Genomic DNA, 576716 nt, shown 5'->3' with positions numbered 1-576716 from the left:
ATGACCTCCGGAAACGGTTTGTGGAGAGGGATTACCCAAAAACTGTCTTGAAGGAGGCCTATCAGTGTGCGGCCGCATGCGATAGGGAGAATCTCCTGCATCCCAAAAATAGGGTATCTGAGGATGCTCAACTACGTATCATAGGGACCTATGACACAGCCCACAAAGAGATACGTGCATTGTTGACTGAACACTGGGAGATTTTGAGAATGGACCCAGATGTTGGGCATCTAGTAGGAGGATATCCTATGATTACATATCGTCGTGGGGGGAATATAAAGGATAAGGTGGTCCATAGTACATTCAATTCCCCTACCAATGAAACCTGGCTAGCGGCGAATATACCAAATGGCACATATAAATGTGGTAATTGCATAGCCTGCAAAGTGATCTTGAAGGGTGCATATTTTACTAGCTCGACCACAGGACATAGATTTAACATCAAATCCTTTATTAATTGCAAGACAGTAGGGGTGGTGTAACTCGCGACCTGCATTTGTGGATTACAATATGTATGGAAAACGAAACGCGAATTTAGGTGACGCATAGGGTAGCATTTACTGAAGATCAGAAGTCATGGTGATACCCCTATTGCGCAACATGTGGCAGCCAATCACCCCATGACAACAGACTGTTTTAAATTTCAGGGGATAGAACATGTGCGACCACCACCTAGGGGGGAGATGTAGACACACTCCTCCTCAGAAAGGAAGCGCAGTGGATTTTCACGCTGAATACAGTGAAACCAAAGGGTCTTAATGATGCTATTTCATTTGCATGTTTTATTGAATGAATAGCGTTGTCCTTCACTATTCAGTGTATATTATACATCCTCTGCCTTCCCGTCTATCCTGTCTGTTTGTCCCCCCTATTTGTCCCCCCTACCTGTGATCTTCTTCTACCTGCCAGACATAGAGACAGGAGCCAACTGGTTCCATTACGTTTCTAGTGGGAGAGGTAGTGACTGACATTTTTGTCTAATGTGGGTGACTGTCTATGGCAGGTATGGTTTGACCTGTTCCAATTTATAGACATCAGTTTTATCCAAATCTGGAGATATCTCATGGGCCCCATGTCCCCGTTTAGTTAGAACCCTAGCATTCGTCACCATAATACTTCCTCCCCACTGCCAAAGCGAATGATGACAACAGGAGGAGGCGTGGCCGGCGATAGCGGTCGTGCACAGATTGGCTGCCTGTCAGAAGCAAGTGATGACGGCAGGAGGAGGCGTAGCCGGCGGGAGCGGTCGGACGCCTATTGGATGCCTGTCAGAGGCTTGGCAGTGAGAGGGGAGGAGCCATCTCCATTTAACCAGCGCATACCTCGCGCGCTCTACGGCCACTATTGCAGTACGCAGCCCTGCATGGTATTGCCATGGTGAGGTCACGGTTAATAGGCAAACGAGGGTTGCTCTGGGTTACTCACAGTTTATAGAAAGACCCTGGGCAGGCGTACAGCAGTGATGGAGAGGCTGGCACAGAAGTCCTCTGGGGCACTCTCAATGTATAGGGACCAGGCCGGTGGTAGGTGAGTTGCCCTGGGTGTTGCAGGTTTAATGTGCCGGTGGCAAGATCCCTTTAAGTTCGTGACGCCAGTGCTGGTAACGGTGGCACACCGATTTATGATGGGAATAATTGAGGAACACGATGTTGTGGTGAACCAAAACTTCCCTTTACTGGAAACAATTAACTATTTACAGTCTTTTGTTCAGCTCCACATGTCAGCATCAGTACACAAGCAGGCTTATACAAATGGCAGGCAACAATGTTCTTGCAAGAAACTCAGAGGGTTAACATACTTACAGATCAGGCCGTACTTTTCCTCAGAAATCCTGTCTGTCTTTATCCCAAGGCCCGTATGCCCTATTGTTGGCCATATCCTTGGTTAGGGAAGCTTCCTCTGGTATATGTCCTTGCTTTCAAATAAATCCTTCTGCCCTTCAGCTCTCTTGTCTGGCTGGAATACTGGCTCTGCTCTGTTATGGGAACTTGTTTCTCAGGAGGCAGGCTCTTCTCCTGGGGGCAACTAGAAGCCTGGGCTGTCTAGCTGCATATCAGAGGCTGGATCCCAGCTACCCTCTGCCTAGGGTGCTCACTGACTTCAGGAATCCACAACTCTGACTGACTCCACTGCTTTCCCTGAACAGGACCTGACTATATATATTAGGGGTTCCCTAGCTCCCTCTACTGTCTAGGCGGAGGAACTGCACCCTAACAGGCCTGATACACAGATAGAACAGGGAAAATACACATAAAACATAGCAATACACATTAAAATGTAATGCCACTGTTCCACAGGAGGTGGAGAACAACGTGACCCCATTGACCCTTGTGTAGTGTCCACATTTACCTAGTGGGACACTACACTATAGTGCCGGGAGGCTCGTTGTTTGCTGCACGCACGCCATCAGAGGTGTGCAGCGTCTATAATCAAGTCATATAGTCATTAAATAGATCAAGTGTACTGGTGTGATTGCTGCGTACCCACCATCAGGATCGCAGTGTGTAGTCTCGGCCGGACACTTAGATCAATGTTCCTGATGAATTACCGACAGAAGTCGAAAGGGAAACGCGTCGAGCATTAGCACTGCAGGATATATTTGATACATGCAGGCTGACTCTCTTCCCGTTACTTGAGCCCCAATAGGGAACATTCCTCCTACATATTGGTCCTATATAGAAATAGGGTACGCACTGTCTATAGGGACTGCAGCCCTGAGGGACTAGTGCAGATATACTCTTAGGACTGCAACAGGAGTGTTCCTTTGTTTTCCATACTCCTATACACAATAAGGAGTTCTTGTGGTAGGGTCAATTTAGGAACCAGCATAATTATAGGTCTGAATCAGTTCCAGTTTACCCTATCAGCCTATATTTGTGGAGATTACTTTTTAATAAAAATGAAATAAAGTGTTTTTAACGTACTTTATTTAGGCAGTAAACAGGAGAGTGGTGCAGCACAATGTCAAGTAACAAGAGTCAGGCAGGAGAGTGATGCAGCACAGCATCATGTAACAAGCATCAGGCAGGACAGTGGTGCAGCACAACGTCAGGTAATGAGAGTCCGGCAGGACAGTGGTGAAGCACAGCATCAGGTAAGAAGAGTCAGGCGGAATAGTGGTGCAGCACAATGTCAAGTAACAAGAGTCAGGCAGGAGAGTGGTACAGCACAGCATCATGTAACAAGCATCAGGCAGGACAGTGGTGCAGCACAGCATCAGGTAATGAGAGTCAGGCAGGAGAGTGGTACAGCACAGCTTTAGGTAACGAGAGTCAGGCAGGACAGTGGTGTAGCACAACATCAGGTAACGTGAGTCAGGCAGGACAGTGGTGAAGCACAGCATCAGGTAAGAAGAGTCAGGCAGGACAGGGGCGCAGCACAGCATTAGGTAACAAGAGTCAGGCGGAATAGTGCTGCAGCACAGCGTCGGGTAACAAGAGTCAGGCAGGACAGTGGTGAAGCACAGCATCATGTAACAAGCATCAGGCAGGACAGTGGTGCAGCACAACATCAGGTAATGAGAGTCAGGCAGGAGAGTGGTACAGCACAGCTTTAGGTAACGAGAGTCAGGCAGGACAGTGGTGAAGCACAGCATCAGGTAAGAAGAGTCAGGCAGAATAGTGGTGCAGCACAATGTCAAGTAACAAGAGTCAGGCAGGAGAGTGGTACAGCACAGCATCATGTAACAAGCATCAGGCAGGACAGTGGTGCAGCACAGCATCAGGTAATGAGAGTCAGGCAGGAGAGTGGTACAGCACAGCTTTAGGTAACGAGAGTCAGGCAGGACAGTGGTGTAGCACAACATCAGGTAACGTGAGTCAGGCAGGACAGTGGTGAAGCACAGCATCAGGTAAGAAGAGTCAGGCAGGACAGGGGCGCAGCACAGCATTAGGTAACAAGAGTCAGGCGGAATAGTGCTGTAGCACAGCGTCGGGTAACAAGAGTCAGGCAGGACAGTGGTGAAGCAGAGCATCATGTAACAAGCATCAGGCAGGACAGTGGTGCAGCACAACATCAGGTAATGAGAGTCAGGCAGGAGAGTGGTACAGCACAGCTTTAGGTAACGAGAGTCAGGCAGGACAGTGGTGTAGCACAACATCAGGTAACGTGAGTCAGGCAGGACAGTGGTGAAGCACAGCATCAGGTAAGAAGAGTCAGGCAGGACAGGGGTGCAGCACAGCATTATGTAACAAGCGTCAGGAAGGACAGTGGTGCAGCACAACATCAGGTAAAAAGAGTCAGGCAGGAAAGTGGTACACCACAGCTTTAGGTAACAAGAGTCAGGCAGGACAGTGGTGGAGCACAACATCAGGTAAGAAGAGTCAAGCAGGACAGTGGTGCAGTACAACATCAGGTAACATGAGTCAGGCAGGACAGTGGTGCAGCACAGCTTTAGGTAACAAGAGTCAGGCAGGACAGTGGTGGAGCACAACATCAGGTAAGAAGAGTCAAGCAGGACATTCGTGCAGTACAACATCAGGTAACATGAGTCAGGCAGGACAGTGGTGCAGCACAGCATCAGGAAACAAGAGTAGGACATGACAGTGGTGCAGCACAGCATTAGGTAAGAAGAGTCAGGCAGGACAGTGGTGAAGCACAGCAATAGGTAACGAGAGTCAGGCAGGACAGTGGTGCAGCAAAACATCAGGTAACATGAGTCAGGCAGGACAGTGGTGCAGCACAGCAATAGGTAACCAGAGTCAGGCAGGACAGTGGTGCAGCACAGCAATAGGTAACGAGAGTCAGGCAGGACAGTGGTGCAGCAAAACATCAGGTAACATGAGTCAGGCAGGACAGTGGTGCAGCACAGCATCAGGTAACAAGAGTCAGGCAGGACAGGGGTGCACCATATCATCAGATAACCAGAGTCAGGTAGGACAGTGGTGCAGCATATCATCAGATAACCAGAGTCAGGCAGGACAGTGGTGCAGCACAGCATCAGGTAACAAGAGTAAGTCATGACAGTGGTGTAGCACAGCATCAGGTAAGAAGAGTCAGGCAGGACAGGGGTGCACCATATCATCAGATAACCAGAGTCAGGCAGGACAGTGGTGTAGCACAGCATCAGGTAAGAAGAGTCAGGCAGGACAGGGGTGCACCATATCATCAGATAACCAGAGTCAGGTAGGACAGTGGTGCAGCATATCATCAGATAACCAGAGTCAGTGGTGCAGCACAACGTCAAGTAACAAGAGTTAGGCAGGACAGTGGTGCAGCACTGCATCAGGTAACAAGTGTCAGGCAGGATAGTGATGCAGCACAACGTCGGGTAACATGAGTCAGGCAGGACAGTGGTACAGCACAGCATCATATAGCAAGAGTCAGGCAGGACAGTGGTGCAGCACAGCATTAGGTAGCAAGAGTCAGACAGGCTGGCATTGGTGACAGTATCGTCGCAAGACTCGTTATGGTGGGGCCTGGGAAGGAGAAAGCCCTGGAGCGCAAATTGAAAATTTACAATAGCACTTTTTCTCTACTAGTACTAATCTATGTTATCCAAGTTCAGTTTAAATGAAGCTATCCTTTAAATAACACACAAATCCTCTGTATATTTTCAGATAAACCCTCTACTAGGGTGGCCTTTTAAATTGTGGATAGACAAGCATTGCAACATAACTGTTCTATAAATAATGAGAAAGAGCCACTACAATTGATCACAGTAACGCGGAAAGTACACATTTACATCAAGTCAGTAGGGATGAAAAAAGATTTAAGTATTTTTTTCCATAAATTATTTTTTACAATAACTATAAAAGTTATATAGCACATAAAGGGCTGTGAGAAGTAGACATTTTACTGTATGTGTATTGCTTGGAATACTCTCTGAAATATAAATGTGACAATCAGACATCTGAGCGCACATCCCAGCCATCGCCAAACCAAAGATTAAATTCAGAACTTAATACGTTTTTAGGATAATGGTGCATTCCTAATAAGCAATGCATTACATTAATATGTGATAGAAACAACTGCAATTTAACTGAAATTCCCTGGAAATCCAACAGCAGGATGCAGGATTTGTAAATATTATATCAGTTTTACATAATAATCGGATATGTAGCTTCATCAATTCACATTTTATACAGAGCAGCACAAACGCTTTTTTTTTATTATTTTACATGCAGTATTTGCAGTATAAGTGCTTATCACAAAGAATTACCTCGTTTTACATTATCCTAGGGGCCAGCAAAATATAAAATAACAGAAAAATCTAGAAGCATTTCAAACTTTTGGAAATATAATTTTAAATACGCATAGGGAAATTTGTTGTTATATACAGAATAAAGTTATAGCTTCTTTCAAGATGCAAGGTATCCATACTGAATGAAATTACATATAATGCAAAAACAATGTTAGCAGAATGAAATGTGTTAACTATTTACCAAAAAGTTCAAAAGCACTTATGTGATTTAGTATAGACCTATAGAGAAAATCACAGATGATAAAAGATTAATAACATTGTAATGAACTCCAGGGAGCAATAGTACTCAACCAAATGACTTTGTCAGGCGCTCATCTTCAACCTGCTCTACCTTCAGGCCAACATACAGAAACAGGAATCCAAATAATTTAGCAAAAATAGGACCTGTCATCTATCCTTGCATTCCCCATTTAATAGCAATTCTGGAGCATCTATTTTTATGACTTTATTTTGTGCCACTCCTTTATTATGAAGTTATGAATAAATTAATAGCAGTCTGCGATGAAGGTCCAGATGGGTATTACCAGTTGGGGTGGATCTCTGCACAGTCTGACACTATCTAATCAGTACTGCCAGTGTCAGACACACCCAACTTGTAACACTCATCTGGACTTACATTGCAAACTGCAGGCAATTCATTCATAACTTCTAGCAGACAAAGAGTCATAGCAATAGTCATAGCAATAGGGGATGCAAGTAGTGGCCAAAAAGACATCAGGTGGGTTCCTCTTTAAGGCCTCTTTCACACGACAGTATGTCTTTTTCAGTGTTTTACGGTCCGTTTTAAACGGATCCGTTGTTCCGTTTTTTGTTTCCGTTGTGTTTCCGTTTCCGTTCCGTTTGTCCGTTCCGTTTTTCCGTATGGCAAATACAGTATACAGTAATTTCATAGAAAAAATTGGGCTGGGCATAACATTTTAAATAGATGGTTCCGCAAAAAACGGAACGGATACGGAAGACATACGGATGCATTTCCGTATGCATTCCATTTTTTTGCGGACCCATAGACTTTAATAGAGCAACGGAACGTGATTTGCGGCCAAATATAGGACATGTTCTATCTTTAAACGGAACGGAAAAACGGAAACGGAATGCATACGGAACACATTCCGTTTTTTTTGCGGAACCATTGAAATGAATGGTTCCGTATACGGACCGTATACGGACCGCAAAAAACGGCCCGCAAAACGGAAAAAAAAAACGGCCGTGTGAAAGAGGCCTAAGAGATTTATTGATCCACTGCTAAGTGCATCAAATATATGTTCCTCTGGCAGCCCATGCCTGCCGCCGCCCCACTCCTCAGAGCAGGCACAGGTGGTGCGTAACTCACCCAGTGTCTTCTGTGCTTGAGGTCTGGACCCACTTGCCCTTCGCTGCCAACCAGCAGTGGGCCCCATCTGTTTGTCTGCCCATGTACTGACCTCTGCCTATTTACCGACTATGACTCTCCATAGCCCGACCTGACCATAGCGTGCTGGATTCAAGAAAGAAACATGGCTATGAAATAGGCCAGATTGGGAACATGGATGAAGTCCCGTTAACCCTCGATGTGCCATCAAATAGGACCGTCGATGTGAGAGGTGCAAAAACCGTAACGGTGAAGACCTCAGGACACGAGAAAACTCATTACACGGTTGTCTTGTCCTGCTGCGCAGATGGCACCAAGCTGCCACCAATGCTGATTTTTTAAAGAAAGACCATGCCAAAAGAGGTGATCCTACGAGGAGTGATTGTCCATGTTCACGACAAAGGGTGGATGGATGAAAATAGCATGAAAGTATGGATCGAAAAGGTGTGGAGGCACTGGAGGACTTCTGAAGAAACCTGCCCTACTAGTGCTTGACCAGTTTAGGGCACATATCACCGAAACCACAAAAACAAGATTTAAGGAAGTGAACACCCATCTAGCGGTAATTCCTGGGGGGCTTACCAGCCAGCTACAACCTCTAGACGTTTCCATTAATAAGCCGTTTAACTTCTTAAGGACACAGCCTTATTTCACCTTAGGGACCAGGCCATTTTTTGCAAATCTGACCACTGTCACTTTAAGTGGTGATAACTTTAAAATGCTTTGACTTATCCAGGCCATTCTGAGAGTGTTTTTTCATCATATATTTTACTTCATGACATTAGTAAAATGGAATAAAAATAAATAAATTATTCATGAAAAAATACCAAATTTGCCTGAAATTTTGAAAAATTAGCAAATTTCCAAGTTTCAATTTCTCTACTTCTATAATACATAGTAATACCTACAAAAATAGTTATTACTTTACATTCCCCATATGTCTACTTTATGTTAGGATGATTTTGGAAATGACATTTTATTTTTGGGGGACATTACAAGTCTTAGAAGCATGTGACTTGTGACTTTTTCAGTCCTGTGGATACTCACTCAGTACCATTGGTTAACTGTAATTCCTTTACTACAAACTGTTTATCAGCTCCAATTTTACATTGTTGCACCTACTAAAAAAAGAATGTTATTTCCATAAACCATTACAAATTTGTGCTGGCGCGCATTAGCCTTGTTGGTAAGAGAGGGAATTTCCTGCAGACGGGATCTCATTGTGTGTCTTCAGGACTGATCATTTTTAGTGTTGGTTTCACCCCCTGTGATGCATCCATAGCTTTTGTGTGAAAATATTTGCTTCTGCCCTAGTATCTGCTTTTTTTTTTAATATGGCTTCCTTTGGCATCAATGTTCATTTTCCAGCTTTTTACACTTATATTTCCGTTACTTTTTAATGCCATGTATGCTTTCTTTGGCTTTTTGGGACCAAGGACATATGGCAAATCTGTTTATTCGGGCATCCTTTTTGTCTCCTCTTATTCCTGCTAAAGCTTTGAGCTGAGTTCATTTGCTTGGCATATTCTCTAAGCTTTCTCTAACGCTAGGTCCTGCTCCCTTAGCAGTCTTTCCTGGACCTTCTGAAAATTGCATCCCATAACAAGTTGGAGAGTAATGAATCACATTTTTCAGCTTGAGGTTTGTCATGTGCTCCTCTACAATATCATATGGAGATTATATTCCAAAAAGCATTCATATCTCTCATTCATGAACATAGAAGCTACTGGTTTTGGTTTCATTTTTAGTCTTCCAAGCATCCATGCTCATGCCATGTGAATGTACAGCACGTGTCCTTCCAATAGCTCCATATCACAGATTCATAGGCCATATTGAGCTATTTGGTACCTCTATTAGGAACTGTAGTCTCAGATTGCAGCAATGCTTCTAGTGGAGAATATCTTAAAAAACAGCATATGTTGAAACCTATTTTCATAGTGATTTATTGTATTGGCATCTTGTTGTTTTTTTACTTAACCCCTTAATGACCTGTTTTGGGCCTTACTGACCAAGCGTTTTTCTTCCTTTTTTCATCGCCGTGTTCCAAGAGCTATAACTTTTTTATTTCTCAGTATATATAGCTTTATGAGGGCTTGTTTTTTGCGGGACAAGTTGTAGTTTTTAATGGCGCCATTTTGGGGTACACATAACTTTCTGATTAACTTTTATTAACTCTTTCTGGGAGGGAGATGGGAAAAACAGCAATACTGCCACTGCGTTTTTACGGCGTTCATTTTTCGGTATAAATAACATAATATCTTTATTTTCTGGGTCAGTATGATTACAATGATACCAAATACATATATTAATTTTTTTACGTTTTACAACTTTTTTGCAATAAAACCTCTTTTTTTTTTTTTTTTATTTCTTTTTTGCATTGCCACTTCCCAAGACCCATAATTACACAAGGCTTTTATTTTTCTTTATATGGAGTTGTGTGAGGGCTTTATTTTTGGGGGACGACTTGTATTTTTCATTGGTATCATTTTGGAGTAAATGGCGCTTTTTGATTGCTTGTTATTATGTTTTTTCGGTGGCAACTAAGAATAAATTAAAAGCGTATTTTCAAAAAAGCAGAATTTTTTAATGGGATTTTTTTATTGAATAAATTTTTTTTTTTTTTTACCACTTAATAGTCCGACAAGTGGACTATAACAGACGGCTTTTTGATTGCTTTTAAACTACAATGCACTATCCCTATAGTGCATTGCATTTTATTGGCAATGCTATTCTGACATTGGCCAGCAGGCTGCGCCAGAGAGGCGCAGCCTGCTGGAAATTACACAAGGCTGGTGTGGGGCCTACATCAGACCCCAGGCAGCCTTCACACACATCGGCACCCTGTGATCGCATTTGCGGGGTGCCGATGGGAGACAGAGGGAATCAGCTCCCTCTGTCAGCACTTTACATGCGGCGGGCGTCATTGCCTGCGGCATGTAAAGTGTTAAACAGCCCGGATCGGCACACCTGCCGGTCCGGGCTGTTAGAGTAGGGACCCGTGCAGCTTAGACTGAGCCACCGTAAAAAAGCGTCTGCCCAGCCTGAGGCCCCTTAGTGACCACCCTAAAAAGGTATATGGCTGGTCACTAAGGGGTTAAAGGGGTTGTGTCATCTCAGACATTGATGGCATATCACTAAGAGTCAAAGTCAGATAGGTGCAGGTCCCATGTCTGAGATCCACACTTATCTCCAAAACGGATCCCAGAAAGTGAAGGAAACCACACATGCACGGCGTGCTCTCCATTCATTTCTGTGGTAGTGAGCAAGCACTCTTGGCTTTTTTCAGAAGTCCCATATAAATTAATGGAGAGCGCACCAGGCAAGTAAGTGCAGCCACCAAACATAATAAATGCTTTATGTGTCTACAAATTTCTCCCAGAAAATCCACCAAACCCAAATGACAGCTGTCCAGGAATGTAGCACTTCTAAGAAAACTAATCATAAATTAATGTTGTGAGATTAATTTATTGGGTTTTCCACATGCCTAGAATTTATTCTTTTTTGGTTAATATATGTTACTACCAGTAGATGGAGCTGTGGACTTGTATTTCTGCAACATTCTAGTTATGAGTATATTGTAAATATTAGAGTGCACAACATATAAAATCCAAACTACAGTGTATTGACTTAATTTAAAGCGTAAAAAAATGATTCTTGAGTGACCTGCAGTACGGTATATTGCACTATATTTTTCTTTTGTAATTGTGTCATTTTTTCCCAAAAATTTCATGCCAAGTTTTAAAATTAGCTTGCATTTCTCTACATGGTTCCTTTGTGATTTTTATCTTAGTTATGAAAATCTCTCTAGAAAAAAAAATACCAAAAAAATTGACAGTACCCTTTGCACATACAGTAAGTCATCTACTGATATTCCAATTTTTTATAAATAAATTATTCATTTATTTATTTAAAAATAAATGAATAAATCATAATCATCATCATCATTCTAATTCTGAAAATTAAAATATTTTCTGATTAAAGGGGTTATCCGGAAGTTTGATATTAATGGCCTATGCTCACGTTAGATCATCAATATCAGATTTGCGGGGATCCATCTCCCAGCACCCTGCCAATCAGCTGTTTGAAGAGGCCTCTTTGACAGTGCCATACATTATGCAGTGGTTGTGTTTGGTATTGCAGCTCAGCCTCATTCAATTTGATACATATGCAGATTAACATAAAAAAGAGTCATATCTTACTTGTGTGACCAGAGAAGAGTCATATTTTCAAGACTCATCTCAGGTCAATTTGCATATGTATCAAATCGGTTTTTATGCACAATAAAAGCACACAGAGCTATGGGGACTGGGTATTGCGGATGTGCTAGCGGCCATCTAGCAACCCATGTCCTCAGCTCTATACACAAAATCCCGGTGACAGGTTCCCTTTAAGGAAAGGATGCAGACAGAAAAAAACAGTAGTGTAAATGGGCCCAAAAGCATAGATCCTATCCCAAACCTCACCTTTAATCTCTGCTAAATCATTTTGTCATTTTATCTGAGGTCCATGTTTTACTTGAGGTATGCCCCACCTTGTACAGTAGGTTTTTGGGATAAAGCTAACGCTAACCGGTGATACCGCCAATACTTTCAAACTATGCATAAATTCATCTAGGTTGAGTATAATAAAAAAAAATTACTCATTCAAAGTTTTTCAAAGAAATAAGTGTACCATCCTTAAATAAGTGTATGACTAAAGTCAGGCCCCTTCAGTTCAGTTTTTAAAAGTTATCCAAACATACAGCACATTCTCCCATAAAGGTGTAACATACAGAAAGTCTTTTATATCAGCCCTTTCCCTCAAACACAAGTTATATGTTAATATACATGTTTAAAGTTTTAACCATATTATATGGTGGTGCCTTATGAAATTGACCAGATTCCAAGATTTGGAAAGCTGAACGTGGGGGCATACATTCTCATTAAGTAAAGATATTTATTTACCTCGAGCTCTTCTCAAGATTGAAATATTTTAACTGAGCCATTATAAAATGCAGTTTAAACTTAGGACTCCCCTTCAAACTCAGTCTTGAGGGCTTACCCTTCCAGATCACAGTTTATAAAACACTGTCTATTGACTTGTAGATTCTGTGGTGAACTTATCATACACTAGCGTTTTACATTGGTCTATGATATCATATCCCCATGTGCTTCTGGAGGCTCACACGAGTCATGATAAATTTGGTGCATGCTCCAGCAGTGTGTGCACCTAAAGTGAAATCTATGCCAGCTCAGAGCTCATATAGATTTCAGTCTTTTTTTTTTTCTACAGCAGAAAACTGGCGTAAAAGAAGATAAATATGTGGGATCCCTGCCCTCACCACACCACTTTTTGGGAAAGTGGTGAGGGTGGCAGAGAAATTCGCAAGTGGCATTAATAATTCACATTTTGATATCAGAAAAGTGTGGGGGGGGGGGGAATAATAAACTCAAACCTGCCAATTGATACATCAACGTGCCTGTTTCTTCTAGGTATCTATTTGGCAAGAGCACATGAGGCTCCCAGAGCCACCAACTGTATTAAAAAGCATAGCCTACTGCACTTTTTATATGACTGTACACAAGAAAACCTTGTCGTTTTTTTTTTTTTTGTATGACATAGTATGAATTTAGCCCAATAAAAATTAGCTTGTCATTAATAATAATAATAATAATAATAATAATAATAATAATAATTATACATTATTTTCTGTTGTCTTTCTACCCCATGTCCGTGACCCAACTATTCTGTGGTCTTCCACTTTCCTGTTTGAAACCTCAGTGTTATGGCCTATTGATATTTACAACATATTTATATATGTTTACATACGGTATATACTATATATTTATATTCAATTATCTATCTATATGTATATACAGTTGACTCTATAGACAGATGGGAAATCGCATTTGTGAATTAAGTTAAATACATTGAAGAATTAGCAGGTTTGTTTTGAGATAGTCTGCACATTCAATTGCCCAATTACTGACAAGAATGTTCATTACATCTAAGTAATGTGTCTGCATTTCATATCACGCAGCGATGTTTAAGGAAAGCAAATTATATATAGGGCATCTAGCTGACCTTACATACATGACACATTATTATCATCTCCGGGATACATTTGGTAAATTAACAAATATTCTCGTGTGTGTAGTAAGATAGATAGATAGATTAGATAGACAGATGGTCAGACAGACATATTGATAGTTGGATAGATATTTAATACCTACCTATTTATATTGCTATGTTTAAATCTATAAAAAAAACAACAACAACAGCCCTGTTAAAGTGAAGATGGGTGCAATCCCTTTAAGACCGTCGGTTCTTGGTCTTACAGTTTGCAAAGAAGAGGCTGCACTCCAAATGTGGTAAAGGGTGGTGGAACTGCTTTTACAACTAAGATGTATATTATCTTTATATCTATCTATCTATCTATCTATCTATCTATCTATCTATCTATCTATCTATCTAGAGCAGCACCCCCGTTTCTTTGTACCTCTGGGTCTTGGGTTTTATGTTCTCCTTGTGTTTGCCTGGTTTTCTTCCAGGTACTTCAATTTCGTCCCACACTCCAAAACATACTGATAAGTTAATTTGGAATTTAGATTGCGAGTCCTAACAGGGACAGGAACTGATTTGTAGGATGGCAGTCCACGTATAGCGCTGCAGAACTAATACAAATAGTAATGTAATAATACTAATAATAACATAAATCTTTCTATAACTGTAGCCGCAATCTCTCCATCCAGTGCTTTTTATTAGTAACATTCACTGCTGATAGCACGACGACATCAAAGGTATAAATATGGTGTAAATATGATTTAGAAAGCAGTGACAAAACTGTGAAATGAAATGTAAAAATGAAAAATGATATAAGTACATATATAATATGACATAGTCTAATATGCTTATTTAATTGCAGAACTTTAGTATAACTGAGTTCATTCGATACCAGCAGTCCTATGTAAACCACTGAAAATGTTATCATCTCACAATGATCCATGAGAAATGCGCGCGCGCAAACACATATACTCTATATACCATCTACACAGACATACTTGGCTACCGTTGCGCAGTTTAGCATATACACTGTAAGCTCGTGCTATTTTGCTCAGTCTTGATCCAGCCACCAACAGATTGTTCCGCAATGTTCTGCAGCTCCTTACAGCTATAAAGGGGGCTTAACATAAAAGTAACAATTAAAAAAAACACACTCACAATATTTGCTAATATTTCAATTACTAAGAGGCAGATGTTTTATGGAACAATGAGCTCTACTGCAGAGACAGAAATGAGAGGAAGCCATTTATGCAAGAGTCGCTTATGTTCACAGCAATTAGATTTAAAATTTAAAGATTCTTACTAGTTAAATGTGAAATGAAAATAACAAAGTGGGTTAAAACAACAGCCTGCCGGGGTGGGGGTGACAATTAAAGCAGGTAACGAGACAATAGACAGATGTGTTTTCATTGCACTGTAAGATAAATGCAGTGTTAAATGCCTCACAACTTCCCAGAAGTAATCAGAAAACGTTTACGAGTGCATAAAACCTCAAAGACCAATCCTCGGGTAGTTTTTATAAGCTCAGCATTTAAACGCCTCAATAAATTCTTCTGTCTGCATGCTACCCAAAAAAAAAAAGTTACCAGCAAAACTGCTCAGTCTCTTTTCTGAATCACCAACCAGGCACTGAGGATGACCTTTTCTGCTATAAAGAATAAAGCAATGTATACATTGACTTCATTCTAATAAGTGGAAGACCATACTAAACAGACATGGGTCGTTTAGAGAAGGATTCAATGAAAACTCACAGCCAGGTCTGATATAGCAGAGATACCTGTACAGAGAGAGAGAAACCTTGTGATATCGTATATCGTAATGTAGATAAATGAAATATTTTATGTTTGCAGTCAAGTGTGTACCTAGCTCACAACTGAACCATACAAATGTATGCAATTAATGGGGTTGTCCAACAAAAAAAATTCTATATTTTTTTCAAAAAAAAAGTAGACAGGAATCTGGACTTCGCTGCTATGGAGCAACCAGAGTGCTTCTTCTTGGATTAGTCTTTATGTGGTTAGCTGCTGACCCACAGGGTCAGGAGACACTGGTGCATATTACCAAAGGGACAGGCAAAACTTGAAGTCAGTAACACGCCAAGGTCAGGGAGGGCAGAGTACGTGCAAATCCATAAAACAGTCCAAAGGTCAGGGCAGTCTGCGAAGGTATAGGTTGGGTCAAGCAATGGAGAATCAGGCAGAAGTTGGTACACAGGTATATTAACGGAACACTTTCGTAGGGACTGGCAAGCTAGATTAACCTATTGCTCAGGGGAAGGTGCCTTAAGTACTAAATGCTGGCCCTTTAAGAGACAGAAGGAGAACACCCTGGCTTCCCCTATAGGCAGGAAAGAGAGGCCTTTGTCAGCAAGTAGCAGGCTGAACCCTTCCAGAGAAAGACACGCGGAACTCTGGCGGTCTGGCCCGCTGCTGGTGGGAAGGTCCAGAACAGCAACATGGTAAATAAAGTGGCACACATGTCTGCCCGGAGGAGTAGGACTGAGGCAGGTAAGTCCCACCAACATAACAAATATGCTACTTACTATATAACTTACTACAGAGTTTAGCTTCCAATTACATCCCAAAAGATTATACAAGGTGTAGCTAAGCTATCGAAACAATAGTACCGCAACTATATGACTGCAGCTGTCAGTACAGCAATTGAGGATCATAAAAAACATTTTCAATCAAGCCAACTGCTTTGGATGGATGGTAGTGACCGATACCTAAGAGGCGACTGCAAAATTTCATTGTTGATATAAATGGTAGGTAAATCTCATCAACCAAAGCTATAAAGATGTGAATGATGGAAAATGATAATAGACATGTAAGTTGTACTCTACTATGATATAATAGCCCGCATGCATTGTCTATGTGTATATTGTGTATCGCCATTCAGGCTTCATGTCAGACAACTGTCTATTACAGAGCTGGGCACGTTTCAATAGGAGCAGTACATTATTCATCTAGACAAGTAAAGCCTCATTTTTTATTCTCCGTTAAAATGATGAAATGTTTCTAATTTTGCATTGCCTAATGACACATTCATCTCCTCACAGAAGTGAACAGGGAGCAGGTAATTGCCGAATGAATAAAGCCCTCCATACTAAGCCCTCCAAACCTAGCAGTGGATACAACATAGCTGTACTGCAGAATAGCGACATCAAAGGCTCAGTGAAGCAGGACATGCAGCCAATGCTTAGATTATATTTTTTCACAATAAAAGTGATTGCCATCTAAAAGTGATATAATTACTTTCTGGGCGCTGTGCTGATAGGATGTACACATAATACGCCTCTGTAAAAGAGCCTTGATTACCATCTCATCAAAATGGACTAGGGCTTGCTAATTGGAGACCAGTAACCCTAAAATGTTGTCAAATATCATCCCTCTGGTTGCCTGTTGATAAAAATGAAAAGGCTGCCTGGAAGTAGAAAACTGAACCCGTGACTTGTGGCTTGTTTGAATACATTAAAGCCCATGATCGAACGTTGTAGGTTTGCCTACACTGTAGATATAGTTTGGAGCTGGACAAATGATGGAAGTATTTCCTAGAAATGAGTGATATTTATTAGGATATGGCTTTTAGAATAGTTTGTGTAGCATTTATGTGTCTTAATTACTGTAAAATCAACATATTTATGCTGTGGCATGATAAAAAAAAATAATAATAAGTAACATAGAATAGAATGTAACTGGGACCACTACCGTGGCCAGATATATGCAGAACTGGTAACGTCCTGGTGTGGAGAGTAGCAGTAAAGGGCGCAGAGGCAGTAAGGGTGGCAACAACAGTCGTTACTGTACACTGGCAGGTCAAATCAGGAGCAGCGCGCCAGCTTCTTATAGAAAGACTACAATTTGTTCCACTAGTATAGCTCTTTAACCAGAGTTTTTTTTTCGCTTTTGCGTTTTCATTTTTTTTCCCTATCTTCCTTATGCCATAACTTTTTTATTTTTCTGTTCACATGGCTGTATGAGGGCTTTTCTTTTTGTGGGACAATTTGTACTTTCTAATGCCACCATTTAATATGGCATGCAATGTAATAGGAAGCGGGGGAAAAAAATCCCCCGCAATTCCTCCACTGTCTTATGGGTTTTGTTCCCATGGCGTATTGGAAAAATATTTTTATATTTTAATAGTATGGCCGTTTTCGGTAATGCCCATGATATTTATATTTTTTGCTATTAATGTATTTATTTTTTTATTCTACGGAAAGGGGGGTGATTTAAACTTTTATTTTATAATTTTTTATATATTTTTTTACTTTTTTATGGTTTTGAAGCTCGTATTTGAGCCTACGAAATCCTTATTTTTTATTCTGACCCCTCAAGGGTCTTTTAGACCCATGATTTGAGGAGAATGGCTCATTTCTTATGTTGGCCAAAATAAGAATTGCAGCTTCAATACTCTAGGTCTCTTCAGAGAGACCCAGGGTATTGAAACCAATTACCAGCATCTTCACTGGCCGCAGAGGATGCCGGTAAGAAGCCCAGGGTGAAATGTATGAGGGGTGAAATATCTGCGATTAGCCTTATCTGTATGCGATCAGCCGTGTCTGTAATTCTCAATTATTGTAATAGCGACTACAGATGTGTCCTTTTTTACAGTCCTTTCAACATATCCCAAGATGTGTGTCGCGAGATGACCACTTTAAAAAAAAGAAAAAAAACATGACACTGCAATACTCTGTCACGAGATATCTATCCTATAGGTACATATCTATGTGTGAACACCCAGTGGTTGAGTTGGGAGTTGCAGTCTGTCAAAGGTTTGGCAAGCCATGTTTCGATATGTATATATTCTAAAGTTCAGGAGACATTTGAGCTGAGGTACTGGTGGACATATCTGAAAAACCCTGCATGAATGGATCATCCTTGGGATAAATGGCCCCAATCTAAGTTTTAGCACATGTCTAGTAGTCATAGTAGATTTTAACACAAATCCTTTAACATAAATGAATGGTCTGCTGTAACCTGAACCTAATTCTTACTTCTAATTCACCAGCATCTTTAGTTCTCTGCACGGGTAGCATCCATATTGTCTTAAACATACCGGCCAAGTGATTTTTTTCTGTCTCCATTGAAAAACAGGTTCTGTGGCAATCCTCATTTGTGAATCTATTACAGAGATTAATAGATTATTTCTTCTTTTTCAACTAATTCTCATTTGGGAAATTTAACCATATGGTAAGGAGAGAATTAGAATTTCATCACATTAGAGCAAAATGTAATGAAAGGAGTCCAACACCTGGGGCCAACTCTGAAAGACACAATTAAAAGCTTTTTAATGTAACCAGAGAAAGCAAAAAAAAAAATCATTGCCTTCAGTGATTCTGCCACATAATAATGATTTACTGACGTGTTGGGAAATATTGTTTTTACAGATGTCACAAGAACGAGAACCTGTCACTAAGTACTATGTGGGTGCACATAGTTAATGAAATCAACCCAGATAAGCTTCCTATTTCACACAAGCAGATGTCTGCTCTCAGATAACAGCAGGCAAATAGAATTTTTCTAAATACATTGATACTTTGTAATCGCAGGTGTTCTGTCTTCATACACGTTCACACAGTGTGCAGTCTTACATTCAGCATAAACCATTTCTGTCTTCCAAATAAGAGGACTGTTCTTTGTAGTCTAACTTGTTTATTGGTCAACAGGTTGTACTCTCTGCACGATGCGCATGAGTAAGAGATTGTACAAGTGTGGTATAACTACAAGGATACAAATAGCATGTATAAGTATAAAGCATTGCATAGCAATTACTATAACATTTACAGTCATCAGTAAGGGCACATGATAAAATGGCTGCCTGTACATAAGATTGCATGGCTAGCTAACCGTAATAACTACTCCCTGAGTAACAATTACAACTAGCTGAACAGCTCTGCATAACATCATGTCCCTGAAACAAAGGTAGATCTCTCACCAGATATGCTTATACAAGGATGGTGGAGATTGAGAAGGAGACATGCATAGGACAGCTTTGTACTGTGTCCTAGAGACCTTAGACTTCTCTTTCCCAGAATGCTTTGCACTCCCACAATGCAGTGCACCACCCACAATGTAGTAGTCTTCGTAACAGGAAAAACAAAATGTAATACAACTTAACACCGCTAGATGGTGCTATAACCACACTAAACACTTCAGAAATACAAAGACTGAGGCAGACGTGATCTGTAATAATTCTCTAACCCTGCTGAGCAGAACAGCAGGTAAAAAAAAAACAAAAAAAAAACACTACTGGTTACTTATAGCATAAAAGGTGTAATGTATTAATACATCTTTATTAAAATCTTTTGTTTTTGCAGATTTTTAGATATGTAATCAAAAAGCTACCCTACACCAAAATGGAAAATGTACTGGTCACCTATACTTACTGGTTTGTCTGGTGAAAACAGAATTTTAACATCTGTGCTCCGAAGCTTACTGCAAAGTCTTAGACCGGGTTTACACTGAGATAGAGGATCCATTTAGAAATATAATTAAAGGAGTAATGTCATCTGAGACATTGGTGGCTAGGATATGCCACCGATGCCAGATAGGTGCAGGTTCCACCTCTGTAACTTCCACTTATCTGTATGGGATGGGACTTCTGAAGTGAGCCTAGAGCAGCCACGAACGCACAACCACCCTCAAATCACTTTAAGGGGACTAATGAAAATAACTGAGTGCAGTCCCATAGAAGTGAATGTAACAGTGGCCGCCCTTGCACGGTGCATTCGCTATTCATTTCTATGGGACTGCCTAAAATAGCCGAGGGTGCCTACTCACCTATTTTCGAAACTCCTATAGAAATAAATATCAATTTTTGCAGATAACACTAAACTGTGTAAAGTAATTGACACGGAAGAGGGCAGTATACTGCTACAGATGGATCTGGATAGATTGGAGGCTTGGGCAGACAAGTGGCAGATGTAAGGTTATGCACATATGGGAAGGAATAATGCAAGTCACCCGTACATACTAAATGGTAAAACACTGGGTAACACTGACATGGAAAAGGACGTAGGAATTTTAGTGAACAGTAGAGTTGAGCGGACACCTGGGTGTTTGGGTTCGACGGGTTCGGCCGAACTTCGGAAAAAAGTTTGAGTTCGGGACCCGAACTTGACCCTGAACTCGAACCCTATTGAAGTCAATGGGGACCTGAACTTTTGAGCACTAAAATGGCTCTAAAAATGTAATGGAAAGGGCTAGAGGGCTGCAAATGGCGTCAAAATGTGGTTAAGAGCAAGTGCTCTGCAAACAAATGTGGATAGGGAAATGACTTAAAATAACATAAAATACGTAAAAAATAAAAATAAAAATCTTGATCTAGGAGGACCAGGTCTATATGGAGAAGGAGGTTGAGGAGGCGGTGGATGTGGCGTTGTAGGTGGAAGTGGTGGTGGAGGAGGATGAGGTAGCCTACACTGCTTTTTGGTTTTAAATTTATTTTTATTTTTTTAAATTAGGGTACACCCCAAAACATTGGGAAATATAACCCTCCAGTCGTGCTAAACACACATTCAGACAATACACCGGCTGCAGGGCAGGCCAGCACCTCCAAGGCGTAAAGGGCAAGCTCAGGCCATGTGCCCAATTTGGGGAATCAGGGTTCCATCCCGGAGAGGGAGCGTGAGAAAAAGAGACCAAATTTAAGGGAGATAAATTTATTTAAAAAATTTGGGATCAAGAAGAAATGTGGGAAAAGTTATTGAGGCGCAAATGTGGGACAAATTACAGAAGCCCAAATGTTATCACCGCCAGTTCTGTGAGAAGGTCTGGCAGACGTCCTTCTCTACCTCTTGCATGACGTTCTTTGTTTTGGTTTCACTTTGTCATCTCCTTTCCTTCTCCCAGGTGTCACCTATTTAGACTAATCATCTCCCTTTATATTCCCTCCCATACTGCCTCACTTTGTGGTTTATACTACTTCCTGGATGAAGTGTTCACTGCTGGAGGCTGCTGCTGCTGTTTGCTCAGAAAAGTCTTTTCATGTATTGTGTTTCCTTGCTGGCTTGATTCTAGGTGACCCTGACTCCGTCCGTATCAAGTGCAGGGAGCCGGTGGTCGTGCCCCCTCACTATTATAGGGTTTTCAGGTGTCACACAGTCTTAGGTACGTGGGCATGCAATTGTCTACCATTGAGACCCTTGCATGGGCATAGCAGTCAGGGAGAGCTCTTAGGGTTTTACAGGGCTCACCTATATGCTCCTTAGTTTGGGATCAAGCCAGTCGGACGTTTATTCATAAGTTCCAGCTATCTGCAACATCATCCATGACAAATGTGGGCCAAAAGAGTCAAGCGGAATTGTGGGAAAAGCTATTGAGGCGCAAATGTTGGCCAAAAGAGTATAGCGGGGGACAAAGTATTGAAGCTTAAATGTGGTATAACTTGCTTAAGTTTAAGCATTGAATCAAAGGAGGTGGCGCGCATCAATTAAAGAAGCATTTCAGAAATTTTATTCCCTGTCACCTATGCAGAGCAGGGGTTTATTCACATCTAAAATTGTATAATGTCAACCCAAGAATGTAACAGAAAAATGACAGAAATTAATTAACCTTTCTACTTGGTAGAGCAGGGGTCTATGAGAGAAAACAATTGTTTATTGTCACCCGAAAATGTAAAATAAAAATTATTGAAATTTATTAAGCTGTCAACTAGGTAGAGGAGGGGTATATTACACCCAACAATTGGTGAATTTGACCCTAAAATGTAACTGACAAATGTTTTTTTTACCGGTCTAATCGGTATAGCAGTGGTACATCACACCCAAAAATTGCTGAAATTCACAATAAAAGGTAACTGCCAATGAAATTTTTTTTTTTACCAGTCTACTAGGTATAGCAGTGGTACATCACACCCAAAAATTAGTGAATTTCACCATAAAATGTAAGAGACACATTTTTTTATTGTTTAACCCATCTACTAGGTATAGCAGTGGTACTTCACACCCATAAATTGTTGAATTTCACCAGAAAATGTAACTGACAAATATATATTTTTTGTTAACCGGCCTACTAGGTATAGCAGTGGTACTATACACCCAAAAATTAATGAATTTCACACGAAAATGTTAATGACAATTTTTTTTTAACCGGCCTACTAGGTAAAGCAGTGGTACTATACACCCAAAAAATGGTGAATTTCACCAGAAAATGTAAGAGACCAATTTTTTTATTGTTTAACCTGTTACTAGGAATAGCAGTGGTACTTCACACCCAAAAATTGTTGAATTTCAACTGTAAATGTAACTGACAAATATATTTTGTCTGTTAACCGGCCTACTAGGTATAGCAGTGGTACTATACACCTAAAAATTGGTAATTTTCACCCGAAAATGTTGATGATATTTTTTTATTTTTTTTTTAACTGTCATACTAGGTATAGCAGTGGCACTATACACCCAAAAATTGGTGAATTTCATCCGAAAATGTTAATGATAATTTGTAATTTTTTTTTAACCGGCCTACTATGTAGAGCAGTGGTACTATACACCCAAAAAATGGTGAATTTCACCATAAAATGTAAGAGACCAATTTTTTTATTGCTTAACCTGTCTACTAGGTATAGCAGTGGTACTTCACACCCAAAAATTGTTGAATTTCAACTGCAAATGTAACTGACAAATATATTTTTCTGTTAACCGGCCTACTAGGTATAGCAGTGGTACTATATACCCAAAAATTTGTGAATTTCACCAGAAAATGTTAATGACAATTTATTTTATTTTTTTAACCGGCCTACTAGGTATAGCAGTGGTACTGGAGCTTCTTATAGTAATGGACATGTTGTGTTAGACAACTGTTCACATGGTGCAGTGATGTGTGGTGGCCTTTGTTTTTGTGGCGCTGTGCTGGTGGGTTGGTGGGACCCAGTGCCATGGGTGGCATAATCAGACAGCAGAGGTGCTGTTTGACCCCTGGGTCCTGCCACCTACAAGGGCAGTGCCGCCTCGTCACCGCATGGTCGCTGCGCCTTTTTCAGAGTAGGTCCCACTCAAAGAGGCGACCTTGGCGTGGTGAGTGGGCTTAAGCCTTTTGATTAAAACGTACACTAATGCCTCTTGTATAGCATGCAGTATGGGGGGCTGTACACTTTAATATAGCGCTGAGTAGCGAGTTAGATCAAAGCATAGCATTGTGGATGTGCGATCCAGTTCTGTTCTTTACCCCCAGACATAGCAGTGGTACTATACACCCAAAAATTGGTGAATTTCACCCGAAAATGTTAATGACAATTTTAATTATTTTTTTTAACCGGCCTACTAGGTAGAGCAGTGGTACTATACACCCAAAAATTGGTGAATTTCACCTGAAAATGTAAATTACAAAGTAGTGAAATGATATAAAATAAAACACGTACAAAAAAAAAATGGATTTTTGAGGTGGAGTTCCATATGGAGTAGGAGTTTGAGGAGTCGGTGGACGTAGCAGAGTAGGTGAAAGCGGCGGTGGAGGAGGACGACATAGCCAACACAGGTTTTTGGTTTTAATTTAATTTTTTAAAATTAAGGTACACTCCAAAAGAGTGTGAAATATACAAAATACAAACATGAGCAATTGCGCTGCAGTATAAAAATGGCTGGTTAGTGCCGGTATACATGTCTATTCTGAACAAGGTACGGACAAGTCCTGAGGGATCCATGCCTGGTTTATTTTAATGAACTTGTCCACATTGGCTGTGGACAGGCGGCTGCGCTTGTCTGTGATGACGCCCCCTGCCGTGCTAAACACACGTTCAGATAATACACTGGCTGCAGGGCAGGCCAGCACCTCCAAGGCGTAAAGGGCAAGCTTAGGCCATGTGCCCAATTTGGAGACCCAGAAGTTGAAGGGGGCATACCCCTCATTCAGTACGTGTAGGAGTGTGCACACATACTGCTCCACCATGTTGGTGAAATGCTGCCTCCTGCTAAGACGTTCCATATCAGCTGGTGGTGCTGGTTGTTGTGGCGTGCTGACAAAGCTTTTCCACATTTCGGCCATGCTAACCCTGCCTTCTGAGGTGCTGGCGGTGCACCAGCTGCGTTGGCGACCTCTTCCTCGTCCTCTGCCTTCGCCTTGTGCTTCCACTGTGCCCCCGCTGTCAGGTGGGAATGCCACCAGCAGCACGTCTACCAGCGTGCGCTTGTACTCGCGCATCTTACGATCACGCTCCAGTGAGGGAATAAAGGACGGTACGTTGTCCTTGTAACGGGGATCCAGCAGCGTGGCCATCCTGTAATCAGCACAAGTTAAAATGTGGGCAACTCGGCGGTCGTTGCAGAGACACTGCAGCATGTAATCGCTCATGTGTGCCAGGCTGCCCAGAGGCAACGAAAAAGCTGTCCTCTGTGGGAGGTGTATCGTCTGTGTCCTCTGTATCCCCCCATCCACGCACCAGTGATGGCCATGAGCTGGTCTGGGTGCCACCCTGCTGTGAACATGGTTCCTCCTCCTCCATCTCCTCCTCCTCATCCTCCACCTCTTCATCCTCCAGAACTGTGCCCTAGCTGGACAATTGTGTACCTTGGGTTTGTGGGTGCAGGAACCCACCCTCGGAGCCACTTGGGAATGACTGGCCGGAAACCCTACGAAATGATCCCTCTTCCTCCTCCTCCTCCTCCTGTGCCACATCCTCTTCCATTATCGCCAGCAGGCCGGGCTTGAGGCTGACTGGCACAAACCACTCATCGGTCTGTTGTTCAAGGCCCGTCCACAGCTCCTGCGTGGTGTGGGGTTTGTCCCCCAAACAGATAAGTTTTAAAACTGCCTCCTGTCGTTTACCCCTGGCTGTGCTGAAGTTGGTGGTGAAGGTGTTACGCTGACCGGATGAGGAGCTGGTAGAGGATGAGGAAGCAGAGTAGGAGGAGGAAGCAACAGGAGGCAAACTGAAGCGCCCTGCAATCCTCGGTGGTGGAAGGACATGCGCCAAAATGCTATCCGCCTCAGGCCCAGCTGCCACTGCATTTACCCAGTGTGTTGTTATGGAGATATAACGGCCCTGACCGTGCTTACTGGTCTACGTATCCGTAGTCAGGTGCACCTTTCCACAGATGGCGTTGCGCAGTGCACACCTGATTTTGTCCCCTACTTGGTTGTGCAGGGAAGAGATGGCTCACCTTGAAAAGTAGTGGCGGCTGGGCACGACGTACTGTGGGATGGCCACCGCCATAAGTCCTTTAAAACTATCCATCTCCACCAGACTGAATGACAGCATTTCAAATGCCAGTAATTTAGAAATGCTGGCATTGAGGACTAGGGATCGCGGGTGGGTAGGGGGGTACTTCCTCTTCCTCTCCAACGTTTGGGATATGGAGAGCTGAACGCTTGCGTGGGACATTGTGGAGATGCTTGGTGACCCAGGTGTTGGTGTTGCTGGCAGATCCTCTGTTTGTGGGGTGCCAGGTGGCACTGTCACTCCAGAGGTGGATGAAGAGGCCGCGACTGCAGCAGAAGAGGAAGCAGGAGGAGCCAGAGACCTTTCTTGGTTTTTGAGGTGTCTACTCCACTGCAGCTCGTGCTTTGCACTTAAATGCCTGGTCATGCAGGTTTTGCTCAGGTTGAGAACGCTTAGGCCTCGCTTCAGGCTCTGAAAACCACTCGTGTCTTGTCGTCAGCACATTGTCTGAAGAACTACCATGCCAGGGAACTCCTTGGAGCTGGCTTTGGTGTGCATGGTCCATTACTGCGATGGGCAGTAGCAGGCCTACTGTCTAGGGGACGGCCGCTCCGCTTTTGCACCCTGCTCCCTCTTCTGCTGTGCTGGTGGCTCTGTGCGACCACCGCCTCTTCCTCTGAACTACATCGGTCACTCGCATGACCTTGATTCCATGTGGGGTCGAGGACCTCATCGTCCTCCACATCATCTTCCACCCAGTCTTCACCCCTGACTTCCTTGTCGGTCTGCACACTTTCGAAAGCCCCAGCAGTTGGCACTTGTGTTTCGTCATCATCTGAGACGTGCTGCGATGGTCCTCCCATGTTCTCATCTTGAAAAATAAGTGGTTGGGCATCGGTGCACTCAAGCTCTTCCACTTCTGGGGCAGGGCTAGGTGGATGGCCCTGGGAAACCCTGCTAACAGAGTCATCAAAAAACAGAAGAGACTGCTGCATGACTTGGGGCTCAGACTGCTTGGCTGATTTGCAAGGTGGTGAGTTGAAAGACTGATGGACATTGGCTGCAGGTGCCAACTGTGGTCTTTCAGCAGGAGACTGGGTGGGAGACAATGTGAAGGAACTGGATCCACTGTCAGCAACCCAATCTACTATCGCCTGTACTTGTTCAGGCCTCACAATTCGTAGAGCAGCATTAGGCCCGACCAAATACCGCTGCAGGTTTTGTCGCCTACTCGCACCTGAGGAAGGGGTTTCACTTGTGCGTTTAGCTGGCACAGATCGTCCGCGTCCTCTCCCTGCAACAGGAGCTCCACCAGCAGCACCACGACCTGGGCCACGTCCCTTATTTGACGCTCTCCTCATATTTTTTGAATTTAGGATCTTGCCCTAAATGGGTGTTTAATTAATAGTAGAAAAGAACGACAGTATGTAAAGGGTGTATCTCACACGGCCGGAACCAGACTTGGCCTCAATTAAAGATTTCTTTGCACAAAATGTCTTTATTTGAAATGGCTGTATTTCAAATGCCTAATTCAAACCCCTGTATGTAGAGGTGGTATCTCAGAGGGTCTGAACCTCTGTAGGCCTGAAATAAATGTATCTTTGCACAAAATGGCTGTATTTAAAATGGCTGTATTTCAAATGCCTAATTCCTACTCCTGTATGTAGAGGTAGTATCTCAGAGGGCCTGAACCTGTGTAGGCCTGAAGTAAATATATCTTTGCACAAAATGGCTGTATTTCAAATGCCTAATTCAAACCCCTGTATGTAGAGGTGGTCTCTCAGAAGGCCTGAACCTCCGTAAGCCTGAAGTAAATATATCTTTGCACAAAATGGCTGTATTTAAAATGGCTGTATTTAAAATGCCTAATTCAAACCCCTGTATGTATAGAGGGGATCTCACACGTCCTGAACCAGTGTAGGCCTGCAGTAAATATATCTTTGCACAAAAAGGCTGTATTTCAAATGGCTGTATTTCAAATGCCTAATTCAAACTCCTGTATGTAGAGGGGGTATCTCACAGGGCCTGAACCAGTGTAGGCCTGAATTCAATATTGGTGCACCAAATGGCGGTATTTAAAATCTCTGAATGTAACCCAAATGTATTAAGGGTGTATCTCACAATGACATCTGCATCAAAGGCTGCCAACTAAATTTTTTGTGCCCAAATGAGTGTTTGTTTAAAAACTGAATTTGAAAGCAGTATATAAGCCTGTAATTTCACAAAAATAGTGTTTTTTTCAAACCCCAGAAAATGATGGGTGTATTTCTACCTTAAATTGCACACTGACTAATCCAGATGTTGTAGATTGCCAAAAAAGTCTTTTTTTGCTTACAAAATATGAAAGCTGTATATATTAAACTTGAATTTACCACTTGCAGATCTGGAAAATACAGTTTTTTGAAGAAAAAAAAAGTGTGTTTTTCAAACCCCAGAAAATGATGTGTGTATTTCTACCTTAAAGAGGACCTTTCACCGATTCTTACACTATGAACTAACTATACAGATATGTAGAGCGGCGCTCGGGGATCTCACTGCACTTACTATTATCCCCGGGCGCCGCTCCGTTCTCCTGCTATGCCCTCCGGTATCTCCGCTCACTAAGTTATAGTAGGCGGAGATACCAGTCCCTAAGTTATGGTAGGCGGAGTCTGCCCTAGCGCTGGCCAATCGCAGCGCAGAGCTCACAGCCTGGGAGGTTATTTTCTCCCAGGCTGTGAGCTCTGCAATGCGATTGGCCAGCGCTAGGGCAGACTCCGCCTACCATAACTTAGGGAACGGAGATACCGGAGGGCATAACGGGAGAACGGAGCGGCGCCCGGGGATAATAGTAAGTGCAGAGAGATCCCCGGGCGCCGCTCCACATGTATGTATACTTAGTTCATAGGGTAAGAATCGGTGAAAGGTCCTCTTTAAATTGCACACTGACTAATACAGAAGTTGTAGATTGCCAAAAAAGTATTTTGTTGCTAACAGAATATGAAAGCTGTATATATTAAACTTGAATTGAACACTTGCAGATCTGGAAAATACTGTTTTTTGAAGAAAAAAAAAGTGTGTTTTTCAAACTCCAGAAAATGATGGGTGTATTTCTACCTTAAATTGCACACTGACTAATATAGATGTTGTAGTTTGCCCCCAAAAAATGGTGATTTGCAATGTCCCAAAAGCTCAGATGCAGTGCTGGTGCACAGAGCATGCATAAAATGGCCGCCACCCACCTAACTAACAGAATTCTAAAAGTTAGTATTTTTTGGTCAATGAGCTTAGGGCAGGGTAAAACGATAGTGCCCTGCACCCACACAACAATTTTCTGTAGATCGCTAAGGCTACTTTCACACTTGCGGCAGAGAGATCCGGCAAGCAGTTCCGTCGCCGGAACTGCCTGCCGGATCAGGCAAAATGTATGCTAACTGATGGCATTAGTAAGACTGATCAGGATCCTGATCAGTCTTAAAAATGCCTGATCAGTCGAAAAAATGCATTGAAATGCCGGATCCGTCTTTCCGGTGTCATCCGGCAAAAACGGATCCGGCATTTATTTTTTCACCTTTTTTTCAGTCTGCGCATGCGCATACCGGAAGGACGGATCCGGCATTCCGGTATTCTGAATGCCGGATCCGGCACTAAAACATTCCTATGGGAAAAAATGCCTGATCCGGCATTCAGGCAAGTCTTCCGTTTTTTTAGCTGGAGATAAAATCGTAGCATGCTACGGTTTTCTCTTTTGCCTGATCAGTCAAAACGACTGAACTGAAGACATCCTGATGCAAACTGAATGGATTACTCTCCATTCAGAATGCATGGGGACATACCTGTTCAGTTCTTTTCCGGTATAGAGCCCCTGTGACGGAACTCTATGCCGGAAAAGAACAACGCAAGTGTGAAAGTAGCCTGAGTTAGATTCTCTCCTATTCTCTCCCTGAAATCACCAGTCCAGCAGCATCCTCTCCCTACACTTGTAACAGCAGAGTGACGTGCAGCGCTATGTGACTCAAACTTATATAGAGCCTGGGTCATATGCTGCACTGGCCAATCACAGCCATGCTATTAGTAGGCATGGCTGTGATGGCCTCTTGGGGCAAGTAGTATGACGCTTGTTGATTGGCTGCTGTGCAGCCTTTCAAAAAGCGCCGAACTTTTACTGAAATGTTCGGGTTCGGGTCCGGGGTCCCAAAATCCTAAAGTTCGGTACGAACCCGAACTTTACAGTTCGGGTTCGCTCAACCCTAGTGAACAGCAAACTAAGCTGTAAAAACCAGTGTCAGGCAGCTGCTGCCAAGGCCAATAAGATAATGGGTTGCATCAAAAGGGGCATAGATGCCCATGATGAGAACATAGTCCTACCACTTTACAAATCACTGGACCACACATAGAGGACTGTGTACAGTTCTGGGCTCCTGTAAACAAGGCAGACATAGCAGAGCTGGAGAAAGTCCAGAGGAGGGCAACTAAAGTAATGACTGGAATGAGGGAACTACAGTACCCTGAAAGATTATCAAAATTAGGGTTATTCACTTTAGAAAAAAGATGACTGAGGGGAGATCTAATTACTATGTATAAATATATCAGGGGTCAGTACAGAGATCTCTCCCATCATCTATTTATCCCCAGGACTGTGACTGTGACGAGGGGACATCCTCTGCGTCTGGAGAAAAGAAGGTTTGTACACAAACATAGAAGAGGATTCTTTACGGTAAGAGCAGTGAGACTATGGAACTCTCTGCCTGAGGAGGTGGTGATGGTGAGTACAATAAAGGAATTCAAGAGGGGCCTGGATGTATTTCTGGAGTGTAATAATATTACAGGATATAGCTACTAGAGAGGGGTCGTTGATCCAGGGAGTTATTCTGATTGCCTGATTGGAGTCGGGAAGGAATTTTTTTCCCCTTAAGTGGGAAAAATTGGCTTCTACCTAAAAATAAAGACACATCAAAAGAGTTCAGTGACCCTTTAAAACTCATAACATAAACTGATATGCTGTAGATTGAAAAACTTCTACACAAGTCAGTTTATGCTGTGGGTATTCTCCACAGCATGTGGCTGAGATTTTGAAATCCACAGCATTTATACCACATGTGAACATAACCAAACTATATAGATGTATGTGTGTGTGTCTGGGTGTGGGGCCAGGTACTCAGCCAAGCATAGGCGTCGCTACATGGGGGTAAGGGGGGCAATTGCCCCCCCCCCAGGTTATTCCTTGCCCCCCTGTGTGCCCCCAGCCACCCCCCACCCCCGCTGATGCTGGCTGACGCCCGGGTGACGGTCTGTACTAGTAACAGTAGTTAGGGTGGTCACACTGACTCTCGGCGACAGCGAGACTACTGTAAGGTAAAGGGCACTTTAAGTATACTCACATGATCCGAAGTCACTGCGCAGAGCGCACTGAGGTCACACGCTGCCTGCAGATTCGCACCAGTCAATTCTGGTTTGAAGGCACGGCGGTCCGGCGGGAAGTGGAAGGAGGAACAAACAACAGACTCTTAGGAGCGCAGCTGCGCTGAGGTAGTCAAAGCTGCTGCTCCAGTCCTCCTACTGGTCTGAGTCTCTGAGACTGAAAAACGTTGCTGTGGCCGCTTTATCTGAATGTCATCATTTTGCCGTATTGTCCCACCGGGAGGGTAACTTTGGTTTCCATCTGGTCTGGATTAATCCCATGTTCCATCCTCCCAGATCAACAGTAAAGACGATAATGGTGTGTTGGTGGTAAATTGCCAAGGGATTGCTGAAACTGAAAGGGGGGAAGTTTGTTAATTGGGGGACTGTCACTGTAATAACTAGGGGGGAAATTAGATACTAAATGGTCTGTGCTGTGGGCCGCCGGGAATTGATGAAAGGGGTTAATAAATTATGGGGGACTGCTGAGGGGTTAATAACTATTGTGAAAGGCTCTTCACAGTAGTTATTAACCCCTTTCAGCAGTCCCCCATTCACAGTATTTATTAATCCCTCAGGGGACTGCTGAAAGGGGTTAATAAATACTGTGAAGGGGGGACTGGCTGGCTCCAGTACACCCCCTGGCCCCTCCACAAGTTCTTCTATTTCCCCCTTTCCACAGATGCCCATCCCAGTGTCATCCAAAGATGCCCATACCAGTGTCATTCACAGATGCCCATACCAGTGTCATCCACAGATGCCCATACCAGTGTCATCCAGAGATGCCCATGCCAGTGTCATTCACAGATGCCCATGCCAGTGTCATCCACAGATGCCCATACCAGTGTCATCCACAGATGCCCATACCAGTGTCATCCAGAGATGCCCATGCCAGTGTCATCCACAGATGCCCATGCCAGTGTCATCCACAGATGCCCATAACAATGTCATCCACAGATGCCCATAACATTGTGACATCCACAGGTTCCCAATAACAGTGTCATCCACAGATGCCCATAACTGTCATCCACAGATGTCCATAACAGTGTCATCCACAGATGCCCATTACATTGTGACATCCACAGGTTCCCCATAACAGTGTCATCCACAGATCCCCCATAACAGTGTCATCCACAGATGCCCATAACTGTCATCCACAGATGCCCCCATAAGGGTCCATTCACACGTTCGTATGTGTTTTGCAGATCCGCAAATTGCGGATCCAAATAAAACATGGACAGCGGCAATGTGCATTCCGCATTTTGCGGACAGCACATCGCCGGCATATCTCATAGAAAATGCCTTTTCTTGTCCGCAATTGCGAACAAGAATAGGGCATGTTCTATTTTTTGAGGATCGGAAGTGCGGATCCGGAAGTGCGGGTCCGCAAATGTGGATGCGGACAGCACATTCCGGACCTATTGAAAATGAATGGGTCCGCATCTGTTCCGCAAAATTGCAGAACAGATGCGGACCCATTTTGCAGACATGTGAATGGACCCTAACAGTGTGTCATCCAAAGATCCCCCATAACATAACATCCGCGGAAGCAAGCAGAGGACGGCACTGAAAAATTGCTTTATTATAAATGTAGTTTAATGTCTGTTTTTGTATTTTAACCTGTTACGGACACAGGGAGTACAGGTACGCCCTGATGTCCTGGTACTTAAGGACACAGGACGTACCTGTGCGCCCTGTGTAGTTTCGATCACCGCGCGGCGGGAGGCGATCGGAACTGGGTGCCTGCCGAAATCAATCAGCAGGCACTCTGGGTCCTGTGACCCCCCGTATCAGCAAAATCTGCCTTCCAAAAACCAAATGGCGTTCCTTTTCCTTCTGCGCCCTGCTGTGTGTGTAGTGTCCCACTAGGTAAAGGTGGGCACTGCACAGAAGGGGTTAATGTGTTTTTATTATCTGTAATGTTATGTGTATGCATTTCCCTGTGTAAGGGCTCTTTCACACTTGCGTTATTGTCTTCCGGCATAGAGTTCCGTCGTCGGGACTCTATGCCGGAAGAATACTGATCAGGATTATCCTAATGCATTCTGAATGGAGAGTAATCCGTTCAGGATGCATCAGGATGTCTTCAGTTCCGGTACGGAACGTTTTTTGGCCGGAGAAAATACCGCAGCATGCTGCGCTTTTTGCTCCGGCCAAAAATCCTGAAGACTTGCCGCAAGGCCGGATCCGGGATCAATGCCCATTGAAAGGCATTGATCCGGATCCGGCCTTAAGCTAAACGTCGTTTCGGCGCATTGCCGGACCCGACGTTTAGCTTTTTCTGAATAGTTACCATGGCTGCCGGGACGCTAAAGTCCTGACAGCCATGGTAAGTGTAGCGGGGAGCAGGGGAGCAGCATACTTACCGTCCGTGCGGCTCCCCGGGCGCTCCAGAGTGACGTCAGGGCGCCCCAAGCGCATGGATCACGTGATCACATGGATCACGTCATCCATGCGCATGGGGCGCTCTGACGTCATTCTGGAGCGCCCCGGGAGCCGCACGGACTGTAAGTATACCGCTCCCCCGCTCCCCGCTCCTACTATGGCAACCAGGACTTTAATAGCGTCCTGGCTGCCATAGTAACACTGAAAGCATTTGGAAGACGGTTCCGTCTTCAAATGCTTTCAGTACACTTGCGTTGTTACGGATCCGGCAGGCACCTCCGGCAACGGAAGTGCATGCCGGATCCCAACAACGCAAGTGTGAAAGAGGCCTTAGCTGGGTGTCAGGTCTGTCAGGGTGTAGTTTAGCCTCCCAGACGTTAGAGGGAGCTAGGGAGCCCTAGTTATATATAGGAAGGCCCAGACAGGGGAGTGGTAGTTCATTCCAGGGGACTAGAGGAGTTACTTTGTCCACCTGAAGCTCCTGAGGCTAGGATTAGCTCAGTAGAGACACCCCGGTTGCAGGACAGCACCTCCTGGGAGAAACCTGCAGCTTCCCAACCAAGCAAGGATAATACAAGTCAGATAAGTACCCTGATGGGCAGAGGTTCTATAAAGTACAGCAAGCGCCAATACTGGAGAGAGGATTTATATACCAAGGATTAAAGCCAGCATTTAGGCATCCGGGCCTTGGGATCCAGCCAGCTAGAATAGCTGAAGGGAATAGAGCAGCATTGTACTGTAAAGCATTAACCGTTGTGCCCTCCAAGTATCTTGCATGATTAATACCTGCCATTATTCAAAGTCTACCTGCTTGTGAAGTATTGTTCAAGGGACTGCATTATCATCACAATCACCTGTAACTGTATGTACAAAGTTGGACTGTGTTCACCAAGTAAAGCAACGTTTGGTTTATCCACTGAGTACTCAGTTATTCCTCCTATAAATCGGTGTGCCACCGTTACAGGCACTGGCGTCACAAATCCAACAGGGACCTTGCCCCAGGCACTAAAAATACCTGTAACATCCAGGGCACCTCATCCACCATCAGGCCTGGTCCCTATATACAGAGTGTGCCCCAGAGGAACTGTGTCTACCTCTCATTCACTGCCGCATGCCTGCCCAGGGTTCTCCAATACAGTGAGCAACCCTCGCTTGCCTATAACCGTGACCTCGCTTCGCTATACCCTGCAGGTCTGGCGTGCTGCATAAATTGGCGTCACGAACAGGATTTACGGAACATTCCTGCGCCATTGCGGATATAAAACTGTGTGCTAAAGACTGCCTTAAAGTGACAAGCCCTAATTGTTTTATTGAAAATTGCTGTGCCCAAAGAACTGTCATAATTAGCGGTGTGAAGATAACGTTTTCTGGACTGTTTGCTGCTTGTTTAAGCCACCGCTTGCTGTCAGTGAATAGACAGCCATTTTGCCACTTAAACCTGAGGTGGATTACAAGTGCGCCCGGTGAACTGTTTGGTGCGAAAAAGAGGACTTTGGCTCGAAAAGAACCAGGCGGAGTCATCACCCAGCCGGCGAGGAGGAAGAACGCCGCCCTGTCTGGAGAAAAAGGTGCCGCCTACCTGAGTCCCGGAGCTACGAGAGGCCGCGCCCACCTGCTGACGCTGTATGCAGGACGTCCGACGCCCGTAGCCACGCATCTCACGAGACTTGGAGCGAGCACCACCGGAGTGAGTACCAACTTAAAACTGTTGCCAGCTCTGCTATTTACCTTACCGAAACGTTCCCGACCCCTGCCAGGGCACCGGAGGGAGCCCCGTTATCGACAAAAGACTTTTCTGTGAAAAAAAAAAAAAAGTTATTATCATTGCCGCTCCGGTCCGCTCTGCTACATTTAAAGGGCCATACCCACCTAGCAACGCCATGTCCACACCTGAGGAAATCTGACAGGTGGCCCCAGTCGCGCCTTCTGGAATACCCCCAGCCGACCCTAGGGCCCCTGCCGCCGCGGCACCGCCAAGCATGATGCCGCTAACTATGCCGTACTATTTTGGGGCCCCCTGGTTCCCACGTTATTCAGGGGAAGCCCATAAGTTAAAGGACTTTAGGGAACAGATACTGGCCTTGTTCCGGCTTTACCCCATAAATGCCGAACAGCAAATGGAGATCCTCCTAGCTCAGTTGGAAGGGGCCGCCCGCAGGGAAGTCATGTCGTGGCCCCGCTCTGAGAAAAGTAGCCTGGAACAGATCTTTGATCGATTGGGCACCACGTTTGAGGCCAGAACGGTGTCAGAAGTTAAAATGCGTTTCTTCAGCAGAAAGCAGCAACCTGGGGAGTCGCTCCGTGATTTTGCCCTGTCCTTACAAGAGACACTGAGAGCTGTAGTCCAAGTGGATCCTAAAGAAGCGGAGGACCAGGACCGGACTCTTAGAGAGCAATTCATTGCAGGCGTAAGTAATGAGCATTTAAAGGGCCAGCTACGCATGTTGTCAGCTCAACACCCCCACTGTGCATTTCTGGACTTTATAGAATTTGCCATCAGTATATTGGGCCAGAACCCTGCTCCAGGGTCGGCAGCCTCCTATGAACCCCAGGCTTGCCAACCAAAGACTGTTAATGTGGGACCGGCAGGAGTCAGTCAGGCGACCCAAGCTCCAGTTACAGGCGTAGTGGCAGCCCTCATGGAGCAAGTGAACCACCTTACTCTAAGTCTAGAGAAGGTGTGCAAAAAGATAGAGGAATGGGAGAGACCATTATTACTAGAAGATGAAAGTCCTCTTCCTCCAAGGCTTCCACCTGCATATGGAGACGTATACCCAAAAGAGCCTGATGGGCGACCGAGGTACCGGCCCAGAAGTAGAAAACAGCCTGTCTGCCACCACTGCAAGAAATATGGACATACTGAATCAATGTGATGGCAGTTAAACGGGCAACCCCTGAGGCAGAGGACCGCCCCTCGGGAGGTAGAACAGTAGGTCCAAAGGATCCAAGCTGGATGCCTAAGTATGTAGGATCCCGTCCAAAAATTAATATATGCATCAACGGGATACCCTTTGAAGCCCTCTTGGACACTGGGTCACAGGTCACCACCATTCAACGGCCTGCCTTTGACAAGTTCTGGGATCCAAGTCTTCTCACCCAGCCACCAGAGTCCTGGCTAGATATCATTGCCAGCAACGGTAAGCCAGTGAAAGTGCATGGGTATTGGGAACCTACCCTTCAAGTGGGAGAAGCCACCCTGCCACAGCAAGGCGTGATTGTGGTACAAGCAGGAGATAAAGGAGGACACCCTGTGATCTTAGGGACTAACGTTCTGAAAAATTGTTACTCTGAAGTGCTTGACGCCTTAAATCAAACTATATCTTCAGCCTCACCTGCTTCCAGAAGAGTTATCCAAAAGACTATTAGTGTGCTGAGTGCTCAACAAAAGTTTGCCAACAAGAAAGGAGAAATTTGCACTGTCCGGATCCGGGATAACCGGCCGGTAATTCTGCCTCCAAATTCCCAGATCATCCTGTGGTGCCGTGCGGTGTTAGGGATCCAGGGCCAGGACTATCAAGCCCTAGTGGAACCTATTCCCTTTGAAGATCATCCCTTCGTACGGACAGCCAAGAGCATGGTGACTGTGTCTCAAGGTAAAGTGCCTGTCCGTTTAATTAACTTTGGTGATCATCCCGTTACTCTCCTTAAACACTGCCCCGTTGCTCAGCTTTTTCAAGTGTCTTTCCAGGATGTGATCCGTCTGCCTGCCACGGAGGCGTTCCAGACCACACAGAGCAGCAGCACCACTACAACATCCTGGTGGGAAGAATTACATGTGGGGAACGAATCCACCCCAAAAGAGCAAATAGAGGGAGTCCTGAAGCTGGTGAAGGAGCACCACCAGGCTTTCAGCAAGCACTCCACGGACTACGGAGAGGTCAGTGTAATCAAACACACCATACCCACTGGCTCTCATCCTCCTATTAAGGAGAGGCACAGACCCATAGCACCTAATACCTATCAGTCTGTGAAAGAAATGATAAAAGAGATGAAAGACTCTAATATAATCCGGGACAGCCATAGTCCCTGGGCTGCGCCCCTAGTTCTTGCCCGGAAAAAAGATGGCAGCATAAGGTTCTGCGTGGATTACAGGAAAATTAATCAAATCACCCACAAATTAATCAAATCACCCACAAAACCCATATTCATATCCATTGCCACGCATTGAAGAGTCCTTGACTGCTCTGGGGTCATCAGCCTATTTCTCTACCTTGGACTTAACCAGTGGGTACTGGCAAGTACCCATGGCCCCAGAAGATCGAGAAAAGACTGCTTTCACTACACCTATGGGCCTGTTTGAATTCAATTATATGCCGTTTGGACTGTGTAACGCTCCAGGAACGTTCCAGAGGCTGATGGAACGTTGTTTAGGCCATAGGAATTTTGAGACTGTACTCTTATATCTGGATGACGTCATTGTATATTCCAAGACGTATGAGGATCATTTAAAGCACCTGGGTGAGGTGTTTCAAGTTCTTGCTAAATATGGCCTCAAGATCAAACCATCCAAGTGCCACCTGCTGAAACCAGCGGTCAAATACCTTGGGCACGTTGTCAGTGCCGATGGAATACAGCCTGATCCTGATAAACTGGCTGCTGTCCGAAACTGGCCTACTCCAATGACCGTGAAAGAGGTGAGAAGCTTTCTCAGTTTTGCAGGGTACTACAGGCGTTTCATCCCGCACTTCGCACAAATTGCGGATCCCATCCAGGAACTGTTGAGGGGGCATCCAAAGAAGAGCCCGAAAACCCCTATTCCTGTGAAATGGAACCAAGAACGGGAAATTGCCTTTCAAATCCTAAAGAAGAAGTTGACTGAACCCCCTGTTCTGGGTTACCCAGATTATCAGAAGCCGTTCCTCCTCTACACGGATGCCAGTAAAAGAGGCCTGGGGGCCGTGTTGGCTCAAGTGCAAGACAACAAAGAAAGGGTAATTGCCTACGCCAGCAGATCCCTGAAGGGAGCTGAAAAGAATGATCAGAATTACAGTTCTTTCAAGCTGGAGTTTCTTGCCTTAGTGTGGGCTGTGACTGAAAAGTTCAAAGACTATCTCGCTGCCACACCGTTTGTTGCCTTCACGGACAATAATCCCCTGGCGCATCTGAACACGGCCAAGTTAGGGGCACTGGAGCAAAGATGGGCCTCCCGCCTTGCCAATTATGACTTTACTGTGAAGTACCGGGCAGGCCGCTCCAATGATAATGCTGATGCCCTGTCGCGGCTTCCCACTACAGAGGCCCCAGATGATCTAAAAGATGCCTGGGAAGAAGTGGAGATGCCTGCGTTCTACAATAAGTTCGCCCAGCAGGATAATATCCGTACTGAAAATCTCCCTGCTGCTGATCTTCCCTCCTCAGATGATCCTGAGTCCGGAGGCGATCAAGAAAGATGGATTAAGCTCCAGTCCGAAAGTAGAGTCCTGGGTGAACTGCTGGACTTCCTTACCAGTGGGAAAATCCCTGAGAGAATCCGGAGGAAGAGTGCAGACCCAGAACTAGTAAGACTGTGGAGACATCGCCACCAACTATTCCTTCAAAGAGGCCTGTTGCTCAGAAGGAGTCTGGATCCAGTGTCCTGTGATAGAGTCTACCAGATTCTCCTGCCACGTCGGGATGCCAGCCTGGTACTGGACATGTACCACAACCAGTCCGGACACTTCGGTGTGCAAAAAACTGAGGCCACTATACGGAGGAGATTCTATTGGATTGGGATGAGAGAAGATATCGAGAAATGGTGCCGAGAATGCACTGCCTGTGCTGTGGGGCGGACGGAACGCCATGACCAGAGGGCGCCTCTCCATCCTATTGTAAGTACAGCTCCTCTAGAATTGGTCGCGATTGATCATGTGAAGTTGGAGCCAAGTCGCTCTGGATATACATATGCCATGACTATAATTGACCACTTCACCAAGTTTGTCGTAGCAGTGCCTGTGAAAGACCTGACAGCCAAGACTACAGCGGAGGCATTCTGGAAACATTTCCTTCTGCCCTACGGCTGTCCAGAAAGGATCCTCACCGATCAAGGGTCTGCGTTTGAGTCACAGCTGTTCCATGAGATGTGCCTGCTACACAACTGCCAGAAAGTCCGGACCACCGCCTATCATCCGCAAGGTAACGGACTCTGTGAAAAGATGAATAAAACTCTCATTGAAATGCTGAGAGCAGTACCCCCTGATACAAGGGGTGATTGGCCTACTCTGTTGCCACAACTGATGTACACTTATAACAACACCATCCATTGTTCCACCGGTTACACCCCGTTCTACCTGATGTTTGGGCGACAAGGGAGATTACCTGCGGATCACTCCCTGGGGGTACAAGTGCCGGATGTGATCAACCCACTGCCCAGGACTGATTGGGTAGTGGAGCACCAGAGGCGTCTTCTTAATGCCAAGGAGATTGTGCAAGAACGCATGGAGAATGTCCGGGAACGCCAGCAAAAAGACTACGACCAGACAGCCCATGCGGGACCCCTGGCTCTTGGAGACAAGGTTTGGTTGAAAAACAACCACCGGACCAGCAAGTTGGACAGCAAGTGGGAAAGGATTCCCTACCTTGTTACTGCCATACCTAATGCTGCAGCCCACATTTACCAGGTCTCCAGAGAAGGAAAAGGGCCCCAAGTTGTTCACAGGAACCGCCTTAAACCCTGTATCGAAGGAGAACCAGCGGCGGAGGAGATGGAGCCTGAGCCTTCTGAGGAAGAATTGCCGGCTCCACCTATGGACCCTATGCAGGCTGTGGAGAACTTGATCCATGATAAAGAGCCACTCCACTGGGCCCTCACGCCTTGGCTGAATTTGTTGGTTCCTGCTCCTGTTCCTGTTGGTCTCCCGTCTCAGGAGACTTCACCTCCAAGAGCTCCTGAAGAAGTTCCAGAGGCAGTGAGCTCCCTTGACCTTCCTGAGTTCAGGCAGGAAGAATCTCCGCCCCTAAGGAGGTCTACCCGTTCTACCAGGGGACACCCACCTGTGAGGTTTGAGGACTACATCATGAGCCCAGGTAGCCCCTCACGGGAAACCCCTGTTTAACTCTGTTGCAAGCCTGGATACGGACTCATATTTGTTCCTTGAGCCTCCAAGAACTTTACATCGTTTTATATTGTTCTACTGTTATATTATGGACAATTTGCATTTATGGACTATCCTGGTTATAATGATACGCTGCGCCAGGTCAGCGCCCCTGTTCCCTCACACTATCCTGAGAGAAGAGAACGACGCCCCTTTTCACCATTCCTTCAGTTTAATGTTTGTATTGTTGCTGTGATATTTGCCATGTATGCCGGTTCTCATTTTGTCTTTCAGGCTGCAGTATCCAGCCAGGCAGGGCCCCTCCATGTTGCGCCGAGGACGGGCAACGTTATAGCGTGGTGGTATGTAGTGTCCCACTAGGTAAAGGTGGGCACTGCACAGAAGGGGTTAATGTGTTTTTATTATCTGTAATGTTATGTGTATGCATTTCCCTGTGTTAGCTGGGTGTCAGGTCTGTCAGGGTGTAGTTTAGCCTCCCAGACGTTAGAGGGAGCTAGAGAGCCCTAGTTATATATAGGAAGGCCCAGACAGGGGAGTGGTAGTTCATTCCAGGGGACTAGAGGAGTTACTTCGTCCACCTGAAGCTCCTGAGGCTAGGATTAGCTCAGTAGAGACACCCCGGTTGCAGGACAGCACCTCCTGGGAGAAACCTGCAGCTTCCCAACCAAGCAAGGATAATACAAGTCAGATAAGTACCCTGATGGGCAGAGGTTCTATAAAGTACAGCAAGCGCCAATACTGGAGAGAGGATTTATATACCAAGGATTAAAGCCAGCATTTAGGCATCCGGGCCTTGGGATCCAGCCAGCTAGAATAGCTGAAGGGGATAGAGCAGCATTGCACTGCAAAGCATTAACCGTTGTGCCCTCCAAGTATCTTGCATGATTAATACCTGCCATTATTCAAAGTCTACCTGCTTGTGAAGTATTGTTCAAGGGACTGCATTATCATCACAATCACCTGTAACTGTATGTACAAAGTTGGACTGTGTTCACCAAGTAAAGCAACGTTTGGTTTATCTACTGAGTACTCAGTTATTCCTCCTATAAATCGGTGTGCCACCGTTACAGGCACTGGCGTCACGAATCCAACAGGGACCTTGCCCCAGGCACTAAAAATACCTGTAACATCCAGGGCACCTCATCCACCATCAGGCCTGGTCCCTATATACAGAGTGTGCCCCAGAGGAACTGTGTCTACCTCTCCTTCACTGCCGCATGCCTGCCCAGGGTTCTCCAATACAGTGAGCAACCCTCACTTGCCTATAACCGTGACCTCGCTTCGCTATACCCTGCAGGTCTGGCGTGCTGCATGTGCCCGTACAGCAGTTTACGACCACATATGGGGTGTTTCTGTAAACAGCAGAATCAGAGTAATAAATGTTGAGTTTTGTTTGGCTGTTAACCCTTGCTTTGTTACTGGAAAAAAAATATTAAAATGGAAAATCTTCCAAAAAAGTGAAATTCTGACATTTTGTCTCCATTTTCCATAAAATCTTATGGTACTCCTAAAGGGTTAATAAAGCTTGTAAAAACAGTTTTGAATACTTTTAGGGGTGTAGTTTCTTAGATGTGGTCACTTTTATGGAATTTCTACTCTAGGGGTGCATCAGGGGTTCTTCAAATGGGACATGGTGTCAAAAAAAAAGGTCATCAAAATCTACCTTCCAGAAATCATATGGCATTCCTTTCCTTGTGTACCCTGCCGTTTGGTCATACAGCAGTTTACGACCACATATGGGGTATTTGTATAAACTACAGAATGAGGGGCGTGGCTTCGGCATGGCGGCGTGAAGACGCATGTTGGGAGAGCTCCGTGACCTAGCTCAGAAAAACTGGTAGAGATCACCTTCCTCCTCGCTCTTTTCGGGCCATGACTAAGGGGAGAAAATCGAAGAGTCAACCTGCCGTCCCTCCTGAACATTCCATCGGCCGTTTCCTCCGTTCCAACCAGCAAGGAGGCTCAGAGTCGCCTGCAATGGCTGCCGCTTCTTCCTCATTGCGGCCCGCGGCCCAGCCGTTCACACCATCGCCAGCCTCAGGGTTCCCCCTCATATGAGACCATAACCTGGGTGAGCTCCGTCCGCACCACTCTACCCCACCCTCTCTAAGTGAGGTGACCGGATCCCCCACTATGCCACTCAGCTCCGATCCATCCTGGTCACTCAGGTACCGCCATTCAGGCGAGAGCGGGGCCTGCTTTGGGTGACGGCCATCACGCCCGCGCCTCCTCGTCTCACCCGACGGATCGCTCTGCGGGCGAGACTCAGCATGTTCCTGGGAGAGATGATGCCCATAGCCCCCTTCCTAATGTTAGCTGCTCAAGGGGTGCTGTTGGGGGGTTGCCCCAGGCCCTGCTCAACTCTGCACCTGCTCTGGGTCGATCGTTATCCGCCCCTGACACCCAGTCTCTCAGTCAGGACATACCTGCCATCTTCTCCTCTCATACACAGCAACCTGAGGAGTCGCAGGGGCTCCCCCCACCCCCATCTACCATCGACCGCACACTGTGGGAAATGGTGCGGGCACTGCCTACACGGTCGGATCTAGAGGCGCAAGTAGCCCGTATTGAGACCAAACAGGCCCAAGCCCTTCAAGCAGTACGTGAAGATGTACAGCAGCTAGACGGCCGACTGTCGTCGCTCAAACGCCACTATTCAACTACAGCCTCTAAGGTTCAATCTCTCTCTACGTCCCTGTCTTCGCATGCCTCTCAATTGCAGGACTTTTCCTTACATCTTGACGACGTGGAGAATAGAGGCCGCCGAAATAACCTTAAACTCCGTAATATACCGGAGTCTATCCCCAGCGACCAATTACACACTACTGTGGTCGACATCTTCAACTCGATTCTAGACAATCTGCCTCTGACCAAGATTGAGCTAGACAGAGTTCATAGGACCGCAGGACCCAGAAACCGTGACTTGGAAAGGCCACAAGACATCATCTGCCGGGTTCATTTTTACACAGTGAAAGAGCATATCCTACGCAAGGCCTGGGAAAAGAAGGAACTTTTCTTTGAGGATACTCCGATTACCAGAGCTGTTCAAGTTCCTCGACATCCATCCATTTACGGTTCCTGATTGGACATTACCTCCGTTCCTGCAGGATCCACCACCAAGACCTGATTTTCCATGGAGATCAGCATCTCCTTCTTCAAGACGCACATCACCTGGTCGCTCCGGCTCCTCCCGTGGCCGTCCATCCAGGCTCCAATATCTACCTCCAAGACGACTTCCACCATCTCTCCGCTGACCCACAATCCTGATCTTCATTGTTGGGATCCACCTTCTGCACTCCTGATGGGGACTTTGTTGATTTGCTTACCTCATCTCCTCTGCCTCCAATGACATTTATTGTTCTGTGGCTCTGTCCTTCTCTTAATCTCTCTGATTTCTATTCCTTACCTGCGCTGTCTTTATTCCCTCTACCTCGTAGGTCTAAACCCCTGTGCCTATCTTCTTCTCTCCTCGCTGTCAAAGTAACATCACATTTCTGAAGGGGGCTCCCTGATACAAATTTTTTCTCTTTCCATTTTTGGTCACTGAGCGTCCTCCCAGATGTTACGTTCTACTTCCTTCTTTAGGCGTCATCTGTTCTACTTCCCCCACTAGGGCACTGTGAGTCCTTCCCTTAGAAACCCTCCCGGACAGGCAACTCACAGTTCTTTATAGCTCTGAAGCTTTTTTCTTACTTTTAGCTACAAACCAATTTTTTTCCCCCAAATTTAATTTAACTCCCCCCCTTTTTTTTTTCCCTCCCTCTCCTGCTCCATATTTCCCTTCCCCTTTTCACAGTATACTTCTCTCTCACAAAAATATTCTCAAAGTACTTATTTTTGAATCTAACTATTATATTATGTCTGATGTTTTATTGGTCTCCCTTAATGCACAGGGTTTGAACCTCCCTGAAAAGAGATCATCCCTCTTGCGTCTCCTCTGGAAAAACGGGCTCAAGTGGCGTTTATCCAAGAAACACATTTCCGCTCTACTTCTATTCCGAAGCTCTCGGAGAAGCGTTTTCCTCATGTCTATCACAGCACTGCTCCTGATACCAAGACGAAAGGTGTCTCTATTCTTGTCTCCAACGCTGTCTCTTGGGATCTGATTGAGTCTCGCACTGATGGGACAGGCAGGTACCTGTTCGTTAAAGGTAGGTTGGCAGGCACACTGGTTACTTTGGCGTCCATTTATGGCCCTAATACGAGTCAGGTTTGTTTCCTGACCAAGGCTCTTAAGGCCTTGGAGGACTTCACTCAGGGCCTCCTGATTCTTGGAGGTGACTTTAATATTGTCTTAGACCCTCGCTTGGACTCCTCCAATGGCCAAGTTTCATTACCCCGCTCAACTCTAGCCAAGCTCAAGGAGCTCCTTTTTTCCCAGCAACTTGTAGACACCTGGCGCATCTTGTATCCAACATCTCGAGACTATACATTCTTTTCCCACTCACACAACTCCTACTCCAGATTATATTACTTCCTCCTGAACCATGCTAGACTAGACCTCCTTACGAGGGCGGAAATTGACCCCATAGCCTTTTCTGACCATGCTCTGATCTCTATATCACTCTCTTTTCCGACCTACCAGACCAGGGCCTGGCACTGGCAGTTAAATGACTCGCTCCTACAAGACCTACAGATTACTTCTGAAATCCGGAAAGATCTGACTGAATATTTTGCAAACAATATTACACCTGAAAGCGATCCCCTTACTATTTGGGAGGCCCATAAATGCTTTATCAGAGGTACCTTTATAAAGTTAGGATCCCAGCTGAAAAAAGAAAGAGCAGCAAAGATTACTGCCCTCCTGACGTGTATTCACGCTTTAGAACAGCAACACAAACAGACCCTGGACTCGCAGCTGGGAGCAGAACTCACCCAACTTCGAGACCAGGTTCGTTCACTATGCCTCTCCAAAGCGAAGGCGACTTTAATCAAATGCCGTAGGCACTACTATGAACATGGAAATAAGCCAGGCAGAACCCTTGCTCGTGCTTTGCGTAAGACTAGGCTATGCTCATATGTACCCCATGTGTCAGACCGCTCCGGTACGAAAATCACCTTCCCACGGGAAATAACAGAAACTTTCATATCATACTACCACACACTGTATAATCTGGATGACTCTCACCAGTCTGCTTCCTCCGAATCTATGCCCTCAATGAGTGCTTATCTTGAATCCTCGGGTCTACCTTCTCTCCCCCCAGAGGCTGTTTCGGCCTTGGAGACGCCCATATTGCTATCTGAGTTACAGGCAGCTATCAAAGACTCCCAAACTGGGAAGGCTCCTGGTCCAGATGGACTCACGCTATCCTATTATAAGCAGTTCGGGGACATTCTGTCTTCTCAATTCCTAGCTGCCTTTAACTCATTTAATATGGCCCGTATCCTCCCCAATGATACACTTAGAGCACACATCACGGTCGTCCCTAAGGAAGGGAAAGACCTATCGCAATGCCAAAACTATCTCATTGATTAATGTGGACTTAAAGTTGTTCTCTAAAATACTAGCCACTCGTTTCCTACCACATCTCCAAAAATGTATCCATTTAGACCAAACAGGCTTTCTACCCCTGAGAGAGGCCCGTGAGGCTAGCCGACTGCCTTAATGAATACTTCTGTTCAGTTTTTACAAAAGAAAAAGGAGAAGGACCTCCACTAGAAAGAATGACTATTAAATCGTTTGATGCATGTATCTTTACAGAGGAAGATGTTCTAAGTTTGCTGTCTAAGGTGAAGACAGATAAGTCACAGGGGCCTGATGAGATACACCCAAAATTATTAAAAGAGCTTAGTGGTGAGCTGGCAAAACCGTTAACAGATTTATTTAACCAATCATTAGTAACAGGAGTCGTCCCGGAAGATTGGAAATTGGCAAATGTCGTGCCCATTCACAAGAAAGGTAGTAGGGAGGAATCGAGCAACTATAGACCAGTGAGTCTGACATCAATAGTAGGCAAATTAATGGAAACCCTATTAAAGGATAGGATTGTGGAACATCTAAAATCCCATGGATTGCAAGATGAAAAACAACATGGGTTTACTTCAGGGAGATCATGTCAAACAAATCTTATAGATTTTTTTGACTGGGTGAATAAAATAATAGACGGTGGAGGTGCAGTAGACATCGCATATCTAGATTTTAGTAAGGCTTTTGACACTGTCCCACATAGAAGACTTATCAATAAACTGCAGTCATTGAGCATGGACTCCCATATTGTTGAGTGGAATAGGCAGTGGCTGAGTGACAGACAACAGAGGGTTGTAGTCAATGGAGAACATTCAAAACAAGGTAATGTTACCAGTGGGGTTCCACAGGGATCTGTACTGGGACCGATTTTGTTTAATATCTTCATAAGTGATATTGCAAAAGGCCTCGCTGGTAAGGTTTGTCTTTTTGCTGATGACACAAAGATATGTAACAGGGTTGATGTTCCTGGAGGGAAACGCCAAATGGAAAAGGATTTAGGAAAACTAGAAGAATGGTCAGAACTCTGGAAACTGAAATTTAATGTGGATAAGTGCAAGATAATGCACCTGGGGCGTAAAAACCCAAGGGCAGAATATAGAATATTTGACACAGTCCTGACCTCAGTATCTGAGGAAAGGGATTTAGGAGTAATTATTTCAGAAGACTTAAAGGTGGGAAGACAATGTAATAGAGCAGCACGAAATGCCAGCAGAATGCTTGGATGTATAGGGAGAGGTATAAGCAGTAGAAAGAGTGAAGTGCTTATGCCGCTGTACAGAACACTGGTGAGACCTCACTTGGAGTATTGTGCGCAGTACTGGAGGCCATATCTCCAGAAGGATATAGATACTCTAGAGAGAGTTCAGAGAAGAGCTACTAAACTAGTACATGGATTGCAGGATAAAACTTACCAGGAAAGGTTAAAGGACCTTAATATGTATAGCTTGGAAGAAAGAAGAGACAGAGGGGATATGATAGAAACTTTTAAATACATAAAGGGAATCAACTCGGTAAAGGAAGAGAGCATATTTAAAAGAAGAAAAACTACCACAAGAGGACACAGTTTTAAATTAGAGGGGCAAAGGTTTAAAAGTAATATAAGGAAGTATTACTTTACTGAGAGAGTAGTGGATGCATGGAATAGCCTTCCTGCAGAAGTGGTAGCTGCAAATACAGTGAAGGGGTTTAAGCATGCATGGGATAGGCATAAGGCCATCCTTCATATAAGATAGGGCCGGGGGCTATCCATAGTATTCAGTATATTGGGCAGACTAGATGGGCCAAATGGTTCTTATCTGCCGACACATTCTATGTTTCTATGTTTCTATGTTTCTATAATACCACGAGAGCGATACACATGATTTACCAGGCCATAACCTCTAAGATTCCAACACTACTCCTATCAACTGACGCCGAAAAGGCTTTTGATAGGGTCAATTGGAAGTTCATGTTTGAGACCCTGAGACACATAGGATTGGGCGAGAAGATGATGGCTCGAATCAGTAATCTTTACTCAAATCCTATGGCCGTAGTTAAGGTGAATGGCCAGTTTTCCACGCCTCTTACCATTCGCAATGGAACGAGACAGGGCTGTCCTCTATCCCCTTTAATATTTGTTATTTGTCTGGAACCGCTTTTATGTCACATACGGGGGAACCCTGACATATCAGGATTACAGATCCAAGGGACCTCACACAAAATCGCAGCTTATGCGGACGACATGCTATTTTTCCTCACCAACCCGAGAATTACCCTCCCAAACTTACAACAAGAACTTAAGACGTATGCCCACTTCTCGAACTTTAAGATCAACTATCAGAAATCTGAAGCCTTAAACATCACTCTCCCACCTGCCATGGTCGCGACAATATCAGATAACTTCTCCTTTAAATGGGCGAGATCATCACTGAAATACCTCGGGATATATCTGACCCCTACTCTCTCTGACCTATACCAGGTTAACTACCCGCCTCTTCTCCGAACCATAAAATCAGACCGATGGCATAAAAGCACGTTTTCATGGTTTGGTAGAGTCTCTATTTTTGAAATGAACATATTGCCAAAAATCCTCTTCTTTTTCCAAGCCCTGCCTGTCCACATTCCCAGACTCTTTTTTCACAATCTTCTGAAAATGTTGACGCAATTCATTTGGGCCGGCAAACCGTCCAGAATAGCCAGGTCAGTACTTTTCCGCCCCAAACTGGAAGGAGGTCTAGGGATACCAGACTTCCTTACATACCACAGAGCATCACATCTCCTGAAAATTGTTGATTGGTGTCGCCATAAGGCGTACAAACAATGGATCTCAGTTGAACAGTCTTTCCTGCCTACTCCATTAGCCGCTACACCATGGTTAGCTGCCCATATCCCTCTGGAAGCACGCTTACACCTGACCATAGGCCCCTCTCTGAAAGTCTTTTCTTCCATACAGGATCGCCCCGGTATCTCCCCGTCCCCTTCTCCCATGTTCCCTATCCTGGGTAACCCCCAGTTTCCCCCTGGGATGGAACGCGGCCCCTCTCGTGACCTAGTAAACTGTAACAAATTCAGGGCCCATCACCTGATTGCCTCGAATACGTGGCTCACCCCCCAACAGGTCACAGAGATAACAGAGACCCCTAACTTCAACCCATGGCAGTCTCGACAACTTAAACATTTCATGGCCACACTCCCTCCGGCGACGACGTATAGCCGTGACAAGACAGACTTTGAGTCTCTTTGTGACCAACCTGGGGTGACAAGACGTACCCTCTCACGGATGTACAGCCTATTGCTCACACCACCTGACCATCCTCCTCCCGGTTATATCACTCAGTGGGAAACTGATTTGGGTATCACGTTTTCCCCGGAACAGCGGCTAAGACTGTATACTTGCATTCACAAATCCTCTATAGCCAGCAATGTCCAAGAGGCGGGATTCAAACTCATGTCCCGAAGGTATAGGGTCCCTACTAGACTTAACGCCATTTTCCCTACAGTCTCACCTCTATGTTGGCAATGTGGCTCTGCGAGAGGCTCTATCTTACACACCTTTTGGGATTGTCCTAATCTCACAAGTTTCTGGGACTCGGTGTGGTTGATCACATCTAAATTCACCTCCTATGTCCTTCCTAAGACGCCTGCATTCTTCCTGCTCCATCAGTGCGAGATTCCTCTCTCTACCTATAGCAAATCTGTGATAGGACACCTGGTCAATGCAGCGAGAGTTTGCATCCTGTGCATGTGGAGGCAACCTTCTGCCCCCACTGTCACTATGTGGATCAACAAAGTTCAGGAGACCATGAGAATGGAAGATCTCACCTCATCTGTGAGACACACAGAGAAGATGTTCACTAAAACCTGGAGTCACTGGATTGAATTCCATGACTCCACGGAGTGTCGATTACTATTGTCCTCTGCATGAGAGTGACGTTTACTGTTTCCTTCCTCCCCCCCTCCCCCCCCCCTTTTTTTTTTTCTCTTTTTTCTCTCCTCTCTTTCATCTCACTACGAAATCTATTAGATGTCCAGTTTCTAGAACTGCTTTACAGATAACTGATAGATGCTCCCTTAGGGCGCTTTGTTTAACTACCTAGCCAATTGTCATTTATTATATACTTACTTCATTTATTGGGCTATGTCCGATATTTGCCTCATGGCTTGTTGTGATTTAGATAACTGAAAATTGAAAAACCTAAATAAAGAATTTACAAAAAGAAAATACAGAATGAGGGCCATAATTATTGAGCTTTGTTTGGCTGTTAACCCTTGCTTTGTTACTGGAAAAAATGGATAAAAATTGAAAATTTGCCCAAAAATCAAGAATGGGCTCATTTTTGGGTGGTTTCTATTATGTAAGCCTCACAAAGTGACTTCAGATCTGAACTGGTCCTTAACCACCTCCGGACCGCCTAACGCAGGATTGCGTTCCGGAGGTGGCAGCGCTGCGCAGAGTCACGCATATACGCGTCATCTCGCGAGACGCGAGATTTCGCTCCAAGCCGGCCCGCGCATGCGCATCGCGGGCCGGCAAAATTCAAAGAACAAGTTCGTCACCAGCCTGCCAGCAACGATCATTGGCTGGCAGGCTGGCGATTTTCAAAAAATCCAATCCAAAGTCATATAACAGATCATATTAGTAAATATGATCTGTTATATGGCTTGTCTGCTCCTGTGCTGGTCCTTTTCGTCGGTTGGATCCAGCACAGGAGCAGACTGAACTGTGAGTACACCAACACTACACCTTAGCCCCAGATCACCCACCTGCACCCCAATTAACCCTTTGATCACCCCTTTGATCGCCCCTGTCAATCACTAGTGAAAGGAAAAAAAGTGATCAGTGTAAACTGTCACTTTTTTTTTTTCACTGGTATTGGCTGTTAGGTTTTAGGGATAGTTTAGGCCCCTTGGTTAGGTAGTTAGCGTCAGTTAGCGCCCACCCCACCGCACCGCAGTCACTTTTATTCGCTGTTTAGCGTATCGCTAATCAGCATTTGTACTTTTATAGTATCTGTAAGTGATCAAAACTGATCACGGTCAGATCTATAATAGTATTAGTGTCACCTTAGCTCGCCCTCCACCCAAAACGCAGTGTTTGCCCGATCAGGCCTGATCGGTCGCCCACACGTGCGTTCACCCACGCCCGCCCCACCGCAGTGACAAAAAATTATTATTTTTTGATCACTGCACATTCATTTTACACGCACTGCGGCGATAAAAAAATCAGTTTTGATATTTTTTATCAACCGCAGCAGCCTCCGGTACTTCGCTAGCCTCCCCTTTGTAAGACAGGTTTGCTTTTTTTCTTGGGTAGTCTCAGGGAATACCCCTAAATTTAGTAGTCCAAAATGTCAAACAGGGGGTATTCTTCTGAAGAGGCCTACAGGATTCTGACCCAGTCGGATGAGGAGTGGGAACCCTCATCTGACGAATCTAGCGGGTCAGAATATGAACCTGTGGAAAGCAGTGGCTCTCTGACCCAAAGTTCGGACGAGGAGGTGGAGGTCCCTGGCAGCACCAGGCGTACCCGGCCCCATGTCGCTAGACCACAGGTTACGCAGGATCCGCTTCAAGAGCAGCAGAGTGGGGCTGTCGCTGCCGGATCACGTGGTGAGGCATACACCAGCAGCGCAGCCCTTCCTGGACCTAGTACCAGCACTGCCGTACAACCTGGTGAAGTAGCGAGCACCAGAAGGGCAGTTGAAGCTGGTACGGTGGCACGTGCAATAGTTACCCCGTCGCAGCCACCGCAAAGACGGGCCCGTAGAGCCCCTAGAGTCCCTGAGGTGCTGGCAAATCCTGATTGGCAGTCACCAACTTCAGCCGCACCAGTAGTTCCCCCTTTCACCGCCCAGTCTGGAGTTCGGGTTGAGACGGCTCAAATCGGTTCGGCCCTGGGATTTTTTGAGCTGTTCTTGACTGCGGAGCTCTTGGACTTAGTCGTGGCAGAGACCAACCAGTATGCCACACAATTTATAACCGCTAACCCGGGAAGCTATTATGCCCAGCCTTTCCGGTGGAAACCAGTCCAAGTTTCCGAGCTTAAAATTTTTTTGGGCCTTCTCCTCAACATGGGCCTGACAAAAAAGCATGAATTGCGGTCATATTGGTCAACGCACCCAATTCATCACATGCCCATGTTCTCTGCTGCTATGTCCAGGACACGATTTGAGACCATCCTACGTTTTCTGCATTTTAGCGACAATACCACCTCCCGTCCCAGAGGCCACCCTGCTTTTGACCGGCTCCACAAAATTCGGCCCCTCATAGACCATTTCAACCTGAAATTTGCAGATTTGTATACCCCTGAGCAAAACATCTGCGTAGACGAGTCCCTAATACATTTTACCGGGCGCCTTGGCTTCAAACAATACATCCCAAGCAAGCGTGCCCGGTATGGGGTCAAATTGTATAAGCTCTGTGAAAGGGCCACAGGCTATACCCACAAATTTCGGATCTATGAGGGAAAAGATCAGACCCTGGAGCCGGTCGGTTGCCCTGACTACCTGGGGAGCAGTGGGAAGACAGTCTGGGACTTGGTGTCACCCTTATTCGGCAAGGGGTACCATCTTTATGTGGACAATTTCTACACAAGTGTGGCCCTCTTTAGGCATTTGTTTCTAGAACGGATTTGCGCCTGTGGCACCATGCGAACTAGTCGCGTGGGCTTCCCCCAACGGCTTGTAACCACCCGTCTTGCAAGGGGGCAGAGGGCTGCCTTGTGTAACGAAGAACTGCTCGCGGTGAAATGGAGAGACAAGCGTGACGTTTACATGCTCTCCTCCATTCACGCAGACACGACAATCCAAATTGAGCGAGCAACCCGTGTCATTGAAAAGCCCCTCTGTGTCCACGACTATAATGCGCTCATGGGAGGGGTGGACTTCAATGACCAGATGTTGTCTCCGTATTTAGTTTCCCGCAGAACCAGACGCTGGTATAAGAAGGTGTCTGTATATTTAATTCAATTGGCGCTCTACAATAGTTTTGTTCTCTACAGTAAGGCTGGGAGAACAGGATCCTTCCTCAAATTCCAGGAAGAGATCATCGAGAACCTCCTTTACCCAGGAGGTTCCGTGGCCCCATCCACCAGTGTAGTTAGCCGTCTACACGAGCGACATTTCCCCAGTGTCGTTCCTGGTACCTCAACCCAACCGTCACCCCGAAAAAGATGTCGTGTCTGTAGCAGGAGTGGAATAAGGCGTGACACCCGCTATTTCTGTCCTGACTGTGCTGACCACCCTGCCCTATGCTATGGAGAGTGTTTCCGGAAGTACCACACACAGGTACACTTAGCATAGGGATCACATCTCACCAGGACAGGCACACAGGGCTATTAGGGCCCATTCACTCACAGCTGCTGCAAACCTCTCCTTTCACCTGGGATAAAGTGCATAATGTACTTCGCCACATCTTTGGGCGATTTGCGCTTTGCACATTGTCCCATGGGGAAGGAGAGGTTTGTTCTATAAAAGGTAAAAAAAACTAAACAAAAAAAAAAATACCGGTAAGTAAAAAAGTTAAATGTTCAGTTAAAAAAGTTTAAAAAAAGTTTCTATGTTCTGTTCAACAGTTAATAAAGTTATTGCTTTGCGGCCTGGTTTTTTCTTTTTTGTTTTGTTTTTTTTACCTTTCAGGTGGACCAACCGATCGACTAGCTGCAGCACTGATGTGCATTCGGACAGAAGCATTGCGCTGCTGTCAGATTACACGCAAGTCGGTGTATGCGGCGCTGCAAGACGAGATTTCTCCTCTGCAGTAAAAGATACGTTTGCCGAGGCATATGAGCTGAGGAGGTGGCGGTGTTCATATACTTTGGCAAACACTTTGTATATATAAAAAAAAAAATCCCGGCAATGATTTATTCATCCACATCGATTGATGTGAATGGAGAAATCTGGTTTGCCAGGGCATACGAGCTGAAGTGGGTATGGATGTTGGGCGGAGCTCCTATGTCCTGGCAGACGCCTTTCCCCTCCTTTTTCTTTTTTTGGCAGAGATTTTTTCATCCACATTGATCGATGCGAATGAAGAAATCTGTGCCGTTCATTTTTTTCTTTCAGCCCAGAGGCTGAACGGAAAAAAAAAATCTCATTACCCGTATGCTCAATATAAGGAGAATAGCAGAAACTCCTAATGCTGGGCATACATGTAATGATTGCGGAGACCCTCAAATGCCAGGGCAGTACAAACACCCCACAAATAACACCATTTTGGAAAGAAGACACCCCAAGGTATTCGCTGAGGGGCATATTGAGTCCATGAAAGATTGAAATTTTTGTCCCAAGTTAGCGGAAAGGGAGACTTTGTGAGAACAAAATCAAAAAAATCAATTTCCGCTAACTTGTGCCAAATTTTTTTTTTTCAATGAACTCGCCATGCCCCTCATTGAATACCTTGGGGTGTCTTCTTTCCAAAATGGGGTCACATGTGGGGTATTTATACTGCCCTGGCATTTTAGGGGCCCCAAAGCGTGAGAAGAAGTCTGGTATCCAAATGTCTAAAAATGCCCTCCTAAAAGGAATTTGGGCACCTTTGCCCACCTAGGCTGCAAAAAAGTGTCACACATGTGGTATCTCCGTATTCAGCAGAAGTTGGGGAATATGTTTTGGGGTGTCATTTTACATATACCCATGCTGGGTGAGATAAATATCTTGGTCAAATGCCAACTTTGTATAAAAAAAATGGGAAAAGTTGTCTTTTGCCAAGATATTTCTCTCACCCAGCATGGGTATATGTAAAAAGACACCCCAAAACACATTCCCCACCTTCTCCTGAGTACGGAGATACCAGATGTGTGACACTTTTTTGCAGCCTAGGTGGGCAAAGGGGCCCACATTCCAAAGAGCACCTTTCGGATTTCACAGGTCATTTACCTACTTACCAGACATTAGGGCCCCTGGAAAATGCCAGGGCAGTATAACTACCCCACAAGTGACCCCATTTTGGAAAGAAGACACCCCAAGGTATTCCGTGAGGGGCATGGCAAGTTCCTAGAATTTTTTATTTTTTGTCACAAGTTAGTGGAAAATGATGATTTTTTTTTTTTTTTTTTTTTCATACAAAGTCTCATATTCCACTAACTTGTGACAAAAAATAAAAATTTCCATGAACTCACTATGCCTATCAGCGAATACCTTGGGGTCTCTTCTTTCCAAAATGGGGTCACTTGTGGGGTAGTTATACTGCCCTGGCATTCTAGGGGCCCAAATGTGTGGTAAGGAGTTTGAAATCAAATTCAGTAAAAAATGACCTATGAAATCCAAAAGGTGCTCTTTGGAATGTGGGCCCCTTTGCCCACCTAGGCTGCAAAAAAGTGTCACACATCTGGTATCCCCGTACTCAGGAGAAGTTGAGGAATGTGTTTTGGGGTGTCTTTTTACATATACCCATGCTGGGTGAGATAAATATCTTGGTCAAATGCCAACTTTGTATAAAAAAATGGGAAAAGTTGTCTTTTGCCAAGATATTTCTCTCACCCAGCATGGGTATATGTAAAATGACACCCCAAAACACATTCCCCACCTTCTCCTGAGTACGGAGATACCAGATGTGTGACACTTTTTTGCAGCCTAGGTGGGCAAAGGGGCCCATATTCCAAAGAGCACCTTTCGGATTTGACAGGTCATTTTTTTCAGAATTTGATTTCAAACTCCTTACCACACATTTGGGCCCCTAGAATGCCAGGGCAGTATAACTACCCCACAAGTGACCCCATTTTGGAAAGAAGACACCCCAAGGTATTCCGTGAGGGGCATGGCAAGTTCCTAGAATTTTTTATTTTTTGTCACAAGTTAGTGGAAAATGATGATTTTTTTTTTTTTTTTTTTTTTCATACAAAGTCTCATATTCCACTAACTTGTGACAAAAAATAAAAATTTCCATGAACTCACTATGCCCATCAGCGAATACCTTGGGGTGTCTTCTTTCCAAAATGGGGTCACTTGTGGGTAGTTATACTGCCCTGGCATTCTAGGGGCCCAAATGTGTGGTAAGGAGTTTGAAATCAAATTCTGAAAAAAATGACCTGTCAAATCCGAAAGGTGCTCTTTGGAATATGGGCCCCTTTGCCCACCTAGGCTGCAAAAAAGTGTCACACATCTGGTATCTCCGTACTCAGGAGAAGGTGGGGAATGTGTTTTGGGGTGTCATTTTACATATACCCATGCTGGGTGAGAGAAATATCTTGGCAAAAGACAACTTTTCCCATTTTTTTATACAAAGTTGGCATTTGACCAAGATATTTATCTCACCCAGCATGGGTATATGTAAAAAGACACTCCAAAACACATTCCTCAACTTCTCCTGAGTACGGGGATACCAGATGTGTGACACTTTTTTGCAGCCTAGGTGGGCAAAGGGGCCCACATTCCAAAGAGCACCTTTTGGATTTCATAGGTCATTTTTTACTGAATTTGATTTCAAACTCCTTACCACACATTTGGGCCCCTAGAATGCCAGGGCAGTTTAACTACCCCACAAGTGACCCCATTTTGGAAAGAAGAGACCCCAAGGTATTCGCTGATGGGCATAGTGAGTTCATGGAAGTTTTTATTTTTTGTCACAAGTTAGTGGAATATGAGACTTTGTATGAAAAAAAAAAAAAAAAAAAATCATAATTTTCCACTAACTTGTGACAAAAAATAAAAAATTCTAGGAACTCGCCATGCCCCTCACGGAATACCTTGGGGTGTCTTCTTTCCAAAATGGGGTCACTTGTGGGGTAGTTATACTGCCCTGTCATTCTAGGGGCCCAAATGTGTGGTAAGGAGTTTGAAATCAAATTCTGAAAAAAATGACCTGTCAAATCCGAAAGGTGCTCTTTGGAATATGGGCCCCTTTGCCCACCTAGGCTGCAAAAAAGTGTCACACATCTGGTATCTCCGTACTCAGGAGAAGGTGGGGAATGTGTTTTGGGGTGTCATTTTATATATACCCATGCTGGGTGAGATAAATATCTTGGTGAAATGCCAACTTTGTATAAAAAAATGGGAAAAGTTGTCTTTTGCCAAGATATTTCTCTCACCCAGCATGGGTATATATAAAATGACACCCCAAAACACATTCCCCACCTTCTCCTGAGTACGGAGATACCAGATGTGTGACACTTTTTTGCAGCCTAGGTGGGCAAAGGGGCCCATATTCCAAAGAGCACCTTTCGGATTTGACAGGTCATTTTTTTCAGAATTTGATTTCAAACTCCTTACCACACATTTGGGCCCCTAGAATGCCAGGGCAGTATAACTACCCCACAAGTGACCCCATTTTGGAAAGAAGAGACCCCAAGGTATTTCGTTATGGGCATAGTGAGTTCATAGAAGTTTTTATTTTTTGTCACAAGTTAGTGGAATATGAGACTTTGTAAGAAAAAAAAAAAAAAAAAAAAAATCATCATTTTCCGCTAACTTGTGACAAAAAATAAAAAGTTCTATGAACTCACTATGCCCATCAGCGAATACCTTAGGGTGTGTACTTTCCGAAATGGGGTCATTTGTGGGGTGTTTGTACTGTCTGGCCATTGTAGAACCTCAGGAAACATGACAGGTGCTCAGAAAGTCAGAGCTGCTTCAAAAAGCGGAAATTCACATTTTTGTACCATAGTTTGTAAACGCTATAACTTTTACCCAAACCATTTTTTTTTTACCCAAACATTTTTTTTTTATCAAAGACATGTAGAACTATAAATTTAGAGCAAAATTTCTATATGGATCTCGTTTTTTTTTGCAAAATTTTACAACTGAAAGTGAAAAATGTCATTTTTTTGCAAAAAAATCGTTAAATTTCGATTAATAACAAAAAAAGTAAAAATGTCAGCAGCAATGAAATACCACCAAATGAAAGCTCTATTAGTGAGAAGAAAAGGAGGTAAAATTCATTTGGGTGGTAAGTTGCATTACCGAGCAATAAACGGTGAAAGTAGTGTAGGTCAGAAGTGTAAAAAGTGGCCTGGTCTTTCAGGGTGTTTAAGCACTGGGGGCTGAGGTGGTTAAAAAGTGGGTTTTTAAAAATTTCTGAAAAATTTGAAGATTTGCTTCTAAACTTCTAAGCCTTCTAACGTCCCCAAAAAATAAAATGTCTTTCCCAAAATGATCCAAACATGAAGTAGACATATAAGGAATGTATAGTAATAACTATTTTTGCAGGTATTACTATGTATTATAGAAGTAGAGAAATTGAAACTTGGAAATTTGCTAATGTTTCCACATTTTTGGTAAATTTGGTATTTTTTTATAAATAAAAATGATTTTTTTTTTACTCCATTTTACCAGTGTCATGAAGTACAATATGTGACGAAAAAACAATCTCAGAATGGCCTGGATAAGTCAAAGCGTTTTAAAGTTATCAGCACATAAAGTGACACTGGTCAGATTTGCAAAAAATGGCCTGGTCCTTATGGTGAAAATGAGCCCGATCCTTAAGGGGTTAATATATTCTGGCTTTTGCTTAAAGGGATAGTCAAAATTTTTGTTGTTTTTTAGTTATGTATGATGCTTTTTAATAATAAATAAATGTAAACGTAGTGGTGCTATAATGTGGACCGCAGGCCTCTGTGATGTCCTGTAGGCTGGGCTGGCGCTGTGGCAGCATACGGTTATTAGTGCCCCCCCATTTTGGACTGTGGTATCTTATGTGCCCCCCACCCCCCCTATATATTGTTCCTAGAGTCGCCACTGCAGCCAAGTATAAAAACATACAGTATAAAAATATATACACATACATAAAAGAAAGTTATAAATATATACACACATGCAAAAGAAAGTTAGACTAGCACCTCCAAACTATGTATAACAAGGGGAATTCAGGTGCACGCTACCACGGCTGCAATGTAAAAGCATGCACAAAGACACATGTAAACACACATATAGATAGACAGTATATACAGTGCACAATGTCCCTATTCAGATGACCATATGGCCGCCATGCCCATGTTGCAGACCGCAAACAGCTGGTCCGCAATACATGGGCACTGACCATGGGAACCCCATGCTGCGGTACGGACCCACTGACACACAGACCCAATGGGTCAGTGAACGGCAATATACTGTACAGCAAAAGATAGGACATTTCCTATCTTTTGCAGTGCGGAGGCACGGATCGGAAGCCCATGGAGACACACGGAAGCCCATGGAAGGCCTCCTATCTTTTGCTGTGTGTTGCAGACCGCAAACCCACTTGAGGCCCCCTGCACACGAACGTGTGCTTCCCGTTGCCGTATTGCGGACCGCATTTGCGGATCCGCAATACACAGGTGCCGTTCCGTGGGCATTCCGCATCACGGATGCGGACCCATTCACTTGAATGGGTCCGCAAATCCGGAGATGCGGAATGGTACGGAACGGAAGCACGGAACAGAACCCTACGGAAGCACTACGGAGTGCTTCCGTGGGGTTTCGTCCCGTACTTCCGTTCCGCAAAATAATAGAACATGTCCTATATTTTTGCGGAACGGCCGGATCGCGGACCCATTCAAGTGGCTGCCCCACGGAAAATACGGGCCGCACCACGACCACGGGGCGCACACGTTCGTGTGCAGGGGGCCTAAGTCAATGGATCCACACCGCAGCATGGAGTTCACACGGCCGGTGCCCGCAACACAGGCACGATGGCCATATGGTCATCTGAATGGAGCCTTTTTCTCACATTTTATGTTGCAGCCTTGTGCTAACATAAAAAAAAAATCCCAATCAATCTGTACCAAATAACGAGAAATTGAAAAACTAAAATCTTGCGTTGACAGAAGTATTCAGACCCTTTACTCAGGACTTAGGGTACTTTCACACTTGCTTCAAAGTTTTCTGGTATTGAGTTCCGTCCTAGGGGCTCAGTACCAGAAAAAAACGTATCAGTTTTAGGCCTCATGCACACGGCCGTTGTTTGGGTCCACATCCGAGCCACCGTTTTGGCGGCTCGGATGCAGACCCATTCACTTCAATGGGGCCGCAAAAGATGTGGACAGCACACTGAGTGCTGTCCGCATCCATTGCTCCGTTCCGCGGCCCCACAAAAAAAATAGAACATGTCCTATTCTTGTCCGTTTTGCGGACAAGAATAGGCATTTCTACAATGGGCCGCCCGTTCCGTAAATTGCGGAAGGCACACAGGCGGCTTCCATTTTTGGGGATCCACGGTTTGCGGACCGCAAAAAAACGGAATGGTCGTGTGCATGAGGCCTTATCCTAATGCATTCTGAATGGAAAGCAATCCGTATAGGATGCATCAGGATGTCTTCAGTTCAGTCTTTTACGGTATTTGGACAGAAAAAAAAAACGCAGCATGCTGCATTTTTCTCTGCGGCCAAAAATCCTGAACACTTGCCGGGATTGCTGCATTGACGGATCAGGGCTTCCGGTCTGCGCATTCGCAGACCTTTAAAAAATGTAAAAAATATTATTACCGGATCCGTTTTTACGGATGACACCGGAGAGACGGATCCGGTATTGCAATGCATTTGTGAGACTGATTCGCATCAGAATCCGTCTACAAATGGTTCCCATTTGCATACAGATTGCGACGGAACTGCCTGCCGGAATTCAGCAACGCAAGTGTGAAAGTACTCATAGCTGAAGCCCCTTTGGCAGAAATTACGACCTCCAGTCTTCCTGGGTATGATGCCATAAGGTTTGCACATCTGGATTTTTGGATTTTCTGCCATTCTTCTCTGCAGATCCTCTCAAGCTCTGTCAGGTTGGATTGGGACCATAGGTGGACTGCCATTTTCAGGTCTCTCCAAACAGGGCTCTGGCTGGGCCACTCAAGGACATTGACAGGGTTGTCCCTAAGCCACTCGTGCATTTTCTGGGTGCTTAGGGTCATAGAGCCTGATTTACCATAGGCCAGCGGCAGGGCCGTCTTTAATATTGATTGGACCCTGGGCAAAAATTTACTTGGGCCCCCTGGATCCCGCCTTCCCACACCTTAGCAGGCAATCACGCCCTCCACCACAACACACACACACAAAAAATCCACACATCTGGTAGAGTACAGTGAATGACTGTAAATACTTCCAGTTCTGAAGACTCCAGAGGCTCAGGATCAGTGCTCTGGGCAGCTGGGCTCAGGCTGGGAGTGGGCACCGCTCTGCAGGAAGGAGACCAGGGCTCGGCTCACCCTAGTGTTACAGGGCACCCCAGCACCCCACAGTATGCAGTATAGCACCCTATAATATACAGCAACCCACAGTATGCAGTATAGCACCCTACAGTATACAGCACCACACAGTATGCAGTATAGCACCCCACACTATACAGTACCCCACAGTATATAGTAGAGCAGTATAGCAGCCCACAGTATACAGCACCTCACAGTATACAGTAGAGCAGTATAGCACCTCACCGTATACAGCACCCCAAACTATACACGATACAGCACCCCACACTATACAGCCCCCCACACTATACAGTACAGCAGTATAGCACTCCACAATATACAGCACCTACAGTATACAGTATACAGCCCCCCACAGTATACAGCCCCCCACAGTATACAGTACAGCAGTATAGCACTCCACAATATACAGCACCCACAGTATACAGTATACAGCCCCCCACAGTATACAGTACAGCAGTATAGCACTCCACAATATACAGCACCCACAGTATACAGGCCCCCACAGTATACAGCCCCCCACAGTATACAGGCCCCCCACAGTTTACAGCCCCCACAGTATACAGCCCCCCACAGTATACAGGCCCCCACACTATACAGCACCTCACTATACAATAGTTTACAGTATATTAGCATAACAGCCCCTGTCACCTTTTTCTGATGTAATCTTCACAAAAAAAGCTCCACAGTTAAGGCAAACTTCTACAGCAACACTCCTGGTAGAAAGGACCTTGATGACCTTATAGCCACGTGACCAGTAATATTGCTAGGTTACTGGTCACATGGTGATGATGTCATCTAAGGTCCTAGAGAATCACAGCTCTCACAGTACGCTGCCTGGAGTGCCGGCAGGCATGGCATAGCAGCACCCCCTGTGTAGCTGACAGCCTGACACCCGGGGCAGTGGTCAGCAGGGCTCAAGAGGCAGCTGCCTTGGGCCCCCCAGGAGCAACTGGGCCCGGGGCAGCTGCTCCTTTTGCCCCTTGTTAAAGACGGCCCTGGCCAGCGGTGTACACCGGTCTGTGATAAGCCTGTGAGCTCCCAGAGCTAAATTTCAAGTGTCATAGCAAAGGGTCTGAATACTTATGTCCATGAGAAATGTTCATTTTTCATTTTAAATGAATTATCAAAAATTTTTCAAATTGTGTTTGCACTTTCTCATTATGGGACATTGAATGACTTTTTTTATAACATAACTAAATGTGAAAAAAATGACGACTTTACAACTGCATTCTACACACGCACGCATACACTGTTAGGCTACCTACACATGGTGCGGATTACACACGTTTCTTCCACATGGATTCTCGGACAGAAAAACTGCATTGTAATACAGTACTGGCAAAGTGTACGAGATTAGACAAATTTCATGTACACTTTGCTTTTTTTATCCATGCGGAAACTGAAGCATGTCAATTGTTTGTGTGATTTTTGGTGAGCACATACACATATACCTCATGCAGTATATACGCAGACATATACATTACATACATACACACATATACTGTATACAGTATATACACTCATACACATATACTGCATGCAGTATATACACAGACATATGCAGTACATACATACACATATACTGTATGCAGCATATACACATAAAGTACATACACACATATACTGCATACAGTATATACACACATACAGTACATATAGACACACATATACTGTATGCAGCATATACACATAATGTACATACACACATATATACTGCATGCAGTATATACACAGACATATGCAGTACATACATACACACATATACTGTATGCAGCATATAAACACATAAAGTGCATACACACATATATACTGCATACAGTATATACACACGTACACATATACTGCATGCAGTATATACACAGACATATGAAGTGCATACATATACACATATAAAGTACATACACACACATATACTGCATACAGTATATACACACATACATACAGTACATACATAAACACATATACTGTATGCAGCATATACACACATACACATACATACAGTGCATACATACACACATATAAAGTATATACACATATATATACTGCATACAGTATATACACACACACATACAGTACATATAGACACACACATAGTTATTTACAGGCATACTGGGGGTTAACTTGGGCAGGGTGGGGAGGAGAAGATGATCTTCTGCTGGTCCGCACTACCGCTACAGCTGATCTGTATTACTTCCCATGGGGTCACAGGTCTTTATGATAATCCTGATCCACTCCACTGCCACACAGTAAGCAGATAGTTAATTGCAGGTTCTGTAAGGGGCCTAATATATGTTCTATTAAGATGGTGGGGGATGGGGGCCATAGGCCCAACAGGGGATTCAGACCCTGGGCAGCCGCCCAAATCGCCCATATTATAATCTGCCATTGCTGGTAAACCCAATGTAGATGTCAATAGTGACTAAAAGGAGATAAGCATGAGCAGCTAGAGTTATCACATAGATTTTCCAACAGGACTGGTTGAAAACAATTTTTGGACAGTCCTAAAATATGCTAATAATATGTTGCATGTATAGTGGCATTGGTCAAAATCACGCCAATGGTACATATCTATGGATTTGAAGAACATTTATACACTGCTCAGAAAAATAAAGGGAACACAAAAATAACACATCCTAGATCTGAGTTAATTAAATATTCTTCTGAAATACTTTGTTCTTTACATAGTTGAATGTGCTGACAACAAAATCACACAAAAATAAAAAAATGGAAATCAAATTTTTCAACCCATGGAGGTCTGGATTTGGAGTCACCCTCAAAATTAAAGTGGAAAAACACACTACAGGCCGATCCAACTTTGATGTAATGTCCTTAAAACAAGTCAAAATGAGGCTCAGTAGTGTGTGTGGCCTCCATGTGCCTGTATGACCTCCCTACAACGCCTGTGCATGCTCCTGATGAGGTGGCGGACGGTCTCCTGAGGGATCTCCTTCCAGACCTGGACTAAAGCATCTGCCAACTCCTGGACAGTCTGTGGTGCAACGTGACGTTGGTGGACAGAGCGAGACATGATGTCCCAGATGTGCTCAATTGGATTCAGGTCTGGGGAACGGGCGGGCCAGTCCATAGCATCAATGCCTTCATCTTGCAGGAACTGCTGACACACTCCAGCCACATGAGGTCTAGCATTGTCTTGCATTAGGAGGAACCCAGGGCCAACCGCACCAGCATATGGTCTCATAAGGGGTCTGAGGATCTCATCTCGGTACCTAATGGCAGTCAGGCTACCTCTGGCGAGCACATGGAGGGCTGTGCGGCCCTCCAAAGAAATGCCACCCCACACCATTACTGACCCAATGCCAAACCGGTCATGCTGGAGGATATTGCAGGTAGCAGAACGTTCTCCACGGCGTCTCCAGACTCTGTCACGTCTGTCACATGTGCTTAGTGTGAACCTGCTTTCATCTGTGAAGAGCACAGGGCGCCAGTGGCGAATTTTCCAATCTTGGTGTTCTCTGGCAAATGCCAAACGTCCTGCACGGTGTTGGGCTGTAAGCACAACCCCCACCTGTGGACGTCGGGCCCTCATATCACCCTCATGGAGTCTGTTTTTGACCGTTTGAGCAGACACATGCACATTTGTTGCCTGCTGGAGGTCATTTTGCAGGGCTCTGGCAGTGCTCCTCCTGTTCCTCCTTGCACAAAGGCGGAGATAGCGGTCCTGCTGCTGGGTTGTTGCCCTCCTACGGCCTCCTCCACGTCTCCTGATGTACTGGCCTTCCTCCTGGTAGCGCCTTCATGCTCTGGACACTACGCTGACAGACACAGCAAACCTTCTTGCCACAGCTCGCATTGATGTGCCATCCTGGATAAGCTGCACTACCTGAGCCACTTGTGTGGGTTGTAGACTCCGTCTCATGCTACCACTAGAGTGAAAGCACCGCCAGCATTCAAAAGTGACCAAAACATCAGCCAGGAAGCATAGGAACTGAGAAGTGGTCTGTGGTTACCACCTGCAGAACCACTCCTTTATTGGGGGTGTCTTGCTAATTGCCTATAATTTCCACCTGTTGTCTATCCCATTTGCACAACAGCATGTGAAATTGATTGTCACTCAGTGTTGCTTCCTAAGTGGACAGTTTGATTTCACAGAAGTGTGATTGACTTGAAGTTACATTGTGTTATTTAAGTGTTCCCTTTATTTTTTTGAGCAGTGTACAATCCATATGTGGTTTAGCAGTCAGAATAATGTGGTAACAATTTGGATGTTTTATACTGATTATAAATTGGTACCAGACCGGCTTAAAACTTTTCACTACAATGTGTGATGGTAAAAGATGAAATCATTATGGCTAGAGATGGTGGAACCATGAAGCACGTGTTCTGCACCAAATAAGAGTGATTCATAGTTTGGAGAATAAAACAGCAGAGATTTTGCTCCTGACTTTTACTATGGGCTGAATATGACTTACGATGTAACAAATCTTTCTCATCTGAGTAAAATATCTCAAATTTTCAGACCAGGAAATGTTTACCTATATGTTCTATATGCTTGACTTTAACATTATCCAGCAAAAGAAGAACATTCTGGGATATAGCATCTGGTTCAGGACAATCAAATATGTATCTGCCAATGTTTATCTGTATGTGGGCATCTGCAGGCCTGTGTTTCCATGTGTATCTGCTTGTGTGTGTGACCATGTGTATCTATGTGTGTCTGTATGCAAAGGCATACCTTCAATGCAGGCAAACCAGACAAGTGCAATGGGGCTGAGGGGAGAGAGGGCCCTGCAATGAACTCTTTCTACTTTTTTCCATAAGAAAACACTGCATTTTCATGTAGTCTCCATTAGGGAGCGCTCAATGCAAAGAGATTATTTCATCTTCATTTCCAGTTATTGATAACTGTAAAAATTCCTATACACAGAGCTCCCCCTAGTGGTGGTCGGTAGAGAGTCAGCTTTGAAATGGAAGGGTAACATATGTAGCAATAATTTTTGCCGGTTGTCTGGTGTGAATATATTGAGAAATATGATGCTCAGGATAAGGGCCATATTTATGAAGCATCTGTTTTACTTTTTCTGTCATAGAATTCAGTTAAATTGGGTGAGGTGGAGACTGGCTTTTGTATTACAATTTTTCTTAACAATTCTTCAGCTTAGTTGAAAAAAACATAAACTCATCAGAAATCTGGGGTGTTTCGCTTTGTGTTGCCTGGTAGACTGGGTGAGGCAGGGGGGCCCATACTAAGTTTCACTATGGGGTCTTATTAGATTTGTGTTCACCACTATCTGCATGTGCATCTGATTGTGACTATGTATGAGTATCTGCATATATGTTTGTATGTGCTTCTGTGTGTTTCTGCATGTGAATATATGTATATTTGGATGTGTACATAATGAGCATCTGCATACTGTATGGGCCAGATTTATCATTAGCTCAGGTCAGAATAATGGAGTGAAAAAGTCCCAAAAAAGTCCCAAACGCTAAAACTGCGCACAAATTTGCGACTTTTTTCTGCTCTGCACTATGCTCGCCAGTTTTCTGAAAGTGGGCGTGTCTTCTTATGTAAATGAATCTCTAGACAGATTTACTATTGGGACTATTTAAAAAAGTCGCAAAAAAGTCGCAAAAAAAGTCCCAATTTCACTCCAGTGAGGACCATGCTTATCTTATGAGACTTTTTAATAGAACATGCGACTTTTTCATAAAAACGTGCGACTTTTTCGTAAAGATGTGCGACTTTTGTAAAGCTGCTTACTGACGGATAAACTGCTACCGTCAAACCACATTTATTACAGTCTTAAAGGGCCGATCATAAATCTGACTTGGCTAAAACTGACTTTAGCCATATGTTAAAGTGGAGTGAGCTGTCAGAGGAATGATAAATCTGGCCCCATGTGTGTGTATGTGAATCTGAATATGTATGTGTGTATCTGCATGTGTGTAATATGAGTTTCTGCATATATGTATGTATATTAGTGATGAGCAAGCATGCTCGGCCGAACTGCTGTTCGGCTCAAGCATCTATGCTCTGCAGATTCGAGTGCTCGGCCTAATAATTTGGGTGCTTAACCGCCTCACGTCCGCCCATAGGATATAAACGTCCTATGGGTGGACGTCTATTTCTGACAGCACGTTTTAAAACGTCCTGTCAGAAATAGCAGCTGCACGCTAATCGTGCAGCTGCTGATCGGGTTGCCCGCTGTCAGTGACAGCAGGGCAACCCTAAGACAAGGCAGGGACAGTGCCCAGGTGTCCCTGCCTTCACGATCGCTGCAGACACAGCGCTCACCGAGCGCTGTGTCTGCAGAGAAGGAAGCGCTGTGCGCTTCCTGTTCCGGCCCGGCCGTCATGTGACCGCCGTGACCCGAGAGTGCAGGGGCTGTGTGAGGTCTCTCAGAGACCTCGATCAGCCCTGCACTGAGGCTGTACAGCGCTGGATTGCTGCTGTACAGCCTCTCTAGGGGTGTATTTGTCCTGTAACTGGGGCTACTATGTCAGCCCCAGTTACAGGAGAAATCAACTGTGAAAAAAAAAAGAAAAAGTGAAGCAAATGTCCCCCAGAGGTCTTGTATGACCTTATGGGGGACGAAAAGTGTAAAAAAAAATAAAAAAAATAAAGGGTTGAAAAAATAAAATAAAATAAAGTTTCACATGTAAAAAAAAAAAAAGTTCCCAAGTTAGGAATAAAAAAAAAAAAATTAAAATAGAAAAAATAAAGTAAAATAGACATATTTAGTATTGCCGCGTCCGTAAAAACCAGCTCTATAAAAATATCACATGACCTAACCCCTCAGATGAACACCGTAAAAAATAAATAAAAAAAACTGTGTCAAAACAAGCAATTTTTGTCACCTTGCATCACAAAAGGTGCAACACCAAGTGATCAAAAACGCGTATGTCCCACAAAATGGTACCAATAAAACCGTCACCTCATCCCGCAAAAAATGAGCCCCTACATAAGAAAATCTCTTAAAAAATAAAAAAAACTATAGCTCTTAGAACATGGAGACACTAAAACATAATTTTTTTGGTTTCAAAAATGCTATTATTGTGTTAAAGTGAAACAAATAAAAAAAGTATACATATTAGGTATTGCCGCGTCCGTAAAAACCAGCTCTATAAAAATATCACATGACCTAACCCCTCGGGTGAACACCGTAAAAAAAAAAAAAAAAAAAAACTGTGTCAAAACAAGCAATTTTTGTCACCTTGCATCACAAAAGGTGCAACACCAAGTGATCAAAAACGCGTATGTCCCACAAAATGGTACCAATAAAACCGTCACCTCATCCCGCAAAAAATGAGCCCCTACATAAGAAAATCTCTCAAAAAATAAAAAAAACTATAGCTCTCAGAACATGGACACATTAAAACATAATTTTTTGGTTTCAAAAATGCTATTATTGTGTAAAACTTTAATAAATGAGAAAAAGTATACATATTAGGTATCGCCACGTCCGTAACAATCTGCTCTATAAAAATGTCACTTGACTGAACCCCTAAGGTGAACGCTGTAAAAATAAATAAATAGAAACTGTGCTAAAACAACCAATTTTATGGTCACCTTGCCCCATAAAGTGTTATATTGAATGATCAAAAAATCATATGTACCCAAAAATAGTACTAATAAAACTGGCACCTTATCCCCTAGTTTCCAAAATGGGGTCACTTCTTGGGAGTTTCTACTGTAAGGGTGCATCAGGGGGCTTCAAATGGGACATGGCATCTAAAAACCATGTGGAGTTCCTTTCCTTCTGCGCCCTGCCGTGTGCCCATACAGCAGTTTACGACCACATGTGGGGTGTTTCTGTAAACCGCAGAATCTGGGTAATAAATATTGAGTTTTGTTTGGCTGTTAACCATCGATGTGTTAGAGAAAAAAATTGATTAAAATGGAAAATCTGCCAAAAAAGTGAAATTTAAAAATTTGATCTCCATTTTCCTTTAATTCTTGTGGAACGCCTAAAGGGTTAACAAAGTTTGTAAAATCGTTTTTGAATACCTTGAGGGGTGTAGTTTCTACAATGGGGTCATTTATGGGGGTATCCACTATGTAGGCCCCACAAAGTGACTTCAGACCTGAACTGGTCCTTATAAAGTGGGTTTTGGCAATTTTCTTAAAAATTTGAAGAATTGCTTCTAAACTTCTAAGCCTTCTAACGTCCTAAAAAAATAAAATGACATTTCCAAAATGATGCCAACATAAAGTAGACATATGGGGAATGTTAAATAATAAATATTTTATGAGGTATCACTTTCTGTTTTAAAAGCAGAGAAATTGAAATTTAGAAAATTGCGATTTTTTTTTAATTTTTGGGTAAATTTGGGATTTTTTCATAAATAAAGGTGAAATATTTTGACTCAAATTTATGACTATCATGAAGTACAATGTGTCACGAGAAAACAATCTCTGAATGACTTGGATAAATAAAGGCGTTCCAAAGTTATTACCACATAAAGTGAGATATGTCCGTTTTGCTAAATTTGGCCTGGTCAGGAAGGGGGCAAAGGGCCCAGATGGGAAGTGGTTAAATACAATTTAATACAATGGAAGTCAATGGGAAAACCCCAGGCTACCCCTGCTCAGAAGAGAAGGTGTCTGGTTCATAAAAAAAAGTTAGAAATTGATGAAACCCCTATCAAAAAGGTTTGGCAACAGCATTAGGTGGATAGCTGGATGCGTCTTAGACTCCAATTATGTACAACATACAACCACACAAAGGCTATATACTAAAATCAATCAATCAGTCCGTCCGTCCGGAATATTTGTCTTGTCATAAGACAGTGAAACCAATAGAGGGCGCTGTTCATAACTTAATAGCGCCCTCTATTGGTTTTTATAGTCTTATGACAGCTGAAAAACAAGGCAGATTCTGCTCATTTGCATGTCTTTCCCATATGCCCATGTTTATGCAAATGAGTTTTTACATGACAAAACTGTATAGAAAGGTTATTGATTATTATGTTAGGGCAATTGGAAAACTTTTTGTCGCCCTAATGATATTGATCTAGGTGTGCAGGTCCACCCAAGCCATTCAACAGATTCAAAATAACTTTAAGGTTTACAGGTTTTCAGTTAGATGAGAGCTGGTTTAGAATGTCTCAAAGGTGCACAAGGCTGCCATTGTAAGGTATGCTGACTCTTATCTGTCTCATGGATAAATTGATGACTTGTACATACCTGGCTTTTGGAATATAACCTTTGTGTGGTTGTATGTTGTACATTATAGGAGTCTAAGATACATCCAGCTATCCTCCTAATGCTGTTATCAAACCATTTTGATGGGGTTTCCATCAATTTCTAACCTTTTTTTATTAACCAGGCAAAGGTTGTTTCCCATTGACTTCCATTATACTCAGTTGCTTGGCTGAGCACACGAATATAGCAATGTGTCAAGGCTGAACACTCAAATACTTTGATGCTCGCTCATCACTAGTGTATATGCATCTAAATGTGAGCATGTATGTGTGCTTCAGCATGAGTGCAGTATAAGTATCTGCATATATATGTTCATATGCATCTGAATTTGAAATGTGTGTATCTGCATGTGTGCAGTATAAGCATCTGCATATATATGTGTACGTGTATATTTGAATATGTGCACTATGAGCATCTGCATATATATGTGTGCATCTGAATATGTGTGTGTCTCTGCATATGTGCAGTACGACGAGTATCCGCATATATGTGTGTACGTGCATCTGAATGTGAAGATGTGTGTGTATCTCACGGTGTGCAGTATGAGTACCTGTATATATGTAACCAGAAAGCTCAGCGGCTCAACCTCTTACCGTATGAGATAAGGTGCTCACCTACAAGTCCCACCCTAAGGACCAAAGTGAAACGTGGATGTCAAAATGCAATGAAGGGGCATACTCAAAAGGGCTCACTTGAAAAAGCAACGATAGACACTTTATTTAACCTAAAAATATCCCCTAAAAATATGCATAAAATATAGGCTGAATACAAATATATGACCTCTATATATATATATAGGATTGAGTCCCGTGTATCAGTACACCCGTCCCAGGGTGATTCCTGTAGCAAGTATTTCGGCTGAGACCCTTACTAATCGATAGAAAGGTGGTGCATATGTGCCGGCTATATATCACTCAAATGTGGCACGTGTGTCAGTATACCGCAACCAAATGTAGATGAATGGACGTGCAGCACCTGTATAGGTGTAATGATGAGGGCTGTATAGCACTAAATGCCAATAACTTCTGATCGTTCTCAGTTAAAGTCCAATTGATATAGGCGGCAACACTCACAGTGGATAACACCGCCAAAAGTCACTTAGTGCATTCACAATGCCACAATAGATGATCCCCAGGAGCTCGGTCTTATCTGTCTTCACTGCCTCTGTTGCAGCGCTGATTCCAGGCGGCCGCACACCAGCGGAGTCCCACGTGGTGTGCTAGACCTCGGCGTGGCGTCCCACGTGACCTGGTTGCTTGGGAGTGGCCACTGAGGTACAGCACCTCGAAACGCGTCTGATGTGAGGAGTGAGCGTTGCACTGAATACCTTATAATACCTAATAAATAAAGAAGATAGAGGAAGCTTTGTCCGGATTCATAGCAAGCGGTCGCCGATTGGTGACGTCATCCCAGCTTCACCCGGTCTCCCAAGCAACCAGGTCACGTGGGACGCCACGCCGAGGTCTAGCACACCACGTGGGACTCCGCTGGTGTGCGGCCGCCTGGAATCAGCGCTGCAACAGAGGCAGTGAAGACAGATAAGACCGAGCTCCTGGGGATCATCTATTGTGGCATTGTGAATGCCCTAAGTGACTTTTGGCGGTGTTATCCACTGTGAGTGTTGCCGCCTATATCAATTGGACTTTGACTGAGAACGATCAGAAGTTATTGGCATTTAGTGCTATACAGCCCTCATCATTACACCTATACAGGTGCTGCACGTCCATTCATCTACATTTGGTTGCGGTATACTGACACACGTGCCACATTTGAGTGATATATAGCCGGCACATATGCACCACCTTTCTATCGATTAGTAAGGGTCTCAGCCGACATACTTGCTACAGGAATCACCCTGGGACTGGTGTACTGATACACGGGACTCAATCCTATATATATAGAGGTCATATATTTGTATTCAACCTATATTTTATGTATATTTTTAGGGGATATTTTTAGGTTAAATAAAGTGTCTATCATTGCTTTTTCAAGTGAGCCCTTTTGAGTATGCCCCTTCATTGCTTTTTGACCTGTATATATGTGTGTAGGTGAATCTGAATGTGAAAATGTGTGTGTCTGCATGTGTACAGTATGAGCCTCTGCCTATATGTGTATGTGCAGCGCAGGGACCCCTGATAGCCCCTTCTCAGAAGATTTAAGGCTGAAGTCATAATGCTTCTCTTATAACTTAGTTCTGGGGACAAGTTTCAGTTCAGTTGCAATATTGCAGACTGTGTCATAAAGTCTCCCCCCCCCCATAAAGTACTGGCAGAAAGTGCTAAGGTGGAATTGCAAACTTCACTGCTTTCAAGTCACCTCATTCTAAGCTTTTATCTGACTCTGGACAAGAGCCCCCATATCTCATCCTAAAAAGAGGAAGAAGTCGTTTGTGTGATAGACTCCAGAGGAGCCAAGATGAAGATCTACACCACCTAAAAAAGTAGACCTGGAGGGAACTGCCTCTATATAACCTGCGCTGAGGAGCCTCCTTGACACTTCCATTGCCTGCTGTGAAAGTCTTGGAGGAAACGTGTAGAGCAGTCCTGTCACTTGCAGAAGGAGCATCCTCCTCCTCACCACATCTAAGTGGGGCTTTTACTGTGCTCATTGATGAGTGAAAGTCGCCACACATGTCAAGCTAAAGGCAGTTGTTGGGTTCCTAACAGGACACAGCGTCTTGCAAACATATGCGTGGAGCTGTGTCTACAGATGGCAGGGAGAAGAATGGAGCAGGCTCCTTTTATAAAGCTCTAGATGCTGCTGCTGCCTTCAGTGCAGACACAAGACTGAGGGCCAGCTAGCGCCTGCGATTGTTTGTTACCGTTTTAATCCTATTAATTAAAACGTTAACCTGATTGGGTAGAAAGCTGTGTCCCAACAGGCGAGTCTTCTCCATAATAACCTACTCAGAGATAATGATGTAAAGACTCCCCCGTCTGAGGCTGCTGATGCTGATGCTTGATGGCTCCAGAAATCTCTTGAAGGTGAATCCAAGCAAGATAAACGGCGCAGGAGCTTGTTCCATGTGAGAATGCCTCAGCAGATGACACCAAGGCTGGAGCTGAGGACCAGGAACCCCTGAGACTTTCTTCTGACTCCAGCCCAGCACCAGTGAGGAGAAGCTGCTTTTTTTTTCTTTTCTTTTTTTCCTGTGATTGTCCACACTCCAAGCCAGAAGTTCTCCACACCGGAGATATGGAGAGGGCTCTGGCAGAAGCAGACTTGTTCCACAAGACTCTGGACGCTAAGAGGATGGAGTCAGCCTTCCGTTCACCTCCGGGTCTGGACTTGTCCCAGCAAGGAGACCGCTCACCTCTGCACTGCTATGACGGGCCGGACCCCTCCGACCTCCTGCGCCACCACCAGACCTCTGCCCTCCAGTCCGGGTCGGTGGGAGACACTTTAGCGCTGGCGGCTGCCAGTATGTGCGCCAAGTTCGGTGCAGAAGGCTCAGGCAGGGGGATGGCGGAGAGCAGCGGAGGAGAGGACCAGAGTCCCGATGATGACAGTGACGGGCGCTGCGAGCTGATCAGGCCGGGGGATCACAGGTCCTCCCAGCCTGGGATGAAGTCTGACGCGCCCTGTGGACCAGGCGGTGGGAAGAAGTCTAAGGAGCAGCGAGCCCTGAGGCTGAACATCAACGCCCGGGAGAGGAGACGCATGCACGATCTGAACGATGCCCTGGACGAGCTGAGAGCCGTCATCCCCTATGCCCACAGCCCCTCAGTCAGGAAGCTTTCCAAGATAGCCACCTTGCTTTTGGCTAAGAACTACATCCTCATGCAAGCCCAGGCGCTGGAAGAGATGAGAAGACTGGTGGCTTATCTCAACCAAGGCCAGGCCATCTCTGCTGCCTCCATCCCCAGCGCTGCCGCCGCCGCCGCCGCCGCCGCCGCTGCCCTCCACCCTGCACTTGGAGCCTACGAGCAGGCGGCGGCCAGCGCAGGTTACCCGTTCAGCAGCGTGGCCACCACCTGTCCGGACAAATGTGCCCTATTCAACAGCGTGTCCTCCAGCCTGTGCAAACAGTGTACTGACAAGCCTTAAAAAACTAAATCAAATAAAACCTGACCACCTAGTAGCTGAGCTGGTGCCACCTAGTCCAGGGACAACTCCACCAGGGAAGAACTTCTGAGGCTCCTCCATTGTGATCTCCTCTGTTTCCATGTTGGGTTCTTCTTACCTTTGATCCCATTTTGATTTCACCACCGATGGACAAGAACGGTCACCAGAAGTTTCAATGGCATCTAAATCCACTACTTGTTCTAAGTACTTGAGGTCAATGGCACCCTTCTGTGTGGAATGATTGCATCCTGTTCCCCCTCCAAAAAAAAAAAAACGCTGCTCATGTCGATGAACTCTTAATAAGATCGATTATTACAGATCAGATTCCTTTGAAGACTAATCTCAAAACAAAGGCACTTGAATTTAATGATTCTGAGCCAGGAAAACACTTGAAATCTAGACTTATTTAATGACAAAGACTTCTTCACATAGCGAGAATAGAAACCATTTGTATTTTTATTGTGTCTGAGGTTTGTAGGACTCCAGATTTGGTTGAGGATGTCAGTGGCTGGCATGAAGTACTAGTTATATCTGATGGGAGTGAAAGTTTTAGACATTTTTTTTACACAATTTCTGTGCACCTTGTAACTTCATATGGAAAGTTGTGTGAGGAAAGTGGTTGTTTCACGTGTTACATTCCAGTATTTATTTTTCGTGTGTTCCAGGTGACATGAAATTTCCTTTTTCTTTATTTACTTTATTTTTTAAATTCTTTATTTCAGATTTTGATAAATTCATTTATATACTTTGTGCCAAGTGTTTCAAAAAAGCTTGATAGACAAGGACGTCCACGAGAATCTCAATGTCTCTGAGCTCAATGAAATGAAATGGTCATTTTGATTTAAAGTTGCTACATCAATTGTATTGAAACTGAGCTTTAATAAATGACCTCAGTCCAAAAATGCCAGAGGATGTGTATTCTTCATTCACTTCATCAAAGGCAATGTGTGCATGGCATAGGTGACCCTTTGTGACTTGCTTCTGGAGAGTTGCACTGTCTGTGGGTTCAGACTTGGGCTGTGATGTACTTCTATTATGAGGTGGGAGATTCATACAGTTTCTATTGAAAATCCATTCGGTTATTGGTATCTAGTGAAATAGATGAAGAGACATTGTCCTGCTGTCTGTTACTCCTGACATGATAGAATGAATAATCATAGGGCAAGGATGTGTAAAATAATGCTGCCCATGAAATAGGTCAATCAGATTATCCAGCACATATATTATCATTATGTCTGCGCATCTGTGTCCCAGCAATCTTCTCCATGTCCACAACTTCCATGGTGCTAACAGCCATAGTTACAGAGCCGTATAAAATTAAGCAATATAGATTTTATTTATTATTTAATCCAGAAATGATGTCTTTTTTTTTCTTCTTGAACTAAATCATTTATTTCTTATACTGCCTTTAGTGTCATTTTTTAGAATCAAGGGTTTATTTCCATGTGAGGAAATTATTAGATTTACATAATATATGATGTAAAAATTAATTCATTGTAGGGTCCGATTATTTTCAAAGTATTTAAATTGGATATAGGTTACTTTTTAATTCTCTGCTGATATGAACACAGATAGCTAGAAAGATGTAGATAGATAGATAATAAATGGATAGATGGATAAATAGACATGAGATAGATAATGATAGATAGATAGATAGATAGATAGATAGATAGATAGATAGATAGATAGATAGATAGATAGATAAAAACAGAGAGAGAGAGATATATACAGATAAATAGATATTGAGGGATAAATATATAGATAAATAGATATAGATATATAGACAGATAATAAATGGACAGATGGATAAACAGACATTAGATAGATAGAAACAGAGAGAGATATACAGACAGATAGGTAGATAGATATTGAGGGATAAATATATAGATATAGATATATAGACAGATAAATAATAGATAGACATGTAGATTTAGTGATAGCCATAGAGAGATAATAGATGATAAATAAATGCATAGGTAGAAATAAAAAAAAATGCATTACAATTTTAAAGTGATAAGTAGATGTATAGATTTTAGAAAGCTTGATAGATGAGACAGAGATGAATGGATATAGATACATCTAGATAAAGAGATAGATGATGGATAGAGATAGAGAAATATGTCATACTTGCACCTTTATGTAAAGGGTTTTGGAAGCAGGACTGAGCTGTTTTTCTTGGGACAGCCAAATGTTTGTTCTTAACTTTGTGTGTGATATATATATATATATATATATGTGTATATATATATATATATATATATATATATATATATATATATATATATATATAAATATATGTAGCAGAGGTTAGTGTGTCACACTGCAAATTCTATTTCTTTTCTACAGACCTCCATAAAACAGATGTATATGTGACCCCCTCAGCTCCCTGTGCCAGTGTTGTGTGGTGCCCAGCCTGCACTGGAGGGGGCTATACCTCTGGAAGTTGGCAGTGCAGGGCAGGCGCTGAGTGCACTCAGGGTGGCATGAGTTGCCCCCAGGCCAGGAGAGAGCCGTCTCTCAGCATTAACCACACAAAGCCTGGGTGCCTCTAATTATGATTATTAAAACAATTTCCATGACGATGTCTAATATTATGTTAATTTGAAAACAACTGTGTATGAAAACTGTCGCCTATAATACCTACATTCATTTAATGAAACACATCGTTAAGGCAATTAGAGCTCGTGGATGTGATTAAGGCGCATAATTAGGACTCTGTTCTGGGCGGTAATTGGCTGTCTTTAATCAAGGAGTAAAGTGATCAGCAGCACGGCCATTAGTTTGTATTGTTCTGTCTTTGCTGTCCATCACTCTCATTAGGAATTAACCACCAGCACCACCAGGTTTTTTTTTAATTTCCATATTAACATCATAGGACAAATTTGCTGCAAGATTTACTGCTTAATATTTCTCATTAAAGGGACTTGTCTGGTGCAGACCCATCAATAAGCAGAGGTCCGGAAACTGACAGCAGGTCACCGATCCGGCAAGTAATAGACTGCTGCAGCCAGTCACAGCTTGTACTAACCTGGGGCTGTGCTTTTCTTATTTCTTTACATTAACCTCCTTCTTCCTAACGGATCCCATCGGGACGTGTCACACGACAACCTCATTCGCACTGTTTCTGCCTTCCTAGCTCTGCTACACCTGCAGAGGAATAGACCGCACTGCTGGAGAGTTGTTGTAGAAGTTGGCCTTTTAGTTTGTAGATTGTCTGTAGCCATGTTCTGCCTGGGCCTTTGCCTGCCCTGCTTTCTGTGAGGGACACTCAATTACAAAGGCTTTCCAGAGATATAATCAGGTGGTAAATTGAATCCTGCGCTGAGCTGTTAATGGGGTGCTCTGGGCACATCGGCGGATTACATGCTGTGGGAACTAATGATCACTGGGGATGGGGATGACAGACTGACGACTAATTCTGTCAGCAGCGGCCGCACTGAAGGGTACAGGAGTAGGTAAGTAGCTGCTGGGGGGAATCAGCCGGACCATGCAGGACTGATCATATATATATATACTGCATGGGGGGATCAGCCGGACCATGCAGGACTGATCATATATATATATACTGCATGGGGGGAATCAGCCGGGCCATGCAGGACTGATCATATATATATATATATATATATATATATATATATATATATATATATATATATATATATATATATATATATACTGCATGGGGGGAATCAGCCGGACCATGCAGGACTGATCATATATATATATATATATATATATATATATATATATATATATATATATATACTGCATGGGGGGAATCAGCCGGACCATGCAGGACTGATCATATGTATATACTGCATGGGGGGATCAGCCGGACCATGCAGGACTGATCATATATATATATATACATACTGCATACAGTGGCTGTCACGCTGGACAAGTAGGATATTATAGGAATCACTAACGTCTCAAATGCTTTAAATTAAAAGAAAATGTATATATACACATATAAACCTGGACCCCGGCTGTGATCTCAGCCTTGTTATGAGGTTTCTATATAGAATAGCTGGTAAATCCTGCAGTTCAGGTCATGGGCTTCATGTGGACATCTGGATGTGTGGAACAAGTTTATCTACAGAGTTAATAGTAATATAATTTATGTATGTTGTATATTTGTATTAAAATGTATTGTATATTGTATCTATCTATCTATCTATCTATCTATCTATCTATCTATCTATCTATCTATATTCTATCTATCTAATATCTATCTATCTATCTATCTATCTATCTATCTATCTATCTATCTATCTATCTCCTATCTATCTATATATTATCTATCTATTATCTATCTATCTATCTATCTATCTATCTATCTATCTATCTATCTATCTATATTCTATCTATATATTATCTATCTATCTAACTATCTATCTATCTATCTATCTATCTATCTATCTATCTATCTATCTATCTAATATCTATCTATCTATTATCTATCTATATTCTATCTATCTATCTATCTATCTATCTATCTATCTATCTATCTATCTATCTATCTATCTACACTCTATGTGTTCACATTCATGTCCATACAGAAGGATGCTTGGCACTTGTCCCCTTGCCAGCCTGGGTACTGTGTGACAGTATTATTGTTGCAGGTGATAAGTCATTTTAAATAGTCCCTGCTGTGAGTGGATGATTGAGAAGACTGTGGCATTTATATGGTTTATCATATACCCATTTAATTGCTTACTTTAATATAATAGCCAGAGACCAACCTAGAGATTTCAGTAAAATACTAGAGAACCAGACATGTTGGCACACACCTTGGCAAGAAAAGTTACACATAAAGAATTCAAGTTTAAAATGAATATTCCTGTAGACTTTGTTGTCATTACAATTCTCTTCACCTGTGACTAAAGAGTCAGTAATAAAAAAGAAATAACCATTTCTAGGATTCTTCTTAGAAATATAATGTAATACAAGTGAACAGCCTTGAATTACTATATGAATATCAAAAATGTCTCCAGCAGCAGCAGCAGTTAGACATCAGGATGGAAGGGGTTAACCCCCCTGCTTGGTTATAGCTACTTACCCTTGTCCTTCCCAGGCTCATTCCCCAGACCTGTAATAAACTATCAGACAAATTTATGATGTGTTTCAGCATTTTATGGTGTTATTTATGCATTCATGTATGCATATAGGCAGTGTGAGGAGAGGATAACACACTGACACTCCACACACTCCACACAATACTAATGCATGTCAAGGGCCAGTAAATTTGCTTGAAATGTGCTCAAATCTGCAAATATACAGGTGAAAATAAAGACAGCACCGAGTAGACAGACGAGACTGCAGCTAAGGTGATTCACCTACAGCTACTGAGGAGACCAAGTGCTGGAAATCAGCCAAGCTGGGGTGAAGACCCCTGTCTCCATTATATACATAGATAATCATCTGCTCATCTCCTCCAACTAGGTCCTAATTAATAAAGAGCAGAGAGCTGTGTGACCTGCAGTCTGACTGCTGCACCAAGTACTTACCAGCACACACACCTAACACCAGGTCATAGATTTCTCTCCACATTACAGATGATAGGTTACATTAATGTCAGTAATCAGTATGTCATCAATATATTCACACAAATCCATTTCATTCATGTATATGCTTTATATGGTCAAAAATCACAGGACAGCATCATAAGCACTGAATGGACCTGAATGTGGTTGGCATATGTATGTGTGTGGTATCTATCTATTATCTGTCTATCTATTATCTATCTATCTATCTATCTATAATCTATCTATCTATCTATCTATCTATCTATTATCTGTCTATCTATCTATTATCTGTCTATCTATTATCTATCTATCTATCTATCCATCTATCATCTATCTATTATCTATCTATTATCTGTCTATCTATCTATTATCTATCTTCTATCTATCTATCTATCTATCTATCTATCTATCTATCTATCTATCTATCTATCTATCTATCTATTATCTATCTATCTATCTTCTATCTATCATCTATCTATCTATCTATCTATCTATCTATCTATCTATCTATCTATCTATCTATCTATCTATCTATATTCTATCTATCTATATTCTATCTATATTCTATCTATCTATCTATATTCTATCTATCTATCTATCTATCTGTCTATCTATATTCTATCTATCTATCTATCTATCTATCTATCTATCTATCTATCTATTATCTATGTATCTATTATCTATCTATCTATCTAGATATGAGATAGATAATAGATAGATAGATAATAGATAGATAGATAGATAGATAGATAGATAGATATTAGATAATATCTATCTATCTATCTATCTATCTATCTATCTATCTATTATCTGTCTGTCTATCTATATTCTATCTATCTATTATCTATCTTCTATCTATCTATCTATCTATCTATCTATCTATCTATCTATCTATCTATCTATCTATCTATCTATCTATCTATCTATCTATCATCACTATCTATCTATCTATCTATCTATCTATCTATTATCTATCTATCTATCTATCTATCTATCTATCTATCTATCTATCTATCTATCTTTCTATTATCTATCTATTATCTATATCTATTCAATTCAATTCAATTCAATAAAGCTTTATTGGGACGTCCAAGTAAAACATTTAGCATTGCCAAAGCAAAATAAATAATAGGTATTGTGGAGGGGGGGGGGGGGGGGGGTTGATGTGGGAATTAAAGGGGGTGGAATTTGGGTTAAAGGGGCAGTATGGAGTTAGAATAGTCCATGGTGTCTCATCTTCCTCCCAGTTGGTGACAGGTGGAGACATATTGGGCAGCGATCTCCACAGTGGACTCCTCTTCCCCCAGTAGGATGTGGAGTTTCCTCTGCTCATCTATGGAGGTGAAACCCAAGATGTGAGCGGAGAGTCTGTATCTATCTATCTATCTATCTATCTATCTATCTATCTATCTATCTATCTATCTATCTATCTATCTATCTATCATCTATCTATCTATCTATCTCTATTTCATATCTATTTGTCTGTCTGTATGCCTCTCTATCTATAAATTTATTGTGTATAACATCATAACCTCTGCTTATAAATGAACAGCATGTGACAGGGTTGTGTATTTGACAATGACATGCAGTCATATCTATAATCATTCTGGAAGAATCTGGTGATCTGGGACTAGTCCCTAAGCCTGGTGTGTTTGAATGGCAGATTTCTTCATCCAGATTCTGGATATTGTGCAGTCCAAAAAACTCCATCTGGTGCAAATGTCTAATGAATCTAAATTGTGTGAATAGAATTTTAGTAAATTGCGGTCAGTAAATTCAGTAAATGTGCTGCGAGATATAAATTCTAGCATGTGTAGATGTCCAATGTCATTCAGTGCATTACAGAGAAAACCAGAATGCCATATGTATATATATATATATTATACTTACAGTATCAATATAATAATACAATAGCACAAATATTACAATTATTTCCGCACATATGTACTTTTATACTGATGCTCTCTAAATATATCATAGAGCAGTTCACAACCTGAATATCAGGAAAGTCTATGTGTCAGACTGTCCTCTTTACCTTCTATATGATATTTGGTTATTCATACGTTGGCATATATTGACTGTCCAGCGCTGTCCCTGTTTCAGAACTGACAGGGCAGCTGGAAATATGGAGTACATACTGTCCAGCATGCTTTCTAATGTATGTATTTCAATTGTAGATGTTTCAATAGTTGATACATGCATTTTTAGGTAAATATAATTTCTAAACATTGTATCACTCACTAAATTAAAATGGTAGAGGCCTACAGTAAGATGGCTTTCTGTATAGTACAGAATATATGTAGAATGTGGCATACGGTATCTATCATGGTAGGCATACATTTCTTAAGGATGCCCTTGCCTAAAGTATAAAAGGGTCACTCAGAAATATGATATTTGAAAATTCATTAAAGGGGTATTCCAGCGCAATCCAAACATTGTTCCATGGCCTGTAAATGGTTAACACATAAACACTCTTATACTCACCTCGCTGATCTCCTGCCACTGTCGTTCTGATGGTCTACGGATCTGCAAGGTAAATATAAGATTGCTTATTTTTTATGATATTACAGGCCATGGGGCAGCAGTTTGATTGTGCTGGAATACTCCTTTAATTTATTGTGGTTTGTAAATAAACGGAGTAAATTACATACACATTTCCAGCAAAGCTGGCGAGTTTCCATTGGATCCCATTATGGTGAATGCGGATCCAGCGGTGTGTGGCGGTGTCTGGCTAGGCTGGATGCAGTAACTCCAGTAGTGTGTTCCTCTGAAGGAATGACTGCTGGATTTACCTGCCGTAGATGTCAACCTACCCTTATATAACTACCGTAAATTGTTGTTGTTCTTTATAATGCAAGCATGTAGAAGAGATATATTTGTACTTAAAGGGGTTTCCCGGGATTTTATTATTGATGACCTATCCTGAGGATAGGTCCTAAATATCAGATCAGTGGCGGTCCGACACCCGGCACCTCCTGCCGATCTATTGGACGGCTCATTCCTATACACTTGATCGGTACGGTTTATAGTTACACCTGCTCACCGCTGCGCTGTCGACCACAATCAGGGAAAGCTGCACTCGCACAGAGCGCGGCCTTCCCTTCACCCATCTGATCAGCGGGGTTGCCGGGTGTTGGACCCCCACCGATTTGATATTGAGAACCTATCCTGAGGATAGGTCATCAATATTAGTGTTGAGCGCGAATATTCGAATAGAGAATATTAATCGCGAATATCGCAACTTCGCTAATTCGTGAATATTTAGAATATAGTGCAATATATTCGCTATATCGAATATTCGTCATTTTTTAACATCTGAAAACATGATTCCTCCCTGCTTCTTTCTTGTGGGTCAATGAGTCATTGGCCCACAAGCAACTTAAGCAGGAAGGAATCATGACTTCAGATGGAAAAAAAATTCTGAATATTCTAAAAAACGAATATATAGCAATATAGTGAATATTTTCGTTATTTAGAATATTCACCTTTTTTTTCCCAATCTGTACAGTTGTTCGCATACTCCTCCCCGACAAGCGTCCCCGTCACCATGGGAACGCCTAAAAACAATGTTATAGCAATTTAGCGAATATTCGTATAATACACATATAGACTGCAATTTAGCTAATATAGTGCTATAGTATTTTTTTTTAATAGTGTCAATTTTTTCCAAATTTAACTATAAAAAAAAAACTATAGCACTATATTAGCTAAATTACAGTCTATTTGTGTATTTTACAAATATTCGCTATATTGCTATAACTTTGTTTTTTAGAATATTTCGTCATATTCTAAAACAAGAATATATAGCAATATAGCGAATATTCGAAAAAAAAACACATATTAGACATAGCCATAGCCAACCAATAGAAAAAGTTGCCTTATACAGTAAAAAAAATAATAATATCGCAATACGCTAATAATTAAATCGCATATTATTTGCGATAAATAGAATAATGACGAATATTCGATTTAGACGAATATAAGACGAATATTCAATCGAATATTCGCGAAATATTGTGAAATCGAACATGGCACCTCCCGCTCATCACTAATCAATATTAATATCCCAGAAAGCTCCTTTAAGATGTCAGTTCATTTTAAAAATTACTAAATTTCTGATAGACCACAAAATAAATACATCTGTAATATACATTTAGGGTACAGGCAGTGGGCAATGCTGCACTCACAGACCGTATTGTGTGTCGCCATATGGGGCCTTTATGAGGTACTGTGATCTCTTCTGGAAGCATTTCTTCTAGGGGATAATATTTCGTTAATGTGTTGGAACATGCCTGAGTTTTTCTTCTGGAGCTCTCCTTGTATTTTCACATAGCTAGGGGTGCTCTATTACTCATCTGTGAAACACAGGTTCATTATATGGCAATCTGCTTGGGCCTAGTATTTGCTATTAACCAATGTTGGTGTCACAGTATCTTTTTCAAGGTTGAAATAAAGTTCAGTTGATTTTTGCATAGTAATCTGGCTATGTAGTCTGGACCGCCCCCTTCACGCACTATTTCAAATCTAGTTTTTGCTGTACATCAAGCAGATATGTTGGAAAACATTAAAACGTATAGAAATGTATTAGTTGACTTACCCATAGACTATAATTGGGCAAATGTAGTTCAAAAGTGCAAACTTTGTTTGCCACTGTTTACATTTCTATATGTCTTTTTTGCAGAGTAGCAAACCAAGCTGTTCTGTCCTGCAAAAAAAAAAAAGCGTATAGAAACATAAACTTGCTTTTTTTACATTGCAGTGAATGGGAGATGAATGGAAATGTAAGACAATGTGTTTCCATCTATTAAACGTATCCGTTTTTATCCCGATACGTTCTACTTCCTTTGATACACTTCAAATCTTTATTTTAAAAAAAGAAAGGTTTTACAAAAATGTATATGTTTTTATTTTTTTTTTAAAAAAGACACAAACGTATTGAGACATATGCATACTTGTGAAATGTATACGTAAAAAAAAAAACAATAGATAACCACAAAATTGCATATGTTTGTGTAAGGGCGGATTCACGTCATATTTTTGCCATCCGTTTAACGTATGCAAAAAATGTATACATTAACGGATGCCTCAGATAGGTGCCATACAGTGGCGTCCATCACCATAGAGTTCCTTTGTAAAAAAAAAAAAAAACGGATACATTAAAGTATATATATTCTTTTACTGGACTCTGCAGGATTCAAAAGTGCGATGCGCTACACTTTTGTATCCTTTTTTTCTCCAAAGTATACGTTATAGGGGAGGCAAAAACGTAATGTGAACCTACCTTAAGTTTTTTTTTTTTGTATGTCTAAGCTTATCCGCTTGACATAGCAAAAACGAGATGTGAACAGGCCCTAACGCAAACAGGTTTTTAACTTCACCCCCGTTTTTCTCATCAGTTAAATTTTAAAACTTTGTGAAAGTAGATCAGCAATTTTCGCTCTATGTTATTTTTATGTTTAGGTTTAGAATCTAAATATTGAAAGTAAGGCTACATGCTCACGACCGTATGTGTTTTGCGGTCCGCAAATTGCGGATCTGCAAAAATAACAGATGACGTTCCGTATGGCATCCGTTTTTTTTGCGGATCCATTGTAATAATGCCTATCCTTGTCCGCAAACTAGAAAAAACTAGGACTTGCACTATTTTTTTTTGCGGAGCAACGGAACAGACATACTGATGCGGACAGCACACGGTGTCCTCGTTTTTTGCGGACCCATTGAAATAATAGGGTCCGCATCCTATCCGCAAAAAAAACTGAACGGACACAGAGACAAAATACGGTCGTGTGCATGAGGCCTAATTCTGAATGGAAAAAAAGGAAATTTCATTCATACTTCACATTTCTTGTGTCTTTTGTCAGTCATGTGTCACCTCAACAAATGCAGCAGGCTCTCTATGTAACATTCTCCTTGACTTTCTCAAAATCACAATTGCAGAGTATGTACTTTTGATGCATTTTAGAATATTTCAGTAAATTTCAATGCATCGGGAGTTGCTAATTATGCACCATAATAACTGCACATTATCATAATATGTAGTCATAATATGTAGTAAAACTAGTAGTAATGCCTCATCGGGATACAATGATTAGCATATATTAGTTCAATAGTTAGTTAGTAGGCCTGCTAGTGTACATCTGTAGACTGTGGAAGAAAAGTGCTAAAAAGTACCACTGCTTGTAGGACTTTACTGTAAATTCTGACATACATAGGGTTAACATTGTAAGATATTTCCAGGGTCGGATATTTTGGGTCTCTGTACTTTGGAATATTTAAAAATGATATATTAAAATGTTATTTGTGGATATGATGGTCAATTCAATGCAACACAATTTCATGGTCTATTTGCATTGCAATTGTTTTATAATTGATACATAAAAGATACAATAAATTTATTTTTTTAACATAACACTTGATTGGTTTATTAAGAACACAAAAGGATAATGAATATATACAAACAATGCTATCAGTTCTTGTACTAGTAGACATATGCACTATATTGTGGCACGATTATATTCAGTGGTATAGTTGCAGGGAATGTAGCTGGTGTGGTCATACTACACGTTGGTCAATCTGCTGCCAAGGGTAATCCAAAAGTTATTTTAAAGGGGTTCTCTGGGTGCTTAATATTGATTTCCTATCCTCAGGTTAGGTCATCAACATCTGATTGGTGGGGCCGACTTCTGGTACCCCCACCGATTAGCTGTTTGAAGAGGCCGTGACACTCTGGTGAGCACCGTGGCCTCCTCACAGTATACCAAACACAGCTCCATCCATTGCATAGTGGCTGTGCTTGGTATTGCAGCCCCCATTCACTTGAATGGCACTAAACTAAGCCTAGGTCTTGTGACCGATAATTGTGACATCACTGGCCTTAGAACATGACATCACCATCCATTTGATAGTGACTGTGTTTGGTATTGCAGGCCAGGCCCATTCACTTGAATGGGACTAAGCTAAGCCTGGGCCATGTGACTGATGAAAGTGACATCACTGGCCTAGGAAGAGGCCACAGTATTCACAGAGCACTGCACTGTCTCTTTAAACAGCTGGTCGGTGGGGGTGCCGACCAGCTGTTTGAAGAAATACCTACCAATCCGATATTGATGACCTATCCTGAGATTAAGTCATCGATATTAAACACCCTTAAAAACCCTTTAAAGCTAACATGCATCTATGCTATGAACGACTGCTGCTTTCCATTAAAAACAATAGATTGATGCCCATCATATTCGCTGTGACTGTGCTACAGACTTCAGACTCTTAGGCCTCATGCACACAGAACTTTTTGGGACCTAAATTTTAAGGAATCATCATACACAATTCTATGGGGCCATAATACCATATCACTGATATTACACATAGAGGTTTGTGGCATGCAGTATCATAGGCCATTTTAGGCTCTGTTCACACTTCCTTTTACTTCAGCCTGTAGGCCAGGGAATATGACATACATCATCCTCAGACCTCAATGTTAACATTGTGCAATATACATTTTTGGTGTGGCCCACTGTATAGGACAGCACAGCAGGCTGTGTTTTTCTATACAGTAAAAAATGTTTATGCCAATACATGCCATTATGATGGAGACCAAAATGACTCATTTGGCCTCTATCAGGTTAATGGGGCCTAGGGATGCATTTGCTTATGTGCCAGGAGCTTTCCCAGTTGCATACAGCTGTGGCAGACATTAACATGACAGCTGCAATGTGCTGAGTTCAGAGGTGTAGCTAGTGGTGCAAAGGGGTGTGGTTGGAAAGCCAGGGACCACTGGTATGATGGTCTGGTGAGCACCACCATCAACTGCCTCAGGCTTCCTATTTCACCATTTTGGTCTTGTAAGCCACAAATCACTTGGCCTACAGGACATCAGAACACACTGAATGTTGCCATCCCCTTACAGACAACACAAATTATGTCACTTCACTGAGCCAACTGCGTTGGGATGTTGATGATGTCCTGTGTGTATTTCAGCATCCTGTATGCCAGATGGCCAAAGTGGCTTGTGACCAGAACACAGCGCTAGGATGCCAGATGTGCTTGTCAGGGGAATCAAGGTAAGGTGAGAGCAAGGCTTTTTTAATTTTTTTACTAGTGGTGACAATTGAGATGCACAAGGGACATGTTGCCATATGAGCAATACTCGTATAAAAATATAATAATTACTCAATAAATCTTATACTAATAAATAAACACAAACCAAAATTGTGGTAGAAATTGGCCGTGGTCTTTTATTAAGGTTTACATCAATATAATATTATAAACACCATAATAATTAAATAAATAAATAACCAATAAATAAATACTCATTTTAAAAATTCATTGAGTCCACAAATTATCCCCCCAGCAAAGCTGGGTGACTAACCCCCCTTCAATATCAGACCACGACTTCTTCTTCTTAAAACCAGGGAGGGCGGGCGGGACGACGTCCTCTTCATCCAAGCTCCGCGGCGGACAAGCTCCGGGCCTGCTGCGATCCTCTTTAAATATTCAATTTTCCCGCCCAAGAATATCAACCACCAATCAGGAACAGGCAGAAAACAGGTACCTCAGCAACAGGTAAGCAACCAGGTACCAATCAGAATCTTCACTTAAAATCACCTCAGAAAATGTAAAGGAATCGTATATTAAAATACAAAAGGCGGGAAAATAGTAAAGACATAAACTAAATTAACCCTTACCCTAATGCTCAATGGCACCATGGTGGGCATTCAGTATAACTTCTGTGCCCACTATCATTATTAAGGATACAAGCGGGCCTAAAGATTTATTTTGGGGGCACAGAAACCATAAACTAGTTGAAGTGTCTAAACTATGAAAGAGTGCTTAAAGGCTATGTACATGATGGCAACTTTTTTTCATTATTGCATTGTATTCATTTTGAGCTAAAATCATTTTTTTTATTATATTAAACATTTTTAACCACTGTCTTTGTGCAGCCTTGAATTTCTCTAATAGCAGGATCAGAATTTTCATGGGTGGCAGAGGACACATTTCCTAAAAAACCGTATAAACTTACCTAATAAATAATTCAAACACGAGTCAATTCAGTGTGGAATAAATAGGCCGTGTTGCTTTATTTGGGGTTTACCAAGATATCATACCAATTTATCCAAATACTTAATTAATAAATATCAATAAAATAATCCAACCATAAAATATAAATAATTGAATAAATACTTAAATCTCATTAACTTATGGACCATTAAGTCCACCCAGCGAGAGCTGGGTGACCGATCACCCCCAAAATATGCAACACGACATTAAATAGGGAGGGAGGGCGGGGCGCTGCTCCTTGAAGGGTGCTCCACTGGAACTGACAGCTGGGCACCTGTGAGCTGTCACTTTTATTTACATGGGTTCCCGCTCAAAATGACAGCTGCCAATCAGCTGTCCAGCATTTCCCGCTTCTGAAAACAGCTGGCCAATCCTGACAGCTGTTCAAAGCGTCCCGTTACCAGGCAGATCACTAGGGGAACCAGACAGCTGGATTCCTGTCAGGAAAACCTATATTTGGATTAAAAGGGAAAAAGGGGGGGGGGGGGGGGGAGAAAACATACAAAACCAGAACCATAACCAAAACCTATAAAATTGACTTAAATAAAACCAGTGCCCCTGCCACCATGTGTCCCCCAAGCTATACGCTCTGGGGGGGCCCCTTCATGGGTGGCAGAGGACACATTTCCTAAAAAACCGTATAACCTTACCTAATAAATAATTCAAACACGAGTCAATTCAGTGTGGAATAAATAGGTCGTGTTGCTTTATTTGGGGTTTACCAAGATATACCAATTTATCCAAATACTTAATTAATAAATATCAATAAAATAATCCAACCATAAAATATAAATAATTGAATAAATACTTAAATCTCATTAACTTATGGACCATTAAGTCCACCCAGCAAGAGCTGGGTGACCGATCACCCCACAAGCCAATGCCTAACAGGCATGCCCCCCCCCCCCAAACAAGCAACACAGACCAACTTCTATACTGCTTTGCAGCCCTAAATTGAAAATGTCCAGACCAATATCTGATAAGTGTACATTATCAGATCTGAATAACCCCGGGACGAAACCTTCCAAATCAATGTGGCGGTAGCTCTGACCCCCAATTGACGGCATGAATTTACTTATAGCTCTGTTAATTCTTATCCTTATTTTTTCCAATTTCCGTTGTTCAGTACCAGCCCAAACCATCCTTTGAACAATTTCGGAGAAAATCAAGAATGCCTCAGGAAATATGCCTTTAATTAAGGCTAAGTCCTGCTTCATTCTTGATAACAAATCTACTGTCTTGGCTCTCCCAACATCATTGCCACCTAGATGAAAGACAATAATGTTAGGCAAAGGCCACTTTGAACATAACTTCTGCATAACCGTGAGTAAGTCGTTCCACTGTAAACCCCGTACACCAAACCATAAAACTAAACATTTATTAACATCAAAAGAGAGGTTTTCCGTGTACTGTCTCTTCAAAGCTCTCTTCCGAGCCCAATAAATAAAACAATGTCCCACTAACCAAATAACCGTACGGGAACCTGCAAAACAAGATATTTTTAGCATGATAATAACTGTGGTCTAACATATAGTCTAAACCTGTTAGAAGCCCATCTACCAATTCTTTTTATGACTGCATCCTCAAGGCCAAAATTTGCAGCCTCAGTGGCAGCCCCTATACGGAAAGAATGCGAGGATAAATGTAAATGATCCATCTTAATTGCCTTCAAGCATTTTTTAAATATGGAATTAAATTGAAATTTTGTCAATGGGCTGTGATCTTCATGGATTAGGAAAGCTCCCTTCACTTTTGGCCTGACTTCCAACCATGAAGACACTGCACCGACAGGACAAAGCGGAGAATTGAACCATTTGTTTAATGTTATCATCTGACCACGACCCATTTGATCGGTTTTTGATTTACTAATTCGAATTCTAACATTCCCTTGTCCCAAGGATACATCAGAAAAAAGCAGACTTGGATCCGCTCTTTTTGATTCGGCCACTAACTCACCTATCCTAAAAGCTCCAAAAAAGGCAAGAATGAACGCAGTTTTAAATAATGATGATTCAAACATATTCTTTGTAACCGTATTTAGCACATTGACTATTTCTAATAGAAGGTTCAGAGATACTGGACCACGCTTATCCCTCTTTTGATTGCTCCTCTTCACACCCTTCAAAACCTGCTTAATAATAAAAGAATTTGCTAAACATTGCTGACCGTACAACTTTTGAAAGAAGGAGACTCCCGCAACTGTCTTTGAAATGTGAGAAAAAGAGCAATCATCCTCTAACATAGATGAAATGAAGGCTAAACCTTCATTTTCATTGTCGATATTCCGAGTCCCACCTTCCCTTTGATTAAATGAAAGCCACCTATTCCATGCGGATGAATACGCATCCCATGTTCTAGGTGCCAAAGACCTTTGGAGACTTTCAACTATTAGATCAGAACTAGATCCCACAGATGCTCTGGGCACGGAACTCCTTCCAAGTCTGCTTCTGGCGCGAGCTCCCGGAATCTTTTCCACTGAAATCGAGATAATGCATCTGCAATATCATTCTTTTTACCTGGGATGTATCTAGCTTTCAACCAAATATTAAACTTCATACAACATAATACTAAATGTCTCAATAAACGCACCGTTTCCTCACACTTTGATGATTATGTATTTACTGCAAAAACAACACCTTGATTATCCGTGAACAAAAGAATCCGCCTATTACTAAAATATGAACCCCATATAACAATAGCTACCACTACCGGGAATAACTCTAACAAAACTAGATTTGATACAAACTTATTTACAATCCAAGACTCGGGCCATGTCCCAGCGCTCCACTTATTATTCCAAAAAGCCCCAAAACCAACACTACCCGCTGCATCTGTAAACAATTTTAACGCATCTGAATCAACTAACTCTTCCTGAAAACAAATTTTCCCATTAAATTTCTTCAAAAATTCTAACCACAACAATAAGTCGTCCTTTAAATGTCTAGATAGTCTGATGTGAGCCTTAGGGGACTTTAAACCTCTTGTGGCAAAGTATAACCGTTTTGAAAATACTCTTCCCATAGGAATGATCCTACAAGCGAAATTTAAAGAACCCAAAAGAGACTGAAGCTCCCTCAACGTACATTTTTCCTTTGACAATAGCCTTGAAATACACAATCTGAGATCAAGCAACTTATTTTCTGGTAAACGAAATTCCATACTGATGCTGTCCAATTCAATACCCAAAAATTCTAAACAACAGCATGGGTATATAGTCTTTTCTTGGGCTATTGGAATGCCAAACTTCAGACACATGCCTAAAAAACCCTGCAATAACCGTTCACAACACACTGAATCCGAAAAACCTAAAAACAAGAAGTCGTCTAAATAGTGCAAAATCCCACCATCAGGAAAAGATTCTTGAATCACCCAATGTAAAAAGGAAGAAAAGGCTTCAAAATATACACATGACTTAGAAAAACCCATCGGTAGGCATTTATCAAAGAAAAATTCTCCTTCAAAGCTAAAACCAAGAGAATTAAAACCAGCCTTTGGACTCCCATATTGTTGAATGGATTAGGCAGTGGCTGAGGGACAGGCAACAGAGGGTTGTAGTCAATGGAGTATATTCAGACCAAGGTCTTGTTACCAGTGGGGTACCTCAGGGATCTGTTCTGGGACCCATATTGTTTAATATCTTTATCAGCGAAATTGCAGAAGGCCTCGATGGTAAGGTGTCTCTTTTTGCTGATGACACAAAGATTTGTAACAGGGTTGATGTTCCTGGAGGGATACACCAAATGGAAAAGGACTTAGGAAAACTAGAGGAATGGTCAAAAATATGGCAACTAAAATTTAATGTTGATAAGTGCAAGATAATGCACCTGGGCCGTAAAAACCCAAGAGCAGAATATAAAATCAGTGATACAGTCCTAACCTCAGTATCTGAGGAAAGGGATTTAGGGGTCATTATTTCAGAAGACTTAAAGGCAGGCAGACAATGTCATAGAGCAGCAGGAAATGCTAGCAGAATGCTTGGGTGTATAGGGAGAGGCATTACTAGTAGAAAGAGGGAGGTGCTCATGCCGCTCTACAGAGCACTAGTGAGACCTCATTTGGAGTATTGTGCTCAGTACTGGAGACCATATCTCCAGAAGGATATTGATACTTTGGAGAGAGTTCAGAGAAGAGCTACTAAACTGGTACATGGATTGCAGGATAAAACTTACCAGGAAAGATTAAAGGACCTTAACATGTATAGCTTGGAAGAAAGACAAGACAGAGGGGATATGATAGAAACTTTTAAATACATAAAGGGAATCAACAAAGTAAAAGAGGAGAGAATATTTAAAAGAAGAAAAACTGCTACAAGAGGACATAGTTTTAAATTAGAGGGGCAAAGGTTTAAAAGTAATATCAGGAAGTATTACTTTACTGAGAGAGTAGTGGATGCATGGAATAGCCTTCCTGCAGAAGTGGTAGCTGCAAATACAGTGGAGGAGTTTAAGCATGCATGGGATAGGCATAAGGCCATCCTTCATATAAGATAGGGCCAGGGGCTATCCATAGTATTTAGTATATTGGGCAGACTGGATGGGCCAAATGGTTCTTATCTGCCGACACATTCTATGTTTCTATGTTTCTATGTTTCTATCTTCCCTCTCACTTGGGCAGGGCCTTCCTCGTTCCCTCCCTCTGTGTCACGTATGTGATTGCCACGCCGACCGTGATATTATAACTGGCCATTACTTTTTGAGAAAAAAAAAATAAAAAATGTAATTTTTTGTTTGTTGTTTTTTTTTCTCTCTCTCTACTTAGAATCCAATATGGATCCTATTGATGCCTTGGCAGAACAGCTTCAAAGCCTGTCTTTGGAGGTGGCAGGATTGAAGGCGTCTGTTCTCCAACAACAGCAGCAAATGCAGCAGACCACACCACCAGCGGTTGCTATGGGTAACCAGGTTGTCACTGAACCCAAGGTTGCTCTTCCCGACAGATTTTTTGGGGGAAGGGACAAATTTGCGACGTTCCGTGAGGCCTGCAAATTATATTTTAAGTTGCGCCCTTACTCCTCAGGTCATGAAGAACAGCGGGTAGGGATTGTCATTTCCCTGCTTCAGGGGGATCCGCAATCCTGGGCATTTTCGTTACCCCCTGGTTCTCAGGCTCTTCGGTCAGTGGAGGGATTTTTTGGGGCTTTGGGTCTCATATATGATGACCCTGACCGAGTCGCCCTGGCTGAGTCGAAGTTACGGAGACTCCTACAGGGAGATCGGTCAGCAGAGGAATATTGCTCAGAGTTCCGTAGGTGGGCTACGGATACTCAGTGGAACGACCCGGCTCTCAGGAGTCAGTTCTGCTCTGGGTTATCTGAAAGGGTTAAGGATGCACTGGCGCTGTATGAGACCCCCCTTTCCCTTGATGCTGTTATGTCCCTCTCTATCAGAATAGATAGACGTCTTAGGGAGAGATCGAAAATTCCGGAGCAATTGGTTACCTCTCCCAAGCAACAGTCAGCCTGTACTGACTTAGATGAGCCTATGCAGCTAGGCGGAACTTCTCGTCAGGTCCGTCCTCCCGAGGTTCGCCGTAGGGGGGGGGCTTGTTTTTTCTGTGGGGGGAGGGGTTATTTCATTAATGTCTGTCCCTCCTTTCTCAAAAACAAAAGACCGTCGGAAAACTACTAACCCCGGGCTGTGCGGAGGATGTCAGCCGGGGGGTATACGTTTCCTCCATACGAACATCTCAATTTGTGTTACCAGCGGTCATTGTTTTTGGTGTTAAGACGGAGTCTATTTCTGTTTTTCTAGACAGTGGAGCAGGGGTAAACTTGATTGATGCCCATTTTGCCCGCACTATGGGTTTGTCTCTCTGTACGCTGCAGAGACCTATTCCCGTATTCGCTATAGATTCTGCTCCTCTGTCTCAGAGAAACCTCACCCACATTGTTCGTAATTTACACCTTCGGGTAGGGGACCACCATAATGAGTGTCTTTCATGTTACGTTCTCGAGGGCCTTCCCTCTCCGGTGGTATTGGGTCTTCCCTGGTTGGTAGCGCACAATCCAGTGGTGGATTGGCAGGCCAGGGAGATATTGGAGTGGAGTGAGCATTGCAGAGAGAATTGCTTAAATAACAATTGCTTAATCGCCTCCATAGCTTCCCTACCTACATTTATTTCGGACTTTGAGTACGTTTTTTCTGAAAAGGGTTGTCAGAAACTACCACCTCATCGTCCTTATGATTGCCCGGTTAACCTGATTCCCGGGGCAAAATTACTCAAGTCCAGGTTGTATAATCTTTCGGGTCCCGAGAGACAAGCCATGAAAGATTATATCTCCGAGAGTCTGGCTAAGGGACACATCAGACCCTCTTCTTCACCCGTGGCTGCAGGGTTTTTCTTTGTTAAAAAGAAAGATGGGGGCCTGCGTCCTTGCTTAGATTTCCGTGAGTTAAACCAGATAACCATCCGTGACCCATACCCTCTTCCTCTCATTCCTGACCTTTTTAATCAGATTGCGGGTGCTAAGTGGTTCTCCAAACTTGATCTTAGGGGGGCCTACAATCTGATTCGTATCAGGGAAGGGGATGAGTGGAAGACAGCTTTTAACACCCCTGAGGGGCATTATGAAAATCTAGTTATGCCTTTCGGTCTGACCAATGCCCCTGCTGTCTTCCAACATTTCGTTAATGATATTTTTAGTCATCTCATCGGCAGGTTTGTAGTCATATACCTAGATGATATCTTAATTTATTCGGCTGATCTGAAAACACATGAGGTGCATGTCAGGCAAGTACTGCAGGTCCTACGGACGAATAAATTATATGCGAAAATTGAAAAATGTGTCTTCGCTGTTCAGGAATTACAGTTCCTGGGATATCTATTATCTGCTTCAGGTTTCCGCATGGATCCTGGGAAGGTCCAGGCAATTTTAGATTGGGATCTTCCTGAGAACCTTAAAGCCCTACAACGGTTTTTGGGTTTCGCTAATTTCTATAGAAAGTTCATTAAAAATTATTCAGTGATCGTTAAACCCCTTACCGACATGACTAGGAAGGGGACGGATTTTTCCAAATGGTCTGACGCCGCTAAAGATGCATTTTCCTCTCTAAAGGAGAGGTTTACCTCGGCACCTGTTCTAATTCAACCTGATGTCTCCCAGCCTTTTATTGTCGAGGTAGATGCGTCAGAGGTGGGAGTGGGAGCTGTATTGTCTCAGGGTCCGTCTCCTGGCAAATGGCGTCCTTGCGCTTTCTTTTCCAAAAAATTATCTTCTGCGGAGAAGAATTATGATATTGGAAATAGGGAACTGTTGGCGATTAAACTGGCGCTTGAAGAGTGGCGTCACTTCTTAGAGGGAGCAATCCACCCCGTCACGGTGATTACGGATCACAAGAACCTTCTGTACCTAGAATCGGCTAAGCGTCTCACCCCTAGACAAGCTAGGTGGTCGCTATTCTTTACCAGATTTAACTTTGTAATCACCTATTGTCCTGGGGCAAAAATACCAAGGCAGACGCATTATCTCGTAGTTTCCCTGGAGGGGGTAATGTTTGTGATCCGGTACCTATTTTACAAAGAGGAGTGGTTGTCTCTGCTGTACACTCTGTTCTAGAGGGAAAGGTGTTAGAGGCTCAGGGGGACGCCCCGGCCTCTTGCCCCTCAGAGAAATTGTTTGTACCGTTAAACCTGCGTCTTGAATTATTAAAAGAACATCATAATTCGGCACTTGCTGGACACCCGGGTAGTAAAGCAACCTTGGAGCTTTTATCTCGTCGTTTTTGGTGGCCAAGGTTGCGTCAGGATGTAATGGATTTCGTGTCTACTTGTTCTACTTGTGCACGCGCGAAAGTCTCTCATACACGTCCAGCAGGGTCTTTATTGCCACTTTTCATCCCCAATAGGCCATGGACACATCTGTCAATGGATTTCATCACTGACTTACCGTTGTCGGCGGGTAAAACAGTTATCTTGGTAGTAGTAGACAGGTTTAGCAAAATGGTACACTTTATTGCGCTACCCGCACTTCCTAATGCTAAAACTCTCGCTCAGGTGTTTATCAGTGAAATCGTGAAGCTTCACGGGGTCCCTTCCGATGTGGTTTCGGATCGGGGAACCCAGTTTATTTCTAAGTTTTGGAAAGCTTTTTGTTCCCGTTTGGGGGTTCACTTGTCTTTTTCCTCAGCTTTCCATCCTCAGTCGAATGGACAGACTGAGCGTACCAACCAAAACCTAGAAACATATTTAAGGTGTTTTGTGTCTGAAAACCAAGAGTTGTGGTCATCATATTTACCGTTAGCTGAGTTTGCCATAAATAATCATTATCAGGAGTCCACTGGCAAGTCACCATTCCTTGGTGCATACGGTTTTCATCCCCAATTTTGTACTTTCAAAGAGGGGGGGTCTTCTGGGGTTCCCGAAGAGGAAAGGTTTTCTTCATCTCTTTCATCGGTATGGCAGAAGGTGCAAGTTAACTTGAAAAAGATGAGTGGTAAATATAAATGCATGGCCGATAAGAAACGGTCGCCAGGTCCGGACCTAGGAGTGAATGACTATGTGTGGTTGTCTACTAGGAATATTAAGTTGAAGGTTCCTTCTTGGAAACTGGGTCCTAGGTTCATTGGTCCCTATAAAATAGTAGCCGTCATTAACCCTGTGGCTTTTCGCCTGGAGCTACCTCAGACTTTTAAGATCCATAACGTCTTCCATAAATCGTTACTCAAGAAGTATGTTCCACCTCTAGAACCATCGCCGCTGCCACCTCCTCCTGTTATTGTGGATGGTAATCTGGAGTTTCAAATAGCCAGAATTGTTGATTCTCGTCGGGTCCGCCGCTCTCTTCAGTATCTGGTGCATTGGAGGGGTTACGGTCCCGAGGAAAGAATGTGGGTTCCAGCGTCAGAGGTAAACGCCAACAGGTTAATTCAGACTTTCCATGCCTCTCATCCGGAGAGACCTGGTCCTGAGTGTCCGGAGGCCCCTCGTGAAAGGGGGGGGTACTGTCACGAGGGTATCAAGAGCCACGTCTGACTCCGTTATACCCGGGGTCAGGAAGTCGCAGCGGGTGGCTGCGCGCTCTATATCTAAAGATCACGGTGTTTCTTAATGATTGTTTTCTGTGTTTGCCTTGCTATCCTTTTTGTCTCTCTCAGGGATCCGTAGCTTCTCCTCCTCAGCTGTTTCTTGTCTGCCACTCCCTACCTCCTTATATTCTCCCCTCACACTTCTCTAGTTGCCAGTTATAGAGCTTCCTGCCTGGACATCTATACTGACCCACTGGAGTGGTTAATCCTGGTTGTCGTTCCTGTGTGCTACCCTCCGGATCCCTGTTTGGCTTATTGTTGTCTCCTGTTGTCGCCCACCTGGGAATATATGTTGAGTCTGTGTTGTCTGTCCTCCCCTTGGTGTTTTCCCTTAGAGTTAGTGGTGCGGACTAGTGTTCCCATCGCCCTGTTCACTACCTAGGGCTCAGCTCAGGGAAAGCCAGGGCTTTAGGCACGTGATCGGCGTACGGGTGAGGAACCCGTCTAGGGACGTCAGGGCAGCCAGGTGCCAGCCGCCAGGTGAGTCAGGGGTCACCATCTTCCCTCTCACTTGGGCAGGGCCTTCCTCGTTCCCTCCCTCTGTGTCACGTATGTGATTGCCACGCCGACCGTGATACATTGATCCGGATCCGGCCTTAAGCTAAACGTCGTTTCGGCGCATTGCCGGAGCCGACATTTAGCTTTTTCTGAATGGTTACCATGGCTGCCGGGACGCTAAAGTCCTGGCAGCCATGGTAAAGTGCAGTGGGGAGCGGGGAGCATTATACTTACCGTCCGTGCGGCTCCCCAGGCGCTTCAGAGTGACGTCAGGGCGCCCCAAGCGCATGGATCACGTGATCGCATGGATCACGTCATCCATGCGCATGGGGCACTCTGACGTCATTCTGGAGCGCCCCGGGAGCCGCACGGACTGTAAGTATACCGCTTCCCCGCTCCTACTATGGCAGCCAGGACTTTAATAGCGTCCTGGGTGCCATAGTAACACTGAAAGCATTTGGAAGACGGTTCCGTCTTCAAATGCTTTCAGTACACTTGCGTTTTTCCGGATCTGGCGGGCACCTCCGGCAACGGAAGTGCATGCCGGATCCCAACAACGCAAGTGTGAAAGAGGCCTTATCTCTAACTACCTCAGGAAAAACATGAACAGACTTCAAATTATCAACAAATTTACAACCAAAACCCTTAAACTGCGGAATATCAAAACCAGATAAAAAAACGTTAAAAAGCAAACTAGCTTTCTCCCTGTCTGGGTACTTGTTTAGCCATGGCACCAATTCTATTAGTCTCACTGGCGTCCATGCTTTTTGATAATTGCTCTTTGGTAGCAAGAAAGGAAGGCTGATTTTTCTTAAAACAACGTAATAAAGGATGATTACCCCCACAAAGGGAGCATTCATGTTTATAGCGACAACTGGCAAGCCACTTGCAAGAGGACTCGTTAAAAGCGAAACAAACTCCCTTCCTAAGAGATTGATTTGCAGGAGTCTGCCTTTGCTGCACAGTCCTCTGCGGCAGCATCAAATTTATCCATAAGCCTATGTCCTTAAAACCAAAATTCAAGGACGGATGGATTGCCAGTTTTTGCCTAAACGTCTCATCATACTGGAACCATGCAATACCACCAAAGTTCTTGTATGCTTCCAGTATGATATCAAGGTGCTGGAAAAGGCCCGAGCACTTCTCAGGATGCCTTTCTCCCAGCACCGCAGCGTATATACAAAACGCCTGCAACCAATTGTTAAAAGATCTTGGCTGCAGGCGCTTTCTTACATCCTCACTTTTATCATCCTTTCTTTCCACATTTTGTTCCCTATTAGAAGGAAGCAAAGATAATAAATCGACAAATTCAAAGTTCCATATCTTCTCTTTGATCCCATTAGACAAATGGAAACCCAGAGGAGAAACTTCACAGGGGAGAACCTCTTTTATACAGAGTTCTGGAACCCCTGAACCTTTTTCTAAAACAGGCAATTTCTTTGACTGCGGCGCTGGCAGGGATGACCACACACCCGCAGCCGCAGTTGTAACTTTACTATTTAAAAATTCAGCAAACAATGAGTTAAGACCTGTAAGAAACGTCTCATTGTTAAACATGACATCAATGTTTGCATGCTCACCACTGGCATGGACCTCCTGCCCGGTACCAGACTGAGGAATCTTCATCCGGATCTTCCCAGGATACTGGCCGGATACCGCAAACGGATGCTGCACGGATGTGCCAGCCTGTCCTCTGTCTTCTTCTTCATGCCCAGTTGCCATGGGGCACGCGGTGCTGTCATATTTATCATGCGCTGCATTGGAGCACCGCCGGCTATTCCTAGGGGCCTTGCCGGCCGGCGCTCTTTGATGACGCCGCCGGGCCGTGACGTCATCAGCGGCAGCCACCGCTTGCGGCCCGGCGCTTGGGTATGATGCGGCATCGGTGACGTCTTCAGGGGGCGGGGTGCCGGCGCGCGCATGTCTCTTAGCTCTTTTGCTGCGCGGCGCCGCCACCTCCGCTTCCCCACTGGCCACTTGCAAGACGACTTCTTCTTCTTCTCCTGGCTCCAGCACTTCTTCCTCCTCCGGATCCGCCGCCGCTTCACCGCCGTCGGGTATGGGCTGAGCGAGACAGCTCCTCAGCCACTCTTCTCCTCCCGACGACTCCGCTCTCAGGATCAGGCACCGCAGTAAGTCTTCCATCTCTTCTTGACAGGCGCTGCTCCTTGAAGGGTGCTCCACTGGAACTGACAGCTGGGCACCTGTGAGCTGTCACTTTTATTTACATGGGTTCCCGCTCAAAATGACAGCTGCCAATCAGCTGTCCAGCATTTCCCGCTTCTGGATTCAGCTGGATTCCTGTCAGGAAAACCTATATTTGGATTAAAAGGGAAAAAAGGGGGGGGGAGGAGGAGGAGAGAAAACATACAAAACCAGAACCATAACCAAAACCTATAAAATTGACTTAAATAAAACCAGTGCCCCCCAAGCTATACGCTCTGGGGGGGCCCCTTCACTCTGTTCCATCAGGCAGCTCAGCTGACGGGCTCCTTATCTCTGACCTTATAAACACTCAGTATAGCTCAGTTCTTATCTTACTGATAAGAATGTAGCTTAAATAACTGTTTATGACCATTTTAATAAAAAAACTATTGAAAAATACAATTTTTAGGCCATAATGAGTAAAATGCAATCGCAAAAAAATTTAAAAATCCCCCCACAGGGGTTTGGCTACTAGATAAACTCAAGGCTCCACAAACACAGTGGTTCAAAAATTTTAATAAAAACCAGTTCAAAAGATGATTTTTAGCTCAAAATGAGTACAATGCAATAATAAAAAATTGTTCCCAAAGGTGTACATAGCCATTAAGTGCTCTTTCATGGTTTGGACACTTCAACTTGTTTCTGGTTTCTGTGAAGTAAAATTGAATATTTCTGGAAGTCCTTTTGGTCAGATGACATCACAGTGGAGATAACTTTAAGGGTCTAGAAAACGGAGAGGAAACATACTGCAGAGCTCCATCTCCTTACCGAGATTCTCCAGGGAGATCAACTAAATCTTGCCTCAGGAAGAAAACCTTCAACATAGAGAGAAGACATCAGAGTATTCAGCAAAATCCTGCATTGCAGACTCTGCTGTAAGATGAGGGACTATGGCTCAGACAGTGGCGTATCCAAGCTATGGCAGCCATGGCTAGTGCCATAGGCGCCAAGCGGGGGGGGGCGACCAGGGCCGATCCTACACGGGGTGCAGTGGGTGCCCGGGCCCCGCACCCCAGCGCTGCGGCCCTGGTGACAAGTGGGGGCGGCCGCGGCCGGCGGCAGGGCAGAGCAGGAGATGAGCGCCTCCATTGCGGAAGCGCTCATCTCCATAGTCATCTGTATTGCCGTCCTCAGGACGGCAATACAGATGCCTGTCTGTGCTGCGGCAGAGGAGGGAGAGGTGTGTCCCCTCCTGTTCCTCTGATAGGCTGCCGGCTTAGTGCTGGCAGCCTATCAGAGGCCGGTGATGGCGCGATGACGTCATCGCGTCGCCTGAGCCGTATAGCGAGGGACACACAGACGGAAGAGGTGGCCTGCATCGCATCGCATTGCTGGAGGTAAGTATAAGTGTATTATTTTTTTAAATTTTTTTATATAGGTACAATACTGGGCTGGCACATGATAAGGGGGGCTACTGGGCTGGCACATAAGGGGGGCTACTGGGCTGGCACATAAGGGGGGACTACTGGGCTGGGCTGGCAAATGATAAGGGGGGCTACTGGGCTGGCACATGATAAGGGGGGACTACTGGGCTGGCACATGATAAGGGGGGACTACTGGGCTGGCACATGATAAGGGGGGACTACTGGGCTGGCACATGATAAGGGGGGCTACTGGCACATGATATGGGGGGCTACTGGCACATGATATGGGGGCACTCTGGCTACTGGCACATGATATGGGGGGGCTCTGGCTACTGACACATGATATGGGGGGGCTCTGGCTACTGACACATGATATGGGGGGCTCTGGCTACTGGCACATGATGGTGGGGGGGGGGGGGGCTCTGGCTACTGGCACATGATATGGGGGGGGCTCTGGCTACTGGCACATGATATGGGGGGCTACTGGCACATGATAAGGGGGGCTACTGGCACATGATATGGGGGGCTACTGGCACATGATAAGGGGGCTACTGGGCTGGCACATGATAAGGGGGGACTACTGGGCTGGCACATGATAAGGGGGGACTACTGGGCTGGCACATGATAAGGGGGGACTACTGGGCTGGCACATGATAAGGGGGGACTACTGGGCTGGCACATGATAAGGGGGGACTACTGGGCTGGCACATGATAAGGGGGGCTACTGGCACATGATATGGGGGGCTACTGGCACATGATATGGGGGCACTCTGGCTACTGGCACATGATATGGGGGCACTCTGGCTACTGACACATGATATGGGGGGGCTCTGGCTACTGACACATGATATGGGGGGGCTCTGGCTACTGGCACATGATGGTGGGGGGGGGGGGGCTCTGGCTACTGACACATGATATGGGGGGGCTCTGGCTACTGACATGATATGGGGGGGCTCTGGCTACTGGCACATGATGGTGGGGGGGCTCTTATTACTGGCACATGATTGGGGGCATCTATGGGGGCACATCTTACTGCAGATTATTGGGGGGCACTATAGGGGCATCTACTGAGGCTAAAAAAGAAGATATTTTATATGGGGGCTCTGTATAGGGGCATTTTATACTGGGACACATTATGGTGGGTACTATGGGGAAGGGGGGGGGCACTATGGGGGTCATCTACGGGGGCACTGAGAAGGGGTATTTTATATTGGCACATTATGGGAACATTAGCTCAACTGGGGGCATTACAAATGTTTTGCATATTATAAGGAGAATTATTACTACTGGGGGGGCATTATGGTGGGCTTTATTACTCCCCCATGGTATGACCCCCTAGTAGCAGCACCAGCCTCTCCCTGCTCTGCTATCCCTCTGTCCCTTCTCCAAATCCTTATTATGAAATCTTTCTCATTAGGTTAAAGCACAACATCAGCTCCGCCGAGCCCCCGGCCAAAGTGTTGAAGTGGCGTCCGAGATCCCCAAGGGCCAAGTCAAGTAACTGTAAGTTTTTATGGGGGTTCTACAAAAGAGCTATCGTGTTTTTTTTTTTGTTAAGGTTATCTGAAAGATGGGTTTAAAATATTTTGACAGGGGCGCAGTTTCAGTGCTTGCCATAGGCGCCATTTTCACTAGATACGCCTCTGGGCTCAGACACCCATCACCCAAAATACCTCTGGGCTAATTAAAGTTCAAGTCTGAACCTGACAGTGGACAACTATACCTAAATACCTAAAAGTGCTAAGTTGCAGCCATCCAACCAGCCTCCATACCTCCTTTACTGGTGCCAGAAACTGCACTTTGAATCTGCTATTGAATGTACCAGAAGTTATATTTTGCACTTAGCAAAGAGTGACTTTTACATGTTCATTTCTGGCCTCATTCTTCGAACTACATTTTCAATGGCCTGAGGGAGTACACAGTGACACAACACTTCCTCAGAGCCACTTCCACTCCCATTATCTGCGCACTAGCTCCTCAGATGCTCGCCGCACAGCTAAAATGTGTATAGAACGAGCAATTTTAGACAGTGATTTTTGATTAACTTATTGTATAAGCGCATATTTCTTTAAAACATGGCCACCGTTTTGGTCACATTCAGAAAAGATATGTGGAGATAAAAAGTGAGCCTGAGAGTTACACAAAAGAGAATTGTCCAGGATTAGAACAAAAGTGTCCTCTCTTTTTTTTCCCCAGAAACAGCTTTTCCATTGGCTGTGTGAAGTATTGCAGCACAGTACCAGTTACATGAACAAGGGTGAGGTATAATACAGGATACAGCCCATGGTGGTGACATTTCTGGAAAACATATATCACAGTTCTGATAGATATAGACATCAGATGTCATGTAGTCACTAGTGTAATTTAATTATAATATAATCACAGAGTACCTTCACCAGTGTAAAACGTAACCTTACTGATAATCATTCAAACTCACCCAGATTGTGCCCATAAAAAGCAATTGACAATAAGGCTGGGCTGGACAAGGAAAGTAAAAATATCTCACTCTGCCCTATCAAACTACAAGCCCTGCCTAGTAAAACAAAATGGCTGCCCTGATATGTGCGATCCCGTGTCAGGAACCTCCTGGTAGGCCCTATATGTCCCTGACAAGGAATAGATACCGCCACCCGAGAAGAGACGTAGTCAATACATGTATCAGAAATAATAAAGTTACAACAAAAATAATCGCACATAATACATATATGCTCCCAAGTAAACCAGTGACATCCAAGTTTGATCACCAGTGGAAAAAAGGAGCACATACCATATGTCCCAGGAATGCAAACTTTGGCCCGACACGTTTCTCTGAACCTTTCTCTGGGGTCAGTTCATCAGGGGACCACATACAACAAAAAAACTCCAAAAAGCAAACAATACAAAAATAGAGGCAATAATATTTGTGCAAATCAGATTAAACTATTGTAAAAATGCCCATATGATAATGCTAAATCTCATGGCCAAAAAGATTAACAATTCCCACAAGTTTAGGACCAAATATAGTGCATCTGCATCACACACCCAATGTCCACAATGCTGGTACTAATAAGACCCTTTTAAAGCATACCACAGACCAGTTAAATACTGAAAGTAATAATATGGCTTTATATATAAAATTGGAATAACAGCAGGAGAGGCAAATCAAAGTAACGATTGATGTAGCTGAGAGGAGAGAATGTGGTTATACTTCCCTTAATCCCAATTGAAGTGCCAGGCCTGGGGAGGGTATGAATTAGGTAATTCTGGGTCAGAACAGGAACATTTGTGGTGCAGATAAGGCCATCTTCATGGGAAGTCCAGTCTCTAACTTTGGAATGCTTTTACTTATCCAAGCCATTCTGAGATTGTTTTCTCGTGAGACATTGTACTTCATGTTAGTGGTGAATTTGAGTTGATATGTTTCCCTTTTATTAAAAAAAAAAATAATCCAAAACTTACCAAAAATTTGGAAACATTCGAAATTTTAATTTCTATGCTTTTAAGACAGATAGTAATACCTTAAAAAATAGTTATTACTTTACATTTTCTATATGTCTACTTTATGTTGACATCATTTTGTAAATGTTATATATTTTTTTATGTTAGATGGAGTAGAATTTTAGAAGCAATTTTAATATTTCTTTAAGGAAACCACCCATAAATTACTCGATTTTAGAAACTACACCCCTCAAGTTATTCAAAACTGATTTTACAAACTTTGTTAACCTTTTAGGTGTTCCAGAAGAATTAAAGCAAAATGGAGGCGAAATTTTTACATTTCATTTTTTTTATGCAGATTTTCCATTTTAATAAATTTTTCCTGTAACCCAGCAAGGGTTAACAGCCAAACAAACCACAATATTTATTACCCTGAGGGCTCATGCACACGGCCGTTGTTTTGCTGTTCCGTGCATTGGGGACCACAATTTGTGGTCCCCAATGCACGGGCAACATCCGTGCAGATTCCGCAGATGGATCCAGACCCAGTCAACTTAAATGGGTCCATGATCCGTCCGCACCACAAAAAAAATAGAACTTTTTTTGCAGTGTGGAGGCACAGAGAGAAACCCCACGGAAGCACTCTGTAGTGCTTCCATGGAGTTCCATCCGTCCGTTCTGCACCAGACCTTTCAGATTGCGGACACATTCAAGTGAATGGGCCCGCATCTGTGATGCAGTGCAAAAACGTCCTGTTTGCAGGCCACAATATGGGCACGTCCGGCACACATTCGTGTGCATGAGCCCTGATCCTGCAGTTTACAGAAACACCCCATAAGTGGTGGTAAACTGCTGTATGGGCTCATGGCAGGGTGCAGAATGAAAGGAGTGCCATACTGTTGACGGAGGGCAGATTTTGCTGGAATGGTTTTCAGGTGCCATGTCACATTTGAAGAGATCCTGAGGTACCCCTAGCAAGAAAACCCCAAAACGTGACCCCATTTTGGAAACTACACCCCCAAAAAATACGTCTAGGGATGAAGTGAATGCTTTGACCCAACAAGCGTTTCATAGAATTTAGAAACACTTGGCTGTGAAAATGAAAAATTAACTTTTATTTCCAATATAATGTTGCTGTAGCCCCAAACTTTTCGTTTTCACAGGGGGTAACAGGAGAAAATGCACCACACAATTTTTTATGCATTTTTTCCAGAACTTGGCAACACCATATATATTTTTCACCATATATATGTGTGAGGGCTCATTTTTTGCAGGACGGTCGTGGGGAGATGGGCAAAAATGGCAATTCTGTCAGTGTTTTTTTATTTTTTATAGAGTTCCTCATGTGGTATATATGATATGATAATTTTATTCTGTGAGTAGATACAGTTACAGTGATACCAAATTTATATAGATTACTTCATCAGCATAAAATCACTTTTGTGTTTTAAATAAATATTTTGCATCACCATATACTAACATCCGTAAAATTTAAATTTTTTCACCAGATGTGTGATGGCTTGTTTTTTGTGGCACGGACTGTAGTTTTTATTGGTATCATTTTGGGGTAAATATATATCTTTTTAATCACTTTTTATACCATTTTTTGTGGAGGTGGAGTGGGTCTGATCAGGATACATGGCAAACCCGGACGCCTAACATGGTAACCATTGGGCTGCTGCCAACACAGCAGCGGTGGCCCAATGGAAGTGAGAGAGAGCTCCCCTCCTCTCTTAACCCCATGGATGCCGTGGGTGGCTACTGACCACGGCATCTATGGGGTTAAACTGCCGACTTTGGTGCCAGCACCAATTTCGGCCATTACAGCAGAGTGTAAGCTTTAATTTACATCTGACACTCTCTGCTGATGGCAGCCGCACCGTTCCCGATCCGCTGCCATCACTCTGGGCACAGCGGAGCAGGCTGCAGGGGGCATCTGGGGGACAATGGAGGCATCTGGGGGACAAGTGGGGCAATGATGGCATCAGGGGCATGGCGGCACATAGGGGGTCCTGCCTGATTTCATGCTCTGATCTCCAGAGTGGAGATCAGAGCTTGAAACAGGCTGTCATGGCCAGTGGAGATAAAAGGAACACCAAGTAAACAAACAGCAACAGGTAAACAGACTAGGCCCAAAAGCTAGGGAGGAGGGAATGGTAACCTCCTAACAATCCCTGAGCCTCTCCCTGACTGCTGCCAGTATGAGCAAGTCGTGATGGTGAACAAACTTATACCCTGGAACCTAAGCCCTGCTGTGCTCTGTAGAAAACCCTAACTTAGGGAGAGGGGAATGAGACAGCCGATACCTTCCACCGTGAAGGGACCAGCGTCTCCCTGAGACCTAGCAGCAAAACACGCACAAAGGAAAAAACAGAAGGACTTAGCTTGAGATGAGCGGGAAGTAGAGGATCCACAAACTAACAGTATAGAACTCTAGAGGGAAAATATAAACCGCAAAGTCAGTAGTAAGGGGCGGACTTAAATAGAGCCTCTTAAACAGCTAACGAGCAGAACCTGTGGAGAGGTGGGATCCTACCCACAACAACAAACAGAAAAGGAAACAAAGAAAGACCTGTCAGATAGACTCATGTCCTGCAGTCTATCTGATCTTCTCAGATCTCTCACAGGGCAGGCAGTGACAGTACCCCCCCCCCCCCTTCTACGGGTGACCTCCGAGCACCCAGGACCGACCTTATCCGGGTGTGCCCTGTGAAAAGCCTTCAAGGCGACTAGCACTGACATCAGTCGCTGGAACCCACATTCTTTCTTCTGGACCGTAACCCTTCCAATCAACGAGGTACTGAAGGGAACCACGAAGAATACGCGAGTTAATTATTCTGGAGATCTAGAACTCCAGATTACCATCTACCAAGACAGGAGGAGGTGGCAAGGGAGATGGTTCAGAAGGTTCCACATAGTTTTTCAACAAAGACCTGTAAAGCACATTATGGATCTTCCAAGCCTGCGTAAGTTTGAGACGAAACGCAACCGGATTAATAATGGCAGAGATCCTGTAAGGACCATTAAATCTTGGGCCCAACTTCCAAGAGGGTGCCTTCAACTTAATGTTCTTAGTAGAAAATCACCCACACACAGGTACGGACCAGTCATACGTCTCTTGTCAGCCATACGTTTATATCTTTCGCCCATTTTTTTTTTATTGATTTGAATCTTCCGCCATATAGAAGACAATGAGGAAGAGAATCTTTAATCTTCAGGTATACCAGAGGACTCAGTTCCAGTAAAGGTACCAAACTGAGGGTGAAACCCATATGCACTAAAAAAGGGTGACTTATCAGTGGACTCCTGTCTACGGTTATTTAAGGCAAGCTCAGCCAAAGACAAAAATGAAGACTACTCTTCCTAATTCTCTGAGACAAAACACCTCAAATAAGTTTCCAGATTCTGGTTAGTTTGCTCAGTTTCTCCGTTCGACTGAGGGTGGAAAGCCAAAGAGAAGGACAACTGAACTCCCAGACGAGTACAGAATGCCCTCCAGAACCTGGAAACAAATTGTGTCCCCCTATCAGACACCACATCAGAGGAAATGCCGTGTAATTTCATGATGCTATCAATAAACACTTGAGCGCGAGTTTTGGCATTGAGCAAACCTAAAAATGATATAAAGTGCGCCATCTTACTGAAGCGGTCCACCACCACCAAAATCACCGTCTTTCGAGAGGAACTAGGCAAATCAATGATGAAGTCCATGGACAAATGCATCCAGGGATGGGATGGACAAAGGAAGAAGAGACCCTGAAGGCCGAGTATGAGTCACCTTGGCACGTGCACAGGTCTCACAGGCTGCCACATAACTCTCCACACCTTTACGTAAACCTGGCCACCAGAATCTCCGGGAAATAAGATCCAAAGTGGATGTACTCCCAAGGTGTCCCGCAAGGACAGTATCATGATATTCCTGGAACACCTTGTGCCGAACCCCATAAGGAACAAACAACCTCCTGGAGGACAGGAATCAATCAGGTGCCTCACCTTGAGATTCCAACATCTCTGCCTCAAGTTCAGAATAAAGGGCGGAAACCACCACCCCATCAGCCAAAATCAGAGCAGGATCCTCCGAATCTCCCCCCAGGAAAGCTACGCGACAAAGCATCACACAAAATTTAATCTGGTAAAAAACAATGACCATCTGGCCTGCCTTGAGTTCAAACGCTTCGCCGATTGCAAGTAAGCCAGATTCTTATGATCAGTAATGGGATGAATCGCTCCTTCTAACCAATGACTCCATTCTTCAAAGGCCAATTTAATGGCCAGCAACTCTCTATTATCAACATCATAATTTCTTTCGACAGAAGAGAGTTTTTTTTTTTAAAAAAAGCACAAGGGCTCCATTTGCCAGGAAAAGGACCCTGCGACAAAACTGCTCCGACTCTCACTTCCGACGCGTCAACCTCCACAATGAAAAGCTGAGACACATCAGGTTGCACCAGAATGGGAGCAGAAGCTAAACATTTCTTTATTGCAGAAAAAGCATGTAATGCCTCTTCAGACCAGACTGAGAAATCCACACCTTTCTTGGTCATATCGGTCAAAGGCTTGACAACAGCAGAATAATTCTGGATACATTTTCTGTAGTAATTAGTAAACCCCAAAAACCACATCAGCGCCTTCTGATTCTCAGGTTGATCCCAGTCCAATATTGCACGGACTCAGAATCCGTACGAAAACCTGACGAAGAAAGCAGATAACCCAGGAACTGCAGCTCCTGAACAGCAAACACATATTTTTCTAACTTAGCATATAACTTATTCTCCCGGAGGATCAGTAATACTTGTCTTAAATGATCCTGATGAGTTTCCATATCGGGCGAGTAAATTAGTATGTCATCGAGGTAAATAACAAACCTCTGCACCAAATGATAAAAAATGTCATTGATAAAGTGCTGAAAGACATCCAGGGCATTAGTCAACCCAAAGGGCATGACCAAGTTCTCGAAGTGACCCTCAGGGGTATTAAAGGCCGTCTTCCATTCGTCCCCTTCCCTGATTCTTATCAGATTATAAGCCCCTCTAAAATCCAACTTGGAAAAAACCTTTGCTCTGACAATCTGATCGAATAAATCCGGGATCAAGAGAAGGGGATAAGAATCACAGACAGTTATACGATTTATCTTCCGGAAGTATAAACACGGTCTAAGGGTCCCATCTTTTTTTTTTAACAAAAAAGAAGCCGGCAGCCACCGGTGACTTAGATGGTGTAATATTTCAGTTTGCCAAATTCTCGGTAATATACTTTCGCATAGCTACTCTTTCGGGTTGGGAAAGATTATACAACCGAGACTTTGGCAATTTAGCTCCGGGGATAAAGTTGACTGGACAATCATACTCTCGGTGAGGGGTTAACTCTTGATCTCCACCCTCAGAGAATACGTCAGAAAAATCAGAAAGAAACAGGGGTAACACCTTAGTGGATACCAGAGAAAGTGATGCGCTGAGACAGTTGTCTATACAGAAATCACTCAAATTACTGATCTGTCTTGCTTGCCAATAGTGTTGAGCGTGAATATTTGAATAGCGAATATTAATTGCGAATATCGCAACTTCGCTAATTTGCGAATATTTCGAATATAGTGCTATATATTCGCTATATCGAATATTCGTCATTTTTTTACATATGAAAACATGATTCCTCCCTGCTTCTTTCTTGTGGGTCAATGAGTCATTGGCCCACAAGCAACTTAAGCAGGAAGGAATCATGTTTACATATGGGAAAAAAATGACGAATATTCTAAAAAACAAATACCGTATTTTCCGGCGTATAAGACGAATGGGCGTATAAGTCGACCCCCAACTTTTCCATTTAAAATATAGGGTTTGGGCTATACTCGCCGTATAAGACTACCCATGAATGCCCAGCCCTCCCTGTCTTTAAGACGATCTTCTCCAGTCCAGGGAACTGACTGGGATCTGTGGATGGCACTGTTATGAGGAGGGGGATCTGTGGATGGCATTGTTATAGGGAGGGGGATCAGTGGATGACACTGCTATGGGAAAGGGGGATTAGTGGATGACACTGCTATGGGGGGATCTATGAATGACACTATATAGCATCTTATGCTATATGTGTCATCCACAGATCCCCCATTCTATAACAGTATCATCCAGAGATTCCCCCTCCCATAACAGTGCCATCCACAGATTCCCCTCCCCATAACAGTGCCATCCACAGATCCCCCATGACAGTGCCATCCACAGATCCCCCTCCCATAACAGTGCCATCCACAGATCCCCCCTAAACAGTGCCCTTCACAGATCCCCCTAAACAGTGACATCCACAGATCCCCCTCCCCATAAAAGTGTCATCCACAGATCCCCCCATGACAGTGCCATCCACAGATCCCCCTCCCCATAACAGTGCCTCAAGCACATCATCAGAATGGCTGGCAGAATCACTGGTACTCAGCTACCATCACTGGAGGACATCTTCACTGCTCGCTGCAGCAACAGGGCAAAAATTATCTGCGGGAATCCAACTCACCCCGGCCACAGCCTTTTCATTCCCCTACCCTCTGGTAGGCGTCTTAGAGGCCTACATGCCCGCACCACTAGGCTGAAAAACAGCTTTTACCCCAAAGCAATCAGTCTCCTAAATGCTCAGAGACTATTGCCCCTTCCAAGGATAGAAACTACCACGGACTGAAAGTGACTGCTGCATTCATGAACCCATGATGATCTCTTGTCTGCAGTGGTGTCTGATCAGAGTGTCTATATACTCATAAGTACTTCCTACTTTGCTCTTGCTATATACAGTATATACACTCACCTAAAGAATTATTAGGAACACCTGTTATATTTCTCATTAATGCAATTATCTAGTCAACCAATCACATGGCTGTTGCTTCAATGCATTTACGGGTGTGGTCCTGGTCAAGACAATCTCCTGAACTCCAAACTGAATTTCAGAATAAGAAAGAAAGGTGATTTAAGCAATTTTGAGTGTGGCATGGTTGTTGGTGCCAGACGGGCCGGTCTGAGTATTTCACAATATGCTCAGTTACTGGGATTTTCACGCACAACCATTTCTAGGGTTTACAAAGATTGGTGTGAAAAGGGATAAAACATCCAGTATGCGGCAGTCCTGTGGGCAAAAATGCCTTGTGGATGCTAGAGGTCAGAGGAGAATGGGCCGACTGATTCAAGCTGATAGAAGAGCAACGTTGACTGAAATAACCACTCGTTACAACCGAGGTATGCAGCAAAGCATTTGTGAAGCCACAACACGCACAACCTTGAGGCGGATGGGCTACAACAGCAGAAGACCCCACCGGGTACCACTCATCTCCACTACAGATAAGAAAAAGAGGTTACAATTTGCACGAGCTCACCAAAATTGGACTGTTGAAGACTGGAAAAATGTTGCCTGGTCTGATGAGTCTCGATTTCTGTTGAGACATTCAAATGGTAGAGTCCGAATTTGGCGTAAACAAAATGAGAACATGTATCCATCCTCTGATGGCTACTTCCAGCAGGATAATGCACCATGTCACAAAGCTCGAATCATTTCAAATTGGTTTCTTGAACATGACAATGAGTTCACTGTACTAAAATGGCCCCCACAGTCACCAGATCTCAACCCAATAGAGCATCTTTGGGATGTGGTGGAACGGGAGCTTCGTGCCCTGGATGTGCACCCCTCAAATCTCCATCAACTGCAAGATGCTATCCTATCAATATGGGCCAACATTTCTAAAGAATGCTATCAGCACCTTGTTGAATCATTGCCATGTAGAATTAAGGCAGTTCTGAAGGCAAAAGGGGGTCCAACACCGTATTAGTATGGTGTTCCTAATAATTCTTTAGGTGAGTGTATATGCTGTGAACTGTGAATAGTAATGCTTTCTAGTGCAATGTTTTGTTTTGTTTTTCTAGTGTAATACTTTAGTTTAAATGTCAGTTCTTGTTCCTCTGTCCATGGCATCTAGGATTGCTCCAAACAACATTTCATTGTATTGTACATTGTATTACATTGTATTGTACAGTGACAATAAAAGTATCTTATCTTATCTTATCACAGATCCCACTCCCCGATGCTCAGAGGAGTATACATTTATTAACTGTAATCTGTAACTTTAACTTTAAATGAGCACTCATCTCTTTACTAGGGTACCTTACTCTCAGCTCCGGTAGCAGGCAGTGCGGGCGGCGCTCACTCACTGACGTCACGCGCCTGCGCCACCTAGTGGGAGGAGCAGGCACATGACGTCAGTGAGTGAGCGCCGCCCGCACTGCCATTACCGGAGCTGAGAGTAAGGTACCCTAGTAAAGAGATGAGCGTTCATTTAAAGTTAAGGTTACAGATTACAGTTAATAAATGTATACTCCTGTGAGCGGCGGGGCCCTGTATATTCTAACCCCCAGGCAAGCGTCCCCGTCACCATGGGAATGCCTGGGGGTTAGAATATACCATCGGATTTGAATTTTCACGATCTCACTGAGATCGTGAAAACTCAGATCCGATGGTATATTCTAACCCCCAGGCAAGCGTCCCAGTCACCATGGGAACTCCTGGGGATTAGAATATACCATCGGATCTGAGTATACCCGGCGTATAAGACGACCCCCGATTTTTGAAAAGAATTTCTAGTGTTAGAAAGTCGTCTTATACGCCGGAAAATACAGTATATAGCAATAGAGCGAATATGTTCGTTATTTAGAATATTCAATTTTTTTTTTCCAATCTGTACAGTTGTTCACATACTCCTCCCCGACAAGCGTCCCCGTCACCATGGGAATGCCTGTGGGTTAGAAAATACCATCGGATCTGAGTTTTCCCTGAGATTGTGAAAACTCATATCCGATGGTATATTATAACTCACAGGTGTTCCCATGGTGACGGGGAAGCTTGTCGTGGAGGAGTATGCCAAAGTGGAATAACAGTACAGATTGAAAAAAAAATGACAAATATTCTAAATAATGAATATATTCGCTATATTGCTATAACTTCGTTTTTTAGAATATTCGTCATATTCTAAAAAACAAAGTTATAGCAATATAGCGAATATTCATAAAATAAAGATATAGACTGCAATTTAGCTAATATAGTGCTATAGTATATTTTTTTAATAGTGTGCATTTTTTCCAAATCTGAAGTTCAGAAGAGACAAAAAAAATGAGACTATAAAATGTGTATTTTACGAATATTCGCTATATTGCTATAACTTTATTTTTTAGAATATTCGTAATATTCAAAAAATCTAAGTTATAGCAATATAGAGGATATTCGTAAAATACACATATAGACTACAATTTAGCTAATATAGTGCTATAGTTTTTTTTTATAGTCTAAATTTTTTCCAAATCTGAAATTCAGAAGAGACAATAAAAATTTGACTATAAAAAAAGATTATAGCACTATATTAGCTAAATTATATATTATATGTGTATTTTACGAATATTCGCTATATTGCTATAACTTCTTTTTTTAGAATATTCGGCATATTCTAAAACAAGAATATATAGCAATATAGCGAATATTCGTAAAATACACATATTAGCAAATAGCCATAGCCAACCAATAGGAAAGTTGCCTTATACAGTTAAAAAAAAAAAAAACGCAATACGCGAATAATTAAATCGCATATTATTTGCGATAAATAGAATAATGACGAATATTCAATTTCGACGAATATAAGACGAATATTCAATCGAATATTTGCGAAATATCACGAAATCGAATATGGCACCTCCCGCTCATCACTACTTGCTAATCTATGGTAGGATTATGTCCGGTCAACCATGATAAACCTAGCACTAGAGGGTCAGGCAAACCCTTTAGTACAAAACAAGAAATGGACTCAACATGGGAATCACCCACCCTCAAATGAATATCATGCACCATATGAGTCAGACACTTTTGTGAGAGGGGGGTGAAGTCAATAGCAAACAAAGATATCCCTATGTTTAATGCGCTTGTTTTAAAACCATAACTCTGAACGAACTGATAGTCCACAAGGTTAACCCCTGCCCCACTGTCAACAAATACTTCCAATTCAATATTTTCAGAGTCTAGCGCCACCATGGCAGGCAGGAGAAATCGGGTACTACCGGTAAAAGACAAAAATAACTTCTCCGACTCCCCACCCGCACTGCAAAGAGAAAGAGAACTAGACCCATTAGTTACAACCTTTTTTTTTTTTTTTTCACCTTGAGGTTTAATATAAAGGCATACGTTAATAAAATGCCCTTCTTTACCACAGAAGAAAGAAAGTCTTCTCTGAACCCTGGGCATGAAGAGCCCTGTCCCAATTGCATAGGCTCATCACTATCACACGAGCTCGAGTGTCTCTGTACCCCATGGGACAGAAGAGGCTGATTCCCCATATGGTAGTGCATCCCGAGTGAGGGGAACCAGGTAACTCTCTCTCAGGCGTCTATCAATCCGCACGGCCAGGAACATAGCCGCCTCCAAAAAATCAGGGTTTTCATGAAATGCCAGGGCGTCTTTTACTCTCCCAGACAGCCCTTGACAGAATTGACTGCGGAGTGCTGGGTCATTCCACTCAGAATCAGTCGCCCATCTCCTAAATTCAGAGCAATATGACTCTGCAGAACGTTCTCCCTGACTCACACTTCACAGCTTTGATTCGGCCAGAGAAACCCGGTATGGGTCATCATAAATAAGGCTCAGGGCTCTGAAAAATTAATCCACCGATCAGAGGAATTGGGAACCAATTGGTAGAGAAACGGCCAAATAATAATCCCCACTCTTTGACTCTCGTCCCCAGAGAAAAGCGGATGCAGTCGAAAATACAGTTTACAAGATTCTCTGAACCGCACAAAATTATCACTCCCCCAGAAAACCTATCAGGGAGGGCGACTTTAGGTTCAAGGCTGCCCTGGTTCCCACTGACAAAAAACAGACGCCTGACAATTCTGAAACTGTGCAACTGAATTATGGATGTCAGCTACCTCCAAAGATAAACCCTGCATACGATCCACCAATACATTAACAGTATCCATATCTGCACAAAGCAAGGAAAATAATGACGATAGGGGTGGTTGATAATGTCACGGCAAGTGGGGATAAGAGGAACACCAAGTAAACAAACAGCAACAGGTAAACAGACTAGGCCCCAAAGCTAGAAAGAAGTGAATGGTAACCTCCTAACAATCCCTGAGCCTCTCCCTGACTGCTGACAGTATGAGTAAGTGCTGATGGTGAATGAACTCATACGCTGGAACCTAAGACCTGCTGATTCTGTAGCAAACCCTAACTTAGGCAGAGGGGAATGAGACAGCCGGTACCTTCCACCGTGAAGGGACCAGCGTCTCCCTGAGACCTAGCAGCAAAACACGCACAAAGGAGAAAACAGAAGGACTTAGCTTGAGACGAGCGTGAAGTAGAGGATCCACAAACTAACAGTATAGAACTCCAGAGGGAAAATATAAACCGCAAAGTCAGCAGTGAGAGGCGGACTTAAATAGAGCCTCTTAAACAGCTAACGAGCAGAACCTGTGGAGAGGTGGGATCCTGCCCACAACAACAAACAAAGAAAGACCTGTCAGATGCTGCAAGTCTATCTGATCTTCTCAGATCTCTCACAAGGCACGCAGTGACACCGGTGTTTTCACACTGAAGCGCTCTGATTGGCTAGTCTACAGAGACTAACCAATTGGATCTCTTGCCGACAAGGGGCCACTCTGATTGGTCCCTTGCCGGCTTCTCCGGTGTCTTTGCTCTCGGACTCTGAGAGAGTGGAGTTTATGGGGCTGTGACACTTTATAGTGTCACAGCCCCGGTAAGCAGTTTGGATGTTACTGTATGTCCAAATATGCTGTTACTTGCGATTTGGACGTACAGTTACATCCAAATGCATGAAGGGGTTAACCTGATAACCTGTGTGGTCCTGGTCCACGATGTGGTCAATTATAATGGTCCAGATGTAAAACTGCAGCGTAGCAGGAGTAGGCCAGGTTCCAGATCCCATGGGAAAAACAGAAGTGATTTGTAACGTACAAACGAAAACAATCATCATAACTAATTGCACTCCATAACTATACATATTATATATCCACATGAATAAAACAAGAATTCAGAAAAAGAACTATAAATGTAAAAAAATATTTTTGACACTTTGAATACAATGAAACCTAAAACCTAACTGCACCTAATAAAATGAAACAAGAAAAACAATATATTTGTAAAAAAAATAAAAAATAAAATATGTATATATATATATATATATATATATATATATATATAGTGCCTTGCAAAGGTATTCACCCCCTTGACTTTTTTGTGTTTTGTTACATTACAGCCTTAAGTTCAATGTTTTGTTAATCAGAATGTTATGTGATGGATCGGAACACAATAGTCTAAGTTGGTGAAGTGAAATGAGAAAAAAAATATATAAATAAAACTATTGTTTAGAAATAGAAAACAGAAAATTGGCATGTGCGTATGTATTCACTCCCTTTGTTAGGAAGCCCATAAAAAGCTCTGGTGCAACCTATTACCTTCAGAAGTCACATAATTAGTGAAATGATGTCCACCTGTGTGCAATCTAACTGTCACATGATCTGTCATTACATATACACACCTTTTTGGAAAGGCCCCAGAGGCTGCAACACCTAACCAAGAGGCATCACTAACCAAACACTGCCATGAAGACCAAGGAACTCTCCAAACAAGTAAGGGACAATGTTTTTGACAAGTACAAGTCAGGGTTAGGTTATGACAAAAATATCCAAATCTTTGATGATCCCCAGGAGCAACATCAAATCTATCATAATCAAATGGAAAGAACATGGCACAACAGCAAACCTGCCAATAGACGGCCGGCCACCAAAACTCACGGACCGGGCAAGGAGGGCATTAATCAGAGAGGCAGCACAGAGACCTAAGGTAGCCCTGGAGGAGCTGCAGAGTTCCACAGCAGAGACTGGAGTCTCTGTACATAGGACGACAATGAGACGTACGCTCCATAGAGTTGGGCTTTATGGCAGAGTGGCCAGAAGAAAGCCATTACTTTCAGCTAAAAACAAAAAGACACGTTGAGAGTTTTCGAAAAGGCATATGGGAGACTCCAAAAATGTATAGAGGAAGGTGCTCTGGTCTGATGAGACTAAAATGGAACTTTTCGGCCATCAAAGAAAACGCTATGTCTGGCGCAAACCCAACACATCACATCACTCAAAGAACACCATCCCCACAGTGAAACATGGTGGTGGCAGCATGTGGGGATGTTTTTCAGCAGCTGGGACTGGGAAACTGATCAGAGTTGAGGGAAAGATGGATGGTGCTAAATACAGGGATATTCTTGAGCAAAACCTGTACCACTCTGTGCGTGATTTGAGGCTAGGACGGAGGTTCACCTTCCAGCAGGAGAATGACCCCAAACACACTGCTAAAGCAACACTTGAGTGGTTTAAGGGGAAACATGTAAATGTGTTGGAATGGCCTAGTCAAAGCCCAGATCTCAATTCAATAGAAAATCTGTGGTCAGACTTAAAGATTACAACTTGAAGTAGCTGGAGCAGTTTTGCAAGGAGGAATGGACAAAAATCACAGTGGTAAGCTGTGGCAAGCTCATAGAGACTTATCCAAAGCGACTTGGAGCTGTGATTGCCGCAAAAGGTGGCTCTACAAAGTATTGACTTTAGGGGGGTGAATAGTTATGCACATTGACTTTTTCTGTTATTTTGTCCTATTTGTTGTTTGCTTCACAATAAATAAATAAAAACATCTTCAAAGTTGTGGGCATGTTCTGTAAATTTAATTATGCAAATCCTCAAACAATCCATGTTAATTCCAGGTTGTGAGGCATCAAAACATGAAAAAAGTCAAAAGTCAAGGGGGTGAATACTTTTGCAAGGCACTGTATATATATATACAGTACAGACCAAAAGTTTGGACACACCTTCTCATTCAAAGAGTTTTCTTTATTTTCATGACTATGAAGGCATCAAAACTATGAATTAATACATGTGGAATTATATACATAACAAACAAGTGTGAAACAACTGAAAATATGTCATATTCTAGGTTCTTCAAAGTAGCCACCTTTTGCTTTGATTACTGCTTTGCACACTCTTGGCATTCTCTTGATGAGCTTCAAGAGGTAGTCCCCTGAAATGGTCTTTCAACAGTCTTGAAGGAGTTCCCAGAGATGCTTAGCACTTGTTGGCCCTTTTGCCTTCACTCTGCGGTCCAGCTCACCCCAAACCATCTCGATTGGGTTCAGGTCCGGTGACTGTGGAGGCCAGGTCATCTGGCGCAGCACCCCATCACTCTCCTTCATGGTCAAATAGCCCTTACTTTCAAAGTTTTCCCAATTTTTCGGCTGACTGACTGACCTTCATTTCTTAAAGTAATGATGGCCACTCGTTTTTCTTTACTTAGCTGCTTTTTTCATGCCATAATACAAATTCAGTAGGACTATCAGCTGTGTATCCACCTGACTTCTCCTCAACGCAACTGATGGTCCCAACCCCATTTATAAGGCAATAAATCCCACTTATTAAACCTGACAGGGCACACCTGTGAAGTGAAAACCATTTCAGGGGACTACCTCTTGAAGCTCATCAAGAGAATGCCAAGAGTGTGCAAAGCAGTAATCAAAGCAAAAGGTGGCTACTTTGAAGAACCTAGAATATGACATATTTTCAGTTGTTTCACACTTGTTTGTTATGTATATAATTCCACATGTGTTAATTCATAGTTTTGATGCCTTCAGTGTGAATCTACAATTTTCATAGTCATGTCCAAACTTTTATATATATATATATATATATATATAAAAACAACCCTATGTATCATGAAAAAAACACTGCAAAAATAGTTTTGGTAGTCCCAGAAATAAAAAAAAGTTCATTAAAACATCAATTGGGCAAAATCACTTAAAATGTCCAGGATAGAATTTTGTTTCTTGGAATTTTGCATTAATGGGATTATCTGTGGTACTGGTCTGTGGCGCTGTTTACAAACAGCAGTGGTGATGGGCATAAGGCATTTGACTGCAGAAGCTAATCACTGTGCATAGTGATTTACCACTGAGAACAGTAATTGGCTGCAGCAGTGATGTTCCCTGTACCTCCATGTGTGTATATCACAGTGTTGGTGACATGCTCAGTGATGTGCCTTGTTACAGCACGTGACCACTGGAGACAGTGAGTCATTTCCCTTCCAGTAATACATTCTGGATGTGAGTTTTGTAATGTCAGGTTGCTGCCTTCTTCACTAGTTCTCATTTATCAGAACAATGTTGTTCCTGGACTGATTCCCTTTCTACAGCTCCTCTCACTTTTACTGAGTGTGTTTCCCCTCCCCCTGTAGATTGTACCCTGGGTGCGCTGATTTTTTACTATATTTGTACAGAGCCTCTGTGATTCTCCCCTTCCAAACTGCCTTTTGTGTGTTTTCTCCATTATCTGCAGGCTATTAGTGTTGAGCTCGAATATTTGAATAGCGAATATTAATCGCGAATATCGCAACTTCGCTAACTGGCGAAAATTTCGAATATAGTGCTGTATATTCGCTATTTTGAATATTCGTCATTTTTTAACATCTGAAAACATGATTCCTCCCTGCTTCTATCTTGTGGGTCAATGAGTCATTGGCCCACAAGCAAATTAAGCAGGAAGGAATCATGTTTTCATATGGGAAAAAAAGACTAATATTCAAAAAAAAATATATATAGCAAAATAGTGAATATATTCGTTATTTAGAATATTCGCATTATTTTTTCCAATCTGTACAGTTGTTCGCATACTCCTCCCCGACAAGCGTCCCCGTCACCATGGGAATGCCTGTGGGTTAGAAAATACCATCGGATCTAAGTTTTCCCTGAGATCGTGAAAACTCAGATCCGATGGTATATTCTAACCTACAGGCATTCCCATGGTGACGGGGACGCTTGTCGGAGAGCAGTATGCCAAAGTGAAATAACAGTACACATTGAAAAAAAAAAGACAAATATTCTAAATAACGAATATATTCGCTATATTGCTATAACTTCATTTTTTAGAATATTCGTCATATTCGTCATATTCTAAAAAACGAAGTTATAGCCATATAGCGAATATTTGTAAAATACACATATAGACTGTAATTTAGCTAATATAGTGCTATAATCTTTTTTTTATAGTCTAATTTTTTTGTCTCTTCTGAAATTTACACTATTAAAAAAAAATACTATAGCACTATATTAGCTAAATTGATATTTTACGAATATTCGCTATATTGCTATAACTTTGTTTTTTAGAATATTCGTAAAATTCTAAGAAACGAAGTTATAGCAATATAGCGAATATTCGTAAAATACACATATAGACTGCAATTTAGCTAACATAGTGCTATAATATTTTTTTTAATAGTGTCAATTTTTTCCAAAACTGAAGTTCAGTAGTGATGAGCGGCAGGGGTCATATTCGAATTCGCGATATTTTGAATATTCGTTATATTCTACGATTTTTTTTTACTAAAAAAATTGGCAAGGTAATGATCGTGTAATATGCAAATTTTTGTATTCGAATTTTCGCATTTTTATTGTGAATTTTTCAACTTTTAGACAAAGAATATTATAGCACTATATTAGCTAAATTGCTCTATATTCGTTATTCGCTATATTATATTTGAATATTCGCTATATTGCTACATCTTTGTTTTTTCGAATATTCGTAATATTCTAAAACAAGAATATATAGCAATATAGCGAAGATTCGAAAAAAACGAATATAGAGCAATTTAGCTAATATAGTGCTATAATCTTCTTTGTCTAATAGTTGAAATTTTTTTCTCATCTGAAGTTCAGATTGGAAAAAAATTAATTATAGCACTATTAGCTAAATTGCTCTATATTCGTTTTTTTTTCTCGAATATTCGCTATATTGCTAAAACAAGAATATATAGAGATATAGCGAATATTTGAAAAAAAAGAATATAGAGCAAAATTCGCAAACAACACTACTCTAGTCAAGTATATTGCAGCCTTCTTATTGGCCCACAAGCTAGAAGCAGGAAGGGATCATGTGTACTGATAAAAAAATAATAATAATCGAATATAAAAAAAAAAAAAAGAAAAAAAAAAAATCGAATATTCGAAATTACGAATATATATAACTATATTCGAAATATTCGCGAATTTTCGAAGTACCTATATTCGCGATAAAAATTCGAAATTCGAATATTCGGGATCAACACTAAAGTTCAGAAGAGACAAAAAAATTAGACTATAAAAAAAAAGATTATAGCACTATATTTGCTAAATTACAGTCTATATGTTTATTTTACGAATATTCGCTATATTGCTATAACTTCCTTTTTTAGAATATTACGAATATTCTAAAAAACAAAGTTATAGCAATATAGAGAATATTCGTAAAATACACATATTAGCCATAGCCATAGCCAACCAATAGGAAAGTTTCCTTATACAGTTAAAAGAAAATTGCAATATGCGAATAATATGCGATTTAATTTTTCACGTATTGCAATTTTCTTTTAACTGTATAAGGCAACTTTCCTATTAAATAAATAGAATAATTATGAATATTCGATTTTGACGAATATAAGACGAATATTTAATCGAATATTCGCGAAATATCGCAAAATCGAATATGGCACCTCCCGCTCATCACTACAGGCTATGTTATATGCCTCATTGCATGTTTTCTGCCCTCTCCACACTCTGATCTGTCATATGCAAACTCCTCTTTCTCCTCTTCCTCCTTTGTTAAAGTGTAACTGCAGTTTAATTTTTTATACCTTAATGGTATAGTACACCCTGCCAGTGTCGGACTGGGGTGCCAAGGGCCCACCAATAGAAGTGACTCTAGGGGCCCACCCTATAGTTTCATGCAAATATTGACACTTAAGGGGGTTTCCCGATTTGCATCAACATCTTTTAAAATAATCCTTTATATAGGAAGCTGTAGTGTAATAGCGCACATGACCGCTGCAGCTAATCACTAGCCTTGGTGCTGTACACCACTGAGGCCAGTGATTAGTTACAGAATTCAGGTGCGGTACACAGGCATTTTACTGCAGCAGCCAAAACATTATGTCCCAGCTGCAGCCCGACGGAGAGAACAGGGTATTGGTGCTGGATCAAATAGTGATCAGGATGGTGAGTTTAAGGCCTCTTTCACACGGGCGTCGCGTTTGAGGGCAGGATAGGATGCGGGTACATTGCGGGAAAATGCACAATTTTCCCGCGCGAGTGCAAAGCATTTTAATGCGTTTTGCACGCACGTGAGAAAGATCGGCATGTTTGGTACCCACACCCGAAACCGGACTTCTTCACAAAAGTTCAGGTTTGGGATCGGCGTTGTGTAGATTTTATTATTTTCCCTTATAACAGGGTTATAAGGGAAAATAATAGCATTCTTAATACAGATAGACCATGTGATGGACCATGTGATGAGCGCAGTGAAGAAGAAAGAAGACAAGCCAGGCTGCGCGAACAAGTGTATGAGGTCAGTATAATTTTTTATTTATTTTTTTAACCCCTCCATCCCTAATCTACTTAGCATTCTGTATTAAGAATGCTATTATTTTCCCTTATAACCATAACCATAACAATACCAAGCTCTGTACTTCGATAAAGTAACAGAACCAAGCTCTGTGCATAGATACAGCAACAGAACTCTGTTGCACACATACAGTCAGGTCCATAAATATTGGGATATCGACACAATTCTAAAATTTTTGGCTCTATACACCACCACAATGGATTTGAAATTAAACTTACAAGATGTGCTTTAACTGCAGACTGTCGGCTTTAATTTTAGGGTATTTACATCCAAATCAGGTAAACAGTGCAGGAATTATAACAGTTTGCATATGTGCCTCCCACTTGTTAAGGGACCAAAAGTAATGGGACAATTGGCTTCTCAGCTGTTCTTGGCCAGGTGTGTGTTATTCCCTCGTTATCCCAATTACAATGAGCAGATAAAAGGTCCAGAGTTAATTTCAAGTGTGCTAATTGCATTTGGAATCGGTTGCTGTCAACTCTCAAGATGAGATCCAAAGAGCTGTCACTATCAGTGAAGCAAGCCATCATTAGGCTGGAAAAAAAAAAAAAAACATCAGAGAGATAGCAAAAACATTAGGCGTGGCCAAAACAACTGTTTAGAACATTCTTAAAAAGAAGGAACGCACCGGTGACTTCAGCAACGCCAAAAGACCTGGAAGACCACAGAAAACAACTGTGGTGGATGGCTGAAGAATTCTTTACCTGGTGAAGAAAACACCCTTCGCAACAGTTGGCCAGATCAAGAACACTCTCCAGGAGGTGGGTTTATGTGTGTCAAAGTCAACAATCAGGAGAAGACTTCACCAAAGTGAATACAGAGGGTTCACCACAAGATGTAAACCATTGGTGAGGCTCAAAAACAGGAAGGCCAGATTAGAGTTTGCCAAACGACATCTAAAAAAGCCTTCACAGTTCTGGAAGAACATCCTATGCAAAGATGAGACCAAGATCAACTTGTACCAACGTGATGGGAAGAGAAGAGTATGGAGAAGGAAAGGAACTGCTCATGATCCTAAGCATACCACCTCATCAGTGAAGCATGGTGGTGGTAGTGTCATGGCGTGGGCATGTATGGCTGCCAATGGAACGGGTTCTCTTGTATTTCTTGATTATGTGACTGCTGACAAAAGCAGCAGGATGAATTCTAAAGTATTTTGGGCAATATTATCTGCTCATATTCAGCCAAATGCTTCAGAATTCATTGGACGGCTCTTCACAGTACAGATGGACAATGACCCAAAGCATACTGCAAAAGCAACCAAAGAGATTTTTTAAGGGAAAGAAGTGGAATGTTATGCAATGGCCAAGTCAATCACCTGACCTGAATCCGATTGAGCATGCATTTCACTTGCTGAAGACAAAACTGAAGGGAAAATGCCCCAAGAACAAGCAGGAACTGAAGGCAGTTGCAGTAGAGGCCTGGCAGAGCATCACCAGGGATGAAACCCAGTGTCTGGTGATGTCTATGCGTTCCAGACTTCAGGCTGTAATTGGATGCAAAGGATTTGCAACCAAGTATTAAAAAGTAAAAGTTTGATTTATGATTAGTATTATGTCCCATTACTTTCGGTCCCGTAACAAGTGGGAGGCACATATGCAAACTGTTGTAATTCCTGTCGTTCACCTGATTTGGATGTAAATACCCTCAAATTAAAGCTGACAGTCTGCAGGTAAAGCACATCTTGTTCGTTTTATTTCAAATCCATTGTGGTGGTGTATTGAGCCAAAAATTTTAGAATTGTGTCGATGTCCCAATATTTATGGACCTGACTGTACTTCTACACATGCCGACACAATTTCACACACACATTGTCATACATGCAGGCACCCTTTCATACACACACTGTCATACAAGCATGTACTCTTACAAATACATACTGTCATACATACAGGCACTCTTACATACACACACTGTCATACATGCAGGTACTCTTACATGCGCACAATGTCATACATGTAGGCACTCTTACATACACACACTGTCATACATGCAGGCACCCTTTCATACATACACTGTCATACAAGCATATACTCTTACATATACATACTGTCATACATGCAGGCACTCCTACATACACACACTGTCATACATGCAGGTACTCTTACATGCACACAATGTCATACATGTAGGCTCCCTTTCATACACACACTGTCATACATGTAGGCACCACTTTTTTAAACCAATTACAATACATGTAGATTCCTTTCTCACCTCATGGCCCTCTGTGTTGCTAGTTAAGTCCCTAGGTCCTGAGCCAGGCTCCTCCCCCTTGCACCAGCAGGGCTGGGCTCCAGACTGATCACACAGGCAGCAGTCCTTCTAGCAGAGCTGCCTCATTGGAGGAGATCCTGTCAGTGCTATTGACTGACAGGTTTTAGTCCAATCAGCACTCCTGGTCAGATTAAGGCTGTTTCCACATGATCTAATTTACATAAAATAAAATAAAATTGTTTTATGAATATCAGATCATGTGGAAACAGCCTCACTAACCAGGAGTGCTGATTACACAAAACTTGTCAGTTCCCATGAATCAGCACTGGTGTGAAGCCCTCCTTCTCATTTTGGATGAATCACAGGCAGCATGCATTCTACTGTACATGAGGGCAAAGCTTCTAAGCAAGAAAGCTCACTTGTTGGTTCAGAGGCCCACCAATAGAGGAACAAGACAGGGATGCCCCCTTTCCCCTTTACTGTTTGCTCTATTTATAGAACCGCTGGCAGCTAAAATTAGATCGGATGAAACGATTTAAGGTTTTGGTATGAATGGAACCTCCGATAAGATAAGTATTTGCGCAGATGATATTTAGGAGAGAGAGAGATGAAAAAAAATGTATACACCTTAGGGGGGATCGTTTACGGTGCCCACCGAGACAACCATCATGGGGTGGGGGGATTGGGGGGGGTGGTTGATTCAAAGTGGGGGATAATTTGAATAGACAATGAGAGGTCTGAGTATAAGTAATATGGAGCTTAGAGGGAAGTTTGGTAATCCCCCAGAATAGAATAGATTACTTACTATTTCTGCACTGTTTCTGTTTACAGTGATTTATAATTTATCATGAGGACAGTTTTTGCAGAGTGTATATTCATGAACTCAGATTTTGTATTGTCAAATTGTATTTCAATTTTGTATTATGAAAGGAATAAAAAAGAAAGTATAAAAAAAAGCCTGTTTCCACATGATCTAATTTACATAAAATCGCGGCAAAATGAAAATCAGATCATGTGGAAACAGCCTCACTAACCAGGAGTGCTGATTACACAAAACTTGTCAGTTCCCATGAATCAGCGCTGGTGTGGAGCCCTCCTTCTCATTTTGGATGAATCGCAGGCAGCATGCATTCTACTGTACTTATCGCAGACAGCTTCTAAGCAATGAAGCTCACTTGTTGGTTCAGAGGCCCACCAAGGATTTCCTTGGCTCCCCGGTGGGCCAGTCCGAGCCTGCACCCTGCTGTATAAGGGCTTTTGTGCTTTAAAATTTTATCATTTTCAATTTTAACTGATAATAACTCCCACAAATGTGTGCTACTTTCCTATTCTGCAGCCCTCTTCTTACAGTGTTGTCATGTGCAGCCGTCTCCTCTGTATTATAAACAAGAGACGGGCAGAGCACTGGGAGGAGGAGCACAGCCCTGAATGACTGGTCTCGGGCAGAAAGTGGAGGGGGGAGGGCTGATTTAGATAGTGATATCTCCTGAATGGTAGCAGCTAGAAACATGCAATCGATCTTGTTTGAGAGATTTCATACAAGACCAGAATGACAGTTAAAGTCAAAGTAACAGAGGAGAAATCACTGTTAGAAATCGAGTCGGGAAAAATCACGGGTAAAATCTGCTTTTACTTTCACTTTCATTCACAGCATCCCGATTTCTATCAGTGATATATTCCCCTGCACTGAACATATTGCTGTCCTTCTGGTATTGTCTGAAATCGTGGCATGTCAGCATTCAGCCAACACAAAGCCCATATGTCTAACTGGTACCAAACCAGAGATTTGAGCAGATAAAGCAGTTCTCCCCCATCCCTCCCTGTCAGTGTGGAAGAGAATGAGGGAGCAGCTGCAGAGCTGACAGGCTGCAGCAGTTGAGAAAAATATATGGAAATGTGTGTGACATCATCATCAATATAGTGACCCACATAATAAAATTACATTATTTTTACCACACAGTGAACGCCATAAAAAAATCCACAAAATAATGCAAAAATTGCTGTTTTTTTATCTTACCCCCTAAACATAAAATAATAAAAGTTATTTAATACACTATATATACCCCAAAATGGTTCCTAAAAAACCTTTTAATGTGACTATTGAGAGGTTAAAACAAATGCTTACTGATTTCATGTAATTGCAGGGCTTGTCTGTCTCTACTTAGCTGTATGTGAGAGGATACACACTGCTGTGGGGTAGTGGGGGAGGTTACCTGCATTCTGATTTGTCCTGCTAGTTCATATAAGGAGAGAAAGGGCTTATGGGAAGTGAGGGAAATACAGGATGGCCTCAAGGACAGGGCAAACATCACAGGAAATGCAGCAAAGGCCATTTTAGGAGGATGCTGAAATAGAGGCAAAGAGAAATTGTGTTGCTAAGGGCTAAATACAGATATCAGAAAGGTAAAATTAACAGAAAAATAAATCTTCATGAATAGCTTCCCTTCAGCATCACCTATGTTAGGAATTTCATTTTTGGTAGTGAAATAGCAGTTACTTGTGTAGGGCGAGCATGGTCGAACCCTGCGATGTGCCGAGCATCGCGATGCTCGAGTCTCCTCCCCCTACTTTTGTTGGCTGCTATGCAGCCAATAAACGTGCGGGGAAGTGCTGGCACTCACTGTATTGCCGTAGCCGTAGCCATGTTGTTTACTGGAATTTAGTGATGGACGAACATCGGCCGGGACAATTCGCGAACGCAGGCACCATTCACTTTAATGGCAGGTGAACCTGAAAAACCTTCAGGTCATATTTGCAGCCATCAAACACTTACTAGAAGTACACAAATAGTCCCACAATATGGAGAGTAATATACCACAGGGGGATCATTGGCAAAAATTCCCACAAAAAATATGTATTTTAATCATGGGCCATTTTATGCGTCTCAAAGGGAAACTCTCAAAAATGTGCCCTGCTGGAGCCTAGGGATTTTTTTTCCCCCTATCGGTTTGATGTATACAAATGTGCAGCACTCCATGTTTTTCTATCCTGCAGAGTCCATTAAAAAAAATGCATACATGGAACTGTATGATAAACAGACGCCACTGTACGGCATCAGTCTGAGGCATCTGTTAACGCATACATTTTTGGTATGCATTAAATGGATGGCAAAACTAGGATGTGAACTCAGCCCTAGTGTCAGAAAAGGCACCAGTACACAGCGGAGCAGCGTGGCGGAGAGTGGATGCCGCCATGTACTGACAGAAAGCTACCTGGTCCTGGTGGTCAGGGATGAGGACTGTGTTTCCCAAGGATCATTTTCTGCTGGCAAATACAGGGCACAGTATAATACACTAGAATCTATATAATATAAAGATATTAGCCCTACCCCCGAATAATAATACAATTAGGTGGTCATTTATTATATAGAAATACATCTATGTTAGGCATATTTCTGACACAGATTGTGGCGCATATGTCCTTAGCACCGCAATCTGCATATTTTTCCCGCTCATGCCAGGTCTAAAAAAGGATGGCATGGGCAGGGAAAGGGATACAGTTATGGCCATCCAGTTATTGGATACCACCGCCATACATTGACCGGATAACACCTCTGTACAGTCACCGGAAAACACTGCCATACCGTGACCGGATAAAAGGGTATAAGAGGGCACAGTACAGGGAATGATTAGGGACACTGCACAGAGTGTGGTAAGAGGGCACAATGCAGGGTAGAAGGGGGCACAGTACGAGGTGAGGGGCACAATACGGGGTGGGGGGCACAGTCACATGACCCTGTGACATTAGAAGGTCCTTGCAGTTCATACGCCACCATAATGAGAGGCAGAGGAGTGAGACAAGGGTGTGATTATGTGGCTAGAGATGAAAAATTTAACTGTCGGCCAGTACAGGCCCCAAAAATAGGCAATAGGCATTCACCTGACAGCAAAGAACTTTGCATTCTGTGGCTGGAGGTACATTAGGCGGTCACAGGATAAAAATATAACTGTCAGACAGTATAGGCCCCAAAAATTAGGCATTAGGAATTCACCTGACAGCAAAGAACTTTGGATTCTGTGGCTGGAGGTACATTTGGCGGTCACAGGATAAATATATAACTGTCGACCAGTACAGGCCCCAAAAATTAGCCAATAGGCATTCACCTGACAGCAAAGAACTTTGGATTCTGTGGCTGGATATACATTAGGCGACCACAGGATAAATATATAACTGTCGGCCAGTACAGGCCCCAAAAATTAGTCAATAGGCATTCACCTGACAGCATAGAACTTTGGATTCTGTGGCTGAAGGTGCATTAGGCGGTCACAGGATAAATATGTAACTGTCGGCCAGTACAGGCCCGATCACCCCTTCTGTGCTGAACGTTCTTTCGGACAGGACACTCGACCAGGGGCAATCCAAGAGTTCCATGGCAAATTATGCCAGCTCTGGCCACTGGTCAAGCCTGCACACTCAGTAGTCAAGGGGCTCCTTGCTTCCCAGGGCGTCCACATCGGCCTGTTAACCCGATGTAGTCAGACACCTGTCAGTCTATGCATTCCCTGAGGTTGGATCCGGAGGGCGGCTGTCGATGGGTTGGCTACAAGAATGATCTCATATCCGAAGTGACCAACACATCTTCAAACCGCCCTCTTTTTGTAGGTGCGATAGGGTTGGTACCCGCACCTGTTTCGCTGTGGGTGAAAATTCCTCTGCCAGTGCCCGCAACAGCAGAATGCAGCATCTCTCGCAGCAAGGCCTGGAAATGCTGAATTCTGACAGCCCTCTGTGATGCTGGTAACATGTCTGCCATTTTGTGTTTGTACTGGGGGTCTAAGTACATTGCCACCCAGTACAGGTCCTTGACCTTTATGCTTTTTATACAGGGGTCCCTCTTCAAACACTGGAGCATGAAGGCCCCTATTTGCACTAAATTGGAAGTGGTGGAGCGGCCTAGCTCCTGTTCATCGCCAAGGAGAATGTTGTCCTCAGTCTCCTCCCCCCAGCCACGGACAACACCAGGGATCCCCAAAAAGTTTTAAGCCTGCTCTTCTTGCTTCTCCTCCTCCACCCCCCAGCCACCATCCTCCTATGACTCCTCTTCAGACTCCTGCTGACTTGTCTCAGATGGAGTAGCCCCCTTGGGAATTTATTCAACGTTGCAACTTCCTCATCTTCCAGCTCCTGCTCCTCGACGGCTTCATCAATAACATGACGTAATGCACGCTCCAGAAAGAAGGCGTAAGGTACGATATCACTGATGGCGCCCTGGTTGCGACTGACCAGTTTGGTGATCTCATCAAATGGCCTCAGAAGTCTGCATGCGTCGCGCATGAGCAGCCACTGGCGCGGCGGAAAAGAAACAAGCTCCCAGAACCTGTCCTGCCGCAGAGTTCGTACAGGTAGTTGTTAACGGCACATTTCTGCTGAAGCAACCTATCAAGCATATACAAGGTGCAGTTCCAGTGCGTCGGGCAGTCACAAATCAGACATCTGACGGGCAAGTTGTGTCGCCACTGAACGTCAGCTAGGCGTGACATGGCTGTGTAAAATCTTCTAAAATGGAAAGAGATTTTCCTGGCCTGCCGTAAGACGTCCTGGACCCTGGGTTATTTGGCAATAAATCACTGCAAGACTACGTTCAGGACATGTGCCATGCACGGCACGTGTGTCATTGTGCCCTGTTTCAGCGCTTCAGCAGATTGGCCCTGTTGTCGCACACCACTTTACCAACTGTCAAATTGAGAGGGGTTAGCCACTGATCGGCCTGTGACCGCAGAGCTGAAAGGAGTGCAGGACCGGTGTGGCTCTTGGCTTCCAGGCACAACAGCCGCAGCACAGCATGGCAACGTCTCACCTGGCACGTCGAATAGGTTCTGGGGAGCTCGGGGGGTGCAGCAGAAGAGGTGGTAACAGTGGAAAAGGAGGAGTCAGCCGAGGAGGAGACGGAAGATGGAGTAGGAGGAGGAGTAGAAGAGGCAGGCCTGCATGCAATCCGTGGCGGTAACACCAAATCCACACGGGTGCCACGGGTTACATGCTTGACGGCTGTCAGAAGGTTCCCCCAGTGGGCAGTAAAAGTTATGTACCTTTCCTGCCCGTGTTTACTAGACCACGTGTCTGTGGTCAGATGTATCTTGGCACCAACACTGTGTGCCAGAGATATATTAACTTGCCGCTGAATGTGGCCATATAGTTCAGGAATGCCCTTCTGGAAGACATATTTCCTTCCGGGGACCTTCCATTGCGGTGTGCCAATAGACAAAAATTTTCTAAAGGCCTCTGAGTCCACTAATTTATATGACAGTAGTTGGAGGGCTAGCAGTTCCGACAAGGCAGCAGTCAGTCGTTGGGCAAGAGGATTATCCAGCGTCATCACTTTTTTTACGCTCGAACATTTGGGCCACGGAAGCCTGCCTTGTGCCAGATGAACGCGACGACGGAACGGTCGAAGGTGGAGTGGAGGACCACCAGCGCTCTCTCTCTTCTTCCTGATTCTCGGCTGTCAGCTGTAAAAGCTGTGCACAGTGAGGTCACATGGTGCGCAGCCCTGCACAGCAGACAGCCGAGCGGAGGACCAGGAAGCGATGAGTACAGATCCTTCACCGCTTCCCGGTCCTCCGATACTAATGAAGCGCTTCCAAAATTGATGCGCTTTATTAGTATTCGCCCCATAAGAAACAGGGGCATTTTCCCCCACTTTGGGCGAAAAACACTGCGTCTTATGGGGCGAAAAATACGGTATATATATATATATATATATATACAGTGAATATAAAAAGTCTATACACCCCTGTTAAAATGTCAGGTTTCTGTGATGTAAAAAAAATAAGACAAAGATAAATCATTTTAGAACTTTTTCCACCTCTAATGTGACCTATAAACTGTACAACTCAATTGAAAAACAAACTGAAATCTTTTAGGTAGAGGGAAGAAAAAATATAAAAATAAAATAATTGGTTGCATAAGTGTGCACACCCTTAAACTAATACTTTGTTGAAGCACCTTTTGATTTTATTACAGCACTCAGTCTTTTTGAGTATGAGTCTGTCAGCATGGCATACTTTGACTTGGCAAGATTTGCCCACTCTACTTTGCAAAAACACTTAAAATCTGTCTGATTGCGAGGGCATCTCCTATGCACAGGCCTCTTCAGATCACCCCACAGATTTTCAATCAGATTCAGGTCTGGGCTCTGGCTGGGCCATTCCAAAACTTTAATCTTTTTCTGGTGAAGCTATTCCTTTGTTGATTTGGATGTATGCTTTGGGTCGTTGTCATGCTGAAAGATGAAGTTCCTCTTCATGTTCAGCTTTCTAGCAGAAGCCTGAAGGTTTTATGCTAATATTGACTGGTATTTGGAACTGTTCATAATTCCCTCTAGCTTAACTAAGGCCCCAGTTCTAGCTGAAGAAAAACAGCCCCAAAGCGTGATGCTGCCACCACCATGCTTCACTGTGGGTATGGTGTTCTTTTGGTGATGTGCAGTGTTGTTTTTGCGCCAAACATATCTTTTGGAATTATGGCCAAAAAGTTCAACCTTGGTTTCATCAGACCATAACACTTTTTCCTACATGCTTTTGGGAGACTTCAGATGTGTTTTTCAAAATGCAGCCCCGCTTGGATGTTTTTCTTTCGTCTTGCCACTCTACCCCATAGCCCAGACATATGAAGAATACGGGAGAGTGTTGTCACATGTACCACACAGCTAGTACTTGCCAGATATTCCTGCAGCTCCTTTAATGTTGCTGTAGGCCTATTGGTAGCCTCCCAGACCAGTTTTCTTCTCGTCTTATCTAAATTTTGGGGGGACGTCCTGCTCTTGATAAGGTCACTGCTGTGCCATATTTTATCCACTTGATGATGACTGTCTTCACTGTGTTCCATGGTATATCTAATGCCTTGGAAATTCTTTTGTACCCTTCTCCTGACTGATACCTTTTAACAATGAGATCCCTCTGATGCTTTGGAAGCTCTTTGTGGACCATGGCGTTTGCTGTGGAATGCGACTAAGAAAATTTTAGGAAAGACCAACTAGAGCAGCTGAACTTTATTATGCAACCACATTATTTTCGTTTTTTTGTTTTTTTCCCTCCACCTAAAAGATTTCAGTTTGTTTTTCAATTGCGTAGTACAGTTTATAGGTCATATTCTGAAAGTTCTGAAATGATGTATCTTTGTCTCATTTTTTTACATCACAGAAACCTGACATTTTAACGGGGGTGTGTAGACTTTTTATATCCACTGTATATATATATATATATATATATATATATATATATATATATGCTACTCACAAAACATTAGAGATATTTGGCTTGTGGATGACATTTCAGAATGAATATAAAATGAACTGTAACCTTTACAGGTGAACTTAAATCTTCTCTAAAGTTTTGGATGCACATGCCCAACTGTTCAATGTTTCAGTACTTTTTGCACAACTTGCTGTTCTCTAACCAGGAGCTTATTGGCAAAATTTAGGTGTTTGATCCATGAATCGCCCAATAAATTTCCAGGTTCAATTACAATTGGTATTTAAACAGTCCTCCTCATTATACTTTTCACATTTTGACATCATCAGACCAAGACGACATCTAACAATTGATCAACCGTACCTCGCCATTACGAGACTTCAAGCAGGATGTTCTCAAACGGAAGTGGCCACTGAGCTTAGAGTGTCAGAGTGTCATCAGCAGGTTTAAACAGAGATACAGAGAGACTGGAAGAGTTGGCCACATCCCACACTGAGGACTGCTTCATTGTGAAAAATGCCCTGTGGATGATGACTGCCACACAACTCCAGGCACATTTAAGGGAGGTGAGAGACACAGAAGTGTCAAGTCAGATCATTCAAAATAATTTACATCAGTGTGTTCTGCATGCTAGAAGACCTGCAAGGGTACCTGACTACACCACCAGGCACAGGTGTCATCGTCTTTCTTTGGCCAGGGAACATCTATGCTGGACGAGGGACCAGTGGGCCTCAGTGTTGTTCACTAATGAAAGTTGATTCCTGCTGAGCAGAAATGATGGCCGCCAACGATGTTGGAGACATTAAGGAGAGCCCTATGCATCAGCCACTGTGGTGGTGGTGTTACAGTGTGGGCAGGTGTGCCTAGACACACCTGCCCTCAATATGAGGAAATCACCATTGCATGCTTCTACTTAAATACCCTACTTTCATGATATAATATCACTAGCGGGAACTTTTATATTTTCCATAAATTTCGTCCAAAAGCCAAATATTCCTAACTTTTTGTAATTAGTGGGAAAATAAATAAATAATATATATATATATATATATATATATATATACACTCACCTAAAGAATTATTAGGAACACCATACTAATACGGTGTTGGACCCACTTTTGCCTTCAGAACTGCCTTAATTCTACGTGGCATTGATTCAACAAGGTGCTGATAGCATTCTTTAGAAATGTTGGCCCATATTGATAGGATAGCATCTTGCAGTTGATGGAGATTTGAGAGATGCACATCCAGGGCACGAAGCTCCCGTTCCACCACATCCCAAAGATGCTCTATTGGGTTGAGATCTGGTGACTGTGGGGGCCATTTTACTACAGTGAACTCATTGTGATGTTCAAGAAACCAATTTGAAATGATTCGAGCTTTGTGACATGGTGCATTATCCTGCTGGAAGTAGCCATCAGAGGATGGATACATGTTCTCTTATCATGCTGTTTGCGCCAAATTCGGACTCTACCATTTGAATGTCTCAACAGAAATGGAGACTCATCAGACCAGGCAACATTTTTCCAGTCTTCAACAGTCCAATTTTGGTGAGCTCGTGCAAATTGTAGCCTCTTTTTCCTATTTGTAGTGGAGATGAGTGGTACCCGGTGGGGTCTTCTGCTGTTGTAGCCCATCCGCCTCAAGGTTGTGCGTGTTGTGGCTTCACAAATGCTTTGCTGCATACCTCGGTTGTAACGAGTGGTTATTTCAGTCAACGTTGCTCTTCTATCAGCTTGAATCAGTCGGCCCATTCTCCTCTGACCTCTAGCATCCACAAGGCATTTTTGCCCACAGGACTGCCCCATACTGGATGTTTTTCCCTTTTCACACCATTCTTTGTAAACCCTAGAAATGGTTGTGCGTGAAAATCCCAGTAACTGAGCAGATTGTGAAATACTCAGACCGGCCCGTCTGGCACTAACAACCATGCCACGCTCAAAATTGCTTAAATCACCTTTCTTTCCCATTCTGACATTCAGTTTGGAGTTCAGGAGATTGTCTTGACCAGGACCACACCCCTAAATGCATTGAAGCAACTGCCATGTGATTGGTTGACTAGATAATTGCATTAATGAGAAATAGAACAGGTGTTCCTAATAATTCTTTAGGTGAGTGTATAGTCTCTGCATAGTCTGCTAAGTTATACACACAGCTTATCCTCAGTTAGCAGTGTCTAGAGGAAAATTTACTATTTAACTCCTTAAAGGAAATGTTTTCTCCCAGTTAAAACCAGATAGTAACACATCTCTTTTTTTACTAATTTTTTTTTTTTTCAGATTTTTAAAATTCTCTTTCCTGAACATGATTATGGGGGCTCATCTTGCATGAGCTGTCCTTGACACCATTTAGAAAGCATTTAAAAAAATGCTTTCCGGCAGCCCCATGGTCCATAGACACAATGGACAAGAGACCTCATTGACTTCTATGGGAGAGTTTTCTAGGCATGCTCTGTCACCTGTGCAGAGGTCATTGTTCAAGGAAAGAACTTATTGTTAATGCCTCCCACCCCTTGAACTGGTCATTAATGGGGTTGTGCATTTGGTGATCTTCAGGTTAGGTCATCAATATCAGATTCAGATCAGTGGGGATTTGTCGGTCAGCTGTTTGAAGGGGCTGCAGTGCCTCTGCGAGGAAGCGAGGGAGGTTGCTAATTATACAGAAATAGCATACAGTATGAAATAGAAAAATTATTAGGTTTTTGTCTTCAAAAGTGGCTATTTATATTTATAACAATTTCATTCAATAACAGCTTTGATACAGATACAACAGTGTGTTGTTTATTGCAATCAGAAAATAAGTGATTTTAAAATACAATTGACAATTGGAAAATAAACATTACGAATGATTACAAAATACTAAAAATGTACAAATCATTTCCAGAATGGATTCCAAAAGTAAAATAATTCCTCTTAAAATGGTCTTTCCAAGATCTAGAAAAAAAATTGCAGGAATCTTACAGACAAATCAAACAAATATATATATATTTGTCCTTAAATGGATTATCTCACTTCAGCAAATGGTATTTGTCATGTAGAAAAAGTTAATACAAATCACAATACATTAGTAAGTGCCTTGTAAGTAAGTAAGTAAGTAAGTAAGTAAGTAAGTAAGTAAGTGCCTTGTATTAACTTTCTCTATATGATAAATGCCATTTGCTAAAGTGAGGCAACCACTTTAAAGGCTATGGACACCTATGTCGGGCAATTTCTGTTTTATCATTGCATTTTACTTATCTAGGGCTAAAAATCCTTTTTTTATTGGAATTTATTGAAAATGTTCAATAGTTTTTGTTTTACAGTCTGTATTTTCAGTGTAGGCTTAAAGGGTATCTGTCAGCAGATTGACAGTGGTTGTCTCACTTCAGCAAATGGCATTTTTCATGTAGAGGAAGGGGGTGTTGCCGTTACACCTAGAGGCTCTGCTCTCTCTGCAACTGCCACGTCTTCTGCAATTTGTTTGACAGGGCCATGCAGCCGTGAAGATGTTTTCACTGCCTGGTCCTGTCAATCAAAGTGGAAGTGGGGGGGGGGGGGGGGGGGCAGTTCCTGAGAAAGCAGATCATCTAGGCTCATTTTCATATAATAAAACATCATTTTTCTGACCAATGTGGGCACATATGAACATATGACCAGCACAGATGCCTTCAGCTGCTAAGTGCACATACAACAGGTCAGCCAGTCTCATAGGTACAAATCTTCTGACAGATGCCCTTTAAACATCAGACCATCCGAGCAGCTCCCATATGTATTCAGCATAAAATAGAAGCAGATACGCTGCACACTGAAAGTGAAGACTGTAGAACAAAAACTGTTGCAAATGTTTAATAAAAACATAATTTTTAGCCCAAAATTAGTAAAATGTGACAATAAAAAAATTGCCCCTAAAGGTGTTCATAGCCTTTAAGAGGTTTCAGTCCTGTACCATTTCTTTGCTCAGGAGCTACTTCCAGAGATAGAGATAACATTGCCTAATATCAGTTGTATTAAAGGGAACCTGTCATCAACTTTATGCTGCCCATACTAACGGCAGCATTAAGTAGAGACAGGTGAGTTGATTTCAGCGGTCTGTCATTTATAAGTTAAAAGTAAGTGGTTGCCGAGAACCAACATCACAATCATTGCAGACTAGGCCTGGAAAAGAGTCACGGCCACCTGAGAAGAGTCCTGGTTATTCATGAATTCCCGCTCTCCCTGCCCACCTGCTGATGACTGACAGTCTTCTACCTAGTTTTCTCCCTTTCTCTCTAGGAGAGAACTGCCAGTCATCAGCAGATGGGCGAGAGAGCAGGAGATTAAGAATAACCATGACTCTTCTCAGGTAGATTTGACTCTTTTCAAGGCCTGTGATGCAATGATTGTGATGTCGGTTCTCAGCAACCACTTACTTTTAACTTATAAATGACACAACGCTGAAATCAACTCGCTTGTCTCTACTTTATTCTGCCGTTAGTATGGGCAGCATAAAGTTGATGACAGGTTCCCTTTAACATTGCCAAGACGGATCCGTCATGAACTCCATTGAAAGACAATGGAGGAAAGATCCGTTTTCTATTGTGGCAGATTGTGAAAGAGAAAACGGATCCGTCCCCATGGACTTTTATTGTGGGTCATGCTGGATCTGTCTTGCTCCGCATCCCAGGATGGAAAGCAAACTACAACATGCTGCGGTTTGCTCTCCGGTATAGGAATGCAACTAAACGGAACGAAATGCATTTTGGAGCATTCCGTTTTGTTCAGTTCAGTTTTGTCCCCATTGACAATGAATGGGGACAAAACCGAAGCGTTTTTTCCAGTATTAAGCCCCTATGACGGATAGCCTTAAAGTATTAGAATACCCACTTAAATTGCTGAGTACAATTTCATAACTAGCAGCAGTTCTAGACAGTGCCAACTGCTATATTCACAGCTATTTGTATTTAAAGGAATTGTCCAGCCATGTATTTTTTTCCTAAGGGCAGAGAATTTTAGAAGTCATGCTCATCTTGCCAATCCCCCCCACTGGCCTCTGTTCTTCCTGCTCCCAACATGGATATGTGATCACTACAGCCAATCACTGGCTGCAACCAGTGGTAAAATTCAACCCAGTTCTGGACAGTTGTCCAGATCCAGTTGTTAAAATTGCAACTGGATTGCCAGAACCATTTGCTGGCTGAATCCTATTCCTATTCTCTGTCCTGCTGCCAGCCACAGACAACTGTATTGCCATGTAGTGATACAGTTGAAGACTGTGGTGGGTCATTGAATCCCATTCCCGACGCTCACTCTCATACTGTAGGTTAATGGCCTGAAGACAATGAGGTAGTAGAAAGGCGCAGACATTAGCATTAGAGAAGCAATTACATTATTTTAATTGCCTGTGTTGGGTCTCAGGTGGTGCGATGATCTCATCATGACCTCCTGCACCAGGATGCAGATGGCACAATGGCGTTATTAAGCACTGCCAGGGCCAAGACGCACTCAAATCAGGTGTAGACCAGTAGAGGCCTGTGGCAATATGGAGTAGAAGTCAGGTGAGTGTTTTTTTATTTTTTTTCATGGGGAGTGACAGTCAGACATTGGCAGTCAGGGCAGTGGAGGTCATTATAACTACTGGACTACTATAAGGGAGAACTATAACTACCGGCTACTATATGGGGCATTATAACTGTTAGGGGCACTACTGAGGGCATTATAACTACTGTAGGCAATATAGGATAGAATAATAATTTCTGGGGCACTATAGGAGCATTATACATTCTGGGGGCACTATAGGAGGTATAATAATGACTGTGCCATTATAAGGGCATTATAACTTCTGGGAGGGGGCATTACAACTACTTGAACACTATTGGGGTCATTATAACAACTAGGCCACTATAGAGTGGGCAGTATTACTACCGGGACACTATAGGTGGGGCTTAGAACTACTGGGCCACTTTGGGGGGATGATTACTACTGGGGGTGCTATAGGGGGCATGATAACTACTGGGACCAATATAGGAGGCATTATACTAATGGGGTCCCTATAGGGGACTTTATAACTACTAGGGGCACTATAGAGGCATTATATGTACTGCTGTCACTACAGGGGGCATTATAGAAGCATTATAACTACTGGGGGCACTATAGGGAACATTATAACTACTGGGCTACACTTGATTTATTTTTATATACATGAAACATTTAAAACAAAGTAATATTAAGTAGCTTTTCACATTTTAAAGAAGTTTTTCCAAGTTATTTTTTTTGTCCATTAAACCTCCCTAGCTGTATTTATTAGCTTTATAATATACTTTTTATTTTCCAAGCCTGCTCTTTTGATTCCCTTGAAGCGATTCACATGACTTGTTACCTAACCATTAACTCCGACTACAGTGTCCAATTACATGAGCTAGAAGCTGACACTCATACTTCAGTATACAGTATCATATACCGATCACATGGGCTAGGAGCTGATAGTCCTACCTCAGTTCATGGGATCGTATACTGATCACATGGGCTAGGAGCTGATAGTCCTACCTCAGTGCATGGGACCGCATACTGTTCACATGGGCTAGGAGCTGATAGTCCTACCTCAGTGCATGGGATCGTATACTGATCACATGGGCTAGGAACTGATAGTCCTACCTCAGTGCATGGGACCGCATACTGTTCACATGGGCTAGGAGCTGATAGCCCTACCTAAGTGCATGGTATCGTATACTGATCCCATGGAGTAAGAGCTGATAGTCCTACCTCAGTGCATGGGATCGTATACTGTTCACATGGGCTAGGAGCTGATAGTCCTACCTCAGTGCATGGGATCGTATACTGATCACATTGGGTAAGAGCTGATAGTCCTACCTCAGTGCATGGGACCGCATACTGTTCACATGGGCTAGGAGCTGATAGTCCTACCTCACTATACAGTATCATATACTGACCACATGGGCTAGGAGATGATAGCCCTACCTCAGTATACAGTATCATATACTGACCACATGGGCTAGGATTTGATAGTCCTACTTCAGTATACAATATAATATACCGATCACATGGGCTAGGAGATGATAGCCCTACCTCAGTATACAGGACATCAATGGTGGCATTCCATTTTGGGGGCTTGTAGTTTTGCAGTGGGGAATGCACTTGTGCAGTCCGTACTGTAATCCCATTAAGTTTTCAGCTTTTAAAAATTGGTTTTAAAAGTGCACTTTATAAAAAATATCAACAGTCTTTGTTTATTCAGTTTTGAGACACAGTGGTGGAGATTTATCAAAACTAGTGTGAGGGAAAACTAGCTTTTTATATACAAAAGGCCTTTGAACAATAAGAGCTGTAATCTGATTGGTTGCTACAGGCAGCTCCTCCACATTTCCCTGGCACTAACTTTGATAACTGTTACCCAGTGTAACTATTGCATGAGACCAATGCTCCTCGTATAAAAAGCCTGAGTCCTTCCAACAACTATAGGACCTGGAAGCACAATGTATCAGACACTAAGCACACAACCTGAAATACTTTCTGTTTGTGACCGAAGTCTAGCAGCAGGCCGAGGAAGTAAACCTGAGGCAAGATGCTAACTGATCTTCTGTCTATTCTCAAATTAATTAACACATCATTTTGGATCCATTTAATTTAATAAAAGAGGTATTCGTTTTACTTGTAAGAGGTGGCTTTTTTTAAATTTTTTTGCCCCCCAGCCACTGATACCTGTGCAGAAATCCATACTCCCCTACTCCCCAATGCTTCATTACGCCTCCCTGGTTCCTTTAATAGACTTCTGGTCTCTATCCTGTAAACTTCTAGATGGACGGGGTCACATGCAGCCATTGACTGGCCTCAGCGGTGACAAGTCCCCATGTGGCGCATGATGCAACAGTGACATGGCACTTGGGACATGTCGACACTGAGGCCAGTCATTGGCTGCAACGGTTCACAAGACCAAGTCTGTGAAAAGTTTACAGACGTGGACCGGAAGACCAGCCAAAGGTAGCAAAGGAGCTGGAATAAGCTGCCGACAAGAGGTGAGTATGGATTTCTTTACAGGTCCCATGGACTGGGGGGAAAATTTAAGAAAAAAAAACCTGGACAACCCCTTTAAGGTTTGAAGTGCGTAGCAGTATGAGAGGTGATGATTTATTCATGTTTTGTTTGTAGTGACAGGGAACTAACAGAAAATACAAAGGCAATAGTAGTTTTTTTTTTAAACAAAGTTAGTGTCATAAAATTAGGCTCATATTAACAACATTGCATTACATCACATTATACTGTTGGAGGATATGAAATCAGTGTTTTTTTGTAGATAAAACAGAGTTTTCATTTTGGGTGGGGTTACCTTGTAAGTATACACAGAAAGCAGTCATTTCCTTTTCTCAGGAGTCTAGCTCTGTCATTTTAACCACAAAACAAAGTTTCACCTCATACCGCTGATGTAAATGCCTAGCTTGCCATCTTAACTATTAATGGGTCTAACATTATATAGTAAGAAGAAAATGCATAGAATATGCCAAGAGCTACAGTATGTCCTACCTGATTTCACATGGTCGTAATACAAATAATTAAATATATTGCCAAAATAGAACTTAACTACTAGCCTTGAAGGGGTTGTTTGGGAAACCATAATTCTAACATGTGCCGGCAGCCAACCGCTGTCTCTTGTGGACACATCACCGCTGAAGCCAGGAGTTGGCTGAAGAGGGTCAGGTGACCATGTCCATGCCGGGGAGGAAAAAAACAAACCCCAGACCAGAAGATGGAGATGCAGTAGCCAGCGTGTAGGACCAAAGTGGTAAAGGGCAGGTAAGTATGATCTCTTCAGTAGGGGAGGCAGGCTGCTGGCTCCTGTTAGAAATGCCGTATTCCCAGACAACCCCTTTAAACTGGTGTATAAAGTACTTGCATTTCTTAACAATGAATAACAAAATAAAATCAATCATCGAATTTCCGCAATTTAAAACGAAAGTAGACATCAGAATCAGGCAGGAGTATGCCGAGTCCTGAACGGCTGTTATCTTGGCGAACTGGTTTGTGGCTGATTAATTCCATGTCCACATATGTGAGAAGAACAGCGAGGAACTGTTTTATTTCATTCACTGCAAAGAAGCGGCCAGGACACATGGTGGATCCAGAACCAAATGGCATCAGGAAAGCTTTGAGTTTTTTGCCCTTTTTGAAGAAGGCTGTTTTCTCCTTTCCATCTTCTACAAAACGATCATATTTATATTCCTGAGGAAAAAAACAATTGGATAATTAATAAATATGTACAATAAAAGGCACTATCTATCTAAATCTATCTAAATCAATCTATCTATCTATCTATCTATCTATCTATCTATCTATCTATCTATCTATCTATCTAAATCTATCTATCTATCTATCTATCTATCTATCTATCTATCTAAATCAATCAATCAATCTATCTATCTATCTAAATCTATCTAAATCTATCTATCTATCTATCTATCTATCTATCTATCTATCTATCTATCTATCTATCTATCATCACTATCTATGATATCTATCTATCTCAAATAATAAAACCTTACACATGCTAAGTAGGGTTGAGCAAATCGAACTCCATAAAGTGGAGTTTGATCCGAATTTCAGGGAAAATTCAATTCGTCGCAAAGCCAAGTTTCCTTGTGCTTCGTGGTAACAAATCGATTTTACCTGAAATGGGGTAAAAAACAAAAAAATCATACTTACCTCATCCATTTAAATGCAAAGATTGATTAAAGATCCTGCGCGAAATCCAGTGTGCGATGAACATATGACGTCACCACGTCGGCTGACGTGATGATGTCATCATGGGCCGCGTGAGATTTCGCTCTAGATCTTCAATGAAGATGGTGGCGGTTGGCTTTTCGCAATCAAATGGATGAGGGTAAGTATGATTTTATAATTTTTTTAAAAATGTTACACTGTATTATTGCTTTCAGATGCCGCGATCAGCTATAAACACAGCATCAGAGGCCCTGACCCTGTCATTGCACCCACAACTTAGTAATTCGCCACAAAGCAAATTTTTCGTATAATTCAGTGAAGCAGCTGAATTGAATTTTACAAAACTTTGCTCATCACTAATGTTCAGGAATTATTCAAATGCTTTTAGATACTGCTTTCTCTTTCATGCCTGCTTGTGGAGCATCCAGTTAGAGCTCAATGGATGTTTCTTCTTTCAATACTCCACTCCAGCCAATATGCCTGCTCCTCCTCCCTCTACTACACTGACATGCCTGTGGGAGATTTACAGTACATGCAATATTAAAAAATATTATTTACAATAGCACTGAAAATTCAAGACTTTATAGTATTAAAAAAGATAGATGTTATTTGATGCTCAATTGGGAAGTTCCAAGTTTAAAGATGCAATCCCCCTACATTCCACCATAGGCAGAATTCAAGTTGGGCAACAGTGGAGATCCTAGGACTTGCAGTCCAACGACTCCAAGCAGGTTGAATTCCTTCTGGTACGTCCTGCAATGTCCCACAATTCTAGTGTTCAAATATTCAAAGGTGCTTTATTGTACTCACATGTTAAAAGCAATGAAAGTACATATCACCACATCCTCATGCGTCACTCCAAACCCCCGAGCCCGACCTTGGGTTTAACCCTTTGGCTTCTTCCAGGGCACACTGCATGTGCTCAGCTACACTCTTTAAAAAGCTGCTTGTTAGCCACATGTAACAAAAAGTAACATAAATCCAAATCCGTATGGGTCAGGCAAGGAGTGTGATGTGATGTTGGGATATGTGTTTTTATTGCTTGTGATATGTAAGTACAATAAAGCACCAGTGAATATTTTAATGTGTTATGTTTATTTTAAATGGAGTCTGTCACCACTATATGACCTTATGCAGTGCTTACATGGCGCTGTAGAACACCTAGACATGATTCTAATGGTACCTTTGTTATTTTCTTTTGACTTGCACAAGCAGGAAAAAAATCTGTTTAATCCATATGCAAATGAGCACTCACAAGTGCTCCGCCGGCCTGGGCATGCAAACTGTGATGCCCATTGTGGGCACGGCATCGCTTCACGTAGTGCGCATGCACGGGCCGGTGGACCAGTGCGCAGGCGCGGGATCTCGGCCGGACCTAGCGATGAAGCAAGGGACTTGGAGGGCGGGCAAAGTAAGAGGCTGGGGTGGAGTAAAGTAAAAAGAAGGCAGAGCAGCCTGGGCTCCTACACAGGGAAGGCTGCCCCTGGCGCTTGGAAGTGCTCATTTGCATATGGATTAAACTGCGTTTTTCCTGCTTGTACAAGTCAAAAGAAAATGACAAAGGTACAATTAGAATCATGTATAGCTGTGCTAGAGAGCCATGTAAGCGCTGTGAAAGGTCATATAGTGGTGACAGACTTCCTTTAAACCTAAATTTTCCCAATTTTTTTTTTAACAGTAATGATTTTTGCAAATTGATTTGACTGTTTTATAAGCACAGTGGCTCCCAAAGTTTGGGCCTTCCTGAAGAGCTCTTCGCTGGAGCACATACAGAATATGTACACAGTAGCCATCGATTCTGATTTCTACAATATGTGCTGCAGTGAGTTCTGTACTGGCAGGAGTACAGTGCCCTCCACTGAAACCTCTGCCACAGGGTATGTGCTATGCAGGGTATATGCTATGCCAGGCTTTAGTGGAGCTGAGCGAGGACAGACAGGAGCAGCGATGTCAACTGCACTATGCTATTGTTGGCCCCACCTACTTGTTTTGTCCCTACCCACAATATGGGGCCACATTTAGTTTTTTCCATGGCAACTTTAAAGGGGTTGTCTTTAAAGTCAGATTTATCATGTAGAGAAAGTTAATACAAGCCAATTACTAATATATTGTTATTATCCATATTGTTTCCTTTGCTGGCTGGATTCATTTTTCCATCACATTATACACTGCTCATTTCCATGGTTACAACCACCCTGCAATCCATCAGTGGTGGTCGTGCTTGCACACTATAGGATAAAGCACTAGCCTATGTGTGCTCCCATGGTCCCAGCCACCAAAGAGCCTGACGCTTTTGCCTATAGTGTGCAAGCATGGCCACCACTGATGGATTGCAGGGTGGTCGTAACCATGGAAACGAGCAGTGTATATTGTGATGGAAAAATGAATGCAGCCAGCAAAGGAAGCAATAAGGATAATAACAGTATATTAGTAAGTTGCTCATATTAACTTTCTCTACATGATAAATGCCACTTACTGAAGTGAGACAACCCCTTTAAGTTCCCAGCCTGCTCCTGTTAGTTTGTTGATATACATCATTCTTTAATTGAATGTTTGCTACAACCTTTTATTTAACACATGCTCTCTATTAGTTTGCTAGTTTTCTATTTTTGCAAAGCCACCATCCGGGCAAGATGTTTGCAAGGCTTACTTCCTGTTTTCATGGATTTGCTAACGAAATCCAGCATGCTTTGCTCTCTACTGTTAGACAGGGCATGCTCCATCCACCGCAGTGTTACCTCTTTCGTAACCATGCCCTCTACACCTTCTCTCTTCATTTTAGTTGGGCTCAGCAGGCCATGTGAGACATTTCAGAGCATAGCATGCTGGCTTTAGTTAGCAAATCCAGCATAAAGCTTAGGAAAACAGGAAATATATAATGTAAATATCCTGCCAGGATGCAGTGATGCTCAGAACAGGGGAAAGAAAGTGCTGCCAGGAAAACAGGTATATGAGACAAAAAATGCAGTGTTTGGGGTATTCTTGGCAGATAAAAAAATGTTATGGGACTGGAGAACCCCTTTAACAGGTTGCTGACCTAGGTCATCCTAACTGGCCGGTACGTAATGCCTTAGGACGAGCATTCGCCCCACACGTGCTGCTGCGATCAACAGCCGGGCTGTATCTGCCAGCATCAGTGAAAACACTGATGCCGGCGGATTAACCCCCTGTATGCCGTGGTCACGCTGACCGCAGCATACAGCGGGTTTGTGGGAGCTTGTACATCCCCATCGGGTCCCTGTGCTGCGGTGACGGGGACCCGATGGCTGCTATGGCAACCACCTGCCAGACTACCAGCTACAGAAGTCCAAGAGATCCAGCCCCAGGGCTCTCCTAGGCAGATGTATTGTGTTGTATTGAAACAGGGATCAGACCCTGAAATGTTGAAGTCCCATAGTGGGACAAAAATAAAAAATTATAAAAGTGAAATAAAAGTGTTTTTAAAAATAAAAAAAATTGAAGTTTCAATTATAAAAAAGCCCCTTCCCTATAAAAAGAGACAAATAAAATTGTAAGAAAAAAAAAAATAAATAAATAAAAAAAAAAAAAAAAAACACAAATTAGGTATCGCCGCGTCCGTAACAAACTGCTCTATAAAAATATCACATGATCCACCCTGTCAGATCAACACCGTAAAAATAAATAAATAAAAACTGTGCTAAAAAAGCAATTTTTTTTCACCTTTCATCACAAAAAGTGTAATACCAAGCGATCAGAAAGGCATATGTACACAAAAATGATACCAATCAAACCGTCATCTCATCCCACAAAAAAATGAGTCCCTACATAAGACAATCAGCCAAAAAATAAAAAAGATATGGCTTTCAGAAAATGGAGACATAAAAACATAATTTTTTTGTTTCAAAAATGTTTTTATTGTTTAAAACCAAAATATATTAAGAAAAACAGACATATTATGTATAGCCGCATCCATAACGACCTGTTCTATAAAAATATCACATGAGGTAACCTGTCTGGTGAACACCGTAAAAAAAAATAAAAAATAAATGGTGCCAAAAAAGAAATTTTTATCACCTTACATCTCAAAAAGTGCTATACAAAGTGATACAAAGTGATCAAAAAGCAGTATCTACCCAAAAATAATACCAATCAAACCATCATCTCATTCCTCAAAAAATGAGACCCTACAAAAGACAATCGGCCAAAAAATAAAAAAGATATGGCTTTCAAAAAACATAAAAACATAATTTTATTGTTTAAAACCAAAATATATATATAAAAAAACCATATTAGGTATCGTCGCATCCGTAAAAACCTGCTCTATAAAAATATCACATGGTATGGTATGGTGAACAAAGTAAAAAATAAATAAAAACCGTGCCAAAAAAAAATATTTTGGTCACCATACATCTCAAAAAGTGTACTACCAAACGATCAACCAACTAAATAGTACCAATCAAACCGTCATCTCATCCCGCAAAAAATGAGACTCTAACTAAGAAAATCGCCCAAAAAATAACAAATATTTGGCTTTCTGAAAATGGAGACATAGAAACATGATTGTTTTTCAGTCAAAAATTGTGCTCCTATATAGCTATCCGTACCATTGAAATGAATGGGATGGCTTGGGTGTAATTACACCTGCTCAACGCTGCAGATGCAACGGCTAGAAGGTAAACAGTGAAGAGGAGGCAGCGTTGGCACGGCGCGCGCCTTCTCTTCAAACAGCTGATCGGCGGGGTTGCCAGGTGTCGGACCCCCACGGATCTAATATTAATGACCTATCCTAAGGATAGGTCATCAATAAATATAACTTGGACAACCCCTTTAAGGTGAAAAATGGCAAGGTCCTTAAGGTGTTAAGGCTGATGCTGAAGAATAAAGCATATCAAAATGAACTTCATGAGCCATCATTGGGATTCTGAAGACCCACTGTGGACCTGCCTAGCACCATATTAGCAGGTGAATTCCAGTTAATCTGGTTCCTTGCAGCGCTAGGGTTCAAGTTTCATACCCAACATCTGCATGGAGTTTGTATGTTCGCCCCATGTTTGCATAGGTTTCCTCCAGGTACTCTGGTTTCCTCCCACACTCTAAAGACATACTGATAGGAACTTAGATTGTGAGCTTCTCTGGGACAGTGAGTAATGATAAGATTTGTAAGCACTGTGAAATATGTTGGCGCGATATAAGTGAGTAAAAAAAAAATAAAACTGTATTATTTTTATTCACCTTGGATGATCATGATTTCCATACCATAAAATACAAGATCAAAAATTTTTAACTGTACGTAATACATTAATAGACAGCTAATTAATTCTTAAAGTACTAACACCTGAGACAAATAAGTGAAAAAAACTTTCAAAAATCATAAGTATATTAGATGAAGCATGTTTCCAGCAGGGATTGCACAGGTTACCATTATGAAACAGCCACAGCACACTGTGCGAAAACAACACTGCAAAGTATATTACAGTAAACACTTAGCACATACTACAGGAGCTCACAGTCCGTGTAATCACACTCTGTATGGATGGGATTTATTACTAGGAATAATTTCACGGGATTCAAATGCCTGGCGATCCCAGCCCACTTACTGTAACTAATACTGATGGTACTGTAGAGAAGCTGCATTGAGAGGTATTTTCTAAGGCATTTTGTGCTACCCCTTTTACATTGATAAAAGTTCTATAAAAGAGAAGGCATTCACCCATGCAAAAGCTGGAGGGAGGTTTCAAAAATGATGCAAAATGTGCAGGGCCGTCTTTAATATTGATTGGACCCTGGGCAAATATTTACTTGGGCCCCCTGGATCCCGCCTTCCCACACCTTAGGCAATCACACCCTCCACCACAACACACACAAAAAAAATCCACACACCTGGTAGAGTACAGTGAATGACTGTAAATACTTCCAGTTCTGAAGACTCCAGCGGCTCAGGATCAGTGCTCTGGGCAGCTGGGCTCAGGCTGGAAATGGGCACCGCTCTGCAGGAAGAAGACCAGGGCTCGGCTCACCCTAGTGTTACAGTGCACCCCACAGTATGCAGTATAGCACCCTATAGTATACAGCAACCCACAGTATACAGTATAGCACCCTATAGTATACAGCAACCCACAGTATGCAGTATAGCACCCTATAGTATACAGCACCACACAGTATGCAGTTTAGCACCCCACACTATACAGTACCCCACAGTATATAGTAGAGCAGTATAGCACCCCACACTATACAGTACCCCACAGTATATAGTAGAGCAGTATAGCACCCCACACTATACAGTACCCCACAGTATATAGTAGAGCAGTATAGCACCCCACACTATACAGTACCCCACAGTATATAGTAGAGCAGTATAGCACCTCACAGTATACAACACCTCACTGTATACAGCACCCCAAACGATACACGATACAGCCCCCCACACTATACAGTACAGCAGTATAGCACTCCACACTATACCGCACCCACAGTATACAGACCCCCACAGTATACAGTTGCGCTAACAACAGTACAGCAGTATAGCCCCCCCCACTATACAGGCCCCCCCACTATACAGGCCCCCCCACACTATACAGGCCCCCCACACTATACAGCCCCCCCACACTATACAGGCCCCCCCACAGTATACAGGCCCCCCACAGTATACAGGCCCCCACACAGTATACAGCCCACCACACAGTATACAGTCCCCCCACAATATACAGGCCCCCACACAGTATACAGCCCACCACTATTCAGTAGTTTACAGTATATTAACATAACAGCCCCTGTCACCTTTTTCTGATGTAATGTTCACACAAAAAAGCTCCACAGCAACACTCCTGGTAGGACCTGTGATGACCTCATAGCCATGTGACCAGTAATTGCTAGGTTACTGGTCACATGGTGATGATGTCATTAAGGTCCTGAAGTGATCCCACACAACTTTAACACAGTACGATCATGATGCCTGGACTCAGTGCAGGCAGGCACGGCAGCACCCCTGTGTAGCTGACAGCTTGACACCCGGGGCAGTGGCTAGCAGGGCTCAAGAGGCAGCTGCCTTGGGCCCCCCAGGAGCAACTGGGCCCGGGGCAGCTGCCCCTTTTGCCCCTTGGTAAAGACGGCCCTGAAAATGTGTGAGATGCAGGCACCAACAGAAGTGATAGCTTTTTATGACTCTCATCCTCCCCATCCTGATTCTGTCCCACACCTGCAGCATTCTGAATAATTTTTAGATAGTATCTTAATTAATCAGGGAGCTGGGACGCCAGACCAGTCAATAAGCTGCTGGACACAGTTGCCTGTGATTAATATTCCTTCATCTCTAGCTAGTTGTGTGTTTGCTACTTTGGTTCATTGACACTTTGCCTGTTTCTTTGACATTGCCTCTCATTACTGATTTTACCTACCACCTGACATAATGGTTTTTAACTCTGCTAGTTTGGCACATCGTCTTTGCCTGCTGACTTTGTCTCTGACATTTTCTCCTGGTTTCACTTTGCTGTGTATTTGTATGAGATTTGGGGATTTTGATCTGATCCTGCTTTTGTCTGTCTGGTTTTCACCTCTTTCTCTCTGACTACACTGTGCCCTTTTTGGTGTCAGCCCCTGCACTTAGCTAGGAAGGGACCGTGTTCCAGTTGTGCACTTAGGATGGATAGTGCAAGTAGGTAGGGACAGTGGTGTGTGTGGAGTACGGGGATGCACTGTTCTCTACTCTTTCAAGACACATACAGCATCTAAACCAGCCTAAAACTGAGTGACTTACTTATCCTCGACCAGTTCTAAATGTAAGACAGCTTCCTAGCTGTCTTAGGGCTCTTTCACACTTGCGTTCTTGTCTTCCGGCATAGAGTTCCGTCGTCGGGGCTCTATGCCAGAAGAATCCTGATCAGGATTATCCTAATGCATTCTGAATGGAGAGAAATCCGTTCAGGATGCATCAGGATGTCTTCAGTTCCGGAACGGAACGTTTTTTGGCCGGAGAAAATACCGCAGCATGCTGCGCTTTTTGCTCCGGCCAAAAATCCGGAACACTTGCCGCAAGGCCGGATCCGGAATTAATGCCCATTGAAAGGCATTGATCCGGATCCGGCCTTAAGCTAAACGTCGTTTCGGCGCATTGCCGGAGCCGACATTTAGCTTTTTCAGAGTGGTTACCATGGCTGCCAAGACGCTAAAGTCCTGGCAGCCATGGTAAAGTGTAGCGGGGAGCGGGGGAGCAGTGTACTTACCGTTCGTGCGGCTCCCCGGGCGCTCCAGAGTGACGTCAGGGCGCCCCAAGCGCATGGATCATGTGATCACATGGATCACGTCATCCATGCGCATGGGGCGCTCTGACGTCACTCTGGAGCGCCCCGGGAGCCGCACGGACTGTAAGTATACTGCTCCCCCGCTCCCCGCTCCTACTATGGCAACCAGGACTTTAATAGCGTCCTGGGTGCCATAGTAACACTGAACGCATTTGGAAGACGGTTCCGTCTTCAAATGCTTTCAGTACACTTGCGTTTTTCCGGATCCGGCGTGTAATTCCGGCAAGTGGAGTACACGCCGGATCCGGACAACGCAAGTGTGAAAGAGGCCTTAGGCTACTTTCACACTAGCGTGTTTTGTGGATCTGCAAAAACGTTTCCGTTACAATAATACAACCGCATGCATCCACCGTGAACGGACCTGGTTGTGTTATGTCTTATATAGTCAAGACTGATCCGTCATCAACTCTATTGAAAGTCAATGGGGGACGGATCAGTTTTCTATTGTGTCAGAGAAAACTGATCTGTCCCCATTGACTTACATTGTGTGTCAGGATGGATCCGTCTTGCTCCGCATCACATCACGGACAGAGAAACACTGCTTGCAATATTAAGATCCTATGACTTATCTCAATAGCAGAATTGAAAACGCTAGTGTGAAAGTAGCCTTACATTTATACCTTTTTCTATGCCTGAAACAGGCATACAAAATGGTAAATAAGATGGGCCTGCCAGCCTGCCCCCTTCCCCGCCATCCCCACAATTTAGACCTGGCGTGGGCGGGGCAAAGTTGCAGATAGTTCTAAATGTAAGACAGCTTCCTAACTGTCTTACATTTATACCTTTTTTATACCTTTTTTTATGCCTGAAACAGGCATAGGAAATGGTAAACGAGATGGGGCTGCCAGCCCGCCCCCTTCCCCGCCTTCACCACACCACAATTTAGACCTGGCGTGAGCGGGGCAAAGTCGCAGATAGCGGCGCAACTAACCATTGCGCCGCCATCTGTGTCTAAAATACATATAATAGGTATAATATTTCAAAATAATAAATGACCCCCTATGTTTTTATCCACACAGACTTCAATTTGGTATACTAAAGGCCATGAAAAGCAATGGACAAATTGCAAATATACTTGTGCTTTGGAAAAAGATGTTTTGGGGGCTTTTTTTTTTTTAATCAAACCACAAAGTTGTTAAAGTGAATAGTTCCGAGGTTCAATACCAGGCATAGCACACATACTGTATAAGAGCAGCCCCTTTACCAAGCACTACAACCTTTTCGGCCCTGTGATTGGGGCGGATCTGCTGGCAGAGCATCCTCCAGTCTCAGGTATATACTATGCTATGGCTGATCAGTGTACGTGCCTTAATCAAAACTATTTTGTTTTTATTAGAAGTATGATGTCTCTTTAACACAAAATCTGTTAATGATTAAGTACACATTTATAAAAATACATACATAGGCACTTGGCAAGTATACATGGCCAGCTGTATTATATTCCATTGGTTAATGGACAGCAGTTTTAAGAACATTGTAGGCTGACAGATGGTTAATAGTATACATTCCTGCTCAAAGAATAAAGCTGAAAAACAGTGATAAATATAGCTAATTATACAGTACATATATGTTAAAGGTTAATTTTAAATCATGAATTCATAATGAAATGCAAAATAGATTGTATTATTTTGGTAATTACACTACCATCACATCTACAGTTTAAACCGTCGCAAAATGCAGATCTGCCTGAAAATCATAATCTCGATTAATTACAGAATCACATTTGATTATAAGGACAATGAAATTGTGATTATTGGTGGTAAAAAGCCAGAAGCTGCAAGGTTGGGAAATAATTGCAATACTTTTCACTAACATGTCTGACAACCATAGTCTATCAGGATGCAAAATCATCCTCAAGTGTGCCAGGATATTGAACAAATACAAAGAATACATTTTCTTAGTAGAATATGGGCTACATAACATACTGTACAATTTGGTTTTAAATAATGTCATAAATCATTTAAAATGTAGCCTAAAGGCGCATTTACATGTGCCGACAAACAGACAATTATTGGGAAGGAAGCATTCTTTCCCGATAATTGCCTGCTGATCAGTGGAGGTGATGAGCAGCAATCACCTCCACTGTATGAGGACGAGTGATGGCTTCTGAAGTCTTCTGTTGGTGTCATTAGCAGCTCTAACCTTATCATCTGAAAGGTCACATCTTTTGGCATGACCTCATCAGTTGACCTAACCTCAGGGCCGTTTGAAGGAATTTGGGGGCCCCAAGCAAAATAGACATGGAGGCCCCCCCCTCCACGCCCTCCCCACCTTACGCACGCAAAGCCTACAGGAACCACAGTATAGCCATACAGTTTTATGTTCACCCACACTTTATATAAATAAAAAAGGAGGTTTACAGTGCAAATACTGCTGTTGCATTTAATGTGCATGAAATTTGAACATTTTTAACAAATGTCCTACTTACTCTCCCCCTCCCTGTTTTTTTTTTTTTTTTACTCCCTACCCTACCTTAGATAAGTTTCTAAGTTAATTCAGTCCTCCGGCTCCTTCCCTGGACCCTGTAGCGTGGCCGAGCTCCTCGCTCTCTACCTCCAGTCCTGGCTGTCACTCAGTGCGGCCGGGAACCGCGTGGTACAGGTCAGGAGATTCAGTTTCCTGTTCCCGGCCGCGGCCGGACTAAAAGGAAGTGAGCATTTAGTGTACACTTCCTGTCAGTCCGGCCGGGAACAGGAAACTGAATCCCCTGTTCCTGTACCACGCGGTACCCGGCCGGACTGAGTGACAGCCACGAGGTAGAGGAGGAGAGCTCGGCCACGCTACAGAGCAGCAGTCAGCAGAGGAGGAACTCGGGAGGTAACCAGGAGTGCTGCAGCCGCCTGAGGCTCTCTATAGAGCGCTCAGATGGCTGCAACCTTAAAGGAAGCAAAACAAGCACCGGCTCTGCTTGGGGCCCCGGGCCAGCTCGGGGCCCAAGCAATTGCTTGTTTTGCCTGTCTGTTAGCGACGGGCCTGCCTAACCTTGTAACCTGATGACTTCACACTTTTGTTGGCATGATGTCATCAGCTGATATAACCTTGTCAACCTTGTCAATTGATGACGTCACTCTGATGACATCACTGATTGAAGCACCAAAAGAGTATTCTGCATACTTTGCACTAATTTCTTCTTAAATGGAATGTTTTTGAACAAGGGAGTTCCAAGTAGGAATCATAGAGGAGTGAGGAAAGTTTGCATCTGTGAATGTGGAAGTGCTTTTTATCACCTACTAGTTTTTTCAATTGTTTGACACGTTTACGGTAGAAAATATTTTTTTTTATATTGTGATTCCTAAGAAACTGAAGAAGACAAATAGGCCTACACAATTCGTGCATGGTCTATAGAGGATTGGAATTTTATTTTGGTGTAAGATAATGTTATAGCCTGGGGTCTGATTAATTTTTGGGGTCAGGTTAAATAATGTGGTTAAGAACTGGAATTCTTACAGAGGTACTTGAAAGTTTTAGTATTAGCAGATAATTTGAAGGTGAAGTCAGCTGCTTTAAATCAATGGAATGACAATCAGGTATGAGTGAGTGACCTGTTATTTTTAAAGATTTAATAGACAGTGGGTTTGGACCCACTGTGCCAACTAACCAGTTTGACTTTGGGCTAAACCTAAGGGCATTGTCCTGGCAGTTCCCTGCTATTCACCCTTTAACCCCTTTACGGGGATTTAGACTTTGCTGCAAGGAACCAACCAGGCCATTACCTTCTGGAGTAGTCCTGGTTTAGCTGCCTGTTAACTTTGGCAGTCAGGGACACTTACGAGTGAGAAGCAAGTGAGAAGAACACTGGGGAGAAATGAGGATTTGCAGGTGATCAACTTTTCCTCACTTAACCTAAATTAAATTGAGACTTTGGTCTTAAAGAAAGGATTGTCGTTTGTCCCTACCACGGACTTTAAGGTATTTACGTAGGTTAAGGACCTTAACCTTTTTTGTAGAAAATTAAGATGGAAAAAGTTTTTTAATAGCACCAATAAACTGTCCGATGAAAAGCTGGGGATAAATGAGAACGAACTGGCAAACTTAGCACTATTTATGGAACTTTGGAAGGAAGGCTCACGAAATCCAGGTGAGGGCCACTTTACCAAGCTAAGTCCAAAGAGCATCAAAATGCTCCCTCCATCCAACTATGAATACATTGATATTTTTCAACAACTGGTGACTTCTAAGCTGGAGCAACTGAAAGTTACATCCACACATAGAAATTTGTCCGTAATCAAATTAGAGGCCTTGAGAACACTAGAGAGAGACAGATCCATTATTAATAAACCATCGCATAAGGGCGGGAATCTTGTGATCACAAATTATGATAATTACCGTAAAATGTGTTTGGACCTTCTCAAGGATAAAGAGGGCTATCAGGTGTTATAAGATGACCCCACCAATATATTTTTGGTGGAACTCCAGGTCATTTTGAAATCTGGACTTGAGAAAAAGCAGAATACAATTTCATAGTACCTAATACTCCTCAAATCGCCACATTCTATGGACTTCCCAAAGTTCATAAAGGAACACATCCCTTGAAAGGTCGCCCAATAGTATCAGGTGTCAACTCCCTGACACAGAATTGTGGGCTATATTTAGACCAGGTGCTGAGACAGTTTGTCCTCTCCCTCGCGTCATACATTAGGGATGCAATGGACTTCCTGAACAAAGTAGGGAAGCTGGTCATTGATCCCTCCTGCCTACTCGCCAGCATTGATGTCGAATCCATGTATGCAGCATCCCCCATGAAAAGGGAGTTATGGCGATAGCGTACTACCTACGCACAAGAGGGACATATTACAGCGCCCACAACCATCTGGTCATGACACTTCTTGAATTTATTCTCAAACATAACTTTTTCCTCTTCGATATGCGGTTCTACCACCAGCTCAGGGGGATGGCAACCTCTTCCTGGGCTGGTGGGAGGATAATATCGTTTTTCCTGACCACAAGACATGGTGGAACAAGAAAATAGTTTTTTGGACATGGTACATCGATGTATTTGTGCTCTGTAATGGTAACAAGGAGGATTTCATCAAGTTTGTTGATACTTTAAATATTAATGAGGTATGCCTTAAATTCACATATGAAATACAGACGAAATGGATAACTTTTTTGGACGTGAAAGTATATGAACAAGGGAAAAGACTCACCACCACTATGTTCAGGAAACCAACGGTAACTAATACAATTTTGCATTGGGACAGTCATCATCCCGTTTCTCAGAAAAGGGGCATCCCGAGAGGCCAGTACCTGCGGGTACGCATAAACTGTTCTAATACTAATGAATTCCATCTGGAATTGAGAAAATTATACAATAGATTGATTGGCAGGCGGTCTTCTAAGGCTACCCTTAGACAATCTTTTCAACATGCACTAGCCACGGAAAGGGAAACCTTACTTAACCCAAAAGACCATTGGAGGGAGAACAGACACTAACCCGTCTCATCTCCACTTTTGACGTGGCGAACGCGGAGGTCAAAGCGATCCTGAATATATATTGGCCTATCCTAAGGATGGATCCTGATGTGGCACAGAACATCTCTCCTTACCCCAGTGTAACATACCAAAGGGGTAGAAGCCCCAGGGATCACCTGGTACATAGCCACTATGTACCCCCGGCCATACCTGGCACTTGGCTTGACCGTCAACTTGTGGGTATGTTTAAATGCAGGAATTGCAAGGCATGGGATTTCATCTCCGTATCAAAAACGGCTATGTGTTCTGCTACCAATAAAACTTTTAGCATCCGTGATTTTGTCAACTGTAAAAGCAAAGGCGTGGTCTATATCTGCCAGTGCCCTTGCCCTAAGGATTATATCGGAAAGACTTTTAGGGAGTTGAGGAGAAGGGTATGTGAGCATATCAATGATATACGCAAGAAAAACATCACGCCCATTGCCAATCACGTTTTGAGCACCATGCAGGTAACCCCTGAGTCTTAAGGTTCTCTGTTCTGGAGGTGGTCTCTCCCTCTCCTAGAAAGGGAGACTGGGATAGAAGAATTCTCCAGAAGGAGGCAGAGTGGATATACAGATGTAAATCCTAATCACCCTCTAGTCTCAATGAGAGATTGACCTTCACTTGTTTTATTTAGCATTGATGAGTCTTTCCTCTATATGCAGTTCTCTTAAGGAAATGTAACTTCTCCTTTTCTCACCTAGACCTCTTTTTCCAATATTTTGACAGCTCCAACTGGTCATGAATGCGAAAAGCATTCAAATATAAACTTATAAGTGTGATCTATACTGTCACTTCTACTTCTTCCAAACCTATCTGGTTAAAAGTTAGGGTAACTTGTTAGTCTCATGAGTGTCCATCCATTGGGGTGTGGATAACATCAAAAGTAGGGGGGAGGGATGGTACGAGGGATGTATAGCCATTAATTGCGGATGGTTTTATTTTTTTATGTATCATTATCTGTTAAAAATTTAAACCAAATTTCATTATGGCTATCATCTGATCCTTTACCCCTGAAGGGCTGTGTGCTTTTCTGTTATTGAGGCTGCCCATTTCCGCATATATGATCCCATTGTGCCCTCTTACCATAGATGTAATGCTCTGGGCTGGGGATTATTGGGAGATCAATATACAAACTCTCACACATGCCCCCTTCCTCCCTTCTGGGTACACGTTGAAACACATGAGATTCACCAAAGGGGCGGCGGCATGCATTCCACCGACCGGAAGTGCTCCTCCCGGTGAGACTGTCTTATTACCCTGTCTCTTTCTTTTTATGAAATTTTGTCATCACATTTGTCATCATTTGGACACTATTTGCACTAAATTTGTTGGGCCATTTTTTTGCCCTTAACAATTACCTATATCAAGGGAATTTTAACTTAATCCTAATAAAGTTTACGTTTTAAGGGTCCTTTTTTTTGCAAATTAAATTATTTCCTAGTCTCTAAGGACACCACTACTATCTCTTATATCTATATATTTTTTGTTTTTGGAACACTGGTATGAAGCACCAAGGGATCAAGCAAAATGAGTAGTCTGAATACAGCCCAAGGTCAGGGCAGCCTGATCCTGATAGCAATCCCAAGGTTTGGCAAGGTGGCAAGAATAAAAAAGAGACACAGGCCAAGGTCAGGACAGTAGATGAGAGAGCAGAATCGTTAGTCAGGCCAAGTATGGTACACAGGTATTCAGACAAGAGATCACACCTTCACTGGTAACTAGATGCTAGAAAACCTAAAGCTCAGGCACTTTTCCACTGGGAAGGGTGCCTAATAAATCCAGGGACAGCTAGCCATTGGCTGGGGAAACTTTTGGATTTATGTGCACTGGCTTTTTAAGAGGCAAAGAGCAAGTGTGGAACAAGGCCAGAGGATTGACAGGAGGCATTAAGGTCACAGTCTGCACAGATGCGGATTCCGGGGACTGGGAGATTCACGGACAGGAGTGCTGAACAGCGATGGACAGCTGCAGACAGGGTAAGTAGCATGGTGTCTGTGCCCACAGGGGACAGTTGGGCAATGGCAGACATGGACCGCCATCTCAAGAAAAGAACAGGGATCTATCAAAGTCTTCATAACACATATGTCTGGAAGTGTACCATGGTATTAAAGGGAACCTGTCATCAACTTTATGCTGCCCATACTAACGGCAGCATAAAGTAGAGACAGGCAGGTTGATTTCAGCGGTCTGCCATTTAAAAGTTAAAATTAAGTGGTTGCCTAGAACCAACATCACAATCATTGCAGACTGGGCCTGGAAAAGAGTCACAGCCACCTGAGATGAGGAAAGAAGGACCGGCACTCGCTGTTGGTATATAATCTTGTGATTTATTGTCACATACTGGAATGTGACAATAAATCACAAGATTATATACCAACAGTGAGTGCCGGTCCTTCTTTCCTTTTATCTACATGGGACGCCTGCCCTGGGACACGCGCACCGCCACTCTATTTCCCGCTGTGCCGATCAATATATTGTATACAGCCACCTGAGAAGAGTCATGGTTATTCATGAATTCCTGCTCTCCCTGCCCACCTGCTGATGATTGACAGGCTTCTACCTAGTTTTCTCCCTTTCTCTCTAGGAGAGAACTGCTAATCATCAGCAGATGGGTGAGAGTGCAGGAGATTATGGATAACCATGACTCTTCTCAAGTAGATTTGACTCTTTTCATGCCCTGTGCTGCAATGATTATGATGCTGGTTCTCGGCAACCACTTACTTTTAGCTCATGAGTGACACGCCACTGAAATCAGCATTTCTATCACTATTTTAGGCTGCCCTCAGTGATGTCAGCATAAAGTTGATGACAGGTTCCCTTTAACAAAGGAGATTTCTGAGGGCCTCAGAAAAAAAGTTGCTCATCAGGCTGGAAAAGGTTACAAAACCATCTCTAAACAGTTTGGACTCCACCAATCCACAGTTGGACAGATTATGTACACATTGAGTACACAATTCAAGACCATTATTACCCTCCCCAGGGTTGTCGTACAACAAGGATCAAGCCGAGAGCAAAGTGTGTAATAGTCAGTGAGGTCACAAATGAACCCAAGGTAACCACTAAGCAACTGAAGGCTTTTCTCAAATTACCTAATGTGGATGTTCATGAGTCCATTTTCAGGAGGATACTGCACAATAAAGGTGTGCATGGCAGGACTGCAAGGACAGAGCCGCTGCTCTCCAAAAAGAACATTGCTGCCCATCTGCAGTTTAGTAAAGATAACCTGGACAAGTCATTGTAACAATGTTTTTTGGACAGATGAGACCAAAATAGATCTTTTTGGTTTAAATGGAAAGCATTATGTTTGGGGAAAGGTAAACAGTGCATTCCAGAATAAAAACTTCCTCCCACCTTTGAAACACAGTGGTGGAAATATCACGGTTTGGGCTTCTTTTGCTACATCTGGACGAGGATGTCCGGAACAATGAATGCTGAACTATACCAGTAAATTCTAATGGAAAATGCGGGACATCTGTCTGTGAGCTTAATCTCAAGAGAACGTGGGTCAAGCAGCAAGATAATGACCCTAAACACAAGTCGTTCTACCGAAGAATAGTTAAAGAAGAATAAAGTTAAAATTTTGGAATGGCCAAGTCAAAATCCTCATCTTAATCCAACAGAAATGTTGTGGATGGATCAGAAGTGAACAGTTTATGGGAGGAAACCTACCAACATTGAAGCTGTTTTCTACAGAGGATGGGTTACTGGATTATTTTCATCAGAAAATAAATGACCAAGTCTAATATTTTGACTCATTTGTTTGATTTGGTTATCTTTATCTACTTTTAGAACTTGTGTAAAAATCTGATGTCTGATGTTTTAGATCAAATATATGCAGAAATGTAGACAATACTGAAGGGTTCACAAACATTCAAACACCACTGTATATGGTGTCTAAATTAATTTAATAGGTCTGGGATCTGATTACTTTTGTGGGTCAGGTTGCGCAATGTGGTTAAGAAACAGAATTTTTATATGCTGCCTAAACTAATTTAAGAGGTCTGGTCTGGGGCCTGAATAATTTTGGCATCTGGCCTAGGGTCTGATTCATTTTTGGCAGTCTGGTCTGGGGCCTAAATTTATTTAGGGGACTGATATATGTATTAATTGATTTTGTGATTTGGTCTGGGCCTAACTTTATTTTGGGATCTGGACTTACGTCTGATTAATTGAGCTGTCTAGTTAGTAATCAGGAGTTGTCATCATGGGCTGGTTGGGGAAAAAAAGTAAAGTGAACCACACAAATCAAGAGAACATGTCACCTGTGAGTTACTGGATGTAATTATTATGTATTTTATGTATGTAACTATATTCAATCTGTGCTGTATTCTCTTGTATAATTGCAGAGTGATTATACTCTTCAGTGTGGCATTGCATGGCAGTATTACTGATGCATGTATGGTGGTAGCATACACCTGCTCCTGAATGTGTGGTTAGTTTTCAAGTAAGGTAGTCTTGATCTGATTTGGGGAGATTGTCCTAATCTGGCAAGGGCACCAAAATAACTTGACTGTCCCTGCTTTTATTTACTTATATGTCTCAATGAAATAGAATATCCATTAACAGTCGGTTTTGACTTGCACCCCCCCCCCCATCCTTATGCCATCAGCTGTCAGTAAATATCTTGCCAATTTCATTATTGTTTCATAGGACCAGAAAGAGCTTGAGTAAAGATGATAGCAGATGGTTATGTAATCTGCCTATTACAGTTTGCTAAAGCATCTATGAAACGACACCCCTGTTTTCATGATGTAGTAGTCAAAAATTTGGAGGTAATAGAACAAGGAGAATTTTAGGTCAAGCTTCCTAAATTTCATCTTCATTTATTTCCTGATGATAAATGTAGAAACTAGTGGTGAATGCTAACAATCAGATTATTCTATGCAACAGTTTAGCAGCAGTGACAGATGTATGAATCTTGATAAGCTTCTTTCATACAGTCAGTACAGGTTTTATTAGAGCAGAGGTTTAATCAACTAACTTACATTGTTTTTATTTATAGAGGGGGCACTTGATTTATGGACCAGCTTATTCGCTTGTTCGCTGTTTTATATCTTCCAATTCCATGGTATATTTAGTGTTTTCCTAATTGGCTAATTAAATTTTTCCTTCCTTTATACACAAATAAAGAAGTAAAATGCTTGTGTAACGGGCGCCTCCCCTTAGGCCCCTGCCTAACAATACCCAAGTGTAGGAATGCCGAGTGGTATAGTGCGGCCTATAATGTCTCTTAATGTGTGTCATGGTCCTCCTACCTGGATATGACCGAACCTCAGGCTTTGGCTCCGGAGCAATAAATAGGGGGAATAATTGAGGGATAAAAGAATAACTTGAGTCCAGACCTTGAGATGAAGTTCAATGGCAGCTTTACTTTGCATAAACTTTCTCCAAAATGGTTTACAGGCTTTGTCTTGGTTCCAGCAGGTTTTAGCATGAAACTGGCAGGCAAACTCCACTCTGCTATATCTGTTTCTCTCTTACTCTGCTGTACTGACAGGCTGGCTGTATAACTCAGCTTCTTCTGTATGCTGCACTTCACTTTGTAGTCTGACTCTAGGTTATGCCAGGGAACCTTCCTCCTGGCTCCTGAGACTTCAAGCTTTGGCCTTCATGACCAGCAGAGCTTAAGGTGCCCCTGTACACACTCCCCCTAGTTGGGGGTAAGCTGACTAGAACTTCTGCCCAACCCTTCTTGCAGGAAATAGTACTCGCCCACCTTTCTCCAGAGGGGTAACATTTTAAGTATAGCTCTGCCGGGTTTTCTGCCACCGGCTGGTGAACCAGCCACATTACATGAACAGTTACATAACATTAGAAATGCACAGTGTGGAGGATCTGGAATATATGCATAAGATAACATGAGGTTAGACAAATAAATAACGTAGCAAGGTGCAGAAGTGGTAACACCACTCTGGGGTGTTACACTTGTCCGATTACATTTTCTAAATTACATCCCTAGCTTGCTATACCTTTAAATGTGTCATATACTTACCTGTTCTCTGCTATTTGGTTCCTGCTCAGTGGGTCCCAGGCTATCTTTACTTACGATCCTAGCATGTGAACTTCCTGAAAGAACAGTGTATCCTGCACCTCTGCAACCAAAGACTGGCCTCAGTGGTGACATACCCCAAAGCGGCATGTGACCCTGTAGAAAGGTCCAGTGCCATGCAAGCTTTGAAAGAAAAAAAGGAAAATTCATGCAAGGGTTTGTTTCTGCTGGATACCAAGAATGGCAGAAAAACATTAATTTTTTGCAGACCGTCCATAAATCTATGGACGATTGGAAACCTTGACAGCCATGATGGGATGTGACACTGTTTCTGGGAATAAAAAGTATACTAGCTAAATAAAAGGTATAGTTAATTAACCATTGGCTCAGAACTGGGTTGGAAATGAAGCAGCAGCTTCCCCACATCTCCTCTAATCTTCAACCTGCTGTTAGAAACTCTCGCCATTGGATTAAGGACAAATAAAAATATTTACTGAGTACCTCTGATTAAAAAGTGATACTAAACTACTCCACATGTGGATGATATAATAAATAATCTTATGTGTTAAACCAGTCATGTCTCTCGGTCATATTAGGCAAACCGTTGATTAATATTCTAAAGTTTCTCTGTAAAAATTAAATGACCAAAAGAGTAAGAATCTTCCAATTCATTTTTCCTTACAACAAATTGGGATGATTAAACAAGAATATTATTTTCAATGGGCAGAGGAGAGGTTAAGATATTTGAGTACTGATACTGCCCCAGATGTGAAACCACATGAATAGGCATTTAAATAACTAGATATTTGATATCCCCAAAACTCTTGCCACTTACATAAGCACAATTATCTTCACCTACTGATCAATGTTAAAATGCTACTTGATATATATGAGTTGCCCTTACTGTCTTGAAGAAGGCATAAGAATGTACTGAAAACATAAATCCTCCCAAGATTTTGTATGCTATAGTCATGGTCCCAATCCTTCTCCCCAAATCTTTCTTTATCGCAGACAGGATTTAATTTTGCACTACTGATCCTAGCACATGTTGTCTTTTTTGTCTTTTACTGGTTTTCTAGAAAATTTTAATTTGCATGTAAGGAGTGGTTACTGCTAATTATCTCCACCTGAGTTGTCCGGCCTCTTTCTATTTAAGACCGGCACTCAGCATATACTATTGTCATGAGTAAGGATCAGAACCTGACGATCCGAAACTCGTAGATGTACATGTTGGATTTTATTCTGCACCCATGAAATAAAGATTATCACGTATTACTACTGCCATCTTAGAAGCTGGATCACTTTCTTCTGTTGCTTTCGTCCACGCCTGGTTCCTGGCGTTTTTTCCGGGCTTCCATTGGTGGTGATTCAGATGAGCTCCGCCACACTCCATTGTATCCTCCCAAATCTTTCTTTACTACCTTACAGAAATCCTTTTCTAAATATATATGAAAATGTAAAATAACCCAAAGTTAACAGACGTCTGGGCCTTCAAGCCTAATATGAACCTATATTTTTAAGTAGATGGTTGGATTTGGTCAGTATGACTAGGGGTAAACTTTCTAGAGAAATGGAGCTATAATTAAAATAATCTACAAACATCAATCTATTATGGACTCAAGACTCAGTGAATCATCTCAAAGATTGTATCAGTGAGATAGCAAACACTTCTCAAAAAAAGTGGTATTCCATAAATGCTCCTGGTCTGACGGTAAGGACAGAAAATCCAAAGGGTGCTTTTGGAGCATGTCAGCTCTGTACACAAAAAAGGAAGACCAATTAAAATATAATATTTTTAGCTCAAAATGAGTACAATGCAATAATAAACAAAAATTTCACCCAAAGGTGTACATAGCCTTTAAGCCTTCATATCTTGAGAAAAAGACTTGGAAATTTGGTTTTCGGACAAAGACACAAAACTTCTTTCATCCCATTCCCATGGCTTTTTTGTATTGCATATGTATCCTAGAGAAACACCTTTAAACTTATCCCTAGATGGTATTGGACCCCAAGAAAGTCTATTCTATTGGCAGAGGTGGTTTTGCAGTCAGTCCCTTCCTCTTCATATTTTTCTTCCAATGCCAATCTCCATACTCAGTTGTTGCAGAAAAACTTTTATTACCCCATTCACTGGCTCAAGCTTGACCCTCATTCGCTACAAGAATCGATTAATAATGCACATCAAATTTGCAGATGGGAGAACCGCTAGAATTAAATTTTCATGAAAAAATGGACACTATGATTTGATTAAAACATCTAAAGCACAAGACATTGGATAGAAATACACTCACCAGATGGAGTTGTGAAAGGACCGGCACAACTCAGTTATCAAACAGGATGAGTATATCACAGAAGACTGCAGCTACCACCTCGTCCGTTGCTCCACACAGAAGCCAGAGGATAGATATCTGATACCTCCTGGTATCTGATGAAGGGGGCATAAACACATTATATGTGGCAATTTTATTTAATTTTTAATAATAAATGTTCCTTTTGTTTCCTTGGAACTATGATTTGATAGGTATACAGTAGGACATACTACACTGCTCAAAAAAATAAAGGGAACACAAAAATAACACATCCTAGATCTGAATGAATTAAATATTCTTCTGAAATACTTTGTTCTTTACATAGTTGAATGTGCTGACAACAAAATCACACAAAAATTAAAAAATGGAAGTCAAATTTTTCAACCCATGGAGGTCTGGATTTGGAGTCACACTCAAAATTTAAGTGGAAAAACACACTACAAGCTGATCCAACTTTGATGTAATGTCCTTAAAACAAGTCAAAATGAGGCTCAGTAGTGTGTGTGGCCTCCACGTGCCTGTATGACCTTCCTACAACGCCTGTGCATGCAACTGATGAGGTGGCGGACGGTCTCCTGAGGGATCTCCTCCCAGACCTGGACAAAAGCATCTGCCAACTCCTGGACAGTCTGTGATGCAACGTGACGTTGGTGGATAGAGCGAGACATGATGTCCGAGATGTGCTCAATTGGATTCAGGTCTGGGGAACGGACGGGCCAGTCCATAGCATCAATGCCTTCGTCTTGCAGGAACTGCTGACACACTCCAGCCACATGAGGTCTAGCATTGTCTTGCATTAGGAGGAACCCAGGGCCAACCGCACCAGCATATGGTCTCACAAGGGGTCTGAGGATCTCATCTCGGTACCTAATGGCAGTCAGGCTACCTCTGGCGAGCACATGGAGGGCTGTGTGGCCCTCCAAAGAAATGCCACCCCACACCATTACTGACCCAATGCCAAACTGGTCATGCTGGAGGATGTTGCAGGCAGCAGAACGTTCTCCGCGGCGTCTCAAGACTCTGTCACGTCTGTCACATGTGCTCAGTGTGAACCTGCTTTCATCTGTGAAGAGCACAGGGCGCCAGTGGCAAATTTGCCAATCTTGGTGTTCTCTGGCAAATGCCAAACGTCCTGCACGGTGTTGGGCTGTAAGCACAACCCCCACCTGTGGACGTCGGGCCCTCATATCACCCTCATGGAGTCTGTTTCTGACCGTTTGAGCAGACACATGCACATTTGTGGCCTGCTGGAGGTCATTTTGCAGGGCTCTGGCAGTGCTCCTCCTGTTCCTCCTTGCACAAAGGTGGAGGTAGCGGTCCTGCTGCTGGGTTGTTGCCCTTTTACGGCCTCCTCCACATCTCCTGATGTACTGGCCTGTCTCCTGGTAGCGCCTCCATGCTCTGGACACTATGCTGACAGACACAGCAAACCTTCTTGCCACAGCTCGCATTGATGTGCCATCCTGGATAAGCTGCACTACCTGAGCCACTTGTGTGGGTTGTAGACTCCATCTCATGCTACCACTAGAGTGAAAGCACCGCCAGCATTCAAAAGTGACCAAAACATCAGCCAGGAAGCATAGGAACTGAGAAGCGGTCTGTGGTCACCACCTGCAGAACCACTCCTTTATTGGGGGTGTCTTGCTAATTGCCTATAATTTCCACCTGTTGTCTATCCCATTTGCACAACAGCATGTGAAATTTATTGTCACTCAGTGTTGCTTCCTAAGTGGACAGTTTGATTTCACAGAAGTGTGATTGACTTGGAGTTACATTGTGTTGTTTAAGTGTTCCCTTTATTTTTTTGAGCAGTGTATTAGGCTAGTTTCACATTAGTGCTTAATATCCATCAGGCTGTTATGGCAGGAATCTCTCTGCATTGCCGGAAGCTGAAGTGTCGCCGTCTGACGCCGTTAACTATACCGGGGTCGGGCATAGATCTGGTCGCAACCCAACAAATATGCAGAGAATCGGCTGAAAAATATTTGTCGGAAGTCGGCTGTAACAATCGTTTATAGATTCTAAAGTGAAAGATCGTTGGCTGAACGTTTTTGAAATTGTTCATTTTAGCAGACAAATATTGCATGTGACCACTAGATCTAGACATGTTTTTTACTCTTTCTTGCTCCCATTTTTGTTTTCTATTAATCAGGTGTCTGAGTATTTATTAGGCATATGTGGTTTCTATTCATTATCTTTTCAATGTGATGTGTGTTATATTACTCAGAAAAGCAGAAAATATTGGCTACACAACCAAAAATCTGCTTTCTTTTATGTCCATATACTCTTATATTACAAATCTGTGTTTTGCTGAGCAATATAGCATCCTTAGCATGCTATGGACCCATATTGCACATCAAAGTGCCCCATGCTGAATTATATGGGCATTGTTTCCTAGGAGCATTTATTTTAGGGGAGAATAGGGTGCACTATACTATGTACTATATAAAACATTTTTATTCCGAATCACTGAAAAAATACTAATTTATTGTGTGTCATTATTACATGTGATGATTATCACTAGAGACCAGCAAAGTTTTGAAAAATTCAACTCTCCAACTTCACCAAAGTTAGCCAACAAATTTGATTCATTACGAATTAATTCGGCACAAATCTCTATATAATCAGGTATACCCAGGCAACTCTGTCTTAGGGTACGCTGCACCGACCGTGCTGAGGGTGAGTTGCGGCCATGCTGCGGTGAAGAACCACATGGCCAATTAGCCTTCTGCCATCTGCTTTTCCTCCTTTTCCACATCATCTAATATCGATCAGAATATGTCATCAGGAACATCTAGCTCCTCCTCTGTCTGCATCTTGCTGACTTTCCTAGGATATGGAGACTTTGAACAACAATCTCTGAGGGTTTAAACAAAGACTGCCTTTCTCCTCCTGCTGTTCTGTAAATGGAGTAAATAAAAGTGCTTCCCTGCCCGCAGTCTGACTGCTGGGATACTCATGTTGTATGTGTGGGACTACCCAGCTGTACAGTACAATGACATTGCTGATACACACGGGATCTTTCCGCTACCTGTTATGCAAATATCTGCAGACACTTCATCACTGCCAGCAGAAGAGTACAGAGGAGAGAACTCCTCTAATGTTTGTCAGCTCTGTGTTTGCAGCATTGAGGAGAGAGGGAAGATCTTGTACCCAACATGTCCCCTCAGTGCCTGGAGAAGAGGAAATCTTGCAACTGCTCAGTGCATGAGGCAGAGCCTCCAGCCCTGAGTCTATGCTGCTGATGGTAGAAGGGGTTAAACTCTGCTGAAGAATCCAGTGGGAGGGGAACATAGGGCAGAAGACAGCTCAGCCAGTAGATCAGCAGTGCAGGGCATGGCTTATCTCTACAACCAGCACAGCCTTCACAGTGACGCTCCGTGCACAGCGGCAGACCTGCTCCTCCTGCTCCCTCAGGCTTGTGAACAGAACGTCATCAGAGCAGGGAAAGAAGCTGACATCACAGGTCATGTGACGCTCAGATAACTAGGAGAACAAGGCCCCCGTAGATGAAGTAAATTAATTGAAAACCCCTTACATTTGCTTAGTTAGAAACATTCAAAGAACAAAAAAATAACTTGGACAACCCCTTTAAAGGGGTTTTCCAGTTACACAAAGAATAACACCAGCATTCAACATTACTGCATTATATAAGTGAGATAAGTTCGGAGTGCATTTTGACTCCTCCAATGTTATTATGATCTGCAACCCAATGTTTACAACCTGGAGTAAGACTCGTGTGTAGTGTCTGTAGCATTAGGTCTCTGCCTCTCCTTTCACTCCCAGCAGAAACATCACAGGTCCAAGCCTGCTTGAAGTCCTGCTGGAAAAACCCTGCCCTAAGGGCTCATGCACACGAACGTTTTGTCCGGCTCCGTTCCTTTTTTCTTGCAGCCCATATGTCGAACTATTCATTTCAATGGGGCCTCAAAAAACGGAAATGACTGTGTGTATTCAATATCCGTATGTCCGCAAGTCCATTCCGCAAAAAAAAATAGAACATGTTGTATTCTTGTCTGTTTTGCGAACAAGGACAGGCATTGTTACAATGGATCCACACAAAAAAAACTGATGTAACACGGACGTCAAATTGATGTCATCCTTTTTTTCACGAATCCGTGTTTTGTGGACCGCATGAGCCCTAAGAACCAATTCACACAACTGTATTTTTGGCCGATAGGATGCAGACCCATTTATTTTAATGGATCCGCAAAAAATGCAGACAGCGCACCATTTGATGTCCGCATCCGTATGTCCGTTCTGTAGAACATGTCCTAATTCTTGTCTGTTTTGCGGACAAGGATAGGCATTGTTACAATGGATCCACAAAAAAATAAAAAACTGATGCAACACGGAAGTCACACGGAGGTCATCTGTCAATTGATGCTAAAAATTGCAAAACCGGAGAACCCACTTGTCTCACCTCAGACATTTGGGGCATATTGGTCTGTCAGGTGAGGGTCCAACCTCTGGGACTCAAACCTATCTTTAGAACGGAGCCCTCAAAGTGAAGAACGCCACACCGCACATTTACGATGAGACACTGTGATCAGATTTGGAGAGTCAATGGAGTAAAGAGTCCTTAGGGTTTACTCTTCTCTTTGCAAAACAGCATAATCCGACTTCAGCAGGAAATGCAATTTTTTAGAATATATTGCGGGTGATTTATCAAAACCAGTGCAAAGTAGAACTGCTAGTTGCTCATAGCACCAATCAGATTGATCCTTTTATTTTCCAAAGGAGCTCGGAAAAATAAAAGGTGGAATCTGATAGTTGCTATGGGCCACCTAATTTCACATTAGTGTTTTTTGCGGACCCGTCATGGATCTGCAAAAACGCTTCCGTTACCGTCATTAATGGATCCGGTTGTATTATGTCTTATATAGCCAAGACGGATCCATCATGACCACCATTGAAACTCAATTGGGAACGGATCAGTTTTCTATTGTGTCAGAGAAAACGGATCCGTCCCCATTGACTTACATTGTGTGCAGCGTTATTCTGTCCGCGATGTGAGCGCAACCAAACGGAACAAAATGCATTTTGGTGCATTTCGTTTAGTTCAGTTCAGTTTTGTCCCCGTTGACAATGAATGGGGACAAAGCTGAAGCGTTTTCTTCCGCTATTGAGATCCTATGACGGATCTCAATAGCGGAATTGATAATGTGAAAGTAGCCTAAGCCAGTTCTACTTTACACTAGTTTTGATAAATCTCTCCCACTGTGATTTTTATTTCCAGGTAAGTACATGACTTATGATGAAAGTGGCATAATAGAGGATGTGCGGGAAAAATAATGAAGTCATAACCTCTGAAAAAATTTATGGTGGAGCTTTAAAGGGAGTTAGGCAGCATTTTGGACCCCTCTGACTGCTAATAGTGCTATTTAGGAGTCGGGAAGCAGTGTAAGCATACTTGAAGTGAGACTCATACAGACTCTATGTATTAAGAAATCCAATTTTAAACCCTCCAGGGACCGTTATCACAAGTGCTATAGAGGCAATTCTTCCCTGTGAAGTGCTACCTGAAATGAACACTTCTCCAGCCCTCCCTCTGTTCTGAGTGACAGCTGTAGCATCCAATCAGAAGACCGCTTGTCATTCAGAGGAGAGGTTGGGACTGGGGAAGTGTTCAATGTAGAGAGCCAAGGGCACAGAACAAGAAGGGATCGCCTCCATGACACTTGGTGTCAGGAGTCTTAAAAGTTGGATTTCTTGCTCATACAACCTGCATAACCATCACGAAGTTATCAGATATTCGATTCGGCTGCATCGGCAAATTTCACGAAGAAATTTGATTAGTTAAAGAATTACTTTGTCACAAAACGCATTCCATTGTATTGCATTGATTGCATCAGCTCCTGTCATTGAATCCCCCAGATGCTGCATTCATCGAGGATCACGGCATCTGACACTAAAATTGAGGCCTTCAGGGTGAATCAGGGTAAAGAAATAAATAAAACATAATCACCATACCCATTTGCTCGCAGAGAGAGCCATTGCGGCCATCTTGATTGAAGAAACCATGCAAAATCTCGCGCAGTGACGTCATCATGCTGGCTGGGCTCGGTGACGTAATCACTGATGACGTGGTGACATGGGAGATTTTTTAAGGTTTCTTCAATCAAGATGGCTGTGATGGCCTCTCGGAAGGCATATGGATAAGGTGAGTATGTTTTTTTATTTCACTGCCATTTAAGGAAATTTGGATCTAAGTCAATTTGTTTGACTTCGGACTCGCTTATCTCTAACCATCACCCTAAGTATTATTTAACCGTTCCCCACTTCCTTTCACCTATATCGTACTGTCAACAGATTTGATGAGTCAAAACTGCTGATAGACTCCCTTTAAGATGGCAACTGTATTCATTAAAGTTTTTATGTCAGATACTAGAATCATGATGGGCAATTATTAATGTAAAACACCACTTAGCAACATATCAAAGGTTTTGCTCGGTGGGGGTCTGAATGCTGAGACCCCCACCAATTGCTAGAAAGAGGAGATAGAAGCACTTACATAGCATGCGCTTTCTCTTCACTGCAGGACATGGTTTCAATAAAATGGCTTGTTTCGATTCTGTGCCGGCGCCTCTTTACTTCGGCGGAACCACCTCCAGTTTAGGAGTTTATTAAGACTACAGTCTAAAACGCGGGTCTTAATAAAAGTGCCCCTATAGAATAGTATTATTCAGGCACTCTATAGTATCATATAAAATGGTATAACATAAAAGGGACTTTAATACATGGTACTGCAGTGATCATCCAACATAAGGTCTGCCTTGTCTGTGCATATGGAAAAGCTGTGTAATTGATGTGAGGAATATGGATTAATATTTACTGTCAGCCATGTCCTCACACCCACCATTTGCTGAAAGATGGCAAAGGAAATCAAGCTCCACAGGGGGGCCCTGCTTCAAAGCCGCAGCCAGATAGCAGAAAACTCCTAGCAGGCCACATTTGGTTACATTTCACACCTCCAGTCAGACAGCACGGATCCTGCAGGAAAACCCCCAGCAGGAGGTATCTGCCCTTGCCAGGGTTTTGTGGGTCATTTGCAGCTAGTCCAGCAGGGGGGGGTAAACCCCTCACAAAGGTCGGGAAGGGAGGGACCGGCTACAGGTTAAAAGGCTTGTGCCAGCAAGCGGGCGGGTCTTTTCTCTGAAAGGGGGTTACATGGTGCAATGTGTTTGGAGGGACCTGCAACCGGCTGACCTCACTGCCTCCTGTGAATATAGCTAAGAACTCATCACTACCCAAAGGACTCATATATCTGGTAAACTGAGTTATTGCTCTGCTTAACCCTGTTGTACCTATATCACCTGTATCTGTAACCTCAGACCACTGTATATATTCTCTGTGTATTGTGTTATATCTAGTGTACCCTTAAGGCGATTAAATATATAATTTAATCTTGTGCTGTCTTGTATCTTGATCACAAATCCCCACGTCCGTGTTTCGGCCTAGTAGAAGCTACCGCGGATTGGTTTCTCACCCTATATAATCCTGTTAGCAGACAGGGCTTATATAAAACAAGAAGCCGGTGGCAGATACCCGGGCTGAGACAGCGCTGTTTTCACTGCGGTAGTGAAAAGGCTCTCTCAGCTTGTTGCCTCTCTGTGCCCGCATGGACAGGAGGTGTCTGTTTAAACTGTACCAAGCTGACCTTACCTGCTCCTCTGGAGGGCGTAACGTCACGTTTTGGTAACCCGTGACCATACCACGCCTCGTGAGCTTGACGTAGGTGACGTCAAGCGGGCATGAGGAGTGGTATTCGTCACACTTGATCCCTAAAAATTAGATGCCTGACTCTGACCATGCTTAAAGGAAATTAATATCATGCCAATTTTCCCTTTCAACTTGCCTCTACTTAAAGATGACATACATTCCCCATGTAATAACAATCCTGGAGCATCTATTCTTATGACTATGTTGTGGCATTCCTATATTTTTCCTTCTAGAAGTTATAAATTAGTTTTCAGCAGTTCTTAAAATAAGCCCAGATGGGTGTTACCAGTTGGAGGTGCGTTCCTGCACCATCTCAAACTGACAGCACTGATTGGATAGTGTAAGAATGCACAAAGATCCACCTCACTGGTAACATCCATCTGGACCTTCAAGCTGCTAGTAATTCATTCATAACATCTAGTAGCAATAAGGAATGGCCCAAAATAGAGCCATAAGAAAACATGCTACAGAATTGGTATTACATGGGGATGCAATTAGTTACTAAAACGGACATGTCAGGAGAGGTTACAGGCCCTTTTTAAGGGACATATTATAAATATGTAATTTTTAGTGGTATGTTTTTGGGAACATGGTACTGAAGATGGGCCAAAAGTGATCACAGTCAAAACTGAGGTTGTCTTCTCCTACAAATGGTCATGAAATTCGTCACACTAGAGATACATGCTAACATTAAGACCAAGATGACTATGTCTATATGGAAACTACAACCGAATGCACAGCATGTAGTACACACTGACGGGTGTGTTATCTGTTTTTTCTATAAATGAATCTATCTTTCTCAGCCAACCCATACTACAATGATAATCCAAGGCATAATATACATTCATCATGATCCAAGGCATACTATACATTCGTCATAATCCAAGACATACTATACATTCATAATCCAAGACATTCTATAGACATATTTCAACATTGTTTGTATCTCTTTGACATAGGCTTTCCCAAACTGCATTACTTAGGCTAATTTCAGACTAGCGCTAGAGATCCGGCAAGCTACTCCGGAAGGCAACAGCCTGCCAGATCTCCCTGCATTCCGGCACTGCCGGAAGCTTGTAAGTCTCTGTCCAGCCCCAACTATAATAGGGACCAGCAGAGAAGCATTTTTTTTCCGGCCGCTTTTCAGCATATTTGCCAGGATCAGTCCTGCTGGATCTCTAGGGCTAGTCTGAAATTAGCCTTATGTGCCACAGATTTTTTTTTTCTGCCAGTTAAAACCAGATAGCGATACATCTCCTTTTTTTCTAACCTTTTTATTCCCTGGTTACAGTTTTTTTATTCTATTTCCTGTACATGATTATGGGGTCTGCAGTCTTGCCTGAGCTGTTCTTAACAGCATTTAGAGAACATTTAAAGAATTGCTTTATGGAAGCCCCACAGTCCATAGGAGGGGACCTCACTGACCTCTATGGAAGAGTTTTCCATGTCTGCTCTGTGGCCTGTGCAGAGGTCATTATACTAGGAAAGAATATATATGTTGGTGTTATCTATGCACAGAGGTGATATCTGTTATTCTAAACCTGTCTGTAATGATAAGGAGATAACTGCAGACCAATAAGTGGCACCTATTATTAGGTCTAGTGCCCAGTGTAAAAACAGGGTTTTATGTTTTTTTTTGTTTAAATATTGGCATGGAAAATTAAAAATTAACATCACTAAAATTCTTTAAAAATGTGTTTAACATAAAAACATGATTTAAACAATAGGTCCTTTTCTGATGACACATTCCCTTTCAATTGACATTACTGTTAATGTGTACTTCCTTTCCCATGTGAAATTGCACATCATGATACATAATTAGTTCTTATTTCGAATGTGTTTTCTATGATTTCAGGGCACTGAAATAAATGTCGGCCATTATTTGGAGTTTAAGCCACCGCCGATTATTTCTATAGCTATAAAATGATCCAGAGACATAGACAGTGCACATTTAGCCTCGAGTTCTCAATATTCAATGTGCAATTGTCATTTTTTCTGAAAGGACCAGCAGCCTAAATCATCCACACTGGAAATATATATATATATTTTTTTTTATTCGCTACAAACCCTTTCACCTGCAGGGCCATAAAACTGTGACTGAGTATAGGCAGATTACTTCCAGAAGAAGGAGTAACATTAGGAAATGTATGCACTGTAAAGGATTCGGCCTCTGCGCTGTGCCCGGAGTCTGATGACAAGCTCAATTTGAATGTTTACCTCGGGATCTTCGAAGACCTCAGGATCTTTGTGTAACGCTGGAGGATATAGGGCTACAAAATCGCCTTTCCTCAGACTCACTGACTGGTCATCCTCCAGCTCCAGAAGAAAATCCTCTTGAACTACACGAATGTTCATGGAGGCAGAGCATAATCGCAGTGACTCGTTTATAGCACTACCTGAGAAATAGAAAAAAAAGAGGACATGACAACGGTGCCGTTATGATTTGCTCAGAGAATATATTGCCAATGACTAGACAGCCCCACCGGGCTCCATAACACGAGTATATTTCCTGCGCTGAGGTTAGAGAAACACTACAGTGGAAGCATAACACTGCATGTAATCCACATAAAGGGTCTAAATTACAGTTTACATGTGCTAATAAATATACAAAAATTACAGTCAAAGGAATTTTGTATGGAAACAATTATAGCATACCTTCCTCATTCATTGGAAACCTGCATAGTATAGAAGCCTTGCCAATGAGATAATTAAGGCCGCATACAAAATACCGTTCATTTACATAAGGAATGAGCAATCCTGGGAAATGTCGCTCAGCCCGCGCGCCGCAGCAATGACCTAACTAAACTACGCCTCTCATCCTATTCAGCCAGATGAGTGATATCCTTGATTTCGGAAAAATATTTACAACGTTTTTTTTAGTTTTTTTTTTCAATTCTAAAAAAAATGCATTCGCCCAAACGTGCGCCACATCCTAAAACGCGTTAGAAGTCGAATGTCCTCTGTGTTCCCAGTGGCCTTCACCTTTTGCTCCTAGCACGACAGATTTTATGGGTAATTTCCGGCAATTTATCCTGGCAGTTTGAGGAGAAGTCCCAATGGGATTAGTATGAATAATTTGCATAAATCATTCTGATCGCAAGGCATATCAGCATGTAGCTGCTGTCTAAATCCGCATCTCTCGTTTTGTAATCAAACCTGACTGTTCCTCCAGCAGCTTATATCGGGGGCTGTAATGGGGCTTGATCTCCTCTAATAATGGGCTTTTAAAATAAAATAAGAGCAAATAAAGTCATTTTTCGCAGCAGCAGGCGCCGAGCTAGAGGTGATGGAGAGAAATAAATAAAAGCAACATGTTAACAAAAGCACCGTGCACGTCCATAAGCAAAAGGTTAGCTATCAGAGACAGCGGATCCCTGGTCTACACGATGCTTCTGAAAAAGATAATAACCAACGTTCTTTCAGTAAATATTAAATCTGTTGCAGCATGCATAGCAAATAAAGTGGCCTTGGAAGCTTTCTCGCAGGAGGTTTTTCCTTAAGCGTGCATTTGTCTAAAGAAATGAGGCTGCGGTCAGCTCTGTGTGGCCAGCGCTGTGATTCAATGTGACGTACAGTGAGTCTGTGCATATTCTTTTGGACTGCCTTCGTTACTATAATCAGGCAGAGTCAAATCGGCTTGTTGGTGACGAAGCCAGGGAACGACTCTGGTTCCAGAATATGGCCTCTACTGCGGATAGCCACAAGGCACCTGACACGATAAATTTCAACTGGCAGCGCTCTGGCAACGAAAAACTTTACACGGTACAAAATCAATGGGTCCAGCCTCCATTTTACTGCTTTTTGCAGACCGAAAAAAATAAAATAAAATTATAAATCTGAATATTCGTTCAAAAACGGTGGCTGACATATGCAGCAAAACTATTTACCCGAGGAATTTCGTCAAGGGTGAGAAAGAATAAGGAGGACAAAATATATATATATGCTTGAACCTGCTGCTGCGATAAAATAACTGGTTCACATTTTATATCCTGGGTAATGCGGACACATCATGTTGGTTGACAGTTTTCCAGGAAGCGTGGCAGTCTGTGCCCAGTGCAGTATCACAGATGACAATTGGGTAAGCATATCTTATGCAGAAGTTAATCACAATAATAGAGCACAAAGTGTGGCGTAGCAGTCAGATCGTAAATGACAAATCTGTTTTACCTTCCAGTACCAGTTATGTGTGGAAGACGAGCTTGGCTGTAGCTCTGAGCGATCATGCCGATAATTATTAGATGACAACAGTAATGAGTCACATTATGATCACCAAAGGACAGGGGGACTTATTTAGGTCTGTCGAAAAAAAAAAAAAATGCAAACGGCCACCCCCCCCCCCCCCCTTCTCTCCCTCCAACCAGAGAGAAAGTGCTCAGCTTTCTACTCAACCTGCACAAATATCAGACAATATACAGTGAATGGAATCACAATAAACCTACGGCCTCCTATCACACTTGTCATAGTTCAGCAGGCACCAGCAAGTGCTACTAACAGACCAGCTGGGTAGCTTGGGACGCCTTCCATTCTGCACCATGAGGTACAGTAAATTATCTTGCACAGTACAGCAACATCTGTTTCTGTGCTAGTGCCGAACAAACAAGGCAATTTAAAGAATACCTAGGGATAACCAGGCAGCAAAAGAACACGACCCCCGCCCACCCTTTTTTTCTTACGCATTAAATTCTTGTGCTTTACGCTGCAAAAACAGTGTAAATATGAAATTTTCAGTCGAGGCTTCTTTTTTTTTTTACATAAATAAATTTTAGAACATCTCCAGGTCTTCCATCCCTAGGTCCCAATGACTATGACTAAACTATTATTATTTTTTTTAATATACCGTATTTGAAGGAAACGTTTCCATGTTCATATAAATAGTGAGCCTTAAAACGTTATTTGCTATACTTAGTTCACATGCCTTCAAGCATTTGTCTTCCAATTTCCACTGAATAAATGCGTACTAATGAGAAACAGAGCAAGCTGCTTAGGCAAAACTGGGGGACTTGAGTCTGGCCTGCCACCAGCTTCTGATAGGCAGGCAAATTGAGTTAAAATGGAGAGTCTTGTCAGCTGGAATACAACAAAGTCGCCAAACAACGAGCTGTCAATCACCCAATCAAACCGGGGGACTGCAGGTAATAAAAGGTCACTTGCTTCATTAGCTGCTTTGGCTATTGTCGGCAGGTTAATTCTAATTAACCTGGATGTAAATCTCTCAGACAACCTGCAGTGTGGACAGCAGTTATCAAAATATATTATATTTATGTCTGCGCAAAGCACACTGATATCATGTCATTATTAATCATGTATCATTACAGGGAGTGCAGAATTATTAGGCAAATGAGTATTTTGACCACATCATCCTCTTTATGCATGTTGTCTTACTCCAAGCTGTATAGGCTCGAAAGCCTACTACCAATTAAGCATATTAGGTGATGTGCATCTCTGTAATGAGAAGGGGTGTGGTCTAATGACATCAACACCCTATATTAGGTGTGCATAATTATTAGGCAACTTCCTTTCCTTTGGCAAAATGGGTCAAAAGAAGGACTTGACAGGCTCAGAAAAGTCAAAAATAGTGAGATATCTTGCTGAGGGATGCAGCACTCTTAAAATTGCAAAGCTTCTGAAGCGTGATCATCGAACAATCAAGCGTTTCATTCAAAATAGTCAACAGGGTCGCAAGAAGCGTGTGGAAAAACCAAGGCGCAAAATAACTGCCCATGAACTGAGAAAAGTCAAGCGTGCAGCTGCCAAGATGCCACTTGCCACCAGTTTGGCCATATTTCAGAGCTGCAACATCACTGGAGTGCCCAAAAGCACAAGGTGTGCAATACTCACAGACATGGCCAAGGTAAGAAAGGCTGAAAGACGACCACCACTGAACAAGACACACAAGCTAAAACGTCAAAACTGGGCCAAGAAATATCTCAAGACTGATTTTTCTAAGGTTTTATGGATTGATGAAATGAGAGTGAGTCTTGATGGGCCAGATGGATGGGCCCGTGGCTGGATTGGTAAAGGGCAGAGAGCTCCAGTCCGACTCAGACGCCAGCAAGGTGGAGGTGGAGTACTGGTTTGAGCTGGTATCATCAAAGATGAGCTTGTGGGGCCTTTTCGGGTTGAGGATGGAGTCAAGCTCAACTACCAGTCCTACTGCCAGTTTCTGGAAGACACCTTCTTCAAGCAGTGGTACAGGAAGAAGTCTGCATCCTTCAAGAAAAACATGATTTTCATGCAGGACAATGCTCCATCACACGCGTCCAAGTACTCCACAACGTGGCTGGCAAGAAAGGGTATAAAAGAAGAAAATCTAATGACATGGCCTCCTTGTTCACCTGATCTGAACCCCATTGAGAACCTGTGGTCCATCATCAAATGTGAGATTTACAAGGAGGGAAAACAGTACACCTCTCTGAACAGTGTCTGGGAGGCTGTGGTTGCTGCTGCACGCAATGTTGATGGTGAACAGATCAAAACACTGACAGAATCCATGGATGGCAGGCTTTTGAGTGTCCTTGCAATGAAAGGTGGCTATATTGGTCACTGATTTGTTTTTGTTTTGTTTTTGAATGTCAGAAATGTATATTTGTGAATGTTGAGATGTTATATTGGTTTCACTGGTAAAAATAAATATATGAAATGGGTATATATTTGTTTTTTGTTAAGTTGCCTAATAATTATGCACAGTAATAGTCACCTGCACACACAGATATCCCCCTAAAATAGCTAAAACTAAAAACAAACTAAAAACTACTTCCAAAAATATTCAGCTTTGATATTAATGAGTTTTTTGGGTTCATTGAGAACATGGTTGTTGTTCAATAATAAAATTAATCCTCAAAAACACAACTTGCCTAATAATTCTGCACTCCCTGTATATCACAGGGGCCATATAAAGCCAATTGGGAGTTATTGACAATACGGCAGTAAGGAAGGGCGCCCTACTGAACCTTTCTTAGAGGCATGGTGAATAAGCAGGGCTAGTTGGAAGAGATGTACCTATGGACGCCATATAAAATATGAAATATGTAGTAATATCATAATTCATTTATTAAATGCATTGTTTGCTGCATATTTACTTTCATAGGGGTTTAGGAAAGTTAAGAAATTTTAATCAGGTTTTATCAATCTGAGCCTGATCTTACCATGTTAGGCTACTTTCACACTAGCGTTATTCTTTTCCGGCACTGAGTTTCGTCCTGGGGGCTCAATACCGGAAAAGAACTGATCAGTTTTATCCTAATGCATTCTGAATGGAGAGCAATCCGTTCAGGATGTCTTCAGTTCAGTCTCTTTGCCTTTTCAGGACTGAGATAATACCGCAGCATGCTGCAGTTTTATCTCCGTCCAAAATTCAGGAACACTTGCCGGAATGCCGGATCAGGCATTTTTTCCTATTGAAATGCATTAATGCCGGATCCGTCCCTTAGTGTTCCGGCAAAATGGACTCGGCATTGCGGTCTGCGCATGCTCAGACCGCAAAAAATGTGAAAGAAAATAAATGCCGGATCTGTTTTTCCGGATGACACCGGAGAGATGGATCCGGCATTTCAATGCATTTGTCATACGGATCAGGATCCTGATCCATCTGACAAATGCCATCAGTTGGCATACGTTTTGACGGATCTCCGGAATCCTCTGCCGCAAGTATGAAAGTACCCTTACTAGAGTAAATTTGCTATTACTAGAGATGAGCAGATTGATTTCGACCATAATTTTCAAAAAATTTGGGTCAAAACCCGAATAAAACATTTTGCCCATTTGATTGAAGGGAATTTTTCAAAATGGCATCAGCTATTTTTCAGGCCAGAAGACAGGAAATATGAAGAATGTGGAAAACGTGACCCCAAAACAGTGAGTGGTCATACATACTGGCATGCATTTGCCAGCAAAAAACAAAAATTGTTAGAACTATTTAAAAGACTCCTATAGTGGAGTGTGTTTTTAAAGTGGCAGGCACTTTCATTAAACTTTTTACATGTTATAGGAAAATGTCAAAAGTTTAGAGAGAAAAAGCACATGCTTAGAGCATTCTCTCTCCTCACTGCAGGATAGAATAGAAAGTCTATGGGCCCATTTCGCTCCCATCTCGTGCGGCGAGAAGAGAGAGTGTGCTAAGTGCATGCTTCTCTCTCCTCGTTCTTGAGATTTGAGGGTGTCTGAGCACTTTGATATCTCCCTATAACTGATCAAAAGTTTAATGAAAGTAAAGTGCAAGTTTAAAGAGGCTGTTTGTTGCTACCAGCAGCCATGCATTTACCCATAGCCATATACAGTATGTCGCTGTTACTTTAAGATTACCAGTGCTGGCTTTGAGATAACTTGAGTTGCAAATGAGATGAATAAAGTCATAGAAAACTTCAGAATGTCATCTACAACCTTTTTGGCTAACCGTGTACTTTTTGATTTGGGTCAAATTTATTCAGACCTGCTTTGTGCTGTTTTGACTACTAGTAGTATGGATCTATAGCTGTCATTTTGCTGCCCTCACTATCTGTTAATGACCAGCATGTTCTGTAACTGGATCCACCTACAATGCATTTGGAAAGTGTTTAGACCCTTTAACTTTTTCACATTTTTTTTATATTGAAGCCTTGTGCTAAAATTAAAAAATAAATACCCCCCTCCCCCATTAATCTGCACTCAGTGCCCCATAATGACAAAGTGAAAACTTGTCTCATTTGATAAAAAAAGAAAAAATTTTGCATGGGCATTCAGACAATTTGCTATGACAATTGAAATTTAGCTCTGGGGGCCTCCCATTTCTGTTGATCATCCTTGACTCCTTCCAGCTTTACCATCTATCTGACAAACGCTGAAGCCACTACTTTATTTAGTCATTATGTAACAGTGCGTGTTATCACGTGCCCATTGCTGTGTGATACAGTGAGTAACAGTGGTAGCTGACATACCTATTAAATGGACTGTATTTACAAGTCCTTTCACTGTAATGTGTAGCAGCCTAATGTAATTCTACAACTTCTTGCCAGTATCTTTTGGTTATTTTCATTGTCAGGAAGCTTTGTCAGGGAGCTTGGTTTATATGTAGTGAGAACTCTCATTAAACAGAAAACAGAGAGGAAGGCTATAAAACGCCAAAATCTTATGTATTTGGGTACAAGAGTAGACTTCAGGCTATAAGCAGTGAGTGTAGACACGATGTGTCACTTGCACAGATTTGTCTTGAGGCTTTTTCACCCTTTAACCCCTATATATTGATCTGGACTTCACTCCATCGAAACCACCAGGTCACTACCACTTGGAATAGTCTATGTTCAAGTGACTGCTGACCCACAAGGGTTGAGAAACACGGGTATGAAGCACCAAGGGATCAGGCAAAAAGTAGTCAGGGAACAGGCCAAGGTTGGGCCAGGCAGAGAATTTCCAATCCAATAAACAGTCCAAGGTCAGGGCAGGCAGCTCAGGCAGAGGTAAAGTAAGGCAGCGACGGGTTAAATCCAGGAAACAGGAAGAAGTTTGCATACTGGCAAACATATAATAGTACACCTTAGCAGGACGCTACTGGACTACAAACATATAATAGAACACATTAGCAGGACACTAGCGGACTGCAACCTATTGCTCAGGCACAGGGAAAAGTGCTTAAAGCACTCCAAGGTGTCCAGCCACTGGCTGGTATAGATCAGGGTAAGGGCAGAATGATAAAAGACAGCGGGCAAGCACGTCCATGGTCTGGGAACCAAAGTGCTGTAGTGGATGAGCAGAGCACAAAGGTGAAAGAAGGATTAGGCACGTTGAGTTTCAACATGGTGGATCCCTTGTTATACCACAGCTGAGGGTATTTATAATATTATATATATATATATATATATATATATATATAGTCAGGTCCATAAATATTGGGACATCAACACAATTCTAACATTTTTGGCTCTATACACCACCACAATGGTGTATGTTAAGGGACATAAAGTAATGGGACATAATAATAATCATAAATCGAACTTTCACTTTTTAATACTTGGTTGCAAATCCTTTGCAGTCAATTACAGCCTGAAGTCTGGAACGCATAGACAGCACCAGACGCTGGGTTTCATCCCTGGTGATGCTCTGCCAGGCCTCTACTGCAACTGTCTTCAGTTCCTGTTTGTTATTGGGGCATTTTCCCTTTAGTTTTGTCTTCAGCAAGTGAAATGCATGCTCAATCGGATTCAGGTCAGGTGATTGACTTGGCCATTGCATACCATTCCACTACTTTCCCTTAAGGCTGGGTTCACACGAGCGTATCCGGATTAGGTCCGGATGCGTCCCGGTGTATTGCGGCAAACCCGCGCGAGTAGGAATGCAATGTGGTGATGGAGCATGTGCTCTGACATCACCAAAGGTCCTTTAGCCCACAGCTCATCATTAAAGATGTAAAGAAGAGACCGGGAACTACGCGAACAAGAGGAGAAGGTGAGTTAAATTTGTTTTATTTTTTTTAACCCTCAATTGATCACCTACTAAGCATTCTGTTTTCAGAATGCTATTATTTTCCCTTATAACCATGTTATAAGGGAAAATAATACAGTGAATAGACTGTCAACTAGCAACCATGCGTGAAAATCGCACCGCATCCGCACTTGCTTGCGGATGCTTGCGATTTTCACGCAACCCCATTCACTTCTATGGGGCCTGCGTTGCGTGAAAAACGCAGCATATAGAGCATGCTGCGATTTTCACGCAACGCACAAGTGATGCGTGAAAATCACCGCTCATCTGAACAGCCCCATAGAAATGAATGGGTCGGGATTCAGTGCGGGTGCAATACGTTCACCTACCGCATTGCACCCGCGCCGAAATCTTGCCCGTGTGAACGCAGCCTTAAAAAACTCTTTGGTTGCTTTTGCAGTATGCTTTGGGTCATTGTCCATCTGCACTGTGAAGCGCCGTCCAATGAGTTCTGAAGCATTTGGCTGAATATGAGCAGATAATATTGCCCGAAACACTTCAGAATTAATCCTACTGCTTTTGTTAGCAGTCACATCATCAATAAATACAAGAGAACCAGTTCCATTGGCAGCCATACATGCCCACGCCATGACACTACCACCACCATGCTTCACTGATGAGGTGGCATGTATAGGATCATGAGCAGTTCCTTTCCTTCTCCATACTCTTCTCTTCCCATCACTCTGGTACAAGTTGATCTTGGTCTCAGTTTTTGAGGCTCACCGATGGTTTACATCTTGTGGTGAACCCTCTGTATTCACTCTGGTGAAGTCTTCTCTTGATTGTTGACTTTGACACACATACACCTACCTCCTGGAGAGTGTTCTTGATCTGGCCAACTGTTGTGAAGGGTGTTTTCTTCACCAGGGAAATAATTTTTCGGTCATCCACCACAATTGTTTTTCGTGGTCTTCCGGGTCTTTTGGTGTTGCTGAGCTCACCGGTGCGTTCCTTCTTTTTAAGAATGTTCCAAACAGTTGTTTTGGCCACGCCTATTGTTTTTGCTATCTCTCTGATGGGTTTGTTTAGTTTTTTTAGCCGAATGATGGCTTGCTTCACTGATAGTGATAGCTCTTTGGATCTTTGGATCTCATCTTGAGAGTTGACAGCAACAGATTCCCAATGCAAATAGCACACTTGAAATTAACTGTGGACCATTTATCTGCTCATTATAATTGGGATAATGAGAGAATAACACACACCTGGCCATGGAACAGCTGAGAAGCCACATGTCCCATTACTTTTGGTCCCTTAACAAGTAGGAGGCACATATGCAAACTGATGTAATTCCTACACCGTTCACCTGATTTGGATGTAAATACCCTCAAATTACAGCTGGCAGTCTGCAGTTAAAGCACATATTGTTTGTTTCATTTCAAATCCATTGTGGTGGTGTATAGAGCTAAAAATGTTAGAATTGTGTCAATGTCCCAATATTTATGGACCTGACTGTAGTTAGGTTAGGGATAGCTTTTGGTCAATAGATACTTGATATGCATGGCCAGTTATAGAGGATTGAGGGTGACTGAAATTAAGGCCAGGAACAGTGGTGTGCCATTTGTGCAGCTGTACAAGGAGCATCTCTTATCATCACTGAAGGGATCACAAATCCTCATGCTTATACACTCAATGCCACACCTGGTACCCAAAACTATGGAAAGGCAGCTCCATAGAATAAAGCTAATTTATAGATTATTTGTTCTCCCTCTAGTGTTATTTTTCACAGAACATTGTATTATTTTGGTATTATTATTTGGGAATTGAATTATTTGCTCATTATTATTTGGGAATTGGTGCATCATAGGGATAGGGGCAGCAAAAGAAAGTATTGTAAAGGGCACCTTTCAATCTAAGGACATTCCTAATTGGGTTAACTCTATGAGAAAAATTATATTGAGGTTTTCAACTCAGCTTGTTAAGGCCACCTTTACACTTGCCTTGTTAATTCCGATATTGGCAGAGAATCTCAATACCAGAATATATAAAAAACGGATATGTTTTTATTTTGCACATCAGAATGCATCTGTTCCATTAGGATGCAGTTGTGTGAAAATCAGTGGTTTTGTGTCCAGTCAAAAAACGGAATGCTGCTGGAACGGAAGAAATCCTGATGCATCCTGAACGGATCTCTTTCCATTTAGAATGCGTGAGGACGAAACAGAAATGTTTTTTTTTTTTTTTTATTGAAATCCCCTGCCGGATCTCAATACTGGAAAACAACAATGCAAGTGTAAAAGTAGCCTAAGCCATGCCAGAGGTTATATAAATGAAGAAGTTTTTGTCTTCATTCAGTTATTAGCTTTTTATTGTGGAAAAATATTCTCCAATACAAAAATGTGTGTATTTAAAACAATTATGGTAGAGATCTATTTCAGACTGCTATAATTTTACTATTCGCTACTTCCGAATGTCGTATCTTACTGGCCATGAATTACTCATAAAATGAATCATATGGAATAAACTGTTTTGCGCAGTCATGAAAACACAGTTGTAGGATAACAATCTAATTAATTAAATCTGTATCACATATTGACGTAGGGCTTCAAAACTAAACAAATAGTACAGCTCATCTGATGAGCGGATGACGCACGATTTAATGAGAGAGCTGGGGAGCACACACCAAAAATGCCAAAATAACATCCAGTACAGTATATACACCAATCACCCATGCGTTATATTGTATTGATCCCCCTCTGGCACCAAAACAGCTCTGACTTATTAGGACATGGACTCCAGTGAAGTCTTCTGAAGGTGTCTTGTGGTATCTGGCACCATCATGTTACAGCATATCCTTAAAGTCCTGTATTGCAAGGTGGGGCCCCCATGGATTGGATTTGTCTTTACTGCACATCCTGTAGCTTAATTGTATCTGTAAAGAATTAATCAAGGAAACTGGACTTACTGTAGATTTCTTGAAAACGTTTCACTCGTTCTTCCAACGAGCTTTCTCAATTCTGAGTGACTGTACAAGAATTCTCTGGGAATAAATATGTTACTGAATCAACATCTGGTAATTATACCCAGCATGGGGTCAGAGGTCATTATACCCAGCATGGGGTCAAAGGTGTTGATTCCATTATCCTAATATCCTAATTATCCAATTAGGATAATGGAATCAACACCTTTGACCACCTGCTGGGTATAATGACCTCTGACCCCATGCTGGGTATAATTACCAGATGTTGATTTAGTTACATATTTATTCCCAGAGAATTCTTGCACAGTCACTCAGAATTGAGAAAGCTCGTTGGAAGAACGAGTGAAACGTTTTCAAGAAATTTACAGTAAGTCCAAATGCCTTGATTTATTCTTTACAGATATACTATGACCTGGATAAATGATAACCTTCACAGACATGTAGCTTAATTGGATTGAGATTTGGGGAATGTGGAGGTTCAGTCAACACCATAAACCTTTCTTCATGTTCCCTAAATGATTCCTGAACAATTTTTGCAGTGTTTCAGAGCACATAATGCCACTGAGAGGCCACTGCCTTTGAAGTGAACCTGTCATGTCAAACGTGGTGTTTGAGCGGCAGGCAACATGTGATAGAGCAGGAGGAGCTGAGCAGATTGTTATATAGTTTTGTCAATAAAGATTCAGTAAAACTTGCAATCTATACATTTAAATTCCTGCTCATTCTGGGCTTTGGAGTCAAGGAGGCGGTCCTATCAGTGATGGACAGCTATCTGTGTATACATAGTCATAGAGGGAAGGCTGTCAGTCACTGATAGGACCGGCTCCTTGACTCCAAAGCCCAGTATGAGTAGCAACTTAAATGTATAAATTACAGGTAATACTGAATCTTTTCCCACAAAACTATATATCAATCTGCCCAAGTCCTCCTGCTCTATAATATGCTGTCTGTAACTTACCTAGAATTTTTAGGGTAACAGGTTCCCTTTAAAGAATACTATTGCCATGAAGGGATGTACTTGGTCTGCAACAATGTTTAGGTAGGGGTGACGTGTTAAAGTAACATCCAAATGAGTGCCAGGATACAAGGGTTTCCAGAAGAACGTTGCCTCCGATGGCTTGCCTTCTTCCCATATGGCACCCTAGTGAAATATTTTCCCCAAGGCACATGCACCAAAATGCACCCGACCATCCACATGATGTAAAAGAAAACAGTCTGCCTTTTTCCATTGCACCATTACCCAATTCTGCCCATTGTAGATGATTTCCGCAGTGAAAAGAGTGTGCATGTGGCTGGTCTGACGCTCCATATGTAGCAAGCTGCATCGCACTAAGGTACCTGATACCTTTCTACCATTGCCAGCAGTAATTGTTTCTGTAATTTTTGCTACAGTAACTTTTCTCTGGACCAGACTGTCCAGCCTTTGCTGCCCAATATATGCCTCCCCTTGACAGGTGCCATTGTCATGACATAATCAAGGTTATTCACTTCTCACATCAGTTATGAAGTAATTTACAGTTATGAAGCATTTAATTGATGATTATATGTATGGTATAGTTAGACGAGTGAAATTATTTCACAACTTTTATTGTTTTCTGGGGTTAAATGGGTTAAGTAGGAATGGTATTTCTTCAATGATGATCCAGTTACTATTAGATCATAGGGAAAACTGACTCAGTTATCCTTTGTTTCTCGTCGTTGGTTTTGACAGGAGCAATTATTATATTTGTGTTACAATAAAATATTTCAGGTTATAGCTATACAATCCAGCCAGAACTCAGACAGGATAGTGCTGCTTGTGTCTGGGGGTTGTGGCCACAATAACAATAGGCAAAGAAAGACCAGCACTGCTATGGTGCTTGTGAATCTTCAGGAATTTATTGCATAGTGGGTAATAGTCACTCTGTGATGCATTCAGCTCTATCCAAGCCTGTCTGTTTGAAAAAGGCTCAGCCAGAACAGAAACGCATCAGAGAGTGATTGTTATTGTCTGTGTATTAAATTACTGACAATTCTCAAGCAAGTCCGGTGGGGTTGGCCTTTCCTTACCTAGGTTATGTTGATTTAAATGAAAAGTCAATTGTAGTCCAGATTTTAAAAGAAATTCTTACAACAATTTCACAATTTAAAGGGTTTCTGTCACCTGAAAAATGGGTATTAAGTTGGCTGACATTAGCGATGTGCTAATGTCAGCTCACAGTCACAGGGTGTCATATATAGTAGTGGCAAGCTATCATCAAATAATATCACAGAAGAAAAAATTATAGCTACCAATTTAAAATTTAACTTTTACTAAATAGCATTAAAAGAAGCATCATTCCAAATATTCCATGATAATATATTTTTGTATGCCAGACAAAAAGAAGCTGAACCCACCTCTGGCGTTAGGGTAGTAGGGGAATGATTAGTAAATAATAGGTAAAAAGGATATGGCACTTACGATTAGAAGATATCCTTATGAAGTGGATGTGTTATAGGTGCGGGCTGCAGGTGGGATGTCCTTATAGATACCTGGTAACTAGGCCCTTTACTTACCCCTACATGACCCTAAGGTGCTTGCTCACAGTGGGCTGCTTGTTTTAAAGGACAAGGTGAATCGTCCTAAAAATGATGGTAGTGAAATGGCCCGACGCGTTTCCCCAAGTAAAAGAACTTGGTTCGTCAGGGGACTTTATGTTCCCATAGCCGAAGGATGGTGGCTAAAGATTCTGGCGGTGACAGAGGCTGATGATATGCAACCCCTTGTGTATTAGGGCAGAGTTTAAATAGTCGACTTTTGGCGCCAAGTATTTAGGAACGCCTCCCCTGATTCATAGGTAGATGATGTCTCAGTGGGTGTGTTGTCATATCGGTATTCTCATTGGTGTTAGTACTGAGTGCCACATACGTGACGTACCTGTTATCCGGCCTTGCTATTTTCTATTACGCCGATGTCCCGATACGTCACATCCGGTCATGTGATCACAGGGTTTAGAGATCATATGATCACTACTTCCTCTCTGTGGAACGCAAGCGGATGCCAGTTCGTGGAACGCATTGCCTGATACTGCTTCTTGTTTCCACTCAGATCACTTCGATATTATAATAATGTTATTTTATAATTCATATGGGCTTAAAACTCTACAGATTCAATATTAATAGAGGAAGTAACGATGGAATAATGATATTTTCATCGATGTTCAGTTTTGATAAAGAGAAAGTGATTAGATATATTAGACCATTAGAGCCTATTCCGGCTCCGATATAACCTAGATTCCTAGTCTCTATTTTTAATTTTTAATGGATCCCATGTTTATAGTTACATGACTGGAGACTTTACTAAAAAGAAGGGATTTAGATGAAGCATGTATAGGAGATTTGTTCATTGAGTCCATATGGGTGGATAGTTCTTAATCTATAGATCCACTGGGCTTCTTTTTTCAAAATTCTGTTATCCCAGTCTCCCCCCCTGGGTGACTGTCTGACCACCTCAAACACTTGAAATTTTAGTGTCTTGGCATCTCCACTGTGGTGTTCATTTACGTGGCGTGCTATAGGTTTATCCCTTTTATTTCTGATATCGCCCAGATGTTCGCATACCCTTCTTCTAAGTTCCCGTTTGGTTTTCCCAACGTAAACCAGTGGGCAAGTACAGGAACACATATACACCACTCCTTGGGTACGACAGTTTGCGAAGTCATAGTTCTGATACACTCTGCCCGTACTACTACTGGAGAAGGAGTTAGATTTTAATATGTATGGACAGCACACACAGTTGTTTCCACATTTAAAAGTTCCTGGAGGTCTATTTCCAAGCCAGGTGGATCACTGGTGGCTTCTGATAATGGCTGTGTATTAGCCTATCCCGAAGTGACCTAGCACGTCTATATGTGTGATGGGGGGGTTGGTAAGAACTCAGCTATATCAGATCAGAGAGAAGATCTCCCAGTTATTTTTCAGGATATCTCTTACCCTTTGATTTTGTTTGTCATAGGTGCCAACAATTCTGGTTGTGTGTCATGATGGCACTGAGAGACAGTTGTCGCTAGTAGGGAGTGCCGTCTCTCTGATTGGCATTTTGGAATGCCGCCCTTAGTATATGAACAGATATCCTCGCTGTTGGAATCGACCACGTAAAGCCTCAATTGTTTGTGGAAAGCGGAATAAGATGAACAGTTCCTGTTCATGCGCAAATATTGCCCCCTGGGAATGCCCTTTTAGGTTCAGTGGATGGTAACTGTCCCCATTGAAGCAAACTGTTGGGGGAAGTGGCCTTCCTAGAGTCTCAGTGCATAATTTACCCAGATGTTTGGGTATACGGACATCCAAGAATGCCAGCGTTTCATGTCAATCTCAGACGTGAACTTCAGCCCTATATCATTGATATTGAGATGTTTCACAAACTCTGAGAAATCTCTCTACTGCCTCCCATAAGAGGAACACCGTCATCGATGTAGCGGCCCCAATAGTGATTTAGGGCCCATCGATGACAGACTCAGTGAACACCAGCGTGTCCTCCCACCAGCCCAGAACAAATTAGCGTAACTGGGCGCACATGGGCTACCCATCGCTGTGCCCCTGAGCTGGTGGTAGAAGCGTGTCTCAAACAGAAAATAATTGTGCGATAAGACAAATTCCAGAATTTTGATGACAAATTCGGAATGACGCTGGCATTGAGTTCCACGAGTACTCAGATAATGTCTCGTCGCAGTAACCCCCCCAGACATGGGGAATGCTGGTATATAGTGCCTCTACATCAATAGAGGCCAAGTAAGTGGTATCTGCGACTTCAACATCCTCAATTTTGAGCAACAAATCTGTGGTATCTCTAATATGGGACGGCAGCGAGAGGACAAAGGGTCTCAGAATTTTGTCGATATAGGTGCTGACCCCATACGTAATGGAGTCTATGCCAGAGACAATTGGTCGTCCCTTTAATGGTGGATAGCCCTTGTGGATCTTGGGGAGCGCATAAAAGGTTAGGATTTGGGGATGGATGGATAACATGTGGCCCATTTCTTCCTTTGATATTAGTCTATCATCAAGTGCCTGAATCAGTATGGTTTCTAACTCCATGTTAAATTTGACCGTTGGATTGGAGGGCAGGATGGCATAACATGTGATTTCATTTAATAGGCTTAAGCACATACCCCGATATATATTATGGTCCAAGATAACCACATTCCCACCTTTATCAGATGGTTTCAGTATAATGTTAGGGTCTTTCTCCAATTTAATAAGGGCCTGCATCTCATCTCTACTCAAATTGCTGATTTCAGTTCTCTCAGATCTCTCTAGTTTCGTCAATTAGTCTGTCACTAGTTTACAGAATAGATCTATAACTAGAGTATCCTGGGGAGGTGGTGTTTTTTTACTTTTTTGTTTTAACTCAGTGAAAGGACCTAGGCCACGGGTTTGTTCATTATCATTTAATAGGGAATTTAGGATCCGTACGCCCTCTAGATCAGATCTGGCGATACCTAGTTTTTGGCATTCTTCCTCATCATGGGTTTTAAAGAACTTGCGCCATTTAAGCTTACGGACAAAAAGATTGATATCCTTGACCCACTCAAATGAATTAAAATTTGTAACCGGGACAAAAGAGAGGCCCCTGCTCAGGAGGTCCCTCTCCTGTTCCGTAAGTGGTTTGTCCGTAAGGTTAATGACTTGGTTCTGAGAGGGTATTATTTTGTCCTGTTTCCACGTTGTGAGGGGGCTGGTTCCCTGTCTCTTAGTTGGTATGGTAACTGGTTTCCCCCACTTGTCATTCCTAAAAAAGTGTTCTGTTGACACTGGATTAGGGAGCCAGAGGATATCGAGAAGAGAAGAGGAACATGCTATGGTAAGCATGTTTGGTCCCCTGATCGTGTTTGCTGTGGTTGATAAGGGGTTCGTGAGTAGCCCCGTTTAACTTTGATGGCCATTTTTTGTTTCTACCTCTTCCCCTACTACTATTGCCTCTACCCCCGAAAGGGTGGCACCCCCTCTCTCCGTATCGTAGGATTCGGGGTCAGTCGATGATAAATCAGTTTGTGCAGATTCCTGGGGTATGTTTGTAGTATATTAAAAGCCCATTTTACGAAAATCCCCCAAATCACGAACCAAATTGTCTATGTTTCCGTCCTTCAAGATTGTCTGGTACCTCTCAATATTGTCCTAAGTGTGCTCTCTCGTCGGCCAAACTCTGGTCTGCTTTGTTGATGTCATGCAGATTCATCAGTGAGTTCAGGTGATTGGAGCCTTATCTAAGATCAAACGTTCCTCCTCTAGGAAATCTGCATAAATCTGATTGAGCTTGAGATAACTCATTCTCCCATTTTTCTATTAGTTGTGCTGATCTAGACCGTTCACTGTACTACGTTAACTCTGAGCCCCTTTGGTACTATTTTATTTTTGATATAATTTTCCAGTGATTGGCATTCCCACCACGATTTTAAATGATCCCTATATGCCTCATAAAGGTCCTTGAATATAGTTTTTAATGATGGGGTCTTGTCCGTGCTCTCATCTCCCTCCTTTTCAGAAAAAGCCTCCAGTGCATCATGTATCCAATTATTAGTATCCACGGGTCAGAAGGAAACCAGCCATAACAATTAGAAACACAGGCACAAGTGTCATATAAGTAGTGGCAAGCTATCATCAAATAATATCACTGAGAAAAAATTATAGCTACCAATTTAAAATTTAACTTTTACTAAATAGCATTAAAAGAAGCATCATTCCAAATATGTCAGCTCAACATAACTATATTAGTGTCATCTCACTGCCTAAAGCCTTTATTGAGAAAAACAAACTCTTATAATATGCTAATTAGCAGGGGGGGCATTGCACCTGCTCCTAGAAGCTCCGTTTGCCCATCTCTTTTCACGCCCTTCTTCTCTTGATTGATCCTCCCGCCGGCCCTGTCTACTAAGAAAATATCACGCCTGTGCTGTCCCGTTCAGTATTCAGCGCAGGGAGGGAAGGACGCTTGGCGGCTGCTGGCTTCCTCACTGCGCCTGCACTGAATACGTCACAGTGACGAAGCCATCTGGCCGGAGAACGTCCTTTCTTTACTGCGCCTGCGCCGAATACTAAACGGGACGGCGCAAGCGCAAGATTTTCTTAGTAGACACGGCCGGCGGGAGAAGAGCAGCGCTGCCCTGGCCCTGTCAATCAAGAGAAGAAGGGCGTGAAAAGAAGTGGGAAAACGGAGCCTCTAGGAGCAGGTGCAACCCCCCCCCCCCCCCGCTCCTAGAGGCTAATTAGCATATTATGAAAGTTTGTTTTTCTCAATAAAGGCTTCAGGCAGTGATATGGCACTAATATAGTTATGTTCAGCTGACATTAGCCCATCGCTAATTTCAGCTAGCTTAATACCCATTTTCAGGTGACAGAAACCCTTTAAATACAGTTATAGCAATAACCATAAATTTAGCTTGTCTTCATTTGGAAATTCCACATGCTACACCATCCATGGCTTCTCTGTTAGTAAATAGCCGAAGAGGACATTAAAGGGATTCTCTCTCAATGTAACTTTTAAAAAAAATAGAAGGCAACCTGGAGATCAGCTGTGGACTTGCCACCTCAATGGCAATCAGCTGCTATCACCAGGAAACTGTGGCTTGCCACTGTAGGGAAAATGTAGCATTAAATACCAACTTTCATATGATAGGTTGAGCATGTCATGAATTAAGAAGCCAAAAAATAGAAGATACTTTAGAAGGGCTACTCTGTATTCTGGCTCATACATGGGGGAGAGGAGTGTCACAGGTAGTACGGGGAGGGAAAGACAACCAAAGGGAAAGGATTTAGCTTAAGAAGCAACTTGAGCAGGAGAATCACCACACAAGCAGAGCACTCCTCAGAAGAACTATTAGCCGCAGGGAAACCAGTGAAAGGAGGAACATATAAAGGGGCCACCTGACTGATAATTAGTGATGTCGCGAACATAAAATTTTCCGTTCGCGAGTGGCAAACGCAAATTTTCGCAAATGTTCGCGAACCGGGCGAACCGCCATAGACTTCAATAGGCAGGCGAATTTTAAAACCCACAGGGACTCTTTCTGGCCACAATAGTGATGGAAAATTGTTTCATGGGACTAACACCTGATTGTGGCATGCCGGAGGGGGATCCATGGCAAAACTCCCATGGAAAATTACAAAGTTGACGCAGAGTCTGGTTTTAATCCATAAAGGGCATAAATCACCTAACATTCCTAAATTGTTTGGAATAACGTGCTTTAAAACATCAGGTATCATGTTGTATCAATCAGGTAGTGTAAGGGTTAGGCACGCTTCACAGTGACAGACAAAAACTCCCCGTTTAACGCACCGCAAACAACCGCAAACAGTCCATTTGCACAACCGCAAACTCCCCATTTGCACAAGGTTGGATACCAAGCTAGCCATGTCCCGTTCCTTGTCCTCACTGATGTCATTGAAGGTCTCTTCCTCCACCCAGCCACGTACAACACCAAGGGTCCCCGAAAGGTAACAACAAGCCCCCTGGGACGTCTGCTGTGTTTGGTCTTCCACCTCCTCAAAGCCACCTTCCTCCTCTGACTCCTCTTCTTCAGACTCCTCTCTCTGCGTTGCCTCTCTCTGCGTTATTATAAGGTGTGTTAAGTAGTACTATTCCTATCAGTGTAATCCCTGTTACGTCCACTAGTATTATTATTATTATTATTATTATTATTATAAGGTGTGTTAAGTAGTACTATTCCTATCAGTTTAATCCCTGTTACGCCCCTATCAGGGGACGTGTATATGGCATCGATTTTAGGAACGGGGAGATGGAAAAAGATGCTTGGTCGGTCCTCCTACTTCAAATTTGGGGCACTGCGCGTACAATCTAATGTGCCACCAGATATGAGTGGTGTGTTAAGTAGTTCTATTCTTATCAGTTTAATCCCTGTTACGTCCCCTATCAGAGGACGTGTATATGGCATCGATTTTAGGAACGGGGAGATGGAAAAAGATGCTTGGTCGGTCCTCCTACTTCAAATTTGGGGCACTGCGCGTGCAATCTAATGTGCCATCAGATAGGAGTGGTGTGTTAAGTAGTTCTATTCTTATCAGTTTAATCCCTGTTACGTCCCCTATTAGGGGACGTGTATGGAATAGATTTTAGACAACCGCAAAGAGTTGTCAAAAATGACTGCTATTATTTCACAGTCCAAAAAGTGTTGTTTTTTTTTTATGTACACTACTGTTACACCAGATATGAGTTGCACTGGTGTGACACTGTGCCCTGGCAGGCCCTGAAACGCACACGTGTGAAGGAAAATGACTACTATTATATTACAGTCAAAAAAGTTTTTATTTTTTTAAATGCAAGCTATTGTGACACCAGATATGAGTGGTGGCACTGGGCAAGTGGGCACAGTATACACTGTGAGCCTGACACACACGCTGGCAGGCAGGCAACTGCAATTAGATTACACAGGGAAAAAAAAAATCAGACTGATTATTACAGTCAAAAAAGTTTTTTGTTTTTTTTTAAATGCAAGCTATTGTGACACCAGATATGAGTGGTGGCACTGGGCAAGTGGGCACAGTATACGATGTGAGCCTGACACAACGCGCTGGCAGGCAGGCAACTGCAATTAGATTACACAGGGGGAAAAAAAGCAGACTGATTATTACAGTCAAAAAAGTTTTTAGTTTTTTTTTAAATGCAAGCTATTGTGACACCAGATATGAGTGGTGGCACTGGGCAAGTGGGCACGGTATACGCTGTGAGCCTGACACACATGCTGGCAGGCAGGCAACTGCAATTAGATTACACAGGAAAAAAAAAAGCAGACTGATTATTACAGTCAAAAAAGTTTTTTGTTTTTTTTAAATGCAAGCTATTGTGACACCAGATATGAGTGGTGGCACTGGGCAAGTGGTCACGGTATACGCTGTGAGCCTGACACACACGTTGGCAGGCAGGCAACTGCAATTAGATTACACAGGGGAAAAAAAAATCAGACTGATTATTACAGTCAAAAAAGTTTTTAGTTTTTTTTTATGCAAGCTATTGTGACACCAGATATGAGTGGTGGCACTGGCAAGTGGGCACGGTATACGCTGTGAGCCTGACACACACGCTGGCAGGCAGGCAACTGCAATTAGATTACACAGGGGAAAAAAAGCAGACTGATTATTAGGATGCGTTCACATGAGCGTGTCCGGATTAGTTCCGGATGCGTCCCGGTGTGTTGCGGCAAACCCGCGCGAGTAGGAATGCAATTGCAGTCAGTTTTGACTGCGATTGCGTTCCGATGTTCAGTTTTTATCGCGCGGGTGCAATGTGTTTTGCACGCGCGTGATAAAAAAACGACTGTGGTACCCAGACCCGAACTTCTTCACTGAAGTTCAGGTTTGGGTTCGGTGTTGTGTAGATGTTATTATTTTCCCTTATAACATGGTTATATGGGGAAAATAATAGCATTCTGAATACAGAATGCTTAGTAGGTGATCAATTGAGGGGTTAAAAAATAAAAAAAATTAACTCACCTTGTCCTCTTGTTCGCGTAGTTCTCCCGGTCTTTAGTTCTTTAAAAAGATGAACTATGGGCTAAAGGACCTTTGGTGACGTCAGATCACACGCTCCAATCACAGGGTCCATCACCGCGGTGATGTACCATGTGATTGGAGCATGTGATCTGACGTCACCAAAGGTCCTTTAGCCCATAGTTCATCTTTTAAAGAACTAAAGACCGGGAGAACTACGCGAACAAGAGGACAAGGTGAGTTAATTTTTTTTTTTTTTTAACCCTCAATTGACTACCTACTAAGCATTCTGTATTCAGAATGCTATTATTTTCCCTTATAACCATGTTATAAGGGAAAATAATACAGTGAATAGACAGTCACCTAGCAACCATGCGTGAAAATCGCACCGCATCCGCACTTGCTTTACGGATGCATGCGTGAAAATCATCGCTCATCTGAACAGCCCCATTGAAATGAATGGGTCCAGATTCAGTGCGGGTGCAATGCGCTCACCTACCGCATTGCACCCGCGCGGAAATCTCGCCCGTGTGAACGCAGCCTTACAGTCAAAAAAGTTTTAGTTTTTTTTAAATGCAAGCTATTGTGACACCAGATATGAGTGGTGGCACTGGGCAAGTGGGCACGGTATACGCTGTGAGCCTGACACACACGCTGGCAGGCAGGCAGGCAATTAGATTACACAGGAAAAAAAAAAGCAGACTGATGTTCTAGCTATGTTCGCTGGGAACTATTCGCCGGCGAACTATTCGGGACATCTCTACTGATAATGAGTAACACCTGCGAAGGGGTGGAAACCTATCAGCAACAATGAAAACAATAGAGATCTTGTCAGATCGACTCCTGAGTCTTCCGTCTATCTGAACTTCTAAGATCTCTCCCAGAGACGGCAGTGACAGGGAGCTCCTAGCGTCGCCTCCTCCGAGCATCAAAGGGAAGGATACTTACTTGCTCCCCACTGCTGGGTTCTGGGTCTTTCTGTCCCTCACTGCTACCTCCTTCCGATCTCCATGTATTAAATTCATGCTTGACGCAGGTCACTTGGCTGCTGACATGATTTATGGGGGACATGTCAACACTGCAGCCAGTCATTGAATGCAGAAGCCATGTGACCTGTGTAAAATAGGAAGTTAACACGTGGAGACTAGAGGGAGGCAGCGACAGTGGGAGAGGGAAGTAGCGGGAAACTTAGTGGCAGGGAGCAAGTAAGTATGCTTTCCTCTGCAGTGCTATGGGGGGGCTGTCTGAAAGGCCCTCCAGGCTCAACAACACAGGGCCGGGTTTGAATTGGTTGGTTCAGTTTTTTATAAGAAGCTGTTAAAATCACAACTGGATCGCAGAACTGGTTGTTTAGCAAATCTCTCTCTGGTTCCCTTGGTGGGTGTTATTTTGGTTCAGTAATAGGTTGCATTATTTCAATGGGCACTATCTCTGTGAGCACTGTGTACCCTAGAAACATGCAGTTTTGGATATGTGGCATATTGTTTCAATGATACCAGAGGATACTTGGACAGGCTCAAACTTTGGAAAATCTATATTGTTACATATAAAACTATTTGGTTCATAATTAATGTATGGAATTAATATACTGTATATTTAAAATTCTGTATTGTTTAGTTGACATATTGGTTTAGAAACAGTTTACCATGGTGAATTTTGCATACTGCAAGCATATGTTCTTTGGCAAATAAGCTGAATCCAACCCCTACTAAGGACACTTTGATAATGTTTTGGGTAAACATTTTTATTGAGTTTTCATTAAATAACAATACATTGCAAGGATGAGACATTAATCCGAAAGCATAAAGGTTGCAGTACATTCTTTTGGTTACCATCTCAACAGCATAAAGTAGAATGATGCTGATATTTCCATCCTTTAACATCACCTAATCATAACAATTCCGTTGTAAATCTGACAAACAATAGTGTAACCCAAAAGTAACAAAGCAGAACATTGCCTACTAGTGGTGAGGAAAAAATGTAACAAATGTGGAAAAGTGTGAAAAAGTGGTTATATCATACCCTGGGAGGTCTCATTGCATCATAATGAGGGCAAGTATATAGAACCAAATAGGGTGAGGCTGTATCAAAGCCATGCAAAGGCTTAATAGGATTGCAGAAGTCCATACATTATATTTTCAAACTGGGATGTAGGACTTTCCATAGATGCCATTGTTGATTAAAGGCCCGTGATTTCCCCCCAATAATATTCCAGGACCCTTTCAAAAATGTAGTTCTGTGATGCCATAGACATAAGTTCGCCTAATGTGGGAAACTTGGAGGACTTCCATCTCCTAGCAATGAGTAACTTAGCTGAATGGAAAATATGGCACAGGATAGTTCTGAAATTAGATGGAAATGTGTTCCCGCCGACCCAAAGGACAGCAAGTTCGAAGCATGCTGAAATGCATGCCAAAAATGTATGCAACTGTATGACACCCTTTTGGGATAGGTTTGGTCCATAGAAAGCTATGGGTGTTTTACTGTATTCATTTTTACATAAAACTGGTATGACAGGCACTGAAGATTTATCGTTACTACAAGAAATTAGTGGAATCTTAAAATGAAACATTTTCCAGTTCACTTCTGATACTGGGTGATATGGCCTGAATAGAAGATGAAAATAAAAGCTCACATATAATTAACATACAGTTGGTAAGCAGCATGGATTTGTACACTTGGGTAGAAGTTAATACATTGTTAAATATGTGTCATCTTGAATCTCAGCTTATTAGGAGAGAATAAGAGATGCTTCATCCTATAATGCAAGCCAAGTCACAGTGTTTAATGAGGTATAATGAAATGTTAACTTATATGCTACAAAATGATATTCCAGATTTTTTTGAGAAATCTAAGAGCCCTCAAAATATAATGTTATTATAAAAAAAGTAAGCTTTGTTAATAACATTAATAAATTTCATGCATTTTTGAAACTGGAAATGATAATTTAGTGCAAATGTCATGACCAGATTGACATCTCAGGGGCCATGTACCGGTATATATTTTATTAATTTGTTTTGTATTTGGTATTGTTTTATTATTATAATTTTTTTTTTTGGGGGGGGGGGGGGGGGGGTCTTTTTTTGCCAGGATCTTATATGGGTCTCATACTATCATATGTAAAATACTGGTTGGCAGCCTATGCTAAAAGATTATCTGAAATGAACTGTAACTGTAGAAAGTTGTATTAAAGCAGGATTTTGAGAGAAAATGTCCAATTGTTATAAAATATTTTGTTAAAAAAATACAAAAAGACTTATTTAAGGTACAACAAAAAAATTCCCTAAATTAAATCGTGATCTGTCTACATGAGTGAGTGTTCATCAATTGCAATTTATGTGTGACTGGTAATGAGCATTGACCTGATCATAATAAATCCAGATTTGTCTTAGAAACTTTTTTTTATTACCATAGGCTTAGACTACTAATTCTTGTTGTACGTTGTATCAGCTACATTTTCTGGACTTGAATAAAAGGGTAAGGACTTGAATAAAAAGGCTAAGGAAGAAGAAAAAAACAATTTGGATAAATAGAAATGTAAATGGAGCTATAAATGACAAAATGAAAGCATTTAAATCACTAAAACAGGAAGGTAGCGAGGAGGCACTAAAAAATATTAGGAAAAAATAGAATATGTAAAAGACAAAAGCAGTCAAACTGGAGACAGAGAAATTCATTGCCAAAGAGAGTAAAACTAACCGTAAAATGTTCTTCAGTTATATAAATGGTAAAAAATGTAAACCTGACAGTGTTGGCTCTTTACAGACTGATGAGAGAAGAGCTCTAGAGAATGATGAGGAGAAAGCAAAGCTATTAATTTTTTTTTTATCCACTGTATTCACTGAGCAAAATAAACTGTCAGAAGAAATGCAGTATGTAAAAGTAAACTTCTCATTAAAAGTGCCCCGTCCTACCCAGGAAGAAGTACAGCGGCGTCTTAAAAAGATTAAAATAGACTAATCAAAAGGTCCAGATGGACATACACCCCCGTATCCTAAGAGAATTAAGTAATGTCATAGACAGACCCTTATTTTTGACATTTAAAGAATCTATGTTGACAGGGAGCGTTCTACAGGATTGGCACTTAGCAAATATGGTGCCAATATTAAAAAAAGGGTCAAAAACAGAACCCGGAAACTATACGCCAGTAAGTCTAACATCTGTCATTGGTAAACTGCTTGAAGGTTTTTTAAGATATGTTATCCTGGAATATCTCAATCAAAATAAGTGTATAACACCATACCAGCACAGCTTCATGAGGGATCGGTTATGTCAAACTAACTTAATCAGTTTCTAAGGTAAGCTCTAGACATGAGTAAATGGATGTCATATATCTTGAGTTCTCCGTTAATAAATATGAGAATTCTTGGACTGGGAGAAAATGTTTGTATGTGGGTAAGTAACTGGTTCAGTGATAGAAAACAGAGGGTGGTTATTAATGGTACACACTCAGATTGGGTCACTGTCACTAGTGGGGTACCTCAGGGGTCAGTATTGGGCATATTGTCTTCAATATTTTTATTAATGATTTTTCAGAAGGCTTGCACTGTAATATATATAATTTTTGCAGATGACACTAAACTGTGTAAAGTAATTAACACGGAAGAAGACAGTATATTGCTACAGAGGGATCTGGATAGATTGAAGGCTTGGGCAGAAAAGTGGCAGATGAAGTTTAACACTGACAAATGTAAAGTTATGCACATCGGAAGGAAAAATGCAAGTCACCCGTACATACTAAATGTAAGATTTTCAAAATGTATTTAGTTTAGAAGATGACTGATGTAATAACTGTGTATATACATCAGGGGTCAGTACAGAGATCTCTCCCATCATCTATTTATTCCCAGGACTGTGACTGTGAGGAGGGGACATCCTCTCTGTATAAAGCAAAGAAGGTTTCTACACAAACATAGAAGAGGATTGTTTCTGGTCATTTCTGGATTATACTAATATTACAGGTTATAGTTACTACATTTCTGGAGATGGGTCATTGATCCAGGGAGTTATTCTGGTTGCCTGATTGCAGTCGGGTAGGAATTTTTTTCCCCTATAGTGAGGAAAATTGGCTTCTACCTCACAGAGGTTTTTTGTCTTCCTCTGGATCAACTTGCAGGATAACAGGCTGAACTGGGTGGACAGATGTCTTTTTTCATCCTTACGAACTATGTTCATGTGTTACTATGAATCGATAAAGGATTGCTTTGAATAGATTTTCAGCAGTAAACTAACATGTAGCAGTCAGGCTACCCTAGCCCTGTGACTTGTTGTCACCTCTCCTCCTGGCTCTAAACACTCAGAGCACATGCCCCATCAGCCCCAGCTGCATCCCTGGTAGAACGGATCATCCTGAACTGTGTAACGCCACAAAAGCAGTATTGTCTCTTTCAGTAGCCTTTGTAAATGTTTCTGCATAGCATCTGATTCAACCTCTATGTACCAGAATGGAGAGCCAATCTGTAAAAGCATCTACCATTCTAGCAGATTTAGCATATCCATCTATTACACTGATGGCCATTCATTTGAATGTCTGCCCTATAATGCTACATGGATGTCTAGATTTGGCTTCCTACTAGCAATAACAAATGAACCTGAGAGGTTAGAGAAGCTCAATCATATAGCTGAAGCAGACAATCATATTAAAATGGATTATCTTCGTGGGAAAACCCCTTGGAATAAGGTGAAATGATTGGTTTCCAGTAGGGCTGCACGATAAATCGAAAAAATAATCGAATCGCGATAATCGGCAAATGCGATATGGCGATTTGGCCGACCCGAAAATGCCGCGATTATATATGAAGGGGCCCCGCGCACATAACTGGCTTTGTGTGTAAAGTATTTTACTAGTGTGTGAAACAATCTCTCTCCTATTGATAACAGGTCCAGCCTCTGTACTCACTTTCACGATGAATGCACTACAGTGAGCGGGCCAGCCGGCGCGTGACTGACGTCACTTAGTAACGCTCCTGCTTCCTGAAGTGGGAGGAGCGTTACTAAGTGACGTCAATCACGCGCCGGCCACCTCGCTGCCGCTCACTGTAGTGCATTCATAGTGACAGTGAGTACAGAGGCGGCTATGTTATCAATAGGAGAGAGATTGTTTTACACACTAGTAAAATACTTTACACACAAAGCCAGTTATGTGCGCAGTTTAGGACCCATGAGGGGACACATAGGGCCATGAGGGGGACCAGCATAAGATGCTATATGTCTTATGCTGCCCCCCCTCATGGCCCTATGTGTCATAGCACACATCCCCTATAACAGCGCCATCCACAGATCCCCCATAACAGCGCCATCCACAGATCCCCCCCCATAACAGCGTCCTCCACAGATCCCCCATAACAGCGTCCTCCACAGATCCCCATAACAGCGTCCTCCACAGATCCCCCATAACAGCGTCCTCCATAGATCCCCCATAACAGCGTCCTCCACAGATCCCTCATAACAGCGTCCTCCACAGATCCCTCATTACAGCGCCCTCCACAGATCCCCCATAACAGCGCCCTCCACAGATCCCCCATAACAGCACCCTCCACAGATCCCCCATAACAGCGCCCTCCACAGATCCCCCATAACAGCGCCCTCCACAAATCCCCCACAACACAGCGTCATCCACAGATCCCCCACAACACAGCATCATCCACAGATCCCCCACAACACAGCGTCATCCACAGATCCCCACAACACAGCGTCATCCACAGATCCCCCATAACAGCTCCCTCCACAGATCCCCCATAACAGCGTCCTCCACAGATCCCCCACAACACAGCGTCATCCACAGATCCCCCACAACAGTGCCATCCACAGATCCCCCACAACAGTGCCATCCACAGATCCCCCACAACAGTGCCATCCACAGATCCCCCATAACAGTGCATCATCCACAGATCCCCCATAACAGTGCCATCCACAGATCCCCTATAACTATATAGGAAAATCCAAGCAAATAGACCTCTAGCACAATTCCCTTAAAATATATTGCATCGCATATCGTTATCGCAATTTTTAGGGCCCTAATCGCAATCGCACAAAATTCCCATATCGTGCAGCCCTAGTTTCCAGTAAGTGGTAATTTTCAAACTGTACAAGCAAGGTCAATAAGTAGCCCGAAACAATTCTGATTTTCACACATTTTGCCTAAACTTTCACATATAAGTGTCTTATCCCATGATCCTGAGCTGTTTTACATTGTAAGGAACTAGTGTGGTGAGGAAAATTACAGCAATTTCTATCGCAGCAGCAACTTGGCCAGGTGAGAGTTCGGCTTGCACACAAGCTAATTACTGTATCAGAATAATTTTCTCATGGCCACACATTCTGTTATGAATATGTCACGATGGAGCGGAGGACAAGGAAGAGGAGAAGACTGAGCAGGAGAAGAAGCAGCTGATGATGACACTGTATTGCTTGGGGATGCAGGCTAGTTGCCACGAAGGGGACCATGAGATGGAGGACATACTTTTCTTCTGACTCAGAATGCTGGCCAGTTTTATTTACCCACAGGATCAGGTGACACCACCTCATTGTTGCAACAGAGCCCTGGTACCTATGTTTGTGTGTGAACGCCAACTGCTTATTTTAATACTGTGCTTTTGTATGCTGGCCTTGTGGAGAAAAACCACAATGTGCGAGTTACTCAAACAGAGCTAGAGGCAGTCAAGCTTGGCTTAGGTCTGGCACGTTTTAAGCCTGAGAACACAGTATCAGCAGCATCACCAGTTCCCAAGTTGAACACAATAGAAACAGATCTGGCTCTGGCAGGTTTTTGCTGTACTTTGCCTCTGCTCTTTATTACCACCGTAGGCACCTCCCTCATCACCTGACGTAACCTCCATCCGGCTCCTATGTCTTGTCCAACACACAATCATCATCATAATCCTTCCCTCTCCACCACTTTTATCAGACTGCAATATGTCCTCGTGGGCTTCTTGACCCTCATCCTAATTCTCTGCTCTATATTTGCCCTGAGCACCACTGTAGCTACCAATTTCACTATCGCCACTGGACTTACAAGAGCTACTACTACCACTACTGGCTAGGTGGCTGGTGCTGCTACTACTGCTAATACCCACATTATGACTCTGGGATGATGAGGCATGGGTCTTTCATTTTACAAACTTCCATTTTTCAGACATTTTATTATAAGGCCTTTAAAAGAAAAGTCATATGTTTGGTGCACAGATTACTCAATGGCACTAGCAAAATTGCAAGTGTTTTTTTCTGTAATGTAAAGACAGAGGCCCAATTAAATGCCCTTCCCCTTCTACAAACACACTGCACACTGGTATTGACAATTGACTTTGGAAAGAATGTCTTTTTTGCTGTGTCTGCACTACACTGTATGATGCAGTAATGTGTTCACTAACATGGGAATAAGAAAGCAATTTTTAAAGCAAAATGCATTTGAACTACATGGTATTATGCAATAATGCATTCACTAACATGGGTATAACTCTGAATTTTTTTCAGTAAAATGCAAATGTAAAACTTTTTTGCAGTAAAAATAGAATGCATTCAATATCATTAGTATAAAAATTGCGGTATTGCAGTATTGCTTTTTCTGTAACTACCCATTATCTTTCAGTAATATGCAACACATTTAATAACATGGGTATAAAAATGGCTTTATTGCATTATTGCTTTTGCTGTAACTACCCGTTATCTTGCTGTACAATCCAATGCGTTTAATAACATGGGTATGTAAATGGCGTTATCTTGCAGTAATATGCAACACATTCAGTATAATAGTTTTTGGAAGAAAAAAATGCTTAATTGTTCAACGCAGAATGCTATTGCGGTGCTCGCAATAAGCCAATAAACTGTAGACTGTTTGTCTACTCATACACAGAAAAAAAATTGTTGCCTACAGCTGTACTGTATTAAATACACAGCTAGGTGACCAGTCCTTCACTCCCTTACTTTTTTTGTATGGTTTCCCTGATAAAATTTCCTACAATATACCCAAATATATCTTCTTATTCTCTCCCTATACTCTGTTTATAGTGTCCCTATCACACTACATTGGTGTCTTGTGTCTTTAATAGACACCCTTCCAGGTCACAAGCTGAAGACAGAATGGTGATTCTTCTGTCTCAGCATAAGGACCTGCCTGCTTACTGCTCCCTGATTGGCTGATTAGGCTGTCTCTCTGAGCCAATAGGGCAACCCCCCCCCCACACACACACACACATCTTCGAAGTGTCATGTGATCCTCCATCTTCTTCCTCTCTGATTGTTTTCCCCACCAATTTGAGAATTTTGGATTAATTCCGCATAAGAATTCTTGTGAAATTCGTAAAGAATACAATTTGTTTAGCCAATCAATTCACTTGTCTATAGTCTGTAGGTGAAAAAGGACAGTACATGGACTCCATCCATGTTTGTTTTACAGTCCGTATTAAAACTCGTCTGTGCTTCCGACTAGTCGCTTGTCTACCAGGGCCTAAATCTGAATAAATGCAGTATCTATTTCTGTGAAACTGCTATAACCAGGGTTAAAAAATACACCAAAGTAGTCTATAAAACCCCCATTAATATTTATATCATTTGTATTAAACCCTGAGCAGATGCTTAGGTTCAATCAAGTTAATAGACATTTTTTTGATTATTGTTAAACTCAAATTTAGCTCTTTGCCTTTTATTGTTAACTGCTCAATCTGAAATGTTTACATGCAACAAAAGTATCTGCAGATACCAACTACCTAATTTATAATTGATGTAAATGGGCATTATCATGTCAATTAAGCAGCTGTGTCCTCCACCTTCTCAGTAAACAGAATTGTGTTAGAAACAGAGTTTGCAGCTCCATCGTTTGATGCAGATAAAAAAATGAAATAAATTACCTAGCAAAACCAGGCTGTCCAACTGTTCTCTGGTGATATGGAGGCCATAGTCTGGTCCCTTCTTTTGACCTGTTGACTGCAGGAAATGGTCAATTTCGTCACGCACTGCTGCAAGTGCTTCTGGGTGCCTCACGAGGTAGTACAAGGCCCAGAATGTTGCCGGAATCGTGTTCCCCGCAGAGGCCCAAAGGAAGGCAAAATGATGTGCTGAGAGAAAATAAGTGAAAAGGAAGATTAATAGCATTTATTACACTGATTAGATTTGCAGTGTGCTAATTAAAAGATGTTAGGACACAGACCCAGCCAAGGATCAGTGAATGCTAATGAGGACCAATAGGTTTCTGAAGTATAATTTTCTGCTTAATGAGAATAGTTTAAAATGTAATGTCTGTGGGGGGGGGGGGGGGTAGTGAGGGGAGTATTTGCAGCACAGTTATAATCCCTTTCTCATTATCACCATTAAGTATCTTGTTTTACCATCTCAGCAAAAAAAAAAAAAAATCAATTATTATATACGGTTGTTTGAGAGTAAAACATTTTATCATTAGCCAATTAAAAAAGGCATAAAAATTCTTCAAGGTCGCAATGTAATTTTTTTATTTCAAAGGTCTACTGTAAATTATTTTTTCTAGTACACAGAGCCTTACCTGCTTTGTCATAGTCCCGGAGCACATCGTATTGTTCAAGGATATCTTTCCGGGCCTGGATAACCTCGGCCAGGTCAAGCCACTTGTCCATTTTTTTGGGCATGAAAAAATTTATCAGTTCTTCACGAATATTCTTGGTATCTCCTAGCAACGCAATTGGTATGTTTATAACAAGATAGGGGAACTTGGCATCAAACTTTGTAAATTTTTCTCTCATTTCACTAATAACTTTACGACCATCTGCAACAGGATCTTTTCCATAGAGTGTCATAAAACTGGCTTCGAACATGATCGAGCAGCAGAACTGGTACATTTTTTCTGTTTTCCAATCTGTTGCTTGTGAGAATTTCCATTTGAATACATGTTGGAGATTTATCATCATGCTGTCAGTAAGTTTGTCCAAAGGCTTACCCTGCAGGATTTTATATATTTTGAGCATACGATCATTGAGCTGTGGGAACCTTGCTTCTGACAAGCGTGGGTAGTTGAACGTCCTGGATGCCATTTCATTGGAAAACTCATGGAAGTCAAGCTTCTTGCCATGTCTAATGACATACTGGAACTGGGTTGGATCCATGATAAATGTAATATATCTGCCTATGTGAGAGAAAACAGATCACTGGCATCAGTTTCCTGACATTATTATCTAAATCAATAACAAATAAGCCTAATAACAGCTTGCCAAAACAAAAATTACAATTTCATTCAGCAAAAGCATTTGTAAAGATTAGTTGCCAAACTTTTCTAATAAATTCTAGAGATGTTGCCTCATTGTAAATATAATTTGTGCTATAATGTATTGGGAAACCTTGCAGTACTGCATAATCAATGAGAAAATGGCAAAATGCCATGATATTAAATAAATAATTAATTGATCTGCTGTATAACACAGGCCACTTTGCACAAAGTGTCCATACAATAGTGCCAGATATACTTTCCATAGAATAAAAACAGCCATAATGACTACATAAAACTCAACAAAGTTGTGCTCATATAATAAAGCCTAAAATTCAAGTACTCAAATAAATACATATAAAGATATAATAAAAATAATATAAAAAATAAATATATATAAAAGGTATATATAAATAATATATAATATAAAATACAAATAAATACATATAAAATCCACACATACAGTAGAAGTGCCCATATGATAGCACTGGAAGAAACCATATGCGTCTCCTAAAATAGAACAATTTGTAGAGCGTACGCATAAAAATCAACCAAGGCAAAATGTCATAGTATCAATCTAAGTGCAAACAGTAATTTCAGCCATATTGCATACTGATTAGTAGCAGTAGAATTATTGTACCAGCAGTGTCTGAGTCTGAGGTAAAGCTTGCGATAATTGTTTTGATTCTAAACAATGGGAGGACATGTATTAATGTGACTTAAAGGGATTCTCCAGAATTAATTGATGACCTGTCCTTAGGATAAGTCATAAATATCTGGTTAGTGAGTTGCCAACATCCCACACCCAGGCCAATCAGTTGTTCGTGAGTACATTTGCCACAGTTTTTTTTTTTTTTTAGCAAAAGATGGAACTATCGTTACGGAGGGCTTCAGAAAACCCACTGCAAAAAATTCCTTGTTGCATTTCAATAGTTTCTAGTTGTCTAGGTTGAAAAAAAAATCAATCCCTTATGGTCAGTTCATTCGATTGAGGAGAATAAACAGTGATGACAGTGTTTTTAATCAGCAAGCTTAGTGCTTGTGTTCTCGATTACCGGAGAGGACCTATCCAGAAAATATCTTGGATGTGGCATTACAAAAAGCACAGGGGTGGAGTCAATCGGTATTATTACAGGGTAGAAATAAAACCAAAAATAAAAACAAAAGTAGAGAAGAGACAGGCAGTAGTAAACCATTTGTCTTTTCCTTACAGCATAGCCCAACGGTAAAAGCGATTTTCTCAGCCATCTACAGTATAATAATTGGTATATTTTGCCACATGATGTTACTTTACTATCAATGACTAAGCCCATTATTACATTTAGAAGAAATCACTTATTAAGAGATACAGTATGTTAGTTCATAGTAGATATGAAAGACCTAAGACAACATGGTTTGATAGAATGATCCCCTAAGGTACTAATAAATGGGGACATTGCTCTTATTGCTTTTTATAACATATGCTCCAGAACCTGGTTTAGGAATATTGAATGGACAAAGACTTCATTAATTGCAGAACGGATTTAGTTGTTTATGTAATTTTTTGCAAAAGATATTATATTGGAAAAACTATCCATTGTTTATATGAAAGAATCTGTGAACATTTCCACTCGATCTCTGCAAAACATGGAGATACAAGGTTGATTGCGCATGTTAGAAGAGAGCATAATGCAGACCCGGCGGTACTTGGGTTTGTAGGCCCGCTAATGATGCAGCCACTCCTGGCAGGTGGCGATTGAGAAAGAGAATTGCTCCGTAGAGAAGCTAGATTAATTCTGAAAACAAATGAAGCAGGACCTTTGGGTTTTAACAATAAGGTGGATATGAGTAGGTTTTTGTAGGTAATTTTTATGTGATAGTGTTGTGTTTATGCTTGTTATATTCATCTGCTTTAGGGCGGCTCCTAATGAGGCAGAGGTGCACAGGTAGTTATACCAGGTATGCATCCATCTCATCAGGGAGGCTTGAGAAACTGTTGCATGCCAGCCTGTACCACATCCCATACCGCTGAATTTTTAGTGGACTAAATAAAGAGAAGACGTTTTATGGTGAGTGCTGCATACTTTGTTTCTTTTGCTGGACTGTATACTGTAAAATATAACTATATATACAGGTATATATAAATAAGATATAATATAAAATACAAATAAAAATATATAAAATCCACACATACAGTACAAGTGCCCATATGATAGAACTAGCACAAACCATATGCGTCTCCATAAAATAATACAAGTCGTAGAGCGTATGCATAAAAATCATCCAAGGTTCAAATGTCACAGTATCAATCTAAGTGCTAACAGTGATATCAGCTCTACTGTATCCTGAATAGCAGAAGCAGAATTATTGTACCAGCAGTGTCCGTAGCCTTGTCTGAGGTAAAGCATGTGATAATTGTTTGGATTCTAAACAATGGCAGGAAATGTATTAATGTAACTTAAAGGGGTTCGCCAGAATTAATTGATGACCTGTCCTTAGGATAAGTCATCAATATCTCGCCGATGAGTTGCCAACACCCCACACCTAGGCCGATCAGCTGTTCGGCAGTACAGTTGCCACTGGAAATAGGTGCTGGAACTACACAATTCCATCCATTGTTTAGTGGAAGTTGTTGGTTACCGCAGCACTGCTCCGATTGAATTAAATGGGAACAGTGTCCAATACATAATGGACGGGGCATTGGAGTTCCAGTGCTAGAACTGCTTGGTGAGGGATCTGATATCGGTGTTAAATCCTGGAGAACTGCTTAATGTTGTCAGTTTTAAATAAAAAAAATCAGTTTTGTACAAAAATGTGCAATTTCAATTTCACTCCACTTTTTGAAACAAGGCTGATAAACTTGCGTAAATTACAATGCAAATTTATGAGAGGTCATAGATTGCAAATATTTGATTTTCTGACATAAATGTACTAAATTTATTAACTTATTATTATTAAAGGGGTTTTCCGAGATTTTTATACTGATGACCTATCCTCAGGATAGAAAGCAAAAGAAGCGGCCGGCACACCTAAGTAGGTAAAGTGGTGGGTGCGCATCTCCAGGGGAAGTGGTGAGGTTCCCCTGACTGTTCGGCATATCCATATATTTTATTTTTATGGCTATCCTCAGGATAGGTAATCAGTATCTGATCGGTGTGGGTCTGATGCCTGGGATCCACTGCTGATCAACTCTTTGAGAAGGCACCTGTACTTCTGTGAGCGCTCCAGCCTTTCTTGCAGCTTGCCAAGCACATCACTGTACATAATATAGTAGCTGTGCTTGGTATCACAGGCCAGCCCCAGTCACTACAATGGGGCTGAGCTCCTTCTAGGCTAGGTGACCGACAAACATGATGTCACTGGCCTAGGCAAAGCTGAGAGAAGCCATTACTTTCTCAAACAGCTGATCGGTGGGGGTCCGGGGTCCAGAGAATAGGTTATCAGTATTAAAATCCCCGAAAACCCCTTTAAGGCCTCTTGCCAAATTTTTCTCATGCACACTTCTAATTAAGAGTACCCTATGATACACCAGTTTTATTAAATATCCCCAATATCTTTTGTAAAAAGACAGCAATATCCATCACCAGATGTCCTGTAATATAATGAGTAACCCGTAAATCAAAATTATGTGCCACAAAACTTCCTGGTCTCCAAGTCCACACAAGTAAAGACTTCAGAAGAAAAAAAATGCCTTGGAAAGACCTAAAACATAAACCTCAAACCATAGAGGGAATCCACCAGTAGGACTAGCATAGCCTTTCACTTAGCAATGCATTGCTTCATTCTGGAGAAGAGGTACTTTTAATCCATATGTATATGAGCAGTTAAGTGCACCGAGGGCAGACACAAGCCACTCTGTGCACCCTTGCTGCTCCTTCATCATTAACAGGTCCAGGCAAGATGGCTATCTAGGAACCTGGCCCTGACAATCAAGAAAGAGAGGGAGGGGCTGACAGAGGAAACAGGAGGATCACAGATGCACAGAGTAACTTGGGCCTGTGCTTGATGCCATGAATTGCTTATTTGCATATGGATTAAAAGTAATTTATCTCAAGAATGAAGCAAAGGAATGCTAAATGAAAGTTATCATTACATTCAGCGGCACTAGCCCTACAAGGCGTTGTGCCTAGTTTGACAGTGAACTTTCTGGTAATAAACTCCCCTTAAAGGGCATCTGTCAGCAGATGTGTACCTATTAGTGATAAGCGGAAGGGGCAATATTCGAATTTGTGATATTTTGCGAATATTTGGGCAAATATTCGCCATATATTTGCGAATTCATTATCTCCAGTCATTATTTTCTTGATTGCGGAAATCGGCAATTGAAACATTTGCGATAAAAAATAGCATTAAATAAAAATTTGCAATCAACACTACTCCTAAAGTCAAAGATATTGCAGCCTTCTTATTGGCCCACAATCTAGAAGCAGGGAGGGATCATGTGTACTGATTAAAAAAAAATCTCGAATATTCGAAATTACTAATATATATCACTATATTCTAAATATTAGCGAATTCTCGAAGTGCCGCTATTCGCGATGCAAATTCGCAATTCGAATATTTATGATCAACACTAGTACCTATGAAACTGGCTAACTTGTATGTTGAGAAAGCAACACGCGAAACGCGCGTCGGGGAGTGGACTGGTGGTGTCTGGTTTGAGGTCTGGATTGTGGTCAGTATAATTGTAAGACTATCTTCATTGATTTTTCTTTGTGCAGACATTATAGTCTGCTGATGATTTGTAGCAGCTTTATCTAGTTTTAAGTCTTTTTCTCTATTGCACTATTATATGCGTGTTGTGTGCCATACTGTGGCGCAAGTGGTACACACTGTGTGTGTGCATATACCATCTTTTCTTTCTCTATATAGATTAAATTAGTGATTTTATCACTGTTGATGAACTAAATCTTCTTTGCTGATCACATTTTGCACTTGCACTTTATTTCTTGACCCGCCAATCATGCACCACCAGCCCTAGAGCTTTTTAATTGTGTTTTTAACCTTGTGTTGTGTCAATCGTAAGTATTTATGTGATTCTAATAAAATTGTTTATGGTTTCATTATATTGTGTAGGGGTACATTATTTTATATCGTTTAGTGGGTATCCATGTATTCCTTTTGGTTAACTTGTATGTTGGCAGATAAATCATCTGTGTTGGTTCCATATTCATATGTGCCCGTATTGCTGAGAAAAAAAGATGTTTTAATGCATGCAAATGAGCCTCTAGAAGCAACAGGTGCGAGGCTTTGCTCTCTCTGCAACTGCCTCGCCCTCTCTACACCTTGATTGACAGGGCCAGGCAGTGTAAACGTGATCATGCCTGATCTGATCTGAACTGTTTTGCTGCTTGTGGCCCATCTCAAGTTTTCCCAACAACACCTGGATACTTCACAATGATTTTGGAAAAATGTTCTATGCACAAATAAGACAAGACAAAACTTTTTAGCACAAATGTACAAGGCTATGTTTAACATAGTAACATAGTTTGTTAGGCTGAAAAAAGACGTCCATCCATTCAGTTTAGCCTGTTATCCTGCAAGTTCACCCAGAAGAAGGCAAAAAAAAAAAAAAACTGAGGTAGAAGCCAATTTTACTCATTTAAGGGAAAAAAAATTCCTCTCCGATTCCAATCACACAATCAGAATAACTTCCTCAATCAACGACCCTTCTACAGAGATTTAATAACTATAGCCTGTAATATTATTACGCTCCAGAAATACATCCAGGCCCCTCTTGAACTCTTTTAGTGAACTCACCATCACCACCTCCTCAGGCAGAGAGTTCCATAGTCTCACTGCTCTTACCGTAAAGAATCCTTTTCTATGTTTGTGTACAAACCTTCTTTCCTCCAGACGCAGAGGATGTCCCCTCGTCACAGTCACAGTCCTGGGCATAAATAGATGATGGGAGAGATCTCTGTACTGACCCCTGATATATTTATACATGGTTATTATATTTCCCCTAAGTCGTCTATTTTCTAAACTGAATAAATGCTTTATTAAGTTCAGACCGCGCTGCTGTTTCCTCAATAGTCAAAACTTCCAGCATTAGATCTTTCGCTTCTCTGGACATAAATCAAGATACCGGACCTTCACATGTAGGCACCCCTCATCCAACAATCCAAGCGATTTCTAAAATTGGGAGCTTTTTTAAAAACCACATCAGGAAACTTAGGGATAAACAGCTGTCACTATGCACCCTGGTTACAAAATATCCCAAAAGGACAGATTAAAAGAATACATCACAACTGTAATGAAAGTAGGGACTTTAAAGATCAGAGCCAGGTAATAAAGAAGCGGTTTCTAGAAAAGGGCTATGAACTTGAGGCTCTGGAGGAGGCTAGTAGAGACATAGAAGAAAAGGCAGGATGTAAAGAAATAGGGGAATGCAGAATTAAGAAATATTTATATTTATATTTTTGACCCAATTTAATACTAATGTGGGTCCATTAAAGAATGCAATTAGGAAAAACTGGGGAGTCTTGAAAAATGATCCAGTTTTGGGGAAGGAAATCCCTAAGGTTTTAAAAAAAGCTCCCAATCTTAGAAATCGCTTGGTGTCTAGTGCGGCACCGAGATCTGTAGCGGTTAAAATGAGCAATAAGTTTATATGGTGTGGGTTTTGCCTCCCCTGCAAGAATAGGAGTAAGGATAATATGAAAAGAGAAACAAATACAGTACGCTCCAATAAGACCAGACATTTAAAATTAAAGGGACCATCACATGTGAAAGTGCAGGAGTAGTTTATGTATTGGCGTGCCCATGTGGCCTCCAGTATGTGGGGAGGACCACAAAAAAATAAAAAATACGTGTTCAGGAGCATTTTAGAAATATAAAGAAGTGTCTCATTACATTTTAAAAATTGTCATCAAAAGGACCTGAATGGACTGTCGTTCTTAGGCATAGAAAGAGTACAGGCACATTGGCGAGGAGGAGACCCTATTGCACATATAAATAGAAAGGAAGTCGAGTGGATGTATAATTTAGCTACACTCCAGCCGCAAGGACTGAATGTGGAGTGTGATCTAAAGCCCTGCCTAGTTTATATGTCCTGCTTTGCAATACACACTAACAATAAGGTTAATTTATGAATGAAAGGGGGGTAGTCCGTGATTGGTCAGAAATCTCTGCGTGACCTTGATCATGTGATCCGGATGTTGGGAGATTTCATCTTTGAAGTCTTAGTAGTGGTCTCTGACAGGCTCTTTTTCACCTTGTGCCGGGATCACGAGATTATGATCGTAGAAGAAGTTTATCAATGAAGCTGGAGTAGTGTGGGAGGATAGCCGTTGGAAAAGAGGTATATTCTGCTGAAACGTTTTTTTCACCATCTTAGGTAGTAATTTCGCATTGTAATGTTAACATGCTTCCCATAGTTTACGGGGATGTGTCTTTTTTTTGTATGAAATGTATATGCATTTTTAATGTTCTTAGTGTGGATCCTATTGGTGGGAAAATAGATAGGTGGGGTTTTGCCCTTATTTAAACCAACCCAACGAGAGGCTGGATAGCTACCCCTGACGAAGCGCGAAAGCGAAACCCGGGTCAGGTAGGAGGACGAATATTGTCTCGTGTATTATGACCTGCTTTTAACAAGACCTTGCTGTGTGAGTATAATGAACCACTTTTTTTTACCTTGGAACCATCAGTGCTTCACTATTTTGTGCGCCCTCTTGATATTCCTTAGGATTGTTGGATGAGGGGTGCCCACATGTGAAAGTCCGGTATCTTGATTTAGGTCAAGAGAAGCGAAAGGTCTAATGCTGGAAGGAAATTTTGACTATTGAGGAAACAGCAGAGCGGTCTGAACTTAATAACGTATTGACTACTGAAAGTGAACCTAACCCACTTCAGCGCCACCTGTATATCCACGTATTTGAGATATTTATATTTTTCTAAACTGAATAACCTTAATTTTGGTAATCTTTCAGGGTACTGCAGTCCACCCATTCCAGTTATGACTTTAGTTGCCCTTCTCTGAATCCTCTCCAGCTCTGCTATGTCTGCCTTGTTTACAAGAGCCCAGAACTGTACACAGTACTCCATGTGTGGTCTGACTAGTGATTTGTAAAGTGACAGGACTATGTTATTATCATGGGCATCTATGCAACCTTTTGATGAAACTCATTATCTTATTGGCCTTGGCAGCAGCTGCCTGACACTGGTTTCTGCAGCTTAGTTTCCTGTCTACTACAATTCCTAGGTCCTTTTCCATGTCAGTGTTACCCAGTGTTTTACCATTTAGTATATACTGATGACATGTATTTTTCTTTCCCATGTGCATAACCTTACATTTTTACACCAATCTATCCAGATCCATTTGCAGCCGTATACTGTCTTCTTTTGTTTTAATTACTTTACATACTCTAGTGTCATCTGCAAAAAAATTATATTTTACTGTGCAAGCCTTCTACAAGATCATTAATAAAAATATTGAAGAGAATAGGGCCCAATACTGACCTCTGCAGTACCCCATTACTGACAGTGATCTGAGTGTGTACTATGAATAACCACCCTCTGTTTTCTAGCACTGACAGTGACTTACCCACATACAAACATTTTCACCCAGTTCAAGCATTCTCATTTTATATATTAGCCTTTTATGTGGCACAGTAGCAAATGCTTTGGAGAGATCAAGATACATGACATCTGTTGACGCGACCTGGTCAAGTCTAGAACTTACATCCTCATAGAAACTGATTAAATTAGTTTGACAGGACCAATCCCTCATGAAACCATGCTGATATGGCGTTAATTGCTTATTTTTATTGAGGTACTCCAAGATAGCATCTCTTAGAAAACCTTCAAACAGTTTATCCATGACAGATGTCAAACCTGCCGGCCCATAGTTTCCAGGCTCTGCTTTTGACCCCTTTTTGAGTATTGGCATCACATTTGCTAAGCTTCATTCCTGTGGAATGCTCCTTGTTAATATAGAGTCTATAAATATCCGAAATAAGGGTCTGACTATGACATTACTTAATTCTCTCACGATTCGGGGGATGTATGCCATCTGATCCCGGTGATTTGTCTATTTTAATCTTTTTAAGACACTGCTGCACTTTTTCCTAGGTCAGACAGGTTACTTTTAATGGGGTGTTTACTTTGACACTCTTTATTGGATAAAAAAATATTTTATAGATTTGCTGTTATCTGTCTTTTATATATTCTATTTTTTTTCTTATATTTTTTCAAGGCTTCCTCGCTACATTCTTATTTGACTGATTTAAATGCTTTCTTTTTGTCATTTATTGCTTTCTTTACATTTCTATTTATCCACATGTTTTTTTGTTTTGTTTTTGCTGTTCCATACCCTTTTATTCCTATAAGGTATGAACCTCACTATTAGAGTTTAGGATGCTTTTAAAAATATCCAATTTTCTGGTTGCATTTTTATTTTTGAGCATGTTCCAATTAGTGAGGCTAATGGCCTCTCTTAGCTGGTCAAATTTACCTTTTTTGAAGTTCGGTATTTTTGTGCCTCCCTGAAGAAACACACTTTTGAAGGACAATTGCAAGGTTATTATTTTATGGTCACTTTTTCCTAGGTGTTTCCCAACCTGCACATCTGTTGTTCTGTTAGGTCCATTGGTTAATACTAAGTCAAGTATGGCCGTCCCTCTAGTCAGATCCTGAACCAGTTAGGCAAGTCTTTGGTTATTGCCAAGAACCTGTTTCCTTTATAATATCTACATGTTTCAGTTTCCCAGTCTATATCTGGGAAGTTGAAGTCCCTCATAATAACAACCTCATTATGATTTGCCACCTCATCTATTTCCCTTAGTAGGGGACTCTGGTATATTAGGTGGCTCATAGCAAACTCCTATCAATATTTTATTATTGTTTTTACCTCCATTTATTTCTACCCATAGTGACTCCACATGTTCATTTCAGTCACTTTTATCTTCCCGGAATGTCGGCTTTGAACAGGACTTTACATATTTTCTAAACAGATTGTAACCCTGTACGTTAAACAGCCAGTCATAGCTATCATCCAGCCAAGTCTCACTTATCACACTATATCATAGTCCTCATCAGACATTACTAATTCCAGTTCATCAGTTTTATTGGTCAGGGCTCTAGAATTAGTATACATTCAATCAAGAAGTTTTTGTATATTTTTTACCCTACACCTTTCATTATGAACTGTTCTAGTCCCTCCCTCCATTCCTCCCCTAGTTTCATTACCTTGCCCCAGGTCTCTGTCTTCCCCACCAATAATATAATTACCTCCCCCCAGTCCCTAGATTACACTCTTCTTCAACCTTCTAGCCATCTTCTCCCCCAAAAAAAATCTTCATCCTCCCCATTAAGCCCTATGATAGAGCCTGTAGCTGACAGAGAAGACGATCCAGTTCTCCAGGAACCCAAATCCCTCTTTCCTACACCAGTTCTTGAGCCACTTAATCTCCATAATCTCCTGCTGCCTTTTTGGTGTGGCTTTTGGTATATGTAGTATTTTACAAAATATTACCTTTGAGGTCCTTGCCATGAGCTTACGGCCTAAGTCTCTGAAATCATTTTTAAGGACCCTTCACCCACCTCTGACTTTGTCATTGTTTCCAATGTGGACCATGACCACAGGGTCTTCACCAGCCCCTCCCAGGAAGACAACCCACTACCATCACCTGCCCTGCTCTCCTGCTTACTGGAGCTGACATTACCTTGACTTGCAGAGGAAGTATCTTGCTGCAGCAGTGCTCTCTCTGAACTAACATCGCCCTCATCTGCCAACCTTGCAAACTTGTTGGGGTGTGTCAGATCAGGGCTAGCCTACCTGTCACACACCCATCTACCCCACTTTCTAACTGTTACCCAGCTAGCTACCTCACTTTCCTGACCCTCCATACTACCACCCTCCTCTGCATCTACCCGATAGATTGCTTGCTCAGTGAGCAGCAAACTTTTTTCCAAATTGTCAAAATTTGATCAATATAATACAGGATGTGCAATTTTAAAAATGCAACTTGCTCACAAAGAGATGCTCTCTCAAACGGCTGTTTGAGGACTGCATACATTCGACAAGATGTGCACTGGACTGCGTTGTCAATAGTGGAACACATACTTGCTAATGAGGATTAAAGAAGAAAAAAAATACAATAATACAAAGCAATGAAAAGCAACTAACTTAGAAGGCTAAAGAACATTGCATGCCAACACCAAAACCTAATCCCTAGTGTGAAAGCTGGTGAAGGAGGCATCATAATTAGTGGCTAAGGTGTATCAAAGCATTTTACAAAAGAATGTAAGGGCAGCAGCCCATTAGCTTAAGCTAAAAAGGCATTCAGTGATGCAACAAAACAGTTACCAAAAGCAAACAACTGAAATGACTAAGAGAATGGTTGAAAAAAACATTTGTGTTTAGGAAGGGTTAATTACCGACAATGGGCATACACAGATCTCATAGGGCCCCATAGCAAAACTTAGAATAGGCCTCACCCACTTTACCCAACTTCTATGTCAGAAAAAAATGGAACAGTTGCTTCATAAACAGGGTAGTCTTTCTACATACCATATTTCTCAATGTATTTACACTAGACAACTAGTATATACACACATTCATAAAGCTCCACCATACAGCAATAAATCCTCTGATTCCCTTCATATAGTACAGGGGTAAAAACCTCCTGCAATCCAATCGTAGCATGCTCCATTCACTTCTATGAGAGTACTAAGAACAGTTTAGCAAGAGTGCGAGTGGGAATTGTCTCTTCAAAACAGCATGACTGCTGGAGTGCTTACCCGTGATTATAGTACATACATGAAAAAAATGTCTACCTGTAGCCACCACTAGGGGGAGCTCTGTACATATGAATTCATATACAGTATTTTTTGCCCCATAAGACGCACTTTTCCCCCCCAAAAAATGGGGGGAAGATGCCCCTGCGTCTTATGGGGCGAATGCTGACAGTTTAACATCGCAGTTTGCGATGTACGAGCGAGCGGGGGAGGGACTGGGAGGAGGAGCTGGGGCACGGCAATTGCGGCGGGGCGGTGCAGTCACTGTACTATAGCCCCGCCCCGCCGCTCCAGTGCTGCACAAATATAAAATGTGTTATTCAATTAAAAGTTATTAAACATGCCCCCCAACTCCTAATAGTACCGTACATAATAGCTTCTGTACAATGCCGGCAGGCAGGCCGGGCGGGCGGCAGCGTAACTCCCTGATGTCACGTGCCTGCGCCGCCTACTTTATGAATGAAGCAGGCGGCGCAGGCAAGTGACGTCAGTGAGTGACGCACCGGCCACCCGGCCTGCCTGCCGGCATTGTACAGAAGCTATTAGGATGTACAGTACTATTAGGAGTTGGGGGGCATGTTTAATCATTTTTAATTGAATAAGACATTTTATATTTGTATACTGGGGGGGTGGGGGGGGATCTGTGAATAACATCCGTGGATGGCACAGTTAATGGGTGGGGGTCTGTGGATGGCACTGTTATGGGCTGGGGGGGGGTCTGTGGATGGCACTGTTATGGGGTGGGGGGTCTGTGGTTGGCACATATATAACAGTGCCATCCACAGATCCCCCCTGTAACAGTACCAGCCACAGATCCCCCCTGTAACAGTGCCAACCACAGATCCCCCCTGTAACAGTGCCAGCCACAGATCCCCCCGAAACAGTGTGCGTCATCCACAGATCCCCCCATAACAGTGTCCGTCATCCACAGATCCCCCCATAACAGTGTCCGTCATCCACAGATCCCCCCATAACAGTGCCATCCACAGACCACCATTAGTTCCAAACCCGCCAAAAGCACACCTTTTGGTTAAAAAAATTTTTTTTCTTATTTTCCTCCCCAAAAACATAGGTGCGTCTTATGGGCCGGTGCGTCTTATAGGGCGAAAAATACGGTAGTTGCCATTAAATTTAATGGAAGCTGTAAAACATCTATGCACTGAGCCCCACCCAGTGGAGGTTGCTAGAAAATGCCTGGATTTATGTCGGGAACAAAAAAAGTAGTACAGTGCCAGCCCTGTCACCCCAAGGACCTGTTAGGCTCCACACGTCCGCAAAATGTGTCCGCATCCTTTCCGCAATTTTGTGGAAAGGGTGCGGACCCATTCATTCTCTATGGGGACGGAATGTGCTGTCCGCATCCACATTTGCGGATCCGCACTTCCGCATCCGTGCTTCCGTTTCCGCAATTGCGGACAAGAACAGGCATATTCTATTATGTCAGCAATGTGCGGTCCGCAAAATGCGGAACGCACATTGCCGCTTTCCGTGTTTTGCGGATCCGTGGCTCCGTGTATCCGCAAAACACATTGCGGACGTGTGAATGGAGCCTTACAGTTACATTATCTGCCTCCTTAGTATGTAACTCAGTGGTCCTGATTGTAACTCTATCAAGATGCGGTGGTATGACCTGAAGAATGATGTGCATGCAAGGAATCCCGGAAATATTATGAACTGAAACACATTTTACAGGGACAAATGATCCAAATACCTCCTCAACATTGTGCAAATCTCATTTGCAGCTACAGAAAACATTTGGTGGAGGTGAATGCTCCCAAATTGAGATATACAGGTTATTTTTTTTGCCTCCCTGCACTGTGGATATTTACTTTGTGTGTTCAATAAAATATATGAATGATACAACTCTTTGTGTGCTATAAGTTTAGGTAGTTTGTCAATAATTGTGATTTAGAAAACAGCCCACATTATATTAGTATGTAATGCAGAAATCTGGGTAATTCCAAAGGGTCTACTTAATTTCTCTTGCAACAGTACAGTTCAATAGGGTAGATCTAGCAGATAAAAATGACATGAACTGACACATGGCAAAGGTGTTTTATAAGGCTACTTTCACACTAGCAAAAACGCTTCCATTACAATAATACAACTGCATGCATCCGTCATGAACGGATCCGGTTGTATTATGTCTTCTATAGCCATGACATGTTTTTTTATTGTGCCAGAGAAAACGGATCCGTCCCCATTGACTTACATTGTGTGCCAGGACGGATTCTGCTCCGCTTCGGCAGGCAGCGTTTTGGTGTCCGCCAACAGAGCGGAATGGAGACTGATCGGAGGCAAACTGATGCATTCTGAGCGGATCCTTTTCCATTCAGAATGCATTAGGGCAAAACTGATCCGTTTTGGACCGCTTGTGAGAGCCCTGAACGGATCTCACAAACAGAAAGCCAAAACGCTAGTGTGAAAGTAGCCTTGAATGTCGCTGAGTTCTTCAACATAACCCACACTACTACCAATGTATTTATTATGTACATTGTATGTCTGCAGGCTTAAAGGGAATGTGTCATCAGAAAATGACCTATTGTTTAAATCATAAATCGTTTTTATGTTAGACACATTTTTAAAGAATTTGTAATTTTCAAATGTCAATATTTAAATGTATACAAAAACTATAAAATCCCGCAGTTTTCACACTGAACACTAAGCCTAATAATAGGTACCACTACTTGGTCTGTGCAGATCTCTGTATTGCAGTTATCGTCTATTATTACAGGCAGGTTTAGAATCGCCTTTATCCCCTCTGTGTATAGATAATATAGGATTCTCCATTCACAATAGGCGATTTTCAAAGCTTATCTACTGCTACCTTGTAAAATGACCTCTGTGCAGATCATACAGCATACCGAGAAAAAGCTCCCATAGAAGTCAATGAGGTCCCCTCATGGACCATGGGGCTGCTGTAAAGCAATTCTTTAAATCATGTTAAAACAGCTCAGGCAAGATGGTTGCCCCCATAATCATGATTAGGAAATAGAATAAAAAAATGCTATAATCAGAAAATAAAAACAGATTAAGGGCGGGTTCACATCCTCGTTATTGAATTCCATCATAGGTTCTGTTATAACAAAGTTATAACAGAATGTAATGGAATTCTAGGACTATTTTTTCCGTCATGTATAACGGAAACAAACAGAACCGTTATTTGGCCCCATAGACATGTATTAGGACGGAGCAAAACGGAATGCCTCTTAAAGGCATCCATTTTGCATTCCGTCCTAGAATTCCATTATATTCCATTATAACTCTGTTATAAAGGTACCTATTACGGAATTCAATAACGCCGGATATGTTTTGCAATCTGGTTTTAACTGGCGGAAAAAAAGTTGGTGACACATTTTCTTTAATCTTACATTCCTGTTCGCAATAGGTTTGGTTAAAACAACTGAACTTAAATGTGATAGTAATTTTTATATTGCTTTAGATATATTTTGGGCATTTTTGAAATATTTACAGAATTTTTGTAGTATGTTTTTAATCCATTAAGAATTTGATTTGGCTCTGCAGCTTTTATCTTTTATAGTACATAATAGGCTGCAGACTTCACAGTGAAATCCATCAGACTAAAGCCTCATGCACACGACCGTTGTGTGTTTTGCGGTCCGCAAATTGCGGATCTGCAAAACACGGATGGCTTCCTTGTGCATTCCGCAATTTGTGAAATGGCACGGAAAGCCATTAATATAACTGACTATTCTTGTCCGCAAAACAGAATAGGACAGGTTGTATTTTTTTTGCGGACCACGGAACAGAGCAACGGATGTGGACAGCACACAGAGTGCTGTCCGCATTTTTTGTGTCCCCATTGAAGTGAATGGGTCCGCATCCGAGCCGCCAAAACTGCGGCTCGGATGTGGATCAAAACAACGGCTGTGTGCATGAGACCTTACTGTCTGATCACTTTTTCTCCAGGTCCTCTCTTACCTCACCTGAATGATCTTCTAAGTTGATTCATGACTAGAGTTGAGCGGGCCCCTGGATGTTCGATGAGTTCGGCCGAACTTGAAAAAAAAGTTCGGGTTCGGGACCCGAACTTGACCCCAAACCCCATTAAAGTCAATGGGGACCCAAACTTTTGGGCACTAAAATGGCTCTAAAATAGTCCTGGAGAGGGCTGCAAAAGACATGAAAATGTGCTTAAGAGCATGACAACTGTTCTGCAAACAAATGTGGATAGGGAAATGACTTAAAATAACATAAAATACAGAAACATTAAAAATAACAATCTGGATCTAGGAGTAGGAGGCTGAGGAGGCGGTGAATGTGGCGGTGTAGGGTGACGTGGCGGTGTAGGTGGAAGCGGCGGTGAAGGAGGAATAGGTAGCCAACACTGATTTGTGTTATTTTTTATTTTTAAATTAGGGTATCCCCAAAAAATATTGGGACATATAACAAAATAAAACAAAGAATAAGTGCACTTGAGTACAAGAATGGATGGTTGAGGCTGGTATAAATGTCTATTCTGCACAAAGTACGGACAAGTCCTGTGGGATCCATGCCTGGTTCATTTTAATAAACGTAAGCTTGTCCACATTGGCTGCGGCCTGTGATAATGCTCTCTGCCGTGCTAAACACACGTTCACACTATACACTGGCTGCAGGGCAGGTCAGCACCTCCAAGGCTGACAAAGCTTATCCACATTTGGGCCATGCTAACCCTGCCTTCTCAGGTGCTGGTGGTGCCCCAGATGCATGGCGACCTCTTCCTCCTCCTCTGCCTTCGCCTTGTGCTTCAACTGTGCCCCCGCTGTCAGGTGGGAATGCTATCATCAGCGATTTTGAGAGATTTAGGCCCCTGTCACCCAGGCACAGCAGGGGTTCATTCACGGCAAAAGGGGGTTCTTGTCACCCAGCAATAGAACAGAGGATTTTGAAAGATTTAGGCCCATGTCACCCAGGCACAGCAGGGGTTCATTCATGGCAAAAGGGGGTTCATGTCACCCAGAAATAGAACAGAGGATTTTGAAAGATTTAGGCCCATGTCACCCAGGCACAGCAGGGGTTCATTCATGGCAAAAGGGGGTTCCTGTCACCCAGCAATAGAACAGAGGATTTTGAGAGATTTAGGCCCCTGTCACCCAGGCACAGCAGGGGTTCATTGACGGCAAAAGGGGGTTCTTGTCACCCAGCAATAGAACAGAGGATTTTGAGAGATTTAGGCCCCTGTCACACAGGCACAGCAGGGGTTCATTCACAGCAAAAGGGGGTTCTTGTCACCCAGCAATACAACAGATGATTTTGAGAGATTTAAGCCCCTGTCATGTAGGCACAGCAGGGGTTTATTCACGGCAAAAGGGGGTTCATGTCACCCAGCAATACAACAGAGGATTTTGAGAGAGTTAGGAAAACCCTTATTCCCAGAGCTGCTACGAGATTTCGCCCATTATCGCACACCACAAGGCCGGGCTTGAGGCTGACTGGCACAAACCACTCATCGGTCTGTTGTTCAAGGCCCGTCCACAGCTCCAGCGCGGTGTGGGGTTTGTCCCCCAAACAGATAAGTTTTAAAACTGCCTGCTGTCGTTTACCCCTGGCTGTGCTGAAGTTGGTGGTGAAGGTGTTACGCTGACCGGATGAGGAGCTGGTAGAGGATGAGGAAGCGGAGTAGGAGGAGGAAGCAACAGTAGGCAAACTGAAGCGCCCTGCAATCCTCGGTGGTGGAAGGACATGCACCAAACTGCTATCTGCCTCAGGCCCAGCCGCCACTGCATTTACCCAGTGTGCTGTTATGGAGATATAACGTCCCTGACTGTGCTTACTGGTCCACGTATCCGTAGTCAGGTGCACCTTGCCACAGATGGCGTTGCGCAGTGCACACCTGATTTTGTCCCCTACTTGGTTGTGCAGGGAAGGGATGGCTCGCCTTGAAAAGTAGTGGTGGCTGGGCACGACGTACTGTGGGACAGCCACCGCCATAAGGCTTTTAAAACTATCCGTATCTACCAGACGGAATGACAGCATTTCGAAGGCAAGTCATTTCGAAATGCTGGCATTCAGGGCTAGGGATCACGGGTGGGTAGGGGGGTACTTCCTCTTCCTCTCCAGCGTCTGGGATATGGAGAGCTGAACGCTTCCGTGTGACATTGTGGAGATGCTTGGTGACCCAGGTGTTGGTGTTGCTGGCAGATCCTCTGTTTGTGGGGTGCCAGGTGGCACTGTCACTCCAGAGGTGGATGAAGAGGCCGCGACTGCAGCAGAAGAGGAAGCAGGAGGAGCCAGAGACCTTTCTTGGTTTTTGAGGTGTCTACTCCACTGCAGTTCGTGCTTTGCACTTAAATGCCTGGTCATGCAGGTTTTGCTCAGGTTAAGAACGTTTATGCCTCGCTTCAGGCTCTGATTGCACAGCGTGCAAACCACTCTTGTCTTGTTGTCAGCACATTGTCTGAAGAACTGCCACACCAGGGAACTCCTTGGAGCTAGCTTTGGTGTGCTTGCTCCCTTGCTGCAGTGGGCAGTAGCAGGCGTACTGTATAGAGGACGGCTGCTCCGCTTTTGCACCCTGCTCCCTCTTCTGCTGTGCTAGTGGCTCTGTGCGACCACCGCCTCTTCCTCCGAACTACATCGGTCATTCGCATGACCTTGATTCCATGTGGGGTCGAGAACCTCATCGTCCTCCACATCATCTTTCACCCAGTCTTCACCCCTGCTTTCCTTGTCGGTCTGCACACTTTCAAAAGCCCCAGCAGTTGGCACCTGTGTTTCGTCATCGTCCGAGACGTGTTGCGATGGTCCTCCCATGTACTCATCTTGAAAGATAAGTGGTTGGGCATCGGTGCACTGAATCTCTTCCACTTCTGGGGCAGGGCTAGGTGGATGGCCCTGGGAAACCCTGCTAACAGAGTCATCAAAAAGCAGAAGAGACTGCTGCATGACTTGGGGCTCAGACTGCTTGGCTGATTTGCAAGGGGGTGAGGTGAAAGACTGATGAACATCGGCTGCAGGTGTCAACTGTAATCTTTCAGCAGGAGACTGGGTGGGAGACAATGTGAATGAACTGGAGCCACTGTCAGCAACCCAATCTACTATCGCCTGTACTTGTTCAGCCCTCACCATTCGTAGGGCAGCATTAGGCCCGACCAAATACCGCTGCAGGTTTTGTCGCCTACTCGCACCTGAGGAAGGGGTTTCACTTGTGCGTTTAGCTGGCACAGATCGACCATGTCCTCTCCCTGCAACAGGAGCTCCACCAGCAGCACCACGACCTGGGCCACGTCCCTTATTTGACGCTCTCCTCATATTTTTTGAATTTAGGATCTTGCCCTAAATGGGTGTTTAATTAATAGTAAAAAAGAACAACAGTATGTAAAGGGTGTATCTCACATGGCCTGAACCAGACTAGGCCTCAATTAAAGATTTCTTTGCACAAAATGGCTGTATTTCAAATGGGTGTATTTCAAATGGCTAATTCAAACCCCTGTATGTAGAGGTAGTATCTCAGAGGGCCTGAACCTCTGTAGGCCTGAAGTAAATATATCTTTGCACAAAATGGCGGTTTTTAAAATGGCTGTATTTCAAATGCCTAATTCAAACCCCTGTATGTAGGGGGGTATCTCACACGGTCTGAACCTGTGTAGGCCTGAAGTAAATATATCTTTTCACAAAAAGGCAGTATTTCAAATGGCTGTATTTCAAATGCCTGATTCAAACCCCTGTATGTAGGGGGGTATCTCACACGGTCTGAACCTGTGTAGGCCTGAAGTAAATATATCTTTGCACAAAAAGGCTGTATTTCAAATGGCTGTATTTCAAATGCCTAATTCAAACCCCTGTATGTATAGAGGGGATCTCACAAGCCCTGAATCAGTGTAGGCCTGAAGTAAATATATCTTTGCACAAAAAGGCTGTATTTAAAATGCCTGTATTTCAAATGCCTGATTCAAACCCCTGTATGTAGGGGGGTATCTCACACGGTCTGAACCTGTGTAGGCCTGAAGTAAATATATCTTTGCACAAAAAGGCAGTATTTCAAATGGCTGTATTTCAAATGCCTAATTCAAACTCCTGTATGTAGAGGTGGTATCTCACAGGGCCTGAACCTCTGTAGGCCTGAATTCAATATTGGTGCACCAAATGGCGGTATTTAAAATCTCTGAATGTAACCCAAATGTATTAAGGGTGTATCTCACAATGACATCTGCATCAAAGGCTGCCAACTAAATTTTTGGAGCCCAAACGACTGTTTGTTTAACAACTGAATTTGACAGCAGTATATAAGCCTGTAATTTCACAAATGCTGATGCTGCAAGGCCTGAAAATAGTGTTTTTTGTCAAATAAGTGTGTTTTTCAAACCCCAGAAAAAGATGGGTGTATTTCTAGCTTAAATTGCACACTGACTAATACAGATATTGTAGATTGCCCAAAAAGTCTTTTTTTGCTAACAGAATATGAATGCTGTATATATTAAACTTGAAGTTCACACTTGCAGATCTGGAAAATACAGTTTTTTGAAAAAAATAATGTTTTTCAAACCCCAGAAAATGATAGGTGTATTTCTACCTTAAATTGCACACTGACTAATCCAGATGTTGTAGTTTGCCCCCCAAAAAATGGTGATTTGCAATGTCCCAAAGCTCAGATGCAGTGCTGGTGCACTGAGCATGCATAAAATGGCTGCCGCCGCCACCCACCTAACTAACGGAATTATAAAAGTTTGTATTTTTGGTCAATGAGCTCAGGACAGGGTAAAACGATAGTGCCCTGCACCCACACAACTATTTCTATGTAGATCGCTGAGTTAGATTCTCTCCTATGCTCTCCCTGAAATCACAAGTCCAGCAGCTTCCTCTCCCTACACTTGTAACAGCAGAGTGACGTGCAGCGCTATGTGACTCAAGCTTATATAGAGCCTGGGTCACATGCTGCTCTGGCCAATCACAGCCATGCCATTAGTAGGCATGGCTGTGATGGCCTCTTGGGGCAAGTAGTATGACGCTTGTTGATTGGCTGCTGTGCAGCCTTTCAAAAAGCGGCAAGAAAGCGCCGAACACTGAACCCTAACCCGAACTTTTACGAAAATGTTTGGGTTCGGGTCTGGGGTCCAAAAATCCTAAAGTTTGGTACGAACCCGAACTTTACAGTTCGGGTTCGCTCAACCCTATTCATGACCACTTAAAATTTCTTTAAGAAAGAGATATACATGAATTTAGTTTTTTTCCATGGACAGATTTTTAAAGGCAAAAATTAAAGCAAGATAGCCATCATGCAGATGACTGATAATGTCTGTATTTAAAATAGTTTAATTAAATTGCGAAATGTTAAAGTTTGTATGAAAAGTATCCTTTCAACAAACTTCATAAATCTATTACTGGTTAATAGTTTTAATTGCATTGGATTTCCCTATACAATTAGATGTCCCTCTATATTCATTCAGTCATAATAAACAGTTAAATAGTTCTTAATGCCATTCTACATATTCTACATACAGCCATATTATCCAAAATAACAAAACATGCTACTAGATTCTGCCTGTGTTAAAGGGACCATCTGTTCTAAAATATATTTGTGAAGCCAAGTAGTACTTTGTTTTGTGTTTGTGGAATTCATGCTAAAATCAGCCAGTGTTGGACACTAAAACTTCTGCTTTCAGGGGCATACTGAACCGTGTATATTGTTGAAATTCAAGCATCATATTCTTATCTATTTTACATTTTCACAACTTAAATGCTACAGAAAATGGAATTCCAATTTTTGGTCATATAATGCTAACTCATCATCAGCATTCTAGCAGTATACTTTGTTATATATATATATATATATATATATATATATATATCCCATGCATGGAGTGCTGCTTGAAATATCATTTCTGCTGTGTCTCAGGGAACAGGAGTGCAGTGATGTAGTAGGTGAATCGAAAGAGTAGCTGCACAGTTGTAAAACTTCGTAGATTCTTTCTTTTTTTGAGTGCTGTGTGCAGAATCTCCAGTGTATTCTATGAAATGCAGCACCACACTGCACTCCCTTGTCTCTTCCCTGTAACATCCAGCTGGGCAAAGTCTATCACAAGCAGAGGAGACAGGCTAAATCTGCATCCCTTAGAAAAAACCCAGGATATTCTGCACTATGTGTTAGGGGAGTTTTCTAACTAGACAGTTAGAGAGCTCTATCATTGGCTGCCGTTAGCTAGGTCTTAAAGTAAATCCGGTGCAGTGTGATGAGATTATAACATATTTTCTTCTGAAATGCCAGAATGGAAAATATATGCTGCATTAATGGAACTGTAAGGCAATATGGACTCTTTTGCCTAACGTGTCCCTGACTCCAGACTTCGGTGATCAGCTTGAATTAAATCTTATCCGGTACCGGGAGAATGAATGAGATAACACTGAACACGTGTCTAGTTCCAATCCATTCTGGTTTATTTCACAGTTGGCAAACAGTTATAATAGAGGGGGTTGAGCTTCCTTGACATCCAATCATATGTTAGCATTAGTTTCGACCTATAGTATGATCACACATGAGCTCTGCATTAACATAATAGATGACTCATAGTAACAGCATTTGACCAATCAGGTATATACACATAGGCCAGCATGCATTTGAGCCAAGATGACCCTATAAGGTAGGACTGTTGAAACTTACAAACCAAGGAATGTATGGGTATCTTGAAACCGCACAGGAAGTTTCTCATATTCCAAAAGGGGGAAGGGGGAAGGGAGATATTGGAAGTGCACGGGCCAAATGTAATACACGTTGCTGAAAGGACAAAATGGAGTTACCGTATTTTTCGCTTTATAAGACGCACTTTTTTCCCCCCAAAAGTGGGGGGAAAATGGCAGTGCGTCTTATAAAGCGAACACTGCCATGTTTACTTTGGTGACGCTGATGCATCGCAAGCCACGATGTATCAGAGGGGTGGGAGGAGGGGACGGAGGCTGGCAACACTTACGGCGGGGCCCGATGCAGTCACTGTATTGTAATACATCGGGCCCCGCTCACGGCAATTATCACATGTAAAGTCTATTATCTTCAAGCAGTATCTCTGCTTTTAACTAGGGCAATCCTCTGTAGTAGTACACCTTACTATGAAAGCGGCAGGCAGAGCGGCAGCGTAATCTCGCGATGCTCACTCATTCACGCTCCTCCCACTTCCTTCATGAATGAGTGAGCATCGCGAGATTACGCTGCCGCCCTGCCTGCCGCTTTCATAGTAAGGTGTACTACTACAGAGGATTGCCCTAGTTAAAAGCAGAGATACTGCTTGAAGATAATAGACTTTACATATGAAAACGGCTTCATTACACTCTGCTTTCTTCTATAACAGTACTCACTATTAAAGCAGCGGTCCAGCCGGCGCGTGACGTCACTCACTCGGTCATGCTCCTCCCACTTCATTAATGAAGCTGGCAGGAGCGTGACTGACTGAGTGACGTCACGTGCTGGCCGGACTGCTGCTTTCATAGTGAGTACTGTTATAGAAGAAAGCAGAGCCATTAAAAGATTTTACATATAAAGTCTGTGTGCACTGTGGTGTAATGGGGGTCACTATTCACACAGGACAATATACTGTGACACATATGATACTGTGACCAGCATAAGATGATCTTATGCTGGTCACAGTATCATATGTGTCACAGTATATTGTCCCTGTGTGAATAGTGACCCCCATTACATAAGATGCTATATATGATGCTACATCCCCCTCATAACAATGCGTCATCCACAGGTCCCCCCATAACAGCGTCATCCACAGGTCCCCCCATAACAGTGTCATCCACAGGTCCCCCCATAACAGTGTCATCCACAGGTCCCCCCATAACAGTGTCATCCACAGGTCCCCCCATAACAGTGTCATCCACAGGTCCCCCCATAACAGTGCGTCATCCACAGGTCCCCCCATAACAGTGCGTCATCCACAGGTCCCCCCATAACAGTGCGTCATCCACAGGTCCCCCCATAACAGTGCGTCATCCACAGGTCCCCCCATAACAGTGCGTCATCCACAGACCACCATTAGTTCAAAACCTAGCAAAAGCACACCTTTTTGGTTCAAATATTTTTTTTCTTATTTTCCTCCTCAAAAATCTAGGTGCGTCTTATCATCAGGTGCGTCTTATAAAGCGAAAAATACGGTACTTATACTCCATCAGGAACCACGTCAAATGGAAATATGAAGTCAAGACTGAAGATCGCCCATATATCGCATATCAACTAAAACAGGTATTCACATGCCATATACAAGAATCTCTACATTAATCTCTTTGAATAAAATAAAATACTATAATAAAATCCAAATTTTACAATACTTTGCAATTTCTTTACTTAGTACACTAAATACGGCATTTATTTCACGTCACATATATTCGTCATTTGCCATCCTTCATGTACAGTATGTGGATTGGCATCCGCCGATATTTTGCGCTGCACTATGATTTTAGGTTAGTATATAATTAATCTATCTGATTGAAATAATTCTTTCATATTTTTTTTCACCTTTATATTTTTATGTATAATGATGCTATATTAATTTATAAATGTTCTATATTGCTTGCTGGTACTAATCCAACTACTGATGCATGTCTGTCCTTAGTTTTAGTCATTTACATACTTGATACATCTTAGATTATTGATCCCTGATGCTCTATTTGCTATGTACCACAGATTGGAGTTAGTGATCACATGACGTCCATATGCTCAATTTAATGTTATAATATGTCTGGATGGTATGATGGTTCATGATGCAGTATGACATATTAAATTAACACCTACAGTATGTACTTTAAGATCTATACCTCTATAATCTCTTGCAGCATGTGCATTCATATCTTTGTCCAGTATTTTACTCTATGAGCATGGTCGCGGTATGCACCTGACACTTACCACATGATTTAGTCAAGTGATCGCAGTATTAGCGCATGCGCGTAGGGTTGGTGGCGGCCACATTGATTGCTGGCATTCGTCTCATTCAACATGACTTCGCCTTGTGACTGAGACGTCAGCAGCGCATGCGCATGGTGGCTTGGATGATCTTATGCTGGCATTCACCACTCCTTTTGAGACGCGTTCATGGGCAGGTTATTAATTATACCAATCACCGCCTTTAGGATACGATCATGTGATAGGAGGTGTGGCATACATTCAAGGGACCTTCGGTACACAGGTGTTTTCAGTTAATTGTAATATACTGTATTTGCTATATATATAGCAGCCATTCCACTGCTCCTCACTTCCCCTGACGAAGCCATCTGGCGAAACGCGTTGGGTAAGTGGGGGACATTAGGATGGGTGTTTTGGCTGTTATACTGTTTCCATGAACTTTGGAGGAGCCCTATGATAATTTTGGTCTCCTTGGTACTATTATTATGCACTTTAGCTGATTAGAAGCCTCTATATGCACTGTTCATGTTGGAGATTGTTTTTGTGTTTTACTTACCACTAACAAATATCTTTGAGGATTACCTCGTATTCACCTTTGTGGAAATCATGTTTATTGATTATTTGCTCCTCCTATGTATACTATTAACTATCAGCCCCCTCCCATTACTCTACTGTATGTTTTATTTAATTGAATCATGTTGACTCCATTATATGTTTTTTTATTAATTGTATTCAATAAAGATTTTTTGTTAATGAAACGGTCGTGTGTAGTTTCATGACCTGGGTATGCACAGCTAGCTTGTAGGTTTGGTATAATTTCCATGTGGCCCTGATAGGTCGTTCTTATAGGTTTTTAGTACACTATGGGTAAGGCGAGCATTGTCCGCTATACAAACACAACTTTCACTGGAGCCCTAATCACAATGAAAGAAGCAATTCCTCTTCAGATGAGTGCTTACACACCTCCCCGTAAGACATATAAACATTTTAATAGTGTTAAAATGTAATCCAAGTACATGACCAAGAGGTGAAGTACCCACCCAAGCACCTTTCCCAAACCACCATAAAGTCTCCTTCATATACCTTATGCTGTGCTTTAAAACATGGCAGCATTTCAATTCTTAAAGCTATTTCTTACATGTTTTTGCTGCATTTTTATGTTGTGATATTTTGTACATGTGTTTGTCTTTAGTGTTGAGCGCGAATTCTCAAATAGTGAATTTTAACCGCGAATATCGGCACTTCAAGAATTCTAGAATATTTAGAATATAGCGCTATATATTTGTAAAATCGAATATTCATTTTTTTTCGTTTTTTTTAAACACAGTACACATCGGGTGATCATCCCTCCCTTCTTCTAGCTTGTGGGCCAATGAGAAGGCTTTGTCACAGCTTAGCAACATCCCTAGCAACCAATAGAAAAGCTGCCTACCCCTTACTATATAAGAACCTCCCCAGCAGCTATTTTCTAAAGTTTATTGCAGTTATGAAAGAGACAGCAGTGTCATTGCTGTGCTCTGTGCTTTGTGTTATTATATTAGCCAGTTCACTCATATATATAATTCAGATAGTTAGGGGGAGATAGTCAGTGTAGGTTAGATTGATCTATAGTGTAGCAGATATTGCCGAAAATTCGCAAGCACAAACATATTGGAGCACTCTATCTGCATATGAAGCTATTCTAATGATCTGCTGTGCCAACCATTTTCTCCAGTCTCGAGAAATTTATACCAGCTTGAAAAATGTAGCATAAATGACCCACGCCTGTATTTTGCGCGCATTACGTAAATATTACATTGCCGATTTTTGCAATCAAGAATATAATCTTGAATTTGCAAATATATGACTAATATTCTACAAAATATTCTCGAAATTTCGCGAATTCTAATATTGCCCCTGCCACTCATCACTATTTGTCTTACCATTTGTATATTTCTGTGGAGAAGCCTACAGAGAAAAACAGCAGAAGAAACTTCAAACACAGAGCATGCACCATTTTAATAACTAACACCACTGACCCCAAAAACAGTACAAAAAATAAATTATAAACATAAGCTGTGGAAAATATACTCTGACAAAAAAATAAGACGCCAAGAAGTTGTTGGAATGGAATGAAACACTGTATAAGTGTAATGATATATGTAATTGATTACAATATTAGAGCAAAATAATAAGTTTATTGGGGAAATCTGTACAATTGAAAGGAGGTTCTCCTTTCCTTGTTGAGCCACTTCTAGCTTTGAGACAAGATAAGATACTTGGGGAATGAAGGCATACAGGTTCTGTCAGGGGCGTAACTAGAAGTACCTGGGCCCCACAGCAAATTTTTGTATGGGCCCCCCACCCAATTTTTGATATACTATTTTTACCCCCACCTGTCCTTTTTATTTTTGATAAAAAATCTTTTTTATTTATATGCAAATTACCTTCCTAACATGCCCAAAGGGCAGTCCCTCCGGCCGTTTATGCCCAGCTTCATCCATTATCGCCAAGCCCAGCGCCATCCCGCTATTAATTATTCACTGCTGTCCTCGTCTTTTTATTTTTTTTTCTAAGTGTGCCGTAGTCTCGCGCATGCGCCGATGTTACTCACGTGCGGGCCCGCACGGTGTCCTGTCAGCAGCCTCAAGTAATGTAATCGCACATGCGCCAGAAAGCGGAGAAAGCTGGCGCATGCGTGATTACACTACTTGAGGCTGCTGCCGGGACACCGCATGGGCCCGGACGTGAGTAACATCAGCGCATGAGCGAGACTACGGCGCACTTAGAAAAAAAAAGACGAGGACAGCAGTGAATAATTAACAGCGGGGCGGTGGTGGGCTTGGCGATAATGGGCGCGGCGGTGGTGGGCTTGGCGATAATGGGCGTAGCTGGGCACAAACGCCCGGAGGGACAATCTCTTGGGAACGTTAGGAAGGTAATTTGCATATAAATAAAAAAGATTAAACTTGACTGACACGCTGTCGGGCGCCGGGCCCCTTGTCAGCCCGGGCCCCGAAGCAGTCGCTTCACCTGCTTCCCCGGTAGTTACGCAACTGGGTTCTGTACAGTATCCTGAGGCACATTTTCCAACAGATGTTACAGCTGGGCCTGTAGATCCTGCACATTCATAGGTTTCTGAAGTTGGTGTCCCAACTGGTCCAATAAATCCTTGATTTACAATAAATCTGGGGAGTGGGCAGACCAAGGAAATGTTTCAAACTGGAAGAGACATTCCTGAGAAACCCTTGCTGTGTTTGGGCAAGCATTATCCTGATGAAAAATGGCACCTGGAAGCCCTTCCATGAGAGGCAACACATGTGGCCGCAGGATGTCCTGCACATATTGCTGAGCTGTTAGTGTCCCTCATATGACTACTAGGGTTCACTGACTGTAGTATGTGATGACTCCCCATATAATCACACCAGTAGTTGGGGCAGTGTGTCAATCCACAGCAAAGGCAGTATTAAAGCACCTCCATATTCAATCCCAACCATCATGGGATCCAAAACAGAACCTGGATTCAGCGCTAAAGATGATACAGTTCCAGTCTGTAGCAGTCCAGGTTTCTTGGTTACAAAACCACTGTAAACAAAGGCAATAATGGCTGGCTGTCAATGGCAGGACAAGTAATAGGCGCAACTATCTCATTTGTTTGTTCCCACTACCACAATTGTCCTGTACCTCCCAAGTAAACACCAAATATTAAATTTGAATCAAAAATATTTTGTTGTATAATTTGTAAGGGGGTGACTCTCATATTTTCCCTACTATTGTAATTTTTTTGCTCTGTTCATTAAATTTATTGTTGCCTTGTTTGCCCCCACTGTGGCTCCCTACTTGTATACTGCACCAGTTTGCCCCTTTTAATGTTATGGACTGGTAGGTACACCTGTCAGTGTTGCTGGTCATCTAAAGACTAGTGTTGAGTGCGAATATTCGAATAGCGAATTTTTTTAGCGAATATTGGCACTTCGCTAATTCGCGAATATTTCGAATATAGCGCTATAAATTAGTTATTTTCGAATATTCTTTTTTTTTTGTTTGTTTGTTTTTATTGTTATATTTTTTTCTTTCCCACTTCCCAAAAGTAGTTCTTACCTGTTCTGAGGATTCCTGGCTTCCTGGCTGCTCCAGTCAGTGTCCGTTGCCGCTTCTGCCGACTTCCATGCTCATGGAGCGTCTCCATCACCATGGGAATACCTCCATACTAGAATGTACTGTCGGATGTGAGAATTAAGTTGAAATCGCAATGCGATTAATATAACTTGAAGTAATCGCATTGCGATTTCAACTTAGAGCTGTGTTTTTTTAATGGGTCAGCTTGCTAGAATTAACGAAGTTAACGAATATGGAATATAGCAGTGCTGTTGAAATCGCAATGCGATTACTTCAAGTTATATTGATCGCATTGCGATTTCAACTTAGCACTGCTATATTCCATATTCGTTAACTTCGTTAATTCTAGCAAGCTGACCCATTAGAAACACAGCTCTAAGTTGAAATCGCAATGCGATTAATATAACGAAGTAATCGCATTGCAATTTCAACTTAGACCTGGTTTACTATGGTTGGCTTCGTAGAATTAGCGAAGATGAGGAATATGACGAATGTATTCATCATATTCCTCAAAACGAAGATAACAAAATATTCTCCATCTTCGTTTTAGCTCCATATTTGTCAACTTCGCTAATTCTAGCAATCAAATAGGAAAGTTGACTATAGAGACAGCTAAGTTTAATTCGCTATGCGATAATATTACTTTGCTTTTTTTTTAAATAAATAGAATACTTGATAATTATTATAATTATTCTATTTATAAAAAAAAAGAAAAGTAATATAATCGCATAGCAAATTAAACACAGCTGTCTCTATAGTCAATTTTCCTATTTGATTGCTAGAATTAGCGAAGTTGACAAATATGGAGCTAAAACGAAGATGGAGAATATTTTGTTATCTTCGTTTTGAGGAATATGACGAATACATTCGTCATATTCCTCATCTTCGCTAATTCTAGATATCAAACCAATAGGAAAGTTACCTTAAATTAAAATCGCAATACGCGATTATTTAAATCGCATATTAATCGCGATACTTGAATAATGACGAATATTCTATTTCGACGAATATGAGACAAATATTCTAGTGAATATTCGCGAATTTCGTCGAAATCAAATATGGCACCTCCCGTTCATCACTACTAAAGACATTGGAAGGAGATTTACCAAAACTGGTGCACAGGTAAACTGGCTTAGTTGCCCACAGCAACCAATCAGATTGATCTTTTATTTTTCAAAGTAGGAAGATGGAATCTGATTGGCTGCTATAGGCAACTAATCCAGTTTCCCTTTGCACAAGTTTTGATGAAACTCCTTCATTGTCTTGACACGATCAGTCTGTAGGAGAAGAACTTGCAGTATCAATGAGGACCTACGTAGAGTTCAGTGTTCTTTGGGGAGCAATGTGTTGGTACAAAGCATTGCACCATCGAGTTTCTGCGTAGGGAATGAGGAAGAAGGGGAAATAAAGGGAAAAAGTAGACCGTGTAGTGCCTGAAGTACCATAACTGCAGATAGAGTGCTGAGCAGCAAAACCATGTACAGTTGTGGCCAAAAGTTTTGAGAATTAGATAAATATTGGAAATTGGAAAAGTTGCTGCTTAAGTTTTTATAATAGCAATTTGTATATACTTCCAGAATGTTATGAAGAGTGATCAGATGAATTGCATAGTCCTTCTTTGCCATGAAAATTTACTTAATCCCAAAAAAACCTTTCCACTGCATTTCATTGCTGTCATTAAAGGACCTGCTGAGATCATTTCAGTAATCATCTTGTTAACTCAGGTGAGAATGTTGACGAGCACAAGGCTGGAGATCATTATGTCAGGCTGATTGGGTTAAAATGGCAGACTTGACATGTTAAAAGGAGGGTGATGCTTGAAATCATTGTTCTTCCATTGTTAACCATGGTGACCTGCAAAGAAACGCGTGCAGCCATCATTGCATTGCATAAAAATGGCTACACAGGCAAGGATATTGTGGCTACTAAGATTGCACCTCAATCAACAATTTATAGGATCATCAAGAACTTCAAGGAAAGAGGTTCAATTCTTGTTAAGAAGGCTTCAGGGCGTCCAGGAAAGTCCAGCAAGCGCCAGGATCGTCTCCTAAACAGGATTCAGCTGTGAAATCGGAGTGCCACCAGTGCAGAGCTTGCTCAGTAATGGCAGCAGGCAGGTGTGAGCGAATCTGCATGCACAGTGAGGCGAAGACTTTTGGAAGATGGCCTGGTGTCAAGAAGGGCAGCAAAGAAGCCACTTCTCTCCAAAAAAAACATCAGGGACAGATTGATCTTCTGCAGAAAGTTTGGTGAATGGACTGCTGAGGACTGGGGCAAAATCATATTCTCTGATGAAGCCTCTTTCCGATTGTTTGGGGCACCTGGAAAAAGGCTTGTCCAGAGAAGAAAAGGTGAGAGCTACCATCAGTCCTGTGTCATGTCAACAGTAAAGCATCCTGAGACCATTCATGTGTGGGGTTGCTTCTCATCCAAGGGAGTGGGTTCACTCACAATTTTGCCCAAAAACACAGCCATGAATAAAGAAAGGTACCAAAACACCCTCCAACAGCAACTTCTTCCAACAATCCAACAACAGTTTGGTGAAGAACAATGCATTTTCCAGCACGATGGAGCACCGTGCCATAAGGCAAAAGTGATAACTAAGTGGCTCGGGGACCATAACGTTGGCATTTTGGGTCCATGGCCTGGAAACTCCCCAGATCTTAATCCCATTGAGAACTTGTGGTCAATCCTCAAGAGGCGGGTGGACAAACAAAAACCCACTAATTCTGACAAACTCCAAGAAGTGATTATGAAAGAATGGGTTGCTATCAGTCAGGAATTGGCCCAGAAGTTGATTGAGAGCATGCCAAGTCGAATTGCAGAGGTCCTGAAAAAGAAGGGCCAACACTGCAAATACTGACTCTTTGCATAAATGTCATGTAATTGTCGATAAAAGCCTTTGAAATGTATAAAGTAACATAGTAACATAGTAGTACATAAGGCCGAAAAAAGACATTTGTCCATCCACTTCGGCCAGTCATTCTGCAAGTTGATCCAGAGGAAGGCAAAAAAAAACTGTGAGGTAGAAGCCAATTTTCCTCACTTTAGGGGAGTAAAAATAAAAAATTCCTTCCCGACTCCAATCAGGCAATCAGAATAACTCCCTGGATCAATGACCCCTCTCTAGTAGCTATAGCCTGTAATATTATTACGCTCCAGAAATACATCCAGGCCCCTCTTGAATTCCTTTATTGTACTCACCATCACCACCTCCTCAGGCAGAGAGTTCCATAGTCTCACTGCTCTTACCGTAAAGAACCCTTTTCTATATTTGTGTACAAACCTTCTTTCCTCCAAACGCAGAGGATGTCCCCTCGTCACAGTCACAGTCCTGGGGATAAATAGATGATGGGATAGATCTCTGTACTGCCCCCTGATATATTTATACATAGTAATTAGATCTCCCCTCAGTCGTCTTTTTTCTAACGTGAATAACCCTAATTTTGATAATCTTTCAGGGTACTGTAGTTGCCCCATTTCAGTTATTACTTTAGTTGCCCTCCTCTGGACCCTCTCCAGCTCTGCTATGTCTGCCTTGTTCACTGGAGCCCAGAACTGTACACAGTACTCCATGTGTGGTCTGACTAATGATTTGTAAAGTAGTAGGAATATGTTCTCATCACGGGCATCTATGCCCCTTTTGATGCAACCCATTATCTCATTGGCCTTGGTAGCAGCTGCCTGACACTGTTTTTTGCAGCTTAGTTTGCTGTTTATTAGAATTCCTAGATCCTTTTCCATGTCAGTGTTACCGAGTGTTTTACCATTTAGTATGTACGGGTGACTTGCATTATTCCTTCCCATGTGCATAACTTTACATTTGTCAGTGTTAAACCTCATCTGCCACTTATCTGCCCAAGCCTCCAATCTATCCAGATCCCTCTGTAGTAGTATACTGTCCTCTTCAGTGTTAATTACTTTACACAGTTTAGTGTCATCTGCGAAAATTGATATTTTACTATGCAAGCCTTCTACAAGATCCTTAATAAATATATTGAAGAGAATAGGGCCCAATACTGACCCCTGAGGTACTCCACTAGTGACAGTGACCCAATCTGAGTATGTACCGTTAATAACCACCCTCTGTTTTCTATCATTGAGCCAGTTACTTACCCACTTACAGACGTTTTCTCCCAGTCCGAGCATTCTCATTTTATATACTAACCTTATATGTGGTACAGTGTCAAATGCTTTGGAGAAGTCCAGATACACGACATCCATTGATTCGCCGCTGTCAAGTCTAGAACTTACCTCCTCATAGAAACTGATTAAATTAGTTTGACATGACCGATCCCTCACGAAGCCATGCTGATATGGCGTTATTTGCTTATTTCCGTTAAGATGCTCTAACATAGCATCTCTCAGAAAACCTTCAAACAGTTTACCCACAACAGATGTTAAACTTACCGGCCTATAGTTTCCAGACTCTGTTTTTGGACCCTTTTTGAATATTGGCACCACATTTGCCATGCGCCAATCCTGTGGGACATTCCCTGTCAGTATAGAGTCCGCAAATATCAGAAATAAGGGTCTGGCTATGACATTACTTAATTCCCTTAGGATACGGGGGTGTATGCCAACCGGTCCTGGCGATTTGTCTATTTTGATCTTTTTAAGTCGCTGTTGTACTTCTTCCTGGGTCAGACAGGACACTTTTAATGGCAAATTTATTTCAACATTCAGCATTTCATCTGACAGTTTATATTCCTCAGTGAATACACTGGAGAAAAAAATATTTAACAGCTTTGCTTTCTCCTCGTCGCTCTCTGCGAATCCCCCCTCATTACTCTTTAAAGGGCCGACACCTTCAGATTTATACTTTTTAACATTTATATAATTGAAGAACATTTTAGGGTTAGTTTTACTCTCTTTGGCAATTAATCTCTCGGTCTCTAGTTTGGCCGCTTTTATTAGTTTTTTACATGTTCTGTTTTTTTCCTTATAGTTTTTCAGTGCTTCCGTGCTACCCTCCTGTTTTAGTGTTTTATATGCTTTCTTTTTGTCATTTATTGCTTTCTTTACAGTTCTGCTTATGCACATTGGTTTCTTTTTGTTCCTTAACCTTTTATTCCCATACAGTATGTACCTCTCACAATGAGATTTTAGGATGTTTTTAAAGATATCCCATTTTGTGGCTGTATTTTTATTTTTGAGGACTTTGTCCCAGTTAGTTAGGCCTATGGCCTCTCTTAGTTGGCTAAATTTAGCTTTTTTGAAGTTTGGTATTTTTGTTCCTCCCTGTAGAAACGCTCTTTTGAATGATAATTGGAAGGTTATTACTTTATGGTCACTATTTCCCAGGTGTCCCCCAACCTGCACGTCTGTTGTTCTGTCAGGTCTATTGGTTAATATTAAGTCCAGTATGGCCGTCCCTCTAGTCGGGTCCTGAACCAGTTGGGAGAGATAATTATCTTTGGTTATTGCCAAGAATCTCTTTCCTTTATGAGATATACAAGTATCAGTTTCCCAGTCTATATCTGGGTAGTTGAAGTCCCCCATAATAACCACCTCATTATGATTTGCCGCCTTGTCTATCTCGTTTAGTAGTTGATTTTCTGTGGACTCTGGTATATTAGGTGGTTTATAGTAAACTCCTATTAGTAATTTATTGTTGTTTTTAGCTCCATGTATCTCTACCAACAGTGACTCCACATGTTCATGTCCTTCACTTATATCTTCACGGAGTGTGGGCTTTAGACAGGACTTTACATAATGGCAAACCCCTCCCCCTCTCCGGTTTTGACAATCCTTTCTAAACAGACTGTAACCTTGTACATTAACCGCCCAGTCATAGCTATCATCCAGCCATGTCTCAGTTATTCCCACTATGTCATAGTCCATGATTTGCCGCCTTGTCTATCTCGTTAAGTAGTAGATTTTCTGTGGACTCTGGTATATTAGGTGGTTTATAGTAAACTCCTATTAGTAATTTTTTGTTGTTTTTAGCTCCATGTATCTCTACCCACAGTGACTCCACATGTTCATGTCCCTCACTTTTATCTTCTTGGACTGTGGGCTTTAGACAGGACTTTACATAAAGGCAAACCCCTCCCCCTCTCCGGTTTTGACAATCCTTTCTAAACAGACTGTAACCTTGTACATTAACCGCCCAGTCATAGCTATCATCCAGCCATGTCTCAGTTATTCCCACTATGTCATAGTCCTCCTCACACATCACTAATTCCAGTTCACCAGTTTTATTAGTCAGGCTTCTGGCATTAGTATACATACATTTGAGAGGTTTATGTATATCTTTTACCCTACACCTTTCCTTCTGAACTGTTCTAGTCCCTCCTTCCATTCCTCCCCCAGTCCCACTACCTTGCCCCCGGTCTCTATCTGCACTATCTTCCCCTTCTATAGTGTAATTACCCTCCCCCCCAGTCCCTAGTTTAAACACTCCTCCAACCTTCTAGCCATCTTCTTCCCCAACACAGCTGCCCCTTCCCCATTGAGGTGCAGCCCGTCCCTACGATAGAGCCTGTAGCCGACAGAGAAGTCGGCCCAGTTCTCCAGGAACCCAAACCCCTCCATCCTACACCAGTTCTTGAGCCACTTGTTAATTTCCCTAATCTCCCGCTGCCTTTCTTGTGTGGCCCGTGGTACAGGTAGTAGTTCGGAAAATACTACCTTTGAGGTCCTTGCCCTAAGCTTTTGACCTAAATCCCTGAAATCATTTTTAAGGACTCTCCACCTACCCCTAACTTTGTCATTGGTTCCGATATGGACCATGACCGCTGGATCTTCTCCAGCCTCTCCCAGTAATCTGTCAACCCGATGTGTCGAACTCTAGCGCCAGGAAGACAGCACACTGTTCGGCGATCACGGTCTTTGTGACAGATTTCCCTATCTGTTCCCTTAATAATTGAGTCTCCCACTACCAGCACCTGTCTGGCCTGCCCTGCTCTCCTGGTCCCCTGCTTACCGGAGCTGACATTCCCCTGACTGGCAGAGGAAGTGTCTGGCTGCGGCAGTGCCGTCCCTGGACTGATATCCCCCTCATCTGCCAAACGTGCAAACTTGTTGGGGTGTGTCAGATCAGGGCTAGCCTCCCTGGCACTCTTCCCTCTACCCCGCTTTCTAACTGTTACCCAGCTAGCTACCTCACTTTCCTCAGCCTCCTCTCTGTCACCCTCCCCTCATCTACCCCAAAGAGTGCTTGCTCGGTGAGAAGCAAACTTTTTTGCAAATTGTCAATGCCTCTCAGTGTTGCAACTTGCCCATTTAGAGACTCGATTAGCGATTCCAAACTGGTAATTTGCTCACATCTTGAACAAAGATATACACCCTTGAACGGCTGTTCCAGGACTGCATACATCATGCAAGATGTGCACTGGACTGCGTTGTCAATTGTGCAACACATACTAAATGGGGATTACACCACAAAAGCAAAAAATACAATACAATGTAGTAATAAGATACAGGCTAATTGCAGTCCCCCACTGAAGTCACTTAATCTTAAGTCACACACTTACGCAACCACACTTAATCAACCACGTGTCGCGGTCAAACTCGCGTTATATATCTCCTTATATAAATATAAATGCAGCTCACTACACCAGCCTGGTTTGTTTCCCCTCTGGATTCCAAAAAGTGCGTGTAATTATATTTCACTACATCACAGAAACAACTGAAACAAAGATCTAAAAGCAGTTTAGCAGCAAACTTTGTGAAAACTAATATTTGTGTCATTCTCAAAACTTTTGGCCATGACTGTACATTCGCTGTGAGACAAACCAGTATGCTGGAGGCAGAGACTAAAGACCACTGTAAGACAAGCCAACTAAGAGGGAGTTTGGCAGCCTGTGTGGTGTCTTGCAGCAGACCCAAGTACAGCTGCCATGAGACAAGCTAGTAGGCTATGAACAAACCCTAGGAGTCTTTGTGACTGGTCCCCCAACAGTAGATGTGAGTCAAATGTACAGAAATTGACATAAGTATGGGGTGGGGTGAGAAGAGACAGCTGTTAGTTGAACTAGATTATCCTATGTGTATATCCAGCCTTAGCCTCTCAATTTGCAGTATAATGCCAGATATTACAATGTATGGGGATAGGAAAAAAGTGGCCCAAAAATGTATTAACTATAGCACTGGTCCAAATAACTGCTGGGAATGGGAATTTATGGCTGCCCAGTCATCAATATCACCAGTTCTGTATGTCTATCTTCAAAGGGAACTTGTTACCTTGAAGAAGCAAAATGATCTCCAGGCAACATGTTATACAGCAGAAGGGGGTGAGCAGATTGATATATAGCCTTGTGGAAAAAGATTCGGCAAGACTTGTATTTAATTCAATGAAATCTCTTCTCATTCTGAACTTTGAAGTCAATGAGGTCGTCCTATCAGTGATTGACAGCTATCTCTGTATACACAGCCATAGAGGGAGGGCTGTCAATCATTGACAGGACCCCCTCCTTGACTCTAACATCAAGAATGAGCATGATATAAATAAATAAATTACAAGTTTTACTGTATCTTTCCCCATAAATACATATATAAATATATATATCTTTATAAATATATATATATATATATATATATACACTCACCTAAAGAATTATTAGGAACACCTGTTCTATTTCTCATTAATGCAATTATCTAGTCAACCAATCACATGGCAGTTGCTTCAATGCATTTAGGGGGTGGTCCTGGTCAAGACAATCTCCTGAACTCCAAACTCAATGTCAGAATGGGAAAGAAAGGTGATTTAAGCAATTTTGAGCGTGGCATGGTTGTTGGTGCCAGACGGGCCGGTCTGAGTATTTCACAATCTGCTCAGTTACTGGGATTTTCACGCACAACCATTTCTAGGGTTTACAAAGAATGGTGTGAAAAGGGAAAAACATCCAATATGCGACAGTCCTGTGGGCAAAAATGCCTTGTGGATGGTAGAGGTCAGAGGAGAATGGGCCGACTGATTCAAGCTGATAGAAGAGCAACGTTGACTAAAATAACCACTCGTTAAAACCGAGGTATGCAGCAAAGCATTTGTGAAGCCACAACACGCACAACCTTGAGGCGGATGGGCTACAACAGCAGAAGACCCCACCGGGTACCACTCATCTCCACTACAAATAGGAAAAAGAGGCTACAATTTGCACGAGCTCACCAAAATTGGACTGTTGAAGACTGGAAAAATGTTGCCTGGTCTGATGAGTCTCGATTTCTGTTGAGACATTCAAATGGTAGAGTTCGAATTTGGCGTAAACAGAATGAGAACATGTATCCATCCTCTGATGGCTACTTCCAGCAGGATAATGCACCATGTCACAAAGCTCGAATCATTTCAAATTGGTTTCTTGAACATGACAATGAGTTCACTGTACTAAAATGGCCCCCACAGTCACCAGATCTCAACCCAATAGAGCATCTTTGGGATGTGGTGGAACGGGAGCTTCGTGCCCTGGATGTGCATCCCTCAAATCTCCATCAACTGCAAGATGCTATCCTATCAATATGGGCCAACATTTCTAAAGAATGCTATCAGCACCTTGTTGAATCAATGCCACGTAGAATTAAGGCAGTTCTGAAGGCAAAAGGGGGTCCAACACCGTATTAGTATGGTGTTCCTAATAATTCTTTAGGTGAGTGTATATATATAGTTCTCCAAAAAAGAGGCAGCACTCCAATGTAAAAGTGAAATGACCCGCTTTATTCCCCTCTGCAACGTTTCAAGAAGATCAAAAATGTATTGGATTTGGCACTTGATCAAGGTATTATTGATGAAGAAATTATTAATGAATCAATCAGGCTGGCTCACAGTATTTTCGCATACATATAATTTATTTCCCCACTAAAATATTAAAATATTTAGACATAACCTAATTACATACCATATTATCAGCATAAATATATAGATAAATACAATGCGGAGCTCACGCATACATCTATATAATAGGAGTACTCCAGATAAATAAGACCTCTTAGTTTAGTAATGTGGGCGTCTATTTGCAAAAAATCGTGCGATTATACCACTCGGATGTTTCATACAGTTATATACTGTTTTACCAGTAGTTGGAACCTGGATGGTTCAAGAGATGTCCTCTCTGTGGTCGCTGATAAGGAAAACCTTTTGATGAAGGTTTACATTCCTTTTTACTGATAGAAAATCCACGCACGCCAATTATTTACGTGTTGCCAAAAATACACAAGTCCCTGACGAATCCCCCTGGGCGACCCATCGTGTCGGGTATCGACTCTGTTTGTTCACACATTTCCATCTTCCTGGACCGCATACTTCGCATGTATGCTACTAATACTAAATCCTATATCAGGGATACAGAGGATTTTTTGCAAAAAATTTCCACTGTGAAATTGCCTGATAAATGCCTGGTGGCATCTTTTGATGTCACCAGCCTCTATACTTCGATTGACCATGCATGGGGAGTTAATGCAGTGAGGAGATGTTTGGAATATAGTGATTATTCGACAGAATGTTGTGATTTTATTATTGAACTATTGAATCTGGTCCTGAGACATAATTATTTTATGTTCGGGACCAGTTCTTTTTGCAATTACGTGGGACCGCAATGGGGTCCAATGTGGCCCCCACGTATGCAAATGTTTTTATGGCGGCTCTTGAGGAGGTTATTGTCTATGTGTCCCACCACTTCAGCAAAGTGTTGGGGTGGTGGCGATACATAGACGATGTCTTCCTCATTTGGCAAGGTGATTTTGAGTCCCTAGAGCAGTTTCATGGCTTCCTGAATGATTTGGACAGTGAGATTGCTTTTACGCTCACACATTCTGACAAACAGGTACAATTCCTGGACACGATGGTGTCTATTGTTGGTGACAAACTGTCTACCGATATTTTCACCAAGCCGACTGACTGCAACACTCTGTTGCGCTGTGAAAGTTGCCATCCCAGACCCACTATTGAATCCCTACCGCGTAGCCAACTACTACGTGTTAAGAGGATTTTACAAGACCCTGAACGCTTACCTATTCAGTATGAACAAATGATTAACAAATTTAGACAGAGAGGGTACCCACGAGGGAACATTTATAAACATCTGAGGAAGATACAAAATCCTCAGGGAATGGAGGCGAGAGAAAAGAAACTCAAACCTAGACAGATTCCTTTTGTCACAACATATTCAGAACAAAGTAGAGATGTGGCCGGTATTTTGAGGAAGCATTGGCCCATCTTAAAAAGTAATTTTCCCATGATAGAGTCCTTCTCTTCTCTCCCACTTCTATCATACAGGCGTCCTACCAACTTGCGTGACAAGTTGGTAAGGGCAGATGTCCCTGTTAAGAGAAAGGTACAAACCTTTTTTGGTTCAAGAAAAACATGCTTTTTGCCGTGCCTGACGTGTGTGAATTGCCCCTATATGATGAAGGGCAGTTTTTTCACTCACCCGGGTATGGGATCACAATTTGATATCTGCCATTTTTTGACATGTGACAGCTCGTTTGTCGTATATGTACTGCAATGCCCATGTGGTCTCCTCTATGTGGGAGAGACCACATGCGACATGAAAACACGATTGAATAATCATCGCTTCTCTATAAGGCGTAAAAGAACAGATCTGCCGGTTCCTAAACATTTTGTTGAGTATGGCCATACTTAGAGAGAACTAAAATGCATGATAATAGACCAGGTTCCAAGGGCTAGACGAGCTGGGGATCGCACCTTGACCCTTAAACAAAGGGAACTGCGTTGGATACATCGTCTTCAGACCCTCAAACCACAGGGCCTGAATGTCGATTTCAAATGGAATATCATGTAGTGTGACTTTGTGGGAATCCTTCCTTCTCTCTTGTGGATTTGTCTCCTTCATTTGATACTCTGGTATTGTCATCACTTATGGTGTCTAATATCTTACCTACTTACTTATTATGTTTTTCTTTTTATTTCCAGATTTTATTGGATCTGATAAAAAAAATTAAAGTTTATTATCACAGCGGTGGAAAAAGATGGCTACCATCTATGGTGTTTTTTGTCCCATGTTGGGTGAATGGGGTTGGAACTACAATTTATTGAGATTATAAATGTATTGTGGATAAGTCGTGAATGGAAGATTCTTATTCAGCCTTAGATGAGGATAATGGGTGGATCTTAGCTCAGAGGATGCTGGGTGTTGACCGCACTCGATACCTAGGTGCCATAATAGGTGTGTGGCGATGGTCACTAAAGTGACATAACCACATAAACCGCACCCTCTCCGATTAGATCCAATATTAGTTTACAATTTATAGAGGCACTATCTCCATTGGGGACTTATGATCCTATCTGCTTCCAAATATACGGCTTGATATCCTATTTTGTTAGTATTCATCTAAACCTTCTAAGTAGTATTACGCAACCTTATTGTGCCCTACATGTGACTTTATTTCCCAGTTTTAGTCTGGATTTAGCGGTGCCCTGTCCGCACTGGGTGGTAGTGATGTTCCGGCCTTGGGACGCTCTCCGGTTGCCGAGCTACGGCTCATGTGACGTGTTCATGTGATCCTGTGACTTGGCTGCTGGGACGTACCTTCCTGGCTCGTCACACACCGGGGGAGGAGTCGGGTTGCCAGTGCACGCCTCGTGACTGATGTCACAGATCACGTGTGGTCAGGTGACGGGTCACGGGATCCTTTGTGTACTGGTTTCCGGGCAACCGGGCATGCGCAATGACGGACTGGGGACGCCGAGATGGGCGCCATCATAGCACACCGCTGTGTAAGTTATTTTCTACATAATCTATGCTGCCGATTGACTGTCTATTTAACACACACAGGTGATCACCCTGATTAATGCACATGGCAATTTATGAAAATATATATTGGTGTATGTGGTTTTTGAATATCAACATCCATGGTTTCACAGGATATATGCTTCACTGATTTGTTATATGTTTTGTAATTTCTGTATCTTTTCTTACACTGGATCATGTATTTTTTAACATTTTATATATTTAATTATGTAATTGTCACTGATTAACTCACTAATTGACTCACAAGGTTATGTGGGTATAAATCTGGATACTCTGACACCAGTTTGTATGCTTGATAAAGACTGCAATGAGCAGTTGAAACGTTGCAGAGGGGAATAAAGCGGGTCATTTCACTTTTACATTGGAGTGCTGCCTCTTTTTTGGAGAACTACTACCATTGATGACCGTCCTGCCTATGGTCTGAGGATTTTGCACCAGGATTTACCATACAGTGCTGCTGTTTTTCTTTGTTTGAGATACATATATATATATATATATATATATATATATATATATATTGCAGCTCAGGCACCATGTTCAACATGACAGGTTCCCTTTAATTCATTATCAGTGTGTTTTTGTATGACATCTTTTCACATTTTTGCTATATTTATTTTTTGAATTAGAATAAAAAAAGATGACGAAAAAGCAATTATATAACTCATGGATACACCATTCAGAAGCCTGCAGAACAAAATAGGAGGCAAGATGCTATGGAGAACTATTAATATGGTTACTACACATTAGGCCTGTTTCTCTCAGGATTTGGCGTGGCAAGCTGTTACCAGAAAGCCCGCCGGCCCCATTGACTATAATGGGGTCCGACATATATCTGGTTAATCGAAAAATATGCCAGGATTCAGCCTGAAAAAAACACTGTATGCAGTGGATCCACATGGCAATGCCAGATCCAGAGTACTTTGACAGGCTGTTCTCTGCCGGAACAGCCTGCTGGGACTCATAACGGTGATGTGTAACAGGGCTTACACAACATATTTGTCGGTATTATTTGACATGTACCATATAATTAGTGTTGAGCAATGCAAAGCATTTAAAGAATAATTTGGTCCAAAGTTTAGGAAAACTACTCAGAATTTCCTTGTGCTTCGTGGTAACGAATCAGATTTTCCTAAAATGGTGGCCGCAAGTGTTACAAAGCGAAACTAAGTGTAGAGGATAGCCATCCCCTGTGATATCACAGCCCTATAAAACCCTCATTCTTGGTCTCCACCATTGTCATGTGAGCTGAACATAGGGAGAGACATGGCAAGAGCTCATGCACTAGGGACAGTGTTACTGAAAACGATTAATAGAAGAATTCAAAACCAATAAAATGGAAGCCTCTATTATTCCAGTGCCCAGCTTGCCAACCAATACTATCCAGTCTGCAACCCTTAGGGGGTTGATAACCATCCTCGTTTTTTGCAGGTTTTACTTCCCAGAAAAGTTAGCAAGATGCAGAGAGAGAGGAGGAGCTGGATGTATCTGATGACAAATTGTCATCGATATAAAATGATGTGGAAAAGGAGGAAAAGCAGATGGCAGAAGAAGGGCTGGGGTTGGAGAAGTGGGTATAGCAGCATATTGTGCCCCCACCTAACTAGCCAAGCTCCATACCAGCAACAACTCATGTTTAAATGTACATTAAAGGTGACATGCGGCCATTAACAATGAAAACTGACTATATAGTGCGGTTCTCACTATTAAATAAAGTGCAGCCGCGGGCTAACTGGTCATGTGGTTCTTCACCGCAGCATGCCCACAACCCGCCCGAGGCCATGTGGCCATACCCTAAGGCAGAGTGGACTGGGTATACTTGATTTATAGTGATTTGTGATGAATTTAATCGTAATGAATTGAATTTCTTGGGGAAAGTTAAGCAATCAAAATTCACTCATCTCTAAATATAATATTTACATACTTTTTTCTGTAATGCAAAGATGGTTGAATTAAATAGCCAATTTCAACATTCAAACGCTTTAGTATCATGTTTTATCTTTGATAAGTGATCTAAACTGAGTGAAACCTGAAGAAAATGATCAGTCACCCATTGACCTCACTGATACAAAAATTTAAGAATACACATAGAGACCAATACAAATTATTGTCCACCACAATCAGTTTTCAACAAAAAATGTACAGTAAAAAGGAGTAAACCTAACTTGACGCATTGTTTTGTACATTACTATATTATCCTTCATTTTATTTTTATGAAGCAGAAATATCCTGAATTAAATTAAGATAATTTATTGCTAAAAAAACATTAGGTCCGCACTTTTTGAAAAACACCCGTGAAAGTGTAATCTGCATGTAAGTCTGTCATTATTATGCCTGGCAGAACAAAGGCAAATATGTGCTAAGCTAAAAAGGATAGAATTTTTCCAAGCACATGCTAAACAGTCTTTTTTGGCAGGTAGCAGAATAGATTAGAACCTTAGGGTGATAATAGAAAGAGCTACAAAACAAATGGCTTAATGCACAGCATCCATGACTTAAAGCCAACATTATGTTTGGAAAGAGCAAGGGAGGAAGTAGCACGTAGATTGTGAAGAGCTGCCATCATGTGAGAGACTGAAAGATCATCCGCACACTAATATACACATAACATACAATAAGCAGATGAGGAGCAGAGTATTGCATCTGCTGCAACGAGGAACGTTACAGCTTGTCTTTCCTTTATACTTACTGCCCCTAACATTACTTCCAAGTTATTATCCCCATGTTCTCGAAGGTCTTTGTGGATCATATTCTGCTTAATTTTCAGGTTTTAGTTTCTATTATACAATGTAAACATTTGAATTTATTTTGTTATTATTATTAATATTAAGATGAACCATCTGTCCACCATCTGCTGGCTACAAACTCGAAATGAAAGTCTCTCTCTAATATCTATTGAGTAATTAAAGAAAAACAGATTTAAAATAAAGTATTGGGATCTGTTTAGCAGCTCATATGTTTCATTCTACATTAAGCAGGGATTAAAAACTATGTACGTGTCTATATATATATATATGTATGTATATATATATATATATATATATATATATATATACAGTACAGACCAAAAGTTTGGACACACCTTCTCATTCAAAGAGTTTTCTTTATTTTCATGACTATGAAAATTGTAGATTCACACTGAAGGCATCAAAACTATGAATTAACACATGTGGAATTATATACATAACAAACAAGTGTGAAACAACTGAAAATATGTCATATTCTAGGTTCTTCAAAGTAGCCACCTTTTGCTTTGATTACTGCTTTGCACACTCTTGGCATTCTCTTGATGAGCTTCAAGAGGTAGTCCCCTGAAATGGTTTTCACTTCACAGGTGTGCCCTGTCAGGTTTAATAAGTGGGATTTCTTGCCTTATAAATGGGGTTGGGACCATCAGTGGCGTTGAGGAGAAGTCAGGTGGATACACAGCTGATAGTCCTACTGAATAGACTGTTAGAATTTGTATTATGGCAAGAAAAAAGCAGCTAAGTAAAGAAAAACGAGTGGCCATCATTACTTTAAGAAGTGAAGGTCAGTCAGTCAGCATCTCTGGGAACTCCTTCAAGACTGTTGGAAGACCATTTCAGGGGACTACCTCTTGAAGCTCATCAAGAGAATGCCAAGAGTGTGCAAAGCAGTAATCAAAGCAAAAGGTGGCTACTTTGAAGAACCTAGAATATGACATATTTTCAGTTGTTTCACACTTGTTTGTTATGTATATAATTCCACATGTGTTAATTCATAGTTTTGATGCCTTCATAGTGATGAAAATAAAGAAAACTCTTTGAATGAGAAGGTGTGTCCAAACTTTTGGTCTGTACTGTATATATATATATATATATATATATATATAGTGTTCAACCAACTGTTTGTTTCGTTAATAGGGAATGTGTCAGCAGAAAATTACCTATTGTTTAGGTTAAAGGGGTTGTCCTATTAAAGCAATTTACCCCCTATTCACAGCATAGGGGATGTGTTTGATCAGCATGTTTCCGTCATTTGGGGTCTCTACCAATCATAAGACGAGGAAGAATGCCCCCCTTTTGAATAGACTGTGGTCACGTATGGGCCACGCCATTCTGTTCAACTTTACAGGGCTGCTGGAGATTGCTTGTCCTCGGCTATCTCCGGCTTTTAAGAAACTATAAGCAGTCTTAATTAAACATTTACAGTACTTTAATATTTATAGAGAGGAAAGTTAATATGAAATTAAGCAGTATTTTGTTAATAAAACAGCATTTTGCAGATAGTGAGCTTAGCAGGGTCCTTCCCATTTTTGTTCACATTGTAATGTTAAACCTAGTTTTAATTGTATGTCGCTGTACAATGTAACTTATCATGCAGCACTGTGAAAAATCTTATGGCTTTAAAATAAAATAATTGTTTTGCCAATTTTCGGTAATGTAATAATAGCAATTGTCTGGCATAATATTGGTTGCTACTTTTTAAGGAGCTTTCCAGTAAATAAAACAATTTTTCAGCATCTACTATTAAATTTGTTGTATGAGAACATGGCTGCTTTCCTCCAGATTCACTTAAATAAGGTCAAGATGAAATACTAGACACAGCCCGTGGACATGAGAGACACTTTTTCTAGAAGAGAGAAGTTATGTGTAATACAACTTGATTAAAGAGGTTATCTAACCATTTAATTAAAAATAAAAAGATCAAAAAAGTTTAACTCCTTCCCAACTGCCTCTATACATGTACAGCAGAAGTTGGGACTTTTAACATGGCATCTGCTCAGAAGCTGAGCGGGCACCATAGCTGCTGAGTTTCTGCTGTTTTACACAACAGACACCCAAAGGCAAAGTCCATGATTAGAAATAATGCTGATCATGAACTTTTAACCCCTCAGATGCTGTGGTAAATTGTAAACATGGCATCTGAGTGGTGAAAGAGCTGCTCTCCTGGGGCTCAAACAGCTCACCCACACTGAGATCAAGGGAGCTGTTCGGTTTCTGTGGCAGCCTTAGGCCCTCCTAAGGATCCAAGGTCTACCACAGAGATGCTTCTATCTCTCCCATAGACTGCAATGGTAATTGGGAACCGCATTCAGATGTTCTCATGTTAAAGTCCCCTAGAGGGACTGAAAAAAAGTGGAAAAAAAAAAGGTTTTCAAAATATAAAAATTCATATCACCCCCATTTTCCCATATAAAAAATAAAAAATAAAAAACATTATGGGCATCACCGCATCATGGGATAAAATATTAACATGACTGTTTCACAATTTTTTCATGGTTTCACCTTCCACAAAATTGAATAAAAAGTGACCAAAACATCATAAGTATTAATACACAAAGAAAAACTTTTAAAATGTGGTATTGGTGTAATCGTACTGACCTGGAGAATGAAAGTAACAAGTTTGTTTTGCCGTATAGGGAACAGTTAATCATGTCCCCCCTTAGACGCCTGTTCTCAAGACTAAATACATTTCATTATTTTAATCTTTCTTTATAACTAAGACCCTCCGTGCCCCTTATCAGTTTAGTTGCTTTCCTTTGTACTCTCTCCAGCTCCAGAGCGTCCTTTCTATGGACTGGTTCCTAGAACTGAACTGCATATTCCAGATGAGTCCACACCAAAGCTGTCCTGCGATGCCAAGACTCGTTTAATACATGACAATATCCTGGTAGCCTTAGAAACAGCTGATTGCCATTGTATGCTGTTATTTAATCTATGACCTAGGTCACCTTGATGCAATTTATAGACATCTTTTATAGACTGCACAGTACTACATATAAACAGTATTATTAATCCTATCCTTGATATCATTAATAGCTAAATTAAATAATAGAGGACCCAGCACTGAACCTTGGGATTCACCACATAACCTGGGACCATTCAGAAGGAATCACTGACCATAACTCTCTGGACAAGGTCCTTCAGCCAGTTTTCAATCCAATTACAAAATATACTTTCTAGGTCTATAGACCTTATTTTACAGATTAAACGTCTATGAGGGACAGTATCAAAAGCCTTTACAAAATCAAGCACTATTTTTAGATCTCTATTTGGGTGAATAAGATTTTTACACTCTCCATTCTGAGCTATGCCTGGTGCATAGCTCAGAATGGAGAAAGCCATGGCAGGCCTACATCACTTCAGCAGTGTCCAGGCTGTCATGACAACCGATCGGAGCCCCACAATCGGGGGCTCTGATCGGAAGGCAGAGGGAGCCGCATCCCTCTGCCTTTACTCACAGGTGCTGTGATCACCGCGTGAGGGTGCCGGCTGTATGATACAGCCGGCACCTGCCATGTATGGAGCGTTCCTGCTGCCGAGGCCCGCTACATACATCCCCCGAGGCGTTATGATGTAACTGTATATCATAATGCGCAAAGCGGTCAATAGCTTCATGCATTCCCCATGTAATAACAATTCTGGAGCATCTTTTCTTGTGGCTCTATGTTGTGCCATTCCTCTATTATTTCTACTAGAAGTTATGAATAAATTGCTAGCAGTCTGCAGTAAGGGTACAGAGGGGTGGTAACCAGTTGAGGGGTGTACCAGCACAGTCTGAAAATGGCAGCACTGATTGGCTAGAGTGAGTCTGTGCAGGTACACCCCCCCCCCAACCGGTTACCACCCCTCTGTACCCTTACTGCAGACTGCTAGCAATTCATACATAACTTCTAGTAGAAATAATAAAGAAATAGCACAACATAAGATCATAAGAATAGATTATTACATGGGAAATGCATGAAGCTATTAAAACAGGCATGTCAGGAGTGGTGAAAGGTCCTTCTTAATTTTACAAAACACCTGTAGGGTCAAAATACTCACTCCACTCCTCAATAAATAACTTGAGGGGTGTAGTTTCCGATATAGGGTCACTTCTCAGGGGTTCTTTTTATTATTTCACCCCACAGCCTCTACAGTTGTCAGCACAAGATGTGTAAATCACCATAATGTGCCTCAAATGCGCAAGCTTTTACTCCTGAGTAGAGATGTCCCGAACTATTCCAGCCAATCAGCATACCCTCCCTCCCAGACCCTCCCACCTCCTATCAAAAAGCAAGGACAGCATCCATCTTAGATTCATTCTGAAGCTGCAGTGTCACAAATTTGACTAAGTTGTAATCGCAATGCGATTAATACAGGTTATATTAATCGCATTGCGAATTCAACTTAGAGCTGGGTTCCTAATGGTTGTATTGCTAGAATATAATGAAGATTGAGAATATAGTGCTATATTTGTTATATTTGTCAATTCTAGCAATACAACCATTAGGAACTCAGATCTAAGTTGTAATCGCAATGCCATTAATACAGGTTATATTAATCGCATTGCGAATTCAACTTAGAGCTGGGTTCCTAATGGTTGTATTGCTAGGCAAGTGATGTATGCCGCGGGGTCTGTTCTGCTTTTCAGCAAGGAAGATTTTATTGAGGACAATCAGCAGCTACTTCCCAGCCCAGATTTAAAGGAGAGGTCCACTGTTTCCTCCTGTAGATGTGCAACTAGTGACGATGACAGTTGTGTGGGAGCAGGTGTTGCGAGCGGTCAAGGACGTGGCCATGAGACCGGTGAGGGTGAGATAAGTGACGAGCAGAGGGTGGAGAATGATGATGTAGCAGATCGCACATGGGAGCCAGATGGAGAGGGGGGCTTCATCTTCATCATCAGGGCGTGAGGGTGGTAGTTTGCCTGTGAGAAAGCGGTAGGGTGGCAGCTTGCAGCTGAGCCAGCAGGGTGCAAGCGTGGGCAGTGAGCAGCGGTGTGAGATCTGGAGCCAAACATGCGAAGGGTACACTGTCTGCTACTTAGAAGCCTACCTATGTAGAAACAACTATCAGTGCACAGCTTCATAAAGCAGCGGCTGGCAGTCAGCATGCAGTGGTAGGGATAAAATGCTATAATAGCCGCTGTGGAAATTTTTCAATAAGTCGCCTGAGGACACCAGTGTGGACATATGTAGGATCTGTGGGCAGAAGGTAAAGCACAGCCAGCGTGCCACTGTAAGCACCAAGGACCTGCGTCAACACAGAGAGCGTAAGCTTAACCCCTTCAGGACCGGGCTCATTTTCACCTTAAGGACCAGGCCATTTTTTGGAAATCTGACCAGTGTCACTTTAAGTGCTAATAACTTTAAAACGCTTTGACTTATCCAGGCCATTCTGAGATTGTTTTTTCGTCACATATTGTACTTCATGACACTGGTAAAATGAAGTCAAAAAATTTATTTTTTTGCACAAAAAAATACCTAATTTACCAAAAGTTTGGAAAAATTAGCAAATTTCAAAGTTTCAGTTTCTCTACTTCTGTAATACATAGTAATACCCCAAAAAATTGTGATGACTTTACATTCCCCATATGTCTACTTCATGCTTGAATTGTTTTGGGAATGATATTTTATTTTTTGGGGATGTTATAAGGCTTAGAAGTTTAGAAGCAAATCTTGAAATTTTTCAGAAATTTACAAAAACTCAATTTCTAGGGACCAGTTCAGGTCTGAAGTCACTTTGCGAGGCTTACATAATAGAAACCACCCAAAAATGACCCCATCTAAGAAACTACACCCCTCAAGGTATTCAAAACTGATTTTGCATACATTGTTAACCCTTTAGGTGTTGCACAAGAGTTATTGGCAAATGGGGAGGAAATTTGAGAATTTCATTTTTTTGTCTAATTTTTCATTTTAACCCATTTTTTCCACTAACAAAGCAAGGGTTAACAGCCAAACAAGACTGTATCTTTATTGCCCTGACTCTGCCATTTACAGAAACACCCAATATGTGGCCGTAAACTACTGTACGGCCACACAGCGGAGCGTAGAGTGAAAGGTGCGCCGTTTGGTTTTTGGAAGGCTGATTTTTATGGACTGGTTTATTTACACCATGTCCCATTTGAAGCCCCCTGATGCACCCCTAGAGTAGAAATTCCCTAAAAGTGACCCCATCTAAGAAACTACACCCCTCAAGGTATTCAAAACTGATTTTACATACGTCATTAACCCTTTAGGTGTTGCACAAGAGTTATTGGCAAATGGAGATGAAATTTGAGAATTTCATTTTTTTGCCTAATTTTCAATTTTAACCCATTTTTTCCACTAACAAAGCAAGGGTTAACAGCCAAACAAGACTGTATCTTTATTGCCCTGACTCTGCTGTTCACAGAAACACCCCATATGTGGCCGTAAACTACTGTATGGCCACACAGCGGGGCGTAGAGTGAAAGGTGCGCCATTTGGTTTCTGGAGGGCTAATTTTGCTGGACTGTTTTTTTTACACCATGTCCCATTTGAAGCCCCCCTGATGCACCCCTAGAGTAGAAACTCCATAAAAGTGACCCCATCTAAGAAACTACACCCCTCAAGGTATTCAAAACTGATTTTACAAACTTTGTTAACCCTTTAGGTGTTGCACAAGATTTAATGGAAAATAGAGACACAATTTCAAAATTTCACATTTTTGGCAGATTTTACATTTTAATATTTTTTTTCCAGTTACAAAGCAAGGGTTAACAGCCAAACAAAACTCATTATTTATGGCTTTGATTCTGTAGTTTACAGAAGCACCCCATATGTGGTCGTAAACCGCTGTACGGGCACACGGCAGGGCGCAGAAGGAAAGGAATGCCATATGGTTTTTGGAAGGCAGGTTTTGCTTAACTGTTTTTTTTTACACCATGTCCCATTTGAAGCCCCCCTGATGCACCCCTAGAGTAGAAACTCCAGAAAAGTGACGCCATCTAAGAAACTACACCCCTCAAGGTATTCAAAACTGATTTTACAAACGTTGTTAACCCTTTAGGTGTTCCACAAGAATAAATGAAAAATAGAGATTAAATTTCAAAATTTCACTTTTTCGGCACATTTTCCATTTTAATATTTTTTTTTCCAGTAACAAAGCAAGGGTTAACAGCCAAACAAAACTCTTTATTTATGGCCCTGATTCTGTAGTTTACAGAAACACCCCATATGTGGTCGTAAACTGCTGTATGGCCACACGGCAGGGCGCAGAAGGAAAGGAACACCATATGGTTTCTGGAAGGCAGATTTTGCTGGTATGTTTTTAGACACCATGTCCCATTTAAAGCCCCCTGATGCACCCCTAGGTTAGAAACTCCAAAAAAGTGGCCCCATTTTGGAAACTACGGGATAAGGTGGCAGTTTTGTTGGTACTATTTTAGGGTACATATGATTTTTGGTTGCTCTATACTACACTTTTTTGTAAGGCAAAGTAACAAAAAATAGAAATTCAGAAATTTCATCTCCATTTGCCATTAACTCTTGTGGAACACTTAAAGGGTTAACAAAGTTTGTAAAATCAGTTTTGAATACCTTGAGGGGTGTAGTTTCCAAAATGGGGTCATTTTTTGGAGTTTATACTCTAGGGGTGCATCGGGGGGCTTCAAATGGGACATGGTGTCAAAAAACCAGTCCAGCAAAAACTGCCTTCCAAAAACCATATGGCGCTCCTTTCCTTCTGCGCCCTGCCATGTGGCCATACAGCAGTTTACGACCACATATGGGGCATTTCTATAAACTAAAGAATCAGGGCAATAAATATTGAGTTTTGTTTGGCTGTTAACCCTTGCTTTGTTATGGGAAAAAATGAATTAAAATGGAAAATTTGCCAAAAAATAGCTGTTTTGGCACTGTTTTTATTTTTTATTATTTACAACGTTCATCTGACAGGTTAGATCATGTGCTATTTTTATAGAGCAGGTTCTTACGGACGTGACGATACCTAATATGTATGCTTTTTTATTTATTTAGGTTTTACACAATAATATCATTTTTGACACAAAAAAAAAACATGTTTTAGTGTCTCCATAGTCTGAGAGCCATAGTTTTTTCAGTTTTTTGGCGATTGTCTCAGGTTGGGTATCAATTTTGCGGGATGAGATGACGGTTAGATTGGTACTATTTTGGGGTGCACATGACTTTTTGATCGCTTGCTATTACACTTTTTGTGATGTAAGGTAACAAAAAAATAGCTTTTTTGACATCGTTTTTATTTAATTTTTTTTACAGTGTTCACCTGAGGGGTTAGTTCATGTGGTATTTTTATAGATCAGGTTCTTACGGACATGGCAATACCTAATATGTCTACCTTTTTATAATTTATCAGGGTTTTACACAATAATATTTTTGAAACAAAAAAAAAATCATGTTTTAGTATCTCCATAGTCTGAGACCCATAGTTTTTTTATTTTTTGGGCCATTGTCTCATGTAAGGGCTCATTTTTTGCGGGATGAGGTGACGGTTTGATTGGTACTTTTTTGGCGTACATGCGACTTTTTTGATCACTTTTATTACCTTTTTTGGGAAGTAAGGTGGGCAAAATTTCAATTTCCTCATAGTTTTCATTTTTTTATTTTTATGGCGTTCACCGTGCGGGGAAAGTAACATGACCGTTTTATAGATCAGGTCATTATGGACGCGGCGATACCTAATATGTGTAGGGAATTATTATTTTTTTTTTTTATTCAGTGATAAATGTGTTTTTTTGAAACTTTACTTTTTTCACTTTTTTTAACTTTTTTTTTTACCCAGACCCACTTGGTTCTTGAAAATCCAGTGGGTCTGATGTCTGTATAATACAGTACAGAACAATATATATTGTTCTGTACTGTATTTTACACTTGTCTAAACAGATCTATGCCTTTTAGCATAGATCTGTTTAGCACCATGGACAGCAGGACGCCTGAGAGGCGTCCTGTTGCCATGGGAACCTTCCCCGTCTGCTCAGTACTGGTCAGAACTGCGCAGATGGGGAAGGGTAAGTACAGGGCTGAGGGGGGCTCTCTGGGGGCTCTCTCCCTCTCCCATCGGGGGGCTGCACAGCAGCCCCCCGATGGGAGAGGGAGGGAGCTCCCTGCGCTGTTAACCTTTTCCATACAGCGGTCCGTACGGACCGCTGTATGGAAAGGGTTAAACGGCTGACATCGCATCGCAGATGTCAGCCGTTTATACCAGGGTGCCAGCAATGTGCTGGCACCCTGGTATCCCCACTAGACACCAACGATCATTGAAGGGGAGGCGGGCGGGGGATCGCGATCCCGCCTGCCGCACCGCCCGCCTCCCGCACCTCCGCACCGCCTGCGACACCCCCCCTGCACCACCCGCCCACATAACATCATTCAGGGGTGCAGGGGGGGTGAAACATCTTTATTTTGGGCATACTAAAGTTTCTGATCCCCGCGGTCAGGGACCGCGGGGATCAGAAACCGCAGAAAGCGCTACAAACCGCAGGTCTGAATTGACCTGCGGTTTGCAGCAATCGCCGACATGGGGGGGTCACAGGACCCCCCTCGGCATTGACCTAAGGTGCCCGGCTGTGTGTGACAGCCGAGATCTCAGCGCTGTCACCATGTCTGCAGACATGGTGACAGTTTATGCCATGACGTGTATACTCATCATGGCGCGCTAAGTAGCAATGCGCCATGACGAGTATACTCGTCATAGGTCAGGAATATTTTCACACTTTCTCCTTCTCTGATCGCTTCCCTGACAGGAATTGTGGCGATCAGAGAAGGAGAAGCACATAGTCCCTCCCTAACCCCCCCTTACCTGCCCCGATGCGCTGTGATTGGTCCCTCTGCAGTAATGGACCAATCACAGCGATCGTGGGCGGGTCAGAGCTACAATACAGCTCCTGCCGGCTTCTCTGGTGGCCTAGCAACCCCAGCACGCCGGCTTCACTGAAGCTTCAGCGCTTCGCTCCCTGCGCTGACAGTGAAAGCCGATCACGTACATGCACGTGGGGATGCGGTGAGGCACCACATTCCCCCACGTACATGTACGTGATGTTGCGTGAAGGGGTTAAAGTGTAAGAAACCATCTTCCAGCGGCACACATCCCTTCTTCAGCAGGCAGGGCTCCACCACCTCAGCAGAAGGGAGCTGTATTTCCTTCCTATCGTCTATGGGTCCTGATGCTCCGCCTACTCTTCATCACGCGTTTTGCAAGCAATCGATCACCGAGGCGATTGCAAAGAAACAGCAGTATGCGTGCACTTATCCAACGACACAGAAACTGAACGTGCTCCTGACCAAGTTGCTGATACAACAGTCCCTCCCTTTCCATATCATAGACTCTGAACATTTCAAAGAACTGATGCTTGTGCCCAACCAAGGTGGAGAGTCCCAAGCCATCATTACTTCTTTTAAAAAGCTGTACCAGCCCTGCACACTAGTGATGAGCGGCAGGTGCCATATTCGATTTCGACGAAATTCGCGAATATTCGCTAGAATATTCGTTTCATATTCGTCGAAATCGAATATTCGTCATTATTTTAGTTTTCAGGATTATTATACGATTTAAATAATCGCGTATTGCGATTTTAACTTAAGGCTACTTTCCTATTGGTTTGATATCTAGAATTAGCGAATATGAGGAATGTATTCGTCATATTCCTCAAAACGAAGATAACAAAGTATTTTACATCTTCGTTTTAGCTACCTATTCGTCAACTTCGCTAATTCTAGCAATTAAATAGGAAAGTTGACTATACACTGCGTGCAGAAATATTAGGCAAATGAGTATTTTGACCACATCATCCTCTTTATGCATGTTGTCTTACTCCAAGCTGTATGGGCTCGAAAGCCTACTACCAATTAAGCATATTAGGTGATGTGCATCTCTGTAATGAGAAGGGGTGTGGTCTAATGACATCAACACCCTATATTTGGTGTGCATAATTATTAGGCAACTTCCTTTCCTTTGGCAAAATGGGTCAAAAGAAGGACTTGACAGGCTCAGAAAAGTCAAAAATAGTAAGATATCTTGCAGAGGGATGCAGCACTCTTAAAATTGCAAAGCTTCTGAAGCGTGATCATCGAACAATCAAGCGTTTCATTCAAAATAGTCAACAGGGTCGCAAGAAGCGTGTGGAAAAACCAAGGCGCAAAATAACTGCCCATGAACTGAGAAAAGTCAAACGTGCAGCTGCCAAGATGCCACTTGCCACCAGTTTGGCCATATTTCAGAGCTGCAACATCACTGGAGTGCCCAAAAGCACAAGGTGTGCAATACTCAGAGACATGGCCAAGGTAAGAAAGGCTGAAAGACGACCACCACTGAACAAGACACACAAGCTGAAACGTTAAGACTGGGCCAAGAAATATCTCAAGACTGATTTTTCTAAGGTTTTATGGACTGATGAAATGAGAGTGAGTCTTGATGGGCCAGATGGATGGGCCCGTGGCTGGATTGGTAAAGGGCAGAGAGCTCCAGTCCGACTCAGACGCCAGCAAGGTGGAGGTGGAGTACTGGTTTGGGCTGGTATCATCAAAGATGAGCTTGTGGGGCCTTTTCGGGTTGAGGATGGAGTCAAGCTCAACTCCCAGTCCTACTGCCAGTTTCTGGAAGACACCTTCTTCAAGCAGTGGTACAGGAAGAAGTCTGCATCCTTCAAGAAAAACATGATTTTCATGCAGGACAATGCTCCACCACACGCGTCCAAGTACTCCACAGCGTGGCTGGCAAGAAAGGGTATAAAAGAAGAAAATCTAATGACATGGCCTCCTTGTTCACCTGATCTGAACCCCATTGAGAACCTGTGGTCCATCATCAAATGTGAGATTTACAAGGAGGGAAAACAGTACACCTCTCTGAACAGTGTCTGGGAGGCTGTGGTTGCTGCTGCACGCAATGTTGATGGTGAACAGATCAAAACACTGACAGAATCCATGGATGGCAGGCTTTTGAGTGTCCTTGCAAAGAAAGGTGGCTATATTGGTCACTGATTTGTTTTTGTTTTGTTTTTGAATGTCAGAAATGTATATTTGTGAATGTTGAGATGTTATATTGGTTTCACTGGTAAAAATAAATAATTGAAATGGGTATATATTTGTTTTTTGTTAAGTTTCCTAATAATTATGCACAGTAATAGTCACCTGCACACACAGATATCCCCCTAAAATAGCTAAAACTAAAAACAAACTAAAAACTACTTCCAAAAATATTCAGCTTTGATATTAATGAGTTTTTTGGGTTTATTGAGAACATGGTTGTTGTTCAATAATAAAATTAATCCTCAAAAATACAACTTGCCTAATAATTCTGCACTCCCTGTAGAGACAGCTAAGTTTAATTCGCTATGCGATTATATTACTTTGCTTTTTTTTTTTTATTGAATAATTAAATACTTGATTATTATAATGATTCTATTTATAAAAATTTTAAAAAAAGCAAAGTAATATAATCGCATAGCGAATTAAACACAGCTGTCTCTATAGTCAACCTTCCTATTTGATTGCTAGAATTAGCGAAGTTGACGAATACAGTCGTGGCCAAAAGTTTTGAGAATGACAAAAATATTAGTTTTCACAAAGTTTTCTGCTAAACTGCTTTTAGATCTTTGTTTCAGTTGTTTCTGTGATGTAGTGAAATATAATTACACGCACTTCATACGTTTCAAAGGCTTTTATCGACAATTACATGACATTTATGCAAAGAGTCAGTATTTGCAGTGTTGGCCCTTCTTTTTCAGGACCTCTGCAATTCGACTGGGCATGCTCTCAATCAAATTCTGGGCCAATTCCTGACTGATAGCAACCCATTCTTTCATAATCACTTCTTGGAGTTTGTCAGAATTAGTGGGTTTTTGTTTGTCCACCCGCCTCTTGAGGATTGACCACAAGTTCTCAATGGGATTAAGATCTGGGGAGTTTCCAGGCCATGGACCCAAAATGTCAACGTTTTGGTCCCCGAGCCACTTAGTTATCACTTTCGCCTTATGGCTCGGTGCTCCATCGTGCTGGAAAATGCATTGTTCTTCACCAAACTGTTGTTGGATTGTTGGAAGAAGTTGCTGTTGGAGGGTGTTTTGGTACCATTCTTTATTCATGGCTGTGTTTTTGGGAAAAATTGTGAGTGAGCCCACTCCCTTGGATGAGAAGCAACCCCACACATGAATGGTCTCAGGATGCTTTACAGTTGGCATGACACAGGACTGATGGTAGCGCTCACCTTTTCTTCTCCGGACAAGCCTTTTTCCAGATGCCCCAAACAATCGGAAAGAGGCTTCATCGGAGAATATGACTTTGCCCCAGTCCTCAGCAGTCCATTCACCATACTTTCTGCAGAAGATCAATCTGTGCCTGATGTTTTTTTTGGAGAGAAGTGGCTTCTTTGCTGCCCTTCTTGATACCAGGCCATCTTCCAAAAGTCTTCGCCTCACTGTGCGTGCAGATGCGCTCACACCTGCCTGCTGCCATTGCTGAGCAAGCTCTGCACTGGTGGCACTCCAATCCTGCAGCTGAATCCTCTTTAGGAGACGATCCTGGCGCTTGCTGGACTTTCTTGGACGCCCTGAAGCCTTCTTAACAAGAATTGAACCTCTTTCCTTGAAGTTCTTGATGATCCTATAAATTGTTGATTGAGGTGCAATCTTAGTAGCCACAATATCCTTGCCTGTGAAGCCATTTTTATGCAACGCAATGATGGCTGCACACGTTTCTTTGCAGGTCACCATGGTTAAAAATGGAAGAACAATAATTTCAAGCATCACCCTCCTTTTAACATGTCAAGTCTGTCATTTTAACCCAATCAGCCTGACATAATGATCTCCAGACTTGTGCTCGTCAACATTCTCACCTGAGTTAACAAGACGATTACTGAAATGATCTCAGCAGGTCCTTTAATAACAGCAATGAAATGCAGTGGAAAGGTTTTTTTGGGATTAAGTTAATTTTCATGGCAAAGAAGGACTATGCAATTCATCTGATCACTCATCATAACATTCTGGAGTATATGCAAATTGCTATTATAAAAACTTAAGCAGCAACTTTTCCAATTTCCAAAATTTATGTAATTCTCAAAACTTTTGGCCACGACTGTAGGTAGCTAAACGAAGATGTAGAATACTTCGTTATCTTCGTTTTGAGGAATATGACGAATACATTCGTCATATTCGCTAATTCTACCAAGCCAACCATAGTAAACCAGGTCCAAGTTGAAATCGCAATTCGATTATTTCAAGTTATAATAATCGAATTTCGATTTTAACTTAGCACTGCTATATTCCATATTTGTTAATTCTAGCCTAATATGGAATATAGCAGTGCTAAGTTGAAATCGCAATTCGATTATTATAACTTGAATTAATCGAATTGCTATTTCAACTTGGACCTGGTTTACTATGGTTGGCTTGGTAGAATTAGCGAATATGACGAATGTATTCGTCATATTCCTCAAAACGAAGATAACAAAGTATTCTACATCTTCGTTTTAGCTACCTATTCGTCAACTTCGCTAATTCTAGCAATCAAATAGGAAGGTTGACTATAGAGACAGCTGTGTTTAATTCGCTATGCGATTATATTACTTTGCTTTTTTTTTAATTTTTATAAATAGAATCATTATAATAATCAAGTATTTAATTATTCAATAAAAATAAAAAAAGCAAAGTAATATAATCGCATAGCGAATTAAACTTAGCTGTCTCTATAGTCAACTTTCCTATTTAATTGCTAGAATTAGCGAAGTTGATGAATCGGTAGCTAAAACGAAGATGTAAAATACTTTGTTATCTTCGTTTTGAGGAATATGACGAATACATTCGTCATATTCGCTAATTCTACCAAGCCAACCATAGTAAACCAGGTCCAAGTTGAAATCGCAATTCGATTAATTCAAGTTATAATAATCGAATTGCGATTTCAACTTAGCACTGCTATATTCCATATTAGGCTAGAATTAACGAATATGGAATATAGCAGTGCTAAGTTGAAATCTCAATTCGATTATTATAACTTGAATTAATCGAATTGCGATTTCAACGTAATTCTCAAATCCGACAGTACATTCTAGTATGGAGACATTCCCATGGTGATGAGCACGGAAGTCGTCAGAATCCGCAACGGGCACTGACTGGAGCAGCCAGGAAGCCAGGAATCCTAAGGACAGGTAAGAACTACTTTTGGGAAGTGGGAAAGAAAAAAATATAACAATAAAAAAAAAAAAGAATATTCGAAATATTGAATTTATAGCACTATATTCGAAATATTCACGAATTATCGAAGTGCCGATATTCGCAAAAAAAAAATCGATATTCGAATATTCGCGCTCAACACTACTGCACACATATGTTGAGTAGAAGGTGGCCCAGTCCTTGAACCTGTCTGTGTCTGGTACAGTTCATGGCAGTGCCAACTTGTGGAGCTATAACTAAGGTCAAGGACAATATATGTCCTTTATTGTCCACTGGGTAAACATGGTTTCTGCTCAGGCACACCAGAAACTAGTGATGAGCGGCATAGGCAATATTTGAATTCACAATATTTCGCGAATTTTTGCCCGAATATTCGCCATAAATTCACAAATTCGAGAATTTGTGATCTCCAGTCATTATTTACTTGATTGCAAAAATGGGCAACGTAATATATTCGCAATAAAAATTTGAATTCAATTAGAATATTTGTGATCAACACTAAGGGGTAGGCAACTTTCCTATTGGTTGCTAGGGATGTTGCTAAGTGCCGATATTCGCAATAAATTCATGATAAATTCACGATTAGAATATTTGCAATCAACACTATTCGCGAATACGAATATATACCACTATATTCAAAATATTTGCAAAATCTCGAAGTGGTGATATTCGCGATTAAAATTCGCAATTCAAATATCGCGCTCAACACTACCAGCAACTAGGGTAGGTGATGGCAATACCGCCTTTACATTCTCAAGCTGTGATTCCAATGTCAATGTCCTCCTCTGCCTGTTCATCCTCCACCTTGTCTTCAGGCTCCACTGTAGGCAAAATTCTGAGTGGTCCTCAAGCATACCACCTATGCAATGCATGGCGGTGTCACGCTGTTCTGCACCTAGCCAACCGGGCGAATGAAGTCATACCGGGTGAGGAACTGCTCTGCGTCATCAACCAAGAAATCTAATCCTGGCTGTCTGCAAATGAAGATTGGAACCATGGTCATCAATAATGGGAAGAACATTCTGTCAGAGTTGCGTCAAGGAGGGCTGACCCATGCGCCATTTGCATGGTGCATATCTTTATTCGCCCTGAAGTCTTCCACCCAACTGCAAGATGTCTTGAAAATGGCCAGGAAACTGCATGCACTTTAGCTACTCTTCCAATGCAAATCATGCCATCCTTGAGCGGAAAAGGCAGAATAGTGTTCCCCAACATTGCCTCATATGCAAAGTTTCCACATGTTGGAACGCCACATGTTGGACGACTATATGAGCAGCTGAAGGTCGTGAACGGTTTCTTGATGATGTAGGTGGACCCTGTGTAACTTCGACAGTAGCCAGAAAGAGAAGTCATCTTTCAACATAAAATGTAGAGAGATTAAACTTTATAAAGATGAATCAGGTGTGGATCAGCCAGAATTCCACACACCAGTGCCTGATGCATCACACTATATCATTGTGGCAGGAATGCTCTGACTGAAGTGTGCTACTGCAACGTGCCGGTCCCAGGGGAGACCGCATGAGGTTCACGGTCGGCAGAAGGGTACAACAGTTCTTCGGGTACTCACGGTTAGCAGATGCCTCCCTGAGCCAGCAGTGCAGTGAAGGGGAGAACAGCACTAGATTCTCCAGGGCACACTCTATTACAGGGGACACCAGCCAGGTGGTGATCGAGGTGCCCTTGATGGTGATTGAATTTTCTGGGTGCTTGTGCGGCTGGGCCTCTGACTTAGGTAATGTTGTGATGCCAGCACCTTGGTGGTTCAAAATGATGAGAGTGGTGGTAGTATGGAGATAGAAGAACGAGGCAGGGTTTGAATCCAACTCAGAACTTTACTGTAACCAGGATCTTGACAACAGTTTTCAGTTAATAAACAGTCTTTTGTGAACATATAGGTGGAATGTGATAAATCCCAGTAACAGGCTGTATATGTGGCTATCTCTCAGGCTACCCGTAGGAAGTTGTACTCACTGGTATTCAGCTCTTTGCCTTGCTTCAGTCTCAGTAGAGGTAGTTCAAGTCCTTGTCTTCTACACACAAGTGATGCAATAGATGGCCTATCTGTCCTTGAAGTAATGGTGAGGCTGCCGGAAGCTAATAAACCACCTAATTACAAAGGCGCCTAAAGCCTAGAATAATGGCTATTGTCCTTCCTTTGTCTTTCCACAATAAACTTAGTAAAATCCACTTGGCACTCTGGAAGAGTAGACGGTAGAATAAGACTTCACCTCTGCCTATTTTCCTGGCTTGACACTAAGACCATGAATTGACTCCTCTGGGCCGTGGAGCCCAAGAAAGAGCTGAGAGGAAGGGGTCCTCTCCTTCCCCCTTGCCCCTCACTCCTTCTCCTCCTGCTTCCACACTCTAACTCCAACTCCCTAAATCTCACCAACTAACTAACTAGGCCTGAACTGTGGTATATATACTCTGGTGCTATCCCCATCTAGTGGTGGAATGTGTGGAATGCACCTAAAAGCCTGGTAACAGGGATTATACACAAGAATGAAATACAGCATGATACAACATATGACATAACAAGATTTTGCAGTGCCCATGTACACTAGTGGGACACTGCACTACCACACCAGAACATTATGAAAAATGGCCCTTTACTTCTGGCCAGGTGCTTCAGCCACTTGTTGCTACCTGCCTGATGCCACACACCTGCTGCTTCTGCTGCCATCTTCTCCTACTGTCACCATCTTGTGCTGGTACTGCCACTAATGTTGCCCCTACCTCCCCACTCTATGACACTCTATGACTAGCCAATATGTTGACTCCTTATGCTGTTGCCACCATCACGACTCTGTGACTGGGCCACTATTTTGACTCCTCATGCTGATGCCACCCTCACCACTCTGTGACTGGGCCACTATGTTGACTCCTCTTACTGTTGCTAACCTCACCACTCTGTGATGGGGCCACTAGTGTCCTTGTTTGGACTTGTTGACATCACTGTTTATTTTACCCTTCTTCTGATCTATCAGAAGAACCGAAAAATGAAAAACACAATGAATCCTGTCTTTAGAACATCCATAAGACCTCGATCACATGGTCAGTATTTTGCATCAGGATTTATTCATGATTTGGAAGCCAAAAGCAGGAGTGGGTCAAAAACACAAAATACATGCAAATATTTCCTTCACCTGTCATCTCTGTTTTGGACCCACTCCTGTTTTTGCCTTACAAATACTGATCAAATACTGATGCAAAAAACTGACCAAAAACTGACTGTGTGATAGGGGCCATTAAAGTCCTGCATGCAGGAATTTTTCATCTGAATAAAACCAATTTCAGAGGCAAATGGCCAAAACTCATGCAAATGGAGCATGAGGCCTCTATCACACAGTCAGTATTATGCATCTGGATTTGATCATGATTTGGAATCCAAGAGCAGGAGTGCAAATCCAAAGAAGAGATGCAAATATTTCCATAACGGTTTTGGACCCACTCCTGTTTTTGCCTTACCAATACTGATCAATTACTGACCAAATACTGACCGTGTGAAGGCAGATGCCCAAAAGACAATCAGAAGAAGGTCAAAAGAAACAGTGATGCCAACACAAACTTACTGCTGACACCCTCTCCACTCTGTCATGGGCCACTACTTGTATCATTGACTAAAAGAACAGGTTATATAATCAGCAGACGGTGTAAAATGAGACAACTCTTTCAGACTGTAGTAGAATCTTGGGCCACTGCACGGTTCAGTACATTATACCTGATGCTAACTTTGACCTGTAAGGCTGAGTTCACACTTCTGTTATTTGTTCAGTTAATTTGAGCAGTTACTGTATGGTGATCCAAAATCAGGAGCCAATCCTTCTCTCAGATAAGGTATTATGAAAAGATCTGCAACTGTTCTGTGTTTTCAACCCATAACTAACCAAATACTGTAAGTGTAGTGTGAACTGAGCCTAATAGTGACGCCTGTCACCTGTTTGTGATACTGACACACAGTAACTGTATCAAAAGAGAGGACTAGTAATACATGTTGCTGCAATGCACAGTGATATGCCAAGATATACTCTCCCTGCACACCAGGATATACTGTAGATGATTTAGCATGCTTCATGCCAAATCAGTTTGTAACAAAGCAACTTTTGGGGAAAAATGTGGTGAAGCATCCAAATCGAATTTTTGAAAACTTTGCTCATCTCTAACCCCATCACTGCAAGGCACCAGTGCTAACCACTTTGCTATTGTGCTGCCCAAATCTATGAGTCAAATATGTTATGGCATGGCCATATTTACTACTAGTTGTCATTAATATTAATATTTTTATTATTATTTTTTTTAATAATGTAATGGAAATTGCTAATTTTAAATGTCTGGCTGTAAAATTGTTTAAGAATCATATTTATTTTCTAAAACATATATGGCAAACATTATAGTGGAGCTTAGGCCGGTCACAAGAGGATTGTGTTTTACTGTGATTCTTGTTCTTCACCCTGCTGTGCAGGGATGCAACCAAAAGGAAAGCAACACAATCACTTTCCGCTTCATTTCTTACAAAAACACCAATTAGGGCAAAAAATGCTTCCAGACTGGTAGGATTAAACGCTTCCCAGGTACTGTGCTGGCCTTCAACAGCAGTCTATGGAAGACCATTACTAGTAAAGATTCATCCAAGCTAATCTAAGCTGAAATACTTCATTCCAAAAACCCCATATGCGCTGTGTCGTTTCTATAAAGGACAAGATGCAAGGCTCTGTGAGATCCCTGAAGATATCTAGAGAGCTGTCTACTTTCTCTTGATCCTTATACAAAATAATGTCTCTGGAGATACTATCATGCACTATACCTCGCTCCTTCTTTTAGGCCTATCAAATTTACGTAATCGGTCTCTTATTAGGAAGATTTCAGTGAACGGTTGACAATGATGTACAGTAGTGCTTCGCGGGGATGACGTCTGGAGAAAATGATTCGGCTGCACCACCACACAAAACCAATTAGAGAACTATTTTCTACGACAGGTCAGGAATTTTACATTGTTTCTCATGGAAAGATGTGCTTTTTAATTTCTTTATTAAGATGACATCCATGTCCCTTGAGACTTCTCACAATGACAATCATTTGCTCATCCCATTGGAAAGTACCATCAGCAAAAATCGTATCACCGGTCTGGGGTGATGCCAGGACCTCTATGCATCGTTCCACATTTTCCAAATGAACTAGTTTGGAGACTGATAATTAAAGTAATATCTATTGATCAAAGTTGTTGACAGGGCCAACATCAAAAATAAGAAACCGCTGAAGAATTATATAAGCAAACTATACTGTATGGTATTTAGGGTTATTATTTAGTCTTAAACATATCTCTTTAAGCTTTTTCAATCCACCTGACCTTCGAGCCTTTGATATCCGTGAAAAGTATTTGAGATGCTTTTAAAATGGATGAAAAATAAAAATGACAAATGAAAATAAAAAATCTAAGTTAATCTTTGATCAAAAATTTTTAAAACAAAATTAAAAGCTCGGATTTCTGTTTGTGATTTGATTTTATATAGTACGCACAATAGTGTATTCAATTATTAAATTGGATCATCATTGGGATCTTACAGTATTAAATAATTCCTAGTGTAAATATCTATATCAAATGTAGAATTGAAATTACCGATTACAAATCAACCACTACATAATAACAATTCAAATTTTACATATTTCTCATACTTTTTCACTGTGGATCTGTTATTTACAGCGTAGCCATGATATACCTATGTCTACGCACATTTAAATTTACATCTGATGTCATTCAAAAAATATTTCTTACCTGCGAGATAGATTGTAAAGATGTCCCCATGTTTCTCTTGCTGAGAGATCAGGAATTTTAAAGGATCTTTACTGAACTGGTAAGCCGATCCTAACAATGGGATCCATCCATTTTCCAAAGGGGGTTCTCCTGCTTTCCTAAAAGTCATAAATATATGATTTGACTGAGTGTTCTTTTTATTATTATTATTATTATTATTTTACAATCTATCTACATAAATTCCATTTAAGAATGTGAAGATCCAGAGGTGTAAGGGTACTTTCACACTAGCACAGGAGCTCAATACCGAAAAAAAACTGATCAGTTTTATCCTAATGCATTATGAATAGAGAGCATTCTGTTCAGGATGCATCAGTTCAGTCCCTCAGAGAATATACCGCAGAATGCTGCAGTTTTCTCTCCGGCCAAAAATCCTGAACACTTGCCGGAATGCCTGATCCGGCATTAATTACCAGTGAAATGTATTAGTGCCGTATCCGGCATTAAGTGTTCCAGCAAAACGAATCCGGTTTCAGACCTTAAAAATGAAAAGAAAATAAAAAATACCGGATCCGTTTTTCAGGATGACAATGGAGAGACAGATACGGTATTTCAATGCATTTGTCAGACGGATCCGCATCTGGATCCGTCTGACAAATGCCATCAGTTTGCATCAGGATTGCGGGAATCCTCTGTCACAAGTGTGAAAGTACCCTTATAGATAAGATACATAATAGCATGTTCAGTTGTTTCTTATATGGAAGTATGTATATCTTACAGTCAAAAAGAAACAATATAATTTTTTTTTACGTGTTTGAATCACAGTAATTTTGCAGAACTGAATAAGTCGAAAAGTCTGTTCTCCTGGCAGCCAGGCTTTTAGCATGTCAAAGTAAACTGCATGATAAGACAATCTTAATGGATTGAGATAATTAGGACTCATAGAAGTGTATCTCCTTAATAGGGGATGTGTAATCAGTCTCATGCAGCACTGTACCAAGGTTCATCTCACTGTATATACACTATTCTGATCTATTGTACAGATTAATGACACCACGCGAAGCTTAGCAATACAAATTACATGTTTCTGTATGTAGGTCTTCTGTCATATTTGAAGAATGAAATTCCTTTTTTTTCTTATTACAGCTGTTTAGCTGGTAGAATCGGATTTAAAGTCAGTAAAACAGAACATGTCTATTTTAGAAAGGATTAATACAAATATTCAAACAGAATACATCCCATCTGTGAAGGTGACTTACACTACACGAAGAACAAACCATTTTGATTAATCGCAAGATATTTACTAGCCAGGATGTAATCAAAGAACAGAAGATCACCAGCTTACCACTATCATGCCCTCCTAGAAATTTGTGGCATTACATTAACTCTTTGATCTCTAATGAAAATCATAACTTGCAAAAACCAACAAGGTCCTCATGTGAAGCATGTATTGTTCTTGAATGAATGTCTGATAATGTTCAACGTCTACAGAAAGCGACAGAGCTTTGACAATTTTACAAAATAACACAATATAAAATAATAAGCTATTTTATTCACTGGGAAGTTATGGTCAATGCTAAATAATTTCATACGTGCAAAAAGTGCGACTAAAACAAAATGAGTGATATCTGTAAGAAATAATCCAACTGAAGAGTAAAATACCACGAGTCACAACTCATCAAAGTTATTTCTCCTCCACTTTCTATTTGGCTACCAAGCTTTAGCAATGGGCTCATTACTGGTTGCTGGTTTGGACAAAAGGTAAAATTGTGACACATATTTAGATAGGCTTTTTTGTCATATTCTAATTTAATGCATCTAATTTCACCCTCTATGCTCTGTCATTCGGTCAAAACCTGTATACTTCACAGCATTTCCGCGGGGTAAGGAAGACGCAGCTCAGAAATCCAGGGGAAAATTAACTTAATGCTCAGAGTCTGTGGACTCAAATCACGGAGACGGAAGGGTCATCGTTTGCATCAGATATGGTTAACTCAAAACTGATAAGCTCAACACCGTAAAACACCATGTCACTGCATCAATCTATGCCTCCCAAAGGAAAGTAGCATTTCATGCATTTTCCATAAAAAAAAAAGAGATACACTCATAAATCAGTAAAGCAATATTACAAAAGATTTATCAACAAATGCCTGTGCAGGCAATTCTTCCAACTGAGGCTCACGGAGCACACTGTGTGAGATGACACATCAACTACATAAATGAGCCATCAATACAAGTAAAAGGAGCTAATTATAAATGAGGTCACATGGAAGAAAAAGCAGAGTCAGTAGATGGCGCGTATCTGAGGAATCACTGATCTTTCACTCAATATGTGCATATTAAATAGTATACAAAAAAGGTAGTAGTAGAATTTGAAGTCATTTTGTGAAACAAATGATTTATTGTTATTTCCAATTGCTTAATTAGTACCAACATAATCAGCAGCAGCGTCAGTTTGTCACCAATGGGCCTTAAACATATACTAAGACCAATTTCATTCATTCACTTAGTTGAAAACTGCTGTATGGGATGGAAAACCAAGAAACACGGGGAGAACCTACAAATATGAAAATACATAAATATGCATGTATAGATTTATGTATACATTAATACAATGAGAAACAAATACTGCAATAATTAATTTATAAAAGTATACCATTTTATTTAAAATAGGGTATTTTGTTAAGCCCAATTATCATAGAAAGCAATTTTATAAATAGCTCCTATATAGCTAGGGAATCCATTTATAGTGTATTGCTACTGTGAGGGAAAGATGTTATTTGCTAGAATAATAGTAAATTTAAAGAATTAGGATAACCATATGACAGCTGTAATGTTTTCTTGATAGGCCTAGATAAAAATGGCCACAAAACTGCATTGCGCTTATCAGTGTAATGTGTGATGCTCTGACAGAGTCAGTCATCTCCCTAGTAAAAGGGATCGGTCTGAGCGGAAAACTCAAGCAATGCTGTTGGCTGTGCTAAAAGTTAAGAGCCAATACAGGAAGTAGAATACATGGAAGGATTTCAAAAATCAGATCCAGAGAACCATAAAACCCCCCCACTTAATATATGATAAAAATTAACCCCGTCCCAACATGCCCTGTACATTTACAGCAAGAAGTAAGTTCCCGAATTCCGCAATATATGTATGGTGCAGAGATTTGGCTGGCACAGAAGGTGTGCTGACAATGGGCTCACTGTTCACACTGGCATATGCTGGATGCAACATATTGGGCACTGAAATGGCATATCTGTGTAAAAATTGCTATTTTCACTTTGCACCATCTGCTGTACATTCATATTTGCAAAACACCTGTGGAGTCAAAATGCTCAAAATGCACACTACACCCCATGATTAATTCTGTGAGGGGTGTGGTTTCTAAAATGTGGTCACTTCTTCGGAGTTTTTTTTTTTATTTCTCCTCAGAGCCTCCGTAGTTGTCGACCAGCGCTATATAAATCAACAAACTAGGCCTCAAATACACATGGGGCTTTTTCTCTTCTGAATCCCGTAGTGTGCCCAAACAGCAGTTTGGGACCACATAGTTATTTTTTTTCATGCTGGGGAAAAGTTATGTAACAAAATTTGGGGCGCTTTTTTTCCCTAATAACACTTGTGAAAATGAAATACTTGAGGCTACATATAATTGAAGGTATTGAATTGGGGTAGCACCATCCTGGTCGGTACAGCACACCTCTTTCTTAGGTGAGTCCTTGTTTTCTTTGGCTCCAAACGGCATTGGATGCAGGTGTTTTTTGATACCTCATTATTATTGCGGATTGCCTCCATTTGGACATCTCAGCACTTGCATGCAATCCCTTTTCCCTTAAGCCATGCAGCCATTTTTTGATCTTAGACTTACCGAATACTTGCTATATATTTTTCTCTAAATACACTATTCTCTAACAGTTGGTTATTATACCATATTTGGATATATTCAGTATCATTAATTGTTACATTTTTCTATTTGATACGTGTGCAGCGCCAGGATGGCGTTCTCTTTGCTACTCTCCTTCACTTTTTACGGCATATTATTAATTCATTTCATATTTTAATCATGTTTCAATAAGAATTATACTTTTATATACGGTACTATGAGCTCTGTTCTTTGTTTTTTACATATAATTGAAGTAGAATGTCATTTATAATTTCATGTCCTAAAATTCTAGGAAACACCTGTAGGGTCAAGCCAACCACTATATCCCTAGATCAATTCCTTGAATGGTTTATTTAAAAAAAAATTGGTAATTTTGGGGGGTTTTACACTGTACTTGTAGGTCAGGTACTCTACAAATGTGACATGGAGCTTGAGAACCATTCTGGCAAAATCTGCTCTCCAAAAGCTAAATGGTGCTCCTTCCCTTATGAGCCCTGCAGTGTGCCCATATGGCAGTTTACCAGCACATATCAGGTCTTGTCATATTCAGAAGAAAATGGGTAACCAATTGTGGGGCACTTTTCTCCTGTTTTCCCTTGTGAAGGTGAAAACTGTGGGACTAAAGCACCATTTTTTAAAGAAAATGTAATTTTTTACATTTAATTTATTACTGACATAGACATCAACAACCACACAGAATGGACAGGACATAAAAAATATTATTTACACATTATTCGTACATTATCCTGGAGAAAAAATAAATAGAGGAAAAAAAGAAACTCTCAAAAGAGTCAGTAGGCAGCTAAAGTCATACCTAAGTCTTCCTATTTCAAGTGAATGGGCTGAGCCCTCCCATTGAAGTGAATAGGATGGCGGAGTTGTAATAACACTGCTCACCGCTGCAATGTTGATAGCAAGCAGGAAAAAAAAGAAGAGAATACAGCGCTCGTATGTGATTGACAGGGGGTGTTGGCAGTTGGGCCCCCACCGATCTCATGTTGATAACCTATTCTGAGTTCATCAATAAAACAAAAGCGAACAACCCCCTTAAAAACACAAAAATCCAAATTTACAAAGTTTCTAATTTTCCAAATTATCTGTAATTTTTTATTTGTTTTTACAAATAAAGGTAAAACAAATGCAGGATTTCAAGTTCAGTCATCATTTTTGGTCACTTTGACCACAACCACCACTATACTTTCAGGGAGTGGTGATCTCCTACCCATATTAGTTGGTGAAGGCAGCTATGATTAAAGGCTACCCCTTCTACAGCAGAGGAAACTCGGATTTAGGGTGCATTCACACGACCGTAAGTGTTTTGCAGTCCGCGGACTGCACATGGCCAGCGCTATATAGAGAATGCCTAAGATTGCTCTATCTTTTTTGCGGGGCCACAGAATGGAACAACGGATGCGGACAGCACACAGTGTGCTGTCCGCATCTTTTGCGGCCCCATTGAAATAAATGGGTCCGCACCTGTTCCGCAAATTTGTGGAACGGATGCGGATCCATTTATACGGTCTGTTTAAACCCCTTGATCACTACTTAATACAACATTATCAATTGTGTAATGATCACCAAATCAGTTTATAGTGGCAGTCCGGGGCCAAAGTAAAGTCCCTAGAGATTTTATGTAAGTGGGGCTGGCCTCAGCATTTGGGTAAATCAATCAACTTGTGAGAAAAGGGTCTTTTTCTCAGAATTTGTGTGTCTTTAGTCTCACTTAAACTATACAGCATGGGGAACTACCCATTTCTATTTCCAGTGTAGTGTACATTTTCCTGCGGAAGACATTGGGTGGGGGGATGTCTCCATATATTTAATTATAATGTATATTCTTCTAGTACCTGGCTAGAATGCAAACTCAGAAACAGACCCCGTCATTGTACCCCTCAGATGCCGCGTTCATACATAATCGCGGCATCCGAGTGTAATTTCACACTGTTTTAACAATAAAAATACAATTACATCAAACTTACCGCCTCTATTTGCTCGTGACGGGGCGGCCGCCGCCATGATGTAATCTCGCGCCGTACGGCAGCCCGTCCCAAGCAAATGGGGTAAGTTTGAATTTTTTTGTTTTTTTTTAGACATTTTCAAGTTAAATCGATTCGCTGACATGGAGCACAAGGAAACTCGGCTTCTAGGCAAATCGATTTTACCCTAGAATTCGGATCAAATTCCACTTCGTGGGATTCGATTCGCTCATCTCTAATAATAATTACTAAAGTTACTAAGTTTAAAAACAATTACAATTAACACCTTTTAATATAGTTTATTAAAGTCCAAAAACAGTAAATAACAGATGTGCTTGGTATCCTCCTAACTGTAAGAATCCATACAATATAATAAATATATTAGTTATTGTGATCAGTAAATGGTGTAAATAAAAATTGTGGTTTTCTTCATGTGCGCTACAGAAGTAAACTACAACTCCTCTTGCAAAAAACAGGACCTCATACAGCGATGTTGGCATAAAAATATTAGGAGCAAAGAAATGCACCCGTATTTTCCAGCAAAAAGGGTTGAAATTAGAATAACAGCTGTCTCTCTCATTCTCAGGATATGTTCAAACATGGTATTTTTTTAATTTTATGTTCTTTGATTAAAAAAATATATATATATATATATATTTGTTGTTTTTATTAGTGATGAGCAGCAGGGGCAATATTCAAATTCGCGATATATCAAGAATATTTAGGCAAATATTTGTGATTTTCTTTTCGATTGCACTATTATGTGCGTGCACGCATGTATGTACACACGCACTATTAGCTACATATGTGATGAAAATGGTTGGCAGCAACTTTCGAGATACTGGGCTTGCTCTTCCTGAGGCTTTCTCTACTAAGTGGGCTTCTTATTAAGTGGAGTTAAAAAAAAGGAGTTCTAGTGCTGAGTGTGATTTTGAGTGGTTTGACCAAGTCCACTATGAAACAATACAGGGAAGCGGAACTAACCAACAAACAGACACTGTATTAAGTCTATGGCAGTGTGCCATAGACCTGTAAATATGCCAAAAGGCGAAAAAAGGGTAGATCTTACCGGTGGTACATATCAGGACCTTGTAGTCCAATACACAGGAGGTGGAGGAGATTCTCGTACTTGAAAAACGTCCTCTGGTCGGTTGTACCTTGGTGCCAAAGGGCTACAGGGAAAAACTGTCCCTGTTGATGCCCTACTTGGCCTATGAATCCCTAAGGTAACCTCCTAACATGGGGTCCTTTCCCCGCAAGGGGTGGCCCTGTCCGGAACCTGACCCTAATAAATGAACCCTAAATAGCCCTGTGGGGACAAGGGGATTGGCCCTATTAGTGATAAGAGCTACCAGGGTATGGGGAACTAGTGTGATAGATATATGACAAAGTTAGAGGTAGGTGGAGAGTCCTTAAAAATGATTTCAGGGATTTAGGTCAAAAGCTTAGGGCAAGGACCTCAAAGGTAGTATTTGCCGAAATACTGCCTGTACCACAAGCCACACAAGAAAGACAGCGGGAGATTAGGGAGATTAACAAGTGGCTCAAGAACTGGTGTAGGAAGGAGGGTTTTGGGTTCCTGGAGAACTGGGCCGACTTTTCTATCGGCTACAGGCTCTATCGTAGGGACGGGCTGCACCTCAATGGGAAAGGGGCAGCTGTGCTGTGGAGAAAGATGGCTAGAAGGTTGGAGGAGTGTTTAAACTAGGGACTGGGGGGGAGGGAAATTACATTATAGGAGGGGAAGATAGGGCAGATAGAGACCGGGGCAATGTAGTGGGACTGGGGGAGGAATGGAAGGAGGGACTAGAACAGTTCAGAAGGAAAGGTGTAGGGTAAAAAATATACATAAACCTCTCAAATGTATGTATACTAATGCCAGAAGACTGACTAATAAAACTGGGGAGCTGGAATTAGTGATGTGTAAGGAGGACTATGACATAGTGGGAATAACTGAGACATGGCTGGATGATAGCTATGACTGGGCAGTTAATGTACAAGGTTACAGTCTGTTTAGAAAGGATCGTCAAAACCGGAGAGGGGGAGGGGTTTGCCTTTATGTAAAGTCTTGTCTAAAGCCCACACTCCGTGAAGATATAAGTGAGGGACATGAACATGTGGAGTCACTGTGGGTAGAGATACATGGAGCTAAAAACAACAATAATTTACTAATAGGAGTTTACTATAAACCACCTAATATACCAGAGTCCACAGAAAATCTACTACTAAATGAGATAGACGAGGTGGCAAATCATAATGAGGTGGTTATTATGGGGGACTTCAACTACCCAGATATAGACTGGGAAACTGAAACTTCGATATCTCATAAGGGAAACAGGTTCTTGGCAATAACCAAAGACAATTACCTCTCCCAACTGGTTCAGGACCCAATTAGAGGGACGTCCATACTAGACTTAGTATTAACGAATAGGCCTGACAGAACAACAGACGTGCAGGTTGGGGGACACCTGGGAAATAGTGACCATAAAGTAATGACCTTCCAATTATCATTCAAAAGAGCATTTCTACACGGAAGAACAAAAATACCAAACTTCAAAAAAGCTAAATTTAGCCAACTAAGAGAGGCCATAGGCCTAACTAACTGGGACAAAGTCCTCAAAAATAAAAAATACAGCCACAAAATGGGATATCTTTAAAAACATCCTAAAATCTCATTGCGAGAGGTACATACCGTATGGGAATAAAAGGTTAAGGAACAAAAAGAAACCACTGTGGATAAATAGAACTGTAAAGAAAGCAATAAATGACAAAAAGAAAGCATATAAATCACTAAAACAGGAGTGTAGCACGGAAGCACTGAAAAACTATAAGGAAAAAAATAGAACATGTAAAAAACAAATAAAAGCGGCCAAACTAGAGACCGAGAGATTAATTGCCAAAGAGAGTAAAACTAACCCTAAAATGTTCTTCAATTATATAAATGTTAAAAAGTATAAATCTGAAGGTGTTGGCCCTTTAACCTCTTAAGGACACATGACGTACCGGTACGTCATGATGTCCTGGTACTTAAGGACACATGACGTACCGGTACGTCATGTGTTGTTCCGATCACTGCCGCCCGGCCGGCAGTGATCGGAACCCGGTGCCTGCTCAAATCATTGAGCAGGCACCTAGGCTAAATGCGCGGGGGGGTCCCGTGACCCCCCCATGTCGGCGATGGCGGCAAACCGCAGGTCAATTCAGACCTGCGGTTTGCTGCGATTTCTGCAGTTTCTGGTCCCCGCGGTTTATGCCTAAAAAAAGTTTTATTCACCCCCCCTGCACCCCCGAATGATTTTTATGGTGGCGGGAGGTGCAGGGGGAGGGTTGCGGGCGGTGTGGGCGGTGCGGGAGGCGGGCGGTGCGGCAGGCGGGATCGCGATCCCCCGCCCGCCTCCCCTTGAAAATTCATTGGTGTTCAGTGGGTATACCAGGGTGCCAGCACATTGCTGGCACCCTGGTATAAACGGCTGACATCTGCGATGCGATGTCAGCCGTTTAACCCTTTCCATACAGCGGTCCGTACGGACCGCTGTATGGAAAAAGTTAACAGCGCAGGGAGCTCCCTCCCTCTCCCATCGGGGGGCTGCTGTGCCTTTGCAGCCCCCCGATAGAGAGGGAGAGAGCCCCCAGACAGCCCCCCGAGAGATCCCCTCCTTACCCTTCCCCGTCTGCGAAGTTCTGAGCAGACGGGGAAGGTTCCCATGGCAACAGGACGCCTCTCAGGCGTCCTGCTGTCCATGGTGCTGAACAGATCTGTGCTGAAAGGCATAGATCTGTTCAGTGTAAGTAAAATACAGTGCAGTACAATATATATTGTTCTGTACTGTATTATACAGACATCAGACCCACTGGATCTTCACTGATAAAAAATGAAAAAAATAAAATTCCCTACACATGTTTGGTATCGCCGCGTCCGTAACGACCTGATCTATAAAACGGTCATGTTACTTTACCCGAACGGTGAACACCATAAAAATAAAAAATAAAAAACTATGATGAAATTAAAATTTTGCCCACCTTACTTCCCAAAAAAGGTAATAAAAGTGATCAAAAAAGTCGCATGTACGCCAAAATTGTAACAATCAAACCGTCATCTCATCCCGCAAAAATCATACCCTACCCAAGATAATCGCCCAAAAACTGAAAAAACTATGGCTCTTAGACTATGGAGACACTAAAACATCATTTTTTTTGTTTCAAAAATGAAATCATTGTGTAAAACTTACATAAATAAAAAAAAAGTATACATATTAGGTATCGCCGCGTCCGTATCGCCCGGCTCTATAAAAATATCACATGATCTAACCCCTCAGATGACCACCGTAAAAAAATAAAAATAAAAACGGTGTAAAAAAAGCCATTTTTTGTCATCTTACGTCACAAAAAGTGTAATAGCAAGCAATCAAAAAGTCATATGCACCCCAAAATAGATGCCAATCAAACCGTCATCTCATCCCGCAAAAAATGAGACCCTACTTAAGATAATCGCCCAAAAACTGAAAAAACTATGGCTCTTAGACTATGGAGACACTAAAACATTTTTTTGGTTTTAAAAATGAAATCATTGTGTAAAACTTACATAAATAAAAAAAATTGTATACATATTAGGTATCGCCGCGTCCGTGACAACCTGCTCTATAAAATTACCACATGATCTAACCTGTCAGATGAATGTTGTAAATAACAAAAAAAAAACGGTGCCAAAAAAGCTATTTCTTGTTACCTTGCCGCACAAAAAGTGTAATATAGAGCAACCAAAAATCATATGTACCCTAAACTAGTACCAACAAAACTGCCACCCTATCCCGTAGTTTCTAAAATGGGGTCACTTTTTTAGAGTTTCTACTCTAGGTGTGCATCAGGGGGGCTTCAAATGGGACATGGTGTAAAAAAAAACAGTCCAGCAAAACCTGCCTTCCAAAAACCATATGGCATTCCTTTCCTTCTGCGCCCTGCCGTGTGCCCGTACAGCGGTTTACGACCACATATGGGGTGTTTCTGTAAACTACAGAATTAGGGCCATAAATAATGAGTTTTGTTTGGCTGTTAACCCTTGCTTTGTAACTGGAAAAAAAATATTAAAATGGAAAATCTGCCAAAAAAGTGAAATTTTGAAATTGTATCTCTATTTTCCATTAAATCTTGTGCAACACCTAAAGGGTTAACAAAGTTTGTAAAATCAGTTTTGAATACCTTGAGGGGTATAGTTTCTTAGATGGGGTCACTTTTATGGAGTTTATAATCTAGGGGTGCATCAGGGGGGCTTCAAATGGGACATGGTGCCAAAAAAACAGTCCAGCAAAATCAGCCCTCCAAAAACCAAACGGCGCACCTTTCACTCTACGCCCCGCTGTGTGCCCGTACAGTAGTTTACGACCACATATTGGGTGTTTCTGTAAACAGCAGAGTCAGGGCAATAAAGATACAGTCTTGTTTGGCTGTTAACCCTTGCTTTGTTAGTGGAAAAAATGGGTTAAAATGGAAAATTAGGCAAAAAAATGAAATTCTCAAATTTCATCGCCATTTGCCAATAACTCTTGTGCAACACCTAAAGGGTTAACGACGTATGTAAAATCAGTTTTGAATACCTTGAGGGGTGTAGTTTCTTAGATGGGGTCACTTTTAGGGAGTTTCTCCTCTAGGGGTGCATCAGGGGGCTTCAAATGGGACATGGTGTAAATAAACCCGTCCATAAAAATCAGCCTTCCAAAAACCATACGGCGCACCTTTCCCTCTACGCCCCGCTGTGTGGCCGTACAGTAGTTTACGGCCACATATTGGGTGTTTCTGTAAACGGCAGAGTCAGGGCAATAAAGATACAGTCTTGTTTGGCTGTTAACCCTTGGTTTGTTAGTGGAAAAAATGGGTTAAAATGAAAAATTAGACAAAAAAATGAAATTCTCAAATTTCCTCCCCATTTGCCAATAACTCTTGTGCAACACCTAAAGGGTTAACAACGTATGCAAAATCAGTTTTGAATACCTTGAGGGGTGTAGTTTCTTAGATGGGGTCATTTTTGGGTGGTTTCTATAATGTAAGCCTCGCAAAGTGACTTGAGACCTGAACTGGTCCCTAAAAATTGAGTTTTTGTAAATTTCTGAAAAATTTCAAGATTTGCTTCTAAACTTCTAAGCCTTATAACATCCCCAAAAAATAAAATATCATTCCCAAAACAATTCAAACATGAAGTAGACATATGGGGAATGTAAAGTCATCACAATTTTTGGGGGTATTACTATGTATTACAGAAGTAGAGAAACTGAAACTTTGAAATTTGCAAATTTTTCCAAATTTTTGTTAAATTAGGTATTTTTTGTTGCAAAAAAAATTATTTTTTTGACTCCATTTTACCAGTGTCATGAAGTACAATATGTGACGAAAAAACAATCTCAGAACGGCCTGGATAAGTCAAAGCGTTTTAAAGTTATCAGCACTTAAAGGGACTCTGGTCAGATTTTCAAAAAATGGCCTGGTCCTAAGGTGTAAAAAGGCTGTGTCCTTAAGGGGTTAAAGAGTAATGAGGGGGGGAGTCGCAGAGAGCGACGAGGAGAAAGCAAAGCTGTTAAATATTTTTTTCTCCAATGTATTCACTGAGGAAAATAAACTGTCAGATGACATGCAGAATGTAAAAATAAATTCCCCATTAAAAGTGTCCTGTCTGACCCAGGAAGAAGTACAGTACAGACCAAAAGTTTGGACACACCTTCTCATTCAAAGAGTTTTCTTTATTTTCATGACTATGAAAATTGTAGATTCACACTGAAGGCATCAAAACTATGAATTAACACATGTGGAATTATATACATAACAAACAAGTGTGAAACAACTGAAAATATGTCATATTCTAGGTTCTTCAAAGTAGCCACCTTTTTCTTTGATTATTGCTTTGCACACTCTTGGCATTCTCTTGATGAGCTTCAAGAGTTAGTCCCCTGAAATGGTTTTCACTTCACAGGTGTGCCCTGTCAGGTTTAATAAGTGGGATTTCTTGCCTTATAAATGGGGTTGGGACCATCAGTTGCGTTGAGGAGAAGTCAGGTGGATACACAACTGATAGTCCTACTGAATAGACTGTTAGAATTTGTATTATGGCAAGAAAAAAGCAGCTAAGTAAAGAAAAACGAGTGGCCATCATTACTTTAAGAAATGAAGGTCAGTCAGTCAGCCGAAAAATTGGGAAAACTTTGAAAGTAAGGGCTATTTGACCATGAAGGAGAGTGATGGGGTGCTGTGCCAGATGGCCTGGCCTCCATAGTCACCGGACCTGAACCCAATCGAGATGGTTTGGGGTGAGCTGGACCGCAGAGTGAAGGCAAAAGGGCCAACAAATGCTAAGCATCTCTGGGAACTCCTTCAAGACTATTGGAAGACCATTTCAGGGGACTACCTCTTGAAGCTCATCAAGAGAATGCCAAAAGTGTGCAAAGCAGTAATCAAAGCAAAAGGTGTCTACTTTGAAGAACCTAGAATATGACATATTTTCAGTTGTTTCAAAGTAGCCACCTTTTGCTTTGATTACTGCTTTGCACACTATTGGCATTCTCTTGATGAGCTTCAAGAGGTAGTCCCCTGAAATGGTTTTCACTTCACAGGTGTGCCCTGTCAGGTTTAATAAGTGGGATTTCTTGCCTTATAAATGGGGTTGGGACCATCAGTGGCGTTGAGGAGAAGTCAGGTGGATACACAGCTGATAGTCCTACTGAATAGACTGTTAGAATTTGTATTATGGCAAGAAAAAAGCAGCTAAGTAAAGAAAAACGAGTGGCCATCATTACTTTAAGAAGTGAAGGTCAGTCAGTCAGCATCTCTGGGAACTCCTTCAAGACTGTTGGAAGACCATTTCAGGGGACTACCTCTTGAAGCTCATCAAGAGAATGCCAAGAGTGTGCAAAGCAGTAATCAAAGCAAAAGGTGGCTACTTTGAAGAACCTAGAATATGACACATTTTCAGTTGTTTCTGATATTTGCAGACTCTATACTGACAGGGAATGTCCCACAGGATTGACGCATGGCAAATGTGGTGCCAATATTCCAAAACGATCCAAAAACAGAGCTTGGAAACTATAGGCCGGTAAGTTTAACATCTGTTGTGGGTAAACTGTTTGAAGGTTTTCTAAGAGATGCTATCTTAGAGCATCTCAACGGAAATAAGCAAATAACGCCATATCAGCATGGCTTCGTGAGGGATCGGTCATGCCAAACTAATTTAATCAGTTTCTATGAGGAGTTAAGTTCTAGAATTGACAGCGGCGAATCAATGGATGTCGTATATCTGGACTTCTCCAAAGCATTTGACACTGTACCACATAAAAGGTTAGTATATAAAATGAGAATGCTCGGACTGGGAGAAAACGTCTGTAAGTGGGTAAGTATCTGGCTCAATGATAGAAAACAGAGGGTGGTTATTAACGGTACACACTCAGATTGGGTCACTGTCACTAGTTGGGTACCTCAGGGGTCAGTATTGGGCCCTATTCTCTTCAATATATTTATTAATGATCTTGTAGAAGGCTTGCATAGTAAAGTATCAATTTTCGCAGATCACACTAAGGCTACTTTCACACTAGCGTTCGGGTGTCCGCTCGTGCGCTCCGTTTGAAGGGGCTCACGAGCGGTCCCGAACGCATCCGTCTGGCCCCAATGCATTCTCAATGGATGCGGATCCACTGAGAATGCATCCGCCTGCCAGCGCTCAGCCTCCGCTCCGCTCAGTGAGCGGACACCTGAACGCTGCTTGCAGCGTTCGGGTGTCCGCCTGGCCGTGCGGAGGCGAGCGGATCCGTCCAGACTTCTAATGGAAGTCAATGGGGACGGATCCGCTTGAAGATGACACCATATGGCTCAATCTTCAAGCGGATCCGTTCCCCATTGACTTACAATGCAAAGTCTGAACGGATCCGCTCAGACAACTTTCACACTTAGAAAATTTTCTAAGTTTTAATGCAGACGCATCCGTTCTGAACGGATGCGAACGTCTGCATTATCGGAGCAGATCCGTCTGATGAAACATCAGACGGATCCGCTCCGAACGCTAGTGTGAAAGTAGCCTTAACTGTGTAAAGTAATTTACACTGAAGAGGACAGTATACTACTACGGAGGGATCTGGATAGATTGGAGGCTTGGGCAGATTAGTGGCAGATGAGGTTTAACACTGACAAATGTAAAGTTATGCACATGGGAAGGAATAATGCAAGTCACCCGTACATACTAAATGGTAAAACACTCGGTAACACTGACATGGAAAATGATCTAGGAATTTTAATAAACAGCAAACTAAGCTGCAAAAAACAGTGCCAGGCAGCTGCTGCCAAGGCCAATAAGATAATGGGTTGCATCAGAAGGGGCATAGATGCCCGTGATAAGAACATAGTAGTACCACTTTACAAATCGCTAGTCAGACCACACATGGAGTACTGTATACAGTTCTGGGCTCCAGTAAACAAGGCAGACATAGCAGAGCTGGAGAGGGTCCAGAGGAGGGCAACTAAAGTAATAACTGGAATGGGGCAACTACAGTACCCTATGTATGGACAGCAGAGAAATCTCTCTCACATGCACATTGCACATTTGTTTTCCTGCCACACACTATAACCTACACTATCTAACACTAACTATATGGATTATATATTTCAGCGAACTATCTCTGTAACCTACACTACACCCTGCACTGGACCCTATCAGCTATTCAGCTACACAATTACCTATTACTATCTAACACTAACTATCTGGAATATTTATATGCGATTTGGAATGTAATTTGAAAAAGCACAGCACAGTATTCAAGCTCCTCTCTCTCTCACATGAAACTCCACAAAATGGCTGCTGGGGAGTGTCTTAATTTATATAGTGAAAGGGTAGGTAACTTTTCTATTGGTTGCTAGGGATGTTGCTAAGCTGTGACAAAGCCTTCTTATTGGCCCACAAGCTAGAAGAAGGGAGGGATGATCACCTGATGTGTATTGTGTTAAAAAACAAAACAAAAAAAAACTGAATATTCGTCATAACAAATATATAGCACTATATTCTAAATATTTGCGAATTCTCAAAGTGCCGATATTTGCAAAAAAATTTGTAATACCAATATTTGCGCTCAACACTAGTTTTCACCAAAAACATACACAGAAAAGCAAAAACCTTAACAGGAACACTACTTGTGATATTGTTTTATAGTACAGGGAGTGCAGAATTATTAGGCAAGTTGTATTTTTGAGGATTAATTTTATTATTGAACAACAACCATGTTCTCAATGAACCCAAAAAACTCATTAATATCAAAGCTGAATATTTTTGGAAGTAGTTTTTAGTTTGTTTTTAGTTTTAGCTATTTTAGGGGGATATCTGTGTGTGCAGGTGACTATTACTGTGCATAATTATTAGGCAACTTAACAAAAAACAAATATATACCCATTTCAATTATTTATTTTTACCAGTGAAACCAATATAACATCTCAACATTCACAAATATACATTTCTGACATTCAAAAACAAAACAAAAACAAATCAGTGATCAATATAGCCACCTTTCTTTGCAAGGACACTCAAAAGCCTGCCATCCATGGATTCTGTCAGTGTTTTGATCTGTTCACCATCAACATTGCGTGCAGCAGCAACCACAGCCTCCCAGACACTGTTCAGAGAGGTGTACTGTTTTCCCTTCTTGTAAATCTCACATTTGATGATGGACCACAGGTTCTCAATGGGGTTCAGATCAGGTGAACAAGGAGGCCATGTCATTAGATTTTCTTCTTTTATACCCTTTCTTGCCAGCCACGCTGTGGATTACTTGGACGCGTGTGATGGAGCATTGTCCTGCATGAAAATCATGTTTTTCTTGAAGGATGCAGACTTCTTCCTGTACCACTGCTTGAAGAAGGTGTCTTCCAGAAACTGGCAGTAGGACTGGGAGTTGAGCTTGACTCCATCCTGAACCCTAAAAGGCCCCACAAGCTCATCTTTGATGATACCAGCCCAAACCAGTACTCCACCTCCACCTTGCTGGCGTCTGAGTCGGACTGGAGCTCTCTGCCCTTTACCAATCCAGCCACGGGCCCATCCATCTGGCCCATCAAGACTCACTCTCATTTCATCAGTCCATAAAACCTTAGAAAAATCAGTCTTGAGATATTTCTTGGCCCAGTCTTGACGTTTCAGCTTGTGTGTCTTGTTCAGTGGTGGTCGTCTTTCAGCCTTTCTCACCTTGGCCATGTCTCTGAGTATTGCACACCTTGTGCTTTTGGGCACTCCAGTGATGTTGCAGCTCTGAAATATGGCCAAACTGGTGGCAAGTGGCATCTTGGCAGCTGCACTCTTGACTTTTCTCAGTTCATGGGCAGTTATTTTGCGCCTTGGTTTTTCCACACGCTTCTTGCGACCCTGTTGACTATTTTGAATGTAACGCTTGATTGTTCGATGATCACGCTTCAGAAGCTTTGCAATTTTAAGAGTGCTGCATCCCTCTGCAAGATATCTCACTATTTTTGACTTTTCTGAGCCTGTCAAGTCCTTCTTTTGACCCATTTTGCCAAAGGAAAGGAAGTTGCCTAATAATTATGCACACCTAATATAGGGTGTTGATGTCATTAGACCACACCCCTTCTCATTACAGAGATGCACATCACCTAATATGCTTAATTGGTAGTAGGCTTTCGAGCCTATACAGCTTGGAGTAAGACAACATGCATAAAGAGGATGATGTGGTCAAAATACTCATTTGCCTAATAATTCTGCACGCAGTGTATACTGGGTGGATGAAACACATGGGGGAATAAGTGTGAATTTTGACGCTGTGGATTTGCTGCAGATGCGGATTCTACATTAATTTCAATTTCAGCAAAACCACATTCACATCTAGCATAATAAAAGCCACACAGAAAAACAAACGTGCTATGGATCTTTTAATCCATAGAATACTCAAATTGTATCAGATATTTACATTGCTTTTAACTATTTGAAAGCTATTACTAGTTATATAATTTAAAGGGGACATGTCACTAGTGAAACTAAATGTGTATTGTCCCCAGCATCATCTGTGTATTTTGCATGCACTAAGTGCCTCGGGAGATGCAAAATCATCTCCAATAAGTTATAATTTCTTTGATTAAACAATGCTAGTCTTGATATGGACAAATTTGGAACGATAAAACCCACAGTGATGCTTGAAAGTTTGTGAATGGCCAAGTCAAAATCCTGACCTTAAAGGGCTTCTGTCACCCCCCATTTAGCAATTTTCAGCATCGGACATTAGCTATCTGCTAATGTCAGTTGAGTCCATATATATCACTCTTACCTCTCTCTGTGCTGTAATTTCTTTAAAAACCGTACATTTATAATATGCTAATTACTTCACTACCAGCAACTTGGGCGGTTACTTGCTGGTAGCCGCCGCATCCTCGGACTATAAACACACCCCCTCCTCCACTTGATAGACAGGGCCAGCGAGCGCTCTCCTCCTCCCGCTGGCCCTCTCTGCCTATGAAATCCTGTGCCTGCGCCGCACCGGTCCTCATTCGGCGCAGGCGCTCTGAGAGAAGGACACTCGCTTGCCCGCTCCTTCCTCAGTGCGCCTGCACCAATGACGTCAGCCTACACCCGGAAAAGCGTCCTTCTCTCAGAGCGCCTGTGCCGAATAAGGAACGGTACGGCGCAGGATTTCTTGGGCAGACGGGGCCAACGGGAGGAGGAGAGTGCTCGCTGGCCCTGTCTATCAAGTGGAGGAGGGGGCGTGTTTATAGTCCAAGGATGCGGCGGCTACCAGCAAGTAACTGCCCAAGTTGCTGGTAGTAAAGTAATTAGCATATTATAAAAGTAAGATTTTTAAAGAAATTACAGCACAGAGAGAGGTAGTAATACTTACTATTTTTATATAATTTTTTTGTAATTGTAAAAAATGTGTAATTACTAAATAAATATATATATATATATATAAATAAATATATAAAAGAAAAAAAGGAATGGCAGCACCGTCACAATGAAGTTGGAAGGGAAGGGTGCACAGGCCCAGATGTGGATATAAGCCAATCCAACAAACACAAAAAATGGAAAAAAGGGCAGCACTCCACTGGATAAAAATAAAATAAACTTTATTTACCCATAGGCAACAGCGACGTTTCGGCTCATACACAGGAGCCTTCCTCAAGCAGTGTGCATACATCAAAAACTCTGGGTACATATAGTGTTTCAACCAATTAAGAGCAATTACATGTTAAGTGTACATAATTAATAAAAAAAAAATCAAACTACATGATGCCATATACATATAAAGAGCAATGAAGCCAAACATGTGTGAATATTAAATCGTGATACGTACAATAGCAAGATAATATAATAGATATACGTAGTACAATACATCTATGTTACACAAATCACATAACAAGTGCCAGCTGTGAATGATTACATAAAGTGCAAAGTGCTTACTGTTTACAGGTGATAACCATAATGGAAGCGGGAGGGAGAGCGGCTGTTGTCCATGTAGACATGTGCGATCCGGCGTGCCTGGATCGCAACCGCGCATGCCCCCATGACGCATAAACTGTGCTTCCGTCTAGCATTAGCCTCGTCACGCAACGCATGCGCTCTTGGGCTACAATGCTAACGCGGCCATTTTGGATAAGGGCAGAACGCCCACTGAGTTACGCTGCTATTGAAAACAACTAATCCTCCCGGTATATCGCAGGCTAGGGGTGAAAAAGGACATATGTACATGTCCGAGTGTCTCAGCGGCTAAGAGGACTAAGGAGAAGGCCAACACCTACAAATTGAAGTGGGCACCCCACCAAGACTATAGAGCGGTAGCGCATCCGCATGTAAATGCCGAGTCGCACCGCTACTTCAGTCAAAGTCCATCCATCGCCACCTCACTCTGAGGGTTCTCCTCATCACACCCCGCCATACTAATAACGGAATCTGGGTTAAAAATACAGAAATAGTTATTTAAGGAATGCACAAGTCTAAAGATCATGTAGTGCATGGGCAGACGCGTCCAGACATCGTGACCACACAGCCCCCATGGGCATAATGCCACCTCCCCAAACTCCGAATCCAATGAACATTTATCTGAAAAAATAAAAAAGGAAAAAGAAAAAAGAGAGAAAAGAAGAATACATTAAAAAATTTTTACAAAGATCAAAAAACTTGTTCTTGACCAGAAAAGACTTGCAGAATAAACCCTAGAATATATGTTTTGTATACACAAATCACATATTACACAGAAAGACAGTCGACATTCAGAATGCAACGAGAGAGGGCAAACCACGCAGTTAACTCACTCCAACCCTATAGTCCACATTAAGACCACATGGCTGTAGAGAATTAAGCGTAAAGATCCACTTGAGCTCTCTCCTTTTTAGGAGTCCAATCCTGTTGCCACCTCTCCTTGGCATTGGTATATGGTCAATGATGTAACACCTCAGGTCTTTCTCAGTGTGTTTATGATTGGTAAAGTGTTTGGAGACTGGTAAATCCAGCCGTTTCTTCCTCACACTAAGTCGATGATTATTAAATCTTGTCTTGAAGTCAGTTGATGTTTCTCCAACGTATAGCAAATTACATGGACAAACAATCACGTAAACAACGTGATTGGAGTCACAAGTCAGATAATGTCTTATCTGATATGCGACCCCAGTTTGTGGGTGTATAAAGGACCTACCCTTGACCATGTATTTGCAATTTACGCAGGACAAACATGGAAAGCAACCAACACTTACATCAGTCAGTGTGAGTTGTCTTGACATTTTTGAGGTTCCTACGTCTGCCCTAACCAACTGGTCCCTAAGACTCTTAGATCTGCGATAGGACATAATAGGGGGGGAAAGAAATTCCTTAACCATATTATGACAACCACCCAATATGCCCCAGTGACGTCGAATAATGTTGTTAATGTCAACGCTCTGTTCACAATGGGTGGAAATAAAAGGAATCCTATTCTTTTTTACTTGTTGTACTTTCCTTTTAAGGATGTCATCCCTGTTGAATTGACCGACCAGTTTCTTTTTCTCATGTAGCAATTTGGTTGGATAACCTCGTTGCTCAAATTTATGCAGTACTATATCTAGCGTGTTATTAGATGTAGTGGGGTCAGAGACTATACGTTTAACTCTCAGAAACTGAGAGTATGGGAGAGATTTTACCATCGATCTAGGATGATTGCTGTTGTAAGTCAATAGTGTGTTCCTGTCGGTAGGTTTCGTAAACAATTCTGTCTCTATTTTACCAGCCGACAGAATCACACGGGTATCAAGGAACTGCATCTCCACTGGAGAATGTACCAAGGTGAACTGCAGTGCCTCATCAACCCCATTGAGGTAACCATACATTCGCGACACTAGCGACTTTTTGCTTAAACTGCAGGGAATTGATCTAACTGATGTGTCGGATGTGACATTAGCATCGTTTGATGTGACCTCACTCTATACATCAATAGATCATCATAAGGGTTTGACAGCCATTTCTTCCATGTTGGAGAAATCCACATTTACAGAAGGTGCTCAGCAATTTATACTATCTTTGCTTGAAATTGTACTCAGACAAAATTACTTCTTATTTCAGGACTCATATTATGTACAAGAACAGGGCGTGGCGATGGGGTCCAATGTGGCCCCAACTTACGCGAATATTTTTATGCGTCGGTTTGAGGAAGATGTCGTCTATGGAAACCACCACTTCCAATACATCAGGGCGTGGTGGCGGTACATAGACGACATCTTCCTCATCTGGACTGGTGATCTGCGGAAACTTTTTGATTTCCATGGTTACCTCAATGGGGTTGATGAGGCACTGCAGTTCACCTTGGTACATTCTCCAGTGGAGATGCAGTTCCTTGATACCCGTGTGATTCTGTCGGCTGGTAAAATAGAGACAGAATTGTTTACGAAACCTACCGACAGGAACACACTATTGACTTACAACAGCAATCATCCTAGATCGATGGTAAAATCTCTCCCATACTCTCAGTTTCTGAGAGTTAAACGTATAGTCTCTGACCCCACTACATCTAATAACACGCTAGATATAGTACTGCATAAATTTGAGCAACGAGGTTATCCAACCAAATTGCTACATGAGAAAAAGAAACTGGTCGGTCAATTCAACAGGGATGACATCCTTAAAAGGAAAGTACAACAAGTAAAAAAGAATAGGATTCCTTTTATTTCCACCCATTGTGAACAGAGCGTTGACATTAACAACATTATTCGACGTCACTGGGGCATATTGGGTGGTTGTCATAATATGGTTAAGGAATTTCTTTCCCCCCCTATTATGTCCTATCGCAGATCTAAGAGTCTTAGGGACCAGTTGGTTAGGGCAGACGTAGGAACCTCAAAAATGTCAAGACAACTCACACTGACTGATGTAAGTGTTGGTTGCTTTCCATGTTTGTCCTGCGTAAATTGCAAATACATGGTCAAGGGTAGGTCCTTTATACACCCACAAACTGGGGTCGCATATCAGATAAGACATTATCTGACTTGTGACTCCAATCACGTTGTTTACGTGATTGTTTGTCCATGTAATTTGCTATACGTTGGAGAAACATCAACTGACTTCAAGACAAGATTTAATAATCATCGACTTAGTGTGAGGAAGAAACGGCTGGATTTACCAGTCTCCAAACACTTTACCAATCATAAACACACTGAGAAAGACCTGAGGTGTTACATCATTGACCATATACCAATGCCAAGGAGAGGTGGCAACAGGATTGGACTCCTAAAAAGGAGAGAGCTCAAGTGGATCTTTACGCTTAATTCTCTACAGCCATGTGGTCTTAATGTGGACTATAGGGTTGGAGTGAGTTAACTGCGTGGTTTGCCCTCTCTCGTTGCATTCTGAATGTCGACTGTCTTTCTGTGTAATATGTGATTTGTGTATACAAAACATATATTCTAGGGTTTATTCTGCAAGTCTTTTCTGGTCAAGAACAAGTTTTTTGATCTTTGTAAAAAATTTTTAATGTATTCTTCTTTTCTCTCTTTTTTCTTTTTCCTTTTTTATTTTTTCAGATAAATGTTCATTGGATTCGGAGTTTGGGGAGGTGGCATTATGCCCATGGGGGCTGTGTGGTCACGATGTCTGGACGCGTCTGCCCATGCACTACATGATCTTTAGACTTGTGCATTCCTTAAATAACTATTTCTGTATTTTTAACCCAGATTCCGTTATTAGTATGGCGGGGTGTGATGAGGAGAACCCTCAGAGTGAGGTGGCGATGGATGGACTTTGACTGAAGTAGCGGTGCGACTCGGCATTTACATGCGGATGCGCTACCGCTCTATAGTCTTGGTGGGGTGCCCACTTCAATTTGTAGGTGTTGGCCTTCTCCTTAGTCCTCTTAGCCGCTGAGACACTCGGACATGTACATATGTCCTTTTTCACCCCTAGCCTGCGATATACCGGGAGGATTAGTTGTTTTCAATAGCAGCGTAACTCAGTGGGCGTTCTGCCCTTATCCAAAATGGCCGCGTTAGCATTGTAGCCCAAGAGCGCATGCGTTGCGTGACGAGGCTAATGCTAGACGGAAGCACAGTTTATGCGTCATGGGGGCATGCGCGGTTGCGATCCAGGCACGCCGGATCGCACATGTCTACATGGACAACAGCCGCTCTCCCTCCCGCTTCCATTATGGTTATCACCTGTAAACAGTAAGCACTTTGCACTTTATGTAATCATTCACAGCTGGCACTTGTTATGTGATTTGTGTAACATAGATGTATTGTACTACGTATATCTATTATATTATCTTGCTATTGTACGTATCACGATTTAATATTCACACATGTTTGGCTTCATTGCTCTTTATATGTATATGGCATCATGTAGTTTGATTTTTTTTATTTTTATTAATTATGTACACTTAACATGTAATTGCTCTTAATTGGTTGAAACACTATATGTACCCAGAGTTTTTGATGTATGCACACTGCTTGAGGAAGGCTCCTGTGTATGAGCCGAAACGTCGCTGTTGCCTATGGGTAAATAAAGTTTATTTTATTTTTATCCAGTGGAGTGCTGCCCTTTTTTCCATTTTTTAAATAAATATATATATATATATATAAATATATAAATATATATGTATATATGCTCTGTAGAGCACCCGAGCATCGGTAAGTGTTCTACTCGAGCACTTTGGTGTTCGACCAACGCTACTAATCAACAATTACTTATCTTCCACTCACAGAAATGTGATCATTTTCCTCAATAAATTCATGACTAAGTGTAATATTTTTTTAACTTTTTTGTTTGATTTGGTTATCTTTATCTACTTTTGATTCTGAACGGTTCACAAACTTACAAATGAATAATGAATCATTTTTCCTAATATGGGGGCTGGAGTTGTCTTAGAAAGAACGGGAAAAAACCTCATCCTCTTGCTCGTGCAGAGGCAGTCCACTGCTCTCTTGAGGGGTAAAGACCTGCTGAAGGACCTGAACTAAGCGTGATGATGTAACTGTGCATTCCCAGCATGCTTCTGTGGTGACATCATCAGTAACTTAAAGACAGACAGAACTTACACTGAAACTGAAACATACAGGCAGGACAGGTACAATCTGGAGCACAAACAAGAACAAATGCAGGATAAACGTAGGTAAATCGTAATAGCACAAGACTATCAGAATACCTTTGCTGGTCACCTGGGAAACTAAAGCTCAGGCACTCCCCAGCTGGAGAAAGCACCTTACAAGCCTAGGGCCCCCCAGCTGTCAAAGAATTTGAGGGCAACCACAATGGCCTTTTAAGAGGCCAGGGGGGAACACGAATGCCACCTAAGGGGACAGAAGCTGGAGCACAAGGTAGAAGAATGGAGGCAGCAGCATGGTGAGAAGGGGAGAGCAGTACAGTGAGTATGCAGGATGCCATGAACATTCCCATAGAAAACTATGGTATTCGATCTGACATTAGTTTTCCTACAGCAGGGGTGGATTGTCCATAGACCTTACAGGGAAATTTCCTGGTGGGCCGATGCCCAGGGGGCCGCCTGGGCCCTCCTCATAGCCGCCCAGGGGGAAGGGGAGAGAGAGTTTTCCAAGCAATTGGGTCACTTTCGATTCAGGTCCATTTAATTTGACCCGAATCGAATTGGTTGTCCAATGCAGACCAGAGTTAAATTTTAAGAAATCTCCATCTATAAAGAGAAGCACATCCAGGGAAGGACAATGGGAAGGCTGTAGAGGGTGATAGATATGAGAAATACACCACAATATTTAGCATTTTTATTTTAACAGTTAATTTCTAAGCAATACAGATGACCCTTTTAATGGGCATAGTCCAAGGTGCCAGACTATCTGTGTTTATATACTATTGAGGTATTTATCCTGTACTGCCTTGAATAGCAATGTGATGTCCAGAAAGGTCAGCCTGGTCACTGAGCACTGAGGTCATTTGAGTAACTGAATTCATGACACTATATTCATGTAATTTTAGAACACAAAGCAGTAGAAGAACATTTTTTAAGCAGCAAGACTAGTCAGCCAAAGGGTAACCTTGTAAACATACATAACATTGGTATTTTTATTTGGAAATGCTTCTTATCAATATGAAGAAATATGTGCCCCTTTTGTGTAACTGGAGTAATTTATAAAACATACTCGTCAATAATTAAACACCAAGAAGGAAATTTGTGGTATTATGGAAATGACAGGATCAACAGACATGTTAATGACATGCAAATGATAAAAAAAAGAAAACAAAAAATTCTAAACATCTTGATTTGTTCAGTATCGAGTATGAGCAGCATGCAGAGAATACACACAATTAGGCTAGTTTCACACTAACGTTTACAGATCCGGCCAACTGTTCTGTTCAGGAACAGCCTGCCAGATCCGTCACTGCCGGAATGTCTTCCGGTCCCATGAGGGCAGGCGGAGATCTGGGTGAAACCTGGCAAATATGCTGAGAATCGCTGTGTGGTTTGCTTTTGTTCGATTCTCATTATTACATGCCAGAACAGCCTGCCAGAAGGCTGTGACGGCAGTGTGAAAATAGCCTTACATGCTTTGGCATGGTATGAGTGAAGTTATTAATGATTGTCTAAAGAATGTTCTGCCATGCTGAATGCACTTGGGTATGCAAATCATCAAGCTCCTCTGCTGGCAAATGTGCTCAATGGGAGACAAGTACAGAGATGCTGCAGACCATGGTAGCATGTTTAGGCCATGTAGTACCACAAGCACATTGCGGCCTGGTGTTGTCCTGTTTAAAAACAGCTCCTGGGATGCTTTGTAGAAATGGCCGTACAACTGGTTCCTTGTAATGCCAAGCTGTTAGTGTACAGTACCTAAAATGAAAACTAGAGAGGTCTATCTACCATACATTATGCCACCCCACACTGGAATCCTGGAGGTGGGACCAGTTTTATGTTCCTTTTTGAAGGCCTTTTCATGGAGTTATCCACGTGGTCTCAAGACCAATCCCTGTCTACTGTTGCATTCGAGACAAAAGCAGGATTTGTCGCTGAAGTGGACAGACCTCCATTCCATTCTTTATTGCTTTGAGAGCAGTGTTGTGAGGTTAATGGAACACCTGTAGCTGGTCGTCTAGCTCGCAGTCCAATGACATACAAATGTCCTCTGATGGTTTGTGTAGACATTGTTTACCGCAGTAGACTTGGGTCAAGGCAATTAATTTCACTTGTACAGAATGGATCACTATGTGCCATTCTTCTAATTAAAATCAGGCAATCTATCTGTGCAGGGCTCACCTCTGTGCACCTCTTTCTGTCATTCCAGTTCCTTGTTATTCTCCAAACCACTGGGACACAAAGAGTGGAACAGAGTTGACATCTCAGCCAAGACGTGTAGCAGTCTATAAGAGTGATAAACCAAGGTCTCTCAGTTCAAGAATTCTGTCCCTCTCAGTTTGCGACAAGTGGAGATAGCTGGCATGTGTACAAACAGGAGGTATTGCATGACTTGATCTGATTTTTGAGATTTCATGTGGCAAAAAAATGTTGCTTTCAATCTTGCTTTACGCCTCTCATACATGCCACAGAATGGAGCTAGGTGCTTGAAAATATGATCTGCAGATCTTAGCAACAAATTGCCACTACCACATTTTGAATAACCTTACAGCTTGTTCATCTTGGTTTTGCAATTTTAATGTTGAGTAGTGTATGTTAATCAGTTTATCACATAACTAAGGAGTACTATGTAAAACATACAGATGTTTCTTTTTCTTAAATCTAAGTAAAAGGGTTGTCTGAGATAACTAAAAATCTCGAACAAGCCCTCCAATAGCCTAAAATAAAAAATCATCTTATGCTCACCCCTTTCTCCAGTGCTGTTCTCTGTAGTACAGGATGAATTTATTCATGTGGTATACTATGAATGTTTATTTTCGGCTATTGGAGGGCCTCTACGACATTTTTTATTTGCACAAAACAAATTTAGTACCCTAGACACATATAGCATACAAAACTTATGACATGCTATTGCATGTGTTTTTCACAGCAGACCATCTCATGACACATATCTCAGGACATATCTAGCCACAAGGAATGTAAGAAAGTATGCGTACGTATGTGTTTAGCTGAATCTGATCACAAAAAAGTCCCCGTCAAGTTGCGCTGAAATTATATTATACTTATAATGCATTGGTTGGTGCATTTGGGGTCAATGTCTCAGACACTGTGCATTTGACAAGTAAGTTCTATAAATCTGAATCACAAGTAGCAAAAATAATTTTGACACGTGTCTTGTAGCAAAAAAAAAGAAATTACTTTTTTTATCCTGCCATCTGCTACAAAATGCAATAAATATGTCTAACACACTGAAAATGTATTTTAACCCCCATTCCCCCTTCATCCTCATTTGACGTATGGAAATTTTAGGAAAAAAAATTAAATAAAAAAAGCACAAAAATGCTAAATGTTTAATATAGCTGACATTTAACAGTAGTTTCTATACCATAACATTACAAGATGAATGATTTGCACAAAAAAATATTACTAAACACAGTGCTCTGCTTAGCCAATGTCTGCAGCAGGATTTAGAAGAATAGTAATCTCCTTCATGGGATTAACATTAATCCAAGTTGGTCTAGAAAATTATACAACTCATCATCATAACTAATCTGAATGGTACTATGTATTTTTTCATTTTTTATTTTTTTTTTGTCTCTGGCCCATAATTCTATCCAATCCATAGTGTATATGATTGCCATTTTCTAAATATTCTCTGCCACCAGGAAAGTTTTAACTGGGCACATAAGAGAGTCCCTGTGCTGTCTCATGCCAGGACTACCAATACACAAAAGTTCAACATTCACCGGTAAATGTGACTGACTGGCAAAGCAGAAGTGTCTGCTCTAGGCCTAAAAAAAAGGAACTTGTCAGACAGAAATGTGTTTGTTTTGAAATCCTGGCATGGACATTCAGTAAATGCAGTTGATTTAAAGCTCAATTTGATTTCCCAGAAGAAAGGATAAAAAAAAATTTTTTACTGGCAGAATGCTTCAAATCAAAAGATTACAAGCAGTGACAATGCAGAAGTAGGCAATGCCTAGGTTTATAACTGTCAATTGATTGAGACAAATGCAAAAAAAAAAAAAAAATATTATGAACACGTCAAAACAGCTCATGAGGATTGGAAAAGTCAATTGTAAGATTTAAACATTTCTGAGTTCTAGTCAGGACATACAGAACCCCTAAAGGTTTGTCTCCTTCAAGACCTAAATAAGCAGAAGCAATACCTGTCAATGTTCACAACTGTTAGCGTGGGTGAAGTTTATTTTATGTGAGCAATGTTTTTTGGACCATTCAACAATGAAATGAATCAGAAGTGGTATGTTTATAGGCAGTAACTCGCAAATGAGCAAGGTAACTTCATGTTGAAGGACTTCAAAAAGTTTAAAAAAATGATAAAATAAACAAGATGCTGGGGGTGTACTAGTACATCAGTTAAGGTATGTTCACGGGTGGAGGATATGCTGCATGCTTTCCTTCTGGATTTGTGGACAAGAAATCTGTAGTGTATTACAGTAACAGCAAAGTGGATGAGATTTCAACAAATATCTAGGTACTGTAGAAAAAAATTGTCATGGAAATTAAACTGCGATGCAGATTTTAAACCCGAATGCCATTTTTCACTCTTTAGAATGCATAGGATAAAATCTGCAACAGGATCCATTCCAAAATTCACATCAGAAGTGGGCTTTCCCTTAGGCCTCATGCTCATGAATATATTTATGATCCATATTACATGGATCCTCCTAAATGTGGTATAAATACATTTAATTGGGTCCATTCTACAAAACTTTGGTGGTATGCGTCATTGGATGCCCTATAATAGACTGAGTGTCAAACCAGGGGCAGAAGGAGGTAGGTGGAAAAGGCCTAGGGAAGGCTCACCCTGTAAAGGGCCTTTTAAATGGGCTGAATATTCTAAAAATAATTGTTCATGAGCGTTCATAGGAAGACTTGTTAACGATTATCTGGCAGTGTAAACGTACCGCCGATTACTCCATGAACAAGCAAAATGCTTGTTCATCAGGTAGTTCAATTGTTTGTGTGCACACAAAAATCGTTGTTTGCCGGCAGCAGATCGTGCTGTGTAAACACGATCTGCTGCCGGCAAACAACGAGTCAGTAAGGGGAAGAGCGATGGCATAATACTCTAGAGGAGATCACTGCATGAAAATACAATGGTCGATTCCACCAGCAAGCAGCAGATTGTTGGGCAGGAACGCTTCTTTCCCTACAATCTGCTGCTCTGTCGTCCCATGTAAAGGGTCCTTTACAAGGGCCGAGAATCGCAAAGCTAATCGCTAACGAGTATTCATAGGAACGCTTGTGAGCAATTATCTGGTGGTGTAAATGCACTGCCGATTACTCAATGAAAGATCGAAATGCTCTTTCATCGGGTACTTCCATTGTGTGTGCACACACAAAAATCATCGTTTGCCGGTAGCAAATTGCTGTTGGCAAACACCGATTATGGGGAACAGCGATGGCATTATCGATCGCTCGTCCCCATACTCTGGAGGAGGTCGCAACGTGTAGACACATCGGTCTCCTCCATCAGGGAGCGGCAGAGTGTCGGGAAGGAACACTTCCTATGTGACAATCTGCTGCTCTGTCGTCCCATGTAAAGGGACTTTTATATTCACAAAAAAATGAAATTACTCTAAACGTCTTTGCATAACTAACTGAACACTGTGCCTGACTTCTGGAAAATGTTCAAGGAGCTAAAAGATGTGTTGTTCCCTTTATTAAATTGACACTTTTCACACAGGTATGTGGTAGAGTGGTCTGCCAACCCAACATTGAGAAATGCACACAAAAAGGGTGGAGCAAAGTGGCTAATGTGTATTTTAATAAAGAATAGTAGGGATTGGTTGCGGCTAGTGATGAGCGGCAGGGGTCATATTCGAATTCGCAATATTTCGCGAATATTTTGAAGAATATTCGTCGAATATTCGTTATATTCTACGATTTTTTTCTTGAAAAATACAACAAGGTAATGATCGTGTAATATGCGAATTTTCGTCATGCGAATTTTCGTAATGCAAATTTGTATCGCAAATTTTTCAATTGTCGAGTAAAAACATGATTCCTCCCTGCTTCTTCCTTGTGGGCCAACAAGTCATAGCACTATGTAGAATATATTAGATTTTTGAAATATTCGTAATATTCTAAAACAAGAATATATAGCAATATAGCGAATATTCGAGAAAAAAATCGAATATAGAGCAATTTAGCTAATATAGTGCTATAATCTTTTTTTTCAATAGTTGACATTTTTTTCCAATCTGAACTTCAGATGAGAAAACAATTACAACTATTAGACAAAGAAGATAATAGCACTATATTAGCTAAATTGCTCTATATCAGTTTTTTTCGAATATTCGCTATATTGCTATATATTCCTGTTTTAGAATATTACGAATATTCGAAAAAATGAATATATTCGATATAGTGCTATATATTCTTTTTTAGACTATTCATTTTTCCCATTTAAAGTCATGATTCCTCTCTGCTTCTTGCTTGTGGGCCAATGAGTCATTGGACCACAAGCAAGAAGCAGAGAGGAATCATATTTTTACTCGGCAAATGAAAAATACGTGATAAAAATTCGCATTACGAAAATCCGCAATAAAAAAATCTTGAATATTCGAAATTACGAATATATATCACTATATTCTAAATATTCGCGAATTTTTCGAAGTACCTATATTCGCGATAAAAATTCGCAATTCGAATATTCATGATCAACACTAGTTGCGGATGGATCAAAAGAAATCTAATGATTGTCCATCTCACAACTGTCATGCTGAACTTCAGGGACCAAGACTGAAAACTCCTGCCTGGGGGATAAAGAGACCTTTTTTTTCACTCCTGCGTGAAATGGAACCTCACATGAAAACAAACAAGTATGGCGCACAAATTAGCTCTGAGCAGAATGTATATCTCAATAAACAGTGGATTTTCCCTAAAATGTATGAAAATAGTTTTTTTTTACTTTTAACATGTATTAAGGCTGATTTCAGCCTGCATTTGTGGGCAGGGCGTAGCTCCCTATATATGCCTGCTAAAGTCTCCCCCCAGGTGGTGTGTCTCACTTACGATCGTAGGAGGAGCCACATCTAGCCGTCCAAGCAAGCTTCCCGGTTTTTTCTGTCTCGTCCAGGGCGATTTGCTGCATGGTACTACGTTCCGGTGAGAAGTCCTTCTCCCCAAAGTAAGTTTTTATGGAGCACGATGCTCCAGTACCTCCACCAGCAGGGCTCCTTCAAAATCGCCTTTGCGGTCCAAGGCGGAACGCATGCACTTCCGCCCGCCTCCTGTACACGCGCTAACCAGCAGCCACTTCCGCCCGAGGCGTCTTGCGTTCCAAGGTGGAACGCTCACTTCCGCCTGCCTCAGTCAGCCTCCCCAACAGAGCACAGACCGTTCCCACTCACTCACCCACCGGAGCCGCACCGGAGCCGCACCGGAGTCCTCCTTCCCCAGCATAAGGTACCTTGCACAACTGCAGTGGGTGGCACGGGTCTCGTGGCGTTCTATCAGGGTCTTATCTGTGGCACACATGGCGACACCGCCGGGCACACCGAAGATGGGTCTCATTCACCACGGCGAGGTCCTGGCAGGTCGCCGTTCCTAACCATTCACCCACTCAGTTTTTCTCAGGCATGTCAGGTCGTCTGCCCAGCACACTCCGCGTGTCACTCTGATTCATCTTCATGTTAGGTGTCTCCTGGATCGTCCAGGTTCAGTGCCAAACGTTGCATGGCACCTGGATTGTCCAGGCCAGTTTAAATGTTGTATGTTACCTGGATCGTCCAGGCCCAGTCTCATGTTATACGTTACCCGGATCGTCCAGACCCAGTCTAAATGTTGTATGTTACCTGGATCGTCCAGGCCCAGTCTAAATGTGGTATGTTACCTGGATCGTCCAGGCCCAGTCTAAATGTGGTATGTTACCTGGATCGTCCAGGCCCAGTCTAAAGGTTGTATGTTACCTGGATCGTCCAGGCCCAGTCTCATGTTGTACGTTACCTGGATCGTCCAGGCCCAGTCTAAGTGTTGTATGTTACCTGGATCGTCCAGGCCTAGTCTCATGTTGTACGTTACCTGGATCGTCCAGGCCCAGTCTAAATGTCGTATGTTACCTGGATCGTCCAGGCCCAGTCTCATGTTGTACGTCACCTGGATCGTCCAGGCCCAGTCTAAATGTTGTATGTTACCTGGATCGTCCAGGCCTAGCCTCATGTTGTATGTTACCTGGATCGTCCAGGCCTAGTCTAAATGTTGTATGTTACCTGGATCGTCCAGGCCTAGGCTCATGTTGTATGTTACCTGGATCGTCCAGGCCTAGCCTCATGTTGTACGTTACCTGGATCGTCCAGGCCTAGTCTAAATGTTGTATGTCACCTGGATCGTCCAGGACTTGTCTTGCATGCGCACCTCCTGGATCGTCCAGGTCAAGTTCCATGTGGCATGTCACCCGGATCATCTGGGCTGTTTCAATAGTGTGCCTCTGGGTTCACCACACCCTGTCTTAGTCTGCCTCAGGCTCGGCTCCTGAGCCCTGCGGACGTTCAGGGGTCTCACGGTTCCCATCTTTTTCTCAGCTATGTCATTCAGTTTACTTAAAATTTTCCCCCAGATTCCTAGGAGTGTTCCAGCTACTATAATTTCCAGGTAGAAAGTAGGCTAAAGTCTCGCAAGATCAAGTCATTCTTCAAAGTCGGTTCAGCTTAAGGCGGGTCCAAGATGTCGCAAGTGTCCGATTTAGAAGATAACATCTCTTCCTTGGGCTCGGCTGTCTCAGGTCGGGCCACCAACGGGTCCCTCCGGAGCTGGACCATTCCAAAGTTGATTGCGGAACTGAATAGAAAAGGGATCCGGTATCCCGCATCTGCCAGAAAAGCAGAACTCTACAGAATTTTGATGTCTGAGGCTGGGCCCTCTGGGGAACAAACTTCCCTGTCATCCATTCAGCTCTCACTGTCCCAGCTCCAATCCTCCATCAGTGGTTTGGTCAGTTCGGTCTCGGGCATCCAGTCCAGAGTCGACGTTCTGGAAGTCCAGCCCTCAACATCCAGTCAAAGTCAGGCTACCACGGCATCCCTGGCCACCTCACAGTTTCTCCCAGGTATTCACATACCTACCCCCCAAATTGCCCCGGCCCACTTCCTACCAGAGAATCTAAAAAAGGACATTCTGGCAGGGAAAGATATAAATCTAGCCTCCATCCTCATTGCATCCCATGATGTTCCAGGAGATCGCGTAATTAACTGTGGGGACGTGTCCATAATCATGAGAGCTAAAGATGCACGTCTCAATAAGAAACTGACAATTCCGGAATTCGTGCTAGCTTTCAGTGTATTTAGGGATGTGGTCTGTTCAGCCCAGCCAGGCAGAAGGGAGGAACTGGACAGATACCTTTACCAGGTCACCGACCTGGGCCAGAAATATGGTGGATCGGCATTTTACGATTACCACCGGTCCTTCTCCGCTAAAGCAGCAGCAGCACTTTCCCATTTCCAGTTTGTCACCAATTGGGCGGAGATGGACACCGAGCTATTTTGCCGGCACTTTGCAGGTCTTAGGGCCCCCACCTGCTCGAACTGCCAATCCATATTTCATTTAACAGATTGGTGCCCGAACTCTAGCCCCGGCACGCCGCAAGGGGCGTGGCCCGGTCCCTCGGGTCCTCAGGGCAATCCCAGTTCAGTGGACAAACTAGGCCGGCCCATAGTATACCTCGGCAAAAGCCAGTTATGTAATAACTTCAACTTGGGTAGTTGTGCCTTTAATGCGTGTCGGGCCCTGCACATCTGTTCTTTGTGTTTCAGAGCTCACCCACGTGTCTCGTGCCCTAGGAAAACCTCTAAACAGTCATGACTAACCGACATCAATGTCGAATTACTGTCAAGTCTCCTAAAAAACCATCCTGACCGAGTCTTCACTGAATTCTTAATAGCTGGGTTCCACGAAGGGTTTCACACAGGGCTAGTCGCTCTTCCTCAAGCCAACTGGGAGGGTTCCAACTTATTGTCAGCCAGTCATGACCCAGAAGCAGTCGAGACATTGATACAAGCAGAGGTCAATAAAGGTTTCTTGCTGGGCCCTTTTCCTGATGTTCCCTTTCAGCACTGGCGCATTAGCCCTATCGGCATTGTGGCCAAACAATCATCAAATAAAAAACGTATGATCTACGATTTGTCCGCTCCACATGCTTCGACCACCCCCAGCCTGAATTCACTGATTCCATCAGAGGAGTTCTCAATGAGATACTCTTCTATTGATCAGGCAGTCCAACTCATCTTGCTCTCAGGCAAGGGTTCTTGGCTCACCAAGGCAGATATAGCCGACGCCTTTAAGCTACTGCCTATCCAGCCACAGCTTTGGGGTTTTTACGGCATCAGATGGTCAAATAAATTTTATTTTGCAAATCGTCTCACTTTCGGTTGCAAAAGCAGTCCATGGCTCTTCGACCAGTTAGCCCAGGCTCTCCACTGGATATTGGTTCACCACGGCGGTTTGCCAATGGTCATCCACTATCTGGACGACTTCCTGATAATTGAGAAGCGGCATCCTCACCCGACCGGTTTAAACACGTTGACGGAGCTCTTTAATCAATTACAGGTCCCTTTAGCTCAAAAAAAGACAGAAGGGCCAGCCACACAGGTCACCTTCCTAGGTATCATCTTGGACACAGTCCGTATGGAAGCCAGGCTTCCTCCAGAGAAGTTAAGTAAAATCCGCACAGCCATGGACAGAGCCGTACTAGGAAACTCCATTACCAAAACGGAACTTCAGTCTCTTCTAGGAATGCTCAATTTTGCGACCAAGGTCATGCCGCAGGGCAAATCGTTTATGTCGAGGTTGCTGCAGCTTTTGCCCGAAGCTCAGGATCAGGACAGTATAATTTCGTTAGATAGTCATGCCAGGGCAGACCTGCGCATGTGGAATTCTTTTTTGTCAAACTGGAACGGTATTTCTTTATTCATCCCTCCCCGAACCTCACTCTCCCCCATCGTTTTTTCAGACGCAGCGGGGTCAGTCGGGTTTGCTGCTATTTCCGGCAACCATTGGATGGCGGGCAAATGGCCCCTAGAATTAAGCTCCGACATAGATGCCTTAAAATCATACCCCCTCATAGAGCTCTACCCCATAGTGGCAGCCGCTCAAGTATGGGGACAACAGTGGGCCAATTCCTCTGTCCTTTTTGTCACGGATAGTCAGGCATTAGTTGACATCCTCGACAAACAAAGGGCTAAATCCCCGAAAATCATGTCACTGCTACGCAGACTAGTATGGTTGTCCCTTTCTTTCAATTTCCGTTTTTCAGGGGAACATATCCAGGGACATAAAAATGTAGCAGCAGATGCATTATCTAGATTAAATTTTTCGATTTTTTTTCAGGAGATGCCCGACGCGGATCCCACGGGAGCCTCAATTCCGCCACACAACAATCTCGTGATGGACTAGAATCCCTCATTTCGACAGCTAAATATTTCATGAGTCAGTCCTTAGCCCCAAACACGGCCAGGAATTACAGAACCGGGTTGAAAGCATTCAGCAGGTTTAGTCTCCTTTATCCTCAAGACGGCCGGGACGAGACATCGTACTTACTGGCGTTTATAGCTTTCTGTCAATCCCAGCTCAAACTCTCTCACAGTTCCATCAAATTATATCTAGCAGGCCTCCAACACCACTTCATGCTTAGTAATCCGGACCGTTCTTCCATTTTTTCAAACCAGGCCATCAAGGCAACCCTTAGGGGAATTCAGAGAACCGCCAAACAAACTCCTTCCCGCAGACAACCGGTGTCCACCAAGCTGTTCAGGGACCTATCTGCCGCGCTAGACGGCTCCCCTTTTGGGCCCTTGTCCAGCACGGTATTGCAAGCAGCCATGTTTTTAAGTTTCTACGGCTTTCTCCGTCCAGGAGAGTTCACCGGCGACACCCCGGGGCACGGCTGTCTTCGCAAAGACCAGCTGTCGTGGCACAATGATCATTTCGTTCTCAGCCTACCTCTGACCAAAACAAGCCAAACAGGGCCACCCACGGAGATTAAATATTTTCCTACCCAAAACAACTGGTGCCCAGTCCGGATTCTTAACAAATTATTATCCCTGTTACAGTCTGCTCCTCCCAACAGTCCTCTCCTACCCCTCAAAGATAAACCCCTCTCTTCACATCAATTCATCTCCCATATACGTTCGTTAACGGCAGGCCTTGGGTACGACCCAGGCGTCATCTCGGGTCACTCATTCCGCATCGGAGCGGCTTCGTCAGCCTCGAAACACCAAGTCCCTGCTCATGTCATCCGGTCCATGGGACGCTGGAGATCTTCTTGTTTCAATCGATACGTCCCGAATCCACATAGAGAAATATCCCAGGCTTTTCAATCGCTGGCGTTATAGGTCATACGAGACGGTAGCACACAATAAACCGATTGGCACGACTCAGTGTACTTGTCTTTTTTGCCCTCTCCAGGCCTACCCACGCCCGTGGCTCCCGGCACAACTCAGCCATAGTTTAGGTTTGGCATGCTTTACCCACGTTCAGGACGCATTCAGCCCTGCCCATAAGTATTAAGGCTGATTTCAGCCTGCATTTGTGGGCAGGGCGTAGCTCCCTATATATGCCTGCTAAAGTCTCCCCCCAGGTGGTGTGTCTCACTTACCCCTCCCTCCCACCCCTCTTCTCACACACTCCAATAGGGTACGCCCTCTCCAGGCCTACCCACGCCCGTGGCTCCCGGCACAACTCAGCCATAGTTTAGGTTTGGCATGCTTTACCCACGTTCAGGACGCATTCAGCCCTGCCCATAAATTAATGTTAATTTGACAATAAATCATTCACCATCTAAAGTACATGGCGTGATAGGTTCTAAATAAACGATAGCACAATAAGACGCAATATCAAGAGGGTTATTTATTTCTATTACTTATATAGCGCCAACATATTGCATATCGCTTTACAGACATTATTATACCCTGTCCCCAGATGTATCATTTATCCACAGGATATATAATAAATGTCTAGTTGCTAGGGACTTAACCACTGGGACTTTGATCATTTTAGAAATTGTGATAAAGGTCCAGATGGGCGATACCAGTTGGGGGGGGGGTGTCCCTGCACAGTCTGACACCATCCAATCAGTGCTGCCAATGTCAGACTGGTAACACCCAACTGGACCTTCACTGGAAACTGCATTTTATTCATGAATTCTAGCAGGAATAATAAAAGAATGGCACAACATCGAATCATAAGAATAGATTCTCCAGAATTGCTATTACAAGGGGAATGCAAGTGGTTACTATAGCAGACATGTCAGGAGAGGTGACAGGTCCTCTTTAACTAGTGAAAATTGCAGGTGTTCTATATCACACAACGGCAAACCAAATTCCTATATCATTCACCTAGAGTTTCTTCTTCACTTAACGAGACAGAATTGATACTTTGCCTGTGAGTGACCCGGCCATAATACAGTATAATTCAAAGAGCATGAAAATAACAAGAGGCAACATGTAACACCAGTTTTACGATGATTCATGGTCCTGATATTTTTATCCTAACACATCAAGGGTGATAGAAGCTTCTTTTCGCTGTCAAAGTGATCAAAGAGGGGTTGAGAAAGAATCCATAAGCAGATGCTGCCCAGTGACAAACCTTAAAGAACAAGACTGTGGGGCCAGATGTTTGAGTGACCTTCGGACGATGGAGCATGTTGGCATGGTGTTGATTTAGATCATTGTTGGCAGGGGCCTTCGATCCCGTAGCTGAAGAAAAATCTAAATTATGGAAATGTTTTTCCTTTCTCATCTTTCTCTTCTGAAACAAATTCTGAAACCACTGGTCAGTGGGGCTGATGGCTGTCACAGAAGTTGAATTCAAAACACAACCCTGCCAGTAGGTATCACATCAAAAGGAACTTAGCAGAATGAACAAGAACATCTTCGGGCTGTGCCATTTTGCAATCTCTATACTTTCAACAGCTGTTTCTTGAGTGAATACAGCTGTAAAATAATTATATCAAATCTTTAACATTCGGAGCAAATCAAACAATGAGCAAACAAGTAACACGTTATAGACGGAAAATGGATCCATCCAAATGGATAATGCGGAAAAGCTGAGAGCCCGGCTTACATTTTTAATTCCAGTGAACGTACAGGAGCTTCCAAATATCTGTCTTGCTATGTCCCTCCCTTCATATTCTTAACACACAACCATTTTTCTGCTCTTAAATCCAAAACATCTAAGGGAAAAAAATGTTTATCGAATATAAAATAAGTCTTTCTCTGTAATGTTAGACGTGATTGAAGGCTGCACACTAGTTCTTACGCTTTTAGACATTTTGTCACTTTACCTGGAGAAATATACACTGCTTATTCTGAATTGCTGCTGATGTCCAGTACTTGTCAAAACCGTTATCTGTCAAGCATTTCACAAAGTGTTGCAAAATGACAGATCTGGATGTCTGAATAGATGGAGCCCCGGGAAAAACAGAACAGATAGAAAATTCATGACTTTAAACTACATCAAAGCGACTTCTGTCAACATCTTGTCAAAAGAAGGAAAAGGGAGCTGTTCATTTCCAGACCTTTTTTTTTTATGACTCTTATATAAACACCTCCTTACACACAATGTATAGTGATATCAACACAATTTACTTACAAGATGAATTGTTGCATATGCAAGTATTCCTCAGCTGAGTGTTTAGGAGATCTGAGGGATCGTAAGTTTACAACGCATGGAGATAATTAACGTAAAAAGAGTCTAGGCCACCAATATTACACATGTTGATCCAGTTCTAACCATACAGTAGTTGTCTGAAGTTCAAGAAAGTTCATGCAAAACCACAATTTAAAAAAAACGGAAGCACATCAGCCCTACAGGTGCAGCTCATAACTGACTTCATAGAACACCAGACGTGAACTGAGACAAAAACATGTATCTCTAAAGCATTGTGGCTGCATTTGACCTAATTGGCATTTTTATTTATTTTTAATTTATCAGTTCTCTTTAATTAGAATAGAGTAGAGTCGTCTCACTTCTTCAAATGGCTCCTTTTCCTATAGTGTCCAAGCACAGATACCGCTACTGGATTGCTAGGAGGTCGTAACCCCTGGATACTAGCAGTGTATAACGTGATTGAAAAATGAATCCAGCCAGCAAAGGGGGCAATATGGACAATCACAATACATTAGTAAGTGATATTAACAGTGTCTATGTGATAAATGTCATTTGCTGAAAGTAGAGAACTCATTTAAATGAGGCTTTCATCCTTCAAATTAGGCTGAGCTGCAGTAGCAGACATGGACCATGGACAATGGTGGCGGCACTTCTGGAAAAGTAGCAAATCCTTTATTTTTTAATCCTGAAAAATGCCTCTAAAGGGGCTTTCTTGTTTAGAAAACCAATTTTTATATATCCTGATGGTGGTGATCGATTACAAAGAGGGTCTCTCTTTTTCTGGAGGACCACCCATTGATTTCAGTGATAGCACTGTCCTTTTACATGGACCGATATATCTTGAGCGGAGATAAGGGCTGCAGCAATCTGTCTCCAGGAATGCTGAGTGCAGGGTGCTTGCTCTCCTGACCTGTGTCTTTGTTAGGCCTCATTCACATGACCATAAGCTGGTCTCAGACATGCAGGGACACCCCCCCCCCCCAACTAGTTACACCCATCTGTACATTTACTGCAAGATGCTGGCAATTCATTTATAAACTTCTAGTAGAAATAACAAATGAATGGCACAACATATGATCATAAGAATAGGTGCTCCAGGAATATTATTACATGAGGAATGCAAGTAGTTAGTAAACCCATATCTGGAGAGGTAACAGGTCCTCTTTAAATCACCATCCGCTCCAGCCAGCAGCTCCAGTGGCCACATCGTTCCTGCTGTGATGACATCATGTACATCAGTCATGCGACCACTGCAGCCAATGACTGGCCTCAGCAGCCATGTGCTGTACATGCAAGTGTCACCGTTGAGGAATAATATATGTGATGTTAATAAAATCCTGTACAATTCCTTTAAATCAAGTGTGAAGTCAACCACAACATCGATCACAATACCTCATAGATTACACTATGCACAAGTGCATTGTACTGGGGCTGGTCTCACATGGGCATAGCACTTAGCCCCCCCTATATATTCCCCCCCACCTCCAGCAGTTCTGATGAATCAAACTTAGGTCACAATACAATTAGCTTTGGGGTCAATGGAACACATACCAGATGCTGTGAGGCCCTATGAACATGCACTTAGTCAGACATGTTACTAATATGATGCATTATCTGCACCTCTGGAGCGCACATTTGGATTTTACTGGATAATGTAAGAATTAACAAGCAGACTTTATTGTCTCTGGCTCTGCATGCACAGTTCCTCAGCTTCTTGCCAAAACATCTTTACATTTTATTCACCACCATTTGGCTTTTTGTCTTTAGCCAAATATAACACCCACTACTTTGCAGACTCTATAAAGCTGCTGTAGGCAAACAAACCTGACAATAGGGGCCAGTGATCCGGAAACAGGCATTTGCTTAATGTTGCAAGTATACGTTTCTAATTTTTCTCAAAGAAATAAGCTTATTTTTTGCAAGTAGAAAAAAACATCATAGCTGCTTAACCTCTTAAGGACCAGGCCTGCAAGAAGGAATACTCAATCCCCAAAGTACTTTGCGTAAAGAATTCTATGCTGCACACCTACAACACTCCTTATGCACAACGCTTATGTTACAGGACTTCTGAAAGGCTGCGGAACCACCTTATCCATGTCTTCTACAGCTCCAAAAAAAATATTCAAATGGAAATACAAATGCTAAAGAGCAAACTTACCAAGAATTTGGTCCTGGCAATGCAAAAATACTACAGAACACTATAACTATATTTAATAGACAACAAGAAAAAGAAACTCCACAGGGAGACTTTGACTTAGAGCGGGGCGGTATTCACACACCAATCGAGCACAAGCCAAAGCTAACAAGATGGATCAGAACATCGGTATCAGGAACCTGGTAAAGTCAGCTGTGTCATTAATCTGTCAACATACAAACCGAATAATGTGACAAACAGAACTGTGTAGTGACATGGAGGAATATTTTAGGAGATTAAGACTAAAAGAGTTCTTCCATGACAAACAGGAGAGATATTTCTCAAACTGCCAAACAGAATTGGCAGTGGTGGACAAAAAACAGTCTGACTGGACCCCTCCCCCTGGCTGCAATACCCTTATGGACCAGTACATTGACTCCTTTAGAAATGTAGTACAGTCTGCAATACTGGACAACCATATAAAAGAAACATTCAACATCAACATACAGGAAATGAGGGCGATTCAAACCTTAAAGAACAACAAAGGAATCACCATTAAACCTGCAGATAAAGGTGGCACTATAGTCCTTTTGAACACTTTGGACTATGTAGAAACAGCACACGACAACTCAAATACAATACGATATCAAAATGGAGGGAGACCCAACTCAGAAATATTCGAGAGAGTTAAAAAGAAAGGTCATCAGGGGTCTTCCTGCAGGATCCACAAAACTTTTAGACTTGGTACCTGAGAATCCCAGGATCAGAGTATTCTACATACTTCCCAAAATACACAAAGCAGGGAATCCAGGGAGGCCGATCATTTCAGGCGTGGTAACCCTGAAAAAATCTCAGGTTGGATAGAGGGCATCCTCAAACCATTAGTGAGGAACACAACAAGTTATCTACAGGACACCACTTACTTATTGAAAAAACTGTCAACCATAGGTCCCCTCCCTAAAGGTACAATCTTGGCCACCATGGATTTGAAATCCTTGTATTCGAATATCCCACACGATGATGGATTAACTGCTTGCCTAGTATACCTGGAGGCGAATGGGATCGTATCAGAGTCTGTACTACAACTGACCAAATTCATCCTCACCCATAACTATTTTTCTTTCGACACGGACATATATTTACAGTGCACTGGGACCGTCATGGGCAATTAAATGGCACCGCAATATGCAAATCTCTTCATGGCAAAACTGGAAAAAAATTACATCATGTCCTACGTAAGGATGATCGACTTAAAACAATCTTCCCAGATCCCCCCTTACTAGCTTACCGACAACCTCCAAATCTAAGGAATATTCTGATCAGATCAAGTTCAAGGTCATGTACTACAGAAAAAGGAACCCATCCCTGTAATATAAGAAGACGCAAAACCTGTTCCTATATATTGACAACAGATAAGATCCAGATCCCCAACACACAGCAGGATGATAAGATCCCTGGGACATTTGCATGTTCTACATCTAATGTTGTTTATATGATTCTCTGCACTAAATGTCCTGTTGGAGGCATCCACGTTGGAGAAACTGAACAGAAACTCAATGCAAGGATGAGGTCCCACCGCCACACAATTAAAGAGAAGAAGCTACACTTTCCTGTGGCTAAGCATTTCTGTAGCCCAGGACACAATGAAGAACACATAAACGTTCTCATATTAACAGGTAACTTCAAATCCCAAAGAGCTAGAAGAATTTGGGAATACAAAAGAATACTGGACTGAATTTGTCCCTGGGATTTATGACACAATACAAGATCTAAAGAGTCTTCTATAGACATAGTCATGGCACCAGGTCTCTGAGATAACATCAATTTAGAGACCATAAAACTTTCACACCCCTTATCTGTAAGATAATTAAGGACTCATTCTCAAGATCTTTGATATGCTGCTCTGCTATTTTTTAAATGTCCATTTATTCCCCCATGTCTCTGGTCTTATTGTATATATATTGCTGTTTCTTCATATATTCTTGTAGTACACCTGATGAAGCGACTGGTGATGTCTTGAAAGCTAACTATGTAACAGCATTACTTCTATTTTTGTTAGCCATTAAAAGGTATCAAACCTGCAATACTCTTATTTTGTTTCTCTTAATGAGAGCACTAAATTCATTGGGATGTGCAGCATGTGTGCTGTGTGTCAGTGGGGTTTGTTGTATGTGTCCACTGTGGCAGTGGGGTGCGTTGTATGTGTCCAGTGTGGCAGTAGGGTATGTGTACTGTATGTGCCCAGTGTGTTAATAATAATCTTTATTTATATAGCGCCAACATATTCTGCAACACTTTACAATCAGAGGTTTCGTGTGCAAATAAAATCATAACAAAATAGAGAAGTAGATATAAAACTGCATGAGCCAGTCACCAGCCAATATCTTCTTCTATATCTGCTTCTGAGTGCATGGGATGTGGTCAGGGTTGGCTCCAGGTTCATGTGTGCCCTTGGGCGATAAAGTCTCAGTGGGCCCCCTTGTGGCATTTTTCACGACACATGTGGCAATGAAACTGCATTTATTATAGACTACCTGAAGGACCTAGTTTTGCTGGGGTATATTTAATCTATTTCATTTAATGTCTGTGTGTGTCATTAAAAGATATCAACACTATCCACTATAACAGTGACATCTACAGCACCCCGCCCCAAAACAGTTACCTCCACAGCCCAACACTCCTTAACACTGACCCCCACCCCACAGTGCCCCGTCCCTTAAAATTGGACCTCCACAGCAGCCCACCCCCTTAACTTTGACCTTTATAGCAGCCTTCCCCTTTAACAGTGACTTTCACAGCATACCACCCCTTGACAGTGACCTCCACAGGGGCCTGTCCCCTTAACAGTGGCCTTTACTGGATCGGGGGCGTGTCCTTTTAAACAGCTCACTCTAAGACAGCAGCACTGTACTGTCTGAGTGTGAGCTGCAGGGAGAAAGTCACCCTCCCTCCCACCTCTGCAGCTGACAGAAGTTGATTTTTACCTTCATTTTTTCAAACCCTGTCGGCTGAGGAGTGGAGAGGGCATGGCCTAACCAGATCGGGGCGTGGCTTAGCAGGACCTAGAAGTTGATTTTTAACTTCATTCTTTCAATCTCATTCGGCTGAGGAGTGGGAGGCTGGCGTGGCCTAACCAGATAAGGGGCGTGTCCTTTTGAACAGCTCACTCTAAGACAGCAGCACACCTGTGAAAGCAATATCTCCGCAACTTATGCATGGCCATGCAGAGAAGCTTAACTAAAGAAGCCTGATATCCAGGACAGAGAGCTGATTACTTATCAACTACCGCTCTTCACTGCCCGGAGACAGACTACGTTTGGAATCTCGCGAGATCTGAGACCAGCAACTCACAGGAGCCAGGAGCTAGACGCTGACAGCGCCCCACGCCGTTCACCTTGTGCCCATCTCCCGCTCACCTCCCGCTCACGTCCGTAGAGAAACCGACGAGCCATACCATCGGAGGTAGGACAATTCCATCTGGGAAACCTATGGGACGGGTATGTCATTTTGACCGAGCAAGGTGACTGTATATCATGTATCACTTGTAACCCAGGACATTGAGATACGCCTATTCACAGGAGTAGGAGCTGCAGAGTCAGCTGTTCTAATATTGGACACCATTAACATCGGATTTATCCTCATAACTCGCAGCACCACATATTTCCTGTGTACCCTGGACATCAAAGTGTTGAAATTTAAATACACATCATTTTCATGTGGTCTACATTAGGGTCCGATACTATTATCCTGAACTGTGGTTATATTATTTAGGATTTGTACTGTTATTTTAATCTCGCTTTTATATTTCAATTGTAGATTCAAGGTATATGTACACGTGTTATACCATTGTTATTTAATAAATTTTACTGTATTGCTATCTATCTGGTCCAAGTGTTGAGTGCTCGCCCTATACCTTGATTTCTTTTTGCCACATACCACTAGAGGAGGGGTGATCCTCTATATTGGGCTAGAAGCACCTTTTATCCAGAACCCCGTCTGGAGTGAGCCACCTTTCTTGAGTATTCAGAAGTTGATTTTTACCTTCATTTTTTCAAACCCTGTCGGCTGAGGAGTGGAGAGGGCATGGCCTAACCAGATCGGGGCGTGGCTTAGCAGGACCTAGAAGTTGATTTTTAACTTCATTCTTTCAATCTCATTCGGCTGAGTGGGAGGCTGGCGTGGCCTAACCAGATAAGGGGCGTGTCCTTTTGAACAGCTCACTCTAAGACAGCAGCACTGTTCTGTCTGAGTGTGAGCTGCAGGGAGAAAGTCACCCTCCCTCCCACCCCTGCAGCTGACAGAAGTAGATTTTTACCTTAATTTTTTCAATCCCCGTCAGAGTGGTAGGGGGCGTGACCTAACCAGATCAGGGGCATGGCTTAGCGGGATCTAGGGGTGGTGTTTTAAGTCTTTTGAGGGTGGCAGGGGGCGTGTCTGGGCTCCTTCCTGCAAGAGTGACGCCCCTCTGGGCACCTTACTGGCTCATTTGCATACCAAATAAACTGGATTTTCAGAGGATAAAAACATCTATTGCTGGAACAAAGGCACATCTTGAAATAAGGTACTAAGTGCTATTAGGCCATGGCTTTACTTCAATAGCGATTATCCTGGTGACAGATTTCCTTTACAGCTCTCCTACAGCAGTGAAGATAAATGGCTGGGTTGTTATGGAAACCTGGAGTAAAACTGTGTTTGTGGAGACTGGAGGACCTGCGAGCTTCTATTGGCTGATAAGGTTCATGTGACTAAGCTTCTATTAGCTTTTGCATTTTTTGGGGACTATCTCAGGAACGGTACGTCCTAATGAGCTGAGACCTGGTCTAAAACCTTCCCGGACACCTGATGTACCTGTGTGCCAAATTTCGTGATTGTAAATGCGACGGTGCGGATTAATTTAGAGGATATACACACACACACACATACATACACTCAGCTTTATATATTAGAAGATGTTGCCAAATACAAGAGGCAGAGCATGCTACAGAGCAGATATATGTGAATCAGTCCTTATGCACCTACTTATTTTACCTACCGAGTGTTTCAGTCCCTCAGGTCTACTCACAGTATTCCCTATTTCATTGTACACCCTCTAAAGAGAAATTACAGACATTGATTATACTGCAGACTGGGAGAAGGTTGCTGAGCTGGAGGCACTATGCCCCACAGACACACTGCCCCACTTTATGCTTATGATGCCTTCCCTGACTGGCTGCTCACACTGTCCGCTGGCACCTAGCCTGTTGGGCTTTCCTGTGGCTTTATTACAGATCACAGAGCCGCCACCTACTATTGGCTGAGAACTGAGGTGTAATTATTCACTTTTTGTGCCAGCACACAGTATCAGTGCCCAGAGGTACCCCTTTACAGTACTTATGCCAACAATGTGTCCTCTTCACAGTACTAATGCCCATATTGTGCCCCTCACAATAGTAATGCCCACATGTGCAGACTTCACAAAAGCTATGGCCAAATATGTGCCCCTTTCACAGTTGCTACGTCCAGATATGCCCTCTCACAGCAGTTATGCCCAGGTATGTGCACCCTCACAGTAGTTATGTCCACATAAGTGCCCTCTTACAGTAATTATGTCCAGATGTTCAGATTATGGTGGATGTTAGGTAGAGCATGGGTAGGATAGTGGACAGAGATGAGTCCAGAGATAAAGTAGGAGCAGCACTGTGGAGAGTTTTGAAGGTGAGAGTGAATCCTGTACTGTATGGGCATCCAGTGCAATGACTGGCATAGGGTGGAGGCATCGGAGTAGTCACTAGCATGGGCAGCGTCTGACTGGGATGCCTAGGGCCCACCAGTAAAATTTATTCTGAGGGCCCACTGCACAGATACATGCAAATATTATGTGCTCACACAATGGCAGATGCGGTAAGATGACTGATTATGGTCATCTCTACAGCAACATCAAAAAATTTGGTCACAAGGAAACAAGGATACTGACTGGCCTACATCTCAGCCACCCAATGCATCTATTGTAATAAACTGGGTGGTTTGTTAAAAAATATACTCGGTTTTATATATGAACATAGGCTGGTTGAGATGCTGTCTGCTGCCTGTACGTAGTGCAGTCACTCTGCTGTGCTATGTGCCACTTGTGAAGGGGGTGGGGAAATTGGGGCCCACAAGGGGGATTTACCTGTTCCCCTGTGGGCCAGTCCGAGCCTGGGCACATGGTGGAGGCATCAGTACAATGACTGGCACAGGGTGGAGGATCAGTGTAATGATTGGCATAGGGTGGAGGCATCGGAGTGGTGACTGGCACAAGGTGGGGGCATCAGAGTAATGACTGGTACAAGTTGGAGGCTTTGCAGTATCAGTTAGACAGATGGATGAGCCAGGCTGCCACATTCAGGGTGAATTGGAAAGGGGAGAGTTTAGAGAGGGAAGCCCAATTAACAGTGAGTCAAGGCGAGACTAGATCAGAGTTTTTGTTCTTTCCTAGGTAAAAAAAAAGGCCGCATTCTAGAGATGTTTTTGAGGTTTATTGGGAAATAGTAATCGAGCCAAGAGGTGGTGTAGGAAAGTGACATGTATCTCAGATATCTATCTAGCAAGTTGCTGCAAGTTTATCATAAAGAATGATAATGTGATAATTTGGTGTAGTGTTGGCCAGTCTCATCTAGTTTTATGCTTTCTAAATTTAGAAAAATAATAAAAAATCTCCTTCTACATGTGTAAAGGCATTTACATTCTGCTATAGATGAACAGCAAACATCTGTCTTGCCTTGGAATAACTCCACTCCCCCCCCCCAAAAAAAATAAACTGTACAAATTTGCTCATATCAGTCAAACCACAGTTCCATCTGTAGACAGCACTGTTATCAGGGGTATGGCCCCTCATCAGCAATGAGCAGGGTGCTAGCTGGCTGAGATGCCTTAAAAGAAGCCATCAATATCAGGCTGGCGTCAGACACCCGAAACCCCCTCCGATCAGCTGTCTGAAGAGGAGGTGGCTCTCCATGCAAGCGCTGCCTGTTGTTTCCCTTGCAGCGATGGCGTAGTGTAATTACTAGTACTTGCTACATTCACTTGAATGGAGTGAGTACTTGAAATGAAACTACGCCACCACTGCAGACGATGGGCAGTGTAATGAAGAGGAAGCAGTGCTTGCATGTCGGACCCCAGCCAATCAGACATTGATTACCTATCCTGAGAATAGGTCATCGATATATGCTGCCTGCACAACTCCTTTAAACACAGTTTGGGAGGTACTGGCTTTCATTGAAGGGACTCCGCTGTGTATGGAGACACTTTCAGGCAATGCTCCATGGGAAAAAAGACGTATGAAAAAAATAGATATTATCAGCCAAACCAGAGACCCATCTATAGACAGCACTGATTTTAGGGTTCTTGCCCCTCATGAGCACAGAACAGGGTGCTTAGCTGACTTAATAAGATGCCTTAGAGACATCTCGGAGGGTACTGGCTATCATTTGAAGGGACTCAGCTGTGAATGGCGACTTATTTTCAGGCAATGCTCCATGGGAAAAATGTATGTAAATTAGCTATTATCAGCCAAATGAGAGACCCATCTGTAGAGCGTAGTGTTTCGAGGTGTACTCTTCATCAGAATAGAGCAGGGTACTGGCCTGAGGTGACTTGGATGTAGCAATGCTCTATGAGACATAAAGTATGCAAAATCCAACCCCCAAAAAATCTTCTAATGTGCTTAAATGTCTTGTGTCAATCCGACCTAAGTTTCAGCAATTTCGAGAAATTACTTTTTTTTCTTTTCTTAACATTGCAATTGTTGCAATTGTGTTGCGATTCCCACTTTTTATTGTATGGAGGGGAATGCTTACAGCAGCAGTGGGTGGTAATAATCTTCTTTTACTCATTCACATTGATAGTAAGCATTAGTGAAGATATATGCATTTCATTTCATGGTTCACAAAGAACAAAGTATATGTATATGTGATAGCAGTAGGTGGCTAATGAAATGGTCTGACAAGCATAAGCTTATACATAATCATACCAGAATGTGGACGGGAACACCTGTTCCTGCTTCACAGGCTTGCGATTCTTAAAGAAAACTCGCAATTCCCATAAATTGTAAGAATTGCTATTCTGACATCAATATGCTGTAAAGGAACAATATTCACTTTTTTCTTGCAAATATTAAAAAGGGAGTATAATTATATGAAATCCCGTTTCTTGGGTCCTAAGAGTAATGAAAACTTCACACACGCATGAGGCTCCAGTAATTATTTTAAACTGCCTTCTGTTGTCCCCCTGTGGAACACAGTGGTATTTGTTTGATGCAGTTTAATTAGTGTCAGGGTAATTAATGCTATGCTATCTACATGAGATCAAAACCCTTTCTATGCAGTGCTCTAGGAAGTTGAATATAAAAAAAATAACTGAAAGTCAATTGATATGGATTTATCCAAATTTAGATTACACTAAAAAAAAGCTAAATAATACAAATAAACCACTTCTAGCAAATAGAAATGTAAAGAAATAAAAACTAACTCATGTACTAATATCAAATTGACTTTTATAGGCATTCACATTTAAGTGAATGGTGCTGAGTTGCAGTACCAAGCACAGCAAGCATGTATGGATGGATGGCCCGCTGCACATTGATAATCAATAAGACCGGAGCTGCACGGCAATCATGGCTGTGGCATCCATCACACGACCAAAAATCACAGTGCAGCTGTACAGCTAATGAACAGAACAGGATTGCAGCATGACTCGCAAGTTGTCCAAGCCAAGATCACCATGTAGCCGTGGGCCAAAGAGTCCAACCTTCACAGATCTAACGGTGATGGCCTATTGTAAGAAACACACAATGACACAGCCACTATATCACGTGGTCACAATCAATAACCAAACTGCAGGTAACCAATCATCAATGGAGAAAACAAGGCATGCGCCTACAAACGTTTACCTCCATATACTAATACTTAAAAGGGTTGTCCCACAAAATATATTCTACAGTTTTCAAACCAGCACCTGGATCTGAATACTTTTGTAATTAAATGTAATTAAAAATTTAGCATAGCCACTGAGTTATTCAATAAAATTTATATGTATAGCGCCACCTACTGTTTGTCTTTTATTATTTCTTTGACCTGCTTATTGAGAAGGCCGCACATGCTCAGTTTTATCCTTCAACTGCCTCCTGAGCTGTGATAGGGAGAGCATGGACACGCCCCCTGAGCTGTGATAGGGAGAGCATGGACACGCCCCCTGAGCTGACGCAGAAAATACACTCCCCTTGAGCTTTAAGCTTGATATAAATCTAGCAGAGCAATGAGTGGGGAAATCTTTGGATCCATGTGAGGTACAGGGCTGGTTCTAGCTTTGTTAGAAAGAGATTGTCATGTACAACAGTATATAATATCTGATTTTCATTTTTTACATTAGTCATGGGATAACGCCTTTAACTTTTATTTACAGTAGTTAAAATATTGCCCACTAAGTTATCAAAAAATCTCAGAGGGTGCAATAATAATACTGTATCAATGTAGAAATATGTGAGGTGGCAACAGTGGATGCACCAGATAGGTCAGAACAGAGCTGGATTACTGTCCCTGGTGTGCCCCTGCTTGACTTGGTCTAATCTTTTCGTCTTTCTGGACCAACCCCTGACTGTACCTGGCAGCTAAGATTATCATGCTGGTGCAATTTGCCTTAGGGTTCTTGTAGGCAGTCTTAGCCAGCGACGAGGGATGGTCCAGAGGGGTTGCTCTTTTTGGAGCCGGTACTGTGCTACTTGGATGGGAAGATTAGACCAGATCAAGTAGGGGCACACCAGGGACAGTAATCCAGCTGTGTACTGACCCACCTGGTGCATCCACCGTCCTCATCTCATATATTTCTACATTGATATAGTAAGACCGTTGTTCTTTTTCTGCGTGCACTGGATATTAATGCACCCTCTGAGATTTTTTGATTACTTATACTTATTACTTATGAGGGCAGCATAAAATACTGACAGAAATGCTAATTTCAGCGGTGTGTCACTCATGAGCTAAAAGTAAGTGGTTGCTAAGAACCAGCATCATAATCATTGCAGCCCAGGTCTTGAAAAGAGTCAAATCTACTTCAGAAGAGTCGTGGTTATCCATAATCTCCTGCACTCTCACCCATCTGCTGATGATTGGCAGTTCTGTCCTAAAGAGAAAGGGAGAAAACTAGGTAGAAGACTGTCAGTCCTCAGAAGGTAGGCAGGGAGAGCAGGAAGTCATGAATAACCAGGACTCTTCTCAGGTGGCCGTGACTCTTTTCCAGGCCCAGTCTGCAATGATTGTGAGGTTGGTTTTTGGCAACCACTTATTTTTAACTTTGAAATGACAGACCGTTGAAATCAACTCACCTGTCTCTACTTAATTCTGCCGTTAGTATAGGCAGCAAAAAGTTGATGGCAGGTTCCCTTCAAAATAATGGCCACAAAGTTATGTCAATAAAAGTTAAGTATTAATATATGGAATTATACCTTTGTATGATAATGCCTTGTTTTCCCTATTGTAGGTAACCCTTAAAGGTGTCCTGCTGGACAGTTGTATGTTATGAAGAATATTTCCATAATGCAGGCTCAGATAAAGGCACACAGAGTTCCTAAGGCAGGATCCGTTTGCATACGCATGTGGTCGCACAACATATAAAATGGATTTAACACCATATGTAGCCTAGGCATTAGGTCAGATAGGTCTACAAATTTTACCAAAGAGAAACTATCTGGTAATTCATCACTTCTTTTCTATGCTATCGGCAATCGTGCAGTCTCATTAGCTTAAAGGGGTTATCCAATCATAAAAAAAAGCTCCCCTCATATGCCGGGCTCCCCATGCTGAATCTACTTACTTAGCTCCCCGCAATCCTAAGGAGGCTCGTCCCCGCCTGCCATTGGCTGCCCCCCGACACCGGATGTTTTCATCCGGGCACTGAGAGAAGCAGCAGCGGCGGTGCGGGGACAAGGAGCGGCGCAGGGACCCAGGTAAGTATACAAAATTCACAGTTTCGTTTGGCGTTGAAGCAGTCCTGACCAACATATGCCCAGATGTATGCATCTGTGTGCCTGTGCAGTGCCATACATCTGCTAGTAATGCCCATAGAAATAAAAACATATATTCTTTTTTTCCATCTGTTACCTACTGTATAGCATCCAATCACAATGCAGGTTTCAATTCTGATAGTGCTGTAATAAAATTAAACCTGCACTGTGATAGGCTGCTATGGGTGTCTCCACTAGTATTTTCTTCAGGGTGTTTTTCCCCTATAGTTAAGGTGACAAGATGACAAGAGCTACAGAATGCTGCATTTTGAAAAGGAAGAAAGAGAAAAAACACCATTTAATTAACAAAAGCACCAATATCAAGTATTAATACAGTGTGTCCGCATTTCATATTTCCCATAGAACTAAACATTTGGAGCTGGTGTTTTTACTGCAAAAATCAATGCAAAAAAAGCAGGCACAAAAACACAAAAGTGCAGAAAAACTTCACTAAAAAACTATGTGTGAAACCACGCATAAACGATGTAATATTCACAAGTAGACCCAATCGACAAAACTGATATAATTAGATTACCGCAGTTTTAATTAGGTAACACTTAATAATACATTAAATAGTATCAGCGCCAAACATACAAAATTCATTACCAGTAGTCATGTCTATTCACTGCATGTCGTGCTTTATGTTTTATTCATTCCTCACTATAAGTGTGTATGACAATTGTATTCATAATTGGCATCATCTAGGGATAAGAGGCGCAGTCTCATGTTACCTTCTGACACAACATCTGTAACCGAATCATGGTTAAGAGGAATTACACAGCTAAACGGTCTGTATAGAACTGAGAGGGCGTCTGCAGGGCAAACATGAAGGACTGGAAATTGGTCACAGCACTGGGAATATGAGAAAAAAAGCATAAAACGGAATTACTAAGGAATGAGGAATTCTCTAAGGTTAGCTTCACCTCTTCTTTGATGCTTGGTGGACCACATATATCCATATGACTATATATATATATATATATTCACATTTTCAGTTGCATGGAAAGTTATAGTCAACTACACTTGAGGCAAAGGCATATGCTAAAAGGACAAGTCAGTGGGCACAACAGCATAAAAGTCAAATTACTACTATTTAACTGTACTTTGAAGGCTATGTTCCCCTTTGAACACCATTTTGAGGCCTCATTGTCACGGTGGGGAGTAGGGGAAACCCCCCACCGTACAATGTAAAGCGGATAAAGGGTAGCTGCTAGGCCAGTACGCCGGAATAAGGTAGCAGGTCACCTCCTAAAGCATCCATAAATCTGGCCCTGTTCTCCTAACTGTATGAGCTGACCCGTAAGGTAGGAGGGCCCATACGCTGAAACCTCAGAACCCTGAAATCCCTGAATTTCCCTGAGGTTAGGAGACAGGGACCAGAGACAACCAGGTTCATCCAAAACACGGATGAACCAGAGTCTCGACAGGCCTAGCAACAAAGGGAAAAGGAGAGACCATTCACAGCAAGAGGATCGGCAGGTAAGAACAACAAGACAACTCACTTACCTGCCGAAGCCTCCACAACCGGAACCCGTACATCAGTACAGGAGCCCGAACAAACAGCCGGTCACCGTACAAACAACCCACACAGGAATCCAGCAAACCAACTCTTCCAGAGCCCCCCATACTCACACAGTGCATGGCAGCCCCAAGCAGCACTGCAAACAGGCTTCAACATACCGGGCAAACGTCAAACATACATGTAGGGACAAACACCAACAGCAGCCCAGACATGTAACAACCATGAAGACGTACAACACACCCTGAACATAAACCCACACCAAACAAATAACAAGTGAGGTAGGGAACCAGGAGCATATTAAGGAAAGACAATTTATGTCCAATAAGGTGGCCCTCAAGGACTGGGCAGCATCACCCAGGCAAGGAGCAGAGCTCCATCACCAAACAAGGCTGTAGAACCAGTGCCCCCAGCCTGCAAGCCACAGGTATATAACAAGCTTGCGGCCACAACCAGGACACACCATAATCCCCACTTGCTGGAAGATTAACCCCTAGCACACCAAACAACAAGGAGGCACACCTTAAAGGGGAATTGCACGTGCAAACCAAAAACTACACTTGCCACCAGCAACGAGTCTGCATGGCAACCGCGTTACGGTCAAACAACAATATGACTGTGACACTCATGCACACGACCGTATTGCAAACTGTGGATCCATATTTTTCTCAGTTCCAAAAATTTTAATGGCTATTCTTGTCTACAAAACAGAAAAGAATAGGACATATTCTATAATTTGTGGGACAGACATACAGACATACAGATGTGGACAATATATGGATGAAATCTGTGTGCCATTGTTTTTTTAGTTTTTTTTATGTGGGCGTATAGAAATGAATGGGTCCTTGTGCGATCCACAAAAAAATGTGGATCGGATGCAGATCTAAAGGAGGAGGCGTGTCTCTCAGGGAGCTGCTGGCTACAGCAAGTGTGTATGGGAAGTGAGGGAAAGTAGTTTTGGCCTCAGAGAACTGGCAGAGGAGCCATCATATTGTAAATGTTTAAACAGCCGTAACTAAGGGAAAAACTCAAGGTATGTGAAGAAACTAAAGATTGCTTTATGCATAATGCTGCTGAAGCAGTAACATATGCTAAAATAGTTTTTTTTATGAAAACATGACAGTTACCCTTTAACCTCTTCCGGACACAGGGCGTACAGGTACGCCCTTATGTCCTGGTACTTAAGGACACAGGGCGTACCTGTACGCGTGGCGGGCGGTGATCGGAACCCGGTGCCTGCTCAAATCATTGAGCAGGCACCTAGGGCAAATGCGCCGGGGGGGTCCTGTGACCCCCCGTGTAGGCGATCGCAGCATACCGCAGGTCAATTCAGACCTGCGGTTTGCTGCGTTTCCGGGTTATTCGGGTCTCTGAGGACCCGATAACCCGACACAGGATGGTAATCGGTGGTGTGTTTTTACCCCACCAATCACCATCCTTAGATCCTGAGTGGTGATGGTGACATCACCTCTCAGGATCGTCTCTGATTGGTAGGAGGGCGGGCCGGCGGGAGATTCAAATCATAACAGCGCTCCTCTCCTCCTCCTTTTGTGTCCAGAGCCCGAGGAGAGAGGAGCACTGCTGTGCACGTGTGGATCTAAGCCAGCATCACCCCATCTGTGCCCCAGCACCCATCCTTGCCCCCAGGACCCGATCTGTGCCCCAGCACCCCCCATCTGATCAGCAGGTAATTAGGGAAAGTCTAGGGAAAGGTTGGGCTAGGCAGGGATAATAAAGGGAAAGTTAGTGTGAAAAAAAGTTTTATTGCATCACCCTAAGTAGGGTGTCTGGGGTCCTCAGCACAGCTGTGTGACCCTAGACCCACCAGGGGTGCTGCCACTTGCCCCCCTGCCCCCCCTCCCCACAACTTTTTTTGTTTTTATTTTTTGTGCTTACGCTGACTGTGGCCGGCCCTCCTAGCGTCCGGCCACTGTTAGCGCATCGCACACCCCACCACTGATCAACTTTGGATGAATGATCAGCGGTTTAGAATCTTTTTTAATTTTCAGATTTTTCCCCTTTTTTTAGTTATTTTTTTTTTCTGTTAGTTTTAGGGATAAGTACGTGAACACCCGTGCCCCCACCAGGGGCGGGCTGGGCCGGGGGGCAGGGAGGCAATTGCCCCCCAGGCCGCCCTAAATAAACGGCCACTGGGCCGCCCGTCTTAAAAAAAAAAAATATTATTATTATTTTTTTTTTATTCTTCAGGGCCGCACCGCCGATCATCACCACAGGCGGCGCGGCCCTGAATGTCATTGCGGCCGTGCTGTGTGCTGTGGGGCAGGGGAGGGAGAGGCATGTCCCTCCCCTGTTCTTCTGATAGGCCGCAGGCACTAATGCCTGCAGCCTATCAGAGGCCGGCTCAGGCAGAGCGATGACGTCATTATCATTGCGACGCCTGAGCCGGGCAGCACACAGCAGGGACACAGGCCAGAAGAGGCTTGTAATCGCTGCTGATGGAGGTAAGTATTAGTGTTGTTTTTTTTTTCTTCTTTGCGGGGGGCTGGCACTATGGGGGGGGATCTGGCACTATGGGGGGGGATCTGGCACTATGGGGGGGATCTGGCACTATAGAGGGGGCTTGCACTATAGGGGGGGCTTGCACTATAGGGGGGCTGGCACTATGGGGGGATTTGGCACTATGGGGGGGGATCTGGCACTTTGGGGGAGCTAGCACAATGGGGGGCACTATAGGGGGAGCTGGCACTATAGGGGGATCTGGCACTATGGGGGGGGGATCTGGCACTATGGGGGGATTTGGCACTATGGGGGGATTTGGCACTATGGGGGGGGATCTGGCACTTTGGGGGAGCTAGCACTATGGGGGGGGGCTGGAACTATGGGGGAGCTGGCACTATGGGGGGGGGCTGGAACTATGGGGGAGCTGGCACTATGGGGGGCTGGCACTATGGGGGACTGGCACTATAGGGGGAGCTGGTACTATGGGGGGGCTGACACTATGGGGGGGCTGACACTATGGGGGAGGAGCTGGCACTATGGGGTGGCTTGCACTATGGGGGGGATCTGGCACTATGGGGGGGATCTGGCACTATGGGGGGGAATCTGGCACTTTGGGGGAGCTAGCACTATAGGGGGGCACTATAGGGGGAGCTGGCACTATAGGGGGAGCTGGCACTATAGGGGGGGCTGGCACTATAGGGGGAGCTGGCACTATAGGGGGAGCTGGCACTATGGGGGGGCTGACACTATGGGGGGCTGGCACTATGGGGGGGGGGGCTGGCACTATGGGGGAGGAGCTGACACTATGGGGCGGCTTGCACTATAGGGGGAGCTGGCACTATAGGGGGAGCTAGCACTATGGGGGGGCTGGCACTATGGGGGAGCTGGCACTATGGGGGAGCTGGCACTATAAGGGGGCTGGCACTATGGGGGGGCTGGCACTATGGGGGGGGAGCTGGCACTATGGGGGGGGGAGCTGGCACTATGGGGGGGAGCTGGCACTATTGGAGGAGCTGGCACTATGGGGGCATTTCTTGCTGGCACATTATGGGGGGGCACCATGGGGGAGAGGAGCACTATGGGGGTATCTGGGGGCTCTAAAGGGGCTTTTTTTTAAATTATTGGCACATTATGGGGGGCACTATAGGGGAGAGCAGCACTATGGGGCATTTGGTGTTACTATAGGGGCATTATTTGGGGGCACTATGGGGAAGTGGGGTCTCTAAAGGGGCCTTTTGTATTGGAACATTATGGGGGGCACTATGGCATTTGGTAGCACTAAGGGGGCATTTTTTACTGGCACATTATGGCAGGCACTATAGGGGAGAGCGGCACTATGGGGCATTATTTGGGGGCACTATGGGGGAGTGGAGCACTATTGGGGCATATGGTGGCACTAAGAAGGGGAATTTTTTTACTGGCACATTGTGGGGGAGAGGAGCACTATAGGGGCATCTGCTGGGGGTACTAAGGGGCATTTTTTTACTGGCATATTATGGGGGACACTATGGGGAATGGGGGGAGGAGCAGTATGAGTGCATTTACTGGGGCACTATATAGGGGTATTTTATATTGGCATACATTATGGGGACATTAGCTCAACTGCGGGCACTAAGCGGGGGTATTTCATGTATTGTCATATTATAGGGAAAATTAGTACTACTAGGGGGTATTATGGGGAGCTTTACTACTACTGGGGGGCTATGAGGAACATGATTACTAGGGCACTATAGGGGCATTATTACTACTAAGTGTGCTCTGGCAGAGAATTATTTCTATTGGTGGGATTTTGGGGAGCACTTTTACTTTGGGGGCACCCTAGCACAGTATCAGCTTAGCACTATTATTTTTGGGGGACATTATCTTTATACTATTAGTGTCTGGGCGCAGTTATTTTTTAGAGCACTGTGTGCCAATAATTGTTTAAGGGGGCACTATCTGTGTGGTAGTAGTATTCCCAGGGGTACTGTTTCTGCAGTATAGTATTGGGGGTGGCAGGAAAATAATGTATTTTTCTCAATCTCTGCAGAGACGGGAGATGGCAGAAAAATCATCATGGCGGTCTGGTCTGAATGGAGAAGATGAGGAAAGAGAACGTCTACAACAAAGGTGACATCACTGGATGTAAGAGGTATGGGGCGCTATGTAGGAGAGGAGATGCTTCGGCTCCTCCTCATGTCATTTGCAGAAGGAGGATTCAGAGCTGGGTGAGGACGGTCAAGGGGGGCAGCAGGCCACGGGCGGGTGGCAGATGGTGGGGGGAACAACAGGCCTTGAGCAGGATCAGGGGAGGGAGGAGAGCGGAGGAGCTTCCTGGCTGTAGTCGGCTGTCTATTGTATAATGTGAAGCAGGCAGTGCAGCCAGGACAGGTCCCCCCTCTCCGTATGATGTGTAGACAGGCCTCAACTATAGAATGTCAGCTGTACAGTGTGTGTTGGGAGTGGCCTATTAAATGTAGGAGGGGCTTTTAATAATGGGCGGGGCTAAAAATGGGCCACTTGACTGGATTTGCCCCCCAGGACTAAGGCTGCCAGCCCTCCCCTGGCCCCCACACACACGCACACTAAATAAAGATTTACATGCACACACACACACGCAGACACACACTCCCCTATGGCCCGCCAGATGTTCTTGGCCGAGGAGGCATACGCCCAGCTTGCCTCTGAGTCCGAGAGTCCTAGTGAGGACGAGGATGACCCCAGTTTCCTGTTGTCATCCGCGTCCTCCTCATCATCTAGCAATGATGATGAGCCCCCAAGGCGGCAGAGACGCCGCCAGGTGGAGCAAGGGGACCACCATGCTAGGGACCCTGTGGCCCACCCTAGTACGAGCAGCTCTGGGGCTCGTACTAGTTTTCCGGCCCACCAGATAAATCCACCTGGGCCCCCTGCCGGTGAACTTGTCTGGTGTACCCCAGAGCGATTTGAGCCCGTGATTCCTGAGTTTGTAGGCCAATCAGGAATCCAGATTTCCACAGTGGGCTTCACTGAATATGACTTTTTTCGTCTTTTTTTCAGTGACCAACTGGTAAATCTAATGGTGGAGCAGACGAACCTGTATGCCCAACAGTTCGTTGCTCAACACCCGGGCTCCTTTTTGGCTAGGCCCGGTTTCTTGACCCCGGTCAGTGCAGCCGAGATGAGGACATTTTGGGGCCTCGTGCTGCACATGGGCCTAGTCAAGAAACCCAGTGTCAGGCATTACTGGAGTGGGGACGTCCACTACCTAGTGAGGCCATCCGGATATGCCTGCATTATTCAGATAATGCAGCATGTCCCCCCCAAGGTGATCCAGCCTATGACCGTCTATATAAGATACGGCCGGTCATCGATCACTTTGGGGCCAAATTTGTACAGGCCTATGTACCTGGAAGGGAGGTCGCGGTTGATGAGTCTCTCATTGCGTTCAAGGGGAGACTCATTTTCCGCCAGTATGTTCCCTAAAAGCGGGCGAGGTATGGCGTGAAGCTGTGCGAACTTTGTGAGAGTACCTCAGGGTACACTTACAAGTTTTGTGTGTACGAGGGGGGAGATTCCCGTATTCAACCCCCAGAATGTCCCCCCACTCTGGGTGTTAGCGGGAAACTTGTGTGGGACCTTATGCACCCACTGCTATATAAAGGTTATCACCTGTACGTGGATAACTTTTATACTAGTATCCCCTTGTTCTAGTCCCTCGCCGCCAGATCCACGTCTGCTTGTGGGACAGTGTGGAAAAATCAACGCGGCCTCCCTGCCCACCCCCTCCAGGTACCTATCCCCAGGGGTGAGACCCGTGCCCTTACCAGTGAAAACCTGTTGCTAGTCAGATATAAGGACAAGAGGGGTGTCCTTGTACTGTCCACAATTCATGGTAACGGCATCACCCCTGTCCCTGTGCGAGGTACCACGGCAACGGTCCTCAAGCCCGATTGTATCGTCGACTACAATCGGTATATGGGAGGAGTTGATCTCTCTGCTCAAGTCCTCAAGCCATATAATGCCATGCGCGAAACCCGGGCATGGTACAAAAAAGTTGCGGTCTCCTTGGTGCAGGTTGCCTTGTACAACTCTTTTGTGCTGTCCCGGAGCGCTGGCAACACAGGGACATTCCTTCAGTTCTATGAGGTATTCCTCAAGACCCTGATCTTTTCGGACCGGGAAAGAGCAGGCCGGAGTACCTTGGGAACTGGAGGCGCCCGAATCGTCCCTGGCCAACACTTTCCAGGTGTGGTCCCCCATACTGGAAAGAAGGGACGAACCAAAAAAAAAAAAGTGTGTCACAGGAGGGGTATACGGAAGGACACCACTACTCAGTGCGACACGTGCGGTTGCTTCATGGAGTACCGCACTTCTATGGAGTACTAAATTTATATCCCAATTTAGCCACTGACAATCGGATAAAAAAACAGGTTCTAAGACTGGAGACACCAAAAAAAAATTTAAAAACTTAAATAATTTTAAAAAGTATACAAATTAGGTATCGCCGCAGCAGTAATAATCTCCTCTATAAAAATACCCCATGACCTAACCCCCCAGATTAACACGGTCCAAAAAAAAAAAAAAAACGGTGCAAAAAAAGAACTTTTTTGTCACCTTACATAACAAAAAGTTTAATAGCAAGCGATCAAAAAGTCATATAGCCCCCAAAATAGTGCCAATAAAACCTCCCTCTCATCCCGCAAAAAATGAGCCCCTACATAAGATAATCGGCTAAAAAACAAACAAAAAAATTACTCTTAGACTTTAGAGATACAAAACATTTTTTAGTATCAAAAAGGATAATATAGTCTAAAACCTAAATAATTGTAAAAAAGTTGACTTATTAGGTATGGCCGCATCCGTAAGAATCTCCTCTATAAAAATACCCCATGACCTAATACCCCAGATTAACACGGTCAAAAAAAAATGGGCCAAAACAGCTATTTTTGGCACTTTTCCATTTCAATCCGTTTTTTCCGGTAACAAAGCATGGGTTAACAACCAATTAAAACTAGTAGTAGAAACTCCCTAAAAGTGACCCCATCTAAGAAACTACACCCCTCAAGGTATTCAAAACTGATTTTACAAATGTTATTAACCCTTTAGGTTTTCAAAATTTCAATTTTTGGTAACCTTACCTCACAAAAATGTAATATAGAGCAACCAAAAATCATATGTACCCATTAAAATAGTCCTAACAAAACCGCCACCTTATCCCGTAGTTTCCAAAATGGGGTCACTTTTAGGGAGTTTCTACTCCAGGGGTGCATCAGGGGGGTTGAAACAGGACACGGTGTAAATAAACCGGTCCATAAAAATCAGCCCTCCAAAAACCACACGCCGCTCCTTTCCCTCTACACCCCGCCGTGTGGCTGTACAGTAGTGTACGACCACATATGGGGTGTTTCTGTAAACGGCAGAGTCAGGGTAATAAAGATACAGTCTTGTTTGGCTGTTAACCCTTGCTTTGTTAGTGTAAAAAATTGGTTAAAATGGAAAATTTGGCAAAAAAATGAAATTCTCAAATTTCATCCCAATTTGCCAATAACTCTTGTGCAACACCTGAAGGGTTAACAAAGTTTGTAAAATCAGTTTTGAATACCTTGAGGGGTGTAGTTTCTTAGATGGGGTCACTTTTATGGAGTTTCTACTCTAGGGGTGCATCAGGGGGGCTTCAAATGGGACATGGTGTAAATAAACCAGTCCAGCAAAATCTGCCTTCCAAAAACCATATGGCGCACCTTTCCCTCTACGCCCTACCGTGTGCCCGTACAGTAGTTTACGGCCACATATGGGGTGTTTCTGCAAACTACAGAATCGGGGCAATAAATATTGAGTTTTGTTTGGCTGTTAACCCTTGCTTTGTTACTGGAAAAAATAGATTAAAATGGAAAATTTGCCAAAAAAATCTAAATTCTGAAATGTTATCTCCATTTGCCATTAACTCTTGTGGAACACCTAAAGAGTTAACAACGTTTGTAAAATCAGTTTTGAATAGCTTGAGGGGTGTAGTTTCTAGAATGGGGTCATTTTTGGGTGGTTTCTATTATATAAGCCTAACAAAGTGACTTCAGACCTGAACTGGTCCCTAAAAATTGGGTTTTTGAAAATTTCTGAAAAATTTTAAGATTTGCTTTCAAACTTCTAAGCCTTGTAACATCCCCAAAATATAAAATATCATTCCCAAAATGATCCAAACATGAAGTAGACATATGGGGAATGTAAAGTAATAACTATTTTTGTATAGAAATTGAAACTTGGAAATTAGCAATTTTTTTAATTTTTTTGGGTAAATTTGGTATTTTTTTATAAATAAAAATGTATTTTTTTTACTTTATTTTACCACTGTCATGAAGGACAATATGTGACGAAAAAACAATCTCAGAATGGCCTGGATAAGTCAAAGCGTTTTAAAGTTATCACCACTTAAAGTGACACTGGTCAGATTTGCAAAAAATGGCCTGGTCCTTAAGGTGAAATAAGGCTGTGTCCTTAAGGAGTTAATAAGGCCCTAAGCTGGCAGTGGTTCCGGCCTGTTCATAACTTCGGTGAATCCTCTACCAGTTCTAAATGTAAGATAGCTTCCTAGCAGTTTTACATTTAAACCTTTTTCTACGCCTGCAACAGGCATAGAAAATGGTAAATGAGACCGGCCTGCTGGCCAGTCCCCTTCCCCGCCCATGCCATGCCCGCTTTATTAGACCTGAGCGTGAAAATTCGCAGATTGCGGTGCAACTAGCTGTTGCACAGCAATCTGCGTCTGAAATATGCCTAATGTAGGCGTATTTCAGTTTAAGACTGTTGGTAGTCACTTTCAGGAAAGGAGAAGGGGTGAGGGAACCTTTTAACCCTTGGCCCCGACATGCCCTCCCACCACAAATGACACAGACAACCTTGTCACGTTTATAACTTTTATTTAACAATTTTGTTGGGTGGTAGTCGGCCACAGCTAATTCTTTAAACGGCATAACCATAGCTGAGCCCATGCGATCCGCCAGCCGCTGGACTCCCAGCGGGCGGATTACACCAGTTCACCTGCTCAGTAACCAACTTCTCTTTACCAGCCACCAGCTGTGACTTAATAGGATGCCCCAATTAAGAAGACCTATATGACCAAAAACCCACCAACATAAACCTCGTATCCAAACAATAGGGAGGGAGGGAGGGACACAGCGCTTCTGCAAAGAGGAAGAGGGAGGGGACGCAGAGCCTTATAAAGGGGCACTCAGCAGCACGCCCCTTCCTGCCGGCAGGATGCAACCATTAACCCCCAATGCACCAGAACCTTAACCCAAACGAATGGGGCCCTATAACAAGGATAGGGGACCTAGGAAAAGGGGAAGGGGGACCCACAGTCCCTGTACACCCTCCCAATATGGTCAGGTGTCCACCATAAATGAGCCACATAGTATCTATGATGCTGCAAGTTTGGGACTTAAGACCTGCAATCAGGCCAGGATTTGTGGTCGCATTACAGATCAGTATTTGCAAGTCAAATCTATGACTGGGTTCAAAACATTAAAGAGACACACATTTCTCAATTTCTCTCTGTGGGTTTCACTTTTGGTAGTCTTACAAATACTAATCTAAAATAATGACCAAAATTAATAGACTGATAACACCATCCTTAGATTGATAGTGCCAGACAAAAAAAAAGCAGCATGCAGCATTTCTCTAACATCCAACATCACAACTGATGTGCCGGATGAATAGGAAAAATCACATAGAAAACTATGGGATCTTTTCCAGATTCAGTTTCCCAATGGCGTTTTCTGCACCATACCAAGAGGCAAACTGAGACAGTTCACTGGGTATATTTGAAGAGGTCCCAAGGAGGGTCAATATATGTTCTAGAAAATTATTTTAGCACATATACATCTAACCTGGCCATAGGCTTTCAGCAGGCTGTTAGCAATGTTTTTCTGCATTTTTGTGTGGCATTTTTGCCAGCTCCAGATGATACCTGAAGGTATATGGAAAATATGAAATGCAGGACACTCAAGTGTGTCTTTGCTTCTGGCGCTTTTGTTAACTATTTTTGTCATTCTTGCTTAAAAAAATGCAGCATGCTGTCTCTTTTGGTTTATTTCAGGAGTTTTGACAACACCTTCTCTTTAGGTGAAAAATGCCACAAAGAAAACAGTAGTGGTAAGACACAATGGGGGTCATTTATTATCACTTCCTACTCAAGAATATGTTGCTAAAAAGTTTGAGATTTTTTTGAATGTTGTCTATATTTAGGTGCAAGTAAGAATTCTATGCCGCCCTCAACACTTTTAAAAAGGGGGATCGGTAGGGGCAGGGTGGGGAATGGTGAGGGCAGGGTGGGGACGCGTGTCTCATCATAAATTAATCACATCTTCCAGCATCACAGGGACTATTAAAGACCAGCGTAAAAAAGGCTGATAAATGACCTCCACCATGTGCTAAAAAAAAAAAATGCCACAAAAACAGCAGCAAAAATGCAAGCACTTATTCTGGCATTATATATTGTGAGAAGGCACAAGGTGCCATAGTTGACGATAGGTGTCACTGATGTGCCTGGCCTCGGTGGAGGTTACTGACACCTATTAACAGTAGTTTAGCTGTTGGCTGCAGCTGATCCGGGCCAGGTATTCATTAGGAGTGGTCAAAGAGCAGGGTGGGATGACTACTCCCATGTATCCAGACCAGTTTTGGCTGGCCTATATAAGCCAGGAAGGTTCCACGTCTGAAAGTGTACAAGACTGGGTGTGGAGCTTGGTGGTGTTGCTTCGGCAGAGAGTCTGCTATTGCCACATCTTTCTCCACCTTCACGCTGGGTGGTGGAAACAAGGAACTATAGAGGACTGTGAGTCAGGCGAGTTCACATGGACTGTATATTTTGTTTACATGCTGAAGTAGGCCATTTGTTTTGTTCATACTGTTTTTGGACCAAATAAAAAACTGTTATTTGGACTATTTCTGGAGTCGCCATTTATGCTGATTGCCACAATAAATAAATATATATATATATATATATATATATATATACACATTTGTGTAAAATCCCATAAAACAGTACAATACATTCCAGAATATTATAATTATATAACATGACTCAGGCAAATATTGTATGCAAAGTTCAAGAACTGAGAACAAACTATTTAAGAGGACGCACAAACAAGTGACCTTGACTGACAAGAGCGCTCCAAGCCAGCAATAAACAGCGGAGCTGCAGATAAGTGTTCATCGGCGCAGAGAGTAATTACCTATCTGTCAACGTTGCTGGTGTGTGCGAAATAGTATAAATGAAACATACATAATGTACAGCAATAATACCAGGCATGCAGAACCTAATGTATTATCATCATTCTCAGGGCCCAGGTTTATGTGGCTGCCACCACTGAGTAAATGCCTTCCAGCCATGATAATTTCATTCTAATCTCTGTTCCATATTATAATTTTCATAGCTAAAAGATACTGAGAGGCAATACGTTTCAATCAAGAGCTAAATAGAACACAACCTGTAACTGGGTGTTTCAAACACATTCGTATTTTTATTTCAAAGGAATTCAGTCAATTTAAAAAGAGTCATGAATGTATGAATGACAAATCCGGTGTAAAGCAATGTCAATATGTGCAAAACGGAGGCATAAAAAAAAAAAACATTTTCTGTATAAAGGAAGCAATTTTCCTTTTAAAACATAAAGGCATGGTAATAATCTATTACTGTCATTTTGTCCCATTCTGCTCTTTAATGTTGTATCGGTCTCAATAAATTATTAAAATGCGTGATGGACCTTTGAGAAAAAAAAACATACTAAGCAAGATAAATCAAGGCGCCGTCTTGGATGTTCATTGAATGTCTTAACAAGTGAGGTTTCTTGGTGATTTCAGATAAAACAGAGTATAAGTGTATAACCACTTAGCTCTACTTCTGGGATTCCCTCTGAAGTCGATAAGGACTCGGTGGGGAACCTTGCTGCCTAAGACTTTATCCTGGATTGTCTAGATACAATTTAGAGAACATTTAAAGAGCCTGTATAATCTATATCTTTTAGCAATTAAAGCCAGATACTGAATAATTTTCTTTTTTTCTAGTCAATTTTATTTTACATAGTAACATAATTACATTCGTCCATCCAGTTCAGTCTATTATCCTGTAAGTTGATCGAGAGGAAGGCAAAAAAAGCCCTGTGAGCTAGAAGCCGATTTTTCTCATTTTAGAGTGAAAAAAATTCCTTCCTGTCTCCAATTAGGCAATAATTATAACTCCATGGATCAACAAAATCTAATAACTATAACTTGTAATATTGTACAATATTCTGATTGTAAGTTTTTTTCTTCTTGCAAGGCTCCAGCACTGCTCTTATAACACTGCTCTCAGTGGAGGAAAGCTCTCCTGGTTTAAAGAGTGGCACCCCAGCATCATTCAGAGAGACAGCTAATCGCACGGGTAGGCATTCAGCTGTTTTCTATTCTACAGGGTGAAGGTCTCAACCAGGGCTTCATTAACAATAGGGCCCATTGGCAGCAGGACCCCCTGGCAGAGGTACCACTTTCAACTGTATTCACACCCTCAGGATGAGGATACACTTGAAGACTGTAACTCTCTGCTCCTCCATTCCATTGGTTACTTCAAATTGAGCAGCTTAATTGTAGTCTGAGATATTTCAGGTTAAAACATCCCCCTTTAGCCGGCTGTGGAGGGATGGGGCAGTGGGGGACTTGCTGATAGGCTGCAGGGAGGAGAAACATAGATCCTCTCTCCCTGAGTAACTACATATAACTCCCGTGGGAGCGTAACATGGACTTCTGTGCATGTTTTCCACCCCTTTCCCCCATCAATCAGAGAGCACGTTGCTCTCTGTCACACATGGGGGGGGGGGGGGTCTTTTCTCTCCATGAGAAGTGAGGGGATGAGCACTTGCACCTAGCACATCCCACTGCACCTATTCAGACCATTCATTGACTCCACAACCCAGACATTTACCAGCGTCTAGATCACTGTGTCAAATAAGTCGCACCAAACACTTGCAAACAGACAAACATTAATAATATCTTCATTTTACACCATCCCAATCCTGTTCATACCCAATCTTTAGTGTAAATTAATATACCGACCGCTTCTCTAGTTATAACCATTACACACTATAGTAATAGCAATATCAATTATCCCTAGAGAGGAGTCTAATATATTTATTTAACCTAATATTTATGAAAAAGATGTCTGAGACTCAGAAAATGCATTTTTTCTCACCGACTATCACCATAAATGACTGTTTTCACTTAGTTTTACAAATTAAACCAGTATGGCAAACCAGGGTAATCTGGGCCCCTGCATAGGGCTGCATGCCATAGGGGGCTGCACTGAAATAGGTGTAGAGTATTCTTCTTGGCTTTGTGGTCATTTGCTGCTCCAAAGCAGGTCATTCAGTTATAACTGTTCGCACAACCCCCCCCCCCCCCCCCCCATGAATAAAAGTAAATTAATACATATACAACTCATCCCACAAAATTAAAGGTCTCATACAGCTAATTTGAAGAATAAAGACATAAATATAAAATCTACAATTAAAAAAATGACATTTTCTGGTGGGTTTTTCTAATGTAAATGTGACTGTTGGGGGTTAAAGATGTTTTTCCATTAATAACATTTATCATCTATCCACAGGATGGATAAATGTGTGATCGCTGTGGGTCCAACTGTTAGACCACCACAGACATGAGAAGGGGACGGTCACCCAGCCTCCTAAATGGAGGGGTGGGGTGCATGCATGACCACCGCTGGAGATAGCCAAGCGCTGTACTTAGCAATCCCATAGAAGTGAACAGAGCGGTGGCCATAGTTGTGCATCACTTTTCCATTCACATACTGAAGAGGACTGTGGGCCCGTCTTTTTTGTTATCAGTGTGGGTCTCATATGGTGGATGGATGGTAAATAGAGATGAGCAAATCGACTTCGGATGAAACATCTGAAGTCAATTCGCATAATACTGTATTAGAATGTATTGGCTCCGATGAGCCAAAGTTCTTACTTTGCCAAGTCTCGCGTGACTTGACATAATAACTTCATAAATTAATTTCTACTGTAAAAAACCATTTCCCGAACTGGCTCCGTACAGTATTCAAACAAAGTATTATGCGAACTGACTTCGGATGTTTCAGCCGAAGTCGATTTGCTCATCCCTCATGGTAAATGAGAAAATTCTTTTAACACTTATGTATGAAAAGATTCTAGTGGGTGCATTACAATATCAACGAACTTTGGGGCACATTTATTAGGACCAGCATTTTACACGCCGGTCTTACATTTAGACCATTTTCTACGTCAAAGCCAGCCATAGAAAATGAGGAATGACAAAGGCCTGCTGGCCCGTCCCCTTCCCCGCCCATGCAACGCTTGCTTTTCTAAGACCTGACGTGAATGGGGGGATAAGTCGCAGATTCTGCCGCACCATGGAGTGCGACAGAATCTGACCCATATATACACCACAAAAGTGGCGTGTATCTGTTCATAAATGACCCCCTTTGTCCCTAAAAGATTTCTACGTTGCAAATATTGTGGGGAAAAAATACAGAGAAATTTCAAAGGTGACTCTACAATCTTTAAGACATTACTGCTACATGTCCTCGTGTAAATGACAGCAGTATTTCATGTTTTATAACTTGTGAACTTCAAAATGTAGATGAAGCAGGTATTAGGCATCTGATTTACTGGACTGACACAATAAGCATTTTCCCAAAGTGAAGAAAAATAGAGTCTATGAATTAGCATAAATATCAGCAGAGGTGGTCATCCATCAAGGGGGGATGCCAGCCTATCCACTGCCGCAGTCAGCCAGCGAGGGCTCCAGCTGACATATGCAGACATAGTTTGCCCTTTGTCATGTATGTGTTTCACCTCAAAAACTGTCAGGGACTTGTCAGAATCAATCAGAAAGTCGAACGCAGTTTTCTAATGATGTACAAGTTTGGACAGGATGACATAAAATTTCTGGTACTGTGTGTCAAGTGCCATATGAAAACAGATGTCCTCATTACATTACAGCTTGGTATTAAAGGCTGCATCTTACCTTTCAGTGACCTATATCTTGTAGTGCTGCAATAGTAGCAGCTGCCAGGCTACAAGGCACCGAATACAGGGACCAAGAACAGTTATTAGTCAGAAGTGATTGGATATCATTTGAAGGAGCCCATCAACAGCATTTTGCATAATCATATTCGCATTGAGACGCAGCCTCAGGTTGTACACATAAGATCCCTGTTTCGTATGGAAGAAATTTGCCAAAAAACACTGAATATTTTAAAGTTTGCATCTGAAATCAGATCTTTTGTCTGTCATTATTCAATGATATTCAAGAAGGATTTACAGTTCAGTTTTCCTTGCCTATGGATGTTATCGAGCAAAATCACGTATAATGTTATACGGTTTTATTAATACCTTTGGTCACTCAAGGTTTAAGTGCCTGAGGTTAACCCAATTTTTGCAATCAATCTGATGCGAACTGCCGTATACAATGTATCTACTGCGCATACAAGAGAAACTTGAACTGCTAAAGTTAATCTAGGTGCCCCTTGCCCGTTCCTCTGATAGGCTACAGACACCAGGCTTGTAGCCTATCAGTGGCCGATGCAGGCGGCGATGACGTCATCGCGCCACCTGAGCCGTACAGAGCGGGACACAGGCCGGAAGAGGCCTGCATCGCATCACTGACAGCAGCATAAGGTAAGTATATGTGTTTATAGTTTTTATTATTTATAGTATACTGTGGCAAGAAGGGGAGTGGGGGCCATATATACTGGCACAATATGGAGGGGTACTATGGAGAAGAGGGGAAGCACTATGGGGGCCCTATATACTGCCACAATATGGGGGGGCATGGCACTATGGAGAAGAGGGGAAGCACTATGGGGGCCCTATATATTTATTACTACCAGGGGCATTATGGTGGGCTTTAATAAAACTGGGGGACTATGGGAGCATTATTTACGTACTTCTGGGACACAATTACTGTTGGGGGCACTGTAGGAGCACTATTACTACTAAGTGCACTCTGGCACAGAATTATTACTATTGATGGGATTTGGGGGAGCACTATTACTGTGGGGGCGACCTGGCACAGTATCAGCTTAGCACAGTTATTTTTGGGGGACATTATGGTTACACTATTAGTGTCAGGGACACTATTTGCTGGGTGCAGTTATCTTTTAGAGCATTGTGTTCCAATAATTATTGAAGAAGGCGCTATCTGTGTGTAACTAGTATTTTCAGGGGATTTATCAGTTTATGCAGTATAGTTTTGGGGGTGCATGATGGGAGGTGGGGGGCGCTTTTTTTATGTTCTCCCTGTTGGTAAATTTCCCTAGAAACTGCCCTGGATATGAGTTCACATGTGACCAGGGCAATATGTATGCAGTTCTTCCCATATGCATGAAGAAATGCTGCAGCACTGACTAATACTGTAGCTGCAACCTTGTTTGTTTTGAAAGTGCGGCATTAGGACGAGGAAAAGGCAGCCTATGGTCATTTCATGTGCTCCCACGATCTCTTATAGGGACTGTGTCACCTTCAACCACGCCTATAAACTACCATAGTAGATGAATAGTATATAGGATGCTGAACTCAAATCGGTATATTGCCAATGAAATATTTGTGGCCAATGCCAGGCAGCTGCTGTCAAGACAAATACAAAATGTGATGCATCAGAAAAGGCAGAGATGCTCATGACAAGAACACAAGCCTAATACCAATAACTTGTCAGATCATGCGTGGAATATTGTATTCAATTTTGGGCACCTGTGTATAAAAAGGATATTATATATAGTAGCTAAAGTAGAGTGGGTGCAGAGGAAGGTGATTAGGGTTAGAGTTAATTAAGGAAATGGGTATGGATTGCGTTACCAAGACAGGCTAAGGCTGCGTTCACACGGGCGTGTCCGGATTAGGTCCAGATGCGTCCCGGTGTGTTGCAGCAAACCCGCGCGAGTAGGTACGCAATTGCAGTCAGTTTTGACTGCGATTGCGTTCCGATGTTCAGTTTTTATCGCACGGGTGCAATGCGTTTTGCACGCGCGTGATAAAAAACCGACTGTGGTACCCAGACCCGAACTTCTTCACAGAAGTTCAGGTTTGGGTTAGGTGTAGTGTAGATTGTATTATTTTCCCCCTATAACATGGTTATAAGGGGAAATAATAGCATTCTGAATACAGAATGCTTAGTAAAATAGCGCTGGAGGGGTTAAAAAAAATAAAAAAGTTAACTCACCTTCTCCTCTTGATCGCGAAATTCCCTGTTCCCGGTATGATGAGTTGTGGGCTAAAGGACCTTTGGTGACGTCAGATCACATGCTCCAATCACATGGTACATCACCACGGTGATGAACCATGTGATTGGAGCATGTGATCTGACGTCACCAAAGGTCCTTTAGCCCACAACTCATCATTAAAGAAGTAAAGAAGAGACCGGGAACTTCGCGATCAAGAGGAGAAGGTGAGTTAATTTGTTTATTTTTTTTAACCCTTCCAGCGCTATTTTACTAAGCATTCTGTATTCAGAATGCTATTATTTTCCCTTATAACCATGTTATAAGGGAAAATAATACAGTTTATAGACTGTCACCTAGCAACCATGCGTGAAAATCGCACTGCATCTGCACTAGCTTGCGGATGCTTGGGATTTTCACGCAACCCCATTCACTTCTATGGGGCCTGCGTTGCGTGAAAAACGCAGAATATAGAGCATGCTGCGATTTTCACGCAACGCACAAGTGATGCGTGAAAATCATCGCTCATCTGAACAGCCCCATTGAAATGAATGGGTCCGGATTCAGTGCGGGTGCAATGCGTTCACCTACCGCATTGCACCCGCGCGGAAATCTCGCCCGTGTGAACGCAGCCTTAGGCTACTTCATCAGTGCATTTTGCATTCCGGTTTTGAGATCCGGCAGATGATCTCAAAACCGCAGCAAAATGCTTCCTCTTTGTCCCCATTCATTGTCAATGGGGACAAAACAGAAAAAACCAGATCAGGATTCCGGTTTGTTCAACTTTTTGACCAGACACAAAACCACTGCAAGTTGCGGCTTTGTGTCTGGTCTGCAAAACTGAACAAACTGGATCCAGCATGAAAATCAATGTAAGTCAATGGTGCCAGATCCATTGATCCGACACCTATTGACTTATAATCATTTTCATGCCGGATCCAGTTTGTTCAGTTTCTATTTTATACAACTGTATCCAGATGCAAGGGATTCTTCCGGATGTATTAAATGAAACAGAAGTGTTTTATTCAGGTTTTGAGATCCTGTGCTGTATCTCAAAACCTGAATAAAACCGCTGATGTGAAAGTAAACACACTTGGGTTTGTCTCCTCTCGAAAAAAATACGGCTGATAAGAAATCGAATGACAATATACAAATATATAAATGGAAAGTAGAGAGATCCTTAGAATGATCTTTTCATGCCTAGGCCTGTAACCATGACTAGTGGGCATCCTCTACCAAAGAAAAGAACCAAGCACTAGCAAGACCCTCACTACTGGATAAATACACAGGAATAGCACCCAAACTTGTCCAGTTAAAGGGGTTGTCCACCTTTTTTTTTAAGTGATGGCCTATCCTCAGGATAAGCCATCACTAGCTGATAAATGGGGGGTGTGACACCCTGAACCCACACCGATCAGCTTTTCAGCAATAGCTCCAGCACCAGAAGCAGACGACACTATGTACTTTGTAGTGGAGAGCAGTGGGAGCAGTGCTACAGTGATACGCTCAGTCCACTACAAAGTGGACGGACCAATGAAAGCAAAATCACCAATAATACTATAATAATATATGTGTAAAGGCTATGTACACCTTTAGGGGCATTTTTTTTTAAATTATTTCATTGTATTTATTTTGAGCTAAAAATCCTTTTTTCTATTAGTATTTAGTAAAAATCTGGAATCCTTTTTTGTGTACAGAGCTGAGATGCTGTAGTAGCTGCCTGTGGATTCTCTGTCTTCTCCGTCATTTGGGGAGCAGATGGGCTCCATATCTCTGCTCTCTGCCCTTATAAACACTCATTATAGCTCAGTCCTTATCTTACTGATAAGAATGTGGCTTAGTGTTTATGACCTCATAGTAAATTACAGATGAGGTTTATTAGATCACCAGCACAAAGTGAAAGTGAAAGTACCAGTCACACAGCAAAAAAACAACAGCTTTGTGACAAAATAGCTCAATATTTTTAATAAAGACCAATTGAAAATATGATTTTTAGCCAAAAATTTGTAAAATGCCATTATAAACAAAAATCACCTCCAAAGTATATATCTTTTAATATAAAAACTTGATTTAAACAGTCATTTTCTCCCAACAAGATCCCTTTAAGTAACAGATTGTATCTATCCCCATCTACCCTGTAACTCCTGCAAATTGACAGCTCTGAGCACTGCTGGAGTCCTTGGATCAGGTTGCGCATTTGGTATGGCCGCCCCCTGAGTATGCACCTGTACAGTTATAGAGTTGTATACACCTGAGGAAATGTATCCAGCTGGGGAATGTTTGACCATAACTAGGCTTTCCTTAACCTGGATCTAACATTCAGTCCTGTATATAGAAAATAGCTTGTTGATGACCCCTAGCACACCATCCAGGACACGTTCCCTGGCAGCCATACCCCCAGCTACGCCCCTGCTTATCGCTAGTCTTTGTTCTACCTGACCATAAGGCGCAAAAGTGGTGTGACTCTCACCTCATTAACGTTATACACAGCGGCAGTTAGAAACAAATCATATATACATATTGATAACAAATCAATGTAAAAGAAAAAAAAAACATTTTGAATTGAAATTTCCCATTCAACGTACAATTCTTCAAACTCGATTAGCAAATCTACTTTACTACATTAGTTGTTATGTTAGTTGAATATTTGATATCTCTCATCTGCGGAATCTGAAATATTGCTATATTTTGCATTTCTTAAAACACTGCCAATGTAAAGACATTGTGGCAATGTAAAGCTAACAGTCTGTCAAGACGTTAATGTTGCAGATTTGCAAAGAGGAGTCGAGTTCTCGCAACAAATCTGGGTTTATCAGATGGGACAGATTGCTGCTTGTCTGACTGACTTAGTTTGTGTGACAGCACAGTGAGCTGCCTTTGGGTTCACAAGTCCTTCAAAATCAAAGATTCACGCTAATAGAAAGCTTTTCACATAAAGCCACTCAACAATCAGACTTAAAGTTTTATTTATTGGCTCTGACCATCTACTTCTGTTATCCACCATAAGGTCCCACACACTTCATCAACTCCTAACAATGGCCGCAAGCTTGGACAATCTGTCTTGTGTCTTTATTGGGCGAAGCTTCAATGAAGCAGCGTCGATTAAAGGGCAATGCACAGAGAAAAAAAAGGCATCTCATTAAACTAAACTTTTTGTGTAAAAGGGTAATATCTGTTCTAAAAGAATTGATCAAGGAAGAATGATTACTTGCCTGATCTGCAGGTTGACCATTAGCATTGTTGCCCTAATCACATTATCTTTCATTGCAGTGAAATGCACTGTTTGTATGTGAGTAGTTGAATTTGTATGTATTTTTGGTACATATTTTTTTTATTATTTTAACAGTTTTTCAGCGTATATTACATTTTTGCATTCTAGAAACCAGAAGCTTTTCCGAGCAATCTAGGTTACATAACAAATCGCTTGTCAAGGTAGAAGTTTTTATTCTCTTTGGCGCACAACGTACTGCCTCTAACCCTCACCTTGAAATACATGAAGGGCAACAGCTCAGGCTTGTTTCATTGTTTGTATTGTTTTTTAATTTTTTATATGTATTATTTTTTTCCTCATTGCAAGCTGATCTGGGGCCAGCGAGCTAAGACATCATATATAGTTTATACAGTGCAATATTTTCATATCATTTCACATTTTATACTACACTGCATATCATTGCAGTTCTCATATCTTGATGTCACATCCACGGCAGTTCTACTGGAAGCACTGCTCCATCAACAAGAGTGGCGTCCCCCATTAATGCTTCAAAGAACAGTTAGAGTGCAAGCACCCCATCAATCCTCTCTTGTCACCCTTTTCAACTTTTTATTTAAAAATTAGCTGTGATAATAACGGAAATAAAAATTGTTGTCATTTGTTAATATGCCATAAGGGAGTCTAACAGAAATATCATATAATGTGAAAATTCCAAATCTAAGCCGCTTAAAGGGAATTGTAATGTTACGGGGGTGTTGTGAACTGAAACATGGTTTTCTTTTGTGACTTTGCGATCACTAGAAAGTTATCTTTGTTCTATATATAAAAATTAAACACAAAGGGGGACATTTACTAACCTATTTATGGCACTATTGTCATGTAAATGGTTCACACATTTTGTAGCATGCCATTTGTAACATTTGTGTGTGACATTTACCCCTTCATGCCACTTTTCAGAAGTGGCAAGAAAAGAGGGTGTGCCATGAGGGGGGATCTGGCGGTGGTGCAGGCCGGCAACATTTATATTTTTTCACGTCAGTTTTCTGGCATGAAGAAAGACTTAAATCTACATCAGCTAGGAGGCTGCCATAGATTTAGGTATTTTGCATGGCACTGGCAGAAGATGTGCCAAATATGTAAATCGCATAAGCTTATGCATAAATTTGGCCCATCTTCTAGCAGCACAGGGGGAATCAAGACCAACGTACCATACACTGGTCTTCATAAATGTCCCTAAAGTGCCAATCAGGGCATTTTCAACCTTCCTAAGAGCTCATATTGCCTATTTAATGGTCCCAAGCAGGGCCGGCCTTTGGGGTGTGCGGGCTGTGCGGCCGCACAGGGCTCCATAGCAACAGGGGCGCTGGGCGGCTGACAGCTCGCAATGTAATATGCGGCAGGCGAGGCTGCACTTGTGTTCTCCCTCGGGGCGCCCCCTCCATCTCCCCCTCCCCTGTCTGACCTGATTCCTCCTCCCCTGTGTCTGACCTGCCTGCTGCCCCCGCCGCTGCCAATAAGAAGAGAGACGGGAGGAGGAGGGGAGGGGCTGTGGCCACTGTGCCACCAACGTTTCTTATAAAGTTATACAAATACAGGATGCGGGTGCCGGAATCAAATAGCCGGCACCCGACCTCTGTGACAGGGAGCTGCGATCAGCGGCAGTTGAGTTAACCCTTCATGTGCGGTACCTGAGGGGTTAACTGCCGCTGATCGCAGCTCCCTGTCACAGAGGTCGGGTGCCGGCTATTTGATTCCGGCACCCGCCTCCTGTATTTGTATAACTTTATAAGAAACGTTGGTGGCACAGTGCGCCCCCCTCCCCCCCCAACACCCCAGTATAAGAAACATTGGTGGCTCAGTGGGAAGTGCCAATGAGGGTTAAAAAATAATTTTAAAAAATTAACTCACCTCCTCCAGTTGATCGCGTAGCTGCCGGTCTCCTGTTCTTTCTTCAGGACCTGTGGTGACGTCACTAAGCTCATCACATGGTCCATTACCATGGTGATGGATCATGTGATGTATCATGTGATGAGCACAGTGATGTCACCACAGGTCCTTTGACAGGTCATGAAGAAAGAACAGAAGACGATCAATTGGAGGAGGTGAGTTAATTTTTTATTTATTTTTTAACCCTCATTGGCACTGCCCACTGCACCACCAATGTTTATTATATTGAGGGGGGGGGCGCACTGCACCACCAATGTTTATTATATTGCGCCACCAATGTTTATTATATGGGGGCGCACTGCGCCACCAATGTTTATCATATTGGGGTGTTGGGGGAGCGCACTGCGCCACCAATGTTTGTTATATTGGGGGGGCCCACTGCGCCACCAATGTTTATAATACTGGGGTATTGGGGGGGGGCGCACTATGGGCCAGTGCACAGGTGCGGTGATCGGATGGATGTTCTCAGCTGGACACCGGCCGACACTGCGCATGCGCTGGGAGCCTCACCAGCGGTTAGGGTAGGGAAAAAGCACTGGCCCGTACGTAATTTTTCCCTTCCCTAACCGCTGGTGAGGCTCCCATCCGATCACTGCGCCTGCGCACTGGCCCATAGTTTTTCCCTACCCTAACCGCCGGCGAGGCTCCCGGCGCATGCGCACTCTGCTGTGAAATTTCCCTAACCTGTCGTTGTGCGCCTGCGCGGCGCTGCACACCTCCTCACGTCATGTCCGGTGTGACCGGAAGTGACGAAGGTAGGGAAATCTCACGAAGTAGGGAAGTATAACATTACACCGGCCTTTGGGGTGTGCGGGCTGGTAACTACTTGGTTGGATAGTCAGCCAGCCTATGCCATGATGCCAGCAACAAGCAGTGTTTTTTTTTTTTGGGGGGGGGGGGGGGGCCACAAGGTTAGCTCGCACAGGGCGCCTGAACACCTAAGGCCGGCCCTGGTCCCAAGCCTGCTTATTAGAGTCTAGTATCTGCCCTGTGCGTTCCTAACTCCCCTGTGTCACTCCCACAGTAACAAGGCCTGAAGCTATGCCCTTACTATGTACTCTGGTGTGCAAGCCTAGGAAGAGAGTGGAGAGGTGGCCCCACAGGCAGAGTGGGGGGGTCATTGGTGATGTTTCAGGGAGTTATGCACGGGGGAGGTACTGGGCTTTCTGAATAGGCAAGGGCTAATTGAATAGTTTGATTTGGGCTTGGAAGATTGGAAGGCCCTGCATCATTTTCAGGTGAAGGCAAATGCACAAAAGAAAACCATATTTCAGTGCACAAGAGTTCCATAGCATTACCTATATAGGCCAAATATTTGTGACAGATTTCCCTTCAAGTTTGTAGGGAATGACCAAGATGATAAAAATCAAGGTTACAGTACTACAGAGACACACTGTGTGGCGGTTATGGGGACTTTGGAAAGAAGAGGCCCAACCCTAGTTGTTTTCATCCGCTGTGTTACTGGGTGGTTAGCAATGTTCTTTTGCGGAAAAAAAAACTACTTTTTTTCCCTTACAGCTAGGTTTACGTGGCGATCCTTTTCACTTTTTCTCCAGTGTAGTACAGAAATGCCAGAGGAAAACTGATGCCAGGACTGCTTCCCTAGTTTTCTATGGGATCTTTCATGTAATTTGTTGCACCCTAACTAAGTTACTTTCCTATATTTTGAACCTTTGTATTATGGAAACCCAGTCATGTGATCACCAGTCTGACGCCTTACTCTAATGTGCAAACAGGAACTCGCCTTTCCCTGTAGCTGACTTCCTGTGAGCTACAGGATGACCTTGTCAGAGTAGTTTAATTTTCAGGTACAAAGTAATTAAATAATTAAAATCGGCCGAACAGAAACACAGACGCAGGTGCTGTATCTGAGGAGTGTCATAGCATGAGCTTGGCTGTGTTCATGAAATGAGCGTGCATCCCTTAGAATCGTGGTTGACAGGCTTCTGTGTATGCACTTAAGGGGTCATTCGCACGACCGTGGGGCCGCCATTCCCATGTTGCGGATTGCAAACCGCGGGTCCACAAAATACAGGCACTGGTTGTGTGTGCTCCGCATTGTGGTGCAGACTTATTGACTTCAATGGGTCCGTGAGCTGCAAGATGTGGCGAAAGATAGGACATGTTCTATCTTTGCGTCATGGAGGAAAGGACCCCGAAGCACAAGGAAGCATCCCATTGGTTAAGGTTTCGTGCCTACGTGCCACAAAAGATTTGAGGGTAACAGAGAAAAACCCCAGCAATTCCACAATTCTTTTTGGTTTTGTTCTTTGGGTTTTACAGCATTCACCGTGAGATATAAATGACCTGTAGACTTTTTTCTGTGGATAGGTTCAATTACGGCAATATCAAATTTTATAGTATTTTTATGGTTTCCTACATTTGCACCATCAAAATACTTTAAAAAAATTATTTTGTGTCGACATATTTTGAGAGTAATAACTATTTTATTTTTCTGTCATGGGGGGGCTTTTTTTTATGACATAACAACTTGACACTGGCACTATTTTGAGGTATACATGACTATTTGATCACTTTTGAGGAAGGCAGGATGTACAAAAAAAGCTATTCTGCTTTTTATTTTTTGTTACAGCACATGTTACATGTGAGTTAAGTAACGTGATAATTTTATATTTTGGGATCTATAGGTCGGTTTTATTCTGTTTTTGCAATATTAAAGTATTTTTTATAAGAAAATAGTTTTCAAGTTTTTTATCTTTTCTAAGTTTTGATATTTATGAATATTTTTTCAACTTCAGTTATCAAAAATCGAATTTTTGATAACTTTAAACACTCATCTCTAACCAGGATATCCACTGGGCCAAACTCTGCCATAATAGCCAGATATCCAAACCAGATATCCTATGAAACCTTATTGGTGATAAGTCCTGCATGGGCACTGACAACAAAAATTTCTAAAAAGTGGCTCTGTACATGTCCTGTATACACAGAGCGTTGGCCCTCAGAACCCTTTTCTCTGGAGGGCCCAAAGATTTTTAGTCCAACACTAGACTAAAGTATAACTCTAAAGTTGGTCATAAACATAAGATAGCTGTGGGCCAAGCAGTTGTTCTGACCACAGCTATATTCCCAGACTTTCTTGTACATACAGTATTCATGTTTGACTCCGCTGAGTTTATATGTTATTTCAAAAGGGGAGTCAGAGAAGTGGCTGCCAGACACACCTGATGCCACTTATCTCCCATTTACTGAGAAATCTGTACTAAAGTTTGCAGTCAGTTTATAGCAGGTTAGAAGGGGATATTTGAGTTTCACAGCTCCTGGGAATAATTCAGTTAAAACATTAATTTTGATAAACATTAATTTTAACAGTATTGCCAGCTTCATAGACAGGCAGCAAGTATTCATCAATGGCATTCCTCCACTGTAATTTTTCTCGCCACTGGACATAGAAATGCATTATGGGTTCTTTAATTTCTCTAGCTTGGAGAAAACCATGCTAAATGAAAAGAACTATTTTCTCTGTTACTTGCATATACAACATGTCAAGAGAAATTTATTTTACACAAAGAGGCTGCAGACATATAGCCAGTGACTGCTAGCTGCAGCAAGCAGTGTCACTTCCCAACAACAAGCCTACAAATGACATAAAAAATGCCATTACATTATGTGAATCATTGAGCAAGTCCAAACTCCTCCATATGACTATAGTGTCAGAAGAAAATGTTCCTCTGGGAGATTTTACAGAAGACCAGAAAAAAATACTCCTAGGTTCACACATCTAAAACAGTATAAATTATCCAATTGCAAAATCTGTCTTTCATCAAGTGCATGCGTAAAATGCTGTTACACAACGGCGAGAAGGCACGACTTGCATGGTGCTTGCATTGCTTCGTGAAAAATGAACTGCACATTTACAGAAAGGCTGATATGTATGTATAAAGCATTTGAAATAGAACTACATCAAAAACTGAGCTCTATTCTATGGGTCATCCTAGATCGCCCCATACTTCTGAAAGCTATGTGTTATTCGCTTCTTCTTAAAGAATTGTCTGAAAGGTCCAAATGGCAGGAGAGCAGACGAAGGGTAAAACAACAGAATGAGGGTGGCTTTACATGCACTGGTTGTTTGCCACACTACATCAGCCACATGTAAATGCAATCCATTTTTTCTCCTTTCCTTAAAGGGGTTCTCCAGGAATTAAAAAAATGAAAATACTTAAATATTATTTTATAATAAATATATTCACAAATGCCTTTCATTACTCAAAATGGCTTGTTTTGTCTAGGGAGCAATCATAACGAGAAATAAAATGGCCGCCGTCCTATCAGTACACACAAATCCTTCACTACAATGAGCCATAGTGCTGCCTCATCCTCCTCTCTGCTCTGCTTGTCAGGAATCATGATCCTGAATATAGGTGAATCTCTGTGGGAATGGAGATGATGAGGAAACATGAGAGGAGGGTGAGGTGTGGCTAGGGAGCAGCAGCACTTGTATGCAGTCTCCATTACCACAGCCTGTCCTGTCCATCCTCTCTGTACTTCATGTCTTCTCATGAACTAAATTCCCCAGAGATTCAGCTAAAGTTTCTTATCATCTGTATTTAGGATCATAATCCCTGACAAGTAAAGCAGAGAGGAGGATGAGGCAGCTCTTTATCTCAGTGTTGAATAGTAACTTGTCCTCATGTGTGATCAGGACAGGTTTTGTGTGAACTAATGGGACAGTGGCCATTTTGTTTCCCCTGATAATTTCTCCCCAGACAAAACGAGCCATTATAAATAATGAAAGATATTTGAGAATATATTTTTAAGAAAGTAATATTTAAAGGGCTTCTGTCACCCCACTAAACTGTTTTTTTTTTTTTGTTACTTATAATCCCTATACTGCGATTTATGCATACATACTGTAATTAATCATTTTGGTTCAGCAGATTATGTTAAAAACGTACTTTTAAAATATGCAAATTACCTTGCTACCAGCAAGGGCGGCTACTTGCTGGTAGCAGCCGCATCCTCCTATCCTAAAGACGCCCCCTCCGCATGTTGATAGACAGGGCCAGCGGACGGGATCTTTCTCTGCTGGCCCTGTTTGCATTCAAAATCTGGCGGCTGCGCCGTACCTGTCTTCAGTCGGCGCAGGCGCACTGAGAGGCGGACGCTCGCTCGGCCGCTCCATCCTCAATGCGCTTGCGCCGATGACGTCACATCTACACCCGGCGCAGGCGCATTGAGGAAGGAGCGGCCGAGCGAGCGTCCCCCCGTGCTTATGAAAGGCCATTGATTTAAAGGGACAAAGAAAAACGTCTCATGCTGCAGGCAACCGGTAAATTACATATACAGTCAGGTCCATAAATATTGGGACATTGACACAATTGTAACTTTTTTGGCTCTATACACCACCACAATGGATTTGTAATGAAACAAACAAGATGTGCTTTAACTGCAGACTGTCAGCTTTAATTTGAGGGTATTTATATCCAAATCAGATGAACGGTGTAGGAATTACAACAGTTTGTATATGTGCCTTCCAATTGTTAAGGAACCAAAAGTAATGGGGCGATTGGCTTCTCAGCTGTTCCATGGCCAGGTGTGTGTTATTCCCCCATTATCCCAATTACAATGACCAGATAAAAGGTCCAGAGTTAATTTCAAGTGTGCTATTTGTATTGTATGTCAATTGCATTGTATGGAATCTGTTGCTGTCAACTCTCAAGATGAGATCCAAAGAGCTGTCACTATCAGTGAAGCAAGCCATCATTAGGCTGAAAAAAACAAAACAAACCCATCAGAGAGATAGCAAAAACATTAGGCGTGGCCAAAACAACTGTTTGGAACATTCTTAAAAAGAAGGAATGTACCGGTGAGCTCAGCAACACTAAAAGACCTGGAAGACCACGGAAAACAACTGTGGTGGATGACCGAAGAATTATTTCCCTGGTGAAGAAAACACCCTTCACAACAGTTGGCCAGATCAAGAACACTCCAGGAGGTAGGTCTATGTGTGTCAAAGTCAACAATCAAGAGAAGACCTCCCCAGAGTGAATACAGAGGGTTCACCACAAGATGTAAACCATTGGTGAGCCTCAAAAACAGGAAGGCCAGATTAGAGTTTCCCAAACGACATCTAAAAAAGCCTTCACAGTTCTGGAACAACATCCTATTGAGAGATGAGACCAAGATCAACTTGTACCAGAGTGATGGGAAGAGAAGAATATGGAGAAGGAAAGGAACTGCTCATGATCCTAAGCATACCACCTCATCAGTGAAGCATGGTGGTGGTAGTGTCATGGCGTCGGCATGTATGGCTGCTAATGGAACTGGTTCTCTTGTATTTATTGATGATGTGACTGCTGACAAAAGCAGCAGGATGAATTCTGAAGTGTTTCGGGCAATATTATCTGCTCATATTCAGCCAAATGCTTCAGAACTCATTGGACGGCGCTTCACAGTGTAGATGGACAATGACCCAAAGCATACTGCAAAAGCAACCAAAGAGTTTATTAAGGGAAAGAAGTGGAATGTTTTGCAATGGCCAAGTCAATCACCTGACCTGAATCCGATTGAGCATGCATTTCACTTGCTGAAGACAAAACTGAAGGGAAAATGCCACAAGAACAAGCAGGAACTGAAGACAGTTGCAGTAGAGGCCTGGCAGAGCATCACCAGGGATGAAACCCAGCGTCTGGTGATGTCTATGCGTTCCAGACTTCAGGCTGTAATTGACTGCAAAAGGATTTGCAAACAAGTATTAAAAAGTGAAAGTTTGAGTTATGATTATTATTCTGTCCCATTACTTTTGGTTCCTTAACAAGTGGGAGGCACATATGCAAACTGTTGTAGTTCCTACACCGTTAACCTGATTTGGATGTTAATACCCTAAAATTAAAGCTGACAGTCTGCAGTTAAAGCACATCTTGTTCGTTTCATTTCAAATCCATTGTGGTGGTGTATAAAGCCAAAAATTTTAGAATTGTGTCGATGGCCCAATATTTATATATATATATATATATATATATATATATATATATATATAATAAAAGTACTGTGTTTACAGAATCAATGAGCGGGTTATGTAACTTTCCTGTTGAAACAGTAACCTATTAAATACAGATATTAAAGGAGACAGGGAAGTGACAAAGACCTCGAAACATGTTTTAACACAACAAAGGCCTGGGGCAATCAGGCAGCTATACAATTCTTATTATGGCTGCCCACTACGCTCCACTATCATAATCTGTTCACTTCTGTTTAGGACTCATCATATAAAGGGTAGGATTTCAAAGAACTTGAAGCAAATGTTAATATGGAAAGACTTTAATGAAATCAAGAGAGCAGACTGAAAACACTGAATGTTAAAGTCCCTTTTTGTGTGTGAACCTTTTCTTTAGTTTAGAAACATAAGGCCCTGTTCACTTCATTTAAGTTCAACAATGACGGTAAGTCTGGTGAATCTGTCTTGTGTCTATCTCGGGTGAGACTGCAATTGAGCGGAATCAACAGATGAACAAAGCTTACGTTCTGATCTTCAGCTCATTAAAATAACGTTAAAAAAGGGTAAAACCTCAATTGTAAGTGAATTGTGCTTGACTTCTTTTCGTGGGACAAATGTGATTAATAAACCATACATTCATTAGCCTCAGAGCAGTGGTCTACAAAGTAAATCTCAGGGAAACCATCCCTCCCACTGATCTTTGTTAGCTAGGTGGAAGAACAAGAGGTACAAAAGGCTCACTTACAGATTTACTAAAGCAAAAAGAGAAGCCAAAACTGAAACTACTACTGAAACTCTAAGTGTGAATTCCAGCTGATTCACTACCACTGATACATTGTGCTTGGAATATGTCATATGTTTATAGTAGGTGTCTTTAAAGTAGACCCACTATAAAGTACTCTCAGTGGCCTCAATTATCTATTTATTATTTACTGAGTATGCCTTAATATTCTTATTTTAAGATTTAACTTTTATTCTTATCATTTAAAATTATGATGAGACGACTGAGTTTAGTGAAACTACTGCGCTAATTAGTTAGAGAGAGAGGAGAGGGTCTGATTGACTAGTACTGGGTTAGCGTAATGTTCCTGTGTAATAGGCCTGTTGCATATAGGGAAAGAGCCTAGTTGATTTGACTAGAAGTCCCTATGCACTTACCCTACTTGACCTAGTCTAGTCAGTGTGATAGCCTAAGTGGCTGTAGTCGGGGTGCTTGGAATATATTCTATGGAAATCTACAGCCCTACAAAGCTGTGTATGAAAATATTATAGAAGTATTCTTATACAAATGGTCGCTCAAGATAGATTGGCTTCAGGATACATTATTTTCAACTTGCAATGATCTTTCCTGGGTCATCCTATGTTGAAACTAGACCTAACATACTCATATCCAAGCAATCAGCATGACCATTTCTCTGGTATAACAGTTGTATTGGTTGTCTAGTAGCTCTTCTTTACAGTACAGTGTGGTATTACATGTCCTGTACTGCCTTCACTGTGTTCCAAGATTATATTTTCCTTTAGACCCCAGGTGATTGTGGCACCATTTACCTTTTTCTCTTTAGGACCTTGAAGAACCTCCAGTCCTCAACATATTGTCCTGGCTATGTAAGGACTTGCTTTATATGTCTAAGTCTACTTTTACACTCGCGTTTTGTGCGGATACGTCATAGACAGATCCATTCAGATAATACATCGATTCTGAATGGATAATTCATCGATTCTGAATGGATCAGTTTGTATTATCTTTAACATAGCCAACTCTAAGTGTGAATTCCAGCTGATTCACTACCACTGATACATTGTGCCCACTTCTATGGGGCCTGCGTTGCGTGAAAAACGCACAAAATAGAGCATGCTGCGATTTTCACGTAATGCACAAGTGATGTGTGAAAACCACCGCTCATGTGCACAGCCCCATAGAAACGAATGGGTCCGGATTCAGTGCGGGTGCAATGCGTTCACCTCACGCATTGCACCCGCGCAGAAATCTCGCCCGTGTGAAAGAGACCTTAGACATATAAAGCAAGTCCTTACATAGCCAGGACAATATGTTGAGGACTTAGTTATCTGGATTATTTATCTTAAATCTTTATTTCTCTTATCTTGGGATGACACTTTGGTACTTTAAAGCCAATTACTAGTTTTTCATAGTTATGGAATCTAGTTACAATGGTTTCTTTCTTACAATGGTCGTCCCTGAACAAATTAATATTGGAACTTGAGGGATCACGGTATTAATGTTTCCATCACAATGCACTGAATATTTATGGAGTCCATAAAGAACTGTAGCATTTTAAGTGGATACAAGCAAAGTCTAACAGACCCCACTGACTCTGATGGGTTTGCAAGGGTCTTGTCTAGGTCTGGTATTTTTGACGGGAAGAAGACTGCACTATTCTAGCTGTGAAATATAAAATACCAGAAAGGGCAATAGAAACCCTAAATAATGCTCTAAAGGCTAGTGTGAACAGACCTTTATGAAAACTACCCAAAATAGCACATACCCTTTTTTTATTATAATTTTCTTCTACTATTTCAAAAGATGAAATTGGTTTACACTTGGTACAGTATTTCTCTAATATACTTCCATTAAAGAATGGGGATGTCTATGGATCATGTCCATCAACAATGAGGCAACTGTCTAGAATCAGCGTATACCAGAAAAGGAAACTGTGAAGTTGGATCGTATACCAAAAAGAAAACTGCTCTGTGGCATCAGTTATATGACTTCTAGAGTAAAGTAAAAGTAATATTTGATTTTAACAAAAAATATAGGGGGACATTTACCTAAGCTTTAAGGCACTATGATGGCGTAACAAAAATCTGCAAATTATGGCACATTTTTGGTGCATCTAGCCACTTTGCTGAAACGGTGACAAAGGGGTGTGGCTTAGTGGGGGGGGGGGCGGAACCTATAGTGGCCCACCGCTAAAGACTTTATTCTTTATTCTCCTCTAGTCTATTCACACAATCATCTACAAGATTTCTCGCATGCCTCTTCCCTACTCTGGACCACAGCACATCAGCACATCCCCCAACATCTAACACCTTTAAAAGTAGCCTGAAAACCCACCTCTTCAAGAAAGCCTACCACCTACAGTACGCATGCTGCCACAACACAGTCAAATGAGCAGTTTTTACTCTCACAGTGCAGTCTTCTTCCCGTCAAAAATACCAGACCTAGACAAGACCCTTGCAAACCCATCAAAGTCAGTGGGGTCTGTTAGACTTTGCTGGTATCCACTTAAAATGCTACAGTTCTTTATGGACTCCATAAATATTCACTGCATTGTAATGGAAACGTTAATACCGTGGTCCCTCAAGTTGCAATATTAATTTGTTCAGGGACGACCATTGTAAGAAAGAAACCATTGTAACTAGATTCCATAACTATGAAAAACTAGTAATTGGCTCCAAAGTACCAAAGTGTCATCCCAAGATAAGAGAAATGAAGATTTAAGGTAAGTAATCCAGATAACTAAGTCCTCAACATATTGTCCTGGCTATGTAAGGACTTGCTTTATATGTCTAAGGTCGCGAAATTTTTCGCACGGGTGCAATGCGTGAGGTGAACGCATTGCACCCGCACTGAATCCGGACCCATTCACTTCTATGGGGCCAGAGCTGCGATTCTCACGCAACGCAGAACTGATGCTGGAAAAGAAACGCTCATGTACACAGACCCATTGAAATGACTGGGTCAGGATTCAGTGCTGGTGCTATGCGTTCACTTCACGGATCGCACCTGTGTGGGAAAACTCGCTCGTGTGAAAGGGGCCTTAATAGTTTTGTTTTTGTTGTATTTGTATTTTTCATATTATATATGTGTAGCTCCTCTTAGATGTACAGTGCCCTAGATTTAATGATATTCTCAAATATATAACAATAATAGTTTACTATAACTTATGCCAGAAAGTAGCTTACGTGATAGCTCAAGTCTACGCCAGCCAGAGATGCATCTCATTTATTAACAGGCATTTGCCTCTTAGGCATATTTGAATTCAATGCCAGTCTAGATAAATGTCGCCTATGCTGCCTAAACAATAAGTCCATGCACCTGTAGCAATGAGCATTCATTAGATTCCGATTTAATGACTACAATCTGTGCTATAAGGCTACTTTCACACTAGCGGTTTTGCTGGATCCGGCAGGGTTCAGCAAAAACGCTTCCCTTACTGATAATATAACCATCTGCATCCGTTATGAACGGATCCGGTTGTACTATCTTTAACATTGCCAAGACGGATCCGTCATGAACTCCATTGAAAGTCAAAGGGGGACCGATATGTTTTCTATTGTGTCAGAGAAAACTGATCCGTCCCCATTGACTTGCATTGTGGGTCCATCCCAGGATGGAAAGCAAACCGCAGCATGCTGCGGTTTTCTCTCCGGTATGAGAACGGAACGGAATGCATTTTGAAGCATTCCGTTCTGTTCAGTTACATTTTGTCCCCATTGACAATGAATGGGGACAAAACTGAAGCGATTCTTTACGGTATTGAGACCCTATGACGGATCTCAATACCGGAAAATATTAATGCTAGTGTGAAAGTAGCCTTAGTCAGTTCTCCCTAAAGTGCATGGCACAACTGTGGATGTTAGGCCCAAATGGTATCATGTTTAAAGAGGACCTTTCACCGATTCTTACCCTATGAACTAAGTATACAGACATGTAGAGCGGCGCCCGGGGATCTCACTGCACTTACTATTATCCCTGGGCGCCGCTCCGTTCTCCTGCTATGCCCTCCGGTATCTCCGTTCCCTAAGTTATGGTAGGCGGAGTCTGCCCTAGCGCTGGCCAATCGCATTGCAGAGCTCACAGCCTGGGAGAAAATAACCTCCCAGGCTGTGAGCTCTGCGCTGCGATTGGCCAGCGCTAGGGCAGACTCCGCCTACCATAACTTAGGGACTGGTATCTCCGCCTACTATAACTTAGTGAGCGGAGATACCGGAGCGGATAACAGGAGAACGGAGCGGAGCCCGGGGATAATAGTAAGTGCAGTGAGATCCCCGGGCGCCGCTCTACATATCTGTATAGTTAGTTCATAGTGTAATAATCGGTGAAAGGTCCTCTTTAAGGGTCACCACAGAATAAGATGTTTGTATAATAAAAAAGTATCCAAACATATACAGCGGAGTACTCATTGGTTTAGACATGTAGGGCCCTTGGGTATGTAAGAATGTGAGCAAATATGCAGAAATATCTGCTGCAAATACCAACTGACCACTGAGTAGTGTGCTAGATGTAATCTCAGCAAACATTGTCTCTCAGACACGGAAGCCTAGAATAACTATTAAAGGGATTTCCTGAAACTTTTATACTGACTAACTTCAGGATAGGTCATCAGTATCCAGGGCCGTTTCTAGAGCTGGGCGAGGGGTGCCACCGCACGGGGCACATCACATCAACAAGCAAAAGGGGGTGCTGGTCACTGGTGTTTACAGCTGATCAGAAGCAGGGCCAGGACGCAACTATGAGCTTCCATTGTGGAAGTGCTCATTAGTAAAGGAGGCTGAAGGAAGAGTGAGTACAGCGCTCCCAGCACTAGCTGCACTCACCGCTGGCCCTCTTCTCTATATGGCTGCAGTATTTTCGGGGATAGAGCAGTCTGTGCAGTGTGTGTGAGAGAGGAGGAGGCGGGGCCTGTGGGAGGTGTCGGGTAAGGAGGCGGGGCCAGTATGAGAAGAGGACAAGGCACTGAGGGCTGTGTGGAGCTGCATGAGGGAGGAGGAGGAGCTTATCTGGGGAGGAGTCAGGTGGCTGACCTGTGAGGAACTTTCTTCACAGTGAGTACAAACTATAATGTAAATGTGCTGGAGCCTGTGCATGAGGGATGTTCAGTGTATGAGGGGGCGGGGCTCAGTACATGAGGGGAGATGCTGTGGAGAATGGGGGTGTTCAGTGTATGAGGGGAGATGCTGTGGAGGATGGGGGTGCTCAGTACATGGGGTGAGATGCTGGGGGGGTGCTCAGTACATGAGAGGAGATTCGGGGAAGGGGGGTGCTCAGTACATGAGAGGAGATGCGTGGGGGGGGTGCTCAGTACATGAGGTGAGATGCTGGGGGGGGTGCTCAGTACATGAGGGGAGATGCTGGGGGAGTGCTCAGTACATGAGAGGAGATGCGGGGGGGTTCTCAGTACATGAGAGGAGATGCGGGGGGGGGTGCTCAGTACATGAGGGGAGATGCTGTGGAGAATGGGGGTGTTCAGTGTATGAGGGGAGATGCTGTGGAGGATGGGAGTGCTCAGTACATGAGGGGAGATGCTGGGGGAGTGCTCAGTACATGAGAGGAGATGCTGGGGGAGTGCTCAGTACATGAGGGGAGATGCTGTGGAGGATGGGGGTGCTCAGTACATGAGGGGAGATGCTGGGGGGGAGTGCTCAGTACATGAGAGGAGAAGCGGGGGGGGGGGTGCTCAGTACATGAGGGGAGATGCTGTGGAGGATGGGGGTGCTCAGTACATGAGAGGAGATTCGGGGGCGGGTGCTCAGTACATGAGGGGAGATGCTGGGGGGGTGCTCAGTACATGAGGTGAGATGCTGGGGGGGTGCTCAGTACATGAGGTGAGATGCTGGGGGGGTGCTCAGTACATGAGGGGAGATGCTGGGAGGGTGCTCAGTACATGAGGTGAGATGTTGGGGGGGTGCTCAGTACATGAGGTGAGATGCTGGGGGGGGGGGCTCAGTACATGAGGTGAGATGCTGGGGGAGTGCTCAGTACATGAGGGGAGATGCTGGGGGAGTGCTCAGCACATGAGAGGAGATGCGGGGGGGGGGGTGCTCAGTACATGAGAGGAGATGCGGGGGGGGGGGGGGTGCTCAGTACATGAGGGGAGATGCTGAGGAGAATGGGGGTGTTCAGTGTATGAGGGGAGATGCTGTGGAGGATGGGGGTGCTCAGTACATGAGGTGAGATGCTGGGGGGGTGCTCAGTACATAAGAGGAGATTTGGGGGGGGGGGGTGCTCAGTACATGAGGGGAGATGCTGGAGGGGTGCTCAGTACATGAGGGGAGATGCTGGGGGGGTGCTCAGTACATGAGGGGAGATGCTGGGGGGGTGCTCAGTACATGAGGGGAGATGCTGGGGGGGTGCTCAGTACATGAGGTGAGATGCTGGGGGGTGCTCAGTACATGAGGGGAGATGCTGGGGGAGTGCTCAGTACATGAGAGGAGATGCGGGGGGGTGCTCAGTACATGAGGGGAGATGCTGGGGGGGTGCTCAGTACATGAGAGGAGATGCGGGGGGGGGGTGCTCAGTACATGAGGGGAGATGCTGGGGGGGTGCTCAGTACATGAGAGGAGATGCGGGGGGGGGGGGGGTGCTCAGTACATGAGAGGAGATTCGGGGAGGGGGGGGGGTGCTCAGTACATGAGAGGAGATGTGGGGGGGTAGTGCTCAGTACATTTGGTGAGATGCTGGGGGGGGTGCTCAGTACATGAGGGGAGATGCTGTGGAGGATGGGGGTGCTCAGTACATGAGAGGAGATTCGGGGGGGGGGTGCTCAGTACATGAGGGGAGATGCTGGGGGGGTGCTCAGTACATGAGGGGAGATGCTGGGGGGGTGCTCAGTAAATGAGGGGAGATGCTGGGGGGGGGTGCTCAGTACATGAGGGGAGATGCTGGGGGGGGTGCTCAGTACATGAGGGGAGATGCTGGGGGGGTGCTCAGTACATGAGGTGAGATGCTGGGGGAGTGCTCAGTACATGAGGGGAGATGCTGGGGGAGTGCTCAGTACATGAGAGGAGATGCGGGGGGGTGCTCAGTACATGAGGGGAGATGCTGGGGGGTGCTCAGTACATGAGAGGAGATGCGGGAGGGGCTCAGTACATGAGGGGAGATGCTGGGGGGGTGCTCAGTACATGAGAGGAGATGCGGGGGGGGTGCTCAGTATATGAGAGGAGATGCTGGGGGGGTGCTCAGTACATGAGAGGAGATGCTGGGGGGGTGCTCAGTACATGAGAGGAGATGCGGGGGGGTGCTCAGTACATGAGAGGAGATGCGGGGGGGGTGCTCAGTACATGAGAGGAGATGCGGGGGGGTGCTCAGTACATGAGGGGAGATGCTGGGGGGGGGTGCTCAGTACATGAGGTGAGATGCTGGGGGGGTGCTCAGTACATGAGGTGAGATGCTGGGGGAGTGCTCAGTACATGAGAGGAGATGCTGGGGGGGGGGGTGCTCAGTACATGAGAGGAGATGCGGGGGGGGGGGTGCTCAGTACATGAGGGGAGATGCTGGGGGGGTGCTCAGTACATGAGAGGAGATGCGGGGGGGGGTGCTCAGTACATGAGAGGAGATGGGGGGGTGCTCAGTACATGAGAGGAGATGCTGGGGGGGTGCTCAGTACATGAGAGGAGATGCGGGGGGGTGCTCAGTACATGAGGGGAGATGCTGGGGGGGTGCTCAGTACATGAGAGGAGATGCGGGGGGGTGCTCAGTACATGAGGGGAGATGCTGGGGGGGTGCTCAGTACATGAGAGGAGATGCGGGGGGGTGCTCAGTACATGAGAGGAGATGCGGGGGGGGGGGGTGCTCAGTACATGAGGGGAGATGCTGGGGGGGTGCTCAGTACATGAGAGGAGATGAGGGGGGGTGCTCAGTACATGAGGGGAGATGCTGGGGGGGTGCTCAGTACATGAGAGGAGATGCGGGGGGGGGGGGTGCTCAGTACATGAGAGGAGATTCGGGGGGGGGTGCTCAGTACATGAGAGGAGATGTGGGGGGGTAGTGCTCAGTACATTTGGTGAGATGCTGGGGGGGGGTGCTCAGTACATGAGGGGAGATGCTGTGGAGAATGGGGGTGTTCAGTGTATGAGGGGAGATGCTGTGGAGGATGGGGGTGCTCAGTACATGAGGTGAGATGCTGGGGGGGTGCTCAGTACATGAGAGGAGATTTGGGGGGGGGGTGCTCAGTACATGAGGGGAGATGCTGGGGGGGTGCTCAGTACATGAGGGGAGATGCTGGGGGGGTGCTCAGTACATGAGGGGAGATGCTGGGGGGGTGCTCAGTACATGAGAGGAGATGCGGGGGGGGGGTGCTCAGTACATGAGGGGAGATGCTGGGGGGGTGCTCAGTACATGAGAGGAGATGCGGGGGGGGGGGGCTCAGTACATGAGAGGAGATGTGGGGGGGTAGTGCTCAGTACATTTGGTGAGATGCTGGGGGGGGTGCTCAGTACATGAGGGGAGATGCTGTGGAGGATGGGGGTGCTCAGTACATGAGAGGAGATTCGGGGGGGGGGGTGCTCAGTACATGAGGGGAGATGCTGGGGGGGGTGCTCAGTACATGAGGGGAGATGCTGGGGGGGTGCTCAGTACATGAGGGGAGATGCTGGGGGGGTGCTCAGTACATGAGGGGAGATGCTGGGGGGGGTGCTCAGTACATGAGGGGAGATGCTGGGGGAGTGCTCAGTACATGAGGGGAGATGCTGGGGGAGTGCTCAGTACATGAGAGGAGATGCGGGGGGGTGCTCAGTACATGAGGGGAGATGCTGGGGGGTGCTCAGTACATGAGAGGAGATGCGGGGGGGGGGTGCTCAGTACATGAGGGGAGATGCTGGGGGGGTGCTCAGTACATGAGAGGAGATGCGGGGGGGGGTGCTCAGTATATGAGAGGAGATGCTGGGGGGGTGCTCAGTACATGAGAGGAGATGCTGGGGGGGTGCTCAGTACATGAGAGGAGATGCGGGGGGGTGCTCAGTACATGAGAGGAGATGCGGGGGGGGGGGTGCTCAGTACATGAGAGGAGATGCGGGGGGGTGCTCAGTACATGAGGGGAGATGCTGGGGGGGGAGTGCTCAGTACATGAGGTGAGATGCTGGGGGGGTGCTCAGTACATGAGGTGAGATGCTGGGGGAGTGCTCAGTACATGAGAGGAGATGCTGGGGGGGGGGGGTGCTCAGTACATGAGAGGAGATGCGGGGGGGGTGCTCAGTACATGAGGGGAGATGCTGGGGGGGTGCTCAGTACATGAGAGGAGATGCTGGGGGGTGCTCAGTACATGAGAGGAGATGGGGGGGGTGCTCAGTACATGAGAGGAGATGCTGGGGGGGTGCTCAGTACATGAGAGGAGATGCGGGGGGGTGCTCAGTACATGAGGGGAGATGCTGGGGGGGGGGCTCAGTACATGAGAGGAGATGCGGGGGGGTGCTCAGTACATGAGGGGAGATGCTGGGGGGGTGCTCAGTACATGAGAGGAGATGCGGGGGGGTGCTCAGTACATGAGAGGAGATGCGGGGGGGGTGCTCAGTACATGAGAGGAGATGCGGGGGGGTGCTCAGTACATGAGAGGAGATGCTGTGGAGGATGGGGGTGTTCAGTGTATGAGGGGAGATGCGGGGGGAGGGTGCTAAACCAAGAGTGATGGTGTCTGGAGGAGAAGCAGAGAGGGGAGTATATACCATATATATATATTTTATTTTATTTTTTTCTAGTCTACTGTCTGCATTTAATGTACTAAGGAGTGAGGTGAAGGTTATAGGGGGCGACAGGTTTCTGAATACATTTTAGGCCTGTATAAATTTGTGGGCTGATCTGTATGAATTTGGGGCTGACTTGGGGTCTAATCTGGGGTCTGTATGAATTTGGGGGCTAATCTGGAATCTGGATAAATTTTGAGATCTGGTCTGGAGGTCTGCATCATTAGTTTTGTGATCTCATGTGGGCCCTGTGTTAAGAAGGGTTTATCCAGCCATGTAAAATTATTTTTCTAAAACCAATTTGAATGTGATAATAAAAGTAGTGATACATCTCTGTTCCCTGCCGCACTCCTTCCACTACTTCCCGTGTCTTCGCTGGTCTATGTACTTCTATGTCCCCCTCCTTTGAAACATGAGACCACTACAGCCAGTTATTGAGAAGTGAGCGGTGGGATCAAAAAAGTTTCACTACTTTTATTATTTTATCATGTTCTCAGCAGTTTTAAAGTAAACTAATGTAGGCACATGGGGCAGCACTGGGCATAGTATTGGTGGACACTACAGGGAGGCAGTGTTAAAAGGAGGTAATTTGCTATAGAGGGTCGGGGTGGACCGCAGAAACAAAAAGCCAAAGTCAAAGGTATAAGCTGAATTTCCTGGTCCCTAATGCAAAATCGGTAACAGATGGCACGATCTTCTGGAAACAAACTAAAAAGAGTAGGAAAGCGAAAAAACTGAGATCTGTGGAGACTATAAATGTGATTCGGGTGGGGTGGGGGGGGGGGGGTAAGAGCTTTTGTATTGTTTGCCCTGTTGGCAAAATTCCCTAGAAACTGCCCTGTCAGTATCTGATCGGCAGGGGTCTGACACCCGGGACTCCCGCCAATCAGCTGTTTAAGAAGGAACCGGCGCTCGCAGTAGTGCCGTGGCCTTCTCTTTGCTCACCAAGCACGGCGCCATTCACTGTAAATGGGGCTGAGCTGCGCCTAGGCCATGTGACCGATAAATGTGACGTCACATGGCCTAGGCTAAGCTGAGAGAAGGCGACTGTGTTATTGTGTGAAGGCCGCTGTGCTACTACGTACACTGGTGCCTTCTCAAACAACTTATCGGCGGGTGTCCCCGATGCTGGACCCTCACGATCAGATACTGATGACCTATTCAGAGGATAGGTCATCAATATAAAAGTCTCAGAAAACCCCTTTAAATCATTATTACCATATTGTAATCCAATGGCATATTGCTAGCATATGATTTTAGGGGTCTGACCTTTGGGACCCCCATCAATACTGAGAATGAATGGGCACTAGTTTAGTGCTGTGTCCGCTTCACTGTTATCAAAGAGGTGCAGTGCGTAATGAGCTCTGCGGATCCTTCAGGGCCAGCTCACCAGCAGGCCCTCACCTATAATCTTTTAGAGGGTCAGCTCACCAGCAGGTCCTCGCATATAATGTTTTTGAGGGTCAGCTCACCAGCAGGCCCTCAACCATAACGTTTTTGAGGGTCAGCTCACCAGCAGGCCCTCAACCATAACGTTTTTGAGGGTCAGCTCACCAGCAGGCCCTCGCCCATAATTTTTCCATTGGTTAGCTAAGCGGCAGGCACTCGCCCATAATTTTTTTTAATGATCAGCTCAGCAGCAGGCACTCGCCCATAATTTTTTTCGATGCTCAGATCAGCAGCAGGCACTCGCCCCTAATGTTTTAGAGATTCAGCTCTGCAGCAGACACCCCTAATGTTTTAGATGGTCAACTCAGCAGCAGGCCCTCGCCCGTAATGTTTTAGAGGGTCACCAGCAGGCCCTTGCTCCTAATGTTTTTGAGGGTCACCAGCAGGCCATCAATCATAATTTTTCAAGGGTGTGTATGAGGCCCTCCTTTATATGATATACAGGTTGTATCGGAGTGTCTCTTCCTTGTAATTTTTGGCAGCACTTGCACTTTATATACAAGTAGATATACAGGAAAGAATGTTTTCTAACCATTTTTCCTCTAAAATTGATTTTATCTTCGGTTTTGTGCGTATTATTGTCAGTCTGTAAAAGTGGCGTATTACTCGGACAACATCGTTCCCAGCAGCGACCTGGGAGTCCAAGATGTATCCAGACATCCTCCCCATGCTGTTCCCGAACCATTTTGGTGGTGTTTCCATCAATTTCTGACCTTTTCCTATGAACCAGACACCCTCCCCTCTTCAGAGCAGGGGGTACCTGGTTTAATGCTCGGGTTCTCCTATTGACTTCCATTGTGCATCCCGAGGTGTTCAACCCGAACACTTTGGTGCTCGATTAACACAAGTTCCAAGAATATTACCAAATGATGTATGTATATATAGCAGAGCCTACAAGTTCCCGCTCTGATCACATACATTTCCATTTCCAGTGGACTGTGTGACCTTGATCACTGGATGACAGTGTTGTAGTCCACACGTGCTATCAATTTTCCCCTACGCTCTACATCCTCTTTTGAAACTATTACTATGTTGTCATTAACTAATGAAATCAAGTTCCCCAATGAACTCGAAGCATTATCATCAGGGCCATCTATATTCAAATTCATTTACACGTGATCCTGTGGATGTATAGCCAGATATAAATGGACCCTAATGAAGGTATAACCAGGCTGCATCACATAATATAATTACTTGATAATACAAATACTTATTAAATATAAACACATATGCTTATGTCGATTTGTTAGAGAGATTCGTTAATTGCTTAATGAAAGGCGTCTTCCAGAAACTAATTCCTTCATTTAGTCGGTTGGATTACATTTTCTATGTGAACATATTAGTATGCATGTAATGAAGTGACAAGGACACCAGAAAGGCTTTAAAGTTAATAGAGGAAGTAGAACAATCTCCCTCACTCTCTTGCACATGGCAGTATAATGCCAACTAACTGGTCTAAATATATCAATTCCTGTGTGCCTTATTATTCAGATCATTCCACATTACTGGATGCCAGGAAAAACAATACATATTCATAAATGGAGCTTTCTCTGGTGCAGGGTTTCCATAAGGTCATGAATATGTTTTGTGTTTGTGTACATTTACACCCAAAAATAATGGAAAATGGAGCCTCCCCTACTTTTAGGCCTACTCCCATCTTGTACGCACATGGTCGACTCTAGACAACCTCCATGCAATTGTATTTGGAGCGCTAAAATGACACCAGAAGCCTATATTGAAGCTCCTGGGTCACAATCAGTAACAGAACCCCCACCTACCATGAGCCATTTATTATACTGGTGTCTTATCTGGCAAAGGGATCTTTGGACCTCCTCAAGAACTAGGGGCAGGGTGTGACTGCTAGTTCTGCATCACCTATAGCCAGCTTCTAATTTCATAATGATGTATACAAAGGTTTTTCCCCTGAAAAGCTTTCATATCCAATAGGTTCAGGGCCTTTTTTATACCTACATATACCCATTTATAATGTAACTTCCTCTGTAAAGCCTCATTCACACGCAGGTATAAAAAGGCTCTGAAACTATCGGATATGGAAGGCTTACCCTAAGTTCACACCTGGGCGTCTTACAGCGCGTTCCTACGCGCTGTAAAACGCACAACAAGGAGAAACCAATGCTTCCCTATGGGAATGGTTCTCACCTGGGCGTTTTACAGCGCGTACGATCGCGCTGTAAAACACCCGACGCTCAAACAAGTACTTGAGCTTCTTTGGGGCGTTTTGTCGCGCGTTCCCGTACATAGACTTTCGGGAACGCGCGACAATGGGCGTTCGCTTGTCTCTGTATGCACGCTTGTAAACGCCCGTACAATCGCGCATACAGAGCGCTCCTTTCAGAACGCTCAGGTGTGAACCCAGTGTTAAAGCTGTATCGGGGAAAAAAGCATTGGTAAAAAAAAAATGCAAACATACATTGCACATGCATTTTTGAAGCTAAAAAAAAATATTCCAGTGTGTGGATGAAATTTTGTAAATTCTTATCCAATTTGCTGCTATAATATAGTGCAGATTTTCCGTCCCGGTTTCCCCCCGCTTTATTTTGTATCTATTTCTGGTTTTTTTTTGAGAATAAATCTAAACAGGAAATGCAACAAAGACTGAATAAAAACCTCATATGTGAATCTGGTCTGACATAGGTCAAGAGTATAACTGGCTTATTCACACGTCCATGTCCATGATGACATCCATTTACAAGATGGTCAATGTTTTATCTGTGAGGATGTCCATGAAGCGTCTGTTGTGGGTCTGTTTTTTCCCTTCATGTGTCATCCATACTTCCCGCGCACTGCTAGGCTGAAAAGGAGGTTTGCAGAGCAACTTCTACCAATGGTAAACCACTGACAGAACACGGATGCCATCCTTGTTCTGTTAGTGGTTTTCACTGACCCATAGACATAACTATCAGATTCGCGGGGGTCCTACCACTGGGACCCCCACCTATCACAAGAATGGGGACCCTGAACCAACCATCTGCTCTGTCTATTTCAGGGGGCTTCAAAGGGTACGGGGCCCCACCATTGATGGGGTCCCAGCAGTAGGAACCTTTTCAATCTGATAGTTATTCCCTATCTTGTGCATAGCAGATAACTTATTATAACCGGAATACCCTTTTAATTGTATTCGGTCTACATCAAAGTAATGCATAACTCCATTGGATTTGTGAAAAAGCACAATAATATCAATGGACATGTAAGAACACGGACAGCTCACATCGTGAGCGGTCCGTGGTATCCCGGCCTGGCATCCTGCTGAGAGCAGGAACGCACGGCGTCATTGGTTGCTATGACGCTGTGCGCTTCGTGCCGCCGCTGCAGTACAGTAATACACTCATATGATCTATACGAGTGTATTACTGTACTGTAGCGCACGGCGTCATAGCAACCAATGACGCCGTGCGCTCCTGCTCTCAGCAGGATGCCAGGCCGGGATACCACGGACCGCTCAGGTCCGTGTTCCACGGTCGTGTGCATTCGGCCTAAGGCTGACGTGAAAATTTAAGAAAATCTGCTCTATATATCTCATGTGAATGGATTTTCACAAACCACTTGCTTGGGCAGCCAAGTAATTAATAATTTTCTCTTGTATACACTGCTGTAAAAAAGCTGTACCAAAACCTACAACACAGATCACACAGGCACGTGCTACAACATGCCACATCGAAAGCATTTTACGCTTTGGAAAATATTGGTCAAATAATATTAAGAGTGCGACAAACAGAAACATATTATCAGTATTAGGGCTCATGCACACGACCGTTGGTGTTTTGCGGTCCGTTTTTCACGGATCCGTTCTTCCATATCTGTGTTTTTTTTCTCTGATTTAAGTCCTCTTCCATTCCGTTATTGCACAAAACATATCCGTATGGTTTCCGTATTTGATCCGTTTTTTTGCAGATCGGAAACGGAAACAGTAATTTATTAATCACCAAACACATGAGCAATATGGGCTGGGCATAGCATTTCTACAGTATGGATCCGCAAAATACGGATGAAATACGGATGACATACGGATGTGTTTCGTGTACGTTCCGTATTTTTTGCGGACCCATTGACTTGAATGGGGCCTCGGACCGTGATTTGCGGAAAATAATAGGACATGCGGACAAACAGAAACGGAATGAACACGGAGTAACTTCTGTATTTTCTACAGCCCCATTAAAGTGAATGGTTCCGCATACGGTCCGCAAAAAAAAACCCGGAACGGAAGCGGAAAGAAAATACGTTCGTGTGCATGAGCCCTACATGCACATGGGGGATATTTATCATTTAAAATCGATTTCATGCCAATTTTAAATCTGGTTTTGTGTTGTGTGGCAAATTTATGAAATGGTGCACAGTTTTCATGTATATGTATTGCATTTCGTTGTATGACTTACTCTGCCTGGTGTAGGATCAGATTTTTCTGCAACATTTCGAGTGTCGCTGAAAGACCACTTTGAAAAGTAGTGTGTCTCCTAAATGTTGCTGAAATGTTGGAAAAAAGTGTGACATTTTTACACCAAAAACCTGACGTATCTGGTTTGATAACTGTGCCCCATGGTGTGTATTACGGACAGTTTTTGTGTAAAAAATCTGCAGCATAATCCAGTACCAGATAAGTAGATGACATTTTCAAAATTTCATGCACATGGTGTGGAAACTTTTGGCGCATAAATTGACCTGCAGTGCGGATTTTGAAATCTGCAGCATTTCAATTGTGGGGATTTACAGTGCAGATTTCACCCTTTGCATCAAAATCCATGACAAAATCCGCAAGTAGTACAGCGGATTTTATGGCGGATGAAAAACCTACGAAAATGCACTTGCATGACGTATACTGCCGTGTGAGTATATCATACACCAATACTGGTGCAGATTTACAGTTATATTTAGGTGTACACAACCATATGTATTTTGGGGTCCGCAAAACCGGATCCACAAAAAATACAGATGACGTCCGTGTATGCATTCCTTGTTTTGCGGAACGGAACAGCTGGCCCCTAATAGTCACAGTCAGTCACACAACTTTGTGCGGGGCGTGCAAATTGAGATCTGCAATGCACAGACACTGACCATGTGCCCGCTGTCTGCAGACATGAACCCGTTCAAAGTGAAGGGGGTCCGTGATCCACATACAATGGTCTGCACCGCAAAAAAGTAGTGCATACACTACTTTTTTGCGGTGCAGACACACGGATAGAAAACCCATGAAAGCACTCCGTAGTGCTTCCGATCTGTGCCTCCGCTCCGCACTGTATATTCCAGATTGTGGACCCAGTCAAGCGAATGGGTCTGCATCTGTGATACGGTGTGCACACGGCTGGTGCCCGTATATTGCGGACCCGCTGTTTGCGGGATGCAATACTGGAATGGACCTGCTAGGGTCGTGTGCATGAGGCCTAATACTCACTGTGTACATATACGTACCCTTAGAGCCAATATTCTGGCATAAATTCCTGGAACAATATCGGGTTCGGAGGAAAGCCATGTTTATGAATCCATGAGTCACTCCTTCCAACACATAAGAATTGCGCAAGTAAATAGAAAGTGGCCCTAAAACCTTCAGTTGAAGATTCAGGCATGCAAAGGAGTGCACGGTCTAATTAGTAAATGTTAATATTTTATAGCTACCGTACTTTTATGTAGAAGAATATGTTAGGCCTCATGCACACGACACACGTTGTTGTGTTCCGTTCCGCAAAATGGGGTTCCGTTGTTCTGTGATCCGTTTCCGTTTTTGTTTCCGTGTGTCTTCCTGTATTTTTGGAGGATCACCAGACATGAAGGAAAGTAAAAGAAAAGTCTAAGTCAAGTTTGCCATGCAAATGATAGGAAAAAAACGGACGCGGATGACAATCTTGTGTGCCTCCGCCTTTTTTCACGGTCCCATTGACTTGAATGGGTCCGTGAACCGTTTTCAGTGAAAAAAATAGGACAGGTTATATTTTTTTGACGGACTGGAACCACGGATCACGGACGCGGATGACAAACGGTGCATTAGCCGAGTTTTCAAAGGACCCATTGAAAGTCAATGGGTCGGCAGAAAATCACGAAAAACGGAACAACGGACACGGAATAAAACAACGGTCGTGTGCATGAGGCCTTATAGAGAAATAGTCTAGCAGCAAGTGAGCCGCAATGTCTGGAGTGCGATTCCTTGGCTGAGAGCTTTACGTGTGCTTTCCCCAGAAGGGCAGAGAGAGCCCTCTAGCTTTCAACATGATTTTTTACAGAATTTCTAACAGGAAAGGTACAGCTGCTCCACATAACTATCTGATTGTACAATGGGGTCATCCCACCACCTTCTTTTCAGATCAATATGATTGGTATAAACAATAGTTTGATTTTGATTGCTGTATATTACGCCTGGGTAAAGCCTCTGAATACAAGTGAATTGCTTTGAGACAATGGGCTGGTTCATCATCCAAAGCGTCCCTTTTCAGACAGCTGCCTCTGCCACACTCACCCTGACAAACGTCCAGAAAAACAGATGGTTTCAGCATTCAACACCAGTTTAGCAAAAACCTCAAGAGGCAGCTATTCAATACAGCTATTTGTCAACCCGCTGGTAATAACAATTCATTTTTTTTTCTGAATTAAAATTTTAAAATCTGTCAGACACAAAAAAAAAAACTGAATGCTGTAAACAAAATCAGAGCTGTTATATTGCTGGAACCTTATATTTTAATAATGTTCTCTCGTTTCTAAGCATACATAGCCAAATGAGATAGATTTCCAAAAACCAAGCACCAAATGCCGCAGAAGAGGATTTCTTTCTTAGGGCTCTATTGAACCGCCCGCTATATAGGCCAGTTATTACCAGGGCCGTCTTTAATATTGATTGGACCCTGGGCAAGAATTTACTTGGGCCCCCTGGATCCTGCCTTCCCACACCCTAGCCTGCAATCATGCCCTCCAACCCAACACACCGACACACACAAAAATCCACACAGCTCGTAGAGTAGTAAACTTTCATAATAATGAGTGGCCACTAGAAGTGTTCCTTTTTTTCTGAAAAGGCAGTGTTTACATTAAAAAGCTTGCAGAGACATGCTATAGACACCAGAACCAGTGGCGGATTATAATTGGGTTCCGGGCCCGGCATCGCTGGGGGGCCCAACGCCGACCCAAACGCCCACAAACTATGGCAGGGCACGGGAGCGCATAGTTCCCTGCCCTGCCGCCGTCTGCCGATCACCGCCATAGGCTTCAGGGCTGAAGCCTATGCGGTAGTAAAATCCTGGCGCAGGCAGGCGTGATGACGTCATCGTGCCGCGCCTGTGCCCGGACGCAGCACACTGACGAGTGAGCGCCGACTGGGACAAAGGTAAGTATTAGCTTTTATTTTTTAGTGTGCCAACTACCAACTTTGGGGGACATTACTGAAGGGACAGTGGGAGGCAAGCTACTACGTGGGGGCAAATTACTAGTGTGGGGGAAATTAGTACTTTGGGGGCAGTGTGGGGGACAATTAATACTATGGGGGCAAATTACTACCATGGGGGAAATTAATACTGTGGGGGCAGTGTGGAGAAATTAATACTGTGGGGGGCAAATTACTTAATGGATGGCAGTGTCGGGGAAAATTATCTAATGGATGGCAGTGTGGGGGCAAATTATTTAATGGATGGCAGTGTGGGGGCAAATTATTTAATGGATGGCAGTGTGGGGGCAAATTACTATATGGATGGCAGTGTCGGGGGAAAATTACTTAATGAAGGGCAGTGTGGGGGCAAATTAATTAATATGTGGCAGTGTGGGGGCAAATTACTATTCGAATGGCAGTGTGAGGAAAATTATCTAATGGGGGGCAGTGTGTGGGGTTATTACTTGATAGGGCAGTGTGGGGGGCTAATTACTTTGTGGGGGGAATTACTACATGGGAGGCAGTGTGGAAGAAATTACTGTATGGGGCAGTGTGGGGGAAATTACTATATGGGGCAGTGTAGGGGAAATTACTATATGGGGCAGTGTGGGGGAAATTACTATATGGGGGCAGTGTGGGTGTAATTACTATATGGGCGCAGTGTGGGGGAAATTACTATATGTGGGTAGTGTGGGGGCGTTTCTATTAGAATAAATTATTTTTGGGGACACTATACATGCATTATTACCTGGAGCACTATATAGGGGGTTATTATTACTGGGGAACTCTAGGGGACATTATAATTGCTGTAGACACTATAGGGACCTTTGGGGTAATTTATCAAACTGGTGTAAAGTAGAACTGGGTTAGATACCCATTGCAACAGATTTCATTTTTCATTTTTCACAGCTCCTTTGGAAAATGAAATGTGGAATCTGATTGATTGCTATGGGCACCTAAGCCAGTTCTACTTTACACCAGTTTGATAAATGACCCCAATTATGAGAAATCTAACATGTCTGTAAGAAACTCTGTAGAGACGAGTTGCGGCTGAAATAATTAGTCATGGTGGTCTGGGTCAAACGGAGGAGAAGAGGAAAGAGAAGATCTACATGACAGGAGAAGTCACTGGATGTAACAGGTATGTGGTGCTGTATTCCCCTATATGTAGAGCTGGCTCACTACTGTGACCTGTGTCTCATCTTCTCCTCCAAGTCTTTTTTTATCATAATCATATGTATTTTAAATTTGGCAACTAAATTTTTAATTTGTCACCTGCAGTCCTATGTAACAGCCCAGAAAACAGTGCTAACTTTCTGTGTACAGATAATGTAGTAGATGTTCCATGCAGTCCTATGTAACACCCCACATAACACAATAGCTCACTGTGTTATGTGGGGTGTTACATAGGACTGCAAGTAACATCTATCAAATCTGTGACAATTCTTAAGAAAACAGTTATGAGTGGCACTGCTGACGTTCATACCCTTTTTTTTCAACGATGGAAAAACGTCACTTTTTGCGCACTGGATATGCTAATATGCTACCTGATGGTGCTCTGCCCACAACAGTATGGTTTCAACAGATGATGAGAAGTAATATTCAGGCGGCACTCACCATTCGGTGCAGCTTTTTTAATCCTCCAAAATAAATCGCTGAGTACATCAAAAGCTGAATACATAGAAGTTGTTGCTGAATACATCAGAACGCTGGGTATATATAAAGCTGAGTACATCAATGGCTGGATTCAAAAGCTGAGTACAAATATATAGTGGCAAGGGACGGACTTACATGCATGCAGTGGATGAGCTTTGGCGACGGCCATTTTGTGCGTCAGCGCTTCATCTGGCCCTTGGTTTAACTGCGCATCTGCGCCAGTTATTTAACCGTTGGCTACCATGTCTCACAGCTGTGACGTCACTGTCTGCGACGCGGGACTCGGCGCCCCCGTCTGACGTCACCCCGGAGCCGGTGCTGTATAGTGTATTAAAACACAAATATAAAAACAATAAATCTCTTTCAGACGTACTGAGTGATCAAAGAAACACTTGACAATATTTTGTAATTTAGACCTAACGGACCCATTACGTCTGTGCGCAGGATCCATCTACTTTCTCTTCTCAATAATTTGCAGTGCCTGTCTCCTCCATGTGGGAGGTTCTGTACTGTTTCTATGCCTTCGAATTTTAATACATTAAAGGGGTTGTCCAAGTTATATTTATTGATGACCTATCCTCAGGATAGGTCATCAATATTAGATCAGCGGGGGTCCGACACCCGGCACCCCCGCCGATCAGCTGTTTGAAGAGATAGCGCGTGCCGTGCCAGCGTTGCCTCCTCTTCACTGTTTACCTTCTAGCCGTTGCATCTGCAGCTGTGAGCAGGTGTAGTTACACCCAAGCCGTCCCATTCATTTCAAAGGTACGGATCGCTCCTATAGCTATCCGTACGGAGCGCGCCTTCTCTTCAAACAGCTGATCGGCGGGGGTGCCGGGTGTCGGACCCCCGCCAATCGAATATTGATGACCTATCCTGAGGATAGGTCATCAATAAATATAACTTGGACAACCCCTTTAACATTTCCATTATGTACGGAGTTTACATGATCTATTACACGTGGGCATCCCTTGCCTGTGCTGATGGATAGCATATGTTCCCTAATCCTTTCATTTAGGCTTCTGATGGTTTTGCCGATGTAGAATCTGCCACATATGCAAATTAATAAATAAACAACAAACTTGGTTTTACAAGTAATTAGTGTTTTTACCCTATGTTGGATACCTCAAAAATATAGGGTTTCCCATTGGGGGTTAAATTTGCAACACATGCAGTCTCAATAGTGGCGATTGCCCTTGGGTCTCCACCCATCCAGCCAAGTTTTTGTTTCCTCCCTGAAGCGACTGCGTACAATCTTGTCTTTAAGTGTGTGGCACCTCCTAAATGCAATGATAGGACGGGTGCCTTTTATGTTTGTGAGATTGTCATCTCCTTCCAAAATGTCGCAATTACTCCGTATCACTTTTTTGATCTGTTCTGCCATGGGACTAAATTTGAAGGAGAAGACGAATGACCCTGAATCTCCCTGTTTCTGTTTCTTTTTTACACTGTCAATGTCGCCTGTTTTATCATTTTGGTGCCACTGTGTGGCCCTCAACATAGCATCATTGAGTAAACTAACTGGATATCCTCTAGATAGGAGGCGTCTTTTTAAGTCTGAGGCCTGTCTTGTATAATCCTCCTCTGTTTTGTTTATACGCCTCAACCTCAAAAATTGGCCATAGGGGACCCCGCCTTCTTGACGCTTATGGGATGAAAGCTCGAGTACTGTAAGAGTGAATTGGTGGCGGTGGGTTTACGATACCCTTCCGTCACCAATTCGCCATCCCTCACTGTAAACTCCAAACTTATATGTGAACATCATGTTCGTGTTATGTACCTTGTTTAAGTACTCGACAAAATCAATAAAATCTTTCTCTGAGCCTGACCAGATGATAAACACGTCATCTATGAATCTTAAGTATACATGTATGGAAGGAATCTATTTACAGCTGAATATATGAATTTGTCCTCAAGTCTAGCTAGGTATAGGTTGGCAAAAGTACATGCAACGGGCGTACCCATTGCAGTGCCAAATTTTTGCCTATACCACTTGTCCCCAAATTGGATGGCATTATTTTTCAAGATGAAGCTCAATGATTCGGATCCGCAAAAAATATGGATGACGTCCGTGTGCATTCTGTTTTTCTTATTTTATTCTTATTTTTTGCGGAAGAGAACAGCTGACCCCTGATAGAACAGTACTATCCTTATCCATTATGCGGACAATAATAGGACATGTTCTATCTTTGAACGGAACGGAAAAACGGAAATATGGAAACGGAAGGCATACAGAGTACCTTCCGTTTTTTTTTTGCGGATCCACTGAAATCAATGGTTCCGTATACGGAACGCAAAAAACGGAACGTAAACGGGAAAAAAAAACTTTGTCTGCAAGAGGCCGAATACAGCGCCACACACCTCTTACATCTAGTGACGTCTCTTTGATGTAGATGTTCTCTTTCCTCATCATCTCCTTTCAGACCTTCAGACCAGACCACCATTTTTCTGCCATTTCTCGTCTCTGCAGTTTGACAAACAAACTCTTAGTTTACTATTATAATGTGCCAGTGCAAATACCACCTTTTAATGCCCCCAGTTGAGCTAATGTCCCCATAGTGCCCCCATAATGTGCCAGTATAAAATACCCCTATATAGTGCACCCAGTAAATGCCCCCATAGTGCTCCTCTCCCCCCTTCTTCCTAGTGCCCCCCATAATGTACCAGTATAAAATGCCCCATATACAGTATAGTGCCCCAGTAGATGCCCTCAGTGTCCCCCATAATTTGTAACTATAAAATACCCCTTCTTAGTTCCCCCATAGATGAGCCCATAGTACTCCTCTCTCCCCTTCCCTTATAGTACCCACCATAATGTGCCCCAGTATAAAATGCCCCTATACAGAGCCCCCATATAAAATACACCTTCTTTGTGACCTCAGTAGAAGCCCCCATAGTGTTCCTCTCCCCCTTCCCCGATATAAAATACCCCTTCTTTGTGGCCTCAGTAGATGAAGAAGCGCCCCCATAGATGTCCCCATAGTGCCACCCAATAATCTGCCAGTAAAAAGTGCCACCAATATTGTGCCAGTAAGAAGTGCCCCATAGATGCCCCCACAGTGCCCCCCAATAATGTGCCAGTAAGACGTGCCCCCATAGAGGCCCCCAAAAATGTGCCAGTAACAATTACCCCATAGATGCCCCCCAATCATGTGCCAGTAACAATTACCGCCATAGATACCCCCAATCATGTGCCAATAATAAGTGCCCCCAATCATGTGCCAGTAACAAGTGCCCCCATAGATGCCCCCTAATCATGTGCCCCCCTAATCAAAGCCACCAACACTTAACTCCAAGGCCAACCCAACTACCACCAGGCAGCCTCCAACATACGGATGTGAGCTGAGGGAAAAAAAAGGGTGCACCCTCCTGTCACTGCACGGCTCTAGGGGTTACCAGTGTGAGGACTGCCACTGTGATCCATGTCTACAACTATTATTGCCAAAGCCACCACTATTACTAATACAGCAGACACCTGCCCGCAATGACGGGGAATAGTGATTACGCCGAACCCCGTCATTTAACCCCTCAGATGCCGCGATCAACAGCGATTGCAGCATCTGTAAGGTTAGGGAAGAGGGCTATGGCTCCCTCTGCCTTTCGATCGGAGCCCCAGCAGCCTGTCATGGTAAGCTCCATGCTAAGCTGTACATGTAACACAGCTCAGCAGGGAGTGTGTCATAATACCATTCACCCTAGTAGAATCTCTATTAAGGATATATTACACAGCCTGATGCGGCAGAAGATTGTCAGGAGAAAAGCGTTCCCTCCCGGCAATCACCTCCTCGCTAGCAGAGGAGACTGCTGCTATGCTATTACATGCAGCGATCTCCTCCTCAGCATAGGGAGAAGTGGTCATAATGCCATCGCTCGTCCCCATGCTGTATAGTGGTTTGCCAGCTGCAGATCGTTATCAGACTCCACAATCTGCCGCCTGGAAACGATAATTTTCTAACATATCAAAAGATTTGGATTGCCCAATAATCGAAAGTTTGTTAATTCATCGAGCAATGGGCGGCAGTATTACACTACCAGATAATCACTAATGAGCATTCATACGAACGCTTGTTAGCGATTATCTGAAGAGAAATTAGGCAGTGTAATCAGTGGCGTGCCTTGTGTGTTTGGCACCCGGGGCGGGTCCTTTCTCTGGCGCCCCCCAATACTTGACCACATACCTCTTACATCCAGGGACATCTCCTGCCATGTAGACCTTCTCTTTCCGCTTTCCTCTTCTCCTCCATTAGACTGCTATGACAAATTCGTTCAGCTGCATCTCATCTCTACAGAGTTTGTAACACAGACGCGTTAGATTTCTCAGTTTCTCCATCAACCTCCCCATCCTGGTGTCCCCACAGTGTCATCCTGCTGCCACCCCCAATACTGTGCCAGTTGTGCCTCCCCAATGCCCCAGGAACTATACTGCTGAAAAAATAGTGACCCCAGTAGACATAATTGGGGTCTTTTATCAACCTGGTGTAACGTAGAACTGGATTTCCAAAAGAGCTGTTAAAAATGAAAGGTGGAATCTGATTGGCTGCTATGGGCAACTAAGCCAGTTCTACTTACACCAGTTTAATAAATTACTCCAAATGTCCCTATAGTGTCCACAGCAGCTATAAGGTCCCCTAGACTGCCCCCAGTAATAATAACATCCTCTATTGTACTCCAGGTAATAATACCTGTATAGTGTCCCCAGAAATAATAGAATTGCCCCTACAGTGCCTCCCCAATAGCAACGCCCCCCACGCTGCCCCCGCATAGTAATTTCCCCCACAATGCCCCCCATAGTAATTTTCCCCCACACACAGTCATTTCCCCCACACTGCCCCCATACAGTAATTTTCCTAACACCGCCCCATATAGTAATTTGCTCCACACAGTAGTTTCCCCCACACTGCCCCACACAGTAATTTGCCCCACACAATTATTTGCCCCCACAAAGTAATTCCTCCCATAATTATTTTCCCCCACATAGTAATCCCTCCCATAATAATTTCCCCCCACACAGTATCCCACCATAATATTTTCCCCCCACATGTCCTCCTGTGTGCCCCCCCATGTCATCCCCCAAAGTTGGCACATAAAATAAATAAAAAATAATAATTAAAGCTAAATACTCACTCACCTGCGCTTGCAGAGGAGAGGAAGGCGCGCATACTTCACTGTGCTGCAGCGTCCAGCCACAGGCGCGCAATGATGTAGGCCTCAGGCCTACTAGGGAATGGGAAAAGGGATCAACAGATCCCAGGTTCTAGCCCTCTACAGGGGTTAAAATTTATTATTATAAAAGTAAAAAGAAGTTTAAAAAAATTAAAACAAAACATTAAAATATTGTTTAAATCGCCCCCTTTCACAATTTTACATCTAAAAATATATTAACAATAAAATTTAAATTTTAAAATGTAAAAAAAAAAATCCTAAATGGTGAACGCTGTAATAGAAACAAAAAAAAAAAATACACAATTTGTTGTTTTTTAGTCTCTCTTTTCCCCCCAAAAAAATTGAATAACAGTAATCAAAAAGTCATACATACGACAAAAATAGTACCACTAAAAGCTCCAGTTCCTCCCGCGAAAAACAAGCCCTCACAACTTTAGGCTGAATTCACACGTCCGTTGAACACTGCTTAGTGCAGAAGTGCACGGCGTCATTGGTTGCTATGAAGCCGTGCGCTTTGTGCTGCCGCCGCAGTACAGTAGAACACTAATATAGATCATACGAGTGTATTACTGTACTGCGGCACAAAGCACACGGCGTCATAGAAACCAATGACGCCATGCTCTCCTGCACTAAGCAGGATTCCAGTCCAGTATCTCACGGACCGTGTTCCACGGACGTGTGAATTCCGCCTTACATTGACCATCCGTAGAAAAATGACACAGGGAACAAAAAGCAGATATGTCATGAATTGGCTTCTTTGAAATAGTGATTAATTTTGCCTAATGACTCTGGATTATTATAGAACTAATGCAACATAAGTGTTACGCAATAAATACTGTATATGCATTGCTCATCTGTACTAAGAAGAATATAACTGATCAGGCTGACTCAAATGTTATTTATGGAAATTTACTGAAATAAAAGAGGATTTTTTACTTTAGCTGGAAAGACGTGGAATCTAATAGGGTGGTCAATCCGTTTGTGTAATTTGTACAACCAGTCAGGGGTCCTGTACTTAAGGGGGTTGTCCAAGTTATATTTATTGATGACCTATCCTCAGGATAGGTCATCAATATCAGATCGGCTGGGGTCCGACACCCGGCACCCCCCGCCGATCAGCTGTTTGAAGAGGAGGCACGTGCCGTGCCAGCGCTGCCTCCTCTTCACTGTTTACCTTCTCAGTGGTGAGCAGGTGTAATTACACCCAAGCCTTCCCATTCATTTCAATGGGAAGGCTTGGGTGTAATTACACCTGCTCACCACTGCAGATGCAACGGCGAGAAGGTAAACAGTGAAGAGGAGGCAGCGCTGGCACGGCGCGTGCCTCCTCTTCAAACAGCTGATCGGCGGGGGTGTCGGACCCCCACCAATCTGATATTGATGACCTATCCTGAGGATAGGTCATCAATAAATATAACTTGGACAACCCCTTTAAAGGCTTCTCCTATAAACAACATGTATCGATTATCTATAAATTAATGTATGATCTCTGGGTGCCCTTCCCATGGGACATCAACTGATCATGAGATTAGGGGTCCCTGATAGTATTGATCGCGAATATTCTAATTGAGAATTTTTATCACGAATATTGGCACTGAGAATTCGCGAATATCTAGAATATAGTGCTAAATCTTCGTAATCGCGAATATTCTAGATTTTTCGAGAATTCGTGATCTACAGTCATTATTTTCTTGATTACGAAAATCAGCGATAGGAAAATTTGCGATAAAAATTGACTATATGAAAAACTGTGAACAACACTATTCCTGAAGTCAAAGATATTGCAGCCTTCTCATTGGCAAGAACAGTGAGGGATCATGGGTATAAATGAAAAAAATCTAGAATATTCGCGATTACAGAGATATAGCACTATATTCTAGATATTCGCAAATTCTCGAAGTGCCGATATTCGCGATTGGAATATTCGCGATCAACACTAATCAGTACCCATGATCCCTGCTTCTTGCTTGTGGGCCAATGAGAAGGCTGCAATATCTTTGACTTTAGGAGTAGTGTTGATCGCAAATTTTCGTATCGCAAATTTTCCGATTCCCGATTTTCGCAATCAAGAAAATAATGACTGGAGATCACGAATTCTCTAATTCGCGAAAATATTAATATTGCAAATTTGAATATTGCCCCTGCCGCTCATCACTGGTCCCTGAGTGCCTAAGGCCATTTCACATGATGTCATGACTCTTCGGGGGACCCGAGGAAGTGTAACATCACATGAAATGGCTGTAGGCCAAGGATTTTTATGTCCTCCCTTGTTTATCTGTAATTTGGAATGGACTGAATAAAGCCGTTGAACAGTGCCATTTTATATATTCTATGGAAGATGTACCAGAAGAAGACCTGTAGGGATAATCTAGTCATGGATATGACAAACATCTCTGTAGGCTTCTCTTAGGGCAGGTTCACATAACCATTATGGCTTCCTTTTGTTTTCCATTATAACATGGTTATAACGGAAAATAACGGAATCCATAACACTGAAGTCAAAACGGAAGCCTTTAAAAGGCATTCTGTTTTGATCAGTCATAATAGTAATCTATGGGAATCATAACGGATCCTTCTGGTTCCCATTATGCAAGACGGAAAATAAAGTCCTGTCGACAGGACTCCTGCATAATGGGAACCAGGACGGATCCGTTATGCTGCCCATAGACTGGTATTATGAAGGATCAAAACGGAATGCTTCTAAAAGGCTTCCGTTTTGACTTGCATCTTATGGATTCCATTATTTTCCGTTATAACCTTTTTATAACGGAAAACAAAAACGGAATCCATAACTCTGATATGAACCCGCACTTACTATCGTTTCCTGCCAAACATGATGCAACTGATTGAGAAATAAGGAGAGGCAGTTAGTTGTGGGCTCTCCTTAGGCTACTTTCACACCTACGTTCGGGGCTCCGCTCGTGAGCTCCGTTTGAAGGCTCTCACAAGCGGCCCCGAACGCAGCCGTCCAGCCCTAATGCATTCTCAGTGGAGGTGGATCCGCTGAGAATGCATCAGTCTGCCAGCGTTCAGCCTCCGCTCCGCTCAGTGAGCGGACACCTGAATGCTGCTTGCAGCGTTCGGGTGTCCGCCTGGCCGTGCGGAGGCAAGCGGATCCGTCCAGACTTACAATGTAAGTCAATGGGGACGGATCCGTTTGAAGATGACACTATATGGCTCAATCTTCAAACGGATCCGCCCCCATTGACTTTCAATGTAAAGTCTGGACGGATCCGTTCAGGCTACTTTCACACTTAGAAATTTTTCTAAGTTATAATGCAGACGGATCCGTTCTGAACGGATGCAAACGTCTGCATTATAGGAGCGGATCCGTCTGATGAAACATCAGACGGACCCGCTCCGAATGCTAGTGTGAAAGTAGCCTTAATTAGGCTTTGTGTTTTCTACAATATTCCTTTCAATTTTATTAAAACAGCTCCCTTGGTATAAGGTTTTAAAGCTAGGTTTGCAGGTTCAGACTTGAGGATTTACTCTGGTACTCTGGTGGGCCCGGGCTCTGATGTCATAATGGGCCCCAAAGATCCAGGACAAAAAAAATCCCATTTGACTGCCTTTTGAGCCAAACACTTTCTTCAAGGGTCTATTTCTTTAATTCAAAACCTATTAAACTTTATTGATGATACTAGGGTTGGGCCTTAAGATCCCCAGTCTGACACTGCATAACTGTTGAGGGCAGTGGACATACAGTATGTCCATCACACTCAACAGTCAAAGGCAAACCAAAAACATGCCAAGCAGTTCTCCAGTTTAACTTGATGTGCAAGGAAGGATAACTTTCCTTTTTATATATCAAACCTCAGGAAGTATGAAACCTGTTTCTCATTTAAGCGACTCAGTGGTGCACAGAGACTTATATCCAGGAAATGATCCATGGGGAAAATAGACAAGCCAAAGACCTGATGAACGTTAAGCTGCTGCACCTTTACACGGGCATATTGTCGGGAATGAGCGTTCCCAGGAACCATCATTCCTGATAATCTGCACATGTAAATCTGCCTTAAGTCTTCATACATCTCTGAGTCTCTTCAATGAGAGCCAATATTACTTGACCCCCATAGTAATGACTACAGATACAAATCGATTCATTCATCAGAGTTCTTGAACCCTTTCCGCTAGATTGACAGGGCGCAGGGGCGGACTGGGAACTTTAAGTGGCTCTGGAAAAAAACTAAAAGTGGCCCCATGTTGTAAGCGGGTCAAAATTGATAGAAGGAGGGGCAACAGAAGTAGGTGGGGTGAGCAATACCATAGTGCAAAATACCATCCCACCAGAACCATATATCACAGTGCAGCACAATATATTGCCCCAAAATCTGCCCATTAGTGGTGTCCTTTAATAGATGCCATTTTCTGTCTTCTTCCACAATTTTTCTCTGATTAAGTGTGGAGCAGGGGGCTAGGGGTTAAGGTGTGGACCACAGCAGTTGAATTCAGGAATGTGCAGTCACTGGCCAGATATGAGTTCTTGATTCTCACCACTGAGAGTTCATTATGTACGCGGCCAGAGGCAAAGAGGAGGGCTTGGGCAGCCACCTTGGCATAGGCCCACCGGGAAATTTCACCTGTAAGGCTTTTTGGCCAGGGCCGGACATCTTGCTGGGGGATGTCAATCTCATGCCTGTGCCGGTGCTTCACGTAGCAGTACAACCACAGGGACTCTGCTGCTGCTACCAGAGTAGCAACTGAGTAACTGTGCAGGTGCCGCTACTCCGAGCAGTGGCGCAGGTGCCAGATAGACAGGGCCAGGCTAGATGTCCCGTCCTCTCAATCAAACGGGAGGTCTAGCCTCTTGGGCCCCTCACTGCTCAAGAACTCTGTTTGTTGAATGAATCAATTCGCTCATCTATAGTAGGTACCCTTTATGGTGCATATCCATATTTTAATACAATGTTATTAGGTTCAACATTCTGTGTAGACTAGTGATGAGTAAATCAATTCTAACAAATCAATTCATCTCATTAGGCAGAGTTCTTCACCAGGTGAAGAAGTGCCCACCTGCCTCTTGATTGACAGGGCTGGACATCTTGCCCAGTCCAGAAAATCTGGGCCCTGCACCGCTGCTCTGCGACTGCACATGAGGCGCTCCCGCAGCCAATGACGGAAGCGGCTCCCGCTCCCGTAGACAATACGGACATTAGGGTTAGTATAGTAACCATTTAAGGCCTCATGCACACGAGTGCGCAACCACTGATCTGAAAAATATAGATACCGGCAAAGGGCATCATATAATACACAATCATATAACTTTGTTATGGTTCTTACCACCCTGTAATCCAGCAGCAGTGGCCGTGCTTGCAAACTATAGGGAAAAAGCACCAGCCTATGTGAGCTCCCACAGTCCTGGCTGATGTTTCTTCCTATAGTGTGCAAGCACGACCACCACTGATGGACTGCAGAGTGTTCATAACCATGGAAACGAGCATTGCATAATGTGATGGAAAAATTAATCAAGCCAGCAAAGGAGGCAATATGGATAATTACAATACATTAGTAAATGCCTTGTAATAACTTTCTCTACATGACAAATGCCATTTGCTAAAGTGAGACAACCCCTTTAAATGCCTCATACTCTGCAATACACCAAATAATCCAAGAAATTCTAAAACATAAAAAACACTTATCTTCTATTTCAAAATAGAGAAAAACATCTTATGTTAGCTAAAAGTAGTTTTTACATCTTTATTTCGTAAATTCTAAGATTTCATGGAAACTGATATTTTAAACAAAACTAAATATCACATTTGGGGCAAAGGATTCCAGCAGGCAGTCCGGACGCAAACGGATGCATTTGTGAGACGGATCCGGGTGTGGAACCAAAATAATGGCTTTTTGAGCCAATAGATTCCGAATCCTCTCTTCTAATTTTCCCTGTAAGACGTCCGATTTCTGGATAGGAGTTATTCTGAAGACGTTTGAGGGAGAAGGAAGGTGAAAGGTAATATGGTAACCCTTTGTAATTATATTTAATACCCAGGGATTTTACTGTGATCTCTTCCCATTCTTTTACGAAAAACTTCTCCTACCTCCCTGGCATCATTGTTTGGTAGATTCTGTATTCCTTGGTGTAAGGAAACCTCTGTTTCCACCTTTCAGATTTTTTCCTTTTGACTAAAGTGTTTCCCTAAATCAGGGATGCCCAACCTGCGGCCCTCCAGCTGTTGCAAAACTACAACTCCCAGCATGCCTAGACAGTCTACAGCTATCAGCCTACAGCAGGGCATGGTGGGAGTTGTAGTTTTACAACAGCTGGAGGGCCGCAGGTTGGGCATCACTGCCCTAGATGATCTTTTTGCCTGAAAGCCCCCTTTTTTAATTCTTCGAAAGGGAAATTTCCTTTTATTTGTATCCTTAGGGAAGGACTTTTTTGAATCCGAGGCCTTCTCAAAAATAGACTCTAAATCTTGCCCAAACAGTAAGTTTCCATGGAAAGGTAAACCACATAGTCTCATCTTGGAACTGATATCACCAGACCAGGATTTCAGCCAGAGAGCTCTTCTAGCCACTACTGCTAGGCCCGAGGCTTTTGCTGCCATTCTGACCGACTCTGCAGTAGCTTTCACGAGTAGAAGAAAGGAGTCCTTTAGTGTGTCATAAGAAGCTCCTTCTTTTAGAAGAGCGTCTAACTGTAACAACCACCTTTTTAATGATCTGGAAACGGATGTGGCCGCCAGATTAGGCTTAAATAGCGCAGCGCTAGCATCCCAGGTCTTTTTTAAAGCCAGATCAGCCTTCTTGTCCATGGGGTCTTTTAGAGTCCCCATGTTTTCAAATGGAAGTGCATTTGCCCCTTTAACTAGCTTAAATAGGGATACATCAACTTTAGGGCAGGTTGTTAGCAGGGCCTCATCCTCTTCACAAAAAGGACGGCAACGTCTCGTCGTTTTTGGAATAAAATGCTTTCTATCCGGAGTTTTCCATTCTTTTTATTAATTCCTGCATGTTTTTGTGGACAGGAAATACTCTCTTTTTCTTTTGTTCCAGTCCGCTATACATTTGGTCCTGGATGGACCTCTGCAGTTTTTCGTCCTAAAGCCCCATAGTTGCCCTGATAGCTTTTACTAACTCTTTTGTGTCCTCCGGGCAGAAGAGAAAGTTTTTATATTCTGAATCAGACCCAGATGAATCCCTGGAGTCCAGATCCTTTAAATCTGATTCCTGCTCAGAGCCAGAGTCAGAGGATGATGAGCCAGAGATGCTCATTTTTGTATCTCTATGTTTTGAGCTAGATGTCCCAGGAGTAACAACGGGATTCTCTGCCATTAGAGTTGAGCAAACACCTGGATGTTCGGGTTCGAGAAGTTCGGCCGAACTTCCCGGAAATGTTCGGGTTCGGGATCCGAACTCGACCCGAACTTCGGCCCGAACCCGAACCCCATTGAAGTCAATGGGGACCCGAACTTTTGGGCACTAAAAAGGCTGTAAAACAGCCCAGGAAAGAGCTAGAGGGCTGCAAAAGGCAGCAACATGTAGGTAAATCCCCTGCAAACAAATGTGGATAGGGAAATGAATTAAAATAAAAATAAAAAAAATAAAAATGACCCAATATCAATTGGACAGAGGTCCCATAGCAGAGAATCTGGCTTCACGTCAGCAGAGAATCAGTCTCTTCATGCCATAGCAAAGAATCTGGCTTCATGTCAGCAGAGAATCAGTCTCTTCATGCCATAGCAGAGAATCTGGCTTCATGTCACCCACCACTGGAAGAGGCCAATGTCACATATTTAGGCCCCGGCACCCAGACAGAGGAGAGCGGTCCCGTAACAGAGAATATGGCCTTATGTTAGCGCAGAATCTGTCTTCATGTCATAGCAGAGAATCAGGCTTCACGTCACCCACCACTGGAACAGGCCACTGTCACACATTTAGGCCCAGGCACCCAGGCAGAGGAGAGAGGTCCCGTAACAGAGAATCTGGCCTTATGTCAGCGCAGAATCTGTCTTCATGTCATAGCAGAGAATCAGGCTTCACGTCACCCACCACTGGAACAGGCCACTGTCACACATTTAGGCCCAGGCACCCAGGCAGAGGAGAGAGGTCCCGTAACAGAGAATCTGGCCTTATGTCAGCGCAGAATCTGTCTTCATGTCATAGCAGAGATTCAGGCTTCACGTCACCCACCACTAGAACAGGCCACTGTCACATATTTAGGCCCAGGCACCCAGGCAGAGGAGAGAGGTCCCGTAACAGAGAATCTGGCCTTATGTCAGCGCAGAATCTGTCTTCATGTCATAGCAGAGAATCAGGCTTCACGTCACCCACCACTGGAACAGGCCACTGTCACACATTTAGGCCCAGGCACCCAGGCAGAGGAGAGAGGTCCCGTAACAGAGAATCTGGCCTTATGTCAGCGCAGAATCTGTCTTCATGTCATAGCAGAGAATCAGGCTTCACGTCACCCACCACTGGAACAGGCCACTGTCACACATTTAGGCCCAGGCACCCAGGCAGAGGAGAGAGGTCCCGTAACAGAGAATCTGTCTTATGTCAGCGCAGAATCTGTCTTCATGTCATAGCAGAGAATCAGGCTTCACGTCACCCACCACTGGAACAGGCCACTGTCACACATTAAGGCCCAGGCACCCAGGCAGAGGAGAGAGGTCCCGTAACAGAGAATCTGGCCTTATGTCAGCGCAGAATCTGTCTTCATGTCATAGCAGAGAATCAGGCTTCACGTCACCCACCACTAGAACAGGCCACTGTCACACATTTAGGCCCAGGCACCCAGGCAGAGGAGAGAGGTCCCGTAACAGAGAATCTGGCCTTATGTCAGCGCAGAATCTGTCTTCATGTCATAGCAGAGAATCAGGCTTCACGTCACCCACCACTGGGACAGGCCACTGTCACACATTTAGGCCCAGGCACCCAGGCAGAGGAGAGAGGTCCCGTAACAGAGAATCTGGCCTTATGTCAGCACAGAATCTGTCTTCATGTCATAGCAGAGAATCTGGCTTCACGTCACCCACCACTGGAACAGGCCACTGTCACATATTTAGGCCCAGGCAGAGGAGAGAGGTCGCGTAACAGAGAATCTGGCTTCATGTCAGCACAGAATAAGCCTTCATGTCATTGCAGAGAATCAGGCTTCACGTCACCCACCACTGGAACAGGCCACTGTCACACATTTAGGCCCAGGCACCCAGGCAGAGGAGAGAGGTCCCGTAACAGAGAATCTGGCCTTATGTCAGCGCAGAATCTGTCTTCATGTCATAGCAGAGAATCAGGCTTCACGTCACCCACCACTGGAACAGGCCACTGTCACATATTTAGGCCCAGGCACCCAGGCAGAGGAGAGAGGTCCCGTAACAGAGAATCTGGCCTTATGTCAGCGCAGAATCTGTCTTCATGTCATAGCAGAGAATCAGGCTTCACGTCACCCACCACTGGAACAGGCCACTGTCACATATTTAGGCCCAGGCACCCAGGCAGAGGAGAGAGGTCCCGTAACAGAGAATCTGGCCTTATGTCAGCGCAGAATCTGTCTTCATGTCATAGCAGAGAATCAGGCTTCACGTCACCCACCACTGGAACAGGCCACTGTCACACATTTAGGCCCAGGCACCGAGGCTGAGGAGAGAGGTCCCGTAACAGAGAATCTGGCCTTATGTCAGCACAGAATCTGTCTTCATGTCATAGCAGAGAATCTGGCTTCACGTCACCCACCACTGGAACAGGCCACTGTCACATATTTAGGCCCAGGCACCCAGGCAGAGGAGAGAGGTCGCGTAACAGAGAATCTGGCTTCATGTCAGCACAGAATAAGTCTTCATGTCATAGCAGAGAATCAGGCTTCACGTCACCCACCACTGGAACAGGCCACTGTCACACATTTAGGCCCCGGCACCCAGACAGAGGAGAGGTTCATTCAACTTTGGGTCCCCCTGCAATATAATGGTAAAATGAAATTAAAAATAGTATTGAATGAGGAAGTGCCCTGGAGTAGAATAATATATTGTTAAGGGGAGGTAGTTAATATCTAATCTGCACAAGGGATGGACAGGTCCTGTGGGATCCATGCCTGGTTCATTTTTATGAACGTCAGCTTGTCCACATTGGCTGTAGACAGGCGGCTGCTTTTGTCTGTAATGACGCCCCCTGCCGTGCTGAATACACGTTCAGACAAAACGCTGGCCGCCGGGCAGGCCAGCACCTCCAAGGCATAAAAGGCTAGCTCTGGCCACGTGGACAATTTGGAGACCCAGAAGTTGAATGGGGCCGAACCATCAGTCAGTACGTGGAGGGGTGTGCACAGGTACTGTTCCACCATGTTAGTGAAATGTTGCCTCCTGCTAACACGTTCCGTATCAGGTGGTGGTGCACTTAGCTGTGGCGTGTTGACAAAACTTTTCCACATCTCTGCCATGCTAACCCTGCCCTCAGAGGAGCTGGCCGTGACACAGCTGCGTTGGCGACCTCTTGCTCCTCCTCTGCCTTCGCCTTGGGCTTCCACTGGTTTCCCTGTGACATTTGGGAATGCTCTCAGTAGCGCGTCTACCAACGTGCGCTTGTACTCGCGCATCTTCCTATCACGCTCCAGTGTAGAAAGTAAGGTGGGCACATTGTCTTTGTACCGGGGATCCAGCAGGGTGGCAACCCAGTAGTCCGCACACGTTAAAATGTGGGCAACTCTGCTGTCGTTGCGCAGGCACTGCAGCATGTAGTCGCTCATGTGTGCCAGGCTGCCCAGAGGTAAGGACAAGCTGTCCTCTGTGGGAGGCGTATCGTCATCGTCCTGAGTTTCCCCCCAGCCACGCACCAGTGATGGGCCCGAGCTGCTTTGGGTGCCACCCCGCTGTGAACATGCTTCATCCTCATCCTCCTCCACCTCCTCCTCATCCTCGTCCTCCTCGTCCTCCAGTAGTGGGCCCTGTCTGGCCACATTTGTACCTGGCCTCTGGTGTTGCAAAAAACCTCCCTCTGAGTCACTTCGAAGAGACTGGCCTGAAAGTGCTAAAAATGACCCCTCTTCCTCCTGGGCCACCTCCTCTTCCATCATCGCCCTAAGTGTTTTCTCAAGGAGACATAGAAGTGGTATTGTAACGCTGATAACGGCGTCATCGCCACTGGCCATGTTGGTGGAGTACTCGAAACAACGCAACAGGGCACACAGGTCTCGCATGGAGGACCAGTCATTGGTGGTGAAGTGTGTCTGATCCGCAGTGCGACTGACCAGTGCGTGCTGCAGCTGAAACTCCACTATGGCCTGCTGCTGCTCGCACAGTCTGTCCAGCATATGCAAGGTGGAGTTCCACCTGGTGGGTACGTCGCATATGAGGCGGTGAGCGGGAAGGCCGAAGTTACGCTATAGCGCAGACAGGCGAGCAGCGGCAGGGTGTGAACGCCGGAAGCGCGAACAGACAGCCCGCACTTTATGCAGCAGCTCTGACATGTTGGGGTAGTTGCGAATGAACTTCTGCACCACCAAATTCAGCACATGCGCCAGGCAAGGGATGTGTGTCAAACCGGCTAGTCCCAGAGCTGCAACGAGATTTCGCCCATTATCGCACACCACCAGGCCGGGCTTGAGGCTTACCGGCAGCAACCACTCGTCGGTCTGTTGTTCTATACCCCGCCACAACTCCTGTGCGGTGTGGGGCCTGTCCCCCAAACATATGAGTTTCAGAATGGCCTGCTGACGTTTACCCTGGGCTGTGCTGAAGTTGGTGGTGAAGGTGTGTGGCTGACTGGATGAGCAGGTGGAAGAAGAGGAGGAGTAAGTTGAGTAGGAGGAGGAGGAGACAAGAGGCAAAGAATGTTGCCCTGCGATCCTTGGCGGCGGAAGGACGTGCGCCAAACAGCTCTCCGCCTGGGGCCCAGCCGCCACTACATTTACCCAGTGTGCAGTTAGGGAGATATAGCGTCCCTGGCCGTGCTTACTGGTCCACGTATCTGTGGTTAGGTGGACCTTGCCACAGATGGCGTTGCGCAGTGCACACTTGATTTTATCGGACACTTGTTTGTGCAGGGAAGGCACGGCTCTCTTGGAGAAGTAGTGGCGGCTGGGAACAACATACTAAGGTGGTATTCCCATGTCCTCGGTAAAGATGAAGAAGGTCACGGCACTCCAAAAGCTTGTTCAATGTTCTTTAATACACCAAAAAATTCAGTAGCAACGTTTCAACAATAGTCTTTATCAAGCTATGTATATATTTATCAAGCTTCGACTATTGTCGAAACGTTGCTGCTGAATTTTTTGGTGTATTAAAGAACATTGAACAAGCTTTTGGAGTGCTGTGACCTTCTTCATCTTTACCGGTATTTTGGGGGTCTCTGAGGCCGAGACCTGACGTCACGAGCACCGCCGCAAAGTCTCTTGAGTGAATCCAAGTAAGTGGTGCTGTCCTACCATCCATTTTTTGTTTGATTCCCATGTCCTCATCATCAGGAAAAATAAGTGGTTGTGCGTTAGTGCATTCTATCTCTTCCACCCCTGGGGAAGGGCTAGGTGGATGCCCTTGGGAAACCCTGGCAGCAGAGTCTTCAAACAGCATAAGAGACTGCTGCATAACTTGAGGCTCAGACAGTTTCCCTGATATGCATGGGGGTGATGTGACAGACCGATGGGCTTGGTTTTCATGCGCCATCTGTGCGCTTTCTGCAGAAGACTGGGTGGGAGATAATGTGAACGTGCTGGATCCACTGTCGGCCACCCAATTGACTAATGCCTGTTCCTGCTCAGGCCTTACCATCCTTAGAACGGCATTGGGCCCCACCAAATATCGCTGTAAATTCTGTTGGCTACTGGGACCTGAGGTAGTTGGTTCACTAGGACGTGTGGCTGTGGCAGAACGGCCACGTCCTCTCCCAGCACCAGAGGGTCCACTAACACCACCACGACCATGTCCACGTCCGCGTCCCTTATTAGATGTTTTCCTCATTGTTCCCGTTCACCACAATTTTGAGAATGGCAAATTTGGGAATAGTTTTTCAACCCAGAACAAAAAATGTGCTTTTACGGTCACTACAAATAACTTGACCAGCTAAAACAGTACAGATTTGGTTGAATAGAAATGTCAGGCCTGTTTTTTTTTGCGCTGTGTGACAGGTATAGGTTTAATCACAGAATCAGACTTCTATCTGCCCGGTAGCGTGTGTCTTAGGTTTTTCTGAATGACACTATCAGCACCTTCAATGTAAGATATCCTTTTTGGGATAGATTTCAAGTAGGCCTCATATACCAGAAACTAGTTATTTTGAGAATGGCAAATTTGGGAATAGTTTTTCAACCCAGAACAAAAAGTGTGCTTTTACGGTCACTACAAATAACTTGACCAGCTAAAACAGTACAGATTTGGTTGAATAGAAATGTCAGGCCTGTTTTTTTTTTGAGCTATGTGACAGGTATAGGTTTAATCACAGAATTAGACTTCTATCTGCACGGTAGCGTGTGTCTTAGGTTTTTCTGAATGACACTATCAGCACCTTCAATGTAAGATATCCTTTTTGGGATAGATTTCAAGTAGGCCTCATATACCAGAAACTAGTTATTTTGAGAATGGCAAATTTGGGAATAGTTTTTCAACGCAGAACAAAAAGTCTGCTTTCACGGTTACTACAAATAACTTGACCAGCTAAAACACTACAGATTTGGTTGAATAGAAATGTCAGGCCTGTTTTTTTTTTGCGCTATGTGACAGGTATAGGTTTAATCACAGAATCAGACTTCTATCTGCACGGTAGCGTGTGTCTTAGGTTTTTCTGAATGACACTATCAGCACCTTCAATGTAAGATATCCTTTTTGGGGATAGATTTCAAGTAGGCCTCATATACCAGAAACTAGTTATTTTGAGAATGGCAAATTTGGGAATAGTTTTTCAACCCAGAACAAAAAGTGTGCTTTTACGGTCACTACAAATAACTTGACCAGCTAAAAAAGTACAGATTTGGTTGAATAGAAATGTCAGGTCTATTTTTTAGGTGCTGGGTGACAGGCTCAACTTGCCCCTGATGTAGTATATGGCCAAAAAATAACCACACTATTGATGGTTAAATGCACTTGGGTGACACAGGCTCAGCCTGCACCAGATGTAGTATATGGCCAAAAAATAACCAGACTGTTGATGGTTAAATGCACTTCGGTGACACAGGCTCAGCCTGCAGCTGATGTAGTATATGGCCAAAAAATAACCAGACTGTTGATGGTTAAATGCACTTCGGGGACACAGGCTCAGCCTGCAGCTGATGTAGGATATAGCACAAAATAACCACACTATTGATGGTTAAATACACTTGGTGATAGCTTGTGCTGGTGCACCACAAGTCACAAAATGGCCGCCGATCACCCCAGAAAAAAAGTGATCCAAAAAACGCTCTGGGCAGCCTCAAAAAAGTGAGCAAGTCGATATTAGCACTTCAATGATCCACAGCTGCAGATCGATCACAGAATGAAGTCTTTTGGAGGAGTTAATCTGCCTAATCTCGCCCTAACGTCGCAGCTGCAACCTCTCCCTATGCTTGAATCAGCAGAGTGACGTGCAGCGCAACGTGACCCAAGCTTATATAGAGGCTGGGTCACATGCTGCACTGGCCAATCACAGCCATGCCAATAGTAGGCAAGGCTGTGATGGCCTCTTGGGGCAAGTAGTATGACGCTTGTTGATTGGCTGCTTTGCAGCCTTTCAAAAAGCGCCAAGAAAGCGCCGAACACCGAACCCAGACTTTTACGAAAATGTTCGGGTTCGGGTCCGTGTCACAGACACCCCAAAATTCGGTACGAACCCGAACTATACAGTTCGGGTTCGCTCATCCCTATCTGCCATTTCTTCGCCTATAACATCTCTTAGCTCTTCCCTAATAGACGGGACCAGGTCTTTTACCATATTAGAGGTAAATTTTTTGCAGAGTTTTTTGTTATATGCGTCAGGCAATCTAACTGAACACATAACACATTTTTTAGTTTTTGGACAAGCTTTTTTCTGAGCCCCATCCTTCTCACTCTGCATACATACAGGAATAGAGAGGGAGAGAGAGTGAGAGGTATAAGGGTGTTTAGCAAGGGTAAGATAACCAGCATTCCCCCCTCCAGAGAGGCTTCCATCTGACCAGCACCTTGCTCAGACATATTTAGCTCTAACGTCTCTGATCCACTTTTTAAATACTCTCACCTGCAGACCTCAGATCAGTGGGCGACTTCCGCCATGGTCCAGCGCGCCGATTGTAGCTCTGCCCCCTCAGCGTGCGTTCCACAGATCGGAAGTACCTCTTGGAACGCACGTGAGCCACATACGACTTCCGATGGCGTCATCGTGAGCGCTAAAACTATCGGATCACGATGAGGAGCTTGTGAACAGACCGGATGGACTCCCTAAGTGTCCGGTCGCACATGGACCTCCACGCCCGACGCACCGTGCGGGAGGTAAGGAGCAGGGATCCTGGCAGTCATTTCAGCCCCTCAATACCCAACTAGGGCACGGGTGCTGTCTGCTTCCCTCATGTGCTTTAAGGCATTTCTTTTCTTCTTACCGCCTCTGCCTGCCTGTAACAGAAACGGCTCATTACATGTGCCATGAGGATGATCCATCTCCTACCTGGAGGGAAAGGAAGACACTGAGGAAGAGCCGAAGGAGGGTCAAATTTATACTTCCTGTCCCTACCTGGTTGGAGGAGGGTCATCTCTCATGGTTTGCCGTCATGGAGGATGAAAGGAAAAAAAAACCTTTAAACCATGGGCATAACAAGTAACCATAGGGCCCCATAGAAGAACTTGAAGCAGGGCTCCATTACACCATGACCATTTTCATCAACATGTTCAGTAAAACTTATCTATACTGAGGACACTATGGGGGTATATATACTAAGGACACTATGGGGTCACTATGGAGAGCCATAATGAGGGCACTGCAGGGGTCGGGATTGAATAAAAAGCCATGGAAATTCATCAGTTTTTAATGGCCGTTTTTTAACAGCTGTTAAAAACTGATGCAAAACTGTTGCAAAACAGTCATTACAAACAGGTAGACAGACAAAAAATGGATGCACACCCTGATGCAAAATGGGCATGAAAAACTGACAATGTATCAGTTTTTAATTCCTGTTTTTTCACTGTTGTGTGAAGGAACCCGTAGGCTACATTCACACGATATTGAAAAAGAACATGTGACGGATGTTTTTTTTAACACGAGTGACACATCTATTTTTAGAACAATGGTAGTCTATAAGGTTATTTACATTTTTATGGGCAGTGAATATGGACGTCAAAAAATAGAACATGTTCTATTTTGTCTGTTTTCACTGACAGACAGCCCCCATACAATTGAAGGGGACCATATTTAGGCTCCATTCACACGTCTGCAATTTCATTCCTATGGGGCAGCACGATGTGCTGCCCGTACACGGAATTGCGGGTCCGCACTTCTGTTCCGCAAAAAAATAGAACATGTCCTATTCTTGTCCGCAATTGCGGACAAGAACAGGCATATTCTATTAGTGCCGGCAATGTGCGGTCCGCAAAATGCGGAACGCACATTGCCACTTTCCGTGTTTTGCAGATCCGCGGCTCCTTGGATCCGCAAAACACGTTGTGGACGTGTGAATGGAGCCTTAATGTCCATTTCTCAGAAAGGCATTAGTGAAAAAGCATCCATAAAAAACTGACGATTTTGCAGTTTTTAACTGATGTTTTTTCGCTGTCGTGTGAATGTACCCTCAGTTGTTGGGCCCCACCACAGCTGCTATGTCTGCTACCCTGCTAGTTAGGCCCATGACTCCCACCAAGTAAGCATTTTGCATCTATCCCCTGGATAAGTGGTGAATGTTGATGGTCGGAATACTTCTTTATGTCCACAAGGTGTGCTAATTCTTATAATAATGTATATTTACTGCATATTTATAAGCAGGATATTTTTTCTTAATTCCTGTGCTTTCTTTTTCAAGCATGGAGAAATATACATGACCACAATATAATGTTTTCAGGGGTAATGTACCATTTTAGGCTAAAAACGTTCTCAAAGCATCCATACCTAAATATCTTACATTACATTTAGCTCTTAAGGCTCTAAGCTATCCACGTCAGATTCACTAGGTTTCAAATACAAAAATTGGATGAACTTCTTCTTAAGATTCAAGAGTACACACCGCACAAGAAGGCTGTGGAAGCTATCTATGCATCATGAGATAAGCCAATACTTCAGCAGTCAAGAAGTACTATATGCACACACAGCCAAAACCTAGAGGAGCATAAAATTTACCCTACAGCTAAAAACTTTTCTAAGTGGCACATTTTATTATTTAAAGAGGAGAAACATGTATTCTGCAAAAATGGCTATAACACATTGTCATGGTCTGGGTGACTTCGACAGGCCTGTGACATTAATAGTAATAATTGATTTTACTGCCCAGCAAACCAGATGCCTTTAGTTTAAAGGAACAATTTGCAAATCATATCTACTGCTCTGGAAAGTCTGGACAGGAGCAAACGTTCACATAAATAGAGCTCCAGGCATATCAAATAATAGAAAGATACAAGATTTGGACAAAGACCAAATTAACCAGCACTGAAATATGGAAGTAGGAAAATGGGGTCAAATCCTATAGAGAGTAAAAATCATTCTGGCTGATTTGTGGTGGCAGAAAAAAGGTAAAATGCAAAAGAGGCTTTAAAGGCAACAGCTATTAAAATGGCTACAATACAATAAAATGTACAGCTCATCGTAACACATTGGGCTCTACGACACATTAGTCTTGTAGTAATAAAAGTATTTATTAGGCTCTGTTCACACTAGTGAACTAATAGATTAGCCTTCAAAGCTATTCTTGTCGTCAAATATACAAGAACCCCAACCCAAACCTGAAGAATGATGAACAGATGTGAAGATATGACTTTACTAGGGTAAACATAGTCTTACTGTATGGAAATTTTCTACATGCTGTCCTATCTGTGGCCAGAAGATAAGCAGAATAGTTTACATTCATTCAAGCCTCTGCTTTGGGGTCCAGTAGGAGGTCCTACTCAATGTGGACAGCTATCTCTGTATGCACAATCACATAGTGTCACTGGAAGTACGGGGAAGGAAAGACAACCAAAGGGAACCACAACTAAACAGACTAGGCCCCAAACCTAGGGAACAAAGAGGTCACCTCCTAGCAATCCCTGATACTCTCCCTAAGCTGCTAACAACATGTGGAAATCTCAAAGGTAGAAATGCACATACACAGGAACCTAAGACTGCTGCAACACTGCACCAAACACTCAGCTTAGGGGACAGTGAAAGAGGCAACCGGCTCCTTCCAAACTGAAGGAGCTAGTGTCTCCCTGAGGCCTAGTCAGAAGAGACACACCAAGAATAGACTCCTGAGTCTTCTGTCTATCTGAACTTCTAAGATCTCTCCCAGGGCTGGCGGTGACACATAGGCAAGCCTGTCAATCACTGATTAGGACCACCAACATGACTCCTAAACATAGAATGAAGAGGGATAAAAATGAGTAAAATACATTATCATGTTATAATTTTCCCAAAAAAATAGATATCAACCTGCTCAGCTCCTCCTGCTCTATAAGGTGCTGCCTGCAGATCAAACATCATGTCCAATGTGACGGGTTCCATTTAACACATTTTTGTTCTGACCATGGGTGCTTTGGGAGAGGAGACCAAGTAACAATGGGTAAGTTTGAAATTGGGCTCACTTCTGAGAAATTGCCACTAAGTATGGCAGATGAATCATTAAAGGGCATGTGACAGCAGATATCTATCATTGCTGAGAAAAACTAAAAACTATGCTTTATTATATGAAAATGAGCCTAGATGATCTGCTTTCTCAGGAACTGCCCCCCCCCCCCCCCCCCTTCCACTTTGATTGACAGAACCAGGCAGTGAAAACATCATCATGGCTGCCTGGCCCTGTCAAACAAGGTGCAGAGGACGCGGCAGTTACAGAGAGAGCAGAGCCTCTAGGTGTAACGGCAACACCCCCTTGATAAATTCCATTTGCTGAAGCGAGACAACCGCTATCAATCTGTTGACAGATTCCCTTTAAGCCTACACTGAAAATGCTGGCTGTAAAACAAAAACTGTTGAACATTTTCAATAAATTCCAATAAAAAAATTATTTTTAGCTCTAGATAAGTAAAATGCAATGTTAAAACAGAAATTGCCTGACATAGGTGTCCATAGCCTTTAAAGCGGTTGCCTCACTTCCGCAAATGGCATTTATCATATAGAGAAAGTTAATACAAGGCATTATGATTAGCAAGTGGTTTGTATTAACTTTCTCTACATGTTTTAATATATACAAATGAGCCTCTGGGAGCAACGGGGGCGTTGCCGTTACACCTAGAGGCTCTGCTCTCTCTGCAACTGCTGCACCCTCTGCACTTTGATTGACAGGGCCAGGCACGGAAAAGGTCATCACGCCTGGCCCTGTCAATCAAAATAGAGAGGGCAGAGCAGAGGGAGCACAGCCTCTAGGTGTAATGGCTACGCCCCCCTTGCTCCTAGAGATTCATTTGCATATATTAAAACTTCTCAGCTATTTGGGCACATATCAACATGGGACCAACACAGATGTCTTCAGCTGCCAAGCTCACAAGCAACAGGTCAGCCAGTTTTATAGGTAGATGCCTTTAATATCTTTGTGTGTCCTTGGTTGCATTTGAGAACTGCAATGAAAGGGGCAGAAGAAAATCTAATTGAAATGCATGTAAAAAAAAGAAAGAAAATTGCTATACTATACTATACTATACTACAATACTATAAATTGCAAAGTTTGAGGTGGAATTGTCCTGACACGTGATATAGAAAATAAATTGGAAAATAAAGGGGGTCATTTATTAAGAGCAGCGTTTTAGACCCCTAAGGTCCCTTTGACACGAGCGAGTTTTCCGCGCGGGTGCAATGCGTGACGTGAACGCATAGCACCTGCACTGAATCCTGACCAATTCATTTCTATGGTGCTTTGTACATGAGCGTTGTTTTTCACGCATCAGTTCTGCGTTGCGTGAAAATCGCAGCATGTTCTATATTCTGCATTTTTCACGCAGCCCTGGCCCCATAGAAGTGAATGGGGCTGTGTGAAAAACGCATTGCATCCGCAAGCAAGTGTGGGTGCGATGCGTTTTTCACGGATAGTTGCTAAGAGATGTTGTTTGTAAACATTCAGTTTTTTATCACGCGCGTGAAAAACGCATCAAAACGCATTGCACCCGCGCGGAAAAAACGGAACAACTAAACGCAACCGCAGACAAAACTGACTGAACTTGCTTGCAAAATAGTGCGAGTTTCATTGAACGCACTCTGAACGCATCCGGCCCCAATCAGCAAACGCCCGTGTGAAACCAGCCTAAATCTTGTGGTGGATCCGCCGAAGTTATGAAGAGGCACAGGCCTCTACATAACTTTGGCGCATCCAGAGCCAGTCTGAGTGTAAGACAGCTTCCTTGCTGGCTTACATTTATACCATTTTCTACATCTAAAACAGGTATAGAAATTGGTGAATGAGACAGGCCTGCTAGCTCGTACCCTTCCCAGCCGCCCCCACTATTTTAGATCTGGCGTGAGCGGGAAAGAGTTGCAGATTGCGGCGCAACTAACTGCTGCACCGCAATCTGTGTCAGAAATACGTCTGATATAGGCGTATTTCTGGGTAATAAATGACCCCCAAAGTACGCAGATATCTGAAGTAGAAATGAAGCAAGATGCTGTATTTTCAGGTCCAGTTGTCACAGTACACCAGGAGGCCAATACAAAGCACAGCATAGTCTCTGACACTGACTGATGCACTTGTCTGGGAAGAGGGCCCAGTGATATAGTGTGACCGGAGTGCCAGTAGATCCTATTCGCCAAAGCCAAGGAATGAGAGAAGCAGAATTAGATTGTACAGGGGCAGAAAACAATAAAAACATAAAAAACAGATCCAAGGTCAGGACAGGAAGGAGTCCAACAAATAAAATCAATGTCATACAGTAACATGGCGACTGGCAAAACACTGCCAAAAGGAGTAAGAGTTCTACGAAGAGTGTTCTAGATCTTGTATATGTGAAGAGTCGTAAGTGATGCCAATTTATCATTATCCCGTGTACTGGTATATCATCCTTAAATGGTCTCTAACTTTTCACACAACTATGCATAAATCAATTGAACAGGCAACAAAATAAACTTTGTAATATGTTTTATCAGTGAGAAATGTCTATTTCTCCTGTCATTAGCTGTTTGCTAGCTCACCCCTCCCCCACTAATTGCTTTTCACTTTGAAAAATATTACACAATCACATCAAATCTCTCTTGGCAGTTCTCAGATACCTGATCTGGTTTCTGTACATTCCTGTCGTCCTATCTAAGTGCAGAAGTGCAGTGATATAATAAGTAATGCCGAGTCCATACAATGATTAGCTGCAATCTCCAGTGTATTTCTATGAAATGCAGCTTCACACTAAGAGATGACAGGGAGAAACCTATCACAAGCAGGAGGTAGAGAAAACAGGCTGAAGCTGAACTGTATACTGTAAAATACACTGAATCTCTGTAGTGTAAATTATTGGGCAGAAGTTCTAAATCACAGATCTAAAATTGGATGCCCTTAAGCTGGCCATACACACTCAATAGCTGTTGGCTGAACTATCATTCCGCCGTTATCTCTCCCTCCTGACTTTCCCATACACATTCGCATTTGTCTGTATATTCTATAGGGAGAATGGAGAAAGCCTCTGCCGGACACTTCTGGAGGAGGCTTATCTCGCCGGAGAAGAAAAGGATCGGGGCAAAAATATTCATTTCATGAGACGGATCCTTGCCTCCCCTGACATCATCTGTCGGAGGAGAGTTGCAAGCTGCCCATACACATTAGTGTATCGGCCGGACCCACCATTCTCAGCCGGTTTGTCTGACAAAAGACTAATGTGTTTGGCCAGCTTTATATAGGACTCAAGCAGAGAAAAAGTGCAGTGTGATGAGACTTCGTCCCTTCTGTCTCTGCAAAGCCAGGGACATAAGGGAGATATAGGCTGCATATCTGAGGGGAAGGAGCAATCAAGATGTCGACAAGACGACAACCAATAAATGGCACATCAACTAAAAAAGGCAAACACATGGCATATTCAAGACCCTTTACATTATTCCTTAATAATAGGCAATGTGGTAGATTTTTTTATTTTGCTGTGGTGCTTTCTTAAAGGGGCTATATGGTTTACAAAACCCATCTCTAAATAACCTTCTAGGGCATTAAAAGTTAAACGAGAGGAAAACCTAGTTCAAAACTATGCGGCACATTTATTAAGACCGCCGTTTTAGACGTTGGTCCTAATAACCCCTATACCTGTCAGTGGTTCCACCGAAGTTATGAAGAGGTGTCTGCCTCTACATAACTTCGGCGCATCCACCAGCGCTTCTAAATGTAAGACAGCTTCGTAGCCATCTTACATTTAGAACATTTTCTACGCCTAAAACAGATGTAGAAAATGGTAAATGAGACGGCCCTGCCGAACCATCCCCTTTCCCGCCCCCTATTTCTAGACTTGGCTTTAGCCGGAAGAAGTCGCAGATTGTGGCGCAAAGCATCTTTGCGCTGCAATCTGCACCAGAAATACACCTAATTTAGACATATTTCTATTTGATAAATGAACCCCTATGAGTCTTGAAGTCGAGACCAGTAACATGTTGCCCACTGATTTCAGTGAGAACTGTGTGGTGCTGGTTTTCCCCTGTGGTCGCACTGCAGGGGAGTTGAATGCTTTTTTCTTTTACCGATTACATCTTTTTACTGGTGTTACAGCAATGGGAGCTTTATGGCATCCAAATACCAGGATGGCACAAAATGACTTGTGTTTTCTGGTGCTGCTTCGACTGGGCATGGTAGTGCCAAAATGGTTGTCGGGGCTGGCACCACTGTGGTATTTAGATGCTATTATGGGAAATAGATGTTCTGCCAAGATCGAGGTCTCCATAGTGGCTTTATTATATACAGATAGCAGCCAGTACCATAGTATATTGTCAGGCACAATGCATAATGCATTTTATATGTACATTATACAGTGGATGTTATATGGTGGCATGCTTCTTTCTTACTAGTTACTTAGTTTTTAAAACTGGAACTGAAGGGAAAAGGCTAGACTTGTCCCCTCCTGACCTCCAAAAATCTTAAAAGGATTGTTGAAGATTAGAAAAAAGAACTGTCTTTTATTAAACTGCACCGCTTTTGTCTGTTGGTTGTGTTTGGTATAGTACTTCAACCAATTAAAGAATGCATGTCAGCAGGATCAACTTTACGTCGTAGGGCAGACCCTGCTAATTAAAACCAGGGGCGTAGCTATAGGGGGTGCAGAGGTAGCAGTCGCTACCGGGCCCAGGGGCCTGAGGGGGCCCAAAGACCCTTGTGCCACATAAGACACTGGCATTATATAAAGTGCATACTGGTCAATTTACACCTCTGGTTGGAGGGAAGGGGTTAGGTTAAGAATTTGGCATGAGGGGGTGCCCTTTCAATTTTTGCCTCAGCAGCAGGAAGGATATGTGCTCCCCTGCCCCTTGCCAACAAGCATGAGGGACGGGGCCCAAGCTAAACTCTTGCACCAGGGCCCATGAGCTTTTAGCTACGCCCCTGATTAAAACGATACCTTTCTTGTGAAAATCGGTTGTGGTATTACTGAGTTTAATTCTTTTTGAATATTAGGTCTTCAGTGTACCAGGGGGAGTGGCCAGGACTGAAAAACTGAGGAGCCAAGGGGCATCAAAGGGTCAAGCCCCGCCCTTCTGTGCACTGAAGCCCTCGTTTGCATAAAGAAAAAAAGTAATTTTTTCTTGGGAATGCCACAATGGATTTTCACAAGACAGGAATAATTTCAATCAGAAGGATCATCCCCACCAAGCAGTATGCCTGGTTTAATAGTGTTGATGATCCTGATGAGAGGTACTCTTTAGGGCTCATGCACACGACCGTATGGCTTTTTCAGTGTTTTGCGGTCCGTTTTTTACGAATCCGTTGTTCCATTTTTTGTTTCCGTTGTGTTTCCGTTTCCTTTCCGTTTTTCCGTATGCCATGTACAGTATACAGTAATTACATAGAAAAAATTGGGCTGGGCATAACATTTTCAATAGATGGTTCAGCAAAAACGAAACAGATACAGAAGACATACGGATGCATTTCCGCATGTGTTCCGTTTTTTTTGCGGACCCATTGACTTGAATGGAGCCAAGCACCGTGATTTGCGGACAAGAATAGGACATGTTCTATCTTTTCACGGTACGGAAATGCTGAAATACTGAAACGAAATGCACACGGAGACACTTCAGTATTTTTTGCTGAACCATTGAAATGAATGGTTCAGTATATGTACCACATACTGAACTCAAAAACGGCCAGTATATTGAACGCAAAATACAGTCGTGTGCATGAGCCCTTAATTAATGGTTTGCAACATCATATACAACTCACTCTGTTTCTTGGAAAGATATGACCCTTTTATCTAATCATGAACAACCCCTTTAAGTGTAGCTACAGATGATTAACACTTGTGATTGTGGTTTTATTATAGTTTTGCCACAACATGATTTATTCTGTGAAGAAACAACCCTATGAAATATTTTTGAAGTACTGCTCCTGTAAAAGAAAAAAATCGCATTGGAATGCTGCGAGCCAGTAGGCGTACGTGCGGGTATCATTGTGGTTACAGGTTCTCAGCTGAAGTAAACGTGTGAATAAACAGGTCTTCAGAACTGTGCGGCTGAATCACAACTTGTGAAAATGTTTAAGAACCAATTCACTTTCATGGAACTTTTCTGCTGAGTCCAAGTAAAATCCTGTGTGAATACAGTCAAACATCTTTAAAATAGAGATAGTCTACAGTAACCAGATCACATGTAATAGTGTGGGTCCTCGTGATTCAGCCTACCCCGCTTATAGTACTGTGCCTCTCATGTATGGCAGAGACACTCGGTGTAGAGGAGTGGTGGCAATCGCAACCAATTATGCTTGGATACTATTACAGCACACAATAACACTTTGCGAAAGATCCGTTTTTTTTTTTAAATTATGTATCAAGGCATGCTTCACAGTATTCCAGCCATGGACGTTCTGTTTGCCATGGCTTTAGCTGGTAATTCCCTATTCTGTCTTGAGAAGTCAGCTCTGCTCAGAACAAAGAGGGATTGTATGCGGCACAATCCTACTGGTTGTTCAGTGTACGGTTTATGCAGCAAACATCCTGAGTCCTTCCTATCACATATCTGCCTTTATTTTCTACAAAAGATGGGGGGGGGGGACGGGGGGACTACCACTTTCCACCTATTTGCAGACAATTAACTCTTTTTATTTTGGTGTGGGAAGAAGTAGCAGAATGATTACCTCATTCTTGGGAGCTGCACACGCTCGATCAGCGTCAGAAGTCCGGCTGTTCCTGACAGCCGAACCCCTGTTGTATATAATGGCATTGGTGAATACAGTGATGCAGGAGCATTAACCCCTGCGGCATGTATTGCTGCAGTGACGGGGACCCGATGGCTGCTATGGCAGCCCGATGCCTTACACAGGCAGGCTAGGTCTCATAGGTACTCTATCAGTGTATTACACTGACACTCAATGCATTACAATACAGGATGTATTGTGATACTTTGTGGAGGGGATCAGACTCCCAAAAGCTGAAGTCCCATAAAAAATCAAAAAGTAAAAAACAAGTGAAAAAAAGTGTTTTACATAATCAAAAAATAAAAGTTTCAAGTAAAAAAAAGCACCCCTTTCGCACAATTAAGGCCGAGTTAACATCAGCGTTCACTGTTCTAGGAGCAGGAGAACGGAAAGGACGAATTTGGCACATAACTGAGCCGAGCAGAGCCTATGGGCCCCATATGCGCGCAGGACTTTTGTCTCTGCTTCAAAAATCTTCCTCTGAGCGGAAACATAAAGGACCCCATTATGGTCTATTGGGTCCGTAGGCTCCGTTCAGCTCAGTTATGTGCCGAATCCGTCCTTTCCGTTGTCCTGCTCATAAAAAATTGTAAAAAAAAATTGAAAAATTGAGACATATTGACATATTGAGTATGGCTGTGTCCGTAACGATCAGGTGTATAAAAATATCACATGATCCACCCCCCCTGTAAAAAAAACAAAAACAAAAAAAGATGCCAAAACAGCCATTTTTTTTGGTCATCTTGCCTCACAAAAAGTGTAATACCAGGCGATCAAAAAGTCGCAAGGTTTTCAAAAATGTTTTTACTGTGTAAAACTTAAAACTAAAAAAATAGACATATTAGGTATCACCGCATCCATAACAACCTGCTCTGTAAAAATATCACATGATCTACCTTGCATGCTTTAAAAAAAAACGGTGCCAAAACAGCAATTTTTGGTCACCTTGCCTCATAAAATCATATGTACCCCAAAATAGTACCAATGAAAACATTACCTCATCCTGCAAAAAACAAGCTCCCACATAAGAAAATTGCCCCCCCAAAAAATTTATGGCTGAAAATGGCGATACCAAAACATGATTTTTTTTTACAAAAATGCTTTATAAAAGTGGTAAAATCTAAAAAAAATTAAATATATAAACTTGGTATCTCTGTAAGGGCTCATTCAGACGGCCGTATGCTGTCCGCAAAAATGCGGATCTTTTTTTTGCGGACAGTTCAGCATGTCCGCAAAAAAAAATGGATTGCATTCCGCATTTTTGCTGACCCATAGACTTCAATGGGGCCATGTCCTAATTTTCACTGACAAGTATAGGACATGTTTGCAGAACAAGTGGAATGGAAGAAAAATGACCCATAGAAGTGAATAGGTCTGCATCAAATCCGCAAAAAAGCAGATAGCGGACAGCATATGGCCGTCTGAATGAGCCCCAATCGTACTGACCAGAAGAATAAATATAACATGTCATTTTGCTGCACAGTGTACGCTTCAATAACAAAACCCAAAAAGAAATGGCAGAATTGCTGAATTTCTTTATCCTACTTCCCAAAAAGCGAAATAAAAAGTGATCAAAAAGTTGTATGTACCTCAAAATAGAACCAATAATGATGGCAACTCATCCCACAAAAATAAGTCCTCATGCAGAGAAAAATGTATGGTTGTCAGAAAAAAGTGGCGCCCAAAAACCATTTCAACAAAATCTGCCCTCCAAAAACCATATGGCGCTCCTTTCCTTTTAACCATTCTAAACTGCAGAATCACAGTAAGGGTCCATTCACACGTCTGCAATTTCGTTCCGCATTTTGCGGAACGGAATTGCGGACCCATTCATTTCTATGGGGCAGCATGATGTGCTGCCCGGATCCGGAATTGCAGATCCGCACTTCCGGGTCCGCAATTCCGATCCCGAAAAAAATAGAACATGTCCTATTCTTGTCCGCAATTGCGGACAAGAAAAGGCATTTTCTATGTGAATGCGGGCGATGTGCGGTCCGCAAAATGCGGAACGCACATCGCTGATGTCCGTGTTTTGCGGATCTGTGGATCCGCAAAACACACACGGACGTGTGAATGGACCCTAATGCATATTGATGTTTATTTTGCTGTTAACCCTTTCTGTGTTGCAGAAGAAAATGGATTAACTTGGAAAACCTGTAAAAAATAAATGACATTTTGAAATTTCACCTCAATTTTTCTTTAATTCTTGTGGAATACCTCAAGGGTTAACAAAGTTTGTAGCATCAGTTTTGAATATTTTGAGGGGGTGTAGTTTCTAAAGTGGAGTAATTTATGGATGGTTTCCATTATGTAAGCCCCTCAAAATCACTTTATAACTGAATTGGTGCTTAAAAAACGGTTTAGGAAATTTCCTTGAAAATGTGAAAACTGGCTTTTAAAATTCTAAGCCTTCTATAGTCCTAAAAAATAAAAAGCAAATTTACAAAATTATGCCAACATAAAGTAAACATATGGGGAATGTTGACTGATACCTATTTTGTGAGGTATTACTATCTGTCTTAAAAGTAGAGGACTTAAAATTTAGAAAATTGTGAATTTTTCCAAATTTTCTGGAAATCTTGAATCTTTTTTATAAATAAAGGAAAAAATATTGATCCAAATTTACATCCAACATGAAGTACAATGTATCATGAGAAAAAAAAAATCTCAGAATCGCTTGGATAAGTAAAACCATTCCAAAGTTACTACCACGTAAAGGGACACATGTCAGATTTGCAAAAATAGGCGTGGGCAGGAAGGTGAAAACTGCCCTGGGGTAGAAGGGGTTAAAATGACCTTCCTGGTATAGATGGTGTCAAAATAATGCTGTCTACATACTTTAGATGGAAAGACCACACAATATGCTATAAATGTAAAACAGGTAGGAGTCCCTGGGTCTGTTTTCTGGAGCCCCTACCTATCAGAAGAGTGAGGTTTCCTGACCCTTATTTTGCCAAGTGAAGCCTATGTGTTGCCACCTTTCTGTTGACTGCTTGCCTGAATGCCATAGCCACCACTTCTGAAGTAACAGTGGTCAAGTGACCCCCCCATTCTCCCAATAAATTGGGTTTGCAGAGGTTGGGGTCAGTTATAAAACATTTATGGAATTTGAAGAAGTGGAACATCCTTTTAAAATTTGTAAAACAAAGTGATAATAGTGGGGTCTACAGGAAACTGGTGTAAAGAAAAACTAGCCCAATTGAGATCATGTTTTAGGAACTAAAAGTAGCTCAAACCAATAGCACCATTACTATAGGGAAGAAATGGAAAAATATGCATCTGGAATCTAGTGTCTGAGGGGGCCCAAAGGTCCACATCAGAAGGCACCATTATTCTAAGCAGCTCATGTAGTTGTCGCGGGGCCCAGGGGCTTCAAGTTACGCCTCTGCCTAGCAATGTGTCTTAGGCCTCATGCACACAAACGTATTTTATTTCCGTGTCTGTCCCGTTTTTTTGGGGACTGTATGCGGAACCATTCATTTCAATGGATCAGACAAAAAAATAGCAGTTACTCCCTGTGCATTCTGTTTCTGTATGTCCGTATTTCCGGTCCGCAAAAAAATAGAACATGTCCTATTATTGTCTGCATTACAGACAAGGATAGGACTGTTCTATTAGGGGCCAGCTGTTGCGTTCCGCAAAATATGGAATGCACGTGACCGTCATCCGTATTTTTTGCGGATCAGTTTTTTGAGGACCGCAAAATACATACGGTCATGTGCATGAGGCCTTACTATTTGCTTTTAAAGGGCTTCTGTCACCCCACTAAACTCTTTTTTTTTTTTTGGGGTACTTATAATCCCTATACTGCGATTTATCCATACATAATGTAATTAATCATTTGGTGTACAGTACAGACCTAAGGTTTGGACACACCTTCTCATTCAAAGAGTTTTCTTTATTTTCATGACTATGAAGGCATCAAAGCTATGAATTAACACATGTGGAATTATATACATAACAAACAATTGTGAAGCAACTGAAAATATGTCATATTCTAGGTTCTTCAAAGTAGCCACCTTTTGCTTTGATTACTGCTTTGCACACTCTTGGCATTCTCTTGATGAGCTTCAAGAGGTAGTCCCCTGAAATGGTCTTCCAACAGTCTTGAAGGAGTTCCCAGAGATGTTGGCCCTTTTGCCTTCACTCTGAGGTCCAGCTCACCCCAAACCATCTCGATTGGGTTCAGGTCCGGTGACTGTAGAGGCCAGGTCATCTGGCGCAGCACCCCATCACTCTCCTTCATGGTCAAATAGCCCTTACTTTCAAAGTTTTCCCAATTTTTCGGCTGACTGACTGACCTTCATTTCTTAAAGTAATGAGGGCCACTCGTTTTTCTTTACTTAGCTGCTTTTTCTTGCCATAATACAAATTCTAACAGTCTATTCAGTAGGACTATCAGCTGTGTATCCACCTGACTTCTCCTCAACGCAACTGATGGTCCCAACCCCATTTATAAGGCAAGAAATCCCACTTATTAAACCTGACAGGGCACACCTGTGAAGTGAAAACCATTTCAGGGGACTAACTCTTGAAGCTCATCAAGAGAATGCCAAGAGTGTGCAAAGCAGTAATCAAAGCAAAAGGTGGCTACTTTGAAGAACCTAGAATATGACATATTTTCAGTTGTTTCACACTTGTTTGTTATGTATATAATTCCACATGTGTTAATTCATAGTTTTGATGCCTTCAGTGTGAATCTACAATTTTCATATTCATCAAAATAAAGAAAACTCTTTGAATGAGAAGGTGTGTCCAAACTTTTGGTCTGTACTGTAGATGTGACGTCACCGGCGCAGGCGCATTGAGGATGGAGCGGCCGATCGAGCGTCCTCCCCTCAGTGCGCCTGTGCCGACTGAAGACAGGTACGGCGCCGGCGCCAGATTTTGAATGGAGACAGGGCCAGCAGAGAATGAGCGCGTCCGCTGGCCCTGTCAATCAACATGAGGAGGGGGCGTCATTATGAGAGGAGGATGCGGCTGCTACCAGCAAGTAGCCGCCCTACTTGCTGGTAGACAGGTAATTTGCATATTATAAAAGTACGTTATTTGCATTATCTACTGAAGCAAAATGATTAATTACATTATGTATGGATAAATCGCAGTATAGGGATTATAAGTACCCCAAAAAAAAAAAGAGTTGAGTGGGGTGACAGAAGCCCTTTAACTGGCAGATAACACTTTTGGTGACACATTTCCTTTAAGTTAGTTTAGCAATATGCACTAAAAACAGCAACTCCTCCTTCAAAAAGTGAAAATGCAAAGGGCACTGTTTTATAAGTATAGTAAAAAGCAAAAACACATTAAAAGACAGAATAATCCTATTGATATTGTTCATATCCAAAGCAAATGGCCTGTACAACCATGACATTAAAACAGATTTATTGTCTGAAGGGTGTCCTTAGTGGGGCTGAGACAAGCACATGACGTAACATTATGTATCCTTAGGCTGTATCCTAATGTTCACAAGTTTTGGATTCTGCCAGGATTTTGGTGCGGAGTCCGCAGGTGATGCAGATGAATGAGGTATTTTATATATATGCAGAGTAATGAATGTGCCGTGGGTTTTATAATGCACAGCATGTTCACTGTTTGCAAGGGACAATGGGGCAGATTAGCTCTATTGTATTACCATGGGACTAAGCCTACATGCACACGAACGTTTGTGTTTTGCGGTCCGCAAATTGCGGATCCGCAAAAAAAAAAAAAAGGATGACGTCCGTATGGCATCCTTTTTTTTGCGGATCCATTGTAAAAATGCCTATCCTTGTCCGCAAAACGGACAAGAATAGGACATGTTCTATTTTTTTCTGCGGGGCTACGGAACGGAGCAACGGATGCGGACAGCACACGGAGTGCTGTCCGCATCTTTTGCGGCCCCATTAAAGTGAATGGGTCCGCACCCGAGCCGTAAAAAATGTGGCTCGGATGCGGATCAGAACAATGGTCGTGTGCATGTAGGCTAATTCACAGGTGGATCCTTTGGGAAATTTGCAGTAGAAATCTGAGTTCAGTCTTGGAATTTTTGGGGGATTCTTTTGAAAAATTAATGTCTGTGTGAATTTAGCCTAATCCTAACAAACAATCTTATTATGCATTTTTGCAGAAGTTTTATTGTATTCAGTTTCTATTTGCTTCCAGCCATAATCCTGTGTTTACTGAACATCTGACAAGAGACGTGCAAATGGCACCAGGTACAGAGGGTTATAAAGAGCATGGAGCAAAGTCCCATGAACTATGTGAATGTCAAAGGTTATAGCATATTACCCATTTTGCTCATTTAGTTTTAGTCTTTAGTAAGGCTTCGTCCACATCACCGTTCTGGCTTTCCGTTCTCCTTCTCCGTTTAGGAGCAGAACGGAAAGGACGGAAAAGGCACATAACTGACGCCAAACTGAGTCAAACGGAGCCTAAGGACCCCATAGACTATAATGGGGTCCGTTATGTTTCTGCTCAGAAGATGATTTTTAAGCGGAGACAAAAGTTGTGCATGCAGGACTTTTGTCTCCGCTTAAAAATCATCTTCTGAGCGGAAACATAATGGACCCCATTATAATCTATGGGGTCCTAAGGGCTCCGTTTGACTCAGTTTGGCGTCAGTTATGTGCCTTTTCCGTCCTTTCCGTTCTCCTGCTCCTAAACGGAGAAGGAGAACGGAAAGGCTGAACGTTGATGTGAACGTAGCCCAAGGAATAAATTACCGGTATATGTTTTATATTAATTTACAGATGGTTACAACTTTTGTATACAAGCAACTAAGCAAACCTATCTCAGTCTACAATGTACTTGTTAGAGCAGTTAGGGGGAAATGTATGAAATCAGACGTGTCAGTTTTGTGGAGTAAAAAAGTCTCGAGTCATGAGTCATGATCCTTACTACTTTTCAGTGGTATATGTTTAAGAGTTAAAAGTGAGCTTAAACTTGGATTATGGCTCATTTACTACAGTATAGTATAAATAAACATTTTCCCTAAATAAAGTATATTAGAAAAACGTTCCTTATCCCTGTCCCTACACATCAGCAAAAAAAAAAAAAAGACTTGCACTTTAAGGGCTCATGCACACGACCGTATGTCCTTTTCAGTGTTTTGCGGGCCGTTTTTAACGGATTCGTTTTTCAGTTTTTTGTTTCAGTAGAGTTTCCGGTTCAGTTCAGTTTTTCCGTTCCGTTTTTACGTATGTCATAACCTGTATACAGTAATTACATAGGAAAAATTGGGCTGGGCATAACATTTTCAATAGATGGTTCCGCAAAAAACAGTACAGTTACAGAAGAAATACGTAGTACATTCCGTATGTGTTCCGTTTTTTTTGCAGACCCATTGACTTGAATGGAGCCACAGAACGTGATTTGCAGGCAATAATTGGACAGGTTCTATCTTTCAACGGAAATACGGAAACGGAATGCATACGGAGACACTTCAGTTTGTTTTGCTGACCCATTGAAATGAACGGTTCAGTATAAGTAACACGTAATGAACTAAAAAAACAGCCACTATACTGAACGCAAAAAACATTCGTGTGCATGAGCCCTAAAGGGAACCTGTCATCAACTGTATGCTGTCCATTCTAACAGCAGCATAAATTAGAGACAGGTGAGTTGATTTCAGCGGTCTCTCATTTAAAAGTCAAAAGTAAGTGGTTGCCGAGAACCAACATCACAATCCTTGCAGACTGGGCCTGGAAAAGAGTCACGGCCACCTGAGAAGAGTCCTGGTTATTCATGAATCACTGCTCTCCCCCCACCTGCTGATGACTGACAGTCTTCTACCTAGTTTTCTCCCTTTCTCTCTAGGAGAGAACTGCCGATCATCAGCAGATGGGTGAGAGAGCAGGAGCTTATGAATAAGGCCTCTTACACACAACCGTATGCCCTACGAGATATACGGTCCATGAGCGGGCCATATGTCCCGGAGCGGCATTGATCACATGGTCCATCACATGATCAATCACCATGGTGATAGGCCATGTGACGGACCATGTGATGAGCGCAGTGACGTCACCAAAGGTCTTTTTCTTTCAGGTCATCAAAGAAGAAGAAAGAAGACAAGCCGGGCTGTGTGAACAGGTGTATGAGGTAAGTTTAATCTTATTTATTTTTTTAACTCCTCCATCCCTATTTTACTAAGCATTCTGTATTAAGAATGCTATTATTTTTCCTTATAACCATGTTATAATGGAAAATAATAAAATCTACACAACACCTAACCTAAACCCGAACTTCTGTGAAGAAGTCCGGGTTCGGGTCTGGGTACCAAACATGCCGATTTTTCTCACGCGCGTGCAAAACGCATTAAACCGCTTTGCACTCGCGCAGAAAAATCGTGCATGTTCCCGCAACGCACCCGCATCTTTTCCCGCAACGCCAGTGTGAACCCAGCCTTACTTTGTGGCAATTTTTCCACAACAGCCAAAACTTTTGCACAGTACTATATATGGTGTAACTATGCACTAGATTTTGCGTATATGTATAAGGAATGTGTTTGACTGCCTGAATATACGCTTAAAAGCTATTTTATTATTTATATTAAAAGTCGTGGCGAATCTACCACATGAATTCGTCAGGCAAAACCTGGACAGGTGGCTCACTCCACAATTATAAGAGTATAGCCACTCAATCCACGTTTACAAAAACGTGCAAAACTGGAATTATCAGTATGAACTGCTATGTATGCATACCCTGATAGTAACCAGATGCACTTGCAAGAGCTCACTATGTGTGCTGGAGTTGATAGTAGTTTATTAAACAGCACCAGCTATAACATTAAGTAACAGCCTAGGCTGTAACAATGTAACACTATAAGTGAGAATAGAACAGTAGTGTGTGGAATAGATAAGTTGCGGGTGAGAGCTTTGTGTTTTAGCTCTACTTACAACCCTGCTGCTTCTTATCTCTTATATCCCATCACTAGTAACAAAAAAGACCGTCTCTGCCTATTGATGCGTCTGCTCGACGCGTTTCTATGTCACTGTGTGAGTAGTGACATGTCCTCAGGAGCAGAGTTACAGTGGCATCAGTGCAGTATTATTTAATCTTTGATCACATGCACTATGTCCACTGATGTAAAGAACGCTGCACGCTTCTATTTGCGCGCGTGCAGCCAAGAGAGATACAGCCTCCGGCACTGTTTTTTGCAGCCGTCTCGCGGCCGCTCGGCCGCCGATCTCATATCAAAATCGCCACTCCCACTGGGCGGAGCTTCATCGGCAGGCGGTGACGTCACCCTGGAAGGGTGAAACGTTCTGCTGATCCGCTCTGGCCGATCTCCTCTGCTAGTCGCTGTTGTGGGTATGTATTATCGTGGGCACAGATTGCCTGCTATCGAGGGGTAACACTGAATGTTGGTGATCTATCATAGGTGATAATAGGACAGTAAGAAACCGCATATTGATGCATATAAGTGTATCACTGTTGATCCCATATACATAATCTTGGGACAATTGGTATATAGGGAGTCTATATAGTGGCCCAATATGAAACGCCACATATGATGGCATATCGCTATTAGTCCCATATATAAAATCCTAGGACGTTCACAGTAGCCCAATATAAGATGCCCCATATGATGGCATATCACTATTTGACCCATATATACAATCCTAGCACAGTTAGTATATGGGGAACTTTATAGTAGTTTTTCATACCAGATTAAAATAGCCACAATTGATGGTGCAGTATATATATAGGATATATATAGGATGGTATAGGGTATCTCATATATCCTAATATCCATGTAATGGGGGGGGGGGGGAAATGATAGCATCAGATGAAACAGGTATATGATATATGGTCATTTAGACCAAAAGGTTTCACTGTGCGTAAAGTAAAGGTCCATTGAGCCTCTTTTCTCAGCAGCAGATTATCTATATCTCCACCTCTTGGAGATGCTCTGACGTGCTCTATGCCCTGGAAAGAGATGCATTGTTTAACTCCTGGGTGGCATTCCGCCACATGCTGGGCAATAGGCGTGTCGTCTTCATTTGTGATGTTCAACAAATGCTCGCCAATCCGTCTCCTGAACTCTCTCTTCGTTTTGCCTACATACTGTTTAAGGCAGATGCATGTGGCCACGTAAATCACTCCAACTGTCTTACAGTTTATAAATGATCTAATTGTAAACTCTCGGCCTGTGGTAGTGCATTTTACCACGTTGCCAGAGCATCTCCAAGAGGTGGAGATATAGATACTGTAATCTGCTGCTGAGAAAAGAGGCTCAATGGACCTTTACTTTACGCACAGTGAAACCTTTTGGTCTAAATGACCATATATCATATACCTGTTTCATCTGATGCTATCATTTCCCCCCCCTCATTACATGGATATTAGGATATATGAGATACCCTATACCATCCTATATACACTGCGTGCAGAATTATTAGGCAAATGAGTATTTTGACCACATCATCCTCTTTATGTATGTTGTCTTACTCCATGCTGTATAGGCTCGAAAGCCTACTACCAATTAAGCATATTAGGTGATGTGCATCTCTGTAATGAGAAGGGGTGTGGTCTAATGACATCAACACCCTATATTAGGTGTGCATAATTATTTGCCTTTGGCAAAATGGGTCAAAAGAAGGACTTGACAGGCTCAGAAAAGTCAAAAATAGTGAGATATCTTGCAGAGGGATGCAGCACTCTTAAAATTGCAAAGCTTCTGAACCGTGATCATCGAACAATCAAGCGTTTCATTCAAAATAGTCAACAGGGTCGCAAGAAGCGTGTGGAAAAACCAAGGCGCAAAATAACTGCCCATGAACTGAGAAAAGTCATGCGTGCAGCTGCCAAGATGCCACTTGCCACCAGTTTGGCCATATTTCAGAGCTACAACATCACTGGAGTGCCCAAAAGCACAAGGTGTGCAATACTCAGAGACATGGCCAAGGTAAGAAAGGCTGAAAGACGACCACCACTGAACAAGACACACAAGCTGAAACGTCAAGACTGGGCCAAGAAATATCTCAAGACTGATTTTTCTAAGGTTTTATGGACTGATGAAATGAGAGTGAGTCTTGATGGGCCAGATGGATGGGCCCGTGGCTGGATTGGTAAAGGGCAGAGAGCTCCAGCCCGACTCAGACGCCAGCAAGGTGGAGGTGGAGTACTGGTTTGGGCTGGTATCATCAAAGATGAGCTTGTGGGGCCTTTTCGGGTTGAGGATGGAGTCAAGCTCAACTCCCAGTCCTACTGCCAGTTTCTAGAAGACACCTTCTTCAAGCAGTGGTACAGGAAGAAGTCTGCATCCTTCAAGAAAAACATGATTTTCATGCAGGACAATGCTCCATCACACGCGTCCAAGTACTCCACAGCGTGGCTGGCAAGAAAGGGTATAAAAGAAGAAAATCTAATGACATGGCCTCCTTGTTCACCTGATCTGAACCCCATTGAGAACCTGTGGTCCATCATCAAATGTGAGATTTACAAGGGGGGAAAACAGTACACCTCTCTGAACAGTGTCTGGGAGGCTGTGGTTGCTGCTGCACGCAATGTTGATGGTGAACAGATCAAAACACTGACAGAATCCATGGATGGCAGGCTTTTGAGTGTCCTTGCAAAGAAAGGTGGCTATATTGGTCACTGATTTGTTTTTGTTTTGTTTTTGAATGTCAGAAATGTATATTTGTGAATGTTGAGATGTTATATTGGTTTCACTGGTAAAAATAAATAATTGAAATGGGTATATATTTGTTTTTTCTTAAGTTGCCTAATAATTATGCACAGTAATAGTCACCTGCACACACAGATATCCCCCTAAAATAGCTAAAACTAAAAACAAACTAAAAACTACTTCCAAAAATATTCAGCTTTGATATTAATGAGTTTTTTGGGTTCATTGAGAACATGGTTGTTGTTCAATAATAAAATTAATCCTCAAAAATACAACTTGCCTAATAATTCTGCACTCCCTGTATATCCTATATATATACTGCACCATCAATTGTGGCTATTTTAATCTGGTAGGAAAAACTACTATAAAGTTCCCCATATACTAACTGTGCTAGGATTGTATATATGGGTCAAATAGTGATATGCCATCATATGGGGCATCTTATATCGGGCTACTGTGAATGTCCTAGGATTTTATATATGGGACTTATAGCGATATGCCATCATATGTGGCGTTTCATATTGGGCCACTATATAGACTCCCTATATACCAATTGTCCCAAGATTATGTATATGGGATCAACAGTGATACACTTATATGCATCAATATGCGGTTTCTTACTGTCCTATTATCACCTATGATAGATCACCAACATTCAGTGTTACCCCTCGATAGCAGGCAATCTGTGCCCACGATAATACATACCCACAACAGCGACTAGCAGAGGAGATCGGCCAGAGCGGATCAGCAGAACGTTTCACCCTTCCAGGGTGACGTCACCGCCTGCCGATGAAGCTCCGCCCAGTGGGAGTGGCGATTTTGATATGAGATCGGCGGCCGAGCGGCCGCGAGACGGCTGCAAAAAACAGTGCCGGAGGCTGTATCTCTCTTGGCTGCACGCGCGCAAATAGAAGCGTGCAGCGTTCTTTACATCAGTGGACATAGTGCATGTGATCAAAGATTAAATAATACTGCACTGATGCCACTGTAACTCTGCTCCTGAGGACATGTCACTACTCACACAGTGACATAGAAACGCGTCGAGCAGACGCATCAATAGGCAGAGACGGTCTTTTTTGTTACTAGTGATGGGATATAAGAGATAAGAAGCAGCAGGGTTGTAAGTAGAGCTAAAACACAAAGCTCTCACCCGCAACTTATCTATTCCACACACTACTGTTCTATTCTCACTTATAGTGTTACATTGTTACAGCCTAGGCTGTTACTTAATGTTATAGCTGGTGCTGTTTAATAAACTACTATCAACTCCAGCACACATAGTGAGCTCTTGCAAGTGCATCTGGTTACTATCAGGGTATGCATACATAGCAGTTCATACTGATAATTCCAGTTTTGCACGTTTTTGTAAACGTGGATTGAGTGGCTATACTCTTATAATTGTGGAGTGAGCCACCTGTCCAGGTTTTGCCTGACGAATTCATGTGGTAGATTCGCCACGACTTTTAATATAAATAATAAAATAGCTTTTAAGCGTATATTCAGGCAGTCAAACACAGTACTATATATGCATATTTTGTTGGAGCAACAGGCATTGATTGCTCTATTCCGTTCTCTCATCTGTCAGACGTAATAGTTCTACCTCAGCAACTAGATATGTCATGTCCTGTAGTCACTGAATTGCTCTACACAGCTCGGATAGTGAGTCATATTTTCAAGAGAAGACGCGCCTTCCAAGCACAACTGAGGAAATCCTGTTGTACAGAAGACGTTGCTAATCTTCCTCAGCGCCTTGCTGTATGCTACCACTGATAAAGGCAATGTAGCAATAGAAGGTGTATCTGCTGCAGTCAGATTGACGTCGTGGATTCATTTAAAGGGACGTTAACAAGCTCTTGAACCATATGAGTTGTTTTTGCTGCATTTTTTGTTGCAGAAATATTGTGGCAGTTTTTACAAAAGTGTCATGGTTTTGCTTTTTAAATAACAAGACTAATCATATAAATATACCCTTATAGTAAATGGTTAAAGGTTTCAGGTGGATCTTTCACTCTGTAACATGTTACATTCGTATACTGGATATTCTTTACATATATTTGATATCCAATTTAAATCTTCTTTTTCTTGTTCTCCTACAGCAAATAAAACCTTTTTTTCTTCAGCATCCCGCTCCTGGTAAATGACTGCTCAGATGCTATTCGGGATAGAAGCCTGCTCAGCTCCAGGGCACCAGCCATCTTTAAAAACCCGACATATACCATACATGCATGGTGGATGTCAGGAAGGGGATAAGTGACAAAGTCACAGTAAACAGGAGCACAGAAAAAGTCACAGTGAACGGGAGCTGCATAAGAGTATTTTCTTCCTACAGACTTCTTATACTTTATTTTATTTCTATTCCTTTTCATGACATCTTGAAGGGGTTGTGTCATAAACTATTGTTGATTCTAAAGTTTGTTTTCATCAATTACTCTAGCTCCCATTCCTCCTTGGATATATATATATATATATATTTTTTTTTTTCAAATTTACCTCATTTGCAGTTTTCTCTTATCCCCCATGCTTGAATCCTACTTCCTGGTTTGTCATGTGACTGCTGTCCCATCATGCATTAAGAGTAGTGAGCTGTCCTGACATCAGCAGATCATGTGACACTAACCACACCCCTTGTTCTTACCAATGAGGCTTCCTACATTATAAGGCTCCAATGCAGGATGTAACCTACAGCAACTGAATATCAAAACTGATTTGCTACAGAGGTGTAACGATAGGCTAATAACTAGGGATGAGCGAATTTCATATTTTTTCGGGTTCGGGTTGTGGTATAATCTGAATTGCGTTATGGATTCCGTTACCACGGACCATAACGCAATTCAATGACGGAATTCATAACGGAATCCCTTTAGAGGCATTCCGTTATTCATTCCGTCATAATAGAAGTCTATGGGCTGCAAAACAGATCTGGAGATATAACAGTGATATCTGTTGGGCAAGATACATTTATATTAGTGGCACAACCCCTTAAATAAACCTTTCCCACACATGCAGCTATACCATGTAGGTCAGCATGACTCACTGTGTCATCTGAAGGTATGTAAAAATGGGTGTTCATATACAGTATGTGAAAGTCAGTTTTAATTGCTGGATTGAGTCATTTTAAAATATACCATAGAACACCAGCATTTTGGCAAGTCCTCTTTATTGGGCAATTGTGAGAAATAGCTTAGGATGGGTATGTGGGACATGAAGTTGAGGGTTAACTTTTTAAAAAAATTTCTTAGTAAAATTAACTTTGCTAAACTACCGGTACATGTCAAAAACATACACAAATTTACCCCAATGCAACTGGGTAGGGTACATACTGTCTGTAATTCATTGACCTTCGATGTAAAAAAACATGCATTGACTAATGCGTTAAAGGACTTTGTTCTATACTACATTGATTTCTGTAAGGAAGTTCAGCACTGTTGACCAGAATAAAATCAATCAGAAACAATCATAAAATGTCCATAATAATATGGAGTGTAATATTTAGGGCTCGTTCACACGACTGTTGGTGTCCCGTGCCCGTGCTTTGAACCGCAAATTGCGGTCCGCAAAACAGGAACAGGACAACAACGGTCGTGTGAACGAGCCCTTAGAGTGTTGCCACTCTAAATAATTGCTGGCTAACCACAGATATACATCACACAAAAACACAAATGGACCAATCATAGAAAGTACAGCATAATGTCACAATAGACACCATGGAGTATAACCACACCATAAAGCTGAGCGGTCACCTCTACTGACAACTACTTGCTTTCCACATCTATTATTCCCACCAGAAGTTTACAAATGAATTGATAGCAGTTTGCAATGAAGGTCCAGATGGGTGATACCAGTTGGGGCGGGGGGGGGGGGGGGGGTGTCTGTCTGCAACTGGCAGCACTGATTGGATAGTGTCTGACTGTGCAGGGACACGCCCCAACTGATAACACCCATCTGGACCTTTATTTTAAACTTCTAGTTAGGCTACTTTCACACTGGCGTTTTGGCTTTCCGTGTGTGAGATCCGTTCAGGGCTCTCACAAGCGGTCCATAACGGATCAGTTTTGCCCTAATGCATTCTGAAAGGAAGAGGATCCGCTCAGAATGCATTAGTTGGGGACGGACACCAAAACGCTGCCTGCAGCGTAAGTCAATGGGGACGGATCCTTTTTCTCTGACACAATAGAAAACTGATCCGTCCCGATTGTCTTTCAATGGAATTCATGACGGATCCGGCTTGGCTATATAAGACATAATACAACCAGATATGTTCATGACGGATGCATGCGTTGTATTATTGTAACGGAAGCGTTTTTGCAGATCCATGACGGATCCGCAAAAAACGCTAGTGTGAAAGTAGCTTAATTCATCAAATTAGAGTAGGAAGAATATAAGAAAGGCACACCACAAGAATAGATGATTCAGATTATTGCATGGGGAAATAAAAGTAGTTACTAAAACAGACTTGCCAGGAGAGGTTTGTACGAAGATGTCGAGCGGCACTGCGTTACACTATGGGTGCTCGGTCAGCGGGCGTCATCCCAAATAAACCGATGAGGAGAAAACCGGCACTCCAATGAATTGCTGAATGGTTATTTTATTGGTCACTCATAAAAACAGTGACGCGCGTTTCGGCACGTATATGTGCTTTTGTCAAACAGTGAGTGTACAGCTGATTACAAAAAGACAAATGAACAGGGATATAAATAGCCCGCCCTGTGTCACATGACGTGACAAGCTTTTTATGATTCTCTTTTATGTATACAGGGTATAAGGGCAATACACTCTGGAATAATACAATTAGGCCCATTTCACACGGCGTCACGTTTTGGCTCTGGATGTGTCCCGGGTGCATTGCAGCAAACCCCTGCGAGTAGGGACCCAATTGCAGTCAGTTTTGACTGCGATTGTGTTCCGTTGTTCAGTTTTTATCGCATGGGTGCAATGTGTTTTGCACGCGTGTGATAAAAAACTGAATGTGGTACCCAGACCCGAACTTCTTCACTGAAGTTCAGGTTTGGGTTCAAGGTTGTGTAGATGTAATTATTTTCCCTTATAACATGGTTATAAGGGAAAATAATAGCATTCTTAATACAGAATGCATAGTACAATAGCGCTGGAGGGGTTAAAAAATAATAATAATAATAATTTAATTCACTTTAAAGGGATTCTGTCACCTCGTTTTCGGTTATAGAGCTGTGGACATGCACGGCTAGATCGCCGCTAGCATGTCCGAAATATACCGGTCCTATAGGGCTGTGTCCTTTTATTTTGTTTAAAAAGTGATTTTAGAGATATGTAAATGAGCTTTGTAAGGAGCCCAAGGGGCTGTACTAACCTTCCTGGAGCCCAGCCACGCCCCCCCTGTGAAGGAGCCCAGCACCGCCTATGTCCTCCGAATCTCCTCCTTTCGTCACAGTTAGATTGCCGTAATCTTGCGATGCGCGAGCTCGCGCATGTGCAGTGCCGGTATAGTGTTCCTTCCCTGTGCTGGAGGACATAGGCGGAGGACATAGGCGGTGCTGGTCTCCTTCACAGGGGAACGTGGCTGGGCACCAGGAAGGTTAGTATAGCCCCTTGGGCTCCTTACAAAGCTCATTTACATGAACATAAACAAAATAAAAAGACTCAGCCCTATAGGACCGGTATATTGCGGACATGCTAGCGGTGATCTAGCTGTGCATGTTCGCAGCTCTATAACCGAAAACGAGGTGACAGAATCCCTTTAATCCACTTGTTTGCGGAGCCCGGCTTCTCTTCTTTGCTGTGCAGGAGGAAAATTACCTGTGGTGATGTCACTGCGCTCATCAAATGGTCCATCACATGACCCATCACCATGGTGATGGATCATGTGACGGACCATGTGATGAGCACAGTGACATCACCACAGGTCATTTTCCTCCTGCACATCAAAGGAACACTATACCAACACTGCGCATGCGCGAGCTCGCGCATCGCAAGATTACGGCAATCTAACTGTGACTTGACCCCGTGTCAATTTAGACCTGCAGTTTGCGGCTTTTCATGTTGCGGGCGGCGGCGGGCAGCTGTGCCATCGGGTCCCGTGTAGGGGGGACCCGATGGCATGAAAGGCAGCGCGATGCCTTCCGGTGACGAGCCTGTGAGATACAGCCCCCTGGATCTCACAGGCCGGAAGCTGAATGAGTAATACACACAGTATGGCCTCCTGCACACGACCTTGTGTGCATCCGTGGCCGTTGTGCCGTTTTCCATTTTTTTTCGCGGACCCATTGACTGCACCGTTTTGCAGCCGAGACCGTGATTCGTGTATCTTGTCCGTCCAAAAAATAGGACCTGTCCTATTTTTTTGATGGACAACGGTTCACGGACCCATTCAAGTCAATGGGTCCGTGAAAGAACACGGATGCACACAAGATTGGCATCCGTGTCCGTGATCCGTGGCCGTAGGTTAGTTTTTATACAGACGGATCCGAAGATCCGTCTGCATAAAAGCTTTTTCATAGCTGAGTTTTCACTTCGTGAAAACTCAGAACCGACAGTATATTCTAACACAGAGGCGTTCCCATGGTGATGGGGACGCTTCAGGTTAGAATATACCGGTACTAAAAGAACTGTGTACATGACTGCCCCCTGCTGCCTGGCAGGTGCTGCCAGGCAGCAGGGGGCAGCCCCCCCCTGTAGTTAACACATTGGTGGCCAGTGCGGCCGCCCCCCCCCCTCCCTCCCCTGTAGTTAACTCATTGGTGGCCAGTGGGCCCCCCTCCCTCCCCTGTAGTTAACTCATTGGTAGCCAGTGGGCCCCCCTCCCTCCCCTGTAGTTAACTTGTTGGTGGCCAGTGGGCCCCCCTCCCTCCCCTGTAGTTAACTCATTGGTGGCCAGTGGGCCCCCCTCCCTCCCCTGTAGTTAACTCGTTGGTGGCCAGTGGGCCCCCCCCTCCCTCCCCTGTAGTTAACTCGTTGGTGGCCAGTGGGCCTTCTCCCCTCCCTCCCCCTCCTAATTAAAATCTCCCCCCTATCATTGGTGGCAGCGGAGTGTACCGATCGGAGTCCCAGTTTAATCGCTGGGGCTCCGATCGGTAACCATGGCAACCAGGATGCTACTGCAGTCCCGGTTGCCATGGTTACTTAGCAATTTGTAGAACCATTATACTTACCTGCGAGCTGCGATGTCTGCGTCCGGCCGGGAGCTCCTCCTACTGGTAAGTGACATGACCTGTCACTTACCAGTAGGAGGAGCTCCCGGCCGGACGCAGACATCGCAGCTCGCAGGTAAGTATAATGGTTCTACAAATTGCTAAGTAACCATGGCAACCGGGACTGCAGTAGAGTCCTGGTTGCCATGGTTACCGATAGGAGCCCCAGCGATTAAACTGGGACTCCGATCGGTACACTCCGCTGCCACCAATGATAGGGGGAAGATTTTAATTAGGAGGGGGAGGGAGGGGAGAAGGCTCACTGGCCACCAACGAGTTAACTACAGGGGAGGGAGGGGGGGGCCCACTGGCCACCAACGAGTTAACTACAGGGGAGGGAGGGGGGCCGGCCGCACTGGCCACCAATGAGTTAACTACAGGGGAGGGGGGGCCCACTGGCCACCAATGAGTTAACTACAGGGGAGGGGGGGGCCGGCCGCACTGGCCACTAATGAGTTAACTACAGGGGAGGGAGGGGGGGGGCCGGCCACACTGGCCACCAATGTGTTAACTACAGGGGGGGGGGGCTGACCCCCTGCTGCCTGGCAGCACCTGCCAGGCAGCAGGGGGCAGTCATGTACACAGTTCTTTTAGTATATTCTAACCTGAAGCGTCCCCATCACCATGGGAACGCCTCTGTGTTAGAATATACTGTCGGATCTGAGTTTCACAATGTAACTCAAATCCGACGGTATATTCTAACATAGAGGCGTTCCCATGGTGATGGGGACGCTTCAAGTTAAAATATACCATCGGATTGGAGAAAACTCCGATCCGATGGTATATTAACTCCTGACTTTACATTGAAAGTCAATGGGGGACGGATCCGTTTGAAATTGCACCATATTGTGTCAACGTCAAACGGATCCGTCCCCATTGACTTGCATTGTAATTCAGGACGGATCCGTTTGGCTCCGCACGGCCAGGCGGACACCAAAAACAACTTTTTTTTCATGTCCGTGGATCCTCCAAAAATCAAGGAAGACCCACGGACGAAAAAACGGTCACGGAAAAACGGGACCCGTTTTTGCGGACCGCAAAAAAATACGGTCGTGTGCAGGAGGCATATTACTCATACAGCCAATGCATTCCAATACAGAGGTTTTGGAATGCATTGTAAAAGGGATTAGACCCCCAAAAGTTGAAGTCTCAAAATGGGAAAAAAATAATGTAAAAAAAAAGTTTAAAAAAATAAAGTTTTACCTCCCAAAATTTTAAAGTTTCAAGTAAAAATAAACAAAAATGTCATTTTCCCCAAATAAAGTTAAAAAAAATTGGTAAAAAATAGGGAAAAATAAAAGTAGACATATTAGGTATCACCACGTCCGTGTCGATCGGCTCTATAAACATATTACATGACCTAATCCATCAGATGAACACCGTAAAAAATAAAAAATAAAAACTGTGCTAAATAAACCATTTTTCTGTCACCTTACATCACAAAAAGTACAGTAAGCGATCAAAAAGGCGTATGCCCACCAAAATAGTATCAATCTAACCTCATCTCGCAAAAAATGAGACCCTACCTAAGACAATCGCCCAAAAAATAAAAAACTATGGCTCAGAATATGGAGACACTAAAACATCATTTTTTTTGTTTTAAAAAAGTTGTAATTGTGTAAAACTTAAGTAAATAAAAAAAGGATACATATTAGGTATCGCCGCGTCCGTATCGACCGGCTCTATAGAAATATCACATGACCTAACCCCTCAGGTGAACACCGAAAAAAAAAGTGTAAAAAAGGCATTTTTGGTCATCTTACATCACAAAAAGTGTAATGGCAAGCGATCAAAAAGTCATATGCACCCCAAAATAGTGCCAATCAAACCGTCATCTCATCCCGCAAAAAACTGAGACCCTACCTAAGATAATTGCCCAAAAACTGTCAGACTATGGAGACACTAAAACATGATATTTTTTTTGTTTTAAAAATATTATTGTGTAAAACTTAAATAAATAAAAAAAAGTATACATATTAGGTATCGCCGCGTCCGTGACAACCTGCTCTATAAAAATACCACATGATCTAACCTGTCAGATGAATGTTGTAAATAACAAAAAAAAACTGTGCCAAAACAACTATTTCTTGTTACCTTGCCTCACAAAAAGTGTAATATAGAGCAACCAAAAATCATATGTACCCTAAACTAGTACCACCAAAACCTCCACCCTCTCCCGTAGTTTCTAAAATGGGGTCACTTTTTTGGAGTTTCTACTCTAGGGGTGCATCAGGGGGGCTTCAAATGGGCCATGGTGTCAAAAAACCAGTCCAGCAAAATCTGCCTTCCAAAAACCGTATAGCATTCCTTTCCTTCTGCGCCCTGCCGTGTGCCCGTACAGCAGTTTACGACCACAAATGGGGTGTTTCTGTAAACTACAGAATCAGGGCCATAAATATAGAGTTTTGTTTGGCTGTTAACCCTTGCTTTGTAACTGGAAAAAAAATATTAAAATGGAAAATCTGCCAAAAAAGTGAAATTTTTAAATTGTATCTCTATTTACCATTAATTCTTGTGAAACACCTAAAGGGTTAACGACGTTTGTAAAATCATTTTTGAATACCTTGAGGGGTGTAGTTTCTTAGATGGGGTCACTTTTATGGAGTTTCTACTCTAGTGGTGCATCAGGGGGGCTTCAAATGGGACATGGTGTCAAAAAAAACAATCCAGCAAAATCTGCCTTCCAAAAACCGTATGGTATTCCTTTCCTTCTGCGCCCTGCCGTGTTCCCGTACAGCAGTTTACGACCACACTTGGGGTGTTTCTGTAAACTACAGAATCAGGGCCATAAATTTAGAGTTTTGTTTGGCTGTTAACCCTTGCTTTGTAACTGGAAAAAAATATTAAAATGGAAAATCTGCCAAAAAAGTGAAATTTTTAAATTGTATCTCTATTTTCCATTAATTCTTGTGGAACACCTAAAGGGTTAACGACATTTGTAAAAATCAGTTTTGAAAACCTTGAGAGGTGTAGTTTCTAGAATGGGGTCATTTTTGGGTAGTTTCTATTATGTAAGCCTCACAAAGTGACTTCAGACCTGAACTGGTCCTTAAAAAGTTGTTTTTTGAAAATTTCTCAGAAATTTCAAGATTTACTTCTAAGCTTCTAAGCCTTGTAACGTCCCCCAAAAATAAAATGTCATTCCCAAAATGATCCAAACATGAAGTAGACATATAGGGAATGTATAGTAATAACTATTTTTGTAGGTATTACTATGTATTATAGAAGTAGAGAAATTGAAACTTGGAAATTTGCAAATTTTTCCACATTTTTGGCAAATTTGGTATTATTTTACAAATAAAAATGTTTTTTTTTTTAACTTAATTTTACCAGTGTCATGAAGTACAATATGTGACGAAAAAACAATCTCAGAATGGCCTGGATAAGTCAAAGCGTTTTAAAGTTATCACCACTTAAAGTGACACTGGTCAGATTTGCAAAAAATGGCCTGGTCCTTAAGGTGAAATATGGCCGTGTCCTTAAGGGGTTAAAATGTATTTGCTCCAGGTAGGAAAATGTTGTCTCGTCCGAAGTTCTGCAATACTTCGGTAAATAACTTCGGTATTCCTATCTGCAGATTTAAAAAATAGGAATCTGAAGTCCGAGGTACCTCCCAGTACTGAAGCCCACTTCGGATTCCTATTTTAAAATGTTTTCAAATCCGCAGATAGGAATACCAAAGTAATTTAGTGAAGTATCGTGCAACTTTAGATAAGACAAAGTTTTATAACACGGAGCAAATACATTGTAAATGCTGTATGGAAACAGAATTACAAACCAATAACGAATCAGCTTTGGATCTTTCGCTCAACTCATTAATAGATTTAATCTTGTATCTAACATTAAAATCCCAATTTAAGTGAATGGGTCCGCACCCGAGCCGCAAAAACTGCGGCTCAGATGCGGACCAGAACTACAGTCGTGTGCATGAGGCCTTACATGTAATAAAATCTCGAACAACATGAGCCATAGAACGTAACCTAAAAAGTGGATTTTTACACCTAAGGTGACACCAGACACAACTTCATACATTATCCAGCCATGTATAGTAATGTCTAGTTTCTTGTTAATTACTTTTCACAAAAGGATCCCTTGTGTTTTTGCATCTCTGAAGACATTGAAGGGGGAGATTTATCAAAACTGGTGTAAAGCAAAACTGGCTTAGTTGCCCATAGCAACCAATCAGAGTCCACCTTTCATTTTCCAAAGGAGCTGTGAAATATGAAAGGTGGAATCTGATTGGTTGCTATGGGCAAAAGCTATATTTCCTCTACACCAGTTTTGATAACTCTCCTCCGGTAAATTTCTGGAGACAGCCACTTCAGCTAATATTAGGCCATATTCAAGCATTTAGTTTCGTACAGCAGTCCTGGCGTAATGTAGTTAATATAGTGAAATGTAGGTCACCTCTTTGCAGCCATAGAGCGAGTCTAAATACAGCTGTTTTATTGTGGTTTTCCAAAATCACAGCAAAGCGCCACAACAAGACCACAAAATGTGGCCTCAACAAAATTATATAGCGTAGTAGAGAGAAAGCACTTTTTTTTTTATAAATATTTAATTTTCTCCAATGATGAATACAAAAACTTTTCAGCAGAGCCAGGAACAAAAGGATACTAGAAACGGCTTATACACATATAAAAAACATATTAATATAGTTTCAACTTCGTTATAAACAGTACCATTAAATCCATCTCTGTGAACTCAAACCTAATATCTTTAAACCCATCTATTCCCCCCCCTTCCCTACCTTTAGTTGCTGTCGCTGGTAGCCCGAACCCCCCCCCCCTCCGTACCCGTCCCGATGGTCCGCCCGTCCAACAAACATAATCAGTTCATCTCGCCTCTACAGAAAAGAGTCGCATACCCAACCTTCTCCGCCTCTCAACCTCCTCATAGATCTTTATTTGAGACATAATCCGTCTCCACTCCTCAAATACCGGAGAAATGGGGGATCCCCATCTCTTAACTATCAAAGCCTTAGCGATCAGGCAGCCCTTCAGCCAACTCAATTGATGTGCAGAGGAGTTAGGATTTTTTGGTATAAAAACACCCAAAATTACTGAAATCATATCCGGTACACAAGATTGGGGAAAATCTTCCTGCAATGCTATAAATACCTGCTCCCAAAAGCGCTTTATTTTAACAACATTCCCATAACAGATGGGTATATCCAACATTAGGAATAACGCACTTTTGACAGAAAAATTCATGACCTCTGTTACTAAACTTAGCCTGCATTTGCGGTGTATAGTATAACCTGTGTAAGATCTTAAACTGAAGCAATCTATAGCTGGATGCAGATACTACCCTTTTGATGTTTTTAACCTCTTCACGACTGCAATCTGTATATATATGTGATAGCTGCACATACCCCGTGCAGCTATCACGTGTATAGACGTCAAGCTAGCTCTTTAATCCAAGCGCTGCAAAGCGCTTGGATTAAAGCTTCTGCCCGAGCCCTGCTGCTGTCACGGACAGCATACAGTTCAGTAATGCCGGCAAGGGGCCAATCAGAGTGGCCCCTTGCCGGCAATCGATCCGATTGGTTAGTCTGTGCAATTGGTTGAGTGTATAACAATTCAGTCATTGCAATAAAGGCATTCCCCAATCGGAAATGTGCCATGGTCCGCCACAGGAAGGACCACTTCACCCTGTCGAATGCCTTAGCAGCGTCCAAAGACAGGATGGAGTGGTCCGGGCCCCCCCCCCCAACGACAGATTCAAATACACCCCATATAGATTCGCCTGAATCTGTTTCCCAGGTATAAATCCTGTTTGATTAGAGTGAACCAGGGCTGCAATTACCCATTTAAGACGATTTGCTAAGGATTTTGCAAAGATCTTATAGTCTGTATTAGGGCTCATTCAGACGGCCGTATGCTGTCCGCAAAAATACTGAATGCTATCCGTTTTTTTGCGGATCCGCAAAAAAACGGATCTGCAAAAAAACGGATAGCATTCAGTATTTTTGCGGACCCATAGACTTCAATGGGGCCATGTCCTGATTTTCACGGACAAGTATAGGACATGTTTCATTTTTTTTGCGGATCCGCAAAAAAACGGATAGCATTCAGTATTTTTGCGGACAGCATACGGCCGTCTGAATGAGCCCTTAAGGAGTGATATGGGCCTGTAAGACCCAACCTCACTACCATCCTTATCTTTTTTTAAGATTAAAGTGATAATTGCCTCCATAAAGGATGGGGGGAGAGAGCCATAGCTACATGATTCATTTAAAACCTGCAACAGAATAGGGAGGAGTACTTTAGCATGGTATCTATAAAGTTCAAATGGCAAGCCATCTGCCCCACGAGAAGAAATATATTTAACGGAACGAAGGGCATCCTCCAATTCTGCCTGTTGTATAGGTTGATCAAGCATTCCAGTTTCCTGAGGCGAGAGAAAGGGAATCTCTAATTGGTCCAGATCGATTTCTGAAGGACTACATATCATTTCAGATCTATATATAGTGGAATAGTACTTGACAAATTCCTGTCTGATCTGATCTGGATCATTAACTATCTGGCCCCGAGTATTCCTAATATGCCTAATTTTTGTTCCACCCCTTTGATTGGCGACCAATGCAGCTAACAGTTTGGCCTCATGCACACGACCGTTTTTTTTTACGGTCCGCAAAAACGGGGTCCGTAGGTCCGTGATCGGTGACCATTTTTTCGTCCGTGGGTCTTCCTTGATTTTTGGAGGATCCACGGACATGAAAAAACTGTCGTTTTGGTGTCCGCCAGGCCGTGCGGAGCCAAACGGATCCGTCCTGAATTACAATGCAAGTCAATGGGGACGGATCCGTTTGACGTTGACACAATATGGTGCAATTTCAAACGGATCCGTCCCCCATTGACTTTCAATGTAAAGTCAGGAGTTAATATACCATAGGATCAGAGTTTTCTCCAATCCGATAGTATATTTTAACTTGAAGCGTCCCCATCACCATGGGAACGCCTCTATGTTAGAATATACTGTCGGATATGAGTTACATCGTGAACCTCATATCAGACAGTATATTCTAACACAGAGGCGTTCCCATAGTGATGGGGACGCTTCTAGTTAGAATATACTACAAACTGTGTACATGACTGCCCCCTGCTGCCTGGCAGCACCCGATCTTTTACAGGGGGCAGTGATCAGCACAATTAACCCTTCCCCCCCCTCCCCCCCTCTATTGTAATATCATTGGTGGCCAGTGGAGGGGGGGGGAGGGGAGGCCGCACACTGGCCACCAATGATATTAATACAATAGAGGGGGGGCCGGGGGGGGAGGCCGCACACTGGCCACCAATGATATTACAATAGGGGGGTCGGGGGGGGGCTGCACACTGGCCACCAATGATATTGCAGCACCTGAGGGGTTAATTGTGCAGATCACAGCCCCCTGTAAGAGATCGGCAGCAGGGGGCAGTCATGTACACAGTTCTCAGTATATTCTAACTAGAAGCATCCCCATCACTATGGGAACGCCTCTGTGTTAGAATATACTGTCGGATTTGAGTTTTCACGAAGTGAAAACTCATCTCTGAAAAAGCTTTTATGCAGACGGATCTTCGGATCCGTCTGTAAAAAAAGTAACCTACGGCCACGGATCACGGACGCGGATACCAATCTTGTGTGCATCCGTGTTCTTTCATGGACCCATTGACTTGAATGGGTCCGTGAACCGTTGTCCGTCAAAAAAATAGGACAGGTCATATTTTTTTAACGGACAGGAAACACGGATCACGGATGCGGCTGCAAAACGGTGCATTTTCCGATTTTTCCACGGACCCATTGAAAGTCAATGGGTCCGCGAAAAAAAACGGAAAACGGCACAACGGCCACGGATGCACACAACGGTCGTGTGCATGAGGCCTTTCCCTGTTTTCCCCTCCTCACTAAAGCGTCTCTGTCCTTGAAAAAAAAGTTTATGAGTTTAAAACAAGGATTAACTGCCAAACAAAACTCAAAATGGGTCGCCCCGATTCTGTAGTTTCCAGAAACACCCCATATGTGGTCATAAACTACTGTTTGGCCGAACGGGAGCACATAGAAGGAGGGGAACACCATATGGGTTTTGGAAGGCAGATTTTGCAGGACTGGTTTTGTTTATACCATGTCCCATTTGAAGCCCCCTGTTGCACCCCTAGAATAGAAATTTCAAAAAAGTGACTCCATCTAAGAAAGTACACCCCTCAAGGTATTCAAAACTGGGTTTACAAACTTTGTTAACCCTTTAGGTGTTCCACAAGAGTTGATGGCAGATGGAGAAACAATTTTGAAATTTCTATTTTTTGGAAAATTTTCCAATATAATCAATTTTTTCCAGGAGTAAAACAAGGGTTAACTGCCAAACAAAACTCAAAATGGGTTGCCCCGATTCTGTAGTTTGCAGAAACACCCCATATGTGGTCGTAAACTACTGTTTGGCCAAACAGCAGGACATAGAAGAAGGGGAACGTCATATGGTTTTTGGAAGGCAGATTTTGCTGGACTGGTTTATTTACACTATGTACCCTTTCAAGCCCCCTGATGCACCCCTAGAGTAGAAACTCCACAAAAGTGACCCCATCTAGGAAACTACGGGATAAGGTGGTTGTTGTTTTGGGACTATTTTAGGGGTAAATATGATTTTTGGTTGCTCTATATTACTCTTTTTTGAGGCAATGTAACAAAAAAAAAATTCTAAAATTGTTTCTACATTCGCTATTTAGTTTTGTGGAACACCTAAAGGGTTAACATAGTTTGTAAAGTAACTTTTGAATACCTTGAGGGGTGTAGTTTCTTAGATGGGGTCACTTTTTTGGAGTTTCTAGTCTAGGCTACAAATTTAGTACTCCATGGAAGTGTGATACTCCCTGAAGCAATCGATAACGCAGAGGCCCGGATGATCGGGGCAAGTGTCACATTGAGTGGTGGTGTCCTTCCGTATCCCCCTCTTGTGACACACTCTGCATCTTTTTTGGGTTCGTCCCTTCTTTCCAGTATGGGGGACCACGCCTGGAAAGTGTTGGCCAGGGACGATAAGGGCGCCTCCAGTTCCCGAGGTACTCCGGCCTGCTCTTTCCCGGTCCGAAAAGATCAGGTCCTTGAGGACTGCCTCATAGAATTGGAGGAATGTCCCTGTGCTGCCAGCGCTTCGGGATAGTACAAAAGAGTTGTACATGGCAACCTGCACCAAGTAGACCGCAACTTTTTTGTACCATGCCCGGGTTTTGCGCATGGCATTATATGGCGTGAGGACTTGATCAGAGAGATCAACTCCTCCCATATACCGATTGTAGTCGACGATACAATCGGGCTTGAGGACCGTTGCCGCGGTACCTCGCACAGGGACTGGGGTGGTGCTGTTACCGTGGATTGTGGACAGCATAAGGACATCCCTCTTGTCCTTATACCTGACCAGCAACAGGTTTCCACTGGCAAGGGCACGGGTCTCACCCCTGGGGATAGGTACCTGGAGGGGGTGGGCAGGGAGGCCGCGTTGATTTTTCCGCACGGTCCCACAAGCGAACGTGGATCTGGCGGCAAGGGACCTGAACAAGGGAATGCTGGTATAAAAGTTGTCCACGTACAAGTGGTAACCCTTATCCAGCAGTGGGTACATAAGGTCCCACACGAGTTTCCCGCTAACACCCAGAGTGGGGGGCAAGTGGCAGGGGGGGTCTGGGGTCTGAAAGATGTACCAAAGAAAGTTTAGAATAAAAGTTTTTTTCTTCTTCTAACTTTTCCCTTCTTTCCCTGCCTAACGGTGCCTCTCCCTCACTGACCCTAACCTACCTGGGTGGCGATGGGTGCAGGAGGGTGATGGATGGCGATTAGGGGGGACTCAGGAGCTGGTGCTGGACGATGCTGCCGGGTGCTCGTGCAGAACAGGAAGAGGAGGGGAGAGAGGAGCGCAGGAAGTTTGAATCTCGCGCCTCTCTCCCCTGCACCAATCAGCACCCTGGACAGCGGCATTCAGCACCAGAGCCAGCGCCGCCTCTCCAAATCCTCGGACTGCGATAGGTGGTGTATAATTACGCCACCGATCGCAGTCTTTTTCCGGTTCATCGGGTCACCGGAGACCCGAATGGACCGGAAACGCAGAAAACCGCAGGTCTGAATTGACCTGCGGTTTTCTGCGATCGCCGATACGGGGTGGTCAAATGACCCCCCCCCTGCATTGTTACAGGATGCCGGCTAAATGATTTCAGCCGGCATCCCGTTCCGATTAACCCCCGCGGCGCCGGAATCGCGATTTAAAGCCATGACGTACCGGTACGTCATGGGTCCTTAAGGACTCGGGAAACATGCCGTACCGGTACGTCATGCGTCCTTAAGGGGTTAAAAAACACCCATTTTGGGCAAAAATCTTTAATTGCGGCCTATTCTGCATCTGTACGTGTGAGATACACCCTTTAGATACTGTGGTTCTATTCTGCTATTAGAAAAACACCCATTTAGGGCAAAAAACTTAATTTTGCAACCTTTGCTGGATATGACATTGTGAGATACACCGCTTACATAATGTTGTTCTATTCTGCTATAAAAAAAACACCCATTTTAGGCAAAAATCTTTAATTGCGGCCTAGTGTGCATCTGTATGTGTGAGATACACCCTTTAGATACTGTGGTTCTATTCTGCTATTAAAAAAACACCCATTTTGGGCAAGATCCTAAATTTGAGAAATATGAGGAGAGCGTCAAATAAGGGACGTGGCCCCGGTCGTGGTGCTGCTGGTGGAGCTCCTGTTGCAGGGAGAGGACGTGGTCGATCTGTGCCAGCTACACGCACAAGTGAAACACCTTCCTCAGGTGCGAGTAGGCGACAGAACCTGCAGCGGTATTTGGTCGGGCCTAATGCGGCTCTACGAATGGTGAGGCCAGAACAAGTACAGGCGATAGTAGATTGGGTTGCTGACAGTGCCTCCAGTTCCTTCACATTGTCTCCCACCCAGTCTCCTGCTCAAAGATCAGAGTTAGCACCTGCAGCCGATGTCCATCAGTCTTTCACCTCACCCCCTTGCAAATCAGCCAAGCAGTCTGAGCCCCAAGTAATGCAGCAGTCTTTTCTGCTTTTTGATGACTCTGTTAGCAGGGTTTCCCAGGGCCATCCACATAGCCCTGCCCCGATGCCCAACCACTTATCTTTCAAGATGAGTACATGGGAGGACCATCGCAGCACGTCTCGGATGATGACGAAACACAGGTACCAACTGCTGGGGCTTTCGAAAGTGTGCAGACTGACAAGGAGGGCAGGGGTGAAGACTGAATTTTTGGAAACATGTCCTGTGGTCTGACGAAAGCCAAAGAACACCATCCCAACTGTGAAACACGGGGGTGGCAACATCATGTTGTGGGGTTGTTTTGCTGTAGATGGTACTGGTGCACTTCACAAAATAGATGGCATCATGAGGAAAGATGATTATGTGGAAATACTGAAGCAACATCTCAAGACATCAGCCAGGAAGTTAAAGCTTGGGCGGAAATGGGTCTTCCAAATGGACAATGACCCGAAGCATACTGCCAAACTGGTTACAAAGTGGCTTAAGGATAACAAAGTCAATGTTTTGGAGTGGCTATCACAAAGACCTGATTTCAATCCTATTGAAAATTGATGGACAAAGCTAAAAAGTCAGGTGCGAGGAAGGCGACCAACAAACATGGCTCAGTTACAGCAGTTTTGTCAGGAGGAATGGGCTCAAATTCCCACCAACTATTGTGAGAAGCTTATGGAAGGATATCCAAAACGTATGACCCAAGTCATACAGTTTAAGGGCAATGGTACCATAGAAACATAGAAACATAGAATGTGTCGGCAGATAAGAACCATTTGGCCCATCTAGTCTGCCCAATATACTGAATACTATGGATAGCCCCCGGCCCTATCTTATATGAAGGATGGCCTTATGCCTATCCCATGCATGCTTAAACCCCTTCACTGTATTTGCAGCTACCACTTCTGCAGGAAGGCTATTCCATGCATCCACTACTCTCTCAGTAAAGTAATACTTCCTTATATTACTTTTAAACCTTTGCCCCTCTAATTTAAAACTGTGTCCTCTTGTGGTAGTTTTTCTTCTTTTAAATATGCTCTCTTCCTTTACCGAGTTGATTCCCTTTATGTATTTAAAAGTTTCTATCATATCCCCTCTGTCTCTTCTTTCTTCCAAGCTATACATATTAGGGTCCTTTAACCTTTCCTGGTAAGTTTTATCCTGCAATCCATGTACTAGTTTAGTAGCTCTTCTCTGAACTCTCTCTAGAGTATCTATATCCTTCTGGAGATATGGCCTCCAGTACTGCGCACAATACTCCAAGTGAGGTCTCACCAGTGTTCTGTACAGCGGCATAAGCACTTCACTCTTTCTACTGCTTATACCTCTCCCTATACATCCAAGCATTCTGCTGGCATTTCGTGCTGCTCTATTACATTGTCTTCCCACCTTTAAGTCTTCTGAAATAATTACTCCTAAATCCCTTTCCTCAGATACTGAGGTCAGGACTGTGTCAAATATTCTATATTCTGCCCTTGGGTTTTTACGCCCCAGGTGCATTATCTTGCACTTATCCACATTAAATTTCAGTTTCCAGAGTTCTGACCATTCTTCTAGTTTTCCTAAATCCTTTTCCATTTGGCGTTTCCCTCCAGGAACATCAACCCTGTTACATATCTTTGTGTCATCAGCAAAAAGACAAACCTTACCAGCGAGGCCTTTTGCAATATCACTTATGAAGATATTAAACAAAATCGGTCCCAGTACAGATCCCTGTGGAACCCCACTGGTAACATTACTTTGTTTTGAATGTTCTCCATTGACTACAACCCTCTGTTGTCTGTCACTCAGCCACTGCCTAATCCACTCAACAATGCTCAATGACTGCAGTTTATTGATAAGTCTTCTATGTGGGACAGTGTCAAAAGCCTTACTAAAATCTAGATATGCGATGTCTACTGCACCTCCACCGTCTATTATTTTATTCACCCAGTCAAAAAAATCTATAAGATTTGTTTGACATGATCTCCCTGAAGTAAACCCATGTTGTTTTTCATCTTGCAATCCATGGGATTTTAGATGTTCCACAATCCTATCCTTTAATAGGGTTTCCATTAATTTGCCTACTATTGATGTCAGACTCACTGGTCTATAGTTGCTCGATTCCTCCCTACTACCTTTCTTGTGAATGGGCACGACATTTGCCAATTTCCAATCTTCCGGGACGACTCCTGTTACTAATGATTGGTTAAATAAATCTGTTAACGGTTTTGCCAGCTCACCACTAAGCTCTTTTAATAATTTTGGGTGTATCTCATCAGGCCCCTGTGACTTATCTGTCTTCACCTTAGACAGCAAACTTAGAACATCTTCCTCTGTAAAGATACATGCATCAAACGATTTAATAGTCATTCTTTCTAGTGGAGGTCCTTCTCCTTTTTCTTTTGTAAAAACTGAACAGAAGTATTCATTAAGGCAGTCGGCTAGCCCTTTATTCTCTTCTACATACCTTCCGTCCTTTGTTTTTAATTTAGTTATTCCTTGTTTTAATTTCCTTTTTTCATTTATATATCTGAAGAATGTCTTATCCCCTTTTTTCATAGACTGAGCTAGTTTTTCTTCTGCCTGCGCTTTAGAAGTTCTTATAACTTGCTTGGCCTCTCTCTGCCTAATCTTGTAGATTTCCTTATCTTCATTGCTCTGGGTTTTTTTATAATTACAAAATGCTAGCTTTTTATTTTTAATGATTTGGGCCACTTCTGCTGAGTACCACATTGGTCTCCTCCTTTTTTTGCTTTTACTGACGAGTCTAATGCAATTTTCTGTTGCCTTCAATAATGCACCTTTTAAGTAGTCCCATTTCTCCTGGACTCCATGTAATCCGTTCCAGTCTGATAAGGACTCATTTATGACTAATTTCATATTTGAAAAGTCTGTTTTTCTAAAATCTAAAACTTTTGTTTTTGTGTGATGGGACTCTTTCACAGTTCTTATATTAAACCACACTGACTGGTGATCACTAGATCCCAAGGTTTCGCCTACAATGACATCATATACCGAATCCCCGTTTGTGAATACCAAATCCAAAATGGCCTCCCTCCGGGTTGGCTCCTCAACCACTTGTTGTAGAGATAACCCCAGTAGGGAATTTAGAATATCTGTACTCCTGGTAGAACTTGCTATTTTGGTTTTCCAGTTTATATCTGGAAGATTGAAATCTCCCATAATGGTAACTTCTCCTTTCATTGTCATTTTAGCTATTTCTTCAACTAGTAGATCATCTAGTTCTTTAACTTGACCAGGTGGTCTATATATCACACCTACACGAGTTACTGCATGGTTAGCAAACTGCAACGTAACCCAAACTGACTCTATGTTGGCCTCACCAACTTGTATTAGGTTAGATTTAATGCTATCTTTCACATATTAATGAAATGTATGTAAACGTTTGACTTTGCAGAAAGTAATAAAAATGCCTTAAAACATTTTCTCTCTCTCATTATTCTGCCATTTGGCAAATAATAATAATTATGGTAATCCTAATTGACCAAAAACAGGAAAGGTTTATTCTGATTTCATGTCAGATATTGAGAAAAACATTCATATGTGTCTTTTTATATAGTGTATGTACACTTCTGGTTTCAACTGTATATATATCTAAATTTCTGTAGTATGTTCTTTATGCGTGGTCAAACACATGGACCAATCTGCAGCAAATTTGGTATATACGAAGGTAAATCAGGTGCTTTGGCGTTTCAGTAAATCATGGCAATGGCAAATAACGTATATTTAGGTTTTTGAGGCTTCAGCTCTCTAGGACATACTGTTCTTGAGATATCCACAAAAAAGTGATTATGGCGCCAACAGACAACCCCTATTAGCCAACAGAAGCTCACAGGTTCTTCATGAATTTCCTAAATCACATACACATGGTCACATGACCCCTATTGGCCAATAGAAACTCGCAGGTCTTTCAGTCTTCGCCTCACTGACATACACACAGTTTTACACCAAGTTTCCATAACAACTTCACTGCTATAAGGCCAATGTGGATGTCACTGTTATAGGGGTACTGTACATGTCACTGTTATGGGAGCACTGTGCATGTCCCTGTTCTGGGGGAGCTGTGGATGTCACTGTAATGGGGTCAGTGTGGATGTCACTGTTATGGGGAGCTGTGGATGTCACTGTTATGGGGGAGCTGTGGATGTCACTGTTATGAGAACGCTGTGGATGTCACTGTTATGAGAGCGCTGTGGATGTCACTGTTATGAGAGTGCTGTGGATGTCACTGTTATAGGGGAGCTGTGGATGTCACTGCTATGAGAGAGCTGTGGATGTCACTGTTATGAGAGCGCTGTGGATGTCACTGTTATGAGAGCGCTGTGGATGTCACTGTTATGAGAGTGCTGTGGATGTCACTGTTATGGGGGCCCTGTGGATGTCACTGTTATGGGGGGGTTGTGGATGTCACTGTTATGGGGGAGATGTGGATGTCACTGTTATGGGGGGGTTGTGGATGTCACTGTTATGGGGGCTTTGTGGATGTCACTGTTATGGGGGAGATGTGGATGTCACTGTTATGGGGGGGTTGTGGATGTCACTGTTATGGGGGAGATGTGGATGTCACTGTTATGGGGGGGTTGTGGATGTCACTGTTATGGGGGCTTTGTGGATGTCACTGTTATGGGGGCACTTTGGATGTCACTGTTATGGGGGCACTGTGAATAGGGTGGCCAGCCAGTCTGGTTTTCAGGCTCCCTGTCCTCCGTCCGGCACAGGTCCTGGACGGACGCGGGGATGTCCACTCTTTCAGTAGCTCACGCTCAGACAGCAGCATTGTGCTGTCTAAGTGTGAGCTGCAGCAACGGACTGAGGTTTCTCTCACCTCCAGTCAGTCACTAGAGCCGCAGACATGGCTCCCTGTGACTGACTGAGGAGGAGAGAAGTACCCGGGGCTGCCCCCAGCTCACCTTCCATTCAGAAAGTCCTTCCCTCTCCTCCCCCAGTTTTCTCCTGGCTGGCGATAGGGGCATGGTTTCACGGAGCCGGAGGCGTGGTTTATCCATTTGGGGGCGTGGCCGGTGAGGTCCGGCTTTCTGGGGTGAAGCCAGTGGCCTCCCTAACTGTGAATGTCACTGTTATGGGGGTTCTGTGCATGTCACTGTAATGGGGGCACTATGGATGTCACTGTTATGGGGGCACTATGGATGTCACTGTTACGGGGGCACTGTGAATGTCACTGTTACGGGAGCACTGTCCATAATATGCTATGTACACAAGTCCTTGTAGTAAAAGGTACATTATCACACATACACACAGGGGGACACTTATCAGTTGCGGTTGTTTTTGTGCCGGTAATGTCTGTCTTTGCTTTGTGTCTCTGCCCAATTTATGAAATGTTGCACCTTAATATTATATGTATTTGGCATGAGTGCAACTTGGTTTACACCAGGGGGTTGCCTGGCGTAGGCTGCAACTTTTTGTGACTTATGCAAAAGCTGCACATAGTAAATGTTCCATAGTCCAGGTCTAATCTCGCCTTCAACTCTTAGGCCCCTTTCACACGGGCGAGTTTTCCGTGCGGGTGCGATGCGTGAGTTGAACGCATTGCACCCGCACTCTATCCGGACCCATTCATTTCTATGGGGCTTTTCACATGAGCGGTGATTTTCACGCATCGCTTGTGCGTAGCGTGAAAATCGCAGCAAGCTATATTTTGTGCGTTTTTCACGCAACGCAGGCCCCATAGAAGTGAATGGGGCTGAGTGAAAATCGCAAGCATCCGCAAGCAAGTGCGGATGCGGTGCGATTTTCACGCACGGTTGCTAGGAGATGATCGGGATGGAGACCCGATCATTATTATTTCCCCTTATAACATGGTTATAAGCGAAAATAATAGCATTCTGAATACAGAATGCATAGTACAATAGGGCTGGAGGGGATACATAAAAAAAAAATAATAATTTAACTCACCTTAATCCACTTGTTCGCGCAGCCGGCATCTCTTCTGTCTTCATCTGTGAGGAATAGGACCTTTGATGACGTCACTACGCTCATCACATGGTCCATCACATGATCCATCCCCATGGTAAAAGATCATGTGATGGATCATGTGATGAACGCAGTGACGTCATCAAAGGTCCTATTCCTCACAGATGAAGACAGAAGAGATGCCGGCTGCGTGAACAAGTGGATTAAGGTGAGTTAAATTATTTTAATTTTTTTTTTTAACCCCTCCAGCCCTATTGTACTATGCATTCTGTATTCAGAATGCTATTATTTTCCCTTAGAACCATGTTATAAGGTGAAATAATACAATCTACAAAACCTTGAACCCAAACCTGAACTTCTGTGAAGAAGTTCGGGTCTGGGTACCACATTCAGTTTTTTATCACGCGCGTGCAAAACGCATTGCACCCCCGCGATAAAAACTGAACAACGGAACGCAATCGCAGTCAAAACTGACTGCGATTGCGTACCTACTCGCGCCGGTTTGCCGCAACGCATCCGGACATTATCTGGACACGCTCGTGTGAAAGAGGCCTTAAACATAGACCACTGTGAAAAGTGGCGAGGATCACGAAAGCTCACAAAAATTGACCAAATGTTGCAGAAAACTCTGCATTCGCCATGATATTTTGAAGCCACAAAACTAGCGTATCTGATTTGACAACTGTCCCCCACAGGATTCCAAAAATACCCTATAAGGCCACATGTTACACGTGGATTTTCATGCAGAAAGTTTGCGGCGTAGCGCAATACCAGCTAGATAAATGTCATTTTCAAAATCTCATGTAGACAGTGAGAATTGACCAGAAGTGCAGACTTTGAGATCTGCAACAAGTCAAATATGCAGATTTCACCCATTGGAATGCGAAGGTGAGATCTAGGACAAATCCACGTCAAAATCCGCAGGTAGCCCAGGCGGATTTAGCTGCGCGAAATCCATGCGTATAGTACAGTGCCGTGTGCATGTACCCCGACTTAGGGTCCATTCACACGTCCGTTTTGGTGTTCCGCATCCGTTCCGATTAAAAACGGAACGTTATGCGGATCCATTCATTTTCAATGGAATCCGCAAATAATCGGAGAGCACTCATGGTGCTCTCCGATTCCCTGATTCCGTTCCGTTCCGTGGGTTACGTTATTCGGTTCCTGGAAAAAAAAATATACCCTGTCTGACTATTTGTCCGATTTTGCGTTCCGTCATCCCATTCTAGTCAATGGATCCGTCAAAAAATCGGATGACATGCTAAAAGCATCCTCATGTCATCCAGATTTTCGGATCCGCAAAAAACAGGAACGTTTATCTGGAAAGGTAAAAATACTGACGTGTGAATGCACCCTTATCCACATGAGGTACAGCTCTACTGGCAATAACTACATGATATTTCCTAAATCCCATATTAGCGCCCCCTTCCTGTGCTTGCAGGTCACGGCGTGCCTCTCGTGCTGTCAGCATGTCGCTGCAGAACACACTTCTGCATTATTTCCTGATTCTCTTGATTTAGTAATAGACTGAAGTGTGGAGAGACGTGAGAGGTGCAGGGGGTCACTTCTGCACCACATAAACACTTACCTCCTTCTTCTTAGCATAAAGACCAGTAAAAAGGAAGCCAATAACGAAACCCCAATGATAAACTGGAGCTCGCAAGTCATGGTGCTGGTAAACTTCACCTCCGAGGCTCCACAGACTGTACTTCTCTTACAGATCCACACTTCACTCTGATACTACACAAAAACTTTCTCCTGTCCTGTGCACAGGGGCGTGGAAATGGTACTGGCTGTGCGAGAGTAACCCCTCCCAGGCCATGATCCCTCTCCAAGAAAAGACTGTCAACATCTGACATTCCTTTCCAGGATTACCAGATATCTGCTTGTGAAAGTGCAGCCCACGGCATGCTGGGAATTGCAGTGTGCCCCCCCTGCTTCCACATCACACCGAGGGCTTCAGCTACTTTCACACAGACGCATCCGTTCAGATAATACAACCGTCTGCATCCGTTCAGAACGGATCCGTTTATATTATCTTTAACATAGCCAAGACTGATCCATCTTGTACACCATTGAAAGTCAATGGAGGACGGATCCGTTTTCTATTGTGCCAGATTGTGTCATAGAAAACGGATCCGTCCCTATTGACTTACATTCTGTACCAGGACGGATCCGTTTGGCTAAGTTTCGTCAGACGGACATCAAAACGCTGCAAGCAGCCTCCAAAGCGGAGTGGAGACGGAACTGATGCATTCTGAGCGGATCCTTTTCCATTCAGAATGCATTAGGGCAATCCGTTTTGGACCGCTTGTGAGAGCCCTGAACGGATCTCACAAACGGAAAGCCAAAACGCCAGTGTGAAAGTAGCCTTTAATGGGTGCTGTGTGCGGGGTAATTAGGAGCAACATTTTTTTTATTTTCTTTACAACTGCATGAAAACATAGATAGCATCAGCTGTTCTGTCTGAAGTTCATGCCATTTGGGGACCATCAGAAATTGACAACATTCAGCTGTCAATTTATTCATACATTTTATAGGAGGAATAATAGAGGAACAACACAGCACAGAATTATAAGAAAATGAAACGCCAGAATTGTTATGAACAGTTCAATTATTTAGTAAAAAAGACATATCAAGAGACGTGACAGGTCCTCTTTGAGGGCTCATGCCCACGAACGTAAGAGCTCTATGCCAGTATTGCGGACCGCAAACGGCGCGTCCGCAATATACAGGCACTGGCCATATGCACTCCGTGCTGCGGATGTGGACCCATTGACTTGAATGGGTCTACGATCAACAAGATACAGCCAAAGATAGGACATGTCCTATCTTTTGCGGAGCTGGAATCAGAAGCCCTCGGAAACACTAAGAAGCGCTTCTGTGGGCTTTCGCGTCTGGGCCTCCGCACCGCAAAAGATACAACATGTCCTATATTTTGCCATATCTTGTGGATCGTGGACCAATTCAAGTCAGTGGGTCCGCATCTGCAGCACGGAGCGCATACGGCCAGTGCCCATATACTGCGTTTGCGGTCCGCAATACTGGAACAGAGCCCTTACATTCGTGGGCATGTGCCCCAAGAATCCGTTTTCTATTGTGCCAGATTGTGTCAGACAAAACAGATCCGTCCCCATTTACTTACATTGTGTGCCAGGACGGATCCGTCTCACTGCGCATCCCAAGACTGACAGAAATACGCTGCAGGCAGCGTTTTGGTGTCCGGCCTCCAGAGCGGAGTGGAGGCTGAACGGAGGCAAATTGATGCGTTCTGAACGGATCCTTTTCCATTCAGAATGCATTAGGGCAAAACTGATCCGTTTTGGACCGCTTGTAAGAGCCATGAACGGATCTCACAAACGGAAAGCCAAAACGCCAGTGTGAAAGTAGCCTAAGTGAAAGATATCACCACATTCAGCGGAGCAACCCTAGACTGCCGAGTATTCTACCACTTTACCCCACCTTTAAACGCTTGCAGCTAATGAATAAACACACCAAGACACCTTCTTTGTTGGGTGAGAGTCGGTCACAGCTTTATTAATGATTTACTCCAACCACCAACTTTGCAATATCAAAAATATGGAACAAACTCGGAGTATCAAAAAGCAGTATGCCCGACGGAATCCGCTCGTGGGCAAGTCCGCCTTCTTCTCCATCTTGATTTAACTCACACCGACCTCTGCTGTGACTTACTGAATAAAGATTGATCTGAAAATAAACTGAAACACCGTTCAAACCGAGGGCGGGTGGGTGGTTAGCTGCGTAGGGGGCCGGAGAAAAAAAGAGGCCGAGCCCACGCCTCCTGCGTCCTTTTAATGCCTACGGCCCTAACCACTACACCCCGGCCAATCAGAACCGAGGGGAGGGAGGAGGCACACTGATAGCCGTCTGCAGCGCCATTAACCCTGAAGCTAGATAAAGAACACCCACGCGGGCTAACCATTAACACCTAGCTGCCAGCCCACTTTTATTAACCCTTCTCCTGCCCGACTCTCTCTGCAGTCAAGGACTCCTTCATTTATTCCTCGGCGTCAACTAGAAAGCATTGTGCCTGGTTTAATAGTGAATTTTCTGTTGACAGATTCCTTTAATGAAAATACCCAGAGCTACAACAGCTTTAAACAAAAATGTATGGTATTTCTGCTCAGGTTACAGGAAAGAAGAATTGCAGAAGTAAATTTGCACGTTCCCATACACCCTTGCAGCAGAACACACACATGGGGATGTAGCAAGACCACTCAAAGGACGGATAATGTTGACAGACATGTCGTAGTTTTATTCCGGCCGCCTCTGGCATGTTTGCCGAGCTGCCACCGGAACTACGGCCCGCCCACATTATAGTCAATAGGGCCGGAGCAGACCTCCAGCGGCACCGTGCACTAGCGGCAGCACGGATTCGGCAGGCTGTTCACCCGCCAGAGCAGCCTGCCGGAGAAGGCTGCCGCTAGTGTGAAACTAGCCTAACACAGAACTCCAAACTTATTGTCCAAAACTAGCTTCCACTGAAGACACAAAATCGAATCTATAATAGTTAAAGGAACCTGTCGCGTTGAACGTAGTGTCTGAGCTGAAGGTCACAGAGCAGGAGGAGCTGAGCAGATTGATATATCCTATAGTTTTGTGGGAAAAAATTCTGTAAATTCCTGCTCATTCTGGGCTTTAGAGTCAAGGAGGCGGAGCTAGCAGTGATTGACAGCTATCTCTGTATACACAGTTATAGAGGGAAGGCTGTCAGTCACTGATAGGACCGGCTCTGTGACTCCAAAGCCCAGAATGAGCAGGAATGTAAATGAATAAATGACAAGTTTTACTGAAACATTTCCCACTAAAACTAAAACTATATATCAATCTGCTCAGCTCCTCCTGCTCTATAGCACGATGTCTGTAGCTTACATTGCATTTTCAAGGTAACAGATTCCTATTAATGAATGGAAGTGTGGAGACTTCTATAAAGCAGTTTTACGTATAAAAGATAAAGCTCTCACACCATGAGCGTAGGGTCACAGTACCAGGGGCCAATGGGCCAAACAATACAAGATAGTGCCTGCAACTTCCTGGGACCAGTGCAGCGTCCCACTGGCTTATGTGGGAACTGCAAAAGCTTTGTTGTTATCTGTAATATCATGCTGTATTGTATTATTATGTGAAATCCCTTTTTACCAGGCTGTCAGGTGCACTACATACATCTCACCACTAGATGGGGTAGCACCACAGTATATATAGTTCAGGCCTAGTTAGGGGGTTGAAATTTAGAGTGTGGATGAAAGGAGATGATGGAGTGAGGAGCTAAGGGGGAAGGAGAGGTCCCCTATCCTCTCAGCTCTCTCTTGGGCTCCACGGCCCAGAGGAGCCACCGTGTGTCTCGGTAGCAAAGCCAGGAAGACAGGCAGAGGAAAGTCTATATTCTACTATTCACTCCTCTGGAGTAGCAAGTGAATCTTGATCAAGTTTATTGTTGGATGAAGACAAAGGAAGGACAAAGCCATTATTCTGGGCTCTAGGCGCCTTTGTATCTAGGACTTATTAGCTTCCGGCAGCCTCACCGTTATTCTAAGTACAGATAAGGATTCTGTCATATTACTTGTGTAGAACATCAAGACTGGAACTACCTTAACTGAGACTGAAGCAAGGCAAAGAGCTGAATGTCAGTGAGTACATAACCTACTACCCTAGTCTGACACAGTACTACCAGCACAGCCTGTTACAGGAATTCTTCACACCCAACTTGCATGTGTATCAGAGACGGATTTATTACAGGATGTAAACTGTTATCAAGAACCTGGTTATAGTAAAGTTTACAGTTGGATATAAACCTGCCTCATTCTTCTAACTCCGTACTGCTACCACTCTCAACATTTTTCACCATTAAGGTGCTGGCATCACAACAATACTTAAGTCAGGGGCCCAGCCGCACAAGCACTCAGAAACCCAAGCACCATCAACGGCACCTCAATCACCGCCTGGCCGGTGTCCCCTGTAATAGAGTGTGCCCCAAAGAATCCAGTGCTGTTCTCCCCTTCACTGCACTGCTGGCCCAGGGAGGCACCTGCTAAACCGTGAGTAACCGATAAATGTCTTGTACGCTTCGGCCCACCGTGAACCTCCCGTGTTCTACACCTGCGGACTGGCACGTTGCACCAGCAAAGAATGCAAAGAATAAATTCTTCAAGGGCTGAGTTATAGCAGCATGGGTCAAAAATTACCAAAGTCAAATCAAATAAACTAATGCTAAAAGGCCCAGAAAATATAAGGTAAGGAAGGAGTAGGGCGGGGCAAAGTATTTTGGTGCCCTAGGCAGATTAGGAATATCCCCCCGCCCCTTGCACATTCCCATACTTGAAACCAATTCAAAACAAGGAGAAAAATATAAGACAACACACAGCACAAACCACACAACACACAGCTCAGCTGCTGCCAAACATTATGATACACAACTCCACTGCTGCAGAACCTCATAATACACACCTCAGCTGCTGCAGAACATCATAATTACACACCCCAGCTGCTGCAGAATCTCATAATACACAGCTCAGCTGCTGCCAAATATAATATGCAACTCCACTGCTACAGAACCTCATAGTACAAATCTCAGCTGCTGCAGAACCTCATAATACACACTTCAGCTGCTTCACAACCAGAGGTCGCAATAACGCCTGTACAAGCACCAGTTTACTCCTTGAAAAAAGTCTAAGATGCCTTAGACTTTTCCCTACCATTCATCAGCGAAGGGCATGCTGTGAAAGGCACAGGCAGCGCAGCGATGATGCTTGTGCCTGCAGTAATCAATAACAAAGCTCCATACAGCACAGAGTTTTGTTATTGTTTTTTTTTTTTTTAGCGGGCTGCCGACCATTCGGAACGCCTCTCTGAAGCTGTGGCGCGTGATCTAACTATATATGCACACCATCTGCACAGGGCAGCTCTCGCAGGGGGTGCTGCCCACACTCTAATGCACCCGGAGCACCATTCGCAGGAACAAGAGCAGGGCTCGCCCTCCAGTGCCAGCTGCTGCTCAGGATGAGCCGAGTAAGTTAGCTCCTCTTCTCCTGTGGTGAGCGCTGTGAGTAGGGGGGCACCAGCTGTCATCTCTACGGTATGTTTATTCATCCATGGTGTATGGGAACAGAAGGAGCTGTGGCACTGCAGCTTTCACTGTGTGTATGCTCTGAGAGTGTTCTGAAGTGGCCCTGTACATGTGGTGGCAAAAGGGGTTTGTAAAAGACAGGGAGTAGTGTTGAGCAAGCATGCTCGGCCGAACACCAGTTCGGCTCGAGCATCGCGATGCTTGGCACATCGCAGTGTTCAGCCAAATACGTTGTGTTCTCGAGCACGATGCTTGAGTCAGTGTATGTAAATCCAATTTAGCATCTATTTCTGAAAAGTTTCTGCTGGGATTTGAATTAACCAACCTTCTACATTAGAGGCAAGGACTTTAACCACTCAGCTATAAAGCTGAATGATAAACTGTGTCAGAAAAACCTCATAGTAGTTTGCCATGTAATAAGTATTCCTATACAGAGGTATCATTTCATATTTCACTGCAGGTTAACATGTAGCTGTATAGCGTAGTGGTTAAGGTTTTTTGATCTAATGTAGAAAGTTGTGAGTTCAAATCCCAGCAGAAACTTTTAAGAAATAGAGGCTAAATTAAAATTAAACTTATATATATATATGTAGTTTTTAGCCATAATATATTTACATATATTATTATATATTTAGGATATATAATATATGTGAATATATTATGGCTAAAAACATCAGTAGTAGTTTCCCACATATTATGCACAGTGGCGTCTCTAGCTTTCAAATTTTGGGGGGGCATACTGGGGGCCAGGACAAAAGTAGGGGGGGGCAGCTATAACAACGATACATTTACACAAGTACGCTTAGAAATACTGCGATACTTTACCCAATACTTAAACCGCAACAGGGAAGAAAAGTCCTGCTGTCTGTGGTTTAAAAAAAATATTTAAAAAATCTGATATTTAAAAAATCACTCAGATTTCAACATGTCCTAGCTGCCTGTGGATGACACTTTTATAGGGAGGGGGATCTGTAGATGACACTGCTATGGGGGGGGGGGGATCTGTGGATGACACTGCTATGGGGGGGGGGGTCTGTGGATGACACATACCGTATATATAGCGTCTTATGCTATATGTGTCATCCACAGATCCACCCCATGACAGTGTCCCCCCTCCCTATAACAATGTCATCCCCATTTCCCCCTCTATAACAGTGTCATCCACAGATCCCCCTCCCCGCCACTCACAGGAGTGTACATTTGACATTTCTAAACTGTAATCCATATCCTGCAGTAACTAACTTTAAATCAGGATTAAGCGGCCGCTCATCTCCGCTAGTACCTTAACCTTACACCACTCAGCTAGCTTCGGTAACAGGGCCAGGCTACAGCCTACAGGTACGGCCTATTAGTTGTTACTGAGCGAGTGCTGATTTCTGCAGGTCAGAGGATACGGATTACAGTTTATAAGAAATGTACACTCCTGTGAGCGGTCCAGTGGCGGATCCAGAGCCTCGGGAGGGGCACTTCCAGATTATTTTCTGTCCGCCGCCACAGAACAAGGGTGCTTATAGAACAGACTACACAGTGTAGAGGTATACTGTATATTGTGTGGCACAGTGTAGCGGTATACTGTACATTGTGTGGCACAGTGTAGCAGTATACTGTACATTGTGTGGCACAGTGTAGCGGTATACTGTACATTGTGTGGCACAGTGTAGGCTATATGTGTAGAACATAAAAATATTTCACATGAAAACTTACAATTACTTGGCCCTTGGGGATCTCGGACACCACTTCAACACTTGGCCGGGGGCTCGGTGGAGCTGATGTTGTTTTTCATCCTAATGAGAAAGATTTCATAATAAGGATTTGGAGAAGGGGCAGAGGGATAGCAGAGCAGGGAGAGGCTGGTGCTGCTACTAGGGGGCCATACCATGGGGGAGTAATAAAGCCCACCATAATGCCCCCCAGTAGAAATAATTCTCCTTATAATGTGACAGTGCAAAAAATACCCCCTTGTAATGCCCGTAGTTGAGCTAATGTCCCCCATAATGTGCCAGTATAAAATACCCCTATATAGTGCCCCCAGTAAATGCCCCCATAGTGCTCCTCTCCCCCCTTCCTCCTAATGCCCCCCATAATGTACCAGTATAAAATGCCCCATATATCGTGTCCCAGTAGATGCCCTCAGTGTCCCCCATAATTTGCAAGTATAAAATACCCCTTCTTAGTGTCCCCCGTAGATGACTCCATAGTACTCCTCTCCCCCCTTCCCCATAGTACCCACCATGTGTCCCAGCATAAAATGCTACTGTACAGAGCCCCCCATATAAAATACCCCTTCTTTGTGGCCTCAGTAGATGCCCCTATAGTGCCCACCAATAACGTGCCAGTAATAAGTGCCCCCAATAACGTGCCAGTATCAAGTGCCCCCCATCACGTGCCAGTAACAAGTGCCCCCCATCACGTGCCAGTAACAAGTGCCCCCATCACGTGCCAGTAACAAGAGCCCCCCAATGTGCCAGTAACAAGAGCCCCCATCACGTGCCAGTAATAAGCCCCCTATCACGTGCCAGTAATAAGCCCTCATCACGTGCCAGTAATAAGCCCCCCATCACGTGCCAGTAACAAGTGCCCCCATCACGTGCCAGTAACAAGTGCCCCCAATGTGCCAGTAATAAGCCCCCATCACGTGCCAGTAACAAGAGCCCCCCATCATGTGCCAGTAATAAGCCCCCCATCACATGCCAGTAATAAGCCCTCATCACGTGCCAGAAATAAGCCCCCCATCACGGGCCAGTAATAAGCCCTCCATCACGTGCCAGTAATAAGCCCCCCATCACGTGCCAGTAATAAGCCCCCCCAATGTGCCAGTAATAAGTCCCCCCAAATGTGCCAGTAATAAGCCCCCCCAAATGTGCCAGTAATAAGCCCCCCAATGTGCCAGTAATAAGCCCCCCCAATGTGCCAGTAATAATCCCCCCCCAATGTGCCAGTAATAAGCCCCCCCCCAATGTGCCAGTAAGACTATTGTAAAAAAATAAATAAACTCATACTTACCTCCATGTCAGCGATGCGATGCAGGCTTCTTCCGGCCTGTGTCCCGCGCTGTATGGCTCAGGTGGCGCAATGACGTCATCGTGCCGCCTGCGCCGGCCTATGATAGGCTGCCGGCCTAGTGCCTGCAGCCTATCAATGGAAGGGGAGGGGACACGCCTCTCCCTCCCCTGCACCGCCGCAGCACAGGCAGGCAGATGACTATGGAGATGAGCGCAATGGAAGCGCTCATCTCCCTGTGCCCGACTGCGGCGGCTCACTTGGGGGGCTATTTTAGTTGGGGGGGCACAGCAAGATGTAGGGGTGCCCGTGGCCCCCTCTGGCGATGCCACTGATTATGCATTCATATATATCAGAAGTATGATTATTAGTGTTGAGCGAGCACCAAAATGGTTTGGAAACAGCATTAAGAGAATAGCTGGATGCATCTTAGACTCCTATTATGTATGATATATAATAGACATCCACACAAAGGCTATATTCTAAAGGCCAGGTATGTGCAAGCCATCAATCTATCCATGAGACAGATAACAGCCAGCATACCTTAAAATGGCAGCCTTGTGCACTATGAGATATTCCAAACCAGCTCTCATCTGACTGAGAACCAGTAAACCTCAAAGTTATTTTGCATCTGTTGGATGGCTTGGATGGACCTGCACACCTAGATCAATATTATTAGGGCGACTAGAAGTTTTCTGATTGTCCTAACATATTATTCAATAACTTTTCTATGCAGTTTTGTCATGTAAAAACTCATTTGCATAAACATGGGCATATGGGAAATACATGCAAATGAGCAGAATCTGCCTTGTTTTTCAGCTGTCATAAGACTATGAAAGCCAAAAGATGGCGCTATTGAGTTATGAACAGCGCCATCTATTGGTTTCACAGTCTTATGACAAGACCAATAGTTTTGTCTTATGACAAGCTTATTAGTGTAGCTTTTTGCATGAAAAATTTGCGATTAGAATATCTACACTAGGATGATATCTGACACTGGGAAAGCTGGGTAATAACTCATTGATACAATCTGACCCTGGGAAAGTTAGGTAATAACTCAGTGAATATATCTGACACTGGGAAAGCTAGATAAAAACTCAGTGATAAAATCTGACACTGGGAAAGCTGGGTAATAATTCAGTCAAGATATTGGACACTGGGAAAGCTGAGTAATAACTCTGATGATGTCTGACACTGGGAAAGCTGGGTAGTAAGTCAGTGATAATATCTGACACTGGAAAAGCTGGGTAATAACTCAGTGATGATATCTGACACTGGGAAAGTTGGGTAAAACTCAGTGAAGATATCTGACACTGGGAAAGCTGGGTAATAACTCAGTGTAGATCACGAATATTCTAATCTATTTCCATGCAAAAGGCTACACTAATAAGCTTGTCCTAAGACTCATAGTCTAATATTCTTGTCAGAAGCCTATGAAACAAATAGATGGCGCTATTGAGTTATGATATATAATACACACCTCAGCTACTGTAGAACATCATAATACACACCTCAGCTGCTGCAAAACATCATAATACACACCTCAGCTGCTGCAGAACCTCCTAATACACAGCTCAGCTACTGCAGAACAACATAATACACACCTCAGCTGCTGCAGAACCTCCTAATACACACCTCAGCTGCTGCCAAACATTATAATATGAAACTCCACTGCTACAGAACCTCATAATACACACCTCAGCTGCTTCACAACCTTATAATACACACCTCAGCTGCTGCAGAACCTCATAATACACACCTCATCTTCTGCGAAACCTCACAGTACACACCTTATCTGCTGTAAGAACCTCATAATACACACTTCATCTGCTGCAAAACATGATACTACACACCTGAGCGTCTGCAGAACATCATAATACACACCTTAGCTGCTGCAGAACATCATTACACACACCTCAGCTGCTGCAGAGCATCATAATACACACCTCAGCTACTGCAGAACATGATAATACACACCTCAGCTGCTGCAGAACCTCATAATACACACTTCAGCTGCTGCAGAACCTCATAATACCCACCTCAACTGCTGAAGAACATAATAATACTCACTTCAACACATATTGGAGAGGGGGAAAACTGGCCAGAAGACAAATAGCATGGGCATGCATGAACCTCACTGTAGGCAAGAAGAATGAACATTCCCCCTCATTCCCCCCTCTCCAATATGGTGGCCGCATTGCGCATGATGTCAGTGCGCATGTCGGATGTCTCTGACCAATTAGCGATCTGCCCTCTTAGTTTTACCCATTCTAAGATGACTGCTGCCTGTTCTGATGTAGCAGAGCACATTCCAGACATGCACTATGGATCCTGGCTTTCCTCTGTCTACTCTACCTCCTTTTGACATGCGCAGTAGCAGAATGTGAACTCTAGGTGGGAATTGTTCATGTTGACTGTACCCTGGTTAGCTGTCTTTAAGACTAATCTATTGTACAACCGAGACACATATGAGATTGACAGGTGTTATTAGGTTGTTTAATGAACATCAGTCATTGCACTATATGACTTTTATTTGCAATGAATTATATGTATGAGTATCACAATCATGTTTATAACCTTGTTAATGTATTATGACTATCCTTTGCGCTTAGCACTTTTTATGACACTACTAGCACTTTATTTTTTATTATTAATTCTTAATTATGTATATTGATTCATGATTTATTGCACATGCATTTCGTGTATATATATATATATATATATATATATAAGAGAGAGAAAAAGGCAATGCAGCAGCACCCTGCAGACCAGATAAAGTACATCAATGCCATAGTCACAAAAAATATTATAGTGCTTGTGACGGACTGAACCGTCACTGGGGCTGCTGGAGGAGCCTGTGTGCCAGCCTCCTTCCTACAGACTATGGACCGAGAACTATAGAGACCCCCTCAGACCTTTTGGGGTTACAAGGAACTATGAACCCTGATTTATGTGTGTAATTGATATGCCACATATTTCCTATGGCCCATTAAAAAGGCATGGTGGGGATTCAGCAACGCAAAAAGGGTTAACTCTGCACTGAGACTCCCACTGATTGTGTTAGTGATGGGATTAAGATAGTTGATTATAATAGCAGCCGACTCCTATGATACACTCAGGAGATAATCCCATCACATGTGTCTCCTCGTCCCCTATTCATTCATTATGCAGGGGGTGAAGATATCTGTTTGCATGTTAATTGTTGATTGCGTTAAAGCCAATGCCAGTGTGTTTGTTAATTGCGTCACAGACAATGCCATTGTGTTTGTTGAATAGGGTTAGTTTTGTGTTTAAACTGTACAGGATTGGCTGCTATGTCATGTCCTCAGTATGTCATGTGTATATAAGTCAATGCTGTGTGTTCAATAAAGAGTTCCTGTTTTACCCTTCATCATGTTGAGACTGGTGTTTGGGTAACTGATCAACGCTGGGGATTGCTATACGCTGAAGATTTGCTATACTCCCCTGGCTATACTATTAGCTCTTGTAAGAGCTGTTCCTGCTCTCTGGATTTAGGAGAGGTTCACCCACTGGAGCCTGGAGCCTTGTCATAGGTTCAGGGTGGGTAGTAGACGGCGAGACCTCAACCAAGCTTCGGCGGTTTGTGGAGTCTGCAGTGTCAAGTGCAGTGCTTGGAGTCCTCGGGAAGCACTAGGAGCATCCATCGACTGAGGTACCCGGTCAGGGTGCCAGGAGATCCGTTACAGTGCTAATGCTACACTTATTTACAAAGTGAGATGCTTGGCAAATGCATTTTGTACAAAACCATTTGAGCCCGTCTGCCGAACGTCAAGGCGATCTCTGTAAATATTATCTGTTGGTTCCACATGCATGCTGGGTCCACTCTGCCTTTTACCATTTTTGGTGCCTTAATGGACTCCATTACTTACAAGGGATGCAGGTACCAACATGCATGCCGAGCCCACTCCATACCTACCCTTGTGCCAGATAACTTCCAATTAATGTAGTGAGAGCAGGCCACAGCTTTAGGCTACATGCACACGACCGTGCCGTTTTTTGCGGTCTGCAAACTGCGGATCCGCAAAAAATGGAAGCCGCCCCTGTGCCTTCTGCAATTTGCGGAATGGAACGGGCGGCCCATTGTAGAAATGCCTATTCTTGTCCGCAAAACGGACAAGAATAGGACATGCTATATTTTTTGCTACGGAGTGCTGTCTGCATCTTTTGCGGCCCCGTTAAAGTGAATGGGTCCGCATCCGAGCCGCAAAAACAGCGGCTCGGATGCGGACCAAAACAACGGTCGTGTGCATGAGGCCTTATACTGAAACTAATTAAAATCAGCCTATGGGGCAGACAGGCTAATCAGGAGTGCACCACTCGCTGGAGTGCCACACCTCCAGCACTGTAAATATGCAAAGAAAAGGGGGCTAGTCAGCACCTCCCAATGCGCAGGTGCACGCTGCCATGGCTGAAAACACAGAGAAAAAAAGACAATGCAGCAGCACCCTGCAAACCAGATAAAGTACAATAATGCCACAGTCACAAAAAATATTATAATGCTAATGCTACGCTTGTTTATAAAGTGAGATGCTTGGCAAATGCACCTTGTACAAAACCATTTGAGCCCGTCTGCCGAACGTCAAGGCGATCTCTGTAAGACGGGTCCTAACACTAAATATTACTTTTTATGACACTACTAGCACTTTATTTTTCATTATTAATTCTTAATTATGTATATTGATTCATTGCACATGCACTTTGTATATATATATATATATATATTTATATATATCTGATCTGCTCACATGTACAACTGCTTGAAAAAGGCTCTAAGGGTGAGCCGAAACGTCGCGTATCCACATAGGTGAATAAACTTTTAGCATTTTTCTTTTCTTTTTGAGTGCTGCCTTTTTTTTTTAGATAGATATATATTTAATAGATGGATAGGAGATACATAGTACACCCAGATAAAACCTAGGCATTAGCAGATATATGGACTTCTCTCCTTCTGGCAGCTTGGTTCACAAGCAGGGCCCCCTTTGGAGAATGACGGGGGAGGGGGGCAGAGCTGTTCAGTACCTGACAGGCAGCTGTACATAGAAGCTGTCTGGAAGTGCTCTCCCCCATGACAGAGTTTTGTTTCCAGTCTCAGCAGCCTCCTCCTGTCTGTCCCGACTGCCTGCTCCTATGATGCAGCAGCCTGAGGAGGGGGATGTGTCCTGCCTGTGTGAGGTATCCTTCAGGTTCCTCAGAGCTCCAGGGAACGAGACAGACCTCTCTCTGTTCTCTGACTTGGGACGAGAACAAGGAAGAACCTTGCAGCACATGGAGAGATGCCTGCTGCCCTCACTATGCCCACACAGACTGTACTTGTCAGAGTCTAGGGGACACATATTACTGCCCAGCATACTGACACCTGCTCCACCCTATTTTGCAGCCATGAGCAGGAGACTCCTTTGGAGAGGCCCCATGTACTGCACCTACTTCCAGAGGGCCGTTCAACGCTGGTGTCAGGCTTCGTCCTTTTCTTCACATGCACATTCAGCCTGAGAACTTGTTTGTAGCCCTGGAGGAGCTTTGTTTTTACAGTAAATTAGGTGGGTGGGCATGAGAGACACTGTATATTCAGAGGGGCTGGCAGTAAACAGTGGAAATTGTATCTATTTTTTTTTTTGTAAGAAAATTGCACCACCTCCTTCCTGTCACTAGGTAGCGCCCCCTAAGCGATTGCTTTTTGTACCTCGGCCTACCCTTCTTCCCAGCAGGAGGCATGGGATGGAGGGAATCTGAATTTACCCTAGCCAGATATAAAACAATACATTTTTATTTATTTATTTATTTGTTTATTTATTTATAGTAGAGAGTTAAATAGACATAAGTTTATTGTATGAGTTGTCACTATTGCAGTGATTAGTGTGTACCTTTTTTACAGTTTTGGGCTACATTGACTTATGTACCATTTGTTTTCCATTTCCATTAGGTAGACCAGCACAATGAAAATAAAGGTATGTGTATGTTAAAAAGAAGGTGTGCATGTTATGCCCCTTGTGCCTTCAAGTGAATGGGTTGTAGCTACACCGCACTGCCACTAGAAAGGAGACGGCATGCAGGTAAAATTTGAAGAGGAAACAGCCTTTCCAAACAGCTGATTGGCAATGAGTGCTGAGAGTCAGACCCCTGCCGATGTGATATTGATCATTTATGCAATTGTATGCCATGGCACAACCCCTTTAAAGAGAAGCCTTTGTTTCTGATGGGGCTGGATCAGCTCAGGAACCCACACCATTGTAGAGCCATACATGTAGAGCAGTTTGTGCCATAGACGTACATGAACCTTCACCACAGTATAGGTGAACTGCACCAAATCACAACGGAGTGGCAGTTCAAAAGCAAGCAAATGAAACGGAGAGCATGCACTTATAACTGCATATGAAAAATAAGCAACAAAATATGCATTTGTAGTTAGCAAAGTTCAATATGGTCCACCCGTAAAAAAGCTGTACCAATGGCAATATGCAAGGGGTCTCTTTTTTCCACTAATATTTACAGTATCTTACAAAAGTGAGTACACCCCTAACATTTTTGAAAATATTTTATTATGTCTTTTCATGGGACAACACTGAAGATCTGACACTGATACAATGTAAAGTAGTCAGTGTACGGCTTGTATAACGGTGTAAGTTTGGTGTGCCCTCAAAACAACTCAACACACAGCTATTAATGTGTAAACTGCTGGCAACAGAAGTGAGTACACCCCTAAACGAAAATGGCCAAATTGTTCCCAATTAGCCATTTTCCCTCCCCGGTGTCATGTGACTTGTTAGTGTAAGAAGGTCTCAGGTGTGAATGGGGAGCAGGTGTGTTAAATTTAGTGTAATGGCTCTCACACTCTCGCATACTGGTCACTGGAAGTTCAACATGGCACCTCATGGCAAATAACTCTCTGAGGATCTAAAAAAAAGAATTGTTGCTCTACATAAAGATGGCCCAGGCTATAAGAAGATTGCCAACACCCTGAAACTGAGCTGCAGCATGGTGGCCAATACCATACAGCGGTTTAACTCAGAACAGGCCTCGCCGTTGTTGTCCAAAGAGGTTGTGTGCACGTGCTCAGTGTCATATCCTGAGGTTGTATGGGTGCTGCCAGCATTGCTGCAGAGTTTAAAGGGGTGGGGGGTCAGCCTGTCAGTGCTCAGATCATACGCTGTATACTGCATCAAATTGGTCTGCATGGCAGAAGGAAGCCTCTTCTAAAGATGATGCATAAGAAAGCCTACAAATAGTTTGCTGAAGACAAGCAGACTAATGACATAGATTACTGGAACCATATCTGGTGGTCAAGCCTGTTTGGCGCCAACCAGGAAAGGAGTACAAAGACAAGTGTGTATTGCCTACAATCAAGCATGGTGGTGGGAGTGTCACGGTTTGGGGCTGCATGAGTTCTGCCGGCTGTGGGTAGCTACAGTTCATTGAGGGAACCATGAATGCCAATATGAACTGTGACATACTGAAGCAGAACATGATCCCCTCCTTTCGGAAACCGGGGCGCAGGGCAGTATTCAATCATGATAACGACCTCCTCCAAGACGACCACTACCTTGCTAAAGAAACTGAGGGTAAAGATGTTGGATTGGCCAAGCATGTCTCCAGACCTAAACCCTATTGAGCATCTGTGGGGCATCCTCAAACAGAAGGTGGAGGAGCGAAAGGTCTCTAACATCGACCAGCTCCGTGGTGTCGTCATGGAGGAGTGGAAGTCTATTCCAGTGGCAACCTGTGAAGCTCTAGTGAACTCCATGCACAAGAGAGGTAAGACAGTGCTGGAAAATAATAGTGCCACACAAAATATTGACACTTTAGGCACAATTTAGCCATTTTCACTTAGGGGTGTACTCACTTTTATTGCCAGCAATTTGGACATTAATGGCTGTGTGTTATTTTGAGGGCACACCAAAATTACACCGTTATACAAGCTGTACACTGACTACTTTACATTGTATGAAAGTGTCAAATCTTCAGTGTTGTCCCATGAAATGATATTATAAAATATTTACAAAAATGTGAGGGGCGCACTCACTTTTGTGAGATACTGTATATCTTTACAGGTATTTCTATATTTTCTGTACTTATTCTGCACTGCTCAGCCAATTCTACCTATCATTATACTTAAATGGGTTTCTGAGATAGGATATGTCATCAGTATGGAGCATAGAGCCATTGCTTTTATATTTTTTGTTCACATAGCTATAGGAGGGCTTGTTTTTTTGCGGATCATGTTGAAATTGTTCTAATGGCACCATTTAATATTGCATATAATGTAATGGGAAGCTGGAAAAAAAATTCCAAATGGGGTGGAATTGCGAAAAAACTGTTTTATGGGTTTTGTTTTTAAGGTGTTCATTATACGATAAAATACGATAAAACTGACCTGTGCCCATCATTCTGTGGGTCAGTATGATTACAATAATACCACAATTTGTATAGTTTTAATACTGAAAAAAAAAGAAAAATATGTTCTTGTTTTTTATCGCCATATTCTGATCACCATAACTTTTTTTTATATTTATGTCTAGGGAGCTGTGTAAGGGCTTAATTTTTTTGCACGGCAATGTGTACTTTTCAGTAATATCATTTTGGGGTGTGTATCACTTTTTGATCACTTTATAATTTTTTTTTAGGGAGTTGAAGTGACAAAAAAAATTGCTAATTGGCCATTTATTTATTTTTTTCCTTTACACTGTTCACTGTATGGGATAAATATTTTTATATTTTAATAAAACAGTCATTTTCGTATGTCCTGTTCGAAAAACCTTTTTTTATTTTTTTTTAGATCATAGGTGACAAGCAATCATTGAATACAAAATTAAACATGTTTAATGTAGTGCTGCCACCTGCAGGCCTGTATTAGAATATAGCAGCATTGGAGCCTCAAGCAGGCTCTGGCCTATCACTACAAGGTACAAGTTTCCCAATTTCAGCCAGGGGAAGATATTACTATTACAGGAGAATGAGGCTCCCGGATTTCCACTACTAAGATGCCATGGTCACATTTGAGCACAGCAATTGAGGGGTTAAAAGTCTGCAATGGGTGTAATCACCAATTGCCAACATTAGCTCCGCATGTCTGCTATGTGAAACAGTAGGCACCCTGTGGCTATAGCGCTTGCTCTGTTTCAGAGCAGGTGGCATCTTTAAAGAGCAGATTTCCGCCATAGTAGTATGGAGAAGGTTGGGAAGGGGTTAAGTGTTTTTTTTCCTATTTAATCAGTTTATTTTTGGCATACCATTACTAAATAAAATTATAGATTTTATAATTTATTATTTGTCGAATGTGCATGTTTATGGTTTGTATAGTGGATGTTGGGATGGGATTAAAAATCCTCTTTGTCTTGTCATGATAAAATAATAATTATAGTTTCATTAATATTTTTGTTTATACATGGTACAAAAGAATATAAAAACCTTTGTAATATATATAGATGAGCAAATTTCTTGAAATTAGTTTTGGGTCTAATTCTAACAAGTCGATCAGAAATTTTGATTTGGGTCTAAATCAATTGTATTTGAATCAAAGGTGGTGGAATTGGCCTGAAATTGGTGAATAATCCTCTGCAATCTACTAGGAGGACATTTATTCTTTCCTGTATTTCTCTTTTATTTTTATTTTTAGATTTTTTTCTGTATTTAAGTCTCTATCCTTTTCATTTATTTGATGCAAAAGTAAAAAATATCAGAGGGACAATGACAAATATAGTTTTGGGTAAATGAATACTTGACTCCATTTAAAAACACACTGTGCCATGACTGCAGTCACATTTGTTATGCTTTTCAAAATTAACAAAAGCTCAAAAAATTGGGGGCAGGTGATGTTTAAAAGCACACAGTTGCTTGTTCTGAATAAGTGGTCTAAGAATTATGCCTTAAGGGGACAGATGCCTACCCGTTTTTGTACACACTCACACAGTAGTATTGGAAGAAGCAGTAGCTTGTTCTGAACAAGAAGTCCGAAAATTATGCCTTAACAGAGCAGATGCCTGCCCATGTTTAGGCACACACATGGTAGTATCAGATGAAGCAGTAGTGGCAGTAAAAAGAGTATTAGCTGTAGAGGTAGCAGCAGTAGCAATACAGTATCGAACATGATGGACAGGCAGACAGAGGCAGTGGCATAATTGGTACAACAACAAATAGCCACTGTCAGAAAGGGCAGCTCTATTTATTGACCTCAGCCAGAGGTGTGTGAAAATATTTAACTGATCCATTCCTCATTCATTTTGACAAATGCAATAATTTTGACACTTGCAGAGGACAATTTTGTTTGCTTGAGTGTGCCATATTGAATAATCTGTCTGACCGTATATATGAGAGGGTGGACAAGAAAATGATGTCCATTGGGGAAAATATGAAGGAGGTAGATAAGCAGCTGGCATTGGTGTAGCTATCAGGGAAGCAGAGAAAGAGGCTGCTTCGGGCCCGAGCTCAGAAGGGGCTCGGGAGCAGTACTAGAATGATTTGGCAATGTCCTAACAGTGACAGAGTGTTTGCAGGACCTTTGAGATGACAAGCGCAGCAGGACCTGATACTCCCATTGTGGTGACCTCATAGGAGCATGCCAAGAAACAAGTGCAAACCTGGAGCAGAGGCCTCTCCCACCAGCCATGGCTGTTGTACAAAGCTGCAGGCAGGCTACATCACTATCCTGCTTCCCCTCACCTTCTTGAAAAATCATCATTCAGACTGAAAGATTCTCTTTGTCAGGACCAACAGGAGGGAGAGGGAAGGCTGTCTGATCTGCCTTCCTACTTCATCTGCCAACAGGAAATGTAAGAGCAAATGGGTGTAAATGTTTGTATATATACACTCACCTAAAGAATTATTAGGAACACCTGTTCTATTTCTCATTAATGCAATTATCTAGTCAACCAATCATATGGCAGTTGCTTCAATGCATTTAGGGGTGTGGTCCTGGTCAAGACAATCTCCTGAACTCCAAACTGAATGTCAGAATGGGAAAGAAAGGTGACGGGCCGGTCTGAGTATTTCACAGTCTGCTCAGTTACTGGGATTTACACGCACAATCATTTCTAGGGTTTACAAAGAATGGTGTGAAAAGGGAAAAACATCCAGTATGCGGCAGTCCTGTGGGCAAAAATGCCTTGTGGATAGAGTTGAGCGAACACCTGGATGTTCGGGTTCGAGAAGTTCGGCCGAACTTCCCGGAAATGTTCGGGTTCGGGATCCGAACCCGACCCGAACTTCGTCCCGAACCCCATTGAAGTCAATGGGGACCCGAACTTTTCGGAACTAAAAAGGCTGTAAAACAGCCCAGGAAAGAGCTAGAGGGCTGAAAAAGCCAGCAACATGTAGGTAAATCCCCTGCAAACAAATGTGGATAGGGAAATGAATTAAAATAAAAATAAAAAATATATAAATGAACCAATATCAATTGGACAGAGGTCCCATAGCAGAGAATCTGGCTTCACGTCAGCAGAGAATCAGTCTCTTCATGCCATAGCAGAGAATCTGGCTTCATGTCAGCAGAGAATCAGTCTCTTCATGCCATATCAGAGAATCTGGCTTCATGTCAGCAGAGAATCAGTCTCTTCATGCCATAGCAGAGAATCTGGCTTCATGTCAGCAGAGAATCAGTCTTCATGTCATAGCAGAGAATCAGGCTTCACGTCACCCACCACTGGAACAGGCCACTGTCACACATTTAGTCCCTGGCACCCAGGCAGAGGAGAGAGGTCCCGTAACAGAGAATCTGGCTTCATGTCAGCAGAGAATCAGTCTTCATGTCATAGCAGAGAATCAGGCTTCACATCACCCACCACTGGAACAGGCCACTGTCACACATTTAGGCCCTGGCACCCAGACAGAGGAGTGAGGTCCCGTAACAGAGAATCTGGCTTCATGTCAGCACAGAATCAGTCTTCATGTCATAGCAGAGAATCAGGCTTCACGTCACCCACCACTGGAACAGGCCACTGTCACATATTTAGGCCCCGGCACCCAGACAGAGGAGAGAGGTCCCGTAACAGAGAATCTGGCTTCATGTCAGCACAGAATCAGTCTTCATGTCATAGCAGAGAATCAGGCTTCACGTCACCCACCACTGGAACAGGCCACTGTCACACATTTAGGCCCCGGCACCCAGGCAGAGGAGAGAGGTCCCGTAACAGAGAATCTGGCTTCATGTCAGCACAGAATCAGTCTTCATGTCATAGCAGAGAATCAGGCTTTACGTCACCCACCACTGGAACAGGCCACTGTCACATATTTAGGCCCCGGCACCCAGACAGAGGAGAGAGGTCCCGTAACAGAGAATCTGGCCTTATGTCAGCACAGAATCAGTCTTCATGTCATAGCAGAGAATCAGGCTTCACGTCACCCACCACTGGAACAGGCCACTGTCACACATTTAGGCCCTGGCACCCAGACAGAGGAGAGAGGTCCCGTAACAGAGAATCTGGCTTCATGTCAGCACAGAATCAGTCTTCATGTCATAGCAGAGAATCAGGCTTCACGTCACCCACCACTGGAACAGGCCACTGTCACATATTTAGGCCCCGGCACCCAGACAGAGGAGAGAGGTCCCGTAACAGAGAATCTGGCTTCATGTCAGCACAGAATCAGTCTTCATGTTATAGCAGAGAATCAGGCTTCACGTCACCCACCCCTGGAACAGGCCACTGTCACACATTTAGGCCCCGGCAGCCAGACAGAGGAGAGGTTCATTCAACTTTGGGTTGCCCCGCAATATAACGGTAAAATGAAAATAAAAATAGGATTGAATGAGGAAGTGCCCTGGAGTACAATAATATATTGTTAAGGGGAGGTAGTTAATGTCTAATCTGCACAAGGGATGGACAGGTCCTGTGGGATCAATGCCTGGTTCATTTTTATGAACGTCAGCTTGTCCACATTGGCTGTAGACAGGCGGCTGCGTTTGTCTGTAATGACGCCCCCTGCCGTGCTGAATACACGTTCAGACAAAACGCTGGCCGCCGGGCAGGCCAGCACCTCCAAGGCATAAAAGGCTAGCTCTGGCCACGTGGACAATTTGGAGACCCAGAAGTTGAATGAGGCCGAACCATCAGTCAGTACGTGGAGGGGTGTGCACAGGTACTGTTCCACCATGTTAGTGAAATGTTGCCTCCTGCTAACACGTTCCGTATCAGGTGGTGGTGCAGTTAGCTGTGGCGTGGTGACAAAACTTTTCCACATCTCTGCCATGCTAACCCTGCCCTCAGAGGAGCTGGCCGTGACACAGCTGCGTTGGCGACCTCTTGCTCCTCCTCTGCCTTCGCCTTGGGCTTCCACTGGTTCCCCTGTGACATTTGGGAATGCTCTCAGTAGCGCGTCTACCAACGTGCGCTTGTACTCGCGCATCTTCCTATCACGCTCCAGTGTAGGAAGTAAGGTGGGCACATTGTCTTTGTACCGGGGATCCAGCAGGGTGGCAACCCAGTAGTCCGCACACGTTAAAATGTGGGCAACTCTGCTGTCGTTGCGCAGGCACTGCAGCATGTAGTCGCTCATGTGTGCCAGGCTGCCCAGAGGTAAGGACAAGCTGTCCTCTGTGGGAGGCGTATCGTCATTGTCCTGTGTTTCCCCGCAGCCACGCACCAGTGATGGGCCCGAGCTGCTTTGGGTGCCACCCCGCTGTGAACATGCTTCATCCTCATCCTCCTCCACCTCCTCCTCATCCTCGTCCTCCTCGTCCTCCAGTAGTGGGCCCTGTCTGGCCACATTTGTACCTGGCCTCTGGTGTTGCAAAAAACCTCCCTCTGAGTCACTTCGAAGAGACTGGCCTGAAAGTGCTAAAAATGACCCCTCTTCCTCCTCTTCCTCCTGGGCCACCTCCTCTTCCATCATCGCCCTAAGTGTTTTCTCAAGGAGACATAGAAGTGGTATTGTAACGCTGATAACGGCGTCATCGCCACTGGCCATGTTGGTGGAGTACTCGAAGCAGCGCAACAGGGCACACAGGTCTCGCATGGAGGCCCAGTCATTGGTGGTGAAGTGGTGCTATTCCGCAGTGCGACTGACCCGTGCGTGCTGCAGCTGAAACTCCACTATGGCCTGCTGCTGCTCACACAGTCTGTCCAGCATGTGCAAGGTGGAGTTCCACCTGATGGGCACTAGGGATCGACCGATATTGATTTTTTAGGGCCGATACCGATACCGGTAATTTGTCAACTTTCAGGCCGATAGCCGATAATTTATACCGATATTCTGGGTATTTTTATTTTTGAGGAAAAAAAAATTTTACACAAATCTGCTGAAAATTCATGTTTATTGTTAACGTGTATTATTATTTTATTTTTTTTGAAAATCTTTTTCATTTATACTTAATATTTTTGTGGTTTTTTTTACTAACTTTTAGCCCCCTTAGGGACTAGAACCCTTGTCCTATTCACCCTGATAGAGATCTATCAGGGTGAATAGGAGCTCACACTGTCCCTGCTGCTCTGTGCTCTGTGCACACAGCAGCATGGAGCTTATTATGGCAGCCAGGGCTTCAATAGCGTCCTGGCTGCCATGGTAACCGATTGGAGCCCCAGGCTTACACTTCTGGGGCTCCGATCGGAGGAGGAGGGGAGAGGGGATCCTGTGGCCACTGCCACCAATGATTAATACTGGGGGGGGCGCACTGCGCCACCAATGTTTTTACTATTGGGGTGGGGGGCACACTGCGCCACCAATGATTAATACTAGGGGGCTTGGGGGGGCGCACTGCGCCACCAATGAACATAAGTCTCTCATTCATATACAGGAGGCGGGAGCTGGCTGCAGAATCACATAGCCGGCTCCCGACCTCTATGAACGGTAGCTGCGATTCGCGGCACCTAAGGGGTTAACTATCGCGGACCGCAGCTGCCGTTCATAGAGGTGGGGAGCCGGCTATGTGATTCTGCAGCCAGCTCCCGCCTCCTGTATATGAATTAATGAAAGACTCATCTTCATTGGTGGCACAGCGGCCACAGCCCCTCCCCTCCTCTTGTATCCTCTCTTGCTATTGGCGGCAGCAGCAGCACAGGGGGAGGAGACACTGCTTCCTTCTCCCCTGTGCTGCGGAGGGAACACAGAGAGCCCTGAGAGCAGCGCGTTCTGTGTTCCCAATACGTTATCGGAATATCGGCAAAATAGATGCCGATACCGATAACGTTCAAAATCCTCAATATCGGCCGATAATATCGGTAAAACCGATAATCGGTCGATCCCTAGTGGGCACGTCGCATATGAGGCGGTGACCGGGAAGGCCGATGTTACGCTGTAGCGCAGACAGGCGAGCAGCGGCTGGGTGTGAACGCCGGAAGCGCGAACAGACGGCCCGCACTTTATGCAGCAGCTTTGACATGTCGGGGTAGTTGCGAATGAACTTCTGCACCACCAAATTCAGCACATGCACCAGGCAAGGGATGTGCGTCAAACCGGCTAGTCCCAGAGCTGCAACGAGATTTCGCCCATTATCGCACACCACCAGGCCGGGCTTGAGGCTCACCGGCAGCAACCACTCGTCGGTCTGTTGTTCTATACCCCGCCACAACTCCTGTGCGGTGTGGGGCCTGTCCCCCAAACATATGAGTTTCAGAACCGCCTGCTGACGTTTACCCCGGGCTGTGCTGAAGTTGGTGGTGAAGGTGTGTGGCTGACTGGATGAGCAGGTGGAAGAAGAGGAGGAGGAAGCTGAGTAGGAGGAGATAGGAGGCAAAGAATGTTGCCCTGCGATCCTTGGCGGCGGAAGGATGTGCGCCAAACAGCCCTCCGCCTGGGGCCCAGCCGCCACTACATTTACCCAGTGTGCAGTTAGGGAGATATAGCGTCCCTGGCCGTGCTTACTGGTCCACGTATCTGTGGTTAGGTGGACCTTGCCACAGATGGCGTTGCGCAGTGCACACTTGATTTTATCGGACACTTGGTTGTGCAGGGAAGGCACGGCTCTCTTGGAGAAGTAGTGGCGGCTGGGAACAACATACTGTGGGACAGCAAGCGACATGAGCTGTTTGAAGCTGTCTGTGTCCACCAGCCTAAATGACAGCATTTCATAGGCCAGTAGTTTAGAAATGCTGGCATTCAGGGCCAGGGATCGAGGGTGGCTATGTGGGAATTTACGCTTTCTCTCAAATGTTTGTGAGATGGAGAGCTGAACGCTGCCGTGTGACATGGTTGAGATGCTTGGTGACGCAGGTGGTGGTGTTGGTGGTACATCCAATGTTTGCTGGGCGGCAGGTGCCAACGTTCCTCCAGAGGCGGAGGAAGAGGCCGAGGCTGCAGCAGCAGAAGAGGCCAAGGCGGCAGCAGCAGAAGAGGTAGCAGGGGGAGCCTGAGTGACTTCCTTGTTTTTAAGGTGTTTACTCCACTGCAGTTCATGCTTTGCATGCAGGTGCCTGGTCATGCAGGTTGTGCTAAGGTTCAGAACGTTAATGCCTCGCTTCAGGCTCTGATGGCACAGCGTGCAAACCACTCGGGTCTTGTCGTCAGCACATTGTTTGAAGAACTGCCATGCCAGGGAACTCCTTGAAGCTGCCTTTGGGGTGCTCGGTCCCAGATGGCGGCGGTCAGTAGCAGGCGGAGTCTCTTGGCGGCGGGTGTTCTGATTTTGCCCACTGCTCCCTCTTTTGCTACGCTGTTGGCTCGGTCTCACCACTGCCTCTTCCTCCGAACTCTAAAAGTCAGTGGCACGACCTTCATTCCATGTGGGGTCTAGGACCTCATCGTCCCCTGCATCGTCTTCCACCCAGTCTTGATCCCTGACCTCCTGTTCAGTCTGCACACTGCAGAAAGACGCAGCAGTTGGCACCTGTGTTTCGTCATCATCAGAGACGTGCTGAGATGGTATTCCCATGTCCTCATCATCAGGAAACATAAGTGGTTGTGCGTTAGTGCATTCTATCTCTTCCACCCCTGGGGAAGGGCTAGGTGGATGCCCTTGGGAAACCCTGGCAGCAGAGTCTTCAAACAGCATAGAGACTGCTGCATAACTTGAGGCTCAGACAGTTTCCCTGATATGCATGGGGGTGATGTCACAGACTGATGGGCTTGGTTTTCATGCGCCATCTGTGCGCTTTCTGCAGAAGACTGGGTGGGAGATAATGTGAACGTGCTGGATGCACTGTCGGCCACCCAATTGACTAATGCCTGTACCTGCTCAGGCCTTACCATCCTTAGAACGGCATTGGGCCCCACCAAATATCCCTGTAAATTCTGGCGGCTACTGGGACCTGAGGTAGTTGGTACACTAGGACGTGTGGCTGTGGCAGAACGGCCACGTCCTCTCCCAGCACCAGAGGGTCCACTAACACCACCACGACCATGTCCACATCCGCGTTCGCGTCCCTTACTAGATGTTTTCCTCATTGTTCCCGTTCACCACAATTTTGAAAATGGCAAATTTGGGAATAGTTTTTCAACCCAGAACAAAAACTGTGCTTTTACGGTCACTACAAATAATTTGACCAGCTAAAACAGTACTGATTTGGAGGAATATAAATGTCAGGGCTATTTTTTAGGCGCTGTGTGACAGGTATACCTTTAATCACAGAATTAGACTTGTATCTGCACTGTAGCGTGTGTGTTAAGTTTTTCAGAAAGACACTATCAGCACCTTGAATCTAATATACCCTTTTTGGGATAGATTTAAAGTAGGCCTGATATAGCAGAAACTACTAATTTAGAAAATGGCAAATTTGGGAATAGTTTTTCAACCCAGAATAAAAACTGTGCTTTTACGGTCACTACAAATAATTTGACCAGCTAAAACAGTACTGATTTGGAGGAATATAAATGTCAGGGCTATTTTTTAGGCGCTGTGTGACAGGTATACCTTTAATCACAGAATTAGACTTGTATCTGCACTGTAGCGTGTGTGTTAAGTTTTTCCAGAATGACACTATCAGCACCTTGAATCTAATATACCCTTTTTGGGATAGATTTAAAGTAGGCCTGATATAGCAGAAACTACTAATTTAGAAAATGGCAAATTTGGGAATAGTTTTTCAACCCAGAACAAAAACTGTGCTTTTACGGTCACTACAAATAATTTGACCAGCTAAAACAGTACTGATTTGGAGGAATATAAATGTCAGGTCTATTTTTTAGGCGCTGGGTGACAGGCTCAACTTGCCCCTGATGTAGTATATGGCCAAAAAATAACCACACTATTGATGGTTAAATGCACTTGGGTGACACAGGCTCAGCCTGCACCTGATGTAGTATATGGCCAAAAAATAACCACACTGTTGATGGTTAAATGCACTTGGGTGACACATGCTCAGCCTGCACCTGATGTAGTATATGGCCAAAAAATAACCACACTGTTGATGGTTAAATGCACTTGGGTGACACAGGCTCAGCCTGCACCTGATGTAGGATATAGCAAAAAATAACCACACTATTGATGGTTAAATGCACTTGGTGGTAGCTTGTGCTGGCGCACAAGCAAGCCACAAAATGGCCGCCGATCACCCCAGAAAAAAGTGATCTAAAAACGCTCTGGGCAGCCTAAAAATATTAGCACTTCAATGATCCACAGCTGGAGATCGATCACAGAATGAAGTCTTTTGGAGGAGGTAATCTGCCTAATCTCGCCCTAACGTCGCAGCAGCAACCTCTCCCTATGCTTGAATCAGCAGAGTGATGTGCAGCGCTACGTGACCCAAGCTTATATAGAGGCTGGGTCACATGCTGCACTGGCCAATCACAGCCATGCCAATAGTAGGCAAGGCTGTGATGGCCTCTTGGGGCAAGTAGTATGACGCTTGTTGATTGGCTGCTTTCCAGCCTTTCAAAAAGCGCCAAGAAAGCGCCGAACACCGAACCCGAACCCAGACTTTTACGAAAATGTTCGGGTTCGGGTCCGTGTCACGGACACCCCAAAATTCGGTACGAACCCGAACTATACAGTTCGGGTTCGCTCATCCCTACTTGTGGATGCTAGAGGTCAGAGGAGAATGGGCCGACTGATTCAAGTTGATAGAAGAGCAACGTTGACTGAAATAACCACTCGTTACAACCGAGGTATGCAGCAAAGCATTTGTGAAGCCACAACACGCACAACCTTGAGGCGGATGGGCTACAACAGCAGAAGACCCCACCGGGTACCACTCATCTCCACTTCAAATAGGAAAAAGAAGCTACAATTTGCACGAGCTCACCAAAATTGGACTGTTGGAGACTGGAAAAATGTTGCCTGGTCTGATGAGTCTCGATTTCTGTTGAGTAGGGATGAGCGAACCCGAACTGTATAGTTCGGGTTCGTACCGAATTTTGGGGTGTCCGTGACACGGACCCGAACCCGAACATTTTCGTAAAAGTCTGGGTTCGGGTTCAGTGTTCGGCGCTTTCTTGGCGCATTTTGAAAGGCTGCAAAGCAGCCAATCAAAAAGCGTCATACTACTTGCCCCAAGAGGCCATCACAGCCATGCCTACTATTGGCATGGCTGTGATTGGCTAGTGCAGCATGTGACCCAGCCTCTATTTAAGCTGGAGTCACGTAGCGCCGCACGTCACTCTGCTATGATCAGTGTAGGGAGAGGTTGCAGCTGCTGTTAGGGCGAGATTAGACAGTGATTAACTCTGCAAAAACACTTAATTCAGTGATCGATCTACAGCTGTGGATCATTGAACTGCTGCTATTTAATTGTTCACTGTTTTTAGGCTGCCCAGAGCGTTTTTATGTCACTTTTTTCTTGGGTGATCGGCGGCCATTTTGTGTCTTGTGGTGCGCCAGCACAAGCTGCCACCAAGTCCATTTAACCATCAATAGTGTGGTTATTTTTTTTGCTATATCCTACATCAGGGGCTTGGCTGTGCTTGCTATTTTATTGAGGGGTAAAATACAATTGGCCAAAATAGCAGTACCCTAAATCTAGTGTTTCAGCTGTGGCTAGCCAATTGTAATACTGTCTACTGTCTGCCGAAGCAAAGTTTTTGTTCTGGGTTGAATACAATTTCCAACTTAGCAATCCCCTAAATAATTTTTTCTGCTGTATCAGGCCAAGTTTAAATTGATCCATAAAAGGGTATATTATATTTAAGGTGCGGATAGTGTCATCCTCAATAACTTCACACGCTACCGTGCATTTCCAAGTTTAATTCTGTCCGTAAACGTATACCTGTCACCCAGCGCCTGAATAATAGGCCTAAAATTTATATTCAGCTAAATATGTGTTTATTGCTGAGGCTGGTCAATTCATTTAGTGTCCGCCAAAGCACAGTTTTTGTTCTGGGCTGAATACAATTCCCAATTTAGCAATCCCCTAAATATTTTTTTTCTGCTGTATCAGGCCAAGTTTAAATTGATCCATAAAAGGGTATATTAGATTTAAGGTGCAGATAGTGTCATCCTCAATAACTTCACACGCTACCGTGCATTTCCAAGTTTAATTCTGTCCGTAAACGTATACCTGTCACCCAGCGCCTAAATAATAGGCCTAAAATTTATATTCAGCTAAATCTGTGTTTATTGCTGAGGCTGGTCAATTCATTTAGTGTCCGCCAAAGCACAGTTTTTGTTCTGGGTTGAATACAATTCCCAACTTAGCAATCCCCTAAATAATTTTTTTCTGTTGTATCAGGCCAAGTTAAAATTGATCCATAAAAGGGTATATTATATTTAAGGTGCGGATAGTGTCATCCTCAATAACTTCACACGCTACCGTGCATTTCCAAGTTTAATTCTGTCCGTAAACGTATACCTGTCACCCAGCGCCTAAATAATAGGCCTAAAATTTATATTCAGCTAAATCTGTGTTTATTGCTGAGGCTGGTCAATTCATTTAGTGTCCGCCAAAGCACAGTTTTTGTTCTGGGTTGAATACAATTCCCAACTTAGCAATTCCCTAAATCAGTGGTTTCTGCTGTATCAGGCCAACTTTAAATCTATCCATAAAAGGGTATATTAGATTGAAGGTGCGGATAGGGTCATCCTCAATAACTTCACACGCTACAATGCATCTCCAAGTCTAATTCTGTCCGTAAACGTATACCGGTCATCCAGTACCTAAATACTAGGCCTACAATTTATATTCAGCTAAATCTGTTAATACTGCTGTGGCTGGTCAATCTATTTAGTGTCCGCCAAAGCACAGTTTTTGTTCTGGGTTGAATACAATTCCCAACTTAGCAATTCCCTAAATCAGTGGTTTCTGCTGTATCAGGCCAACTTTAAATCTATCCATAAAAGGGTAACTAATGCACAACCACTTATGTTTCCTAATGATGAGGACATGGAAATACCACCTCAGCATGTCTCTGATGATGACGAAACACAGGTGCCAACTGCTGCGTCTTTCTGCAGTGTGCAGACTGAACAGGAGGTCAGGGAGGAAGACTGGGTGGAAGACGATGCAGGGGACGATGAGGACCTAGACCCCACATGGAATGAAGGTCGTGCCACTGACTTTCAGAATTCGGAGGAAGAGGCAGTTGTGAGACCGAGCCAACAGCGTAGCAAAAGAGGGAGTAGTGGGCAAAAGCAAAACACCCGCCGCCAAGAGAGTCCGTCTGCTATTAGCCACCGCCATCTGGGACCCAGCACCCCAAAGGCAGCTTCAATGAGTTCCCTGGCGTGGCAGTTCTTCAAACAATGTGCTGACGACAAGACCCGAGTGGTTTTCACGCTGTGCCATCAGAGCCTGAAGCGAGGCATTAACGTTCTGAATAGAGTTGAGCGAACACCTGGATGTTCGGGTTCGACGAGTTCGGCCGAACTTTCGAAAAATGTTCGGGTTCGGGATCCGAACTCGACCCGAACTTCATCCCGAACCCGAACCCCATAGAAGTCAATGGGGACCCGAACTTTTGGGCACTAAAAAGGCTGTAAAACACACCCGGAAAGGGCTAGAGGGCTGCAAAAGGCAGCAAAATGTAGTTAATTCCCCTGCAAACAAATGTAGATAGGGAAATGATGAGTTAACATAAAATAAATAAAAATTAAACAATATTAATTGGAGTGAGGTCCCATAGCACAGAATCAGGCTTCAAGTCACCCACCAATGGAGAAGGTCACTTACTATTATTTTGACCACAGCACCCAGACAAAGGAGAGAGGTCCCACAGCAGAGAACCAGGCATCATATCACCCACCACAGGAGTAGGCCACCATTTAGTTACTTTGACCCCTACACCCAGACGGAGGAGAGAGGTTACACAGCAGAGAATCAGGCATTTAGATCACCCACCACAGGAGTAGGCCACCATTGAATCAGACCCCGGCAACCATGTCAGATGGCACAAGCATAAGCTTTATATCAATCAGCACAGGAGAAGGCGACTTTGACAGACTTTGACCCCTACACCCGGACGGAGGAGAGAGGTTTCAAAGCAGAGAATCAGGCATTTAGATCACCCACCACAGGAGTAGGCCCCAATTTAATGGGACCCCGGCAACCATGTCAGATGGCACAACCATCAGCTTCATATCAATCAGCACAGGAGAAGGCGACTTTGAAAGACTTTGACCCCTACACCCAGACGGAGGAGAGAGGTTTCACAGCAGAGAATCAGGCATTTAGATCACCCACCACAGGAGTAGGCCCCCATTGAATCAGACCCTGGCAACCATGTCAGATGGCACAACCATCAGCTTTATATCAATCAGCACAGGAGAAGGCGACTTTGAAAGACTTTGACCCCTACACCCAGATGGAGGAGAGAGGTTTCACAGCAGAGAATCAGGCATCATATCAACCACCACAGGAGAAGCCACCATTTAGTTACTTTGACCCCTGCACCCAGGAAGAGGAGAGAGGCACCACAGCACATATTCTGGCATCATATCAGCCACCACAGGAGAAGCCACCATTGAGTTACTTTGACCCCCGCACCCAGGAAGAGGAGAGAGGCACCACAGCACATATTCTGGCATCATATCAGCCACCACAGGAGAAGCCACCATTGAGTTACTTTGACCCCCGCACCCAGGAAGAGGAGAGAGGCACCACAGCACATATTCTGGCATCATATCAGCCACCACAGGAGAAGCCACCATTGAGTTACTTTGACCCCTGCACCCAGGAAGAGGAGAGAGGCCCCACAGCACATATTCTGGCATCATATCAGCCACCACAGGAGAAGCCACCATTTAGTTACTTTGACCCCTTCACCCAAACAGAGGAGAGAGGTTCCACATCAGAGAATCAGGCATCATATCAACCACCACAGGAGTAGGCCACAATTTAATGGGACCCCGGCAACCATGTCAGATGGCACAACCATCAGCTTCATATCAATCAGCACAGGAGAAGGCGACTTTGAAAGACTTTGACCCCTACACCCAGACGGAGGAGAGAGGTTTCACAGCAGAGAATCAGGCATTTAGATCACCCACCACAGGAGTAGGCCCCCATTGAATCAGACCCTGGCAACCATGTCAGATGGCACAACCATCAGCTTTATATCAATCAGCACAGGAGAAGCCACCATTGAGTTACTTTGACCCCTGCACCCAGGAAGAGGAGAGAGGCCCCACAGCACATATTCTGGCATCATATCAGCCACCACAGGAGAAGCCACCATTGAGTTACTTTGACCCCCGCACCCAGGAAGAGGAGAGAGGCACCACAGCACATATTCTGGCATCATATCAGCCACCACAGGAGAAGCCACCATTGAGTTACTTTGACCCCTGCACCCAGGAAGAGGAGAGAGGCCCCACAGCACATATTCTGGCATCATACTAACCACCACAGGAGAAGCCACCATTGAGTTACTTTGACCCCTGCACCCAGGAAGAGGAGAGAGGCCCCACAGCACATATTCTGGCATCATATCAGCCACCACAGGAGAAGCCACCATTGAGTTACTTTGACCCCCGCACCCAGGAAGAGGAGAGAGGCACCACAGCACATATTCTGGCATCATATCAGCCACCACAGGAGAAGCCACCATTGAGTTACTTTGACCCCCGCACCCAGGAAGAGGAGAGAGGCACCACAGCACATATTCTGGCATCATATCAGCCACCACAGGAGAAGCCACCATTGAGTTACTTTGACCCCTGCACCCAGGAAGAGGAGAGAGGCCCCACAGCACATATTCTGGCATCATATCAGCCACCACAGGAGAAGCCACCATTTAGTTACTTTGACCCCTTCACCCAAACAGAGGAGAGAGGTTCCACATCAGAGAATCAGGCATCATATCAACCACCACAGGAGTAGGCCACAATTTAATGGGACCCCGGCAACCATGTCAGATGGCACAACCATCAGCTTCATATCAATCAGCACAGGAGAAGGCGACTTTGAAAGACTTTGACCCCTACACCCAGACGGAGGAGAGAGGTTTCACAGCAGAGAATCAGGCATTTAGATCACCCACCACAGGAGTAGGCCCCCATTGAATCAGACCCTGGCAACCATGTCAGATGGCACAACCATCAGCTTTATATCAATCAGCACAGGAGAAGCCACCATTGAGTTACTTTGACCCCTGCACCCAGGAAGAGGAGAGAGGCCCCACAGCACATATTCTGGCATCATATCAGCCACCACAGGAGAAGCCACCATTGAGTTACTTTGACCCCCGCACCCAGGAAGAGGAGAGAGGCACCACAGCACATATTCTGGCATCATATCAGCCACCACAGGAGAAGCCACCATTGAGTTACTTTGACCCCTGCACCCAGGAAGAGGAGAGAGGCCCCACAGCACATATTCTGGCATCATACTAACCACCACAGGAGAAGCCACCATTGAGTTACTTTGACCCCTGCACCCAGGAAGAGGAGAGAGGCCCCACAGCACATATTCTGGCATCATATCAGCCACCACAGGAGAAGCCACCATTGAGTTACTTTGACCCCCGCACCCAGGAAGAGGAGAGAGGCACCACAGCACATATTCTGGCATCATATCAGCCACCACAGGAGAAGCCACCATTGAGTTACTTTGACCCCTGCACCCAGGAAGAGGAGAGAGGCCCCACAGCACATATTCTGGCATCATACTAACCACCACAGGAGAAGCCACCATTGAGTTACTTTGACCCCTGCACCCAGGAAGAGGAGAGAGGCCCCACAGCACATATTCTGGCATCATATCAGCCACCACAGGAGAAGCCACCATTGAGTTACTTTGACCCCCGCACCAAGGAAGAGGAGAGAGGCACCACAGCACATATTCTGGCATCATATCAGCCACCACAGGAGAAGCCACCATTGAGTTACTTTGACCCCCGCACCCAGGAAGAGGAGAGAGGCACCACAGCACATATTCAGGCATCATATCACACACCACAGGAGAAGGCCTCTTTCAGTGATTTAGGCCTTTGGACCCAGACAGAGGAGAGAGGCACCACAGCACATATTCTGGCATCATATCAGCCACCACAGGAGAAGCCACCATTGAGTTACTTTGACCCCTGCACCCAGGAAGAGGAGAGAGGCCCCACAGCACATATTCTGGCATCATATCAGCCACCACAGGAGAAGCCACCATTTAGTTACTTTGACCCCTGCACCCAGGAAGAGGAGAGAGGCACCACAGCACATATTCTGGCATCATATCAGCCACCACAGGAGAAGCCACCATTTAGTTACTTTGACCCCTTCACCCAAACAGAGGAGAGAGGTTCCACATCAGAGAATCAGGCATCATATCAACCACCACAGGAGTAGGCCACAATTTAGTTTATTTGACCCCTGCACCCAGGAAGAGGAGAGAGGCCCCACAGCACATATTCTGGCATCATATCACACACCACAGGAGAAGGCCTCTTTCAGTGATTTAGGCCTTTGGACCCAGACAGAGGAGAGAGGTCAGAGATTAGCTTCATATCCCCCAGCACAGCAGAAGACCGCTTTATTTGACTTAGGCCTCAGCACCCAGACAGAAGACAGAGGTAGCATGGCAGAGGTTATGGCTTCATGTCACCCGTTAGTTTAACCGGCCACTTTCATCTGGTTAGGACCCGGCGCCCAGACAGAGAAGAGTTTCATTCAACTGTGGGTTTCATAAAATTTGTATCAAATAAAGAAGTGGCCCGTAGCACAACAAGACATGTTTTAGGCAGTTAATAAGGACTACTCTGCACAAGGGAGGGACAGGTCCTGTGGGATCCATGCCTGGTTCATCTTTATGAAGGTCAGCTTGTCCACGTTGGCTGTGGACAGGCGGCTGCGCTTGTCAGTAATGACGCCCCCTGCCGTGCTGAATACGCGTTCAGATAAAACGCTGGCCGCCGGGCAGGAAAGCACCTCCAAGGCATAACATGCTAACTCTGGCCACGTGGACAATTTCGAAACCCAGTAGTTGAATGGGGCCGAACCATCCGTCAGGATGTGGAGGGGTGTGCAGACATACTGTTCAACCATGTTAGTGAAATGCTGCCTCCTGCTAACACGTTCCGTATCAGGTGTCGGTGCAGATAGCTGTGGCGTGGAGACAAAACTTTTCCACATTTCTGCCATGCTAACCCTGCCCTCAGATGAGCTGGCCGTGACACAGCTGCGTTGGCGACCTCTTGCCACTCCTCTGCCTTCACCTTCCACCTGTTCCCCTGTGACATGTGGGAATGCTCTCAAGAGCGCCTCTATCAGCGTGCGCTTGTACTCGCGCATCTTACGGTCGCGCTCCAGTTCAGGAATTAAAGTGGGCACATTGTCTTTATACCGGGGATCCAGCAGGGTGGCCACCCAGTAGTCTGCACACGTTAAAACGTGGGCAACTCTGCTGTCGTTGCGCAGGCATTGGAGCATATATTCGCTCATGTGGGCCAGGCTACCCATGGGTAAGGACAAGCTGTCCTCTGTGGGAGGCGTATCGTCATCGTCCACCGTATCCCCCCAGCCACGCACCAGTGATGGGCCTGGGCTGCCACCCCGCTGTGAACTTGCGTCATCCTCGTCCCCCTCCACCTCCTCCTCCTCATCCTCCTCGTCCTCCAGTACAGTGCCTTGGCTGGCGACTTGTGAACCTGTCCTCTGCTGCTTAAACAAACCTCCCTCTGAGCCACTTCGAACAGACTGGCCCGAAAGTGTTAGAAACGAGCCCTCATCCTCCTCCTCCTCCTCCACCTGGGCCACCTCCTCTAACATCATTGCCCTAAGTGTTTTCTCAAGGAGACATAGAAGTGGTATTGTAACGCTGATAACAGTGTCATCGCCACTGGCCATGTTGGTGGAGTACTCGAAACAGCGCAGCAGGGCACACAGGTCTCGCATGGAGGCCCAATCATTGGTGGTGAAGTGGTGCTGTTCGGCAGTACGACTGACGCGAGCGTGCTGCAGCTGAAACTCCACTATGGCCTGCTGCTGCTCGCACAGTCTCTCCAGCATGTGCAAGGTGGAGTTCCACCGGGTGGGCACGTCGCATATGAGGCGGTGAGCGGGAAGGCCGAAGTTCCGCTGTAGCGCAGACAGGCGAGCAGCGGCAGGATGTGAACGGCGGAAGCGCGCACAGACGGCCCGCACTTTATGCAGCAGCTCTGACATGTTGGGGTAGTGGTGAATGAACCTCTGCACCACCAAGTTCAGCACATGCGCCAGGCAAGGGATGTGCGTCAAACCGGCTAGTCCCAGAGCTGCCACGAGATTTCGCCCATTATCGCATACCACCAGGCCTGGCTTGAGGCCCACCGGCAGAAACCACTCGTCGGTCTGTTGTTCAATACCCCGCCACAACTCCTTTGCGCTGTGGGGCCTGTCCCCCAAACATATGAGTTTCAGAATGGCCTGCTGACGTTTACCCCGGGCTGTGCTGAAGTTGGTGGTGAAGGTGTGTGGCTGACCGGATGAGCTGGTGGAAGCAGTGGAGGAGGAAGCCGAGTAGGAGGAGGAGGCTACAGGAGGCAGAGAATGATGCCCTGCGATCCTAGGGGGCGGAAGGACGTGCGCCAAGGAACTGTCCGCCGGGGGCCCAGCCGCCACTACATTCATCCAGTGTGCAGTTAGTGAGATATAGCGTCCCTGGCCGTGCTTACTGGTCCACGTATCTGTGGTTAGGTGGACCTTGCCACAAATGGCGTTGCGCAGTGCACACTTGATTTTATCGGACACTTGCATGTGCAGGGAAGGCACGGCTGTCTTGGAGAAGTAGTGGCGGCTGGGAACCACATACTGCGGGACAGCCATGGCCATCAGCTGTTTGAAGCTGTCTGTGTCCACCAGCCGGAATGACAGCATTTCAAAGGCCAGCAGTTTAGAAATGCTGGCGTTCAGGCCAAGGGCTCGAGGGTGACTCGGGGGGAATTTGCGCTTCCTCTCTAAGGTTTGAGATATTGAGAGCTGAACGCTGCTGTGTGATATAGTGGAGACGCTAGTTGACGGTGGCGGTGGTGGTGGTGTCGGTGGCACATCCTCTGTTTGCTGCTCGGCAGGTGGCAACATTCCTCTCGAGGCGGAAGCCGAGGCAGCAGCGGTAGAGGGAGCAGGGGGAGCCTCAGCGAGTGCCTGGTTTTTAAGGTGTGTACCCCACTGCAGTTCATGCTTTGCATGTAGATGCCTGGTCATGCAGGTTGTGCTGAGGTTCAGAACGTTAATGCCTCGCCTCAGGCTCTGATGGCAGAGCGTGCAAGTCACTCGGGTCTTGTCGGTAGGACATTGTTTAAAGAAGTGCCATGCCAGGGAACTCTTTGAAGCTGCCTTTGTGGGGCTGGGTCCCTGTTGGCGATGTCCAGTAGCAGGCGAACTCTGGGGGTGGCGGCTCGTCTGCTTTGGCCCCCTGCTCCCTCTTTGGCTTCGCTGTTGTCTCGGTCTCACCACTACCTCTTCCTCTGAACTGTGAAAGTCATCGCCACGACCTTCAGTCCATGTGGGGTCTAAGACCTCATCGTCCTCTGCATCGTCTTCCACCCAGTCTCCCTCCCTGACCTCCTCCTGTTCAGTCTGCACACTGCAAAAAGACGCGGCAGTGGGCACCTGTGTTTCGTCATCATCAGAGAGTCGGTGACTCTGCTGTGGTGGTATTCCCATGTCCTCTTCATCTGGAGACATAAGTGGTTGTGCGTCAGTGCATGGTATGTCTTCCTCCACTGGGGAAGGGCTAGGTGGACGCCCCTGGGAAACCCTGGAAGCAGAGTCTTCAAACAGAAGAAGAGACTGCTGCATAACTTGTGGCTCAGACCGTTTCCCTGATATGCTTGGGGGTGATGTGACAGACTGATGGGCTTGGTTTTCAGGTGCCACCTGTGCGCTTTCCGCAGAAGACTGGGTGGAAGACCATGTGGTGAACGTGCTGGAAGCACTGTCGGCCACCCAATCGATTAATGCCTGTACCTGCTCAGGCCTTACCATCCTAAGAGCGGCATTGGGCCCCACGAGATATTGCGGTACATTCTGCCGGCTAGTTGAGGGAGTTCGTTCCCTACTGTGTGCGCCTGGGGCCGAACGGCCACGTCCTCTACCAGCAACAGAGGCTCCATGGACACCACCACGACCGCGTCCTCGTCCCTTAATAGTATTTTTCTTCATTGTTGCGATTCAACTCGCACCACAATGAAATATATAATTTTTTATAAGCAAAATCCCCTCACTGGAATACTTTCAGTCTTTTGACTGTATGGATTACAGATGGAATGACTGTTATATGTGAGTACCGCTTTCTTTGACAGATTCTAGTATGGGTACATATATGTTTTCCCAACCCCAGCACATTAGTTTGCTAATTCCAGATGTATGAAACGCAGGCCTAACTGTATCTAGTATATTGAACGCCAGATAAACTAACTTGGCCTTTTTTAAATAAAAAAAATCCCCTCACTGGAATACTTTCAGTCTTTTGACTGTATGGATTACAGATGGAATGACTGTTATATGTGAGTACCGCTTTCTTTGACAGATTCTAGTATGGGTACATATATGTTTTCCCAACCCCAGCACATTAGTTTGCTAATTCCAGATGTATGAAACGCAGGCCTAACTGTATCTAGTATATTGAACGCCAGATAAACTAACTTGGCCTTTTTTAAATAAAAAATAAAATTCCCTCACTGGAATACTTTCAGTCTTTTGACTGTATGGATTACAGATGGAATGACTGTTATATGTGAGTACCGCTTTCTTTGACAGATTCTAGTATGGGTACATATATGTTTTCCCAACCCCAGCACATTAGTTTGCTAATTCCAGATGTATGAAACGCAGGCCTAACTGTATCTAGTATATTGAACGCCAGATAAACTAACTTGGCCTTTTTTAAATAAAAAAAATCCCCTCACTGGAATACTTTCAGTCTTTTGACTGTATGGATTACAGATGGAATGACTGTTATATGTGAGTACCGCTTTCTTTGACAGATTCTAGTATGGGTACATATATGTTTTCCCAACCCCAGCACATTAGTTTGCTAATTCCAGATGTATGAAACGCAGGCCTAACTGTATCTAGTATATTGAACGCCAGATAAACTAACTTGGCCTTTTTTAAATAAAAAAAAAATTCCCTCACTGGAATACTTTCAGTCTTTTGACTGTATGGATTACAGATGGAATGACTGTTATATGTGAGTACCGCTTTCTTTGACAGATTCTAGTATGGGTACATATATGTTTTCCCAACCCCAGCACATTAGTTAGCTAATTCCAGATGTATGAAACGCAGGCCTAACTGTATCTAGTATATTGAACGCCAGATAAACTAACTTGGCCTTTTTTAAATAAAAAAAATCCCCTCACTGGAATACTTTCAGTCTTTTGACTGTATGGATTACAGATGGAATGACTGTTATATGTGAGTACCGCTTTCTTTGACAGATTCTAGTATGGGTACATATATGTTTTCCCAACCCCAGCACATTAGTTTGCTAATTCCAGATGTATGAAACGCAGGCCTAACTGTATCTAGTATATTGAACGCCAGATAAACTAACTTGGCCTTTTTTAAATAAAAAAAATTCCCTCACTGGAATACTTTCAGTCTTTTGACTGTATGGATTACAGATGGAATGACTGTTATATGTGAGTACCGCTTTCTTTGACAGATTCTAGTATGGGTACATATATGTTTTCCCAACCCCAGCACATTAGTTTGCTAATTCCAGATGTATGAAACGCAGGCCTAACTGTATCTAGTATATTGAACGCCAGATAAACTAACTTGGCCTTTTTTAAATAAAAAAAATCCCCTCACTGGAATACTTTCAGTCTTTTGACTGTATGGATTACAGATGGAATGACTGTTATATGTGAGTACCGCTTTCTTTGACAGATTCTAGTATGGGTACATATATGTTTTCCCAACCCCAGCACATTAGTTTGCTAATTCCAGATGTATGAAACGCAGGCCTAACTGTATCTAGTATATTGAACGCCAGATAAACTAACTTGGCCTTTTTTAAATAAAAAATAAAATTCCCTCACTGGAATACTTTCAGTCTTTTGACTGTATGGATTACAGATGGAATGACTGTTATATGTGAGTACCGCTTTCTTTGACAGATTCTAGTATGGGTACATATATGTTTTCCCAACCCCAGCACATTAGTTTGCTAATTCCAGATGTATGAAACGCAGGCCTAACTGTATCTAGTATATTGAACGCCAGATAAACTAACTTGGCCTTTTTTAAATAAAAAAAATCCCCTCACTGGAATACTTTCAGTCTTTTGACTGTATGGATTACAGATGGAATGACTGTTATATGTGAGTACCGCTTTCTTTGACAGATTCTAGTATGGGTACATATATGTTTTCCCAACCCCAGCACATTAGTTTGCTAATTCCAGATGTATGAAACGCAGGCCTAACTGTATCTAGTATATTGAACGCCAGATAAACTAACTTGGCCTTTTTTAAATAAAAAAAAAATTCCCTCACTGGAATACTTTCAGTCTTTTGACTGTATGGATTACAGATGGAATGACTGTTATATGTGAGTACCGCTTTCTTTGACAGATTCTAGTATGGGTACATATATGTTTTCCCAACCCCAGCACATTAGTTAGCTAATTCCAGATGTATGAAACGCAGGCCTAACAGTATCTAGTATATTGAACGCCAGATAAACTAACTTGGCCTTTTTTAAATAAAAAAAATCCCCTCACTGGAATACTTTCAGTCTTTTGACTGTATGGATTACAGATGGAATGACTGTTATATGTGAGTACCGCTTTCTTTGACAGATTCTAGTATGGGTACATATATGTTTTCCCAACCCCAGCACATTAGTTTGCTAATTCCAGATGTATGAAACGCAGGCCTAACTGTATCTAGTATATTGAACGCCAGATAAACTAACTTGGCCTTTTTTAAATAAAAAAAATTCCCTCACTGGAATACTTTCAGTCTTTTGACTGTATGGATTACAGATGGAATGACTGTTATATGTGAGTACCGCTTTCTTTGACAGATTCTAGTATGGGTACATATATGTTTTCCCAACCCCAGCACATTAGTTTGCTAATTCCAGATGTATGAAACGCAGGCCTAACTGTATCTAGTATATTGAACGCCAGATAAACTAACTTGGCCTTTTTTAAATAAAAAAAATCCCCTCACTGGAATACTTTCAGTCTTTTGACTGTATGGATTACAGATGGAATGACTGTTATATGTGAGTACCGCTTTCTTTGACAGATTCTAGTATGGGTACATATATGTTTTCCCAACCCCAGCACATTAGTTTGCTAATTCCAGATGTATGAAACGCAGGCCTAACTGTATCTAGTATATTGAACGCCAGATAAACTAACTTGGCCTTTTTTAAATAAAAAAAATCCCCTCACTGGAATACTTTCAGTCTTTTGACTGTATGGATTACAGATGGAATGACTGTTATATGTGAGTACCGCTTTCTTTGACAGATTCTAGTATGGGTACATATATGTTTTCCCAACCCCAGCACATTAGTTTGCTAATTCCAGATGTATGAAACGCAGGCCTAACTGTATCTAGTATATTGAACGCCAGATAAACTAACTTGGCCTTTTTAAATAAAAAAAATTCCCTCACTGGAATACTTTCAGTCTTTTGACTGTATGGATTACAGATGGAATGACTGTTATATGTGAGTACCGCTTTCTTTGACAGATTCTAGTATGGGTACATATATGTTTTCCCAACCCCAGCACATTAGTTTGCTAATTCCAGATGTATGAAACGCAGGCCTAACTGTATCTAGTATATTGAACGCCAGATAAACTAACTTGGCCTTTTTTAAATAAAAAAAATTCCCTCACTGGAATACTTTCAGTCTTTTGACTGTATGGATTACAGATGGAATGACTGTTATATGTGAGTACCGCTTTCTTTGACAGATTCTAGTATGGGTACATATATGTTTTCCCAACCCCAGCACATTAGTTTGCTAATTCCAGATGTATGAAACGCAGGCCTAACTGTATCTAGTATATTGAACGCCAGATAAACTAACTTGGCCTTTTTTAAATAAAAAAAATCCCCTCACTGGAATACTTTCAGTCTTTTGACTGTATGGATTACAGATGGAATGACTGTTATATGTGAGTACCGCTTTCTTTGACAGATTCTAGTATGGGTACATATATGTTTTCCCAACCCCAGCACATTAGTTTGCTAATTCCAGATGTATGAAACGCAGGCCTAACTGTATCTAGTATATTGAACGCCAGATAAACTAACTTGGCCTTTTTTAAATAAAAAAAATTCCCTCACTGGAATACTTTCAGTCTTTTGACTGTATGGATTACAGATGGAATGACTGTTATATGTGAGTACCGCTTTCTTTGACAGATTCTAGTATGGGTACATATATGTTTTCCCAACCCCAGCACATTAGTTTGCTAATTCCAGATGTATGAAACGCAGGCCTAACTGTATCTAGTATATTGAACGCCAGATAAACTAACTTGGCCTTTTTTAAATAAAAAAAATCCCCTCACTGGAATACTTTCAGTCTTTTGACTGTATGGATTACAGATGGAATGACTGTTATATGTGAGTACCGCTTTCTTTGACAGATTCTAGTATGGGTACATATATGTTTTCCCAACCCCAGCACATTAGTTTGCTAATTCCAGATGTATGAAACGCAGGCCTAACTGTATCTAGTATATTGAACGCCAGATAAACTAACTTGGCCTTTTTTAAATAAAAAATAAAATTCCCTCACTGGAATACTTTCAGTCTTTTGACTGTATGGATTACAGATGGAATGACTGTTATATGTGAGTACCGCTTTCTTTGACAGATTCTAGTATGGGTACATATATGTTTTCCCAACCCCAGCACATTAGTTTGCTAATTCCAGATGTATGAAACGCAGGCCTAACTGTATCTAGTATATTGAACGCCAGATAAACTAACTTGGCCTTTTTTAAATAAAAAAAATCCCCTCACTGGAATACTTTCAGTCTTTTGACTGTATGGATTACAGATGGAATGACTGTTATATGTGAGTACCGCTTTCTTTGACAGATTCTAGTATGGGTACATATATGTTTTCCCAACCCCAGCACATTAGTTTGCTAATTCCAGATGTATGAAACGCAGGCCTAACTGTATCTAGTATATTGAACGCCAGATAAACTAACTTGGCCTTTTTTAAATAAAAAAAATCCCCTCACTGGAATACTTTCAGTCTTTTGACTGTATGGATTACAGATGGAATGACTGTTATATGTGAGTACCGCTTTCTTTGACAGATTCTAGTATGGGTACATATATGTTTTCCCAACCCCAGCACATTAGTTTGCTAATTCCAGATGTATGAAACGCAGGCCTAACTGTATCTAGTATATTGAACGCCAGATAAACTAACTTGGCCTTTTTTAAATAAAAAAAATCCCCTCACTGGAATACTTTCAGTCTTTTGACTGTATGGATTACAGATGGAATGACTGTTATATGTGAGTACCGCTTTCTTTGACAGATTCTAGTATGGGTACATATATGTTTTCCCAACCCCAGCACATTAGTTTGCTAATTCCAGATGTATGAAACGCAGGCCTAACTGTATCTAGTATATTGAACGCCAGATAAACTAACTTGGCCTTTTTTAAATAAAAAAAATTCCCTCACTGGAATACTTTCAGTCTTTTGACTGTATGGATTACAGATGGAATGACTGTTATATGTGAGTACCGCTTTCTTTGACAGATTCTAGTATGGGTACATATATGTTTTCCCAACCCCAGCACATTAGTTTGCTAATTCCAGATGTATGAAACGCAGGCCTAACTGTATCTAGTATATTGAACGCCAGATAAACTAACTTGGCCTTTTTTAAATAAAAAAAATTCCCTCACTGGAATACTTTCAGTCTTTTGACTGTATGGATTACAGATGGAATGACTGTTATATGTGAGTACCGCTTTCTTTGACAGATTCTAGTATGGGTACATATATGTTTTCCCAACCCCAGCACATTAGTTTGCTAATTCCAGATGTATGAAACGCAGGCCTAACTGTATCTAGTATATTGAACGCCAGATAAACTAACTTGGCCTTTTTTAAATAAAAAATAAAATTCCCTCACTGGAATACTTTCAGTCTTTTGACTGTATGGATTACAGATGGAATGACTGTTATATATGAGTACCGCTTTCTTTGACAGATTCTAGTATGGGTACATATATGTTTTCCCAACCCCAGCACATTAGTTTGCTAATTCCAGATGTATGAAACGCAGGCCTAACTGTATCTAGTATATTGAACGCCAGATAAACTAACTTGGCCTTTTTTAAATAAAAAAAATCCCCTCACTGGAATACTTTCAGTCTTTTGACTGTATGGATTACAGATGGAATGACTGTTATATGTGAGTACCGCTTTCTTTGACAGATTCTAGTATGGGTACATATATGTTTTCCCAACCCCAGCACATTAGTTTGCTAATTCCAGATGTATGAAACGCAGGCCTAACTGTATCTAGTATATTGAACGCCAGATAAACTAACTTGGCCTTTTTTAAATAAAAAAAAAATTCCCTCACTGGAATACTTTCAGTCTTTTGACTGTATGGATTACAGATGGAATGACTGTTATATGTGAGTACCGCTTTCTTTGACAGATTCTAGTATGGGTACATATATGTTTTCCCAACCCCAGCACATTAGTTAGCTAATTCCAGATGTATGAAACGCAGGCCTAACTGTATCTAGTATATTGAACGCCAGATAAACTAACTTGGCCTTTTTTAAATAAAAAAAATCCCCTCACTGGAATACTTTCAGTCTTTTGACTGTATGGATTACAGATGGAATGACTGTTATATGTGAGTACCGCTTTCTTTGACAGATTCTAGTATGGGTACATATATGTTTTCCCAACCCCAGCACATTAGTTTGCTAATTCCAGATGTATGAAACGCAGGCCTAACTGTATCTAGTATATTGAACGCCAGATAAACTAACTTGGCCTTTTTTAAATAAAAAAAATTCCCTCACTGGAATACTTTCAGTCTTTTGACTGTATGGATTACAGATGGAATGACTGTTATATGTGAGTACCGCTTTCTTTGACAGATTCTAGTATGGGTACATATATGTTTTCCCAACCCCAGCACATTAGTTTGCTAATTCCAGATGTATGAAACGCAGGCCTAACTGTATCTAGTATATTGAACGCCAGATAAACTAACTTGGCCTTTTTTAAATAAAAAAAATTCCCTCACTGGAATACTTTCAGTCTTTTGACTGTATGGATTACAGATGGAATGACTGTTATATGTGAGTACCGCTTTCTTTGACAGATTCTAGTATGGGTACATATATGTTTTCCCAACCCCAGCACATTAGTTTGCTAATTCCAGATGTATGAAACGCAGGCCTAACTGTATCTAGTATATTGAACGCCAGATAAACTAACTTGGCCTTTTTTAAATAAAAAAAATCCCCTCACTGGAATACTTTCAGTCTTTTGACTGTATGGATTACAGATGGAATGACTGTTATATGTGAGTACCGCTTTCTTTGACAGATTCTAGTATGGGTACATATATGTTTTCCCAACCCCAGCACATTAGTTTGCTAATTCCAGATGTATGAAACGCAGGCCTAACTGTATCTAGTATATTGAACGCCAGATAAACTAACTTGGCCTTTTTTAAATAAAAAAAATCCCCTCACTGGAATACTTTTAGTCTTTTGACTGTATGGATTACAGATGGAATGACTGTTATATGTGAGTACCGCTTTCTTTGACAGATTCTAGTATGGGTACATATGTTTTCCCAACCCCAGCACATTAGTTTGCTAATTCCAGATGTATGAAACGCAGGCCTAACTGCATCTAGTATATTGAACGCCAGATAAACTAACTTGGCCTTTTTTAAATAAAAAAAATCCCCTCACTGGAATACTTTCAGTCTTTTGACTGTATGGATTACAGATGGAATGACTGTTATATGTGAGTACCGCTTTCTTTGACAGATTCTAGTATGGGTACATATATGTTTTCCCAACCCCAGCACATTAGTTTGCTAATTCCAGATGTATGAAACGCAGGCCTAACTGTATCTAGTATATTGAACGCCAGATAAACTAACTTGGCCTTTTTTAAATAAAAAAAATCCCCTCACTGGAATACTTTCAGTCTTTTGACTGTATGGATTACAGATGGAATGACTGTTATATGTGAGTACCGCTTTCTTTGACAGATTCTAGTATGGGTACATATATGTTTTCCCAACCCCAGCACATTAGTTTGCTAATTCCAGATGTATGAAACGCAGGCCTAACTGTATCTAGTATATTGAACGCCAGATAAACTAACTTGGCCTTTTTTAAATAAAAAAAAAATTCCCTCACTGGAATACTTTCAGTCTTTTGACTGTATGGATTACAGATGGAATGACTGTTATATGTGAGTACCGCTTTCTTTGACAGATTCTAGTATGGGTACATATATGTTTTCCCAACCCCAGCACATTAGTTTGCTAATTCCAGATGTATGAAACGCAGGCCTAACTGTATCTAGTATATTGAACGCCAGATAAACTAACTTGGCCTTTTTTAAATAAAAAAAAAATTCCCTCACTGGAATACTTTCAGTCTTTTGACTGTATGGATTACAGATGGAATGACTGTTATATGTGAGTACCGCTTTCTTTGACAGATTCTAGTATGGGTACATATATGTTTTCCCAACCCCAGCACATTAGTTTGCTAATTCCAGATGTATGAAACGCAGGCCTAACTGTATCTAGTATATTGAACGCCAGATAAACTAACTTGGCCTTTTTTAAATAAAAAAAAAATTCCCTCACTGGAATACTTTATGGCTTTTTACTGTATGGATTACAGGTGGACTGGTATTAGTAGGGGTGACACAAGCACACCCAAGTCCCTGATGTAGGATTTCTATGGCACAGACCACTATTACAAGTGATTAATGGACGTTGGGAGAGATTGTGCTGCAGCACTAGTCCCAAGATGGCCGCCGCCTATCAGCCCAGTAACATGTGCCACAAAATGGTCTGCACAACCTTTAAAAAAAATAGCCTTGGACTGTGCTGCTAAATCACTATTGGTCTGAATCCCAGGTGTAGATGTCTGACTTGTTTGGAGCTTTGGAATGCACACTGTGGCAGCTTCTGCTGCAGCACTACAAGTCGCAAAATGGCGGCCGGCGGTCAGCCCAGGTACATGTGGATGGAAAAATCACTCTGGCCACTCTAAAAATAGCCAATCCCTATCAAAAAAGCAGCTCAGCTGCAGTTGTTCAGATGAATCACAGGTGGAGGAGAGAAATTTGCTTCCAGTTATTCAATTATCCCTGCCTATTCTCGCCCTAGCATCAGCTGCGTCTATCCCTGTTCTATTCACATCGGGAGTGAGCACGTCCCGACGTGCGCACAAGCTTATAAAGAGGCTGAGTCACATGCTGCACTTGGCCAATCACAGCCTTGCCAATAGTAGGCATGGCTGCGATGGCATCTTAGGGCAAGTAGTATGATGCATGTTGATTGGCTGCTTTGCAGCCTTTCAAAATGCGCCAAAATACATGCCGAACGACGAACCCGAACCCGAACTTTTACGAAAAAGTTCGGGTTCGGGTCCGTGTCACGAACACCCCAAAATTCGGTACGGACCCGAACTATGCTCGAACTGTTCGCTCAACACTAGTTCTGAACCATAGCACAACCTGCATGACCAGGCACCTGCATGCAAAGCATGAACTGCAGTGGAGTAAACACCTTAAAAACAAGGAACTCACTCAGGCTCCCCCTGCTACCTCTTCTGCTGCTGTCGCCTCGGCCTCTTCCTCCGCCTCTGGAGGAACGTTGGCACCTGCCGCCCAGCAAACAGAGGATGTACCACCAACACCACCACCACCTCCGTCACCAAGCATCTCAACCATGTCACACGGCAGCGTTCAGCTCTCCATCTCACAAACATTTGAGAGAAAGCGTAAATTCCCACCTAGCCACCCTCGATCCCTGGCCCTGAATGGCAGCATTTCTAAACTACTGGCATATGAAATGCTGTCATTCAGGCTGGTGGACACAGACAGCTTCAAACAGCTCATGTCGCTTGCTATCCCACAGTATGTTGTTCCCAGCCGGCACTACTTCTCCAAGAGAGCCGTGCCTTCCCTGCACATCCAAGTATCCGATAAAATCAAGTGTGCACTGCGCAACGCCATCTGTGGCAAGGTCCACCTAACCACAGATACGTGGACCAGTAAGCACGGCAAGGGACGCTATACAGTGGGGGAAATAATTATTTGACCCCTCACTGATTTTGTAAGTTTGTCCAATGACAAAGAAATGAAAAGTCTCAGAACAGTATCATTTCAATGGTAGGTTTATTGTAACAGTGGCAGATAGCACATCAAAAGGAAAATCGAAAAAATAACTTTAAATAAAAGATAGCAACTGATTTGCATTTCATTGAGTGAAATAAGTATTTGAACCCCTACCAACCATTAAGAGTTCTGGCTCCCACAGAGTGGTTAGACACTTCTACTCAATTAGTCACCCTCATTAAGGACACCTGTCTTAACTAGTCACCTGTATAAAAGACACCTGTCCACAGAATCAATCAATCAAGCAGACTCCAAACTCTCCAACATGGGAAAGACCCAAGAGCTGTCCAAGGATGTCAGAGACAAAATTGTAGACCTGCACAAGGCTGGAATGGGCTACAAAACCATTAGCAAGAAGCTGGGAGAGAAGGTGACAACTGTTGGTGCGATTGTTCGAAAATGGAAGGAGCACAAAATGACCATCAATCGACCTCGCTCTGGGGCTCCACGCAAGATCTCACCTCGTGGGGTGTCAATGGTTCTGAGAAAGGTGAAAAAGCATCCTAGAACTACACGGGAGGAGTTAGTTAATGACCTCAAATTAGCAGGGACCACAGTCACCAAGAAAACCATTGGAAACACATTACACCGCAATGGATTAAAATCCTGCAGGGCTCGCAAGGTCCCCCTGCTCAGGAAGGCACATGTGCAGGCCCGTCTGAAGTTTGCCAATGAACACCTGAATGATTCAGAGAGTGACTGGGAGAAGGTGCTGTGGTCTGATGAGACCAAAATAGAGCTCTTTGGCATTAACTCAACTCGCTGTGTTTGGAGGAAGAAAAATGCTGCCTATGACCCCCAAAACACCGTCCCCACCGTCAAGCATGGGGGTGGAAACATTTTGCTTTGGGGGTGTTTTTCTGCTAAGGGCACAGGACAACTTATTTGCATAAATGGGAAAATGGACGGAGCCATGTATCGTGAAATCCTGAGCGACAACCTCCTTCCCTCTGCCAGGAAACTGAAAATGGGTCGTGGATGGGTGTTCCAGCACGACAATGACCCAAAACATACAGCAAAGGCAACAAAGGAGTGGCTCAAGAAGAAGCACATTAAGGTCATGGAGTGGCCTAGTCAGTCTCCGGACCTTAATCCAATCGAAAACCTATGGAGGGAGCTCAAGCTCAGAGTTGCACAGAGACAGCCTCGAAACCTTAGGGATTTAGAGATGATCTGCAAAGAGGAGTGGACCAACATTCCTCCTAAAATGTGCGCAAACTTGGTCATCAATTACAAGAAACGTTTGACCTCTGTGCTTGCAAACAAGGGTTTTTCCACCAAGTATTAAGTCTTTTTTTGTTAGAGGGTTCAAATACTTATTTCACTCAATGAAATGCAAATCAGTTGCTATCTTTTATTTAAAGTTATTTTTTCGATTTTCCTTTTGATGTGCTATCTGCCACTGTTACAATAAACCTACCATTGAAATGATACTGTTCTGAGACTTTTCATTTCTTTGTCATTGGACAAACTTACAAAATCAGTGAGGGGTCAAATAATTATTTCCCCCACTGTATCTCCCTAACTGCACACTGGGTAAATGTAGTGGCGGCTGGGCCCCAGGCGAAGAGCTGTTTGGCGCACGTCCTTCTGCCGCCAAGGATCGCAGGGCAACATTCTTTGCCTCCTGTTGCCTCCTCCTCCTACTCGGCTTCCTCCTCCTCTTCTTCCACCTGCTCATCCAGTCAGCCACACACCTTCACCACCAACTTCAGCACAGCCCGGGGTAAACGTCAGCAGGCCATTCTGAAACTCATATGTTTGGGGGACAGGCCCCACACCGCACAGGAGTTGTTGCGGGGTATAGAACAACAGACCGACGAGTGGTTGCTGCCGGTGAGCCTCAAGCCCGGCCTGGTGGTGTGCGATAATGGGCAAAATCTCGTTGCAGCTCTGGGACTAGCCGGTTTGACGCACATCCCTTGCCTGGCGCATGTGCTGAATTTGGTGGTGCAGAAGTTCATTCACAACTACCCCGACATGTCAGAGCTGCTGCATAAAGTGCGGGCCGTCTGTGCGCGCTTCCGGCGTTCACATCCTGCCGCTGCTCGTCTGTCTGCGCTACAGCGCAACTTCGGCCTTCCCGCTCACCGCCTCATATGCGACGTGCCCACCAGGTGGAACTCCACCTTGCACATGCTGGACAGACTGTGCGAGCAGCAACAGGCCATAGTGGAGTTTCAGCTGAAGCACGCACGGGTCAGTCGCACTGCGGAACAGCACCACTTCACCACCAATGACTGGGCCTCCATGCAAGACCTGTGTGCCCTGTTGTGCTGTTTCGAGTACTCCACCAACATGGCCAGTGGCGATGACGCCATTATCAGCGTTACAATACCACTTCTATGTCTCCTTGAGAAAACACTTAGGGCGATGATGGAAGAGGAGGTGGCCCAGGAGGAGGAGGAAGAGGGGTAATTTTTAGCACTTTCAGGCCAGTCTCTTCGAAGTGACTCAGAGGGAGGTTTTTTGCAACAGCAGAGGCCAGGTACAAATGTGGCCAGACAGGGCCCACTACTGGAGGACGAGGAGGACGAGGATGAGGAGGAGGTGGAGGAGGAGGAGGATGAAGCATGTTCACAGCGGGGTGGCACCCAACGCAGCTCGGGCCCATCACTGGTGCGTGGCTGGGGGGAAACGCAGGACGATGACGATACGCCTCCCACAGAGGACAGCTTGTCCTTACCTCTGGGCAGCCTGGCACACATGAGCGACTACATGCTGCAGTGCCTGCGCAACGACAGCAGAGATGCCCACATTTTAACGTGTGCGGACTACTGGGTTGCCACCCTGCTGGATCCCCGGTACAAAGACAATGTGCCCACCTTACTTCCTGCACTGGAGCATGATAAGAAAATGCGCGAGTACAAGCGCACGTTGGTAGACGCGTTACTGAGAGCATTCCCAAATGTCATAGGGGAACAAGTGGAAGCCCAAGGCGAAGGCAGAGGAGGAGCAAGAGGTCGCCAACGCAGCTGTGTCACGGCCAGCTCCTCTGAGGGCAGGGTTAGCATGGCAGAGATGTGGAAAAGTTTTGTCAACACGCCACAGCTAACTGCACCACCACCTGATACGGAACGTGTTAGCAGGAGGCAACATTTCACTAAGATGGTGGAACAGTACGTGTGCACACCCCTCCACTTACTGACTGATGGTTCGGCACCATTCAACTTCTGGGTCTCTAAATTGTCCACGTGGCCAGAGCTAGCCTTTTATGCCTTGGAGGTGCTGGCCTGCCCGGCGGCCAGCGTTTTGTCTGAACGTGTATTCAGCACGGCAGGGGGCGTCATTGCAGACAAACGCAGCCGCCTGTCTACAGCCAATGTGGACAAGCTGAGGTTCATAAAGATGAACCAGGCATGGATCCCACAGGACCTGTCCATCCCTTGTGCAGATTAGACATTAACTACCTCCCCTTAACCATATATTATTCTACTCCAGGGCACTTCCTCATTCAATCCTATTTTTATTTTCATTTTACCATTATATTGCGGGGCAACCCAAAGTTGAATGAACCTCTCCTCTGTCTGGGTGCCGGGGCCTAAAAATATCTGACAGTGGACTGTTCCAGTGTTGGGTGACGTGAAGCCTGATTCTCTGCTATGACATGAAGCCTGAATCTCTGCTATGGGACCTCTCTCCTCTTTCTGGGTGCCGGGGCCTAAATATCTGACAATGGACTGTTCCATGTTTTGGCTGACGTGAAGCCTGATTCTCTGCTATGACATGAAGACTGATTCTCTGCTATGACATGAAGCCTGAATCTCTGCTATGGGACCTCTCTCCTCTGTCTGGGTGCCGGGGCCTAAATATTATTTTTCATAGACCCTTTAGACCCAGGATTTTTACAAATAATATAATTCAAATAGCCAAAGGCTACAAGGCTCCTGTTTCTGGTCAAATAAAGCGTAACATTTATTTCTTTAATTAAAACTAATACAAAACAGGAGAAAAAATAAAATGCTTTTTAAAATTTAAAGGTGCTGTGTGGATATAGGCGGCAGCGAAATGGGGTATTACACCCATATAGGTGCCTCCTTGCTTCCTTTAGTCAATACTAGTTGATGTCTCTGCATATCATGAATTGGAGGATATCCTAATAAGTCGCTTTGGGATAAATCCCTATCAAGGCCAACATTTGGTGCGACTTGCTGCCGCTGTAGTGTCTGAATATGGTGAGTCTGCAGATCCCACCACTAAGACACAATAACCCTCATGCACCTAATTTAAAAATCAAAGTATAGCTCCCCCATCATGTTTCACCACTAGCTGTGGCTTCATCAGGGGATGGAGCTACTGTCAACACGAGTGCTTTATGGGTGAATGTTTATAACTGCTCGAGGTGGGTCATTGATCATCCTCTGACCAATCCCTTCTTAGAGCTCGTGTGACAGTGTGAGAAACCAATCCGGTACCTTCAGGATGTTTCTTCCGTCATATGTTCGCGCCGTCCCTCCGACTGCGCATGCCCCGATACTTAGAAGATATTTCTCTCCCGTGTTAGTCCGGGTGCCTTCTACGCATGCGCCAGTACTTTATATTCAATCCTGTCTCTTAAATCCGACTGCGCATGCCCCGATACTTGGAAGATTTTTCTCTCTCCCATGTTGGTCCGGGTGCATTCTGCGTATACGTAAGTGCCTTATATTCAGTCCTATCTCTCAAATCAAACTGCGCATGCCCCGATACTTAGAAGATTTTTCTCTCCCGTGTTAATCCGGGTGCCTTCTGCGCATGCGTAAGTACTTTATATTCAGTCCTGTCTCTTAGGTACGACTGCGCATGCCCCGATACTTAGGAGGTTTTTCTCTCTCCCATATTAGTCCGGGTGCATTCTGCGCATGTGTAAGTACTTTGTATTCGATCTTATCTCTTTAGTCACAACGGCGCATGCTTCAGGACTTTTGAGTGGATATTTCCACTCAAACTTTTCCATCTGTCCTAAATCGCATGACGCCATCTCTCCATATCACATAGCTGCGCATACTCAAAAACTTATAGGGTTTCTCTCTCTCGTTTTAATCAGAGTAAACCTACGCGCATGCGCATGTACTTTTAGATTAGTGTCTATCTTTTAACGCCAACAGCGCATGCCTAAGGACTTAGATTTTTCACCGGAATATTTTTTCGTTTGTCCCGAGTTGCATGGTATGCATGGGACTTTATCTTCATTATATTTATCCTCATTTTCCCAAGACATGTGCATTACGTTAGATCTTATACCCGACGGTTATCTGTACAGTATTCTTTACGTAATTATTATGTTTCACTGTCTCTTACAGCACATGCTTAGGGACTTAGGATTATTACGTATCTACTGGCTATCTATATGAGGGCTTTAGCTATTTTCCTCTATTAGGGATTATTAATTATTCTATCTGTATATATTACAGCTTGATGTTATTATTCCTTTTATCCTCATTTTTAGGAGGGACATCTATTGCAAGGTACCGGAAAGATTGGTTTACTCTTCCCTTTTCTCCAGGTAAGTTAACCCTTTAGTTTCTTTTCACTATAATATTCCTGTATTCTCCAGGTAGGTTAACCCTTTAGTTTCTTATCCATTAATAGTATTCCTGTATTCGTTAAGGGGTGATGTGAAGTAAAACGTTAGTATTATTTTTTCACTTTCAACAAGGGAAGAGGAACAAACTTCTGTTCATTATCTTCTGTTCAATTCAATAAATTTAATAAATGCCATAAACGAAAAACCCTCGTTTAGACCTTGTGGATTCATTGTGTTCAACCTATGTATCCACCTGGCCTCATTCTGTAGCAGTTTTTTATCAAGATTTCCTCCTCTGGGTCCTAGAGATATTTTCTCTATGCCCCAAAATCGTAATACTGTACTCTTGTTGTTATGAAAGTACTTGATATGTCTGGCTATTGCTGTGTCTTTGCCTGTTTCGATGGTACTTAGATGACCTGATATTCGACGTCGCAATTCCTGTGTAGTTTTGCCCACGTAGAGCTTAGGGCATGGGCAGGAGGCAAGGTAGATCACCCCCTGTGTTTTACAGGTGATCAATTGTCTTATCTCGTACTCCTTTTTATCCACAGGGTTGATATACTTTTTGATGCGTGGAACATATCTACAAAAAGAACAGTCCCCGCATGGTGATGATCCACGGTATTTTCCTGCTATTTTACCACGTTTCATTTCTTCTTCCATGAGATGGCTATGAACCAGTTGGTCCTTGAGATTGGGACCCCGTCTATATGTCACCGACGGATTAGCATTAAGTACCATGTTCAAATCTCTGTCTGATCTTATTATGTGCCAATATTTTTTAAGGATACTATAGATTTCATTATTATACCCATCAAAAGTCCCTATGCATCTAATGGTATCATTTCTTTTAGGTGGTGTATCTTTTAAAAGTTCTTCTCTCTTTGTCTTAATGGCTCTATTATATGCATCTTTTAGGGATCTTTTGGGGTAACCCCTTTTTCTGAACCTTTGGAGGAGTTGTCCACTTTCCTTGGAAAAAAAGGCCTCATCTGAGCAATTGCGGCGTGCTCTCAAATATTGGCCTACAGGGATCCCTTTCTTCAAAGAAACAGGATGCCAGCTGTTCCAATGCAGGTAACTATTCGTTGATGTTGGTTTCCTAAAAACCTCTGTCATCAGGTGACCTCCCTCTGTCTTTTTAATTTTTAGATCCAGAAACACAATCTCATGGTCTTGAATCTCATAAGTGTATTTCATACCTATATTATTGTGATTTAACGTCTGGACAAATTCCTGGAAAAGTGTACGGTCACTATCCCACAGGATCAAGATGTCGTCAATATATCTACCCCAAAAATTTATGTGGCAGACATATGACGACATCTCCTCCGTGAAAACGTGACAATTTTCCCACCACCCTAAAAATAAATTTGCATAAGTTGGGGCGCAGGACGTCCCCATCGCAGTACCGTTAATTTGTTTATAAAATTGTCCTTGAAAGACAAAATAATTGTGCTCCAAAACAAATTTTAGTGATAATAAAACAAATTTATTGTGTTTATTAAAATTTGGACTACGAGTGTTCAAATAATATTCTGCTGCGTGAATCCCCAGTGAATGTTGAATATTACTATAAAGTGATTCTACATCAAGACTTGCTAAGAGAGTGCCTGCTGTGAGTGTGATGTCATTAATTTTAAGAAGAAGGTCTTTGGTATCTCTGATGTATGAGGGTAAGGTGGTGACAAATGGTCGTAAAATTTGGTCAACATATTCGCTAACAGCCTGTGTTAGATTGTCATTGCCAGATACAATAGGTCTACCTGGTACTGGTTTTCTATTCTTGTGCACCTTTGGTAGGGCGTAGAGGGTGGAAATCATAGGATTTTTATTATAGAGATATTGATATTCTTCCTTAGTTATCACATTAGTTTGGAGGGCTTCCTGTAGCAGATTTTTAAGGTCATTTAGATATTCCTTTGTAGGATCATTAGTCAATGGTTGATACGTCTGCTTGTCTCTTAGGAGTTTTAACACCATATCTATATAGTCTTTTCGGTCTTGGATGACTATATTACCCCCTTTGTCACTGGGTTTAATTATAATACTCTCATTCTTTTTTTGATTTTCTAGAGCTTTCTGTTCCTGAGTATTTAAGTTTGGTTCAATGTGTTCCTTCCTCATTCATAATGATTTAATATCTTGCGTAACCAGCTGTACAAAAGTTTCTATCTCTTGGAATTGTGTGAATTGTGGTGTAATTTTCGATTTTGGTTTCAATGTAGAGAAGGGGGGGTCAGGAATGATCTGATGACCTTCACTCTCCTTCTGTAATGCTTCCAACATTTCTACACATCTTCTTTCATTCTCATATAATATACGAGCATCATATTCTTCTTTTTTATGTACTTAATGTAGGGCCAGCTTTCGTGCAAAGAGGTTCACATCTTTGATCCATAGGAATTTGTCACATTGTGGGACTGGAGCAAAGGTAAGGCCTTTACTTAAAAGTAGTTTTTCTGATGGTGTTAGGACATAGTTAGACAGATTAATAATCTGTTTTTCATCTACTTCTTCATCTGATGTCCTTACAGCTATTTGCTGTAGCCCCATCTCTCTCGGTCCCTCAATTGAACCCCTGTTTGTCCTAAAAAAAGGGGGGCAATATTTGTAGTCTTCTCTCCCATAGCTACATTGGTTTGAGAAGGATGTGTCAGGGTAGGTAATTGTGATGTTTGTGGTTGGAACATGGTATGGCCCTGGCCTGGAGTCCCAAAGGAAAAAGGTTGAGTAGAGGAGGATGGATAAGAAGAGGTAGATATACTATTGGGATTCATTGCCGTGATGTTTACATCTGTTGTACCTTGTTTTGCTATTGCTCTCCTTGAGCATGATTGAGATTGGTCGCGTCTCTCAAGAGATGATTTTCTAGGGGGATATTGTCTCTTTTTCTCTGCTATGGGACCTCTCTCCTCTGTCTGGGTGCCGGGGCCAAAATATCTGACAATGGACTGTACCAGTTTTGGGTGACGTGAAGCATGATTCTCTGCTATGACATGAAGCCTGAATCTCTGCTATGGGACCTCTCTCCTCTTTCTGGGTGCCGGGGCCTAAATATATGACAATGGACTGTTCCAGTTTTGGCTGACGTGAAGCCTGATTCTCTGCTATGACATGAAGACTGATTCTCTGCTGACATGAAGCCTGATTCTCTGTTATGGGACCTCTCTCCTCTGTCTGGGTGCCGGGGCCTAAATATATGACAATGGACTGTTCCAGTTTTGGCTGACGTGAAGCCTGATTCTCTGCTATGACATGAAGACTGATTCTCTGCTGACATGAAGCCTGAATCTCTGTTATGGGACTTCTCTCCTCTGTCTGGGTGCCGGGGCCTAAATATATGACAATGGACTGTTCCAGTTTTGACTGACGTGAAGCCTGATTCTCTGCTATGACATGAAGACTGATTCTCTGCTGACATGAAGCCTGATTCTCTGCTATGGGACCTCTCTCCTCTGTCTGGGTGCCGGGGCCTAAATATAAGACAATGGACTGTTCCAGTGGTGGGTGACGTGAAGCCTGATTCTCTGCTATGACATGAAGACTGATTCTCTGCTGACATGAAGCCTGATTCTCTGCTATGGGACCTCTCTCCAATTGATATTGGTTGATTTTTATTTATTTTATTTTTATTTTAATTCATTTCCCTATCCACATTTGTTTGCAGGGGATTTAACTGCATTTTGCTGCCTTTTGCAGCCCTCTAGCCCTTTCCTGGGCTGTTTTACAGCCTTTTTAGTGCCAAAAAGTTCGGGTCCCCATTGACTTCAATGGGGTTCGGGTTCGGGACGAAGTTCGGGTCGGGTTCGGATCCCGAACCCGAACATTTCCGGGAAGTTCGGCCGAACTTCTCGAACCCGAACATCCAGGTGTTCGCTCAACTCTATTAGGGACCACTCATGGAGGCGACCTTGACGTGGTGAGTGGCTTATTATGCTTTGGCCAAAATGTACACCAATGCCTCATTCAACATCCAGCATAGAGGCAGGGCAGAGTGTTGGTTGCAGAGTGCGATTGCATTTGTGTTTTTGCATTTTTATTTTTTGGCCAATTGTCTTAGGTAGGTGCTTATTTTTTGCAGGATGAGGTGACGGTTAGATTGGTACTATTTTGGGTGGCATACACCTTTTTGATCGCTTGGTGTTGCCATTTTTGTGAAGTAAGGTGACAAAAAATGGCTGAGGGGTTAGTTCATGTGATATTTTTATATAGCTGGTTGGATGCGGCGATACCTGATGTATAATTTTTTATATTTATTTTACTTTAACACAATAATAGCATATTTGAAACAAAAAAATTATGTTTTAGTGTCTCCATGTTCTAAGAACTATATTTTCTTTTATTTTTAAGCGATTTTCTGATGTAGGGGCTCATTTTTTGCGGGATGAGGTGACGGTTTATTGTTAGCAATCTGTAGTACATACACCTTTTTGATCGCTTGGTGTTACACTTTTGTGATGTAAGGGGACAAAAAATGTTTTGCTTTTTTATTTTTTGGCCAATTGTCTTAGGTAGGAGCTTATTTTTTGCAGGATGAGGTGATGGTTAGATTGGTACTACTTTGGGTGGCATACACCTTTTTGATCGCTTGGTGTTGCCATTTTTGTGAAGTAAGGTGACAAAAAATGGCTGAGGGATTAGTTCATGTGATATTTTCATATACCGTATTTTTCGCCCATAAGACGCACCTAGGTTTTTGGGGAGGAAAATAAGAAAAAAAAAATTTTTAACCAAAAGGTGTGCTTTTGGTGGGTTTGGAACTAATGGTGGTCTGTGGATGACGGACACTGTTATGGGGGGGATCTGTGGATGACGGACACTTATGGGGGGATCTGTGGATGACGGACACTTATGTGGGATCTGTGGATGACAGACACTTATGGTGGGATCTGTGGATGACGGACACTTATGGGGGGATCTGTGGATGACGGACACTTATGGGGGGATCTGTGGATGACGGACACTTATGGGGGGATCTGTGGATGACGGACACTTATGGTGGGATCTGTGGATGACGGACACTTATGGGGGGATCTGTGGATGACAGACACTTATGGGGGGGATCTGTGGATGACGGACACTTATGGGGGGGATCTGTGGATGACGGATCTGTGGATGACGGACACTTATGGGGGGGATCTGTGGATGACGGACACTTATGGGGGGATCTGTGGATGACGGACACTGTTACAGGGGGGGGCACTGTGGATGGCACTGTTACGGGGGGGATCTGTGGATGGCACTGTTATATATGTGCCATCCACAGACCCCCACCCCATAACAGTGCCATCCACAGTGCCCCCCCAGCCTATAACAGTGCCATCCACAGACCCCCACCCCTTAACTGTGCCATCCACAGATTCCGTGTGCCCCCTCCCCCCCCCCCGCCGCCGCCGCTTCCCCAGTATACAAATATAAAATGTATTATTGAATTAAAAGTTATTAAACATGCCCCCCTCACTCCTAATAATACTGTATATCCGAATTTCTTCTGTATAATGCCGGCAGGCGGGCCGGGCGGCCGGCGCGTCACTCACTGACGTCACTTGCCTGCGCCGCCTGCTTCATTCATAAAGGAGGCGGCACGGCACGTGACATCAGGGAGTTACGCTGCCGCCCGCCCGGCCTGCCTGCCGGCATTATACAGAAGAAATTCGGATATACGGTACTATTAGGAGTGAAGGGGGCATGTTTAATAACTTTTAATTCAATAATACATTTTGTGTAGTGCAGATCAGAGCCTGAAACTGGCATTTGAACACTGCCCAGATCCGATTGGTTAGTCTGCACAGACTAACCAATCGGAGCAATTGCTGGCAAGGAACCACTCTGATTGGTCCCTTGCCGGCAATACTGGACTGTATGCTGTCCATGACAGCAGCAGTCCAGGGGCAGAAGCTTTAATCCAAGCGTTTTGCAGCCCTTGGATTAAAGAGCTGTCATGACATCTATACACATGCTAGCTGCACGGGGTATGTGCAGATAGCATGTATATAGCCATATGGCAGTCGGGAAGGGGTTAAAGACAATTAGCTGCAATTAGCTGCAATGTGCACCTTTGTGGGAGGGGGAGATACTGTATGTGGGCTAGTGGGATTTGTGTGCCAAGGCTGAATTTCAATACCAGTCCATGTCCTATGTGTGCACTGCAATCACAGTCCACACATTGCTCAGTTTGCAGCCCTGACTACCTACTGTCTGCCTCCAATGCACTTAGCCTCCTGGTGGGTACATTTCTGCCTGCGGTTGGTCACTGTAATTTAGCTGTGTCTTCACTCTGTAAAGTGTTTTAACCCCCTCAGGACCTCTACTATACATGAACAGCGGTAGTCTGGGGTTTAAACTTGGCACCTCTCAGAAGTTGAGCAAGTGCTATAGCTGCTAGGTATCTGCTTTTTTACAGAGCAGACACCCAGAGGCAATGTCTGAACATTTTACCCCTCAGATGCTGTGGTCAACTTTCCTTATAGGGAATGTGGCAAGGGCAGAAGTGGGTGTGGCCAGCCTCCCCAACAAATTTATTTTCATTTACACCACTTTTCTTGCAAAATTGAAGCCAGAAATCTTTCACTGCTCTGAGCTGCCGTAGATTTCTGTTTAGGAGCATGGCCTGCCAGAGTATTCGCCTAATTTATAACGAGGTGTTCACTTCTTCATAAATTAGGCCCATTCTCCAGAAGCACAGAGGATGCTGTCATGATAAATCTCCCCCAGAGATGTGCAATTTGTCTGGGCCTGGTCTGAGAGAGAGATCCTGACTAACCGCAGTAGTGAGGGTTGTATGGGAGGAGAGAGTTGCGAACAACTTGAGGATAGGGGGGGGCATACAAATATTTAGAACATCACAAAAAAAATTCACTGAAACAATAGATGCACACATAATATATGGACTTGATACGATAAAATCTGAGACTCTCAGCCAATATATTTTGCTCAAAACACATCTGTGCCTGCCTATCTGCGCCAAGGTGGTCTCAGTCACGCAGGTCCTACTCTAAACCTCCCTATGCCGTATGGGCATCTACCTATGCCATAGGGGCCATACAAATATTTGCTGAGGGGCTCAGTCAGTTCTAACTATGCCCCTGGAACCTGGTATGAGAACTATACCAACACAAACTGTATTGTAAGGGTATTTTTAAGTGATTAATTCTCCCCTTTAATTCCTTTTAATACTTTTTGTAATAATTTATAAGTTTCCCTTGTAATGAAGTGGGTTAGAGATAGTACCCATCCCCCATTATGCTGATAAGACCACATTCCTGAGTGATCAGGAATGCTGCACACTGGAGGAGGGGCTAAAAGGTTAAAACATTATGACCCACATTTTCTCAGTAGACTCAGGCCCTTCATTCTAGTTAGGATGTGAGTATGATTGCCCTATCTCTCTTGTGCACCCTGGAGTGTCGGTCATGTGTTATAATAGGGTAGACAGCCGTTTCAAGTGCATCCTTAAGATGTACACTGAAACTATTCCTAGTAAAGACACCTCCCGCTGCAGGCCGTTAGAATTGCTCTATCCTACTGTTCATGAGAGAGACCATATGGGTTTTGGTATAAGACCATACCCTGAAAATTATACCTGTTTTAATCGCAATGGTACAGGCAAAGACCTTGGTGTTTTCCCTCCAGGATATTGTTCCTATAACATCTATCTAATTAGGAAAAGTAGTGACCTTGATGATTACCCTGACGGATGGTTTATCAACCAAGATTATCAACACTCGGATATCTGGTGGTTGTGTGGAGACTTGAAACTCTGACCCAAGATACGAATGGAATGGATTGGCCAATGTACCCTGATTAAGGTGCTGATGCCATTTGTTCTATTTTTACCTCCTGAGTGGAATCAAGTCAGTAAACAAACTAATGTTCTAGTCATGGCAAAGGAGGTTAATATAGATGCTATAGGAGTGCCTAGAGGAGTTCCTGATGAATTCAAGGCTAGAAACCAGATAGCTGCAGGTTTCAAATCGATATTTCCTATTATTGGCATAAATAAAAATGTATACTGGATTAACTATTTGTATTATAATCAACAGAGATTCGTGAATTATACCCGAGATGCAGTGAAAGGAATAGCGGAACAACTGAGCTCTTCATCAGTGATGGCATTACAGAACCAACTGGTCCTCAACATGATCCTGGCGGAAAAAGGAGGAATCTGCAAGATGATTGGAGGTTCCTGCTGCACCTTTATTCCAAACAACACTGATGGCTTTATCGAACGAACTAGCGACAAACTCTGGAATCAATAACCCGTTTACTTCATGGCTATAACAGTGGTTTGGGAACTGGTGTAGTGTGTTGGCTAATCTGTTAATTACTCTGGTGGTAGTATTTTTGGTATTGACATTAATAGGGTGTTGTGTGGTTCCTTGTTTTGGAAAAATTGTTTTTAAAATGTTCAATTCGACCATGCCTGCATACACCATGTACATGCATTGTGACACTGTCAAACCCAAATATTATTATGAGCACCTCTTTGAGGAACGCGATTCCATCCTAAAACAAATTGTTTGATAGTTGCGGAATAAATAGAACAAGATGAAAGCAAACCCGAAAGGGAGTTGGGGGTACCTGGTGAAGTAATAAGGAAAGTCCAGCTCTTTCCCGTTGAGGGCGTTGGGATAGTACCTCACTTTGCTTATTCATCTTGTATCTATTTACCGCAAAAGGAGGGATTTGTGAGAGATAGGTTTTTATTTCTCTATATAGATAATGTGAACATCCTGTATTACTATTTTCTGTCCACTAGATGGCAGCAAATCAGATCAGAGCCTCGTGTGCATTTATTTTGTTTTAAGGGCACTGTGGGGGGGGGGGAGTTAGTTTGCTATTTTCAAATGTGCCTATGAAACTCATGGATAAAGTTGGTAATCTACTCCCTTTTTGTCACAGAGCCAATAACCTTTCTTTAAGGACCATCCTTTTTGTCTACCTCACATCTCCTATATAAGTGTATGTTACTTGAATAAAGGATGGCATTTTTTCCATGATACCAGCCTGTATTGGTCTCATTGAGAAAGCTGTATGAGCTCATACTTACAATCCTAATTGATTTGGCACCACACAAAGACGGGAAGAGATCACATGAATTGCGATAACACCGGTAATTGACCGCTCAGTTGTAGTGGCCACAATTGACTATGGCATCTGAGGGATTAAAAGTCTGTGATTGGTGTTATCACCCAGTTTCTCCTGTGTAAAGCAACAGGTATCCTAAGCGAGCGCTATCTTTAAAGGCCTGACATCTGCCATACATGTACAGCTGATGACGAGAAGATGTAGCCTGCACCTATACATATTAGATTGTTGGTGGATTCTAATAAGGGTATGGCCACACAAAGCGGCCGTGATCCGGTCAGGTTGGTCATTAATTATTCCTTTCATTTAACTAATAAAGACTGCACTGTATAGTCAGTTTTCATTGTTAATGGCATTTGGCGGTACCCTAATAGTGGAACTCTCTAGTATTAAACTACTGTGCATAGTCCGTTTAACCAGACTGGTAGCTACATTTTTCTTTACCCTAGGCCAGTGATGGCTAACCTTCGGAACTCCAGCTGTGGTGAAACTACATGCTCCATTCATTTCTATGGAGTTCTGAGAACAGCCAAGCAAGTGTACATCTTGGGAATTGTAGTTTTATCACAGCTGGAGTGCCAGAGGTTAGCCATCACAGCCCTAGGCAGTTTCAGTTGCTACCCTAACCCTGAAACTAAATACCCTAGTCAAGGCAAAGTGACTTCTTGTCAACTCCCACTGGCAACAAGCACCTAGGTCACCTGTCCTGCTGCCTCACACTGGATATACCCATGGATTATGACTCTGCATTATACCACAGATTGTCAAATTTGTCTCAGGTACTTAGCAGCAAGTGTCCTAGAAGAATCATTGTTGAAAATCTGTACTCAAATGTTGTATGTCTTTTCCAATTCCCTGAACACCAGTGACCCCATGAATAAACCCCATAGAAATAATAACATCCAGTAATAACTCTTTCATTTCTAATAAGATCATACAATATGTGATATCTGGTATGTACAGTGTGCATGAAGCCTAACTCCAAAATGTGATCTCATAGCCACAGTATAATATATGAATATATTAATGCTGAGTTATAGATAAACTTGTCATGTAAAATGTAAGAAAATAGCTCAAAGAAACCAAACACAGAGTAAAACCTGCAGCTGAATTTGTAGTTCTAAGTTTTGCTGCCAGTTCGGCTGGAAATTAGCACAAGTTATTTATCTTTCCTTTGTGTCCCAGCCAGAAATGTCTCTGGACTGAGATACTGAACAGCTGAGACTCTACCCATGCTAGGAAGTGAAAAATCTGGTAGATAATGGGATATATCTCTAGTGTATGCAATATAAACATAAACCTCTCGAAACCTGCAATAAGGAACATTCCACTGATGTATAAAATGTGAATGCTGAGTACTCGTTAAACTAAATGTCCTGCAAAGTGTTACAGACCACATAAGGTTGAGTTCACATCTGTGTTGAGCTTTCCATTCTTCTGATTCCTCAGAAGAACAGAAAAAAACAAACTCATCCATTTTATTTTGAACATCAGTTGTGCTCAGTTTGCATCCATCAGAAAAACAGAAAAATGAAAAAAAAAAATGAAAAAACGGAACCGTCTTATTTGGAGCACCAGTTGTGCTCAGTTTGCATCAGTTTGTGTCCGTTCTGTCAGACATAATTTATTTTTGACTGGAGAAAAAGTTATCCTACTGTTAGAAATAACATATGTCTTCTGATTGAGAGTAGTAGTTCTAGGAAAAGAGATCTGTTGCTTGGTTCATATACAGGCCACAGGTTAATTGTGGGTATGGGTATGTTGACATGGGAGGGTTGTGACACATCCTTCAAGAGCTGACAGGGTTGGGCTAGGGTGGGGTATTTTTTTCTTTTGTAAGCATGTCTTTAACAATTGTAACAATGAATGTGCGTGGTCTTGGAAACAGGGTCAAGAGATGTGCCATGTTTGATTTGAAATAAGTATTTACCAGCTATTATTTGTTTATTAGAAACCCATCTTACTAAAGAAACTATTATGAGGATAAGTAGAAGACAGGACGCACATGCCTTCCACTCTACTTACTCTAGTTAGTCCAAAGGGGTTACAGTACTCATTCATAGAAGTATTGATTTTATTTGCATTCTATGGCAAACTGGCTGGTTCAATGTGCATTCTTGCCTTTATTTATACAGTATTTCATAAAAGTAAGTACACCCCTCACATTTCTGTAAATATCTTTTCATGGGACAACACTGAAGATATGACACTGTGATACAATGTAAAGTAGTCATTGCACAGCTTGTATAACAGTGTAAATTTGCTGTGCCCTCAAAATAACTCAACACACTGCCATTAATGTCTAAACCGCTGGCAACAAAAGTGAGTACACCCCTAAATGAAAATGGCAAAATTGTGCTAAAAGTGACAATATTTTGTGTGGCCACCATTATTTCCCAGCACTTCCTTAACTCCCTTGGGCGGCCATAGGGCTCCTTTGAAGAGTGAAAAAGTCAATAATTTTGTTGTGACGCCAGGTGCAATGAAGCAACAAGGGCACAGGGCCCCGTTTAGAGATACTGTAGGTGGTGGTACCTAGTGTAGGAATGCCAGAGTAGTGTAGGGTGGCCTAAATGTCCCTTAATGGTGTTGCACGTGTCACGGTGCTCCTACCTGGATACGCTGGAATCCCAGGTGTTGTCGTGCGAAGCAGAGCAAGGGATAGTTGATGAAGGGGATGATAAAATAAATTGACTCCAGACCTTGTGTTGAAGTTGATAACAGCTTTACTTGAATAAACGTTCATTAGGAAACAATCTTCCAACTTTGTCTTGGTCACCAGCAGGCTTTGGCATAAATTCTGGCAGGCAAACACACTCGGCTTCGCTTCATCTGTTGCTCTCTGGCTCTGCTATGCTAACAGGCTTAAATAGAATATTTTCCTTTCTGCTGAACTTTACTTTCTATAGTCTGGTCTGTCTTTATCTTTATCCAGGGAACTTGTCTTCCTGTCTGGGAAGTCTTGTAGCTTTGGCTTCCATATCCAGCAGAGCTGAAGGTGCTCTGCTGACTTGCACACACCCTTCCCTTAGCAGGGGGTACTCTATTCTCACCTCTAACTAACATTAAACTCCTCCCTAGAGGGAGAGCTAGCTAGAATGGAAAGAAGGTTCCATTCTAGGCTAGGTAGCTCTGCCATCGATGCCGCCATCTGCTGGTGAACCAGGTATATTACACTTAAACATAACAAAAACAAGAAACACAAATATACAGTGTGCAGGACCTGGGAATAAATACAAAGGATGACCCTAGATTACCCATGAGAAATAGTATGTCACAGAATGGAGTTGTTGCCGTGACACTGTCACGGCGCATGCTGGTTGCCGATGGCAACGTGTGTCTGTTTATGCATGTGTGTGCGCTTCCCCTTTACAGTTGTTTTCCTTCCCTCCTTGTGTACACTGGATTAAGGTGTGAGTTTGGTGGAGCTGGGTGTTGTCTCAGGTCTCTTTATATTGCTGTGAGACTGAGATCATTGGTATGTCTGCCTTTATTTGAGAAGGAGCTTGCTCCTTTCTTGGACAATTATCTGAGGGCCATCCTAGTTGTCATTGATGTCTTCTGTGATGTCATTCCCTTGTCTTCCCTTTGTCTCTTTGCCTTGCCTTTCCTCACTTGTTGTCTGTGAGTTTGGTGTGTTATTTTCAGGGTGATATTTGTTTGTCATTTTGTGTTCCATGTCTGGTCAGTGTGGTGTTTGTGATCAGCATGGTTGTTTGACATTTCCCCTGTTTGTCTGTTGTGTCCTCCGGAAGGGGGTCTCATGGTTCCCCGGAGGGGGAACCAAAAGTCAAGTCTGTGAGCTGTTGCTGGAGTGCTGGTTCCTGTGTGTCAGTATGTACTGCATCCGTTTGGTGTTTGGATTGCAGTGAGTTTGTATGGGTTACAGTTTACCTTGGTGTGGTCTTCTGCTGTGTCGTCCAGCAGCTGCAGCAGGTAAGTTACCATGCCTTCCTGGGTTCTTGGTTCAGTGGTTATCCTCGCCACTGGATACTTACCTGCCATTCCACTTGGCTTCTAGTGTTGAGCGCGAATATTCGAATTGCGAATTTTAATCGTGAATATTGTCACTTTGAGAATTTGCAAATATTTAGAATATAGTGCTATTAATTCGTATTCGCGATCAACAATAGTGTTGATCGCGAATATTCTAATCACGAATTTATTGTGAATATCGGCACTTAGCAACATCCCTAGCAACCAATAGGAAAGTTGCCTACCCCTTAGTGTTGATCGCGAATATTCTAATCGCAAATTTTTTGTGCGAATATATTACATTGCCGATTTTCGCAATCAAGTAAATAATGACTGGAGATCACGAATTCTCAAATTTGCTAATTTATGGTGAATATTCGGCCAAAAATTAGAGAAATATCACAAATTCGAATATTGCCTATGCCGCTTATCACTATTGGCTTACTCTCCTTGCTGTTAGGCCTGCAGAGACTCCTGCTCTTTCAAGTCTTGGAAGAACAGGTCATCTCTCCCCTGCTCCTATGTGGGTGATTATCAGGACAACTCAGGGTCCTAGGTATCCTGGGTATGAGCCGTCCTACCATCCAGGTCCGCTCATATGGTGAGGAGTTAGGGCGAGGATTATGGATGCTTTAGGAGCTGACCTGCTCTCTGATTCCGGCAGTTTGGCCTAGCTGCTTCCCCGCTTACCCATTATCGTACGGTGGGGAGTTTCCCCCACTCCCCACAGTGACATAGTAGTAAGGTGCAAAAGGTGGTAATGCACCTCTGGGGCGTTACACATCTTCCAATCCTCCATGATGACATCACGGAGCTGGTGGATGTTAGAGACCTTGCACTCCTTGTAAAGGGGGAATATTAATCACCAATATTTATGTAAATATCAATTAATATTCATAAATGGGAGGAGCCATCTATTGATGACTCCGCCCATTTATACCTTTATAAAACAATAATACAATACTTTGCCTTTACCTTACGCTAATTACTAAGCTAGCTGCATGTGCCTTACTAAACTATCGCTAATAACCACACATTACACAGATAGTTATATATAAAACACAAAATACAAATGTGATAGCACTCTGCAACCAGCATTCTGCCCTGCCTCTATGCTGGATGAGGCATTGGCGTACATTTTGGCCAAAGCGTAATAAGCCACTCACCACGTCAAGGTCGCCTCTATGGAGTGGTCCCTAACACTAGTTCCTACCTGTTTATGGGCCATGACAGCCACACAAAGTCCAGGGAATGCAGGTCAGCATGCACGCCAAGCACACTCTGCTTTTAACCCCGTCTGGTGCCATTACAGGTTTCATCGGATCCAGGGATGCAAGTACCAACATGCATGCTGAGCCCACCATATACTTCTCCTGGAGCCAAATGGCTACTGGTAGGTTCTATATAAGCAGACTCAGTTTTATACTGACTTTAAAACCAGCCTCCAGGACAGATTGTCTGGTCAGGTGTGCATGGAGATCAAATTCCACCCACAAACTAACTATACAATACACACACACATTTATATTAGCAGCCCACCCACCTGGTTCTACTTACTGTCCCTATTGGGTACGACAAGGGAATAGGGGTGGGGTACAGTGGGGGGTGATCAGGGCTTCAGGGATCGTTGGTGGGACAGGGTAGGTAAGGGTTGACAATGGGGGTGTTCAGGGCTGTACAGCAATGCAGGGGTTAATACCCTACAAGTGTACAGTGAGGAGGTGTATGCAGGCCACAGACACAAATACCAAGGCTGCACAGCAATACAAGGGTTAACCAGGGGGGGATATTCGTACAATTATGGCACTGCAGGAGTTAATACATACAGGCCAAGGAACACGGGGTAGTAACTATGCAGGGGTTAACCAGGGGGGGATATAGGGGTAAACCAGGGGGAATAATCGTAATCTAATTATACGCTATATCTATATATATTTATAGATCAATGGTTATAAATATATATACATATAGACGCACACACCACAATACAAACCTAGCTACACTAGACAATTCCCAATTCCACCCCACACTCTAGCTGTACATACATTCCTTAGCAGCCCACCCAAACAGGGCAGCTACAGGGGTATGTTGGTGGCAGGGAAGGGGTGAATCAGGGCAGGTGTATTAGGGGTCTGGAGGGAAAGGGTTACTCAGCCATCCTCAGGGCCATGTGTCCTCTCTTCCTTCAGGGAGCAGCTCACATGTGTCTCTCATTGCAGTCCAGGTATCCAAGAGGCCGCACCTCTGCCCTGCTTGGGGTTTTATAGCCCAAAAGCAGCCCCCTCCTCCTTCTTCAACAGGAGGGTGATGACATCATCGTGGGGTCGTGTGACGGAATGCTAGAACTGAAACAAAGGACTTCCTGCCCAAGCTGCTACAACATAACATCACACACTCCCACGTCATAAACGAACCAGGCTGATCAATATACGTATATATATATATATATATATATATATATATATGTACACATATACACACTACACAACCTGGGGATACTTAGGTATATACATCCATATAGATGTTTAGGGCACATCTACATGCATGTACATATACACAATATCATAAATGGGCAGTAATAAGCCCACCTGCATATGGATATATTATACATAGAGATGTATGCTGACAAGGGGGCATACATACATCTCTATGTATACACCCATACCACCTGGACCGGCCCATGCAAAAGGGCCAATATACATGCATATATGTAAGGGCATATATGCATATATATTTAAATCCAACACGTCCCTCAACACTCCTCCCCCTACCGTTTGAGGATGCCCCACAGATGCTCAATAGGGTTTAGGTCTGGAGACATGCTTGGTCAGTCAAGCACCTTTATCCTCAGTTTCTTTAGCAAGGCAGTGGTCATCTTGGAGGTGTGTTTGGGGTCATTATCATGTTGGAATACTGCTCTGTGGCCGTTTCCAAAGGAAGGGGATCATGCTCTGCTTCAGTATGTCACAGTTCATGTTGACATTCATGGTCCCCTCAATGAACTGTAGCTCTCCACAGCTGGCAGCACTCATGCAGCCTCAAACCATGACAGTCCAACCACCATGCTTGACGGTAGGCAAGACACACTTGTCTTTGTACTCCTTGCCGCCACACACAGGACATGGTTCTAGTAATCCAGGTCCTTGGTCTGTTTGTCCTCAGCAAACTATTTGCAGGCTTTTTTGTGCATCATCTTTAGAAGAGGCTTCCTTCTGGGACGACAGCCACGCAGACTAATTTGATGCAGTGTGCAGCATATGGTCTGAGTACTGGCAGGCTGACCCCTCCCCCCACCCCTTTAACTTCTGCAACAATGCTGGCAGCACTTATACAACCTCTGGATGTGATGCTTATCACGCGCACTCAACTGCTTTGGTCAACCATTTTGAGGCCTTTTCTGAGTGGAACCTGTCTTGTTAAACCGCTGTATGGTCTTGGCCACCGTGCTGCAGCTCAGTTTCAGGGTGTTGGCAATCTTCCTATAGCCTGGGCCATCTTTATGTAGAGCAACAATTCTTTTTTCAGATCCTCAGATAATTCTTTGCCATGAGGTGCCATGTTGAACTTCCAGTGGCCACAATTTGACCATTTTCACTTAGGGGTGTACTCACTTTTGTTGTCATCAGTTTAGACATTAATGGATGTGTGTTATTTTAAGGGCACACCAAATTTACACTGTTATACAAGCTGTACACTGACTACTTTACATTGTATCAAAGTGTCATATCTTCAGTGTTGTCCCATGAAAAGATAGAATAAAACATTTACAAAAATGTGAGGGGTATACTCACTTTTGTGCGATACTGTATACCCCTCCCTGTTCTTTGCATATATTGGGTCTTTTTTATCGTTTATGGAGCAAAAATAGGATTGTATTGCACTAATTATTGGAGATTTAAATTGTGTAATGGATTCCAGATTAGGTTGGTTCTTGGTTAGGGAAGGTAGTTCACCCATTGTGGCTCATGGCTCTCCACTCGCCAGATTCTGTTGCAAAAATGGATTTGTCGAAGCTTGGAGAGCTAGAAACCACAACGGGTGAGCATATTCTTGTTTTTTTTTAATTCGGGGGATCCCTATCTCGAATTGACCTGGCATTAATTAATGCTAAATACTTAAAAGACTTTTCCAAGATCAGTGAGGGTCTGACACCCAGGACCCCCGCCGATCAGCTGTTTGAGAAGGCATAGGCGCTCCTTTGAGTGCCGCTGCCTTTTCCGTGTTCACCAAGCACAGTGCTGTACATTGTATAGCGGTTGTCCTTGGCATCGTGCTCAGCCCCATACATTTCTATGGGGCTGAGCTGCACATAGGCCATGTGACCGAAGAACGTGTAATTACTGGCCTAGAAAGCTGAGAGATAGCTGCAGCGCTACTGCGAGCATCGCTGCCTTCTCAAAAAACTAATTGGCATGGGTGTCGGACCCCCACTGATCCCATACTGATGACCTATCCTGAGAATAGGTCATCAGCATTAAAGTCTCAGAAAATCCCTTGAATTTTTATAAAGAATATAAGATATGAGGTAAAGGCTGTGTCTGATCATACTCCTTTAGCCCTGGAATTATTTACTTTCCAGGCCAGGTGAGGGGGGAACCTACCTTTTAGATGAAACTCACATTGGCTGTCTGTTATCGACTATCACAATTTTATTGAACAGATTAAATTTTTCTGGGCCACTAATTATAGTTTCATGCAAATTCACAGCGTTTGGGACGTGCTGAAGACCTTCATTCAGGGTGTTTTTAAGTATTGTCTGCCAATTAAGGAAAAATTATGGTAAAAGGAAGGAAGAACCACGAAAAGTAGCATTTATAAGGGGACAGAAATTTTATTTTAAATGTGCAACGTAACATGAATTCAAAAGATTTGAGAATGAATAAGCTTACGCAGGCTAAATGAATAAATATATGTACGAAGTGTGATTAAATATACGATAACACAAATGAATCCCATACAAAATAAAAAATAAAAAGTAAATAAACATCACTAGCCTAAATATGAGATAGGGATCCGGTCGATCATGCTATAACACATGGCTGTCTATCAAGTCATGCTATAACACATGACCGACACCTTAGGGTGTACAAGAGATAGGGCAAATCAATACATACTTCCTACCTGGGATGAAGTGCCTGGTAGAATCTCAATTAATTGTTAATGCAGACCACAGTTATTCCCTTCAGCCCCTTCTCCAGTGTGCATCCTGCATGTCTCTGACATCACTCAGGATTGTGGTCTTATCAGCACAATGGGGGGGATGGGTACTACATTTACAAGGCACATTATTACACAGAATGACAATGTTAAAAGGGTGTTCTGTGCATCTGTTTAGTCTATTACTTGTGTTGATGTGAAGGGGTTTTGCAGGTGTAATGACAGTACAGGTCTCAGAGCCTCTTATCCGTGGGTGTGGGTGACAGTGGATGACAGTCCATTACCTTGTCTGTAGGAGGAGCTTTTACACTAGGAACTCCTCCCCTCACTGTTCTGCAGATCTTTGCATCAGCCCTGCTGGTTGGTCAGGAAGTCATAGGCATATTATTACCTTTGAGGTCCACCCCGGGACAGCAGTAGTACAAGCAGCAAGGCCATGTTTAGCATGGCCGACTAGTGGTTGAAGTCTTTTTCTTGTTGGGTGGCAGTAAGGTCACCGGAAACTGTGTCTTAGGGGTAGGATGTGTGTGTGCAGGAGTCCCACTGTATAGGGAAGAAATCCAGGATCTTGTCTCGGCTGAGACATTGATCATATACCCAGCCTGAGAACCTTTAGCCTCAGCTGGATGCAGAAAGCAGACAACCTCCAGAGTTCCAGGATGAAAGCATTCCCTGAGAATATATCTGTGAGCCAAGTCCAGAGACCTAGGAGAAGCCATATTCCTCCTTAGCTAGTCAGTCCCCACAAAGCAGAAGATATAGAAAAGCACAGAAGATAAATTCCTGTCACAGTTTCAGAGCTACTAAACAGACGTCTTATCCTGCCAGCTCCAGATTTATAGTGCAGAAGATCAATTCCTGCCAACCATTGCCAAAACCTTCTGGGCCAAAGACCAAAACTGTATTATGTTTGGATTCAAGTTACCTTCAGTAAAGAAAAGTTTGAACTTCACCTAAAAATCTGAACATAATTTCTGCTGCAAAATTCCTCTATTACTCCTACTATCACTACACTCAAATTTATTGCAAGTGAGCCAGGAGCCAGAAGTCCAGCCGTACCCAGGTAGGAGACACCGTTGACACAATTATCACCACCTATAGAGACATTATAGGCCATTACACCACTCTGGCATTCCTAACCTGGGACGGGCGTTATAACACCTTGGGAGGGCCCTCTTATAGTACCCTGTGCACGCTGCAATTGGCGTCACGAACAAACTATAGACTATCATCTACACCTGACCCAGTCATTGCATAATTAGGCATCAGCGTATACCCGTATCCTGGTCAGATGTACTTGTCAAAAAACTCAGTCCATAGTTTTAAACTCAGTTCATATCAGGAAAAGCTGTTGATGGGTTACCACTCCACCCCTGCTTCAAATTGATCAATAAAAACAAACAAAAGTCCATGAACTGTTGTTGGTCCAACACTGTATTAAAATAACAATTTCCAATGGTACCATAGATGTCCTCTGCCAAAGCAAAATAGACTTTGATCAACTCTAAACCTAGTCTAATTATCTGTATATTAAGATTACTATTACACAATTTGTAATAATACTTTAAATCAATCTTATATCAATCTTACAACTAATAGAGAACCTTTTCTTTATCCTTCAACACATTAAACGATAGCAATTCATGAGTATCTTTTTCAATTTAAACCTTTTAACCAATTATCTTAGCTTAACTTTAAAAAAAACACAAAACCATGAATATAATTTTTATTCATCATGACCCTTCTAAGATACCCAATGCTGTTTTGTGGTTTACTAATGTGTTGTATAGTGTATTCTGCATTTAATACCCTTTGGGATTTTGGTTTGCAGAAGTACCCAGCTTTTCATGATTTTAAAATGAATAGACTTTTTTTTTCACAAAGGGACAAAGGACTTCTCACCTTTCATGAGGATGTCTTGTAACTAGGGGATGGACACAAGGGCTGTCTATGTGTCTGTGACGTCCATCCTGTCCTCCTCACTCCCCTCTAAGTTCACCCCTTCTAGTCGGATGGTGTGATTCTCCCTCTTTCAGTCAGTCGACACTTAACTGTTCATGAGGACAGATCTCTGGTGTTACCAGAACATTTAACATATAACACTTAACCACAAACATTAAAAAGAACACATCTGACAATATAGACATGAACACATGAAGAGCCCATGAGAAACGCTTTATTGAATTCAATAAAAAAAATGTAGAGCTCAATCAGAAAAAATAAAAATCCTCAATGCGCAATATAAAAAATAAACATTGTACTGCACTTTCTTGTTTTATACTCATTCACATTTTCATGTATTCATATTCACACATAGCTAAAAACCGTACCCTTATACGTGCATCACGCATGTCTCTGAGATCACTCAGGAATGTGGTCTGAGCAGCACAATGGGGGATTCATACTGCTGTTTAAGAGGGCACTGACCTTCTCCCTGCTCACCAAGCACAGTGCCATACACTGTAGAGTGGCTGTCCTTGGTATTGCAGCTGAGCCCCATTCACTTTAACAAGGCTGAGCTAGGCCATGTGACCGATGAATGTGTCATCACATAGTCTAGGGAAAGCTGAGAGAATGCTGTGGGGCTACTGTGAGCATTGGGAAAACTGAGTCCAGATGAAAACCAAATTACCAAAGGATATGACGTGCAGTATGAACCAAAATACATGTGTAATGAGTATACCGATGTAATAAAACTAAAAGGAAGTGATACATATTACAATGTTATCATGTGACAAAGGCTATCGAAGATCATTGGAAAATTTGAATTGCCATTGTTCATTTAATGTGATAAGGATCGATATGAGGTGTAACTTACTTTATGTATACGTTTTTATTTTTTAAATGTTATCACATATATGGGCCAAATATTGAACAAATAATTGAGATTGATACATGTGTATGTAAGTGTATACTGAGACTAGATATAGGGTTTAGCAAAGTTTTTGGTTTGGCAAAGGACCTCTATGATAACAGCAATGTTATTTAACCCCCTAAGGACCCGCGCCGTACATAGGGTGGCCAGACGTCCGGTTTTAGGCCGGACAGTCCGGTTTTCAGGCTCCCTGTCCTCCGTCCGGCGCAGTGCCTGGACGGACGCAGGGATGTCCTCCTTTTCAGTGGCTCAGGCTCAGACAGCAGCATTGTGCTGTCTGAGCGTAAGCTGCAGCAACTGACCGAGGCTTCTCTCACCCCCAGTCAGTCACTAGAGCCGCAGAAATGACTCCCTGTGGCTGACTGAGGGGGAGAGAAGCACCCCGGCTGCCCCTGCTCACCTTCCATTCACAAACTTCTTCCCTCTCCTCCCCCGTGTTTTTCCAGCCAATGGTAGGGGCGTGGCTTCACGGATACAGGGGCGTGGCTTCATGCCGTTTGAAAGCGTGATTTTGATCATTGTGGGTGTGGTTTGGGGCATTGTGGGTGTGGTTTGGGTCAGTCCGGCTTTCTAGGGTGAAGCCAGTGACCACCCTAGCCGTACATGTATGGCGCAGATGTCCGTGACCTAAGGACCAGCGCTGTACATGTACGGCGCAAGGTCCGTGGCACTCTGGGGAAGGATTGGGGGGAATCGCGGCACCATGCCTGCCCTTACCGGCAGGCAGCCATGCCAGGTAAGGGCAGCATGGTGCTGAACCACTCCCCTGCAGCCCCGATCGCTGCTATTGGCTGTATTCTTTAGGCAAGTGCATCGCAGCTACGGCTGCGATACGAAGCTGCAGGGGGGGTGGGGGGTGTCATCTGGAGGTGACCGGTGCTGAACAAGTCAGCACCTGTTTCCTACTAGGCCAGGCAGGGGACAGCAGTGTTTTGGGTCACCTGCCAGCGCTGCTATTGGCTGGAACAACGCTCCAGCCAATGGCAGCGCTATATCTGCACAGGAAGAGGCAGAACTTCCCTGCATGCAGCCATTCTAGCTGGCGACTGCATGCAGAGAGTTTCTGTGCCTTTCTGTGCTGCTTGTGGCTTGGTGGGAATTGTGGTGCACCACCACAGTGTTTTAACACCATTCCTGCTGAAAAGAAGAAGAAAGATGAAAAGAAGAAGAAAGAAGAAAATCTGGAATAGCTGCACAGATTTTTTTTCCATTTTCATCCCTAAACCACCCTCTGTCCATGTCCCTTCCCGCCCCCCCCCCCCCCATCCTTTTTTTACAGATGCCATTTGGTCCGTGCACTTTTTGTGGTATATTTTTTTTTTTACTATTTTACAGCTCTGCGCCACTTTTTCTGAGTGCAAACTGTGACCGCCATTACTGATCACATCTGCTCATTTTGCACTGCAAGGTTTTTTTTTGCTGCAGAAAATACTTTTTTGTGCAGCATAGACTTTTTTGTGCAGAAAATACTTTTTTTTTGCAGAAAAGACTATTTTTAACAATTTTTTTTCTCTACTCCTTTTCTCTATATTTCTAATTTATTACAAGCCCCTTCACGTGTGAAAACACTACATGCACACCCCACACTAAATAAAGGTTTACACGTTTCACACGTCACACCCCAATAAAATAAAAATGGCCCGTTTATCCCAACAAGTGTACTCAGCTGAAGAGGCATACACCATGCTTGCCTCTGATACTGAGTCTGCCAGTGAGGGAGAAGAGGATGCCACTTTCCTCTACTCTTCTACCGCCTCATCATCATCATCATCCGCTGATGAGCGACCCTCTAGAAGGCGCCCCAGGGTAGCAGAGGAGGTAGCCCCCAGAGTGATCCCATATGGACGAAACCCCCTGACGAATATCAGCCCCAAATTCCTGAGTTTGTGGGTAACTCAGGAATTCTGATAGATTGTGCAAGCTTCACTGAGCTAGATTTTTTCAAAATCTTATTTTTTTTGTAAATTTAATGGTGGCCCAAGCCAATTTATACGCCCAACAATTTATTTCCCAGAACCCTACTTCCACCATACGCTAGAACCCTAGGTTGGACCCCAGTAGATGCAGCAGAGATTATGAAGTGTTGGGGACTTGTGCTGCATATGGGCGTAGTAAAAAAACAAACGTTAAGCAATATTGGAGTCTACCAGACTCCAATTTAAAGTCAGACCATGACCCGGAAGCAATTTGAGTCCATTAAGAAATTCCTACACTACAATGACAATGCACAGTGCCCACCCCAAAACGACCCAACATTTGACCTTCTGTTCAAAGTTAGGCCTGTTATTGACCACTTCAGCACCAAGTTTGCTGAGGTGTACAACCCAGAGAAAAATGCATGTGTATATGAGTCCCTATTACTGTTCAAAGGGAGGATTAGATTCCACCAGTACCTGCCTAACAAACGGGCAAGGTATGGCATAAAAATATACAAACTCTGTGAGAGTTGCTCCGGGTACACCCACAAATTCAGCATTTATGAAGGGAAAGATTCCAGGATAAAAACCCAAGAATGCCTCCCCCCCCTCCTCCCCTCCTCCCCTCCTCCCCTCCTCCCCCCCTGTCCTAGGAGTTAGTGGGAAGACTGTGTGGGAATTACTGCACCCACTGCTGGATAAGGGTTACCACCTCTATGTGGATAACTATTATACCAGCATACCCCTAATCAGGTCCCTAACTGCCAGAGGTACTGTGGCTTGCAGCACAGTGCGCAAAAATCAGAGAGGCCTCCCTAGATCCCTGGTAGTGCATCCACTGAGAATGGGTGAAAGTAGGGCTCTCCGCAATGAGAACATGCTGGTGGTTAAGTACAAGGACAAGAGGGATGTCCTTGTACTTACAACCATTCACACTAATGCCAGCTCCCCTGCTCCTGTACGAGCTTCCACAACCACTACCCCCAAACCAGTTTGTATCCTGGACTACAACAGGCACATGGAAGGGGTGGATCTTGCAGATCAAGAAGCCCTACAGTGCCACACGAAAAAACGAAAGTGATGTACAAAAAGCTGTCCGTACACATTGTAATTATGGCAATGTGCAATGTGTACGTGCTATTTCATTCTGCAGGCCACAGAGGAACTTTCCTTCAGTTCCAAGAGGTGGTTATCAAGGCCCTAATTTTTCAAAGCCAGGTCGGGGAGGGTCTCAGTACTTCTAACTTAGAAGTTATGGTGCCCGTGTTGTACCAGGGCAACATTTTCCAGGTCAAGTCCCCCAGACAGCAAGGAAGGGAAGGACCCAAAAAAGATGCAGGGTGTGTTTCAAAGGGGGAATAAGGAAAGACACAATTTACCATTGCGAAACCTGGCCTGAAAAACCTGGCCTGTGCATGCAGGAGTGCTTCAAAATCTAACACTTATCCATGGAGTATTAATTTAATTTCATCCATGATGTACCCTGTAGTTTTGCCACTTTTTAGCTCTTATTTAGTCCGCATAGCTTACATATCCACTTTTCACCAACCACTACATATTCATTTCTGTGAAACACCTGTTCGTACGGGGGTGCTCTTTCCGAAATGGGGTCACTTCTTGGGGTTTTTTTCATTTCCGGGGACCTCAGGAAATTGATTTAATGTGACATGGCACTTTGCCTCTAGAGACCTGCTATGCGCCAATACAGCAGGCTACAAGCACATATGGGGTGTTTGTAAAAAGGGGAGAAAATGGGGAACATATAATGGGTGCATTTTCTCATTTAACCCCTTGTGAAAGTGAAAAATTGGGGTCTGCTAATAATTTTTAATTTTTATAAATGTGTGCATTGAAATCCTTTCTCTAGTATTTCTGCCTTCTGTGAGATACCTGTTTACTGAAATGTACCCTTTCCACCACTTTAAATGTTCGTACGGGGGTGCTCTTTCCAAAATAGGGTTACTTCTTGGGGTTTTTCAGTTCTGGGGACCTCAGGAAATGTATTTAATGTGACATGGCACCTAAAATACATGTCTGTTTATTCAGGCCTGCAAAAAACTGTTTTTGCACTTTGCCTCTAGAGACCTGCTATGCGCCAATACAGCAGGCTACAAGCACATATGGGGTGTTTGCACAAAGGGGAGAAAATGGTGAACATATACTGGGGTGCATTTTCTCCTTTAACCCTTTGTGAAAGTGAAAAATTGGGGTCTGCTAGTAATTTTTCATTTTTATAAATGTGTGCTTTGAAAACCTTTTACTAGTATTTCTGCCTTCTGTGAGACATCTGTTTGCTGAAAAGTACCCTTTCCACCACTTAAAATGTTCGTATGGGGGTGCTCTTTCCGAAATATAGTCACTTCTTGTTTTTTATTTTATTTCTGGGGACCTCAGGAATTTATTTAATGTGACATGGCACTTAAAATCCATTTCCTGCCAATTCAGGCCTGTCAGCAAAATTCATATTTTGCCATTTGCCTGCTGTGCGCCAGTAGAGCAGGCTACAAGCACATATGGAGTGTTTCCTGAATGGGGAGAAAATAGGGAACACAACCTGGGGTGCATGCTCTCCTTTCACCCCTTGTGAAAAAAAAAATGGATGTCTGCTAGTAATTTTTTTTTCTCACAAATATGTGCTTTGAAATACTTTCCAAGTATTTCTGTCTTCTGTGGAACACCTGTTTGCTGAAAATTACCCTTTCTACCACTTAAAATGTTCATATGGGGGTCCTCTTTCTGAAATGGGGTCACTTGGGGTTTTTCATTTCCGGGGACCTCAGGAATTTATTTAATGCGACATGGCACCTAAAATACATGTCTGCCAATTCAGGTCAACAAAATCTATGTTTAGCTGTTTGACTCTAGAGCCCTGCCATGCGTCCATACATCCTTTTTTGAGCATATATTGGGTGTTGGTGTATTTGGGGGGAAATGGGGAACAAAATATAGGGTGCATTTTGTCCTGTTATCCCTTGTGAAAGTGAAAAATGTGGATGTAAAGCAACTTTTTCTGGAAAAAAAATAGTAATTTTTCATTTTCACAGCCAAGCGTTTCCTAATTCTGTGAAACGCCCGATGGGTCAAAGTGATCACTACACTCCTTGAAATATTCCTTGAGGGGTGTAGTTTCCGGAATGGGGTCACTTTTTGGGGGTTTCCACTGTAGGGCCACCTCAGTGTGTCTTCACATGCGACATAGCTCCCAATTACCAATCCCGCTAAATCTGCTTTCCTAACGCCATATGGTGCTCCTTCCAGTCTGAAGCCTGCTGCGCGCCTATACATCAGTTTTTGAGCACATATGGGCTGTTGGAGCATTCGGAGGGAAATGGGGAACAACATTTTTGGTGCATTTTTTCCTGTTACCGCTTGGGAAAGTGAAAAATGTGGGTGTAAAGCAACTTTAACTGGAAAAAAATTTAATTTTTCATTTTCACAGCCAAGCATTTTTCAATTCTGTGAAACACCTGATGGGTCAAAGTGCTCACTACACACCTTGACATATTCCTTGAGGGGTGTAGTTTCCGGAATGTGGTCACTTTTTGGGGGTTTCCACTGTAGGGCCACCTCAGGGTGTCTTCACATGTGACATAGCTCCCAATGACCATTCCAGCTAAATCCGCTCTCCTAACGCCATATGGTGCTCCTTCCACTCTGAAGCTCGCTATGTGCCCATACATCAGTTTTTGAGCACACATGGGGTGTTGGCGTATTCGGGGGGAAATGGGGAACACAATGTGGGGTGTATTTTGTCCTGTTACCTCTTGTGAAAGGGAAAAATGTGGGTGTAAAGCAACTTTTTCTGGAAATTTTTTTTCTTTTTCATTTTCATAGCCAAGCGTTTCCTAATTCTTTGAACCGCCCGATGGGTCAAAGTGCTCACTACACACCTTGAAATTTTCTTTGAGGGGTGTAGTTTCCGGAATGGGGTCACTTTTTTTTTTTTTTTTGGGGGTTTCCACCGTAGGGCCACCTCAGGGTGTCTTCACATGCAACATAGCTCCCAATTACCATTCCAGCTAAATCCACTCTCCTAATGCCATATGGTGCTCCTTCCACTCTGAAGCCTGCTGTGCGCCCATACATCAGTTTTTGAGCACACATAGGGTGTTTCTGTAAACTCCTGATTCAGAACAAAATCGTATTAAATTAAAAATCTGCAAAAAAAAATAAGTTAAGTTTTGAAATTTCATTTCTGGGTGATTTATGGGTGGTTTCTAATATGTAAGCCCCAGAAAGTGACTTCATAACTGACCTTGACCTGAAAAAATTGGGGTTTGGAAATGTTTTTAAAAATTTTAAGATTTGCTTCTAAACTTCTAAGTCTTCTAAAGTCCCCAAAAAAGAAAATATCATTATCAGAATGATCCAAACATAAAGTAGACATACTGTATGGGGAATGTAAAGTAATAACTATTTTTGGAGGTATTACTATCTATTATAAAAGTAGAGAAATTGACATTTGAAAATTTTTCTAACTTTTTGGTAAATTTTGTATTTTTTTATAAATAAAAATTATTTTTTTTTACTCAATTTTACCACTGTCATGAAGTACAATATGTGACGAGAAGTCTTAGAATGGCCTGGATAAGTAAAAGCGTTTTAAAGTTATTAACACATAAAGTGACGCATGTCAGATTTGCTAAAATTGGCCTGGTCCTTAAGGTGAAAAATGTCAGGGTCTTTAACCCCTTAAGGACATAGGACGTACCGGTACGCCCTATTTCCCGAGTCCTTAAGGACCAAGGACGTACCGGTACGTCCTAACTTTTAAATCGGGATTCCGGCGCCCGAGGGGTTAAACGGAACGGGATTTCGGCTGAAATCCTTCAGCCGGCATCCTGTGACAACGCCAGGGGGGGTGATGTGACCCCCCGTGTCGGCGATCGCAGCAAACCGCAGGTCAATTCAGACCTGCGGTTTGCTGCGCTTTTTGCAGTTTCTGATGCCCGCGGTCCCTGACCGCGGGGATCAGAAACTTTAGAGTGGCTAAAATATATATTTTTCACCCCCCCCCCCTGCACCCCTGCATGATTTGATGCCGGCGGGTGGTGCGGGGGGGGGGTGTCGCAGGCGGTGGGGGCGTTGCGGGAGGCGGGCGGTGCGGCAGGCGGGATCGCGATCCCCCGCCCGCCTCCCCATGAATGATCGTTGGCTTCTAGTGGTTATACCAGGGTGCCAGCACATTGCTGGCACCCTGGTATAAACGGCTGACATCTGTGCAGATGTCAGCCGTTTAACCCTTTCCATACCGCGGTCCGTACGGACCGCTGTATGGAAAAAGTTAACTGTCATCGGTCAGGGAGCTCACTCCCTCTCCATCGGGGGGCTGCTGTGCCTTTGCAGCCCCCCGATGGAGAGGGAGAGAGCCCCCAGAGAGCCCCCCTCAGCCCCGTGCTTACCCTTCCCCGTCTGCGAAGTTCTGAGCAGACGGGGAAGGTTCCCATGGCAACAGGACGCCTGCTCAGGCGTCCTGCTGTCCATGGTGCTGAACAGATCTATGCTAAAAGCATAGATCTGTTCAGTGTAAGTAAAATACAGTACAGAACAATATATATTGTACTGTACTGTATTATACAGACATCAGACCCACTGGATCTTCAAGAACCAAGCGGGTCTGGGTCACAAAAATGTAAAAAAAAAGTGAAAAAAGTTAAGATAAAAAAAAAAACATTTATCACTGAATAAAAATTAAAAAAATAAAATAAACTACACATATTAGGTATCGCCGCGTCCGTAACGACCTGATCTATAAAATGGTCATGTTACTTTCCCCGCACGGTGAACGCCATAAAAATAAAAAAATAAAAACTATGAGAAAATTGAAATTTTGACCACCTTGCTTCCCAAAAAAGGTAATAAAAGTGATCAAAAAAGTCGCATGTACGCCAAAATAGTACCAATCAAACCGTCATCTCATCCCGCAAAAAATGAGACCCTACTCAAGATAATCGCCCAAAAGCTGAAAAAAACTATGGCTCTTAGACTATGGAAACACTAAAACATGATTTTTTTTTGTTTCAAAAATGAAATCATTGTGTAAAACTTACATAAATAAAAAAAAAGTATACATATTAGGTATCGCCGCGTCCGTATCGACCGGCTCTATAAAAATATCACATGACCTAACCCCTCAGATGACCACCGTAAAAAAATAAAAATAAAAACAGTGTAAAAAAAGCCATTTTTTGCCATTTTACGTCACAAAAAGTGTAATAGCAAGCGATCAAAAAGTCATATGCACCCCAAAATAGTGCCAATCAAACCGTCATCTCATCCCGCAAAAAATGAGACCCTACTCTAGATAATCGCCCAAAAACTGAAAAAACTATGGCTCTTAGACTATGGAGACACTAAAACATTTTTTTGGTTTTAAAAATGAAGTTATTGTATAAAACTTACATAAATAAAAAAAAATGTATACATATTAGGTATCGCCGCGTCCGTGACAACCTGCTCTATAAAATTACCCCATGATCTAACCTGTCAGATGAATGTTGTAAATAACAAAAAAAAAAAACGTGCCAAAAAAGCTATTTCTTGTTACCTTGCTGCACAAAAAGTGTAATATAGAGCAACCAAAAATCATATGTACCCTAAACTAGTACAATCAAAACTGCCACCCTATCCTGTAGTTTCTAAAATGGAGTCACTTTTTTGGAGTTTCCACTCTAGGGGTGCATCAGGGGGGCTTCAAATGGGACATGGTGTCAAAAAAACCAGTCCCGCAAAATCTGCCTTCCAAAAACCGTATGGCATTCCTTTCCTTCTGCGCCCTGCCGTGTGCCTGTACAGCTGTTTACGACCACATATGGGGTGTTTCTGTAAACTACAGAATCAGGGCCATAAATAATGAGTTTTGTTTGGCTGTTAACCCTTGCTTTGTAACTGGAAAAAAAATATTAAAATGGAAAATCTGCCAAAAATTTGAAATTTTGAAATTGTGTCTCTATTTTCTATTAAATCTTGTGCAACACCTAAAGGGTTAACAACGTTTGTAAAATCAGTTTTGAATACCTTGAGGGGTGTAGTTTCTTAGATGGGGTCACTTTTATGGAGTTTCTACTCTAGGGGTGCATCAGGGGGGCTTCAAATGGGACATGGTGTCAAAAAAACAGTCCAGCAAAATCAGCCTTCCAAAAACCAAACGGCGCACCTTTCACTCTACGCCCTACTGTGTGCCCGTACAGTAGTTTACGGCCACATATGGGGTGTTTCTGTAAACAGCAGAGTCAGGGCAATAAAGATACAGTCTTGTTTGGCTGTTAACCCTTGCTTTGTTAGTGGAAAAAATGGGTTAAAATTGAAAATTAGGCAAAAAAATGAAATTCTCAAATTTCATCCCCATTTGCCAATAACTCTTGTGCAACACCTAAAGGGTTAACGACGTATGTAAAATCAGTTTTGAATACCTTGAGGGGTGTAGTTTCTTAGATGGGGTCACTTTTAGGGAGTTTCTCCTCTAGGGGTGCATCAGGGGGCTTCAAATGGGACATGGTGTCAAAAAAACAGTCCATAAAAATCAGCCTTCCAAAAACCATACGGCGCACCTTTCCCTCTACGCCCCGCTGTGTGGCCGTACAGTAGTTTACGGCCACATATTGGGTGTTTCTGTAAACGGCAGAGTCAGGGCAATAAAGATACAATCTTGTTTGGCTGTTAACCCTTGCTTTGTTAGTGGAAAAAATGGGTTAAAATGAAAAATTAGACAAAAAAATTAAATTCTCTAATTTCCTCCCCATTTGCCAATAACTCTTGTGCAACACCTAATGGGTTAATAATGTATGCAAAATCAGTTTTGAATACCTTGAGGGGTGTAGTTTCTTAGATGGGGTCATTTTTGGGTGGTTTCTATTATGTAAGCCTCGCAAATTGACTTCAGACCTGAACTGGTCCCTAAAAATTTAGTTTTTGTAAATTTCTGAAAAAATTCAAGATTTGCTTCTAAACTTCTAAGCCTTATAACATCCCCAAAAAATAAAATATCATTCCCAAAACAATTCACACATGAAGTAGACATATGGGGAATGTAAAGTCATCACAATTTTTTGGGGTATTACTATGTATTACAGGAGTAGAGAAACTGAAACTTTGAAATTTGCAAATTTTTCCAAATTTTTGGTAAATTAGGTATTTTTTTTGTGCAAAAAAAATATTTTTTTTGACTTCATTTTACCAGTGTCATGAAGTACAATATGTGACGAAAAAACAATCTCAGAATGGCCTGGATAAGTCAAAGCGTTTTAAAGTTATTAGCACTTAAAGTGACACTGGTCAGATTTCCAAAAAATGGCCTGGTCCTTAAGGTGAAAATGAGCCCGGTCCTTAAGGGGTTAAAGGGCTTCTGTCAGCCCATTAAACCGTTTTTTTTTTTTCTTTACTAATAATCCCTACACTGCGATCTCAGCATACATAAGCTAATTAATGATTTTCGTTCAGTAGAATTTGCTAAAAATCAATTTTTATAATATGTAAATTACCTTGCTACCAGCAAATAGGGCGGCTACTTGCTGGTAGCAGCCGCATCCTCCAATCGTAATGACGCCCCCTCCGCTTGTTGATTGACAGGGCCAGCGGACGGGATCTTTCTCTGCTGGCCCTGCCTGTTATCATTCAATATCTGGCGCCTGCGCCGTGGCCGTACCTATCTTCAATCTGCGCAGGCGCACTGAGAGGCGGCCACTCACTCGTCCGCTCCATCCTCAATGCGCCTGCGCCGGGTGTAGATGTGACGTCATCGGCGCAGGCGCATTGAGGATGGAGCGGCCGAGTGAGTGGCCGCCTCTCAGTGCGCCTGCGCAGATTGAAGATAGGTACGGCCACGGCGCAGGCGCCAGATATTGAATGAAAACAGGCAGGGCCAGCAGAGAGAGATCCCGTCCGCTGGCCCTGTCAATCACAATGCGGAGGGGGCGTCATTACGATCGGAGGATGCGGCTCCTACCAGCAAGTAGCCGCCCTACTTGCTGGTAGCAAGGTAATTTACATATTATAAAAATCGATTTTTAGCAAATTCTACTGAACGAAAATCATTAATTAGCTTATGTATGCTGAGATCGCAGTGTAGGGATTATTAGTAAAGAAAGAAAAAAAACGGTTTAATGGGGTGACAGAAGCCCTTTAAGGAGTTAAAAGCAGTGTTGGACTTACAGAAGTCATAATGGGACATTTGTTTGTTTTGTTTAATGCATCTGATGCAGGTGGCGTGCATTTGTATTCAGTCCCCTGTGCTCTGATACCCCTAAATAAAATCCAATGTGACCAATTGTCTTCAAAAGTCACCTACTTAGAAAATAGAGTCCACGTGTGTGTTATTTATTCTCAGTATAACTACAGCTGTTCTGTGATGGCTTCAAAGGTTTGTTAGAGATTATTAGTGATCAAACAGCATCATGAAAACCAAGGAACACACCAGACAGGTCAGGAATAAAGTTGTGGAGAAGTGTAAAGCAGAGTTAGGTTATAAAAAATATCCGAAGCTCTGAACATCTGACAGAGCACTGTTAAATCCATCATCTGAAAATGGAAGGAGTATGATAAAACTGCAAGCCTACCAAGACATGGCCATCCACCAAAACTGACAGCGCAGACAAGGAAAGCACTAATTTGAAAAGTAGCCAAGAAGCCCATGGTCACTCTTAAGGAGCTGTATGGGTCATAGCAAACATATGAAAGTAGCTGCTACGGTCATATGAGACCAAAGTTGAACTTTTAGGCCTAAATGCAAAACTCTATGTGTGGCGGAAAACTAACACTGCATATCACCCTGAACACACCATGCCCACTGTGAAACATGGTGGTGGCAGCATCATGCTGTGGGATGTTTTTCTTAAGCAAGGACAAGGAAGCTGGTCAGAGTTGATGGGAAAATGGATGGAGCTAAATACAGGGCAATCCTGGATAAAAACCTGGTAGAAGCTTTAAAAGATTAGACTGGGGTGGGGGTTCACCTTCCAGAAAAACAATGACCTAAACATACATCCGGAACTACAATGGAATGGTTTAGATCAAAGCATATTAATGTGTTAGAATGGCTCAAAGTCCAGACCTAAATCCCATTGCAAGACTAGAAAATTGCTCTCCTTAAACTCTGACTGAGCTTGAGCTATTTTGCAAAGACAAATGGGCAACAATTTTAGCTTCTAGATGTGCAAAGCTGGTAGAGACATACCCCAAAAGACTTGCAGCTGTAATTGCAGCGAAAGGTGGTCCTACAAAGTATTGACTCGGGGAACTGAATACAAATGCAGGCCCTTTTCAGATTTGTATTTATAAAAAATGTTGAAAACCATGTATAAAATTTTCTTTTTACTTTACATTTACTTGCTACTTTGTGTTGGTCTATCACATAAAGTCCCAATAAAATACATTTATGTTTGTGGGTGTAATTGGAAAAAAAATTGGAAAAGTTCAAGGGCTATAAATACTTTTTAATATATATACAGGTTGAAATTAATTAAATTGGAAGAAACGGTGCAATGTAAGGTATTTAGTGTTTTTTTCCCTTTAATTCACTGTAAAGTAGTTAGTGGTACGCGATACCTGGCCAAAGTCTGAAGTAACTGTACATTCATACTGAACACTGAAGAGAATGGCTAGGAGGGGCCAGGAGACTAGAAAACATCTAGCTACAGCCAGGTCCATAAATATTGGGACATCAACACAATTCTAACATTTTTGGCTCTATACACCACCACAATGGATTTGTAATGAAACAAACAAGATGTGCTTTAACTGCAGACTGTCAGCTTTAATGTGAGGGTATTTACATCCAAATCAGGTGAACGGTGTAGGAATTACAACAGTTTGCATATGTGCCTCCCACTTGTTAAGGGACCAAAAGTAATGGGACAATTGGTTTCTCGGCTGTTCCATGGCCAGGTGTGTGTTATTCCCTCATTATCCCAATTACAATGAGCAGATAAAAGGTCCAGAGTTCATTTCAAGTGTGCTATTTGCATTTGGAATCTGTTGCTTTCAACTCTCAAGATGAGATCCAAAGAGCTGTCACTATCAGTGAAGCAAGCCATCATTAGGCTGAAAAAAACAAAACAAACCCATCAGAGAGATTCTAAAAACATTAGGCGTGGCCAAAACAACTGTTTGGAACATTCTTAAAAAGAAGGAACGCACCAGTGAGCTCAGCAACACCAAAAGACCCGGAAGACCACGGAAAACAACTGTGGTGGATGACTGAAGAATTCTTTCCCTGGTGAAGAAAACACCTTCACAACAGTTGGCCAGATCAAGAACACTCTCCAGGAAGTAGGTGTATGTGTGTCAAAGTCAACAATCAAGAGAAGACTTAATCAGAGTGAATACAGAGGGTTCACCACAAGATGTAAACCATTGGTGAGCCTCAAAAACAGGAAGGCCAGATTAGAGTTTGACAAATGACATCTAAAAAAGCCTTCACAGTTCTGGAACAACATCCTATGGACAGATGAGACCAAGATCAACTTGTACCAGAGTGATGGGAAGAGAAGAGTATGGAGAAGAAAAGGAACTGCTCATGATCCTAAGCATACCACCTCATCAATGAAGCATTGTGGTGGTAGTGTCATGGCGTGGGCATGTATGGCTGCCAATGGAACTGGTTCTCTTGTATTTATTGATGATGTGACTGCTGACAAAAGCAGCAGGATGAATTCTGAAGTGTTTCGGGCAATATTATCTGCTCATATTCAGCCAAATGCTTCAGAACTCATTGGACAGCGCTTCACAGTGCAGATGGACATTGACCCAAAGCATACTGAAAAAGCAACCAAAGAGTTTTTTAAGGGAAAGAAGTGGAATGGTATGCAATGGCCAAGTCAATCACCTGACCTGAATCCGATTGAGCATGCATTTCACTTGCTGAAGACAAAACTGAAGGGAAAATACCCCAAGAACAAGCAGGAACTGAAGACAGTTACAGTAGAGGCCTGGCAGAGCATCACCAGGGATAAAACCCAGCGTCTGGTGATGTCTATGCGTTCCAGACTTCAGGCTGTAATTGACTGCAAAGGATTTGCAACCAAGTAATAAAAAGTGAAAGTTTGATTTATGATTATTATTATGTCCCATTACTTTTGGTCCCTTAACAAGTGGGAGGCACATATGCAAACTGTTGTAATTTCTACACCGTTCACCTGATTTGGATGTAAATACCCTCAAATTAAAGCTGACAGTCTGCAGTTAAAGCACATCTTGTTCGTTGCATTTCAAATCCATTGTGGTTGTGTATAGAGCAAACAATGTTAGAATTGTGTTGATGTCCCAATATTTATGGACCTGACTGTATGTAACAAAGAGTGCATCTCCATTAAAGACAGGGTAAGATGTGTCTTGCTTTCCATCACCTCTTTTTGTATCATATGGCTGTCAGCCAGGTGCCATGTTGGGACCTGGTCAATGGGGAGCTGCCTAATTTTTTCACAGCTTTAGTGACTGTTACTTACTTTACTCTGTATGTTATCTTTTGTATATATCTTTTATCATAGTTTAGTAAACTTATTTTTGCATCTAAGTCATGTTATGCCTATTTTTTTTCCGAATGCCAGGATTTATAGTAATACAGCCTTTTAATGCAAACACAGCAGTAGCAAATAATGTTAGAGTGACACTGACCTATAAAGCTATGGGTAAATGCATACTTAACAGTGTTAACAAACAGCCTGCTTAAAAACACACTGTGCTGTTGCATTCATTATGCTTTTTAAAATTAAAAACATTGCAAAAATTGGACTTTATTGGGGACAGATAGTGCTTAACCACACACTGTGTTATGGGGAAAAACAGTGTCTAGTTCTCAACAAGCATTCCAAAAATTATGCCTTACTCTAGGCAGATGCCTGCCCTTATTTAAACACATACAATTGTTAGCGTGTCAGACCAAACAGTGACTTGTTCTGAGGGAGCCCAGTCTCATTTATCATTTCCAATGCCAGTTTTTGGCATAGAAAATGACTTAAATCTAAGCCAGCAAGGGAGCTGGCGTAGAGTTAAGCAAGTCGCTCGGCCAGGGCAAAAGTTATGTAGAGGCCATGGCGTTTAAACCACCATTTTTAATAAATGACCCCAATAGTGACTTGTATGGAAGCAATTCAGCTATTTTCAGTGAATTCCCACCTTTTTAAACTTACATTTAACAACTTGTAACACCCTGTTGCTTTTCATTAGTTTTAAGTTCACCATCCATGTCTTAATATATCTTCAAAGCAAGCAGATCTGATCCAGAGCTCTAAATCCCTGCATAGCTATAGGAGTAAATGATAAAACCATCAGTAGGGGAAGCATTGGAGCTTACTGTATATGGTGTTCTTACAGAGTTCAGTGTTAAAACTATATGCAGTAATTTCCCCCTAGTGGTGAGCTGCATGGGGAATATGTGGAGAGGCCAAATAACTAGTAATGAGTGGCATAAGCAAAATGCAATTTTTTAGCTGTAAATTCACAATTGCAAAAATCAACAATGTAATATGCACATACAATTTTATTAACTATAACAAACAATCACACATAGGCTAAATACCAAAAGCTGGGTATGTACAAGCCAGCAAACTATCCATGAGAAAGATAGCATACCTTATAACAGCAGCCTTGTGTGAGACATTCAAGACCAGCTCTCATCTGACTGAAAACCAGTAAGCCTCAAAGTTACTTTATTTGAGTTGGATGGCTTGGGGGACCTGTGCACCTACATCATTATCATTAAGGTGACAAAAATGGCAAATTTGTTTTGGGATGCCAGCTAACTCTTCTCTCACTGCTTAGGAGGGCTGCATAACAATTTTCCATTTTCTTATTGTCCTAACATTTATATTCAATAACCTTTCTATACTGTTTTGTCATGTAAACTCATTTACATAAACATGGGCATATGGGAAAGACATGCAAATTAGCAGAATCTGCCTTGTTTTTCAGCTGAAACACTATTTGCATGTCTTTCCCATATGCCCATGTTTATGCAAATAAGTTTACATGACAAAACAGTATATAAAGGTTATTGAATATAAACGTTAGGACAATTAGAAAACTGAAAATTTTTATGCAGCCCTCCTAAGTGGTGAAAGAAGAGTTAGCTGGCATCCAAAAAATAATAATTTAAATTTTTGTCACCCTAATGATAATGATGTAGGTGCGCAGGTCCCCCAAGCCATCCAAACCCAAATTAAGTAACTTTGAGGTTTACTGTCTCAATTAGATCAGAGCGGGTCTTGAATGTCTCATTGCACATAAGGCTGCTATTGTTAGGTATGCTGACTACCTATCTCATGGATAGATTGTTGGTTTGCACATACCCAGCTTTTGGCATACAGTTTTTGTGTGATTGTCTGCTACATGTTGTTTGTTGTATGTTATAGGTAATGTTTTATTTTAAAAATAATGTAGGATCTATAAAAATAAATTATTATTAGAGTTGGGCGGACACCTGGATGTTTGGGTTCGGCCAAACTTCGAAAAAAAAGTTTTAGTTCAAGACCCGAACTTGACCCCGAACCCGAACACCATTCAACTTTTGAGCACTAAAATGGCTGTAAAAATGTCATGGAAAGGGCTGGAGGGCTGCAAATGGCGTCAAAATGTGGTTAAGAGCATGGCAAGTGCTCTGCAAACAAATGTGGATAGGGAAATGACTTAAAATAACATAAAATAGGTAAAAATAAAAAATAATAATCTTGATCTAGGAGGACCAGGTCCATATGGAGTAGAAGGTTGGGGAGGCGGTGGATGTAGCGGTATAGGTGGAAGTGGAGGAGGAGGTAGCTGCTTTTTGGTTTTAAATTTTATTTTTAAAATTAGGGTACACCCCAAAACATTGGGAAATATAACCTGTGATAACCCCCTCCAGTCATGCTAAACACACGTTCAGACAATACACTGGCTGCAGGGAAGGCAAGCACCTCCAAGGGGTAAAGGGCAAGCTCAGGCCATGTGACCAATTTGGAGACCCAGAAGTTGTAGGGGCTGACCCCTGTCAGTCAGTTCGTGTAGGCATGTGCACACTTACTGCCCCACCATGTTGCACGTCCCCGTGATGTTCACGATCCAATTTGATATCTGCTCTATCAACTTTCGATGTTCTTTTCTGCGCCTACCATGGTGATCACGGGTGGCGGGGAATCAGGGTTCCAGGCTAGAGAGGGAGCGTAAGAAAGAGAGACAACATCCAAGGGAGGATTCATTTTTTCAAATTTCAAATTAGAGTTTAAATATGGGAGAAATTATTAAAGCATAAAAGTGTGACAACTTTTCAAAGTTTAAGCATTTGAATGAAAGGATGTGGTGCGCATTAATTACTGAATAATTTATTACATTTTATTCCCTGTCACCTATGCATAGCAGGTGTTTATTCACGTCTAAAATTGTATAATGTCAACCCAAGAATGTAACAGAAAAATTATTGAAATTTATTAAGCTGTCAACTAGGTAGAGGAGGGGTATATTACACCCAAAAATTGGTGAATTTCATCAAAAAATGTAACTGACAATTATTTTTTTATTTTTTTCGGTCTACTAGGTATAGGAGTGGTACATCACACCCAAAAATTGGTGAATTTCACCAGAATATATAACTGACAATTTTTTTTTTGTTTAACCAGTCTACTACAGGCTCTAGCGTAGGGACGGGCTGCACCTCAATGGGGAAGGGGCAGCTGTGTTGGGGAAGAAGATGGCTAGAAGGTTGGAGGAGTGTTTAAACTAGGGACTGGGGGGAGGGTAATTACACTATAGAAGGGGAAGATAGTGCAGATAGAGACCGGGGGATAGGTAGTGGGACTTGGGGAGGAATGGAAGGAGGGACTAGAACAGTTCAGAAGGAAAGGTGTAGGGTAAAAAATATACATAAACCTCTCAAATGTATGTATACTAATGCCAGAAGCCTGACTAATAAAACTGGTGAACTGGAATTAGTGATGTGGGAGGAGGACTATGACATAGTGGGAATAACTGAGACATGGCTGGATGATAGCTATGACTGGGCAGTTAATGTACAAGGTTACAGTCTGTTTAGAAAGGATCATCAAAACCGGAGAGGGGGAGGGGTCTGCCTTTATGTAAAGTCCTGTCTAAAGCCCACACTCCGTGAAGATATAAGTGAGGGACATGAACATGTGGAGTCACTGTGGGTAGAGATACATGGAGCTAAAAACAATAATAAATTACTAATAGGCGTTTACTATAAACCACCTAATATACCAGAGTCCACAGAAAATCTACTACTAAACGAGATAGACGAGGTGGCAAATCATAATGAGGTGGTTATTATGGGGGACTTCAACTACCCATATATAGACTGGAAAACTGAAACTTGTATATCTCATAAAGGAAACAGATTCTTGGCAATAACCAAAGACAATTATCTCTCCCAACTGGTTCAGGACCCGACTAGAGGGACGGCCATACTGGACTTAGTATCAACCAATAGACCTGACAGAACAACAGACGTGCAGGTTGGGGGACACCTGGGAAATAGTGACCATAAAGTAATAACCTTCCAATTATCATTCAAAAGAGCGTTTCTACAGGGAGGAACAAAAATACCAAACTTCAAAAAAGCTAAATTTAGCCAACTAAGAGAGGCCATAGGCCTAACTAACTGGGACAAAGTCCTCAAAAATAAAAATACAGCCACAAAATGGGATATCTTTAAAAACATCCTAAAATCTCATTGTGAGAGGTACATACCGTATGGGAATAAAAGGTTAAGGAACAAAAAGAAACCAATGTGGATAAACAGAACTGTAAAGAAAGCAATAAATGACAAAAAGAAAGCATATAAAACACTAAAACAGGAGGGTAGCACGGAAGCACTGAAAAACTATAAGGAAAAAAACAGAACTTGTAAAAAACAAATAAAAGCGGCCAAACTAGAGACCGAGAGATTAATTGCCAAAGAGAGTAAAACTAACCCTAAAATGTTCTTCAATTATATAAATGTTAAAAAGTATAAATCTGAAGGTGTCGGCCCTTTAAAGAGTAATGAGGGGGGATTCGCAGAGAGCGACGAGGAGAAAGCAAAGCTGTTAAATATTTTTTTCTCCAGTGTATTCACTGAGGAATATAAACTGTCAGATGAAATGCTGAATGTTGAAATAAATTCGCCATTAAAAGTGTCCTGTCTGACCCAAGAAGAAGTACAACAGCGACTTAAAAAGATCAGAATAGACAAATCGCCAGGACCAGATGGCATACACCCCTGTATCCTAAGGGAATTAAGTAATGTCATAGCCAGACCCTTATTTCTGATATTTGCGGACTCTATACTGACAGGGAATGTCCCACAGGATTGGCGCATGGCAAATGTGGTGCCAATATTCAAAAAGGGTCCAAAAACAGAGCCTGGAAACTATAGGCCGGTAAGTTTAACATCTGTTGTGGGTAAACTGTTTGAAGGTTTTCTGAGAGATGCTATCTTAGAGCATCTTAACGGAAATAAGCAAATAACTCCATATCAGCATGGCTTCGTGAGGGATCGGTCATGTCAAACTAATTTAATCAGTTTCTATGAGGAGGTAAGTTCTAGACTTGACAGCGGCGAATCAATGGATGTCGTATATCTGGACTTCTCCAAAGCATTTGACACTGTACCACATAAAAGGTTAGTATATAAAATGAGAATGCTTGGACTGGGAGAAAACGTCTGTAAGTGGGTAAGTAACTGGCTCAATGATAGAAAACAGAGGGTGGTTATTAACGGTACATACTCAGATTGGGTCACTGTCACTAGTGGAGTACCTCAGGGGTCAGTATTGGGCCCTATTCTCTTCAATATATTTATTAATGATCTTGTAGAAGGCTTGCATAGTAAAATATAAATTTTCGCAGATGACACTAAACTGTGTAAAGTAATTAACACTGAAGAGGACAGTATACTACTACAGAGGGATCTGGATAGATTGGAGGCTTGGGCAGATAAGTGGCAGATGAGGTTTAACACTGACAAATGTAAAGTTATGCACATGGGAAGGAATAATGCAAGTCACCCGTACATAACTAAATGGTAAAACACTCGGTAACACTGACATGGAAAAGGATCTAGGAATTTTAATAAACAGCAAACTAAGCTGCAAAAAACAGTGTCAGGCAGCGGCTGCCAAGGCCAATAAGATAATGGGTTGCATCAAAAGGGGCATAGATGCCCGTGATGAGAACATATTCCTACTACTTTACAAATCATTAGTCAGACCACACATGGAGTACTGTGTACAGTTCTGGGCTCCAGTGAACAAGGCAGACATAGCAGAGCTGGAGAGGGTCCAGAGGAGGGCAACTAAAGTAATAACTGGAATGGGGCAACTACAGTACCCTGAAAGATTATCATAATTAGGGTTATTCACGTTAGAAAAAAGACGACTGAGGGGAGATCTAATTACTATGTATAAATATATCAGGGGGCAGTACAGAGATCTATCCCATCATCTATTTATCCCCAGGACTGTGACTGTGACGAGGGGACATCCTCTGCGTTTGGAGGAAAGAAGGTTTGTACACAAACATAGAAAAGGATTCTTTACGGTAAGAGCAGTGAGACTATGGAACGCTCTGCCTGAGGAGGTGGTGATGGTGAGTACAATAAAGGAATTCAAGAGGGGCCTGGATGTGTTTCTGGAGCGTAAGTGTTAAGGCTGGCCGCAGGCTAGCCTGGATTTGTGGGAGGGACCAGTACCTGTTTTAAGCGGTCCACCTCTCCCAGGCAGCACGTCGGCATTCGGACGTCGCTACTTCCGGGTGTGACGTCATCACCAAGCGTCCCGCACGAGTTGGAGCTCCTAGACGCCGGGTGGTGCCTTTCCTTTTCAGCCTGCAAGCTGCCACAAAATGTAACTGACAATTATTTTTTTATTTTTTTCGGTCTACTAGGTATAGGAGTGGTACATCACACCCAAAAATTGGTGAATTTCACCAGAATATATAACTGACAATTTTTTTTTTGTTTAACCAGTCTACTACAGGCTCTAGCGTAGGGACGGGCTGCACCTCAATGGGGAAGGGGCAGCTGTGTTGGGGAAGAAGATGGCTAGAAGGTTGGAGGAGTGTTTAAACTAGGGACTGGGGGGGAGGGTAATTACACTATAGAAGGGGAAGATAGTGCAGATAGAGACCGGGGGATAGGTAGTGGGACTTGGGGAGGAATGGAAGGAGGGACTAGAACAGTTCAGAAGGAAAGGTGTAGGGTAAAAAATATACATAAACCTCTCAAATGTATGTATACTAATGCCAGAAGCCTGACTAATAAAACTGGTGAACTGGAATTAGTGATGTGTGAGGAGGACTATGACATAGTGGGAATAACTGAGACATGGCTGGATGATAGCTAGGACTGGGCAGTTAATGTACAAGGTTACAGTCTGTTTAGAAAGGATCGTCAAAACCGGAGAGGGGGAGGGGTCTGCCTTTATGTAAAGTCCTGTCTAAAGCCCACACTCCGTGAAGATATAAGTGAGGGACATGAACATGTGGAGTCACTGTGGGTAGAGATACATGGAGCTAAAAACAATAATAAATTACTAATAGGCGTTTACTATAAACCACCTAATATACCAGAGTCCACAGAAAATCTACTACTAAACGAGATAGACGAGGTGGCAAATCATAATGAGGTGGTTATTATGGGGACTTCAACTACCCATATATAGACTGGAAAACTGAAACTTGTATATCTCATAAAGGAAACAGATTCTTGGCAATAACCAAAGACAATTATCTCTCCCAACTGGTTCAGGACCCGACTAGAGGGACGGCCATACTGGACTTAGTATCAACCAATAGACCTGACAGAACAACAGACGTGCAGGTTGGGGGACACCTGGGAAATAGTGACCATAAAGTAATAACCTTCCAATTATCATTCAAAAGAGCGTTTCTACAGGGAGGAACAAAAATACCAAACTTCAAAAAAGCTAAATTTAGCCAACTAAGAGAGGCCATAGGCCTAACTAACTGGGACAAAGTCCTCAAAAATAAAAATACAGCCACAAAATGGGATATCTTTAAAAACATCCTAAAATCTCATTGTGAGAGGTACATACCGTATGGGAATAAAAGGTTAAGGAACAAAAAGAAACCAATGTGGATAAACAGAACTGTAAAGAAAGCAATAAATGACAAAAAGAAAGCATATAAAACACTAAAACAGGAGGGTAGCACGGAAGCACTGAAAAACTATAAGGAAAAAAACAGAACTTGTAAAAAACAAATAAAAGCGGCCAAACTAGAGACCGAGAGATTAATTGCCAAAGAGAGTAAAACTAACCCTAAAATGTTCTTCAATTATATAAATGTTAAAAAGTATAAATCTGAAGGTGTCGGCCCTTTAAAGAGTAATGAGGGGGGATTCGCAGAGAGCGACGAGGAGAAAGCAAAGCTGTTAAATATTTTTTTCTCCAGTGTATTCACTGAGGAATATAAACTGTCAGATGAAATGCTGAATGTTGAAATAAATTCGCCATTAAAAGTGTCCTGTCTGACCCAAGAAGAAGTACAACAGCGACTTAAAAAGATCAGAATAGACAAATCGCCAGGACCAGATGGCATACACCCCTGTATCCTAAGGGAATTAAGTAATGTCATAGCCAGACCCTTATTTCTGATATTTGCGGACTCTATACTGACAGGGAATGTCCCACAGGATTGGCGCATGGCAAATGTGGTGCCAATATTCAAAAAGGGTCCAAAAACAGAGCCTGGAAACTATAGGCCGGTAAGTTTAACATCTGTTGTGGGTAAACTGTTTGAAGGTTTTCTGAGAGATGCTATCTTAGAGCATCTTAACGGAAATAAGCAAATAACTCCATATCAGCATGGCTTCGTGAGGGATCGGTCATGTCAAACTAATTTAATCAGTTTCTATGAGGAGGTAAGTTCTAGACTTGACAGCGGCGAATCAATGGATGTCGTATATCTGGACTTCTCCAAAGCATTTGACACTGTACCAAATAAAAGGTTAGTATATAAAATGAGAATGCTTGGACTGGGAGAAAACGTCTGTAAGTGGGTAAGTAACTGGCTCAATGATAGAAAACAGAGGGTGGTTATTAACGGTACATACTCAGATTGGGTCACTGTCACTAGTGGAGTACCTCAGGGGTCAGTATTGGGCCCTATTCTCTTCAATATATTTATTAATGATCTTGTAGAAGGCTTGCATAGTAAAATATAAATTTTCGCAGATGACACTAAACTGTGTAAAGTAATTAACACTGAAGAGGACAGTATACTACTACAGAGGGATCTGGATAGATTGGAGGCTTGGGCAGATAAGTGGCAGATGAGGTTTAACACTGACAAATGTAAAGTTATGCACATGGGAAGGAATAATGCAAGTCACCCGTACATAACTAAATGGTAAAACACTCGGTAACACTGACATGGAAAAGGATCTAGGAATTTTAATAAACAGCAAACTAAGCTGCAAAAAACAGTGTCAGGCAGCGGCTGCCAAGGCCAATAAGATAATGGGTTGCATCAAAAGGGGCATAGATGCCCGTGATGAGAACATATTCCTACTACTTTACAAATCATTAGTCAGACCACACATGGAGTACTGTGTACAGTTCTGGGCTCCAGTGAACAAGGCAGACATAGCAGAGCTGGAGAGGGTCCAGAGGAGGGCAACTAAAGTAATAACTGGAATGGGGCAACTACAGTACCCTGAAAGATTATCAAAATTAGGGTTATTCACGTTAGAAAAAAGACGACTGAGGGGAGATCTAATTACTATGTATAAATATATCAGGGGGCAGTACAGAGATCTATCCCATCATCTATTTATCCCCAGGACTGTGACTGTGACGAGGGGACATCCTCTGCGTTTGGAGGAAAGAAGGTTTGTACACAAACATAGAAAAGGATTCTTTACGGTAAGAGCAGTGAGACTATGGAACGCTCTGCCTGAGGAGGTGGTGATGGTGAGTACAATAAAGGAATTCAAGAGGGGCCTGGATGTGTTTCTGGAGTGTAAGTGTTAAGGCTGGCCGCAGGCTAGCCTGGATTTGTGGGAGGGACCAGTACCTGTTTTAAGTGGTCCACCTCTCCCAGGCAGCACGTCGGCATTCGGACGTCGCTACTTCCGGGTGTGACGTCATCACCAAGCGTCCCGCACGAGTTGGAGCTCCTAGACGCCGGGTGGTGCCTTTCCTTTTCAGCCTGCAAGCTGCCACAAAATGTAACTGACAATTATTTTTTTATTTTTTTCGGTCTACTAGGTATAGGAGTGGTACATCACACCCAAAAATTGGTGAATTTCACCAGAATATATAACTGACAATTTTTTTTTTGTTTAACCAGTCTACTACAGGCTCTAGCGTAGGGACGGGCTGCACCTCAATGGGGAAGGGGCAGCTGTGTTGGGGAAGAAGATGGCTAGAAGGTTGGAGGAGTGTTTAAACTAGGGACTGGGGGGGAGGGTAATTACACTATAGAAGGGGAAGATAGTGCAGATAGAGACCGGGGATAGGTAGTGGGACTTGGGGAGGAATGGAAGGAGGGACTAGAACAGTTCAGAAGGAAAGGTGTAGGGTAAAAAATATACATAAACCTCTCAAATGTATGTATACTAATGCCAGAAGCCTGACTAATAAAACTGGTGAACTGGAATTAGTGATGTGTGAGGAGGACTATGACATAGTGGGAATAACTGAGACATGGCTGGATGATAGCTATGACTGGGCAGTTAATGTACAAGGTTACAGTCTGTTTAGAAAGGATCGTCAAAACCGGAGAGGGGGAGGGGTCTGCCTTTATGTAAAGTCCTGTCTAAAGCCCACACTCCGTGAAGATATAAGTGAGGGACATGAACATGTGGAGTCACTGTGGGTAGAGATACATGGAGCTAAAAACAATAATAAATTACTAATAGGCGTTTACTATAAACCACCTAATATACCAGAGTCCACAGAAAATCTACTACTAAACGAGATAGACGAGGTGGCAAATCATAATGAGGTGGTTATTATGGGGGACTTCAACTACCCATATATAGACTGGAAAACTGAAACTTGTATATCTCATAAAGGAAACAGATTCTTGGCAATAACCAAAGACAATTATCTCTCCCAACTGGTTCAGGACCCGACTAGAGGGACGGCCATACTGGACTTAGTATTAACCAATAGACCTGACAGAACAACAGACGTGCAGGTTGGGGGACACCTGGGAAATAGTGACCATAAAGTAATAACCTTCCAATTATCATTCAAAAGAGCTTTTTTACAGGGAGGAACAAAAATACCAAACTTCAAAAAAGCTAAATTTATCCAACTAAGAGAGGCCATAGGCCTAACTAACTGGGACAAAGTCCTCAAAAATAAAAATACAGCCACAAAATGGGATATCTTTAAAAACATCCTAAAATCTCATTGTGAGAGGTACATACCGTATGGGAATAAAAGGTTAAGGAACAAAAAGAAACCAATGTGGATAAACACAACTGTAAAGAAAGCAATAAATGACAAAAAGAAAGCATATAAAACACTAAAACAGGAGGGTAGCACGGAAGCACTGAAAAACTATAAGGAAAAAAACAGAACTTGTAAAAAACAAATAAAAGCGGCCAAACTAGAGACCGAGAGATTAATTGCCAAAGAGAGTAAAACTAACCCTAAAATGTTCTTCAATTATATAAATGTTAAAAAGTATAAATCTGAAGGTGTCGGCCCTTTAAAGAGTAATGAGGGGGGATTCGCAGAAAGCGACGAGGAGAAAGCAAAGCTGTTAAATATTTTTTTCTCCAGTGTATTCACTGAGGAATATAAACTGTCAGATGAAATGCTGAATGTTGAAATAAATTCGCCATTAAAAGTGTCCTGTCTGACCCAAGAAGAAGTACAACAGCGACTTAAAAAGATCAGAATAGACAAATCGCCAGGACCAGATGGCATACACCCCTGTATCCTAAGGGAATTAAGTAATGTCATAGCCAGACCCTTATTTCTGATATTTGCGGACTCTATACTGACAGGGAATGTCCCACAGGATTGGCGCATGGCAAATGTGGTGCCAATATTCAAAAAGGGTCCAAAAACAGAGCCTGGAAACTATAGGCCGGTAAGTTTAACATCTGTTGTGGGTAAACTGTTTGAAGGTTTTCTGAGAGATGCTATCTTAGAGCATCTTAACGGAAATAAGCAAATAACTCCATATCAGCATGGCTTCGTGAGGGATCGGTCATGTCAAACTAATTTAATCAGTTTCTATGAGGAGGTAAGTTCTAGACTTGACAGCGGCGAATCAATGGATGTCGTATATCTGGACTTCTCCAAAGCATTTGACACTGTACCAAATAAAAGGTTAGTATATAAAATGAGAATGCTTGGACTGGGAGAAAACGTCTGTAAGTGGGTAAGTAACTGGCTCAATGATAGAAAACAGAGGGTGGTTATTAACGGTACATACTCAGATTGGGTCACTGTCACTAGTGGAGTACCTCAGGGGTCAGTATTGGGCCCTATTCTCTTCAATATATTTATTAATGATCTTGTAGAAGGCTTGCATAGTAAAATATAAATTTTCGCAGATGACACTAAACTGTGTAAAGTAATTAACACTGAAGAGGACAGTATACTACTACAGAGGGATCTGGATAGATTGGAGGCTTGGGCAGATAAGTGGCAGATGAGGTTTAACACTGACAAATGTAAAGTTATGCACATGGGAAGGAATAATGCAAGTCACCCGTACATAACTAAATGGTAAAACACTCGGTAACACTGACATGGAAAAGGATCTAGGAATTTTAATAAACAGCAAACTAAGCTGCAAAAAACAGTGTCAGGCAGCGGCTGCCAAGGCCAATAAGATAATGGGTTGCATCAAAAGGGGCATAGATGCCCGTGATGAGAACATATTCCTACTACTTTACAAATCATTAGTCAGACCACACATGGAGTACTGTGTACAGTTCTGGGCTCCAGTGAACAAGGCAGACATAGCAGAGCTGGAGAGGGTCCAGAGGAGGGCAACTAAAGTAATAACTGGAATGGGGCAACTACAGTACCCTGAAAGATTATCAAAATTAGGGTTATTCACGTTAGAAAAAAGACGACTGAGGGGAGATCTAATTACTATGTATAAATATATCAGGGGGCAGTACAGAGATCTATCCCATCATCTATTTATCCCCAGGACTGTGACTGTGACGAGGGGACATCCTCTGCGTTTGGAGGAAAGAAGGTTTGTACACAAACATAGAAAAGGATTCTTTACGGTAAGAGCAGTGAGACTATGGAACGCTCTGCCTGAGGAGGTGGTGATGGTGAGTACAATAAAGGAATTCAAGAGGGGCCTGGATGTGTTTCTGGAGCGTAAGTGTTAAGGCTGGCCGCAGGCTAGCCTGGATTTGTGGGAGGGACCAGTACCTGTTTTAAGCGGTCCACCTCTCCCAGGCAGCACGTCGGCATTCGGACGTCGCTACTTCCGGGTGTGACGTCATCACCAAGCGTCCCGCACGAGTTGGAGCTCCTAGACGCCGGGTGGTGCCTTTCCTTTTCAGCCTGCAAGCTGCCACAAAATGTAACTGACAATTATTTTTTTATTTTTTTCGGTCTACTAGGTATAGGAGTGGTACATCACACCCAAAAATTGGTGAATTTCACCAGAATATATAACTGACAATTTTTTTTTTGTTTAACCAGTCTACTACAGGCTCTAGCGTAGGGACGGGCTGCACCTCAATGGGGAAGGGGCAGCTGTGTTGGGGAAGAAGATGGCTAGAAGGTTGGAGGAGTGTTTAAACTAGGGACTGGGGGGGAGGGTAATTACACTATAGAAGGGGAAGATAGTGCAGATAGAGACCGGGGGATAGGTAGTGGGACTTGGGGAGGAATGGAAGGAGGGACTAGAACAGTTCAGAAGGAAAGGTGTAGGGTAAAAAATATACATAAACCTCTCAAATGTATGTATACTAATGCCAGAAGCCTGACTAATAAAACTGGTGAACTGGAATTAGTGATGTGTGAGGAGGACTATGACATAGTGGGAATAACTGAGACATGGCTGGATGATAGCTATGACTGGGCAGTTAATGTACAAGGTTACAGTCTGTTTAGAAAGGATCGTCAAAACCGGAGAGGGGGAGGGGTCTGCCTTTATGTAAAGTCCTGTCTAAAGCCCACACTCCGTGAAGATATAAGTGAGGGACATGAACATGTGGAGTCACTGTGGGTAGAGATACATGGAGCTAAAAACAATAATAAATTACTAATAGGCGTTTACTATAAACCACCTAATATACCAGAGTCCACAGAAAATCTACTACTAAACGAGATAGACGAGGTGGCAAATCATAATGAGGTGGTTATTATGGGGGACTTCAACTACCCATATATAGACTGGAAAACTGAAACTTGTATATCTCATAAAGGAAACAGATTCTTGGCAATAACCAAAGACAATTATCTCTCCCAACTGGTTCAGGACCCGACTAGAGGGACGGCCATACTGGACTTAGTATCAACCAATAGACCTGACAGAACAACAGACGTGCAGGTTGGGGGACACCTGGGAAATAGTGACCATAAAGTAATAACCTTCCAATTATCATTCAAAAGAGCGTTTCTACAGGGAGGAACAAAAATACCAAACTTCAAAAAAGCTAAATTTAGCCAACTAAGAGAGGCCATAGGCCTAACTAACTGGGACAAAGTCCTCAAAAATAAAAATACAGCCACAAAATGGGATATCTTTAAAAACATCCTAAAATCTCATTGTGAGAGGTACATACCGTATGGGAATAAAAGGTTAAGGAACAAAAAGAAACCAATGTGGATAAACACAACTGTAAAGAAAGCAATAAATGACAAAAAGAAAGCATATAAAACACTAAAACAGGAGGGTAGCACGGAAGCACTGAAAAACTATAAGGAAAAAAACAGAACTTGTAAAAAACAAATAAAAGCGGCCAAACTAGAGACCGAGAGATTAATTGCCAAAGAGAGTAAAACTAACCCTAAAATGTTCTTCAATTATATAAATGTTAAAAAGTATAAATCTGAAGGTGTCGGCCCTTTAAAGAGTAATGAGGGGGGATTCGCAGAAAGCGACGAGGAGAAAGCAAAGCTGTTAAATATTTTTTTCTCCAGTGTATTCACTGAGGAATATAAACTGTCAGATGAAATGCTGAATGTTGAAATAAATTCGCCATTAAAAGTGTCCTGTCTGACCCAAGAAGAAGTACAACAGCGACTTAAAAAGATCAGAATAGACAAATCGCCAGGACCAGATGGCATACACCCCTGTATCCTAAGGGAATTAAGTAATGTCATAGCCAGACCCTTATTTCTGATATTTGCGGACTCTATACTGACAGGGAATGTCCCACAGGATTGGCGCATGGCAAATGTGGTGCCAATATTCAAAAAGGGTCCAAAAACAGAGCCTGGAAACTATAGGCCGGTAAGTTTAACATCTGTTGTGGGTAAACTGTTTGAAGGTTTTCTGAGAGATGCTATCTTAGAGCATCTTAACGGAAATAAGCAAATAACTCCATATCAGCATGGCTTCGTGAGGGATCGGTCATGTCAAACTAATTTAATCAGTTTCTATGAGGAGGTAAGTTCTAGACTTGACAGCGGCGAATCAATGGATGTCGTATATCTGGACTTCTCCAAAGCATTTGACACTGTACCAAATAAAAGTTTAGTATATAAAATGAGAATGCTTGGACTGGGAGAAAACGTCTGTAAGTGGGTAAGTAACTGGCTCAATGATAGAAAACAGAGGGTGGTTATTAACGGTACATACTCAGATTGGGTCACTGTCACTAGTGGAGTACCTCAGGGGTCAGTATTGGGCCCTATTCTCTTCAATATATTTATTAATGATCTTGTAGAAGGCTTGCATAGTAAAATATAAATTTTCGCAGATGACACTAAACTGTGTAAAGTAATTAACACTGAAGAGGACAGTATACTACTACAGAGGGATCTGGATAGATTGGAGGCTTGGGCAGATAAGTGGCAGATGAGGTTTAACACTGACAAATGTAAAGTTATGCACATGGGAAGGAATAATGCAAGTCACCCGTACATAACTAAATGGTAAAACACTCGGTAACACTGACATGGAAAAGGATCTAGGAATTTTAATAAACAGCAAACTAAGCTGCAAAAAACAGTGTCAGGCAGCGGCTGCCAAGGCCAATAAGATAATGGGTTGCATCAAAAGGGGCATAGATGCCCGTGATGAGAACATATTCCTACTACTTTACAAATCATTAGTCAGACCACACATGGAGTACTGTGTACAGTTCTGGGCTCCAGTGAACAAGGCAGACATAGCAGAGCTGGAGAGGGTCCAGAGGAGGGCAACTAAAGTAATAACTGGAATGGGGCAACTACAGTACCCTGAAAGATTATCATAATTAGGGTTATTCACGTTAGAAAAAAGACGACTGAGGGGAGATCTAATTACTATGTATAAATATATCAGGGGGCAGTACAGAGATCTATCCCATCATCTATTTATCCCCAGGACTGTGACTGTGACGAGGGGACATCCTCTGCGTTTGGAGGAAAGAAGGTTTGTACACAAACATAGAAAAGGATTCTTTACGGTAAGAGCAGTGAGACTATGGAACGCTCTGCCTGAGGAGGTGGTGATGGTGAGTACAATAAAGGAATTCAAGAGGGGCCTGGATGTGTTTCTGGAGCGTAAGTGTTAAGGCTGGCCGCAGGCTAGCCTGGATTTGTGGGAGGGACCAGTACCTGTTTTAAGCGGTCCACCTCTCCCAGGCAGCACGTCGGCATTCGGACGTCGCTACTTCCGGGTGTGACGTCATCACCAAGCGTCCCGCACGAGTTGGAGCTCCTAGACGCCGGGTGGTGCCTTTCCTTTTCAGCCTGCAAGCTGCCACAATCTTTTCGGATCGCTGGTTTGTTCAGGGAGGTGGGGTAAGTGAGGGAGGGCAGGAGGTTACGAGGATAGGGGGAAGTGTGCGGCAGGATCGCTTCTCCTTGCGATCAGGCACATGCCGTTTTAAGTCTTGACACCAGGGGGCAGCGTTGCTGCATGGGCAAAGCTCATTGCCAACTCAGCACCTGCAGCTCATTCTGAATTTTCTAAGTTCACATGGGGTTGCGAGTTACCTGGGCACGGCATGTCTAGGCTCTAGTAGCTGGGTCCCGGTGCCATTACTGTGTGTATTTGCTTGCAAGGTTCTCTGACAGTGCACACGTTTGATCTCATAACATACACTACATACTTACCTTTATACACGTAGTTCCGCACATGTGACAGTTTGACGAAAAAAAATTAAAAAAAATTAGGGGGCGTGGATAAAAAAAAAAAAAAAAAGGGGATTGCTTTGAAAAAAAAAAAAAAAAAAAAAAAAATCAATGTAATGTGGAAACCTTTTTCCACCAAGCATCTTGCATACACCACTAGCATAGGTACATTCGCTAGTACAGCCACACTCTCGCACGACAGTCAGAGACACCTCGCATCATCTCGTAGTATAGTGTCATACGTCATACGGTCTGTTTTCCACAAATCCTATACTTACATACATCACCTACCACGTCTGTAGGTTCTATAGCCCGCAGTGTTCGTTTTTAATGAGTCTGCCACGTCACAGATTCATTTCATACGTCAGTGGAAACGACTATCATACTCCCTATCAGCCTCGTCGGCTGCTCGTTAAAACGTTCACGCTGTTGGGGGGGAGTTAGATTCTGTCAGTTTGTCTGTCGGCTTACGGGCAGCAGGTCGTAGGGTTAACAGGTTGGTTTTTTTTTTCTCTCTTTTTTTTTTTTTTTTTCTTTCTTCTTCGTTGTTTTGTTGTTGTGTTGTTTCAGTCATCATGTCTCAGCCTTCAGATATTGAGGAGTTTGTGTCCTTGCCTCCGTCTCCAAGAGGGTCCGAACACGGCAGCACTCCATCCCTCAGGGCTTGGACAGTGCCTAAGTTGACGGCTGAATTGCTCAGGAGAGGGATTCTGTTCGCGGCTACAGCCAGAAAGGCGGAACTATTTAAACTTCTTTTTCCCGCTACACCACAGGCCAGGCCTGCTTCTTCCAGTGACAATACCACCATCACCAATTCATTGGTACAGATCCACTCGGTATTGAACTCACTCACTAGTTCCATCCAGGATTTACAAGCCCGGATGGAAGTAATGGAACAGCGACCCCCCCCCCCCCCCAGCAGTTGGGCCGGCTGGCGGCGCGGCACTTCCGGCTGATCACAGGTGCCGTGCCTACTCTACTTCCAACAGCCAACCTGTCACAGGGCGGGAGAGTGCCTTCAGTGGCGCCGGTATATTTCGTTAGGCCCAGTATAAAAAAGGACATCTTAGAGCGCAAGGATGTCAACTTGGCATCGTTGTTAATTACGTCCCACGACGTAACAGAGAACAAGTCCTTCGGCTGTAGCGAGTTATCAGTGGTACTCAAGGCCAAAGACCCCAGGCTCAGTCGCAAGCTGACCCTGGCCGAGTTCGTCCTGGCTTTCAGCCTATTCAGAGACGTTGTGTGTTCTGCCAGCCCCAATAGGAGAGAAGAGTTGGACATTTACCTCTACAGGGTGGTAGATTTGGCGCATAAGTACGGGGGCACAGCGTTCTATGATTATCATAGGTCCTTCTTGGCCAAAGCGGCAGCCATTTGGGCCCAGTTCCAGGTAGTCACGGACTGGAGCGATATTGATATGGAGCTATTTTGTAGGCACTTCGCCAGTTTGAAGTCCCCGGTGTGCGCCACATGTCAGTCTCCTGGTCATACTACCGCCTGGTGCCCATCGGCTGACCTTACAGCTGCCCCCAGTACCTCCAGAGGTGGGATCAACCCGGGTCCTAGCCAGCAGTCAACCCAGTTTGACAAGCTGGGGAGACCCATTCATTACTTGGGAAAAGCCCAGCTCTGCAACAACTTTAACTATGCTGTCTGCAACTTCAGCCAGTGCAGGCTCCTGCTTATCTGTGCCACATGTTTTAGGGCACATCCGGTCACGGTCTGCACCGTGAAGCCGGCATGACTGAGCCGGGTGAATGTCGAGGTACTAGACCAGCTGCTGCGGCTTCACCCGGTTCAGCCGTTCCGCGCTTTTCTGGTGGAAGGTTTTTCACGGGGGTTCCACACTGGGCTCATCGCCTTGCCACAGCAGACTTATGAATGCCCCAACCTGCAGTCGGCTGCTAAACATGCTGATCTGGTGGATCTGCTGTTGGCAAGTGAGCTGGAGAAGGGCTTCATCATTGGTCCTTTCCAGTCCTCTCGTTTTTGCACATGGAGGGTGAGCCCGGTGGGGGTGGTACAGGGAAAATACTCAAATAAATTCCGTTTGATTTATGACTTGTCTGCTCCACATTCTTCCCACGTTCCAAGTCTTAACTCGCTGATTCCGTCTGAGGAGTTTTCACTGAAGTATACTTCCGTGGACCAGGCTATCCAGGTCATTCTACAGACAGGCAGGGGTGCTTGGCTGTCCAAAGCAGATGTCTCTGATGCGTTCAAACTGCTGCCTATTAGCCCATCTCTCTGGCAGTGGCATGGCATCAAATGGAGAGATGCGTACTATTTCGCCACCAAGTTGACGTTTGGTTCCAAGAGCAGCCCTAGTCTGTTTGACAAATTAGCGCAGGCCCTGGAATGGATTTTGTTGGAAGTACGGGGTTGCCAGAATGTCATTCACTACCTGGATGATTTTCTGTTGATAGAAGAACCCTCACGGGCGCCTGCTGACTTGCAGGTTCTCTTGCAAGTTTTCAGGGAGTTAAACATTCCGGTGGCTGCCCACAAAACAGAAGGGCCTGCGCAGGTTGTCACATTCTTGGGGATCTCCCTGGATTCACGCGACATGTCGGCCAGTCTACCACAAGACAAACTCGACAGGATCAAGTCAGGCGTCCGTTCCTTGCTCACGTCTCAGGTTTGCACCAAGAGAGAATTACAGTCTCTGTTGGGTATGTTAAACTTTTGTAGTGTACGGGAACTGTAATACCCGTCACTACCAAAGTGTCATTTGGTGTGCTGTCGTCCCTCCTTAATTATGGGAAGTTGCTATATGTCAGTTTTATAGAATGTAATGTGATGCATGTATTTTCCTTATACTGAAACTTGCATGTACAGGCCTGCTAGGGGTGTCATTCCTACTTCTAGTCCATAGAGGGAGCTAGGGAGCCCTAGTTTATATAAGGCCCAGTCAGGGAAGTGCAAGGCAGTCTAGTGTCTGTAATCTACAGTTGGAGATTAGACAATGTCTGAGACAAGTCCAGGCCTGAAGCCTGCTGTCCAGGAGAAGATTCCCTCCTGAATTCCCATATGCAGAAACAGGAATATGTTAGATCAAGAACCTGAGGAAGTTTCCAGCAGCTGAGAGAGACAGAGGCAAAGATCAGGAAAGCCAGAGGTACTGAGAAAGACAGAGGAGGTACTTATAAAAGCTATAGCCAAGGAGATAAAGCCAGAACTAGGTTAATGGGCCTTGGTGAAGATATGCTATATTCCAGGATCAGACAGAAATAGAGTGCTAGCTCCTGTGCTGCAAGTCCTGTGTTCAACACTCTGTAATTACCCTGCTGTAACTGAATTGCCTGCATCGACCGAATTGCAAAATCGACTGTATGCTAAGGAACTGCATTTCCATTATTGTCTCTGCTTGAAAAACCACTAAAGTTGGAGTTCTGTTTTAATACTACGTTTCCTCAATTTATTCCTGCATCCGCAAACGGCGTGCCACCGTTTACTTGGCACTGGCGTCACGAACTATTTCTACCTATACCTGCCCTTGCAGAGAGTCAGCTGTACCAGGTTAGTGTCTATTGCACTACATCACCCAGAAACACCTACTGCACACAACTTGAGTACGCTGCACTTTGCCATGAGGATCATTCCTCAGGGTAGATCATTTATTTCAAGATTGTTAGTCTTACTCCAACAGACCAGTGATTTGGACGCATCAGTGCATCTCCATGCCAATGCCCGAGCGGATCTGTTTATGTGGGACAGATTTCTCAGCGGGTGGAACGGCATTTCCATGTTCATTCCAAGGGCCACTTCGGATTCTCCACACGTATTTTCAGACGCAGCTGCCTCGATAGGTTTCGCGGCCATATATGGCTCACATTGGTTCGCCGGCCTATGGCCCACGCATGTACTTCAGATGCCGGGGTTTTTCCAGACGTCGGTGTTGTTCGAGATCTATCCTATAGTAGCAGCTGCTATAGTTTGGGGGCATAGGTGGTCGGGTCACACGGTGGTTTTCCACACTGACAACATGGCGACTGCAGAGATCATTAACAAGGTTAGGTCCAAATCGTTACTCATCATGTCCTTCATGCGTAGGTTGACCTGGGTAGCCCTGGAACGAGGGTTTCATTTCCATGCCCAGTTTTTGGAGGGGGTCAGCAATGTTGCAGCTGATGCTTTATCTCGTTTTGATTTTTCACGCTTTTTCTTACAGAACCCAGAAGCAGACTCGGTGGGCACCCCGGTACCGGACTGGCGGCTGCTGGTCTTGGACTAGACTCTCTGATGGTGGTCGCCAGTTCACTCATTACAAAGTCTTTGTCGACCAGTACATTGAAGTCATACCGCCGAGCGTGGGTAGTTTTCTTAGACTTCCAGCTGGTATATCCTAGGGGTGACACTGGTCAGGTCAAGTATATGGTGGCTTTCGTGTCTTACTGTCACTCGGTATTGGCTTTATGCTACAACACCATTAGGCTATATTTGGCAGGGGTGCAGCATTTTTTGGCACTTCAAGAACCAGACAGACCCTCTATATTTTCAACTCACCCGATTAAGGCCATCCTCAGAGGCATCCAGAAAAGCCAGGTCACGGTCAAGTCGGTCCGTCAACCAATTACGGGGGACACGTTTCGTAGCCTGTCGGAAGTCCTCACGTTGTCACCATTCGGAGTCCTTCCCAGCCTGGTGATCAAGGCAGCGATGTACTTGGCGTTTTACGGGTTTTTAAGACCAGGTGAAGTGACACAGGCCAGACAAGGGGCGGTGGCTCTCTGCAAGGGAGACTTAGTTAGGATGGGCAGTGACTTTCATTTGCAGTTGCCGCACAACAAAACTAGGCAGGTAGCTCCCGGCCATCTAGTTAAATTCTTCCAGACCACAAACGCATGGTGTCCAGTGACGGTCTTGGACAACCTCTTGCTGGCCCTTAGTCTTCACAGCCCCACCGACCCGTTACTTCCATTCCCTGTTGGTCCACTGATGGCCAGACAGTTCACCAAACATATCCGCATCCTGTTGTCCAGTGTAGGATTAAATCCGGCTCAATTCTCGGGGCATTCTTTCCGCATTGGTGCGGCATCCGCAGCGTCCAAGCATGGAGTCCCTGCGCATATCATTAAACACTTGGGGCGCTGGCGCTCGGGGTGCTTTGTACGGTATATCCCGGAGCCACTCGCAGAGTTGGTCCAAGCTTTCAGTACATTGGCAGAGTAGCACGGCAGGCCATCCTTCCCTCACTGGTGGGTTTTGCCCCCTTTTTCAGGCATACCGACCTAGTGAGGCCAAGGCACACCTCAGGCCAATTAGGTAGGGGGGTGGTGGTTGGGCATCTTCCACTCGCCAGGTCCTGACCACAAGTGTTAAGGCTGGCCGCAGGCTAGCCTGGATTTGTGGGAGGGACCAGTACCTGTTTTAAGCGGTCCACCTCTCCCAGGCAGCACGTCGGCATTCGGACGTCCCCTGCCCACCCATTTCCCATTCTTCATTCAGTCATTTAACTATCACATCCAGGGTATGCCCCCTTTTTCAGGCATACCGACCTAGTGAGGCCAAGGCACACCTCAGGCCAATTAGGTAGGGGGGTGGTGGTTGGGCATCTTCCACTCGCCAGGTCCTGACCACAATAATATTACAGGCTATAGCTACTAGAGAGGGGTCGTTGATCCAGGGAGTTATTCTGATTGCCTGATTGGAGTCGGGAAGGAATTTTTTATTCCCCTAAAGTGAGGAAAATTGGCTTCTACCTCACAGGGTTTTTTTGTCTTCCTCTGGATCAACTTGCAGGATAACAGGCCGAACTGGATGGACAAATGTCTTTTTTCGGCCTTATGTACTATGTTACTACTATGTTACTAGGTAAAGCAGTGGTACTAAACACCCCAAAATTTGTTTATTTCACCAGAAAATGTAACTGACAATTTTTTTATTTTTTTTTACCGGTCCACTAGGTATAGCAGTGGTACTATACACATCAAAATTGGTGAATTTCACCCTAAAATGTAAATGACAATTTATTTATTTTTTAACCGGCCTACTAGGTATAGCAGTGGTACTATACACCCAAATATTGGTTAATTTCACCCGAAAAAGTAGATGACAATTATTAATTTTTGTTTAATACACCCAAAAATTTGTTAATTTCACCATAAAATGTAACTGACAATTTTTTTTATTTTTTTTACCGGTCTACTAGGTATAGCAGTGGTACTATACACACACCAAAATTGGTGAAGTTCACCCTAAAATGTAAATGACAATTATTATTTTTTTTAACTGGCCTACTAGGTATAGCAGTGGTACTATACACCCAAAAATTGGTTAATTTAACCTAAAAAAGTAAATGACAATATTTTTTTTTGTTTAACCTGTCTACTAGGTATAGCAGTGGTACTATACACCCAAAAATTGGTGAATTTCACCCGAAAATGTAAATGACAAAGTAGTGAAATGATATAAAATAAAACACTTACAAAAAAAATAATGGATTAATGAGGTGGAGTTCCATATGGAGTAGGAGTTTGAGGAGGCGGTGGACGCAGAGGAGTAGGTGGAAATGGCGGTGGAGGAGGACGAGATAGCCAATAAACGTTTTTGGTTTTAATTTAATTTTGTAAAATTAAGGTACACTCCAAAAGAGTGTGAAATATTCAAAATACAAACATGAGCAATTGCGCCGCAGTATATCAATGGCTGCTTAGTGCCGGTATACATGTCTATTCTGCACAAGGTACGGACAAGTCCTGAGGGATACATGCCTGGTTCATTTTAATGAACGTGAGCTTGTCCACATTGGTGGTGGACAGGCAGCTGCGCTTGTCTGTGATGACACCCCCTGCCGTGCTAAACACACGTTCAGATAATACACTGGCTGCAGGGCAGGCCAGCACCTCCAAGGCATAAAGGGCAAGCTCAGGCCAAGTGCCCAATTTGGAGACCCAGAAGTTGAAGGGGGCAGACCCGTCATTCAGTACGTGTAGGCGTGTGCACACATACTGCTCCACCATGTTGGTGAAATGCTGCCTCCTGCTAAGACATTCCATATCAGCTGGTGGTGCTGGTTGTTGTGGCATGCTGACAAAGCTTTTCCACATTTCGGCCATGCTAACCCTGCCTTCTGAGGTGCTGGCGGTGCCCCAGCTGCGTTGGCGACCTCTTCCTCATCCTCTGCCTTCACCTTGTGCTTCCACTGTGCCCCCGCTGTCAGGTGGGAATGCCACCAGCAGCGCGTCTACCAGCGTGCGCTTGTACTCGCGCATCTTATGATCACACTCCAGTGAGGTAATTAATGACGGTACGTTGTCCTTGTAACGGGGATCCAGCAGCGTGGCCACCCAGTAATCAGCACAAGTTAGAATGTGGGCAACTCGGCGGTCATTGCGGAGACACTGCAGCATGTAATCGCTCATGTGTGCCAGGCTGCCCAGAGGCAACGAAAAGCTGTCCTCTGTGGGAGGTGTATCGTCTGTGTCCTCTGTATCCCCCCATCCACGCACCAGTGATGGCCATGAGCTGGTCTGGGTGCCACCCTGCTGTAAACATGGTTCCTCCTTCTCCATATCCTCCTCCTCATCCTCCACCTCCTCACACTCCAGAACTGTGCCCTGGCTGGACAATTGTGTACCTTGGGTTTGTCGGTGCAGGAACCCACCCTCGGAGCCATTTGGGAATGACTGGCTGGAAACCCTACGAAATGATCCCTCTTCCTCCTCCTCCTCCTGTGTCACATCCTCTTCCATCATTGCCAGGAGCGTTTTTTCAAGGAGGCATAGAAGTGGGATAGTAATGCTGAGAACGGCGTTATCGGCACTGGCCATGTTGGTGGAGTACTCGAAACAGCGCAACAAGGAACACAAGTCTCGTATGGAGGCCCAGTCATTGGTGGTGAAATGGTGCTGTTCCGCCGAGCGACTCATCTGCAATGAGCAGGACACTGGGTCATTGGGGCTGCTATGCAGTGGGTCAGATTTAGGTGTAAATAAGTTTGTGACGCCAGTTGCAGCTTGCGCAGGTACTGTAAAAGGGCCCTTTAAGATGGTATGAGCACACGTACTAGGTTAGGAATGCCAGAGGGGGATATTGTCTCTGTATTTTGTCAACGGTGTCTCCTACCTTAGTACGGCTGGACTCCTGTATCCTGGCTCACATGCAACAAAATGAGTGCTCTAAATAGGAGTAATGGAGGAATGATGGAATTCCACACAGAGAATAGGGTCCAACTTGTCTTTACTGAGTGGCAGCTTAAATCCATACAAGTATACAGCATTAGTCTTGGGTCCCAGCAGGTGTTGGCAATATGTGGCAGGAATTATATATGTATATTCTGCATCTGGACATACGCCTTTAAGAATCTGGCAGGTATCTATCTTCTGCTCTGTCTAAGGTTCTGCTTGGTTTGGGCCTGACTAACTATGTACTTATCTTCTCCTTGTATTTGGAATCTGTACTTACAGGACTGCTCGCAGGGGATGGTGGTTTCGTCCTGGAGATCTGATAGTTCTGAAGTTTGCTGCTTTCTTGGTGATCCAGCTGAGGTAAGGAACTCAGGCTGGGAAGGTTGCTTTGGGCCTAGCAAAGGCCTGAATCCTTGGTTGGGATCCCTGTTTCTGGGAGCTCCTATTCACACAGCCTACCCCAACAGGGGGTGGCTGGTACACTGCTAGAACTTTCTGTCCTCCCTCTGAAGTAGGAACTGGGAACATTCCACTCCTCCTCAGATGGGGGAAGCTAGCCTGGAATGGTATATTCCAGTCTAGGTATACTAAACTCTAAACATGGTTTGCCTTCATATTGCTGCCACCTGCTGGTGTACATGGAAATTACAGCAAATATATAAAATACAGACATAGACATGGCAATGCACATTGAGATTACATCAGATGGAAATACATTAACAATTGACATTATGGTAGCCAGGTGACCATACACTTTAGTGACATACTCTGGGATGTTACATACCCGCTTACTTTAAGTGAAGCCGTCCTCGGCGTATATTAGGCGGTGAGGAATAGCTCTGGGTACCCAATTAATACAAAGTGCTGCATGAATTTACATATAACGACATACAAAGACAAAACATTTAACGGTTTCCTCGAGGTTCCTGCCCGCTAGCATAAGGTGTCCAACACACAGTTTCCTTATCTTGGTATAACCAGGTAACCTATAACTGCACAAAGCAAAACCTTTACTGACTGACTTTGTATGTTCTGGATCCTTTAAACATCAAAGAAAGCATGGGGGTGTCTTTACTCCGTAATCCCACCATTATGTAATGGAATGCCCGCAAATGAAAGGGTGGCTTCATCCTGTATTCCCTTCCCTGCATCATAGCCTGAAGAAATTTGGTTTATAGCACGATCACTATGATGTCTTAAGAGGAAGCTAAGTTGTGTCTCTAAGGTTTGAGGCGCCTTACCTTAGGCAAAAGGCTCAGAAGGGGAGGTATTTATCGTCTCCGACTCTCCATGTCTTCTGGCAAGTCACAGGAGGAGGGCAGTACGTTCCCATGCATCTCCTGGAAATGAGACACCTCCGGATGGGAACAATCCGGATTATTTAACAAGCGGGAAGGAGCAGCCTAGGGTTTCTAACGATTCCCGAAGCAGCAGGGGTACCTGTGTGACTACTAGACCTGTCAGGACTTACCATTTGGTCCTACCCTGGGTACCTATGGGTATACTTCACCGGTTGTAGGCCATTGGTGTACAACATCCGTATGTTGACAGTCTGTATAAGGGGGAGAGAACAAGAGCTGTGAAAAGGCACACTTTAGGTAAGTTGCTACATTTTTTGTTAAGTGCAATGGTAAGTGCAATCATTTGGAATAGTGCATAAATTCACATTGCGGCACCTGGAAGGATAATACACACAATGGGCAGGATATCTTGAACATTACATAACATTTGTAAACTGGTTACAATGGCATAAATTATTAAATAACATGACAATTAAGTGCAAGCTTTTATGTTGCAAACATATGATATAAAATAGTGCAATTTTTTAAGTGCAAGGGATAGGCTCAACAATAACTTGAGTCCGTATTCCTGGAAGTGCTTAAAGAAGAATCCTCTGGAATCTGATAAAATTCCTTTGCAATCCACAGGGCAAAAGAGTCAATGGTAATCCAAAGGGTTAAAATGTCATAAAATAGCAGCAAGCTATCAAGTAACCTGAGAAAGGGGATAAAACGTTCAACTTGGAAGTAGGGGTTAAAGTGCTGATGGGGGGAGTCCTTACTGACATGACCACCTGGATGAGGACAGAACAATGGCAACCTGGAACAAAAAGTTAAAATAGCACACAACATGCCAAACAGGTCCTCACCCGTCAGGTAATCAGTCCATGGCGTGGCTCCCAAACAATGTCATTTGTTGATTCTTCTGTAGTGGGGACACCTTACAGGTAGGTGTCTAGCTCCTCATCGCTACTGGAGCTGCTGAACCTAATGAGAGGGACATCTTGCATCTGCTGGTGGCTGAGGGTGGTATTGATGGTGGTACGCCAGCGACCTCTACCTATGACTGTAGGAATTGGCTGTACTACCAATCTAGAAAAGGTAGCCGTTGCTTGCTGCAGACCGGGATCCACAGCCGGTGCAGGAAGGGGTAAGACTTCTGGCTTCAATGGCTCCGGGAGTGCTGGAGCAGTTGTCTGGGGCTGCTTCCATGGGAGCACATAAGGGGGTATGAAACATGGCTGCACTTTAGGATTAAAGGTTAGGACTGAATTATTTATCTGTCCTACCCTCAGAGTTGGTGGAGGTGACAGATCTGGAATGAGGGGTGCAGGGGCTGGTTCCGCTTTCTCTTTGAAGACCAGCCGGCCATCTGGGGTCTCCTTCAGACATCTGGTCTTTGCCGCAGAGCCTGGATCTTCCTGCCAGGTCTCTGGGGTGATGGCAGGGGAGAGAGGTTTCTGTAGTAGGGTTACTCCAGCCGCAAATAGTCCTTGTATGGACCGCATGGGGGTATACTCAACTTGATCCCCAATGTACAAGTTGTGCCTCTCCTGGGGCAAGTAGTGGCGTTTAATCGATCTGCGGCCCACAAACACTTCTTTTCCATGAGTCGTTGTCTTGCAAGAATCCCACACAGCGTTCAACGGAAAACCACAGGACGGTTCCGGTACGTCATATCAGGACGGGATCTCCGGACTGGGGGCTGTCAAGGACCTCCTTCACCCACTCTTCTACGGCCGACTTGTATTCCCAAGCCGTCTGGGCAAATGCGGTGATCTCATGGGGTACCTCTGGGTTGAGGCTGCTGAGCTGGCTGTAGCTGGGCGGTGGAGTGGAATCCCTGGCCGCCTCCACCGCACCAGTAGGTGGCTGTGGTTTGGTAGGCCTCAGGTTGATTGGCGGTGATGGGGTCTCTGGACGTGGCGGTGGAGCGGACATGGAACGGGCCTGGGCCTCAGGGAGCGGGGTAGCTCCTACCTGATGTCGTGGCCGGGCGGCCGGTTCCAGTGTCCTCCGCTGGTCCTCTCCGGATTCAGGCGCCATCTGGATCATGGCCTTCTTCTTTGCTGGTGGGGTGACGTCAGTGACGGCCTCTGCGGGAGCGGGTACAATGTCTACATCCATCCGGGCAGGTTCGTCTGCTTCCGCGGGTGCACTGTACACAGCGGAGGGATCCACGGTCTCCTGATTATTAGGTCTGGAACGCTGCTATCAGGAACCGGGACTTCATCGATCTCCTCAGTCATCTCCGGTAGCTCAAGTAGGCTAGATGCAGCAGGGATCTGCAGCGCAGGGGTATCTACGGCCTCCTGTCGGGCAGCAAGAGCTGAGGGTCCGCGTCTCTGTATTATCTGAGAGACCCGGATCTCCATAGGCTGTGCGGGGTATACGTCTTCCCCATCAATGGCCATGGCATTCCATTTGGGACGTGGATAGGCCATCTTCACTGTGCTCCGGCATACGCTGATTGCTAAAACTAAAGGAGGGGCACAGAGGGCAGAGTTTTTATCACCTCTGGCCTGATCATAGATAAGTCCATAGAGGGCGTTCTCCAAGTTTCCTGCTCCTGAAGGGGCGTATTCGTCATCTTCGCGCCTTGCTGGAGGGGGTGTAGTCATATTTTCCCGCTTCTGGGAGCGTATTCCTCACTTTCGCGCTCCTGGGAGGGCGTTTCTGGATTTCTTTGTCTTTCAGCATGAAGAGGCAGCTCCATCTTGGAGCGAATATGGTGAATCTCCACAATGCCGAATTAACACTTTGTGTGCAGCAGCGCACGTGCAGCGCTTTCCTTGGCACAGCAATGCAAGTAAGCAAGTCACTTTTTAAGCGGTTTTGGTACAATCTTCAGCCTTGATTGTTATACTGTGCAGCATGCGATTTTTAAGTCCGTTTTTGCGCACAATTAGCTCTGTTTAGGGATGGACACACAATACAATCCTATCCTGTTCGTGACGCCACTTGATGCAATGAGCAGGACACTGGGTCATTGGGGCTGCTATGCAGTGGGTCAGATTTAGGTGTAAATAAGTTTGTGACGCCAGTTGCAGCTTGCGCAGGTACTGTAAAAGGGCCCTTTAAGATGGTATGAGCACACGTACTAGGTTAGGAATGCCAGAGGGGGATATTGTCTCTGTATTGTGTCAACGGTGTCTCCTACCTTAGTACGGCTGGACTCCTGTATCCTGGCTCACATGCAACAAAATGAGTGCTCTAAATAGGAGTAATGGAGGAATGATGGAATTCCACACAGAGAATAGGGTCCAACTTGTCTTTACTGAGTGGCAGATTAAATCCATACAAGTATACAGCATTAGTCTTGGGTCCCAGCAGGTGTTGGCAATATGTGGCAGGAATTATATATATATATTCTGCATCTGGACATACGCCTTTAAGAATCTGGCAGGTATCTATCTTCTGCTCTGTCTAAGGTTCTGCTTGGTTTGGGCCTGACTAACTATGTACTTATCTTCTCCTTGTATTTGGAATCTGTACTTACAGGACTGCTCGCAGGGGATGGTGGTTTCGTCCTGGAGATCTGATAGTTCTGAAGTTTGCTGCTTTCTTGGTGATCCAGCTGAGGTAAGGAACTCAGGCTGGGAAGGTTGCTTTGGGCCTAGCAAAGGCCTGAATCCTTGGTTGGGATCCCTGTTTCTGGGAGCTCCTATTCACACAGCCTACCCCAACAGGGGGTGGCTGGTACACTGCTAGAACTTTCTGTCCTCCCTCTGAAGTAGGATCTGGGAACATTCCACTCCTCCTCAGATGGGGGAAGCTAGCCTGGAATGGTATATTCCAGTCTAGGTATACTAAACTCTAACCATGCTTTGCCTTCATATTGCTGCCACCTGCTGGTGTACATGGAAATTACAGCAAATATATAAAATACAGACATAGACATGGCAATGCACATTGAGATTACATCAGATGGAAATACATTAACAATTGACATTATGGTAGCCAGGTGACCATACACTTTAGTGACATACTCTGGGATGTTACATACCCGCTTACTTTAAGTGAAGCCGTCCTCGGCGTATATTAGGCGGTGAGGAATAGCTCTGGGTACCCAATTAATACAAAGTGCTGCATGAATTTACATATAACGACATACAAAGACAAAACATTTAACGGTTTCCTCGAGGTTCCTGCCCGCTAGCATAAGGTGTCCAACACACAGTTTCCTTATCTTGGTATAACCAGGTAACCTATAACTGCACAAAGCAAAACCTTTACTGACTGACTTTGTATGTTCTGGATCCTTTAAACATCAAAGAAAGCATGGGGGTGTCTTTACTCCGTAATCCCACCATTATGTAATGGAATGCCCGCAAATGAAAGGGTGGCTTCATCCTGTATTCCCTTCCCTGCATCATAGCCTGAAGAAATTTGGTTTATAGCACGATCACTATGATGTCTTAAGAGGAAGCTAAGTTGTGTCTCTAAGGTTTGAGGCGCCTTACCTTAGGCAAAAGGCTCAGAAGGGGAGGTATTTATCGTCTCCGACTCTCCATGTCTTCTGGCAAGTCACAGGAGGAGGGCAGTACGTTCCCATGCATCTCCTGGAAATGAGACACCTCCGGATGGGAACAATCCGGATTATTTAACAAGCGGGAAGGAGCAGCCTAGGGTTTCTAACGATTCCCGAAGCAGCAGGGGTACCTGTGTGACTACTAGACCTGTCAGGACTTACCATTTGGTCCTACCCTGGGTACCTATGGGTATACTTCACCGGTTGTAGGCCATTGGTGTACAACATCCGTATGTTGACAGTCTGTATAAGGGGGAGAGAACAAGAGCTGTGAAAAGGCACACTTTAGGTAAGTTGCTACATTTTTTGTTAAGTGCAATGGTAAGTGCAATCATTTGGAATAGTGCATAAATTCACATTGCGGCACCTGGAAGGATAATACACACAATGGGCAGGATATCTTGAACATTACATAACATTTGTAAACTGGTTACAATGGCATAAATTATTAAATAACATGACAATTAAGTGCAAGCTTTTATGTTGCAAACATATGATATAAAATAGTGCAATTTTTTAAGTGCAAGGGATAGGCTCAACAATAACTTGAGTCCGTATTCCTGGAAGTGCTTAAAGAAGAATCCTCTGGAATCTGATAAAATTCCTTTGCAATCCACAGGGCAAAAGAGTCAATGGTAATCCAAAGGGTTAAAATGTCATAAAATAGCAGCAAGCTATCAAGTAACCTGAGAAAGGGGATAAAACGTTCAACTTGGAAGTAGGGGTTAAAGTGCTGATGGGGGGAGTCCTTACTGACATGACCACCTGGATGAGGACAGAACAATGGCAACCTGGAACAAAAAGTTAAAATAGCACACAACATGCCAAACAGGTCCTCACCCGTCAGGTAATCAGTCCATGGCGTGGCTCCCAAACAATGTCATTTGTTGATTCTTCTGTAGTGGGGACACCTTACAGGTAGGTGTCTAGCTCCTCATCGCTACTGGAGCTGCTGAACCTAATGAGAGGGACATCTTGCATCTGCTGGTGGCTGAGGGTGGTATTGATGGTGGTACGCCAGCGACCTCTACCTATGACTGTAGGAATTGGCTGTACTACCAATCTAGAAAAGGTAGCCGTTGCTTGCTGCAGACCGGGATCCACAGCCGGTGCAGGAAGGGGTAAGACTTCTGGCTTCAATGGCTCCGGGAGTGCTGGAGCAGTTGTCTGGGGCTGCTTCCATGGGAGCACATAAGGGGGTATGAAACATGGCTGCACTTTAGGATTAAAGGTTAGGACTGAATTATTTATCTGTCCTACCCTCAGGGTTGGTGGAGGTGACAGATCTGGAATGAGGGGTGCAGGGGCTGGTTCCGCTTTCTCTTTGAAGACCAGCCGGCCATCTGGGGTCTCCTTCAGACATCTGGTCTTTGCCGCAGAGCCTGGATCTTCCTGCCAGGTCTCTGGGGTGATGGCAGGGGAGAGAGGTTTCTGTAGTAGGGTTACTCCAGCCGCAAATAGTCCTTGTATGGACCGCATGGGGGTATACTCAACTTGATCCCCAATGTACAAGTTGTGCCTCTCCTGGGGCAAGTAGTGGCGTTTAACCGATCTGCGGCCTACAAACACTTCTGTGCCTGAGTGGTTGTCTTGCAAGAATCCCACACAGCGTTCAACGGAAAACCACAGGACGGTTCCGGTACGTCATATCAGGACGGGATCTCCGGACTGGGGGCTGTCAAGGACCTCCTTCACCCACTCTTCTACGGCCGACTTGTATTCCCAAGCCATCTGGGCAAATGCGGTGATCTCATGGGGTACCTCTGGGTTGAGGCTGCTGAGCTGGCTGTAGCTGGGCGGTGGAGTGGAATCCCTGGCCGCCTCCACCGCACCAGTAGGTGGCTGTGGTTTGGTAGGCCTCAGGTTGATTGGCGGTGATGGGGTCTCTGGACGTGGCGGTGGAGCGGACATGGAACGGGCCTGGGCCTCAGGGAGCGGGGTAGCTCCTACCTGATGTCGTGGCCGGGCGGCCGGTTCCAGTGTCCTCCGCTGGTCCTCTCCGGATTCAGGCGCCATCTGGATCATGGCCTTCTTCTTTGCTGGTGGGGTGACGTCAGTGACGGCCTCTGCGGGAGCGGGTACAATGTCTACATCCATCCGGGCAGGTTCGTCTGCTTCCGCGGGTGCACTGTACACAGCGGAGGGATCCACGGTCTCCTGATTATTAGGTCTGGAACGCTGCTATCAGGAACCGGGACTTCATCGATCTCCTCAGTCATCTCCGGTAGCTCAAGTAGGCTAGATGCAGCAGGGATCTGCAGCGCAGGGGTATCTACGGCCTCCTGTCGGGCAGCAAGAGCTGAGGGTCCGCGTCTCTGTATTATCTGAGAGACCCGGATCTCCATAGGCTGTGCGGGGTATACGTCTTCCCCATCAATGGCCATGGCATTCCATTTGGGACGTGGATAGGCCATCTTCACTGTGCTCCGGCATACGCTGATTGCTAAAACTAAAGGAGGGGCACAGAGGGCAGAGTTTTTATCACCTCTGGCCTGATCATAGATAAGTCCATAGAGGGCGTTCTCCAAGTTTCCTGCTCCTGAAGGGGCGTATTCGTCATCTTCGCGCCTTGCTGGAGGGGGTGTAGTCATATTTTCCCGCTTCTGGGAGCGTATTCCTCACTTTCGCGCTCCTGGGAGGGCGTTTCTGGATTTCTTTGTCTTTCAGCATGAAGAGGCAGCTCCATCTTGGAGCGAATATGGTGAATCTCCACAATGCCGAATTAACACTTTGTGTGCAGCAGCGCACGTGCAGCGCTTTCCTTGGCACAGCAATGCAAGTAAGCAAGTCACTTTTTAAGCGGTTTTGGTACAATCTTCAGCCTTGATTGTTATACTGTGCAGCATGCGATTTTTAAGTCCGTTTTTGCGCACAATTAGCTCTGTTTAGGGATGGACACACAATACAATCCTATCCTGTTCGTGACGCCACTTGATGCAATGAGCAGGACACTGGGTCATTGGGGCTGCTATGCAGTGGGTCAGATTTAGGTGTAAATAAGTTTGTGACGCCAGTTGCAGCTTGCGCAGGTACTGTAAAAGGGCCCTTTAAGATGGTATGAGCACACGTACTAGGTTAGGAATGCCAGAGGGGGATATTGTCTCTGTATTGTGTCAACGGTGTCTCCTACCTTAGTACGGCTGGACTCCTGTATCCTGGCTCACATGCAACAAAATGAGTGCTCTAAATAGGAGTAATGGAGGAATGATGGAATTCCACACAGAGAATAGGGTCCAACTTGTCTTTACTGAGTGGCAGATTAAATCCATACAAGTATACAGCATTAGTCTTGGGTCCCAGCAGGTGTTGGCAATATGTGGCAGGAATTATATATATATATTCTGCATCTGGACATACGCCTTTAAGAATCTGGCAGGTATCTATCTTCTGCTCTGTCTAAGGTTCTGCTTGGTTTGGGCCTGACTAACTATGTACTTATCTTCTCCTTGTATTTGGAATCTGTACTTACAGGACTGCTCGCAGGGGATGGTGGTTTCGTCCTGGAGATCTGATAGTTCTGAAGTTTGCTGCTTTCTTGGTGATCCAGCTGAGGTAAGGAACTCAGGCTGGGAAGGTTGCTTTGGGCCTAGCAAAGGCCTGAATCCTTGGTTGGGATCCCTGTTTCTGGGAGCTCCTATTCACACAGCCTACCCCAACAGGGGGTGGCTGGTACACTGCTAGAACTTTCTGTCCTCCCTCTGAAGTAGGATCTGGGAACATTCCACTCCTCCTCAGATGGGGGAAGCTAGCCTGGAATGGTATATTCCAGTCTAGGTATATGAACTCTAACCATGCTTTGCCTTCATATTGCTGCCACCTGCTGGTGTACATGGAAATTACAGCAAATATATAAAATACAGACATAGACATGGCAATGCACATTGAGATTACATCAGATGGAAATACATTAACAATTGACATTATGGTAGCCAGGTGACAGAGTTTTAGTGACATACTCTGGGATGTTACACATCCGTGCGTGCTACAGCTGAAACTCCACTATCGCCTGCTGCTGCTCACACAGTCTGGCCAGCATGTGCAAGGTGGAGTTCCACCTTGTGGGCACGTCGAATATGAGGCGGTGAGTGGGAAGGCCGAAGTTACGCTGCAGCGCTGACAGGCGAGCAGCAGCAGGGTGAGAACGCCTAAAGCGCGCACAGACGGCCAGAACTTTATGCAGCAGCTCTGACATGTCGTGGTAATTTTTAAGGAATCTCTGCACCACCAAATTCAGCACATGCGCCAGGCAAGGGATGTGCGTCAAACCGGCTAGTCCCAGAGCTGCTACGAGATTTCACCCATTATCGCACATCACCAGGCCGGGCTTGAGGCTGACTAGCACAAACCACTCATCGGTCTGTTGTTCAAGGCCCGACCACAGCTCCTGCGCGGTGTGGGGTTTTTCCCCAAACAGATACGTTTTAAAACTGCCTGCTGTCGTTTACCCCTGGCTGTGCTGAAGTTGGTGGTGAAGGTGTTACGCTGACCGGATGAGGAGCTGGTAGAGGATGAGGAAACAGAGTAGGAGGAGGAAGCAACAGAAGGCAAACTGAAGCGCCCTGCAATCCTCGGTGGTGAAAGGACATGCGCCAAACTGCTATCCGCCTCAGACCCAGCCGCCACTGCATTTACCCAGTGTGCTGTTATTGAGATATAACGGCCCTGAAAGTGCTTATTGGTCCACATATCCGTAGTCAGGTGCACCTTGCCACAGATGGCGTTGCGCAGTGCACACCTGATTTTGTCCCCTTACTTGGTTGTGCAGGTAATGGATGGCTCGCCTTGAAAAGTAGTGGCGGCTGGGCACGACGTACTGTGGGACAGCCACCACCATAAGGCCTTTAAAACTATCCATCTCCACCAGACGGAATGACAGCATTTCAAAGATCAGTAATTTTGAAATGCTGGCATTCAGGGCTAGGGATCATGGGTGGGTAGGGGGGTACTTCCTCTTCCTCTCCAGCGTTTGGGATATGGAGAGCTGAACGCTTCCGTGGGACATTGTGGAGAAGCTTGGTGACCCAGGTGTTGGTGTTGCTGGCAGATCCTCTGTTTGCGGGGTGCCAGGTGGCACTGTCACTCCAGAGGTGGATGAAGAGGCCGCGACTGCAGCAGAAGATGAAGCAGGAGGAGCCAGAGACCTTTCTTGGTTTTTGAGGTGTCTACTCCACTGCAGCTCGTGCTTTGCACTTAAATGCCTGGTCATGCAGGTTGTGCTTAGGTTGAGAACGTTTATGCCTCACTTCAGGCTCTGATTGCACAGCGTGCAAACCACTCGTGTCTTGTCGTCAGCACATTGTCTGAAGAACTGCCACGCCAGGGAACTCCTTGGAGCTGGCTTTGTTGTGCTTGGTCCCTTGCTGCGGTGGGCAGTAGGAGGCGTACTGTCTAGAGGACGGCCGCTCCGCTTTTGCACGCTGCTCCCTCTTCTGCTGTGCTGGTGGCTCTGTGCGACCACCGCCTCTTCCTCTGAACTACATAGGTCACTCGCATGACTGTGATTTAATGTGGGGTCGAGGACCTTATCGTCCTCCACATCATCTTTCACCCAGTCTTCACCCCTGCCTTCCTTGTCGGTCTGCACACTTTCGAAAGCCCCAGCAGTTGGCACCTGTGTTTCGTCATCATCCGAGACGTGCTGCGATGGTCCTCCCATGTACTCATCTTGAAAGATAAGTGGTTGGGCATCAGGGCACTCAATCTCTTCCACTTCTGGGGCAGGGCTAGGTGGATGGCCCTGGGAAACCCTGCTAACAGTGTCATCAAAAAGCAGAAGAGACTTCTGCATGACTTTGGGGTCAGACTGCTTGGCTGATTTGCAAGGGGGTAAGGTGAAAGACTGATGGACATCAGCTGCAGGTGCCAACTGTGGTCTTTCAGCAGGAGACTGGGTGGGAGACAATGTGAAGGAACTGGATCCACTGTCAGCAACCCAATCTACTATCGCATGTACTTGTTCAGGCCTCACCATTCATAGAGCAGCATTAGGCCCGACCAAATACCGCTGCAGGTTTTGTCGCCTACTCGCACCTGAGGAAGGGGATTCACTTGTGCGTGTAGCTGGCACAGATCGACCACGTCCTCTCCCTGCAACAGGAGCTCCACCAGCAGCACCACGACCTGGGCCACGTCCCTTATTTGACGCTCTCCTCATATTTTTCAAATTTAGGATCTTGCCCTAAATGGGTGTTTAATTAATAGTAGAATAGAACCACAGTATGTAAAGGGTGTATCTCACACGGCCTGAACCAGACTAGGCCTCAATAAAAGATTTTTTTGCCCAAAATGGCTATATTTAAATGTCTGAATCAAACCCTTGTATGTAGAGGGTGTATCTCACACGGCCTGAACCAGTGTAGGCCTGAAGTAAATATTTCTTTGCACAAAATGGCTGTATTTTAAATTGCTGTATTTCAAATCCCTGATTCAAACCCCTGTATGTAGAGGGGGTATCTCACAGGGCCTGAACCAGTGTAGGCCTGAAGTAAATATTTCTTTGCACAAAATGGCTTTATTTCAAATGGCTGTATGTCAAATCCCTGAATCAAACCCCTGTATGTAGAGGGAGTATCTCACACGGTCTGAACCAGTGTAGGCCTGAAGTAAATATTTATTTGCCCAAAATGGCTGTATTTCAAATGGCTGTATTTCAAATCCCTTAATAAAACCCCTGTATGTAGAGGGAGTATCTCACAGGGTCTGAACCAGTGTAGGCCTGAAGTAAATATTTATTTGCACACAATGGCTGTATTTCAAATGGCTGTATTTCAAATGCCTGATTCAAACCCCTGTATGCAGAGGGGGTATCTCACACGGTCTGAACCAGTGTAGTCCTGAAGTAAATATATCTTTGCCCAAAATGGCTGTATTTCAAATGGCTGTATTTTAAATCCCTGAATCAAACCCCTGTATGTAGAGGGAGTATCTCACACGGTCTAAACCAGAGTAGGCCTGAAGTAAATATTTCTTTGCACAAAATGGCTGTATTTCAAATGACTGTATTTCAAATCCCTGAATCAAACCCCTGTATGTAGAGGGATTATCTCACATGGTCTGAACCAGTGTAGTCCTGAAGTAAATATTTCTTTGCCCAAAATGGCTGTATTTCAAATGGCTGTATTTTAAAAAATCCCTGAATCAAACTCCTGTATGTAGAGGGAGTATCTCACACGATCTGAACCAGTGTAGGCCTGAAGTAAATATTTATTTGCACAAAATGGCTATATTTCAAATGGCTGTATTTCAAATCCCTGATTCAAACCCCTGTATGTAGAGGGGGTATCTCACACGGCCTGAACCAGTGTAGGCCTGAAGTAAATATTTCTTTGCACAAAATGGCTGTATTTCAAATCCCTGAATCAAACCCCTGTATGTAGAGGGAGTATCTCACACGGTCTGAACCAGTGTAGGCCTGAAGTAAATATTTATTTGCACACAATGTCTGTATTTCAAATGGCTGTATTTCAAATCCCTGAATCAAACCCCTGTATGTAGAGGGAGTATCTCACAGGGCCTGAACCAGTGTAGGCCTGAAGTAAATATTTATTTATTTATTTGCCCAAAATGGCTGTATTTCAAATGGCTGTATTTCAAATCCCTGATTCAAACCCCTGTATGTAGAGAGGATAGCTCACAGGGCCTGAACCAGTGTAGGCCTGAAGTAAATATTTCTTTGCACAAAATGCTGTGATTCAATGGCTGTATTTCAAATGCCTGATTCAAACCCCTGTATGTAGAGGGTGTATCTCACAGGGCCTGAACCAGTGTAGGCCTGAATTCAATATTGGTGCACCAAATGCCGGTATTTAAAATCTCTGAATGTAACCTAAATGTATTAAGGGTGTATCTCACAATAACATCTGCATCAAAGGCTTCCAACAAAATTTTTTGTGCCCAAACAAGTGTTTGTTTAACAACTGAAATTGACAGCAGTATATAAGCCTGTAATTTCACACGTGCTGATGCTGCAAGGCCTGAAAATAGTGTTTTTTTTTGTCAAAAAAGTGTGTTTTTCAAACCCCAGAAAATGATGGGTGTATTTCTAGCTTAAATTGCACACTGACTAATGTTGTAGATTGACAAAAAAGTATTTTTCTGGTAACAGAATATGAAAGCTGTATATATTAAACTTGAATTTAACACTTGCAGATCTGAAAAATAGAGTTTTTTGAAAAAAATTGTGTGTTTTTAAAACCCCAGAAAATGATGGGTGTATTTCTACCTTAAATTGCACACTGACTAATACAGATGTTTGCCCAAAAAAATGGTGATTTGCAATGTCCCAAAAGCTCAGATGCAGTGCTGGTACACTGAGCTTGCATAAAATGGCCGCCGCCGCCACCCACCTAACTAACAGAATTATAAAAGTTATTTTTTTTTGGTCAATGGCCTCAGGGCAGGGTAAAACAATTGTTCCCTGCACCCACACAACTATTTCTAGGTAGATCGCTGAGTTAGATTCTCTCCTATTCTCTCTCTGAAATCACAAGTCCAGCAGCATCCTCTCCCTACTGTAACGGGGTTCCGAAGGTGCACTCGGTCCCCCATTACCCGCAGACCTGTTGCTTAGCTTTGGGATTGAGGATCTGTGTTTGACCTCATTCCCAGGGCCGCGTTACTAGCTGGGTGGCTCCCTGCTCTTAAGTCTGCCTTGAGCGCCGAGCTGATCACTCGGCGCTCGACTGGTTGGTCTGTCGGTCATGTGACGCTGGCCACGTCACATGACCCTCACTCCCCACTACAAATACAGGCAACCTGTGCTAAACCGTTGACCGACCTTACTAAGAAAGGGGCGGATTTGGAGAATTGGTCTACTGAGGCCATTTCTTCATTTGAAAAATTAAAAAAGGCATTCAGTAGCGCTCCCATTCTGATCCAGCCTGATCAGGAGAAACCTTTTATTGTGGAGGTGGATGCGTCCGAGGACGGCGCAGGAGCAGTCCTTTCACAAGGTCCTGCTAGCCTCACTAATCTGAGACCATGTGCCTTCTTCTCCAGGAAATTCTCTCCCACGGAGAGAAACTACGACATAGGGAATAGGGAGCTGCTGGCCATTAAATGGGCATTTGAGGAGTGGAGGCATTTTCTGGAGGGGCAAGGCATTGTGTAACTGTTGTCACTGACCATAAAAACCTTATGTTTCTCGAGTCTGCTAAGAGGTTGAATCCCCGTCAAGCCAGATGGGCTCTGTTTTTTACTTGTTTTGATTTTTCCATTACGTTCAGGCCGGGAAGTAAAAATGTGAAGGCGGACGCATTATCTCGGAGCTTCCAGGCTTTTCAACCTACTGAGGTACCACCTGAATCCATCCTGCCAGCAAAAATCTTCTTAGCAGCTCTTACCCAGGATATCTCGGCTCGCATTAGGTCTGAACAACATCTGGCACCGGTATCCACCCCAACAGATAAGTTGTTTGTTCCCGTACAATTTCGTCTCCAGCTGTTGGGTGAGTGTCACGATTCTGCCTTTTGTGGACATCCGGGTGTTGAGGGCACTAAGGATCTGGTTTCTAGATCTTATTGGTGGCCCACTCTAACTAGGGATGTCAAGTCCTACATGTCAGCCTGTGAGGTTTGTGCCAGGTCCAAGACACCTAGGACTCGCCCTGCTGGTAACCTACGACCCCTACCCATTCCCAGTAGACCCTGGTCCCATATCTCGATGGACTTTATAACTGACCTACCGCCGGCGGAGGGTAAGACTGTACTTTGGGTAGTGGTCGATAGGTTTAGCAAGATGGTCCATTTCATTCCCCTGTCTAAACTCCCGAATGCCAAAACCTTGGCGTCTATTTTTGTGAAAGAAATTGTTCGATTGCATGGTATCCCTGAAAATATTGTTTCTGACAGGGGTGTGCAGTTTGTGTCCAAATTCTGGAGGGCCTTCTGTCAAAAATGTAAAATTTCATTGTCTTTTTTCTCTGCCTACCACCCTGAGAGTAATGGGCAGATTGAACGCCTTAATCAGTCTGTCGAACAATTCTTGAGGTCGTATGTTGCTGATGACCAGCAATTATGGGTGAAATTTCTTCCATTGGCTGAATTTGCTTTAAATAACCATGTCAATTCTTCTGCTGGGGTTTCACCTTTCTTTTGTAACCATGGTTTCCATCCCCGTTTTCATTCTGGGTCATCCGTCTCCTCCTCTAACCCTGAGGCGGATAGGCTCTCCTCTGAACTGTGCACAGTTTGGGCCCGGGTTCAATCGAACTTAGAAAAGGCTCAAAGTTCTCAGAAACTCAAGGCCGATAGGAGACGTTCAAGGGGGGTGAATTTTCAGGTTGGAGATAAGGTATGGTTGTCCTCCAAGAATCTCTCTCTTAAGGTAGATTCTAAAAAGTTTGCTCCTCGTTTTATGGGACCATATAAGATCACGGAAGTGATTAACCCGGTATCTTTTAGGTTGGAGCTGCCCGAGTCATTCCACATTCATAATGTGTTCCATAAGTCTCTAAAAAATATTTTGAACCGGTAGTACCATCGAAAGCCTCGCCTCCGCCGGTTCTTGTTAATGATGCTGTCGAGTATGTGGTGTCTAAAATAGTGGATGTCAGGAAGGTGCGTAATTCCTTGCAGTACCTGATTCACTGGAAGGGGTATGGACCTGAAGAGAGATCTTGGGTACCTGCCAGGGAGGTTCATGCTCCTAGACTTGTTTGAAAATTTCATTTAGAACACCCTGAAAAGCCATCGCCTGAAGTCTTGGGTCCGGTGGCCCCTCGTAAAAGGGGGGGTACTGTAACGGGGTTCCGAAGGTGCACTCGGTCCCCCATTACCCGCAGACCTGTTGCTTAGCTTTGGGAATGAGGATCTGTGTTTGACCTCATTCCCAGGGCGGCGTTACTAGCTGGGTGGCTCCCTGCTCCTAAGTCTGCCTTGAGCGCCGAGCTGATCACTCGGTGCTCGACTGGTTGGTCTGTCGGTCATGTGACGCTGGCCACGTCACATGACCCTCACTCCCCACTATAAATACAGGCAGCCTGCTGGCCACAGGCTGCCTGTTAATTTAGGTTCCACCTGTGATTTGGTCTTTCCTGGCGTACTTACCTCCTGCTGAATTCCTGACGATCCTCTGCCTGCTCCTTGTGTACTTTGCTGCTCTCCT

The 576716-nt window shown here is 43.3% G+C and overlaps 2 protein-coding genes across 2 annotated transcripts; one reads left to right on the top strand and one right to left on the bottom strand.

Annotated features, from left to right (window-relative positions):
- Positions 1 to 73392: 73392 nt before the first annotated feature.
- On the top strand, positions 73393 to 74244 carry BHLHE22 (basic helix-loop-helix family member e22). The gene has a single exon (XM_040433307.1). It carries the CDS (start codon positions 73393 to 73395, stop codon positions 74242 to 74244), a length of 852 nt encoding a protein of 283 aa, XP_040289241.1.
- Positions 74245 to 142329: 68085 nt separating this feature from the next.
- LOC121001040 (cytochrome P450 7B1) lies at positions 142330 to 446006 on the bottom strand. Its single transcript, XM_040431923.1, has 6 exons — positions 445822 to 446006; positions 273687 to 273823; positions 207992 to 208588; positions 207345 to 207551; positions 175887 to 176065; positions 142330 to 143436 (listed from the first exon to the last, which is right to left on the bottom strand). The coding sequence occupies exons 1-6, from the start codon at positions 445899 to 445901 to the stop codon at positions 143140 to 143142; spliced, it is 1497 nt and encodes a 498-aa protein (XP_040287857.1). The 5' UTR covers positions 445902 to 446006; the 3' UTR covers positions 142330 to 143139.
- Between the last annotated feature and the right edge of the window lie 130710 nt (positions 446007 to 576716).

The sequence above is a fragment of the Bufo bufo genome, chromosome 5, assembly GCF_905171765.1.
Source record: "Bufo bufo chromosome 5, aBufBuf1.1, whole genome shotgun sequence".
Classification (NCBI taxonomy): Eukaryota; Metazoa; Chordata; class Amphibia; order Anura; family Bufonidae; genus Bufo; species Bufo bufo.
The sequence above is the reverse complement of the archived record's forward strand: the minus strand, read 5'-3'. Positions and strand labels throughout refer to the sequence as shown.

Bases quoted from the DNA above. Each gene is read 5' to 3' on its own strand.
- BHLHE22 (XM_040433307.1), top strand. From the start codon at position 73,393: ATGGAGAGGGCTCTGGCAGAAGCAGACTTGTTCCACAAGACTCTGGAC.
- LOC121001040 (XM_040431923.1), bottom strand. From the start codon at position 445,901: ATGACTTGCGAGCTCCAGTTTATCATTGGGGTTTCGTTATTGGCTTCC. The intron at 273,824-445,821 runs GTAAGTGTTTAT...TATGACTTTTAG, and splicing joins TTTATGCTAAGAAGAAGGAG to GAAAGCAGGAGAACCCCCTT. The intron at 176,066-207,344 runs GTAATTTATTTC...TCTATTTCTCAG, and splicing joins GGACAGCCTGGTTTTGCTAG to GTAGTGCTATAAACGAGTCA.